This window comes from Cupressus sempervirens, chromosome 8 (genome assembly GCF_028749045.1).
Source record: "Cupressus sempervirens isolate cs-2001-9-10 chromosome 8, ASM2874904v1, whole genome shotgun sequence".
Classification (NCBI taxonomy): Eukaryota; Viridiplantae; Streptophyta; class Pinopsida; order Cupressales; family Cupressaceae; genus Cupressus; species Cupressus sempervirens.
Genome location: NC_143125.1, coordinates 607,785,831 through 608,362,546, shown reverse-complemented (window position 1 = coordinate 608,362,546; position 576,716 = coordinate 607,785,831).

The following is a 576,716-nucleotide window of genomic DNA, read 5'->3' as shown; positions in this document are numbered from 1 at the left end:
TCCCTCTAACTAGATAAGGAGTTTCATCACCAAACCTAACAAAACCTTAATCATATCTTTCTAGTCACTTGAAATTTTATCTTTTGTCTCTTGTCACATCATGAAACATCCACTATCATTGATCCAATATTATTTTCCTCAACATGAGAGACTAGTTCTCCCTCTTCATTCATCGTAGGGTTTTGATCTTCTTCTTTGAAAGAAATAGATTCCTATTCATCATTAATCCTGCCACCTTTTATAGATTTATCATCAGCTAATCTTTCATTAGCAATATAAAATTATTACTGATGTTTAGATTGATATATTCTAAGATGTAGAATTCTATTAGATAATATTGATGCAAAATGACCCATCTTCTTATATAAGAAACATTTTAAAGTTAATTGACCTTCATAGAACTACCAAAACCCTTTAGTATCCTCCTAGCAATTAGTGCTTCAAGTATTTTATGTTCTCTTTCTTTCTCCATGATTTATTGCCATTCTTTGTCCCACTAGTCATTTACTTTGTGTGATAGAATTTCTCCATATTTGTATCTATAATTCTTCCTTAGGAAAAAAAAATAAAAATCCTTCAATGCGGTTTCAACCTTCGGTAATGCATCTCCAAACTTAATCATCTCAAAACAAATCAACTTGCCAAGAAACACATTCTTTGTAATTCTAGATACTCTCATAATTTCCTAGTAGAAGAAACTTTATGTTTGAAAACATGATTCAAGGATCTTAAAACCCCTACCAATAATTCCATCCTTAGTTACAACTATAACAACACCTCTTAGGACATAAACAAATTTAGTCACCCTCTACATGTAGGAAGCAACACTTTCATCTTCTCTTATCTTTAGGGTTTTAATTTTTTCTTTGTCTCCTTGACAAAGTGTCTCTAACTTTTTCTAGATCTCATGTGTTGTTTGCAATCTCACTCCATCAAAATATATTGAATCAAAGAGTGCACCTAAATAGGTATTCTTTTGTTCTAATGTTGACATCAAAATTCTAATTTACTATTGTTAGAGAAAAAGGTTAATTTAATTTAATTTATTAAATTACCTTTTCTCCCTTCTTAAGATTTCACTTTATGCACCTTTTGCACTCATATTTAATAATTAATTAGTAATTGTTAAATAAAATTAACCTTTTAGGTTACCCTTTTATAGTTTCAATCTCCTTCTATAAGGATTGATCTTTTGTAATTATCTTGCATCTTTTTCATTTATGAGAATACAATTTGCATATTTTTAGAGCAAACCCTTACTTCTTGTCTTTTCTTCTCTGTGACAAGTTTATACATGTAGGTATTTGAGGTCTTTGTGGATTTTTATTTCATATTGCTCAAATCCTTCATGGTATCAGAGCCAGATTTGCTATAGCTTATTCAATATTTGGAGAAAAAGGAGAATGAGGGTTTGACAGAACAAATCTAGAGTTTTTTGGCCATTTCTTGTGAAAACAAGGGGGACTCTAATTTTTGAAGCACTCTGAGGCCAAAAAAACCTCACAGATGGATTTAGAAGGTGTCAAAACCCTAATTTTTATATAAAGTTTGTTGATTTTAGACAACATTCATTCGAGGCACAAAATATTTTTGCACAGTAGGGTCGTATGACCTTTGCATGCAATCCGAGAAGTAGAATTTTTTAATATTTAAAAATAAACCTTTTTTTGGGTCATCGTAGTTTGGCTAGCAGATATTGAAACTGCTAGTGATCTTGGTAATTGCCAGCGGTCCTGCAGACCATTACAGCTCTAGCAACTGCCAACTGCCAACTGACCTCCTCTACCAGCAGAGACACCTTCTACTTTGCCTCTACACCTCTCTTCCCAGCTGCGCTCAACCTTCACCACCCTTTGTACCTGGACATTTCTTTGCCACTACTCACTGATGATGATTTTTTAAAATGTTTTTTTTATAAAAAAATAATAATTTTGTATTGCTTCTAGGGGCCCTGCCATTTTTTTGCAATATCTTGAGCATACGAGGGTCTATTTTCAATTTGAAAGAAGTGTCAGAAAATTGGTTATGTGACGAAAATGATGGATCAGGTATTTTTTGAACTTTTTTCTAGTTTGGTACCTATTATTGCACTTGAAGTCTGTTGATGATTTCTATCTTCTAGGGGCCATAACTTCTTTGTTATAGCTCCATTTTCTAATCCAAAAAAAGTGTTGGAAGGCTCTTCTCAAGAACTTTATAGATTCTCTATCATTTCACTAGTATTTTTTACCAAGTATTTGTGATTCATTTCTAAATCTTTTTTTCTCTTCTCATTTATGCATTCCTTCTACCAGCTGGGGTTTGGTTTTTGCATTGTGGGGGTTGTTTTGTCATATTGTTTCTATTATTTACTTATGTAAACCAAAACTACATTAAAAAAAATTTAACACCTTCTAAAACAATGGTTAAGACCTCTTCTTGTCTAGAACTTTTGACCCCTCATAATTATCACACATGGAAAACCTTGATGACATGACTTCTCTGGTCAAAAGGGTTGTGCTCTTGTTTAGATGTAGTGCAACCAATTTTACAAAGGTCTTTCGAGGTCATGAAACATCAAAACAAGATGGATGAGGCAATAGGATTAATTTCTTTATAGGTCTCCAATAGTCTATAGTTTCATCTTGATGGGTGCAATATCCCTCTAGTTATGTAGACCAACCTTAAAGGCTTGTTTGGTAGAATGAATAAGTTTAGGGAAGTTCTGATTGAGGCAAAGCTTACCTCACTTATACCAGATTCTTTTCCCTCTGTTGAGGAATTCTTAATGAAATTCAAGCAGCTAAGATCTTTATTGCAGGGTTGTGGGAAGATGAAGACTGACATAGAGTGTATCTACCTGATTCTTTCTAAGCTTTGTGGAAACTTTTAGATTTTCTCTTCTACCTTCTATTCCACCATAGATGCTTTGGGTAATAGATTTACCATGCCATCCTTTGAGGTTTTTTGTGATCATTTGACTTAGGAGCAAGCTAAGCTCTCTTAGTTGGATTCTCTGATAGGCTCATAAAGTCATGCATTGGTAGCTCTCCCATCTTTAGGGATGAAGGAGAAGACTCAAAAATCTCATTCTATAGAGTTTTAGATTGGTTCCAACACTCATAGTTCATTAGGGCCACCTCCTCCTAAAGGGGTTAACTCAAATACAAGAAGAATGAAATGTGCTTATTGTAATAAGCCTAATCATGATAAGTCACATTCCTATGAGAAGAAGTTAGATGGATATGCCAAAAAGTTTTAGATTTGACAACTCTCCTTTAGAAGAGAAACATTGATATTCCTTCTACTCCTCACAAACCTTCATCATCATCATCATCATTTTAGTCAAAAGGTAAAGATATGGGAAAGGGTCATGCACTATCTGCAACTACTATCCCTCATTCTTCTGGTTCGTTACTAGATTCAGGTGCTTCACACCATATGACATCTTCTCAAGATTTGTTCTCTTCTTTTGAGGCTTCTCCTACTCCACACATTTTAATAGGGAATAACACTATTATGACTGTATGTGGGAAAGGTTATATTGACATTGATGATGGTAAATTTCATGATGTACTTTATGTTCCCTCTTTGTCCTCTAACCTTCTCTACTTATCAGATTACATATAGTGGGATATGGAAGATAGTTGATTTTGTATAGGATTCAATTTACATTAGAGTTAGAGAGACAGATAATATGATTGCTACAGGGACTGTTGATCGTGTTTCCCATCTATATTCCTTCTCACATTTTAGTCGACAATCTCCATTATTAGAGACTCACTCTCTTTTTTGACAAGAGTCTATTGAGGTGAAATCAGGTCACTTGAACTTACGTATTTTTCTTGAGACCAGTGTTTTGACTTCTATAACTCCACCTTCTATTCAGATTCTATCTCTCACACACGATTTCTCTTCAGCATTTCCTACTCAGAGAGTGCACCTAAATAGGTATTCTTTTGTTCTAATATTGACATCAAACTTCTAACTTACAATGACTTGTAGCAGATTAGGAATAGTGTGGGTTGTTTTAATAATCTCCCAATGCTCATTTCTAAGACATCTTAGTTGTATATCTATCTCACCCTTCCAAAAGGAATTTTTTTCCATCAAACCTCATACTATCCTATTTGAGAGACTTCATTATGATCTCCTCAACCTATTAGGCTTCAAAAAAGGAAAATTTCTTTGATACAAATTTCTATAAGAATAACACCTACAATTAAGAGGTTGGGGTGAATTAGTTAGGTCAATATCTTCACACAATTTTACTCATCAAACTTTAAACCTTAGAGATTAATTTTAAGCATAATAGAACACAACCATAACACGATAGGATCACATAATATTGATCTTCTTATGTGGAAACTTTTTTAGGGGAAAATCATGGAGGAGTTAGTACCTATAATGAAATATACTCTATTAGAAGTATAGCTTATTACAAAGGAGAATACACTTGCATTTAGGTCCACTTCTTAGAGCATGCTACTCAATTATAATGGAAGTCTCACTACCCTATAGCTTTGTACTATAATCAAATATTACATGAATTATCTGATAGCATCTCCCTTATGCCTATTAAGTTTCCTTAAAGCTCATTAGATGCAAATCTTTTTCTTCTATTGATGCACAACTCACATCTACATCCAAACACACACACTTCTCATCCTCAAAATATTATATTTATTTATACAAGTCATCCACCTTGTAGAAGCAAGATAAGGCTGGACCTATCTAACACTTAATTAAAAAATCATTTCTCAATTAAAATACAACTAATCCCTTGAATGGTAGCTAAGAGACACAACAATTATTGAAAATAACATCCTTAAAAATGCCATTAAATTCTTAAGCACACTACAATCCTTCCTCAACACATTTCACCAAAAGTTAGCCTCAAACACCATCTAACTAGAACCCATTATCTTTGAAACCTTAGAAACCTCACCATTTTCAGCATTATCATGAACCAATCATGTGAAGGATGCATAATGGAGTCCTTAATACACCATACTAGTTGCTAATCATAACTCATTCCTACTTATGCTAGAATTGTCATGATGTCTTTCCTAAAAATGTGTGAGAACCATTTTACTAGTCTATGGTAAATCCTCTATAACTTGCATATTTCATGAAATAAACCTTACCCATTTAACACATTTTATCTATAAGTACCTCTGTAACCATCTATTGCCCCACAACACTTGGTCTTCTCTATAGTGGCCTCATAGGTCCAATATTTTTGCATGAACATTCATGTACGAACTTTACAACATTGTCTAAATAGATAAATATGTTGACATCAATGCCAACACATCTCTCAAATATGTGTAGGCACATATTTTTCTAGATCTTTGTCCTTCTACTTGGACTTTTTCTTCTTTTAAATCATAGAATGTTGTGCCTTACTGAAGAACCCTTAGAAAGATAAGGTGATATGTACTCAATAACTTTTTTTCAACACAAAATATTATCTTTAACAAAAAAAGTGCACATACATGATATGCAAGGAAATAAAGAAAATAGTGTTCATTAGATAACCAAAAATTTTGTTTCCCAATCACCTTGTGATCATTTAGGGATACACGACCACATTATATCCAAGGTTTCTATGATCAAAATATTCCTAAACCACTGAACATGATGTCATGTGTGGGCTCATGCAAATAATCATTAGAATTTTATCTTTCCACCAATACTTTAGGACATTATTGTTGCAAAGGAAGACTAGGTCATTGTCAATGACTAGATAGGATAGGTTTATTGATAAAAAATATTCCACTAAGAACACAAAATGAGATTGTATAACACAGATAAACATACTAAAATAATCATGAGGATAAAGGTATCAATATAAAAAGACACTTTTTGTGTATACCAAGTATAACATTAAGCTATTGTAAATGTGTAGAAACACAAACATAAATGTGCAATAATAGATTTTGTATACTCAAAACAACACGACATTTGTGCAAGTGCAATAAACATAAATTCATAAAATATGACGCACCCATAAAAAATTAAACCCCAAAAAAATAATTTGTAGGGGTAGAAAACATATGTGTAGGAGATTGAGGTGAGTGTACATGAATTTAAGGCATACACATAGAAATATGGACAAACTAGAAAATTTAACATCTCAAAGCTTAAATGCTAAGGCTTAGTTATTGTGGAGCCATTTACCTTTTTAGGAGGTACTAGGAGTATACATAGAGACCCAATAAGTATCAAATAAGATAAATTTATCATAATTACATCAAATTCAAAAGCATGAAACTATGATACTCAATGAAACACCAAAAACAAAATACAAGATTGCTTGAGTACATCATCCTGTGATATTGAAATCCTATAAGATGATTAGATACATTCATAACATCATAATGTTCTTGTATATACTAATATGTTAGCAAGAAACACTAATATATTAAGAGAACAAAGCATTAACTAACGAAGATTAATATAAAAAATAAGAGAGACTAAAGAGGAACCCCTAATTAGGAATGTGAGCCAAATGAATGGACTCTCCCAATAGGAATTAGCTCTTTTCTTGGTAGATGAGTCTAAATGAAAGATTAGTATGTATGCTCAAAGGGCTTCAAGTTTGCTTCAATGGTGGAGATGGGTAATGGCAAATTGGTAGCTTTGTGAGCTCTCAATTTGGCATTATAAGGGTATGGTTAAGGGCTTTGGCTTCTCAAACTAGCATTATAACTTTAACTCAAGAATTGTGATGATATGGCTTGGGAGGGGATTCAATTTATAGGCAAGAGGCTTGAGGGATGGAGGACTAAGATGCAAGGATGGGGAAAAGCTCATGGAGGGCTCAAATTGCATGAGAGGAGAGCACATGGATTGTGCTTCCTTACAACCAATTAGGGAGTGACACATGTCACAGGGTGAGTGGATGGAGGAAAGGGTAAGGATGAGTCAACAAAGGAGGCTCAAGGGATAATATCTTCATAAATCCCCTTCATAATGGCTTGTAAGAGCAATGAATGGGCTTGTAAGAGTCTTTATGGCCTTTGTAAGAGCATTCATGGTTGGGTGGTTGGGATATTTTGGAGGGAGTTGAGATTGTTGACTTTGCTTGGTTTAGGAAAGTCTTAAGCTTGCTTAGGGAATGTGACAAGGTTGGGGGGGGGGGGGATTAGAGGTGATTTAGGATTAAATTAAGCTTGTTAGAGATATGCAAGTGGATGGCATTTAATGAGGGTGGGTGAGTTAGTGGCTAAGCTTGGTTAGTATGGGTGGATGGGGTGGATTAGGCTAAAAAGGGGGTTTAGGGATAGGCTTAGGGTTAGGATAAATAAAGTTTATTTATCTCATAGGTTTGGTTTGAGGAGATATTTATTAAAAAAAATTTAATAAATATGAGAATTAATATTTAACCTTATTTAAATATTTTGAGTTGGGATTAAGGGTAGAAAATGATGGGATTAGCCTTTAATCGAAATTAAAGAAAGATTAGAAGATTTTGGAAGAGGTTAGTGGTCTTAAAGAAATTGGCCAAGTTTTGGGCAAAAAATAAATTAAATATTTATTTTGGGATTTTTGATCAATTTATTAATTAAATAATTAATAAATAAGAAAAATAATGTTTAAATAAGATTTAAACATTTTTGGAAGGGATTCCTTAATTAAATATTTTTAATTAAGACAAAGGGATTTAATGGCATAAAAATAAATAAATTAAATAAATAAATAATTAATTAATAAATGATGATGTCATTAAGAATTTTTTCAGAAAATAAAAATACTTTATTTTCTAAAGGATTTAGGTGTCTACATTTTGCCCCTCTTTGATGTGATGCCGCAAGTGGCATGGCATCAAAGGTAAGAAAATAAGATGCCCAAGGCTAGACCAGAAGAGGAGAGGATGGACTGTGAGATGCCCCCTCAAGAAGGTGACGGGGAGAGAAATCGAGGCTCGACGACTTCTTGAAAAGTACAAGAATCCGAGATGAGCAAGGAGACTCAAATTGGCTTGAGAGAAGAGGTTTAGTTAGCTCAAACTCTCACTACAGGAGAATGATAAAGGGAGAATCAGAGGCACAAGAGGAAGCAAGCTTAAGATCTCAGGGATTGCAGAGGATGAAGGAGTGAAGCACTATAAAAAGGAATCCAAGATAGGGAGATGGATGATGGGATGATAAAGCTGATGCAACAAGATTTCAAAGAGTCAGATTGGCGGAAGATGGGTTTCAAAGTTCCCTAGGACTAGGATTGTGGATCTTGAAAGATGAGGCTTGGTGGATTGATTGGATGGGTGGATCCCTAAGACTAGGATTGTGGATCCCTAAAGCTAAGAGTGATGATTGATTCAAAGAGATACTGATGCATAAGCTGGGATAGGAGAGACAGATGCTGGATATGGATGGGGGATAATGGAGATGAAGGGATTCCATTGAAGCTTTTTTGAGCAGGGGGATACTTCAAAGAGAAGTACCACCATGTAGTTGAGCACTAGATTTGCTATAGGACTGTTGGTTAATTGCCAAGGTTATCAAGAACATCAAGGCCTTTTCACCAACTGTCTAGAGGACTGACGAACTGACTCAAAACAAACATGCAAGGATTGCCCCAGCATCACACATGATTCCCAAAGGAAGCAGTGTGGAACCGATACTAGGTAACCCACAAGAAAAAAACAAAAAAAAACAAAAGACCTTACACTCAGATTGCCCCATTCATAGTATACCATGATATGGAAGATTGTGGCAACCTTGAGGAGGGAACAAAAGATTGTTTGGAAAAGATACTTCAAGACCCAAAAGGAAAGTTTCCAAATCAAAAGAAAGCGAAAATCCAAAAGAGAAACATTTGCCAATGAGATGGGTAGGATGAGGTACTAACGGACCAAGATTAGACATGAGGAAAGCTATATCCTACAAGGATCTATCGGAGAGAACCTAAGCTGATGGATTTGGATGAATGATGAATCTGGAAAGCTAAACTAAGAAGGATAAAACTTTAGTGATAGGAGATCTAGCTAAAGGATGCATTGGAATAGCTAACCAAGAGTTGTGCGATGTGTGCAAGATGTTGATCAAGGAGGAACTGACACGAAAGCTGGATAGATACAATGGTACTAAGCTAAAGAGGATGTACAAGTTGACAAACTTAGATATGTTACAAATGTACAAGGTTGTTCATGTTTTGGTTTTGTGAGATGGAAATGTTTGTGAAGGGTGGGATGTCTATAATAGTTGATAGGAAAATAGGTGGATGGTTTGCAAAAAGCTTAAGGAAAATGGGATTCTTTGTGTGCATGTGATAGGATACAAGCTAGGATACAAGATTATTTACAAGCTAGAATATGGTACAAGCTTTGGACAAGATTTGGATATACAAGGTATGGTACAAGGGATTATACAAGATTTACAAGCTGGGGTACAAGATTTACAAGCTGAGGTACAAGATTTACAAGCTAAGGTACAAGATTTACAAGTTTTACAAGAGGTATTTACAAGCTTCATCAAATTTTGGATATTTGGTTGGAACACCAAGGGAACAAGTAGGTGTTTTATGGGATGGTGGGTGAATGGATGAGGGATAGGATAGTGATAGATAATGGATTAGTCTTAGTACACAAGGTGCCTGAATTACCAATTTTTCACCAAAGTACCTATCCAAGGTGCTTGAATTGCCAAGTTTTCACCATTGGATGCTTATTTCTCTTTACTATTTTTTTATATTTTTTAAAAGTTGAGTATACCAAGGATCTTCAAGCATAGAACCTCTTGAGATGAATGATGTTAGTAGGATCATTCAAGAGTTCTCCTTATAGTATAGATAGTTGATAGGCTCTGGAGCCAAAGGAGGTAGTGATAACATAAGGACCAAGCTAGGTAGGTTCAAACTTGCCTTTCTTTTCTCGATCGGCTTGGACTTTCATATTTTCTTTGAGGACCATGTTGCCCGACTGAAAGTGTCGTGGGAGCACCTTCTTGTTGAAATTTATTTTGAGACAAGTTTGATAGACTATGAGATGATCATAGGCTTGTTGTCACTTCTCGTCTAAGAGATCTAACTGGTGAGTCAAGCTACTTTGTATTCTTCATCTGATATTTGCCCTTGCAAAGATATGTGCAAGGAGGGAAGTTCAACCTCTATGGGTAGTACCGCTTTGGCACCATAGACTAGGGAGTATGGAGTTATTCCTATGGATGTATGGAAGGAAGTTCGATAGGCCCATAGGGATGGATTTATTTGTAGGTGCCAATCGTGGCCAGAATCATTGACAACTTTCTTTAGGATTTTGAGGAGGGTTTTGTTAGTTGCCTCTTCCTGGCCGTTACCTTGTGGGAAATATGGGCTAGAAAAGTGGTGATGGATGTGGAGGGAAGTGCATAATTCTTCCATGTTGATATTTTCAAAATTACCTTCGTGGTCGGTGAAGATGGTGAATGGGATACCAAAGTGGCAAACAATGTGGTACAAGATGAACTTGGAGATCTGAAATCCTATAGCTGAGACTAGGGGGACTGCTTCCACCCATTTAGTGAAATAGTTTGTAGCTGTTATTATCCATTTATGTCCATCAGATGAGAGAGGTGTGATAGTTCCAACTAGATCAAGGCCCCAACAAGCGAAAGGCCAAGGTGGTGCAATAGGCTATAGATCCTGTGCTAGAGCATACACAAGATTTGCGTGCTGCTAACATGGGAGACATCAAGAGAGAGTATCGTGATAACCCCAACAATATAGGGTATTGGCTATGATAAAATAGTGGGATGATTTTTAGACGAGGTTCTAGCATTGGGTACGTGTGAGGTGAGGGGATATGATACCATCATTAAGCTAAGCGTGAATCTCATGGTACCAAGGGGATTGGGGACCAACCACGATACAAATACAGTTTGAATCCTCATTCGCATAGGCGGATGTGAGGAGCTGCTTGACTAAAACTCATACTATGTAGCTACTTGGGGAATTTCCAAGAGCGAGCCGATAGTAGCCATAGCATCTGCTGCTTTGTTCTACATTCAAGGTACTTGTGTAAACTGAAGCTTTGTAAAATGTTGGGTTAGCTGATCAACTAGCTCTTTGTAGGGTAATAGCTTTTCATCTTTGGTTTGATATTCATTTAGGGCTTGCTTGATGATGAGCTGAGAATTGCCAAAGATTTGTAACTCAGTGATGTTCCATTTTGCAACTATCTTTAATCTTGCTATGAGAGCCTCATATTCAGCTATATTGTTGGTGCTAGGGAATTGTAGCTTGAAGGCTTTTGGAATGTAATCTCCTTGAGGTGTGACCAACAATATTCCTACCCCTGATCCATGAGATGTGTGTGAGCCATCAAAATAAAGTTTTCATGGCGGTTGTTCTTCAATTAGATAGATATGCTCATCTAGAAATTCTGTGATCAAAGGATAAGCATCTATTAGAGGTGCATCAGCTAGGTGATTTGCTATAGCTTTCCCTTTGATTTTTTTTCTGTCCACATACTGGATGTCAAATTCGCTAAGGAGCATAACCCATTTGGCCAAATGGCCTGTAAGTGCTGTTCTAGAGAGCATATGCTTGAGAGGGTCAATCTTGGAGACTAGTTGGATGGTATGACTTAGCATGTAATGGTGAAGCTTTTGAGTTGAGAAGAAACTACCAAACAAGCTTTTTCCATAGGAGTATAATTGAGTTCGTAACCAACTAGGGTTCTACTAATGTAGTAGATGGCTCTTTCTCTTCCGTAGTCATCGAGCTGTGCTAGAAGTGCCCCTAGAGTAGTAGGCATTGTTGATAGGTACAAGATCAAGGGACGACCAGAAATTGGTAGAACCAAGATAGGGGGATTGGCGAGATACTGGTTGAGCTGATCAAAGCTGCATTGACATAAAGGATCCCACTTGAAGTTTTCATCCTTCTTCAATAAATGTACAAATGGTGTACACTTATCTACAAGCTGGGAGATGAAGCGTCGGATGGATTAAAGCTTTCCCTGAAGAGAGAAAAGCTGTCATAGTGTCTAGGGAGAAGGCATTTTTAAGATAGCCTTGACCTTCTTGGGGTCGATCTCTATACCTCATTTAGAAACTATAAAGCCTAGAAGCTTGCCAGATGTGACCCCAAAAACACATTTCTTGGGATTCAACATGAGATGATATTTGGCTAACCTATCAAAGTCTTTCTCCAGGTTAGCAAGATGATCCATGAAGGTGTGAGATTTAACCAAGATATCATCCACATAATCCTCCAAAATGCTATGAATGAGATCATGAAAAATGGCTATCATAGCTCTTTGATAGGTAGCCCCTGCATTCTTTAGGCCAAAAGGCATCATGTTGTAGCAAAATGTTCCCCAAGGGGTAGTGAATGTTGTCTTATGCTTATCCTCTTCTTCAATCTTGATTTGATTATACCCAAAAAATCCATCCATGAGGGACAAAATTTCATGTCCAGCTATAAGGTCTACAATCATATCTATGTTGGGCAAGGGAAAATCATCTTTTGGACAAGCTTTGTTAAGATCTCTGAAATAAGTGCAGATTTTGATGTCACCGAAAGGTTTAGTGATGGGGACCATGTTGGAGATCCACTCTAAGTAGTCAATAGGCCAGATAACTTTAGCAGCTAACATTCTTTCTAATTCAGCTTTGACCAATAATGCCACCTTGGGGTGCATTTTTCTAAGCTTTTGTCTGACGGGCTTGATCTTTGGATCGACTACAAGATGATGAACTAAAAGCTTTGGATCGAGTCCTAGCATGTCCTGATATGACCATGCAAATCAGCCAATGTTCTCTCTTAAGACCTCAAAGAGGAGGTCAACTTGGTCTTGTGATAGGGATGCAACAATGTGAACAAGTTTGGGGATCTCTAAAGAACTGATGTCAACTTCTCTAGTATCCTCAACTAGAATAGAAGACACCTTTGGTCAATTATCTTGAGGAGGCAATGCTAAATCCTCATATTCTGCTTGTGGCTCTAGATTTTCTTGCTAAGGGGTTCTCTTCACTACCTTAGCTAGTCTCAGTTTCACCTTAGTTCCAGTTTTGGGTGTATTAGAACTAGGTTGGGGATTTTCTCCAAAATACCCCTTGGGATCTAGCTTATCGATATAGGCAGAATCTAGCTTTGTTTTCTTGTGAGGAGTTTCAACTCCCATGAATCTCAGAAGTTCTTCCTTTGATGTGAACTCATCAATGTGTATGACGCTTGGTTGGTCTCAATCTATGAGTTGTGGATGGGTGAGTCGTAGGTCAATGAAATGGATGGATAGTTCTTGGAGAACAGAGTCTCGAAGGGATATTTGGTCTAGGATATCGTCATAGGCTCTCTTTTCAACTTCCTCAGGAATGTCTTCAATTTTGACAAGGTTGCGGTGAATGTTCGAAAAAGCATGACCGTTTGTATTGGTGCCCCTAGTTGTGGGTATGCCAAAGCCAAGACTTGACTTTGTTTCCCACTGGTGTGCTTCGATGGGGCACTGCATGCCTCTTTCTTTTGGTCCTAGACCACCACCTTGATAGTTCCATTTTTTAGTGATGAGCTTATTTTCTTGGGGATACTTTTGGCTGAAGTGATCAAGGCGTGCTTGATTTCTTGGAGGTGCATCCTTATGTAACCAATTGTTGATATCTGGAGTGAGCTCCTCATGAAGAGGGATTTTCGAGGATACAAAGGTTGTTGGGCCAAACTGTTTGTAACGAGGAGGTGGAATCTCCTTAGCTTTGTGATATGTCAGTTGCCCATGAGCGTGTGCATCAAGTGGGAGTGCCCCAACAACAAATGCATCTGACAGACTATACTCTCCACAGCCTTTGTTATTAATCTTCATGGTAGATAGGGTGGAGGTGAGGATGGTTTTTGGGTCATTACAAGTGTGGGATGAGCTGGTGATGGCTGTGCCGATATCAATTCCAGGACAATGGTTTGCATATGAAGCTTCAACCGCATTGTAGTAAGAAAAGGGTTCTGGATCAGCATGGATGGTTACCTCAGTGCCCTGATGCAAAAATTTGATGCACTGATGGTAAGTGGATGGAACAACTTTTATGGCATGAATCCTGGGTGACCAAGGAGGATGTTAAATAGTAGGTATAGATCAATAACATGGCAGAGTGTTTCTTCGATGACTGGCCCAACCTTGATTGGCAGCAAAATAGTTCCTTCTGTGGTTCTTTCCAAGTTGTCATAAGCTTTGATGGTGATAACCTCACTGATGATATCTGCCTCAGTATACCCAGCTTGTTTTATGAATTTTAAGGTGCAAATATTCAAGGCTGATCCATTATCTATCATTACTCTTTTTATGAAAAAATTGGATACCATAATGGCTATGCGAAGTGAAAGGGTGTGATCTGGCTTGACCACGGGTATGTTAGTGGGTATGAATGATAGGGCACATGAGGATGAAAGGTGTCCAACAAGATTACAAAAATCAATAGCGTTGATATCTGAAGGGACACGGGATTCTATGAGAGCATTATCAAGGATTCTTTTGTACACAGGACTGGTGCAGAGAAGGTCTAAAATGGAGATTTGGGCTAGCATGTTCCCAAGGTGTTCCAAGATATTGTACTGGCTTTTTGATGGAGTTGATGGTGCTGGTGAAACTAGTGGGCCTGCGATGTTAAATTGTGCTCTTCGAGTGGTGACTGCACACTCATTGTTTGGTCCTTTGATATTGATAACATTGATAGAATGCTCTTTCTCGGATATACAACCTATGAGGCTACCATAGTCTATATAGGATAAGTGTGGTCATTGTTCTTCCCATGCTATTGGTTTGGCTGGTGGTTGTTGGTGTTGTTGTTGTTGGTTTGGATAGGTGCTTTTCCACGACTTTGGTTGTTGTGAGGAGGAAAAGCATTTTGATAGATCTGTAAGCTTGCATTGGGAGAGGTTTGGGCACCAACGGTGATTTCTTTCCGATCAATGAGGTCCTGCACATAATTTTTTAGTTTCATGCATTTGAGGGTAGTGTGAGCTTTTACCCTATGAAATTTGCAGTACTCATTATCTTTGTACCATGCAGCTTTGGATTGGCTTGGGTCAATTTTCTGGGTAGGAGGAAATTTGATGAGGTTTTCCTTAGTCAATTTCTCAAAAATTACATCCAATGGCTCACTAAGGGGTGTATAGTTTCTAGGTGTAGGTTGGAATCTGGGCTTTTGCCCTATAGCTACATTGATGACATTAGCTTGATTGTTAGACCTTTGAAAGTTGGGTCCTCGATTGTGGCTTTGATAGCTTTGGTGATTTTGCTGTTGGTAGTTGATAGCTTGTTGATTATTTGGTTGATAAGGTGGGTTGGATTGATTTTGGGAAGGACCAACAATATTTACATGTCTCGTATCAGTAACCCCATATGTTGCAACGTGTTTGTTTTTGTTCCAATACCTAGACTTGTCATTTGAATGTGTTTGATTTTGGTTGGCTTCTTTGTAAATCTTGACCACACCATCTTTAATGAGTCCTTTCTCAAGGATCATTCCTTTCTCTTTGATATCTTTGTAGGTCTGCAAATAGTTCATGGTCATGTGGTGAGCCAAGCTCGGATGGGCATTATCAATAAATATTTTCACCAAATGGCACTCTGGCAAGGTGCAAGATATGCGGGTGGTAAGGGTTTTCCATCTTTGCAAATATTTGGGAAGGCTTTCTCCACCTTTTTGTTTAGTGTGGACAAGATCCACTACTGATAGCTTTGTTTTAACAAGATGGGCATATTGGGCTACAAATGCCTCAGACAATTCAGCAAAGTTTTTAATTGTGCCATATGTTATTCTATAAAACCATTCAAGAGCTAGTCCGGCCAAGCTTTTGGGAAAGAGACGCAAGAGGAAGACATCATCGTATGCCACTTATTGGCAGTGCATGTAAAAATTTTTGATATGTGTGACAGGGTCTCCTTTTCCTCTGAATTTTTTAAACTTGGTGTCTCAAAATACTTGGGGAATGGAGTCATAGTAATAGCTCTGTCAAATGGGTAAGGACACACATTCTCAAATTTGAAGGTTTTTGGATCATTTTCCTCTTGGATGTTCTTCAAAGCTATCTTCATGGCTTCCCATTCTGAATTAATGGGTGATGGCTAGGGTGCCCCCAATGTAGGAGTGCCCTGAGGTAGGTATGTACTAGATGGGGCAATGGAATATGGATGGCTTTGAGGTATGGGCTGGTAGGGATTGTACATGGCTTGGGCAACTGAATGGTGGATGATGGGTTGTTGAGGTGGAGGTGGCACATATTGCTACATGTGTTGTGAGGCTTGTTGTTGATATTGGATTTGAGGTTGGGATTGAGGAACATAAGATAGCTATGGGATAAATGGATTGCTTTGTGCAAGTAAGGTATAAGATGGTTGTGAAGCTTGGGGAAAGGATCGAGGAGCTTGTGGAACTTGATTTTGGATTTGAGGAGTTTGACCAATATATGTGGGTTTTGGACCCATTTAGGAAGGTATCTGCATGGAAAAAGAGGCCAAGTAATTGGTGGTTGGTGGTGGTGGATTTCCTCCTAGAAGTGGCATAGAAAAATAGTTGGTAATAAGAGGTAATGGATTAGTTAGTGGTGGAGGTGGTGGGAATTGAAAGCTTGGAAATGGAACTGATGGGATTTGATAGCTTGGTGGTTGGATTTGAAAGCTTGGTAGAGGGGTGGCAGGAGCTTGGGTCACTTGAGAGCTTGGCAGAACATTGGTAGTAGCTTGTGGGGTTTGATAGCTTTGTAAAGTGAGGGTAGTAGCTTGTGGATTTGTGGCTGATGGAACTGAGCTCCACGAACCTAGTGGAAAATATGGAATTGTGTTATGAGCTGAGGTAAACAAGATGGGGGTGATGAAGGGTTGATTAATTGGCCCCATGGGTGGCATCCTGGTTGTATATTGTTGAGGTTGGCCAAAGATGCTAGCACTAATTTGGGAGATGGGTGGATTTGGAAGGTTGGGTTGGAGAGCAACAACAACAATAGTGAAGGGAATGAATGATGAGGTGTTTTAGGAAAAGGGGGTTTGGGATGGAGTGGTATGGACCAATGGTGGAGTGGTGGTTACTGGATTGGTTTGCGGAAGGGAGGTTTCAACTTGAGTGGAGGCTGATATGTTTGGGTCTATTGGATCATATGGGGTGGGTTGAGGCTCTTCTTTTGGCACATATTGAGGATAATTTGAATCATAAGAGCCTATGGATGGTGGGAGTTGTCCAAACAATGGGTGAGATGGATCTGATAAGGGAGGAGGTCTTCCAAAGTTGAAGGTTCCTATGCTGTCCCTTCGAAAGTTAGCCATGATTATTTCTTTGTTCTTGTCTATAATGGCATTCACCAATACTGCATTTCTTGGTTGGTTCATGAAAGCTTCAATGTCAGTAGGTGATGGTATAGTATTCTCTGGGTTGAAGGATGGTTGGGTGCTCAAAGGGAGTGAAGCTGTTTGATCCAAATGATAGGGCTCCATTGTTTCCTTCTTCTTCTTGGCTAAACAAGTGACGGGTGGCATGAAAATGGAGAATATTCTTAGGGATGAGATGCAACAATGCTGATAGATACAAAGGGGGAAGGCTTTTCTATGCAAATTATTTCCTAGGTTGAGGCAAAGCTGTATGAAAAAACCTAAGGAGGATTGGGTTGGGGATTCTAACTTCAAAGATATGTTGCCAAAGCATGAAAGGTCTGCTTTCCTATGTGCAAGCTTGGTGGTGATTGTGTCAACTTAAGGATAGACTGATGATCATTTAAGAAGAACATGAGATTGACCACTTGTGGATCCCAATGTTTAGCTCAAGGTGATGAGGGATAACAAGTGACAAAGCTAGATTACCCTAGACAAAGCTCTGTCAAAGAGATAGCCTTGGTGAGATTGGTGGGTTTGGAAGATGTTAGGAATGGCAAACTTTTGGCAAAGTGACAACAATTTTGAAGGCTTGGATGTGAAGTTTTGGATCGTAGGCTAGATGGTTTGGTTCTTAATGAGATGGATGAGCTAAAATGCTTAAGGGGAGGACTAAAGATGGCTGGCTTACCTACAAGGATGACTCTAAAGTGAAGCTTATGCAAGAAGATGTGGAGAAACAAGGGGGTCTAATCATAGAAATCATGCCTAGTTGGTAATGCATAAGCAGGGTTAACTCCTGGATGTTGGTTAAGTTGGATAGTGCGATCTAACCAAGCATCTTGAAGGGCTTCGTCGGCAGCTTTGTCCTCTACTTTGTGGATTTTGGCAATTCGAGGGCTTGGTGTTATTTCCTTTCTCTTGGCTGAAAGTTCTTGGTATTCCTGAGATGGCTTGAGTTTGACTTTATGAAACTTCATTTTGGGTTTGGGTTTGGGTTGTTCTGACATCAATTCCTGAATCTGCTTGGTTTTGAGAGATCTCGATTGTTTTGCTTCAACTCGTTCGACTTCTAGAATAGGTAGTGACTACGGTAAGTATGCCCTAAGCTAGGATTGACCAAGTTTAGTAAACATTCATTCAACAAATAAAAAATCAAGCAATAGATAGGAACAACCAGATAGAAGTTTTTGATTCTCAAAATGTGATACTTGTGCCAAGGAGTGTGTATGTTTTACAAATGTTTCGATCAGTCACTTCAAACACATTAACATTCTAGATGGTTGTCTACAAGGCTAACAGTTGGTTTAGCTAGGGAGTCCTTGATATACCCAAGGTATGTGAGGCCCAAATCCGTAGATGAAACCAAAAAGATGTCACATAGCCAAGAGGAGCGGTAACCCACTTCTCCTCTTTCACTTCTCAAGGGTATAAAGTTCCTTAAGGCTTAGCCCGAGTGACAAAATCTTGATTCCAAGAGAGGTGTCTTTAGATTCACCTCCCGATCTTTATACTCCATCGGAACGCTGGATTTGAGGTCATCCAAGGGGTGATGAAATCCCCAAGCAGGCCTCCTAAAAAGAGAAACAAGGTTTTGGATCCTAATCTTATGCACCCAAGATGGCCTCGAAAGATGACAAGGGGAGAGAAGACTTGGATGACCTCGGGCTAAAAAACACGTTTGTTCTTTTACCAATTGACTCTTATGTGTGCTAATCTAGACTTTGCAAGCACTCATGTTTAGGAGACAATGTTCAATTCCAACTTTGAAATGCGCCAACAAAGCAAAAATTGATTGAAGAATGCAAACAAGAAGAAGAGTTAGGGTCAACAAGAAAGTAAACCCGCGCGCTCGGAGGCCCTCCACGTCAAGTATCAATTAATTTTATTTAAGGCATTCAAGAGTTGGTGTGATTTTTTTTTAAGCCCAAAAAGAAAGATGTGTAAAACTCTATTTCAAGCGCGTGCCCGGAGGCCCTCCACGTCAAGATTTGTTGAAATTTTAATGCCCAAATGAAGTGTTAGCGAGCCTAATGTGCATTCAAAGAATTTTCTAAGTTAGAAAAACTAACAAAAACACAAGTGAAGTTTGATCTTTGTGGAGCACTTAACACCCTCTTAGGTGGACCCATCACCATAGATGGCACCGAGATTGCAACCAATGGTTAAATTGATGGGTGATTAAAGAGGGTGAGTCCAACTACAAACTCACTTAGAGCGTCTTTATTTGATTTTTATAATTTAGGAAGTTTCTAGAATGTAGATTCTTTTTATGCTCCAAAAGATGATTATTTGATCTATGGCATTCAAGATTGGATTTTTTGTTTTAATCATGCATTCCAAGAAAAAAATGATTTTAATCCATGACATTCAAGATTGTGTTTGAGCGACATTCATTTAATGAAAAATGTTTGAACATTCAAGTTCATTTTAGCAACATGCATTCAAAGACAAGTGTTTAAACATTCAAGTTCATTTTTCAAGTGCATTAAACCATGTAGGGAGAACCTACAAAAAACATAATTAGTGGTTTCATATGTGCTCCAATCTGCAATAGCTACAAAAAGCCAATTTGATTAGTAACCCAAAAATCTCAAAATTTGAAGCTTAACTATGGGGAACGCCAATCTGCAGAGACGTTAAACTACGGAGACACCAATCTATGGAGACGACAGAGAAAGAGACGAAGACAACAATTTAGTTTGGTGGCACAAAACATAGGAAACCAAGCGAAGACGCTGAACTGCAGAGACGACAGTTTAGTTTGGCGGCGGTGGAGATGACAGAATATTAGAGGTGGCGGTGGAGATGACAGAGTATCTAGTAGAGACGATAGTATGCAAGTGTAGATGCTAATCTATGGAGATGACAGTTGAGGTTGCGGAGATGATAGTTTACCAAGTGCAGATGATAGTTCACCAGGCGCAGACGCCAATCTGCGGAGACGCTGATCTGTAGATATGACACTGCATGAACAGAACTGAAATGTGCAGATTTTTCTAGAAATTTTTTATTTTTTTGATTATTTTCAAGTTTTTAGAGGGTATGTCTTCTTCCTAAGTGCATCTTTTAACCTGCAAAAATAAGCAAAACACCCTACAACCCACTCAAACAACAACAAACGTTAGATGGTTAGTTCATAAGAACAAAACATAGGGTGAAATGGATGAATGAATGACCCATGGTGGGGTCCCACCGGGCGTGCCAAAATGTATATACTAATATGTTAGCAAGAAACACTAATCTATTAAGAGAAAAAAGCATTAACTAACAAAGATTAATATAACATATAAGAGAGACTAAAGAGGAACCCCTAATTAGGAATGTGAGCCAAATGAATGGACTCTCCCAATAGGAATTAGCTCTTTGCTTGGTAGATGAGTCTAAATGAAAGATTAGTATGTATGCTCAAAGGGCTTCAAGTTTGCTTTAATGGTGGAGATGGGTAATGGCAAATTGGTAGCTTTATGAGCTCTCAATTTGGCATTATAAGGGTATGGTTAAGGGCTTTGGCTTCTCAAACTAGCATTATAACTTTAACACAAAGATTGTGATGATATGGCTTGGGAGGGAATTCAATTTATAGGCAAGAGGCTTGAGGGATGGAGGGCTAAGATGCAAGGATGGGGAAAAGCTCATGGAGGGCTCAAATTGCATGAGAGGAGAGCACATGGATTGTGCTTCTTTACAACCAATTAGGGAGTGACACATGTTACAGGGTGAGTGGATGGGGGAAAGGGTAACGATGAGTCAACAAAGGAGGCTCAAGGGATAATATCTTCATAAAGACCCTTCATAATGGCTTGTAAGAGCAATGAATGGGCTTGTAAGAGTCTTTATGGCCTTTGTAAGAGCATTCATGGTTGGGTGGTTGGGATATTTTGGAGAGAGTTGAGATTGTTGACTTTGCTTGGTTTAGGAAAGTCTTAAGCTTGCTTAGGGAATGTGACAAAGTTTGGGGGGGGGGGGGGGATTAGAGGAGATTTAGTATTAGATTAAGCTTGTTAGAGATATGCAAGTGGATGGCATTTAATGAGGGTGGGTGAGTTAGTGGCTAAGCTTGGTTAGTATGGGTGGATGGGGTGGATTAGGCTAAAAAGGGGGTTTAGGGATAGGCTTAGGATTAGGATAAATAAGGTTTATTTATCTCATAGGTTTGGTTTGAGGAGATATTTATTAAAAGATTTTAAATAAATATGAGAATTAATATTTAACCTTAGTTAAATATTTTGAGTTGGGATTAAGGGTAGAAAATGATGGGATTAGCCTTTAATCGAAATTAAAGAAGGATTAGAAGATTTTGGAAGAGGTTAGTGGTCTTAAGGAAATTGGCCAAATTTTGGGCAAAAAATAAATTAAATATTTATTTTGGGATTTTTGGTGAATTTATTAATTAAATAATTAATAAATAAGAAAAATAATGTTTAAATAAGATTTAAACATTTTTGGAAGGGATTCCTTAATTAAATATTTTTAATTAAGAAAAAGGGATTTAATGACATAAAAATAAATAAATTAACTAAATAATTAATTAATTAATACATGATGATGTCATCAATTTTTTTTTTCAGAAAAGAAAAATACTTTATTTTGTAAAGGATTTAGGTGTCTACAGTTCTGACTACATCATGGTAGTCTAATTACACAATCACAATCACATGATTTATGATATCTAAATAAACACTACAATCCAATGTACAATGAGCAATAATACAATGGCTAGAAGACAACATAATGATCTAATGCATGGAAACACTAATGATACAACATTCTAAAGCCACAATTCTAAAAGTTTTTTATTTACTCTCTAGGACTAGCTGACACCTATAACATGGTCCCCAATGGTGGTTGGTCACACCACCTAACTACAAGGAACCCTTAAGCCCTATCCTACAATACTCATAGAGATAACCATGTGTTTTACACACATAAGAAAGGTTCTCACATAGGCTATACACATAAAAATTATACAACACCTCATATATCCATAAAAAACACGATAATAAAATCAAGGCTTCTACACTCATTATCTAGGTACACCACAAGTAATCTTAGTATACCCATACCATACATCATACAAGACTCACATCATAGATTCACTAACTCATAGATCAATATGAGTGGGTGTGTAGTCTAAGAACAAGAGTTTCATTGCATGTCAACCAAGCCCATGTGATAACCAAGAAATACTCTCATGGAGATTAGGATCTGGACCTGCCAAAACATCTAGCTACATTTCAAATACTTATGTGGTCAATACATCTAGGTCTATAAGGCATGTGGGAAGAATCTTTGTGTCCAGTATGTGTAGGTCTACTATGGCTAGTGCATAAAAGTTCACATATCCATACTTATCTTGATTAACCATCTTAACCCCATTATTTTTATTTATGTTATCACTTCATTAAAAAATTTGCAATGGGTCACCCTCATGACCCCTTTGTGCCTTGGTCTGCTCATTGAGAGCCAATCCCACCATTCGATTAACATCCACTCAAGCACCATACACATGACATAGGGTGAGGTCACTCTCATCCATACACACAAGGGAGATTTTCATAATATCCCTTGACAATACTATATCCATCTTGACCATGCAAGAGTAGCTCCAATGGATTTTACATACACTCACAAGTGTTGATTCACTTTTCCAAGCATTCTCATAAACAAAATTACCTTGAAAATGGGTAAGAAACAATACAAGGTATTCATGGGATTTAAATTTCCTTGAATAATCTCAATGGTACAATTAGACAATGGGAGAATCAATCAAGGACCCATAAATAAATAAAAATCATATTCAAACATATCAAGGTTCAACATTCATAAAAAAATCAACATTCAAATACCAATACAACATGAAAATTGATAAGTAGGAGATTTTTTTCGCAATTCCTGATAGAAATATCACAATTTGACTTGTTGTGGAAAATGTCTCTTTCTTATCAATTGATGAGCTTAAGGGCTTTCTAATGAATGGTTCATAAGGCACAACACTTGGTGAAGGTTTTGTAAATGGGATTGCAAGAAAAGTCAATTTTGTAGACACCTAAATCTAATCATGCAAATATGTAAGCACATACTAAACATTTAATTATTTAATGCTATCCCTATTAATTAATTTAATTAATTAATTATAATATGAATAATAAATTAAAAGACAACCAATAGTCTAATTTATTAATCAAATCCCCTTTTCTCTATTAAATTAAGTAAATGCATAACCCATTTAATTAAATCTCAAAAATCCCTCTCTATTTCATTAATTTAATTAATTAAAATCCTCAACCATAAACTAACCCTCCAACCCAACAGTTAGCCTTTACCCAACCCATGCACCAATAATTCCTCTTGTTATTAAATAATTCATTTATTTAATTAAACTCCTTGACCAACCTTTTTTTCTAATAAATCCACCTCACCATCTTAACTGAGCCACATCACAATGATTCATGTCTAAATTACCTCTCCATATCACTTGTAGAGATCATGGCATAATTAAGTCTCCCTAACTTAGAGGCCAAGTCCACTCTCATGCCACATCTCCCTCTCCCACCAAAGAAAATTCAAGTCTATTTTACACCTCATTTAGTTAAATGACCCTTCATTAAGCCTATCTCCTCACTCTTTCTCCTTGCAACACTTGTCTCTATGCTATGGATTTGAGAAAGCACAATCAATGTTATCTTTTCTCTTTTCTTCCTGGCCCTCCTTGACACCCTCTTTGCTTTACATCTTGGCCATCCATTTCCTCTACCCATTTCCTATAAATTGAACCCTCAATCCTTCAAAAATCATCCACCTTTTGAGTAAACTTATTATACCAATTTGAGAGCTAAAAAATATCAAATATTTTTTTTCTTATACTTAGATTCTCACAAATCCATCCAATTTTACCCATTGTTGAATCTTGGGCACATCATTGAGCACACATCTATGATCACTTGACTACATCTATGCATCAAGGAGGCTATGGAGATACACGGTTTAAATTCTTGTTTTGGTTTTCTTATGAACGATCATATTTTTTTCTTTGATATTAGTTTGTGGATGTTTAATTTCGATTTTATATCATTTTGCACACTAGTTTCTATTGCATACAACTTCAACCATGGAAGAGACTATGTAATTAAGTATGACCAAGCTGGAATAGTATTGGGATGAGTGACCTCCCAGGAAGTCCTGATGCTTCACTTCTATGAGAATTACCTAAATACCATGAGTGCTAAGTGCTCCATTTATTCTCATGAGAGATGGATTCGTGCAAATCACTACTCATAAAACATGGGTCAATGAGTTTGACTTAAAAAATACACAGATAAATCCCAATAACAATAAAAAAAATATGAAAACCCATTTTCCCTCATAATGTAAACATCCCAAAAATACATTCAAGTAATTAAAAATCTAAAATATAAATGATCCAACTATGGATGTAATAAAAAACCCCTCATTTTCTAAAAATATAATAAACTTGAAATGGAATTAGAAGAATTATTCAGCAAAAAGGAAATATCTTCCATAAATATCATAGATTTGAATAATAACAACAATACAAAACAATCAAAATGATTTTGAGGCAATATTTGAAGAAAAAGAATCAACATACCTTCTATGAGAAAGAAACCCTTAAAGGAGTTAAAGAAAAAATAAAAACTCCTCCAAAATAAAAAATTTAGAAGAGAAATATAACTCAGCTCCATGAATCTAAAGGGAAGAAGCCACACAAATATTTCCTCAAAGTTTTTCCCTCTGAAAAAAGTGAAATTTTCTTCAAGTTTTTGAAGAATATCCCCAAACTTCTCATAAAACTAGTTATATCAAATAAGGTAAAAGTTACTTTTTTATCAAGTCCCTGAATATCTCAGTAAAAAATATAAATCACCAATCATACAAAAAAATACAAAAGTCTTGAATAAGAAATATTAAGGCTAGAATATAATAACAATAATTACACCTGAATCATTGATTGGTTTTGTTGGGTGACATAGGTGTGCATATAAGGAAACCAATTAAAATGAAAACTAGAGACTCCTCATAACATTTTCACACAAATATATAGTAACATAATGTGTCATAATGGCTAGTGCTCGAAGTGTTTTTGAATTAGATGGCTCTCTACTAGGCGAGAAATTGGAAGGGTAGAATCTTGCAGGAGGTATTGATCTTGGTGGGACAGAAGGACAGATCGAGGAAAATGTGGCAAATTCTAATGGGTTAGAAGGATGAATCGAGGAAAATCTGGCAAATTTTGAAAGAACTATAGATGCTGGTACCACTAGTTGTGGGGTCTGGGACCTTTCTTTGGATTCTTTCACTGCAAATCACATGCCTAGTCAGGTACTTGAGAATGAGAAGAATCCTTTGGAGAATGTGGAGGTCAATATTAAGAGGAATGTAGAAGGTTCATGGAAAGGGTTAGGTGATCAAAGGACATGGTCTTCTCTATTTGGTAGGAAATCTAGTAGAAAATCATCCTTCCCTCCAGTCACATCAAAATCTTGCTGGGAGAAAGGTGAGTTTCAAATATTTATTTCGGATCCAATTGTTGATTTCTCTGTATCTTCTATGGAATTTACTCTTGTGGGAAAATTTATGGGGGCTAGACCAAATATAGAAACTTTGAAAAAAATGATTAAACAAAAACGAGTTATCCATGGTCAAGTTGATATAGCTCCTATGTTGAATGGATTCTTTTCATTTGTTTTTAATTGCAAACATGATATGAATATGGTTCTCTGCAAAGGTCCATGGTCGTTTGGCAAAATTACTCTCACTATTAAAAAATGGGAGCCAAATATGGATTTATCTGATGCCTTCTTAACTATGCTGATCTGGGTTAGACTTCCTGGCCTTCCTTTAGAATTTTGGCATGAAGATATCTTTAAAGGAATTGCTGGTTCCTTTGGGGAACTAATCACAATGGATCATGCAATGACCTTGAAATCTAAACTTTAGAGTGCCAGATTATATGTGAAAGTGGAAAACTTGAATCACCTCCCTAGAAAAGTGGAACTAATTTCAAAATTAGGGAAAAGAATGCAAGAAATTATATATGAAGATCTCCCAAATACCTATTTTGCCTATAAAAAATAGAGTCATTGGGTGAAAAATTGTCCTAATAAAGATAACAAAAATCTTAAGACTAATAAGGAAGATAAAAAGAAAGAAGTAAAAATCTAGAAGAAAGTTTGGAAACCTAAAGTTATTTGTGCAAAAGAAGTGAAGGATAACTTCAACTTGGAATTTAAAGAAACTGGTAAAATGTTAAATTTGGCCTTGAAGGAAAAATTGAGTAGTGAAAATTAGGAGATTGGGGTGATGCTTGACTCTGCTTCACCTAAGAAAAATATAGAGAATATGGTGGATATGACGAAGCAATTAGTTCTTTATCAGAAGATTGAGACAAACTGGGAAGATCTAGTTGAGATGGAGGAATTAGAAGAGGGTGAAATTTTGTTGGATACTAGTAAATCAATGGTGCTAGAAGAATCATAGAATTTCTAGTTGATTGAAAATTAGAATGTTACTTCTAAGCCTCTCAAGACACCTTTGTGCAAAGAAATTGTTCCCTTTAGGAATGATTTTGAATTTGAGGAGAAAAATGAGGAAGGTAAGGATTTGAAACATAAACCGAGTCAAAGTAAAAAGATAGAAAAGAATAGTAATACAGTTCCTAAAGGAGTGGAGACTATAGTAGTAAATTGAAACAACAAGCCAAGGTGAAACCAAATGTTGGAAGTTTAGAGAAACTTGGAAGGAAACCTTCTAGGAGAACCAGAGAAATGGAAAGTATGCAGAATATTGCTAATGGAAGATAGACAACTATTCTGGATTTTACCCCTAAAAAACAAACATGGAAATTATTTCTTGGAATATTAGGGGTTTGAATAGTAGTCATAAACTTGACATTGTTAGGAATTTTTTTAAAGAGCATAAACTAAATTTTTTGTTGTTGCAAGAAACAAAGATGGAGAAGGAGAGAGCTGAAAAAATCAAGTCTTTTAAAGATTATTGTTTAAAAGCAAGTAGTTCAGAAGGAGCTTTAGGGTGAACTCTGATGTTATGGAAAAAATCCTACTATTTAGTAATTGTTTTGAATGCTAGTAAACATTTCATGGTGGTTAAAATTACTAGCATTGATTAGAATAATGTTTGGTATATTGTTAATATGTATGCTCCAAATATAAAGAACTTTGGGAAAAAGGTATGGGACACTCTCATATAAAGAGTAAATATTACTTTGGTTGATGGATCTTCATGGGGGACTTTATTTTTCCTCTTTATGATTATGAAAAAAAGGGAGATAATATGAGCCAGCTAGATGGAAGACTGGATCTTATGGATTTCATTAATAAGGAGGGTTTAATAGACCTAGATCTTCATGGAATTGAGTTTACCTAGAGTAATAAGAGGCTAGGTAATGATTGTATTCAGGCTCGATTGGATAAAGCTCTTATTTCTCTAGATTGGACTAAAGACTTTGTTTGTAAACTGGAGGCATTATAGAAAATTGGGTTGGATCATTTTCCTTTGATTTTTTTTGCTGAAAAGATAAATTTCAAAAAAAAATTCCTTTTAGGTTTGGAAAAAAGTGGATGCAACACCCACAGTTTGAGAGTAAACTAGCTGAATGGTGGAACATGGATGTTGAAGGAGCTACTCTTTTTAGAGTGGCTTCAAAATTAAGAAATATTAAAAAGGAGGTTAAAATATGGAATAAAAGATGTTTTGTTAATATTTTTGAGAGTAAAGAAAGTATTAAGGAAGATCTCCAAAATATTTAGGGCAAGATACAGAAGGAAGGTTATAATTTTGATCTTGTTAGAGAAGAGAATGAAAAATTGGTAGAATATCATGACATTGTCACTAAAGAGGAAACCTATTGGAGGCAAAGATCTAGATCATTTTGGCTGAATGAAGGAGATAAGAATACTAGGTTTTTCCATCTTTCTACTCTGAAGCTAAACTTTTAAAGGTGATTCCTTCTCTTATTACTGAGGAAAAAGATAAATTGTTAGGTTCCATTCCTAAGGAAGAGGATATTTTAAAAGCTGTCTTCTCCTTAGGATGGGATAAGTCTCCAGGATCAGATGGTTTTCCCATGTTCTTTTTCTAGAAGGCATGGAAACTAGTTGGAAGAGATGTATGTAATGATATTAAAGAATTCTTTGGGGCTAAAAGAAGGCTTAAGGAGATCAATTCTACCTTCCTATGTCTTGTTCCTAAAAAGATTGGGGCTAATTCTTTAGACTAGTTCAGGCCTATTAGTCTTTGTAATTCAATTTATAAGATTATCTCAAAAGTTGTCGCATCCAGGTTGCTTTTGGTGCTTCCATCTCTTATTACTATTCAACAAAATGATTTTATCCCAAGTAGGCAAATTCTTAATTCTCTTATTGCTGCTCACGAGAATATTCATTCTTTATCTTGCTCTAAAAATCAAGGTTTTATCATGAAACTTTATATTGTGAAAGCCTATAAGAGAGTTGAATGGGCTTTTCTTGTTAAGATTTTACAGGCCTTTGGGTTTAATCATAAGATTGTAAGGGCTATATCTCAGTTGATCTCTACTACTTCTATAGCTATTTTGGTGAATGGGTGCTCTACTAAATTCTTTAGTCCCTCTCGAGGATTGACACAGGGAGATCCTTTATCCCCTATTCTTTTTATTATTATGGCTGATTGCTTGGGGAGATATGTTGGGAAATTAGTTTTGCAAGGGGATATTAAAGGTTTGCAACCTTCTTCTCAACCTCTTACTTGCTGTAATAGTCAATTTGTTGATGAAACTATTTTCATGGGCAAAGCTAAAGTCAAGGAAGCTAGAAATCTCAAGAAAGCCCCTGGTTTGTACTCTTCTACTTTAGGTCAGTTAATAAACTAGAATAAGAGCTCTTTTTTTTTTAGTAATATCCTAGCTCCAAGACATAACAAAATTGCTAAAATTCTTGGGTGTTTAATAGGATCTTTTCCTTGTATTTATTTGGGTCTCCCTTTGGGACCTAAAGCTCTAGTCTCTTTTTGGGAAGATCTCATAAAGAAGTTTAATAAGAAATTGGTGGGCCGGAAGGGTAACCTTTTGAGTCAAGATGGTAAAACTACCCTCCTTAAAGCTTGTCTCCAAAGAATCCTTACTTATGCTTTGAGTCTTTTTAGAATATCGGTGAAATTTGCAGATACTATTGATAAAATTCAAAGAAATTTTCTCTAGTCTAGAACTAAGGAAAGGAAGAGAATGGCTCTGATAGCTTGGGATCAAATTTGTAAACCTATCAGGGAAGGTGGATTGGGAATTAGATCAATGTGAAGTATGAATAGAGCTCTTCTAGGCAAACAAGGATGGAGATTTTATCATGATGATAAGGAATGGAATAATATATGGAAACATGAGTATCTTTTTAATGCTCATCCTTTATCTTGTTTTCTGTCATCTACTAATGTTCTATTCTCTTTTTCTATTTGGGGGGTTATGCAAGGAACTAAGAATACCTTAAGAAAAGGTTGTTCATGGAAAATTGGAAATGGTTAGAAAGTCATATTCTGGGAAGATACTTGGATAATGGATCATCCCCTGATTGAGGACTTTGAGGATAGGACCCAAGTTGATAGATGTAAACACTTGTATGGGACTCTTGTGAAACATTACTGGACTAGCAAAAATTGGGTTAACCTTGTTTATGTTAACCAGGTTTTTCATAACATCTAGATTATGTTGAATGCCTTCTATTTGTATCACCTTTAGGAGGACAAGATGATATGGAGTGCTAATCTTAGTGGACAGTTCAAAGTTTCCTCTATTTTCAAAACTAAGGAGAAAGGTAATCAACCTTTATGGACAAAATCTTGGATAAAGGGTCTTCTAACAAAAATAAATATCTTTTATTGGATCTTGCTTCAAAATAAAATTCTTACTCAAGGCAATTTGCAAAAGAGAAGCATTAATGTGGTTAATAGGTGCAGTCTATGTAAAGAAGGTTTTGAAAATAGAGATATTTTTTTTTAAAACTATATTTACAGTCAACAAGTATGAATCTCTATTCTCAACTACTGGAATATTACTTGGGTTCATAAAAAATTGTAGAACTTTGTTTTAAAAGTTGGATCTATCCATCTAAGGATATTGATGTTGATTTCCCATGGAAAATTACTCTCCCCCATCTCTGGTGGGGTATCTAGAAAGAAAGAAATAACATAATCTTTAGAAATAAAGAAATGCCAGAGTGGGTGCTTGGCCAAAACATTGTTAGGGAAATTAAGGAAAATTTTTAATCTCAGAGAAAATGTAGTAAAGGTTTTCAAATTGACAATCCAATATTTTTCAAGGGTTCTAATATGAAGAAAGAAGACCCAAGATTGAAGACTATATGGAAGGCTCCTCCTATGGGATGGCTTAAAGGAAATTTTGATGGTGTTGCTAAGGGAAACTTGGGTAAAGCAGGTTGTGGAGGAGTTCTAAGAGACCATACGGGTAACATAATAGATACTATTGCTATACCTATTGGAATTTCTAATAGCCATAAAGTTGAGTATACTGCAACTGTATATACAATGAGGTTACTAGTGGAAACTGGTTTATGGTACCTTTGGATGGAAGGAGATTCCTTAAACATTGTCAATATGCTTAATGGTAAGAGTTCGATTACTTGGTCGATTGAAGCTAGTGTAATGGAAATTAAATCTTTAATGAATAAGTTTGAGAAAGTATTTGTATCTCATTCTTTCCATGAAGGTAATGTTGTGGCTAACTAGATTGCCAACTAGGCTATCCAATAGGAGGGGGTTGTGCAAGAAACTAAGAATACCTTAAGCAAAGGTTGTTCATGGAAAATTGGAAATGGCCAGAAAGTCAGATTCTGGGAAGATACTTGGATAATGGATCATCCCCTGATTGAGGACTTTGAGGATAGGACCCAAGTTGATAGATGTAAACACTTGTATGGGACTCTTGTGAAATATTATTGGAATAAAAAAAATTGGGTAAACCTTGTTGATGTTAACTAGGCTTTTCATAATATCCAAATTATGTTGAATGCCTTCTCTTTGTATCCCCTTTAGGAGGATAAGATGATATGGAGTGCTAATCTTAGTGGACAGTTCAAAGTTTCCTCTATTTTCAAAACTAAGGAGAAAGGTAATCAACCTTTATGGACAAAAGCTTGGATAAAGGGTCTTCTACCAAAAATAAATATCTTTTATTGGATCTTGCTTCAAAATAAAATTCTTGCTCAGGACAATTTGCAAAAGAGAGGCATTAATGTGGTTAATAGGTGCAATCTATGTAAAGAAGGTTTTGAAAATAGAGATCATTTTTTTAAAAACTGTATTTACAGACAACAAGTATGGAGCTCTATTCTCAACTACTGGAATATTACTTGGGTTCATCAAAATGTAGAACTTTGTTTTGAAAGTTGGATCTATCCATCTAAGGATACTGATGTTGATTTCCCATGGAAAATTACTCTCCCCCATCTCTGGTGGGGTATCTAGAAAGAAAGAAATAACAGAATCTTTAGAAATAAAGAAATGCCAAAGTGGGTGCTTGGCCAAAACATTGTTAGGGAAATTAAGGAAAATTTTTAATCTTAGAGAAAATGTAATAAAGATTTTCAAATTGACAATCCAATGTTTTTCAAGGGTTCTAATATGAAGAAAGAAGACCCAAGATTGAAGACTATATGGAAGGCTCCTCCTATGGGATGGCTTAAAGGAAATTTTGATGGTGTTGGTAAGGAAAACTTGGGTAAAGCAGGTTGTGGAGAAGTTCTAAGAGACCATACAGGTAACATAATAGATGCTATTGCTATACCTATTGGAATTTCTAATAGCCATAAAGTTGAGTATACTGCAACTATATATACAATGAGGTTAATAGTGGAAACTGGTTTCTAGTACATTTGGATGGAAGGAGATTCCTTAAACATTGTCAATATGCTTAATGGTAAGAGTTCGATTACTTGGTCAATTGAAGCTAGTGTAATGGAAATTAAATCTTTAATGAATAAATTTGACAAAGTATTTGTATCTCATTCTTTCCATGAAGGTAATGTTGTGGTTGATTGGATTGCCAATCAGGCTATCCAACGAGAGTATAAGATGACATGGCATGATGACTTAAGCAGGAGTGTGGATCTAAAATCCCTTATTAATTATGATAAAACTCACATGATGGAGAGAAATATTTTCTAAGATTAGAAATTTAATGATATATGGAACTGGGGTTATGAAAGTCAGTGTTATTTTCCTGAGAAAGTACATTAATGTGAATTTTATCCTGGCTTCACACATATATGTTTTAATGAGCACCTTATTTGTATTAATGAATACCTTGGCCTTGATTCATTCTTTATTTCCTCCTATCCACTCAACTTTGGTTTTTTGCAGTAAACAAATGAGGAGGAAAAGAACCTGGAGAAGAATGGTGACTTTTATGAGCTGGGTCAAATTAAGGTTATCTAGTAGGACGTGCTCTCTTGCATCCATGAGTATTTTATTTTAGATGGTAGAGCTAAGTGTGTTCATAAATTTTATTTAGTGTTCCTGAATCACTTTAGGCACAAGGATAGGATCTCATTTCTTTTTTATCTGAGATTTTCTTTACTCTAAAGTCTTCAAGCCGATAGGAAAAAAGAGTCCCATCTGATTTTACATGAAGGGTTAATTTTACTAATTGAGGATTGTTGTAAGAACAAGGCCACTGTGTCTTCCCCTCCCTCTAAGAAAAAGAAGGGCTCTATTAGCAAAACTTACTCTAGGAAGAGTAAGGGTGAGGAAGGGGTTAGCAGGAAAAGGAGGAATTTGAAGTAAGAAACCCATTACAAAAATGTGGAAGAGATTACTAAATCTGATAACTCAAATAATAATGGTGAAAAAAAATGGAGGAGAGGGAGAATATGAATGTGGGAGATTTCAGTTCTAATTTGGAAGGTTACCATGGTAGTAAGAGTGAGACTAGTAAGGATGAGATAGATGAAAGAAATGATAAAAATATAGGGTTGGGTAGTGTTGGTGAAGAGGAAATTAATTAGAGTGAGCATACCCAGGGAGTGAGGGATGAAAAAGAAGTAATGGTGAAGGAAAAGGAGGACATTACTAACAACGATGCGGTGAATGTTAAACAAGATATAAGGAAAGAGGAGGATGAGTCTATTGGTAAGGAAGAAATGGGGAAGGAAAAGAATGGATCTACTGGTAGGGATACTATGATTTCTTTCTTACATACTACAAAGCTTAAGGTTGATACCTCTCTTCAAGCCAACTCCTAGATGTATAATGAATTAATGAATTTGAAAAGAAAAGTGGGAAAGATGCAGTAGGACCAAGAAATTGACTGTGTAAAGATCACTCAGATTGGAGTTCAGGTTGGTAACATACCAAATAAACTAAAGGAATATGAATTCAAACTTCGTTTATTGATCAAATAGAGTGGCAATAAGATGGAGCAGGTTAATTCTAGAATTTGTGCAACAACTGCAAGCTTAGGGAAGAGAACTAATGAAGAGATCATGTCTCTAGGTGGTCCAAGTAAAAGAACCAGACAGAGCTCAAGGAAAAAGGTAGCCGAGGTAACTGGGGGATCTTCTGTTGATACCATCTAAAGTACTACAGAGGAGGCAAAGAGGTGGTGAAAATGATCAAAGAGCTACAATAGTAGTTAGTAGTGTCCTTGGTATCTAGTCTCTATTTTGGTAGTAGTCTTGGTAACTGGTCCCTGGTCTTGGTTCTTCATTGATTTTTGTTTGTTTTATAAAAAAACTAGGTTCTAGGTCCTTGTAAAACCTTGTTTCATTTTATGCTCTTATTTTGTGGTTTCAAGTCCCTATAAAACCTGATTTTGCAACTTTTAAATTGTAGGTTTCAAGTCCTTGTAAAACTTGGTGGTGCTTCATGGTTTTTCTTTTTCTTTTCTATTAAGGGTTTCAAGTCCCCTTCAAAACCTATTTTTACCTTAATCTAAAACATTTTCGCACAAATCACACATACCAATACTTGAATGTTTCCATATGATAGTTGATGGGTATTAAGTACATCAAGAAAATTTTCTTCCAAACAAATAAAAAATAATTTTGGTTGAAAATAATTTGGGCACATGATTACCTCAAAGTTTAACCAACATCAAGGTTACATTTTATTTTATACATACTTGTACTTTCCAAAAAAGGAAAATTTGATTCCTAATACCTATCTACACTAGTACAATAGTCAAAGCACATATACATCTATGATATCAAATAGTCACAAACAATGAAGGGGATCGAGACATCATGTAGTACTCATGATTGAGTTACAACTAAAAATGTATCCCTCTTCACACAAACACATCAATCACAATCCTTGAAAACAATTGTATAAGAAATAAACTTAAAAATTATACATATATGATATCAAACAATGATAAGTAAATAAGGGGATCAAGACATTTTGTGGAGCTCTCAAATGAGTAACAACTTTGTCCCTCTTCATATGAACAAACTATACGTGATTCATAAGACTAATAGCATAAGAATAAAGATAAATAAACATTAATTACTCATAGCATAAAAATAAACATCACCATATACCATTAATAAACACATACACCAACTAAATTATACAAATATGTCACTCTCATCATATAATGAAAATATCACCAAATCTCCATCTACAAAAAATCATTAATCGTCCACGGTGCAATGCACATAAAACCAACAAGTGCACAACATAGTAGAAGAAGGTGGTACACCAGGTCATTGTTGGAAGTTTAATTGGTAAACTAAGATACTAAGAGGGGGCTGAATCATGATCTATAAAAATTTTGTTCTTCAAAATAACTTTACCATATTGACCATATTAACCATCTCATATCTAGTTTGTGCATAACTTATACTCAAATGTTGAAATAAATCTAAGTATCACATCCATCAAATGTAGACACATTACACAAAAATTTGGTAACCCTAGAACCCTACAAGGTAAAGGTAAAACTGGGGTGGGGATGACACCCACAAATCTTCCCTTATGTAGTAACAAAGTTAGCCTGTTAGGGTTACAATTTTGATCACTTTTGATAATCCATCCTATAAGGGGACTTCCTTGTTAAAATCTTATAAGACTATTAGATCTTACCTTGTTAAAATATTTTACACTTACAATAAAGTAAGGACTCTATTAGGATATTTACAAAGCTTTGTTAAAACTAGCCAGTTAAGAGATTCTCCTTGATTCAATTATGATTTAGCACTCGATCCTTTAGTCTGCACTTAATTAATGATTGTGGATCTCCTCTCTTCAATCTTTGATATGATCTCTATCTAATATATCTTTACAATGTCCTTCACTTCTTCATAAGGTCCCTACCTCTTCTCTTCACAACTCTTTCATGCATGCAACATCCAACACTTAACTCCTTCACATTCTTTATAGAGTTTGCACTTTCATTCGTGATCTCTTTCCACTATATCTATCTCTATATGTATATTAAAAAATAGGGTTTGGATCTTCCTATTCAGACACTTCTAAAGAGTTTTCTAGACACTTCCCTTTTTGCCTCTTCATATGATTGGTTGTTCTTTCATCATAGCAATTGGTGATCCACATCATTAATGCAAAACAACTCCATAACAAACTCTACAATTATTAAATGGCATGTCCATGTCAATTCTGAAACAATTTACCTCAAAGTTTGTATCATTCCTGAATTTTATGTTCACTCTATGTTGATTGGCACACACTATCTCTTATGCTTTGTTATAATTTTTCTTCCTATTGTTGATTAGTCTCAACTTACTCAACTAGTTATGTACAACTTGACAACTATGTGCTATGTTTTCTTAGCATTCACTATACTTAGCTTATACTAAAAACTACCCAGTGACCAAATAATTTCTTGGCTCCTATAGAGCTTGACATATACATGATTATTTACAAGTCTTTACATAACTCATCCTATATAGAGTAGCTCAGTCATAGTGATGACCAATTGACTCTACCTTATATATTACTAAGTGTTTAACACTAATAGACAACAAGATTTAGAGATACCAACAATCTCCCCCTTTGACATTAGTGGAAAAAATACTTTTTCATAATTAAAAATTTACAATACAAAAATATTAGTACTTCCCTAAGCCTATGACTTCGTTCTTATAAAACTTTGAAACTTTTTCCTTTTTACAATACAATATACAATACATACTCTTCATGACTCAAATCAATCTCATTGTAGCTTCACCATACCTTATCTTCTTTCTGACTCTGAATCTCTGTATATTTCTATTCTCATGTGTAAATCACCATTATTTCATGTCATTCCCCTCTTGATCTTGTCATTTCATTATTCATTCCCCCTTCAACTTATCACCCCCCTTGTTTTTTTCACTCATGTCTATTGCTGGGGTTGAGTTAGTTGAATCAAATCATATTTATCAAAAAATGGTTTGTGAATCTAATTGATCAAGGAAAGAGCATGATCCCATGTGGTTCTATCTGATTCCAAGATATGAATTTTGAGCTCTAGATTGGCTGCCAAGTCAATTAAGCTATCAATAATCAAAATATTATGATCTCTTTGCACTAGATCTTTTTTTTTGAAATTAGCTCACATTGCATAACCTCTAAATGAGGTATCAAAATTGACTGCATAGAAATGAGTTTGGCCCTTATTATTCTATCAACTATTTGTAGCTTGACCAACCTTCCTTGTGAAAATAATAGTTTATTGTAATGCATTGAGCTCAATTTAGCTGACTAAGAAATAGAGCTACTTGATTGTTTCATTTCATCTTGAATCCTCTAAATTTTTTCCTAAAATTCGTTAGTGAATATGGGCACATCACATAGTATATTGTATAGTTATTGAATATCAAAGGCATCAACAAATATGTTCTTTATGTCATGCAACACCTATTTCTATTAGTGTTCTCACCTCATATCTTCTTTATTTTTCTTTCTTGAAAGGATGTTTTGCAAGATAATTGTTTGCTCAAAAATTAGATTGCTTAGAATCTATTTTTGGCATATCGATGACTTCTTCCAAACTAACAATATTATCTAGAGAAATCCCCTTTATCTTCTTTCCCTTTTTCTATCTTGGAGTGTTGTTGATTAACACTGCTAGAGTAGGAGTAGGTGATGGGGTGTCACCACTCAGTCTAGCTTGAACTTCAGTTCTTGGATGCGCTCAACACTACATATTCTTTTCCTATCCCCTCTTCTATCTTTCTAGTCTCCTTATCTCCCTCATCTTGAGGTCTTGAGAAATATGGTCCTCTTTGACTAGTCATAGATTGATCTACATTTGAGTCTTTATCCAGCTCCTTTTGTTCTACAACTTTTTCTAATTTCTTCTTGGCTTCTCTTGCCTTGGGATAGTCCCTTATTTGTTGTAATACATGAGTGTCAGGTGTACTGTCATGAATGGCTGATACATTGCATTGTGGAATTGACACACGTGAGCTTTCATCATCACTTTGATCATCCTCAATAGTTACTGTATCTACTTATTTCTCCTATTTTTCTCTTCTTGTGGTTAACCCAAAAATGATTTTCCATAGTAATTCATTCTGTTGTATAACAACTTCAATTTTATTCAGTAAAATAATAAAATTTCTAAATTTAGCAGCAAATTGATTCCTATAATTTTCAAAAAATGTTTCCTTTTGTTTATTTGACAACTCAGGAATAATCTTGGCCAATTTGGCTTCTCTTATTTTCTTCACAACTTTTGTTTCCTATTGCCACTTCCTACCAAGTCTACTAAATAAATCACTTGGAATCTTATTCTCAAATTCTATAGAGGGAAACTTATTATTATCCATCATTTCTTTCATTGCCTCTTCTACTTTAATTTTATCTACATTGTTCAATGTATCATAATTTAAATATTTGAATCTAATAGGCTTGTAGAAGTCCTGATGCTAGCACATACCTCGTCAATAGTTTTTGGCTTTGTGGGTAGAATGACTTGGTGTTGTCTAGATTCATCACACTCAATTTGTTCTACACCTTCTTCTTCAATGTCTTTATGTTTCACTAGTCTTCTTTTCTTTTTTTGGCTTGTAGTAGATGACACTTTTCTTTTCTCTACACTTTTGCTACTAGGTTTTGTAATCTTCACCACTCCTTTCTTGATTGGTAGATCAACACTAGCTGCTATTGCTAGCTTGGTCCTTGGTTTTGGTGGTGCATGAGGAGAGAGGGGCTTGTATGTCATCTTATTTTCAACCTTCATCACCTTAGGCTTAGTATTTCTCATATATTCAGCCTTCTTTGTAGTTGTGGTGACCAATGCTAGGGCTTTACCCTATTTTTCTGTACTTTGTTCCTCTTCCTCAACAACACTATTATTTTTTTCATCTTCTCCAAGACCTTGAGTCAACATCAAAGGTTCATTTCCTTTGCCTAGTGTGCCTAGTCTTATTTCTAGGTCTTCAATCCTTTTCGTCATTTTCTTTTCTTGAGAAGCAATCTTGATGTCTACTATGATTCTAGCTTTTGCTTCTTCAAATTTTCCAAAGAGCTCAGGCTTTGCATAAATTTATTCATTCAATAGTACAACAATCCTTTCATTCATATTATTGCTAATAATTACATAACCAAAAGGTTTAAGCTAGGCTGTCTTTGGCTAATCCACCTATACAAATGTATTATCTGTGTCAACTAAGAAACATACATCATTATAATCTTTCTCAACTATAGATGGATGAATCCTTATTCTCTTTCTCATATTCATTTTGAACTCTTCAAAATATGCATCTAGTATATCTTCAAAATTTTCTCCCAATTGTGTTATGAAGTCACCAATTTGCCTTGAAACTGGTTTACCTTGTTTCCACAGAACATTCCCAATAGCTAGAAAATAATTTTGAGTGTAAAATAAAATACACATAATCAATGATCCAAGCTTATAATTGAATTCTTTGCTTTCCTGATTGATGTTAGGTTCTTTGTTAGTTGCAATAGTTGTAACTTGAGAAGGTCATATTCATGATATTTCAACACAATCTTTGATGCTCGATCAACTATCATACATGACACACTATTCACTTGGCTCGACTGATAAAACTTATGAGAGATTACTCTCACATAAAATTTGATTAATGGATCAGTGTTGTTGGAAATATACATGCCACATCTATTCCACTTGGCTTTGGTGTTGGCTTCAATAGCTTCCTTTATGTGTCACCTCATTGACTTCATTTTATGAAATATAGGGTATCTAGTAACATCATGTATCACCTTCTTTTTTATCTTTATTGGTCCATTCTCTAACCTCAATTCCATATCATGAAGTCTTCTCAACATAGCTTTAATCCATTCAATTTTTAAATTCCTCAAAAAATTTAGGGCATGAGTTGACGCTTTCCTCTCAAAATTTTTGAATTAATTCTTTAATATTGCTTCACTCAAATTTTCAAATGCTGCACGAATCTCATAGTCATCAAATTTTCCAATTTGGCACATGTAACAACTTCTTACATCATGAATCATGATAAATTTAGGTGTTATATATCGATGATAGCACACCCATTGAATCACCTTTCATAGAAATCTCAAGAATTACACAAAACTTTGGTGGATGACAAGTGTCACTCTTCACCAATTGAACATTACTAACCTTTTCTCCTTTATTCTTTGTTGTGGATGATGAAGATTCCATATTCTTGTATTAGGGTTTTAAAACTTTTCTTTTTGAGCAGCTCAACACAACTGAAGACCAATATTTGATCACACTTCATCCTCCAAATCTGCTCTAAAATCTCTTTAGAATCACTTTCCAAGTTTCTCAAATCACTCTTTCCTCTTCAAATTTGAATGTAAGGTGTGTGAAATACCTTCAAATTATTGATATATACCTCCATTCATTCAAGTTAGGGTCTCCATTAATGTTATGTCCTGCATTAGGTGGAATCCAACTATCTCGGACGTTACTATACTTTTGAACTCCGTCACCATTATACAACTTGGTCAATTCCATCTAACTTGGTCCATACATCAGTTTTCCATTGGGTTGCTCATTCCATATTGCAATTCTCGGTCAATATAGATAATTTTTATTGATGTTTGACACCCAAAAATATAAATTATTCTTTTGCACTTTTCTTTCCATAGATCTATTCTAGTGCATCATTTCTCATGTATATATGAACTTTTGCACATTTAATGTTAGGAATTGATGTAAGATAAGGGTAAAAGCACAAACTTATGTCACCCTTTTGTAAAGGAAAAGACTAACAAAAGTATAATTTTTCACCTCCAATGACATAAAACTTGTATTCTTATTTAAAATTTAAAAATTAAGTAAACTACATAAATGTGGAGAAATGGATGAAGTTTAGGATTATGATTTTTAATAATGATTAGGAATAAGAATTGACATATTTTCCTATTTTTTATAGATAATTTTTTAGTTTCTAAAAAATGCTCAAAATTAGGGGTCTAGCTCCCACCACAAAACTATATGAAAATAAACTTATTTCCCTTTGATTTTAGACTATGTTATAGATAACATATATAGCTAGAACAATGAAAAATAAAAATTGGCTTTAGACCTATATTTTCTCTTTTATAATGATTCAAATTTCAACTCACTTGAAATTGATAAGTAGGAGATAATTTCTACAAGAAGTCAAATTGTGATGTTACTATTAGGATTTAATTGTGTGATTTTAGTCAAACTCATTGACCCATGTTTCATGAGTAGTGATTCAACATGAATCCATCTCTCATGAGAATAAATGTAACACTTAGCACTCATTGGATCTAGGTGATGCTCACAAGGGTGAAGCACTGGGACTTCTCGGGAGGTCACCCATCCTAGTACTACTCCAGCTTGAGCATGCTTAACTATGGAGTTTCCTCAATGGTTAAACTCAAAGCTTGCAACCCCATTTGAAAAACCTTCACCAAGTGTTGTGCCTTATGAACCATTCATTAGAATGCCCCTTAAGCTCATCAATTGATAAGTAGGAGATAATTTCCACATCAAGTCATATTGTGATATTGCTATCAGGGTTTAACTGTGTGATTTTGAGTCAAACTCATTGACCCATGTTTCATGAGTATGTGATTCAACATGAATCCATCTCTCATGAGAATAAATAGAACACTTAGCAATCATTGGATCTAGGTTATTCTCATAGAGGTGAAGCATCGAGACTTCATAGGAGGTCACCCATCCCGGTACTACTCTAGCTTGAGTGCGCTTAACTATGGAGTTTCCTCCATGGTTAAACCCAAAGCTTGCAACTCCATTTGCAAAACCTTCAAATCGATAGGTTTCATCTCCCACCACATTTTTCAAAACAAATATATTCTAACTAGAAGAAAAATTATATATTCTAGAAGAGGACTCTCTCATCTAGAACGTCATATAATTTTTTTAATTTTTTATATGATTTAATTTTATTTTTCTTTCCCAAAATTGACATCTTTTCGAGTGTTAAAATATGTGTTGGTAGTATTTTTTAATAACAATATGCTATATCTAATTAAAACACTATAAAATCTATATTAGAATATTCTTGACTTTTAGCTCTATAAAATGGAGTTTATATGTTATTAAAAATATATCATAAAAAGTAGTAAGAATTATTGAAACATCATTTTTGTAAAATAATTTTATTTCTTTAGTAATTAGATACAAACTAGTATAAAACATGTATTTAATAAACATTTCCAATTGGAAAAGTGTGAGACCATATATAACTTAGCTAGATTGAATTTATCTAGACCATATTTTTGAACAAAAATGATTTTTAGATTGAAATTATCAAATTCATTTGTTTTGATAAGTTAGCCTGAAAGATGACACAACTTTGTACTTTTACCCATAAACCATTAAATGTATAGTTCATTGCATACCTTTCTTGATTAGTTTGAAGTGGTGTGATCACCTTCTCAATTGGATTGGGTGATCTTAACTCCATTTGTTCCACTACTTTTAGCTTGAACCTTTTTTGTCCATATTTGACTCATCTCTTTCTATGTTTGTTCAAAATCTATTTTTCCTTTACCCTTGATGTGATATTTGTTTGGAGTTGTTGCTCGAGTCTTTTAATTTTTTCTCACATGTCCAACTTCATGATATTTAGAACAAACTTTCTTAGATGCATTATCTTGCCTTTTGTTTGTTCAGCCAGGTTTTGTCTATGATCTGCATTCATATGCTTTATGTCCAAAATTTTGACAATTATGACAATATCCCTCAAATCTAGGTGTAATAGGTATATTGTTCATTCTTAATCTACACTCATGTATTTGATGTCCTTGCTTCTTGCAATAAAAACAATAACCAATAAACTTAGGTTTAGGATTTTGCATACCATATTTGCTTCTATAGATGTTTGTATTATGTCAAAGTTTACCACAATAATAGCATGTTGGTTTTAATTTTAATTTTGCATTCATTATCCTTCCACTCTTGGATGATTCTCCTTGTTGAGTAGATGAATGTTGCTTTGTATGACCTAATCCAGAAGTGCTGCCAGATGACCTAGGTGATCTCATCAGTTCCTCAAAGTATTTTATTTCTTTACTGGGCTTGTTCATCCTCTCCACATGTTATTTCTTAGATCTTAAATCATTCCTTAGTAGGTCACTCTATGATCTCAAATTTTCTATCTCCATGTCTTTCCTTCTCAATTCTTGATTTGCAATCATCAATTGATTCATCATGTCTAGCTAAATGTTTGTAAGCTTTTGCACATTAGATGAACTTTCTTCAAGTCTGATAGTTATTTGTCTTTTTTCTTCCTTAGCCACAACTTTGTCTTCTTCAACTTTCTTCCTTTGTTTAGTCACTTCACATAGCCTCACTGACTGGATTTCACATTTTCTCTTCAATCATTTAACTTCTTTATTCGGGATATTGTTCTTCTCTAGTATATCTACAATGGTTGTATCACTCTCATTTGAATTCCTAGTGTCAAAAAATCCTTGAGTATCAACTTCTATATAAAATGTATCATTTTGTTGAATGGCCATTTCCTTTCTCTTTCTTAGTGATTTCTTGAGTTCCTCTCTTGCTACTTCAAGTTGTTGTAGTATGAGCTAAATGTCAATCACTTGATTATCAATAACCTTTCCCAATTTTTAAGCCTCCATCTCCAAGATTTGAACTCAAAAGCTATTAAACTTCTTCAAGAGAACCAATGATTTGATACCAATTGTTGGAAGTTTAATTGGGAAACTAAGATACTAAGAAGAGGGGAAGGGGTGAATTAGGATCTATAAAACTTATATTATTCAAAAAAACTTTACTACATTCACCATATTAACCTTCTCATATCTATTTTATGCATAACTTAAAATCAAATGCTAAAATAAATCTATCTATGTATCACATCCATCAAATGTAAATACATAACACAAAAAAATTGGTAACCTAGAAACCCTCCAAGGTGAAGGTAAAACTGGGGTGGGGATAACACCCACAAATCTTGACTACTACAATAACAAAGTTAAGTTATTAGGGTTACAATTTTGATCACTTCTGATGATCTACCCTATAAGGGGTCTTCCCTATTGAAATATTTTAAAACTATTAGGTCTTACCTTGTTAAACTATTTTGCACTTACAATAAAGTAAGGAATCTATTAGAAAATTTACAAAGGTTTGTTAAAACCACTCGATTAAGAGATTCTCCCTGATTTAGTTATGATTCAATACTCGATCCTTCAGTGTACACTTAATTACTAATTATAGATCTCCTTTCTCCAATCTTTGATCTGGTCTCTAATCTAATATGTCTTTACACTATCCTTTATATCTTCATAAGGTCACTACCTCTTCTCTTCACAACTCTTTTATGCATGGAACATCCAACACTTAATTCCTTTCCATCCTTCACAAAATTTGCACTTTCATTCCTGATCTTTTTCCACTATATCTATCTATATATGTATATACAAAAAATAGGGTTTGGATCTACCTATTTAAAGACTTCTAAAGAGTTTTTTAGACATTTCCCTTTTTTCTTCTTCATCTGATTGGTTTTTCTTTCCTCATAGGGATTAGTGATCCACTTTATTAATGTGAAACAACTCCATAAAAAATTTGAAATTATTAGATGTCGTGTCCATGTTGGTTTTGAAATGGTTTACCTCAAAGTTTTTAGTAGTGCTAACTTTTATGTTCACTCTTTGTTTCTCAACACACACTACTCTATTACTTGGTCATAATTGTTCTTCCTACTATTGCTTGGTCTCAACTTACTCGGTTCCTTATGAATAACTCAGAAAATATGTGCTTTGTTTGCTCAATATTCACTATACTTGGCTTAAAATGAAAAGTGCTTGTGACCAAAGACTTGCTTGACTCTTGTAAAGCTTGAGATATATTTGATTGTGTACAAGTCTTTACATAACTTGGCCTATATAGACTAGCTTAGTCATAGTGATGACTAACTAAATCTACCTTATATATGACTAAGTGTTTGACACTAATACACAACAAGATTTAGAGATACCAATAGGTCATAACATCATAAAACTTATTATCATTAAATATCATGTTCTATTGTACCATAATATGAAATAAATGTTTACTCAATGATGAAACCACATAAAAAAAACCCTAAGTTGTCCACTATAGATGCATGACCCATAATATAATGTCATGTTAAAACATTCATCATAAATAATTTCCATTTAACCACAAGTGAATATTCTTCTACTCATAACCACAAGAGAATCACACAAGAAGAATTTTATATCCATGACTAGAAGCATGACAAAACCCTACTAAAAAATAATATACAAGAAATTTCATATCAACTAGTCATGAAGTAAGTACACAAAGTCATAATATAACACATAAGAATCTAAAATAAATCAAAACATCACAAGGATCCACATCTAGAAGAACATAAAACACATATCAAGAAGGAGGGCCCAAACTAAAGACAATAAAATGTCTTGTGTGTTTCGTTGTGTAGTTAATACCTGCTTTCTCTAAGCCTTGGTTTTGTTCCCTCAACCCTCTTTCTAAATCTATTAGTGTTTTTATTCTTCTTGGATTAGACTTCGTAATATGCTTGTCCAATTTTGGGATTTTTCTTTATTTGAATCTATTTCAAATGTTATTGGTATTTTTTATGCATGATTATCCTTCTCTAATATATGACCATCTTACTTTTACCCACATTTTTGAGGATATTGAAACTTCACCATCATTGCATGTAGAGGTTATCTTGATTATTTGTGATAGACCATTGTACATGATTCCTAATTACAAGGGTATTTTTATTTTATTTTAGGAAGCATTTGGATATTTAGTTAGCTAGATGCAAATTGTCATAAATATTTGTAGTGACATGGCATGGTGAAAAAAAATCTCTTGGTGAGATCATCTTACTATGAAAGAGTTCTATAATTTTGAGTATATTCTAGGGATGTGGAATTGGCTTTGAAATTTTCAACTAATTATATAATTCCTAATTTGGCTAATAATCATGAATATTTGGCTATTGGTATTCATACAATTGCTCTACCTTCTAATCTCTTCACAATTTTCAGTCATACCTCCCCTTAATTTATATCTTTAAAGGATTATTATTCATATATTATTGTAGGAAGATGAAAGAGAGGTCATACCTAAGCATAAATGTGCATATCGAACCTTGGTTAGGGTTCTCATAGAGGTCAAAGGGATCCTAGAGGTAGTACAATTTCCACATATTTGATTTCTTTATTGATTTTGTTGGTTTATTTCTTTCTCTCCATTTTTTTGAATAGGGTTTTGGTTCCTTTTAAAACTAACTTTTCTTTGTGTATGGTTGGTGGTCAATTTTCAAAAAATGGCTTAAAATTGTGTGCTTGATGATAGTAATTTGAAAATTTGTATCTTGTTCACCAACTTTTTTTTTTTTTTTTTTTTTTGCAGTTTCTTATGGAGTGATAATTTTGGCCTACTTTGAGGTTTGGATCTATAGTGTTTTTCCTTTCTTATTTCTTATAGATATACCTTTGTAAAGAGTTTCAAGGTCCCTTCAAATCTTGCTTTATCCTTTAAACAAAAGACTAAGTAACATGCCACTATCATAAATTATAATAAACACGATATGACCCTATATCAATTAATGCATTGAAATAATATGAATAATTCATCAAAATGTTTTATATAAGGAAAGACATTAGTTTTGTAATTTGCATTGGAAAAGATAGAGTAATGTGTTTTTCATCAAAGTGATAGGTTTTTGTTGATGATCCAATGGGAGCACATGTTTTGATATTTTTTCCTAAAACCATATCATATCATCCATAAATTTGTTTGACCTTGAAATAAATTTGTTATAAGAAGGAAAAAAAATTATGCTTCAGTTTATTGAAGACATTTCCCTTAGTTGATAAGAAGGCTTCATAAAATGGTACATTATATAGGATAAACAATGTATTTAAAATCATAAAAGAAGAAAGGGAGTGATGATAAAGGTTGAGATAGTGAACTATTGAGAAATATAAAAAGGAAAAGAAAGGGAAACAAGAAAAAACTAGCACATATTCTTGTAGCATTGTGATTTGTACACCTTTAATTAGGGTGTCCAACTTCATAGTCTCCTAGCACTACTTTTAGTATTTCTCATTCCTTTATGCATAATAGTATACCTTATTGAGTTTAAATTAATATCATGAGTCCTATTCCACTCTAATAAATCAACACTTTATTATTTGGGCTCTTATTTTAAGTGTTCCCTTTATCTTATTTCATTTTAACCTTATATGGGTCCTATTCCTTTTCAAAGTTCAATGCATTGTTCCCTTATCTAAACCTTATATTTTCATAAGAAAAAATGTATGGAATCCACATCCTATTATCTCACATCCTTGTAATTTTAGGCTAATTTTAATTAGTCAATGTTGCTTGGGGAAACATTGATCAATACATTTTGGCTAAAATTGTAAGAGGATATTATGGCGGTCTTGCCTTTTCCAAAACTATCTCTATGCAAAAGTATGATAGTTCAAATTTGTTCAAAAGGTGATTTCACTTTGAAATTAATATATAATTAATCAATCCTAATAAATTTAAAAAACTCAAGACATAAAATCACAAAACATCACTTGTATTCTAATTTAAGAGAAATTATTCTTCAAGGGTAGATCTAGGTTCCAGAAGCAACAAACTACATAAAAAATTCTTAGTTATGCTTTAGTTATCATGCAATGATGGGGTTTTCATGCTATTTAATAAAATGCATGAAGTTCTTATCTGGCTTAAGGAGGGGAATGAACAAGTAGGGCCAAGGGTACACCTAATTGTCCAAACATCTTGCTGAGTAAAAACAATAGAAGAAAACACATAGAGAACAACACCAAGGAGAGAGAGAAAAAGTACTTTTATTGATTCATCAAGTTTTCAACATACATGTCTAGTTGTGAGGCCTTTTGGATTACGACCAAACACAAAAAAACACAACTTCAAAATCTAAAATGCAACTTCAAATTCACAACATTTGCTATGAACTCTCTAAATCCTTCTTACTCCTAAGTTCTACCCTAGACTAAACCAAATACCTCTAGTTATACTTGCCAAAATGGCTTATAGAATATTCTAAAACATTACCAAAAGAGCAACCAATCTCAAAATGGTCAATGCTCATCCTAGACAAGATCCTATCAATAAATTCATGATCCAAATTAAATACAAGAGTCGACTCAAACTAAGAACCAAAAAATAGACGACTCAGTCAAAGAAGGCCCCAAGCATCAGTAATGCAGGTTCACTTAGAAAATGAAGAAATGCTTTATCAATATAGGAAGAACTTGATTGACACTAGAAGAGCTCAGTTTAAACTAAACTACTCAGTCAACACTGCAACTCAAAAAGATTTGAAAGAACTCAGTCAAAGCTGCAACTTAGCAAGGTCTAAAAGGACTTCATCAGAACTACAACTTTGTAAGTCTGAAAGGACTCAATCAGAACTAAAAATAAAAAATGTCTGAAAGAACTTAGTTAAATTGCAAGAATGAACAAAAATTGCAGGATTACAAGGCAACCTAGGATGCTCCTACATCAGACAACAAGGGTTGAAAGAAATTATTCTCCTAAATCATGCAAGTATCACAACCTGAGTTAAATCCAAATCAGATTGAGAAATCCATGTAGCATCTTCAAGTAGTCTAATCTTCCACTTTACCAAATACTCATAGTAATATTTTCCTCTTGTGATCTTACCAACTCTCTAATTTGATACCTATTCAACCTCTTTAATCCTCTTCTTAGTATAATAATTTGATACAATAACTTCATCATTTGACTCACAATACTTATACAAATCAACAATATTGAATATAGGAGATATATCCATGTCATTAGGTAACTCAACTTCATAAGCATTTAGACTGTCAAATTTCCTCAAGATCTTACAAGGTCCAAACTTCCTCATCTTCAACTTACTGTATGTTCCAATAGGAAATCTATATTTCTTCAAATGAACCATCACCTCATCACCAACTTCAAAAAAAAGATGTCTTCTAGAGTTATCAACATTCTCCTTATTCTTTTGATTACTGATGAAGGGTGCTTCTCTTAATACCATAACCATAATAGAAATGAAGAAACAAAAAAAAAAGGGAGAACAAAATATGGACTTCTTATTTGCGCCACAAATGTAGAATTACAGAATTCATAAGTATAATATGCTAACCCACATGGGCACCTTGATTATAGTAATCTGCAAGAAAAACTACAAACTATCACCCATAGTTGTCCTAGAAAATTTTTGGGCCTTTCTTAAATAGGAAATTTTATGCCATCCAAGAAGGTTCTAGATGCTCAAAGTTAATACCTAGGGCTAACAGACCCTAACAATACATATAGAGTTGGCTAAATACAACTTTGACAAATTATTTTAGAAAATTTGGTAGCCCAACTTTCGAAGGCCATAACCCATGAAACATTGCTACAATTGGCTATTATAACCACTTTTCAGAAACACAAGCTCTTGATCTATAGGCTTGGAACCATGCAAGTGCCCTTTTGTTGAGTTTTTGGACCTCAGCCTGGCACTATAAGGCCTCCAATGACGAGTCTGAAGATTTTTCTACAATTTTTTCCACCGAAAATCCACAATAACTTCTTTGATACTTAAGTTGGAGAAATGATAATTTTTATGGTAAGCTTATAACTCTAAAATGAACCTTCCTATAGAAAATGAGAACATCCTGAGATCATAGGAAAAACTTACTAATAATAGAAAGTTCCCATAAATAGTTACCACCCTATCTAGTAGTCCTTATTAAAATAGAAAAGATTGAAATTAAAATATTTTTGGGTGATGCAAGATTTCTCTTACACTCAGGATGCTCCTGCATCAATTACTTTGTTCCAACTTCAACTTTACGTCCTTATGCAAAGACTCCATAAAACCATAAAATTCTTCACCTTCATCACTTCTCTTTACTAGAAACATCCCTCAAATCTGATATTCCTCTAGGCTACATTCTAGTAATAGTCTCAAAAGGTGTTTTCCCTATAATCCTATCCACATTATTATTATATGCAAACTTAGCTTGTGCCAATACCAGCTTCCAATTACTTGGTTTGTCTCCAACTAAGCATCTCACCAAATTACCCAAGCTTCTATTCACAACCTTTGTTTGCCCATCTGTATGTGGATAGAATGTAGAACTAAATCTTAACTCAGTACCCATCTTCTTCCACAAAGTCTTCCAAAATAACCAATAAACTTACTATCTCTATAAAAAATAATACTTCTTGGTAATCCATGCAATCTAACAATCTCTTTGAAAAAGGTCTCAACAACATGCTCAACATTTGATGTCTTCTTACATAGTATGAATGAGCCATCTTAGAAAATCTACCCACCACAATGAATATAGAATCATACCCTTTTGTTGTCTTAGGTAATCCAAGAACAAAATCCATACCGATGTCACTTCAAGGTTTATCAAGAACAAAAATAGGTGTATGTAATCCAGTATTCTAATTTCTTTTTCAACTTAACAAAATCCACAACTCCTTAAAATTTTTTGAACATCCTTATACATCTGTGGCCAATAATACTTATCCTTCAACAAAATCAATGTCTTATCAATTCTAAAATGTCCAGCCAATCCACCACAATTCTTTTCCTTAATTAAATTAACTCTCATAGGACTTCTTGGTATATGCAACTGAATTCCTTTGAACAACATACCTTCTTGAATGAAATACTCATCATACTTATTCATGTGAACTAATAGATTTGGTGCTCTGCACTCTTTTCACGCCTCAAAAAAATCAAGCTCAACATCATACAACTCTTTCATTTCATCAAAACCAAGAACTTCAACCGTCATCTTGATGAACAAAGAACATCTTCTTCTCAATGCATCAAAAAATTAGGTAGTAACTCCACTTTTATGCTTAATCACAAATATGAAACTCTACAAGTATTGAACTCCCTTTATATGTCTTTGATTCAATTTATGTTGACTTCCCAAGTACTGTAAAGCTTTATGATTAGTATACAATACAAACCCTTTAGGAATCAAATAATGTCTCCACTTCTTCAAGGCTTGAACAATAGCATAAAACTATTGATCATACACAAAATGCATCCTTTTAGCATCACTCAATTTCTTAGTAAAGAAAGCAACATGTTTACCTTCTTGACTCAACACAACTCCTATTGTACTACCACTTGCATAACATTCAACGTGAAATACCTTATTGAAATTAGAAAAAGCCAATACAGGTAGCTCAACAACCTTTTGTTTCAAAGTCTCAAAACTCTTATAAGCTCCATGTGTCCACTTAAAATCCTTTTAATCTCCTCTCATTGTCTCATTCATAGCATAACAAACAAAACTAAAACTCTTTATAAACTTCTTGTAAAAATTTGCCAAACTATGAAATGATCTTACCTCACCCACATTCTTAGGTGTAGGCCATTCCAAAATTGCTTTAACCTTCTTAGGACCCATTCTCAAACCATCAACTAAAATCACAAATCCCAAATACACAATCTCCTCTTGCATAAAAGAACACTTTTCCAAGTTAATCATCAACTTCTCTTCTTTCAATCTCTGTAATACTTGTCTAACATGCTCAACATGTTCTTCCTTAGTCTTACTAAATATTATAATATCATCCAAATAAAGAATCACAAACTTACCCAAAAATCTCTTGAGAACTTCGTTCATAATTATCATTAAAGCACTAGGTGCATTAGTCAAACCAAATGACATTACCAACCATTCATACAAACCATCTTTTGTCTTAAAATTAGTCTTTCATTCATCACCTTCTCTGATTTCGATCTAATAATAACCAATCTTCAAATCAATCTTGGTAAAATACTTTTCTCCACTCAAACAATCCATTATGTCATTCATCCTTGGCATAAGAAACCTATATTTTATTGTGATCTTGTTAATAGCTTTGGAATTAGTACACACTCTCCATTCTCAAATTTTCTTAGGTGTTAATACAATAGGTACAACACATGGACTCAAACTTTCTCTGAGCAAACCTTTCTGCAACAACTCATGCACTTGTCTGTTAAGTTCTTCATTCTCTGTAGGTGTCAATCTATATGGTGCTTTATTTGGAAAATTAGTATGACTTATACTTCCTATTGGTGGTAAACCATCAAGTAAATCCTCTAAAACAATATCTTTATACTCATTAGTAAACTTGCAATTTCTACTAGCACTCAATTAATACTACTTGTTTTTGCTATCACTCAGTTACTACTGTCTACCACTTGGTTACCACTATTTCTTGTTGCTCGGTTACCACTAACCTCTATCACTCAGTTATTACTATCTGCCACTCAGTCATCATTTTTCTTATCACTCAATTATGATTAGCATAACTCAGTGTCCTAGGAATTATTGAAAAACAAATATGATTCTTCTTCATTTCCTTTTCAAATTGCTTTCCATTAACCATGTAAATTCTCACAGTAGTACAATTAAGCTCATTTGGAATTTTAATCAAAGGCAACAATACTTGCTTTCTCCCATTCACCCAAAGAGTATATTGATTCAATCTCCCATCATGTATAACATATCTATCATATTGGCAAGGTCTACCCAATAGAATATGACAACAATCCATAGGCATGATATCACACATAGCTTCATTAAAATAATGTCCAATCTTGAAATTCAGAATACATTGTTCACTTACCAATATCTCATGCTCATCCTTGATCCATGAAACATGATATAGTTTAGGATCATTTAGCCTTTACAACTACAAATTTTTAACCAACTCTTTTGATGCCAAATTTTTTAAACTTCCACTATCAATGATCACTTGTAGCATTTTCTAGCTATCTTGCATTTGGTCTTGAAAATAATTCTCCTTAGAATAGGTTCTTCATCAACTCCCTTATTACAAAAAGTTCTTCTCACCATCAGATTTTGTCCAACCTTAGGTCAACTTGGTGAACCCTCAATTTCTCCTTGAATAATAGCATTTATGTTACCTTGTTCATTCTTAGTAGATCTACACTCAAAGGATCTATGCCCTTCTTTGCCACATGTAAAACAATTACCACAAAAACCACCTCTAGAATAAGAATTACCTCTTCCTCAGTAAGAACTAGTACCTCCTCAGTAGGAGTTACCACATTTCCATTTGGTGTTGCCTTTGTCATCATTTTTCCATCAAAATTTTCCCTTATCTAGCACAAAATTGTCAAATCTTCCACCTTCTCTACCTCTGCCTCTTTGAAATCTACCACCTCTACCTCTTTTTCTTTGTTCATGCTTCTTTGTCAAGATCTCCTTAGATTTCAAGGCATATCGATAATATTCTTCCACACATTCCACTTTTACAAAACTTATTTCATCTTGAATTCCAGATCTCAATCCATTTAGATACCTTGCAACTTTCTCAACATCATCATCCACATGTCTAGATCTGATGTCCAATCTAAAGAATTTGTCAATATGCTCCTTTATAGTCATGTCCATTTGTCTCAGATTTTGCATTTTTCTCAACAAGCTAACTTGGTAATTAATAGGAAGGAACTTCTTCTTTATCCAAATCCCGATCTTCTCCTTTCCTCTCCTTTGTCTATCAGATTGCAAATGCTCCCACCATAGTGATGCATGACCTTTCAACCGAGTAACTGCAATTTTCACCTTCCTATTATCAAGAGTATTCTCAAACTAAACAAACTTCTCTGTATCAGAGATCCAATCAAACATAACATTTGTGTCAAATTTTCCATCATAAGGAACAACTTCTAGAGTAGGCTTCGAATGTGCCCTATTCAATACTCTCAATAATCTTTCCTCATCTTGATCTTCATTGGGTTCTAGATTAGGGTTTGGTGCTATTGCTTCAACATCACTCACATTGTCAAGATGTTCTCCTCTCCTCTGGCCTATCTCCACAACATCTAATCTAGCTGCAATTCATCTCAATGTATCCAATATGACATTGTCAACATTTCCTCTACCTTGAACCATCTTTATAATCAGGTGAACTTGCAAGCTATAATCCTTTGCAAGTTATAGGTCCAATCCTAAGATTTTCCACCCTACAAGAAAATTCACTTAGGATTCTACATGATCCAATCTCCACAAGGATGATACTCAAGTTGTGAGACCACCTGGCGCAATCAGGATAATGAATAGATAGGGTCAAGGGCCTAACTACCCAAACACCTTGCGAAGTAAACACAACAAAAGAAAATAGATATAAAACAACATGAAGGAGAGAGAGAGAACAAGCACTTTGATTGATTCATCACGTTTTCAGCATACATGCCTAGTTGTGAGGCCTTTTGGGTTATGATCAAATACAAAAAAATACAACTTGAAGATCTATTATACAACTTCAAATTCACAACATTTTCCTTGAACTCTCTAAGTCCCTCTTCCTCCTATGTTCTACCCTAGAATAAACCAAATAACTCTACTTATAATTTCCAAAATGGCTTACAAAAGATTCTAGAACATTACCAAAAGAAAGGCTGACCTCAAAATGGTCAATGCGCATTCCTAGACAAGATCCTATTATTAATTTCACAATCCAAATTAAATACAAGAGTTGGCTCAAACTAAGAACCAAAACACAAAAAATATGGTCAAAGAAGGAACTGAGCACTAGCAACACAAGTTCACCCGATGAATGAAGAAATGCTCAATCATCAAATGAAGAGCTCGGTTCAAACTAAATAAAATTGGCTGACATCGGAAGAGCTTGTTCACACTGAACTACTCAGTCAAAACTACAACTTGGCAAGGTCTAAAAGAACTTGGTCAGAAATGCAACTCGACAAGGTCTGAAAGGACTAGGTTAGAATGACAACTCAAAAAGCTCTAAAAGAACTTGGTTAAACTGCTAGAATGAACAAAAAGTGTAGGATTACAAGGTAACTCAGGATGCTCTTGCATCATTATCCTAATAATACTTCATCATCAATTTTAGGTATATAATAATATCAACTAAGCATTTCAATTCATATTTCTATTTAAAGTCATAATTATTGTAGGGTTCAATCAAGAAATCCATACACGACATCAGATACCACTTTTATCCTCTTATGTATAGATTTAGGTCCAACTAAAAGTTTCACACAAAGACCAAAGATGGAAACATGATCAAGATATAGAGATAAAGCTTGGCTCTAAAATTCGTCAAAAATAACATAGTCAAGGACTCTTGAGAGTTGACCTTACATATCAAGTTGAGGAATTTAATAGAGGCCTAGTGTAGTGCTTTAAGGTACCGCATTTATTTTGGTGCCTAGAAATTCACAATATAGGATGAAAGTTCCCAAGATTGAACTGAAACCTTGATTCCAACCTAGCATTCAAATAAAAGCTTTATCTTCTCTTTCTAAATCTATAATCATTATCTAGATATATATTCTAAGATTTTTTTTTATGTTATATATTCTCAATTTGTCATCTTTGGGTGTCCATTTAGCATTCAAATCATATATTTCCATAGTCATTTTAATTTTAGATTGAATGATTGGATGAAAATTTTAAATGTGCATACATTCATTCATTCATTACTTATGTAAATTCATTTCTTAGTTCATTACATGCATTAGGTTCTTGCATATCTTAATTTCTTCATTAAATTGGGCTTCATGGGAATATTTGTTTCATTGCATTATACATCATTAAAAAAGGACATACAAACATTTTCATTAAATCTTGGAGGCTCTAAATCCAAGTAGGTATTAGGTAGTTACTTTTAAAAACAAGTTCCTATACTATTCCATTTAGGATGAGATGTTATTCAGAGGGAACCAAATGTATGTTCCAAGGAGCTCAATACAAGAAAATTTAATCAAGGATAAACTTTTTGGAGGAGTAGAGGGAACATTGACATTGCAAAATGCATAGCTTTAGTGTGTAAGTATTATTTTTTTCTTCATATTTTATTTAATAATGTAGAACCTATCAAGTAGCTATGAGACTAGTAGGAATATCATATTTTACCAACTTATTATGATTCCAAAAATTCCTTGAATAACTATCAACAAGGATTTTGTGTTCATATTTTCGCATGGCCAAAGAGAAAATATTTCCATATTTGTGGTAGTGGATTGATTCTCCAAGATGACACATTTCATCCATTATAATGAAAATTATGATGTGTTGCATGTTGCTGAATTCCTATTCCAAGAGATTGTAAGGTTGCATGGAGTGCCTTAGAGAATTATGTCGAATTAGTACACAAGTTTACTAGATATTTATAGACAAATATGAAGGAATATGAAAATAGACTTGGATTTTATCTCCACATTCCAACCTAAAATTGATGGGAGAATGGAAGTAGTGGGACAAATCTTGGGAAACTCATTTAAATGCTTTGTAGGAGTCAATGTAGGGAATTGAGACTTAATTCTACACCAATATTTATTTTTCATATAGTAATTCAATAAACCAAATTATAAGGAAAAATGTTTTTGATGTTATTATGAAATCCCTTCCTAAGAAAATTTCTAAACTCAAAGACATCATATCAAAGGCTAAAATGTGTGTAGAAGCATACAAATTTGTAGATCACATGGAGATTGTGTGTACAAGAAATCTAAGATACATCTAGAAACAATGAATGACAAATACAAGGACTAGGAAGACTCCAAGATATACCATTGATGTTAATATTAGGGATGAAGTCATGATGTACCTCCAAAATAAAGATGTTCTTGTAGGAATATACCAAAAATTAAACATGATGAAGTTATTGCTTAAGATTCTCTAAAGATTTGTGTCCAGAAAAAATCATTGTGGTTGAATTACTAAAGAGTATTTAGAATTTCATATCTCTACCAATTTTGTGGATTTTAGTTGAATGAGGGCAACAATATTCAAGTCCAATACCTATGAATAATAACTAGAGTAGACCAAGTAGATTTTTTACTATTGAACTAAAAAATAATGGAAAAAATAGTATAGGGAGTATCAAGACAAGTGGAAAGGAAATATAGATTAGGATATAACATGGAGCTTAGAAACTAAAATGGAATAACTTGGATCATTCATAATAGTAGAAATTTGTAAGGCACAAGCTTCTCAAAGAACCACTAGGGATTTATGTATAAGCATCTTGGTAAACCTTATGACTTTCTACCATAAGTACTAATCTTTACTTGTAGATTAAAACATGGATATATCAGTGAAAATGAAAAAACCAATATAATTAGTTGTAGCTATGGGATTATTTATTTGAATATTTAATTGAACCAAAAGTTTATCCAGTCAAGTAGCATGAACCCTAAGCTAAGAGAGGCAATGAAAAAAAACTCATATGCTCTTGCAAAGTCTCTAAAGTTCATCATTCAACTTCTTTAGGATAGGGACTACTTTGGGATACCATACATGCTTTTCTAGGCATTGGGCTTTGGGCCAAAATAAGGTTTATGCAATTCACTTCTAAGGCTCAGAGAAAGTATTCAATTACACTTAAAATTTATGAAAATGAGATAGAGAGATAAATAGATATTGATTTTGGAGTTATAATTTGAACTTATTTTACATGTAAGATGGTAATAACCCAACTTTAATCTATGAGCCCACAAGTATGGTTGATGGGTTCTATTGTAATTTGCATAGGAGAGGGCCCATGAGAATGTATTGTAAGTATTTTGGATTAATATAAGTGGAACCTTCATTACATTTTTTTAGTTGAATTATATTTTTTTAACAAGGTTAGGAGATCCATTCTAGACCCTCCATCTTTGACTATGTTATGTAGGAATAGGAATGGGGTCTTGACAGTCCCTAAAATGAGATTTGTTCAATAAAACTTGTGACAATTTTAATTTTTGGAAAAAAAGACCAAAGTAAATAATAATTGTACACAGCTACAAAGAGCTTTAAATTCTATTCCAAATCAAATGAAGCTCTCACAATAACAAGCTCAAATGATTGAGATATGTCCCTTTTCAAGTTTGATTGCCAAATTTCAAAATTGTTTTTTTGGGTGGTGATCAAATAAAGAAACATATTTATGGTAATGGTAAGAAATTGCTCGACGATGGTTATTTGTCCATCAAAATTGAGATAGTCACATGAAAGAAATGATTAAATAGGGTTTTTTGGGTTGTACAGACTCAATGAAAAGGTTTATTGTTATTTTTATAAAAAAATCCAAATGAGAAATTAAAAAAACAAAGAAGAAATCTTTAAATCTTATAATTCTATGATTTAAACAAAATCTAAGTCAGCAGTTGATGCAAGAGAAGATCATACTCAAATTTCCAAGTACTAAGATTTGCAATACTTGCAATAGTTAAGCCAAAAGCCACTCTCAATTTTGAATAGGCTATTTACAAATTTGTTCAACTTTTTGATAGCATGCTTAATTCACTCGAGCATTCAAGCTCCTAGGATATCTTATAAAAACCAAAATATTATTCTATAGAATAGAAAAGCAAGTGCATATAAATTGACAATTAAAGATGCAAATATATTATACCAAATGTGAATAATGTATTCACCATGAAAAAAAATACCTGAGTTCTTGTTTATAGAAATTTTTGAAAAAATGACTATCTAGGATGATGACAAGTGTATTAATCCAATGTCATTTGAAAACTAGGGGATATGATCACATACATGTACAAGATTATTAATCCACTAAGTAAGAGTAACATGTGAACACTTGTAAGTAGAGACTAACTAGGAAATAGTTAGATAATATGTAGCTATACCATCCATTAATTTGGAAGCTCAAAGACTTCTTAGGCCCCCTTGAAGGATCTCCTAGAACATGGATGTATTTATGCTTGCATTTATCTCAGGTTTTTGTCCATTTTCAACCACTTCTTTTCCACTCCCAAGATCTCAGAGATGATTCACACACAATATATCTACTAGGTATAGGTTAAGCTTGACCTATACCTGGCATAGCACAAGGTCAATGTATACCTAGAGGCTTCTTTTGGGGAGATTCTAGGACCATTTCAAGGCTTTTTACTTCTTTCTTTCCCACTGTAGTCAACCTTTTCAGTTTAGATCCCAAAATTAATATAAAAGGAGGCTTTCTCACTTCATTTCACTATCCATTTTTCATGCCATCAAATTGAAATAAAATATATATTCTATCAATTAAAAGAAAATTATCAAAATGAATTCAAGGAGTTCAAACCAAGCAAGAAAGGATTTAGTAAAGGCCTTCATTCCATTCAATAAAGCATGCATTTCCTTCCATAGATATAGATTATTCATCTTCATTGGAGATAGTGGAGTTGGCCAACAAGAAAGGACATCTATATTCATCAACATTGCACAAGCTCCTCGAGTACTCAACCACTCAAGATTTTGAACATACTTACACCCATGGATCTATGATTTGGTGTAGGTATATCAATTGTATTTTTTAAGACATCTCACATCATACATACATCTACATACAAAAATTTATACATATTAATGGATAATGGATTCAAATCCATCCATAGAGATTTGACAAGCGAGGTGAATATTTTTATTTGTCTTTCTTTTGTACATTATTTCTCATTTGAAGGTTAATACCTAAATAGGGGCTTGACCAAGAAAAAATCCTCTTTTTCTTGTGTGTAGGAGTAGATTCATGGACTTCCAGATCTATAGAATTGGAGACTTAGGGTTATAGTCTCTATCAAAACTTTGGATCCTCAAAATCTTAGTGCAAAGAAAGTACACGTAGACCTCAACCTGTACCTAGGTTGTTGTATCCTCAAGAATTTAAACTGTTCTAGTGGCTTCTAGATTTTCATAATCAATAGATTTTAGCTTGTAGGTTCTAGATCTGGCTTAGTTTATGTTTATGTTACAATTTTCTTGTCCATTTTTAGATCTCGTCTAATTTCCTCTACTAGCCCTTAAGGTGAGTTTGATTTCCTCTTTGTCATTTCATAGAAGTTACTTTGTAATATTAAATTAGATCTCTTTATGTACATGTGATTTTCATATATGTTTAGACTTTACTTTCTTTACATTTAGTAAATCAATTTGCATTAATCAAATAAAATCAATCAATCTATAACATTAAAGGGAATGAACAACCATTTAAAGGGACGACATTTAGTCAATTTCAAGTTGCATTAATCAAGCAAAATCAATCAATCTGTAACATTAGGGGGAATGAAGAACCATTTGAAGATATCCTTTAGTGTACACATTTGAAAGGACTTGGGTTTGGCATTGACAACCCTACATCCATTTTGGGTTGTGTTATCTAACTTGGCTTCTCTTGAAGGTCATGTTTGAATGTCCCTCTTTATTTTTCCCTAATATGCACAAAAGGTTAGATAACACCCTCAATCCCTGTTCAATCCAATATTTTATGTTACAATACCTTATTTACATTATAAAAGTAAGAAGTAGATAAGAGACACACATTTTCACACACATTGAGAAGCTTTAAAAATGATCGAACATTTTAGTAAATTACTACTCTTAAACACAATGTCTACATGGAGAGAAATCTACCTTGGAATCTTTGCTAATGGTAGAACTTTCTTGCTAAATGAGAAAATCTTGGTTTGATATTAAAGAAATGAAATATACAAATGTAGCTCAAAGACATGGTTAGCTTGGTATAAATACATTTTCAATGACATAAATTCTCTCTCTTTAGTCCTTCAAAAAATATTAATATATCTTTAAGGAATGAAAATAAACTCCCAAAATTAAGTTTACTAGGGTACTCATTAAGGTAAGGGTTGATAAGAATCTATGTCATGTTTATCTTGATGGTCATATCAAAACTTGATTGGTTTTGGTTAAGCTAAAGGTGGTCAATACTTCTACAAAAATTATTTTATCATTTATTAATATAGGTTGTGCATTGGATCTAAGATTTATGTTGTATTACATCCTATTAAGTTTCTTCTTAGGATTGTTTCGGAACATAATGTAGATGTGATACAATAAGAGGAGGATCTTTCGTTGTTATTACTTTGATGATAAAAATAATATAGGATGGAAAGCCTACTTTTGACATCATTGTTTTTAACATGTAAACAATTGATTGAAGTCTCTCCTTACATTTCTTGTGAAAATATGTGTATCATGAATTAAACACCAATGTACATGCATAGTTCAAACATGACCCACCGTATAAAGTGAAAAAACCAAGCTTTAAATTGTTTTGGTTTTGCATTGCCTTATCTATATATATTTCTTATTATGGCATTAGCTTGTGGCTATATTTGGTAAAATTTCTTCTCTTTCTCTTTATTTTTTTTGTACCACCTTAGAATCTGCTCTCTTTATGTTGAAGGTTTTGATTAAAGGTAAAGTAGGCTTTAAAGGGACCATAAACCTAGTACAAATGGATTTTTGTTGGGATTTGAAACATACTTATAAAAAGTTGTTAAAAGGTAGAACTTGGACAAACAACAACCAACCTACCATAAGTCAAAATATGCAAGAAGGTTTTTAAGGGCACCTAAAACCCTTTACAAACAATTTAATGACAACCCAAAGTTATGGAAACTAAACCACTATTGTAGCCTAAAGTAATCTTAGCTGAAAATCCATACATAAAATATTAAGTATGTTAGATTGGTGTCTTATTCAATTGATAACTTCAAAATATCTTTTATTTTCGATAATTTGAGAATAATATTAAAAAGCTTATATATTTTTTATATTATTGCATTTGATATTTAAAAAAAAAGCGAATCAATTACGAAAATCCATAAGCAATTATAATATTTTATTAGTATTCTTAACTATAAAACAAATTTGTCTTCAAATATTAATTAAAAAACAAAAAAAACTTTGGATAGATATTTAAATTTAAGCATTTTTTATATCTAAATTTGATATACATGGAAAAGATCCAAATAAAAAGTATGTTAGAACTCTCTAGACTTAAAAAGGAGGGAAGAGTGCAAGAGTCAAAGAAATGGAATGGTGGTTAAAGCGAATCTCCTCTCATACCCGAATGAAGTTGATGTGGAAGGCGCGTGTGTGGGGTCCACGTCACACTACAATGCGACAAATAAATTCATGTTCTCTCATAATTGTGTGAGGAGATTTGTCTAAAAGAAACTAGGCATTTGGTATGTGTACGTAAAGTTAAACACTAAATGTTTTGGAAATGTGGGGTATCTATGTAAACAAACGTTTTATATTTTACATGGCAACCATCACATTCTCTCACTCATTTTGTTATTGTTTTAGCTTAGTTCAATTTAATAAAATAAAATAAATGCTATCTCTTTATTTATATATTATTTTTAATCAATATTATATAAAAGTTGGTGTTTTGAAAATATCATTTGCTGAAATGTAATTTGTATTTACATTTGTGAGAAAAGAACTTTGCATATTATTATGGACACTTAAAAATAGTTAATATTTATGATTCCTTTCTTATTATGTTTTATATTGTATGTTTGACCTTTTATCATTAGTCAATATTGTGTATTTTTTTCATTAATGAAATAATAGAAACTATTTAATTAATTACTAACTTTTGTTCTTGGAAACTATTTAATTGATTATTAACTTTCATTCTTTAAGTTTATCATGTCTTGTCAACCAATCCTTGTTACTTGCCCAATTAAATAATTATATAAATTATTTAATCTTTTTCTTAGAGACAAATAACTATTAATTTGCCGCCCCAACTTAATATCTCTTTCCTTTGATGAATAAATTATTTATTTACCACATTTTTCATGATTAAATATTTTTTAAATTTAGTTGTGTAATTGTTTAAATATGAATATATTAATATTTTTTAATTATTACATTCTACTCCACTTTCCTATTCTACCTGTCTCTTTTCAGGATATTTTGTCCCCAACTTACTAATTTTCTTTTCCACTTAACTCTCTCTTCCTTCCATTTTCTGCTTCACCTACGTTATATTTGTCACTCATCTTTTTCTCCACTTGCAAATGACATTTTTTTTTTAGAATAACTGTTTTCAATATTTAATTTCACTTAACACTATTTTATTTATATATTTTCACCAACTTAGAAATACAATTTCCAATTTATTGTCCCTTAGCTTGTCCTCTCATTTAATCTTGTTAGTCGATTGTCTTGAATTTCAAATTAATCTTGGCCATCCAATCTATCTCAATTTTTCCATAAATAGGACTCTTGTATCTCATTCTTGTAACTACAGTTTTGAAATCTCCCTATCCTTATCCAATCAATTGTTTCATACTTTCTTTCATATTATTGGTGCACTTATCCACTCGAGAAAAACATATCATATTAGAGGAAAAAAAGAAAAGGCAATGAGGGATCATATGGTTTTCTTATCTTATCTTATATTTAATTCATTTTATTTTGATGGTCTTATTGGTGTGATTAATAATAGCTTACATGATTTTATAGCTTTTGTGGTTAGCTTTGATCATGTATGTTTCTAACACTATTTTTTGATTAGTGATATTTTAGAATATTGTCAAAATACCATTTATTGAATTGTAATTGTTATTAGAAAACAAACTTTTTGTATTAACATATGCAATGATATAACATAAAACCAACAAACATATCAAGAGATGAAGACTCAAACAAATATTGTGCAAAATAATTTAACAATGATATATACCCTAAACAAGGTTACAAATAAAGTTGTAGAATATAATTTAATTTGACTCAATTGGAAAGTCATAGTGTATGCACCCTAAAATGGTTGTCTAGACTATGGGCCCCCATTATTCAATTTATCAAATTTCTTGAATCAATGGTTTCCAATATTTTATTAAATCAATTCAAATCAACTTCTTTGATCAAATTGTAATCAATTCAATTATTTCAACATTTCCTAAGGTTTGATCATTTTATCTTAAGTCTTATTTAATTAAAAGAAAACCTCTCTTTTAATTAAATAATTAATCCACATTTAATTAATTAAGAAAAAAACCTCTCTTTTAATTTAATTAAATATTTATTATTTAATTAAAAGAAGTTTCTCCCTCTTTTCTCATTGGTGGAATTTTGTCTTACATAGATAATTCTATGTCCACCCTTGATTAAATCTTATTGCCTCTTAATCTTAATCGTTCATTCTTCTTTATAAGGGAGGGCCCTCTCCCCATTTTTGACATCCACGATTATGCTATTGTTATGTTGTAGGTTTGGAGAGCGATTTTTGGAGAAGGAGTTTGAACATTAAAGTTTTTTGTGGAGAACTTCTACCTTCTTGTCTTCTTCTCTCATGCATCCATGACTTCCATCATCATGATCCATCCTTGCATTTTCGTATTTGCTTAGATCCATATTTATTTTCATAGATTAATCTTGCATTGTTATTTCTTTTCATAGATTAGATTTCCTTTCTTGCAATGCATTTGAATCTCTTGTTTTACGGTGTACTTGAATGGGCACAAACTAGGCCAAATTGAGGGCCTCCATTAAAAACCCTTGCACTCCATGAATAGAGAGCTATGGGCCACCACTTAAGACCTCATTCTTGAGCAATCTTGGATATAATGACTCATAAAAGTGTGTTGATATTTTAACACACATTTTTGGTGCCCACCATGGGGCAACCCACCTTTACTTGCTAGTTTTAGATATTTTTTGAGCTAACCCCCTTATGCGGATTTGATTAGAGATTTAAAAAAAACCCTAGATTTTAAAGATTTGATCATATCTCCCAAATAGCTTGGTGTTTTGGTCTGAAGTTTTTTGCAGGTAGGTAACATATTAGAGAAGCTCCAGTGAAATTTTTAGATTTTTCTGAGGTATTTTCTATTTTTTATAATTTTTTCTTGATTTTTCATGAAAAATCATTTTAGGGCATAAATTAACAATTTTTTAAGAAAAAATATATTTTGGAAAGGTCTCTAAATTCTAAATAGGGTTGGTTCTTTGTGTTTTAATTTTAGAGATCATATTAAGGCTCAATAATTTGATTTCCAAAAACTGGTCTATTTTGACAAAATGAGTCCCTATGGCACAAATGAAAAGATATTTTCAAAATTCTGACATTTTTTGAAAGCTCTCTAATTTTTGGTACGGGTCTCTTTTTTACATTTAGGGTTTTGAATCTAAATTTATATCATATAGGTCCAATCTTGTTGACTAGGTCAAAAATAAATATTAAAAAATGTGCATTTAATGAATAACTTGCATTTAATTTTTACATGGATCAATGCATGATGTGAGCTTTCATTTGGATCATTTGCTAGTTATTATCACTCTTAAAAAAAAAAAAAAAGATCTAACCCTAGTTTTGCATAAGTTGGATATATATTGCATATCTTGTGTTTGCTTGTTTTGCTTATTGCTTTGTTTGTTGTGAGTGAGCATTCAAGCATAAACAAAAGGTACAATAGAGAAAAGACACATTGCAAAGATTACTAGGTATTTTTTTGGATATTTATAACATTTGGATTTGGAAATGAAATGAACCCTCTCATGTGTTTGACTTGAGAGCTTTTACATGCTTTCATAGATTCACACTTCATTTGGTGCTCTAAAATTGGATCTAGATTTACTTTCACACATATGTGTTTCACATAGTAATTAGGCCCTATCAACACTATTTCTAGAGTTCTTGAGGGAATGTGCTTCATTTGCTTGTCTTACATGTGAAGCTCTTCTCAATGATAGATCCCCTTGTAGGTAGGGAATGATATTTGTTATTATCTCACTATTCCACTTGAGTTTGTCCTTAACATCCATTAGTACTTAATCTTTTGAGATTGATGGTATTTGTTGTTGGCTTTTCCAAAAATTTAGTGAGGTAATTTTGAACTAGCATGTCAAAGAATCTTAGTTTCTATGTTTGGGTAAGGTGAAGAGGCTAGAGGAGTATGCTCTATTCCCTTTTGGGCACATCAGAAACTTGGAACCCTTGAATCCAAACCAAGTCCCCATGTGGTACAACTTTTTGATTCTTCCTTGTTTAGGGAGGGTTAACTATAGTGGAAATTTTTTTTATTGAGTCAACCACATGGATGAAACCTCAATTAGTAATAGCCATTTTTGATGTGGTTGTAGCAACTATTATATAAATGTCCTTGTGGGGGAAATCCTCATGGGTGTAGTCTTTTTTTGGGTTGTCAGAACTCCTCAGTATCTTTGATTGATTAAATTCTTAGAATATGTCAAAACCCTGGTGCACCACGATTAGATTTCGCCCACTCTAGATTACAAAAGCTATAGAGTTAAACATTACTAGGAACCATAGTGGTGCCAATTTTTTTTTTCTAAGACTATGTGCATGATTGGAAAATATTTTGAGAACATACACAATTGTGGTTCTAGGGACTAGATTGATACTATGACACTATTTTTGTTCATGTGCAAGGTTGCTTTTTCCCTTGCTCATTATTTGAAGATGTTTTCTTGAAATTCTTGATTGTTGTTTTGTGTGCCTAGTTCATGATTCAAAATTTATCACACCTACCTAGATATTTAAAACAAATAAATTCTGAGTTCCTGAGTTGAGATTTTATGATCAAATTGCTTTGCTATCCTATTATTTCTAGTCTCCCTAAGTTAATTTGGTTCAGATTAGGCTATTTACCTTGTTGTTAGAAGCTTGTGTGCACCTTGGGTTATTGTGCTTTCCCCCTTTGAATTAGTGATATTTGATTTCACAAGTGACCTTGTTTGGAGCCTGTGAGTTAGAGACCATCCTTGTTGAGAAAGATATACCTTTGGATTCTTTGATATTAGTCTTAGTAATCTCTTGTCTATCCACTTTTATAAAAAAATGATTTTAATTAATTATAATTTGGGTAAATCATCCTCTTAATCCATATCTACTAGGGTATTCACCCAAAGTTGTGGGCACCTCTATGGTAGTGATGGTTTATGCCTACTATAAAAATTCTATCTTATCATCTCTCTTTTGGACAAGTGCGTGTTTTTTTTTTATCTTAGTTTGGTATCAACGTTTCTTAGGGTCATCCTATCACCTAGTACTACTATGGACTTCAAACCCTGTGCTACCAAACCTTAGTGAAGTCTAGATGATCATGAACTCTCCTCTGTTATTAAAAAGTATCAAGACTTATCTACTAGTCTCCCTAGACACATGATAGAAATGAAGAAAGTGCTAGAGAAAATGATTGCATCATTACATGAATCTTCCTTAAGACTTTTACATAAATGTCAATCATCTTCTTTAAGGTATACATCTTTTACTCGAAGACATCAATTTTCTTCACATTCTAGATCCAAAGACCTCTTGAGAGAGAAAGTGAGTAATAACTCCTTTGAGAATGTGCCAATATTTCATGATGGGCCTATCTTTGACCGCAATGAGAGAAATGGTCCTAAATATACTTTTGAGAGGACTTTTACCCCTTTGGGATTTTCATATGACATGGTTCTTGAGACGTTAGTTGCAAAAAAATATTGTTACTTTACCATACAAATATTCTACACCTTATGAACCTGAAGTAAAACATTATTAGTGGAGAGATGATCACTATTGTGGCTACCATACAGGAAAATGTCATAAAACTAAAAATTGTATTGCATTTAAATGTATAATTCAAGATCTTATTGATGGTGAAATCATTGATGTTGAGATTCCTAAAGGCCTATGTAATGAAGATGCTTCTCTTGAGCAAGATCATGCTGATGAACCTATGTCTAGTGATGGTTTCCTTGATACCTCCATTTCTTCCTATACTTATGCAGCTCCCAAAACTTCAAAGCTATAAAATATTATTCCATCAAATAAAGGTCCTAATTATTTTTTATGTGGTTCCCTATAGTTATCCTCAATGGTTACCTATAAAAGAAACTCAAGCTAATCTACACTTGGCTGAAAATCCTTTTCATGCTTCTAAGACTAAATATCCTCAACCTTCATGTGACACTATGTCTACTATGCCCACTTTAGCTAGTCCTTCATTACCTCTTCAAGATCCTAACATGAAAACCTCATATACTCCATTGTCCTTAGAAGTGGTTCCATGTCAAGAGGATTCTCAAAAGGCTAAAGATAAGAATTTCAAGAAAGATCAAGATCAAGCACCCCTTCATCTCCTTCAAGATAAAACCTTATCCTCCATTTTTCTCTTCCATTTTCCTTTCCCTATCAGCATCTTTGAGCATATCATTATGAATCCTTGGCATATCATAGTTAATCCTTTCAAGGAGCATTATCTAAAAAGCTTGCTTTCAAAAAAAAAACACAAAATAAAAATAAAAATTGAAAACTGAAAAAAATTGAAAGTGTGCCTTGGTGAAAACTTGGAAGCAGGCACCTTGGTAGAAAAATTAAAAAGAAAGAAATTTTTCCTATGGCGAAAACCACTCCCTTGTGGTGCCTAGGATAAGTATTGTGATGAAAACCTGGCAATCAGGTATCCTATATAGTTCTTCTACATCTTTCATCCATTCCGTCATCTCTCTATAAAATTGACAATGTTGATCTATAAAAGAACATTTGGCTATCTTGTGAGTTATTTTAGAATGATCGTTCTTTCATTCCTTTTATGTTTAGCCTTCATATCTATTTTCGTCCATTCATTCTAGCCTTTCACTATTCTTTTCTGATTTGGTCTTTGATCTAATAAAAAAAAGAGTAAAACACGATGCTATGAAGTCTCTTGACATTTCTACTTCTTTGAACTAGATCCTTTCTTACTTTTGCATTATGCTTTCATGACTTATCCTATGCTAGCCTTTCATTACTTGTCCAAATGTACTTTACATGACAATTTTTCCCTAGCTTGGGTACTCTTGAGGAGTTTGTGGTTGAGGATTTCTTCTCTTCATCCTCCTTCATTCTCTTGTCTTCCATCTCTTCTGCTAGCTTGTTAATCCCTCTTGTCCTCCACCTTGCTAGACATTGGGACTACATGATGTGATCTTTCTTGGCAGTTTGATGGGCATTCTTTATGAGGGGATTCTATGTATATATTTATTGATGATGAAAAAATTGAAAAAAAATGATATATTTCAAAAATCCAAAAAAGTTATATATTATTAAAAATTTTAAAAATTGGAAAATATCCTAAAAAAATGATCATATTAGTAATAAGCGCTTTGATGTATATCTCCAAAAAAATTATATATTCCAAAAATGAAAATTTTAAAAAATTGAAGTGGTGACAACCTGAAAACAGATGCTACTTGAGGCCTTTGCACCCCTATTTCTTAGCATGTGTCCTCAACACTTGGCCTTTCTCCATCATGCCTTGTCCTTGTTGCCTTGGTTTGGAATTGGTCTTTGTCTAGCAGGCATAACTATGTTAGCTCTGGTCTCTTGGTTGCATTAGTCTTTAGAAAACCTTGCAAATGGTGTTTTTCAACACCACCCCAACTATATTTTTCAATACAAGCCCTAACATCGAGTGTTTTTCAACACTTATTGATTTGGTCTTACCTAGTTTCGTCATGTGATCTTACCTACTTGCAAGAATTCGATCCTTATCCTGGAACTCAGTATCAATTAACACACTTAAACTTTTAAAACATGACACTTAATACTTGACCTATGTCATGATCTTTTCTTTGTGTGCTAACTATTATTGATTTTTGTTGAGTGTCCTTGTCTAATAAGTCTCTCTAGGATGCATAGCTAGAGGACTTGGGGCATGGGGCATGTTTTTATTTTTTTTCTACTTGTGGGTGTGGTGTTGAAACTCTAGAGTGTCTCTTGTTGTCCCCTTGAAACACTTAGGAGATTTGAGGTATCAATGTTGACTGTTTTTGCACAACCATTCTTATGGTCATCCTGACATCTATGCCTTGATGCAAGCATGGTTTTGCTACATTAAATTGGGTAAGCTAGCATCAAAGTCATCTTGAACTTTATGTCTTTGACACTTATGTTAGAATATTCCACATTCCTATCCAATATAAATCACATTCATATCTTCATAGTTGTGCTTGTAATTAGTGATGATTGTGTGATTTTTTGATGTCCATTAATAATGGTCCAATGATAAAAATAAGTTCTTTTACATTCTCTAATGAATGATGAACACAAAATCCTATGTTATAGTATCTCTTTTGCAAGTACACCTTTGTATTTTCATGTAGCTTGCATTATTAGACATCATGTTAGTTTGTATTTTTAGGTTGCATTATGAGTTTGAGAGGGTCATCTTTCTTTTGGACTTTTAATCAACTGTGGTCATGTTTGGATCTTCATTTCCTTATCTTCTTTCATGATCTCAATTGAAATTTCTATCTTAAACAGTTGATTGATTTTGGGGCATTTTATTTCTTATGAAAAATTTTCTTTTCTTCTTTCTGTTTCTTTTCATATCTTCCAAATTTCTACCTTCCATTCGCTTTCACCCCACTTCCTTTCTTCTAATTCACCTTTAGGGCATATATTTCATTCTTGATGATCTACCTTGGTTTTGTGATTCTTATATCTTTCATCTTACATCAAGAACTTTATCTTTTGTTTGATTTGATCCAATTTAGATCAATTTGTTGTTTCTCCTCTATCTCATTTTTATTTCAATCACAAGGGGGCAAAACCTATGAACTTCAATCCTTTATTCAAATTTATTAATTTTACTATCAACTTTTTAAAGTCAAAATTTATTTGTACTCTTTGTCCTGATGTGTTCTTGAATTGACCACACATCTAGGTTTTTTGTGATCCCAAATCGATCTCACACTGTAATTTCTTTCTTTGAGTACATGTGTTCCCAAATCGATCACACATTAGTCAAAGAGGGGCAAATGTATGCACCCTAAAATGGTCACCTAGACTATGGGCCCCCATTATTCAGTTTATCAAATTTTCTAAATCAATGGTTTACAATATTTTATTAAATCAATTCAAATCAATTTCTTTGATCAAATTTTAATTAATTCAATTATTTCAACATTTCCAAAGGTTTGATTATTTTATCCTAAGTCTTATATAATTTAAATAAAACCTCTCTTTTAATTAAATAATTGATCCACATTTAATTAATTAATAGAATAACCCCTCTTTTAATTTAATTAAATATCTCCTATTGAATTAAAAGATCCCTTTTAATTAAATAAAATTCCACTTGAAAAAAAAAATAAAAAAAAATTGAATAAATTCTTTTTTCCTCTACACTTAATGCACATATTTCTAAGTGGGATTCCATTTAATTTTCCTCCTCTTTCTCATTGGTGAAATTTTGTCTCACACAGATCATTCTTTCTCCACCCTTGATTAAATTTTATTGCACCTTAATTTTAATTGCCCATTCTTCTTTATAAGGGAGAGCCCTCTCCTCATTTTGACATCCACAATTATGCTGTTGTTATGCTCTAGGTTTGGAGAGCAATTTTTGGAGAAGGAGTTTGAGAATTAAAGATTTTTGTGGAGAACTTCTATCTTCTTGTCTTCTTCTCTCATGCATCCATGGCTTCCATCATCATGATCAATCCTTGCATTTTCATATTAGCTTAGATCCATATTTGCTCTTATATATTAATCTTGCATTGTTATTTCATTTAATAGATTAGATTTCCTTTCTTGCATTGCTTTGCATTGTTATTGTATAGATTAGCTTGCATCATCATTTGCATTCATATTTTGATCTTTGAATCTCTTATTTTATGGTATACTTGCATGGGCACAAACTAGGTCAAACTAAGGGCCTCCATTACAAACCCTTGCACTCCATGAATAGAGAGCTATGAGCCATCATTCGAGACCTCTTTTTTGAGAAATCTTGGATATAATGACTCATAGAAGTGTGTCAACATTTTAGCATACACATAGTAGTTGTTCCAAACATAAATAAGACACAAGATTTGATGTACATTCATTAGACTAAAATTGTTTGTGGCACTTCAAAGCCTAAATAATACTATAATATGTTTTTTTTTTTGTATTTTAGGTATAGTTACGCAATTAATGGTACATTGGCACAGGGGCACCTTGAAACATAAGGCCCTCAAAATTTTAGTTTTTTTTGTGTTAAAGCTCCAAGAGAGCCTTTGTAAGTAGAATTAAGATCATTGGACCTTAGTGTGATAGCTAGGGTCTAGGAAGTCAAAATGTCCTTGGAAGAGTCATAAATGGCCTAAAAATCAAGATATACCTTACCATAGGGTAATGAGTAACCTAAGGGATAAGTAAATAGCTTAGGGAAGGGTCCCTAGCATGGAAATTCTAAGGGATAGCCTAAATAGAAAGTTAGGAGTGTTAAAAATAGCAAGCAAGCAAGCAAAAATTGAAAAAGCTGCTATATTGGAATTTTGGACTTTTTGCAAGAAATGTTGATTTTGCAAGAAAGTACTGATTTTCTTTTAAAACCATGAAGAAGGATGATACAAGAGCTAATATTAAATTTAAACACCTAAGAAGACATATAAATACATTCCAAACCCTAGAATAGGCAAAAGTAATTGTCTTTTGTAAGGACAACATGTTGTAGGATGATTTTTGAGTGCAAAAAGACTACGAAACTAAGTTTTTCAAGGATTTTGTCACTTATTTTGTGTGATGTACCATTTTATATTATAGATGGGATAGTTTAGAGCTTTTTTTTTAGAAAGTGTGTTTTGAAAGTGTATAGTTTGTTAGTTTTAAAAATCTTTTACTTTCAACCAATCTGCTGTCTAGTTATCAATAGCTTGCATAAGAAATGAGATAACTCACTATCCGACCATAGGAATTGTACGAACTCTTTGGGATAGTGAGTATACTCCATGTAATATATTATGGAAAAAGTATGGCCCTTCAAAACCATGGCAAGAATTTTAAAGCTCTTTCCCTAGGTGAGCCAAAGCATGCTCAGCTAGGGAAAAAATAGATAACAAAGTTTTTTTCTTGTAGGTATTGTGGAGATATTTCAAGAAGTGAACATGAAGGTTGTAAGGGAGTAAGAGGAGACCCCTTGAGTGGTAAATCCACTAAGAAACCTTACAAGGTCAAACAACAAGTGGGCCTAGTAAACCCTCAAAAACCCTCTATTTCAACACTAGTACTGTATGACCATTCTAGGGCCTAAAACCTAGAAAATATCAAAACTCTCACAAAATTAATAGAGGTGCATGAAGAAACCTTGGAATTTTTAGTGGAATAAAAGTGAGAAAATCCCTTCTTTTTAGGTGAAATAGGGCTAATTGGGGCTCTTTTTTATAGCCCTATTTTGAGAGAAAAGGGTGAAATCGGTAGGAAGCCTAACCATTGAAAGTTCTTTTAGCATGAGAAAGGAATAAATCACAATGTTTTGAGACTCCTTCCATGATCTTGCAAGTGGTTGGGAAGAATTGTCAAAAAGACCTAGTTTTTGAAGACCTAGAATGCTCTTCATTCAATATGAGAGCCTGACAGGTAGAAAGAAGTGGAAATTGATCAAGATAGTGGAGTAAGGTTTTGGATTGGTGAATCTTTGTTTGGAAAATGTCCTATAAGCCCATGTGGTGGTCTAGCAATATTCCCTAAGTCTTAGAGGTATACAAGAAGCATGATTCAATGATTGGTTCATCCCTATTCTCCCTATCAAGTGGTATTAGAGCTCACAAAAGGTATGGGAAAAGCAAGTGCAAATCAAGGTGAATGCTATCACCTAGTGAATCCAGTGGTTCCATAACAAGGGTGACCAATTTTTAATTAGCCAAGAAGGTAGAAGAAAAAGTGGAGAAAGTAGAAGAACAATAGGAAGACAACAGGCCTTTGAGAGAAAGATTGGCACAACTTGAACAATTATTGAGTGAGGTCCAAGAAACAACAAATAAAATCAAGGACAATAAAAAGTAGAAAGAAGAAAAGGAAGCTAAAGAGAAAGAGACTAAGTTGGAGGAAGAAACTCCAACACCAAAACCTATTATACTAGAAGAGCCTATCTTGAAGGCATTACAGGCAATAAATAGTAAAGCCTTGAAAGGCATTCCTCTATTCAGTGCAAGGTGGATCCAGACCTCATCATGGAATGGATTGAAGGAATGGAGAACTATTTTGAATGTGATGGTGTCTTTGATGCTCAAAAATTCAAGGTGGCAAAATCAAGGTTAAGAGGTACTGCTCTAACTTGGTGGAAGTTTGTTCAAATAGAGAGGGAAAAAGAAGGGAAAAGTCCCATTGCTACTTGGAAAGGAATGACGACTAAAATCAAACAAGATTACATTCCTGAAGACTATGAAATACAACTACATAGAAGAAGAAAAAATCTAAGGCAAAAAGATATGGATGTGCACTCTTAGACTGAGGAGTTTCAAAAACTATGCTTAAGGTCCAAGGTGGTAGAAGATGAAAGCATTAGGTTGACAAGATATATGAATGGACTCAAGTAGTCTATCCAAGAATACATGAGCCTTGTCACTCCTAAAATAGTCCATCAATGCTATCAAATGACTTTACAGGTGGAAGAGAAAGGAAAAAGAAAGCAAGACCATAACTCAAAGAACAAAGGGAGAGGTAGAGATGGCAAAGGACAAAGGGGAAGCTATGGAGGTAGGATAAATGAAGGTAGATCCCAAGGTGAGTCCAAGCTAACTGAACAAAGTGGAGAAACTAGTCAAAGAGGTGGTTCAAGAAGAGGTAGAGGCTGAGGTGGATCACCAGGAGGAAGGGGACCATCCTACTTGGCTACAATGAAGTGTTACCATTGTCAGCAACTTGGGCATCCTGCCTATAGATGTCCTAAAAATGGATCAACATCACAAGGAGAAAAGAAGGTAGCCTACATCCATGAAGATGCTTCAAGTGTGAATTCACTTGATATCTAGTTGGATTCCAAAAGTGGGGAGAATTTGATGATAAAGAGGATCTTGATTAAATAACTAGTCAAGGGAGATCCAAAGCAAAGAATATCACTCTTTAGAGTGAGATGTAAGATAATGGGAAAGGTTTTCAAAGTTATCATAGACTTAGGGTATACTGATAACATCATTTCAGAGGAAGCCATAACTAAAGATTCCAAAAATACCTCATAGAACTCCCTACAAGGTCACCTAGCTAAACAAGGAGCAGCATGTTTTGGTAAATGAGAAAGCATTGATTGAGTTCACCATAGGAGGATATAAAGAAAAGATTATATGTGATGTTTTACCCATGGATGCCTATCACCTATTATTAGGTAGATCATGGTAGTTTGATAGGAAAGCCATACACAATGGTGAGCTCAATTCATACACCTTCAAGAAGGATGGGGTAAGTTATAAAATTTAGTCATTTCTTGAATTTTATAACTAAGGAAGTGGACCTAATGTGCTGCTATTAAAGAGGAAAGAGTTCATGATGAATCTTGACAAAGAAGAGGGAGTGGGTTATGCCATTGTGGTGAAACCCAAGGAAGAAAGAGAAGCTAAGAAGGAGGCACTACCTCATGAGGTGCATCAAATTCTAGATGAATTCAAGGAAATTATATCAGATGGTACACTAGTAGTACTACCACCTAAAGGAGTAATCAGCCATCAAATAGTCGTGGTTCTAGGAGCATCTCTTCCAAACAAAGCACCTTACAAGCTAACTCTTGAATATAATAGATAAGTTGCAAAGCAAGTGCAAGAGTTGACAGATCAAGGCTTGATAAGGAAAAGCATCAGTTCATGTGCTGTGCCTACTATTTTGGCACATAAGAAAGGATGAACATGGAGATTATGCACAGGTTCTAGAGCCATAAACAAGATCACAATTTGGTATAGGTTTCCCATACCTAGGATTGAGGACTTAATGGATTTATTAGGAGGGGCTAACTACTACACCAAAATAGACCTTAAGAGTGGTTAACATTAGATTAGGATAAAAGAGGGAGATTAGTGGAAGACAACCTTTAAAACCATTAAAGGACTCTATGAATGGCTAGTTATTCCATTTGGCATTTGCAATGCTCCAAGTACATTCATGAGGCTCATGAATGAGGTATTGAAAGAAATCATAGGTAAGTTTGTGGTAGTCTATTTAGATGATATACTAATTTTCAACATGAGTAAAGAGGAACACTTAGAGCATATTAGGATTGTGTTCTCTAAATTGAAAGAAAAACACTTAACCATCAATCTAGATAAGTGTGATTTCATGAAAAAGGAATTAGTCTATTTAGGCCTTGTTCTTTCACAAGGAGATCTAAAAATGGATGAAGACAAAGTTGTAGCAATATTGAGTTGGCCAACTCTTAAAAATGCCAGTGAAGTGAGTAGTTTCCATGGCCTAGCTCAGTACTATAGAAAGTTCATCAGGAACTTCAATGGGATATGTGCTCCCATGATGGATACTATCAAAGGTGGAAAAAAGACCAATTTTATGTGAATACCAACAATAAACAAGGGAGTTGAAACATTAAAGAAAGAGGTAGCTACTAAGCCTATTCTAAGGTTACCTACTTTCAATGAACCTTTTGTTGTAGAATGTGATGCTAGTAATATAGAAATGGGAGGAGTCTTAAGTCAAAGCAATAGGCTAGTGGCTTTCTTTAGTGAAAAGCTAAATGCAGCAAAATAAAAGTAATCTTCCTATGATTTGGAACTCTATGAACTTGTTCAATTCCTTAGGAAGTGGAGGCATTATCTCTTGCCCAAGGAGTTTGTAATATTCACTGATAACTAGGCTTTGAGTTTTCTTATTTCTCAAGATAAGCTAAGCCATAGACATGTCAAGTGGATGGAGTATTTGCAATCCTATACCTTTGCCATAGAGCACAACAAGGGGCAGCTCAATAAGGTAGTTGATGCTTTGAGTAGGAGGTTGCTTACTGTCAAAGAAATCCAAGTAAGGAGCATAAGGTTGGATACTTTTAGAGAACTCTACCAAACTGATGAAAATTTTGCAGCAACATACAAGGTGTGTTAAGAGCACTTAAATCACTTTCATGGTCAGTTTGTAGACTTTACATTGTAGAATGGATTACTCTTTAACGGTGGTAAGCTATGTGTTCCAAAAGTTTCCATGAGGGAGAACCTTATTTAGGAAAAACACAATGGAAGTTTGAGTGGCCATTTTGGCTTGAATAAGACATTGGAATTGGTTCAAAGCTACTACTACTAGCCTAAAATGTAAAGAGATGTCAGAGCTTATGTTGAGAAATGCATCATATGTCAAAGAGCAAAGGGGACTTCTAAAATGTAGGACTTTATCAGCCTCTCCCAATACCAAGAAAACCATGGGAATGTGTAAGTATGGATTTTGTGGTTGGTTTACCTAGAACAAAAAGTGGTTTTGATAGCATCTATGTAGTAGTGGAAAAATTTAACAAAATGAGTCATTTTATTCCATGCAAGGTCACTCATTATGCAAGTTTATACTAGCCTAAAATGTAAAGAGATGTCAGAGCTTATGTTGAGAAATGCATCATATGTCAAAGAGCAAAGGGGACTTCTAAAATGTAGGACTTTATCAGCCTCTCTTAATACCAAGAAAACCATGGGAATGTGTAAGTATGGATTTTGTGGTTGGTTTACCTAGAACAAAAAGTGGTTTTGATAGCATCTATGTAGTAGTGGACATATTTAACAAAATGAGTCATTTTATTCCATGCAAGGTCACTCATTATGCAAGTCATATTACCTACTTATTTTTCAAGGAAGTTGTGAGGATGCATGGTTTTCCAACTAGCATTGTATCTGATAGGGATAGAAAATTCATGGGACATTTTTGGAGATCCTTATGGAAAAGTTTAGGTAACAATCTCTCTTTTATTTCAGCCTACCATCCTCAAACTAATGGTTAGACTAAAGTGGTCAATAGGACACTTTGCAATCTGCTAAGATGATTAACCAAGGAGTATGGTTTGACATGGGATTTGGTCCTTCACCAAGTAGAGTTTGCTTATAATGAAAACACTAATAGAACTACGGGCAAGAGTCCCTTTGAGATTGTATATGGAATAAATCCTAGGGGTGTATGTGAATTGAGAAACCTAGATGGTCAAATACCTAATAATGATTATGCTAAAGATTTTAGTCAATCTATGAAAGAAGTGCATGATAAAGTGAAAGAATCCCTTATTTATAACACCAAGAAGATTAAGGATAAAGCTAACCTCAAGAAGAGAGAAGTCTAGTTTGGTATAGGGGACTTGGTCATGGTTCACTTTAACAAAGCAAGAATGGACAAGGGAACCTCTACAAAGCTACAAATGAGAAGAATTGGACCATGTCTAGTACTGGCCAAGTATGGGTAGAATGCTTACAAGGTTGGATTGCCAAATGATCTCTCCCATCTTCAATGTGGTAGCTTTAATTAGGTATAAAGGCCCTCTTACTGATGCGAATCAAAATATGGAGAAATCTCAGAGGGATGCTCAAACAAAAGCTTTACCTCCTAAGCCAAAGCTTCAAGTAGAGAGGATATTGGATTCTTAGATTCATACTAGGACCAGACATGGCACATACAAGGAGAACCTTGTCAAATGGAAAGGAAAACTAGACTCAAAGGATACATGGGTCCCTAAGAACTAGTTCAAGCTTAAAGGCATAGATCTCCACCTTTTGTCTTTAGAGGGGACTTAGCTTCTTTGATGGGGAGTATGATGTAGGGGCACCTTGAAACATAGGGCCCTCACCATTTTAATTTTGTTGTGTTAAAGCTCCAAGAGAGCCTTTGTAAGTAGAATAAGGGTCATTGGACCTTGGTGTGATAACTAGGGTGTAGGAAGTAAAAATGTCCTTGGAAGAGTCATAAATGGCCTAAAAATCAAGATATACCTTACCATAGGGTAATGAATAACCTAAGGGATTGTAAGAATTTTCCTTAGAGAAAAATTCACCCAAGACCAAGGAACTCAAACACAAGCACAACAATAGACCAAAGAGAGTATGATTAGAATGATGATATATTCATTCAATATTGATTGAAAGTACACTAAAGGCCTCTAGAAAGCTTCTAGAATGCATAGAAGTTAGAAACATGATAAGTCATACAACTAGGCACATGTCCACCAGATATGGATTATCCTGCATTAAGCATGAGAGTAAGTGTGATGATGAGAGGATAAGCCTACAAAGGTGTAGAACACAAAATAATGTTGTAGACACCATGTACTAAATTAGGAGTGTGAATAACTATGTTGTCTACATGACAACTCAGTTAATGATGCAAACTCTAGTGTTGTAGACACCATGTACTGAATTAGAGTTGCTTACTCTAGCGTTGTCAACATGGCAACTCATAAGAGTGTGCAAACTCCTAAGTGTCTCTCCTAAATAAATAATAAATTAATGCATTAACCTAAGTAAATTTAAGTAAAGTGTAAATAGTAAATACATATTTACACCAACACCCCTGCTTAAGTGCAACTTAGGTGAATGCACTTAAGTTCACAAGAACTAGGATGAAATCCATGATAGGTCCCAACTACTAGGCCATGTTAGGTACCCATGCACATAATGAAATGGAATCTCTCATAAAATAGAGAAAGAGGGAAAACCTCAAGGGAAAAAACCTCCCCCAAAAAGAGAGATGAAAAAACTAGATGCATGGATGGATGGAGTAATCAAGACCCCCCCATTATGACATACATCAAGTATATACAATAGAGAAATATGAGAAGAACACTATCCCAAAAGAGGAAAAGGTCCCCCCATAGGAGAGAAGAAGAAGATAGTGTCCCCCCACCCCCTCAAATGAAGAGTGTCGATCAGTGATAGCTGCTCTGATGTAGAAGCTGATCCAAAATTGCTGAATTGTGTTGCTCCCTTTGAAAGAAACAATATGCTAGGTAACAATGAGATGCTTCCCCTATGTATAGAAAAAATCCCAATGATCACTAATGTCTCTAAAACTTGTTCAACTGTCCCTATCAAGAATGAATGTAGAACTTGTCCCGAAGAACATATTGTCTCCTCGAATGATAAAGAGACCTCCTACAACTACTATACATAAGTAACCACAATCACATCAATCTATGAAGATTGATCATGTAGAGAATGTACATGAGGGTTAGAGTGAGCCCTCGCAACAACTGAAGAAGGATCTTCTCCATCAAAGAGAAGATGTATATCATCAATGATGTCCCTCAAATCCACTATGTATAACTCCACAAACAAACCTAAAATATCTACTAATGTCTCCGCTATGTATAAATCCACTATGTGTAACAATGATATGCTTCCCCTATGTATAAAAAAAATCCCAATGATCACTAATGTCTCTAAAACTTGTTCAACTGTCCCTATCAAGAATGAATGGAGAACTTGTCCCAAAGAACATATTGTCTCCTCGAATGATAAAGAGACCTCCTACAACTACTATACATAAGTATCCACAATCACATCAATCTATGAAGATCAATCATGTAGAGAATGGACATGAGGGTTAAACAACTGAAGAAGGATCTTCTCCATCAAAGAGAAGATGTATATCATCAATGATGTCCCTCAAATCTGCTATGTATAACTCCACAAACAAACCTAAAATATCTACTAAAATATAACTCCACAAACAAACCTAAAATAACTCCTCTATTGCTGGAGCTAGAAGACTAGGTGTACCCTACTTTGTTGGACCTATCACTATGGATATGTATGCATGTGAACTATATTGATGCCATGACCTCTCACTACTACTGTTGATAGAACCCCATGTATTTGAATTTGTTGAAGCACTATTGTTGGTGTCACTATCCATTTCCACAATGTATGCTGTGTAGAGAGGATTAGAGGACAAGTTGGGTGAAATTTCCTCAAATTTTACATCCTTCTCCATAAAGATATCATGTGTCTCAAGATCCATAAGTTTGTATGCCTTTATATCGTCTTCATATCCAATGAAAGTACAAAGCCTAGGTGGTGGTGCCTTGCATCGCCTGGAAGATATGTTTGCCCATGCTAGAGAACCAAAGACTCTGAAGTGTGTCACTACTAGTTTTCTACCACACCATGCCTCAAAAGGAGTCCTTCCATGTAAGGTAGGATGAGGAGACCTATTAAGTATGTGATTGGCACTGCTAATTGCTTTGATTTCAAGTGATGGATCTAGAGACTTGGCTTGTATCATGCAACTTGCCATGGACTTAAGAGTTCATATCCTTAGTGTTGCAACATCTATCTTATGTGGAATAAATGTTGGTGGATTTTGAAGATCAATACCCTCAATTTTACAAGAATCTTTAAGTCTTTTGTTCACATATCTGCTTTCATTGTCCATCCTTAGAACTTTGATGGCTTTTCTTGATTTCTGTTCAACATGAGTCTTGAAGGCTAGAAACTTGTCCAACACTTCATTCTTGTGATGAAGAAAGTAGACCCAAGTGTAGCATGAAAAGTCATCAATGAAAGTAAGTACGTAGCGACCTTGGCTGACTAATGTCATTGCAAAAGGACCTATTAATACCATGTGAACCAACCGAAGAACAACTGGCAATCTTGAAGCCTTCCCTTTATGTAAATTCTCCTCTAGATGCATATCCACTAAACCTATTGAACATTCACCTATGGAAAAGTTGATTGTAGGTAGACCTTTGACCATTTTGTTTGAAAAAAGTCACTAAAGATAGTGGAAGGAAAGATGAGCAAACCGCTCATGACATAATTGGATTTGAGAATTGGATTGAGTCAACAAGGCTTTTGAAGGAGACTTGGGCACAAAGTGAGAGAAAGAATACAAAATATTGTCATGATTAACTTTCCCCACTACAACCAATGAGTCATCTTTTAGACTGGGCACCTTTATTGAGTTAGGAAGGAACTCAACTTTATGACCATCTCCAAGGTGAGTGATTTGGTAAATTGAGAGGAGATTAGAACTTAGGTTTGGAATATAGAGAACATCTTTGAACTCTCCATTTTCTATTTCCACATTTCCTTTCCCTTCAACTTCCATTTTTGTATCATCTCCCACAAAGATGTATGGTACCGTAGACTACATCAATGAAGAAAAATTCCCTTTTGGAGAACCCATATGATAAGAGGCACCTGAGTCAATAATACATTTCGATGAAGAAATTGAATTTTCCATGTGTACTTTTTTTTTGCCCTTTGAATCTGAAGAAGATCCTTGCTTCTTGTAAGCACTAGGTAGTGGAACATTATGTTTCTTCATGATAGTCATGAACTCATCGATCTTCTTATGATAAAACTCATGTTCATCATGACCCAATTTTTTACAATAAGCATAGTTTTTCTTATCCTTATTATTGTCCCCCTTCTTGTTTGAATTTGAGGAAGACTTGCCTTGTTGATTTGATTGTGGTGTTGTCTTTTTTGTATCCTCTAATTTGTTATTCTTCCATTTTTTATTCTTACCCTTTCCTTTATTTGAAGATTGACCAGCTGAATTTTGAGAACCCTCATTATTTGCTACCAATCCCTTAGATTTTGGCAAATTGAGAATCTTCGTTAATTTCAACTTCTTTTCTTGCTTATCCAATAGTTCAACATAATGATCAAAAGAGACTTTCTGATAGGCAGACCCTAATGTAGTCTTTGATGTGTTATAAGTAAAAAAAAATGTGGAGTACTCAAATTACAACTTATTATGAATGAGATAGATTAACCTGTCATCTTTAATAGAACTCCCACAATCATCTAGTTTTTTTCTTAATTCGTTCACCTTTATGATAAAATCCTTTATGGAATCAAATGCTTTAGGATCTAAGGAGACAAGCTCATATTCAATTTTGAAAACATCTTCCTTAAACACTTTACCATATAGGTTTTGGAGGGTATCCCAAGCTTCCTTGGATTTATGAGACTTCTAAATCTGATATATGATCTTGTCTTCAACCCCCAAACAAATATCACCTAGGGCTTTCCTATCCATTGTTTGCCAATCAATGATTTCACTGGCAGATACATGATCGCCTATTGGTTTAGGAAGGGTACCATCTACATATTGAGAAACTTCTTTATGCATTAAGTGACACTACATTTTAATGGACCATATAGCATAGTTATGTGGAGTTAGTTTTGGACCAAAACTAGAAAAGAGCTACACCACTAAATATTTTAGGAAATTCTACCCAATTTTTGGAGTTTGGATAACTGAGATATGGCCTCCCAAATTTAGAATGCAAAATCAAAAATCAATCTAGAGAGGGTTTGCATCAGCAAAAGATGGGGTTAAATTTGATGGTCATATGACCATTTCAAAAAATTTATTTTCCCCCTAGATGATGGTCAGATGACCATCAAATTTAGGCTTGTAGATAGCTAACATCAGTGAACTTGGACCCTATGATGATGTTAGTTTGACATCAGAATAATGTCATCATGTACAAATCGTACAAATGGATGACATGTGAGGGTGCATCTGCTAACTGGATGTCCACATGGACTATATAGATTTAGCTACATGGAGGTTGACGTGTCAGATGATTTTATGCGGATGTAGCATAACAATTGTATAGGGGTTCCACATGTACTAAGCATTGAGGTGGACCAATAAAAAATTGTTGCGTGGTATGGAGATGATGGCTTGAAGGGTGGGTCTGCATGGACCTATGTGTAGATGTGGCGTGGTCTGTGTGGCCTTTAAAATAATTGGAAATGGGAAACTTGATAGTAGCCAGACATGTTTGCTGCCATTAGTAACAAGAGTTCGTGCCGAAAAATAAGTCTGTAATTCCAAAGATAATTTTACCGAAGCCGGAGCTAGGGTTTTAATCCCACATCACTTGTGGGATAGACTCCAATGAAATTTAAAAAGAATGTTGTTAGGGTATTGAGCAATGAAGCTGCCAGGCTTGTGGGTGCACATTGGGTAATAATCTGCAATCGCTGGAAGATCTCAGGACGTCGACGGGTAGTTGGCTAGTTGGATTATGCACTAAAAAATTGTGAATAACCCACCAAATTATGAGTAGAATATTTTGAATTCAATGTAGAACATTCTTTGTAGGGCCGTGGTGTGACTGCCTCGTTCTACAAAAAAAAAATTCTTTGCAAGCCTGACTAGGTGAAAAAAATTCTAAGAATTTCCACAAAAAAATTGTAGAAAGAAACTGATGAAAAAGTAGAGAAATTAAAATTCAGATCTAAACAATAGATTAACAGATCAATTAAATAACCATACCCAGTTTGCAAATCGGGCCTTCAAGTGCCAGTTTACAAAAAAGTTTTGCCTCATGATTAACTTTATTCTAATTTTCATTGAATTGATGTTCCAGATGCAATGGCAAGGTTCAATTTGGCTTTGGATGCTCCCAATTTTTACAGATTCTCTGGATTCAGGTCAAGCTGTTGAAGCAACAATGGTCTCAAATGACTATGTGAAGAGAATCTCCTTGAGCTCTTATACCATGTAAGAATTTTCCTTAGGGAAAAATGCACCCAAGACCAAGGAACTCAATCACAAGCAGAATAGTAGACCGAAGAGAGTATGATCAAAATGATGATATATTCATTCAATATTGATTGAAAGTACACTAGGAGTACCTATATATAAAGGCCTCTGGAAATATTCTAGAATGCATAGAAGTCAAAAAAATGATAAGTCATACAACTAGGCACATGTACAACATATATAGATTATCCTTCCTTAAGCATGGGAGTAAGTGCAATGATGAGAGGATAAACCTACAAATGTGTAGCACACAAAATAATGTTGTAGACACCATGTGCTAAATTAGGAGTGCGAATAACTATGTTGTCTACATGGAAACTCAGTTAATGACGCAAACTCTAGTGTTGTAGACACCATATGATGAATTAAAGTTGCTTACTCTAGTGTTGTCAACATGAAAACTCATAAGAGTGCACAAACTCCTAAGTGTCTCACCTAAATAAATAATAAAATATTGCAATATAATAAAATAATGCATTAACCTAAGTAAACTTAGGTAAAGTGTAAATAGTAAATACGTATTTACACCAACGCGGATAAGTCACTATCTTAGCAAAGGGTCCCCAGCATGGAAATGCTAAGGGATAGCCTAAATAGCAAGTTAGGAGTGTTAAAAATAGCAAGCAATCAAAAATTGTAAAAGTTGCTAGATTGCAATTTTGTAATTTTTGCAAGAAATATTGATTTTGCAAGAAAGTGCTGGTTTTATTTTCAAACCATGGAGAAGGAAAATACAAGCCCTAATATGGAAGGGTTACACCTAATAAGAAATATAAATACTGTCAAAACCCTAAAATATGTAGAAGTAATTGTCATTTGTACAAACAACATGCTATATCATGATTTTTGAGTGCAAAAAGACTATGAAACTAATTTTTTGAAGGTTTTTGTCACTTTTTTTGTGTATTGTATCTTTTGATATTGTAGATAGTATAGTCTAGAACATTTTTGTTTCAGAAAGTGTGTTTTGAAAGTGTATAGTTTGTTAGTTTGAAAAATCTTTTACTTTCAACTAATCTGCTATCTAGTTATCAACAGCTTGCATAAGAAATGAGATAACTCACTATCCCACCATAGGAATTGTATGGCCTCTTGGGGATAGTGACTATACTAAATGTACCATATTATGGCAAAATAAGGGCCCTTCAAAACCATGGCAAGCATTTTTAAGCTCTTACTCTAGGCAAGCCAAAGCATACCTGATTAGGGAACAAATATATAATAGAGCTTGTTTCTTGTAGGAATTGTGGAAATATTTGAAGAAGTGAACGTGAATTTTGTAAGAGAGTAAGAGGAGACCCCTTAAGTGGAAGGAGAGGGTGTGGAAAATCCACTAAGGCACCTTACAAGGTCAAACAACAAGTTGGCCTAGTAAACCCTCAAAAACCCTCCATTTCAACACTAGTGCTGTATGACCATTCTAGGGCCTAAAACCTAGAAAATCTCAAAGATCTCAAAAAATTTAAAAATTTCCATGAAGATACCTTGGAAGGTTTAGTGGAATAAATGTGAGAAAATCCCTATTTTGTAGGTGAAATAGGGCTAATTGGGGCTCTTCCTTGTAGCCTTGTTTTGAGAGAAAAGGGTGAAATTAGTAGGAAGCCTAACCATTGAAAGTTGTTTTAGCATGAAAAAGGAATACATTGCAAGGTTTTGAAACACCTTCCATGATCCTAAAATTGGTTGAGAAGAATGGTAAAAAAGACCTAGTTTTGTTGAAGACTTATACTGCTCTTCATTTAGTTTGAGAGTTTGGCAGGCAACAAGAAGTGGAAATTGATCAAGATAGTGGAGTAGGCTTTTGGATTGGGGGATCTTTGTTTGAAAAAGGTTATATAATTCAATGTGGTGGTCTAGCAAGACACCATAAGTCCCAGAGGTAGACAAGAAGCATGAATCAGTGATTGGTTCATCCCTATTCTCCCTATCATACATGGAGGTGCTATGTTTCTTAACTATTGGAACGGATCCAAATAGTGTTATATGCATTAATTTATGAAATATTTAGAATTATATTTTTTTTACAAATTAGAGGAATCCCCATGAGATTCTACTTAATACAATGCATATACAATATTCCAAATTTTGTTGTTGGGTTCCTAGTTGATATGATAGACCTATCCTATTTTGGGGTTACTTGTGTCGCTATGGACTTTTGCATTTAATCTTTGAGCACATGGGTGGATTTCTAGGTGCATTGTTAAGAGAGCAAGTTATAATGGGGTTAGGGCCCTATGAAGTTTTTAGGATAACTAATTATTGAGAAAATTATCAAGTGATAACCTAATAAACAAATTATAAGGGGAACTAACACATTAATCAAGATGAGTATGTTTCCTCTCTCATGGATACAACTGCTCATATAGAATAACAATGGGTTTGAGAAGACTTAGTCATATGTGGGGCATTAAGTTGGGAAATTGACTTTCTTTTGCTCATTCAAATTTTAATAGAAAGGTATATTCTATAGAAAACATTCTAGACTTAGTAGATAGAGATTTATGTGATCCTATTGGAAGTGAAAGTTATTTATTGGAAATCTAAGAGGGAAAGTAAGTTTTTGAGGGTTGGGATGGGGGGGGGGGGGTGTGGATGAATCAAGATCTATACAACTTTAACGCTTCAAACATGAACCATATTTGATAAGTTTATCAATAACCCTCATCTCAATTCAACCTTATAACATATCAAACATTCACTGCAATATAATATCAGATCAAATACCTAATTGCATGAATAAAACTCATAAACATGTAAAAAAAATTGACACAAAGATTTGTAGCACAAAAACTCTGCAAGGTGAAGGTAAAAATGTGATAGAGATGACACCCACAAACTTTTCACTACTATAGCACTAAAGTGTGCCTCTTAAGGCTACAACATTTGATCACTTCTGATGCTTTACCCTGTGACGGGTTTTCTCTGTTAAGAGCTTACAATACTATTTGATCTACCTGATTAAAGGATTTTAGCTACACAATTAAGTGATCACTCTTTTAGGAGATTTACATAGGTATATTAAAACCATTTTGTTAAGAGATTTACCCTACAACACCTATTAAAATATATCAACATTTTGATGTTTTGGTATGTAGTTTGAATGCTAATAATAAATCTTCTATTTGCAAATTGATATCACCTCTCCATGATAGATATACTTTATCTCCTCCCTATACTACTCGGTCTCCTTAGAAAAGCTCAAGAATTTACTTCACTGTATTCACCTCCAACTTCGCACCCAAACTTCTCATTCACAACCTCTTGAAATTAGGTCTAAAACCCTCCCTAAATAGTTGTTTGGTGAATCTTCTAGATCATAATCAATGATCTAGATTCATCACTTTCTCCACTTAGTCCTTCTAATTTTTCGATTGGTTAATCATCCTTAATAGGGATTCATGATCCTTTATTAGAAATGTAATTGAATCCTTGATTATTTACTCAATCTATAAAACATGCTTCCATCTTGAAAAAAATGGTTTACATCAATGTTTGTTCCATTTCAAATATTTATACAAAACTGTGTTACTTGACACATATACCTTATTGGCACTCAACACAAACTGATTCTTCATGTTTTCCCTTGGCCTTAAGTATACTTGGCTTCAACTATTTTTCTCAGCCTCTATATCTCTCAACTTATGTTTCTTGTTGAAAGAATCAATAACCACTAGAGTATTCAGTGACACTTGGATTACTCAACAATAACTACTTCTTAGTCAAAATTGAGTATTTATTCTTCTCCTTCACATAGTATTACTCAGTCTAAATATAATGACCTATTCAAAACATAGACCAAATAACTCTGCCTATTAAATGAATAAGTGTTTGGCACTAATTGACAATACTAGATTTCCTAAAGGGTAAAAAATTCCCCCCCTTGGCATTAGTGGCAAAAACACTTTATCAAGATCAAATATTGATATTTAAAAACTTCAAAATAATTACTTCCCCTAAGAATATAATCCATAACTTTAACTCGATCTATACATAGACTTCTATACTTGCAATTTTCAAACTCTTTTTCAAAACTATTTATTTACACATTCTGAGCATTAGTCAAACCAATTCCTTATTAATCCCAAAATATATAACAAAATTTTATTTTTACATATACCAACATAATTGTTTGATCATTGACTACATTTCTACCTTATTTTTGTCATAGTTGTTGTAGGGTACTAGCAGGTGTTAAACCATACTTGTCCAAAAATGGTATATGAATCTGCAAAATCATTTCTAATGTACTATCCCATGAAGTCCTTATAGACTCTAATGCTTGGAATTCAATCTATAATTTTTCTTCTTGATCAACCATATTATATTTTTGATATAGAAATATTAGGGTTCCCTCTTTACTATCCCTCTAACACTCTGCAAATGTCTCTACATTACCTCCAAGTGATGTGTCAACATAGTTTGAATTGATATGAGCCTTTCTTTTATTCTATTATCTTCTATTTGCAACTCAAATTGTCTCCCTTAAAAAAATCTCAATTTATGAATGTGAATTGAACTAGAACTTGCATCTATGTTCATTTTGTTTGCACTATACTATAAACCAAATTTATATTTATCCATTTGTACTCTTATTCTTTTGTAAATAGGGAAACATCACATAACTATATAAACAAGATATATACATTTTTTACTACCTTCTCCAAATCATCTACAAGTTTTTGTGAGTTATACCTATCCTACAACTATTTTAGTTGCAGTCTTCTCCATCACCTTTTTTCTCAAACTTTCTCTCAGACCATTGCATAAGTCTTTCATTTGTGTCAATGTCTAGATCATTTAATTTCTCCATTATTTGAACCAATTTGTCAATGATTGGATTTTTCTCATTGAGGTTATCAACAAAAATGGTTAATATGTCCTTATGCTCATACAATACTTCTTTTTGTTGTTGTTCTCTTTTCATTTCTTTTTTATTGTCTTTCTTGCTAATAGCTCCTAAAGTGTCTTCATTTGATCATATGTTAAGTTGTTTGTGTCCCAATTAGGAATGAAAATCACTTCATCAAGTGTGGTAGGTTTTCATTTTATTGCTTGAGGTGAGTACCTCACCTTCTTGTTCAACCTCTTTCCCTTGGATTTTGGTATGCTAGAGCTCAACATTGTTACTTGTAAATTTTATGCTCTGACCTCCAAACTCAGCTTGTGTGACTCTTTTATCATCCCAAGTGTCCTTGGTTACATACCATTTCTTTTTCTCTTCTAAAATTATAGGTATACCTATATTTTGTACAAATTCATCTTGTTTGTCCTTGATCTCAACTATCTGGAGTTCACTAGTTGAACTTGACTGGCCTACCTCATTACTTCCCTCACTTTGAGATCCCAAGGCTAGTGGTCTTTGACTTGTAGTAGATTGATCATTTTAACATATTGGCTATCATATTTCTTCTCATCTCCTTCTTTTCTCTTAGTGGATTCATTTATTTTCATAGGCACTTGTGTGGTTTCTCCTGTATTGGCTGACACACTCTATTGCTTGTCAAGACCAACCTGCACATTACCCTAGCTACCAACTAGACTTGATATAGTAAAAAGAGTAGATGAAATTTCAACCAGTTGAGTTTCCACCTATGTTTCAATCTTTTGATAATCCTTAATTTTCACTAATGCATGGTTAGGGTTCATCAACTTTGCATGGTCTTGTAATTGCATAGACTCAGTTTGAACTTGGCTTATTTTTTTTTGTACTACATCTATCATGATTTCCTTAACATTACTTGTTTAAGGTTCATCATCAATAGTGAAAGTCTCTATATTCCATTCACTTAGTCATACTAGTTTTTAAAAAGTATCAACAAGATTAATTTGTCCATCATCAGAATCTTTAGTGCTATCTAGCTTAATGTTTCCTTGGTCATCCTTTCCTTCCTCATCCTTTTTATCATCATCAACATGCATCAGGCCATAAATCTTCTTCCACATAATTTTAATCTATCCAACAATATCTTCTATCTTATTTTTCAGCATACCAAATTCTCTCCTCTTTTGTACAAACTTATTAGTGTATTATTTCAAAGATTAAAAAAATCTAGCTTTTATTTAATTTAGGCATATTATGAGCCAAACTAGATTCCCTTATTTTCCTTTCAGTGGTTAGTGCAAACTTCAAATTTCCATCAATCTTATTATAAAATTCTTCAGGAATCAATTTCCCTAGCTCTATAATTGTATACTTGAAATTTAGTAGCATATCTATTACAACCTCTTCTACTTTAATCTTACCTTCTTTGATCAATTTTTCATATATTACGTAATGAAAACTAGATAATCCTATAGTATTCCTAAGGTTTTCACACACCTCATAAATATTTTGAGGATTCTTGTGTACTACCAATTGAATTGACTCAAGTCCTCTAACTCGGTCCTTTGTGCTTCATCCCCCTCATCATCTTTTTGCACAATGAGCTTTCTTCTTGATTTCTTTTCTTGTTTGCTCAACTCAACTTCCATATTAGTGGACTTCCTCTTTATTGAGATTTTGACTAGTGTAGGCTTGATTATCTTCACAACTCCTTTCTTTTGGGGCTTCAAAATTATAGTAGCTACCCTTGTTCTCTTCTTTGTGACCCTTGTTAGTGTAGGTGTGGCCTTTGCTACCACTTTCTTAAGATTATTCTTTATACTATGTTCAACAATAACAATTTGTTTACCCTTCTAAGCCTACGGCTTCATAGCTACTATCTCCTTTACTTTTTCTTCATCATCTTCTCTTGTATCATCATCATTGTTGGTTACATCCTCTCCTTTTCCTTTAGTAATATGCAAAGGCATCTCTTGATTGACTCCTCCTATATCTTTCTCTAGGTTTTTAATCATGGTTTTCCTCTTTTTATTTAGCTAAGGTGCATTGATTTGAACTATTATTTTCACCTTAGCTGACTCATATTTGTCAAATGGCTCGACATTCTTGTCTACTTATTCTACCAATAAAATTGTAATATCTATAGTAACTTCATCAATATTTACATGATAAGGTAGAGGTCTCAACCATGCAACCCTAGGTAGAATTTCTTATGCATAGGTAAAATCAGTGTTTACCAATAATAATATATCATCATAGTTTGGTCTACAACACTTTTCACTTCTCTAACATTTTTTTTGAGTACATATGAACTTAAGACCATCTATCATTACATGAGCTACTAGTAGATGGTGAGTAGTCCTCATCTAACATAGGATAACATTCATATCTTACTTATTTCCTATGGTGCTTTCCCATTCCTATCTCCTTAGGTCCTTATTTGTAACTTTTTCATGAGTCCAAGAAGTTCTTCCAACTCTTTTCCATTAACTAGGTGGGATTTCTCTCTTAATCCTGAGTAAGTTGTTAATAGTTTCATTCTTTATAAAATTCAAAACTGGATTCTCCATGTCTAGTTTTCTTTTTGATTGCTAAAATAAATTCTCCTCAACTAAATATTTTGTAATCAATTGATATACAATAGTAGTTTTTTCTTGGCCAATCCTTTAAGCTTGTGATTGAAAAGGGTTGAAATCTAGATCTAGTGAAAGAATAGTAATGTAGGAGCATCCTAAGGAAGTCAACAATCCTCTATGCAGAAGCTTCATGCTCAAATTTGTAGAGTTATGGTTTACACAATTGGGGACATTTTGGTGATTGATGGTTGTGTGTTACTAATTTACTAGAAGATTCTAGAGATTGTATTCATGAGCTTTTATTAGTGTGATTTGGCATGTGTGATTTTGGATTTAGACAATTGATTGGAACATGGACCTATGTGTAAGTGGACATACTCTTATGTTGTCATATGAGTTAGTTATGCTTTGTAAACTTGGGCTTGTCCTAAGTACTTGATTTATGTAATGTATTTAATGTTTTTTACAACTCAACTTACAGCTTGATGAGTATATTTAATGTGGGTATATTTAATTAATGTAACTTTCTAGGCCAAATTTTTGCTTGGTTTAGTATAAGTACAAGGCACTATGGAGTCTAGAGTCATGAGTATTATTATTCATCTAGCATGGAGGAAGCAAGGAGTAGCTAAGATAGAGAAGTTTGTGTGCAGAGATAGTAGTTGTGACTTGGGAAAAAAGGAGGTTGCTTGGTGGCTTGTGAGCACAAGTTTAGATTCTTCTTAGAGTTCTTTACCAAATTGTAGATTTAGACTAGCTAGGGGTTGAATCTTCCAAGATCTCAAGCACAATTATTATTATAGTTGCTTATGTATTTGGTTGTAAGCCAAAAGGCCTTATAGCCAGGCATGTTGGATGTAAATATTATGATTCAATTATGAGAATTGGTTATATTCTGAATCTAAATCTCCTTTTTATTATTATATTATGGTATGTGGTTATTTGTTGGGGGCTAGGAAATATCATTTAGCTATTCTCTTGCCTTGCACTATATCAAGTGGTATTAGAGTGAAGGTTTGATCTTATTAGAGATGAAGGTTTCTTTAGGTTTTCAAAGACCTTGGAAGATGCCTTTGAGAAGATTGGATCCTAGGGTAATTGAAGATCTCTTTGATGCTATGGAAACTAGGATTTTAGAGAAGGTTGGGTCAAATTTTAGCTCTGAGCTAGAGATGATAAAGATGAGAACATGAGAGCTATTGCTAGTGTACCAAGAAATGTGGGTACTGAAGATGGTTATGAGAAAGCTCCTAAAGAATTTTAAGTTTGGATCTAGTGGAAAAGAAAAAACTAACTACATGGAAAGGCCTATCGAAGATAGGGTTGGTTAGTTGGGTAGATCTAGACCTTAGTTTAAGCTGAAGTGCAAGATATATATTTCTAATTTCTTGGGTACTTTGAATCCTAAAGACTTGATTGATTGGATTGGTGAATTAGAAGACTACTTTGAGTTAGAGGATATTGGAGATATGCTCAGATTGAGGTTGGCACAAACTAAGCCAAAAGGACTTGCTTCTTTATGGTGGAAATAATTGCAAAGAGATAGAGAATAGGAAGGTGAAATGAAGATCACTAGTTTAATGGTTACAAAGTTAGAGGCTAAGTTCATCCTTTCTAATTATGAACTTGAATTGTTTAAGAAGTTATAGAATATTAAAATGATGGGTTTGTCTATGAAGGATTATACTGAGGAGTTTTACAAGTTGACTATTTAGTTTGGGCATAGAGAATTGTCTAAAGGAAAGGTAGCTAAATACATTGATGGAGTGAGATTCAATATTTAGGATGAGATTGGTATGTTGAATATTGCTTCAGTTGAGGATGCTTATCAGTACACTTTGAGAGCATAAGAAAAATTGAAGAGAAGACATCAAGGTAATTAAAATGGGAAATAGAAGAAGGAATAACCTGAAAAGAATAAACAAATTACTAAAGATGAACCAAAACCTAATGAACATAGAAATAGAATAGATAGAGGTGCATTTAAAGGTACTTGATACACATCTGGTGAAGAAAGACACATATATTTTGAATGTTAATGTTAACAAGGCTAGTGATAGAAGAATTGTTGTGGTGCAAGAGGTTGAAGACTTGGTGAATGAACTTGATTAGGATGGAAGAATTTTTTGGTTTGAAGAGTATTTCTTGGATAGAGGAAGTTGGAAACTTGTCAAAAGGAACTTGTTCAGAACTCATTGTAAGTCTGTAGGTAAGATCTCCAATGTGATTTTGGATAGTGGTAGTACTGATAACTTTGTTGCCATGGGGATGGTTTAGAATCTTGGTTTGAAAAAGGTGAGACATCCTCGTCTTGATTGGATTAGTTGGTTATAAGATGAACATGCTTTCAAGGTGAGGGAGCAATGTGTTGTTGATTTCTAGATTGGATAGTATAAGGATCAAGTGTTGTGTAATATTGTGGACATGAGTTATTGTTACTTATTACTTGGTAGAACTTGATAGTATGATTGCATAGCTATGCATTATTGTGTTAAGAATATGTTCATTATTGAGCAGGGTGGTAGGAAGAATTTCTTGATTCCTTTGCAAAATGCAGAACTTGGTAGAAGGAACCTTATTTTTGGTAGCTGAGTCAAATTGTGGGATTTTGAAAGGGTTAGAGATCAATATGTAAAGAAGACATGTCATACTCCAAAGATAGTTGTGAAGATGGTTGTTGTAGGAAAGGATTTATAGAAGTGGAACAAATGCAAGAGTGTACAAGTTGATGTGCAAAATGTATCTGAAAAACCAATTTGGGGTTGATGTGTTGAACTTTGAAAGATGTTCTTCTAGCTATTAAGAACATATTTTCTTTGCACCTATAGTGTTTGATGTAGGAGCATCCTAGGGAAGTCTAGAATTCTGTATATAGGTTCTTTATTCTTGAATTTTTTGAGTTATGGTTTTCATGGTTGGGGATGTGTTAGAGACATATTGGGTAAGGTTTTCCTAAGTGCACATAGAGTTTGGAGTTATCATCTTAGAATTAGATCCATTTTGGTGTGTGATGGTCGTGTGTTCCTGATTTACTGATAGATTGTGGAGATTGTATTTGTGATTTTTTATTTGTGTGAGTTGGCATGTGAACTCTTGGATTTGAATGGTTGATTGACATGTGGACCTATGTCTAAGTTTTTATACTCTTATGTTTTCATATGAGTTATTTATGCTTTGTAAACTTAGAGCCTTTCCTAAATATTAAATTTATGTTATATATTTAATCTTTATTGCAAGCCAACTTATGACTTGATGAGTAAATTTAATGTGGTTGTGTTTAATTAATGTAACTTTTTAGTCCAACTTGTGGCTTGGTTTAGTTTAAGTAGAGGGTCTTATAGAGTCTAGAGTCATGAGGATTATTATTCATCCAACATGGAGGAAGCAAGGAATAGTTGAGAGAACAAAGTTTGGGAGCAGAGCTAGTAGCTATAGCTTGGGAAGAAATGAGGTTTCTTAGTGTCTTATGAGAACAAGTTTAGATTCTTCTTAGTGTTCTCTGCTAGACTATAGATCTGGACTAGTTAGGAATTGGATCTTGCGAAGTCTTGTAGAATTATTATTGTAATTACTTATGTATTTGGTTGTAACCTAGAACACCTTACAACTAGGCATATTTTATTTAAATCTTATTACTCTCTTATGAGAATTGGTGTTATTCTTGATCTAAATCACTATTTTATTGTTTATATTCCACTATCTTATTATTTTCTAGGGGCTAGGACATCTCCTTTGGGGATTCTCCTACCTTACACTACATCAATTAGTATTAGATCCATCAAGTGTTCCCTAAGGGTCATAAGATCTCTTAGGGTACATATGATTTTGGTAATGTGTCCTAAGGGGTCATATGGGGTCATAAGGGGTTAAGTAATGCCCCTTTCGAGAAGTTCTAACACCCCTTATTGCCCCTTTCAACATATTGTAGCCATCAAGTGTTCCCTAAGGGGTCTTACAACCCCTCAAGACACACTTGATCAATCTAATACTATTGTTCTACTAGATCTATATTTCAACCCTTTTGTGGATCTAAATGGCCAATCACATTCCTAAAGGATTGACCAAGAAACATTATGATTGTTTATCAACTGATTACACAATGTTCAATTGAGGAGAAAATATTGCACCAATGAAGAAGAAAACTAGCTATGGAGAGTATAGTTATTAATTATGTTAAGAATGGAACTATTAGTGAACTACTTAGGATTAAGAGACAAAGCCCACCTGGTTAATGAGAAATAGTGGGAAGCACTTCTTGGACCCATGAAAATAGTTATAGATAAATACCTAAAAAGCTAAGAAGGGGAAAGTGAAAGGAAAGAAGTAAGATATGCATGTGATCATATATCAGATGATGATGATGATCAATACTCACCATCTACTAGTAGCTCAAGTAGTGGCAAATCATCCTCATTGTACATATACTAAGAAACAAACTTTTAAGGGATCTTATGGGATCTTAAGGAATCTTAAGGGGTCGTAATGTCCCTTTTGACACACTTTGAACCCACATGACCCCTTTCAATACACTAGAGAGAACATGTTTCTGGAAGCACTTATATTTGTTAATTGAGGAGATACATCTATTATATTTGCAATAGCTTTATATCTAGAGATAGATGAATGATAAGGGTAAGGAAGGAGAGATTGTGTGTGTGTGTGTGTGTGTGTGTGTGTGAGAGAGAGAGAGAGAGAGAGAGAGAGAGAGAGAGAGAGAGAGAGAGAGAGAGAGAGAGAGAGAGAGAGAGTATGGAGAGAATTCAAGAGAAAAACCTAATAAAAAGTAATGGTATAATTTGAATAGAAAGGATCACCCTACTTCATAAATCAAGAAGGAAAACATAATATTAGATATCTCATCTCAACTGATTATGGAACTTTCTCCCAACTAGACCTCCTTGTCCTTTTATAGTACCTATATGAAAACATAAATATATTGTTTAGTGATAATCTCTATAGATACCTTAAAAAAGAAGGTGCACTGAAGCACAACTTAACATGATCTTATACAAAGATATAGGAGGGATGACAACATATAAAGCATTCTAGTTGTCAAAAACTATATCAAACCCAACTTGATTTAAAAATTCTATTTGTATCAACTTAATACCTCTATCCATATCTACCAGTCTATTCTTGTTCTTGCTCTTTCCATTCTAAAGATTTTTTAAAATTAGGATTCAATGGTTGTACAAAATTTTCTTGAGAAATCCAAATGAATTTTTTTTTTCATGAAAATAATAATATTTACAACAAACTAACACTATTGACAAAATTACATACCCCATTAACACGAAAATTCATATAAATACATACTTAAACCTAGATACTTATACAAACATTTATTTTAATGTAAACAAGCTCATGTATATAAGTGACACAAGGATTTCAACATATAAAATTAAGTGTACCACATAGGATAATGATGGTCTCACTTCCATGCCCTCCAAATATGGTGGTGGTGGCATATTTACAGACTCTAAGGATTTGTGAGATTTTTGAGAGTGGGAAGACCTAGTTAACATTCACCTTGATTGCACTTAACACATGATATATCTAAATTTTTTGATGAAGATGACACCTACAACTTATACTAGACTATCATGGAAAACTTGTCATTAAGCTGACAGCTACGACTATTAGACTATCAAGGAAGACTAATGATGAAGATGACACCTATAACTATTAGAATATCATGGATAATGTGTGATGAAGATGAAACCTAAAATGACACAGTGCAAGGTAGGAGAATCCCCAAAGGAGATTTCCTAGCCCCTAGCTATATAACCACATAGCAGAAAAACAACAGTAAGAAACAATAATGAAAGATCTGATACCAAATTACAACTGATTACATGCAACATGCCCAACTATAAGGCCTTTCGGGTTAGGGCCAAATACAAATAGAAAATTACAAAATCAATTTTGCAAGATCCAACATGATCCAACTTACACCCAATCTGAGCTAGTCTAAATACACAATTGGATAAGAACATCAAGAAGAATCCACACTTGTACCCATAGGTCCACTAAGAGATCCTCTAGTTCCTAAGCCATAGCTCTATCTCTACTCCAAATTCACATCTATTCTTCCTCTCCAAACTCCATCCAAGATTTGAGTGTAAACTACCTCACATTTGGGGCTCTATCCACACATTCACAACTCCATCACAATCTTGTTGTAAGCTACCTCACATTCGGTGATCTACTCATAAACTTAGGAAAACTTACCCTTCAAACACTCCCACAAATTATTCCATCATGAATGAATAATGAGTAAATACTTCCCCACAACCCCTACTTATACCAATCCAAGCCACAAGTTGGCCTAGAACACAAATTAAATAAAAATACATAAATTAAATGCCACAAGTTGGCCTGCAACAACAATTAAATGTCTAGAAATTGATGTAGGAGCATCTTAGGTTGTCTTGTTATCCTTCTCATTTTTGTTCATTCTGCATATTGGAGTCGAGTTACTGTAGCATTTAGTTGGAGCTGAGTTACAGTAGCACTCAGTTGGAGCCAAGTTACTATAGCACTCAGTTGGAGCCAAGTTATTGTAGCACTTAGTTGGTGTCAAGTTATTGTAGCACTTAGTAGGTGCTAAGTTACTATAGCATTTAGTTATTGCCAAATTACTATAGCACTTAGTTGGTGCTGAGTTACTATAGCAATTCCTTCATGTGCCACATTACTGTAGCAATTCCTTCATGTGCCAAGTTACCTAATGTATGTCAAGTGACTCTTCATGTGTTGAGTTACCCAATGTATGCTGAGTGTCAGCATTTGGATGTGATTTTTGCAAGTTGACTTGTGAGATTTATTTTGATCATGACATTTATGTTAAGATCTTTTCTTGGGATGTGTCTAGACCATTGTTGGGTTGGCCTTCCTCTTATGTAATGTTCTGGAATGATTTGTAAGCCATTTTGAAAAGTATATATAGAGTGTTTAGGCTTAGAGTTAGGTAAGAAAAAGTTTTTGGAAGTAGATTGTAGAGGAAAATAGAAAGTGCAAATTTGTAGTTGGATCTTTGAATATGAATCTATTTGTAATTGGCCATAATGTATAAGGTCTTACAGCTAGACATGTATGAAGGTGTTTTTATGAATCAATAAAAGTATTTCTCTCTTCATCCTCCTTTGGTTGCTTTTCCTTCTATTTTCTTCCATTGTGTTAACTCTTGTAGGGTGGTTTGGATAGCTGGGTGAGCCTTTGGCCCTAGTTATTCTTCCCTTACCTATGTCAGTTGGTATCAAAGCTTGAGGTTCATCCTTGTGGAGATTGGATCATGTAGAATCCTAATTCAGATTTGGTTGTAGGGTGGAAGATCTATGGATTTGACCTATAACTTGTAGAGGGTTACGATCTTGTAGGAACCTAATTTGTAAAGATGGTTCATGGTAGAACAAATGCCAATGATGCTATATTCAATCAGTTGAGACAAATTATAGCTAGGTTAGATGATGTGGAGATAGACTAGATGAGAGGAGCACATCTTGATGATGTAAGTGATGATGAAGCAACAACACCAAACCATAATCTAGAACCTAAAGAAGATCAAGATAAGGAAAGATTGTTGCAAGTGTTGTTTAGGGAAAATTCAAATCCTATTGTAGAAGCTATTCCTTATGATGGAAAATTGGATACCAATGTTGTGTTGGATTGGATCTCTAATATGGAGAAGTTCTTTGAGTGTGAAAAATCTCCTGATAATAGAAAGATGAAGATTGTAGTAACTAGGTTGAAAAGTCATGCATCACTATAGTGGGAACACATGCAAACTAATAGACAAAGGAGAGGAAAGGAGAAGATTAGAACTTGGCCAAAGATGGTGAACAAGGTAAAGAACAAATTCCTTCCTACTAATTACCAAGTTAGCTTGTTGAGAAAGATGCAAAATTTGAAACAAAAAGACATGATTGTGAAAGAGTATACTAAGGAATTCTATAGATTGGACATTAGATCTGGACATGTGGATGATGATGTTGAGAAAATTGTAAGGTACATTAATGGATTGAGATCTAGAATTCAAGATGAAATAAATTTTGTGAAGTTGGAAAGTTTTGAAGTAGCATATCAATATGCCTTGAATGCTGAGGAGATCTTAGCATAGAAGCATGAACAAAGACAAAGAGGTAGAGGTAGATCTTATGGTAAAGGTGGTAGATCTGAAAATTTTATGTAGGATAAAGGAAAATCTAAAAGGAAGAATGATGAAAAAGGCAAGACCAAATGGAAAAGTGGTAATTCTTACCAAGGAGGCACTAATTCTTACCAACAAAGAGGTAATTCTTATTCTAGTGGTGGATTTCATGGTAATTGTTTCAGATGTGGTAAAGAGGGGCATAAATTTTTTGAATGTAGATCTTGTGAAAGTGGACAAGGTAAGAAAAATGCTATGATTCAAGGAGACAATGAGGGTTCATCAAGTGGACCTGAGGCTGGAAAAAAATTGATGGTAAGAAGAACCTTATGTAATAAGGGAAGTGATAAGGAACCTGTTTTAAGGATAAGTCTTTAAAAGACAAGATGCAAGATGGCTGAAAAATGCTACAAAGCGATCATTGATGGTGGAAGTTCTACAAATTTGGCATCAAAAGAGCTAGTTACAAAGTTGCAATTGCAGAGGCTAAAACATCTCAAACCTTATCATGTTTCATGGATCAAAGATGAGCATAAGATATTGGTAAGTGAGCAATGCCTTGTGAAGTTCAAGATTGGACATTACTTTGATGAAGTTTTGTGTGATATTATGCCTATGGATTGTTGTTAGTTTCTATTGGGTAGACCTTGGCAATATAATAGATATGATATGCATGATGGAAGATTGAATCAATATACTCTTTGGGTGAATGGGAAGAAGTAAATATTCTTGCCTTTGATTGAAAGTCTAGATGAGGCCAGTTGTACTGCAATAAAGGTTTGCATGGTTAATGGAAAGCAATTTGAAAAGGAAGTGAAGAAGAATCAAGTATTTTTTGCCATAGTTCCTAGCGGACAGAGTGTTGGTAGTAACGATCAAGCAGTAGAAGCTAGTAATAATCGAGTGATAGTAGATAATGATAGCTGAGTACCAATAGAAATTATAGAAGTGTTGAATGAGTATAAGGATATTGTTGCTGATGATATTCCTGATGGTTTACCTCTAGTAAGAAGTACAAGTCATTGTATGGATTTGATTCTTGGAGCTAATTTTCCAAAAAAAGCACCATACAGATTGACACCTATAGAGAATGAAGAACTTAAGAGACAAGTGCACGAGTTGTTGTAGAAAGGTTTGATCAGAGAAACCTTGAGTACATGTTCTATACCTATTGTATTAGCACCTAAAAAGAATGGAGAATGGAGAATGTGTACTACTTCTAGAGCTATTAACAAGATAATAGTGAAATATAGGTTTCCTATGCTGATGATGGATGACTTAATGGATTGTTTGAGTAGAGCAAAATATTTTACCAAGATTGATTTGAAGAGTGGCTATCATCAAATTAGAATTAGTGAAGGTGATGAATGGAAGATTGCTTTCAAGACAAAGATGGTTTGTATGGATGATTGGTTATGCCTTTTGGTTTGACTAATGCACCTAGTACTTTCATGAGGTTGATGAATGAAGTTCTTAAAAGATTTTTGGGTAAGATTTTGATTGTTTATCTGGATGACATTCTGATATTTAGTAAGAGTAAGGAAGAACATTTTCAACATACTAGACAAGTATTGTAGAGTTTGAAAGAGGAAAAGTTGTTGATTAATCTAAAGAAGTGTTCTTTTATGCAAGAGGAGATTGTGTATTTGGGATTTGTGATTTTAGTTGATGGATTGAAGATGGATCTTGAGAAGGTTAAATCAATTTTAGAATGGCCTACACCTACGAATGTGGGTGAGGTAAGATCATTTCATGGTTTGGCTAGTTTTTATAGAAAGTTTATAAAGAATTTCAATGTTTTTTGTAATGCTATGACTAAAAAAATGAGGGGAAATAAAAAGAAATTCAAGTGGACACATGGAGCTGATAAGAGTTTTGATACTTTGAAACAAAAGGTTGTTGAATTATCTGTATTAGCTTTACTTGATTTCAACAAAGTATTTCAAGTTGAATGTGATGCAATTGGTAACACAATAGGAGCTATATTAATTCAAGAATGTAAACCTATTGCTTTCTTTAGTGAAAAGTTGAATGATGCTAAAAGGAAGTATTCTATGTATGATCAAGAGTTTTATGCTATTGTTCAAGCATTGAAGAAGTGGAGACATTATTTGATTCCTAAGGAGTTTGTGCTATATACTACTAGAGTCGAGTTATTGTAGCACTCAATTTGAGCCAAGTTACTATAGTACTTAGTTGGAGCTGAGTTATTGTAGCACTCAATTGGAGCCAAGTTATTGTAGCACTCAATTGGAGCCAAGTTATTGTAGCACTCAGTTGGAGCCGAGTTACTGTAGTACTCAATTGGAGCCGAGTTACTATAGCACTGAGTTGGAGCCAAGTTACTGTAGCACTTAGTTGGAGCTGAGTTACTATAGCACTTAGTTGGTGTTGAGTTACTATAGAAATTAGTTGGTGCTGAGTTATTGTAGCACTCAGTTGGTGTTGAGTTACTATAGTAGTTGGTGCCGAGTTACTTTAGCAATTCCTTCATATGCTGAGTTACTATAGCAATTCCTTCATGTGCTGAGTTACTGTTGTCACTTAGGTTTGCACCCTTGTCTAGGGCCTATGCGCGAGGAAAACCTAGTGAAACATGGAAACAACCTCCAAGTTGTGGGACTTGAACTGTGAGGTTGAGTCTTCGAAGAAGGCCGGCTTCCTCTTACTATCAGGGCGCACCTAACTACTCTTGGAGAGGAAAAGGGAGAAGGAGAGCATGAAAGAAAATCTACCTAATTATAATCTAAGGAGGTGATGCACCAAAATAGAGTGTTCGGACTTATTTCTGCCCATATATGCACTACAAAACCAAGATAACATTCAAAAGACATACACACCCAAACTTATGTCAATCAACAACCACATACAGATCAGGAAACCAAACTGAATAACACAAGGAAAAGGATTTCACATATATATTATCCAATAGGTCAAAAATGGATACAGTATGCAAGCCACAGATCTCAACAATACACCAATGAGAGGCAAGACGGATGCACATACACATTGATGGCTAAATGAGATGATACAGAATGTTATACAGCTCAGACACAAAGGGAATTTTACACTACAAATCTGCAAGCAGTAGCAAAGAAATCAGAAAGGAGTCCCCCTTTTCAAAAATTACAAAATCTGCCTTTATAGTTCAGGCATAACTGAGATCTTTTCCAACTGAAGTGACCCTGTAGTTACCTTCCATTAAGTCCTGCGGAGGACAATCATGGAAATATGAGGAAAATCTAATCTTTGTTGCAACAGGTGTCCTGAGAGGAATGAAAATGGTGCCATAACTACACTCTGACCAAGTAGATGGATTGACTGAGACGGTGGAGTGTCCTATTTTTGCATTCATTTCTGGTGGTTTGGATTGATCGCCGAGATCAGAGCCGCAAGATAACCCTCAATTTTCCCTTTTTGGTGCATGAATTAGTAGAGCTGACAAGTCAACATATCCTTGGCACCAGAATGAGCCACATGGACCAATAGCTTTTTATCCTTTTTTCACCCTACTAAGTCCTTCTGTGTTGACCACCCTTTATTGAACTAACCGCACCACCCTTCAAACTGTTACCATTAACTATGACGATTACAAACTTGACTGTGACACTTAACTGCCAGCTATTAACCATCAACCTTGGCCGAGCCAGCGAGACGTGTGTCAACAAGGTGCAATGTTGCCATGGTATTCGCCATGCAGCTTTCGATGGCAAGATAGCGCTAACCGTTGATCTGCCTTAAAATTGAATGATCATGAAGACTCGTCGTATCACTGTTGTCCTTACCTCGGGCCCATCATATTTGGTGCCACCTTAGCAATTGCACCACACTCAAATGACACCTGGCATACTTTGGTGAGACCTGGCCCTGTTGATCCACGTGGCAGATGGGCGTTATGTCGCTATGGTAAAGATTGCACAACTTCACCATAGCGAGATGGTGCCATCCGTCGATACATCTTAATCTGATGATCGTGAAGACTCATCGTACTTTACACTTTGCTCCTCCACTGTCAGCACACCTAGCATCACCCCTGAAGTTTATGAGATAACACGGCCCCACCTGACACGTGTCACTGAGGCACTATGTCACCATGGTAAAGACTGCGCAACTTCACCATAGCGAGATGGTGCCTGTCATCGATCTGAACTAATCTGATGGTGAACAAGATAGATCATTCCCCTCAATACATCAATGAATAGGAACTGGCCACATAACAACTATCTAACGGATCCTCACTAACATCTGAGACTCATCGGACACGTGGAAAAAGGGCACTATGTCGCCATCATATTCACCACACAACTTCGAAAGGCGAGATAGCACCAATCGTTGATCTCACTTTGATCTGATGACCACGAAAGACTTGCTCTGATCCTACTGATTACATTAGAAACCCTGGCCCCATAATACACGTGGCATCCCCACACTAGTCTGTGTAGCATCATTCTGGTGACTTGTACTACCTCGACTCATTGAGTAGCTCTTCCTCGCAGATGTGGCATGTTTTGATTTGCTAGCATGGATCAAGGACCCTTCCAACTAGGCAAATGAAGTACAAAATGGGATCCAACTTTCCTACTTGAAGTTCTTTTCTGTGGTGACTTTTTGTTAGGTGCTATGTCACTATCAAAAAACTTTTGAGTTTTCTGATGGTGACATAGCACCTCACCGACATTTCTCATCTCTGACCTATGAAGCTAATCGCCCGTCATGAAACTTTTCTGACCCCCCAAAGAACCCTGGATGCCTTACAAACTAGACCCATCGGACACATGTTGACAGGGCACAATGTCGCTATGCTATCCACCGTGCAACTTCTGAAAAGTGACATAGCATTGACCGTCAATGTCCTCAGATCTGACGATGGAGAACCTGCAGGTTGTAGAAACTTTTACAAGGTTTGATCGCTTAGATTTTTTGATGTCTCTTAGGCATTAAAATTATATTAATTCTGGGACTAGCCGTTGGACGGGATGGATGTTTGAAATTTGAATCTTGGCAGGGCGAAAAAAATGATAACATTTCTGGCAACTCACAAGGGACACAAGCCTACTATGTGCATGACCAGTGCTTGTAAATAATCCATTGGGCCATGGAGTAAAAAAAGTCTAAATCTGAGAACTGCAAAACCCTAACCCTTCTGTGAGGAGATCAAAACATTGAAAACCCTAGCTCTGCAACTACAACTAAAAAAAAAAAAAAACTTCCTTCACAACCTGAGACACCTCAAAATTTGCTACCTCACAGGAAGATGACTGTGCCTGCGCACTTCTTGAAAAGCAGGAAACAAAAAAAAAGAAACTAAACTTACTTATGTACATGGATTCTCAATTTTTTAGAAACAGGGCTTCAGATAGATCCCATTGACTGGAATTGGCAAAACTTCATGATTTGACCTGCTCAATTGAAACGCATTAGCCTGATTGCAACTGGTGATCAGATAGGGGCCACTCCATAGTGCATCGAATTTGGAATGTCTTCCTAGTTTTGCCCTATCTGAATCCCACTTTAGAACTAAATCTCCTTCTCTGAAGGTCCTAACCCTAGTTTTCTTATCAAAACTCCTTTTCATCTGCTGTTGATGTATCTCTAGGGTTTGCATAGCCTTATTTCTCTTTTCTTCCAGTTCAATCAGCTCTGCCATTCTTATTGACATGGCATTATCTTCAATCAATTCCAGCTGATGAGCCAACTCCAAGGATGGGAATTCCAATGAATTTGGGAGTTTGGCCTCCCTACCATATACTAGCACAAAAGGTGAATCTCCAATAGATCTCTTGGGTGTTATCCTATCAGCCCACAGAGCAATTCTTAATTTCTTATGCCAGACCCTCTGATTGTCTTCTATTGTCCTCTTCATGATTCTGATCAGATTCTTGTTGGAAGACTCAGCCAAACCATTACCCTAGGGATAGTAATTTGATGATGTGCTCAGGTAGATATTGTGATTCATTGCCCATGCACAAATCTGGGTTCCAACAAAAGACTTAGCATTGTCCGAGATGATAGTAGAAGGAGCACCAAACCTAGATACAATTCCATCAAGGAATTCAACAACTGATGGTTCTGTGGCATCCTTCAAGGCAACTGCCTCTGTCCATCTAGTGAAATAATTAGTAGCAGCCCAAATCCATTTATGACCTGCACTAGATGGAGGACTAATGGGGCCTATAAAATCCAACCCCCATTGGGTAAAGGGCTGATCCACCTAAATAGGACAAAGGGGGAGAGCTGCAAGCCTCTGTTTGCCTGAGAAGAAAGCACATTTCTCACATTTTCTCAAATATCCATAACAATCATGGAACAGAGATGGCCAATAATAACCAGCACTCATGATCTTCATGGCAGTTGTTCTTGCAGAGAAATGGCCACCATCAGGGCCATCATGAAGTTCCTTAATCATCTTCTCAGCCTGATCCCCTTCAATGCATCTCAATAGGGTCCCATTAAAATCCCTCCTAAATAGGATACCATCAATTACAACATAGGGAATGGACTATAGTCTATATTGTCTTCTTTTAGCTCTGTCCAATCCTTGAGGGTATCCATTCCCTGATAAGAAGCTCTTCATATCATTTATCCAGCTCCTTGGACCACTAACATTTCTTAACTCTTGCTACTCTATTATTACCATAGCAGCCTCTCCATCTGAATCCTGGCTTGATAACATTTCTTTGCACAATCCTCTCCCTCTTACTAGCTTGGTAATATGAATATCAACATCATATTCCATTACCTTAGTGATCCATCCAGCTCTCTTTTCACTGATATCTTTGCTTAATAGAAAGTCCTTTACACCTGCATGGAGAACCAACAAATGGATCTTATTATGGGACAAAAGGTGCTTGAATTTCTTCAAGGCTCTGATGACCGCAAGGGCCTGCTTCTCAAAAAAGCTGTACTTATCTTCATATTCCTTGAGCCCTTCACTAAAGAAGGCTATGGGCTGCTCCTCATCCTTGTCATTTGTTTGAGTCAAGACAACAGAGATACTTGAATCACCACCTAGAGTGTAGAGGATGAAATCTTTTCCAAAATTTGGGTTCATGAGAGTAGGGGCTGAGGTTATGGCTACCTTGATCTCTTCAAAACTCTCCTTCCCTTCCCTGGTCCATGAGAAGACCATACCTTTCTTAAGCATAGCTATAAGAGGTTTCACCACGGTAGCAAGATTAGGGATAAACCTTCTTACAAAATTTATTCTACCAAGGAGACTTTGCAGCCCCTTCTTGTGTTTAGGAAGAGAAAGGGCAAGTATTGCCTTTGTTCTTTCTGGATCAATGGTCAGCCCATCCTCAGATACAATGTGTCCCAATAGTTTTCCTTGGCTTGTAGAAAAGACACACTTGGCTGGGTTGAGGGAGACCCCAAACTCTCTACATTTTAGAAATACCTATCTTAGATGATCAAAATGATCTTCTACATTTTTTTAATATACAGTTATATCATCAAGGTATACTAAGACAAACTTGTCAATTAATTTTTTAAAGGCCATCTCCATTGCCTTCTGAAATGTGGCACCTGCATTTGTTAGTCCAAATAGCATCTTGCAATAAGCATATGTGCCCCACTTAGTAGTAAATTATGTCTTATATCTGTCAGATTCTTAACCAACACTTGATTATAACCAGAGAATCCATCAAGAAAAGAGAATCTCCTTGAACCACTGACCTTGGACAGAATCTGCTCCATGGAAGGGAGAGGATGGTGATCTTTAAGGGAAGCCTGATTAAGATCCCTAAAGTCCACACATAGTCTAATTTCTCTATTCTTCTTCCTAACAAGGACAAGGTTAGCTACCCATGATGAGTGTTTGATAGGAAATATTATATTAGCCTCTATCAACTTGGATAGTTCTTTTCTCATTAGAGGTTCAATCTTAGGATTCACTAGCCTCTGTTTTTGCCTTATTGGTTTGGCCTTATCAATTAAATCTATGGTATGCTGAAACAAACTAGGGTCAAACCCTTTTAAGTCATCATATGTCCAAGCAAATACATCATTAAATTCTTAACATAAATGAATGAAGTTTTCTTGCTCAGTTTCAGAACATACCTTTCCCATATTCAAAGATTTTCCATCAGCAATTGTAACTGGGGCATAATCATCCTTTTTTGTAGCTAGATTCATTCCTTTGCCTCTTGTCTGATCATCAGGATTAAAGACATTGTCCAAGGTAATGAAACCCTTGGGAAACTTGTTAGAACTAAGGTGAATGATCTGATCACCATACTAATCTTGCAGTCTTGACTGGTTACTATCTGAGAATTCTGCCTCATTCTGCAAGAAACTCACAATTTGCTCATCAGAATCAAACACCTGCCAATGAGTGTTGTTGTCAGGGATGGCAGGCCTCACTACCACCTTTATTTGTTGCTTCTTCCTCTCCTCAAGATTCCCTGGTATATCATAAGATGCAACCACTGTTGCAAGTCTATCAACATGTCTATTTTCTTTCCTAGGAATGCTCTAAATATTAAATGCGTTGAAGCCCTCAAGCAAATCCCAGACTCTGTGTTTGTAAGACTTGAGCATGCCATTTTTGGTGATGTTTTGGTTTCTCACCTAATTGACTACCAAATCACTATCTCCATATACTTTCAAGGCTTGAATTCCTCTCTTTTGGGCAAGTAGGAGGCCTTGAATCAAGGATTCATGCTCGGCCACATTATTGGTGCAACTAAATTGGAGTCTAAAGGAGAAGTAGTATCTTATTTGTGCAGGAGAGACCAACATAACACCAGCCCCTGATCCATTTCTATTCCTTGAGCCATCAAAGTACATACTCCATGTTCCACTTATATCCTCATTAGTCCCAATTAGATCAGGAACTTGAGCATCTTTCTCTATTATGCAATATGTGCTAAGGCCTATCTCAAGAGTTTCTGACATAGGTTCAAACTGATATGCATTTTCCCATTCATCCAAGAAGAAATTAGGAATCTTTACTATGGAAGTGGTAGGCTCATTTACTATGTCATTTTCGTCCATCTCTAGAATAGGGCAATTCATGTTGATGGGATTGGGGGTGTAGGATTCAGTGTGATGAAGGGCTTGAGGTTCTGCTTTGATTGAGGTATTGGCTCCATATCTAGTCTTAAAAGATATATATGACCAATCAGCAGATATGAATCCACCAATTTGAGCAGTGAAGTCTCTTGAAAGATAGATAGCAAAATAGGGCTTGACTTTAGCAACAAATATGTCTTGAATCACAGTGCAACTAGGGCATGCATGTAGGGCCATCTCCACATTCCTAAGGATACCTATAGTTTTGACAGTACTGCCATCTAATTGTAACACATCCCTAACAATGGGCTCATATTTCATTCCTAAAGCATCAGCAACACACCTAGGCATTACTGAGCTACTAGCTCCTGAATCTATCATGCAATTGTGGACTAATTTGCCCCATATAATCAAAGAAACATAGAATGGAGGAGGTCTAACATTTTTATTTGTCTCCACATCCCCTGCTGGTTGTACTAGACTTATGGCACTCACCATGATAGATGGCTGATCCTTGGGTTCAATCTTCTCTAATTCTTGTTGTAGCATCCTCTTCTACATTGGTATGGTAGCAACAGAATCCCACATAGAAATTTTCACATTGGTCTTCTTCATTTGCTCTACCACATTGAATGACATATTAGGAACTTTGGTAGAAACTTTGGGAGCTGCATTTATAAGAGTTTGAGATGGAGCAACATAAGGATCACTTGCATCTTTCTTTCTAGAATCTTGCTTTTGCTGATGTGAAGTACTTGTTTGTTCATTTTCTGCATGTGCATGAGGTGTAGTGTCATGTTACCTTTTCAAATAATTAAAAGAAATAATCTTTGCTAAGGCAGGCAGGCCCAAAAAGGTGAAGTTTCAGCAAAAGGGGATAAATATTTGGAAGTGAATGGACTAATAAATGAAAATTATTATTAAAATATGTTTTATTAACCCCTCTTGGATGTGAGTTAATGTTACGCCCTCTTTTAAGGGGTTTGGAGGCATTCTGGGCTATTTCCAGAACTTGATTTTTGCTCATTCTTTGTTATTCTTCAGAGGTTGCCAAACCTGTGGAGAAGGAGACCTAAGAACGGGAGTTTGCAAGTTTCCAAGGAGACCCAAGAATGGGAGTTTGTAACTTTCTAGGAAGGCTAAGGATGGGAGTTTGAAGCCATTCCATGTGCATGCTCATACAGAGTTTGCCTTTGTGCTGAACAGTGCAGATTTGTGGGTTTTTGGGTGTGTTTTTTGTATGAGTTTGGTGTTTTCAGTTGAGTATTTCATATCAGTTTGGGTTTCTTCTATATTTCAGACTTTAAAATGTTAAAATAGAGCTGAATATATGTATTGGGATGTGATTAAACTTCTGAGATATATTATTAGTGTTTTGTGGTGTTTTCGGGCATTTTTGTGTTAATTTCGAGAGTCCGATGAGCATAGTTTTTGTCCTACATTTGTGAACTGTTGTGTAAAGGCTATATAGATCTGAAAATTTCATTTTGTAGGCTGTTATGCTACTGAAATTTTTGTAAAAATGTCCATCTTCAGATTTATTAATAATTTGTGAAGTTGTGAAGCTCTTGGCACTATTTCGGTCATACCCGATTTGGGTTTTATTCAGAAATTGGTGGATCTTTGTAATATTGGTTTTTTGATTTTAAAGATCTGATTTGAGGCTTGAAATATCATGTAAAATAAAAAAATGGACATTTCATGTAGCACTTGAAGTTGAGGCCTGCTTAGGAGAAGGAGGGGCAACATGTTCCATAGCTCTCTTCTTACTTCTTGTGTTATGAGCAACGGAATCCTGGTTTACATTACAATGCTCCCCAATCTGATGATTCATGAAAGAGCAATCATCATGTTCTTGAGTATATGAGGCCTCACTGGGATGATCCTCCTTGTATGATTGCTTTGCTGCAGGTTCTTGGTCAGTCAGGGCTAAATAAGATTCTGCCTTCTAGCACATGCAATAGGTATAAGAATAGTTGCAGGAAGGACAGAAATCTTGATCTTGGGCCAAGTTATTTTGAGGGGCTATAGCTCTATTCTGATTTGAGCTTGAAGCAGAAGCATGACTATTTTTCCTACCCTGATCAAAAGAGCTATTCCATTGGTTAGGAGGCCTACCACCATTTGGAGCTTGATATTGCAATTGGGGAGGCTTGCTGCTTTGAGCTTGCTGCCTTTCTAAGGCCACCACCTTGTTACTCATTTTTTGTATCATAGAGAAACTATCCTCTAATCTCTTTCCTTGGTCTTTCAACTCCCTCCCCTACTCTTGCAATTGTTTATCCAGGGTCTTTTCTCTTTTATCTGTATTCAACACTAGACCTTGGAGCATCTCTTTGAGTTCATCTATCCCATTTGAGGATGTGGACGCTTGGGGAACTGGAGTAAGGGCTTTTGATGTAGAAGTTGTAGGAAGAGGGGCCATTGCTGGTTGGTGGTTGGGAACATCAGGAAAGAAAGGCATAGGGGGCCTTGGAGCTAGTTTGCCTCCTTGTATCAGGATGTTCTTAGCTTTTATGGCTATCTCATAAGCATTAGGCAAGGTATCTCCTCCCATAGTTTGGATTGTAGTGGCAATATCACTATTAAAAGCTCTAAGGTAATGCAAGAAGGCATTACCGGGGGTAGGTTTCACTGTAGTAGGTATTCTATCCCATGTCTTTTGAAATCTATAATTAAAATCAATCATACATTCATGGGGGGGCCTTTTAATAGTAGTCAACTGCTCTAAAAGTGACAGATGGTCACTCCTATCCTCAAAATGTTTGCATAACATTGCTCCTAGTCCATCCCAATTAGTTATAGAACCATGAGCTTAGCCTCTATACCATTGTAATGCTTTTTCTTTTAAAGATGAGGCCAGAAGTCTGACAGCAACATCGTCCTCTATGATACCATGAATATTACAGACGTTTGCTACTTCTTGGATATGCTCTAAAGGGGAGATGGAAGTTTCACTAGTAAAATTAGGTATACTTTTGAGTGTAGATATTGGTATATCATGTCTTTGGGCTAACAATAGAGGACTTCTACCATTAAAGGTGGCAAAAGCATGAACTCTTGGCTGTGCCATGTAAACAAGTGTTCTATTGATGAGTGTTGATGGTAATCTAGGCTGAGTACAAGCAGTAGGAGGAGTAGAGACATATATTATAGGTATATTAACTGTTAATACACCCCTAACTGGTGATAATGAAGTTCTAGTCCTCCTTCTTCTAGGATTTGAAAGAGAAAGCTCTTGATATTTAAATTTACCTCTAAAAAATGCCCTTGTTTCAGCTCTGGGCATGAATCGCTAGAACTTTGGCCTGGAACCAGATTTGTTGATGTTTAGAGTCGCCACGTACTTTGAAGAATCAGCCTCTTGAAGGTTTGAATACTGAAGCCAACACTACCTCTTTAGCATTAATCTTAAAACTCTTTCTTCTTTGACACCAGTAGACTTTAAATTTTGTTTGAAAACTGTCCCACCCAGCATGCCAAAAATAGTTGTCACTTAGGTTTGCACCCTTGTCCAAGGCCTATGTGCGAGGACAACCTAGTGAAACATGGAAACAACCTCCAAGCTATGGGACTTGAACTATGAGGTTGAGTCTCTGGAGAAGGCCAGCTTCCTCTTATTATTAGGGTGCACCTAACTACTCTTGGAGAGGAAAAGGGAGAAGGAGAGCATGAAAACAAATCTACCTAATTCTAATCTAAGGAGGTGATGCACCAAAATAGAGTGTTCAAACTCATTTCTGCCCATATATGCACTACAAAACCAAGATAACATTCAAAAGACATACACACCCATACTTATGTCAATCAACAACCACATACAGATCAGGAAACCAAACTGGATAACACAAGAAAAAGAATTTCACTTATATATTATTCAATAGGTTGAAAATGGATACAGTATGCAAGCCACAGATCTCAACAATACACCAATGAGAGGCAAGATAGATGCACATACACATTGATGGCTGAATGAGATGATACAAAATGTTATAGAGCTTAGAGACAAAGGGAATTTTACACTACAAATCTGCAAGTAGTAGCAGAGAAATCAGAAAGGAGTCCCCCTTTTCAAAAACTACAAAATCTGCCTTTATAGTTCAGGCATAACTGAGATCTTTTCTAGCTGAAGTGACTTTGCAGCTACCTGCCATTAAGTCCTGCGGAGGACAATCATGGAAATTTGAGGAAAATCTGATCTTTGTTGCAACAAGTGTCCTAAGAGGACTGAAAATAGTGCCATAACTAAACTCTGACTAGGTAGATGGATCGACTGAGACGGTGGAGTGTCCTTCTATGTTTCGCATTCATTTCTAGTGGTTTGGATTGATCGCTGAGATCAAATCCGCAAGATAACCCTCTATTTTCCCTTTTTGGTGCATGAATCAGTAGAGTCAGCAAGTCAACATATCCTTGGCACCAGAATGAGCTGCGTGGACCAATAGCTTTTTATCCTTTTGCCACCCTGCTAAGTCCTTCTGTGTTGACCACCCTTTATTGAACTAACCGCGCCACCCTTCAAACTGTTATCATTAACTGTGATGATTACAAACTTGACCATGAAACTTAACTGCCAGCCGTTAACCATCAACCTTGGCCAAGCTAGTGAGACATGTGTCAGCAAGGCGCTATGTCGCCATGGTATCCACCATGCTGCTTTCGATGGCGAGATAGTGCCAATCGTTGATCGGCCTTAAAATTGAATGATCATGAAGACTCATCGTATCACTATTGTCCTTACCCTAGGCCCCTCATATTTTGCACCACCTCAGCAACTACACCACATTCGAATGACACATGGCATACTTTGGTGAGACCTAGCCCTACCGATCCACGTGGTGGATGGGTGTTATGTCGCTATGGTAAAGATCGCACAACTTCACCTTAGCGAGATGGCGCCATCCATCGATACATCTTAATTTGATGATCATGAAGACTCATTGTGCTTTGCACTTTGCTCCTCTGTTGTTAGCACACCTAGCATCACCCCTGAGGTTTACGAGATAACACAACCCCACCTGAAACGTGTCACTGAGGCGCTATGTCGCCATGGCAAAGACTGCACAACTTCACCATATCGAGATGGCACCTATCATCAATCTGGACTGATCCGATGGCGAGCAAGATAGATCATTCCCCTCAGTACATTAATGAATAGGAACTAACCATGTACCAACTGTCTGACGAATCCTCACTGACATCTGAGACTCATCGGACATGTGGCAGAAGGGTGCTATGTCACCATCATATTCACTGCACAACTTCAGAAGGTGAGATAGCACCAACCGTCGATCTGACTTTGATTCGATGGCCACGAAAGATTTTCCCTGATCCTACTGATCACATTAGAAACCCTGGCCCCATAATACACATGGCATCCCCACATTGGTCCGTGTAGCATCATTCTGGCAACTTGTATTGCCTCAACTCATTGAGTAGATCTTCCTCGCAGATGTGGCATGTTTTGATTTGTTAGCATGGATCGAGGACCCTTCTTACTAGGCAAACAAAGTACAAAATGGGATCCAACTCACCAGCCTGAAGTTCTTTTCTGTGGCAACTTTCCATTAGGCACTATGTCACTATCAAAAAACTCATGAGTTTTTCGATGGCGACATAGCACCTCATCGACATTTCTCATCTCCGACCTATGAAGCTGACCGCCCACCGTGAAACTTTTTTGACCCGCTGAAGAACCCTGAATGCCCTACAAATTGGACCCACCGGACATGCATCGATAGGGCACGATGTCACTATGCTATCCACCGTGCAACTTTTGAAAAGTGACATAGTGCTGACGGTCGATCTCATTAGATCTAACGACAGAGAACCTACGAGCCGTAGAAACTTTTACAAGGTTTGATCACTTAGATTTTTTGATGTCTCTTAGGCATTAAAATAATATTAATTCTAAGACTAGCCGTTGGATGGGCTGGACATTTGAAATTTGAATCTTGGCGGGGCAAAAAAATGATAACAGTTACCCAGTTTATGCCAAATGAATCTTCATGTGCTGAGTTACCTAGTGTATGTTGAGTGACCCTTCATGTGCCAAGTGTCAACATTTGGACATGATTTCTGTGAGCCGAATTGCGAGATTTACTTTGATTGTGAGATTTATGTTAAGATCTTTTCCTGGGATGTGTCCAGACCATTTTTGGGTCGGCCTTCCTCTAATTTAATTTTCTTAAATGATCTATAAGCCATTTTGGAAAGCATATATAGAGTCTCTAGGCTTAGAGTTAGGTAAGAATTTTTTTTTTGGAAGTAGATTGCAAAGAAGAACTAAAAGTATGAATTTGCAGTTGGATCTTTGAATGTGAATGTATTTGTAATTGGTCATAACCTAGAAGGCATTATAGCTAGTCATGTATGAAGATGTTTTGATGAATCAATAAAAGTATTTCTCTCTTCCTCCTTTGGTTGTTGTTGTGTTTTCTTTTGTTGTGTTAACTCTTGTAGGGTGGTTTGGATAGCTGGGTGAGCCTTTGGCCCTAGTTATTCTTCCCTTGCCTACATCAAAAATTGATATTTGAGTAAAATCATGATATCTCCTAGCTCCTCATTCATTAAGGATAATTAGTTATATTCTTTGCAATAGGCACCCAAAAACCTAAAAAACGTAGTTCCCGCAATAGGGTAAAAACTATTCTAACTTCAACTCAATCCACCCAATCTCTATGAAATCATAAGGAAAGGTTCCCCAATGTGTCTCCAACACATCCATAACCATGAAAATCATAGCTCCACCAAAATCCAAGCTCGATGCTCCTACATCAGACTCCCTAGGTAAATAGAAAAGTTTGTCCCACACTTTGATGCCTAAAGAAAGATCTCCAACCAACTTCATCTTCACCAAAGGCTTCCACTTCATCAAAGTCAATAGAAAAACTCTAAAAATTAACCATCTATGTTTCATCTATTGAAACATCAGAATCAAATACATATTAGTAACCCAATCAACATGCTCACACTCAAGAACAAACTGAATATAATGCTTCATTAGCAAACCCTTTTTACATCAACAACTAGTGAATCCACACCAACAACAAAAAACTCCACATTAGCAACAATATGTAGATCTCCATCAACAAATTCCAAACTCACAACCCCAAAAATATCATTTCCCACAACAAGATGCTCTATAATACACAACTCATCACCAACAACAACTAGATTATCCATGACCAAGTGCTCTACAATTTCCATGTCAAATTTATCCAACCGATCATGAAAACCAATCTCTATCCTAGCATTAAAAAGGTTAAGAATATCTTTAGCTACAACATCTAGCTGCTCTATAAGCTCTATATTATACTCCACAAAGTGATAAAAAAAAACCAACCTCAACCCTGCTATGCCATCTTCTCTCACGAACAAGTCTGTTAACTAGTCAAACAACTCTCTTCTGGATTGGTAGACTCTAGCTCCATAAACATCTATGAAATTTCTTCCTCACCCCATCCTTAAATTAATTAGCCAAGCTAGCTTCAAATTGAGTACACATCTAAGAAAATCTCCTCTCAACCACATCATGGAGATTTGCAATCATCTCAGGGTCTAATCCTCTTAGAGCCATTTTCCAAGATCTTTGTAAACCCTCTACAACAAATCCTTCCCATGCCTCTTGTGACAACCTTGAATATTTTGCAAGTCAAATAACAACCTGCCACTTTGCATGAATAATCAGGAACCACATCACAAGTTCAGGACCAAAAATCTGCCACCTCACAACCAAGAGATCTAGGACTCCAAAAAGAAAATCCACCCCTAGATCAAGATCAAATTAGATCTACTTCTCCACTCAAAACCTAGTGCAAACTACCTCACCTTCAGTGATCTTTCTATACACTCAGGAACAACCTTCACTCTGATACTATCTAACATAGTGCAAGGTAGGAGAATCCCCAAAGGAGATGTCCTAGCTCCCAACTATACAACCACACAATAGAAACACAACAACAAGAAACTATAATGCAAGATCTAATACCAAATTACAACTGATTACATGCAACATGCTTGGCTATAAGGCCTTTTGGGTTAGGGCCAAATAAAAATAGCAAATTACAAAATTAGTTCCACAAGATCCAAAATGATCCAACTTAGAACTAATCTCAGCTAGTCCAGATACATAACTAGATAATAACACCAAGAAGAATCCACACTTGTACCCATAGGTCCCCCAAGATATCCTCTAGTTCCTAAGCCATAACTCTAGCTTTGCTCCAAATTTGCATTTATTCTTCCTCTCCAAGCTCCATCAAAGATTCAAGTGTAAACTGCCTCACATTCGACGCTCTGTCCATACATTCACAACTCCATCACAATCCTACTGTAAGCTGCCTCACATTCGGCGATCTACTCACAAACTCAGGAAAATTGCCCTTAAGGTGCTCCCACAAATTATTTCCATCATGAATGAATAATGACTAAAGACTTCCCCACAACCCCTACTTATACCAATCCAAGCCACAAGTTGGCCCAGAACACAAATTAAATAAAAATACATAAATTAAATGCCACAAGTCAGCCTATAATAGAAATTAAATGTCTAGAAATTGATATCCAAGTAAAATCATGATATCTCCTAGCTCCTCATTCATTAAGGATAATTAGTTACATTCTTTCCAACATGCACCCATAAACAAGAAAAATGCAGTTTCGACAACAAGGTAAAAATTGTTCCAACTTCAACTCAATCCACCCAATCTCTATGAAATCATGAGGAAAGGTTCCCCAATGTGTCTCCAACACATCCCTAACCATGAAAATCATAGCTGAACCAAAATCCAAGCTTGATGCTCCTACATTATGAAGCTACTAGATTGTTGTGGAATACTTGTGAAGAAGCTTGTACCTAAAAAAAGTTATGATGAATCTAATCCTTGGCTCAATTATAGACCTTTCTTCCTCCTATTCAACATACATAAAATCCCATTTCTCAATTTTCTTACATGATAAGAATCAAAGAGAAAGTTTATTAAAATGAATTGACATACCTTAGACCTTTCCAAAGAAGTTTCTATCATTTCTTCACAAGATGATTTATCTTTTTATTCAACCACAATAATCTCTCTCCTATATCCCAACATTACACTATTATTTTGTATTGCAATTAGGTCTACCCTATAAAGGTCACAGTCTAGATGAAAAATAGACTAAATGATTGCAAGATCCATAATGTGATTTCTAGAAGATAAAATTTCCTTCATAGAATTGGCAATTGAATCTTTGTATAAAACTCCCTATGAATTGTCCCTCCACCACACCCCTTCTATGGTGGCCTTTAGCCAATCTTTGGTAATACACATATGTTCCTTATAGTATTTTTTCCAATTATTCTCACAATGTTCTAACTTAGATGATTAAGTGATTGAAAATTAATATGGTTCTATTATGTCCCATCCATGGCTGATTCAAAGCATGAAACTCAGGATTTAGATTTTTTTAGAGTTCCCTAGCTAATCTTATCATTTATTTGGTGAAATCAATCCATTTTTGGGTATTTTCTTCTTTAACTGGGCCTAATCATGCCTGTAAAGCATACAAAAAATTGACTTTACTTTTACACAAATATAACATGATCGTGTTATTTCTACTATAGTTTTACTGAGCATAACTTGATTGCATTATGTCTAGTATGATAATTTATTCTTACTAAGCATAACATGCTTGCATTTTGTTAATAGAAAAACATAATTATATTTAGGCTTGGTAATAGGCTTGTTAAACCACCCAAAGGCTTGAGTTTAAGTTTTTCCTCCATTTCTGTTGCTTTAGACATTTTTTTCATCCTCTAATATGAATTCTTGTTGTTGACTTTATCAAGTTTGCAAATTGGTGAAGTGGGTATCTCTAAAATTACCAACATAATCTCAAACATTTTATTACCTTTCTAACCATATAATTTTTTTAAAAAATTTTATGGACAATATTAGCATTGTGAAGTTATTTTTTCTAAATCAACGTGTTGAAAATTCTTTCAAACATACATCTACCTTTTTTAAATAACTTTTGATCTACTTAGATAGATGCAAAATAAATTATATATTATTGTTCTACACTTGATTCTATACATTTATTTTTTTTAAAGTGTTGATTTTAGAGTATTTTGATGCACGTTATGCCCAACATATGAAGAGGTACCATAATTTTAGGATAAAGCCACTAAAGAAAATCATAGGAAACAAAGTACTCATAAGAAAATTATAAAAATAGACACAACTTGTAGCTCTCACTCTTTCGTATCATCCTACCAAAGAGTTTTAAAAATAAATAAATATGACTATATGTTTTGTGGAGTGCATAGAAATAGCTATGTTATATTTTTTAACAAAAAACAAAAAATAATTTTCTATGCACACAGGGTTTGACCTTCTTAATATTATGCATTTTGAAAAAAAATTAGTATTATAGAAACTAGATTCAAAGTACTACATTTTTTTTTTCTTTTATACATTTTCTCATTTTTAGTCCATGACCCTCAAATGGGTCTTCCAAGATTAGGTTCCCATAATTTTAGAAAAAAGGTGCCCACTTATACCCTCCCATTTGTACACCATCTTGGCACACTTATCCCATGGCGATAAGTAATTCATTATATTTGTTGGGGATTATTTAAGGATTATGTCTATTATGTTTCTTTAATTTAAATAAAAAACTTTTTATATGTTCAAGATGTATAAGGAAAGAGTTGAGAAGGAAATAGGTAAAATATTGAAATGTCTTAGATATGATAGAGGAGGTGAGTTTACTTTATATCAGTTTAATGAATACTATGATGAGAATAGAATCAAAATAAAATTGAAAAAAATAAGAATACCCAAAAGGAATGGAATCACCAAAAAAAAAATAGTTTGATTGTATAATGTGCCAAAACCTTGTTGAAACTAAAAGGGGCTACACATAAGTTTTGGAGAGAAGTTGTAAGTACTGCTATTTACACATTGAATTGAGTACAACTTAATACAGTTAAAAAAAAGATGCCTTACAAAATTTGGTATGGATGAACACCTAATGTTAGTTATTTCAAAGTATTTGGTAGTAAATGTTTTATTAAGAAAGATGAGATGAAAGGAAGGTTTGATACTAAACGTGATGAAGGACTATTTGTTAGTTACTACACTTAAAGAAAGGCTTACAAGTTCTTAAACTCAAGAAAAAATAGCAAGATTAATAGTATTGAAAACATAAAGATTGATGATTGATCATAAAATAACGAAGAAGATAGTATGACTAAACTAGAAGGATATAATGAATTGATATACTATGAACTAGTTAAAGTAGAGACAATGCCACCAACTACTATCAAAACAAGTAATGTTCAATAAAAAATTGATAAATAGACTATAATTGATAAAATAGTTGAAGGAAATGAAAGAACTCAAAACAAAGAAATAGGTAATCCAAGGCATATATGGATAAATCATAATTTATCTGCTATAATTGGAGAAAAGAATAAAAGAGTGTTAATCAAAAGTTAGTTATGAATGAGATATCCTACATGTTTACTATTAGAGATGGAATTGAGAATGGTGAAAGATGAATTAAAGGATGATGATTGGATGTATCCAATGAAGGAGGAGGTTGATAAGATTGAGAAGAACAAGACATGGTCACTAGTACCTAGGCCAATTGACAAGAACATTATAGGTAAAATGGGTTTTTATGAACTGTTGGAAATATAAGAGGAGTAAATGAGAGGGGAGGGGTGAATTAGTTACCACAAAAATAAATCTTAGATCCCTTATATTTTAGAATAAAATAATAAACTCTAAACTTTGCTGATGCTCAACAAACACACAAAGATGTTGTAACTTGGTAAACAATGAGAATGCTTGATAATTACTTAACTTGCAAATCTTAAGATGTTACCTATGATTACTTTTAACTTAGTTGCAAACACATAAAAAAAATATCATGAACACATTTGACACCAAGATTTAACGTGGAAACCCAATTTGGGAAAAACCACCAGTTGTAACTAGTTACTATTTTCACTCTTCTGAAGTGAGCCCTATTAAGAGCCAACCTTGTTAAAGCTTACAAAATAAACTATTAGATGTGACCCTATTAGAGGATGTAATCACCCTATTAGGAGTGGCCTTGTTAGAGGTCTATAGATAATTCAATAGAATTCCCACCTTGTTAGATGATTTACAAATAGCTATTAAGCCAAGTCTATTAAGATATTTGAATGACTACTACAATGGTTAGAGAGTAATAATGACATGACCTAATTTGGATGCAGTTGAATTGCTGATTATAGATCTCAATTCTAGCTTGTACTTGATCCTTTTTGATCTAATGAATCCTTTCAACTTCATAAGGATATTATGCTTATCCTTCAAATTTGCTTCCTCTTTACATCATTAGATCTTCAAAATCTTCAATGCATACCCACACTAATTCTCAAATTTGACCTTTTATTTATATCTTTCATATTGTCAGGTCAGCTCAAATATAGCTTAAAATAATTAATATTCATCTTCTCAGTCGGCTAGAACCATCAAATAAACCAATTAAACAATATGCCAAAATAAGAAAATCCTTTGTTATCTTACCTTGCTTGGTAGAAACATACTTAGAAATGATTTTCCTATATTAACCAACTGAAACTTGATCAACGCTGCATACTCCCAAAGTTTCTTTGGCAACTGAGTGAGCTTGGTTAACACTCATCTTCCACAAACTTTCCTTTGACACCCGAGTGAACTTGGTAGGCACTACATTCTGAACTAGGCAAACTATGAATTTCTTAGTAGCCACATAAATTGTCTTTGATGCCTGAGTGTGCTTGACATACACTAACTATTAATGATATGACATTTTGTGTAATATCCATGACAATACACAATTAATCAATTATATTCAACAATCTCCCTCTTTGGTATTGATGGCAACACAACATGTTGTAGCACAATAAAATTTTGGAGTAGGAATAAAGTAAGGAATATATTCTTAGTTTCATTTTGATTCTTATCCATGAGAACTCCCTCTATTAGTGTGAACTCTTTCTATCTTCAATTTCTCCCTCTATTAGAAAACTTTCGTCTTCCCTCTTTTCAGCAACAACAAAATTTCTGTGAGATATGATAGTAAACTTCTCCCTCTTTGACATCTCATGCCAAAGATAATACTCGATGAATATTAATGTACCTCAAGTAGTGATTCATTTGTAATATGCCCTTGCAAATTCAACATTAACTGATTGATCTTCAACATGCTTTGGTTGATGCATCTCTAAACTTTATTTAATGAGCTTTAGATAGGGAAAGGACCCCTAACTTACCTTTTAGATACAAAAATGCATCTTTGGGTAGTGGCTTGGTGAATATGTCTACAATTTGTTCTTTTGCATTTACATATTCTAATCTTACTTCTTTATCTTTGTACTAACTCTCTTAAGAAGTGATATTTTATAGCAATGTGCTTTGTTTTGATATGCATTATTAGATTCTTTGATATACTAATTGGACTAGTGTTATCACAGTATATGACTACTAGATCCTTGATTTCTACCCTCATCCTTGTTATCAATTGTTTGAAAAAAACAATGTTAGAACAATTAACTGCTATTGCCACATATTCTACTCTGATGTGGATTGAGAGATACAATTTTGTTTGTTGCTTGTCCAAGATACTAGTCTTTTACCAAGAAAGAATGCTCCACCACTAGTTCTTTTTCTGTCATCAATACTTCCTGCCCAATTAGCAAATATAAATACTTTTAAGTCCAAATTGCCTCCTATTTTGTACCATAAATCATATTCTTGAGTACCTTTAAGATATCTCATGATTCTTTTGACTACCATCAAATGATTTTCTTTGGGATTTGCTAAAAATCTCTCCACCATACCAACTGTTAATGCAATATCAGGCCTTGTATGCACTACATACTACAATTTTCCAATCATTAATCTAGATGTAGTCTAATCTACCTCTTTGGAATCATTATTTTTGGAAGCTTATGTCTAGTAGAGATAGGGGTTCCAACTGGTCTTGAGTCTTCCATTCCAAATTTCTTTAGTATCTCCTTGATATCTTTAGATTGAGTAATGTAGATACCATCTTTCTTTTGTTGAATCTGTAATCCAACAAAGGATTTTATCTCTCCAAAAATAGACATCTCAAATTCCTTATTCATTTCTTTTGAAAATGCCTTGCACAAGTCATCATTTCCTATGAATAAGGTGTCATCAAAAAATATTTCTACCAACATAATCTTCTTATGTGGTCCTTCTTTGATATATAGACTACTATTATCATTTGTTCTTTGAAAGCCAATCTGTATTAAGTAGTTATGAAGTATTTCTTACCAAGCTCTAGGAGCTTTCTTGAGACCATATAATGTCTTGTGTAATTTTCAGACCATGTCCCTTTTGGTAGGATCTTCAAAACCTTCTAGCTATTAAATGTAGACTTCATCATCAAGAATTCCATTCAGGAATGTAAATTTCACACTTTTTTGATAAACTTTAAATCCTCTATAAGATACATATGGTAATAAAGTTCTAACACCTTCTAGTCTTGCAACGGGAGAAAATTTTTCACCATAATCAATACTTTCTTCTTGAGAATAGCCTTTACATACCGACCTTACTTTGTTTCTAGATACTTTTCCATCTTCATTTAGCTTATTTCTGAATACCCACTATGTACTAATTACATTTTTATCCTTGAGTCTAGGAACAAGAGTCTAGTTTTTGTTCTTCTCTATTTGTTCTATTTATTCATTCATTGCTTCAGTCCAAATTTCATTTTTCAAAGCATCTTAAAAAAATTTAGGTTCAAATTCAACAAGTAAATATGTACCTTTTGATTTGCCTCTTATCATTGTACCATCTGATTTGTCTCCAATAATCTGATCAGGTGCATAATGCCTTCTGACATATCTTGCTAACAAAAATTCTTTGGATTTATTGATTTCATTATAAAATTCAATTTCAAACTTGGGTCCCATTATCTATGAATCAGGTCCATCAGACTCAATTTGTTCTTGAAGCAGCTCGATAGCTTCTGACCGCAACTTGGGTCCTTCAAACCGTGACTTAGGTTGTACTATCTAAAACTCAGTAGCTGTTAGAGATCTTGGGGACTCAGGAGGTGAAGCTTCCTTTCTTTTAGATAGATTTGGTAGTGTATCAAGTTCATAGTAATCAAATCTTCTATAATAAAAAATATTCCTTTATCACCTTTGACATCAAATTTTCCTTTTCTAGATTCTTTCAAGATATAACATTTTCTACCAAATACTTTAAAGTAACTTACATTACATTTTTAGTCATACCATAGTTCATAAGGAGTTTGATAAGTGTCTTTCTTTAGCTATACTCAGTTCAATGTATGAATTGTAGTCTTGATTGCTTCCTTCTAGTATTTGGTTGCAACTTTTTTTCTATCATCAAGGTTCTTGCACAATCTATGATGGATCTATTTCTTCTTTCATCTATGCCATTCTACTCTAGTATACCAGGGGTTGATACTTGTCTTTTAATTGATTTTTCAATGCAGAATTCATTGGAGATGAATTCACCACCTCTATCTTATCACAAACATTCTAAATTCTATCTAGTTTGTTTTTCTACCCTTACCGGATACCATTTGAATTTTTGAAGATCTTTTGATTTTTCTTTTAAATACATTATAGTCATCATTTTGGAACAATCATTAACAAAAAGAATGAATTTTTTTGTCCATTATAACTTTCTATTCCAATAGGTCCACATAAGTTTGTATGCACAAGCTTTATGGTTTCTTCAGAATGATAGTTTTTACTTTTGAAACTAATCATTCCCATCTTACCAATTTGGCAATTCTTGCATAGATCGACATCAAGTTTCTTCAAACTAGGAATAACTCTTCCTCTTTTGTTTTTGCTTATCCTAACTAGATTATCAAAGTTTACATGAGATAATATTTTGTGCCATAACCAACTTTCTTCTACTTAAGCAATAAAACATGAACTTCCACTAAGATCAAGATAAAATAGGTTACCTTTTGTTTGCTTGCTAGATCCAACCAAATTTCTTTTTCCATCCAATAGTTTGGCATTCCCATTCATAAATTCTACCTTGAATCCAATGTTATTCAACTGTGCCACTTTTAGTAGATTATGCTTTAGTCCTTCAACCCAATAGGCATTATTACATATAAGTTCATGGGTTAATGAGATATAAACTTTTCCTTTTATGCAACAAGGTTCATTGTTTCCAAATCTTACACTAGCTCCATCATAATGTTCCATGTATTCAATTTTTTTAAAAAGCCTCCAGTCATATGATGTGAGAAGCCAATGTCAATAATCCATGTACCATTTTTGCTAACATGAGAGATAAGTTCCATCTTATCTCCTTCATCATTAGATTCATCTTTTACAATAATATATACCATTTCATCTTCACTATTATCATAATCTTTAGCCATAAAACAAGATTTCTTACTATTTTCCTTGTAGCTTTGGAATTCCTTCTTGCCTTTATACTTACTTCTTTTCCCTTCATCCTTGTTTTCTCTATTTGGGCATGTAGCAGCAATATGACCAAATTCTTCACAAGAAAAATAGATTAGAGGAATCTTTCCTTTGTACTTGTCTCTATCTTTGGAGTATTTATTTGCAAGTAGGGTTTCAACAATTTCAAGATCACTATTATAACTTTCTTTGATTTCTTCTTCACTTCCTAGGCATGTGTAGGATCATGGTGTACGAAGCTATGACCTTAAGTGGTAGTCAAAAATTAGCAAATCAAGGTTATGTTGACACATAATTTTGAAGTGGTTATGGAATTTATATCAAAAAGTTGTAAGAAAATAATCTGTAGGAATTTGAATGTAGTTTCTAAACTAATAGGCCTTATCAGGAGAAAAAAATAATTGATTGGTCAAATGTTTGAATTTTAATGCAGTACTACAAAATTTCAGGGCAAAAATAAACAGTAGGTGTATGTCTGACCACCTTAATCAAAATCAAATTATAATATTTTTAAAATATAATTATAGATATGAAAAGTAGACTCATGCCTAGATGTGATTCATATTTTTGGTATTTTTATTCCAAATAAATAATTAAATATGAATTTTCTACCAAAACAAGTTTAGAAAAAAAAAGTCCCATGTCTGACCACCTTAACTAATAGAAAATTTTATCAGATTTAATTTTTTTTATTTTTTTCTTATACTAGGTAAAGCATAGAATGTGATGCAATTTTTTGATTTAAAAAATGTTATACCGTTTCAAAGTTATAGCTATTTTTCAATTAGTATGTCAATCAACACTTCATAATAATCTTCATTGATAATTAACTAATAAATACTTATCAAACTCAAAATTTGATAGAAATTATATCGATGGAAGCTCGAGTGCGATATTAAAATTTTTTTTTCGTTTCATTCAATTTCGATCAAAATAACATGGTCATATGGCTACCTGAAGTCTGAGTATCACTAAAACCCTCTTCAAAGACGTCTTTTGGGTTGACCGGATAAGCTTGGTGAATACCAAGCCTAATCGAATATCGGATTTGAAATCGAATATCCGATTTCAAATCGGATATCCGATATGGCTCGATGAATTTTGGTGAGAAATTTGAAATCCCAACCCATTTTGGAGGGAAAATCGAATTTAAGAGTTATAGCTTATGATTTATAAATTACTTTTGTTATATTACTATGTAAATATGTATTATAATATATACATACATACATACATACATATATATATATATATATATATAATAACGTAATGTAAAGATATAACATATAATATATTAATATATAATAATTTATTATGTTATTCTTATTATAATCTATAAATATAATTTATATTATTATTATTTTTACTAAATATAATAACGTAATATATATGTTATTAATATATATAATAACATAATATTTTTATTAAATACAATAACGTTATATATATATATATATATATATATATATATATATATATATATGTTATTAATATATATGTATATTATTAATATATATGACTCAAAGCGGGTTATAGGTTGACCTATGACCCCCTTGACCAATTACACAACGACATATGTCACTAGGGGTCCTAGGACCCTAGTGACATATTAGACCCGTTCTTATGGGTCGAAGTGGGTCATAGGTTGACCTATGACCCCTTTCGACACATTACATTATCAAATATGTCCCTAGGGGTCCTAGGACCCCTAGGGGCATATTAGAATCATTCTTATGGGTCAAAGGGGGTCATAGGTTGACCTATGAGCCCCTTCGACCCATTAAATGAAAACATATATTAGAAATGTTCTTATGGGTCAAAGAGGGTCATAGGTTGACCTATAACCCCCTTCAACCCATTAAATGATGACATATCTCCCTAGGGGTCCTAAGACACCTAGGGACATATTAGAATTGTTCATATGGGTCAAAGGGCATCATAGGTTGATCTATGCCCCCCTTAGACCCATTACATGATGACATATGTCCCTAGGTGTCCTAGCACCCCTAGGGAAATATTAGAATCATTCATATGGATCGAATGGGGTCATAGGTTGACTTATGATCCCATTCAACCCATTACATAATGACATATGTCCCTAAGGGTCCTAAGACCCTTAGGGACATATTAGAATTGTTCTTATGGGTCGAAGGGGGTCATAGGTTGACCTATGACCCCCTTCAACACATTACATGACAACATATGTCCCTAGGGGTCCTAGGACCATTAGGGACATATTAGAATCATTCATATGGGTCAAAAGGGGTCATAGGTTGACCTATGATGCCATTCAACCCATTACATGGAGACATATGTCCCTAGGGATCGTAAGACCCCTAGGGACATATTAGAATCATTCATATGGGTCAAAGGGAGTCATAGGGCCTATGACCCCCTTTGACCCATTAAATGACGACATATGTCCCTAGGGGTCCTAGGACCTGTAGGGACATATTAGAATTGTTCATATGGGTCAAAGGGGGTCATAGGTTGACATATGACCCCATTTGACCTATTAAATGATGACATATGTCCCTAGGGGTCCTAGGACCCCTAGGGACATATTAAAATTGTTCATATGGGTCAAAAGGGGTTATAGGTTGACCTATGACCCCCTTCAACCCATTAAATAATGACATATTAGAATTGTTCATATGGTTCAAAGGGGGTCATAGGTTGACCTATGATCCCTTTTGACCCATTACATGATGACATATGTCCCTAGGACCCCTAGGGACATATGAGAATCATTCTTAACCTATGACCCCCTTCGACACATTACATAATGACATATGTCCCTAGGGGTCTTGGGACCCATAAGGAGATATTAGAATTGTTCATAAGGGTCGAGGGGGGTCATAGGTTGACCTATGACCCCCTTTGACCCATTACATGATGAAATATGTCCCTAAGACCCCTAGGAACATATGAGAGTCATTCTTATGGGTCAAATGAGGTCATAGGTTGACCTATGACCCCCTTCAACACACTACATGACGACATATGTCCCTAGGGGTCCTATGATCCCTAGGGACATATTAAAATCGTTCATATGGGTTGAAGGGGGTCATAGGTTTACCCCTAGGGACATATTAGAATCGTTCATATGGGTTGAAGGGGGTCATAGGTTTACCTATGATCCCCTTCAATCCATTAAATGATGACATATGTCCCTAAGAGTCCTAGGACCCCTAGGGACATATTAAAATTGTTCATATGGGTCAAAGGGGGTCATAGGTTGATCTATGACCCCTTTTGTCTCATTACATAACAACATATGTCCCTAGGACCCCTAGGGACATATGAGAATCATTCTTATAAGTCAAAAGGGTGCCATAGGTTGACCTATGACCCCCTTCGATGCATTACATGACAAAATATGTTCTTAGGGGTCCTATGACCCCTAGAAAAATATTAGAATCATTCTTATGGGTCAAAGGTGGTTATAGGTTGACCAATGACTCGCTTCGACCCATTACATGATAACATATGTCCCTAGGGGTCCTCAAAACCCTAGGAACATATTAGAATCATTCTTATGGGTTTAATAGGGTCATAGGTTTGATGCATTACATGATGACATATGTCCCTAGGGGTCGTAGAACCCTTAGGGACATATTCGAATACTTCTTATGGGTCAAAGGGTCTCATAGGTTAACCTATGACCCCCTTCGACCCATTACATGATGACATATGTCCAAAGGGCTCCTAGGACCCCTAGGGACATATTAGAATCATTCTTATGAGTCAAAGGGGTCATAGGTTGACCTATGACCCCCTTTGCCCCTTTACATGATGACATTTGTCCCTAGGGGTCCTAGGACCCCTAGGGACATATTAGAATCATTCTTATGGGTCAAAAGGAGTCATAGGGTGACTTATGACAACCTCCGACCCATTACATGACGACATATGTCCTTAGAGTTCCTAGGACCCCTAGGGACATATTAGAATTATTCTTATGGGTCAACGAGAATCATAGGTCAATCTATGGCCCCTTTCGACCCATTACATGATGACATGTCCCTATGGGTCATAGGACACCTAGGGACATATTAGAATTGTTCATATGGGTCAAAGGGGGTCACAGGTTGAGCTATGACCCCTTTCGACCCATTAAATGATGACATATATGTCCCTAGGGGTCCTAGGACCCCTAGGGACATATTAGAATTATTCATATAGGTCAAAGGGGGTCATAGGTTGACCTATGACTCACTTCAACCCAATACATGATGACATATGTCCTTAGTGGTCTTAAAAACTCTAAGAACATATTAGAATCGTTCTTATGTGTCTAAGGGGTCATAGGTAGACATGTGACCCCCTTGGACCAATTACATGATGACATATGTCCTTAGGGGTCTTAGAACCCCTACAGACATATTCGAATGCTTCTTATGGGTCAAAGGGGATCATAGGTTGACATATGACCCCCTTCGACCCATTACATGATGACATATGTCCAAAGGGGTCCTAGGACCCCTAAGGACATATTAGAATCATTCTTATGGGTCAAAGGGGGTCATATGTTGACCTATGACCTCCTTTGACCCTTTACATGATGACATATGAGAAACATATCAAAATCATTCTTATGGGTCAAAGGCGGTCATAGGGTGACCTATGACAACCTTCAACCTATTACATGATGACATATGTCCCTAAGGGTCCTAGGACCCCTAAGGACATATTAGAATCATTCTTATGGGTCAAAGGGAGTCATAGGTCAACCTATGACCCCCTTTAATCCATTACATGACGACATATGTCCCCAGGGGTCATAGGACATCTAAGGACATATTAAAATTGTTCATATGGGTTAAAAGGGATCATAGGTTGACCTATGACCCCCTTCAACCCATTAAATGATGACATATGTCCTTAGGGGTCCTAGGACCCCTAAGTACATATTATAATTGTTCATATGGGTCAAAGGTGGTCATAGGTTGACCTATGACCCCCTTTGACCCATTACATGATGACATATGTCCCTAGGACCCCTAGCGACATATGAGAGTCATTCTTATGGGTCAAATGGGGTCATAGGTTGACCTATGACCCCCTTCGACACATTACATGATAACATATGTCCCTAGGGGTCCTATGACCCCTAGAGACATATTAGAATCATTCATATGGGTAAAAGGGTGTCATAGGTTGACCTATGATCCCCTTCGACCCATTAAATGATGACATATGTCCCTAGGGGTTCTAAGACCCCTACAAACATAATAGAATTGTTTATATGGATTAAAGGGGGTTATAGGTTGACCTATGACCTCCTTTAACCCATTACATGATGAAATATTCTCCTAAGACCCCTAGAGACATATTATAATCGTTCTTATGAGTCAAAGGGTGTCATAGGTTAACCTATGGACCCCTTCGATGCATTACATGACAACATATGTCCCTATGGGTCCTAGGACCCCTAAGAAAATATTAGAATTATTCTTATGGGTCAAAGATGTTCATAGGTTGACCAATGACCTACTTTGACCCATTACATGATGACATATGTCCTTGGGGGTCCTCGGAACCTCAAGAGCATATTAGAATCATTCTTATGGGTTGAAAGGGGTCATAGGTTGACCTTTGACCCCCTTTGACCTATTATATGATGACATATGTATCTAGGGGTCTTAGAACCTCTAAAGACATATTTGAATGCTTCTTATGGATCAAAGGGGGTCATAGGTTGACCTATGACCCCCTTCGACCCATTAAATGATGAAATATGTTCAAAGGGGTCCTAGGACCCCTAGGGACATATTAGAATCATTCTTATTGATCAACCTATGACCCCCTTTGACCCTTTATATGACGACATATGCCCCTAGGGGTCCTAGGACCCCTAAGGACATATTAGAATCATTCTTATGGGTCAAAGGGGGTCATAGGTTGATCTATGACCCCCTTCGACCCATTAAAAGAGTCAAAAGGTCAAAGAGTCAAAGAGTGTCAAAGAGTGTCATAGGTTGATCTATGACCCCTTTCGACCCATTACATGACGAAATATGTCCATTAAGGGTCCTAGCATGCCTAGGGACATATGTCATCATTTAATCAGTCAAAGAGGGTCATACGTCAACCTATTACCCCCGTTGATCGATATGAAGCATTGTAATATGTTTGTAGGGGTCGTAGGATCCCTAGGGACATATGCCGTCATGTAATGGTTTTAAGGGATGACCTATGACTCCCTTTGACCCATAAGAATGATTCTAATATGTCTCTAGGGGTCCTAGGACCCATAGGGACATATGTTGTCATTTAATATGTCAAAGGGGGTCATAGGTCAACCTATGACCCCTGACTCGGTTTGACCTATATGAAGCATTCTAATATGTCCTTAGGGGTCCTAAGGCCCCTAGGGACCTATGTCATCATGTAATGGGTCGAAAGTTGTCATTGGTCAACCTATGACTCCCTTTGACCCATACAAACAATTCTAATATGTCCGTAGAGGTCCTAGAAACCCTACTAACATGTGTCATCATTTGATTGGTCGAAGACCTATGACCCCCTTTGACCCATATGAACGATTATAATGTCCCTAGGGTTCCTAAGATCCCTAAGGACATATGTCATCATGTAATGCATCAAAAGAGGTCATAGGTCAACCTATGATCCCCTTGGACCCATATGAACGATTCTAATATGTCCCAAGGGGTCCTAGGACCCCTATGGACATATATCATCATGTAATGGGTCGAAGAAGGTCATAGGTCCCTTTGACCTATAGAAATAATTGTAGTATGTCCCTAGGACCCTTAGGGACATATGTCATAATGTAATGGGTCATGAACGATTCTAATATGTCCCTAGGGGTCTATATGTCATCATGTAATGGGTCGAAGGGGCTCATAAGTCAATCTATGACCCCTTTTGACCCATATTAACAATTCTTATATGTCCGTAGGGGTCCTAGGACCTATAAGGACATATATCATTATTTAATGGGTGGAAGGAGATCATAGGTCACCCTATGACCTCTTTTGACCCACAAAAATGATTTTAATGTCCCTAGGGGTCCTAGGACCACTAGGTATATATATTATCATTTAATGGGTTGAAGGGGGTCATAAGTCAACTTATGAAACACTTTGACCCATATAAAACATTCTAATATGACCCCTGGGGACATATGTAGTCATATAATGTGTCGAAGTGTGTCATAAGTCAACCTATGACCCCCTTTGACCCAGAAGAATGATTCTAATATGTTTTTAGGGGTCCTAAGACCCCTAAGGACATGTCATCATGTAATGGGGCGAAGCGGGTCATAATTCACCCTATGAGCCCCTTTGACCCATAAGAACGATTCTAATATGTCCCTAGGCATTCTAAGACTCCTAGTGACATATGTAATTATTTAATGGGTCTAAGGCGGTCAAACATCAAGCTATGACCCCCTTTTACCGATAAGAATGATTCTAATATGTCCCTAGAGGTCTTAGGAACCCTAGAGATATATGTCATCATGTAATGGGTCGAAGGGTGTCATAGGTCAACCTATGATCCCCTTTGACTTATATAAACAATTTTAATATGTCTGTAGGGATCCTAGGACCCTTAGGGACATATGTCATCATTTAATGGATCAAAGGGGGTCATAGGTTGACCCATATGATGGAGTCTAATATGTTCCTAGGGGTGTTAGGACCTCTAGGGACATATGTCATCATATAATGTGTTAGAGGGGGGTCATAAGTCAACTTATGACCCCCTTTGAGCCATAAGATAGATTCTAATATGTCCTTAGGGGTCCTAGGACCCCTAGGGAGATATGCCATCATTTAATGGGTCAAAGGGGGTCATAGGTCAACTTATGAGCCCTTTTGACCCATAAGAATGATTCTAATATGTCTCTAGGTATATATGTCATCATTTAAAGGATCAAAGGTGGTCATAGGCCAACCTATGACCCCTTTTGACCCATATGAATGATTCTAATATGTCCCTAGGGGTCCTAAGACCCCTAGGGTCATATGTAGTCATTTAATGGCTCGAAGGGGTTCATAGGTCACCCTATAACCGCTTTTGACCCATAAGAATGATTCTAATATCTCCCTAGGGGCCCTAGGACCCCTCAGAACATAGGTCATCATGTAATTGGTCGAAGGGGGTCATAGGTCACCCTATGAACCCCTTTAACCTATAAGAACAATGCTAATATGTCCCTAGGCACTCTAAGACCCCTAGTGACATATGTCATCTTGTAATTTGTCTAAAGGGGCCATAGGTAAAGCTATGACCCCTTTTGACCCACAAGAACGATTCTAATATGTCCCTAGGGGTCTTAGGAACACTACGGACATATGTCATCATGTAATGCGTCGAAGGGGGTCATAGGTCAACCTATAACCCCCTTGAATTCATATGAACGATTCTAATATGTCCCTAGGGATCCTAGGACGCTTAGGGACATATATCATTATATAATGGGTCGAAGGGGGTCATAGGTTAACCTATGACCCCCTTTGACCCATATAAATGATTATAATATGTCTCTAGGGTTCTTAGGACCCATAGGGATATATGTCATCATGTAATGGGTTGAAGGGGATCATAGGTCAATCTATGACCCCCTTTGACCCATATTAACAATTCTTATATGTCCCTAGGGGTGCTAGGAACCGTAGAGATATATGTCATCATTTAATGGGTGGAAGGGGGTCACAAGTGACCCTATGAATTCCTTTGACCCACAAGAACGATTCTAATATGTCCCTACGGGTCTTAGGACTGCTAGGTACATATGTCATCATTTAATGGGTCGAAGGGGGTCATAGGTCAACCTATGAAACCCTTTGAACCATATGAAGTATTCTAATATGTCCATAAGGGTCTTAGTACCTCTGGGGACATATGTCATCATGTAATAGGGTGAAAGAGGTCATATGTCACCCTATGAGCCCCTTTCACCCATAAGAATTATTCTAATATGTTCCTAAGCGTTCTAGGACCCCTAGCGACATATGTCGTCATGTAATGGGTCTAAAAGGGTCATAGGTCAAACTATGACCCCCTTTGTCTCATAAGAATGATTCTAATATGTCCCTAGAGGTCTTAAGAACCCTAGGGATATATGTCATCATGTAATGGGTCGAAGGGTGTCATAGGTCAACATATGATCCCCTTTGACCTATATGAACAATTTTAATGTGTCCGTAGGGATCCTACGACCCCTAGGGACATATGTCATCATTTAATAGGTCGAAGTGGGTTATAGGTCAACTTATGACCCCTTTTGACCCATAGGATAGAATCTAGTATGTTCCTAGGCATGCTAGGACACCTAGGGACATATGTCATCATGTAATATGTCAAACGGGGTCATAGGTCAACTTATGAGCCCCTTTAAGCCATAAGAATGATTCTAATATGTCCCTAAGTGTCCTAGGACCCCTATGGAGATATGTCATCATTTAATGGGTTAAAGGGGATCATAGATGAACCTATGAGCCCTTTTGACCTATAAAAATGATTCTAATATGTCCTTAGGGATATATGTTGTCATTTAATTGGTCGAAAGGGGTCATAGGATGACCTATGACCACCTTTGACCCATATGAATGATTCTAATATGTCCCTAAGGGTCTTAGGACCCCTAGGGACATATGTAGTCATTTAATAGTTTGAAAGGGTTCATAGGTCACCTAATGACCCCCTTTGACCCATAAGAACGATTCTAATATCTCCTTAGGAGCCCTAGGACCCCTAAGAACATAAGTCATCATGTAATTGTTTGAAGGGGGTCATAGGTCAACCTATGACCCTGTTTGACCCATAAGAACGATTCTAATATGTCCCTAGGGGATCCAGGACCCCTAGGGACATATGTCATCATTTAATGGGTCGAAGGGGGTCATAGGTCAACCTATGACCCCCTTTGACTCATATGAAGCATTCTAATATGTCTGTAGGGGTCCTAAGACCCCTACGGATATATGTCATCATGTAATGGTTTAGATGGGGTCATAGGTCACGCTATGACGCCTTTTGACCCATAAGAATGATTTTAATAGTTCCCTAAGGGTCGTTGGACCCCTAGGGACATATGTTGTCATTTAATGGGTCAAAGGGAGTGATAGGTCAACTTATAACCCGATTTGACCTATATGAAGCATTCTAATATGTCCCTAAGAGTCCTAGGACCCCTAGTGACATATGTCACCATGTAATGTGTCGAAGGTAGTCATAGGTCAAATTTTGACTCCCTTTGACCCATACGAACGATTCTAATATGTCCCTAGGGGTCCTAGGACCCCTAAGAACATATGTCATCATTTAATGGGTTGAATGGGTTCATAGGTCTACCTATGACTCCCTTTGACCCACATGAACAATTTTAATATGTCTTTAGGGGTCCTAGGACCCTTAGGGACATATGTCATCATCTAATGGATCAAAGGGGGTCGTAGGTCAACATATGACTGCCTTTAACCCATATAAATGATTCTAATATGTCCCTAGGGGTCTTAGGACCCTTAGGGACATATGTCATCATGTAATGGATGATGAACAATTCTAAGATGTCCCTAGGGGTCCTAAGACCCCTAAGGACATATGTTGTCATGTAATTGGTTGAAAGGGGTCATAGGTCAACCTATGAGCCCCTTTCACCTATAAGAATGATTCTAATATGTCCTTAGGGGTCCTAGGACCCCTAAAGACATATGTCATCATTTATTGGGTCGAAGGAGGTCGTAGGTCAATCTATGACCCCTTTTGACCCATATGAATGAATCTAATATGTTCTTAGGGGTCTTAGGACCCCTAGGGACATATGTCATCATGTAATATGTCAAAGGTATGTCATCATTTAATGGGTCGAAGGGGGTCATAGGTCAAGGACCCCTAGAGACATATGTCATCATGTAATATGTCAAAGGTATGTCATCATTTAATGGGTCAAAGGGGGTCATAGGTCAACTTATGACCCTCTTTGACCCATATGAAGCATTCTAATATGTCCTTAAGGGTCCTAGGACCCCTTTGGACATATGTTGTCAAGTAATTGGTTGAAGGGGGGGTCATAGGTTACTCTATGACCCCCTTTGACCCATTAGAAGGATTCTAATATGTCCCTAGGGTTTTTATGACCCCTAGGGACATATGTCATCATGTAATGGGTCGAACCTATGACCCCCTCTGACCCATAAAAACTATTCTAATATGTCCTTAGGGCTCTTAGGACCCCTATTGACATATGTCATCATTTAATGGGTTGAAGGGGGTCATAGGTCAACCTATGACTGTCTTTGTCTCATAAGAATGATTCTAATATGTCCCTATGTTTCCTAGGACCCGTAGGGACATATGTCGTCATTTAATGAACGATTCTAATATGTTCTTAGGGATCCTAGGACCCTTAGGGACATACGTCATCATGTAATGGGTCGAACAGGGTCATAGATCAACCTATGACCCCCTTTGGTCTATATGATTGATTCTAATATGTCCTTAGGGATCCTAGGACCCTTGGGGACATATGTCATCATGTAATGTGTCGAAGGGGGTCGTAGGTCAACCTAAGACCCCCTTTGACCCATATGAATGATACTAATATGTCCCTGGGGGTCCTAAGGGTCCTAGGACCCCTAGGGATATATGTCATCATTTAATGGGTCAATGGGGGTGATAGGTCAACCTATGACCCCGTTTGACCCATATGAAGCATTCTAATATGTCCCTAAGGGTCCTAGGACCTCTAGCGACATATGTCATCATGTAATAGGTCAGAGGGGGTTATAGGTCAACCAATGACCCTCTTTGACCTATAAGAACGATTCAAATATGTCTCTAGGGGTCCTAAGACCCCTAGGTACATATTTCATCATTTAATGGGTCAAAGGGGGTCATAGGTCAACTTTTGACACCCTTTACCTATATGAAGTATTCTAATATGTCCCTAGGGGTCTTAAGACTCCTATGGACATATGTCATCATGTAATGTGTTGAAGTGGGTCATTACTCAATTTATGACCCCCTTTGACCCATAATAACGATTGTAATATGTCCCTAGGCATCCTAAGACTGCTAGGAAGATATGTCTTCATGTAATGGGTTGAAGGGGGTCATAAGTCACCCTATAAGCCTGTTTGACCCATAAGAATGATTCTAATATGTCCCTAGGGGTCCTAGGACCCCTAAGGACATATGTCATCATTTAATAGGTCAAAAGGGGTCATAGGTCAACCTATGACCCCCTTTGACCTATATGAAGCATTTTAATATGTCCCTAGGTGTCCTAGGACCCATAGGGACATATGTCATCATGTAATGTGTCGAAGGGGGTCATAGTTCACCCTATGACTCCCTTTAAACTATATGAAAGATTCTAATATGTCCCTAGGGGTCTTAGGATGCTTAGGGACATATGTCACCGTGGAATGTGTCAAAGGGGGTCATATTTCACCCTACAATCCCCTTCATCTTATATGAATGATTCTAATATGTCCCTAGGGGTCTTAGGACCCCTAAGGACATATGTCATCATATAATGTGTCCAAGGTGGTCATAGGTCACCCTATGACCCCCTCTAACCCATATGAATGATTCTAATATGTCCCTAGGGGTTCTAGGACCCCTAGGGACATATGTCATCTTGTAATATGTCGAAAGGGTTCATAGGTCATCATGTGACCCCCTTCGACCCATATAAACTATTCTAATATGTCCATAGGGGTTCTAGGATCCCTTAGGGACATATATCGTAATGGAATGTGTCGAAAGGGGTCATAGGTCATTCTGTGAGCCTTTTCGAGCCATATAAATGACTCCAATAGAAATAATATAGTAAAAATAATAATTATATATATATATATATATATATATATATATATATATAATATTTATAGATTATAAAAATAATAACATAAGATATTATTATATATTAATAACATAAGTCATAATATTAATAATATATTATAGATTATAATTTACATATGATAATAATAATGATAATATATTATAGATTATAATTTATATATGATAATAATAATAATATGTATTAATAACATATATATAATATATTATGTTATTATATTTAATAAAAATACAGTAAAAATAATAATATATATTATATTTATAGATAATAATAATAATAATAAAATAATATATTATTATATATTAATAGATTATATATTATATCTTTACGTTACGTTATATATATATATATATATAATATAATATAATATTATTATATAATATATAGATTATATATTATTATATATATAATAGTTATGTTATTATATTATATATTTATATATTATATATTATATCTTTACATATTTCATAACTCAAATTAGTTATATCACTTACAAATTCGTTTTTCCCTCCAATTTTTATGCTGATGGTATCGGATATCGGATCTCATATCGGATATCCGATCTCATATCAGATATCCGATCTCAAATCGGATATCCGATAAGGCTTGGGAATTACTTTCCAGTTTTGGTATCTGGATAGGTGAAAAAAAAGTCAGAGAAAATTTTGAAGTGCTTTTAGACGTGTTCAAACTCTATTTTTTTCACATCGCCACTTTTTGGCACACCATGATCCTGCACATACCCTCCTAATTGATTGGTCTTTTATTTCTTACTCTTTTCTTTGAGTGAGAGTTTGGATTCAAATGTAGACTCAATATTTTTGGAACTAGGAACATAGTTATCATAGTTATCCAACTCAAAAGTTGTGAATCCTCCAAGTAGAGCATCCAAAGTTATTTTTTTATTTGGATCACATCCCATTTCTTGAATAGTTGACACTCTAATTGCATAAATAGGAAGAAGAGTTCTGAGTACCTTGCTTACAACTATTTTATCATCAATGTCTCCTCTAGAAGCTTTGATTGTGCTCACACTTGCTTTGACTCTTTCCACATATTTTGCAATTATATCATCTTGTCTCATTTTTGTTTGATTAAATTGACCTCTAAGACTTTCTGCTTTGTCTCTTTTTACATTTTCATCCCTTGCATAGATGTCTTTCAGTTTGGTCCAAACTGCATGAGTTTTTTTGCAGTCTTTTACCTCCTCAAATTCAACATAACTAAGAGCAAATGCAATATCAATCATCATGATGTTATGATTCTTCTTTTCAGTAATGTCTTCCACTGATAATGTTCTAGTAGGAGTCTTGTATTTAGCATCAAGATATTTACAACTTGAATCATTGATAGTCACCAAATGTAATCTCATAAGTCCTTGCCATTCTATAAAGTTGTTTATGTTCAACTTGGGAATCTCTCTTCTATAAGACATCTTGATCTTTAGCTTAGGTCCTTGAAACCTTCTTTGCAAGCACCAAAATCTCTAATACCAATTGTTGGAAATATAAGAGGAGTAAGTGAGATGGGAGGGGTGAATTAGTTGCCACAAAAATAAATCCTAGATCACTTAGATGTTAGAATAAAACAATAAAATCTAAACTTTTCTGATGCTAAAAAAAAACACAAAGATGTTATAACTCGATAAACATTGAGAATGCTTAGTAATTACTTAACTTGCAAATCTTAAGATGTTATCTATGATTACTTTTAACTAAGTTGCAAAGACATAAAAGAAATAGAATGAACACATTTGGCACCGAGATTTAACATGGAAACTCAATTTAGAAAAAATCACCAATTGCAACTAGTTGCTATTTTCACTCTTCTGAAGTAAGCCCTATTAAGAGCCAACCCTATAAAATGTTACAAAACACACTATTAGGTGTGACCTTGTTAGAATATTTAATCATCATGTTAGGAGTGGCCTTGTTAGAGGTCTTTAGACAATTTAATAGAACTATCACCTTGTTAGAGGATTTGAGCCAACTTTGTTAATAAATTTAGATCACTACTATAATAGTTAGAGAGTAACAATGACATGACCTAATTTGGATGCAACTAAATTGTTGATTAAAGATCTCAATTTTTGCATGTACTTGATCTGTTCTAATCGAATGAATCCTTTCAACTTCATAAGAATATTCTGCTTATCCTTCAAATTTACTTCCTCTTTGCATCATTAGATCTTCAAAATCTTCCTTGCATACACACTAATTCTTAATTTTTACCATTTATTTATATCTTTCATATTGTCAATCAACTGAATAAAACTTAGAATAATTAATATTCATCTTCTCAGTTAGTTAGAAGGATCAGATAAACCAATTGAACAATATACCAAAATAAGAAAATTCTTCATTAGTCGACCTTGCTCAGTAGACACTAACTCAAAAATGATTTTTTGGTGTTGACTTACTAAAACTCGATCAACAATGCATACTCAAAAAATTCCTTTCGTAACTGAGTGATGTTGGTTAACACTCATCTTTCATAGACTTTCCTTTAATGCCTGAATGAACTCAGTAGACACTACCTTCTGAACTAGGAAAACTCTGGATTGCTCGGTAGCCTCAAAAAATTGTCTTCAATGCCTAAGTGAGCTTGAAATACACTGATTGGTAATGATATGACATTTTGTGTAACATCAAAGACAATACACAATGAGATATCCTACATGTTTACTATTAGAGATGTTTACTATTAGAGATGGAATTAAGAATGGTAAAATATGAATCAAAGGATGATGATTGGATGAATCCATTGAAGGAGGAGGTTGATATGATTGAGAAGAATAAGACATGGTCACTAGTACCTAGTCCAAGTGACAAGAAGATTATAGGTAAAAAATGGTTTTTAGGAACAAGTTAATTGAAAATGGCGAAGTAATAAAAAACAAAGCAAGATTAGTCTAGAAAGGTTATGCACAAGAAGGATTAGATTATGGAAAAACTTTTTTACCTCTTGCAAGATTGCAAGGAATCATAATATTGTTAGGTTATGTTGCATATAAAATATTCAAGGTTTATCAAATGGATGTAGAATCTTCTTTTCTAAATAGAATACTCAAAGAGGAAGTCTACATTGAACAACCTAAAGGATTTAATACTAAAAAAGGTAAGAATATGGTTTCTAGGCTACACAAATCATTAGATGGATTAAAGCAAGAACTAAGGGAGTGGTATGAAAGACTAAACTCCTATCTAATTAAGATTGGACTTCACAAAAACAGTGATAACAATAATGTTTACTTGAAAGATAAAAATGAGGATATAGTAATGACTGCTTAAAGATGTTTTCATGAAATAAGGATAGAATATTAGATGAGTATGATAGGAGAGATAAAATTATTCATAGGGTTACAAGTACAACATATGAAGAAAGGTATTTATATCACACAATCAAAGTACACTGAGGAAATACCAAAAAAATTGGTATGGAGGATTCAAAACCTATAGGTACACTGATGATTATTGGTTTCAAGTTATCAAAAGAATGTGACTCTAAATATATAAATGAATATTGTACAAATCAATGATTGACAAGTTACAATATGTTGTTCGTAGAAGACTAGATATTGTCCATGATGTTGGTATAGTTGCAAGATTTTCATCAAATCTTAAGGATTCAAAGATGAATGTTGTGATAATAATATTTAGATATCTACAAGGAACTAAAGGTCATAGATTATGGTATAAAAAATAAGGCAATTTTTAAAATTATCTCAATATTTATACATATGTTGATTGTAATGGAAATATTGATGAAAGAAAAAACACAAGTGGAAAAATTTTCTATCTAGGTAACAAATTAGTTTCATGGACAAGCAAGAAAAAAATTATATTTTACAATTTTTTGCTGAAGCTGATGTGTTGTTTCTATAGTTAATTGTCAACAAGTACTCTAGATTAACAAAATTTAGGAAGGAATACATGATAAGGAAACATATAACTTGTTGTTGTTCATTGTGATAATACTAGAGCACTATATATAGTAATGCATTCAAACACTAAACAGATAGCAATAAAATATCATTTTGAGAGGGAGAAGGTTCATGGGAAAGAAGTAAGACTGGAATACTTTCCTACAAAGGAACAAGTTTCTAATATATTTACTATACCTTTACCTAAGGAAAGTTTTGAGTATCTAAGAGGTAGACTAGGGGTCCTACCCTTAGCGACAATAAACTAAAGAAAGATGCAAGAAGCATTAGTTCATGACATAAATTAAAAATATCAAGCATGAATTGATGTATAGGTGAAGTACTTGACATAGGGAGAATTCATGGAAAGATGGAGCATGAAGAAAACCAGGAATAAATTACAAATAATGAAAGAAATGACATAAAAGAAAAAATAAGAACCTGTTAGTCACTTTTTGAATTATTTTAAAAGGGGGAGAAGATGAATACAAATACATACAAACATAAGAAATGATTAACATATAGTGAAGGGAGAAGATGAGATAAGATACGTATGGATATTCAGGAGAGAGTGAGTACAAACAAAAGTATATGAGTAAAGATTGATCAGGAATAAGAATAGATTGATCAGGTACAAAATGAGTATCCTCCAAGGGGGAGTAACATTCATTAGAAAGATATGATTAATCTATATAATGGATAGAAATAAATGTAGTTGATGCTTTGGTAGAATAGAGAGGAAAATATTTTGACTTATATCTCCAGTATCACAACTATTTTCTATCAATGCCAAAAGGGGATATTGTTGGCATAATCGATTAATACGTCAAGAAGTTAAAGATGTTGGTTAGATGATGATATAAGGCTGAAATGATTAGGATAATTAGTTTAATTATCGATGAAAGGTGATCCCCTTAATACCACAAACACCTAATAGAAATAGTGGAACAACAATTTGTAAGAGTAGAAAATGGGCTTCTTATTATCTCCAAAAGTATGGAAAAATAGATTTTAGAAATACAATATGCAAAGCCACATGGGAGCATTTTTTACATATACTACAAGATAGAGCTACCATCCAACATCCTAAATATCCCTAGATAAGCCTATGATCCTTTCTAACTTTGGGTTTCACTTTTGTGTTCGTGCAAACACCATTTAAGAAAAAGAATAGTTCAAAGGGGTTCCATTTGGAAAATCCACAAGTAAATTAGGATGTCAAAGGAAAATTTGTAGTTGTTTCTTAATTTGTGATTCTATATGGAAATTTTTGAGATGACATATTATAAATTGCATCTACATATGTAGATTTCGTATTTGAGATGGCATGTGCCACATATTATACAAAATAATTGTGTGTGTGTATAACATGCTCATATATGCATATTTTATGTCTATCATGGATTGAAAGCATTCATTTAAATTTATTGAATTAATTTACATGGAATTCGTTAGTTTATCAAATTATTTTACCATTATAAAACCATTTCTTAAATTTTGTATCTATGTTATTATTTTGTTATATAATAGAATTCTATGTTCATATCTATCTCATAAGATAGTTCACAAAAAATGAAAATATTAGAGGCCATCTTAAAATGTTAGAGGTAATATTAAATGAATAACACCTATGTCTATGCAAATTAAGGTTTAGAAGGAGTAGGACTTTTTCATGCTTTGTCTCAAAGTCTTGTGATTGTATAGTTACCCTATATATCCATGTTGAACATTTGCAAATAAAGGAGAGAGTAAATACAAGAGATGATGAGATTGGAATACTTGGTGAGTGGGTGGGTGGTTGGGTGTGTGTGTGTGTGTGTGACCCCAAAATAAGATAAGTTGGTTATTGTTAATGAGTATATATATTGGGTTAAATTGGTAGGATATAAGGAGATCCTAGGATGTGTTAAACCAATTTTTAGGGAGAAATGTGAACCAAGAGTAAAACCCTAAGTTCTTTACATAACTTATGTGAATATATGAATATATAGGGAGATAAGACAAGGAAAAGAATCCTTCTACTCCCAATTCTAGTGAACTAGGCCTAGAAAAATTGGTGCTATCCAAGTGAACAAGGAGCACTAATGCAAAGTAGATCTAGGAAGAATGGGTGAGAATATTTTTGATCCCTTAAGTGCTCTCTCTAGATATGTGTGGGAAAGTAGATTTAAGGAGAAATATTTAATGGAAAAATAAGGTAAAGAAACACACATTTTAAGATATATTTTCTACTTGATGTATTGATCAAAAGGAGGGGTAATCTTTAGATTTGGGTCTAAAACTGAGTGATAGATGAAATCTTTAAATCTTTCAATGATCTATTAAGGAGAGATTATGCTTTAGGGGAGAAATTGCTGATCATGGGTAAAATAAATCACCAGGGGTTAAGTTCGACCCTGATTGATGGTGTGTGGTGCTAATTGTGCTTAACACCAAAAAGGGTACTTCAATCTACAACATGTTCATCAATTTGATATATGAAACCTTTAATAAAAGGGTTTTTGATTTTAATAAGGGGTTTTCCTCAGTAAAATGACCTTGACTTGAAAAAATTAAAATAGCATGAATGCAAAGTAAATGTTTGAATTCACCTTATAAAGTTGGATCTCTTGAATCAAATGTAATGTTCTTGACTTCACCAACAAATTTAAATCAAGAAGATGAAGATGAATGGATGTAGAAAATGAAACAAAGGATATTGAATGGATTAAAAAATATCTTAAAGATAAACTCCTTCAATTGCTTGAACACTTGATTCATTTATCTCTAATGGAATGCTTAAATTGATGCTTGAAGGCTTAAACACTTGAATGCTTGAGAAATTGAGAACTTGAGAGAGGGTGAGAGGGAGAGAGAGGGAGAGTTCTTGAAATTTTGAATTCATGATGTGAACACGAGGAAAAGGAAGTGTTTATATAGAGATCAAAATTGACTAACACCTATAGGATGACCAACCAAGGAATCAACACACAAACTCATAGAACATGGGATCCAAAGAGAGGAGCTTAAATAAGGCCCCATCAAGAATTTGGTTTTCCCCTAATTGATTAGGGGAAAATCTTGCCCTTGATGACTAGGAGTAGAAGTCCTTAAAGCTATCTCAGGGCTCCAAAATAGGTCCTCGTATCCAAAATTCATGTCCAAAATTTGAGAAAATCCTATTTTTGTGGAAGGATTCCAAGTGGATGGATTTATGAAAATAAGGGACCTAGAGAAAATATATCATACCTTGAGCTTAAGACCATGAAAAGAGGAGCCTTAAATAGGATTTATTAGGCTTTACCCCAATTCCACTAGGAGGAAGGATGAAAAATGGAATAAGACATGAAAGAGAAGAGGAGATTGATGATCATAAATAGGCACTAAAACATCATTAAATAGGGGTTCTTCTAGTATAAGATGATACACTAGCTATAAAATACTTGAGCCAATGTTTGCTACTTTGTAAGAGTCTTGTATCCTTGGAAACACTAAGTTCTGGCATGTGCCAAAACATTCTTGATTCTATTAATGAAAAATAAGGTCTTCACTAGTATACTTGGCTAATAAAAGTTGGTAGAGGAAATGATTTGGTTCTACAACAAACATTTTGAAAAATATGTACCATTGAGAAACTTTTGATTAAGAAACTTTCTAAGTTTTTGCACCAAATAAGATCAGGCCGCCAAATGAATTCTTGATGGAATACCTACAAAATGATTGACACACTTATAAGCCTTCCTAAGATGTTACTTTTTCATTTCATAGTCTTTGATACTCCTCATGAGGTAATGAGAAATCACACTAATTTGGATTGCACCCTAGGAACACTTAGGTATTGCATAAACCATAATATTATTGATGTTATGCGATCAAAATAAGATTTGCACTAGATTTTACTTAGCCAACAAGAGTTTATGGATTAGAAAGTTTGGTCCTTTGATCAATGTCCTAAAAGATACACCATTGTGAAACTCTTGATTGAGAAAACTTGCAACTTTTTTAACCAAGCAAGATTGGGTCACCAAATGAAATATATGTGGAACATCCCAAAATTGATCTACATGTTTATATGCCTTCTAAAGTTGGTCTTTAAGCACTTGATAGTTCTCTCATACCCCTTACTAGGTCTAAGAAATCATCTTCCAAACATTGCTATTTGATTTGGCTTAGTGCACCTTAAGAATGCTTAGGTCCACCATGTACTAAGACATTATTGAAGCTATGTAGGAAAAATGAGGTATGAATTAGTGTTTACACAACTAATTAGAGTCAATGGAGGATATATTTTGGTCCTATGATGAATGGTTTAAAAGATGCAACATTGAGAAAATTTGAATGAGCAACATTACAACATTTTGCACTGATCGAGATTAGGTTACCAAATGAAATACAAGTTTAAAATCCCAAAACTAATATATGTACTTGTAGGCCTTCCCAAGTTAGTTTTTTTTCTCTTTATGATTCTTAGATACCTCTCATGAGGTCTTAGAAATCACCCTCAAAAAATTTCTTCTTGATTTGGCTTGGTGAACCTTGGGAACACTTAGGTACAACATCCACTAGATAATTCTTGATGCTACATAGGAAAAATAAAGTCTCCACTAGTGTTTACTTGATAAAATAGAGAATATGGCTCATAGATAGTTTTTTCCTATGATGAATGATTTGAAAGATGCACAATTATTAAACTTTCAACTAAGCAACTTTATAGCTTTTTACACTAATCAATATCAGGTCACCAAGTAAAACCCAAGTGGAATACTCCAAAAAATGATCTATGTATTTGTAGTCCTTCCCATCCTTGTGTACCTCACAATTATTTGATACCCCTCATAAGGTCTAAAATATTACCCTCCAAAAATTTTCCTACCCAATTTGGGTTAGTGCTCCTTTTGTACACTTCGGTCATCTGTGCACCAAAATATTCTTGATGCTAAGTGGGAAAAATAAGGTGTCCACTAGTATCTACTAGACCAACTAGAGATAATGGAGTAGATGGTTTGGCCCCATGGAAAATAGTTTGAAAGATGCACCATCAAAATTGAGTAGTGTATCTTATTATTGAGTAACAATGCAACTCCTAGGAATTTTACATTGGTGATACTAATAACTTTGCAAACATGACCAATGTGACTTAGATGAACTAACAACATCATTCTTATGCAATGTTGACATAATTTGACCATTTTAATAAAAATATATTTCAATTTAAACTCATTTAAATCAAAATGTAGCACATGAAAATGATATGTTTGGCCATATCTCTTTTTAAAAAAATCCAAGTCAATTATTTGCATTCTTATTTGTATTTCATCATTTCAAAAGCTTGAGTTTATACACAACATTGCATACAAATACATCGTATATCATTGATACAACAATTTTTTGAATAAATATATTAATGTTATTAAATCTCCTAGATACACCATTACCAAAATTACTAGATACACAACTACATATAAAGAATCCTATATAATAAGGACATTCTTTCTGATTCTTAATGTATAATTTTAACCAATGGCACTTAATGATATAGATACATTCCAATCCCTTCAGTCTGAAGGAAAAAGAAACATTAGTAGAGAAAATAGAAGTATATAATATGTTCAATAAAACAATATGAATGCATAAGTATCCAATGCATATAGAAGTTTTCTATCATTTTAAATCTTCTATTTATCACACACACACACACACACACACACACACACACACACACACACATGTAACAAACTATACATACAATCCACATAAAAAAAAAAAGTTTATCAGCTCAACCAAATGAAGAGAGAACTACCATTGATGTATTCAATATTTCAGCATACTAAACATGGAAAAACATGTAGTGAGTTGAACTCACCTACTAAAGTGCGCTTGAAGGGTCATCTCTTTGCTTAAGAGTATTCAAGATTTCTTCATGATTAGGACTCTTAATATCCTAAAGTTCCTTTAAATTTTATCTTTCTCCATGCTTCACAAACTTAACATTGAATTCTATGAAAAGGTGTGAATAAAAGAGAATGGTTTAGTGCTTCCATGGCCTTCAAATGAAGGAAATCCATTCTCTCTAATCATGAATGTGCGTAGTCTTGTTCTTGCAACAAAAATTGAACCTATTAGATATGTGAACTTGTCATCATGTATCATTGGTTGTGAAAGATTCTTCATTCCTTTTATGGAATGTGATAGTGATTAATTTCATCTCCCATCATTCCGCCATGGTGTGATCAATACAAAAACATGTCTTGATTATATAAGATCTAAAAGATGGTTGTACTTGAGTGAATAGTCCATGTCCTCATTTAGTATAGAGAGTGTGAGAGATAAAGGAGTTAGATAATGTGGATCCCATGTATCAACATACTCACTTGACTCAACTGAACCCAATCACACCAAAGACATGGGAAAATAATAACCAACTCTCATGTCCAAATGGCCCATGTATTATCATCTAAGCTCTAAAATGAATGAACTTTTGAAGAATCTTTAAATATCTAAAAATCTATCCTATCTCCTATATATTAACTCAACCAATCAAAATAATTTGTATCCTTCCAAATCAAGATTCGCCTTATGATAATGCTAAAGTACAACAATAAAAAATAGAACAAGAATCAAGGAGTTATGCACCTAAAATTACTAATTTATTCTTCACTAGGGATCTCTTTATGTTAGGATTAGTAATGCAGAAATAAAAATTACATACAAATATAACCAATATCAAAAAAGAATAAAATTCCATAATAGAAAACATAGGACACAAATATTTAACATCTTTTACCTAATCCCTAGGCTACATCCACTAAATAGTGAGTCCAATATTGTTATTATCTAGTGATTACAACTTGATTAAAATATATATTCCCTAACAACTCAATACCACTACAAGAAGCTACAATCTCATCATAGATTGTGAAATCCCTAAACCTAATCCATTTTATACAATATTTTTGTGGATTACCAAATTAGGGCTAGAATAGATCATCCAATAGAAAAATAGCAACCAATGCCTTTTACAATAATAAAGTTAGTCAACTTGGGAGTTTGATCTAGAACCATGTAAGGGGTACTTCCCCTTGAACTCATCTTGAGAGTATTGCCCTCAATCCCCCATAGTAAAATCTAGGGGAAAATCACACCAAATAAAGTGGGAAAAGGTTAACCTATGAGTCTTATTAGTCTCCACATAACAACACTTTCCACATGCACTTCCTCCATCATGCTCCTTCATGCTCCCCATTTCTATGCTCCCTAAACAACCAATAAAATAAATGATAATTTTTTAATTGACTTGTGCAATTATCTAACAAATAAGATGTCTATCTATAGAAACATCATTTTCCCACTCCCACTCAAAATAATTCTCAAGGAAATGTCAGACATACTCATGAGAGTTATATGTATCATCACTCATATACAAATGGTATTCTCTAGTTATCTTCTAGTCATCTTTTGTAATATTAAGATAATCTCAATATGTTATGTGCAAAAAAATAACAATATAAATGGAATTATAATACCAATCTTGTAATTCATTTTTTGGTTGCAATGTATAGTTCTCTGCAAAGTCAATGACTAATACACTATTGTCTATCTAGAAAAAATCTTCACACATTTTGAATTATTGATCCAACCACTAGGACTTGTGACTATTCCTTGTATACCTATACAAATATTGTTCTTGAAATATAAAATAAATCAACTATGTTACGTTCTTTTGGATGCAAGAGCATCCTAGAGTATTTGGAAATCTTGTACGTTGGAGTGGTTTTTCAACTTGGATTTGGTGAACTCAGCTAAAAGGAGGTGATGCTCAATCACTATTGGTGTTGTTCTTAGTTGTAGTTTTTCCTTAGGAACTCAATGACTGGGGGAACTTGGTGATGCTTGTTGATGCTTGGTTGATGACCTGCTTGGTGAAAAGAAAGCTTGGTGGATACACATTCTCAGTATGCTCAGTATATACTTAGCACTCTTAATGGTTGTTGTTTTTTCTTGGTGGTTTGGTTCACTGACCTAGTATTAGCATATTTGATTACCCAAAAGGCCTATTTAATGTTTATCTCATGTTATCATGATGTGGATTGATCGTAGTATGTGTCAAGTCCTATTTAGTGTCCTACTTCTTTATCCTATGTGAATTTAATGATTGTTGTAAGATGACTAAGGAATATTATGCTTTTTTGGGTTATAGATGATTTTATTTGTAATAGGTCAACTTATGGTCATGCAAGTATAAAAGATGGGGTTATGTAGTGTTGTAGGTAGGTAAGGTGTAGTAATATATATTTGAGGAAGGAATATAAAGATATGAATTTGTGAGAAGAGATAGTGGTAGATTTTGAGCTTAGGGAACAAGAAGATTTCTTGGTGGCTTGCAAGCATAAGTTTAGATCTCTCTTTAAGTTTCTACTAGGTTGTTGTAGTGTTACAGATTTGGGATAGGTAGGGTTTGGTTAGATCTTATGAGATCTTGTAAAAAATTTCCCATAATTGCTTTAAATTAGATCATAACTGAAAAGGTCTTATAGCCTGACACATTGCATGTAATTAGTTTTTGATGAATAAAATAGTTAAATTTATATAAGATCTTGTGTTGTGTGTTGTGTTTCCATTATGTGGTTATTTACATGGGCCCTTGTCACCTCCATTGGGGGTTCACTCAACCTTGCACTACTTCATGTGGTATCAAAGTGTGACTTGATCTAGTTGATGATTATTAGAGAATGGTTACATCAGTTTTATGTGATTCTTATTGCAGATCTATATTCCTGTATTTGTGAATTTATTCCTAGTTGTTCATGTGAGGTGACCCATTGCATTCTAACTTGTAAATAACTTGGGTCTATCACAAGGTACTTGGGTAAGATTTTTTGTAAAAGGTTTTTGAAGATCATAGAATATTCCTCTTAGGAGATTAGACCTTAGAGTGATTGTAAAATTTCGTGATGTAGAGGAGACTAAAATTTCAGAGAAAGTTAGATCAAATTTTAGATCTAAGATGGAGTTGATGAAGAATGATATTGTCACTTAGATTATGAGAGCTATAGCTGGTTTATTGAGGAACACGGGTATAGAAGATAGTTATGAGGAAGTTGTTGAAGACATTGAGGCTGGTGGATCTAGTGGTAAAGATAGAGTCGATTGAATGAGGAGATCTATGGAAGACATAACTAGTTAGTTGGATAGACTCAAATCTTCGTTGAAAATACAACATAAGATGAATGTTTTTAATTTCTTAGTTACTTTGAATCCCAAGGTCTTGATTGGTTATATTCTTGACTTAAAAAACTACTTTGAGTTAGAGGATATTGGAGATCCACCCAGAGTGAAGTTGGCACAAACTAAGTTGAAAGGCCACATTGCTTTATAATGGAAATAATTGTCAATAGATATATAAGAGAAAGGTGAATTTAAAATCACTAGGTGGAGACTAATGGTGATAAAATAAAAGGCTAATTTAATTCCTTTTGATTCTGAACTTCAATTATTTAAGATATTGTAAAAAAATAGCAAGACATGACTGCGAAGGATTATACTAAGGAGTTTTAGAAGTTAACTATTCAATCTGGACATAGAGAAATTTCTAAGAAAAATGTGGCTAGGTGTATTAAATGGTTGAGATTTAATATTTAGGATGATATTGGTATCTTTAAGAAAGATCTAGTTGAGGATTCTTATGAGTATGCTTTGAAGGTAGAATATAAGTTAAAGAGAAGAGACCAAGGTAATTCCCAAGGGAAGGAGACATGAGAGGATGAAACAAAACTCGTTCAAAAGAGGAGAACAATAGGTAGAAGTATATTTAAAGGTACTTTCTATAGATTTGGTGAATGAAATAGGTCATTTTATTATCCTAATATTGATAGGAAGATTAGTGATAGAAGAGATATTGTGGTCAATGAGGACTTGATGAATGTGCTTGAGGTGGAGGATAACTTGTTTCTTTGATGAGTATTATTTGGTAAGAAGCTACTGGAACCTTGTTAAAGAAAGAACCTATTCAAGACTCAATGTAATTTTGAAGGTAAATATTGGAATGTGATTGTGGATAGTGGTAATACTGATAACCTTGTTCCCAAGGAGATGGTTTAGAAACTTGGTTTGAGGAGAGTGAGACATTCTAGTCCTTATAAGATTAGTTGCATGCAAGATGAACATGATTTGGAAGTGAGGGAGTAGTGTCTTTTTTATTTTTTGATTGGATTGTATGTTGATCAATTTTAGTGATATTATGGACATGTGTAGTTGTCACATATTACTTGGTAGATCTTGGCAATATGATTGTAGGGAAGTGCATGACTATTTCAAGAATGTTCTTACTATTGAGAAGGATGGTTGGAAGTTTTCCCTAATTACTTTGTAAAATACAGAACTTGGTAGGGAGAACTTGACTCTAAATAGGAGAGTTGAGTTGAAGAATTCTCAAGGGGTTAGAGATCAAAAAGGGGAAAAGACTTGTAGTGCATCAAGGAAGGATCTAAGGAAGTAGAGTAAATAGTTTTTTTTTACAGGAAAGGATTTGAAAAATTGGAGCAAAGGAAAGAGTTTACAAGTTGATGACTTCGAGGACATGAATGTGAAGAGACAATTTGGGGTTTATGTGTTGAATCCTAGAAGATGTTCTTCCAACTATTAAGAAAATATTTTTCCACTTGGGATTTCTAATGCATGTGCATCCAAGAGTAGATGGAAATCCTATATGTTGGATTGGATTTTGACCTTGAAGATGTTGAACTTAGTTGAAAGGAGATGATAATAAGTCACTATTAGTGTATTTCTCAGTTGTAGTTTCACTCGAGGAACTTAGTGGTCGAAGAAAATAAATTATGCTTGTTGGTGCTCAATTGATGATCTTTGTGATGAAAAGGTATCTTGGTGGACATGCTTTCTTAGTATGCTCACTATATACTTGGCATGCTTAATGGTTGTTGTTGTTTCTCGGTGGTTTGGTTCACCAACTAGGTGTCTTGGGAGATTCAATCAGCTCGCTAGTGTCTTTAATATATGACATGTGTAATCTTAATGTGGATTGAACATGGGATGCATGAGGACCTATTTAGGGCCTTTTTTTTCTCTTCCTATGTACATTTAATTATTGTTGTAAGTTGAGTTAGGAATATTATGTTTGTTTGGGCTCTAGATGTTTCTTTTTGTAATAGGATGATTTATAGGCATTCAAGTATAAAAGGAGTGGTTGGGTGGTGTTATAGGTAGGTGAGGAGTAGTAGCAAATATTCAAGGAAGGAATCTAGAGTTGGAATTTTGTGAGAAGAGCTAGGGGATGATTGTAGGCTAAGGGAACAAGAAGTTTTCTTGGTGGCCTATGAGCACAAGTTTAGATCTCTCTTGAAGTTTCTACTAGTTTTATTTGGTGTTACAAATATGGGGTAGGTAGGGTTTTCTTGGATCTTATGAGATCGTGCAGAACTATTACTATCATTTCTTTATTTTCGATCGTAACAAAGAAGACCTTATAGCTTGACACATTGCATGAAATTAGGTGTTGATGAATAAAAGAGTTGAATTTATGTCTGATCTTGTGTTGTGTGTTGTGTTTCCACTATTTTTTTTAATTTGATGGGGGCTTGGTCACCTCCATCGGGAGTTCACTCAGCCTTGCACTGCATCACTTTTGTAACCAACTCACATCTAGAGCCTTCATCTCCACTTTTTTATTTATATTTAACTATTTCATGTTCCTTTTTGTAGACAATTCACTTTCCAAAATCTTGTTTGCAATCCTCATGAAAATATGAAATGAACTTCACCAGACCACCACACCTAGAGCACTTTTCATTTAAGAAATTATTTATATAAAATTATAAACCATCATCTATAGGATATAGAAAATTATCTTTTAATTCTATTGATGATTTTGGAAGAGCACTTGCATCAAACTCCTCCAACATTTCATTTGTATGCAAAGTAAAATAAATGAAGTGCAAAATTTTATGGTGAATTAAAAACTCGGTATGTACACATAAAAATGTCTTTAAGAATTCAAAAGACCTTTGTGACATTTCAATGTTGGATGTGTCTCATAAAAATGTTGAGCAACATTTTTTGACTCACCTCTAAATAATGTTTAGGATGTGGGGTGCACTCTCAAATACCAATCCTCAACTTCAAGACATCCTTCACATTTGGTGAAACTCTTGAGTTAGATTTCCAAAATAATAGAATTTGATCCTTCAAAGAATTGGTAAGCTTCTTATCAAAATGTGGAGACCTCCCAAGATAAGGGTACATATCATTTTGAGGAGGATCATCAGGTCTTCCTCTTCTTGCAAGTTTTGTATCCAAATTTTAATGATTTATGTTCAAGTTAACAAAAGTTTATTTCATCAAATGACCTTTCTCAAATGATTACTTACTAAGGAGTCTATAAGTACCCTATAGGAGGCTCCCTTTTTTTTTCTTTGGTATTCTACCCAATAGAATTGAGAGCACTAAAATTATTTCTCACAATAATATCATTCCTCTCCATTTTTTTCCATCAAATATTCAATTTGACTAGTATAGGTCTCATATTGTACATCTTTAAAAAGTGCACAAACATTTGAAATTTCTGAAAAAATGTCTCGTGCTTAACAAATTGATCAAAAGGTCTTGAATCATATGACCGAATGACTCTTTCTGATCTCTTGCCATCAAAATTTCTCATTTTGTTCTCTTAAATTTCAACCAACCATTTTTTCTTTCTTGAAGGTCTCAAATTTGAATTTTGTTTTCTTCCTCACAAGGGACTTCATTTCTCATATAAATTGGATATGTGTAACATTAATTTTATTCTTGTACACTAATATTTTTTGTCATTTCTTTCATTTTCAATCACTTGATTATTATTGCCAATGTCTACAATTCCACTATCAACATCTACAAGTTCATTTTGGAACCCTACATTCTCATTTTCAAATTATTTTCATATATAACCTCAATTTCATGATCTTCTTTACTTGAAACCACAATTATGGGTGGGCTTATGGCCTCACCTTCATTAATATGTAGCTTACCTTGTATCTCATTCCAATGGATGACCCTATCTCTTTCTTTGTACACTTCAATCTCTTCATTTGTTAGATTCTTCTTTCGCTTATGCTTTCAATGAATTTTTCTCCCTATGGTTACACTATAATGATGATATAAAAGATTTAATAATAAAAAATAGCTCATTAAACTAATTGAAGAAGAGGTTTTTGGTGTGTCACTTATGAAATTATATGAAATCTTTGAGAAAATTGTACTTTTCAAATTGATGGATCAAGAGAATAATGTTTTGGTTTTCGATGCCAATAAAATTTATTAGATATTTTATATGATTGGATATGAAATCTTGTATTGGATATCCATGTTAGATTGATTAGAATAAATGAGAGGGGGGTGATTAGTTATCCTCAAGTCTTGATGTAGCAATTCAACTTTTAACAAGTTAATCAAACTTATAAATCTACTTAGCCAATATAGAAAATTACCGGTAACACAACTTATTCATATCAACACTTAGTTCACTATTTTAGTATTAGCCAAATTGAAGAAAAATATTAGATTAAATAACTTATCACATCAGAGAAATAGTCACACTAGAATGACAGCAGGATTTAACATGGAAACCCAATTTGGGAAAAAACTACCAAGTAACATGCTACCACTTTTTCACTCTTTTGAAGTGAGCTTGGTTAAGAGCCAACCCTATTAAAGGAAACACATTGTTAGGTGTGACTCTGTTAAAGGATTTAATCATCCTGTTAGGAGTGACCTTGATAAAGGTCTTAAAATATCTCATCAGAATGTTACCTTGTTTAAAGGATTTACAATATGACTATTAGGTCAACCTTGATTAAAGGATTTTACTGCCAAAATGGTTAGAAATTAATATCTAGCTTGATATGGTAAAATACAACACACTTTTCATGTTCAAATCTCCATTCATCTCATTCCTAGTTCATTGATTTGTATTCATCACATTCTCCACCTCTGATCTTCATGGAAACACTTCAAGAAATCTCACTTTCACCAACTACTCACTTTTCCTTTGCAACTCTATTCTTCACTTATTCTTCACAAATTTTCCAACCAACTAACATAAAAAATATCTTAGATTCTTCCTTAAATAGATAGATTCAATCTTTTTCCTCGTAAAAATAACTGTAGGTCTTAGGATTTGATCAAATTCATTGTATTTGTTCATTATTTTGACTTTCTTATTTCTTGAAACTTTTGGAAATTTCTTATTGATTTTTTTCCTTAGATCAATTAACAAACTCAATTCATGCATTGAATATTCTATCTCATCAATCTTTATCTTTAACATGCTTTGACTATTCCATAAATTGAACTGTGTTGGCCTCAAATCTTGATTCTTTCACAAACTGTTGATTTTCTAACACTTGGTCATCATTATGTTCTTCAACTTGGTCATCATTGGGTAGCTCAATCACTATTGATCTATCTCACTTAGCTTACACTAGATTTCTTGGCCAATATTGTGTCCAGTCATGTTACTTCAATTTCCCATCATTTTCCTTGGCCATTACCATCACTCAACTAATACTTAAGTTCCTTAATATTCTACTCTGTAATTCTTAACTTCTTCATGAACCTAGTAACCTATTACTCGATCAAACTCATGTTTTACTTAACTTCTCAACTTCTATCAATCATCTCTTCTACATTTCAACTCATCATTCTTCTTCACTTCATAAAATGATCAAACAACGTATTATCTTTTCAAATAATGACTAATCAAGTGCCCTCTGTAGTTCTATGATCATTTCTCATCTTTGCTCAACCACTTCACTAGTTCATCTTGTCATTTATCTTTTCAAATCCTCTTCACCAATCAAATAATATGGCATTCTACACTATTAACAAATGTCTTATTGGTAAGGTTTGAAATGAATGACATAATAATAATTATTTTAATTGTAGTTCCAACAATCTTCTCCTTTGGCATTGCTGGTGACACCTTTAGTCACCATGCAATGGAAAGTATTCTCTAGATTTTCACTATTAGCTCTCTCTATACTATGTATCAAATTTCATTAATATCCTTAGTTTCATTCTAATTCTCATCCACTACAATTTTTGATATGTTCCCTCTGATATATCTATCATCCCTTTAGATATTGGATGGGAACTTGATAGTAACGTCCTATTAGGGAACCCAAAAGAAATAAACCTAACATCTTATAATGTTTACTAAACTATATTTTTTTTAATGTTTAAACAACATCGAAGTAACAATGCAGAAGTAATATACACATACACATCAAGTACACATAAGCAATTACAAATACATTTTCCCATTCCTTAAGGGTTCCTTCATGTTGGGTCATGTTTAAGAAGTTTATAATAATTAGTTTAAGTCTCAAGTACATGTTCATAATCATAAAGAAATAATAGATATATCATCTCATAATAAAATGTGTAAAAAAAATTGATATAATGAAATGCATCTAATGAAAAAAATTCACTGCACATGTCACAGGGTATGCAAGAATACATATAAGTACATCAAAATATAAAATAATATGATAACACATATACATCAAGTGAGTAGAAATATCTAAGATGGGAATAAGAACGATGATAGTACAACTCCATCAATGAACATCCAACATCTGTCAAACTGAGGGTGACCCAAATGGTAAGAATACACTACCTCTCGATTGCATGGTCACCTAGTAAGGCTTCCACTCCCAATATGTAGCAAAGATAATGTGCGATCTACACACAGATAATCAAATCATAAAACAATTCTAGGCAAGGAATCCTAATAGCCAAATCAACCTCAAGAGTACACAAACTACTCAAGAACAAGAGACAATCAAAATCAAAAGGACACTCATTCCAATACCAACATCACATGCCAAGTCAACATCTAGATTCCAAATACAATATAATATCAAATCAAGATAAAGTCAATGAAATATATTAACCTTAAGTCAAAAGGCACAAATCCAAGAACAATATTCAATAGATAACAATCATCATCAATAAAAGTTAATCACCAACAATAAGAACATCCAAAAATAAGTAGACAACCAATAAATATATGACACTCATCAATAAAAGTCAATTTTCAACAATAAATGGCATCCAATCAATGGTTAACAACTCAAAAAAAATACACCATCAAAAGTAATATCCAACAAGTACACCACTAGAGGAAAATATAAAAAAACCATGAAAGAGACTTAGGTTATATACTAGGAAGTGTCATCATATGGGTAAAATACTTGAGTTATCCTGGACCAGCCTCTCACTAGACCCCAGACCCTCAAGTGTTGAGTTACCCTGGACTGGTCACTTTGGACCTCGAACCCCCAATGTGATAGATGCAGAACCATATTACCCTCTCATGAAGATGAGGAAAACTAGTCATTTCTCTCACTAGGTACCATCCCATTGTCATGCTTAGCCTATACAAGCACTCAAGACATGGATGAGGAAAAATCTCTAACTTATCTTTATAATATTTTAAAACATTTTAATTACTATTTTAAAACTTATTACACAACTTACAATGAGTTAACCTAGCAGCCACTTTGGGCCCTAACCCTTATTGCAAGCTATTCCCATAGACATGCACATAGACTACCTTCTAAAAACTCACAAGCCACAATTGTGTATTATACCAAAAAAGTAATATAGGTTGAATTTAGTTCATTAACATGCAACCCAAAAATAACCTTAGTTCTTAAATCTCAAGTTCTCATAAATGCTCATCAAAAGAAATCTTATAAAATAAATCTCAATTTCAATCATAAAATACATCATAACATCAAGTCAAATAATTGTAAAATAAATTTAACAAATGCCTTTGGTGCACATCCTAACTTGGCCAACTAATCAACCCACAAAGAAAACCATCATGAAAATAAACATCACAAGAATATAAATATAATATAAGAGAACACGTATTTTTGAGCCGTATGATTTAATTCCATCAATAAGTTTCCATTTTCAAAATCTATGATTTCATTCTTCATCCAAAAATTAATGCAATAAATTAATAAGCATTATGCAAGCACCCAGAAAGACACAAAATAGACAGATCTTTTAATAAAATTCTACGATGGGTTTTCAAACCCTACCTCAAAACCATAGTTGAAATCTGAGACAATCTATGAATGCATGCAAATTCAAACCCTTTGAAACTTTCAACAATTCTTTTGATGCAATTATAAATTTTACTCCAACAAAAGATGTCTCTCAAATGAACTACCAACCCCTTTATAAAGAACCATAACCATAACTAGGGTTTCTGTTCTCCAATATTTCAAAAGGCAGTAACTTATTAACTAATAATTTCTTTAATTATTTAATCCTTTCATGCACACTTAAGGAACTTTTCAATTAATATTTTATTTTATTTTATTTTCCTCCACTTTATTGATTAGTGTAAGCACGATTTAATGCATAGTTTATTATTTAAATTAATAGTAATAATTAAAGCTCATTATTAAATGCAATTCTAATTTAATTATTATTAAATAAATAATAATAATATGATATTAATCTTTAATATTTTAATAGTCTAATTTTTTTTAATCCAACTTCTTAAATTAGACTTTTAAATTAAATCTTTTAAATTGAAGCACATATTTAATTAATTAAATATCATCTTATTTCAATTTCTCTTTAAACAATTTTCCAAATTAGACTTCTAAATTAAGTCTTTTAAATTAAAGCACAAATTTAATTAGTTTTTAATTAATTAAATATTCTCATATTTTAATATTTTATTTTTAATCAAATAATATTTAATAATTCTCCATATTATATGATTAACTCAAATAGTATAATTAAATTTTTTACCAAATAAATCACATAGTCAAGTCCACATAAAAATAACATTATCAAAACTAACAAAAACTCAAAAGACAACATAGGCAAAGATAAATTCATGAGTTTAAAAATGCTGGAAAGTTAGATACATGTCCTTCTTGAGACAATTAATTAGGCTATGGTTGGGATTGGACCTAAATATTATCTCCCCATTTTTGCCATTGCGTTATTGCAACATGGCACACTCATCATAGCAATTTAGCGAAGTCAATGCCTAATACCTACAAATCTATATAAAAGACAAATATGTACATGTGCATATATCTAAGCTAAGAAAGCAATATAGGGGAGTGAAAGTAGGTGACTATGACTCCCTCCCTCAACTAAATTAGACACATCAAACATAAATGTAAAACAAACACACACACCATACTCATGCAAGTATGAGGTAAGTATAATAGTAAATCATATATATAAATAACATCATATTATAACATGAATATCTCATCATCCTAAGGACATAATAAATATATTTCTAAGACACGCCATATGAAATCATCATAAAATAAATTTAATCAACTAACTAAGATCAATTAAAGCCTCATCATTGCAAGTAGCAAATTGATACAACCTGAGATAATCAATTACTCAACATATCAAAGTATTACATTTTAAATATCAAATAAGAGAAAACACATCTATAGAAGAGTCATATATAACTTAAACAACTAAGTCTACAATGATTGCAGAGGATGGGTATTACATCCTCCTCCCCTTAAAATAGGCTTACTCCTAGAAGCCAACTATCACTACTAAGATAGCAAACATTAAATATACAATTAGACAACAATGCTTGAAGCACAAAGATTTAGTTTCATAGTTGTATTGTTTTCAATTTTGTTGTTTAGAGTTTTTGTTGATATCTTATTGTTTAATCTTGTTGCAAGTTTAACTACTTGTTAACTGATGGTACCCAATATGCCTAAGTTTCCCAATGTTGAAACCTAGGCTCTAGTATCAAATGTAACGATCCACTCAAGAACCCAAGAGAAATAATTTCCTAACATGTTACAATATAATTTATTAAACTTAAAAAAAAAAAATTTAAACAACATCAAAGTAACAATGCAAAAGAAATATACACATACACATCAAGCACACAAGCAATTACATTATTAAAAATAGAGTTTTCCATTCCTCAAGGGTTCCTTCATGTCGAGTCATGTTTAAGTAGTTTATAATAATTAGTTTAAGTATCAAGTACATTTTCATGACCATAAAGAAATAACAAATATATCATCGCATAAGCAAACGTGTAAAAGCAATTAAGACAATGAAATGCATCTAATGAATAACATCCATTGCACATGTCATAGGATATGTAGGAATAGATATAAGTACATCAAAATACAAAATAACCTGATAACACATATACATCAACTAAATAGAAATATATGAGGTAGTAATAAGAATGATGATAGTACAACTCCATCAACGGGCATCCAACATCTATCAAACTGAGGGGTACCCAAATGGTAAGAAAACACTACCTTTCAACCATGTGGTGACCTAGTCAGGCTTCCACTCCCATCGTAAAGGAGAGATAATGCGTGTTCCATACATAGTTAATCAAATCATAAAACAATCCTAGGAAAGGAATCCTGATAGTCAAATCTACCTCAAGGGTACATAAACTACTCAAGAAGAAGAGATAATCAAAATCAGAAGGACAATGATCCCAATACCAACATCACATACCAAGTCAAAATCCAAATTCCAAATACAATACAATATCAAATCAATACAAAGTCAATGAAAGAAATCCACCTTAAGTAAAAAGCCACATATCCAAGAACAATAATCAACAGATAACAATTGTCATCAATAAAAGTTAATAAACAACAATAAAAAAATCCAATAATAAGTACGCCACCAATAAATAGCTGACACTCATCAATAAAAGTCAACTATCAACAATAAATGACATCCAATCAATGAGTAACAACTCACAATAAATATATCATCACAAGTAATATCCAATAGTACACCACTATAGGAAAATATTAAAAAAACCATGAAGGAGACTCATAATAGATACTAGAGAGTGTCATCAGATGGTCAAATTACTTGAGTTACATTGGACTGGTCTCTCACTAGACCTCAAACCCTCAAGCATTGACATACCCTAGACTGGTCACTTTTGAGACTAGACTCCTAATGTGACACATGCAGAACTAGATTAACCTCTCATGAGGCTAAGAAAAGCTATTTATACCACTCACTAGGTATCATCCCATTCTCATATTTAGCCTATACAAGAACTCAAGGCATGGACAAGGCAATATTTCTAACTTAAATCTTTTAAATATTTTCTAAAAAGTTTAATTACTATGCTATTCTTATTACACAACTTACAATGAGTTATCCTGGTAGCTACTTTGGGCCTTGATCCCTATTGCAATCCACTCCCATAGACATGCACATAGACTACCTTCCGAAAAATCACAAGCCACAATTGTGTATCATACCACAAAAGTAATACTTGTCGAATTCAGTTCCTAAATAGGAAACCCAAAAATAACCTTGGTTCTCAAAAACTCAAGTTCTCATAAATTTTCATCAAAAGATATCTTATAAAATAAATCTCAATTTGAATCATAAAATACATCATGGCATCTAGTCAAATTATTATAAAATAAATCTCCAAAGTGCCTTTGATGCACATCCTAACTTGGCTAGCTAATCAACCCATAAAGATAACCATCATGAAAATAAACATGACAAGACTATAAATAGAATATAAGAAAACACATAGTTTTTAGCCGTATGATTTAATTTCATCAATAAGTTTTTCTTTTCAAAATCTATGACATAACTTTGTATCCAAAAATTAATACAATAAATTAATAAGCATTATGAAAGCACCTAGGAAGACACAAAGTGGACAGACCTTTCAATAAGTCTCTACAATGGGTTTTCAAAACCTACCCCAAAATTGTGGCTAAAATATGAGACAATATGTAAATGCATTCAAATGCAAACCCTCTGAAACTTTAAACAATTCTTTTGATCCAATTTCATACTGTGCTCCCTAGTGTCTCTTAAATGAACTACCAACCCCCTTGTAAAGAACCATAACCCTAACTAGGGTTTCTATTCTCCAATACTTCAAAACCCACTAACTTTTTAAATAATAATTACTTTAATTTCATGCACACTTAAAGGACTTTTCAATTAATTTTTTTTTTCTTTTACTCCACTTTATTAACTAGTTCAAGTACTATTCAATGTGTAGTTTATCATTTAAAGTAATACTAATAGTTAAAACTCATTATTAAATGCAACTCTAATTTAATTATTATTAAATAAATAATAATAAAATGATATTAAATATTTAATCTTTTAATATTCTAATTGTTTTTTTATCCAACTTCTTAAATCAGACTTTTAAATTAAATCTTTTGAACTAAAGCACATACTTAAGTAATTTCTAATTAATTAAATATCATCATATTTTAATTTCTCTTTAATCAGTTTACTAAATTAGACTTCTAAATTAAGTCTTTTAAATTAAAGCACACATTTAATTAGTTTTTAATTAATTAAATATTCTCATATTTTAATACTTTCATTTTAATCAAATAATATTTAATATTCTCCATATTATATGATTAACTTAAATATTATAATTAAATCATTTACCAAATAAATCACATAGTCAAATATACATAAAAGAAACATTACCAAAACTGACCAAAACTCAAAAGTAAACAACATAGGCAAATATAAACTAATGGGTTTAAAAAGGGTGGAAAGTCAAATACACATCTTCCTTCTAAGGAGAAGTAATTTGGCTATGGCTGGGATTGGACTTGAACATTATCTCCCCATTCTTACCATTGAGTTATTGCATGAGAGTGCACTCATCTTGCCATTTAGGGAAGTTAAATGTCGATACCTACAAAGTTGTATAAAAGATGAGCATGTACATGTGGATATATATATTTAAGATAAATAAGCAATAATGAGGAGTAGTACATTGTGTAGATCCCAACTAACAGGTCACTATGACTCCCTTCCTCAACCATATCAAGCACATCAAACATAAATGTAAAACACACACACACACACACACACACACACACACACACACACACACACACACACACACACACACACACACACATGAAATTATGAGTTAAGTATAATAGTGAATCATAAATATAAATAACATCATTATAACATAAGCATGTGATCATTGTAACATATGTACAAGACACACCATATGAAATCTTCATATAAGCAATTTTATTAACTAACTAAGAGTAATTAAAGCCTGATCAATATAAGTAAGAAATCGTTACAACCTAACATAATCAATTACTCAATATATCAAAGTATTACATTTCAAATATCAAATAAGGGATAATACATCTATGGAAGAGTCATATATAACTTTAACAACTAAGCCTACAATGATTACAGACGAGGGGTATTACATTGACACTCATCTCCCTCTTTGACAACAATGCCAAAGACACTTGTAAATGATGTCCTTGTCCTATTTACTAATTGATCTTTGAATTATCTCTCCTTCATCTTTTCCCTTGACTATATTTGTTGGAAATATAAGGTAAACAAGGTTATTGAGAGGGGAGGGGTGAATCAGAAACTAGTAAAACTTTATTTTACTTCTCCAATTAATCCTTCATATAATATTCTAATCTACTTCAATGCATGAAAGAATGAAAGAAAATAAACATTTAAAACAATTTGACACAAGATATGATGACCCAGAAACCATTCAATTAGAAAGTAAAACTGGGGTGGGGATGATACCCACAAGCTTTAGTACTGCAATATAAAAGTTAACTTGTTAAGGCTTATAATTGACCACTTCTAGTGATCTGCCCTATTAGGAGTAATAAGGATTGTGAGGTCTACCTTGTTAAAGGATTTACAAATATACAATGAAGTATGCACTCCGTTAGGATATTTAGAAAATATTGTTAAGTCTACCCTGTTAAAGGATTTGACTAATGCACCTGTTAGGATGAACTAGTGGCTGATCTCTGATCTGCAACTCTAATTTGCTAGTTGAGATTCCTTGTATTATAATGATCACTTGACTGTGATAGATAAATCTCTACTATCCCTTATACTACTTGTAGCCTTCTTTAACTCTTACTCTTGCTCATCATATTCTCTTCACATACATACTTGGATATGATACAATGCATTAGATATATACCAATCCAAATCATAACTTACTGAAGTTGACTATAATACCAATTCCATCATAATTCACAAAGTCAACCCAATTTTTGTAACTCAGGGTCTAAAGACAAACTCGGTGATGTTCTGATACATAGAAAATACCATTAATGCTTGTTAATCTTTGGTACTTAGTTGAACTTGGATCTCAGTCCATACTAACCACTTTAAAGTATCTTGAACTCAATCACCACTATGTGACTCAGTTGGTAGCAACTAAATTACTTAGTTGACATTGTATGACTCAGTCAACACTAGATCCACTTTATTAACCTTGTGAGCTTGGTAGACACTGTTGAAGATAGTTAATACTACAAAACTTCCTTAATACTATGATCTTCTTTACTTCCACTAAATAGCTTGGTAGCCTCTGCTACACACAATTTTCACTATACATTGTTTATGAAGCTCTATAAACACTATGTAGCTTGGGAAACACTACGAACTAACTTAGGGGCTTGATAGACACTATATTATGACTACTTGGCTTGAGAACAACTGAATAACTTTCTTAACACTACAAGCTCAAAGATAAGCTCAGTAGAAATGTAACCATTTGACTAAGTGTTGAGTGACTAACAGACAAATTGACCTTTATGTCAATGTATATCACCATGCTCCTACTTGGAACTTCATTAACTCATAATACTATCCTTCTTTTCATACCTTTAGGAAACTCCTAAAGTGTGACCTCCTACATCAAATTGTGAGATATTATGATCATAACATTTGATGCATTGTTGCATCCCTCCTTAGTTTTCTTTAGATAGGGGAATCACCCCTAACTTATCTCTTAGATACACAAATGAATCTTTGGGTAATTCCTTAGTGAATATATCAGCTATTTGTTCCTTTATGTTCACATATTGCAATCTTACTTCTTTGTCTTGCACTAATTCCCTTAAGAAATGATACTTAATTGAAACATGCTTGTTCTTTGTGTACATCACATAATTCTTGGATATATTTATAAAACTTGTATTACAAAAATATATCATCACATGTTTAAGAATCTCTTCCTTCATTCCTTCCAATAATTACTTGATCCACACAATGTTTAAATACTAAATTATTGCTGCACCATATTCAACATCTATTATGAACTATGAAAGACAATTTTTCTTCATACTTGTCCATGAAATCAATTTCTTTCCTAGAAAGAAAGATCCTCCACTTGTGCTCTTTCTATAATCAATATTTGTAGCCCAATCAACATTTGTGTAAAATTTTAGCTCAAATTTGTCATTCTTTGTATACCATAAACCATAATCTTATGTTCCTTTTAGATATCTTAATATCCTTTTCATAGACATCAGATGGTTCTCTCTAGGATTAGCATAAAATATTTTAATAATACCAAAAACTAATTCAATGTAAGGTCTTCTATGAAGAACATATTGTAATTTTCTGATTATTGACCTATACACTATTTGATTTACTTCAGTAGAATCACCATTCTTTGAAAGTTTATGTACAACAGCCATATGTGTTCTAGCTGGTCTTGAATCTTCCATTCCAAAGGTCTTCAATATGTGCTTGATATACTTTGATTGTGTAATGTATATATGTCCTTTCATTTTATAAACATGCAAACCAAAACATAATTTAATCTCTCCAAACATTGACATTCCAAATTATTTCATCTCATTAGCAAATGATTTACACCTTAAATCATGTCCTCAAAATATGATATCATCAAAAAATATTTATGCTAACAATATATTATCCTCATATTTACTTTTCAAATACAAATGATTGTTATCCTTAGTTCTTGCAAAACCAATTCTCACCAAATATGTATGTAACCTTTCATACGATGCCGTAGGAGCTTGTTTTAGGTCATATAATGCATTATGCAAATTACATACCATGTTCTTCTTGATGGGTTCAAAAAATTGTTCAGGTTGTTCAATGTTGACTTATTCTTCCAACAATCCATTAAAAAAATGCATATTTGACATCCATTTGATATACCTTGAATCCTTTGTATGAAGCATATGCAATTAATGTTCTTACTCCTTCCAATCTTGCAATTGGAGCAAATGTCTCTTCATAGTCAATTCCTTCCTCCTATGCATATCCTTTGCAAACCAATCTTGCTTTGTTCCTTGTGCTTCACCTTTCTCGTTCAACTTTGTTTTGAATACCCACTTAGTTCCAATTACATTCTTATCCTTTTTCTTTGGTACCAATGTCTATTTTTTGTTCTTCTCTATTTGATCAATCTACTCATTTATTGATGTAATCCAATCTTCATTCTCGAATTCACCTTTAACTGTTCTTGGATCAAAATAACATAGTAAACATGCATCATTATTCAACTTATTTCTTTCCATGAATACAAAATATTTTTCTCCAATGAGATGATCAGGTGTATGGTGTCTTCTTACATATATTGCTAAAATAGGTTTAGATCTTTTTTCTCTTTGTTGCAATTCACTTGATTGAGCTTGCTCATCTTATCTAGGTGTTTCCTACTATAACTTGGCTTCCTCTATTTGGTGTTTAGTCTCCTCTCTCCATGACTCAACTCCTACACCCTAATGCTCAACAATCTATTGTAACTCGACAGTTCATGTTTGCTAATACTCGATAGTTTCTTTATCTTGTTTAGGTAAAGTATTTGGTTCTGCTCCATGGATGTATACAATTTTTTTGCAATCTTCAAGTTCCTTACATTCTTCTTCATTCTTTTATGCAAATTCATCAACCCTAACATTTGCACTTTTCATGATTTTGCTATTATTAATGTTCAAACACTTTTGTGCCTTGGTTTTGGTGGAATATCTTAAGAATATAAGTTTATTACTCTTTGCATCAATTTTTTCATTCTTGTAATCTTTTAATATATAACACTTTCTTCCAAATACTTTGAAATATTTGACATTAGTTGCATATCCATACCATAGTTCAAAAAGGGTTTTGTTTGTACCTTTGTTGACTTGGACTTGGTTAAGTGTATAAACAATAATACTTATATCTTCTTTCCAATAATTTTGTGAAACATTATTTTCCATCACCAATGTTCTTGCATATTGCATGATTGATACATTTCTTCTTTGGCTGAGTGCACCAAGATGGTGTTCAAAAAGGGGGTATAAGTTGACACCTTTTTTTTTTCTGAAATCAAGTAAATCTGAACTTGGACGAGACATCTGAGGTTCATCCACTCAAAATGACAATATGTGTAAAATATATAAATTGTATTACTTTTAATCTACTTTCTAAAATACTATATTTTTTACAAAATGGATAAGATTAGGTGGGTCAAACCTTGCACACACAAAAAAAAGGTTCTAATTTCTTTAGAAAATATAACATAGTTGTTTTTGCATGCATCACAAAAAACATATTTATATTTAGTATTTTGTATAACGCTTTGGTTGGATGATAATTAAGAGTAATATCAAAAATTTGTGTATTTTTTTGTAATTTTCTGATGAGTATATTTTAATTAATTATTGAAGTGACTATATCCTAAAATTTTAATATGTGTCCATGTGTAGAGCATTACTTGCATCAAAATAATTGAAAATAGAAACTTTTTTTAATAAGTGTATAGAATCAAGTGCAGAACAATAATATATATTTTATTTTGAATTTGGTTAAGTATATCAAAACTTATTAAAAAAATGGTAGACATATGTTTGTGAGGAATGTGAAGGCATTGGTAAAAGTAATTAAACTTTACATTATCTGAAAATGGAAAAAATTATAAGGTTAGAAAGCTAAGAAAGACATGTTATATTATGGTAGTAATTTTAGAGATATCCACTTCACCATTAGCAAACTTGATGAAAGCAAAGATGAGAATTCATCTTAGAAGATAAAAAAATGTTTGAAGGAAAAAAATTGGAGGGAAGATAGTCTCCCAAGACTTTGATTCATTTCCTTATGCTATTACAAATCCATAATTCTATCATGTTTCTAGGATTCAAATAACCCAATCTTGTTATGAATATGAAAAAGAACATTGAAAACTCAATTAGGTTTTGAAGAACTAAAAGTGAGCTTTACTTTGAAGGGCATAAGTTTCACATACGGAGTTCGATTGACTCTATTTAAATTTTTTTGGAAAATATTGAACAACTCTACAACATGATGTAGATAAGTCAATCCTATCTCATCAAAATTTTACTTCCCATCAATTTAAATTAAGCATAGCCTAAAATAGGTAGTCATTGTTTTCCAAATGTGTAATCAATAAGTAAACAAAAATGCCACATATTTTTAATTCTCTATCTCTTAAGCATGTGCACGCATGCACACGCACGCATGCACACACGTACACACACACACACAAAATAAATCCTAAAACATTTCTATTACTAACTCCTAACCCCCCCCCCCCCCCCTCTCTCTCATGCCCCCTTCTCTCTTTATCCATCCTATCCCATTCTCTTCATATTTCTCACTCTCTCCATCATATCACCTAATTTGTGTGTGTGTGTGTGTGTGTGTGTGTGTGAAGTTCCCATTTTATGGATCAGAGGTCGGGGGGAGAAAGAGGGGGGGTTAGGGATAAGGGGTCAAAGAGAGATGGATCAGGGGTTAGAACAATGTTTGAGATAGATAAAGAGAGTAGGGGATATGAAGAGAGAGAGAGAGAGGATATCATAAGAGATACTGAGAGAGAGATGGAGAGAGTGATAGAGGGATAGGGGATTGGATGGAGAGAGTAAAAAATATGGAGAAAATGAGATTGGATGGAGAGAGAGAGAGAGAGAGAGAGAGAGAGAGAGAGAGAGAGAGAGAGAGTGTGTGTGTGTTTAGGGGTTAGTTAGGGAGGGGATAGGGCTTAGTCAGAGAGGGGGTAAGTGTTAGTTAGAGAGACAAAGGTTATGGATTGAACATTATATATAGAGAGTGGTTAGGAGTTAGTGAGATAATTAGAGACATTAAGAGTTATTAAGAGAGAAATTCTGAGTTAGTAAGAGAGTGATTTTATGAGTTAATATACATGAGCATGCTTGTTTGTGTGTGTGTGTGTGTGAGAGAGAGAGAGAGAGAGAGAGAGAGAGAGAGAGAGAGAGAGAGAGAGAGAGAGAGAGAGAGAGAGAGAGAGAGATTTTGTATGTTAGAAATATATAGAGGGATTAAGAGAGGGAGATAGGTCATAGAAAGATAAAAGCTATGATAATACACTTACCTACCTATTTGCTCCTATTTTAGACCTTGATTGATTATAATGGATACAAAAAAAATCTTAATTTCCAAGTTTATTTTAGTTTCATTATGTTGTATATCTCTTCAATAGATTTCCAACACATTTCAAATAGAGTCAATTGGAGTCCAGATGTGAAAGTTATGGCTTCCAAAGTGGACTTTATTTTTATTTCTTCAAAACTCAATTGGGTTTTAAATAACCCGATTAAGTTTTGCATAGCATAATCTGATCAGGTTTTTTTTTCCATGTATTTTTCTAGGCTTGGTATCCAAGCCTAGCCACTTTTTGAAATTTATATAAAATGATTCGATTATTGACATTTTAAGTTTTTTTTTGGGTGTCCACTAAATTGTACACCATCTTGGTGTACACACCCCTTTCACCTATCTGATTTTGTGGTGGAGTCCTTGGTGCACACATTTGTCTTTTGATTCCTTTGTAATTGTAGAATGTATTGAACTCATCAGATGTGAATTCACCTCATCTATCTAATCTCAAGTATTTCAAATTTTTACATTCTTCATTTTCAACTCTAGCCAAATACTACTTAAAAATTTGAAAAGCATAGATTTTTTCTTTGAGAAACATCATAGTTATCATTCTAGAGGAATCATCAAAAAATATACTAATGTAATTGTCACCATAATAAATTTTTACCCCAATAGGATTAGGTAAATTAGTATGAACCAACTCCAAAATATCATTAGAAGAATAGGTCTTGCTCTTGAAACTAGAATTTGTCATTTTCCCCATTCACCATTGTTTGCACATAACTTTATTAGGTTTTCTCAATCTTGGTAACCCTCTTACTCTTTCCATCTTACTAATGCCTACCAAATTATCAAAGTTCAATGACACAAGCTCTTAAATGCAATAGCCAAACATCTTCAAATTATGCCAATAAATATTTCGAAATGGGTCTAGATAGAACAAGTTACCTATTGTTTTCTCTGCACTTCCAATTAGTTCACTAGTAGCATCATAGAGTGAGAGAGAGTACATGAAAGACCAGGGGATAGAGGGAAGGAGAGAGAGAGTATGAGAGAAATAGATAGAGAGAATAGGGGGAAGAGAGAAAGGGGAGAGGGAAGAGTGAGTAGGTGAGGGGCAGAGAGAGTGAGAGAGAGTACGAGTAGGAGGGAGGGAGGGAGGGAGGGAGGGAGGGGGAGAGAGAGAGAGAGAGAGAGAGAGAGAGAGAGAGAGAGAGAGAGAGAGAGAGAGATCTCCATTTCCAATTAGAAAAATATGCACTGCATCTGTAAATGAGTCTATTACTTACAAGTAGAATCTTATGATAAAATATGATCATTTGATCATGATTAAGGTGGTAAAACATACATGTACTTTTTATTTTTTTCCTAAAATTTTCATATTAGTGCATTGAAATCTAAAATGTTCAACTATTAGATCTTTTATTTTTTAAATAAAATGGTTAGTAGTTTAGAAACTATATTAAATTTCCTACAGATTCTCATCTTACTAGATTTTGATATAAGGTTGATAAGATGTTCATTTGTTCACGTCAAGTTGAGTAACCTTGATTTTCCATTGCCACTTAAGGCCATAGCTTGGTATACCATGATCCTTCACATACACTAAACTTGAAATTAATATCTTTATATAGAAATATTATAGCTTAAAAAAAAGATGATACAAGTGAGAAATAACCCTTCAAAACCTATTTGGGGTTTCAAGTGCCCATTCAAAACCTATTTGTGTGGCTGATGAGTACTGTGTTATCTGCGATGCAACCTTGGTCACTTTGTCTTGTTGGGTGACCTATTTTACCTTAGGATTGTAGTTTTGTTTGGATTGGGCTTCTTTGAAAATTTCTTGATTTGTAAAAGGTTTTAGGCTCCCTTCAAAACCTATTTTCCTTATCAAAAACATTGTGGTTAACACAACAAAAATTATGAAAGCTAAAATAATTTAAAATCTAATATAAATTTAAATCAGAAACTTATCTAAATTGGATGTTAGATAGAAAAACCTATATAAAGAGATTAAAGTTATTTATTAAAACTTCAAATAAATAGTTGGTGTAACTTCAAAATCAAATTGGTTTAGCAGAAAGCCAACCAAACAAAGGAAAAATTCAAAAACTTACTCTTTGGTGGCAAGCCTTCTAAATAAAATAAAAAATACATGTTAAAAAATTAAATTAAATAACCTATAGCATAAAATGAGTTAGAAATGAGCTATCAACCGCCTTCTAGAAATATCTCCACAAAATGGTGAGCTTCAACACATTTCACTCAAAACAAGGATTAGTAACCCTAGCTCTAATAGCATGAAAGGATTAATAAATAGAGAAAGAAAAAATAAATCCAAGTGAGTTAGATGAAGAAGATTTGTTACCATGAGAAAACCACAACTAGGAGCCAACATACAAATTCAAGAGTCAACAAGAGTAGACAAGATATTTTAAAAGGGGCAAAGTAAAGAAAAATCCCGAGAGAGAGAGAGAGAGAGAGAGAGAGAGAGAGAGAGAGAGAGAGAGAGAGAGAGAGGCTCATTGCAATAACATCAATTATGATGTGTAGAAGAGTGAGAGAGAGAGAGAAGCATCTCTTAAATAGAGATCACAAGAGGAGTTGGATACTTAATTCTCAATTATGCGAATACCAACGTTCATAATATGTATAAAGTGTTGTCATCCTCTTAAGAAGGATAAGTTAATTTTCTGATTAAAGGAATTACAAAAATGCCATGTCCTCACACATATATAAGAGGACAGCAATATAACATGCCTTCACACTTGAACAAGAGGACAAACTAGGTGTAGGGATCTGTGGAATATCTCTTGTTTAATACAACCAAAGAAATATTATTTTTCTAAAGTAAAATAGTATTTCTCAATATAATTGAGCAAGAAAATTTATTAAAAATAATAAGTAAAGTATACTTGAAGATATAAATCATTTGGATAAATGAAAAAACAATGAGATACATTTAAGAGGCCATAGGTTAAATCTTAGTTAAACAATGAATAAATTAGTTAAGTAAGAAATAGATGATCTATGATTAGATGATGAGGACACTTATCTACCTCTAATCCATATTTAATGAGGGGTACTGGCACTTGATAACTTGATTTCAAGAGTGTCATGTGTTTTTGGTAGATATCTAGACAAGGAAATATTGATTTAGCAAAGTAATAAAGTAATACATTTAGAACGTAATACTATTCTAGGTCAAGTATAATATTATAGAAAGCTTACACATGCATTGCTCTACCCTCATAACACCTTCATAAATTCAACTCGTCAAGTTAGAAAATGAGTCTTGCTAATAAAACCATGGATATCATCTGTGGAAATCATCTCCTACTTATCAATAAAACCATGTTTAAGTACCTATGTATATAGCTATAAAGATCCCCAACAATGAGAGAGGCCCTTTCCAAGAAAGTAGAACTCCACAATAGAAAACAAATAGAGAAAGAACCAATTATAGATTAATTAAATAATTGAGTATTAGAGTTTTTCAAAATGAGTATTGCATGCAAGTTTGAGAACAATTAAACTTCCTTTGTTATCTCCACCTCCTTAAGCCTTGAAAAAGAAAATTGAAGGAATTAGTTTCTTTTAAGTCTACCAATTCCTAGGTTGGTTTGACTGAGAATTTATAGACGCAGATAAATGTGTTTGATTGTTTGTTCTTTTCTTTGAAATATACACAAAAAACCACGTTAGATGTGATATATTTGGGTTCTCGCAATTTTGATAATTTCCGTAATTACAGTTGGGACAAAATTCTTGGCCAATTCAAAGGATTCAATTGGCCTCTTCCCATGAGTGTTCTTATAATATATTTGAAGATGTAAAGCATACAAAAATAATACTTTACTCTGCAGCCAATTTGATGCTCAATACAGTAAAGAAACAATGATTTAATGAAGCACTTGAAGACATAAAGAAAGCCAGAAAAATCATGTTATTTCCTTGGGACAATTCTTTCTCCACATGTCAACACTAGTAGAAGATATTTTATAGCATATTCAAATCACCGAGGTTTTTTTAAAGTTCTTAATCATTACGTAAATTAGATATCAAGCTTTATAAAACTTTCCATCTGCATTCGGTTTCAATGGCTTTTATCTTAGAGTAAAGTTTGAGTGCCCACTATACAATGGAGAGCTCTAGTTATTAGTCCTTGCTGCAAGGTAGGAGACTAAAGTTTTTGATTCACTTTCGAGTATTAATCCGCTTCTCAAAAACTGTGGAAATTCTATAAATACTATGTTTCTTTGAATTTTTCTTTATTAAAATATTTTTAAAATATTTATTTCTCATTTTCCATTGGTTGTAATGGTTTTTCTCAGTGGTATTTTTCTTTTCTTGTGGCAAAATAGAAGAAAATAGGATAGGTATTCATAACAACATGAACATTTTCTATTTTGAAGGCTCCACGTATTTGCATGTGCATGTGGTCATTCAACAACTGAGAGCAGAGGGTGGCATCAATGTGGAGTTGTTATAATATTTTGCAATTAGGGGTTGCAATAGTTTATTGCGCTTTATTTGCAAGTTACCTACAGTTTTAATCAATGGTGTTACAAAGAGATTACAAGTCATTTTCCCTTCATTTTATATATATTTCTTTGTGGGCTTCCATATTGCTCATATGCTTCAAACTAGATTTTATCTTATTCATTTACCTATCACTCACTCTCTTCCCACCTTCATTATGCTTGCAGAGTAGACTTCTGTGTAAATTTTGGGATTTGCGAGAGCACTCTTAAGACTTTGTGTGTGTCATCCTTTTATATGGTAAATGTTTTTTATCACTTTTTCACAATCGTTTTATTTTCTTGCAGAGGAAATTGGGCTAAAAAAAGTTTAGAAGTTCATGGCATGCGGTGGCAATGGAAGATGATGTGTTACTCCTAGTTTCCCTATACAAATTAACACATGTGGCCATGGAGGGCATTGACATCTTACAACAAACAAAGGTGCCCTGACTCTGCCTTCAATATTCTATTCACCAAGGAACTCAATCCTCATTTGGAATTAAAGATATGCTCGTAATTAGTAATCCTATCTCAGAAATGTGAGATATATGATTTGCTTGAACCTTTGAAAATATATTTAGGTTTTTGTATTCATCAAGACAAGGAGAAAAGATATAAGTTGTTTAACATTCAAATCTTTGTGCCCAAATTAGTGCCAAATCTTTTTTTCATCCTCTTTAGCAGTGTCTTAATTTTTGTATTTTTCATAATGCAATGGTCTCTTGAAAAGGGCTTTAAATTTTTTCACTACAATGGAAACAAGGAATTTCATATCAATTAATAAAATTTTTTAAAAAAAAAATTCAAATTGAGATTTTCGTTTATTCCACTTTGTTGTATTCAATTGCATTTCTCCAGGTAATTTTATTTTGATATTAGAAAATAAGCTAGAAAATAGGAGTGCTAGAAACATGGCAAGAGTGTTGGAACCATTGCATACTTATTAATGCATGAAGCTTTCATTGGCAAATCTTCCTTAAGAAAAATGTAAGGATGAGTATTTCTTCATATTCCATTTTCCTTTGTCTAGCATGGCTAGTCACAATTCCATCTATTTTTGTATTAAGCTTAGATTCAAGACTCCTATCTAAGCTTACCTCCAATCAATTACTTCATTTTCTAGTATGCATTTTTTAACGATTTGAGCAATGAAGGATCGATACTATCCTTTCCCTTTTTATGCTAGAAATATCATGAATCCTTGATTGCTTTCAAGTTTCTAATTTCTTTCATTGATTCAAGAATAACCATATAATTTGTACTAGCATGAATTGTCCTTTTCACTTGTAGTCACCTTTGTTTATGTAGATGGTTTGGCAATGTAGGTACAAGACTCAACAATGAGGATTTGGCCTAGAGAAGCAAAGGAAGTGGGTTTGTTCATCCTTCAATTTTATTTTCTAATTTCATATATTTTGTACCTTTATCAAAGCACTAACATTTGAAAACAAGGTTAGTCTTGATTTTCTCTAGCTGTTATTGATCTTAACGATTCTAGCTATTGTCTTTAGATTCATTTGAGAGGTCAGAGAATCATGGAATATTCTTCTATCTTTATTGATAGAAACCATTTGAGGAGATATAGATTTAAACTATTCAATTTGACTTCTTATATTCCTTTGGTGGTGGTTATGAATTTGATAGTGCCAATTGCACTAATTTATATAGCTTAGGGAATTAAATGATAATGTGATTGTTATGAATTTAATTGTGCTAACTATACTAATTTATATATCTTACCAAATTAGATGATAATATGAGTAGATATTATAATCATTTTAAAAATTAAATTTGGAGCTACTTTCTGTGCAATGATATTTATTCTTGAATTATAGAGTATATTTAAAATACAAGTACTATAATAGTATCACTTCTTTGATTACCCCAGAAATCAAAAATAATATCCCAATACATTACCAACACAATTATGCCAAATCTAGTGAGGGACTATAGGAGTGCTTTAATTGGCTTATGAAGAACATTAAAAACATGAAAGTGCTACATTTTGCATGACAATTTAGTACAAATAGTTCCTTTTATTTTAGATCTTATTATTTTCTTTTCCCATTTTGTAGGTTTGAAAGATGAAAATGGTCTAGGCTTCATGAATTTTGTATTATAAAAATGTCTTCTATCTTTATTGATAGAGACAATTTGAGGAGCAAAACATAGAACTCATTCAGTGAAATGACTTTGTATGGATTTAATTGTGCTCCCTGCACTAATTTATATGACTTGCAAAATTAGTTGAAAGTGTTGGTGTAAATAAGTATTTACTTATTACACTTTACTTAAGTTTACTTAGGTCAATGCATTATTTTATTATTTATTAGTTTGACACCTAGGAGTTTGTGTACTCATATGAGTTGTCATGTTGACAACACAGGAGTAAGCAACTCTATTTTAGGACATGGTGTCTAGACCATTGGAGTTTGCATAATCAACTGAGTTGTCATGTTGATAACACAGTTGTTCGCACTCTCAATTTAGCATATGGTGTCTACAATATAAATTTACATGACACACCTTTGTAGGCTTATCCTCTCATCAGCACACTAACTCCTATGCTTAATAGAGGATAACCCATTCCTAGTGGACATGTGCTTAGTTGTGAGGCTTATCATATTGCTAACTCTTAGACATTCTAGATGCATCCTAGATGCCTTTATACACAAGCACCTCTAGTGTACTTGTACATCAATCAATTATATCAATTACAATGAATTGAATATCATATTGTTGTTTTGATCATACTCTATTGGTCTTTTGTGCTAGTTATTGTGCTTCTTGGTCTTGAGTGAAATTTTCCCTAAGGAAAATTCTTACATGGTATCAGAGCCATAGGAGCATCATTTCATAACCATTGGAGACCAATCTTGCCTCACTTCTCTAAGGACACCTCGACTCAAATTCAGAGAATTCGTAGATATTGGGAGCATCTAGAGCCAAAGAAGACCTCACCATTGCATCTAGAGCATTGATTCAGTGAAAATTGACTATAAATTTTCCTATGCTGGGCCAAAGTCAATTTTGAGGCAAATTTTTTTTGCAAACTAGCTCCCGAAGGCCCAATTTGCAAGTATGATATGATTTACTAGATCTGTGGATTTAATTTTTTTAAGATCTGTAATTGATTTTTCTTTGCAATTATTTTCAAAAAAATTATTTTTGGCCAATAGGGCCTATAGAGAAATTTTTTTGTAGGAACCAGGTGGACAAACCTTAGACCTTGCAAGTGGAATATTGCTTCCATATCTGACGGGCATCATAGGTGGTTTAATCCACAATTCTAGAATTTCCTTCTATTTTCATATCAAATCGACTAGATTTAATAACCTAACAATGACTTAATCAAACTAGCTGACACATCAACCAAGTTTGGCCACATAACATCTGGCCGAGCTCAAGCCTTATACCCACTGACAACCTCGAGTTATTAAACCAAATCAAGTTGTACCTTTTATTCCACTACAGGTTTATTCTCATAGTGAATGTGAGATATTACCCATAATTTATGGTGGATGTTTTAAGCATTGTGGCACAATCTTCTTCAACTTTCTAGCTTCTTCAAAACTCTGGCACAATCTTCTTCAACTCGCTAGCTTCTTCAAATCTTCTTCAAAACTATGACCACACTTCTGGGACACTTGTCAAATAGTGAATACGCTATGCTGTGGACCACTCTCAGTCTACCATGAAGCACTAGCCTCCCCCATGTGTAATAAAAGATGCGGCATCCACTTGACCCCTCCACATAGTCACTAAGATAGACCTGCCACATTAGACCTACAATTGCCCAAGTTAGTAGCCACCTTTATAGTCCACATCAGTGTGACAACTCAGCATGATAACTCAGGGCGATAACTTAGTGTGACACATTAGTGATCCATGCAGGAGGCTGCAATACCAACTTAGCAACCATGTGGCAAAACCATACAAAGCCACATCTTTTTTCTATACAGTCAGTACAGGCCATATAGGACATGTCAGCAATGATGTCATCAGAAGGGCCAAGTTTACTGATGTCATCTTTTTGTTGGCCTAGATTTGATGGCTACTTGATTGCCATTCATAGGAAAATTAGAACTGTTGTGACAATCATTTGGATGTCAAATTTTACCTCGTATTTTCCTGATCAAACCCCTCTCCTGATTCTTTTTTGATTTGATAGTCCGACTTTGGGAGGCCATATCTTAGTCATCTGAGCTCCAAATCAGGTGTAATTATTTTTTATTTTAGCTAGAATTTCCTAAAATTTTAAGTGGTGCAATTTTTTTCTAGTTTTGGTGCACATATTTGTCAAAAAATTTAGTTTTTTGTGATTGTACCTATCCAATTCTACATTTTGTAACTTTAACTTCTCTGTATGAGCTCATCTAGATTCGAAATTAGGTTTCATTTTTTATGAAAATGTGTAATTTTTCATCTACTTTCTAGATCTACAATCAGATTATAAGATTGTGTGGACAAAAATATCACTTTCAAAAATAGGTCCTTTCTTTGCTTTGTATTGCTTCAAAATTGTTGTATATTATAAAGTTCCAAATTTGTACTCCATAAAGAGGTTGTACACAACAAAATTAGAAGTCCACTAAGGCCAAAATTGGCAAATGAATATTATAAAAGCACTAAGTATAAGTGCCCAAATCTTTCATTTGGTAGGGTTTCTCTATTGAGTGAAAAGGAGGGGTGTTTCTTGGTGTTCTGTTCCTCTTTTCTTGTTGTTAGTTTTCATTTCTTAAATCATGGGAAATCTTTAGTTTCCAAAATTAACACCACATAACTATGCTACATGGTCTATTAAAATGTGGTATCAATTAATCCATAATAAAGTTTCTCAATATGTTGATGGTACCCTTCCTAAACCAACAGGTGATCAAGTATCTCAAAGTGAAATTACTTCTTGGGAAATGGTAGATAGGAAAGCCCTAGGTGATATTATGTTGGGGGTTGAAGAGAAGGTCTTCTATCAAATCAAGAAGTATAACACATCCAAGGAATCATGGGATGCCCTCAAAAACCTATATGGTAAAGTTACCGAGGAGGATGTTTATAAAATTGAAGATCAACTTGTCTCCCTAGATCCTAAGACATTTGATTCTATATAGGATTTCATCATTAAGGTGAATGAATTAAGAATGAAGCTTGATGATTTTGGTAGACCTATTAAAGATGACAAGTTAATCAATCTCATTCATAATAAGATGCCATCTGAGTACTCCACATTTGTTTCTTCTTACAACACCACAAAGACTACATTAGGGGCTGCCTATCAGAAACTCACTTTTGATGCTTATGCTCAACTATTGAACAATGAAGAAAAGAAGTTGCAATCAATGGGAATTCTCAAGTCATCTAAGTCTAAGGCATTGGTGGCTAATAATGAGGGTTCTCAAAGTTGAGATGCTCAAACTTCAAATAAAGGAAAGGGCAAAAAGAAGTGGAAGAATAACAAAAAAGAGGATGCAGAAAAGACAATTCCAACATCAAATCAACAACGCAAGTCTTCCTCAAATACAAATAAGAAGGGTGACACTAATCAAGAGAAGAAAAAGTGTGCCTATTGTAAGAAGTTGGGTCATAATGAACATGAGTGCTATCATAAACAGATTGGTGAGTTGAATAACATCATGAAGAAACACAATGTTCCACTACCTAATGCTTATAAGGAGAAAGGAAATTCATCCTCAAATTCTAAGGGCAAACAGCATGCTTTACTCACAAGCATTGTTAATTAGGGAGAATGGATCATAGATTTAGGTGCCACACATCATATGGCTACGTCAAAGTGAGATTTCTCTTCCATGATACATTTAGAGGTACTAGACATCTTTGTAGGTAATGACACTAAGGTGAAAGATGAAGGTAAAGGTGAAATTGAGATGAACAATGGAGTGTTCAAGGATGCTCTATATGTTCCAAATCTTACATCCAACCTTCTTTCAGTCTACCAAATGACTCACTATGGAGGTGGTAATAAAGTGGAATTTCTTCTAGATTCAGTGGTAGTGAAAAGCATTAAGGATAACTCAATGATTGCAATTGGTGAAGCTAATCATGATCCAAGGCTTTACATTTTCTCCTCCTTTGTGCCTACATTAAATGCATGAGCCTTGTTATTACATTCAAATGTAGAAAGTAAATTGTGGCATGAGAGATTTGGACATCTTAACTATAGATATCTTCAATAGCTTAGCAGAACACAATATGGTCAAATGTCTACCTACAAACAACTTTTCTAAGGGTCAATGTTCAACTTGTACAATGAATATGCATCTTGAAGAGAAGTATGATGAATGGAAGTCTTGTAGAGCATTAGTCACTCTTGAGTTGGTTCACATAGTTCTAGTAGGTCCTTTTGCAGTGACATTAGTTAGCAAGCGTCACTACATCCTCACTTTCATTAATGACTTTTCACGCTACACATGGATCAACTTTCTTAATCACAAGATTGAAGTTTTTGATAAGTTTCTAGCCTTCAAGAGTCATTTTGAAAAGTAATCAAGGAAAGCCATCAAGGTTCTTCATCTGGACAATGAAAGCAGATATGTGAATTCAAGACTAAGAGACTTTTGTAAACTTGAGGGTATTCATGTTCAGAATCTATTAGCATTGAGTTTGCAAAAGACAAGTATTGTAGAAATGAGGATTAGAATTCTTAAGTCTATGGAAAGTTACATGATTCAAGCCAACTCTCTTGATCCATCACTTGAAGTCAAAGCTATCAGCAGTGCCAAACACATACTTAATAGATCTCCTCATAATGTCTTAGATATAAAAACTCCTTTTGAGGCATGGTGTAGCAGAAAAATAGTTGTGAAACACTTCAGAGTCTTTGGTTGTCTAGCATGGGCAAACATATCTTCAAGGGAATGCAAGGCACCACCACCAAGGCCTTGTACTTTCATCAGATATGAAGATAGTGTTAAGGCATATGGACTTATGGATCCGGAGACTCATGAGATATTCATAGAGAGGAATGTTCACTTTGAGAAAAGTTTACCCAACTTATCCTCTAATCCTCTCCACACTTCATACACTATGGAAACTGATAGTGACACTAGTGATGGTGATTCAACAGATTTAGATATGTGGGATCCTATTGAAAAATGTAGGAAGTGGTCACATCATCAACATATTCCACATGCATACATTGCTATAGTGATAGGCGCATGTATTTCGATATAGCAAGGTACACCTTGTCTTTCAAATTTAGCATCAGAGGATGAATACATAGCAGATATTTTAGGTTTGTTTGTGGAGTCATACATAAAAGATTTGCGAGACATCATTGATGATATATATCTTCTCTTTGATGAAAAGGAATTTTTGTGTGGGCTAACTCTGACCCTCCTATCCATTCTCTACATGATTAGTCTTCATAGGTTGATATGATTGTGGATCCTTATGTATAGTAGTTGTATGATTTCTCTTTATCATTTGAGGAGACACATGGTTCTTTGGGACAGGTTCTACATCCATCCTTGCTAGATTTGTTCATGTTATTTTCAATAGTGTTGGAAGGGGTAACAATTAGTATTGACACAGGGATAGTTGAGCAGGTTTCAGAGACACCATTCATCATCAGGATTCTTTCCACACATAGGGGAAGCATCTCATTTGTACCTATGATGTTGTTTCTTCAAAAGGGGAGGAACATTATTTAGTAGTCATGGATCAACTTCTACCTTGGAGCAGCTATAACTAATCGACATTCTACATTTGAGGGAGGGGGACTACCTTGTCTCCTTTCTTCTTCTCTCTTATGGGGTGAACCTTTTCCTCTTTTGGAATTGTGTTCTTCTCATACTTCTCTATTGTATATACTTGATGTATGTCATAATGTGAGGGTCTTGATTACTCCATCCATACATGAATCTTTTTTTTTCATCTCTTTTTTTGGGAAAGGTTTTTCCCATGAGGTTTTCCATGTTTCTTTTCTTTATAAGAGATTGCATTGCATTGTGTACATGGGTGTAGACACCTAAATTTGATTACGTAATAGGTAATCATATTTAGTCATCTTCTATGACATTAATGATTAAACATTTATTATTTAATTAATTAATTATCATCCCCAAGTTAATTAATTAATTAAATTAATTATAGTCCAATTGATAAAATCAAATGATAGCCCAAAATCAAATTATCAATTAAAACTTTATTCCTCTATTAAATTAAATAAAATCCCAAATCTATTCAATTTAATCCCATATCCCTTATTTATTAAATAGACCATTTAATAAATTATCCAACCCCTAAAACATTCGTAAACCCAATCCTAACCCCTAATCCAACCCATTCACCCATATTAACCTCACTTAGCCACCTAACTAACCTATCCCATCAAAGCTGAACCACTTAACCCCTAACCCCCTTTCTAAGCTAATCCTAATCCCCCTCCTAAACATGTGCACAACTTTAAGAAAGAGTTAAGACTTGCTCACCCAAGCCAAAGTCAACAAGTCTCCTTTATGACTCTTACATCCCTCTTACATGCTCAACCTCCCTCATTACTCTCTTGACCAATCCTTATCCCATCCCCTCACACTCATCCTCCTTGTGACATGTGTCACTCTCCTATTGGCTCCAAAAAAGCACAATCCATGTCCTCCCCTTTGAGTGCATCTTGACCCTCCCTCACCATTTTTTCATCCTTGCATCTTGACCATCCATGTCTTTAACCCTTGGCCTATAAATGAAACCCTCTCCCTTCACAAAGATCATCCACTTTTCATGCAAGGTTATAATGCTATTTTTAGAGCTTAAAAACTACTAAAATACCATCATAATGTTGAATTCCTTCCATACCTCCATTGTTGAAACCCTCATCCATACACACACTTGATAATCACCCATCCATTTGAATCTTAAGCACACCATGAGCACACATCTCAATCCATTGGTGACATATCCACTTCATCATCGGTTATACCATAAGGAGCCCACTATTCTTGGTGATAACCTTGGTCCTATCTTAAGTGTTAACTATTTAAGTTGTGTTAATATTTTCAGTATTAGATTAGTATTCATTTTACGCTACTAGATTAGGTGATACATTTTGGCATGCCCAGTGAGACCCCACATTTGGTTCACTATAATCATGTTTTTATTTGCTATATGTTTGGTTAACCAAAACTGACATTTTATGGTTGTGTGTGTGTGTAGGTGATTTTCTAATATTTTTACAAGTACATAGATCTCTCATCAAAAATTGCGTTCCCAGCCATAAAATTGTTTTATGCTTTAAATCACTTTCATATGCACATTGTTTGCAATCTCGCCACTTCGGGAACATGAAATCGTGACCATAGGATTGTAGCCATAAACCTGTGAGAACATGAATTCACAAAGGTGAGATCACTATTTTCTTAACCATAGTCAACCACATGTCATTAATCCCATCCTCTACATCCCCACTGACTGTATTCCCACGAGAATGTTAATTTTCACTAGTGGGATCCCTAGAAAAGACTGGTAGGTATGCTTTACTTGGTTATTCAACCCCTAAAACATAGTTTCTCCCTCCTCAAGAAAATCTATCAACCCATCTATTCGTAGGAATGCTCTCCAAGGACCTGTAAGATCGCTATTTCACAGGATCGCTCTACAACCTTTCAACATGCGGCCTATTTTTCTATTTTTTTCACTAGTCACTATACCTCAATCCCGTGACTTTTAACCACATTCTTGCACTTGTAGGATCGCAACCTAAACCTATGAGTTTGTAGGTTTGACCAACTTGTGGTAAATTTTGACATTTCTCTATTGCAAGTACTTTTTGGAGCAAAACACTAACAGGTATCTTGCAAGTTTTTGTCATTATAACTATGCTTGAAGGCCTAAAACTGAACAAATCTCACTTTTTATGGAATGAATGGCTAAGTCTTTAGAGAATTTAAAAAAAAAAAAATTGGAATGCTTGGATAGTTTGAGTAAAAATTCCACTCTTGAATGCTAAGTATTAAAACCAAACCAAATGCGATGAAAACTTTATTTAAGGTGCAAATGAACATTATGTGCAAAAACTTCCATTTTGGGGCTTAAAATAAATCTATCAAATCTTGAATGACTTAAGGATAAACTCACTTTTATTCCCTCCTTTTACAAATCTTTCTCAATTGATTTAATTTTGTTGGCTCAATTTTCTTTTGTTGACCATCATTGTAAAGTTGGAATGAACAAATTGAATGTTAAGCTCATGTGTGTCTTTAGAAACTAATTTGTTAGGATACACTAAAGTGTCCAAATAGAAATGAATCAAGTACCTTGTGTGTTTTGATATTGTGCCCTCTAGCACATCTTTGTCTTCTCTATTTCCTGCATCTTAAGACCTTAAAATACATGACACATGTACCTAAAGTTGTTAGCAAGATATTTGCAACAAGCTACAAATGCTTCTAACGAGTTCACCCATCTCTAGGAAGCTCTTCCCCTTTGATGAGAAGTTCAAACCGGTAAAAAGTATGGCTAGTATATAAATGAGGGGAAAGGTAAAGTTTCTCACTCTATCACCCAACTTCAGGTGGTGTGTTTCTAGAGGTAGCCTGAGGTGGGAATACTCTTCGACAATTTCAGCATGTCTAGAATAGATTCTTAAGTGGATCACATACATAAAAATCATTTGATGAGATGCCATAGACCCATTTACAACCATTTTTTAGTCAAAATTCTTGATTTTTTCCATGGTATGTTAATTTATGGTGCAAGGGAAACAACATCCTTCAAGATTACTCACCATTTTACTACCCTAGTAGAGGCATAAGGCAACTTGGGTTTCATCTCCAAGGGTCATTGTTCCTATAGAAGGGGAGCTTCTATTTTCCATTGCATGAATATTCTTTGATGTGTATCATTTGTTGACTGACTCTTGTATTGACTCACCTCTTTGATTAGAGGAACATATTGCACTAGAATTAGGAGACAAAAAGTTGTGGGCTATGTAATAGCATATTGCAACCAAAAAATTTGACCTTAGGGTTAAAGCGTGTGTTTGAATTATATTACTTGTGCTCAAGACCCATGAAATTTTTTTTAAAAAGTATAAACAATTCCATGGTTATTATCAAATCCGTTTGCTAAAGAAATCATCTTGTCTTTCTAAAAGTTGTTTTGTCCTTTGAGAAATTGTTTGCTCATAAATCCCACACGTTAGAAAAATGCCATCTTTGTTATTTAAAAAGCTAGTTGTTAGCAAGTCCATTCGCAAAAACTTTTGTCTTGTTGGTTCAACTTTCCCTTGTCCAAAATTATGCTTGTTCCCTCAAACAACAAACCACTATGCAAGCCCCAGTTATAAATCCTCTTTTTCCTTAGTCCAAAGTTTTTCCCTTTCAAAATATCCTTATTACTTATCCTACTAGATTGAACATAACACATTTTTTCTTTGAAAGATGCCATCTTTTGATATTTTAAAGAAAAAAGTTGTTAGCAAGTCCATTTGGAACAACTTTCATCTGCTTGGTTTACCTTTACCCTTTTCAAAACTATACTTGTTATCTCAAAAACATAGTACTAAGAAAAATCTATTTGCAAACGAACCTTTTTTCCTTAGTCCAGAGTTTGCCCCTTTCAAAAATATCCTTTTTACTTATCCTACTTGACTGAACACAATACATTTCTCTTCAAACTAGGTGATCTTTTCTCTTGACCAAAAGATTGTTAGCAAGTTCATTCGCAAAAAATCTAAAAATATTGTTTTCCCCACTTCACTACTTTACCATTCCTAAAAGCTTGGCTATTTCTCAACTTGGTTTATGTTTCCAACCCAAAGTTAAAAGGTATACTTATTAAACCCCATAGTTGCGATCGAATCCCTTGGAGTTATCTCATGCTAGGCCAAACCAAGACCAACTTCAAAAAAGTTAAACTTCTACAAATACTAGTTTACAAGGAAATAGAAGCAGAACACAAAAAACACACCCCCAACCCCAGGATTTGCCAAGGTAGACCAAATTGAGAAAGATGGCATAGATATTGCATTACAAATTAAGTGGGATTATAAAATTTAGAACCTAACTCTCTAACGAGGTGTCAACCATAGCCTTATCAACAACTCTAATGTTTCTTACTCTGATTAGATCTTTCTTTTTCCACACACACGCGTGCACTTATCTTCTCATAGGTTTGGTCTTACATGTAAGAACCATTATCCCATACAAGCATTTAAAATAGGATCACCTTCTCCCATTTTTGCATCAACCTTGGGTTTTCAAAGAATCCTCCACATGCATCATTAGTACCTAGCATGTTCCGCCAATTACTCACCTACTTAGAAGCATTTAGCATCATTTCATTAAAACTTTGTTTCCCTAAAAGTAGTTTCTATTGATCCCACCTTCATAGTTATCCTTGAAACCCAACATTTTCTCAGATAGGTTGTCACTTGTGTCCCACATCACCTTGAGCCAAAGGTTAGGTTACAAACTTGGTCCTCCTTTATCTTTCAAAAATAGACATTAGGCTATCTTAGGGTCTGATACAACCATCACATTTTTTAGGATCATGCTTAAAGGAAACACAATCTCCTTCATTTGGAAGCATATAATTTAGGTTTCTAAAGTATCATTAAACACACTTGTACCCACTTTTCTTTGCATCTTAGGAAATCAGTCCACCCTAGTCACATGTAGGAAAATGACTTCATCACATAACATCATCCTTCTTGCATTTCGTCCTTAGGGAAATTATCCTTTGATGCCACCCACCACACATTTTGGTCATAACATATGGAAAAAGAAGGATACGGATCCTAGTCATAGCAGTAATGTAGCTCGGGCTTAGCCCTACCCCATAGTTTCCATAACACCAGCAGATCCACCACCACAAATCCCTAAAGACATAGGTTCTTCCATAGATATTGATGCTTTCATGAGTCAACATGGCCATGCAACCATTGTTAATGCCATCATAGATCAAAATAAGGAAACCATCACAATACAAATTTCTTAGGGACAATGTTGGCACCTTTGAGTTTGGAAGCCCACCACCTCCCAATATTACATGGATCTTGCACATCCTCTACTTGGATGGCAACCACCATCTGTAGGGTCCTCTAGCCCTTATGATCCTTTCTCCTTACCCAACAATGGGTACCAACTACTACAGATAGAACCTTTAGACCTGAATATACCCTCAACCCAGGTGACTGCTCCCATTCCACAAAATGCCCATCCCATCCTCACTCAACCCTTAGTACATACCACATCTCAACCAACCCCAAGTGTATCATCTGCATCTATTTCCACCACCCATCTCCTTGCTTCAAAAATTCCCCCTTTTATATCTAGCAACACTATATTTTCCCTTTCATCCCAAAGCACATCCAATTCATTTACTATTGACATGCCTCCACTAGGGTCAAATACCTCATCTTCCATACCACCCAACATCATAATCAATCCACTTGTTACTAGCCAAAGTACTTTGGCCTAATTCCCTTTATGGCCTTGGAGTGTTGGTATGACATAAGGGTCTATCACTATGCCCATACCCTAGTTGCTATCATCCTCCACTTCTCAAGTCTATTCATTACCACCCATGACCAACTATTTTTCTATGCCACCCTTGGGAAATAGTCAAAACACCCCTCCACTACAATATCCTACTATGAACACTTTTCCTCATATTAATTTCCTTGCCCCTATAAATACTCAGTTGCTCTCTCAAGTAGGAGCACAACCAACATATATTGGGCAAAGTATACATTCCCAAAGCATGGCCTAGGAATTGCTAATGCTACCATCTTTTCAACCACATTCATCACACCAGTAGTATGCCTAGGTATCCACATAGAATTATCTAGTAGGGGAAACACCCTCATACGTACCTTCCCCACCAATAGTCTAACCAATAGATGCAACAGTATGCACAAACTACATCCCAACAACCCATAGCATCCATCCTGCTAGTCAAGCCACCTATTTTTCCATAACCACCATATGGAAATTAGGGTTTCCTATATCAACCTTTAGCATCTATTGTGTATCCCACACTAGGGGCACTTGGACCAGGGACATCCATTACCCCATCTATAAACTATTAACAGGAACAAATAAAAAATGCTCTCAAGGCCCTCAATGATGGGACAACCTCCAAAACTTTTAAATTTGAAAATGATTGTCAATATCCGTTTGACAAAACAATCAAAATGACACCATTCCCTAAACACTTTGAGATCCCCAAGTTTGATAAATTTAGAGGGAAAAGTGATCCAGTCATGCAAGTCAAAGAATTCTATATGCATTGCCAAGAAGTGGCCTATAATGATGTATTCCTCAAGTGACTTTTTCTGAAAAGCTTAGGAGGACCAACCCTTGAGTGGTTCTATCATATACCCCAGGGCACCATTAAAACCTTCACTGATCGTTCTAAAGCCTTTGTGGCTCAACATGCTTATCTTGTCAAGATTGAGTTATCTATAGTGGACTTAGTTCATACCAAGAAAAAAGGAGGAGAAAGCCTTGTAGAATACTTACAACATTGGCAAATCCTCACAACTAGGATCTCATTTACCATCCCAGAATGTCACCTTGTCAAAATGTTCATAAATAATGCACATCCTAGTCTTTCCCATCACATGGTTATGAACTATTTATAAACATACAAAGACATTAAGGAAAATGGATGGGACTTGAACAAGGGCTCATCAAGGATGGTGTCATCAAAGTTTATAAAGAAAATACACAAGACTGAGGTCCAAGCAATTACAAAACATGGTAACAGATGGTGTTACTGACACTCGACATGTTCATATTGTTAGGGTAGCTACCAACATTCCCACCATATTTTATCAGCAACTGCCTATGTAGAACAATCAACAAGTACCCACCCATCAAAATCAAACTAATTCCATCACACTTTTGGCTAGACCTAAACCACATGTTTAGAGATAGCCATGCATGTACACCCTATTAGGGGAGCCCCTTGATGTAATATTTGAAAAACTAGCCAAGGATAATCTTGTTTGATATCCATAGACACAACCCTTGGAACCCAATCAATCTAGAGCATCCTGGTATAGGGATAATGAGTTCTACAAATCCATTGTGTCAAAGGACATACCACCCTTAAGTGCACGCAATTGAAGGATTATGTCTAAGACCTTATTGACCATAAAGAGATCATAGTGGGGGCACAAGCTTCACCCAATGCAGGGTTAATGATATATCAAAACGTTTTTCCTCCTCATAACACAAACATAGGAAAAGCACCTATAAAAACTCCTACCAACAAACCCAAAAATGCTCAAAATAAACAAGGCAATAACCAAGATAAATCTCAAAACTATACCTCAACATACTTGGACTATGGGAGCCTTATTAGCTGTATATCAAAAGTTGAGCTATCTATCAATGTTATAAACATCAAAAGCCTAGATACCCAATGTGCAATTACTACTCATCAAGCTCGACTCAATATAGTTGGCCCATCTATGTCTACACCATCAAGACTACCTCCATTTGGAATACCTTCATTAAGATCACCCTAATTAGGACCACAATATAATATCTCAGAACACCTTGGAAACATGCTAACTTAGATTTCCATTCTAGATCTCTTTCAAACAAGCCCACTTTATCAAGAGATCCTTGAAAGTACTCTCCATGAGTCATGTGTCCCCACTGATATAAATGCCACTGAGTTTCACAAATTGGTTGGCCATATTTCCACATCATGTGCTTTGTCCTTCAAGACCTCTAATATCCCAATAGTTGAACCCAATCATATCCTTCCACTTCACATAGATGTCATGGTTATTGGCTTTGTAGTCAAATGGGTCATGATAGATAATGGATCAGCTTTAAATATATGTACTTTAAAAAATCATCAAATAGGTAGGATACACTGAGGCATATATCATTAATGAGGTAATCACCATCAAAGCATGTGACAACTTGGAGTGCACCACTGAAGGAACCATCTTGCTCCCTCTTAGAGTCACTTTTTCCACTAATTTGTCACATAATTGATCTTAACCTTCCATAAAACATCATCCTTGGCTAACCATGGATTCATGACATGAAGGCCATTCCATCCATGTACCATCAATGCATCAAATTTTTACATAATGGCACTGAGGTAACCATTCACACAGATCCTAAACACTTTGCTTATTGCAATGTGGTTGAAGATTCATACACCAACTAGTGCCTTGGAGTTGAAGTTGGACACACCATGGCTAGTTCCTCTAGAACCTTCCACAATTTAGATACCATTTTAGCCTCCACTCTTTCCATGGTTAAGATAAACTACCAAGGTTGTGGCAAATACAATCTCACAAATGTTTTTGTTGCTGGCTCTACCACTTGATCCACATACTCAAGGGTGCCTGACACATCAAGGACCAAGGCTAGATACCACCTCTCAACTCAGATAGCTAGGCCCTACCACATTTATGTATCCTTGATGGAAAAGAAGCCATGCCAGACATTAACACATGGCTATATAAAGAGCCACCTCTTAAAAGTGAAGAACTTCTTGATCATGAAACAAAAATATCCTTGGTCACATCGCATTGCTATTGAGAAATGAGATTATCAAGGAGGTGGTTTGGGCCATCTGAAATCAGGAATTAGATAACCTATTGAGGCATACCAAGAAAAGAAAAAGATAGGCTTAGGCTATGGACTCCTTCTAATTGGGGGCACTATGAAAGACGACCATGCCTTCACCAACATCCAAAATAGTCCTGTTGAGGTCGAAGGCATTCCTAAAGAGGTAGAAAATAAAGCCTACGATGATATTTTCCTTGATGAAATTATCTTAGGAGCCTCTATGCTCTTCCAGTTATCCCTAAATCTTATAGACCTACCCCTCACTCACCCTAAATTCATTGATTAGAACCAACCAAGTTGTGTCCATGTTGATGAATTCTGTAAGGAGCATGAACTCCTTGAATTTATGGGGGCAGAAACACCGCATAAATGGCCACCACCACCATCAACATATGTCTACAAACTAGATCTAGTAGGTTACTTTGGGGAGGAGGAAATCTCTAGTTGCAAAATTGAATCGAAAAATGAAATAAAAAAGCAATAAAGCAAAAGAAAACCATCCTCTAGTGAAAACTCCTCTGGGGCATCATTGGATGATTCAAAAAATGAAATTAAAATAAAGGACATATTTAAAAGTGAAAACCTCTCAGAGACACCTGAGGATGGAGATTTCATCCTTCCCCCATAGGATCATAGGCCTCCCATATCTTTAGACTTGACAGAGGAAACTAGACCAGTCAATATCAGTCTGACTAAAATACCACATATCACATATATCGCAAAATCTCTACCATCTGAATAGGTGAATCTTCTCATTGAAGTCCTCCATGAGAATGTCAATCACTTTTCATGGTCCTATCAAGACATGTCAAGGTTGGATCCTAAGTTAGTAGTACACCATTTGGTTGTGGATCCAAAAGCCAAACCTGTCAAGAAAAAGCTATGTAAGATGCACCCCAAAGTTACTTTATTGGTTAAAGTAGAATTAGAAAAATTGCTAGAGGTAAAGATCATTTGCTTGATTGACTATTCAGAATGGATCTCCAATATGGTACCTATCACAAAACCTTCTAGTGATATCAAAATTTGCACAGACTTCAGAGATCTCAACAAGGCTTGCCCAAAGGATGATTTCTCATTACCCAACATAGACATGATAGTTGATCTTACTGCAGGCCATGATCTCTTATCAGTCATGGATGGTTTCTTTGAATTTAGATATAGATAGTAGAGGAAGAACAACATAAGACATTATTTACCACACCTTGGGGGACTTTCTGTTATAACATGATTCCATTTGGGCTAAAGAACACCGAGGCAACATATCAGTTTGCAATGACAGTCATCTTCCATGACCTAATCCATAAGAGTCTTAAGAATTACATAGATGATATTTTAGTCAAATCTCTTAATTCCCTTGATCACTTATCTCATCTTGAGGAAGTGTTTGATCGATTGGCTAAATATTGTCTCATGCTCAATCCTAAGAAATGTGTCTTTGGCATTACCTTAGGAAAGCTCCTAGGATTCATTGTATCATGATGTGATATCAAGATTGATCCTAAAAAGGTCAAATCCATCATGGATATGGACCCTCCTAAGACACTCAAGCAAAAACTACAATCAGTCAGATGATTCATCTCCTAGCTCACTGATAAATGCAAACTATTTACACATCTACTCAAAAAGGATTAGAACTTCAAGCAGGACCCCACTTGCCAACACAACTTTGAGCTCATCAAGAAATACTTGGCTAACCCACCTATTTTGGTTCCTCTAGTTATAGGGTATGCACTCATATTATACATTACAACTACTTCCACAACACTAGGTGCTCTTTTAGCACAACTTGATGATATAGGAAAGGAAAGGGCTATTTACTACATCAGTTGTACCTTAGTTGGCTATGAGCTCAATTAAAAACTAATGGAAAAGGCTTGCTTAGCCATGGTATTTTCCACTCAGAAGTTGCATCATTACATGTTGAGCCACACTATGCAACTCATATCCAAAATTGATCCATTAAAGTATATGCTATCATGCACAGTACTCACAAGGCGTCTGGCTGAATGGGTCATGCTACTCAGTGAATTCAACATCCAATACATTGATAGAAAGGTCATCAAAGGCTAGGCTATAGTAGATCACTTGGCAGATGCACCTTTGGTTGCGGATCACCCTCTCATTATGGAATACCCAGATGAGAACCTCTATTAAATAGAAGAACAGTCATCTTGGAAGTTATACTTTGATAGATCATACACATCCCATGGCTTTGAAGCCATCAAACTCTTGGTCACACCTCAGGGAGATTACATTCCTAAATCTTTTAAACTACAATTCTAGTGTCCCAACAACATCTCAAAGTATGAGGCCTTTATTGTAGGACTCAAGATAGCAGTTGAGTGGAACATCACATAGCTATAGGTCTTCAAAGATTCACAACTCATAATCAAACATGTTCTAGATGAATATTAGACCAAAGATGACAAGCTATAACCTTACAAAGAGTTGGTCAATCAATTAAGGGAATATTTTACTTAAATATAGTTCATATAGATACCCAGTTTGCAAAATGATGCCATGGCCACTATTGGCTCACTTTTAGAGATCTCACAGGAGGCTACATAGTATGAATTCTTAGTTGAGTATCTACACAAACTTGCATACGAGAATGATGAATCAACATGAGTCTATGTTTTGGTTGGTCCCCAATCCCCATGGTACACAAAATTCATGCTTACCAACAAAATGGTATCATATCTCCCCATCTCACATGAACCCAATGCCAAAACCTTATTTGCAGAGCACCCCGTTATACTGTTATAGCTCAAACCCTATATCATTGTGGCTATCATGATACTCTCTCTCAATGTTTAGACCAAAATGAGGCTTCAATGGTTCTTAAAGAGGTACATACTAGACTTTGTGATGCTCACATGAGCGAGAGAGTTCTAGCTAAGCAAATCCTATAAGCCTGATATTATTAGCCCACTCTAGAGCATGATACATGTGATTTTTTAAAAAGGTGTCTACCTTGTCAACAACATGCTAATCTAATCTGAGCCCCAGCTCAAGATCTACAACCTATTGTGCTGCCATGGCTATTTGCATGTTGGGGTTTGACTTTGTTGGTATTATTGCACCTCTCTCTTCAGAAGGACACAAGTAGATAATCACCGCCACTAATTATTTCACTAAATGGGTAGAAGAGGTCCCCTTGTCACTACCACAGGAGTTCAAGTGTCCAAGTATATTATTTATCATATCATATGCCACTTCAACATCCTGACTACCATTTTTATTGACTGTGGAGGTAATTTTGAAAATCTCAATATGGAGGAATTGTGCACATCCCTTTATACCCATCACCATTTTTCTAACACATCCCACAAGGTAACGGTCAGATAGAGGCTACTATAGAAGAAATAAACCTATAACTATCATCAAAAGAATATTAGAGGGAGAATGTATGGAAAAATGGGGGTAAATTCAAAAGTCTAGCAATGAAATTATATACACCAAAAATTTTCTTGAGGACAAATGCGATAGACTCAATAGTTGTAGAAGTAAAAATAGCTATCAACCTACAAAAAATTGATAGTAGACAATATTATTCACCCATGGAATCTCTTGGTTAAGTAGAAGAGAAATTAGTTGGAGTCCTTGAAGATGATGCATGTCCAAATGCTCTAGAAGAAGTAACCTAACAACAATCAAGAGAGCAACAATGTCGACTAGGAAGAGGAGCCCCAACATTATAATGGAAATGTTCAATTAAAGAAAATAAGGCACAAAATTTTTACTTCAAATGACCCTATTCAAATACAATAAATAAAGTGTGTCCAAGGTAGACTTAGCCATGACACACACTGGATCATTTGGAGACCCTTTTCCTAGTCTTTTAATGGGAATGACACCACCTACATGAGTTGAAGTCCTTAGTCAACCATAACCAGTATTTTTCCAAAGCATCATGAAGAACAATATTAGACAAAAACCAATCTCTAATAACCCTTTTTGCAATCTCTAAAAGATCAATATTAGACTAAACAAAATCCATTTCATTTGATAGGAAAACTGAAACTAGTTGGTGTGGGAAAAGTAACCATTTTGAACCAGGAGATAATACCTCATTGCCTAAAAATAACCTAATGCTTGAAGAACACAAATCAAAATCCATATGAAATATAGTGGTGAGGGAATCATCATAGATAATACCCATGAATGGATGAAGAGAAACTTGAAGACGCACTACAACTCATCGATTAAGTTCAACATGCTCCATTTTCTTCGAAATGCACTATGAACAAAAAGGCCCTTCCTTATTTTCAAATATAGTTTTTTCAAAAATCATGATCCTTTAAACCTAATGCCACACAAAATCCTTAGTCTTTACAAGGCGAAGGTAATCATACAAAGAAGTGGGGTGTAGACGAAAAGAGGAAACAAATGATATATTGAATGCAACATAACAAATGTCATGAGATTTTTATATGACACCAAATCAAGTATGATTTATCATACCCCACTACGTGTACACCAAAGAGAACATGGAAGACCTTGGAAAATGAAGGTAGTGTGATTTGGAATGATATGCAATGTGTGACAATCAATGAAAGTCAATACCCCATGATGGCATATCATGACCTCTTAGGAATGTATCATTGAGAACAAAAATCACCATAGGGATTTAAAATCCATGTTGGATTCTCTCTATATGTAGAATTCTAGCCACATTGGGAAAATTTCATAAGTTAGGTGAATGATCATGGATAGAGACCTTAGCTACATTAGTCGCCAAGTTTGCAAAGGCATTAACTAATTTATTCCCTTCCCTACATGTATGTCTAATAATGACATTTTAGAATTTTTAAATCATATTTCCCACCTATTGTATAATGTAGGAAATCTTCCAATTAATAAAAGTTTTTGACTTTGTAGAATGAATGACTAAAGCCAAATCCCCTTCAATGTGTAAGTTGAAAATGTCCAAATTGGATGCAACCCTTAGGCCAAAGAGATGAACCAGTGCCTCATCTTGATTATTTGTTGCATAGGGAATGGGAATAGCATAATCTAGAATCAAGTTCCCCCTCTCATCACAAAGAGAAAAACTAACTCTAGATCTTCCCAGATTTCCATGGGAAGAGCCATCAAAATTTAAATTTCACATAAGGAAAAATAGGAGGATACAATTTGACATCGTTTCTACACATAGTTTTAGGATCTATAATTATAACTCTTGGAGATGGAATATTGAGTGAAGGCCAAGATTTTTTAATACCATTATCCCAATTAGTAAACCAATTAGATGGGTGACTTACTTTAAGAACATTAATGTTAACAATCTCAACAATATTCCTTTCTAACCTCTCTATGAAGCTTTGTCAAGAAGAGGAATTATGTTTGAAAACTCTATTATTTTGTTCCCACCATAGTGACCATATGATGGAAGAAGAGATAAAATTCCATGGTGAGATGAAATGAGCTGCTTTGTACATTAGTGGCCAAGATTCAAATAGTGGCCATAAAGTATTTGGGAGGGGAAAATATACTTGCATTTTATACTAGGCCCATATCCAATAGTCATTAACAAATGAACATTGAAGGAATAAGTGATCAACATTCTCATAAACTGATCTACAAAGTGGGCACAAAAAAGTGGGGATAGATTAATTCTAACAAGTCTGTCACTTGTGAGAATTCTCTTCTTAAGGGAAAGCCATGTGAAGCACCCTACCTTAGGAGAGATTAAGAAATTCCAACAAAATTTGAAAGTTGATTGCGTATTGGAGAGCATGTCAAGTGCTTGAAGAATGTCATATCTTTCCTTAACTAACTATTGTCTTGTTGGAGAAGGATCCCCCTTAATAAATTCATTCTTGTCAGAATAGAAGATAAGTGTTTTATTCAGTTCTACTTGAAGTAGATTTTGATGAAAAAATAGAATTGGAAGAGAATAGAAATCATGTCAAATATTTTTTCTTGAAGTCTAATCCACATCAATAATATAGTTGTGCAATTTATGGCCCATAGTCCTAGAAAAAATGTTTGCAATCATCCTAAGAATATGAGAGTCAATGAGAGGAGGGAATGTAGACTAGAATCAGCCCAAAAATTGACATCTTTGCCATTGTCGACTTCCTAGGTTACATATTTAACCAAAATTTCTCTGGATTGGGAAATGAAATTCCACATTGTCGATTTAGAAGGGGGGTTTGTAACCTTTAAAATGTGGGAGGAATTGTTTTTGTCCATATATTTAGTTTTCATGATACATATCCACAAATACTTAGGATAATAATTTATATTTTCCACCCAAGTTTTGCACTAAATGCAAGATTTCTCAAATGTAGATCGTGAAGCCAAACTCCTCTAGCTAATTTATCCTGATATATTGCCTTCAGTGATATCAAAGGGAATTTATTTTTATTTTTCATGTTATCCTTCTAGATGAAGGAGGAGATGGTCTTCTCCATTCCTTGGAGATTTTTGTGTAGTGCTTTTAGAACAAAAATGAAATAATTGGGGATAGTTGCCAAACATGTTTTAAAAAGAAGTAATCTTCTGAAGAGGGATAACCATATTTCTTTACAAGATGAAGTCTTCAATTTAAGTCTATCAACAATAGACCACCAATAGTCTTCCTTATTGACTCCTATGAAAAGTGGGATCTTGAGATAGGATCTAGGTAGGTTGGCTTGTTGGAATTTGAGTAGTGAAAGAGCTTTGAGGGAGTGCTTGATGTTTATGATATACATTGTAGATTTTCTATGTTTGATTACTAGTTTTAAAGAAAGTTCATAAGGAGAAAGAATACCTTGAAAATTCTTGATTTCTGTAAAATTTGGAAGGAAAAAACATACTGTGTCATCTACAAATAGTGGATGTGTGACAACAATTGTAGAATTGGGGATGTTGATGCCTTCCCAAATACCAGTTTCATGTGTATGATTGATGGACCTACTTAATGATTCATCCATGAAAATGAAAACAACTAGGGATAGTGGGTCATCTTGTCAAACTCCTTGAGTACTTATGAAGGGATCTATTGACTGACCATTGATAAATGTGGAGAAAGTTTCCCCTCTAATGTATGTCATTATCCATTTACACCATTTTTGAAAAAGCCAAAAGCAATGAGGGTATCCAAAAGACAATTATATTTTACTCTGCCATATGCTTTGAGCATATCCAATTTGATAACATGAGATGGTAACTTAGATTGTTCAATTGTGTGAAGGGCCCAATGAACAACCATAGCCCCATCAGTTGTCTCCTTGCCCCGATCAAAGCCACCTTGCTAAGGGGAAAATGATTTTGGAATAAGCTATTAAAGTCTTAGATAAATAACATTTGTGAACATCTTATACATAGTGTTGCAAAGAGAAATGGGTTTGATATCATAAAATGTGTGTGGTTGGGAGATCTTTGGTGTCAATGTGAGATTTGTTTTGTTAAAATGGCTTAACATGGTGCAATTTTTCTTTTATTCCTCCAAAGCAAGAATTAAATCAAATCCAATAATGTCCCAAGATTTTTGAAAGAAGATTGTAGCAAAACCATCCAACTAGATAAAGCCTTATCTGGAGGAAGGGAGAAAACTAATTTCTTAACTTTCTCCAATGAAAACTCTTTCATTAGCATATTGTTATTAGGATTTGATATGATAGGGGTGTAGATTTCAGCATCAACTCAAAATTCAATTGAAAATAATGTTAAGAGGGGTTTTTGGGAGGGGCTAACAAATGCTTGAAGAATAGTTGTTCTTCATGAGAAATATCAGAAGAAATAGAAAGTGGAATACTAGAAGTTACTAAATGAGTAGAAAAAATGGTAGTGGTTTCCTTTTTTATGTTTCTTGCTACATGAAAGATGATGTATTTTTGTCCCCATTCTTGTGCCAAATCTCCTAAGATTTCTATTTCCAAAACATTTCTTCTCTATGAGAAAATTCAACCCATTCCTCTTGAAGGGCTTTTTATTGAGTAAACAAATGAGCAATAAATTCATGTTGGATCATAATATCATGAATTTGGTTCATACCTCTTTCTACCCACTCCTTCTTTTTGAAAATATTTTTAAATAATTCTTTATTCCACACAATTGATTTGGTTTGGATATGAAGGAGTTTCATGTGGAATTGATACATTTGGGAGCCATTGGAGAATGAGGTAGAAATCCACCATATTTGGATGAAAGGTAGCAATTGAGGTTGACAAAGCCATATCTTCTCAATTTTGAATGAAGGTCACTTTTTCTTGGTTGAGTTGGAGTCAATAATGTTTAGGGCAGCAAAAAAGTGGTCTGAGGAGATGAATGAAAAAATAAGAGAGTTTATGGTGTTGGAAGGTACAAACCAATCCCTAGAATGAAGAAATATGCCAAGCCTTTCAGCAATTTCATGGAAGCCCTTCCTCTGATTTGTCCAAGTGAAAGTACCATTGGAAGGTAAAGCATCCTTCAAACCATTATTCTAAATAAAGAAGGATAAATCTTGCATACCTGTTACTGAAGAGAAAATTTCACCCTTCTTTTCATTTGAAGAAATAATTTCATTAAAGTCACCTCCCAAGATAAAATTTTGTATTGGGAGTGAAAGAAAGGAATTGGACATGCTATCCTAGAGCTTACCCTTAGCATCTATTGTTACAGGAGAGTAAATGGTGTATAACATGAACTAGTTGTCAAAAGAGGAGACTTGCAATAGTTGCCAATGAAAATGAGAAGATACCATGCTAACCTAGATAGTATTTGGATTACAAAATAAGACCATCCCTTTAGAAGCCCCTAATGTTGGTTCAGAAAAGAAACACCCTTTTTTCCACTTTTTGAAAATGTCACTGGCATTGGAAGCACATGACTTAGCTTTTCTTGAAGCATAAATATACCAACACTACTTGGATCAATCAATCTTTTGATGCAAGCTCACTTGTTAGAGGCATTAATGCCTTTGACATTCTATGATATTACCTTCATTTCACTCAAGAAGTTAGTATTTAACTCCTTGCATGTTTGTTGACTGAGTTAACTAATATATATCTAGACGATACATCGAAGGCTAAGCATGTCTCTATTTGTTTATCTAGGCAATAGGGATAGTATCTTCATTGAAGGCAGAAGGTGGTGTTATTTTTTATACAAAAATTAGAAAAATCAATCGCCTACTTAGTTGTTACAATATCCTTTTCCAATCTTGATACCAATGACTTCTTAGTCACCTAACACTACTAGTATACCCTATTTGGGTATCTATATAGCTTTTATGCACACAATGGATAACTCTATGTTCATAGCCTCTTCTATAGTATTTTCTTTAGGTTCTTGGTCAATCTCTTCAACAATCTCCACTTCTACCCTATAAAGTTCATTTGAGTCTACTACATCAACTTGTGAGGTAAATGTTTTTTCTCTACTACTTTCTACATGTTTAGTTGGCAACTCTGGTCCACCATTTTCTCAACTAAGTTGTTACAACATCCTTTTCCAATATTGATACAATAACTTGTTAACCATAAAACACTACAAGTATACCTTATTTAGGTATCCATATAACTTATATGCTCATAATGAGCAACTCTTCTATTTTCATAGCTTCTTCTATAGTATCCATGTTAGGTGCTTGATCAATCTCTTCAACAATCTCCACTTCTACCCTATAAAGTTCATTTGAGTCTACTACCTAAAGTTGTGAGGTAAATATTTTTTCTCCACTACATTCTACATGTTTACTTTGCAACTCATGGTCCACCATGACCATGATTTTTCTAATTTCAATTAAATTGTTATAATAATAGATCTCACCAATAATATAACTACTTTACTTACATAAGTGAAATATGAAAGAACTTAAATTCATCTTTAACTAAGATAGACAAAATACGGTTATCCAGGAAAACAATTGCCTTGTGAACATACACAGCAACATCCTATTCTTTTCAATATTGAACCTTGGGAGAAGAGTTGGTGTTTGGCTGCTAACAACTTAAGAGCCATGTTATTGAAGAAAAAAATTGTTATCTATCTTGAAACTTTTGAATAGTCATTTGCCTTGTTTAATCGCTTGTGTTGATAACACGGGAGAGCCTACACAAATATCTATAAATAGACAAGACGAGAGCTGCCTCTGATAGCTGCACTGCCTTGTACCACAATACAAATATGAATGTTATTCATTGCCAGTTCTACAAGTTTCAGATTCAAACCCAAAAAGCCCTAAAACAAAGACCATTTCAATGAGATAATTTCTCTATATTTACTAATGCCAAAGCTAGTTGACTCAAAATTTCTACAGCAGAGACAATATGGGACTGATTGTTTGTTTGCTATATACATCAGAAGACACGTAAGAGCACACGCATTTTATATATTTTTTACATCTCCAGTCTTGATAATATTCATGGCAGAAGAGACCAAAACTTGATGCATGCGCACAAAGAAGCAAATCGAGGGGTTCAGTTGTCTGTTTTCATGAATTTTGTGGCAATTTGAAGACGTGAGGAGTACAAAAACAGCATTATAATAGCTAGTGCAGGCCAACATTAATATATGAAATCATTATGAAGACGAATAATTAATGAGATCATTATCAAGACGTCTACGTAAGACCCACTAGTTGAATTGACGATTTCGTTTTTATGTCAACAAAGACAAGAGAGAATTTATATATGAATGATAGTGGACTCGTCATGGGTGATGTCATTTAGTTTTCATCGTGGTAATCAAGTTGAGCAGTGTGAGGAGTGTGGGAAACATGTGTTTGATTTGTTTCCTAGTGGAATATGTCTATTGTAGTTTTTCAAAAGTTTGTGTTTGTTTTTTTGGAGGTTTAGATTCTTTCAACTAAGAGCTAAAAATTTAGGGTTATTTATCTTTTCTGATGTTGAAAAGTTTGTATCTAGTGTGTTCATTTGGAACCTTTCAACTTCATCAATAGATCAAAGATCTATTGACATTTTTTATTGTCTCATAATTTACTTATACTGTAAGCTTGTTTTTGTGAGTCATGAATGTTGTGCTTAAATATGGAGAAATATTCACCTATATGGTGTACAATTAGCATTAAAGAACAGAAAAATAATTATAATGCATAAACCAAGACTAAATCTTAGATATTGGACCTTAATGATAAAGTTAGACTCTAATGGAAATTTAGGACATATAAATAGTGACAAACTAGCCTTTGTTCTACATGTTAGTGTCTACTTGGTATGTTCATTCTATCTATTTAGTTTTATAGCATGATGTATTGATTTGTTTCATCAAACATGAGGTACTCTCAAACATAATCCAATGAAACTATGTACATAAAAATTGTTCCCTTCACCTTATGAGGCTTCCTATTCTATGCTTTTGTTGACACATGTTCTTATATGAAAACTAGGTCATCCTTTGTAATCAGAAGTGTGTCCTTGCACAAAGATCGCTCATCACTCTAATCAATAGAAGATTTTTTGTTCTTAGTAAATCTACCTCTTGTAAGGATTTCCCCCTAAATTTGGAAATCTTTGAGAAGTGAATCTTGCATCAAGGGAGTAGTTGTTAATTACCTAGTGAGATGTGATATTTCCTAGTTATGTTATCACTTGCATAGGTTTCTCTTAGTATTATGAGTTTCAACAAAAGGATTTGAGATAGATGTTTCCATCATTTCACCCCTATGTTGATTTTGCAAGAAAATATGATCATGAGATGAGGACCTAATTGTCATTGCTCTACACTATCAAAGGTTTGCAACGGTAGTTCCATTCCTTAATTGTTTTTCTTAATTCATATGCCACCTTTCTTGGAGAAATAATTATATCTTGCAAGTGTTTTTCATGTCAAACATTGTGTACATCATGTGAAACATCATCATAGTAGTCTAGTTATATCTAATGTGTTGTGTTTGACACAATAATTTTGCATGAATTGGCGTGCAAATAGACATGCTAATTTTGTATCTTGATTTTTTATTTACTCTTGAAAAAGAAATTATTTGTTTGGATGTCTTAGGCATGTCTCTTGGGACATTACATAACATGTTTCTCAACTATAAATGTAAATAGTCACATAACTCATGAAGATATCAAATATGTCATTTATAAATATCTATAAATGTAAATGGTCACATAACTCATGAAGATATTAAATATGTCAACTATAAATGTAAATGGTCACATAACTCATGAAAATATCAAATATGTCTACTATAAATGAAAATGGTTAGATAACTCATACAAATATGAAATATGTCAAATACGAGTGTATTATAAATGTAAAATGTCTCATAGTCATAAATCTAAATGATATCATCGTAAATCAATATCAAACATCTAAAACATATGAGCCAAACTCATATATATGACATGTATAAATATCAAATATGACCATGTTGCGCTCCACAATGTGAGCGACTAACACAAGATCTCAAATTCTGTGTCTAATATAAGAATAACTATATGATGGCCATGTGCATATATTCAATAAATAATAACATAATTACAATCAAAATTACCTATGAGTGAGGATGAATAGGGTCAATAGGCATCTTTCCATCTCCACTCTTAGGAGCTCTAGATGTAGTTTGTATGCAATAGAAGAAAACATATGTCACAAGTTATACTTTACTAAATTGAATTTAAAATTATATTTAAATTTAAATAGAAGATATGTAGACAATTAAATAGACATGTTTGTAATGTTTAACCCATGTCTCCTACTACATAGGATGTGTATGTGTTTGCAAGTCCCCATATGACATCGTCGTCACCTATCTCACTTAGGTCTGTATCAATAAAGGTCATATCTCTGATGTCAAGTGTAGGATCTATGAGCATATCTACAAATGATGAACATTGAGGTGAGTAAGAACCTTCCTCAATAGGGGTCAAGTGGGTGGGTTACATCCTCCTCAACTATGGTATGCATTGGAGTTGTAGCTACAACATGTATGTCCTCCTGCCCCTGACCACCCTTTGCCTCTAATGTACCTTTGATGATACCACCCACATATGATGGAACCACACTAAGAGATTGTCCAATCAACAATTGAATAGCTTGATAGGATGAAAGTAGATCAGTAAACAAACATGTAATGATAGCCCTCAAATGGTTTACTAAAGACTCCACAAAGATGTCTATTGGAGATGGGATGTCAACCTCATGATACATATCATTAGTTGAAGATGATGCAGCGCTGTGACCACCTATAGATACGAATCATGAAGATGTCATGTATTTGTGCACTTGATTAGAAGACATCTCATGCACCTAGGTAGCAATAGTGGCAATCATCTCGTACACATCTCTACATGTATCATCAGTCATTCTATCTCTGGTTGTAGCTAATTCCAAACATTTTGGCATTACCAAAAGGTTTGGACCAATCAATTGTCATTTATTGACAAGCACAGGAGCATCTGGGTCTTTGAATTTATCTGAGAACCTACGCTAACCTTACCGAGTATGCCTAGGGATATTAGTGTAATCAACATCTTGATGTATAGATGAGATTCTACAAACAATTATTTGCAAAAATATAAGGGGAACTCATCCTTTTGGGGCCACATGTGATGTGCAGCCAACCAATGAGGATATATGAAAGGTGCAACCAATGGATCACTAAACCTCATAGAATGGTACCCTCTAACCTTTTTGAAAGGTCGATAATATGGGAACATGCTCTTCACACTCGCCAATGAAACCATCTCATCGATCCCCCTCCACCTCAAACCACCACTCATATTATGGGATAGAGTGCTATAGAATATGTACTAACCCTATCATAAGGGTTAAAACTCTCAGCAGTGTGCATCATACTAATCAACTAATCTCTAATCATAGCCATCGTATCCCTATGTTGTATCATAGGTGAAGCCTGTAAGCTCTAATCAATAGCATCAAGTGTGCTCTATATGCGTTGAATAGTCTCAATGAACAATATTTTCCCATCCTAGGTACTAGTAGTGGATCTACATGATGAACCACTACAGGGATGACCATGCACACTAGCCTTTCCATAATCACTATCCCCAGATGCCATAATGATGAAATAAATAAACAAAAAAATAAGATAGTTGATAATAGAGATTTGCACATGCATATATACACACGTTATTTGAGAAACTAATTAAATCAAAATAAACTAAATGAATCTTTCTAAACAAACATACTGTACAACATATAAAGAAATGTTAAATACATTACATTTTTTATTTCACTAATAGGTACAAATCAAATCTAGATAACAAGTCTAGGGATTATGGGGTTTAGGGTTAAAATTTTTAGATCGAGAGAGAGAGAGAGAGAGAGAGGTTTAGGGTTTAGAGAGATCGGGTTTAGGAGCTAGAAATAGACATAGGGTTAAAAGTTTGAGAGCTAGGGAGAGAGAGGAGGTTAGAATTGGAAGAGATAAAGTTGTGTGTGTGTGTGTGTGTGTGTGTGAGAGAGAGAGAGAGAGAGAGAGAGAGAGAGAGAGAGAGAGAGAGAGAGATTATGGAGTTAGAGAGCAGTTTAAGGTTAAGAGAGATGGGGTTTAGGAGTTAGAGAGATACAAATGATGAAAAGTTAAAGAGAGAGAGAGGAGGTTAGGGTTGGGAGAGATGAAGTTATGTATGTGAGAGAGAGAGAGAGAGAGAGAGAGAGGTTTAGAGATTATGGGGTTAGAGAGAGTTTTATGGTTTATAGAGATGGGGTTTAGGAGTTAGAGAGAGACAAAGGGTTAAAATTTTAGGGTTTAGGTCAACGTATTTGGATTTAAGGTTCAATATAGGAGTTAGAGTCTAATTTGGTTCAATGTGAGAGTTTTAGTTAGAGTTTGATTAATTTTAATGTTGTGTTTTAATTATATTCAATGATAAATTTTGCTCCTACCTATAATTTATAACTTGTTCAATGCTAAGTTTTCAATTAGAATTTAGTTGGGCTCACTATAAGAGGTAGACTCTGACTTAGTTCAATTTGATGGTTGTAGTTACCAGTTTCATTTGCTTCAATGATAGAGTTTTACTTTTGCTAAAAAAACTTTTGTACTATTTTTCTAAATTGTTTGATTATTATCAAATATTTCAAATAATAGTTTCTAAACTTTTACCTAACAATTTCTAATGATTTCTAACTACAACAAAATAAAAATATTTAAATTTTATAATATTCTCTCTAAATAATTTTATATATTTAATAATAAAACTAATATTTTCTAAATTTTCTAATTGTTCTAATATTTTCTAAATTTTCTAACTTTTCTAATATTTTTTATATAGTTTTCTACTATTTTATCTAAATAATGTTTTACAATTTATCTATTTTTTCTAATATTTTTTTAACTTTACTATATTTCAATAATTTTCTAATTTATCTAATATTACACTATTTAAAAATTAATACACTACTTAAAAGAACATGTGTAATAATAATAAATATTTGAAGTGTTTAAAATAATAAACATTAAAAAATATATACATACATACATACATACATACATACATACACACATACATACATACATATATATATATATATATATGTATATATATATATATATATATATATATATATATATATATATATATATATATATATATATATATTTCTCTATTCTCTTGCACTCTTCATCCTGATGATGGATCACTGTGTGTGATTTGAAACGTTGATGCTTAAAAAATTGTGACACAATCAAGTTCCAGAAAATCTTCTCTTGATATTTTAAAAACACATTTGAACCCATATTTTTACCTAAACAAACATACAATAACACTTAAAATATATTTAAAAATTGGGAAAATTTGCTACATACGTGATCTGGTCAAATTACTCATGTATCCCTTCTTGCTTCGCAATTCTAGCAAACTCGTTTCATACAAATGAGTGATGGATTGGATTTTTTTTGGCTTATATAACTTTTTAGGTTTCAACCAAAATCAAATTGGCTAGACTCGGTTTGGCTAGATCAATTTCAGTCGGAACCTTGTGAACGTGTACACATTATGTGGCATCTACTCAACACCACCTAGATTCGGCTGGAATTGTTTTGGGCAAAAGGTCTCTACCCAGATTTGGTCTCACCAAATTTGTAAAGCTAGCTCGAAAGGTGACACAAATTTGTGTTTACACCCAATCAAAATCACATAATAAGATAAATATTATATTTGAAAAAAGTAACTCAACTTTAACTATTTAATGCTTTAACATAGAAATCAATCCATCTTTAATCAACAAATAATGTGTGGATGTATATAGAATACCCACAAGACCAATTAGACTATAGATGTATATAACTTCATAACCACCCCCGTCCAACCAATTGGACTGATGTTCACAAAGTAACTTATAGTTTGATAACGAACAAAATAGATCAATAATTGGAACTTTTTGGATGGGCATTGAACTATTTTGTTTGGTGATACAATGCAACCAACCCAAATATATATATATATATATATATATATATATATATATATATATATATATAAACATTAAGAGACAAAATTTTGATGCACACATACACAGAAGAAATTTGATGGATCCAACTCCTTTACATAAAATTTTAAACATTTTTTTTGAATGGTGCATGCTACTTAAACTAATATATGAGATCATTATTATGGCGTCTATGTAAGATCTTCTTGTAGAATTGTCATGTCAAAGGTAAAATGATTTTAAAAAAATAAGAAAATTTCCACAATTCATATGAAACTATCGAATATTATGCATTTGGATTCAACAAAGTGTTCTCTTTCTCTTATCCTACTGATAGATCCTAGAGTGTTATCTGAAACATTGATACAAAATGATTTTTATTCTTCCATAATTCAACAAAGGCATGAGAGACTTTATATATGAATGATAATAGATATTTTAGCCTACTTCATGGGCATGTGGTTTCAATTCCATTATCTATGAGATCGGTACAAGTATATGGATAGATTTCTTAATAGCCCATCTCATATATGGATAGATTTCTTAATAGTGGAGAAGGGTAGTTGATGTTTGAGGAATTCCATGCCAAGATGAAGAGGAAATTTTTTAATATATTTTGAAAGAGGAATGAAGGTTTTGAGGGAAGTGGACGGGGATGGTTTTAGTTATGGCTCACTTGGAAAAAGTTGACAAAGAGTGAAGAGTTTTCTATGATACCTCCACCTCCTTGTGCGACAATACAAATATGAATTCAGATTCCAACTCAAAAATACCTAAACCAAAGATCATTTCAATGAGTTAACTTCTCTATATATTTACAAATGCCAAAGCTAGTTGACTCAAAATTTCTAGAACAGAAACAATATGTGATTTGATTATTTAATTTGTTTGTGATATACATCAGAAGCCACAAAATACCTAAACCAACGACCATTTCAATGAGTTAACTTCTCTATATATTTACAAATGCCAAAGCTAGTTGACTCAAAATTTCTAGAACAGAGACAATATGGAATTCATTATTTAATTTGTTTGTGATATACATCAGAAGCCACGTAAGAGCGCACACATTTTATATTTATTTTAGGTCTCCACTCTTGATTATATTCATGGCAGAAGAGACCAAATCTTGATGCATGCGCACAAATAAGCAAATCGATGGTTTTAATCGTCTGTTTTCATGAATTTTGTGGCAATTTGAAGATGTGAAAAATACAAAAACAACACTATAATAGCTAGTGCAGGCCAACAATATAAATATATGAGATCATTAATTATGAAGACCAATAATTTATGAGATCATTATCGAGACGTCTACACAAGACCCACTTGTTGAATTGACGATTTCATTTTTATGTCAACAAAGATGACAGTATTTATATATAGATGATAGGGGACTCGTCATGGGTGACGTCATTTGGTTGTCATCATGGTAATCAGGTATATCTTTGATTGTTTTCTAGTGGAGTGAATATAAGTTTTTCAATAGTTTGTGCTTGTTTTTATGGAAATTTAGATTCTCCAAGGATTAAGAATTGAGGACTATTTGTTTTGTATAATGTTGAAAAGTTTGTTTCTAGCAAAACTTGATTTCTGGTAAGTTCAATTAGAACTATTCAACATAACCAATAGATTAAGGATTCATTGACATTTTTGGTTGTCTTGTAATTTTTTTAATGAGTTATAGGTATTGTTCTTGAATATGAAGTAACATTCAGCTATTTAGCATGCAATCAATATTAAAATATTAAATGTTGGACCTTAATACTAAAGATAGATTCTAATAGAAATTTAGGACATTTGAACAATGACAAACTAGCTTCTCTTCTACATATTGTTGTCTACTTTGAATATCCATTCTACGTATTTAGTCTTATAGCATGATGACTTCCTTCATTTCCTCAAACATGAGGTATGCTCAAACATAATTCAATGAAATTATGTCTATAAAAATTATTCCACTTCAACTTATGAGGCTTCATATCCCAACTTTTTGTCAACAATTATTCTTATATGAAAATTATGTCATCCTTTGTAATGAGATGTGTGTCTTTGCACAAAAATAGCTCATCACTCTGACCAATAGAGGGTTTGTTGTTCTTAGTAAAGCTACCTCCTGTAAGAATTTCTTCAGTGTGTTTGCAAATCTTTGATAAGTGAGTCCTACATCAAGGAAAGTAGTTGTCAATTGCCTAGTTGAGATGTGATATTTCCTAGTTATCTTATCACTTGCATAGGTTTCTCTTAGTATTGTGTGCATCAACAAAGTATTCAACACAAGCATTTGAGTAGGACGTTTCCATCATTTCACCCTTACATTTATTTTTCAATGGAATGTGATCTTGGGATGAGGACATGATTGTCTTTGCTCCACACTCACAAAGGTTTGTCATGGTAGTTCCATTTCTTAATTAGTTAGCTTAATTTATATAACCTTTCTTGGAGCAATAGTGATATCTCCTAAGTGTTTTTCATGTCTAACATTGTGTACATGATGTGAAACATACTCATAGTGATCAAGTTATGTCTAATGTGTTATTGTGTTTGAAACACACTTTTGTACGCATTAACATGCAATTAGACATGTTAATTTTCTTTCCTGATTTTTTATTTGTTTATCTGTTGTTCTTCAAAAAGAAAATATTTGGTTGGATGTCTTAGGCATGTCTCTTGGGAAATTACACAACATGTCACCCATCCAAGCATTGGCTTGTGATCATGTCAGAAATTCACAAAAACATGAGCATCTCATGATGTAGATTACTCATGCAACACATTGGCGTGTCACAACTCTTATTGTCTTTGCAAAGGCATCAAAACAATTTTCTATAAACATACTAAACCAAGGGAATGATATGCTACACCACACAATCAAGAGATTACTTAAACCTTTTAAGTAAATGGTGGTCCCTAATTAGAAAGGGTGACACTTAATTTCCTCTAGTTAAAAAATTAAACAGGGAGAAGATTTACTTGATGACCACAAATGAACTAGCTACTTCTACGGTGGTCTAAAATATACTTAATAAAAGAATTAGATATTATATTTGAGATATAATGTTCCCTAGAGTGAAGTATAATATTACACAAAGACCTATAAATACAATTGAAAGGAAAAGATAAATGAGGCACAATAATAAATGTGTGTGTGTGTGTGTGTGTGTGTGTGTGAGTGTGTGTGTGTGTGTGTGTGTGTGTGAGAGAGAGAGAGAGAGAGAGAGAGAGAGAGAGAGAGAGAGAGAGAGAACCAACTTCAATGAAAAATATTTTAGGTTGGCTATGATAACATACACAACACTAGTTCACTAAATAGAATATTTTTTAAGATTACAAACATAATATATAGTATTCCATCCACTATGTCACTTCCACAAGCCCAAAATGATAATTCATAATAACCAAGACAAAACCCTCAATAATATCAGTTATCATAATAATCATATTTGATGAGATTTATATCCTTATATATCAATAGTAATTATATATTGTTTAATGTTAATTGATTAGTTCAAATTAATTTGAGATCAAAATCATTAATTCAAATGTTTAGAATATAACTATGGGAATACTACCCAAAATAATGCTAAACCAACCATAATATTCTAAAAAAAGTCAATATTAATGTCATGTTGGTCTATTAACTAAAAGGTGGGGTCATGACATTACATGGAGTACGACTTTTCACCAATCTATTTATGGGTGGTACCCCTAATATCCAATTAGAAAATATTAGTATGTCTTTCAACACTACAATGCCCTCTCTTATAATTGAAGATTAAAACTATAAGGAACATCCCTATTTATGATAAGCATTTGATAAATAAGTGATTGATTAAATATATAACCAAATCATTAACCAACTATTAAATAGATAATTAAATTAAATAGCTAAAATGATTATTAAATTGAATAACTTGAATAACCAAAATTATAAACTAACTAGTTAACAAAACACTCATCATTAAGATAAACAAATTGAAATTACTATGAAACATAGACACCATGTCATCACAGATCATCACTCAGGACAGCTCACGACCCTTCACCCTTGATTGGTTAGGAGTACATAGAAAGTTAAGAGTGTCACGCAGTTGGTTTGACCTGCTATAGCTCGTTAATGATATAAGCATCAGTCAAGTGCCACGGAGGACATACATAGAGGCTATTATGGCAGGAGTGAATAAAAACACAATATCAATCATAATCACAATTCAATTATATATATGACAATACAGTCAACTAAAAAGATTACCAAAACAAAAACACTTAGATCCATCTATAAAATAAAATAACAATTTGATTAGATGTTCAAAATTTTCAAGATTTGAGAAAGTAACTTTAAGTAATTAATTTCTCTCAATCCACCAATGCTAAGGCAAGTTTGATGAAGAAATGTCTGGTTTTTTTGGTTTGCAATGCACATCAGAAGCCACGTAGGAACCATATTTATTTATTCATTTGAGGTTTTCCATCTTGAGCAAAGGTAAACAATTCGATGGATTTAATTGGCCCTTCCATGAATTTTCTAATAATTTGGAGACGTCAAAAGTTTTAAAACAATATTTTAATAGTGGGAAAAAACAATATCCTGTTGATCACTAGTAGAGTTTGACGATTTCACTTGTATGTCAACAAAGGCAGGAGATGATTTGTGTATGAATGGCAACAGGCCTCGTCATGGGTGACGTCATTTCAGTTCTTCCAATGAGAAGAGGGCAGGTGAGGAGTGTGGAGAACGTTTATTTTGGTCCCCCATGTCCATCTTGAGCTTTCTTCTTGATCTGAGATGCATCTTGATTGTCTGATTGCTTTATGGAAAACCAATCATATGTAGGATGTAGTTTTATCACATCATCCTACCATTGTGAACTAAGATGCAAGAGAATATGATTATGAGTTAGGACTGAATTTTTTTTGTTATGGTTTAGTTCTATTATTGTATAGGTTCATCATGGTGGTTTTATTCTATGTTTGGTAGTTTTTATTCTTTACCACCAACTTGCTTGGATCAACGGTATTGTCTTCTAAGTTTTATTATTGTCTAATACTATCCATGATGTGAAACATTATCACAATTGCTCGCTATTGTCTTATGTGTTACTCTTGGCACAATACTTTTGTATACATTGACATGCCTTAAGGCCTATCAATATTGTGCTCTTTTTGTTGAGTTATTTTTATATTGTTCTTCAAAAAATATTTCTTTAGTTGGCTAATATGCTAGGCATGTAACTTGGGGTATTACATGACACATAGATTTGTCTACACATCAATTTGTGGTTGTGTAAACAATTGGGAAACACATGAACATCTCTTAATGTAGGTGACTCGTGTGAAACATGAGAATAATACAACACCTTGTGTTTACTTTATGAAGGTATCAAAACTTTATAGTAGAAACACATAAACGAAGGTAAAGGACATGTTATACCATACAATGAGGAGATAAGTAAACTTATTCAAGTAAAAGTTAGTCCTTGATTCAAAAATGTAATAGCTAATAGGTCCTCTAATTAAGAATAAATTAAGTAATTGATGCACTTCATAACCTTAATTTAATTGTTGGCATAATTATTTTTTACCTAATTATGTACATGGAATGTATTATATAAATATATTAGTATTACAATTATAATATAATATTATTCATGATGAAGTATAGTATCACACCAACACTTATAAATATAACTTACACTGAGCAACAAAAATGAGTCACGACAATTAAACCATCTTGGGTCGCTATTTACTATAGTAGAAAATCTAGGGATGCATTTAATAATTAATATTCACCATTTTTATAAAGCAAACATCATACGCATATTTGATAGAAAGAAATATTAGCTTGCTTATGGCCTTGGTTCTATAACAGGATTGTATCTAGTTTGACTTGAAATGCATATCGTGACTATGATTATTGTACAAATATTACATACTCAATACAATAAACTGAAGAATAACAGAAATCTATATTCAAATTCTAACAATTTAAATCTACTCAACATATGAAATAAAGTTGGATGATTGCAAATATTGTCACTGTTTAAACAAAAACTCACATTTTATTTTATTAGAATAGAAAATAATAACCAATCTACACTTAAGACAATTCAACAATTTTAAACAATAACACAATACCAAACCTCACAAAAATGAGACCTCAATACAAATAGACTCTCAAACAATCTCACACAATAGACAGACCATAATGGGTATTTACATGTAATCTCCCCATGAATGAAAAAGATTTAGAAGAAAGCCTAAGATGGACATGGGGAACAAAAAGAAATGTTCTCCACACTCCTCACCTGCCCTCTTACCATTGGAAGAACCAAAATGACATATTTAGACGAATCGTCATGTGGTAGACACCTTTCTAATGATATCCTATATATTATGGCTACACTATCAAAATATTGTTTTCTACCCTTTACATCAACAAATTACTACAGAATTCTTGAAAATGGCCATCTGAATTCTTCGAATTGTTTATCAGTGAGCGTGCATTAACTTCCCTCTCTTGGCATGAAACATGATCAAGATTGAACACCTCAAATATATATAATATGTTAGCTCTTACGTGGTTTCTGATGTGTATTGCAAACAAGCAATCAATCACATATTGATTCGAGAGATTTCTAAGTCAAACATGCCTTAGCTTTGGTGGATTTTTATTCTTCTTCTTTGTAGTTTTAAATTGTGTTGAATATAATATAGGTGTTACAAAATTTTTTGATTGTGAATTGTTTTATCTAAATACAAGTTTCATAATAAATTAATTTAAATAGGTATATGGTGTTTTTACAAATGAATATTATGTGTAAAAAATATTTAATTATTTGATTAATTGGAACAAAGCTTATGTATACAATTATATGAAATATTATATATTATATTTGTAATCTTCTTAATTATTCTATTCAGTCAATTAGTGATATATATATATATATATATATATATATATATATATATGAAATCATAGTAACCTAACAGACTTTTCTTCAAACTTGTGTATGATACTCACAATACAAAATAGTTAGACACACACACTCTCTCTCTCTCTCTGTATATATGCACACACACACAGACTAGCATGTTTATTATTGTGTGCCTCATTTTTGTTTCTCCTCAAGTTGTATTTATAAAGTGTTGATGAAATATTATATTGAATAACTAGGGATAGTATATTTTACATCACGTTAAGTAGTTAATACTAAGTGGGCAATTAATTTGGGGTGATCAAATACAAATATTCCCTAATAATTCTTAATTAGAGAAAGTTAAGTATCACCCTTTCTAATCAAGGACCACCTTTTACTTAAATAGGACGACTCATCTCCTAATTGTGTGGGTAATGTGTCATTCACATTGGTTATGATGTTACTAAGATATCATTTTGATGTCTTTACAATGACAAGAAAAAGGTTTCATGACATGTCAATGTGTTGCTTAAGTCAACTACAACATAAGATAGTTATGTATTTGTGAATTCCCTACATGACCACAAAATAATGCTTGGGTGGGGGATGTGTTGGGTTATATCCCAAGACTCAAACATTGGAAGGAAGGTGGCACACAAATAAAACTAACTAAATAGGGAATGAAACTACCATGACTAAGCTATCAAAGGGTAAAGAGATGAAAATTAGGTCCTAATTCTATGACTATATTCTCTTACAAAGTCAACATAAGGGTAAAATGAAAGAATTTTTTATCTCAAATGCCTTCATAAAACATTTTGATTACACTTACAACACTAAGAGAAATCTATACAAACAATGAGATAACTAGGAGATGTCGCATTTCAACTAGGCAATTGAGCATTTTTTCTCTTGATGTAATAAAGATTTGTAGATAGAAGGGATAGATCCTTACAAGCAATTTGCTCATTATTAACTACCAACTTTATATCAATTGGAATGGAAATGAGCCATTTTTGTGAAAGGAATAGTTAGATTATTAAGAAGGATGGTCTAATTTGAAAATATCAATATCTATCAACAAAATTATGGGATTGAAAGCCTCAAAAGTCAAAGCATAATAATTTTCATATACAAACTTTCTTTGATAGTTGCTTAAAAGTTCATAATATATGTTGAAACAAAGTAAGTTACAACATGTCAAGGATGCAACAAATAGAATGGACTTGAAGTGTCAATTAGACACTAGTGTGTGACTACTTGAAAACTCTAAAAATGTCTAGGCTCTGATTTTAGCATTGGAGTGTAGTATTTCCATTAGAATTTGACTGTATAGTTTTTGAGTCAAGCTCATTGACCCATGTTTCATGAGTAGTGATTCAACATGAATCCATCTCTCATGAGAATAAATGGAACACTTAGCACTCATTGTCCATCTAGGTGATGCTCATAGAGGTGAAGCATTGGGTTTTCCTATGAGGTCACCCATCCTAGTGCTACTCAAGCTTGAGTGTGCTTAACTACGGAGTTTCCACCCTAGTTAAACCCACTCTACTTGCGACTTCATTTGCAAAACCTTCACCAAGTGTTGTTCCTTATGAACCATTTATTAGAAAGCCCCTTGAGCTCATCAATTGATAAATAGGAGATACTTTCCATAACAAGTCAAATTGTGATATTGCTATCAAGATTTAACTGTGTAGTTTTTGAGTCAAACTCATTGACCCATGTTTCATGAGTAGTGATTCAACATGAATCCATCTCTTGTGAGAATAAATGGAACACTCAACACTCATTGGATCTAGGTGAACATTCTCTGTGAACATCACCTAGATCCAATGAGTGCTAAGTGTTCCATTTATTCTCATGAGAGATGGATTCATGTTGAATCACTACTCATGAAACATGGGTCAAAGAGTTTGACTCAAAAACTACACTGTTAAATCCTAATAGCAATATCACAATTTGACTTGTTGTGGATATTATCACCTACAAGTATCAATTTCCATTATAATCTAAAATGTAAGCCATAGTTTTATTTTCACACTATTACCCTTTTTTAGATATAATATCAAACCCCACTAAATTTATAAAATAATTTAAATCTTATATTCAAAACAAATACACTCAATTTAAAAAAAAAGGATTATAGAATAATCACAAACAATTAAAACATCACAATGAACATCCACACATATAAACTTATTTGTGGACTATAATCCTTTTATTGTATTATAGTATGAACCAGGCATGCTCAAAACCAAACCCTCAATTAAAACCAAAACAACCTCAAACGATTAAAATTCACCATAGACACTGATACCTAATCTCTAGACAACAAAAACAACGAGATTCTTCACAGTATTCACTTGCCAAGAGAAGAACCAAAATGACATCACCCGTAACATGTATAAATTCTCTCATATCTTTGTTAACGTATGGCCAACAATATTATATGAGAATATTATTGAGGATTTTCTTTTTATAGTACAATTCTCCGTAAGACCCACTAGTTATAATCTTTTACGTTTCCAAGTTGTTACAGATCTCATGCAAAGAGACAAGTGAATCCATAGATTTTTCAATAAAATATGTGCATTCTTACGTGGCTTGCAAACAAACAATCAATCATGTAATGTTTCTCTTTCTAGAAATTTTTGAGTCAATCTGGCCTTGGCATTAGTGGATTTAGAGATTTTAATTCATTGAATTGAGCTTTTATTAGGCTTTTTAAAGATTGAAATCAATTAAAATTCTTACATGTATTTTAGCACAAGACAAGGAAGAACCATGCCGGCAAGAAGGATAACAGATGCCACCAAACCATGTCAATGTCTATCTAACGTTTAGGAGGAGAATAACATGTGTGTTCCACATTTTTGCCGGTTGTTATTAACTGGTGAATAATTAATCAAACAAGTCTTTTCAAAGGTTCAAAGCTCAAATCAATAATTGTTCTTTTTGGGTATCTTGTTATACACATCCACACTCTTTGACATATATTAAATTGATTGTATTGTACGGATTCTCATTACAAGCATTGTCATTCAAGTTATAAACCTAGTGATGGAGATACATGCTTTGTAATGTACTCGTTCCTTAACACTTGTCCACACCATGCAAAAAAATAAAATAAATAAATGATCCTTGCAAGCAAAAAATCTGCCACCATTTCACATGAATGAACAAAGATGCAGGTATTCTCTGAGCTTATCTTCAGCCTTATCTATTCACAATCCACTTTTGTGCTAAATGGGTCTTCTGAATACAAAAATGGAGAATTTTGTCAGACATTGTATTTGCAGGTGCTATAGCAAAAGCTCATGCTAAGTATAGAAAGCCCATGTGAACCTTTAACAAAATGTCCCAAACATACGTCATCTCTTTGGTGACATTATCGTAATCAATTATTGAAAGAGCTTAAAAATTTCAACCAAGCTACCCAAATGAAAGACATGTTGAGATATATGTCACTGTCCAAATTGTTTAGCATAACCTATTAGCAAAAATGTTTCTCCATTAGAATCATTTTTATCTATTGTCACACTCCAAAACTAGAAAAATTACATAATCTTTATTAAAAGAAATAATCTTAGTTAATTATATGGGCAAAGGTGATTAGAAGTGGATTTTACTATAGGTTGATGCATGTTTTAATATGAATTTTATAGGATTACTAATTATTAATTATCAAAAAAGATCTTATTTTAATTAAGATTACACTTTCTATTATCTACAAGAAAATAATGTTCTAAGCATATTCAATGAAATAAATTAATTTATAGAACATTAGGAGAGCCCTCTTTCATTGAATATTGTATATATTTTCTTTATTACTATAAAAAATTTAGTGACAAATATTCATAGAGATTTTTCAATATTTTGATTCGCAAATCCGTCATACATAAGTCCTCACAAATATACACTATAACTTGGGTAGTGCTCCCTCCAAGTCTTCTTCTCTCCATGCTGCTTGGATTGTTGGCCCATCTTTCATGCTTTGGCATATCTGGCTGGAGAGGAATTGTCACATATTCCAAGATGTTCGGCTTGGTGTTTTGCATCTTTGGTGGAAAATATCACATTCTCTCCAGGAAACTATTCTTGTGAAGTGTGAGCTTGATGGGGGTATGGATCCGGTTGATCTTGCTATCTGTAATCGCCTCAATTTTCATCTGCAAGATGGGGTTGCGGCTCATAGGTTTCCTTCTATGTCCAGGTAGCTTCACCATCAGAGGAAGGGTCGGGTTAATCGGGATGGGCACTAGACTCCTCCTCCCTGTGGAGTTCTGAAAATTAACACTGATGGTTCTTCTCGTGGGAATCCTGGTCCGGCTGGTATTGGCGGAGTGGCTCGTTGTAGTTCTGGGAATGTTAAATTTTTCTTCTCAATTCATAAGGGTGATTATACCAACAATCTCATGGAAGCTCAGGCTATTTTATATGCTGTGGAACAGTGTTGCTTGTGGGGATGGAGTAAGATTATTTGTGAGTCTGATTCCCAGGTGGTGATGAACATGCTTTCTTCGCAAGAGCTTGAGGATGTTAGTTGGTAGCTGGCCACTGTTGTTAAGCAGATTCTTTTCTTCTCTTCCTCTTTTCAATTCATTAGGTTCAAGTATATTCCGCGAGAATGGAATAGACCTGCTGATTGTTTAGCCAAATGGGCTTCTAGTCATGATCTGGGTTGGAATATTAGGGATAGGGGGCAACTGTCCTTTGAGATGGTGCAAGAATTTGATGATCTTGTTGCTCAGGATGGAGCTCCTTGTTGAGCTCTCCTTGTTGTATTCCTTTCTGTCTTAATAAAATTTTACCCCTCTTTTTGCAAAAAAACTACATAGAGGCAGGGATAACTTAAGTAGTGAATATTTAGTATCCACAATTTTAAAATTCACAAATAATTGTGACTAAATTAAGTATATAGATTTGACATGTGTCTCTTCCTGAAGATTATCTATGGATCTTTTTGTCCTTTAAAATTTTGGCTTCAAATAGAATTGACAATGAACATGTTTCTATATTCCAAAGAATTTCTATGGACCTTTGCGTCCTTCAAAAGTTTGGCTCAAAATAGAATTTAGTTCATTGATCTAGGATCATCCAATATTTACAAAAAAATAAGTTAGTATATGTGAGACAATAGAAAATTAACCCAAGAGGTTTTAATAAAATATTAAAAGAAATTTGAGCTTTTGGGTGCTATCCCAGAAACCGCAATATGAACATTGCCCCTCGACCCTCCATGTATTGTGATAGGAAGCATGCTAGAGGCATTGTCCCATGACCCCATCTTGGGGGTGCTACCTACAAAACCATGTTGAGTAAATTTATTGTGCAATTACATTGATAAAAGTGGGAAAAATTTAACCTTCAAGTTTGATAATTGATTAGGCTACATATAGAAATAATAGAGAAATGATGGTTGCTAAGTATGTGTGCTCGTGGCTGCGATTTTCTTCAGTAATGAAAGATTCACCAAGAATTTATAGATTTTCCCAAATGATTAAAAAATGTTGCAAGTACAAACTAATATTTTTCCTTCCAGTTTTAGTTTTTTTGTCAACAATATTAATTCCTCCCTACCCCAAAATAATGTAAGATTCACCATGATTTTGCACCTTTTCCCTAAAGAAGTTTTCATGAAATTATCCTTGCATGGAGATTAGACATGGTTAATTTTACACTTTAAATTCTTTCCTCTTAGATTATCACACATGTCAGTTGCATATTTTGAAAAAGCTGAATCTATCAATTTATTTTAAAATTTGTGTCTTTCTTTATTCTAGAATTAAACTTCTAGTTCTATTAATGGTGATTCTACTCTATTTTCTTCCCTAATTTATTTCTCTTTAAAAAAAAGGAGGAAAATATAACAATGGAAGGTAAAATATTTTAAAAAGACATGCACACCTAGCACCAAAACATAGAAATTTGTGACCTTTATCATTGTAGGGAAAACTTATAGCCTAGCTAAAATTTTAACCAATTCTCTACTTGATTATGTCTATTGCATATATTGTTGAAAACTTACAATTGGAACAATTGTTGTTTTGTTATTGATGTCAAATCTATGAATTAGACATATTGCTACCTAATATCAATGTCATACTTATTTGATTAATGAAGAGGATTTGGGAAGTTGCTCATAACTATAGCACCTAAAGGAAAGGTTGAAGTTATGAAAAGAAAGCTAAAATGGACATTTGATTAGATAGATTTTGATAAAACAAAGTAATTTTTTAGATCAAGAAAGCTAGCCTAAGCCAAGAAAAAGAGTAAAATACTAAGGAGTGTCAAGGAATGCTAGTGTCAACCAAGCTATGGTTAGTGCCAAGAAAACTAGTGTTGACAGAGCATTAGCATCGATCGAGAAAGTTAGTTGATGTTGAATCAGAAAGCTTTACAGTGACCGAGTATCTTAGTGTTGACCGAGTGTCAAAATTTAGATATTGTCGAGTGACAGTAAGAGAACAAATTTCAAAGGAATTGTAAGATCAAGCATACTCAGCTGATTTCTTGGGAGATGTAAAAAGTGTTGAAGATAAGATTGATGAGTTGGATCATTAAATTCAAGGAGGTAATTAGGTAAAGACTTAATAGACAGAGTGTAGAGAAGTTTCTAGAGGATAATCAAGAAGATGAACATACACATTGAATGGAGTTGAATCTGATTGTAAAACCTAAGATATATGGTGGATGTACAAAATGATAAAGCATGAATTGTCTTTAAAGAGATACATAAATGAACATTTGGTGTCGTGTCTAGTCAAGCCTATCTGAGCACAACTAGTGTATGTATGAGTGAGTTTGTATGTGAAGAGAGGCATAAAAAGCAAGGTTGGTCAGAAATACACAAGCATGTGAATGCAAAGCTAAAGAAGAAATCTTGTAGATATGATGTTGTTGTTGATAAGTGAATTAGAGAAGAAGGCTTAAGTGTTGATGAGAAGAGTGGACTAATTGCTTGAAATGTGTTCAAGCAGATCAAGATCAGAGATGAGAGTGAAAAGCTTATTAGTGAACCAACATAAGGACCAAACATAGATTTGAACTAGAAAAAGCGAGTTGTAACCACAAATATCAAACCTATTATTTTCTTTCTTATCATTGTAAACAATTGGTTTTGAAATCCTATTAATAGAGGTTGACCTAACAATCATTTGAAGGCTTAACAATTTATGTAAATCCTTTAATTGGGTGACATTCTAAATGGAATGATCAAAGTCCTCTTAAAAGGGTACTCCTAATAGGGTGATTAAATCCTCTAACCGGATCACATTTAATAGTGTGTATTGTAACCTTTAATAGAGTTGGTTCCTAATAGAGCTCACTTTGAAAGAGTGAAAAAGATTGACATGTTGTTGGTGGTTTTTCCCAAATTGGGATCATAAAATCCTAGTGTCAAATTATGATGAATTTTTACATTTGATAATGTTTCCATTATGCAATGCAAGTTGTTTTTATGACATTTTTACAATAGAGACTGAGCAACAATAGAATAAGTAGAACAATGAAGTGTTTACTGTTTAATTATTCAAGTGGTACATATAGACCTTGAGTAACTAATTCACCCCCACCCCTCCACCCCCCCCCCAGCTATTCTATACATTTCTAACATATATGATCTAGTAGGACACATGAAATAGAATTACATTTACCACTTCCATACATTTTCATTAATGAGGTTAAGTATATAAAATAGAAATTTAACCATCAACAAAAAGTATTAAAATTATGAAAAAATGGTGCATCTGATTTCATGCCTATAATTAATAAATGTGGTAGAAAAGCTTCATTTTTATCTTTTTATTCATGTAGACATTGAAAATGTACTAATGACAAGGTTTTGGCCATGTTGGTGATTTGCAAGATCTTGACGTATAATCATTTTTTTTGGAAGTCTTCATTTTAAGTATACTTGCAAAGGAGTCTTTCTAAGGTAAAATTATTGAGAGAACAATAAATCATAAAATTATATGGATATCTAGTTACACTAACCAAATTTACTCTATTTTACTATTTGGTCCAAATAATTAGTTCTTTTGACTATGTCACCAAGATGAGATGGAATTGACAACAATATTATGAAGAAAAAAAAGTTCAGATGTGGAAAAATGAAAGTAGATTTTTTGTATGGGGAATTCAAACTAAAATACATAATGAAATAAAATATGATTTTGAAAGGTTCAATTTAGTTGGCTATAAATTCTTTACAAAAGAGATGATGCAATGGTGATAGAATGATGCTATCAAAACTTAGGTATGAGATGTAGAACATCAAAATGGAACCAAAATTATAGTTTGTTCATAATGAACAAGTTTAGATGGACCCCAAACTCCACAAAACATCAAAATGTGGATTCAAAAAATGTTAGATATAGAAAGGTCTTTGTAAGCCAATCTTCAAGTAGAAAATCTGGATAAATTGAACATTTACTTTAAAATTGGGAGGTTTAAATTAGCATTATAATTATATGAAAAAAAACATTTTCATCATTATTTTTCCTTTGTAAAAGGAAATCAGTTGTCAAGACCATTTTTATTTCAAAAAGGTTGTGAAAACCTCCTTAAAATATGACACTAGTTTTGATATTACCAAAATATGCTTAAACAACATGCAAACATATTTTAAAAAGTTTATAAGTTTATTCTTTTCCTTAAAGAAAAAATGTGTTTGAAAAACTTGTTAGAAGATGAAATGTGTTTTAAAATTTAACTACATTGCCCACACATAAAAGACTTTTGAAATGTCTTATAATTAAAAAGATGGGCATAGTTAACTACTATTAGAATCCAATAAGATTGCGAAAATATTTTTGAATCTCAAAAAAGCTTTAAGAGCTTTTACAAATTGTTGATAAAAAAATTTTCCTAATAAACTTTTGATTTCCAAAGTTAGAAAATTTAAATGAAGTAGAAAGGCCCAAGGAAATGTAGGACATGATGGACCATTTAAGAAAACTCAAATGTAAAGAATACCTCAAACTAAATATGATTAATGGTCTATAAGAGGAAAAACATAGAATCATATGGCAAAATAAGAAAAAAAATGGGTGAAAAAACAATCAACATGTGATCCCATGAGTATAGAAAAGAAAATATAAGTATCATGCAATGATCCTAAATTTTACTCAAAAAAAAAAGTGTAACTATGTAATAATCATATTTAATATGTTCAAATGACCAAAAACAAGCTACTCTCATCATTTCTCGAGGTGTACAACTTGTTTCTCCAAAAGAAAATCTTAGTAAAGGATTGGTTCATATATAAGCTTGGGAACTTCTTTTAAAGATCTTCTCTTATAGCTTATTTTCACAATTAAAATGAATAGGATATATATCAAATAAAACATAATGAGGCCCTATAATTTTAATCTACTAGATCCTTGTTGTCTTGTGAAGTTACATTGGTTTGGATTTTTTTATAGTATGTTAGTTTCTACTGCTAAAAAATTTGGGTACGTGCAGGATCACGGTCAACCAAACTACGCTCTTAAGTGGCAATAAAAAATTAGAAAATCAGGGTTATGTCAACTTGACATGCAATTTTCTATTTTTTATTAACTTTATATCAAAAAGTTGAGAGAAAATAATCTCTAGAAAAGTGAATCTAGTTTCTAAACTACTAGGACTTATCTCAAAAAAATAAAAATTGATTGGTCAAAATTTTGAATTTTAATGCAATATTACAAAAAATTTAGAACAAAAATAAGTAGACGTATGTCTGACCACCTTAATCAAAATCAAATGATAATATTTTTTAATAATATTCTAGATACAAGTAGTAGACTCATGCTTGGATGTGACACGTGCTTTTGGGTATTTTTATTCTAAATAAATAATTAATAAATAATTTTTGACTTTAGTATTTTTGGAATAAAAAAAATCTCATGTCTAACCACCTTAACTAATTGAAAACTCTACAAAATTTAATTTTTCATTTTTTCCCTTATAGTAGAAGAAACATAGAATGTGATGCAACTTTTGGATTTAAAAAATGTTGTACCATTTGAAAGTTATAGTTATTTTTCAAGTAGTGTGTCGGTTAGCACTTTATACGTAACTCCATTAGAAAATAAGTAATAATTACTTACTAAACTCATAATTTGACAAACCTTACATTTATGGAAAGATAAGAACATTCTTAAGAAACCCATTTCATTTCATCAAATTTTGGTGAAAGAAAAGTTGTTAGCTACATGTTTGAAGTAAAAGTCACATAAAAATAGGCCAAAAGCACATTTTTAGGATGTTTTTAAAGTTGACCATATAGGTTTGGTATCAAAATATATAGTAGACCTTATAAAGATACTAATTGTTTTCATTTAGTATCAGGGTGGGTGGAAAAAAAGTTGGAATAAATTTTGAAATGGTGTGAGATATTTTAGAACTACAAATTTTTTAGATCGCCACTTCTTGGCACACCATGATCCTGCACATACCCATTTGATCAATCTATTAATGGCTAATAGAACTACTAGACTTCAGAAGATATAGGAGGTGGTTAATTCATGTCTCATACCACGACTATCCTCTACAACATAGGGAGAAAGGTACACATCTTGAAAAAATCCCTGCAAGTGAAAGTCTGGGGTCTAGGCTCATGACCTCAACTTTGGTACCAATTGTGGACCATGTTTACACCAAATGACTCACTAGTTAATGTTTGATATAACCATTTAACTTATAGAAGAAATTGGAGGCAGTTAATCCATGCCACAAACCACCATTGCACCATACAACACAAGGAGGACAAGGCCACAAGACCTTGCAACATATTAGCCTACAATTATTTTATTAAATACTATCATCTATCCTTAGTTTTGGTCAATCAAAGTTAGTGTCAGTGAATGTCATCATTTCTATGCCAAATGATCTTTCTCTTTTCTTGTAACAAGATCTTATTCTAGAGAAGCTCCTAGAACTCAAACCAAGATTAGAATATTTATTCTTACGAGCTATAAACACTTAAAACCAATTGTGATCTATATTTGATACCAAATGAATGGAAATAGAGGTGTGAAGTATGCTTGTTACACTAATTTATGAGAGAACATATGAAAAAAAATTTGATCATGTATAATTATAAGGAATCAAGTACAACTGCAACATAACCTAACATTGTCATTTATGGAAAAAATATGGATGAGAAACTCCACACTCCAAAGTAACTCAACGTATCTTTTAGTAATAAATTAAATTACAAAACACTTATATAGTATAAGCCTTGTATATGATGATTTACCAACAAGAGATATAGAAGAATTTTAATAGTATGGTAATAACTAAGAAAATTAATATGATCCCTCATTTAGATCATCCAAAAATGTGATAATTAATACATAAGACCACTACATATTAATTTAGAAACCATGAAAACAAAGCACCCAAAATGTGACATTTTTATCCCTAAATCTCAACATGGGCATGTAGGTGACAAATATTATATTTAATTTAATGTGTCATTTAAGTATGTTATAGTACACTCACCAACATGGGACATTCACTTTGTCTTCATGGGTTGGTGCAAGAAGTTGGGTCTCACTTTTGGCCAAAAAGTGGAATTGTTTTTCCTATTTTTGAAATATCTTGTCAATTTATGCCAAGATTTGAGGCATTTAGAGATTATATAAAAAAAACTTCAAAAATAAAACTTGTACTACCTAGAATCTCCTTTTTGAATATGTAATTTATTTGTATACCCATATGATAGATTATTTTTCTGGTATAGATCTTTAAAAACCACTTTTTCAAAATGTTTGTTTTAGGACTGTACTACAGTCGTGTACATACATCATAATTTGACACAACTAAATGAATTTTTATGAATCCTTTTAAAACAAAGTTACCTGACACACCAAAGTTTGATGAGAATAGTTTCATTAATTTTTTTAATGAATATATTTTTCATTAATTTTTAATTAATGATTAAGATAATATCTAAAACCTCTTGTGTACGGACACCATAATTTAATCAAAATTTAACTTCTTTTTTTAATTTTTAATTTTTAACTTCAAAAGAATTGTGTGAAGATTAATGACATATAAATTAATTTAAGAAATATGAAAAATGAAAAAAGTTATTTAAGTTTTAGTGAATCTCACTATTTTATGTTTAAGGGACACTTTTGAATAATAAATAATGCAAAAATAGAAAATGAACTCATAACACTATAAAATTTATATTTTTGAAATTGGAATAGTAAGACCTATAATGGGTTTTCGTTTTGTCAACAAATTTAATGGGGATGACTATAAAAAAATTACAATAATCCCTGAAATTGTCGATTAAATGCATTAGTCAAAATTTGGTTTATAAAAGCATAGGCTTGGTCCCACCAAGCCTATGCCATGCCTTTCCCTAAGGAAAAACCCAATGCAAATTCCTGCCCATGGCATTAGAATTGGGCACCTGATTTACAATTCAAAAATTGGGTGCTTGATTCGAATTTAACCATTATCAAAATTAGACACCATATATTTAAACAATTGGGTACCTAATTATTTAAAAACCAGGTGCCCGATTTAAAATTGGGTACCTGTTTGTTTAAATATTAGGTGCTCAATTTAAAATTGGGTACCCAATTGTTTAAAAATCAAGTACCTGATTCTAAAGTACACATTGGACCCCAAAAGCTACCCCACAAAGAACTTATCAATCATTGCAATGATTGAATGACAAATTCAAGCTACAACAACAAATTTTTGTCACAATTATTCTATTTTCTTGTCATCTTCTACAATTTCAAGCTATTGATTTGAATTCAAAACTAGTGCAAAAATGGGATCAAAACAATGAAGAAAGAAGAAAAGAAAAGCTTTGACAAATGAGGAGATTGCAAGAAACAAAGAGAATGAAGTACAATGTCAACAAGAGAGAAGACAAAGAATTAGAGAGTTGAGCATTGTTTCAGAAGAGAAATACATTGAGGATACCATGATGGATGAAGAGGCTGAAAAAGAGAACCTAATACAAGGAGATTCACGTGCACATTCTAATCAAACATTCAATATAGGTGTGTCTCCAAACCCTCAATTTTTTTCTCATGATAAAATTGGAGATTTTGTAGAAGCAAGTTACAATTTAAATTATTTAGTTTTTCTTCATGAGAATAGATTGTCAAATGATCATGCACAACAAACTCCAATGGAAATGCAATACCTGAAAGAAATACCAAGAAAAAATGAAAATGAGATTCAAATTCCAAATAACACTAAAAATAAAATGCCAATTGAAAATAACAATGGTATGAATGTAGACATGGAAACACCAAGTACTGAACAAACATGTCTAAATGATACTGAAGTGCATGAACATAATTTTCATTTTTTCTAATGATGTGCTAGATAATCTTCATGGATTGGTTTCATGGAGATAGATTAAGACACATGCTAATAGATTATATAGACTTTTTTTATAATAAGAAATTCGGGTTTCAATGTCAATTGATGTTGCAACTAATTAAAATGTCTAAAATGGGAAAACTAATGAAAAGGTTAGGAAAGTATGCAAAACCCAAGAATAAAAATAAGTCTTCAAAAAAAGTTGTATCCACTATTGCTAGTGTCTTTGATGTTATCTGAAAGAGAAGTCTCTCGAAAGATAAGAATACAACACGATGAGCAATAACAATAGCTTTAGTTAAAAAGTTAACTACTGACAAAAGATTGATTAGTAACATAAGTAGATATCTTAATGTGAATCTTAAGACTTTAGAAAGATTCATAAAGAGAAGGATTAACTTTTAATGTGATCCAACAAATAGTTTGTGGACTTCTAGTGGTAGACTCCCGAGATTTGATATGAAACTTACTAGTGAAGTCAAAATATTGGCATGATAATACAAGCATATCACCTAATTCAAGAGATGTTCATGACTCAAACTAAATTGTTTAGAAAAATTTTAGATGATAAGGTGCTAACTATTACCATTAGTCAGAGATCTTTTGAAAAGTGTAAACCATGGTATGTAAGGATTAACAAGGAAAGAATCACGTGTTGTTGTAAAAATCATGTTGAATTTTGCTACCATTATGATGTATTTTGATATATACGTGGTACTATGCATAGTAAAGAAATATTGTAGGAATGTGGTGTAAAAGTACTACCTCAAACTAGAAAGGATTTCATATCAAGTTTGTTTTGTAAGCCACCCAATGACCAATATTTTCTTTTCAATGCATGTCTTTCTGGTACATGTGATATGTGTGGCAATCCTTCTTTGTTAGATGAATGCTTGCATGAAAATTCTTTGACTACTTTTGGACAACAATTAATTGATGTAAAAAGATTCAAAACTATTGAAAATCCATTAAAGGATGGTAAGATTGGAAGAAGGTGTGATCTAGTTACAAATAAAGTTAGTTGTCATAAATTTATGGATGAGTTTAAGAGTATGATCATACCAAAATATTTTAAGGGTGAGTGCACCAAGATGGTGTACAAAAAGGGGGGTATAAGTGGACACCTTTTTTCTGAAATTAGGTAAACTTGAACTTGGACGAGACATTTGAGGGTCATCTACTAAAAATGACAAGATGTGTAAAACATATAAATTGTAGTATTCTGAATCTACTTTCTAAAGTGCTAGAGTTTTTACAAAATGGATAATATTAGGTGGGTCAAACATTGTGCACACTAAAAATAGTCCCTGATTTTTTTAGAAAACATAACATAGTTATTTTTGTGTGCAACACAAAAGATCAAGCTATATTTAGTATCTTGCATATCCCTTTGGTAGGATGATAGTTAAGAGTCATATCTAGAAATTTTTGTATTTTTTTATAATTTTACGATGAGATTTTTTTTATTGTGAATTATTGAATTGTATACATCCTGAAATTTTGGTACCTATTTGTGTGTTAAGCATAACTTGCATCATTATTATTTAAAAATAATTTTTTTAGTTTTAAGTGTATAGAATCAAGTGTAGAACAATAATATATAATTTATTTTTAATTTTGTGAAGTATATAAAAAATTATGAAAAAAATGATAGACATATGTTTGTGAGGAATGTCAAGGTATTGGTAAAAGTGATTAAAGTTTATAATGTTAATGTTGTCTAAAAAAAGAAAAAATTATATGGTCAGAAGGATGAGAAGATGTGTAAGATTATGGTGGTTATTTAGAGATACCCACTTCTATTGGAATTAAAGTAGGAAAGATAAACTCTGAGAGTGGGGGGATGAATCAATGTCTTAGAATTTAACCCATAAAATATTCACCACACATCCATCTCACAATTCAATAAGTACACTGAAATACCATGTAAAGAATATACATCTAAAGTATGTAAATAAGTAAGCATTCACACATATCTAACACAAGATATGATTACCTAGAAACCCTCTAATGAGAAGGTAAAACTGGGGTGGGGATGACACCCACACATATTCACTATTGCAGTAGTAAAGTGTATCCAATGAAGGTTACAATGTTTGATCATGAAACATGATCTACCCTATGAAAGGTCTACCCTGCTAAAAGCTTACAAAGATTGTTAGGTCTTACCCTGTTAAAGGCTTCAACACCCTATTAGAAGTGTGCCTGATTAAAGGACTTTAACTCACAATTAAGTGAGCACCTTGTTAGAGGATTTCAATATAGCCTATTAGGACTACTCTATTAAGAGATTTGATTGATTCATCTATTAAAATGTCTCAACAATGATCTTGTGATTAACACTCTATTTCTTGATGTTGCATTGCCTCTATACTAATGTATACTTGATCCTTTTTTATCAGATGTCTCTTTACACTTCACTCTTTCCTTCCTCTATTCTCCTTTAACTAATTCTGCAATATATCTCAGATCATAATAACTTGGTCACCATGAATTTCCTATTTGTGCATGCAAACACTCCTTCACACTCATAGAACACTTAGGGTTTTTTCCTCAAGAAGACTTAGGTGACTTAGGATTTGGTATGAATCAATGACTATGATTCATCCATATTGCTCCTTAAACCTTCCCTTTATATGATTGGATGGATGCAACACATAGGGATTCACATATAAGATTCATCCTTATCAACAAAAGATCGTAATTCAATCCTTAAGTTGGCCCAAAAATGGTTTACATAGTAGTTTGTGCCATACAAACAACTATGTCAAAACTGTGTTACTCAGCATCTAAAGTCCTTGGTGCTTGAATCTAACTATGAATTCAATACTTTCACCTTTCATTTGAATGACTTGACATCCACTACCTACTGAACACTTGAATCACTCAGCACATACTATCTACTCAGCACTTGAATGACTCAAAACATGAGTGACTTGACACTCATTATTTACTCGGCATGCTCTAACTTTTAGGTTGTGCTTGACATATGTTACTTGTTTGGCATGGACTAAGTAAATGACTTAAGTGTATAGACACTCACTTGTCAAAACCAATCTAAGATTAACAATCTCCCCCTTTGTTATGAGTGTCAAAAACACTTGGTCATACATTAATAATCTTTTTCCTACGAGCATAACATAGATATCTGTTTGGCTTCTATACAAAATTTTAAAATATCAAAATTTTGCAACATGTCTTTGATGAGACCAAAATTTTCCTTTATTTCATGATATTTTTAAGATACTTTGTTGATACTCTATTTTATCTTTGTCAAAAAATTTGTGGACCTATGTTTACCGAACCTATGAGAAACCTATGGGTAGAAACTATGCCATCTTTTGCTAGTATTATATACATTATGCAATATTTCATATAGTTATCAAAATGTGTGTTCTTATATTTGAATTTAATTTGATAAACGTTTATTTGCAAACATGTCTTTGTATTGAAACTAACCTATTAATGAAGATTGAAAGATGATTGGAGGAATTCAAAAGTTGAGCACCAACAACATTCAAGGAGAAGACAACGCTAAGGAGCAGCTACGATCAAGGGAAGTTGCAACAGTTCCAGAAGACAAGGTAGTGGGTAAGAAGGAGATATGAAGATTATTACCTTCTCTACATTTATTCTATGATGAGAAGATGTTTAGATTTTATTATTCCCACCTTAAGTCATTATTCCTTCTTCTCGCCTTCAATTGTTATCCTCCTAATTTCTCTCCTGCATATTTAAAGCTAGGTCATTTACTTTTCTATTATGGAATACGTGTTGATTTCCTATATATATAGGAATCAACCCAAGTGTGTTAGTTTTTAGCTAGTTAGAAGAAAGAGTTTATAAGAATAGACTGTTAAATTTTATAGTTTTGTGTTATGTAATGAATTTCTGAAATCTAATGAAATAGTTTTTGGCTTCTCTTTTGTGTTAGTAGTTTAGTGAAGCCAACCAAGGGGGCCCAATTGGAAGGTGGATTAGATTAGGATAGAATAGATTTATTTCCAAGCATTCTTAGTTTTATAAGTAGAAGTTGTAAGTTCCTTCTTGTAGCATTGCACTTTGTGAATGTTCCTGCAACATATGTGAGAATAGTTATAGTGGATGAACCAAGTTGGAATATTTGTTATCCTTTCATTGTATTTCCAATATTCATACAGTTAAGTGTGTTAGTTTCCTACAAAAATAGTGTAAGTTCTTTTCCTTGTGTTTTTCTTTCCTACAACATAAGCTTAGTGACTCATTAAGAGACCTAGTGCACATACTATGCCAATTATTTCAAGTATACATCCCTAGGTTGACAAGATCAAATACACCTCATAGTGGGAAAAATAGTCCTTAGTTTGAATATATTATTCCTAAGTATGGCTTAGAGTATGATTATGACACGTATATTCTGAGGCAGATCATTTTTGGCTCCGTTGTTGGGGATGGCATCAAGCTAGGAGCATTTTTGAGTCATAGTACATAGATAAAGTTTTTTTTAGAAATCTCCAATTTGAAGTTTCTTTCACCAGTGTGAAAAGTTTAATTACATGCATCGAAGAGGAAGACGACGAGATGAATATAGCAGATTTCTTCCATGGGAGTCTGTTAATTTGAACAAAGAAATTGAAGAAGAAGAAGTTGAGTTACCTTTTGAAGATGCAAGCCCTATTTTTCCCACAGCATCATCATTACAAGCTAAACCAATAGATATAAGTGGTCTTCAACCTTCACTGAAGTATTAGCCAGTTTTCTTGATAAAATTGCTCTAAATACACCAATTGTTAATCATCCAATACCCAATGTCCCTTTTCAACAGCAACCTTATAATCTAATACCTCCAGTCATGGCATAACCTACTTTTCCATTTTCTCTTCCAAGTCTTGTAACCAATGCTAATCTTAAGAACATACCTGCCACTACTCTTCCAAAGTTCTATGGCCTTGCAACTGAAGACCCTAATACTTTCTTGTTTGAATTTGATATACTTTGTCGTATTTTTGAATACAAGACTAATGCCCATAAGCTTAAATTATTTCTAGCAACATCAAAAGAATAATCTCTATGATGGTTTATGGGCTTAGGAGCCAATGTAGAAGGAAGTTGGGATGAAATGCAAGCTCTGTTTATGGATAAGTTTAAAGAATACTGCAAAGCATCTGGTTCAAGAGGGGATGATATCTTTAGAATATCACATAAGGATGAAGAAACATTGGAAGACTATGTTTCATGTTTCTTATATACATTGTAGAAGAACCCTTACCACATGTTGGCTGAAGGTTCACAAAAACTAGTCTTTCTAAGAGGTGTGAATGATGACTATTTAGAAGCACTAGACCTAATGGCTGGTGGTGACATATATCAAGCTTCCTAGGATGACCTCAAAAAGATCTATTAGAACTATTCAAGGTCAACCACGAAGAAAGGCCAAGGACCTCATTCCACAGTCACTAAAGGAGTCAGTCAAGGAATTTCAAAGCTAGAGATATCTAACCTATTGTTAGATTTCAAATAAGACATCATTAACAATGTCGCTACACATCTGGACACAATGACTACAAAGAATAAGCAAGCTAAAGCCCAGTTACAACTTGCTAAATACTACCCTTATTGCTGGAAGCAAAAAAAGGATTTCCAATGTAAACTGGTCGCAAGCATGGAGAACTAGCATATTCCAACTAACTATGTCAAGATAGATGGAGGTGATGGCCAAGTATTATTTATTTCTCAATGCCGACCATGGGCCTAATGTCAAGGTATGCCTCAGGACCCCTTGTAAAATTCAAATTCATATGTTAATCAATGGAAAAATTATAATCCCCAAGGTCCTCGACAAAATCAACCCAATTAGAACAATGTTGGGAAAAATAATCCACAACAATCCCAATGGCCTGAGAATTCCTAACCAACTTGGCCTAGCTAACAAAACTATTGGCAAAAGTAGTAGAACCAATGGAAACCACCCCAAGGGAATTGGTAGTCTACAAATTAATGGAGTCGATCTCAACAATGACCTAACCAAAATGTCGGTGCTCCACAAATACCACCTCTAGCTCAGCAACCTGCTCTAATGTGACCACCTACAAATTTTGGACCTCAAAAGAAAACATAGTTACCTACACAACCTTAGCCAAACCCAAATATCCAATAGCCACAACAGGTCATGTATAGTGTTGATGCTCAATAGTATCCTACTTACACTCTGAATGTTGCTGATATACATCTGAGATCTGGTACAACTTTACCAATGCCTAAACTGCCTCTTATAACTAAAATACCAAACTCTCTCGCAACATTAGAACCCTTAGTTGTTGAAACCACTGACTCAACCAATGTTACTATGTTAACCCTAGCTCAAGCAATAGTGGAACCTTATTTTCTAGAAAAGTTGATACAAAAGAAACCTGAACAAACAAAGGAACAACCTTTCAATATTGTGATTAGTTGAAAAACATACATGTCCAAATACCTCTGTTTCAAACCATTAAGGATGTTCCAGTTTATGGAAAAGCTATTAGGGAAGCCTACTTGAAGAAACTTGGAAGGAAGAAAAAGGACCCCACCATAGTTCATGTTGTGGAAAAATTGGCTGACATCATGTTAGGGAAATTGATTACACCAAAATATTCTAGTCCAAGAAGTCAAGTAGTGAATGTCAGTATAAATGGTCAATTTGTTAAAAATGCTTTAATAGATCGTGGAGTTGCTATAAATGTTATGACCAAGGATACTATGAAGAAGTTTAAAATAGAAGGACTAAGGGCTACACCAACAATTCTACAACTTGCAGATAGTTCTACTGTTACCCCTGATGGGATGATAGAAAATATAGTTGTAACCTTAGATTCTCTAGAATATCCTATAGACTTCATGATTTTATTCCCCAAAGTTAATCTATCTTGTTACCCTGTCATTCTAGGTAAACCATGGTTAGCCATAGCTGATGCAAATATAAGTTGCAGATCAGGGAATACGACCATATCAAATGGCCAAGCAACAAAGAAATTTGATTTATATCCTCCAGCCCAACCATTACCAGATCTAAGAACATTTGTTTGGCTAGATGTAGGAGATGAAGAAGAAGAGTTAAACTCCATAGTACAACTCATGATGTTGCATAGACAATCTTTTCTAAAACTGCAAGAGGAAGATTTAGTACTTTAGAGTATCCTCACTAATAGTTGTGTGGTAGAAAAAGATATATTTGAAAGTTCTTTGTTGTAATTAATAACATATGAGGAATATGATAATAATTGTACTTTTCTAAAAGAATTTGAAATTCTTTATCCAATCTTACCTTGTGAATTAGAAGCAAGTCCAATCTTTGAAGCTACTATGATAGAGTTCACCACTACTGTTGAACTGACTAAAGGTCATAATCTTCATGTTAATCCCAAATTAAAACCCACATAGATGGAATAGTTAAAGAAATTTATTCAAAGGTATGAAAAAGCCTTTGCATGGAACTATAGTGATATGAAAGGGTCGAGTCCTACATTGTGCACTCATAGGATATACATCAATGAAGGTTGTCTACCACTCCGTCAACGCCAGAGAAGGATAAATCCAAGCATTAGAGAGATAGTTAAAATTGAATTGCAAAAATTGCTTGATGTTGGTTTTATTTATCCTATATTTGATAGTAGATGGGTGTCACCCCTGGTCATAGTGCCTAAAAAGGGAGGAAAATGGAGAATTTTTGTAGATTATAGAGAGTTGAACAAAGCTACCAAAAAGGATCACTTTCCTTTACCATTTATAGACCAAGCTCTAGACACACTAGTAGTAAAGAAGTATTTCTCTTTTCTAGATGGGTATAGTGGCTATAATCAAATCATTATTGCTCCTAAAGATCAAGAAAGAACCACATTTACATGTCCATGGGGTACTTTTGCATACTCTATTTTACCATTTGGTCTATGTAATGCTCCTACAAAATTCCAAAGAGCAGTTATTAGCATCTTTGCTAATATATCACATGATTGTATAGAAATATACGTGGATGACTTCACAACATTTGGAGTCACTTTTGAAGAAGCAATGGTGAATCTTGAAAAGGTTTTGGTAAGATGTCAAGAAAATAATTTGGCACTTAATAGTGAAAATTTTTTCATCCTCATGCAAGAAGGCATGGTTCTTGGTCATTTCATATTAGCTGCAGGAATACAAGTGGATCCAACTAAGATAGAGGTAATTCAAACATTGCCCATACCTACAAAGTCAAAAGATGTAAGATCTTTTCTAGGTCATGTTGGATATTATATACATTTCATAAAAGATTTCAGGAAAATAGCTAGTCCCTTGTATAAGTTACTCTCAAAAGAAGCTGAATTTAGTTGGACATCCGAATGTGATGAAGCCTTCCTGCAGCTTAAGAAACTTCTAACTACAACCCTAGTTTTACAAGGCCCTGATTGGAATTTACCTTTTCACATATATACAAATGCCTCTAATTATGCCATAGGAGCAGTTCTAGCACAACAATCCCAAAATCTTGAAAATGCAATCTATTATATTAGTAAGAGCCTTCATGGACTAGACTTGAACTACATTGTGACTAAAAAAAATTTGCTAACAGTAGTTTACACCCTTAACAAATTTCAGCATTATATAAATGGCTATTCCATATTTGTTCATACTAATCATGTAGTAATTAAATATCTTATGAATAAACCTGCTGTAATAGGTAGATTAGCAAGATGATTATTATTGTTACAAGAATTTGATCTAACTATTGTTGACAAGCCTAGAAAAGTCAATGTTGTAGCTGATTATTTATCAAGAATCCATCATGATGATACTAAAACTACTTTGGTAGATGATGCATTTTTGGATGAGCATTTATTTCATATTGTTGTTCAAACTCCATGGTATGCAGACATTGCAGCCAATAAAATATCAACACATTTTTCTTACAAGGAAAAGAAGCTACTTGTAGAGAAAAAAATCCATTTCTCCTAGATAGATAATCTCTTGTTCTACACTGGACCTGATCAAATTATGAGAAGATGTGTGAGAGAAGATGAGACATATGACATTCTACATACATGTCATAATGAACCTTATAGAGGACACTTTGTAGCAAAAAGAACAACTTTCAAAATCTTGACAACTAGTTATTATTGGCCTACACTTCACAAGGATGCTGTCAACTATACAAGGAAGTGTGACAAGTGTCAAAGGATGGGCTGACCAACAAGAACAGCTGAAATCCCTCTTAATCCTCAGATGACATTAACACCATTTGACAAATGGGGAATGGACTTCATTGGTCCAATTGATCCTCCATCTAATGGGGAATCCTATATTCTTGTGAGCACTAATTACCTAATGAAATGGATTGAAGTTAAGGCTATGAAGCATGCTCATGATGAAAAAGTTGCTAAATTTCTATATGAAGAGATTTTTACTCACTATGGTGTACCCAAAGAGCTAGTCACTAATCAAGGTGTGCAATTCACCTCTAATCTAATCTCAGAGTTAATGAAATAGTATAATATCAGGCACTACAGATCTAGTCCTTATCATCCTCAAGCTAATAGACAAGTAGAGGTCACAAATTGTGAGGTAGAGAACATCTTAACAAAAATAGTCCATTTGCACCATAGGGATTGGACTAGTAGATTACAAGAAGTTGTTTGGGCTTATAGAACAAATTGGAAGAGTACTACAGGATTCACACCATTTGAGCTCTTATATGTTAAGGTAGCAATGCTTCCAATTGAATTTGAACATAAAAATCTAAGGACAATGTTGACATTAGATATTGAACTTCTTGTAGCACAAAGAGAACATCTTCTGCATCTTAACTCTTCGGATGAGATGTGCAAAGCTACTTTGGAACATACTGAACTGATATAGAAATAAAGGAAACAATGGAATGATTCTCATATTATCAGTAAACAATTTCAAGTTGGTGACTAGGTAATACTATATGATTCTAGATTTAAAGATATGCCAAGAAAGCTACAAACAAGATGGCTGGGACCATATGAAATTAGTCATGTCTTTGATCATGGAGTTGTTCAATTAACTACCATTGATCTGGTACCTTTCAAACTGTTAGTCAATGGTTATAGATTGAAATTATACAAATGGCCCCAAACAAAAGTGGACTTCCTGTAGTAGTTTCAACAGCTGGATTCAAATACAAATGAAGCAACTCTTCCTGCAGCCAAAGGTGTCAACCTTCTAACTACTACTCTTCAACATTAGTTTCTTTGTGCATGCTCATAATAAAGAATTTATGTTCACATAAAGTTCACTTTTCTATTCATTTTTTTCTTTCCATCTCATCTCTTTACCTTCCACCCATCCACCTCATCTTGTTTCTTTATCTTCCATCCATCCACTTTCCATGTCATCAATTTTTCATGTTTTCAATAAACCCTATGAGATGTTGACAGACACTACCGATGATAATATCACTTCTGCCACCTTTTTTTTTGGTACGTACGATAATCAGATTGACAAGTATAACATTTTCAAATTATTCTTCACTTATAGTCCATAGATTTTGTTAATTATATTTGACACTACATAATTTATATGATGGCAGTGTTATGCCAATCCCTTACCCGTACTAGGTCTGACAAGTGTGGACACTTGCCCAAATGTAGCAGGGGGTAGGGAAGGTCACTAATATCCAATGGCATTTCTATTTATCCATAAAGATTTTTCCAAATCTTTACATTCCCTTCATTAATGAAAATCAATTGCCATAAGTACACAAGTGAGGTGTCTTACTCCCTAATTTTGAATGATTTTCTATGTCAAGCTATAATGTGACTTATGTTTAAATTTTATGTGATTTGAACCCCATTTTTGGATGATTCTCAGACATATTCCTGATTTACCTTCATTAAAAACCATATTATTGTGCATAACAATTTGTTATGACATTAATTGCCTATTAAAACAAAGAAGTGTGAGTTGAGTCTATAAAATAATGAAGCAGCTCAAAGCTTGAATTCAAAAGGGGGCAAACAGAGTAAATAGAGGAAGTGTTAAGAGAATGGGTGGATAGTTGCAGAGGAGAGAACTAGTGGAACACACTGTGTTACTCTTGGATGTAGAAGCTGTAAGAAGGTTTAATGCATGGAGATGGCTAGGGTACTTTCTATGTTTGACCACATTTGATGAGGAGGTAGCTGTAGAATTTACAAGGACATTCAACGAGGGTGAAGCTTCCATTTGGGGCTTAATAGTGATTGCAATAGAACAATGCATCGCTAAAGTGACTGGATTTCTTGCAGTTGGAGAACATTACCCCAACACACATGATGTGAGGTTAGCAAGAGCTCAATTTACTAGATTGCCTGATCCTCAAATGGACATTACAAAGCAAGGTTGCAAGAGAATGTCACTGCCACCACCATATAATGAATTAGCCATGCATATTATTAGTTATTTTACATGTAAAGGTAGATTCTCATACTTGGATGCACATCATTTCAAATTACTTAGTTGTGTAAGGCATAATTTTGTAGTAAACATTCCAAATTTCTTGTATAATATGCTCTGCATTACTGCAAAAGAGACTCAGAAAGGAAAAGATAATTTTGTTAGTCATCATTCCTTAATCAAGTTATTGATAGAAAGGTTGCTTAGGGATGTATCTCCCATGACATGGAATGAATTTGTGCAAGTCAAAACTCTGCAACCCCAAGCTGCCCCTAGTGAGGAAAATGTCCCTACCAATGAGCCTACTGAAAAAAATATCGAAGAGGCTGAAGCCGAAAAGACCTAAGAAAATGTGCCTTCACCTATGTAAGAGACCCCGAAACCTACTTCTATCAGAGCCAAGAGGAAACAAAAATTGCAAGAATAAATCTCTATTTAGGAAAAGGAAGAGTCAAACCCTACAATTGTAAGACAAAAGAGAACAAAGAAAAGTCTTCTAGCAACTACTCCTATAGCAAAGACACCCAAATGGAAAAGTAGGCAAAAGGTTGTGATGCAAGAAGAAACCCCTATAAGGAGAAGCACTAGGATGACATGGCAAGTTTCTAAAGATTCTACTTTGTCTAAAACATCCACTAGGGAATCCCCTATGCAAATTGTTTTTTATCACTCTCCTCCCCATCCTGAGATTGCAAACATTCCAAAAAATCCTCCCGAGGAATGTAGGGATGAAAGCAAAGAAAGTTTAGATGATACCCTAGTAGACCTACTAGGTACTTCCAGCTGTAGGGATGAAATAGTTCCTAAATATGTTGATCCAAACACTGCCCTAGTTCCCCATAGATGAACATGGATTACTAGTTTTGTAGAACATTTATGGTAGGAATAAAGAAAAAGGAAAAGAGATCATCAAGAAGATAGTGGTTCTATGAAACTATAAAAACTTCTTTTTTAGTTGTATGGACAACATATGTTGGTTGAGGCCTTGTGGAAAGAAGAGAAGAAAAAGATGAATAAGATTATAGCATCTCAAGGTGAAGAAATTGCAGATCTAAAGGAATAGTTAGCAAGCCAAGAGCAATGAATGGACCATGCCCTCAAGTTAGCTGGCCAAGCCCTTGCTTGTAGACCACCACAAAGATTTTATGCTCTTTGTTTGAAAGAAGAATTTCTTTTGTTTCAATTAATGTTAACTCTTAAGAATATTATTGTGGAGTTCAAATCAGCACAAGAATTTTATGGACTATATCAAACTCTACCACCTTGGCAACATAATTTACTTTGTGAATTATATGTTCATAATCTTGTTGTCCCTTCATAGAATCAATGGAATCCCTTGCTTTACATAGGGGACATACACTTAAGAGCCCTCATGTCCTAGATGTCCAATGAAACAAATTATGACAGGTAGCTAAATAATTATAGGGATGAGGAAAGGATAGAACCCTTTCCTTTAGGAGTAGAGAGTAGCAAGCTAGATGATGTTCTCAAGGATTGGTTCACATTAACTTATGGAAAAAGGAATCTAGAAGTAAGGGATAGGATCTTTTCTGCCAAATCTAAAGTTTATGTTGATTATGAAAATTTTCCCTACTTTGCTTTTAAGAGAGCTATGACTGGTGCTAGGAGTAGATGGACCAGACTACCTAAATCTCTTAAAAATTTAGAAACACATAGTCCCATGAACTTGGAGGAAACACTTTAAAAAGTTCTAAAATATCTAGAGTTAGGGAAGCAAGTCAGACTAGAGTTGTGGTGTCCCCTAACAATGCAAACTCCAATGCTTCTGTGGCCTTTATATGACATTAATGCTGATAGACTTGACAAGCTACAGGAAGATCATAGAAGGGAAGTGTGGGAGTGAACCAGAGGATTTTACTACACTTTCAAGAGCAACTAAAAAGGAAGGACAGAGATTGGATAGTTCAGGTCATTAACAAGGAAGTGCAATGCTTGAGGACAAGCATTAGTTTAGCAGGGGGTAGATGATGACACCAAAATTTTCCTTTATTTCATGATACTTTTAAGATACTTTGTTGATACTCTATTTTATCTTTGTCAAAACATTTGTGGACCTATGATAAACCTATGGGTAGAAACTATGCCATCTTTTGCTAGTATTATATACATTATGTAGTATTTCGTATAGTTATCAAAATGTGTGGTCCTATATTTGAATTTAATTTGATAAATGTTTATTTACAAACATGTCTTTGTATTGAAACTAACCTATTAATGAATACTAAAAGATGATTGGGGGAATTCAAAAGTTGAGTCCCAACAATATTCAAGGAGAAGAGAATGCTAAGGAGCAACCATGGTGGAGGAAAGATGCAACGGTTCCAAAAGACATGGCAGTGAGTAAGAAGGAGCTATGAAGACTTATTACCTTCTCTGCATTTATTCTATGGTGAGGAGATGTTCAAATTTTATTATTCCCACCTTAAGCCATTATTCCTTCTTCTCGCCTTCAGTTGTTATCCTCCTATTTTCTCTCCTGCAGATTTAAAGCTAGGTTATTTAATTTTCTATTATGGAATAAGTTTTAATTTCCTATATATATGAATCAACCCAAGTGTATTAGTTTTTATCCAATTAGAAGAAAGAGTTTATGAGAATAGACTGTTAATTTTTATAGTTGTGTTTTTTACAGTTCTGTGTTATGTAATGAATTTCTAAAATCTAATGAAATAGTTTTTGGCTTTTCTTTTGTGTTAGTAGCTTAGCGAACCCAACCAAGGGGGCCAACTTGGAAGGTGGATTAGATCAGGATAGAATAGATTTATTTCCAAGCATTCTTATTTTTATAAGTAGAAGTTGTAAGTTCCTTCCTATAGCATCGCACTTTGTGAATGTTCTCACAACATATGTGAGAACAATTATAGTGGATGAACCAAGTTGGAATATTTGTTATCCTTTCTTTTTATTTTCAATATTCATAGATTTAAGTGTGTTAGTTTCCTACAACAATATTGTAAGTTCTTTTCCTTGCATTTTACTTTCCTGCAACATAAGCTTAGTGACTCATTAAGAGACCTAGTGCACATACTGTGCTGACAATTTCAAGTATATGTTCCTGGGTTGACAAGATTAAATGCACCTCATAGTGGGAAAAATAGTCCTTAGTTTGAATATATCATTCCTAAGTATGGCCTAGAGAATGACTATGAGACACCTATTGTGAGATAGATCAGTCTTATACCTACAAACTTCATAACTCCCCTTGAGTTGTTGATTCAGATGATTCAGTTCTATATTGTACTTTGTATAAAAATCTTTTTCCTGTTGAGTAGATTTGCATCAAATGATATGCTTTCTCTATTTCTTTCTCAACTATTTTTTGCATTTTGTTGTTTGCTTACTCTTATATCTATTTCTTGTTTTCTCATTTGCTCTCCCTTCTTTTACTCTTATCTCTATTTCTTGCTTTCTCATTTTCTCCCCCACATTTCTCTTAGTCCTCCTTTTTGACACTTATGTCAATGGGTTATACACTTATAGTGTATTTTTCCAAAATATATTTATGGACCTCAAGCATAATCTTAAGAGTTGCATCCAAATTATCATAAGCTACGTCCAAAGATGTAATTTGGATGGCCATCTCAGTAGAAAGGTGTACTAAGCCATCTAATGTATAAAGATTGGGGTCTTTCTTTCTAAGTGTTTTGGCATATCTTAGCTCCTTGTATAAAATCTCCATGTGAGGGGTCAATGTAGACTAGATGCTGATCAGTTTAGCCCTAATGTTGGCTTCATTTTCTTGTAATGTTTCTAACTAACTTTGGGATTGCAAGAGGGTCCTGAAATGTTTTCCACTTTGAGCTAGAGACATGGGAAATTTTTCACCTGATGACTACATTTGGCTTTCCAAACTTAGGATGTGATTCCTTATCTCTTGTGTGAAGAGTGTAGGATTACACAGTTTGGTGTACAAAGATAAAATGTTCTCTAGTACCTTCTTAACACTCTCTATCTTTATTTCTATCTCAACCTGTGTTAGTGCAATAGTACTGGATATCTTCTCATTTACTTTGTTTTGAAACTTCCTCTTAAACCATTCTAATAGTTTCACATTAGTATCTAGGTCTATGTCACTAACCCTTTCTACTATATTAGTTAATTGTTCAATTATGGGCTTTGTTTCATTAGGAGTAGGTAGACTAAATGCATCTAAGAATTTTTTTTTGATGTCAATCAAAGCTTTCTTCTACCTATGCTCCCTTCTGAGTAGTTCTTCATTTTTCTTCTTTGCTAGGACCTCTTGTAGTATACCCATTTTCTCAATTGTGATTGATGTATAATCAAATTTAGGTAATATAATCTCTTCATCTAGATTAATATTTCCATAGGTAATTACCTCTTCCACCTTAGATTAGCTAAGACTCGGCACTGAGTATTGCAATGGTGTAGCATCTGTGCTTAGCCTCTGAAGAGTTTGACTGGAAGGAGTACTAGATTCTAGTAATGTCACTAGTGCTTGAATTGCTTGTAGCTCCTTAGGCTTGTCCTTTTTTGTCTTTGTGGTTTTAGTTGCACCTTGATCTTGTACTAGAGGTGTAGGTACATCTACCTAACCTATTTTTCCTTGAGTCCCATCATTACCTAGTGTTTCAACCTTTTCTTCTCCATATGTCTCAACCTTGTCTTTTTCAACTTCTTGTAGATTTTCTTAGACTTGAGTGTCTTGCATTAGTGTACTGATAGTGAAACTTTTTGTCTCCTTCCTTTGATAAATAACTATGGGTTGTGAAGTTTGTACACTTGTGACCCGAGGAGTGATTATAGATGTTTCTATTAGAAATAGGTATTACAAAGAGAGGAGTGAATTAGTAATCTACAAACTTTAGTCACTAACTGGATATTATTTCTTACTTTAAACCATGCATAAAAAAGTAATAAAGTAATGTTGAATAGTAATAGTAACAATGCATAAAGATAACTCATAACACCATATTTTGTTAACTAGGGAAACCCTAGCCAAGGGAAACCCTATTGGGGATGATACCCACTAGATAATATACTAATATATAAGTTCCTTGTTAGAGGATGGACCCTGTTAGGATTCAATGAACAAATTTAGTATAAGGAGTCATTGTTAGGAGACTTCAAATCTTTATTAGGAGATTCCAACCCTATTAGTAGTTGTAGTATAGTAATTGCAAGATGAGACCACTACCCAAACATGAACTTCTAATTACAAGAAGAGATCACTCCCAAACAAGTAATCATACTTATCTTCTTCCTCAATTGATCTTTGATCTTCAGCTTGATCTCATATCAAAAAATAGCTTGTAAAAAACTTCACATATATTACTTTCAAAGTAAGTTCCCACATCACAATATTCGTATAACTTAAATCATAATTACACTTCTTATCAGGAGATGTCCTTTGCATAAATACCATGCCTTTACACAAATTGTTGTTGGATTGGCTAAGATCATAATCCACTTTTCCAACTTAGAGTAAACATCTAGTATGTTGAGCCTAATTGGACAAGTAATTATTTTGTAAACAAAATAATCCTTTCCTTTAATTTTGTTGTCTTGTTTCACTAAAACATGACTATCTCTATTCCGTATAGTTTGTACTAATTGTTGAGGTTATACACATCATCCCCAACATGTACACTATCTCCATCTAACTTTTCTAGTCATAATATGACATCAAAAACAAGTTATAAACAAAACAATATACTGCTATATACCAAATTTTATGCTTAGACAATTTTCTTATTACCAAAAGCTAAGTCTCTTTATTTTTGAGATTTCCTGTAAGCATGTACATCATGTGTTGCCATAAATAACAACAATTACATATCTCTATTAGCCAATTGTCAATATTTTCTTTGTTTTTCCACCTCCTCCCCTATAGTTATAGATTTTATCTTTTGTATTTTATCAATACTTACCAATATAGGGTTGTCACATAATTTGGCCTAGAGAGTGGACTAGCCAAGTATCCTTTTTAAATCTCCCTCTATAAGGGGATTGATGTTCTCAGTAGTAGAATCAGAAACATCCTTTACTTTGACAATTTTAGTATTTACACTTGTCACCTGTGGAGGGTTGGCACTGGACATTAGTGTATCTTGTACACTCTATTTTGGTCATTGCTCTTCCTTTGTTGGTGCTTCATTGTCAATTTTCATATTAATACCTCCCTCTACTATGCCTTGTTCATTATCATCTTCTTCATCCTCTCCTACCTCAATAGGTACTTGGTCAACTTCTTTGGCTATTGACAATCCATATGTGATCTTCCACATTTGTTTGGATTTCTGTACAACATCGTCTATGTTTTATTGTAATATGCTAAATGCTCTATACTTTGGCACAAATCTCACATCATATTTCTTATTGGCTTTAGACATTTCTTCCTTGCTAAGTTCTGGCATAACTTGAGCAAGGGTTTTCTCCCTAATTTTCTTTCCAGTGTCTAAACAATAGTGTCATTTCTGCTCAAGTCTATGATATAAGCTTTTAGGAATGGAGTTGGCAAGCTCTAGAGGAGTCATTTTTAAATATAGCCATCATGGCATATATTGCCTCTTCTACTTGATTCTTCTCAATCTTTTCAAGATTATCAAACTCAATGTGAGAGAAACCTTATAAATCAATATTGTTTCTAATGTTCTCACATAACTTATATAGATCTGAGGAGGGACTGTGACTCACCACTTGGAATTGGTTTTTATCATCAGATTTAGTCTTCTCCTTGTCAAATTCAGCCTAAGAAACATACTTTATTCTTGGTCTCTTTAGTGCTCCACCTTCCTACTCTTTAGGCTTGGCTATCTCTTTAGCCTTCTGTGCAGTAACTCTTGTACTGGCCCTTGTGGTAGGTGTTGTTATTTTGGGTTGATTAGGTTTTGCAACCTTCTTTGGTTTTGTTACTTCTTGTGTCTTTGCCTTTCTTTTCTTCTTCTCAATAGTTATAGGTGCTTCCTTGGCTTCTTCTTCCTTAGCACCTTCTATAGTTTCTACTTCCTCCTCTTTTTGATCCTCTCCCTAACCTTGTGTCAGTGCCAATGGTGCTTGAGCTTGTGTTTCCTCTTCTTCTTCTTCCTTAGCTCCTTCACCAAATTTTTCTTTTAGTTTTTTCACCAATTTTTTCTTCTTCCTGATCACAAAAGTAGTCTTCAATTCCATAGTGATCTTAGATTTGGCCTAGTCATAATTACCAAAATCTTTGACTTCTTTTTCTACTTCTTCTACAAGTAATGTGGTTATCGTTATAGAGGCCTCATTAACATTAATCTCATATCTTAACGGCCTTATCCATCTTACCCTAGGAATTGTTTCTTGTACATAAGTGAAATTAGTATCAACTAGGAAGCAAACATCATCAAAATGTTCCTCCACTAGTGAGACTAGTATCCTTAATCTCTTCTTCATAGATTGCTTAAAATCTTCAAAATAACTAGTCATTACTAACTCAAAGTTATCACCTAATTGTTCAATGAATTCTCCTATCTGCACTACAACTGATCTATTTACCTTCCATGCAACCTTACCAAATGTAGGAAATGTATTTTGCACAAAAGAACATAAATACTAGAATAGATCCAAATTTACACTGTGCACTCTTGGTTTTCCTTATAGCTCCTAAACTCTCAATCAATTTTTGTAACTGTAGCTCAGCAAGATCATAAGTATGATCCTTCTTTACAATTTTGTAGCCTATATCCACTGCAATGCAAGGTACATTATTTAAACTGCTAGATTGATAAAAACTTGTGTGCTATTACCCTCACTACAAAATCTATTAGGAGAAATGTGATAGTATCAATGGTCATTCCCCTTTTGTTCCATACAACCCCTATGTTCTTTTCAGTAATCTCCTTTGATTAAATTCTCAACATCTTTGGCCGATCTAGGGTTGGATACCCTGTTACCCTATGAACAATTTTCTTTGTGATTTTAAGTAGCCCATTCTCTAACCATACTGAGATATCATGAATTCTTCTTAATAAAATCTTAATCCACTTGGTTTTGAAGATGTTGCGGAAATCTAGGGCACAAGTTAACTCTTTCTCTTCTATAATCTTGAATTCCTCCTTCAATGCTTTATTTTCACATAGATTTCCATATACTTCTCTTATTTTTATGTTTCCTATGCTTCCTATCTTACATGTATAAAAATTCCTAACATCTTGAAACATCAAGACTTGTGGTGGTATCATAGACAATGCACCAAAGGGATCTTGCTTATAAGTTGTATCTAGAATTGCCTTGAAAATAGATTGTTTGATCTCATTGCTAATTAATTGAACATTCAAAACCTCTTTCCCCTCTACACCTATAGTGCCTACCCTTGTTCACATCTTTTCTGGACATATTGTTGCTATTATTATCAGACTATGATGGACTAGTTTTATGTTGATGGATTAGTGGTATTGTTTTGACACTATCAAACATTATGTTATGGATTTAGTGGTTGTGGAATGTTGTAGGTGCATTAGTGAGGCCAAATGGCATAACAAGAAATTCAAAGTGCCCATAGTGACATCTGAAAGCAGTCTTTTCCACATCTTCACTCCTTATTCAGATTTGATGGTACCCTAATCTTAAGTCAATTTTTGAGAAGTATATAGCACCATGTAACTCATTAATGAGTTCATCTATGCATGGTATGGGATACCTATTTTTTATGGTCTTCTTGTTTAGAGCCCTATAGTCTATACACATTCTCATTGTACCATCCTTTTTCTTGACAAGTACCACAGATGATGCAAATGGACTAGAGCTAGGCCTTATGAATCCTATGTCCAGGTGTTCTTTAATAGTTTTTTCAATTTCTTCCTTATAACCTCTTGGATGGAGGTATGGGGTTGTTATAACTGGTTTGGCACCCTTTTCTAACTCTATAACATGCTCAAAACCTCTATCTGGTGGTAATCCTAGAGGCAAGTCATTGAAAACTATACTATGCTTATCAAGAATATTTTGAATTTCAAAATGGAAATTACCTTGATTCTTTGGAGAGCTTGTTGGATGGATTATGACTCCTGCTGCCCATGCTACTTGTCCTCTTTGAAAAATCCTCTCCATCCTCTTTGCAGAGACCACCTTAGGTGCTCCATTCGATAAGCCTCTCAATATTACTTTTTTCCCATTGGAATGAAATTTAAACTCCATAGTTTGATGGTTCATGTAATAGCCTCCAATAGAGTGCAACCATTGAACACCCAATACAAGATCTGTCTCCCCAATACCAACCACATAGAAGTCATCACATAACTCATAATCTCCTAAGGTCATCTTGAGTTGTTTTACCACCCATGTATAAGGCATAGTGAATCCATCAGCTACAATAACATTGAATCGCTCAAAATCTTCTGGTTTAAGCCCTCTTTTCTTGACAAATCCCTCATCAATAAAATTGTGAGTTGCCCCACTATCAAGAAGAATTGTCAACCTTTGCCCTGCTAGTACCCCTCGAATTCAAAAGGGATAGTATCTTGGGACTCCTGATAATGCTACTAAAGTGCCATCCTTGCTGATTTCTTTTTCTTTCTCTTCTTCTACCTCCTCCTTAGTGTTATGAAATTCCTCATGCTCATCTGAATCAGATTCTGAAACAACTTCAATATAGTGCACTTGACCTTTCCCCAAACGTCTGTGTCCTGGAACCCATGGTTCTCTACAAGTAAAAAAAGGCTTTTTCCTTCATAATTCACTCCTAGTCTCTTCATCTACCTTCTTTTTTGCCACATTTATCACATCTTTTGGTGGTAGTGTTGGGAAAGTCTTTTTCTGAGAATTTTCCTTATGTTGCCAAAGATTTGGGGGTTTTTGATTAGTGACTGATTTCATAGGCACACAAGTTTCAAGTTTCAAGCTTCTTTTGATAGCTTCCTGTAAGGTTGAGGGTAAGAAAGCCTTAACCAAACCCTTAATAGAATCTTCTAAACCATCAAGAAAAAGATAAACAATCCTTTTTTCACTCATATTAGGTACCATAATAGCCACTTTTTGAAACTCTTCTATATACTCATTAACTGATTTGGTTTGCTTCAACTTTGACAATTCTGTAAAGTACTCTTCATCATCCTTGAGGTCAAATCTATCTATCACTCTTTGACTAAAACCATCAAATGTAGTTACCTGATCATGACCTTGAGTAGTCATTCCATGATACAACCAATCATAGGCTACATCTTCCAAGTGTAGACTTGAAAATTGAATAGCATCACTCTCCTTCATGGGGTTAAGTGTGAAGAAAGTCTGTAATTTTTGTAGCCATGCTCTAGCTGAAATTTTATTTGTTCCATCAAAAGTAGGTGTTGTAAACTTGCTTATTTTATTTTTGAGCTCTCTTCCACTTATGTCATGCTCCCTCCTATTCTCTTTCTTGGTCATCAAAGTGTTCATCATATCCACATATTCTCTAAAAGGAACCGAACTACGAAAGTCATCATCTAAGCCATTGTAAGTAGCTCTTAATGCAATCAAGTTACTTGTAACCTCTTCCACGGGATTAAGGGTTGGATTTGGTACTGGTGGCTCATCTGCATGCAAGAAAATAGTTTTGGTTGATTTAGATGGTGTGGATTTCAGATTTCTTGGCTCCTCTAAAGTGTTCCCTTTCTCATTAATAGATGCAACTCCTTGTAGTTTTTCTGTCAATATTCGCAAAGCCTCTCTAGTTTCTACCAAACTATCCACTATTTTCTTTTGCGTATTTTGGATGTCTTTGAAGAATTTCTTTTCCATCTCATCTGGATCAACCATACTTTTCCCTTCCTTGGATTTTGTACTTTTACTTTCAACTAGAGGTTTGATCAAAATTTCTTTATTCTTTTCTTGCTGGAAATATCTTTTTTCTCTTTCACTTAGTTGCATGCAACCATAAATTTTGATATGCAACTGATTAGAAGCAACATGCAACCATAAACTATGACATGCAAGATTTGGGTAGTTGTCAAAACTGACATGCAAACTTCTACAAACCCTCAGGCTAGCAAGAACCTGGCTCTGATACCACTAAAATGTCCCTTTATCTGATTTTATATGATATTTTAAGCCTCAAATTAGATCTTTAAAATCAAACAACCAATATTTCAAAGATCCACCAATTTCTCAATAAACCCCAAATCAGGTATGCCAGAAATAGTGCCAAAAGCTTCACAGCTTCACCTATTATTAATAAATTTGAAAGTGGACATTTTTACAGAAATTTGAGCAGCATAACAGCCTATAAAATGATATTTCCATATCTGTATAACATGCACACAATAGCTCCCAAACGAAGGACAAAAACAATGTTCTAGAATGGCTTCAAACTCCCATTTTTAGCCTTCCTAGAAACTTGCAAACTCTTGTTCTTGGGTCTCTTTCTCCACAGGTTTGGTAGCCTCTGAAGAACAACAAAGAAATGAGCAAAAATCAAGTTTTGGAATGAGCCCAAAATGTCTCCAAACTCCTTAAAAGAGGGCATAACCCTAACTCATGTCCAAGAGGGGTTAATAAAATATAATTTAATAATAATTTTTATTTATTAGTCCATTGGTTTCCAAAGATTAGCTCCTTTTGCTGAAACTTCACCTTTTTGGGGCCTACCTACCTTAGCAAAGTTTATTATTTTTAATTATTTGAAAAGGGGGCATGACACAGTTGGTGATGTAGGTAGAGCTCATAGAGTTTTTGCAGCAGTTGACCAACGTCAGGCAGATCATCAGAGAACAATGGTTGAGACCATAGGTGCTATTAGAAGTATATCTCTTTTAGTATTGTTTGATTTAGGAGCTACAGATTCATTTATTTCACCATCTATAGTTTTTAAGTGTAAGCTGAATGTGGTGAAGCAAGATCATGGTTGGCAAGTGGAAGTAGCCTCAAGTTTTAAGGTCTCCACAAACTCTGTAGTTCATAAGTGTGGGCTTAGCTTAGGAAGTTTTGATACTGTAGTGGATCTTCGAGTCATACCCCTTGGTTCCTATGATGTGGTGTTAGGCATGGACTAGCTTGGATCTCATAGAGCCTTATAGATTGTAGGAAGAAGATTATTTTGTGCCAAGATGACCAAGGGAATGATGTGCAGATAGTTGGGATACCAAGGCCTATATCTCTGCAGATGATTTTTGCTATGCAATTGAAGTGAAGTTTTCGTAAGGGATGTCAGATATTTGTTGTTATGTTAAATGATCTTGAAGAGGAAGATCCCATGAGGGAGACTTTAGATCACCAGATTTTGTAGGAGTACGCAAATGTTTTTCCAAGTGAGGTTCCAAGCATGCCTCTGAAGAGGGACATTGACATTAGTATTGATCTGATTCCTAGAGCGGAGCCTATCTCTAAAGCTCCTTATCGCATGACTACTTAGGAATTTGGTGAGCTACATCTTCAACTAGAGGAACTTTTGGCCAAAGGGAGCATTCAACATAGTGTATCACCATGGAGAGCTCTAGTGCTCTTTGTGAAGAAGAAAGACAGTTCTTTGCGCCTTTGTATCGACTACAAACAGTTGAATAAGGTGACTATTAAGAATAGGTATCCTTTGCCTAGGATTGATGACTTATTTGATCAGATCAAGGGAGCTACAATATTCTCCAAGATTGATCTTAAATCAGGATACCATCAGCTTCACATTAAGGAAGCAGATATTCACAAGACTGCTTTTTGAACTCACTATGGGCATTATGAATTTACAGTGGTACCTTTTGGGTTGACTAATGCTCCATCGATGTTCATGAGTTTGATGAATGGTGTGTTCTGATCTTATCTAGATAGGTTTGTACTCATGTTTCTTGATGACATATTGATATATTCTAAGACTCAGAAAGAGCATGAGGAACACCTGCAGTTGGTATTGCAGTGTTTGAGAGATAATCAACTTTATGCCAATGTAGCTAAGTGTGAATTCTTCAAATCAGAGATTCAGTATTTAGGGCATGTTATTTTAGGTAATGGTATTTTAGTGGATGTTGCAAAGGTTCAGGCGGTAATAGATTGGCTGACATCGACTAACGTGTCAAAAATTTGTAGTTTCATAGGTTTAGCCAGTTATTATCATTGATTTGTCCAGAACTTCTCTAAGATAGCACATCCTATCACTTCTCTTCAAAGGAAAGGAAAGAAGTTCATATGGATGGAGAAATGTGAGGAAGCTTTCCAGAATCTTAAGGAGCTTTTGACCAGTGCATCAATTTTAGTTGTACCTAATCTGCAAGGTGATTTCATGGTGTGTACAGATGCTTCTCTTGAAGGGATTGGGGTAGTGTTGATGCAGAATGGATGGGTGATTGCGTATGAATCACGCAAGCTCAAGGATCATGAGTTAAATTATCCTACACATGATCTTGAGTTAGCAACAATAGTTCATGCTTTGACAAGGTGGAGACATTTCTTGTTGGGGCACAAATTTCAGCTATACAGTAATCATCATAGTCTACAGTACATTTTTACTCAGCCTAATTTGAATGTTCGCCAGAGGTGATGGATGGAGTTTTTATGCAAGTATGATTTTGAGGTTAAGTACATTTAGGGTAAGGAGAATGTGGTGGTGGATGCTTTGATTTGCAGGAGACATGTGGTATTATCGATGACTCTTAGTGTGGATTTGAGGAGTCAGATTCTTCAAACACTTCCTACAGATTCTTGGTATCAGGAAGTGTGTAGAGAGATGGATTTAGGAAGATCTTTGGAAGGAAAGTTTGCAGGTTATGTTTGAGAATCAGATAATCTTTTAAGACATCTGGGGAGGATATATGTGCCATTCTTGGATGAGCTTCGCACCTTGATATTGGAAGAAGCCCATCATACACCTTACTCAGCACATCCAGGTGTCAAGAAGATGCATGTTGATTTGAGACGTTTGTTCTTTTGGTTTGGAATGAAGCGAGATATTGCTGATTTTGTGGCTAGGTGCCTTGAGTGTCAAAGAGTTAAGGCAGAACATCAGCACCCAGCTGGACTTTTGCAGCCAAATCTCATTCCTTCTTGGAAGTGGGATATCATCTCCATGGATTTCATTGTGGGATTACCTATGACAGTTTGACGTCATGATGCTATCATGGCCATCATTGATCGGTTGACTAAGGTGGTGCATTTTTCACCGATTAAGTGTTCCTTCACAGCAGCTTCTGTAGCTAATGTCTTCATGTGTGACATTGTGAGATTACATGATATTCCTAGGAACATTTTTGAAAAGGATCCTATATTCACATCTACATACTGGACATCATTGCAGCATGAGCTTGGAGCGCAGTTAAACTTCAGTTCGACATATCATTCAGAGACTGATGGACAGATAGAGAGGGTGAATCAGGTTTTCGACGATATGTTACGAATGTATGTGATGGATAGGAAAACACATTGGGAGGACTATCTCTACCCAGTGGAGTTTTCTTACAACAATGGGTATCATAGTTCTATTGGCATGGTACCATTTTAGGAATTATATGGACATCTTTGTTTTACACCATTGAGTTGGGATAGCCTTGAGGATCGCATCCTGTTGGGTCCTGAGATGCTTCATGATATGGAGCAATAGGTAGTGCATATCTGTGAGCATTTGAGTATGGCACAGGATAGACAAAAGAAGTATGCTGATGCTCATAGGATTGATAAGTAGTTTGCTGTGGGTGATAAGGTTTTCTTGAGAGTGCGACTGTGAAAGAGTCCGATCCGATATGGAAAGGGATCTAAGCTAGCACCTCACTTTGTGGGACCATTCGAGATTCTAGAGAGGATTGGGCCAGTTGCTTACCGCCTTGCTCTACCACCCAGCCTAGCTCGCATTCATGATGTTTTCCATGTTTCAATGCTTCGGTAGTAAATACCTGATATTGTACATGTTCTTGATTGGAATGCGTTGCAGGTAGAGGATGGGCAGCTGGCTTTGGAGCCAATTCATATTCTAGAGAAACGAGAGTTGACCCTCAGGGGTTGAATCATCGAGCAGGTAAGGGTCTAATGGGACCCTACTGATGATTCTTCAGCTACATGGGAGGATGTAGCTAGATTGAGGGAGTTATATCCCTACTTATTTGTAGGCTTCTAGGAGTAAGCCTAACCCAAGGGGGGGTGCATGTAGTGCCTACCCTTGTTCACATCTTTTCTGGACATATTGTTGCTATTATTATCAGACTATGATGGACTAGTTTTCTGTTGATGGATTAGTGGTATTGTTTTGACACTATCAGGCATTATGTTATGGATTCAGTGGTTGTGTGATGAGATCATTTAGACTTTACATTTCATGCATACATGATGATCATTATATTGTTTTCAGTTATTGTTGATGATTAGTTGATGGTTATTATCTCGTGTGTTTTATTATGGATACTTACCCCATACTTGCATGTGTATGGTTTGCGTGCTTTCTTATTGTATGGTGTTTCTGATGTGGTTAAGGAAGGGAGTCGTAGTCACTTGCTTAGTCAGGATCTACACGATGCACCACTTCCTGCCATTGTCTATTTAGCTTAGCATTATGTATTGTATGTACATGCATAGTTTTTTTGCAGGTTGCAGGTACCGGGTATCGACTTCCCTGAATTGCCAGGATGAGTGTACCCTATTATACTATCTCAATGATAAGAGAAGGGAGATAAATTCTCAAGTCCAAATCCCAAACCTTTAAGCCAATTGTCCTAGTGAGGTAGGACAAGTATCAGGATATTTTACCCACCGAGTGTGTCAGATGACACAATTCGTGATTTTTAACCCTTTAGACTGATATTGTGTGATTTTCTCTATGATGGGTTTTCATATTTTATCTTGGAGGTCTATGGTGAATTTCCTGTTAATTAAGTCTTAATAAATAGATTTAATTAATAAATTAATTATTTGAGAAAATTAATATAAAATATCATGTTATTTGATATTTTAATTATAATTAATTAAATGGAAATTAATTAAAGAAAAATAAATAAATAAAAGAAAATTAGAAAATTTAAAATTAATAATAATAATAAAATAATAATAAATAAATAATAATAATAAAAGCTATAAGAATTAAAATGAAAGTTATAAATATATAAATAAAAATTATACAAAAAGTGAATTGGAGTTATAAGCTTGCATGGGAGTTAATGCACTTTTCTATTTCTCAAGTGTCAACAACATGGGGGTTAGTGCATCAATTAAGCACATGGTGTCTACAACCCTATGACTCATCTTGACGGTTGGAAAAGACCCATGCTTAATTGGTGACACCTTCCAGCTATTTCTAGAAGCATTCTAGATGTTTCCTGAAAGCTCTTTATATTCAAGCATTGCTAGAAGCTTAGACAGAGCATTGAGAGTGCAATTGGAGCATTGGAGGACTCAAGAACTCTGAAGAAGGGAGGAGCTTGCTCTACAGATTTTTTGAGGAAGAGCAATTTAGCATCAGAATCTGGGTAGATTCTTGTGATTTTACTTATGCTATTTCTGTATCATGCATTCCCTGTCTTCTTCGTGTCTTCCATATGTCTTCTGAGGAATTTCATATTTTATTGTGCATTCTCAATATGGGTAGATTAATTTATTTGAGAATTTTATATGCATAGATCTGAAAAGAACACGGGGCTAGGGTTGAGATTCATAGTCAAACCCATAAGATTAATTATTGGAAATTTTGGAGATCAAAGGTCTATGGAGGAATTCTAAAAATTGAAGTTTGTATTCATATATTGTCAATTTGCTTATACATACATACATACATACATACATATATATATATATATATGCAATTATATATATATATATGTTCATATACTATGATATTTTTAATTCTATATAAATTTATATATACATACATACATACATACATACATACATATATATATATATATATACATATACCTTTATATATATAATATATATTTGTTAAAAAACTGGATAACATACCTGTGGGTGAAAATGTTTTAAGAAACATTTTAAACCAAATCGCAAATGGGAATCGCGTAAGCGATTTTAAAAAAAGAAAATTATAAACATTTTATACATTGAGTCAGGGGGGGGGGGGGACGAGACCCGCACCCCCATTGCGGTCGCAGTGTACTACCGTCGCAGGTACTGCAATGGCAGTGGTACATAGTACCATTGATGTCGCAGGCCCTATGACCGCAGGGTCCTACTTACTGGCAGTTATATTATATGAATATGTGTTTTAAAAAAAATGTTTGCCATATTCAATTTTAATTGTTATTAAAATTTTTGGCATTAATCGAATTTGTTAATTCGATTTTGCTAAATGGTAAAATAATTTATATATTCATATATGTATATATATATATATATGTATGTATATAATATGTAAATATGATTATTAATAATTTGTTTTTTAATTGTATAATTGATAATTGATTTATATCAAGGGCTCATGGTTTAAATTAATTGTTATATTAAGTATATTAAATTTGATTGTTAGATTGGTGGGGGACGTTTGGATTAAAATTATAATTGAAGTATGGATTTGTATTCATTCAAAACATATAAATGTTCCTCCAAATTCTTTCTCTAAACTTGGAAAACGTAAACCGAGACTTTTGCATTTAAATTCAAATTGTAAATTTAGCATTACCAAAACATGTGTTTGCATTGTGTATTCTTTATGCTATTGTTTTGGGTTTTGGGTTGACTAGTGTTGACCAGTTATAGGACATCTACCAAAGGCTTGGGAGTTATGTGATTGTGATGTCATGATGATGTTTAATCTCGATCTTTATAAACCCAACCATGGTTATGTGATGGAATGCTCTATGTATTGGATGTGATTACTGATTATTTAGTTGAGATTCTTATGTATGAGACACTTGACTTAACCATTATTTTTGTTCATCAATCAATTATCCTTGGTTATTTTCTAGTCACCATGATGAGACTGTAATGTGGATTTATTCTTAATGATGTCATGTTGTGACATGTTTTGACTGAACCATTTTTGGAGTCTTCGATCAGTATGATTGAGATATATTTGGTTATTGAGAACCATTGGATACTTTGATTATCAGTGATACTTCAGTTGCCAATAGAGAGCTATTGTGATCATGATTTTCTATGGATGTTTGCTCATGGAGATTTGATGCTTTGATGCATATTTGATGATTTTATTGTGGATTATCTTTTGTGATTTTGAGATTTATGATTCCATGAGCATATGGGTAGGATATCTGCATGTAGTGACGGGAAGTGGCTTGCAATGGGGTCTGGGGCCCTAAGAGGCTGCCAGGGAAACTAATTATAAGTTGGATTAATAAGTGATAACATTCACACCTAATGCTAACTAAATGAACCTAAAAAGATAAGTGTTTTGTTCTTGCCCATTCTTTGAGTGCTTGTATAGGCTAGGATGGGAGTAGTGAGAACATATGGTTGCAACCTTGCATTCCATAGTATGCCTTGTTAGTATGAGAGGATACTAGTGGCCGCATGAGATCACTATGGACCCATGGAGTTTAGATAACTACCAGGGTAACTTGTACGTGATAAATGCGATGACACTTTCCCACTTGCATATTAGGTTCCTACATGTCATTGTGTGCCTCTGGGATTAGATGTCAGATTTTGTGTTCGGAACCTTTGAGTTATTATACTTTTAGGATTCTTGGACTTATAGAGATTTGTGCTATGTGTTTTGTTAGCCCATTTGGGACTTGAGATTATCTCCTCATCACGGTGGGAGTGGACCACTTAGGTACCACGCGGTCAGGTGGTAGTGTATTTTCTACTCTTATCATTTGAGATTCATTGAGACATGATGGCTGATGCATCCTTCGTGATGGTGGATATGTATCCTTTCATTGATTATTAGCATATGTTAGATGGTGTTATCTTATGCTTCTATTTGCATGTTAGATTACTTTCTGCATATGATGTTGTATATATTAGGAGTGACATTCCTACTATGTTAGTACTGATGATCTCTTCTATGATTTGGAATGTTACACATAGAGGGATGGCTAAGATCCATGATGGTCTAATGATGCTATTAATGGTTGGGAGGAACCGTGCACTTAGTTTATTACGTTGCTCTTTATGATGGATGTATTTGTCTTCTATGATGATGTATCATGTGATTATCTTTACTTTGATGTATCATGGATTAGAATAGGATGATGAACCTCATTCTATGTATATATATATTTTTTTGAGCTTGTCATACCCTGTGACATGTACAAAGGATGAATAAGAATTTGAAATGTAATGTATAAACATTGGACTTATCATTATTATTTCATGTGGATGTTGTACTAGATGGATTCATTTGTGTTAGATGTTTCTAGATGTAATCCAACGTTAACGGATCTTAAAGAATGTAATCTATTATGTATGTTATGTTTACTATCAGATGGACATTACTATTGCTTCCATTATTGTGCAGAAGTTATATGTGGTGTTTACTTTCAAAAAAAAAATGCTACCAAAACTTAGTGAAATTCTAGGTTAATTCTTTGGATCCCTTGGCGGGGCATTACAACACCTTTTTCTTTCAAAGAACTAGATAGCTTTACATATATTTAGGGTTTACAAAATTTGAAACTATGTAGCTTGCCACACAGTAAATGCCTTATAAATCCTATTGTAATGGTGTCGAACAACCATTTAAATCAAATAATAATGCTCACATCAAATTCTTTGGATCATCTTTAGTTTTTCATGCACTTATGTGATTTCAAATGATGTCAAATGAACAATAAATTGATCAAATATCCCTTAAAACACTACATTTAATGCTAAGTGCTTACACAATTGTAAGCTCAACATCAATTTGAGTTTTTGGCTCACTTGATCCACATGTATTTCCATACACCCGAAAACCACTACGAGCTTGAAAACAACTAACAAATCTGCTAGCTTGACATCCACTAACATTTCACTTGGCAACCATATGAAACTTTTCATGCTTGGCAGTAACATTAAAAATTGACAAAACTTAAAGATTTATCCTTGATTTCTAACACCACTTTGCATCTTTCTTAATGCATACATAAAATTTTTAAAGCTAAATCTTTGGAACTAATTTATGGTTATCCTTTAAATATCAGTCCTACATACCTCTTGATTGCTTAATTTGATGAGGTGTGATCACTTGACCCATTGGGTGAAATGATCCCATCTACACTTGATGTGTTGCAATCCTCATTTCTCTTCCATGTCTTGTTCATCTCATCTCTGACATTTTCAATATCTGCCTTGCCTTGGCCATTGTTAAACTCACACTTTGGTCCATAGAAAATTATTAGGAATATATCCATAGTCTCGATAGTAGTGACAACTATACTTTGTATTATAATCTCAGTTATAAGAGTTTCCATTGATCTTTTCCTTTGTCTATTTGTTTGATGACCAATTAGATTTGGATTTGCACTCAAAAGCTCTATGTCCATACTTATAACAATTATAAAAGTATCCTTCAAATCTTTGAGTGTGCATGGTCTTGGTTCTACATTTGTGTGCCTAATGACATTGTTTATTGCACTTGTGGTGGGGACCCATGTTCTTTTGCTTACCATTATGATTTACAATCTTGCTCTTGCACACATTAGTAGTATGACTTAACTTACCACAATTATGAGAAGTAGGTTTTGATTTCTTACCTTTGTCACTTCTTTATTTAGCACTTCTAGATGATTCTCCTTCTTCAATACTAGTGTATGCCAGTCTAGTTGTATCATTGTTAGATCTAAGGGATCTCATAAATTGTTGAAAGTACTTGATGATTTCACTAGGTTTATTGAAACTTTTAGAAAACTCCTTTTCCCTTTTTAGATCATTGCTCAACTGTTTCTTCTACAAATTTAGTGTTGTGATCTTAATATCCTTTGCATTTAGTTCATGATTTACAATCATCATTTGGCCCAAAGTTTCCAACTGCATTTTAGTAATCCTAGTTAATTCTGATGATCTCTCTTCTACTCTACTGGGAAAAATTCTTTTGTCATCTTCAATCATGACTTTGTCTTCCATAGATTTCTTTTTTTTTTTTTGGTCAACTCACATAGTAATATGGCTTGTGATTCTTTCTCTATCTTAAGATTTCTAATCATGTGCTTTTCCATTAGATCTGCAACTACTGCATCAAATTCATTTAAGTTTCCATCTGCAAATAGTTTAGTAGTGTCCATTTCTTGGTGTGTCATTCTCCTCAATAGAAATTTCTTTCCTTCTTCTTAATGATTTCTTTAGATCTTCTCTTGCTTCATTCAACTAATGTAGAATGAGTTGTATTTCAATCTCCTAGTTCTCAATAACTTTTCCTAGCTTCTATACCTCCATTTTCAAGATCTTTCCTCAAAGTTGCAAAGCTTTACTTTTAGAGGACTTAGCTTTGATACCAATTGTTAAAATTATTGTAGGAAATATACACTCTGAGGGGGGTGTGAATTAGTGATTAAAACTTTAATCCATTAAACATTCACCACACATCCATCTCACAATTCAATAAGTAAACTGAAATACCATGTAAAGCATATACATCTAAAGTATGTAAACATGTAAGAATTCACACATATATGACACAAGATATGATTACCTAGAAACCCTCTAATGAGAAGGTAAAACTGGGGAGGGGATGAGACCCACAAATCTTCACTACTACAGTAATAAAGTGTATCCAATGAAGGTTACATTGTTTGATCATGAAACATAATCTACCTTGTGAAAGGTCTTCCCTATTAAAAGCTTACAAAGACTGTTAGGTCTTTCCCTTTTCAATAATTTCAACACCTTGTTAGAAGTGTTCTTGATTAAAGAAATTTAACTTAAAATTAAGAAAGAACCTTGTTAAAGGATTTGAATACAACAAGTTAGGACTACTCTGTTAAGAGATTTGACTGATTCACCTGTTAAAATGTCTTAGTAATAATCGTGCAATTAGCACTCTATTGCTTGATGTTAGATCACCTCTATACTGATGTATACTTGATCTTTCTTGATTATATGTCTCTTTTCTATTCACCATTTCCTTCCTTAACTTGGTCACCATGAATGTCCTATTTGCACATGCAAAGTCTCTATCTCACTCATTGAACATTTAGGGTTTTGTCCTATTTAGAAGACTCGGGTGACTTAGGGTTAGGTATGAATCAACAACTATGATTCATCTATATTATCGCTTTAACCTTCCCTTTATCTAATTGGATGCATGTAACACATAGGGATTCACATATAAGGTTTGTCCTTATCAAAAAAAGATCATAATTCAATCCTTAAGTTAGCCCAAAAATGGTTTGCATAGTAGTTTGTGGCAATACAAAAAACTATGTTAAAACTATGTTACTTGGCATCTGAAGTCCCTAGTGCTCAACACTAACTATGACTTCAATATTGTCACTCAACATCTTAATGAATCAGCATGTACTAAATTCTTAGCACTTGAATCACTTGACATATACTATTTACTTGGCACTTGAATGACTCGGCACATGAGTGACTTGACACTTACTGTTTACTCAATATGCTCTAGCTTTTATGTTGTGCTCGACATATGTTACTTGTTCAGCATGAACTAAGTAAATGACTTAAGTGTATAGACACTCACCTGTCAAAACCAATATGATATTAATAACTTCACCATTAGAAAACCTGATAAAGGTAAAGATGAGAATTCATCTTAGAAGATGAAAAAATGTGTCTAAAGGAAAAAAAATTGGAGGGAAAATAGTCTCCCAAGCCTTTGGGTCATTTCCCTATGCTATCATCAAGCCATAACCCAATTAGGTTTCTGGGATTCAAATAACCTAATTAGGTTATCAAATGAAAAATTGCATTCAAAACCCAATCGGGTTATTCAAAACCCAATCAGGTTTTGAAGAACTAAAAGTAGGCTTTACTTCAAAGGCCATAACTTTCACATACGGAGATGGATTGACTCAATTCAAAATGGGTCAGAAAGATATTGAAGAAATATATGTTATGCCTCACCCTAACCCATCATAGTACAACTAATACATTGTTATTTTGATACATTATGACTTGATATGTTGAGACATTTTTGGATGGACTGGACATTATTATGTTAATTTATGTCATTTGATGTTTTATTTGGAGATTCTTAATCATGTTAGTTAATGTTTTATGAGAATGCATATTTATGATGTAGTATAGTAAATGAATGTAGGATTAGGAATATGATTAATATCTTAACTATGATTTTTTTTTTAATGGTTAAATATATGAGCAAAAAAGACATAACAGTTATTTATATGAAAGATTGATGTTTTGATTTATGTGATTATGTAGATGAGTTTTAAATATATGCATGTGATTTTTCTTGAGCTACTAATGTGTGAAATGAGTGTGCAGGATTACTAGCTAGGAAATCTAATGGAGAATCAAAAATTGACCCTATGTATAGTTTGTGAAACCTAGGGTTGAGTCTAATGAAAGATGCAGACCCCATTGTTTGATATTTTATTTGTATCATAATTTGAATGTGTGTATCATTCTATAATCATAAAATGCTTAATATTTTGTAATAGTGATCATATAGTGTAACTTGACACTCATAATTTGTATATGTATATCAACATGAAAATTAGGGTTAGTCAAGTAACCTAACAATTTAAGATGGACTAGGTTAGTAACCTAAGACTAATTAGTTGGTAATTGGGATTAATTACCCTAATTAGAGTTTAGTGGTAAGTTTATATTTATAGGGTTTTTAGAAAGTCAAAATATTTCAAGTAAATTAATAGGTCATAAAATGGTCCTAGAGGCCAAAATTAATGAAAACTAAGTACCTAAGGGGGCATTTCCCACCCCTCTAGACCCTTTTTTGACTTTTGTGACCACCCAAATATCCCATTTTTACTTTTGTGCAAAATTTTGAACTTCACCATGAGTTTTACAAGTTTATACTCCACCATAAAGTTTACCTTAATGATAGGTTTAAGTTAGAAGGCCCTAGAAGGCCTTAGTCAATCTGGAGTTATTGCAATTTTGATGGGGACACAACCCAAGAACAGAATGGAAACAACATAAAAGGGAAATTATATTAACTGAGAAAATAAGCTAGTACAAACAGTACAGGAAAATGAACTTCAAAACATGCCCTAAGGACTTACAGTAGCATAAATCTGGAGATAATTTCTCCTTATGGCACCTCCTCTCAAACTCCACTCTGAACTGCCTTTTACAATACCAGAAATCTCCTTAAATAGACCCCAGAGGGTTAAGGACTAGGAGTACATTCTAGAAAGTGCTAGTAGGCATCCACTGACCAAATAGAAGGTTCTGAAAGCTGTGTTAGAAGTCAGTGCAATTCTAGAAGAATCCAGAAATGGTAACCAAACTTCCGAGAGGCATAACTTTTGAACCGTAGCTCCGATTGACGAACCGTTTACATTTTCGAAAAGCTCTCGAAGCGCTCTATAGCCCCATGGACAAGCTTCACTCGTCCCCAATTTTTTAGTCCTTTTTGAGGTCATTTAATGCCCCTAACCTGACTTCAAAGCATTCTTAGGGGGTCTCCAAAACTCGAAAAATTGCAATAACTTTCAAATCGTGGGGCCTTTTGACCTGATTCTTTTTTTGGAATGCTCTAAATCACAATTACATTCATCTGGCCAATTCACACCTTCTAGGTCACCAAAATGATGGCCAAATTGCATGCTCCTATTTTTTCGAAATTTTCAAACGCACTGATAGTGAAACTGTGAGAGTTTGAACCTTTATTTGACCCAAATGGGTATCCAAAAATGAAAAGACATAAAACAGAAACTAAGTCTAGGTACATTTTTTTAGGTGACATAGGATTGCCCTTATACCTCTGGATGCTCTTGCATCAGACACCCAGGGTAGATTGAAAAGTGACCCTGTCACTTTATGGATGGTAGAGGAAATCCCAAATGGGAAACCTCAGTTGCTAAAATCCAAGTTGAGTCCTCGATCGATCGTCCTTTCCATTTGACCAAATATTCTTCATACTACCTATTTCTGGTACTCCTACCCACACGATGATCTAGAATGTCTTCTATCTCCTCCTTCTTAGAAGTAGGAATTGGACATGGCTCTAACACCAGCTCATCATCTGCACCATCATCATGATACTGTGTTAAATCTGCAATGTTGAAAATGGGAGAAATTTGAATACCATCTGGCAGCTCCACTTCATATGCATTTCTTGAGTCATTTTTCTTCAAAATTTTGTAAGAGCCAAATTTCTTCATTTTCATTTTATTGTAAGTACCGGCTGGAAATCTTTCTTTTCATAAGTGCACCATGAATAGATCCCCTACTTGGAATTCCTTATGTCTTCTCCTTTGATCAACACTAGCTTTATATTCTTGATTCATCTTGGTAATGTGTGCTTGAACCTCCTCATGTAGATGCTTGATATGTTCAGCAAATTCTTCTGCTTCAGCACTTGTCCTCTCCCCTTGTTCTATCTTCCTCAACTCTGGTGCAGTCCTTGGGCTATTCCCGTATACAATTTGGAATGGTGATTTTCCAGTATTCCTATTTACAGAGTTATTATAAGCAAACTCTGCCTATGGTAGAATCAAATCCCATCCTTGGGGCTTATCCCCAACTAAACATCTCAGCAAATTGCCAAGACTTCTGTTTACCACTTCTGTTTGGCCATCAGTTTGTGGGTGATGTGTGGAACTGAATTTCAAGTCTGTTCTCAACTTTTTCCACAATGTCCTCCAGAAATACCCCAAAAATTTAGTATCTCTGTCAGAAACTATACTCCTTGGAAGACCATGTAGTCTTACCACCTCTTTGAAAAACAAGTCTGCAATATGGACAACATCATGAGTTATGTGGCATGGAATGAAATGTTCCATTTTTGAGAACCAATCAACCACCACGAATACTGAGTCATTACCCCTTTGTGTCCTTGGCAATCCAAGAACAAAATCCATAATTATGTCCTCCCATGGCCTTGATGGAACAGGCAACAGCTGATATAGACCAATATTGTGACTAAACCCTTTGGCAACTTGACAAACTTGGCAACTTTGTACGAACTTCTTCACATCCTATGAAATTTGAGGCCAAAAATAATGTTCTCTAAGAATGGAAATGGTCTTATCTCGACCAAAATTTCTTTCCATTCCTCCACTGTGTTTCTCCTTAATCAGATTTTCCCTCATGGAACTCGTTGGAATGCACAATTGACTACCTTTGAACAACATGCCATCCAGAATCAAATAGTCTAACCACTTGATTCTATCTACAGCAATAGGTTCTTTACAAGCTTTCCATGCTTCAGAAAAATTAGGATCCTTAGGGTACAAATTCTTGAGTTCATCAAACCCAACTACTTCAACCTGCATTACTGTAAACAGTGACTATCTCCTACTTAGTGCATCTGCAACCCTGTTAGATTTTCCACTTCTATGCTTCAACACAAATTTATAACTCTGCAAGAATTCTACCCACTTCATATGCCTCTGATTCAATTTACCTTAGCTATTTAGGTACTGTAATACCTGATGATCAGTATACAAAACAAATTTCTTTGGCAATAAATAGTGCCTCCATTTCTTTAAGGCCTGAACTATTGCATAGAACTCTTGATCATAAACAAAATACTTCTTCTTTGCATCATTCAATTTCTCACTAAAATATGCAATAGGCTTACCTTCTTGGCTTAATACAGCCCCAATAGTGCTGCCACTAGCATCACAATCCACCTAGAAAACCTTTCTAAAATCTAGAAGTGCCAACACAAGCTGTTCTGTTACCTTCTTCTTCAGTAATTCAAAACTTCTCACAGCCGCTACAGTCCATTTGAACTCTTTTCTATCCCCTCTTATTGTATCAGTTAGGGGTGCACATATGCCACTAAAATTCTTAATAAACTTCTTGTAAAAACTAACCAGACCATGAAATGATCTTACCTCAATAGCAAACCTTGGAGTAGGCCATTCCAAGATGGCTTTTACCTTCTACAGATCCATTTTGATACCTTCAGGTGATATAACAAACCCCAAATAGACTAACTCCCTTTTTGCAAAGTTACAATTCTTCAGATTAATTAATAGTTTCTCTTCCCTTAGCCTTTCAAGGACACTACGAATATGCAATAAATGTTCTTCCAAAGTCTTGCTGAAAATTAAAATATCATCCAAATAGACAATAACAAATTTTCCCAAGAACTTCTTAAGTACCTCATTCATGAGCCGCATGAAGGTGCTTGGGGCATTCGTCAATCCAAAGGGCATGACTAACCACTCATAAAGACCCTCCTTGGTCTTGAAGGCTGTTTTCCACTCATCTCCTTCTCAAATCCGTATCTGGTGATAACCACTCTTCAGATCTATCTTTGTGAAGTACTGAGCTCCACTCAAGCAGTCCATAATATCATCCATCCTTGGCAAAGGAAATCGGTACTTGATGGTGATCCTATTTATAGCTCGAGAATTTGTACACATCCTCCACTCTCCATCCTTCTTTGGTGCGAGTACTGTAGGTACTACACATGGACTTAGGCTCTCTCAAATCAAGCTCTTCCTCAATAGCTCTTGAACCTGTCTATTTAGCTCCTCTGTTTCAGTAGGAGTCATCCTGTGAGCAGCCTTGTTAGGCAAACTAGCTCCTGGAATCAGATCTATCTGATGACTGATTTGCCTTACTGTTGGCAATCCATCTGGAACATTATCAGAGATAATATCTCCAAATTCCCCTAGTAAATCTGAAACTTCAAATGGTATTTCACTACTACCTTCTTTATCTTTCCTAGGAATCAAAGCATAGCACATATGCTGATGTTTCATGCCATCTAAAAACTTCCTTCCATCAACAAGACAAATCCTAGCACTGCTACATACCTTTTCACCTTCCTTTTGCATTGGCTTCAATTTGTAGCGAACTCCATCCTTTGTCAGAGAGTATGTGTTTGCATGTCCATCATGTATTGCATGTCTATCAAACTTCCATGGTCTACCCAACAATAGATGGAAAACATCCATCGAAATAACATCACAGAGAACTTTATCATGGTAACTCCCAGTTTTGAATTTTACTAAAAATTGTTCACTTATCGGGACCTTATGATCATCTTTTACCCAAGAAATCCGATAGGGCTGGGGATGTTTCTCCCTCTTGAGCTTCAGCTTAGAGACCATCTCTTCTGATACCAGGTTATCAGTGCTACCACCATCAATGATCACGTCACAACATTTATCCTCACACTTGCATCTGGTATGAAACAAACTCCTTCGCTGTCCTGGTTCAATCTCACCACTTAGTAGGACTCTTTCATTTACCAAGGTCTCTCCTCTTTTTGCATCCTTTGAATGTAATGATTGTGCATCCTCATCCACATGAGCAACCCTAGCTTGGCCCTCAGCTCTCCTATCTGTCCTTCCTTGTCGTTGAGGGCATTCAAAGGCATGATGACCTTCTTCATTGCAATGGAAACAGGTACCACAAAAGCCTCCTCTTCCTTGTCCACGTCCTCTACCCCTTCCTCTTTGATTTCCAAAGTCTTGATCATGAGAGTAGTTGAAACCCTCATTCCTCTGGTTTCTGCTAGTACCCACATCTTCATTTTTCTTTTGGGTTTCATTGCGGCCTCCAGATGATCTACCGCTTCCCCTTCCTCCTTGATTGTGCCCTCTTTTTCTTCCTTCAAACCTTTTATTCAACTTCTCTTCAACTCGTAGGGTAAACTGGTATGCCTCTTCAATGTTGGTCATTCTTACCAGACTTAATTCCTGCTGGATGCTTGGTCGCAACCCATTGATATAATGAGCAACCTTCTCCTTATTTGCTTCTGCATGTCCTACTCTAATCAAGAGTCGATAAAACTCCTCTGTATATTCTTGGACCAATCTTCCTACTTGCTTTAATGCATGCATCTTCTTAAACAGATCCAGCTTGTAGTCTACAGGAATGAACTACTTCTTTAATTTGTCCACCATGCGATCCCATCTTGTGATCTTCTCCTTTCCTCTTCTATTTCTTTCCAATTGAACCTCTTGCCACTAGATTTTGGCATGGCCTTTTAGTTTGGCCTTTGCAAACTTAACCCTATCTAGGTCCCTGATATCCTCATACTCAAAGTAATCTTCCAGTTCATTGATCCAGTCGATCAACTCATCTGGTTTCAGATTTCCTGAAAATACACCCACTTCAATTGTAGGTCTTTTCCCAAACTTAGTAATGGCCCTAAAAAGCCTTTCCTCTATAGGATTTAGAAATTCCTTGTCAAATTCCTCTTCTGGTCCCATTGCTTCTTCTTCATTGTAATCCTCACTATTGTCACCTGCAGCAACATTTACTCCTCTAGGAAGCTCCTCTTGCAATGCCTGCACATGCCTTTGGAGGGCTCTAACCTCCTCAGGATTAATAGCTCTGGCCCTTCCACCATGCTCTCTTCATGGAGGCATCTTCTAACTCGAACCCACAACCACAGAGTCCTGGTGCAAATTGCCTCACAGTCGACGTTCTGTCTACACAATCAGGAAAATCCGCTCTGATACCACTTGATGGGGACACAACCCAAGAACAAAATGGAAACAATAGAAAAGGGAAATTATATTAACTGAGACAATAAGCTAGTACAAACAGTACAGGAAAATGAACTTTAAAACATGCCCTAAGGGCTTACAATAGCATAAATCTGGAGATAATTTCTCCTTATGGCACCTCCTCTCAAACTCCACTCCGAACTACCTTTTACAATACCAGAAATCTCCTTAAATAGACCCTAGAGGGTTAAGAACTAGGACTAAATTCTAGAAAGTGCTAGTAGGCATCCACCGACCAAATAGAAGGTTCTGGAAGCTGTGTTAGAAGTCAGTGCAATTCTAGAAGAATCCAGAAACAGTAACCGAACTTTCGAGAGGCATAACTTTTGAGCCATAGCTCCGATTGACAAACCATTTACATTTTCAAAAAGCTCTCAAAGCACTCTATAGCCCTATGGACAAGATTCACTCATCCCCCATTTTTTGGCCCTTTTAGAGGTCATTTAATGCCCCTAACCTGACTTCGAAGCATTCTTAGGGGGTCTCCAAAACTCGAAAAACTGCAATAACTTTCAAACCATGGGGCCTTTTGACCTGATTCTTTTTTTGGAATGCTCTAAATCACAATTAAATTCATCTAGTCAATTCACACCTTCTAGGTCACCAAAATGATGGCCAAATTGCATGGTCCTATTTTTTTAGGATTTTCAAACGCACTGATAGTGGAACTGTGAGAGTTGGAACCTTTATTTGACCCAAATGGGTATCGAAAAATGAAAAGACATGAAACAGAAACTAAGTCTAGGTACATTTTTTTGGGTGACACAGGATTTCCCTTATACCTTTGGATGCTCTTGCATCAAATTTTTAGGTGGTTGAGTTAGGAGCCTATTTTAGTTGCAAATTTGAAAGTTGAAGAGTGTTCACCCAATCTCTACATTTAAAGAGAGTAAACTTCGGTTTGAAGAAGGAAGAAGATAATCTCTTCTAAAAAATTTAGTTTTCCATTACCATTTGTGAAGGTAGGAATCCTTCAAGTGTGTTTCTTCATGATGTGTTTTCATTGCTTAAGTAGGCTTTCTGCATGTGTGTGTATTCATATGAATGATGAAACATGTAAGGGATGGGATTGTAATGGGTTTCTCAATTATTTTATTTTCATGTTTTACATTCTAATTTTATGAGGGAAACTATAAGGGTTGTGTTGGCATTACTCACCCTCAAATAGGGCAGAAGTGGCCATGTGTGGGAGGAGGTCTTCAGTTGGACTCTAAGTCGTGTAGAGTCTCTCCTCATGAGGAGGAGAGGGAGAGAGTAGGGTGATATGGACCCCTAATTTTTAGTACAAACTATTTTGTATTTTGGAAATTGAGAAGTGAAAGAATGAAAGTTCTTGAGATTATAGTCCCAAAAGAGGCATCTGTTATGGTGTTGTGACTGACTTCTCCTACCTTAGAAAAACATACTTTCTCCCTTGTTCAATTTGATAATGAACCTATTGTGCAAACCTGGAATGGGAGTATTTGGTTTTATGTGTCCTTGTGTTGAATTGTTTTTTTCCTAGTCAATTTTCAGTTCTACATGGTTACCTTGTTGTAATTTGCAGATTTCGTAGTGGCTATCTTGATATGGTGCCAACTTGGACTTAGGGCTTTGTTATTTTGATTCAAATGTTTTTGAGACTTCTCCTTAGGATAATGATCCTATTGTAAAAAGTTATTGTTAACCTTATTTCTAAAATGATTATGATCTTGAGTTTTCTTCCTTGGTTCTTTCCTGAGGGAGTCCTTGAATTAGACATTTGAATAAAATGAATAAGAAGTGGCCAGCCCATGTGTGTTGAAATTTTTTTTGAGAAATTTCCCTTCATATGGCATTCTTCATAATTCAATTTGTATGCATACGATTATTAGAAATTAGATACAATGAACTTATTTAAGTTATGCAATTTGATCTCAAACATGGATGAGAGAAAAATAAATTTATATGATTGGTGTATCACTTTTTATGTTCATAATTATTGCAAAAAAATAAATCCTTTTCAAGTGCATCAAGATAACATCAAATGTTATGCTATTATTTATCCTATAATTTTTTTTCTTTTAAAAATATCTTGTTTGGCTATGCAAATAAATTAGGAAATTTAACACTTGTGAGAAAAAAAGGATACTTGAGAAAATTTATCATTTTTAGAGAAAAATTGCTCTCTACCCTTTCTATGGGAAAAAAATTAATCCCTTTTAGAAGAAAGAATATTCCCTTTATATTATCTTAATGTATTTTGGACACTATTTAAAAAAAAATAATGATGTAATTAAAAAGGAATAAAAATCAATAAATAAACAAACAAAAAAAAATCTAACTATCCTATGTCCATCCCTAGCTTCACCTAACAAACTTTAACACCCACTAAACTTTTAAACATTAACTTCCCTTGTTATTGCATTCAAGGTGGTGATGTCACCTCTCCATTCTCCAAGGAAGCTTACATGCCAAGGGATTGGCAAGGGTCCTTATTGTCAAACATCAATAAATGAAAAAGGGGCAATTCAAAATTTAAACACCACCTCCACCTTGGCATCACTACCTCCTACCCCTCCATCCTTTCCATGCCATCAAAGTTCACATTAAATGCATGTACTTACTGAGTTTTTTTTTTTTTTTTTTTTTTTGGGGGGGGGGGAGGGGGGGCCGGGGGGATATGGTTCCACCCACTCACATGCTTCCCTAGATCAGCATGGAAAAAGTGAGCCAGTCTACCCACGTGGAAGGAGATGGGTGTAGCTAGGTGTAAGGGGTTTGGTTGGGGGTTAGGTTAGGTAAGGTTAATGTTAAGGGGGTTGGGGTTAGGTGTTAGGATATGTTATATGTGAAGTTAGTTAGTAGTTAAGATTAGTATGGTTAGTGTAGTTAGGTTTTAGTTGTAGATAGTTATAGTAAGTTTTATTTAAATGTTTTAATATTCATTTTTTGTTAGTATTATTTAGTGTTAGATAAAGTTTTATTGTTAAGTGTTTGGATTTATAATTAGTTTTAATTAACAGTGATATAGTAAAATTTAAGATTGGTTTTATTTAACTTTCTTTTGTAAATAGAATTAGTATTTATGTATTATTATTTTAGTTATTTTAATTTAAATTAATATATTTTTAATGAAGATTTAAAAGGGTTAGAAGTAGAACATGATTAGGAAAGTAATGTTAGTTTATAAATTAGATATATTGTGTTTTAATTTTCAAAGAAGAATATAAGGAATAATATGGTATAGTTTTAAAAAGGGGGATATAATTATTTTTTAGAAATATTTAAGTTTTGGTTTTAATATTTGAATATTTTTAAATAGCCTTGTAAATCTAATTTCTATAATTTATAGTTTGATGAAGTTTTATAGGTAACTAGGAATATTAGTCTATTTGGTTAAGACTAAATGAACATTATAATGTTGAATTAACCTATGGAATAAATGTTTAAATATTTTTGATGACCAATACTTAATAATTTTTAATTAGTTTAAGAAGTTCTTTTAAAACATTGGGAACAAGTTCCATAGTAATTAGGTGAGCATTCTTAAGGGATATAACATGTTAAACTACAAGATAGACTGAGACACGAAATGAAATATGGATCTCTAGAAAACCTAATGGTGTGTCTTTAGTCAAACTAGTATTAACATAGTAGATTACTTAGGTTTAAAAAAAAAAAAAAAAAAAAAAAATAGTTTATTTTTGCCCCATTATTTTGGGCATGACATTTTGGTATCGGACTCATGTTTCAACACTAGGAACCTAGAACCATTACGTTTCAACTTATCTAAAACTTTAATTTTGGTAGGATGCTTCTTGTCACATGAAATAACTAACAAGGCAGAGGTCATAGAGGGGTTGGTGCTAGGGTAGAACAAGAGGATGGGCCACAACCTCCACCACTACCACCACCACCTCTACCACCTTCACCACCACCACCATTGAACCCTAATCAGGATATTTTGGATGCCCTCCAGACCCTGATTGGATTAGTCTAGTAGAGGCTACCACCTATAGTATAGCCAGGGAAGTAGATTCCTAAAGGGGAAGCATGTGATCTTGGAGGAGGAAGGGAAAGTGGTAGAGAGAGGAGTAGGAGTCCCCCACCAAGGTAGGTTGAGGGATAGGGCAATCATGAGGGTGAGTTGATACATCATTAAGGACCACCAGTCGATACACCTCCTAGACATGTAGGATATGAGATCAGGGAGTTGATATGACTCCAACCCCCATTTTTTATTGGTTCCATTGATAGAGTAGTAGTAGAGGTTTGGTTATAGAGTTTGTAGTGATGTTTTGGATTACATCCTTATGGGAGTAATTTGAAGGCATAGCTAGCAGTCCATCAGCTGAGGGAAAAAGCCTTCATTCGATGGCAATAGGAGGAATCTATAGGAGGAGTAAGGATGGATACCCTCACATGGGAGAAATTTTTGGTTAGATTCTAAGAGAGGTTCCTTTCTGAGCACTTCAAATAGAAGCAAATAAAGGTGTTTCATTCTCTACATCAGAGGGGTCTCATAGTAGCTCAGTATGAGAGTGGGTTTCTCGAGCTCCTTCCATATTTTGAATACATGAAGGACGAGAAATTACTAGTCCATCGCTTCATCATTGGCCTAAATTTCTCACTCTAGGGTGCAATCCATTTGGCCTTCCCTACCACTTTTAGAAAAGTAGTTGAGATAGCACTAGTTGCTGAGGATACTCATGGTAGACATGAGTCTTGGGATTGGTCTTAGAACTAAAACTCTACCTAGCAGTCAGGATAGCAGAAACCCCCTTGGAAAGGGAATCAGAACTATGCAGTGGGGTCCTCTAAGGGAAAATAGTCCTAGTAATAGAAACCATAGCAGGAGCAACAATAAAAACCATCACAAGGTTATTAGGGCTCTAATCCCAAGTAGTGGCAGTCACAAGGTCCTAAATAGGATCAGAAAACATAGGCCCCACAGTCACAATCATTGAAGACTTAGCAGTATTCTAGGGGTGGATATAGTGGATCTAGTAGGTCAAGAGGTCCACAGTAGTTTAGATCATAGGCTGTATAGGCTTATACCTGAGGACCATGTTACAATTATGGTGGCATGGGTCATATAGCTAGAGAGTGTTCACTGGGATAGCCATTCAATGGTTGGAGAGGGGCTATCATATAGCCTATAGTTAGTGACATGGGTAGATCCCATAAAGTATTTGTAGTGGTTGACAACCACCAAGCTGAGCATCAAGCCATAGTTATCAAGGTCATAGGTATAATACAAGGTAGTATGGTTGTTGTTTTATTTGATTCTGGAGCTACTGACTCTTTTATATCTCCATATGTAGTAGAGTATTGTAGGCTAGCAGTAGTTAGCCAAGATGTTAGTTGGGAAGTAGAGTTCGCCTCAGGAGCCAGAGTGTTAGTTAGTTCCATGGTGCATAATTGCTAGATTCAGATTGGAGACATGATCATGATGTTTGATCTATGCATTACCCCACCGGATTCTTATGATGTTCTCCTTAGCATGATTTAGCTTTATGCCCACATCACCAAGAGGGATTGTTGACAAAAGAGGGTAAAATGTGTGGATGAATATGGGATCTCTAGAGTGATCTTTGGAGTGAAGAGACCTATATCTCTTTGTATAATTTTTTCTATGCAACTTAGATGATACATGCAAAAGGGATGTCAGTTGTTCACTATCACCATTAGTGATAGAGAGGAAGATTCAAAGGGAGAGCCATCCCTTGATGATTTCCCAATCCTTTAGGAGTTTGGAGATGTATTTCCTTTAGAGCTCCATGGTATACCTCTACCTAGAGTAGTGGATTTTCACATAGATCATGTGCCAAGAGCCAAGTCAATATTGGGAGCACCTTATAGGATAACTACTCATGAGCTTGGTGAACTAAAGACTAAATTGGAAGAACTCTTAGATAAAGTGTATATTTGACCTTGTGTGTCACCTTGGGGTGTACCAATGATCTTTGTAAAGAAGAAGGATAGATCACTTAGGTTGTGCATTGATTATTGATAGTTGAACAAAGTAATCATTAAGAACCGATACCCACTTCCCAGCATTGATGATCTCTTCAATCAGTTATAGGGTGCTTGTGTATTTTTTAAGATATATCTCAAGTCAAGTTATCATTAGTTGAAGATTGTGGATAGTGATATCTAGAAGATTGCATTTTGTATGAGGTATGGTCACTACAAATTCACCGTAGTACCATTTAGCCTCATGAATGGTCTAGCTTTATTCATGAGCCTCATGAATGGAGTATTTTGTACCTTTCTAGATAAGTTTGTGGTTTTATTCCTTGATGATATTTTGATATATTCTTACAATGAGAAGGAACATGAAGAGCACTTGAGACAAGTGTTGTAGAAGTTGAGAGAGAACTAGTTGTATGGCAGCTTGTCAAAGTGTGTGTTCTATAGACTTAAGATACATTATTTAGGTCATGTTATATTAGGTGATGGAGTCTTTGTAGATCCTTCAAAGATGAGGGCCATCATGGATTGGCCACCACCCACCAATGTCATTGAAGTAAGGAGTTTTAAGAGAAGAGCAGGATATGACCGATGCTTTACTACAAGATTCTCTAGATTGACACACCCAATCACATCTCTTTAGAAAAAGGGGAAGAAGTATGAGTGGATAGAGAAGTGTGATAGAGATTTTCAAGAGCTCACAAGAGTCCTCATAAGTGCACCAATCCTTGTAGTTCCAGATCCTTCTATAGATTTTGTGGTGTGCATTTATGCATCTTTGGATGGTATAGGGGTAGTCCTTCTACAGGATGGATGACCTATTTCCTACGATTCTAAGAAGTTGAAGACTTGTGAACTCAATTACCCTACTCATAACCTAGAGCTTGCCGCAGTTGTTCATGCTTTAGTGAGGTGGTAACACTTCCTTCTAAGTCATAGATTCAAACTTCATTATGACCACCAAATCTTGCAATAAATATTCACATAATTGAACCTTAATGCTAGGTAAAGAAGGTGGATGGAGTTCCTTTGTGAGTATGATTTTGATGTTCATTACATCAAGGGAAAGAAGAATGTGGTTGTAGATTTCTTAAGTAGAAGGTGTTATGAGCTTTCATCTATAACTACTTGTAGTGATTTGAGAGAGTGGATCCTACATCATTTTCTAGTAGATGAGTTATATGCAAAAGTTAGTTGGTGCATTCTTAGAGACCCTTAGAAGGGAAGTATTTAGAGTATTCATTGGAGTTCAATGGAATTTTGCATTATAGGGGACATATTTATGTACCTTCCATTGGGCATTTGCACAAGCTCATTGTACTCGAGGCTCCCAAAGTACCTTATGCAACACACCCTGGTGTTAAGAAGTTACATGTAGATCTGAGGCAATTATATCACTAGTCAAGCATGAGAGTACAGATTGCTAGCATTGTTGCAAGATGCCTCAAGTGTTAGAGGGTGAAGGTAGAGCGCTTAAATCCTAGTGGGCTTCTTCAACCTCATGAGATTCCAGAGTGAAAGTGAGATGTTATATCTATGAATTTTATTGTTGGTCTCCCCATATCTTCATACTGCCATCGTGCCATTTTGGGGATAGTTGACACATTGACCAAGATTTCCCACTTCTCACTCATGCGTACTACATACATGGCATGAGACATAGTTTAGGTATTTTTGTGGAACATTATCATACTTCATGGCATTTTGCATAATATCATCTCAGATAGCAAATCATTGTTCACTTCATCCTTTTAGAGAGAGTTGTAGACAACATTGGGCACTAGGTTCAATTTCAGTATAGTGTACCATCCTCAGACCAATGGTTAGACTAAGTGAGTGAATTAGGTATTAGAGGACATGTTACGTATCTATGTAATGGACCATCAAGTTAAATGGGAGAAATACTTGCATCTTATCAAATTTTCCTATAACAATGGGCACCATTCCTCTATAGGTATGCCACCTTATGAGGCTTTGTATGGAAGACCTTATAGAATGCCCTTGAGTTAGGATAGGATTGAGGATAGGATGTAGGTTGGTCCTTAGTTAGTCAAAGAGATCGAGTAGTAGGTGACCATGATCATACAACACCTTAAAGAGACACATGATAGGTAGAAGAAGTATGCTAATGCAAATAGTATAGATCGAGAGTATAAGGTTGAAGATAGAGTCTTCTTGAGAGTGTGACTGTACAAGAGTCCAATTTTATTTGGAAAGGGCTCTAAGTTGGAACCTTAGTTTGTTGGACCATTTGAGATCCTAGAGAGGATAGGACCAATTGCATACCATCTAGCCTTACCACCTAACTTGTCATACATCCATGATGTATTTCATATTTTTGTACTTAAACGAGACATTTATGATGGGTCTCACATTATATATTGGAATGTCTTGCAAGTGGAGTCAGATGGACAGTTAGTGCTGAAACCTATCCATATTATTGCCTGATGGATCCTATCTCTTTAAGGCTGAGAACTAGACCAAGTTGGGGTCTAGTGGGATTGTTTTGATGAGGTCATGAAATCATGGGAGGATGCAACATAGATGAGATCTCAATATCCATATATTTTTGATGAACTTTAAGAGGAAGTTCATGCCTAATGGGGGAGGATGTGAGGCCTCACCTCGACCCATCATAGTATAGCTGATACATAGTTATTTTGATACATTATGACTTGATATGTTGAGACATTTTTAGATGGACTAGACATTATTATGTTAATTTAGGTCATGTGATGTTTTACTTGGAGATGCTTAATTATGTTATTTAATCTTTTATGAGCATGCATATTTATGATGTAGTACAATAAATGAAAGTAGGATTAGGAATATGATTAATACCTTAATTATGATTTTTTTTAATAGTTAAATGTATGAGTAGAAATGAGATAACAATTATTTATATGAAAGATTGATGCTTTGATTTATGTGATTATCCAGAAGATTTTTAAGCATATGCATGTGATTTTTCTCAAGCTACTAATGTGTGAAATGAGTGTATAGAATTATTAGCTTGGAAATCTAATGGAGAATCAGAAAGCAACTCTATGCATGATTTGTGAAACTTAGGGTTGAGTCTAATGAAACATGTAGACCCCATTGTTTCATATTTTATTTGTATCATAATTTGAATGTGTGTATCATTTTGTAATCATAAAGTTTTTAATGTTTTGTAATAGTAATCTTATAGTGTCACTTGACACTCATAATTTGTATATGTATATTAGCATGAAAATTAGGGTTATTTGAGTAACCTAATAATCTGAGATGGACTAGGTTAGTAATCTAAGAATAATTAGTTGGTAATCAAGATTAATTATCCTAATTAGGATTTAGTGGTAAGTTTGCATTCCTAGGGTTTTTAGAAAGTCCAAATATTTCAAGCAAATTAATAGGTCCTAAAATGGTCCTAGAGGTCAAAATTAATGAAAACTAAGTACCTAAGGGGTATATGTATGGGTTGGGGGCATTTTCCACCCATCTAGACACTTTTTTTGACTTTTGTGACCACTCAAATATCCTATTTTTACTTTAGTGCGAAAATTTGAACTTCACCATGAGTTTGACAAGTTTATACTCCACAATTAAGTTTACCTTAATGATAGGGTTAAGTTAGAAGGCCCTAGAAGGCCTTAGTCAATCTAGAGTTATAGAAATTTTGAGGTGGTTGAGTTAGGAGCCTATTTTGGTTGCAAATTTGAGGGTTGAAGAGTGTTCACCTAATATCGACATTTAGAGTGAGTAAAGCTAGGATTGAAGAAGGAAGAAAGATAGCTCTTCTCAAAATTTTAGTTTATGATAACCATTTGTAAAGGTAGGAATCCTTCAAGTTCATTTCTTCATGATGTGTTTTCATTGCTTAAGTAGGCTTCTACATGTGTGTGTATTTTTATGTATGATAAACATGTAAGGGATGAGATTGTGATGGGTTTCTTAATTGTTTTATTTTCATATTTTATATTCTAGATTAATGAGGGAAACTATCAGGGTTGTGTTGGCATTACTCACCCTCAAATAGAATAGAAGTGGCCATGTATGGGAGGAGGGCTTTAGTTAGACTCTAAGTAGTGCAAAGTCTCTCCTCATGATGAAGAGAGGGAGAGAGTAGGGTGATATGAGCCCCTACTAGTCAGTACAAACCATTTTGTGTTTTGGAAATTGAGAAGTGAAAGAATGGAAGTTCTTGAGATTATTGCCTTAGAAGGGGTATTTGTTATGGTGTTGTGACTGACTTCTCCTACCCTAGAAAAATATTCCTTCTTCCTATTCTAGCTCAATAATGAACCTATTATGAAAACTTGGGATTGGTGTATTTGGTTGTATGTGTCCTTGTGTTGAATTTATTTGTCTCCCAATCAATTTTTCATTCTCCATGGTTACCTCAATGTAGTTTGTGGATTTCATAGTGGCTACCTTGATATGGATCCAACCTATACTTAGGGCTTTGGTATTTTGATTCAAATGTCTTGGAGACTTCTCCTTAGGATAATTATCCCTAGGTCAGCATGGAAAGAGTGGGCCAGTGCATCCACATGGGAGTAGATGGGTGTAACTAGGTTCAAGGGGTTTGGGGGGGGGGTGTGTAACTAACACGTGAAGTTAGTTAGTACTTAGGATTAGTATGGTTAGTGTAGTTAGGTGTTAGTTGTTGATAGTTGTAGTAAGTTTTGTTTAAATGTTTTAATATTCAATTTTGGCTAGTTAGTATTATTTAGTGTTAGATAAAGTTTTATTGTTAAGTGTTTAGATTTATAATTAGTTTTAATTAATAGTAATATAGTAAAATTTAAGTTTGGTTTTATTTAACTTTCTTTTGTAAATAGAATTAGTATTTGTGTAGTATTGTTTTAGTTATTTTAATTTAATTTAATATATTTTTAATGAAGATAATTTAAAAGGGTTAGAAGTAGAATATGATTAGGAAAGTAATGTTAGTTTATAAAATAGATATGTTGTCTTATAATTTTGAAAGAAGAATATAGGGAATACTACAGTACAGTTTTAAAAAGGGGGATATAATTGCTTTTGGAAATTTTGAGTTCTTGTTTTAATATTTGAATATTTTTAAATAACCTTGTAAATCTAATTTCTAAAACTTATAGTTTGATGAAGTTTTCTAGGTAACTAAGAACATTAATCTATTTGGTTAAGACTAAATGAATATTATAACATTGAATTAATCCATAGAATAAATGTTTAAATATTTTTTATGGTCAATACTTAATGATTTTTAATTAGTTTAAAAAGTTCTTTTAAAACATTGGGAACAAGTATCACAGTAATTAGACAAACATTCTTAAGGGATGCAACCTATTCAACTAGGAGATAGACCAAGACACAAAATGAAATATGGATCTCTAGAAAACCTAATGGTGACTTATGTGTGTCTTTAGTCAAACTGGTACTAACATAGTTGATTAATTAACTTTAAAAAAAAATCATGTGTGTTTTTTCCCTGTTATTTTGGGCATGGCAATCTACAACATGATGTAGATAAATCAATCCTATGTCATCAAAATTTTATTTTCCATCAATTTGAATTAAGCATAATCTAAAATAGATACTCAATGTTTTCCAAATTCATAATCAATAAGTAAACATGAATGCTAACATAGTGTTGATTATCACTCTCTCAAAAATGCATTCACACAATCACTCACTACCTAAATAAATCCTAAGATATATCTCTTACTTTTCCTAACCTCTCACATTATTTAACTAACTAATAACCTCTCTCTCTCTCTCTCATTACCCTTATGCATTGTCTCTCACCAAGTAATCCCTAAGCCCCCTCTCTCTCACTAAACCCTAAACTCTCTCTCCATGCTATCCCATTCTCTCCATACCTCTCTCTCTCTCCTATGTCCCTCTTTTTCTCCATCAATTCATCTCTCTAATTCTCTCTCGCTATCCTATTCCCTAATCTCTCTCTCCTATGTCCCTCTCTCCATCACTTCATCTCTCTCTCACTCTCTTGATCTATCTCTCACTCTCCCTTATCCTATCCCCTCTCGCTCTTCCTATCCCTTACTCTCTCTCTCTCTCTCTATCTCTCTCTAGATGAGGTTTCCATTTCAAGGATTGGAGGTTAGGGAGAAAGAAGGGGGTTAGGGATTAGGGTTCAAAGAGAGAGGGAGAGGGAGAGAGAGTAGGGGATAGGAAGAAATAGAGGGGATAGGATAAGAGAGAATGAGAGAGAGATAGAGAGATAGAGAGAGAGAAAGGGATGGTGGGATAGGATGGAGAGAGTGAGAGGGGACTGTAAATGGACAAAGAGGGTGAGAAATATTGAGAGAATGGGTTAGGGGAGAGAGAGAGAGAGAGAGAGAGGGGGGGGGGGTTATAAGGTGGTGTGAGAATGAGAGAAGCTAAGAGTTAGTAAGAGATAGATTAGGAGTTACTGAGTGAATGAGTGAGTGATTTTGTGTGTGATAAAGGGATAGAGGGAGGGAGAGAGATGATAGAAAGATATAAAATACTATCATAATACTCTTACGTACCTATTTGCCCCATGTTTGGAAAATAATGACTACTTATTATAGACCATAATTGATTATAATGGATGAAGAAGAAATTATTTATTTCCTACTATTATTTTAGTTGCATAATGTTGTAGATCTATTCAATATTTTTCCAACACAATTTGAATGGAGTTAATTGAAGTCTGGATGTGAAAGTTCTGGATTCCAAAGTGGAGCCTATTTTTATTTCTTCAAAATCTTATTAGGTTTTGGATAACCCAATTGGGTTTTGCATAACCTAATTGAGTTTTGAATAGATTTTTCATCCTAGAAACTAGATTGGGTTTTAGAACCCGATCGAGTTTTCTTTATTATTGCCACTTTTTGAAATTTCATATAACTCAATTAGGTTTTTAAAAACCTGATCAAGTTATTAAAAAATTCTTCTTCTTCTTTTTTTTTTTTGGGGGGGGGGGGGGTGTTGGGGGGTGTCCATGTTTTTGTACACCATCTTGGTGCTAAAAAAAACTCTCAATATGCTAGATGGCTTAATGAACAATTTTTCATATGTAAGAATACATTTTCAATTGGTACTATACTTTTAGTTGTTGAATTTGAAAAGAACTATACACTTGCACCACAAGATGAGGTACAACCACACTATTAAAATTCAGTTCAAGTAATAATTTATGTTCATATATTTTATAGGCATGCACCTGACAGTATAGAGGAGGATTGAAAAATATTGAGATAGTACCATTTCTATATGAGTGATAATAAACTTCATTCATATGAGTTTGTCATATATTGTTTCAAGGTCTTTTGTGATAATTTAAGAAAGAGACAAATTCAAATGACACAACATTGGATATGGTTAGATAATTATATAGGACAATTAAAGAATGCTAGAATGTTCTATTGGTTGAGTAGGACATATAGGCAAACTAATATCCAATGTGTGTGGAGTTTTTTTGATGTTGGACATGGTAAAGGAGAACATGATGGTTTTGGTGCATGTGTGAGGAGAGTAGGGATTTTTTTAGTGGCGATTAGTCACCAGTTGGTGAATATGTCCCGATTGGGCTATAGAAATTGGCAAAAAAAACACCGTATACTAGTTAACCGGTTCGCCCAGATTTTATAAAATACTCATATAGTGGTTAGAAAGTTCACCACTATTATTACATAATTTTAGTTTGGTAGTCGGGTTCTTCGCCCATATTTCTCTTTAATGTTTACTCTTATTTTCCAAGGAAATAATTGAGTGTCTCTTTCGACGATCATCATTCACCAAATTCCCATTTTCCTATGTGAAATTTTTATTTGTCCTAGGACCCAATTTGCCATGCATCACACATAATGGGGTCCCAAATTCTCACCCTATTCACCCACTCGATTACTTGAAATTATGTGAGATTTTCCAAATATTAGTTCTTATCATATGTAATGGTCGACCCATTCACCAAAATGAAAATGGTTTATTTGTAGTTGTCTATTTAAGACATTAGTTTCATTATTGAAACATGTCGAAAGAAGGAGCCTTCTTCATAGTATTGTGTTCAGTAGAGAACTGGAACGACTATGACTACAAGTCCATAGTATTTTATTGCAGCCTTAATTTGATGGAGATGTCATAGTCAAATTTAAATAGGAAGAGGAGTAGGACTAATGAAGGTGGAGATGTCCAAGAGAGGCCAACAAAATGCAAAAATATATCTTCATACTTTGGCGGGGGTAGACCCAATAGTGTTGGTCAAAGTAAGGAAGGTACATCATTAGAGGAGCCTTTACAATCTCAACCTACACGAGTCCTTTCAACAAATTGGGGAGCCTAATAAATCTGGTGACAAAGTTGCAAAACTTGATATCTCTAATGAAGATGACCTTGAAGAAGAATATCCAGTAAATAACCAGTACCAGGATGAATCAATCGACTTCGATAATGATGATGGTGCAATTAACAGTAACAATGACACTAACGGGAGAGGAAAAATGAAAGAAAAAATTGATCATCAGTGGGAGATGGCCAGGAGATTTAAATTTGATTAGGCAAAAAAGTATCCATTCATTGAGCCCGTGGACAATCCAATTGTAGGTGAGCCACCAGTAGAATGTAGATGTGCAATTTGTAGTTGGAAGTATAAAAAGAAAAAGCAGTTGCAGCTTAAACTAGACACCATAGAGAAACATGTTGGTAAGATTTACAAAACCTCAACTGTAGATGGTAAGGAAATAAAAGTGGTAAGATATAAAATAAAGGAACAATGTCAACATAAAAGGAATGCTGAAGAATATTATATGTTTCAAAAATTTTAGATGAAGCCTGGTCAAGTTCAAGGTTCTATTAATGCTATTTTTGCAAAAGCAAGTGAAGTAGAAGAATGTGGAAAAGCTATTCAATTAAGTTATGTTTTATATATTTTGAGCAAAGGGAATCCAATGACAGACTATCCAGTAATGAGTGGGTTTTTACACTTTCTGAAAGTTTCTAACTATCCTGTCAGTCATTGGTCGATAAATAGTGGATGGGAATGGGCAAGTTGTATTGCACAGGTTGAAATAGAGGATGCACAAAGAAAAATAAAAGAGCCAACCTTTATTGCATTGGTGTTAGATGAAGTTACGGCAATAGATAATACGTCATGGGAATGCATGCATGTTTATATTGTATAGAATAATGTCCGCCAACCACATCTACTATCTGTTGCTAAATTTAGAGACAATGCGACAACAGAAACTTTATTTTAGTTAGTAAAGAGAAATTTAATTGAACATGGAGCTATGGATGAATTGACAATAGTGAAGAAGTTGGTTTATGTTGGAGCAAATGGAGCTTTGGTAATGCAAGGTCAAAGAAATGGTCTTTGCACAAAGATGTAGGCTTCTTGTACACCATATGTTGTTTCCATTCATTGTATGGCCCATAGGATGAATCTTTCTTTTAGAGTTATGAAGAAGTTTCCTTCAATAAACAAGGTTGAAGATTTAGTAAGAGAGTTGTATGCATATTTTTGTCGAAGTTCCAAGCATTTTAGGGAATTTCAGCACTTTGCTGTTGGAATTACCAATGGAAACAAGCTTCTAAAAGATGTTGATACTAGATGGATCTCTTTGGATGGACCAACACACCAAGTATTTTCTGAATATCAATCTTTGATTGGACTGATGTACGAAAATTGGGATAATGCAAAAAATCAGAGATGTGGTGACCTGCTTCAGAGGTTAAGCAATATAGAGACACTTTTGACTTTGGCATCTCTTCTTCCCATGCTAGAAGAAATGAGGTTAATTATGAAAAAAGCCTAGAAAAGAGCCATGTATATTACAGAATATGCTCAATTGCTTAAAATGTCATGCCGAGCCCTTGATAGTCTCTATCATATTGACCTAAATTTATCTGATGATAGATTTAATCACTAGCAGAAACTAACAGATTTGGATGATCCTGATAATTATTTAAAGATCGTTGAAAATGCAGATTTATGTGTTTGTGTAAGGGGATTTCAGATACCAATGTACTATAGTGCCCCAAAGAAGCGAGCTACAAGAGTTACAAGGGAAGAGTTTACCAAGATCATCAAGTCTATAGCACCTAGTGCAAGGGACATAGCCTATAGAGTTTCCTCTGAAATAATATCACGATTCCCATATGATCAACTGCTTAAGGCCATGGCAATTGTGTTTCCTCAATATTGGTCCTTCAACAATAAGGAATATTATCGTAGAAAGTTGTTGATTTTGATAAAGGAATTTTGCAAATCTATAGAATTCAATGGAGTGACTATCAATGGAATATTAGATGAGGGTCTTCTTAGATAGCAATCAGGCACCTTTGCAAGGACCATGAAGCATCAATATCAATTAATGCATAACCCACATGAAGAGGGCTCAACAACAAAGCTTTGGACAGAACTAAAATAGAGCACATTGTTGCGTGAAGAAATTTCAGAGTACTTGAAGCTTGCCGATCTATTTCAAACCATGATATTGGGTTCAGTTGAGGATGAGAGAGTTTTCAGTGCTTTGGGATTCTTAAAATCAAAGCTAAGAAACAAACTAGACAAGAATTTGGAATCATGCTTGAGGGTAGACACATCTAGGTATAATTTCAATACTTTTCCTTTTCAAAAAGCAATGGAAATCTTGAAGAAAAGATGCAAAAGAAGAAGGGTGGGACTGGAAAACACCATTAACCAATCTCCTACAATGACTCCAAGTGGGACAAGTATAGTTGGTAGTGGCACTGGCCATGGGATTGGGAGTCATAGAAGTGGAGGTCAGAGTGAACTTGAAGTTGAAGAAGACACAAACGAAAATGAAGCAACTGGACCACCAAAATTGGATGATGATGATGACATAGAGATGAATTGGAAAATTTGGGAAATTTTTTCTAAATTAGCAGTGGCAACCAATAGGTATTTTTTGAACTTATTAACTACTATATGATATCCTATCATTCAATGTTCATTTTAGAAAAGCAAGAAATTAGAATGTATTATGTTTCATCATTAAATTTTGAGAACAAAGAGTATTATTACTATAGAGTGTAGTTTATATCATGTCATCAATGATCATTCATATTTGAATTTGAAATTCCTGAATGAAATTTTGTTTTATATTTTATTCATTTATTCAACATACATTGAATTGGAAAACATTAAAATTAGATAGAATCATAGATTCAATTCCACAATTAATAATTATTAATGTTTTTCATTTGCAATATTAAGCTAATATGTTAAAATTCTTGTAAGCCAATGACCCTAAATTTCCTTTTATAGAAACAAGGGAGCAACAACAGCTTTAGTTCGATTTGCCTAATGTGAAGTCTCAAAATCTAAATCAATAAGACATCTACAAGTCTACAAAATCTCTACAACTTTAGTTGTAAATTTCTACATTTGATAGGCCAGCTTAGTAAATCAACAATTTTAGTATAGGCAATAGCATCTGCAAGACTGCAACATTGATCATATTCAAAAAACAAAGTTCAAACTTGTTACTTTAAACTCAATTCTAGACTCTAGACTGTAGTATGTAGGATAATATGGAAGATATTTATATATAGTAAAGATATAGAGATGATTGAAATTAAAAGTACTTTCACATACAGACTATAAGATTTTGTAGTATGCTCCATTTTTCTTTGGTTGGAAGCAAAATTTTTTTGATGTTATGGTAAATGACCTGAATTCTCGTTAGCATTCCATACTTGGAAGAGCGAGTTTCAAGCAATGTTCATTCCACTAGTGCATTCAAATTTTTCAATGTTTTGATGCACTTTGCAATGCCTTCATGAATTCAGTCTTGAGGAAGGTTGCCTAAATTAGAGGTTATTTGGTCCTCCAACTTTTGTTTGTAAACTTCTCTTCCAATGAAACCCGTTGTTGAGAAATTAGGTCCAGGACTCGGTAAACCAAGAGATATCAATTTTGCTATTTTATTGTTTATCTTGGCAAGCTTTGGCCCAAACAAAGAAAGAACTTCTCCTACTTCTGTTAGTTTTTGAAATTTATGAAATACAGAGGTCGCCTTTATTATTGAACCAATGTGGTCCTGAATTCCTTTGCTTGCCAAATGGCTGTCAGCAGTGCTGTTGATTTCTTCCATAATCCACTTTGCAGTTTTCTATCTTTGACCAAAACTTTTTTCTCCTCAAGTTGCTCTTTCAGCTTCCCAAAAACATCTGTAAGAACTTCGTAGAGTTCGAATCAATCACACAACCTATTAGCAGAAATCTTTATTTGCCCCTAGAAGTAATTTTTTATTTGCTTTACTGTATTATTTACATGGTCATTCAAGCCATTTTCATATTTTTTAATAGTATCATTGGCCTTCTTTAGGTCTATTTTCATTCCTGAGTACTGGTGTTCACTATGTTTTCTTATTTGCTCTACTTTATTTTCCCACCCTTTTTCTTTCTCTTCCCACTCTTTTGTTTTTACCCTCTCATTTTCCAATTCTTTATTTAACTTATTGTTTACATTTGCACCATTCTCCAAGTTTTTGTATAACTTTGTTGAAGAGTCTTTTTCATCCTGGAGTTTTTTTCCCATTTTTTCCAAATTTTCCCTCAGAGTTTTCAATTATGTGTCCATTTGTTCTTGCTATTTAGTTTCTTCTTTAGAGCCAGAGGATGAATTTTTTATCCTCTTCTCTAATTCTTTGCACCTGTTTACTGCTACTTTCTTACTTGCCTTTACATTTGCTAGGTTTTCCTTTAACTTATCTATTGTGCGCTAAAGCTTTCCTTTCTCTCTCTCCAGCTTCATCATTGAACTGTAGACCACTTGGTTGGTCATTTTGGACACATTTATCTTGTCCACACTTTTAATTTTGGATAAATCCATTTGGAGGGTGCTAACTTGAAATTTAGATGGATCTAACTGACTCTCTGGTGGATTGTTATCTCTAGCTAGGGGCATAACAACCATGAATTCCATCATATCTTTATCTGAATCATATGTGGGAAATAACTCGTTGGTTGCAGGTTCTGCATCACGAGCTACAACAATTTCTTCTATCTTCATTGTCTTACTATTTTGTCTATTCTTGTTTTTTGATTTTTCATAGTTAGTTACAAATTCATTGTAACGAAAATCAGGATTTTGTGAGATAATTGAATGTTTGAATGGTGAAATAGCAATAGCACTTCCTCTGATGTACAAGCTTCCACCAATACCATGAGAATAACCAACACCTGGACCCATTAGTTAGGTTTGTGGACTGTTCTGAGGGTTTTGTCTTGAAGGATGGGCAATTTTTGGACTCACAGTCACCATTGGTGTTGTTGTACTAGTAGTACTACTAATACTTGTCATAACCTTCTACTTCTTTACACTTTCTTGATCTCCAAGACCAAATTTTTTTGCATCTATATACAATGTCCTTTTTGGACCACTAGTTGTAGTTGTACCCATGATATCTACAGATGTGGGAGTGACAGTTGATTCGGATTGAATTTGAGTGCTTGGAAGTGGAACTGTAAATGAAGCAGGACCAAATTTAATTAACTGAGATGAATCCAATGTGGATGGAATTGACTAAGTTGATGATTGATCTCCATACCCAAGGCCTATTTTTTGACCATTTTTTGGTGCTACAGCTGGTGGTTGAGGTGGTAACCAAACCCCTTCTCCACTGGGACCCAGACCACCAGAACCTTGGTAGCCCATTTTTTCTACAATTTTTGCCCCTTTGCTATATACAAGTTTGGTGGATGCATCAACACCTCTCTGAATTTGTGTACTAGATGAGGGATTCAAAGAATCCTGGTCATCATAATCATCATTAGTATCACTCTGATGTGCTTCAGGTGGATGCTCCTTATTCCACAATTCGTCAAATATTGTATCCTCTTCAACCTCATCATGATCTAAAGAGGTCTTTGGCTCACCGAGATTCTTCCTCATTTCCCAAAATTAAGAAATTTTGCTTTGACTCCATCCAACATCTATACAATCATTCATTAACTCTTTTGGAATAGGTTTTGTAGATGGTTTATCAGCTTTCTTGTAGAAATTGGATGATGTCATGCCCTACACTTTTCCTTTTTGTTTGTGCAATGCCATTATTTGTGATGACAATTCTTGTATTAACATTTTATTTCAAGCAACATATTTCTCCATCTATTTTTTAACCTCCTCCTAGGAGTCCATGTTTTTAAATTTTTCAATCAAAGGCATACTTTCATGTTGATATTTTCTTGCAGAACTCCCAATGCACTTAAGCCTTGCTCTAATTATGTTCAGTGGATCATACTACCAGTGACTGTCAACATCAAATTGAAAAATTGAAAAAAAGGCTTCTGCCACTTTGAATCCTCTTCTCTCAAATGCAAACCCTCCAAAGGAGAATGGCAAGGAGGGAATTATCATTTTGTTTTGCTGACCATGAAAGAGTACATCTATGCTCTCCATTTTTCATACATATTCCAATGCAAATACCCTCTCTGTTACATGTATTGGAAGTTTGTAGGGTTCTATGCATGAACCATAAAACGTTAACACAGTGTACTCTTCCATTAAGTACTAGTCAACCAATTGTAGTTCACTTTCGAGTTGAATGCAATTTCTACAAGTAACAGGCAATCTAGGCATTGGAGTGCCTGTAATTTTATGGTACATTAGTGCCAAAAAGAAGTCTACAAAGTTGTTGTAGTTCCTTATGTTATCAATCATCCTTATTTGAGGTGTCCACTCATATATTGGATTTTGGCCTTGAGTATGACTGCAAAGCTTGTTTGCTTCAAATAATGCATGATGCTTTTCTAGGAGAAGATAGCACAAGTAGGTTGTGAATCTAAATGTCTTCTATGAACCTCTTTGAATCATTAGTAATTGATCTTGGAATATGATAAAGCATTTCAAGAATGCTGGCATCCACTTGTTTGTTACTATCCAATCCCAAACAAAATGCTAGCAAGGAAATATTGTCCTATGCCCATGGCACAAAAAATTCAAAATCATAAGGAGGCATGTGATTTGGACTCAGCCTACAACCACTTGTTATTCCTCTGATATAAGAATCTCTTTGTTCTGCATCTAATTTTTCATAATCATCTGCCAGCTTTCCTAGGTCAATATATACATTTGACTGTTGTTGTTGAAACCCTAGGTTCAACAAACTAGCAAATTCACTCTCAGTTATGGACAAAATTTCCTCCTGAGTAATTTTATTCACAATTTCTTTTCTATTTTCATCATAATTTTCAACGCAGAGCATAACAATTTCTGGGCAAGCGAATACTTGAGGTAATGCCATGTGTGTCGACCCAACTAGCCACAGTGCAATTTTATTTGCAGTTGCATTTACACTAGGGTTAAATGAACAAAATTTTAAAGCCTTATTTGGATCGTTCCACTTGTTTTCAAGTGAAAATCTTATCTCCATTATACCCTTATTTCCATGAATAATAGGATCATGTATATCATGAAATAAATCACTAAAATCTAATGTTTTAAGCATATTGTGGAATTCTGTTATTTTGCCCATGTTATTCTTGGTATTTGTTTTGCCCATCGTGGTAAATATTTATACACAGCTACAAGCCTAAAGGGGTGATTCAAAATTAAAAGCTTATAGACTAAATTTTTTTATATAATATAAACAGTAAAGTTGTAAAATTTAAAATGCGAGATGTAAATTTTTAGGATTTTAGTAGTTACACTTACTCGTTCATGTTCACGTTGCCCTTAGTTTTGATTTTTGTAGAGAGCGTAGAGACCATAGTTTGTTGCTTTCCTCGGACCACAATCTTCAACCTAGAAATTAAGAATCCGTAACTTTGTTGCACTGTAACTTTGTAAATTGTAATTTCTAACCCCTTTCCAATTTCTAAATCTGCAGACAATGTATAACTGCAAAATTAAAGAAACTTAACATGCCAAAATTGTACAATCTGTACTCTATAGTCTATAGTTGTCACACTTGTCACATAGTACACTTTCAGTTTAAATGTGAGTGGAATCGTGGACCACTAGTGTTACCTAACCCGTCATAATGTATTAATGTCACTCATAACATCACTATTAATTGCAAGTGGAATGTGATTATGTCAATGTGTTAACTGAGCAATGACACGTGTCATGATTCTGGGATGCATTTGAAATGACAGGGTTTCTTTTTCCTTTCATCCCAAAACTCAACTTTGATTGTTGATCTATAAACATCCAACGGCATCGGTGAATGGTGTGGTGGCCCCATGGTTCGTGGGTCCCACTCCCATTAACTAACCTAGTTAGGTATCACGATGACTCACATCATGAGTCAAACGTGTCAATATCATGTCATCACCAAATTGAAACTACATTGTTATTTGTTGGTCGACCGAGGAGTTTAGTGATGTGTCATGTTTTCGGGACGCATTTGAAATGATAGGTTTCTTTTTCCTTTCATCCTGAAACTCAACTTCGGTCATTGATCTATAAACATCCAATGGCACCAGTGAATGGTGTGGTGGCCCTGTGGGTCATGGGTCCCACTCCCATTAACTAAACTAGTCAGGTATCAGGATGACTCACATTACGAGTCAAACATGTCAGTGTCACGTCATCACCAAATTGAAATGACATTGTTATTTTTTTGTTGACCGAAGAATTTAGTGACATGTGTCATGATTTCGGGACGCATTTGAAATGACAAGGTTTCTTTTTCCTTTCATCATGAAACTCAACTTCGGTCGTTGATCTATAAACATCCAACGACACCAGTGAATGGTGTGGTGGCCTCGTGAGTCATGGGTCCCACTCCCATTAAAGTACAAGTATAGTTAGTATATTATTAAATTATATAACTGCAATGATGTATATTAATTAAAATAGTAAAAGAATATATAAATAAACATTATAGTATCATGCTAAATTAAAATTAGATGACATCCTAAAGAACATTTATCATACCAACTATATTTATCAACTAATTATACATGAGATATAAATAAAATTGTATAATTTTTTTTTAAAAAGAGTTAAATTGATTAATTTCAATTATTAAATTATTTGATATATCTTGTTCAAGTGATAAATTTATCCAATTGTAGAAGCTAGACAATATTCTTAAGGTTAAATATAATGCATAAAAAAAACATAAATTAATTTTAAAATAACATTTATGCTTTAAAAAAACCAAACACACTTATATTAAATAAAGTTGATAATATACCAAGCTACATAATTTGAACTTTATTAAAATTGATACAAAATTAATATTATGTATTTTAAAGTATAAATTAAAAATATCAATATAGTAAAAATTACATATGTTAAATAAATGTATAATCTAATAAAATTATATATATAAATAAATAATAAAATAAAATTTATTAAAAGCTTTGGTTTAGATATGTAAAAATAAAAATAATTAAATTCTAATTTAAACTTATATACAAATTAAAATTAAAATAAATATGAAATTAAACTATATAAAAAATAATTTTTGAAAATTTACAATTTAAAAGAGTTAAAATGTCTATATTTGATTAAAATATCTATATTTGAATAACATTTTACAAATTACCAAGATAAACATCAATTAAAACTAATTGTCTTTTTTTTTTTAAAGTTTATCCACTTGTCGCAAATGTGGAAAAGATAAAATTGAAATTAATGCAATCATTGATAGAGGTGTTAGAAAAATGATTATTTGAAAAAAAAGTTTATCCACTTGTCACAAGAAAATATAAGGTTGCAATTAATGCTTGCATTAATAGAGGTGTTGAAAAAAATAGTCGTATTTTTTATGAAGAAAATTGAATTTTTTCATTGCCTTTTTCATTATGAACCAATAAAGTTTTAAAAACATTGTATTTTTCAATTTCAAAAAAAATGCAAATTAATAAACCTTTTGCAAACATTGGTATATCAATGAAATTTTTAGATTATAGAACTAATATGGAACTAGGTGATTCCATTAGTTTCCTACCAAAGGCAAGAACTAATAATATTTTATATTCACATAGGCTTTTATAAACAATTCAATAGAAAATTCAAAAATGCAAAATATTGCAATGTTGCATAAGTAAGCATAAGAAGTTAAAACAATGAAATACAATTTTATATGGAATTGAAACTCCAGAAATTTCATTGATATTTCTTGAAATTTATGAATTTACAAAATCAGGGGAAAACCTTAGACTCTAGAACTACTGTACTATTCATCGTAGAAACTAGCAGAATTGACCATGGTTGTGAATTCTTGTAGCCAGTTGTTTCCATCTTCCACTTCATCTTGGAAAAACCATTTTTCAAGAAAATTCAACTGAATTCTTGTGCATTTCCTATGGTGCTGAAACTGCCCAGTAGTCAAGCCCAATAAAAATGGTTGCAGGACCACATTTTGGCCAGGTTCCAGAAGCTTGTGGACTTCACCCGCCCAAGGGATCCCCACTCCTAAAACTGCATGAGCGATAATTTCAATATCATTGTCCAAATATACTACTTTAAAAATCTTCCTCGGGAGCAGCACAATTTCGGCCCTTGCTTCTCCAAGGTCAAGCAGGGAGGCTAGAAATTGTGACGTAATGTCACTATTGACACGATATCGATTCTCATTCTTCAAAAACTCACACCCCAGAACCATTTTGATAGCAGCAATAAAATTTTTCATACTAGAGCATGGAACAACCTCATTGCAAATTGACAAGAGGTTTTCCTTAGGAATGCGACCTAGAAAGGCCTTCTGCTCCTCTTCCAAAGTGCATCTCAGGCGAATAGGGTTGTCCATCTTTACTGCAAAGTTCAAACTCTAAGTTCTAGCAGACTAACACCAAACAAACCAGACCTATTGACTACCAAAAATGAGATGAGCAGTGATGAAAGAAGTAGCTCAATTGCCTATAAATAAGCTTGGTGGGCAGGGTACCAGGGATTATTTGTTTGTTTCTATCCGACTGCCAATTCAATTACATTAAATTAGCAAATATTCTCAAATCTTGAACATAATTACAAGTACATGCCAAAAAGGCCAATTGTAATTAAACACCAATACTGTCCATTGTCCTGTAATGCATGTGAAGAGACTTAATCGATGGAAAAGGCCAATTGTAAATTTGTAATTAAGACTAATAATACTACTGCTAGTGGACTGTGGCATGTCTTGTAATGCATGTGAAGCCGCTTAGCTGATGGAAAAGGCCAATTGTAAATTGTAATTAACAGTGACAAGACATGAATATACTATCTCTTGCAACTTAAGTGATATACGTTGGACAGAAACATGTCACCATTTTGGACACTTGAACAAGGTCAAGGCTTCATTCCAAACGTTTGGTAGTGTACTAGCGAGAGAATGTTGCTATCATTGACATGGTATTTAATTCTTTTCGGGTGCACTGTACTCCGCATACAACTTACCTTGATACGTGTCAACATTTCGGTGACTACCTCGACAATTCTTCTTCCTTCAAGAAATGTTGGCCAAAATTAAACCTCAGTCATTGATCTTGGATCATTAGATGGTCTGAGTTCTCAAATAATACATTTAACATAATTATAGTGGCAGCGGCAAAGATTATGCTTCCATAATATATGGTCAAACAACCATGTCTTTAAACCATCACTTGCTAGTTGCCAATAATTTATGTAAGTTGGTATGTTAGGTTAGGCTACTTATTTCCCATCTTTTGAAAATAGCCATACCAACTATAACTTTCTGAAAACCATTCACCATAACAAATAAATTAATTCAATTATTTGGAAAATAATTTCGCCACCTTTTTATAAAAAAGGTATCAGTTATTAAAATATTCACCAACCAATATCCATATTTCAAAACATAATTCGCCATCAATATTAATAATTTTATTTAAAACAAAAATTATAATCACCATTATTTTATAAAAATTGTCTAAACTATTAAAAAAATTGCCACCAAATATCCATCCGTTGACGCATAATTCGCCAACACTATTAATTTTTTTCACCCAAATGACATGTGATTCGCCACAATTTTATAAATTTTGGGGGGGGGGGGGGGGTGTGGTTCCTTAAAGTTATCCCTAGAGTAATTAAAATTTGAGGAAAAAGCCAAATTCAGAAATGCACATGAGATTTTGGAATGGTATGACAAATATTTATACACAAGATCAAGTCAAAACTCTATAATCAGATGTTTCTTCTGCCTAGTTGAAGAGAAGAATATCCTTTCAAGATATAACTATGACACAATTAGTGAGTCAACTAAATGACATTCATTTAGGAGTTTAGATTCTAACACTTGGACTATATGGACTAGGGAGCTTTCTTGTTTTTTTAGTTTTGTCTTGTAGGTGAATGGGAAGAATGTGAGAATATAGAATGGGCTGAAGATTGGCAACAAAAATCATTAGCAATTGCTAACACACATTTTCAAGATAATATAGTAAATGAAGGACATAATGTTACTTTTTTATTAGAAGACTAAGGTCATCTTTTAGACCTCATACAACCTGGCATGCACAATTTAATTAAATCTTGTTGTGATCATGCTTTAATTTATATTATTTATTTATGTACATGTCATTAATATATTATTTATTTACATGTACACATGTAATTAAAGTATTTATGTAATTTATCTTATCTTGTAGAACATGTTTATGTTGTTATTGTACCTAATGATAATGATGAATAAAATGAGTATTGGCTAGCTAGATGTGTGGAACCTAAGAAAAAATTGATGTCATCAAGTAGATGATGATGGTTTTGAGTATCCAATCAGGTCTATCATTGTAGCTAGCACCTAGCTACGTACATACCTAACAAGAAGAAATAGTTTACCAGAATTTGAAGACTACTACTCAAAAAAGAAAATTTTACACTATTCTCATTTGGTTGTGGCAAAAAATATCAAATTAGAAAGATACAAAGGGAGACCCACCAATAAGATATTATGGACAATTTTAATGGATGAACACGAGACAATCATATATGCATTGCAAAAGAGAGAGGATGCAAATGGTACATAGGGATGACTACATTTAAATCAACAACATTTAATTTTTTTCTTTATTGTTCTCTTTTTATATATGTAGTTATATAATTTAAATTTATGTATGTGTTGTCAATAAAAAATAAGAGAACTTATATATACCTCTTATTTAGGTCTCAATTATAATTTATGCAAATTTAAATGTTTAAGGTGGACCAAACATCAACATCTTGTGCAATTACATATAGTGAGTACATATAGTACACATATTTACATAATATAGATAGCTCTGATTACATTCATGCTTGTTTTTGTTTTGAAATTTTATTTTGTAGGACCTCATTTGAAGAAATTTGTTTAACCAATTCTTTAATTTTGAAATCAAAACATGTTGTAAATGTTTTAAAATAGAAGTGCACTTCTATTTATGCCCTTCACATTGTTTGTTTAAAATATAGGAGTTCACTTCTATTTGAAAGTTAAAGGTGTGCACACTTGATATTAAAAATTCTTTGTCAATTAAAGTAATGACCTCCTATATTTTTCCATTACTTTTACATTCAAACATATTTAAATTAATGTTCCTATATTTAATTAAAATTATTAAAATTATTGTTCATGTAATTTATACTAACAAAATGTGTCATAACATCAATAAAATGTCATAGTAAAGAAAATGATTCATATTTACAAAATGATAACATAATAATCTCAATTGCATACACTAGCATGATAAGAAGTCATAAAAATATATAACATATAATACAGTTACTTGTTGTAATAAAAACTATATTAGAAGAAACAATATGTGTCATAAAAACACAATCTAAAGGTGCCAAAAGACGTATTCTATCTGGTCTGTAGTCCTCTTTACTCCACACAAAGAGGACTCAAATGGATCATCTTGTGTTACATCATGTGGGACATCCTATGGGGCATCATGTATCACATCTTGAAAAGACAATATTTACATGCTTAATTGAAATGGGTTTCAAAATCTAGCTTGTAAATAAATTAAATAGTTAGTACTCATTAAAAATAATACCATGTGAGATAGGCATCCCTCTATAATAGGAGGAGGTGCATTGTCAAAGCTACCAAATGTGATAGTGGTGAGGTCCTATAATTTAGAATACATAAATTTTTAAAATTTGATAAAGATCATAATGAACTATGTATGTATAAATTGCAATATTTATTTGAAAGGATGATGTCTGTACCTCCATCTATCTTAGTCCTATAGACTTAGAAACACTCATGGCCACATAATTTTAAAATCATGGATACATAAACCTTGAGTCAAAATTATATATACATGAATTACAAAGTACATAATTTATACTACATTTTTAAAAAATTAAAACATATATATCATACCTAAATAGTAGCCAATATCATAGATGTGTCTAGATGATAATCAACATGTCTGAAATGGCCAAAAGATGAAGGAGTTGAAAATAGACTATACTGGGGCCTATATGGATAAGTTAATAACAATGTGTACATAAAAATAGTACAACTTATTTGTCTTCAAACTTAGTTCATATCACGGGTATTTGAGGTTGTTCCTCAGTGGTCAATGGATCAAGACCCGTATAAGCATCAGACTGTGTAATAGACAACAATCCCTACAAAATAAGATAAATAGAATATATGAGCACATGTAATTAAATTCAAGTTCCAATGTGCATTATTTACAATGTAATTCAAAGTGCATACTGTATGAGGGATGCCAACATCTGAAGGTCTCAAAAAAAGACTATATTTCCTCCTAGGAGGAATAGTATCATCCATCCCATGTTAATTAAAAATCAACATACATTAAGAAGGTTAATTATACAATTATGCAAATATGTAGAAAGTAAATAATTATGTACTTTATAAATTTTTAAATTAAATTTTTACCTACTGCTCCTCACTCTCTCCCTCTTGACAAAGAAGGTCAACAAATGACTCAACATCAATCTTATCACTACCATCACCATGAGTAGTGTATGCCTCATCATCAAAACTAGCACCCTTGGCATCATGTGTTGGGCCCACTTGCCGTTGCACCAAAAGCCATGACTGTTAGTGAACATGGAACACCACATAATTAACCACCTGTGGGCAAGAGAGCGCATCGCATCACCCAACAATCTCCCCCTCGACGCGCATACCAGGTGCTTACGCGGGTCGGGATGGCACCGGGAAGATTTGAACCCATGACCAAGCCAAAACCAGGCTCTGATACCAATTTTTGGGCCCACTTGCCATTGCACCAAAAGCCATGACTGTTAGTGAACATGGAACACCACATAATTAACCACCTGTGGGCAGGAGAGCGCGTCGCATCACCCAACATCATGGTCATCCTATTTTGCATCATCATCACCTTGGAGGCCTCTACATATACCTCAACAATTGGTACAAATGCATCCATGTGGACAAATAGGTGCCACATGCATGCACTGCTCTACTAAATTTCCTAAAAGGGCACTCAATGAAGTAATAGAAGATGGCATTTCTCAATGATGGAGAGGCATTGGGACAACTAGTGTAGGAAGTGGTACAAGAGGCTGAGGATGTCTATGATTCCTTGTATTATTGATGAGCTTTTCCCTAGGCCTATCTTGAGGCATCCCTCCAGCAACCCCTTGGTGCTCTAATATCAAAATAATTGAGTTTCAAACCCAATTCAAACTTAGCCCATTGTTTCTTAAGAAAGTAGTTGGGCACCTCATGATTTGCATGTGGTGGATGGTCAAATACCATCCACCATCGCTCCCAAAAGTGTATTGATATACATGGATGTGTAAACCATCTAATAGAAATGCAAGGATTCTTCTCACTAATCTCAAGATTCATCTTAGGGTTTACAAAATATCTTTTAAAATGCCCTTTATTTAATTTGAGTCGATGGAACTCTGTATAAGATAGATCATCTGAATAGAAGACACACATGTTTTGCCTCCATAGTCTAAAGATATCAATGTTGCTATCCAAATGCTCAATAGAGTGTACCACACCTTGCATACTATCTACAAGGTAGAGTATGTAGGGGGGAGGGGGGTGGGCCTTGTGCCTAATGGTCTAAATATCTCACATGAGGTCACAAAGGTTGTTCCTCATGCTCTCCCTTAGATCCTTTGTGGTAAGTGGTGGAGGAGGACTAGGTGATCATGGAGGTGATAGTGGAGGTGGAGGTGAAGATGGAGGGGGCAAGGTTGGGGTAGGGGGAGGGATGGGGTGGATCCATCAAATATAATCTGCATATGTGTAAACAACACAAAATTCACAAAAATTACTATTTAATAAAATAAATCTAAAATATCAATTATATAAATGTACATCTTTAAAACCATATCAATTTACATCTAATACATCTTTAACTACTTGAATATAAGAAAAAGAGGAGAGAATATATTTGGATTAAAGAAATATTATGGACATCATAAACATACAAAACTATACAAAGTATACTAAACAAAACCTACTTTAACAAATTATATGAAATTAAATATCATCTTAAATAATATTGAAAATGAAGACTAAATAAAAGTAAATGATAAATGTCCTTTCTTGGAATCTAATATAATAATCTAACAACAAACTCTAATAATTAATTTAATTTAATCTTAATCTACACCACATGGAACCATAACACGAACATTAAAATAATGTTAAACACTTAAGTAAACTTTGGCCTTAAAGCTAATTGAACATTATACCAAATTTAAACCTGATCATAAAATAATACTCCAAAAAACTATTAATAAATCAACTTAAATGTGAATTATAAAAATAATTGGATGATTAAATTCATAGAAACATTAGTACAAATCAAACTAAAAGACAATATGAATGGAACTTTAAACAAAACAAAATAATAATCTAAAAAGATAGATAATAATGGAGAGAGAGAGAGAGAGAGAGAGAGAGAGAGAGAGAGAGAGAGAGAGAGAGAGAGAGAGAGAGAGAGAGAGAGAGATTTTCATAAATCAATATTTTACAATTTCAACTATATTGATTTTATTTTTTATTAATTAATATTTATATTGAATATATTGAATTTTAAATTTTAATTAATTTATATTTATGATAAAGGTTTTAATTTTTTTTTATTAAGTAGATATTTATATCACAGTTAAATTTAAATTTGAATTTGAATTAATTATATATTTAAAAGTATATTTATTGCAATATCACTTTATTCAAATATAAATATCAAATTTATATATTTAATTTTACATTGAATATGGAAGGGAAACATGACTTATTGAAACTAACATTTAATAGAATTTAAAAGAAAGTCTAGGTTTATGTCATAATTAGGGCTAAGGTTGTGTTAAAGATTTGGTTATGATTATTTATGATTAGGATTTTAGTTAATGTTAGGATTAAAGTTGCGTTTAAGATTAGAGTTACATTCATTAATTTAGGGTATAGAGTTAAAATTTTACATTCATGAATCAATATTTTACAACTTCAATTGTATTGATTTTATTTTTTATTAATTAATATTTATATCAAATATATTACATTTTAAATTATAATTAATTTATATTTATGATAAAGGTTTTAAATTTTCATTTTCATTTTTTATTTTTTTTGGCAAAATGGACAAGCCACCGATATATATATATATATATAAAATTTAAAACTGGTTCAAGAGCTCAACTGGGAAAGAACTAGTTAAAAAAACCTAGCATCGTCTTAATATGTACAAATTACAAGCATCGATATGGACAATCATAGTTTATTGATGGAAGAAACATAATTTCACCAAAATTCAACCTTTATCAAAAATTTTAATTTTTTATTTAGTAGATATTTATATCGAAATTAGATTTGAATTTAAATTTTAATAAATTATATATTTAAAATTAAATTTATTGCAATATCATTTCTTTTCAAATATAATTATCAAATTTATATTTAATTGTACATTTGATTTGGAAGGGAAACATGACTTATTGAAAATCACAAATAGAATTTTATGATCTAGTCTAGGTTTATGTCATAATTATGGCTAAGGTTGTGTTAAGGATTTGGTTATGATTGTTTAGGATTAGGGTTTTAGTTAATGTTAGGATTAGAGTTGGGCTTAGGATTAGAGTTACATTCACGAATAAATATTTTATAATTTCAATTGTATTGATTTTATTTTTTATTAATTAATATTTATATCAAATATATTGAATTTTAAATTTTAATTCATTTGTATTTATGATAAAGGTCTTAAATTTTGATTTTTATTTAGTAGATATTTATATCAAAATTAGATTTAAATTTAAATTTAAATTAATTATATATTTAAAATTATATGTATTGCAATATCACTTGTTTTCAAATATAAATATCAAATTTATATTAAATTTTACATTTGATTTGGAAGGGAAACATGAGTTAATGAAAACCACAAATAGAATTTAAGATCTAGTCTAGGTTTATGTCATAATTAGGGCTAAGTTTATGTTAAGGATTTGGTTATGATTGTTTAGGATTAGGGTTTTAGTTAATGTTAGGATTAGAGTTCAACTTAGTATTACACTTAATTCATATATATACATGTACATAGCTCTAGATCATTTGATATAAAGCTAAATTACTTAAATTATCTAGTATTTGATATAATGAATTTAGAATTTATTTTAATACATAAAGATTGATTATTTATTTATTTTAAATTAAAATAAATTCTAACTTGATTTTTTTATATAATGAACTATCAATTCATACATGTGAACATATTTTAATAATTGAGAGACTGCAACACTTACCAATTTTTATAAATTTAATACATCTACATAAAATACTAAACTTACATTCAATTCAAACATACATACACCACCTTAAACTACAAGATTAGGGTTACATCGTGAAGTTTTAGAAATAATATTTTAGGGTATGAGTTCATTAAACTTGGTTAGGTTTAGTGTTAGGCTATGAATATGGGTAGGTAACATCATGGTTTACATTTACGTTTAGAATTTAGTGTCTATATGATTGGGTTAGGAATATAAACATGTATTTAATATGCATAGTAAACTAATTTATAATTAATTACTATTTAGTTGAAATTAATCTGAAACATCAATGTAATTACATGTTCAAACAATCTAAAAATCTATCTAATCATTCATCACTTTAACTTTTATTTAAAACATCGAAACATCTAAAATAATAATTTTAAAAAAATCTTCAAAAAAAAAATTTAAATGAATAGATACAAAACTATTTAAATGAACAGATACAATAATCTAAATATAAAACTATTAACAATGGAAATGTAGAATTTTACATATTCAAAACTATTAAATGTGCAAAAAAAATCAATTATTTGATGGAATTATAAAGCAAAGAGACTATAAACAATGAAAAATAATAACAGAAAAAAAAAAAAAAAAAGTTAAATACATGGTAGAGTGAAAAACAATAGTTGGGGGTTAGTAGAAATCAAAAAATGGGCTCTCATTTCCAAGCTAAAGTCAGGCTCTCATTCACAATGAGGGTGAAAAGGAGTGAAAACCCACAAAAAAATTGGGTTTTATGCTTTTTCACTAATTGGGCACCCGATTCGTATTCAAAAATAGGATGCCAAATTTTTGAATATGGATTGGGTACCAAAACCATAATGGAGACCTAATTCTAACAAATTGGGTACCTATTTTTGAAATGGTGCAATTCTGCAAAATTGACTTCTCTGGAATTACAACCCAACTTTGTGCATTCACCCTCATTATCTTTAATTGAAAATATGTCCTATGATATTCCATAATATGCTTCATAAGTTGGTCAACATGTGCAGTCTATTCTTCTAACTCTCTCATCAGCCATGGATGCTCTTATACTTTTGATATGGGAAACACAATTTTTTGGAAACTACTAATTTTGATTTGGGGAACCAATTGTGTCTTTTTTAAAATTAAAGATCTCTAAGAGACCCATGCCATCATATATCATTTTATTTATTTAAGACTTTTTTGACAAAAAAACCATGCCTAATAATTTAAACATTGTATCATTGATTCATTAGCATAAAAAATCATATATCATTTTAATATTAGGATACATGATTGAAACACTATTAATAGAATGTCAAAAATATTTTTATAGTTCTCTAGAGATGTAACTTAAGATTTGAAAAAATATTGCCATCATATATCATTTTATTTATTTAAAACTTATTTGACAATTTGTTTATCCCTAATAGCCTAGCTATTATATTTTTAGGTCATTGGCATAAAACTCATATATATTATTTAATATTAAAATACAAGTTTGAAACATTATTAATACAATGTTAAAAATGTTTCCATGACTCTAGAGATGTTTATTAAGCTTTGAGAAAATATTCACAATTTCCAACTAAAGCTTGAGTGATTGTAAGATGTTTGATTAAAAGATGAGGGCTTTCTTTGATAAATTTTATTTCCTAAACATAACACTCTCCTAAGATTAAAAAAAAAGTAATAAGACACTCTACATCCAAACTTTAGCTAATCTATACAAGACTTTATTTGATATCCTCTGGCAAAATTGTTATCTATAATCAATTTGTTTTTTATTAGGAAAACAAGTTTTACAGGGATCCTGAAACCCAAAGCTTTACAACATAAAACAACTAAAACATAAAAAATAGAAAAAAACTTGCCTCAAAAGGCCAGAAACAAAAAGGCCCAAAGCCTAAGACACAAAGGCCAGGAATAGAGCCTGGCGGGCAGACTAGTGTCCCTTCTTTTCCATTGCCTGTAGAGTTTCTGCATCGTCACTTTCCTTCTAGTTGGCCTCTTCATCCTAGATCGTAGGGGGGAAATGCATTTGGTCCCCCTGACTATCCTGGATTCCAGTCTCTTTCTGAGGATCTTCCTGGCTGGTTCCGTGCTCTATACTCTACTCCACGTTCCCCACAAGGCCAACATTGGTTAGATAGTCCCCCAGATTGACAATGTTTTCGTTCAAGGTATGGAGGGTATCCACAATCTGTTTAGTCACAACCTAGTGGATGAAATCTAGCTTTTGGAGCTTCTGCTCATGCCGGGTGATTCTATCCTCCTGATTGTCTCTAGGGTCCTGGCTTCTATCTTTTTCCTGGCTGCCTATCTGGTCTTTACTACCTTTGGCCTCATGATCCTTGACATCCCCCTTTGACATCTATAATCAATTTGTTATAACTCCCTAAAATTCATAGTTACAAAGAAGGAGAGAAAAAATATGTTTGAATTTTAGTACTAACTTGCCTGATCTAGATAGCCAATGTATAATATTGACAGTAAAATCTAGTTTTCTTGTGCACATATATTTAAATTTGAAATTTTAGGTGTATAAAGTATATCATTCTAACAATATATTCATTGGATATAAAAATGGAGGTATTATTTTTATATTATAAACACATCAAACATGTGGTATGATAGGTTGATGACTTAGTGAGTGGGTATTCAAGAAAATTACATTTTCATGGATTTGAGTATAACAATTATAATTCTACAAATAATTTAATAATAAAATTTTCTAAAAGGATAGTATTTGGAAAAGTTAAACTGGAAAGAAAAAAATTAATAAAAAAAAGACCAACTTAATGTCATGGCCTTGTCGAGTCTTTTAACAAGTGATTAAAATTGTGAATGAATTTTAGTTAATGTATTCCACATCAAATTTAATACACAAAGAAAGTGAAATTTAGAGAAAACAATTTGTGGCTTTGTTTGTATGTAATTTATTTGCATCAATGTTATGAATCACACTTTGTGTCCATCATTAGGATGTGAAGAGTTGTGAGAACAATTATTATTATTTTTCTTTTAGCTCTTCACATATTAATGATGGATCATTGAGTGGGATTCAAAATGTTGATGTAAAAAGCTTAATCATAATCAATTCCATAAATTGTTATCTTTGTGTTGCCACAATCTCCTATCACAATATGAAACTTCTCTCTTATCAACCATACTTTAAATATAACTAGGGTACCAAACACTAGATCAAAGTGATAGTGGTCAATACAAGGATCAAAGAGACTAAACATATTGCACATAAAATTCATTAAACTACTATATTTCCAACCATCCATTACATACATGGGGTACCGAACTTAATATCCACACAAAATCAATGTAAATAGTGTTGAAAATAAATTGATACAAGTATGAAAATGTGTGTTAATCATTATTTTATCACTGATGTCAAACCTACTACTTGTTGGTAAGATAATTTCTTAGATGATTTGAGTACTATCATTTGTTTGATTGATGAAGAGGATTTGATCAAATGAGGTAACAATAGCACCTAGATGAAAGTGTTGATATCTGATTGAAAAGATCATTTGAAAATAGTATTGTTAAGGAGATTGTTCAAGAAGACTATGTGTTTCAATCCTTGTTTTGACACTGATGTCAAACTTGCTATTTTTTGGTAAGAGAATTTCTTACATGTGTCAAGTACTATTACTTAGTTGATTGTGAGGAGGATTTGATCAATAAGATGTAACAAAAGTACTTAGAGGAAAGGTTGACTTTTGATTATGTAATAAAGTATAAGGATTAGTTAAGACAGTGATAACATAATGTATTGATGATCTACTTAAGGTTACAAAGTGGCTGGCTACACTTAGAAAGTTTAGATAAATAAGTTAAACAAAGTTCATCTACCAAGCTTGACCAAGTGGATAGTAGGTATTGAGCAAAGTTAGTTCAAGCCAAGAAAAAAGTCAGTTGGAGCCAAGTGAAAGAAAATTCTAGTGGATGTCGACCAAGATAGTAGATGTTGAGTAAATTTTAGTTGATGTTGGGAACCATCAAAATCCAATTGATGCTGAGTGACACAGTATGTGCTAAGCATCAAAAGATTGTTAATGTCAAGCTGCTACATTATGAAAAAGATCAAAGATTTTCCAAATAAAAGCTAACAAGTTTTCTTTCTTGGAACTTGTGAATCAAGAGGAAGATAAGATTGATGAGCTAGTGGCATAGAATCTTATGTAAACCATTTTGGAAGTGAATTCAAATGGATTCTAAGAGAATTTTCTAGAGAGTAAAATATATGGGGTAGATAAATTGTATCCTACCTAATCCATCCAAAACCCTAATTGATATGATGGATAATGAGCAGGAAAATGTTCTAATTTCTTGTATATAGAAATGTCTAGTCATGAAGCAAGAGAGTTAGATAGTTTGGTGCGAGAACTTGAGAAGGACAAGGAGAAAGGGGTGTTGCTTCATCAAGTGACCTAAGAGAAGAGTCTACAATGTTATGCTAAGCAAGAAGTCTCAAGAAGATGAATTCTTGAAGGGTGAACAAGCTATCAGAGTTGCAAAGAATGGAAGCCAAGCAAAATTGAGGACGTAATAGAGATTTTTAATCTACAAGTGAAGTTTTAAGTTGTATCAGATCAAAGCTCTATTGTTACTTTCTAACAATTGTATTAGTCTAGGGTAAATCCTTTGGAGTAAGATTGATTTAATAGTCATTGGAAAATCCTTTAACAGGGTGGTATTTCAAGTGAATGGCCTAAAGTTCTCTAACAAGGCTCACTTTTAATAGTGTGATTGAATTCCCTTAACCAGATCACATTTAACAGTGTGTATTGTAACCTTCACCAAGGTAGGCCTTTCATAAGGCATCACTTCAGAAGAGTGAAAAAGGAGTAGCTTGTTACTAGTGGTTTTTTCCAAATTGGGTTTCCAAATTAAATTATTGTGTCAAATGTGCTGATGAATGTGTTGTGTTTCATGCTTTATATTTCCACAAATTAATTTGATAGTAACAAATAAGTTTTAGTTGATACACAATGAATGCATGCATGGGTATGAATGTTTTATGGGTTCATTGAATTGTGAGGAAAGTTTTATTTGTACATCTGGACCCTGAATAACTGATTCGCCCCACCCCCCCTTCCCACTCCCCCACCACTCCCATTAGTTATTCTAAAATAATTCCAATAGAAAGGTTGAGTTCTGATATGGAAAAGGAGTACAAGGATCAGTTAAGACAATGATATTATAATGCATTGATAATTTTCTTAAGTTTGCAAAGAATGGATACAATGATTAAGTTTAGAAGAATAAGGTAAACAAAGTATGTCTGCCAATCTAAACAATCTACACAATAGGTGTCAAGAAAAGTAATTGTAAGCCAACTAAAAAATTAGTTAGAGCCAAGAAAAGTTGAATTTTAGTATATGTCGAGTGATACAATGTAAGCTGAGTAAAGTTTAATTGATGTCAAGCACTAGTAAACTTTAGTTCATTCCTGAGTGATTTGATAGCGGCTGTCAAGCAATGTAGTATGTGTTGAGCATCAGAAGCAAGTAAATGTCGAGTGTCAAAATTATGAGAAAGATCATGAATTCAATGAATCTAAGCTGGCAAGTTTGATTTCCTAGATTGTGTGAACTACGTGGAAGATAAGCTTGATGAGCTAGTGGCATAGAATTCAAGGTGAACTATTTTGAGGTAAATTCAAAGAGGATTGAAGGAGAAATTTCTAGAAGGGAATAAAATGAAATGATGGGTAGATTCATTGAATCCTACCTAATCAAACCTAACACTAAAATGGATGATGGAGGATGAATGGAAAAAGATCTAATTTCTCTTTATAAGGGAATACAAGGAATGAAATAATAGTTGGCATGTGCGACAATACAAAAAAGACAAGGATTCTAGGGTGTTGTTTCATATGGTGGCCAAACTATAGAGCCTACAATTGGCATGCAAAGTAAGAAGACTTAAGTGTATGAATGCTTGAAGGGTGGACAAGGCATCATAGCTGAAGTGTGTGAAAGCCAAGTATAATGGAGGACTGAAATAGAGGTTTGTAATCTACAAAGTGAGTTGTAATTAGTTATCAGATCAAGCCTTATTGTTACTCTCTAATCATTGTATTAGTCTAGGGTAAATCCTTTGGATTAAAGTTGACCTAATAGTCATTTTTAAATCATTTAACTAGGTGACAGTCCAAGTGAATGATCTAAAATTCTCTAACAAGGCTCACTCCTAATAGGGTGATTGAAATCCTTCAACCAAGTCACATTTAATAGTATGCATTGTAACCTTTAACAAAGTTGGCCTTTCATAGGGTATCACTTCAGAAGAGTGAGAATTAGTAGCATGTTACTAGTGGTTTTTCCCAAATTGGGTTTCAACATTAAATCATTGAGTGAAATGTGTTATTGAATCTATTTTGTTTCATGCTTGCATTTCTTCAAAGTTGATTTGACAGTACACTACAAGTTTAAGTGAATGTATGATTTGATAGATGCATGCATGATGAAATTTTTTTATGGATATGAGTACACTAAATTGTGAAAAGTTTTATTTTTACATCTTTAACTTGGATAACTAATTCACGCCCCCCCCCCCCCAATTATTCTAAAAAATTCCAAAAATTGGTATCAAAGCCATTTGCTTAAGAGGACTGCTTTTAAGGTACTAGAAGCAAAAATATCAAGATGTCAAAAAGAGAGGTACCCAAGCTTAATAGAGATAACTTTCCTAAATGGAAAAGTTTGATGAAGATACACCTAGGAGGTCTTGGAGATCATGTACAATCTACCATTACTAATGGCCATGTTGATCCTACTAGAGCCCTAACTGCTAAAAATCTTTAAAAGAAGAAAGAACATAACCAAGCAATGTTGGAGATCGCCTTTGCCCAAAGTTATTTTGAGTTTGATGATATCAAGGGTTATAATAGTGCAAATAAAATGTTGGATGCTCTTCACACCATCTATGGGGGTGATGCAAATGTTTTGAGAGCCAAATCTGAAAGTCTTGGAGGTAACTTCAATGATATGAGAATGTAAGAAGGTGAGAATGTTGCTCAATATTACTCTAGGATAAAGGATTTTTTAATGCAATATGGGGATCTACTAGTATGACAAATTATGAGGCTATACTAAGAAAAGTTTTAGAACACTACTACCCATTTATGCTATTAGAGTTTATGCATTACAAGAACTGAGATGTGTACTAGATTCTAATCTAACTCTTGAAGGTCTGGTAGGTAGGTTCATTCCTTTTGAACGATCTAATTTTGATAATTTCAAACCTAACAATGTTAAATCTTCTTTCAAAGTCAAGTTGTTATTGAAGAAACCTAATGAGAAGAAGAAGAGAAAAATGGTAAAATATGTGTCCAGTGACAATGATGCAGATGAGAAGGATGTAGAACAAATTGGAGCACTACTAGTAAGGAAATTTCACAGAGGTAAAGGAAAATTAAAAGGTAAATTACCTATCATGTGTTTTAATTGCAATGAGGTTGGTCATATTGCTATTAGATGTTTAGAGAAGAAGAATTATAGAGGTGGAGGGAAGTACAAAAGTAGAAAAGATGAAGACACCAAATATTACAAAGACAAAGGCAAAAAGTCTTACTACATTGTTGAAGAAGAAACCAAAGATGGATCTGACTATCATGATGATAAAGTGGTGTATATTGCAATGAAGATGAATTTGATGAGGATGAGACAACTACACTTGTATCTTGTGTGAACAAGAATGACAAATGGATCATTGACAATGGGTGTTCACATCACATGACTGGAGATAAAAATAAGTTCATTACCTTGAATTATTATGTGGAAATAGTGTAAGGTTTGGTAATGATGCACCATGTTTGATAAAAGGAAAAGGTTATATCAGACTCACAAAAAAGATTTTATGTGACAATGCTGATTATGTTGAAAGAATTAACTATAATTTGTTGAGTGTGTCACAACTGAATAGTTCAAGTTGTAAAGTTGAGTTTGAAAACAAGATTGATAAGATATATAATACTGATGAAAAACTAATTGGAAAAGGTGATCAAACTAGAGGTAATCTATTCTACCTTGATATGGATAATGCTACTTGTTTAGTTGTAGAATTTGATGATGTGTAACTATGGCACAAGAGGTTATGTCATGTTAATTTGATAACTTGGTTAGTATCAGTGACATGAGAAGAGTTAGAGGTTTTCCTAAATTGAAGAAACTAGACAATATAATTTGCAAACAATGCCAGTTAGGAAAAATGAAAAAGTCAAGATTTAAGAGTAAGACTCATACCTCTAAAGGAATATTAGAGATTCTTCATACTAACTTGTGTGGACCAATTTATGTGGAAAGCTACAAAGGATATAAGTACATTATGCTAATTATTGATTATTATTATAGAATGATAACAATTATATTTCTGAAATAGAAATTTGATGCTTTCCAAATGTTTAAGTAGAACTTAGCAAGAGTTGAGAAGGAAATAGGTAAAAGTTTGAAATGTTTGAGATCTAATAGAGAGGATAATTTACATCAAATAATTTTGAGATGTTTTATAATGATAGAGGAATCAAAAGATATATATTTTCCCCTAGAACCCCTCCACAAAAATGAATTGTTGAAATGAGGGACAAATTTGTGATGGACTGTGTTAAGACACTCATGATGGAGAAGAATGTTTCTTTGAAATATTAGAGAGAAGGTAAAAATATAGTTTTCTATACCTTTAATCATGTACAAGTTAAGAAACGCACTCATTCAACACCTTTTGAACTATAGTATGGATATTCACCAAATGTAAAATATTTTAAGGTATTTGGGAGTAAGTGTTATATTCTCAAAGATTTTAAGAATGGTAAATTAGGTGCAAAAAGTGAAGAATTTATATTCCTTGGCTAATCCACAAGAAGTAAAGCTTATAAGTGTTTAAATACTAACATTGACAAAGTTGTGGAAAGTGCAAATGTGAAATTTGATGAATATACAGAAGTACATGAGGTTGAACCTATGAAGGAACTAGAGGAATAAAAATCATTTGCATACTTTTATGAAGGTATGTTTACGGATGAAGATGTTGTAAATCAAGTTGCAAATAAACAACAATTTTTAGTGACTGTCGAATCACATACTATGAATGTCGAGTTGCATTCTGGAACTGAGGTACATTTAGGTGTCGAGTTACAAAATGAAGTTGAGGCACATTTTGATTCTGAGATTAGTGTACATGAAAGAGATGTTGAACTACTTGATAGAGATGCACATAGTGATTCAAAAGTTGAGAGACCGAATGAGGAAAATAAAGAAGAATGAAGATTGTCAAAGTATGTCAAGAGACATCACCCTATTAGACAAATCATTGGACATAAAGATGCAAGACCAATGACAAGGAAAAATTTGAGAAATGATACATGTTTTTTTAGCATGCAAGAATCTAAAATAGTGAAAGATGCCTTAGAAGATGTGGACTAGAGTAAAGCCATGAAAGAAGAAATTGAACAAATTGAGAAAAATAAGACATGGACTCCAGTTCCTAGACCAAAAGATAAGAATGTGATTGAAACTAAGTGGGTATACAGAAACAAGTTAGATGAAGATGGTGAAGTCACAAGAAACAAGGAAAGATTAGTTTGTAAACAATATGCACAAGATGAGGGGATAAACTATGGAGAAACATTCACTCCTATTACAAGATTGGAAGGAGTAAGAACTTTACTTGCTTAATATGCATACAAAGGTTTTAAAGTTTATCAAATGGATGTCAAGTCTACATTTGTAAATGGTATATTGGAGGAAGAAACTTATATATAATAGCTAGAAGGATTTTTTGATGCTAACAACAAAAATAATGTATTTAGACTACACAAAGCTTTATATGGTTTAAAACAAGCACCAAGAGCATGGTATGAAAGGCTTCATAATTATCTTATGAAGATTGGATTTGAGAGGACTGATGATAACAACAATATGTACTTGAAGACAAAAAAAGGTACAAAAAACTAAGATTCCCTGCATGCAGGGTGGTTGGATAAGGGATTTTCGTTGGAAAGGGAAATTATTGTAAATAGATTGATACAAGTATGATAAACATGTTTCAATCATTGTTTTGTCACTGATGTCAAACCTACTATTTGCTAGTAAGACAACTACTTACATGATTCAAGTACTATCACTTGTAGTGCCTACCCTTAGTTTGCATTTCTGTTATCATTGCCAAACACTTCTAGGCTAATTTTATGCTTATGATTAGTGGCATTGTTTTAAGATTATCAGATATTGTTTTTACATTCAGTTTATTATGTGATGAGATTACTTAGTACTCTATATTTCATGTATGCATGATGATTTTTACAATGCTTTTAGATATTGATGACGATTAGTTAGATGAATTATTATGTGTCTTCTTATGGATACTTACCCCATATGTCATGTGTATGGTGTGCGTTTTTTTTTTCTTTATGGCATTTCTGATGTGGTTAAGAAAGGGAGTCGTAGTCACCTGCTAATCGAGATCTACATGATGCACCACTTCTTGCCATTGCCTATTTAGCTTAGAATATTGTGTGTGTACATGCATGGATTTTATGCAAGTTGCAGGTACCAGTATTGACTTCCCTGAATTGCCAAGATGAGCTTACCCTATTGCATTATCTCAATGGTAAGAGAGGGGAGATAAATTCTTAAGTCCAAATCCCAAACCCTTAAGCCATTTGTCCTAGATAATTAGGACAAGTATCTGAGTTGTCTACCCTTTGAATGCATCAAATGACTTTAATTCATGATTATAACCCTTTAGTTTGATTTTGAATGTCTTTTTCTATGATGAGTTTTTGTCTTTTGTTTTATGAGTCTTTGGTAAATTTTCTATTAATTAAGTCTAATTAAATGATTTAATTTAATGAAAAATTATTATGATATTTTAATATTTAATTATATTTAATTAATTGGGAAAAATTAATTAAATAAAAAGAATTAAATTTGAAGATAAAAGTTATAAGTTTAAATTTAGAACGAGATAATATTTATTTAATTTAATAATAATATATTTGGAGTTCATTTTTAAATAAATGCTAAATATTATTATTATTTAAGTTAATAAATATTTTATCAATTAAGTTTGCATGATGTATGCATGAGTTGAAAATATAAGAAATTAATTTAAAAGATAAAACAAGTGAATTTAATAAAGATATGTTTATTGCATAAAGTGCATATGAGATTAAATTTAATATATTAAATAAAAGAGGAGTCAAGTAAAAATTAAATAAAGTAATTAAATGTGCATGGAAAAGATAAAGAAAAGATTAATAAAAGTTAATAAAGAGTTAAAGTCTAGTGAGCACAGAGTTCTCCCAAGTGAACACACAATTAGTGCCTTGATTTAAGGAGAGAACTCTTTATCACAATCGAAGGGTTCATTTTTGGGAGACATGAATTTTAGAAGGAAATTTGGAAGGAAATTGTGGAAGGAAAAAATTGGAAATTTTTTTAGAGAGAAGTTCTTGGTTAGAAGCAAATTCTCTTGCAAATCTTCTAGGCGTTGTGATTTTAGCATCAGAACCAAATATGTTTTCGAGTTTTGTTCACCCAGTTAAAATTATGTTGTTTAGATAATCTTGTCTTCTTCTTGTCTATTGAATAGCTATCTGGATATTTCTTGTGATAGGTGTTTTCAATTTTGTGAATTTACAGTATGCATGTTAATTTCTCTGTATGCTTAGAGGTTGAAAATTCTTAGAAAACCTTGTCTATTAATTTTGCAAATTAGATATTAAATAGGGATGGGTTTTGTTCTGAAATAAAAAATTTAAATAAAGAATTCGACCAGTTGGTCATATTTCCCCTATCAGACTAAGGCTAAAATTTTGTATTAAAAAAATTATATTTGAAACAAAATTTGAATGGGGATTGTTCATTATTTAAATGAAAATTATTATTTAAAAGAAATTAATTTAAAAAACATAAAATAATAAAAAATTATATATTTTTGGGAGATAGGGGCCACAACCCCCCCCCACCCCACTTTCGTTCATCCTTGCCATATCGGCATCAACCGCTGCCAAAGCAAGCCACGACGACCAAAGGTAGATTGTGGCTGCTTGGCAATCCCTATGGTTGCTTTTAGTAGCCACAAGGCATGTAATAGTAAAAGGTAAGAAGTATTTTTTTAAAATTTATTTTAATTTATATTTATAATATTATATGTTATTTAATTTGTAATTAGTATTAATTTTATTTAATTTTTTTTTATAAATGTTAGTTATTAGATTTATAATCATTATTAATGTTATTTAATATTTTTTTATAAATGTTAAATGTTAAATTTATAATTATTATTAATTTTATTAAATAATTTTTAAGAAATTTAATAGATAATTAAATATTAAATTTATTAATTGTTAATAATTTTATTAATAATCATAAATTTAATAAATAATTGATAAATTTTTATATATAGATTTATTGATAATTACTAATTAATTTAACTAAAAATGATTTAATTAAGCTAATTATAATGAAGATAAAACTAATAGAATTGTAAATTATTCTATCAATAAGAATTATTTTAATGAATTTAATTAAATAGATTACCCTTAGGTTATTTTAGAAAATTGATTCTAACTAATAGGGGTAATTCTATAAATGAATGGGTTGACTTGTAGGGCAAATTGGAAAACTTATGTATTCAAAACATACAATGAAACAAAGACTAAAAACCTTACTTTTAACTCAACTTTGTGTTTTCAAAATCAAACCAAACTGTGAGATTGCTCTATTATCTGTGTATTGTCTATGTTTTGGGGTTGATCTAGAGCATTGACTAGTTTAGGTTGTTACCAGAGGCTCAAGGGTTATGTGTTTGTGATGTCATGTTGATGTTTTATCTTGATCTTTTATACCCAACCATGGTAATGTGTTTGGTATGCTCTATGTTATGTTTGTATTTACCATTCATTATTGCTTTCCAGTGTTTTGTGTGACACTAAGGTGTATGTATCTAAGATACTTGACTTAACCATTTTTTAGTCCATCATTTATTTTTGGGTTGCTTTCCAGTCACTTTGATAGGATTGAAGTGTTTTCTATGTTCTTGATGATGTCATGTTGTGACATGTTTGACTTAACCATTTTGAGTCAGTGATCAGTATTATTGGGATAATTTCTAGTTGCTCATTGAGAACCAATGGATATTGTGATTTATCTTTGATGCTTTCCAGTTGCTCGTAGAGAACTAATGTGATTATTTATCTTTTGATATTTTCTAGTCACTTGTATAGGGTTGAGGTGATATTTTTATGATTCTTGATTTGTGATTTTGTGAGCCTAGGGTAGGTTATCTACTTGTAGTGTTGAGAAGTGGCTTGCAATTGGGGTCGAGGCCCTAAGTGGTTCCCAAGGTAACTCATTGTAAGTTGTTTAATAAGTGAAAACATTATACTAAATGGGCATTAAAATTAATCTAATAAGAGTCTTTGTATGTTCTCGTCCATGCCTTGAGTGCTATTACAGACTAGGATGGGAGTAGAGAGAACACTTGGTTGTGACCTTACATTCTGTAGTATGCCTTGTTAGTACAAGAGGATACTAGTGGCCACATAGGGATCACTAGGGACCATGGGGTCTTGAGAGACTACCAAGGTAAGTCCAATGTGATTCATGCAATGACACTTTCCTGCTTACATAGTAGGTTTCCTACATGTCTTGTGTGCCTCTAGGAATTAGATGTTGATCTATCTTAGAACCTTTGAGTTAGAATACTTTTAGGATTTTCTAAACTTAGTATTTGTGTTATGTGGTTTGATACCCTATTTGGTACTTGAGACTATCTCCTTTAACGTGGTGGCAGTGGGCCACTTAGATTCCATGCAGTCAAGTGGTAGTGCTTTTTACTCTTACCATTGAGATCCATCCATAGCCATCGTGGCTAGAGCTTCCTTGTTTGCATTTACTTTCATTCTCTCTCTATGTATCATTATGATGGATGTTATATCTTCTATGATGGGTGGATGTATCATGTATGGTGGATGGTTTCATTTATTTTATTGTACTTTATATGATGGATCCAAAGAGGATGATGTATTTCTATTTCTCCATATGTATATATTCTTTTAGCCTTTCATACCCTGTGACACATACAGTGGATGATTGAGCATTTTGAATTTTATTTGCCAAGAGGCATTTAAAACATATGTATATTATTTAAAGGACATTGGACTTTTAATTATTCTTTCATATGGATGTGGTAGTTGTTAGAGTTAGTATTAGTTAAATTTAAATTTAATTCAACGTCATGGGATCCTTAAGGAATGTAACATGTTATGTATGCTTTTAGTTGATTGTATGTTATTGCTTCTACTACTATGTGTATGATGTGTATGATTTATCTTTCTTGTTTCAAAAAAAAAAGTTTGGCAAACTTAGTAAAACTTTAGGTTATTTCTTTTGGATCCCTTGGCAGGCTGTTACATTGCTTATTTGATTGATGAAGAGGATTTGATCAAAAGATGTAACAATAGAACCTAGAGTAAAGGTTGAGTTATGATATGAAAAGGAGTTAAAGAATCAACTAAGACATTGGTAACATAATGCATTGATAATCTACTTAAGGTTTCAAAGGTTGGTTACACCAAAATGGTTTAGAAGAACAAGTATAACAAAGTTTGTATGCAAAGTTTGACCAAGTGGATAGCAGGTACCGAGCAAAGTCAGTACAAGCCAAGCAAAAAATCAGTTGGAGCCGAGTAAAAGTTTATTTTAGTTTATGCCAAGTAAAATAGTTGATGTTGAGTAAAGTTTAGTTGATGTTGAGCACTAGTAAATTTTAGTTTGTGCTGAGTGATTTTATAGAGGATGCCAAGCAACATAGTATGTGCCAAGCATTAGAAGCAAGTTTATGCTGAGTGTCAACATTATTTGAAAGATCATGAATTTGATAGATCTAAGCCAATAAGTTTATTTTCTAGGATTGTGTGAACCATGTAGAAGATAAGATTGATGAACTAGTGGCACATAATCCATGGTAAATCATTTTGAGGCAAATTCAAAGAGGATTGAAGGAGAAGTTTCTAGAAAGGGATGAAATGAAATAAGGGGTAGATTCATTAAATCCTACCTAATCTATCCTAACCCTAAATTGGATGATGGAGAATGAACGTCAAAATATCTTAATTCTCTATTTATAGGGATGGCTGGTTAAGAGCAAAGGTTGTCATGTGCAAGAACCTAAGGAAGACAAAGAATCCAGTCTATTGCTTCATTTAGTTACATAAATGAGGAGTCTACCTCGGTATGTTAAGCTAGAAGGCTTAAGGGTATGGATGCTTGAAGGATGAACAAGATATTAGAGATGAAGTGTGTGAAAGCCAAGCAGAATAGAGGACTAAAATAGAAATCTATAATTTGCAAATGGAGTTGTAAGTTGTTATCAAATCAAGCCTTACTATAACTCTCTAATAATTGTAATCAATCTAGGGTAAATCCTTTGGATTAAATTTGACCTAACAATCATTTGTAAATCCTTTAACCGGGTGACATTTCATGTGATTGGTCTAAAGTCCTCTAACAAGGCTCACTCCTAATAGGGTTATTGAAATCCTTTAAACAAGGTCACATTTAATAGTGTGTATTGTAACCTTTAACAGGGTTGGCCTTTCAAAGGGCATCGCTTCATAAGAGTGAAAAAGAATAGCATGTTACTAGTGGTTTTTCCAAAATTGGGTTTTCACATAAATCATTGTGTCAAATATGTTGTTTGAATCTATTATGTTTCATATTTACATTTTTACAAATTGATTTGATAGTAACCTACAAGTTTTAAGTCATTGCATAATCTTATGGATGCATGCATGATGATAAATGTTTTATGGGTTAACTAAGTTGTGAAAAGTTTTATTTGTACATCTAAGTGTTGGATAACTAATTCACCCCCCCACTTAGTTATTCTAAAGAATTCTAACAATTAGTATTAGAGTCATTTGCTTAAGAGGACTAGTTTGAAGGTACTAGAAGCACAAAGATCAAGATGTCAAAAAGAGAAGTACCCAGGCTTAATAAAGATAACTTTCCTACATGGAAAAATATAATGAAGCTACACCTTGGAGGACTTGAAGATCATGAACAATCTACCATTACTACTAAGCATGTTGGTCCCACTGGAGCCCTAACTACTGAGGATCTAAAAAAGAAGAAAGAACACAACTAGGTAATGTTGGAGATTGCCTCTATCCTAAGCTATGATGAATTTGATGATAACAAAAGTTTTGGAAGTGTAAAGAAAATGTGGGATGCTCTACACACTATTTATGAAGGAGTCAAGAATGTTCTAAGAGCCAAAGCTAAAAGTCTTAGAGGTAATTTTGATAATATGAGAATGAAAGAAGGTGAGAATATTTCTCAACACTGCTATAGGATAAAAGATGTTGTTAATACAATAAGGGAAGCTAATGGTAAAATAGATGATGATACTATACTAAGAAAAGTTTTTAGAACACTACTACCCATCTATGCTATTAAAGTTTCTTCAATACAAGAACTAAGATATGTACCAGGGAATGATCTAACTCTCGAAGGTATGGTAGGTAGGATCACTACTTTTGAGCTATCTAACTTTGATAATTACAAAACTAAAAATATTGAATCTACTTTCAAAGCTAAGGTGTCATTGAAGGAACCTAATGAGAAGAAGAAGAATATAAAAAAAAAAATGTGTCTAGTGATAGTGATACAGACGAGGAGAAAGTAGATCAACTTGAAGTACTACTAGTAATAAAATTTCGTAGAGGTAAAGGAAAGTTTAAAGGTAAATTACCTATCATTTTTTTCAATTACAATGAGGTTGGTCATATTGTTGCTAGATGTCCAAAGAAGAAGAACTATAGAGGTGGTGGCAAGTACAAAAGTAGAAGAGATGAAGACAACAAGGATTAAAAAGTCAAAGACAAGAAGTCTTGCTACATTGTTGAATAAGAAATAAGAGATGAATCTGATGAACATGATGATGAAGTGGTGTATGTTGCAATGAAGGATGAATCAGATAAAGATGAGGCAACTACACTTGTATCTTGTGTGAACAAGAATGGTAGATGGATCATTGACAGTGCATGCTCACATCACATGACTGGAGACTAAAGAAATTTTATTAACTTAAGTTGTTATGATGGAAATAGTGTAAGATTTGGTAATGATGCACCATGTTTGATCAAAGGAAAAGGTTCTATCAAACTCACAAATTTTTTTTATGTGATAACGCTTACTATGTTGAAGGACTTAACTATAATATATTGAGTGTGTCACAACTAAATAATTTAGAATGTAAGGTTGAGTTTGAAAACAAGATTTCTAAGATATATGATACTGATGAAAAATTTATTGGAAAGGGTGATCAAACTAGGAGTAATCTATTCTATCTTGATATAGAGGATGCTACTTGTTTAGTTGTAGAACTTGATGTTGTGTGGCTATGGAATAAGAGATTATGTCATGTTAATTTCAATAACTTGGTTAGTATCAGTAACATGAGAAGATTTAGAGGTTTTCCTAAGTTGAAGAAGCCTAACAAAATAATTTTCAAATAATGTCAGTTAGGCAAGATGACAAAGTCAAGTTTTAAGAGTAAAACTCATACCTCTAAAGGAATACTAGAGATTGTTCATACTGACTTGTGTGGACCAATTGAAGTGTAAAGCTACAAAGGAGGTAAGTACATTATGCTACTTGTTGATGATTATTCTAGAATGATGACAATTATGTTTTTTAAATAGAAATCTGATGCTTTTCAAATGTTTAAGTGGTAGTTAGCAAGAGTTGAAAAAGAAGCATGCAAATGTCTAAAATGTTTGAGATATAACAGAGGAGGAGAGTTTACATCAAATGAGTTTGAGGTATTCTATAATGATAAAGGAATCAAGAGACAAACATATGCTCCTAGAACCCCTCCGCAAAATGGAATTGTTTAAAGGAGGAATAGGTTTTTAATGGAATGTGCTAGGATACTCATGATGGAGAAGAATGTTGCTTTGAAATACTGAAGAGCAGCTATAAGTATAGCTGTCTATACCTTGAACCATGTACAATTCAAGAAAGGTACTCATTCAAAACTTTTTGAACTATGGTATGGATACTCACCTAATGTAAAATATTTTAAGGTATTTGGAAGAAAATGCTATATTCTAAAAGATTTTAGGAATCATAAACTAGATGCAAAAAGTGAAGAAGGTATATTCTTAGGTAATTCCACAAGAAGTAAAGCTTATAAGTGTTTAAATACTAACACTAACAAAGTTGTGGAAATTGTAAATGTGAAATTTCATGAATATACAGAAGTATATGAGGCTAAAGCTATGAAGAAACTAGAAGAACAAAAATTATTTGTATATTTTTATGAAGGTATGTCTAGTGAAGAAGATGCTACTAATCATGCTACAAACCAATAGCAAGTTTTAGTGACTTTTTAGTCACATACTATGAATGTCGAGTTGCATTCGAGAATTGAGCTACATTCAAGTGTTGAGTTACAAAATGAAGTTGAGGCACATTCTAACTTTGATATTAGTATACATGAAAAAGATGTTAAAATACTTGATAGAGATGTACATAGTGACTCATAAGTTGAAAGACAAAATGAAGAAACCAGAGCTGAACTAAGATTGTTTAAATATGTTAAGAGACATCATCTTGCTATGCAAATCATTAGAGATAAAGATGTTGGACCAATGACAAGGAACAAGTTGAGAAGTGATACATGTTTGTTGAGCATGAAGGAACCCAAAATAGTGAAAGATGCCTTAGAATATGTGGACTAGAGTAAAGCCATGGAAGAAGAGATTGAACAAATTGATAAAAATAAAACATGGACTCTAGTTCCAGACCAGAAGACAAAAATGTGATTGGCACCAAGTGGGTATTGCGAAAGAAGCTACATAAAAATGGTGAAGTCGCAAGGAACAAGGCAAGATTAGTCTATAAAAGATATGTACAAGAAGAAGGGATTGAATATGGAGAAACATTTTCTCCTATTGCTAGATTGGAAGGAGTAAGAACCCTACTTGCTTATTATGCATACAAAGATTTCAAAGTTTATCAAATGGATGTTAAATCTACATTTCTAAATGGTATACTAGAGGAAGAAGTTTATATAGAACAATGAGAAGGATTTTTTGATGATAACAATAAAAACATGGTATCTAGATTGCACAAAGCTTTATATGGTTTGAAGTAAGCACCAAGAGCATGGTATGTGAGACTTCATAACTATCTTATGAAGATTTGATTTGAAAGGAGTGATGATAACAACAATCTATACTCGAAGATAGAGAAAGGCAAAGGTATTTTGTTATTTGAAATTTTTGTTGATGATATCATATTTAGAGGTCTAGATACTTTATGTAAGGCTTTTGCAAATGAAATGAAGCAAGAATTTGAGATGTTTCTGTTTGGAGAGACCAAGTTCTTTGTGGGTTTACAAGTACACCAGATGGAATATGATATATACATCACTTAGTCAAAGTATGTCAAGGAGATACTGAAAACTTTTGGATTGGAAAAATCTAAGCTAGTAAGTACACCTATGGCTACAAGACATAAGTTGTCAAAGAATGATGATTCAACTAAGGTGAATCTAACATTATACAAGTCTATGATTGGAAAATTGCAATATCTAGTACATAGAAGACCTAATATTGCTTTATTTGTAGGGGTAGTTGCAAGATTCTTTGCTAGTCCCAAGGAGAATCATTTGATGTATGTAAAGAGAATAATAAGATATTTGAAAGGAATAGAGGAATATGGTCTATACTATAAGAAAAATAAGAAATTTGAATTAAGAGCCTATACTGATGTTGATTGAGCTGGAAATATTGATGACATAAAGAGAAGTAGTGGAGGAGCATTTTTCTTAGGCAAGAGGCTTGTTTCATGGACTAGCAAGAAACAAAACTACACCTCAAAATCTACTACTAAAGCTGAATATGTTGCGCCTACTATAAATTGTACAAACATTGTATGGATCAAATAGCTACTCAAAGGTATGAAGGAAGAAATTACTAAACTAGTGATACTTTATTGTGATAATACAAGTGCTATAAATATATCAAAGAATCCTCTAATGCACATAAAGACTAAGCACATTGTAATCAAGTATCATTCCTTGAGAGGATTAGTTCAAGATAAAGAAGTGAAAATGAAATATGTTAGCACAAAAGAACAATTTGTTGATATCTTCACAAAGGCATTACCTAAGGATGCTCATGAGTATCTAAGAGGTAAACTAGGGTTGATACCCCTATCAAAGGCTATCTAAGTAACAAGAGGAGTGCCCTACATCAAACAAGTTGATTGACATATGTTACGAATTGATGTAGTGGATCTTACTTTAGGAGCTACCTAAAATAATCAATGAGCTAGAACTACAAATCAGTCACAAGCAAGGTGATAGAGGGAGAAACTAAAGAAGTTCATACTTGCAAATTAAGATGACAAGTCTTTGGAATTGTTGTCAAAGAGGGAGATATACAAAGAATGGGAGATATATAGCTAAAAGGGAGATGAGGGAGAAATCCTAACACATAGTATGAAGGAGAAATTTTGAACTACTAAAAAAGAAAATGTATCTACTGATTAAATCTACCTAGTAAGAAGAGGATAATGGAGAGGGAGATATAAGAAGTAATTCAAAAGGATGACACAATAGAGTTTTTGTACCCTATTCTAAAGATGAAAGTTGTTGATAGAGGAAGAGACTTTAATACAAGGAATTATTTTCTTTTTGGTATTTTGTTTGTCTTGCTATTTTAACCTAGTCAGTTTGGTTGATCAGTTTGGTTTTTCATCAATGCCAAAGAGGAATATTTTTGAAAAAGGAGATTGATAAAAAATATGATAAATGTGTTTCAATCATTTTTTTGTCACTAATTTTAAACTCACTATTTGCAAGTAAGACAACTACTTCCATCTTCCATGATTCAAGTACAATCACTTATTTGATTGATGAAGAGGATTTGATTAAAGGATGTAACAATAGCACCTAGAGGAAGGGTTGAGCTATAATATGAAAAGGAGTATAAGAATTAGCTAAGACAATAGTAACATAATACATTAATAATCTACTTAAGATTGCAAAGGTTGGTCACACTAAGAAAGCTTAGAAGAACAAGTATAACAAAGTTTGTCTGCAAACCTTGACTGAGTGGATAGTAGGTGCCAAGCAAAGGGAGTACAAGCTAAGAAAAAAATTAGTTGGAGTCGAGTAAAAGTTTCTCTTAGTGTATGCCAAGTAAAATAGTTGATTCCGAGTAAAGTTTAGTTGACGATGAGCACTAGTAAACTTTAGTTTGTGTCAAGTGATTTTATAGAGGATGTTGAGCAACATAGTATGTGTCAAGCATTAGAAGCAAGTTAATGTCGAGTGTTAGCATTATTTGAAACATCATGAATTCAATAGATTTGAGTTGACAAGTTTATTTTCTTGGATTGTGTGAACCATGTGGAAGATAAGATTGAGGAGCTAGTGGTACAAAATCCATGGTAAAGTGTTTTGAGGTGAGTTCAAAGAATATTGAAGGAGATGTTTCTAGAAAGGGATGAAATGAAATAAGGGGTAGATTCATTGAATCCTACCTGATCTATCCTAACCCTAAATTGGACAGTGGAGAATGAATAGAAAAATATATTAATTCTCTATTTATAGGGATGGTTGATAAGAAGAAAAGGTTTTAATGTGTGAGAACCTAAGGAAGACAAAGAGTCTAGGGTTTTGCTTCAATTAGTGACCTAAGTGAAGAATCTACATTGGCATGTTAAGATAGAAGGCTTAAGGGTATGGATGCTTGAAGAGTGAACAAGCCATCAAAGCTAAAGTGTGTGAAAGTCAAGTAGAATAGATGACTAAAATAGAGATATGTAATCTGAAAAGTGAGTTGTAAGTTGTTATCAGATCAATCCTTACTATTACTCTCTAATCATTGTACCAGTATAGGGTAAGTCCTTTGGATTAAGGTTCACCTAACAGTCATTTGTAAATCCTTTAACTAGGTGACATTCCAAGTGAATGATCTAAAGTTGTCTAATAAGGCTCACTCCTAACAACATGATTGAAATCCTTTAACTAGGTCACATTTAACAGTGTGCATTGTAACCTTTAACAAGGTTGGCCTTTCATAAGGCATCACTTTAGAAGAATGAGAATTAGTAGCATGTTACTAGTGGTTTTTCCCAAATTGTGTTTCCATGTTAAATCATTGTGTCAAATGTGTTATTCAATCTATTATGTTTCATACAATTATGCAAAGTTGATTTGATAGTAACCTACAAGTTTAAGTGATTGTATGATTTAATGGATGCATGCATGATGAATTTATTTTTTATGGATATGGGTTCACTAAATTGTGAAAACATTTATTCGTACATCTAGACCTTGGATAACTGATTCACCCCCTCTCTTTGTAATTATAAAGAATTCCAACAAATAGAAGTAATAAGTAAATGGATAGTTCCATTATGTTATTCAACATTTTCATTTAAATCTCATAAATATCTCAACTTTTAAGACACTTGATAGGGTCCTATCACTAATCCAATAAATATAGCTACCATTCATGATAGAGAGAATGTGGAAAAGACACAATGACTAAATTCATGATTGTTGCACAAAAAGAAACAATTGACCATATAATATGATAAAAACAATAGAGAAAAAAGTTTTAAACTATAATCTCTTAAAGATTAATCATTTATAGGTTACCAAATACATGTCAAACATCTCAAGTTATATATTTCTATTGTGTGATCTCTCAAACATCAAAAATTCTTTGATAGGAATATTGTTCAAAAAACTTATATTCTCTATTAAAATTTCCTAAAACTACATAATATAGTTGAAATATGTCTCTCTTTGAAGAAATAATTCAAATTCATAGAGAAGTAATTGATCCAAAATTTACCATTAATTTAATTGACATGTACTTTCTATTACTACAAAGTTTGACTAAGCTATGTCAATTCTCAACATAATCCTAAGAGAACTCTCTCTCTCTCTCTCTCTCTCCCCCCCCCCCATGTGTGTGTGTGTGTAACATGGTTATGGATGGAGTTTCCCCAATGAAGATGGTCAAAAGCATGCAACTAGAATCAACAAAGTGGAAATCAAAACCAATAAAAGTAATCAACACAAGAAAATATGAAAATGGATCTTCTTATTATCATGAGAACAAGAATATACATCATATTGGCCTGTAAGTGTAGTTAAAAAAATTTGGATAGACACATCTCATTACTAAAGACACTAAATACATTCCAAATAGATCACAACACTTTATCACCCAATTCATAAATACCACTAAACAATAATTGATGTAGTGCTTATATGTATGATCACAACCCATAAGTTGGCCTGTTTGATCACATTCACCAATAAAATAGGAAACATATCAAAACCTATAATTTAGGAGCCAAATCATTTAGATCTCATTAAGTAAACCATGTAAACCTATGTGATTCAAGACATAAGTTGACACGCGATACAATAACATTGAAATATGCATCATTAATCTTGTCCTTCCATGGAAAAATTTCAAAAGATTGTAAAGGCCAAAATTCTCATAAGTACAAGAAGAACAAATAGAACCAAATCAATCTTAAGATAACTTCATCATGAATGAACTAACTAGGATAAAAACCCAAACATATATTGAACATTATGTCAAGGATACATTACAATGATTGCATGGAATAATGAGACAACTTTAATGACTAAAACATAAAACACAAAAAAGGAAAATAAGAGAAGGAAAAAATTAAAAATATTTTTGGTCGATGCAAGATTGCCAACTATCTAAGGGCTCTCATGTATTAGACACATGTAATCACCCAAAAATGATCATCTAGACTATGAGCACCCTTTCTAGCATTCTTTCTTAGTTAATCCATTGCTTATTCCTTATCAAGTCATCACTTTTTAATTTATTCAATTATAACCTATGGTTTGACCACTTTATCCTAAGTCTTTTATTTAATTGAAAGAAATTTCTCCCTTTAAATTATATAAAATCCCAAAATTCCTACTTATCTTAAGTGTGCACATGAAAAGCATTATTCCTATTTTTGAAAATAAAAGAAAAGGCATTTTTGTCTACACATGAGGGCCACATTTTTCTATGTGAGATGAATCTTTATTTTCAAAATAGATTGAATTCTCCTCCACACATATTTTTCCTCTTAAATTTAATTGTTTATCTTTCTTAGGTTAGATTCTTGTGCACATGGATCACTCAAGGTTCATTCTCCACCCTTGATTACATCTTTAATCTCCACCATCCATTTTTCTATAATAGAAGGCTCTCTCCTCACTCTCTCATCTCTTGTTCACTTTTAATATTGTTATGTTGTAGGTTTTCTTATAGATTTTGGTACAATTGGACCATTCTTACATTCTTAGCAAGTCTTCATTCTACTTGCATTATGATATATTCTTTAGCTTAGTTTCCTTTTGTTGTTTTACCTTAGCTCACATAGTTTAAATAGTAGGATCTTGTGGCTCTCTTTTTTATATCTTGAATTTCATCAGATAGCTTTAATTTTCATTTTATCCATTTATTCTTAGATATTGGCATTCTTTTCTCTACTCTTTGAATCTTTCTTTCCATGGTTTACCTTGCAAGGGTTTCTCTAGCTAGGTTTATTTGAGAGTCACCATCTCATAGCTCTTTCATGTCATATATAGGAAGCTATAAGAAAATTATTGAGACTCCCTCTTCTATGCGTTCTCTCAAGTGTAATAGTTTATAGAAGTGTACCCTATTTTTGGTATACATTTTTTGGCATCCATCATGGGGGTAGGATTATTCTATCATTGCTTTTATTGATTCTACTATATCTATCTCTTAGAAGCATATAATTTCCCTTTCCATTTTCTCTTGATATATATATATTCCTCTAGGGCATATGCCTAACCTTTCCATTTTCTCTAGATCTATCTCTCCTAATGTTCACTCCCCATTGCTTATCAATTGTGAATTCAAAATAAGCTATTTCTTTGTGCTTCATTCATCAAAATTAGATCTCTCTATTAGCCACTAGCTTGGCTTCTTCATTATTTGACTTAATGTGTTCCTAGATCAATCACACATAAGTCAAAGAGTGGAAAATTTAATCACCCAAAAATGGTCATCTAAACTATAAGCCCCCTTTCTAGCTCTTTTTCTTAGTGTACCTATTTTTTATTATTGATCAAGTCATCATTTTTCTATTTATTCAGTTATAACCTTATATGGTTTGACCACTTTATCCTAATCCTTTAATTCAATTCAAAGAACTTTCTCCCTTTTAATTAAATAAAATCCCCAAAGTCACGCTTATCCTATAACTATGCACATGAAAAGTATTATTTTGATTTGAAAAATAAAATAAAAGACATTTTTGTCTACACACTAGGGGCACTCTTTTCTATGTGAGAGGAATCTTTATTTTTAAAATTTCTTTAATTGTCCTCCAAATATCTTTTTCCTCTTAAATTCAAGAATTGGTATTTCTTAGGTGAGAATCTTGTGCACATGGATCACTCAAGGCTTATGCTCCACCCTTTTTCAAGTCTTTAATCTCCATCATACATTTTTTTTTAAAATGGAGTCTCTCTCCTCACTCTCTTATTTCTTGTTCACTTATGCTAATGTTAAGTTTTCTTGGTCATTTTTTAGCACTTGGACCACTCACCACACTCTTTGTAATGCACTACCTAGAGATCCTTCGAACACAAGGATAAAAAAATCTCGAAATGATTTTTTTTTATAGCATAAAGTAACCATGTGCAAGAGTGAAGAATCAAAACAAGGTGATAAGAATAGGGAACATGGCAAGAGTCACATGTTCACCTACACCAGTGGAAGTCTAACAACTACTTCTAAAGATCTCCAAGCTCTAAACCACAACTCACTAACCAAATATCACACAAATCATGAGAACATACTAATGGGATGTTCTCCTTCAATCCCAAAGTAAAAGCACCTAGCATGGTTAGCCTTACAAGTCCATTTCCACTAATCCTATCATAATCAAGAATTACAAGTAGAGACCATCAATGGTCATGCTAAAGACAAGGGCTCAAAGTTACAACCACTCATCTAATAGACACCATGTTGAAAGATACGTGTTGACTCCTAAAATTTGGAAAAGTATAAAATCTCGAAGCCTTGAAATTTGGTGAAGTATGAATTTTTGAAGCCTTGAAATTTCCTAGAATCTTTATCATAACTTGGAGGGGTCTAGAACCTTTCTCAAATGAATAATCACATATATTAAAATATATCTTAAGCATAAGTTGACATCCTTATACTTAAAAGATATATTCTAAACCCCATAAAAAATATATTTTTAACTAGGAAGGTGTGCAACCCAAAAGGATGTCCAAAACCAACTTCCAAACTTACCTCTGCCAAGCCCAAATGCCCATTACTTCTTATGTGAGGAAACACTGCTATTTAGACTCGCATAAGAGAATGCATTACTATGCATGAGAGAGTGTATTAGTGCATGTGAGGAATTGCATAAGTGCACATGAGGAAGTACACACTCCATGCAAGACTCCATCTCTCCACATAAGGAAGTACATGCTCACATGAGGAAGTACATTCTTGCATGATAAAATGTCCTTTCCATGTGAGAAAACAATCACCAAAATGAACAAAAATTACAAGAAAAAGTATAAAATATGAGACCTCCATACTAGGGAGTACTGGATCGATGTAAATAAAGGAATAATCACTCGAGAGCATGAAAGAGATAAAATACATCTAACATCTAATCCATCAACTAATGTAATTAGGCAGATAGAAGCATCACAACGAACATACATGTGTAAAATCCAATATTTCAAGAAGGAAAGCACTAGTAATGAAGCCAAACTAACAACAACTATGCTCATTTCCTCCCATCCACAATAGCATCATGAGACCTCAAAGGCCCTAGCCATCCCCCAAGAATAAATCTCAAATTTCCAATAAGATAGTTGGAGTTGTATCACAAGACCATTCTTACCAATACTACCAATAACAACATAAGGGAAAAATACACCTAAACATGCTAATCTATCAATAGCAACACTATCCAAAGCAATGGTAAGGAATCTCATATAAACCATAAGATACAACATCATAATAAAGAATGAATCAAGTAAAAACTACTATCATCTAAACATGATATCAAAATCATCCAAGTAAAACATAAATCAAAAGGGAAACATACTTCAAATACACCAAAGTACCAAGTGATTGTCTAGTATCGACCTCAAACTAGAAATAGACCATCTCTATACACTAGTCCCCACTAGTGGTATAGGTAGCTATGCTTCCTAACCATGTGAAACCTATAGGCCCACTCCTATCATGCTAATGGAGATAATGATCTAACAAAAAAAACCCATAAAAAATATGTCCATGGCTAACACTCATGCTAGATAGTAAAGAGGACTAAAACTAAATCATGAAATAATGCAATACAATAGATCTTGGTTAGATGCTTTATGGGTCAATTATGTAGGGACTATAGCAGAGAGTAAAATTTCTTGGTACTCCCAAGCTAAACGTACTACCAAAACTCTCTCAAGGTACTCCCTTGGAGGCCATCACATAGTGTCCTTAGATCAAACCACAAGACACCTTCCCTTGGATAAATTGTATAGGCTCATACCCTAGGATCAAACTATACAAGGTATCACATTTTAATTATCTTAGTTTCATTACCCAATTTATTTCTTTAGTTATCACTCGTTTAGAAACTTCTTCATGCCAACCAACTAGGAAATGACACCAGGGTTACAAGAGAAGCCCCTCTATTGTCTATTGTACATACCCATGCTCATCACATGATGAGTGCCCATAGGCAATGCATATTCCCAACCCAATCCCAATGAACATAAATCTACTAGAATCACCCAAGAGTTTGGATCTAACAAGAATTGACAAATGAATGTGCACGTGTTTGTGTGTGGGCACACCAACTACATGATTATCATAACAAACAAGGGCTAGATGATAACACAAGTAACAACACTCAACTAAATACAAGTTCAGGTGTTTGGATGTGACACCATCCCAATGAAAACATAAAGATGCAATAGTGATCAGATTTAAATCCAACATATAATCAAAATCCATGACCAACACCATGCCAAGAAAACCCAAGAAAATTAGATGGCACGTAAATTGAGGTGAAAACCTCAAAAACCCAGTGTTCAAAAAAATAAACAAAAATAAAACCCATTCTACCCTTGAGTAAATGAACCACATAAATCAAATAAAATTGGGTTTGAATCCTGTATACAAAAACAACTAGTATAATGATGCAAAACTCCAAACCCCCATCCCAAAAAATAGGGAAATGCTCATACCCACCCAACTAGGTAGTGATAGTAACTAGAAATGGAGAGGAACTTTGAATTCTATTTATTCATGGTTTACAAAGTTCAAGTTTACATGTTCTATTTTGATTGTCTTTTCTATTCACTCATCCAAGGGGGCCTACTTGGTGAGTGAACTACTCTGTTAGAATAGATTTCATTTCCTTGTTTGTTTTTTCAAAACATATAACTATGTTGTTTCTACAACCATTGATAAAAAAACTAGTGAGCTATTCCTATAGAATAGGTGAATAAATAGATTTATTATTTGCAACATTAATTTAAGCTCTAAGTTAAGATGTTATTTCAATTTCTAGCTTAAGTCTCCTTCAATATTCCCTTTGTTTGAGTTGTAATGACTTAAAAAGGAATTAGAGCATATACTTTGCAGCTACCCTCTCAAGCTTATGCTCTTGGTATGGCAAATAAAGATGAAGTTAGTATGTTATTTTTAGGAAAACACATGATTTTTTCTAATCATGTAGTCACTATGAAAGAATGTCCAATCCTTTGTTAATAAGGTATTAAGATGACCTACCATTTTTGACGTTATTTATGGGGAAAGTGTCAATCTAATTCAACACTAAAGTTGTTATTCTAGCTTAGATTTCACATTGTTTTGTGTTCATAAAAGAAGAGACCTCCATGGGAGATTTCTTCCCTAGAATAGTCAGGAAGACATTTTTAATCTTGAACCTGAAGAACCTCACAATGAGAACAAAGAAGAACCTTTTGAAAACCCATTCACTACTACTCAAGAATGAATACACTCATCCTCTAATGGATGCTTGCATTTGAATAATCTTTTTTTGAACCTAAATACCAAGGTAATCCACTTGCCCTTGTTATCCATCAACCACTATGACCAGTACCTCCTCTAGGAATGACTCAGCCTTAACCTACATTTCCTTTTCTTATCCCTCCTCAGTAGGGTAACCAAAATTTGAAGAACATACCCACTAATATAGTTCCAAAGTGTTATGGCCTAATCACTAAAGACCTTAAAACCTTTCTCTTTGAGTTTGACATACTTAGTATATGTTATTGCTAGAAATAATAGTCCACCAAGATAACTCGGGGGGGGGGTGGATGTGAATCATTTATCCAATTAAAATATTTATCAACCTTATTAATCTTAACCATTCAATCAAAGTAAACAAGAACCATAACAAGATGCGCATACACAATTACACCAAATTAGTTATCTAAGGAAACCCTTGATTAGAGGGAAAATCCTAAAGGGAATGATGCCCATATATATATATATATATATATATATATATATATATATAGAGAGAGAGAGAGAGAGAGAGAGAGAGAGAGAGAGAGAGAGAGAGATAGAGAGAGAGAGAGAGAGATAATAGGCCCTATTGGGACTCTATAAACACATTTAGTACATAAGAGTCCTTGTTAGGAGACATTAAATTCCTATTAGGAGATTCCAACCTTGTTAGGAGTTGTAGAAAGTAGAAGGACTCACTGTCCAAATAGCTTATGGGGCAAGACCACTGAACTTCACTGTCCAACTAATCTCTCAACTATTCCTTACAAAATAATTGTTTGTATTGTTCTTTATCTTCTTTCCTATATCCTACAAACTAGACCAATAATTTTCAGACCTTGTAGACTAGGTCACAAACCTTAGATCTTAAAATAAAACCCTGGAAATGAAGTTTTCTCCAACTTGAATTTGCTCTTCTTATCCTCACATATCAACTTGTTTCTCTTCTATTTTTTTCTTCATACTTTCTTCTTTTTCTTTTTCATAACAAAGGAAAATGTCCTTCCTTTATACCAAGTCCATATAACAGTTCCGTTGAGTCAACTAATACACCTTCTCAATTCATTATTATAGGAGTTCATTAAGGACACATTATACTTAGCAATAACATCAATCTTTCACCTTGTAACTTGAATAACTTTATGTATGTGTAATATTATGATGAATGAGCTTACCTAAATCATATCCAACATATCTTCTACATGCCTTTAATGTTGCTTCTTAGAATAACAACTTTGCTAAGAGATATAAAAGTTTACTAGAACATGCTTATGTAAACTCTATCCGAGAATAGTCTTCACCAAAACTTGCATAACTTATTCCAAAATTAATATATTTTTCACCTGAGGTTAGCTACATATTCTAGACACTTATTAGTATTTCCCATTAACTTCACTAGTGAAAATACTCAACAATCTATCTATACCAACTTGATCTTTACCGTTGTTCTTCTCTCAAATACCACATAAAACTGCTATGTTGACATCAATGACAAACACAGTCATGAATGTAACATATCATCAAAATAATGATCTAATCATATTTCTATAGTACTCCCCCATAGGAATATCATTAGTATTTATTCTTTTAACAATCTCCCCTTTTGGCATTAATGGAAACATAGATGAAAACCATCTATTTCCGAGAATACCAATTGTTAAAGACTCTTGTCCTTTCTTTTCAAATCCTGTTCATCAATCATTTATATACCTCAATGTGCTCTATATCAAAATGCTTTTCATGTTCTAATATCTTTCCCATTAACATCAATTTCAAAGGTTTTAGCAACCATCTATCACTGCAAGAATTGTCTCTGACCTTCTCAAGTGTCGAAAGACAATATTCAAAAAAACATCTAGAGTCCTAGATGACTCTATCCATTATAGATACTCCCCCATATAGGAAGCATCAACATTCATTCTAGACAAGCAATAGTGCTCTATATCATTATAATGATGCACTCTTGCATCATCTAATCTGATGTAGGTAAGAGCATAACCCCTAGCATACCTCGCAAATACTCAAAAGTCTCTTTGGCAATAGGCTTGGTAAAAATATCTACAATCTGCTCTTTGTTGCTTACATACTCCAATCTGATTTCCTTTTTTCCAACTTTCTCTCTCAACATGTGATATTTGATAGAAATGTGCTTAGTCTTAGAATGAAACACTAGATTCTTAGACATATTCACTATGCTTGTGTTATCACAATGTATGAAAATAGGCTCATTGTATTCTATTCTTATATCCTTCAACATCTACTTCATCCAAACAACTTGATTACAATTTTGTGTTGCTACAACATATTCTACCTCTGTTGTACTCTCTAAAATATAATCTTGCTTCTTTCTTAACCAAGAGATCAATCTTCCTCTAAGGAAAAATGCTCCACCACTAGTGCTCTTTCTGTCATCCATATTGCCTGCCCAATTAGCATCAGTATAAGCATATATAAAGTGAAATCATTAGATTTTTCATACCAAAATCCAACCTCTGGTGTTCCCTTCAGATATCTAAATATCCTTTTAACTACTGCATAATGTGTTTCTCTGGTATTATCTTGAAATCTTGCAACAATTCCAATTACATTTGCTATATGCAGCCTTGTCTGAGTTAGATATTGAAATGCTCCAATCATAGATCTATAATTCTTCTACTCAATAGTAGGTGTCTCATCCTTTGTAGATAACTTGTGTCCAATTATCATAGGTATTCCAACTAGTTTACATGTTTCCAAACCAAACCTTTTCAATAGATGTTTCAAATACTTAGTCTAAGAAATAAACATTCCTTCTTTATCTCGTACAATCTGTAATCCTTGAAAGTATTTCATTTCCCCTATCATACTCATTTCAAATTACTTCTTCATTTCTTCTCCAAACTTGTCACTATCATTATCATCTCCTCCAAATATGATATCACCAACAAATATTACCAAAATTATCAATCCATCATCTATTTCTTTTCACTATAGATTATTGTCTATCATGCCTTTGCTAAATCCAAGTTTTGTCAAATGCTTGTCTAACCTTGCATACCAAGTTCTAGGTGCTTGTTTTAAGCCATACAATGCTTTCTTTAATCTACATAGCATGTCCTTATCATTTTTTGAAGGAAAACCTTTAGGTTGTTCCATGTATACCTCTTCTTCAATTTATCCATTTAGAAATGTTGGATTGACATCCATATGATACACTTTGAATTTCTTATGTGATGCATAGGCTAAGAATAAATTACTACTTCAATTCCTACCATAGGATCACATGTTTCTTCATAGTCTATTACTTCTTGCTATGAGTGACCTTTACATACTAATCTTTCTTTGTTCCTTACAATGTCACCTTGTTCATTCATCTTGTTCCTGAATACCCATTTTGTTCCTATCACATTCTTATCTGCTAGTCTAGGGACCAATTCCCATGTTTTTTTCTTCACTATCTAATCCAATTCTTCTTTCATAGCTTGCTTCCAATAGTCATCGTTACATGCCTCATCTACATTCTTTGGTTCTACTTGAGATATCAGACATAGTTGTTCATTGATTCTATTTATTCTCATCACACCTTTATCTCTACTATCATCGATTTGCTCTAGTGGATGATTCTTTGTCATATTCTTACCAAAAGTAGGAGTTGTTATTTCAACTCTTATCTTAGTTCTAGGTTCTAAACTCTGTTCCTGCTTTAGCTCTCCTTAATTGTTCAAATCATTGTTAGTCTCAAAGAATACTCCATCATTCTCTTTAGTAATAACATTCTCATCATCAGAATTGTAGTCAACTATTCTTTCCTGTATCTTCAATTTATCATCAACTCTTACACTTGCACTTTCAACAATAGTCTTAATTCTCAGATTATAACATCTATAAGCTTTAGTTTTCAATGAATAACGAAAAAACATACCTTCATCACTTCTAGCATCAAATTTAACAACATCATAATCTCTTTTGATATAACATTTTCTACCAAAATTTTTGAAATACTTAATTGTAGGTGAGTAACCAAACCATATTTCATAAGGGGTCTTGTTTGTGTCTTTCCTAACTTGCACTCTATTCATCATGTAGACTGTTGTATTCACAACTTCTCTCCAAAAAGTCTTGGATACATCATTCTGAGATAATATAACTCTTGTTGCTTGTGTTACTAACTTATTTCTTCTCTCTACAATGCCATTTTGTTTAGAAGTCTTCAACTCAACTCTTTCTTCTATGCTAGGATTGAATCTTTTCTCTTTAATCTGATTCTCATTGTGTAAATAATTGCTAATGATAACTTCCACATTTCATGGTTAGCCTTTGAATCAACAATAGTTACCAAAGTTATCTCTTCTAATGCTTCTTCTTTCTTAACTAATTTGGTTTCTTTATCTTTATCAACACAATCATTCAAGAGTCTTTCCATACTTACTTTAAAATCTTCATCTTCATTAGAAAGTGAACTCTTTCTAGTTTTCCTTACTGTCTTAGGGAATTTAGATGAAAAATGACCAAAATCATTCCATGTCCAACAAGAAAACCTTTCATACCTTTTGGCTCTTATTTCTTGAGAAGATTAACACCTTCCTTGATCTTCATGTCTTCTTCAGATCTTGATCTATCTTTACTTGTGCCTCTATCTAGAAAATTAGTGCTCCAATCTATACACAATTTTTATTTCTTACCAAGAAGCTCCATCTTTTGGGTATTAAAAATTAACCATCAGACTTAGGACTATCTTTTCTAAAATAAGTCTCCACTAATCTCCCAAACCTGTTAAGCTTATCCTTCAAGGACCTGATGCTTTGATACCAATTGTTAGAAATAATAGTCCACCAAGATAATTGGTGAATTAGTTATCCAATTAAAATATTTATCAACCTTAATTAATATTAACCATTCAATCAAAGTAAACAAAAACTATAACAAGATGCACATACACAATTACATCAGATTTGTTAACTAGGGAAACCCTTGATTAGAGGGAAAACCTTGGTGGGAATGCTACCCACAAAGATATATTGATATTATATTCCTTATTAGAGGGTAGACACTATTAGAATTCTATAATTGTATTCAGTACATAAGACTCCCTATTAGGAGACTTTGAATCCTTGTTAGGAGATTCCAACCCTATTAGGAGTTGTAGAAGGTAGAAGGACCCAACTTCTGAGGCAAGACCACTAAACTTCATTTTCCAACTAATCTCTCAACTATTCCTTACATAATAATTGTTTGTACTATGATTTATCTTCTTTCCTTTATACTATCAACTAGACCAATCACTATCAGACGTTGCAAACTAGATCACAAACCTCAGATCCAAATATCAAACCTTAGATCTTAAAATAAAACCTTAGCAACAAAGTTTTTTCCAACTTTTCTCTTCTCTTCTTATCCTTGCATATAAACTTGTTTCTCTTCTATTCTTCTCTTCATGCTTTCTTCTTTTTATTTTTCATAACAAAGTAAAATACCCTTCCTTTATACCAAGTCCATAAAAAAATTCCCTTGAGTTGACTAATATACCTTCTCAATTAATTATTATAGGACCTCATTAAAAACACATTATAGTTAGTGATAACATCAATTTGTCACCTTGTAACTTGAAATTTTTGTATGTGTAATATTATGACAAATGAGCTTAGACATGTCATATCCAACATGTCTTCTACATGCCTTTAACCTTGCTTCTTAGAATAACATCTTTGCTAAGAGATATAACAAGTTTACCAAAACATGCTTCTGTAAACTCTATCTCTAAATAGTCTTCACCAAATATTGCATAATTTCTTTTAGACTTAATTTATTTTGTACCTAAGGTTAGCTACATAGGCTAGACACTCAGTAGTATCTCCCATTAACCTCACTAGTGAAAATTCTCAATGATTTGTCTATACCAACTTGACCTTTACCACTATTCTTTTGTTAGATACCACAAAAAAAATCATGTTGACATCAATGACAAACATAGTCATGAATGTAACATATCATCAAAATAATTATCTAATCATATTTCTACAATAATCCACCATAGGAATATCATTAGCATTCATGCTTCCAATAGTTATGACTATACAACTTATGCCCATAAAATGAAGTTATTTCCTTCTACTCTAAAAGAAGCTGCTCTAAGATGGTTCATGGGGTTGGGTGCTAATGTTGTAGCATATTGCCTACAATGAGAAACTTTTTTCTCACAAAATACAAAGAATACTATAGGGGTCAAGATTTGAAAGGGGATGACATTTTTTGTCATGCCCGAAAGTAAGGGCAAAAACACATACAATTTTTTTTTTGAACTAATTAAGGTAATGGGGGGGGGGGGGGGTCGACAAAAGTTCTTATGATTAACTAAGATTAAGCAAGACAACAAGGTCGATGAAGTTTTAGGGGTTTCACTATAAAGGGACTAATCATGATCAATTGTTACAACCTTAAGGATGGTCTAATTAACTAGGCCCTTACTACTAAATGAATGTCTTGAACGTCGTTACATCTTTAATCCATTGTCCTAGGCTTCATGTCATGAATTAACTTCTTTCAACTTCATTTTGATTTAGTTTTTAAAATTTTAAAAATTTATTTCCTTCGTTCTCATATCAATCTAATTAATTAATTTTATGTTCACTATAAAGGTTGGTGACTATGTTCAATGAATCCATATTTTAATCTAAACTTTATTCAAATTATCGCAATTTAAGTCCATATTAAAATTAATCTATAAAGCTCGTAATAGAATAAAACTAATTAATGAGACATCCAATTGTTTTAGATTACAATATTCAAATTCACGTAAAAACTTTCTAAACAGAGACAAATTTAATAATCCAACATCTAACAACTATCTAATGTTTCTCATTTTTTTTTTTTGCTTAACTTTTACTAATCTAATTTTGAATAAGATTAAATAAGTAATTATGACATTTACATTCCTAATTTATATGTCTATTAATAACTATTAACATTACTTAAAATTGACTAACATTAACATATAATCAACATCTAATTACTCAAGAGACTTAGACAATATAGAAAACTAAATTCAAATTAGCCCATTAAAATTTCTATTCATTAAAATACTAAATAACTAATTAACTTTCTAATGCTTAAACTTACTTTAAAACTATTTATAAAATTATCTATTAAAACAACCCAATCCTATAATAATCTAGTCTACCCACGAATCTATACTAACAATCATATTTAACCTAACTCACTTACTAATTAAACTCACAAATCTAAACATGTAATAAAGTAATGAAATGAATAACCTACACTACAACAACAAAGGAAAATGATTTTTTACTTTTTTTTTTTTAAACAAACAATATTAATATATTACTACACTACCCAAGTCCTAACCCCTACCATACCCACCTAAACCCACCCAAGCCATACCCCACCTACCTTCACGCTACCCAATCCCCATGCGCTGACCAAGGTCTGTCAGCGCTGACAGACCTATCTCCACTGTCTCTTGCGTGCGTGAGGCAAGGCTAGCAATATGCGTGGAGATGGAATAGGTGGCTAGGGGGTTGATGGAAACAGGCAGGTGGTTGGAAACGCTTCCCCACCACGTCTTCTTCATTCCCCTCACACGCAGTGCGCTACCCAAGAGAGATGACAGCGGTATGTGGGTCGGATACGGGATGGAGATTTAAGAAATAACCAAAAGTCTCTCAATTCGATGATGTAAAGACATGAAATAAGGTGGTGACATGGGATATTCACCTTAAGACTTAATTAATTGTTTCTTTTTCATTGCTTGCCCCATTTTTGGGTTGACTCACACTCCAACTCCCCATCAATACAATTGACACCTAGGGGGACGTCGTTGAGAGATGGAGAAAAGTGGAGTAATGAGATAAGACATTTTTAGGATAGTTATTACTAAGTTTTTTTTTTTTTTTTGTTAGATAGGATATAAGTCATATCAAATTTAATTAAAGTTGAAAATTAAGTTATTGTATTAGAAAGAAAATAATTATTAATAAGGAGTATCCAAGGGAATATTCTCTGTGACAAGGAAGTGAAAAGTAAAAACTTTCCCATACATTTTCCAAAGAGGTCTTTTAGGTCTAGAGATGCACATTTTTTGAAGGCCAATTTTGGCTAAGAGTTGGCATTTTTTTTTTGCTAAAGTTCTATGATATGCAAGATGAATTGAAACATTTCTGGGGGCAATATGGAGCTATAATCCTCTTAATCAATTTAATACAAAATCATGCAAAGAAATTATAATCCTCTTAATCATATTGATTATGTTCTTTATGGAACTTAACAAGGAATTATGATCCTATATTCAGAATTCAAAATGGTGATGAATCATTCTTATCAAATTCAATTGTATTAATAATGAAGCTTAACCATGTATGTGATAACTTGGTGATCACAATGTAAGATTATTATTACATGCTATTGTTCAAACATTGAAATGAAACTTCCACACATCCATTGCCTTCCATTATCATAATTGGAACTCAGAATTTCTCAGTTTAATACATTAACTATCATTCTAATTTTCTCACACACACATGCCAAAGCTTGTAAACACATGAGAGCATTGCAAGAAGAATTTCATAATCTTTTTCTTTCCTCTATTAATCATCCTAGTTCAAGGCTCCATCGGGAAAGAACTAGTAAGAAAACCTGATGTCTTTGCCGCTACATCATAAATCAATTGCAACTTACAAAATATTACAATTCAATGAGATTTCTTCAAGGATTTCACAATAGAACTTTTATCAATGGTCTACATTGCATCAAGGGGAAGCATGAAAGAGACAAGAAAACAACATGGAGATAACAACACAAGGAGACAAGCAAAAAGAACATACATTCCCACCCGGTTGCACAATACGTCCAACAATGAACCAACATAGGGGAAAGGTGGATTTTCTCAATAGGAGAAGTCAATTACCATACCTTCACTTAGCCCTTTCGGGGCCTAAAACTTCAAGAATTTCCATTCTTTCTCAAGGCCCTTTCGGGGCTATATCCACAAGGATTTTCATTCTTTACCACATTCAATAATTCTCAATAACAACAAGGTATGGGATGACAAGTAGGGGCCCATACACCCTACCCTTTTCCCCCTCCTCTCTCCATGAGAGGAGACTATACACTATTGAGGTCCAACTAATGCCCTTTCCCCAAGCATGGCCACTTCTTCCCTATCCAAGGGTGAGTGTTTCCAAATACATCCCCATGAAAATCTCTCAAAAACAATCAACACACCAAGAAGGCATAAGAATAACATCAAAGAAAACAAGATAAAATCCCTCCCAATACCACCCTCAACACACAAGCAAGGAATGCATATCTACACAATGTCTCCAACATGATTCAACAAGATTCAAAAACATGGACACACACAAGAACCATTCATGGATTGAAGAATTCCTACCTTCATAAAAGAGTTATGGCAATGGTGGCTTGAGAAGAGCTTCCCTTTTTCCTTTCTTCAATCTTTTAGGCTTCCTCCAAAACTAGTGGATTTGGTGATTAAAACAAAAACTCCCCCAAAAGGCCTCTAAGTATGGTCCTTAACTCCACTAAGCTTCAAGTAACTCAAGATGGAGGTTGGTTTTACTAACCCAAGTAAAGAACAACCCATTTTCGAAATCAGCCTATAATAGGGTTTTTAAGAGACCCTAAGAGTCAACCTAGGAGGCTAAAGGGTTGGAAAGTACCCCCACCCATACCCTTACCCATAGGGGTACTTAAATTTAATGTTTCTAAGCCTTTAAAGGCTTATTAGGAACAATTAAAAGTTAGGAGAATAGTAAGATCAAATTACATCCTTTAAAGAATTACAATATAAGGCTAGCACAAAATTAACAAGTAGTTTAGCTCCACTTTTATATTATTATTATTTTTGTCGTCTCGGCCAATTTTCCTGCACACTCATTGCACACATCAGTAGGTCCAAAACCACATGCATAATGCGAATTACATATTAGAGGAATAATATAAATTAAAGCATCCATTTCTTAATAAACAGTTGTTTATCAAATTCTACTCATATTTCTAACCCGTCGACTTGCATAACCAAATGTGTTAGCATTGCATACATTTTCTTTCATCACTATACACATTTATAAGAATTAAATAGAAAAATCAAATAACTGAAGTAAGCATCACACATCGCAAAATAGCATAACAATGTTTAGTGTATCCAATAATGTTCTGACATGTCAGCATGAGTATCAAAATAACAATGTATCATTGGTGCTAGGATGGGTCCGGGTGAGGCCTCACATTTTCAATCCCAAAAGGATGATGAAACTCTGGAAGATTATTTTTCTTAGTTCATGTTCAACCTACAGTGTAATATGCAACATCAATTGAATGAGGAATCAAAGAAACATCTATTTCTAAGAGGCATGAATGATCGAAGTATTGAAGCTCTAGACCTTATGGCAAGAGGAGATATCACTCAAAAAGCTTGGACTGATATACATAATATATGCCTGAATTATTCCATAGTCACTATGAAGAAAGGTAGGGGACTTAGAGATCTACCACATATGTCCAATGACAGTTTAGGAGTATCAAAGATGGAATAATCCAATTTACTATCATATTTCAAGCAAGACATCATTAATGATGTAGCCACTTAGTTAGACACCATGTGAGCTAGAAGGAAGAAAGATGAAGATGACACCATGTTGACTAAATATTGTCCACATTGTAGGGAAAATAAAAGACATTGTAGATCTAAGTCTATTACAAGTGTGGAGACACAACTAATGCCTACTAATTTCAATGCCACTAATGACAATGGAGACATTCTTTATGTTTCTCAAAAAAGGCCATGGGCTTAAAGACAAGGTGTGTCACAAGATCCTCTTCAAAGTTAGAATAATAGCAATCAATTGAAAAATTCTCAAAATACTAGTTTTAGTGAAAATAATAATTGAGAACAACCCCAACAAGGTTGGCAACAATCTCAATAGGATTAGCAGCAACCTTAACAGGGTTAGCAACAACCTCAGAATTGGAATACCCAACCTAGTCAAAAAACCCTATTACCACCACCTCAGCAACAAGCTTTAATGCTTCCTCCTATAGCCACTAATACTCCTCCCAAGTAGACCCAACTACCAATTTAGCCTAATCATTTAATCCAAACAATACTAAATAATAGGCTCAATAACAAAGCTATGCTATCTTCTTGAATGATATTCACTTAAGGTCAAGCACCACTCTTCCTTCACCCTAAAACCCTATAATAACTGAAGTTGAAGATCCTTCAACTGAGTAGAAAAATGAGTCAAATCAGAAAACTTCTCCTATTTCAAAAGAACCTCTATTTCCCCATAGGTTTATGGAACAAATCTAGCTACAAGCACCATGTAATCATTGATTTTCTTAATCAATTGAAGCAAATGATAGTAAAAATACCATTATAAGATGCTATCAAGGAAATCCCTACCTATACTAAAGCTATTAAGGAAGCATGTATTAAACAACTAGGAAGGAAGAAAAAAATCCAACCACCATTCATGTCCTAGGGTAGTTGTCTGATTTAATTTTGTAAAAATTAACCGTACCTAAATATTCTGACCCTAGAAGTCCTATGGCTCTAGTCACTATCCATGGGATCTAAGTTCAAAATGCTTTAGTTGACTTAGGAGCATCTATAAATGTCATGAAAAAGAAGGTATTTTGTTGACTAGATATCATTGGCCTCAGGGAGACAACCACCATACTTCATCTTGCTAATAGCTCTCCTATCAAGCCAGCTGGGATGATAGAAGATGTCATAGTCACCTTAAACTCTTGGGAGTATCCAGATGATTTTTTTGTTCTCTCCCCATAGGCTAATATGGGAGGATATCCTTTAGTTTTAGGATGTCCATGGTTAGACACTATAGATGCCTATATAGCTTGCCGATCTAGAAAGATGACAATATGCAATGATATTCATACCAAGAACCTAACTTTATACTCACCTGTCCAACCACTATTACTGGATGACCAATTAATCTGGATAGATTTGGGTGATGATGATCTAGAGGTCAATTCCATCCATTAGTTGATGATGATAGGTAAAGAATCATTTATAATTTCTCAAGAAGGAGATGAAATAATTTCATCCATTATTTTGAATGAATATGGAATAGATTCTCAAGTGTGTCCTCAAGCTGAATGTATCTTAGAGACTATATTACCATCCTTGAATTCACCACATAATTCAAAAGATTCACAGTTTCTCTACTCATTACTACCACAAGAGATGGATTCTTCTCCTATTGCCCAATTATTCGGGGTAGATAAGTTTTTTATGTAAGTTGGTCCAAGTAGAGAATTGAATGTAAACAACTCCTTATCACCCTCACAATAGAAGATTATGTTACAATTATGAAAAGAGAATCAAAGAGCATTTACTTTGGATTACATGGACATGAAGGATTAGATCCTATGCTCTGCACTCATAAGATTTACATCAACCTTGAATTAAAATCTATTCAATGGCCTTAGAGGAGAGCTAACCCTATTTTAAAAGATATCGTTAACAATGAATTATAGAAACTACCAAGTGTTGGTTCTATATACCCCATCTCTGATAGACAATGGGTCTCACTCCTAGTTATATTACCTAATAAGGGAGGAAAATGGTGAGTTGGTGTAGATTATAGGGAGCTCAATTCAATCACTAAGAAATACCATTTATGCTCACCATTTATAGACCAAGTCCTTGACAACCTAGTTAGAAAGAAATATTTTTCTTTTCTAAATGGTTTTAGTGATTACAGTCAGATACAAATAGCTCCATAGGATCAAGAAAAAACAACTTTCACCTGCCTATGGAGAATGTTTTCCTATTGAGTTTTACCTTTTGGCTTGTGCAATGCCCCAACCACATTTCAATGAGCTATCATTAGTATATTTTTAGATATATCTATTGACTATATGGAGATCTACATGGATGATTTTACTATTTATGGGACTACTTTTGAGGAAGCAAAAGAAAATTTAGATATGGTACTTAGAATATCTCAAGACTATGACCTTTCCTTAAATAATAAAAAATATTTTATGATGATGGAGGAAGGTATAGTTCTAGGCCATTTTATCTCATTTAAGGGCATCCAAGTAGATCTAGCAAAGATTGAATTCATTAGTACCTTGCCTATGCTAGAGAAGCAGAAAGATGTATGAAGTCTTTTGGGACATGCTAATATTATAGAAGATTCATTAAAAATTTCAACCAACTTGTAGCACCCCTCTACAACTTGCTCAAAAAGGATTTTGAATTTTCTTGGGACTTTAATTGTGCTACATCTTTCCTATAGCTTAAGGAAGTTCTTACCACATCCCTTATTCTAAGAGGACCCAATTAGGGATTTCCTTTTCACATTCAAACCTATGCCTTAGACTATGCTATAGGTGTCACACTAGGACAAAAGGTAGATTTAGTTGAACATTCCATTTATTCCATTAGTAAGAATTTGCAAGGTGCAAAGTTTAACTACATAGTCACTGAAAAGGAACTACTTGTAGTTATCTATGCCCTCAATAAATTCAGGCACTATATTATTGACTATGAAATATTTTCCCATACTGACCATTCTACTATAAAATATTTGGTGAATAGGCCTACAATATTAGGAAGATTCTATGGCCTACAATGAAAACATGTTCATCTAGAAAACCCTGATTATTCTATAGCCATTGATTGTGGTTTTCTAGATGAACACCTTTTTTTGTTGTTAGCATAGAATCCATGGTATGAAAATATTGCTAACTACCTCACCATAGGAGAAATGCTAGTTCACTTCTCTGCCAAAGAAAGAAAGTTACTAGTAGAGAAGAGCTTTAACTATTCATGGATTATTGGATTTATGTTCTATGTTAGACTTGAGCAAGTCATGCATTAGTGCCTAAGAGAAGATGACACATATGATGTCTTAAGGGCATGCCATGATGAGCCATATGGAGGTTACTTTGTAGCTAAAAGAATTTCTTTCAAAATCTTAACAATTGGGTATTATTGGACAAGTTTGCACAAGGATGTAGCTATATATACAAAGAAATGTGACAAGTGTCAATGAAATGAAAGACCCAATAAATTAGATGAAATTCCCCTATAGCCCTAAGTAGTTGTTGCACCCTTTAACAAATGGCTGATTGACTTTATAGGACCTATTGAACCTTCTTCACAAGGAAAATCCTACATTCTAGTTTGCACTGCCTATGTAACCAAATGGGTAGAGGCTAAACCCATGAAAAATCCAAGGGATACCAACGTGGCCAATTTCTTGTATTAATCCATATTTAAATAGTTTGGATTCTCTAGGGAGTTGACAATTTATCAAGGGGCCTAGTTTACATCACATTTGATAACTGTTCTTATGCAGGAGTATATCATTCGGCATGGTAGATCATCATTGTATCATCCACAAGCTAATGGTCAAGTAGAAGTTACTAATAGGGAGCTATAGTCCATCCTCACCAAGACATTAGCACTCCATTGGAAGGATTGGGCCACATGCCTTTCTGAAGCTCTCTAGGCTTATAGAACCACCTAGAAATCCATAATTGGTTTTACTCCTTTTGATCTCATCTATGGTAGGTCAGTTGTAATGATTGTGTAATTTCAATATAAAACATTAAGGACTAGCTTGGAGCTTGGTATTGAACTTACTATTGCACAAAAATACTGAATCCTGAGTTTAAATGGTGTTGATGAATGAAGGAAATTTGCATTGAACAATACTGAACTCAATTAGCACCAAAGAAAAAAATGACATGATAGGTTTTTCAAAGAGAAAATTTTTGTTATAGGAGATTGGGAACTCCTTTATGACTCCAAATACGAGCATAATCTAGGAAGGTTTCAAACATGCTAGTTAGGACCATATAAAATTGTTGTTGTATTTCCAAATGGTGCAGTTCAATTATCGACCATTGATCCTATCTGATTCAAGTTTCTTATCAATGGGCATCACCTCAAGCTTTACATTAACCTAGTTAGTCATGAAGAGTCCCTATAGTAGTTCCAACATATTGAGGATATCCTTGTTCGTGTAGCCAAAGAGTCAGGGTCTCCTATCCTGACTCCTACTACTTCTTGATTTTGTTTAAGGCATTCATAATAAATACTTTCTTCACCATCTACTCCACTTCACCTTCTCTCTTTCCCATCTTACCATTCCATCCCATCACTTTGTAAATTTTAATAATCTTTTTCTAGAACATATTTCCTATAGCAATTTCCACATACATTCCACATAACTTTGCATGCATTTTATTTTATTCATTCTTTGTTAGGAATTGGTATTATTTATAATTATTCACTCTTCCATATCCTAGCCTTGTGGGACCCATGCCTTTTCATAGTTGGGGGAGGGAAATATTTAAATATTTTTTTCAAATCAATTTCAAATCGCATGCAACTCTAAAAGTTAATTGAGATGACTGGAAGTAATTGAATGGTTAATGGCACATGTTGATGACTTGTCCTTCTATGATTTCATCATTAGGAAATTAAGGACATTAAAATTATTTAATTAACTTTTAATGATAATTTGCAATGTATTTGATGGACAAACCTAAACATGAGAATAAATTATGAAACTTGATGCAAGAAGGATATTATGAGATATTGTGCATTAAACTTTCCATGTACATGTAATTTTTTATGAGATAACCAATGCTATAATATTGCAAACTTTGATTCTGCAAGCTCTAAAACTTCATGATTATGCCAAAATTATATTGAAGGAAACAATGGGTGGAGGACTCTAGAGGTATGAGTTAGTTGATCATTGCATTCTTCTAGGTGATCCAACCAATTGGAAGATGTGTAGAAGAAGGGGATGATTGGATTATTGTCTTAGTCTAAAAGGATTTGATTAAGAGGTCCCTCTTCAATTAATTATCACCTTAAAGGATGGCATTGCAATAGTTAAAGGATTGAGAATTGATTTCATAGAAGTTGTGGTAGCCAAGGTCACTAGGTTACCCCAAGAAGGAGAAAATTGGGAAAGAGAATTTGACCTACAGACAACTAGGGTACAGTTTAGTATACACCAAGACCCTCCACTAGAAATTGACTTAAAGAGGAATTAGAGAATATACTTGCAGCCACCTTCTCAAGATTATGCTCTTAGGTTGAAAAAATAAAATGAAGTTAGTATGTTATTTTTAGGAAAACACGTGATTCTATCTAATCATGGAGTCACTATGAAAGGTTTTCCAATCCTTTGTTACTAAGGTATTAAGCTGAACCACCACCAAGTAATTGGAATTAAACTATGGAAAAGCTACCAAGAATAAAATAAAATAAAATAAAGTTTAAAATTCCCTTAAACCAATAACTCACATAATTGTTTAATAAATTTTGTGGCAAATTCAAACCTCTAAATACACATACATGCTCAATAGTCTAAATAATTGAAGTGAGTATGGATTTATTAAATCAGTGGAGGGTTTAAATAGTCAATTAAATAAGATACATCGATGATATAGGGATGACATTGGCTAGGTAAGAACAGTAAAATCACTAACTCCATTTAGCACTACCAGAGATATAAATCATGTACACTAAACAACACAATCAAGTAAAATTGCATATAATGATGTAGTTGAAGTGATAAATACATTAAATGACATTAAAAACCATTTATTTAATCACATTAAAATCATCTATTTAAATAGCCCATTTTCCATAAATTACTAAAATGAACAAGGTAAATATTTGTAGCACATAATCAATGAGTCCAACATGGACAATTCATTTCTAATTATTTAAGCATTTAATAATGGTTGTTAAACAACATAAAAATGCACTTAAAACACATAAGTGAACATGGTCAAATACATGACTAACCACTACTATAGGAACCTAGTCCAATGTGGCAAGATAATAAAACACAATGCAATCTCTACACACATCTTAGGGTAATCATAGAACAACATCATGATACCACATCAATCTTGGTAACCACTGGCACAAACCTCAATGAAACCATCTAACACATTATAATCTCATAAATCAGCCATAAGAATAATCAAAGCAACAATATGGTAACATAAATCTAATCACCTCAAGGTGTAGAAAACTCATAGTCCCAATCATGATCACTCTGCAAAGAAAGATTAACAAGGTTGTATCCATCAATATGACTTACAAATATGAAATGGGAGAGGCACTAAACTATTGGAATTCTTTCATTTTTGGAGTATATTACATCTTAAATCATAGTATAGTCTCTATCATAGCATAGTTCTTAGATTGTTATCTTAGATATTTACTTTCTTACAAGTAGATTAGAATTTACTTTCCTTACATTGCATCTCTCATTATAGAATAGTTTGCATCTCATTTATCTTGCATCTTTATTTGAATCTTCTATTATATGGTGTACCTTTCAAGGGTTTCATAGCTAGGTTCATTTGAGAGCCACCATCTCATGGCTCTTGTACATTATATAGGAAGCTATAAGTTTCCTCTTAAGATGCTCTTCGCCATGAGTATGCTCAAGTATAATGGTTTATAGAAGTGTGACACATTTTTGACAAACAACACCCACATGAATATAAGATATTCCAGAACAAGAACTTATCAACATCTTGTATGATTCATGACATAAATCACATTTTCATTCTTAATCCAAATATCCTCTTTGTCTATAGGATTCATAGTTTGAAAATGACTACTCCTACTATTATTGTATCCAAACTTCTCAAACCTAGTAGTATTCACTACCTCATCAGGTAACACTATAGTAGTAGTTTCAATACTCATTTCTAACCATCAAGCTCATGAAAATGACCTTTTCCCCTATTTTTTAATTGATCAACAATATTTTTCTATTTCTTATGTTGTAACACCACTTTGTGGTAGCTCAAAATTCATAATTTCTCATGTTTAGATCCAATCAAGAGATCCTTCCTCAACTACACAACCTTAGATGCATCCTTAACCATGTGTTGCATATCATTCTTTATGTGGTATATAGTAGTTTGATTCTCTAAGGTTTAAGTCTTCATCATGCTCAAATTATTTGCACTTCTTCATTCTTCCTTCAAATAAAGGAATAAAAGTGAACTTACCATCCTTCACAATAGAATCCATATTCCTTTTGAAATAATGAATATAAATTCTATCATATTTCCAAGATATTCCTCGCAAAATGTGATAATCACTAATGTTAACTACATCATACAATACCTCATCCTTATAAGGCCCAATATTAAGATTAACCTAAAATTGTTCTTTTACTTCCACCATATGATAATCCTAAAACTAGATTACCTCATAAGGAAAAGGATATTTAAGTCTCCTCAATCCAACCTTCTATTGTTGGAGATTAATCAACTATAAAGTCATTTATGTTATCATTTATGGAAATATTACTAGATGGTAAGGCCACTTGGAATGGAATTCAATTTTGGTTTTGGTTTAATGAAGAAATTGCCTAAGTATAGTTCAAGAAACCTATCAACATATTTAATATTTTGGTCAAAAAAATTAGTAGGATTATTATTAGTTATAATTTTGGATAATCATATAATGGAGTCTATAGTTTATGCCAATATGGTCTCCATAGTTAGTATTTCATATAGCATATATTTTGGTTGATAAATGTGAAGAGAGGTGAAGACTAATGTTTAAGTTGACAAGAAGGCCATTGTTGGATCAATAAAGTCAAATTTGTAATTCTGTAAAACTTAGAAAACAATTGGTGGAAAATAGAATTTTTATATTTTCTAATTTTAAATGAATGTAATTTTAATGTGAAATAAATATGAATTTATAATCTAACTAGATTTTTAAAATAAACTATAAAAGGGACTTACGATGATGAGACTGATAATAAAATTTCTAAAAAATGAAATCCTAAATGCACATAAGCCGCAATGACAATGCGTATATGAAATAAACCTTGGAAGAGAATGGAAAAAAAACCAATGAAATGTGCAGCAATGAAACCATAATCTCATTGATACAATCATCAATAGAAATTTTCAAGGTTGTATGGTTTTTCATAACCCATCAAATTTTGTATCCATGGAAGTGCATGCACACAGGACAAACTACTTGTAGAATTTCCCTTCTCTAATTTGTCACCATAGAGGTATTATGTGGCTAGTTGTGAAAAAATCCAAAAAATAAGATAGCACAAGCATTCAACATTATAAGACTATTAAATCCTTCATAATTCATGAACATAAATTCACAAAGAAAGCACAATTCCAGCAAGAAACACTATGCATAGAATGAGAGCACCAATAATATAACTTTATGACATAAAATATCAGCCTTGAATACATTTACATCATTGTATTAATAAGAAACCCTCTCTATTGATATGATTTTTAGAGCTAGTATTTATTTCATTCAAAAATTATGCAAATACAATTAAAATTAAACTATTTATATACTAATTAACCTATATTATGGTCCTAAGTAGGTCGATGCTTTTAATTTTCATTATTTAATGGTGCATGGACCTTTACATGACTCAAAACTATAATAGAATAATAAGAGAGGAAAAGAGACATCTCCAACAAGAAACTTGAGCTCTAAGGACTTCTAAAAATATTACATGTACCTTCTCCATGCATACCCATCAACTAACTATCGGCAAACTAAAAAAATGTGGAATTGTAGAAACCAAGTATTAAACTTATTAACTAGTAGTTAACTAGTGTCAAAGCTGAAAATTGTCAAGAACCATTGGACCTATGGAGTTGTGGAGTTGTAGATGCAAAAATTGTGAACCTTATTTGAAACTTAAAATATGTAGAGGTGCAAAGTTGTAGATGTAAAAATTTTGAACCTTACTGACAACTTCAAAACTTCAAAACTGTGAAGGTGCAGAGCTACAAAGGTGTGAAGATGCAAAGAAAAATTTGTAAAACTTCTTCCATGTTAAGATTCTAAAGTTCAAGCATTTGGGTTTTCCTTCTTTTCATCTAGAATGATGTTTGGATGTGTTGCTTTTAAAGTTTCAATAATTTTGGCAACTTTGAGAGATTTTGGCATATCCATCCCTTCATGTCGACCCTTTATATTCTTGTGAAAATCATGGATCTCCTTTTAGACCTCATCAAAACTCTCCATTTTTTTATTTAGCTTTTTTAGTGTCTCTTCAGTCTTGAAAGCTCTTCTTACATCTTTGATAACCCAAGTTTTCCATTTTGGAAAAAAAAGAGATACTTGGCAGAGTTGTGAAAGAAATTTTTTTATGGTCATCTATGAGACAAACACCAAAGAAATATTTAGAAACTTGGCTCCCCACAAGAAATATAATGAAACAACCATCCCTCTTTAACATCTCTCATGATATGTTCTACACTGTTGAAAGCTAGATCCACATGTGGTGTGTAATGCATAGCTAGAAAAACATGAATATGTTGTCTATAATGCCACCAACACTATTGGTGGATATGTCACTAATAATGTTGGCTCCTCTAGGCAGTATATTTTTGCATGCATAGGCATCGATACATATATTGATCTTGTCAATGTCTACAATTTCTTTGTTAATGCAAGAAAAGAAAAAGGGAAGAAGAAAAAGAGAAAATGAAATATTCTTCCTTATAGTATTGAATGGTTCATCTTTTTACTTTTTTGACACCACACTAGAATTTAGACATATTTTATCTAGAATAATCTAGACCTAGAGTCATTGTCAAAAATATTCAGACTAGCTTTGTTATAATGCTTATCTACCTACATTGTCTTCTTTCGAGCCTTTTCCCACATATCCTATATATTACTGAATATTTTCAACACAACTTTATTCCCCTTCACTATCTTCTTGATCAAATCATCCAATCTATTGAGCTCTTTACTAGTGAAAATTGAAAGTAGCATTTGATATATTTTCCCCCTAATCTTTTGTAGAGATGAGGATGAATTGGTCCATATCTCTACTTCATCAACTAAACCAAAATTAGTATCTATTGTACTCCTATATTCCTATCATTCTCTTGAATACCATGTAATAGTTGCATATTTTATTCTATGTATTCTACTCCTTGTACTTCAAATTATGGCACCATCTATAGAAAGCATCCAAAAATGGATCATTTTGAGGTGGGGTTAGGGATTTTTTCTTAAGGGTAACCTTCAATACTATCTAAGGGGTAGTTGAGTTAGTGGAAATCACTACCTCTTTGACAAATGCTTGCAATGCAACATTTTTTCTCTTCAAATCTTGAATGTCTTCCTCACCTTGTTCTAATCAATAGAAAACTTGTTGTAGGCCCAAGCTAGTCATCTTTTTCCAGTTATATTTAGTGGGCTTTCCTAGCATGATATCCTATAAATGATAATCCTTAGGGGTTAAGTTCAAGGGATCTCTATGTGCTAGAGGAATATTAATCTAGGCCTCCTAATTATCATGCTCATTAGTTATTAAAAATGCCAACTATTGAGGCTCTTCTAGTGGGATTGGAGCCTAAAACCCTTTTCTAATAATTGATGCACCCACATCTTCAATGCTATCATAACTCCTAGTTCTTGAATTGACTTATTTACACAACCATTTGGGTAGTGTGCCATAGGGATGATTTTAGTTGGTAGGGTGATAGAGTAGAAACAAAGGCTAGTTCTTTTCATTTATCTAATCTACATTCATGAGTCATTTCCACTGGTATTTTTTCTTCTACCTATGTAGTTCCCATTTCCTTTGGAGATGGTGGAGGTTTTATCACTGAAGGAGAAGGTTTCTTATATGTAGGAGCCTTCTATTGTTGTTCCTCTAGCACTATCTGCTTTGTATTTACCTCTCCCTTATCTAACTCCTAGATCTAATAATCTAGAAAAGGAGGTGCAATCATTGTATCTTTCTCAAGTGGTGGAGGAGTTGGTGACTTTGGCCTTCCAAGGGGTGGTGGAGGTACATCTATTCATAGTTTCTAGGATGGAGGGATGTTATCAGAATCATCATCTTTCGGCTCTTCTCTTGGTGTATCTCTTATTTCTCCTTCCTCCAAGTGAATTTTGATAGGCATAAAGTCAAATTTTGACAAGTCAAACATATCATAATCATCTCTCATTCCTTCTTCCATTAAATCCCCATTATCTTGATTGATGGACTCATTGATCTAGATAGGTTTCTCTTTTGTAGTAGGAGGAGTTTGGGTTTGACTTCTCCTTCTGTTTCCTTCTTCCATTTCCTTATCCAATTAAGTTCTTCTATTAAAAGCCATGCTATCCTCTAGATTTACTCCTTATTATTCTAGATACTCTAGGATAGTCTCCATAATAGAGGGTGAAGTAATGCTACTCTTGCTTTTCTTTTATAGCCTTCTATAAGTGGGTTTAGCCCTCAATATTATGGTAATACTCTTACTTCATTGCACATTTTGGGGTGAAAATCCTTCCTTGGGTTCAAGTACTTCCTCTTCTTCTACTACTACTATAGGAGCCTTCCTCTTCTTTCCTTTACCCTTGTATTCAGATTGAAAGTATGAAACATCTCTTTCATGTCAAAATACCATCTCCAACTTCACATGAGAAGTTGATTTTGATGTCTGAGTAGTGACTCTAACTCCTTTTCCCTTCTTGGGTTGTGTGCACTCTATCAAGGATTTTACATTTACAAGATGGTTTAATAGATATGGTTTTACAACCATTTCTTCATCAATGCAATGATATGATGAGCCTAATGATATACATTATCATCCTCCTCTCTATCCATCTCAACATTCAACATTGGTCTATTGAATATCTTTTGTTTGTTGTAAAGGAGATCTAATATGTTTAGGATGTCCTTATTATACACCTTGTTTAAAATATGTAACTCAAAAACCTTCTCTACCAAAGAAAGTTCCATTTTGTGGTAGTCTCTAGTTAAAACCTCATAATTCATCTAGTGTTCTTTAATGGAGGCATCTGGGATAAAATCTAACCTTATTTTCTGCCTATACATGCCAATTGGATCAAAATAAGGGAAAGCTATCGGGAACTCATCTAAATGATACTTCTCCCATTAGACCTCAAAAGAGATAATATCTTTTTTTTCCTTGATCTTGTGATACACAATGTCGATGGGCTACTTCCAAGTCTTTCAATGTTTCTCCTTGACCCTACCATATACACTTATAGACTTCCTACCAATCTCTAGCAATAAAAATCTATATAAGGGATATATGGGTAATTTCTTTGGGTGTAAAGTTGTGTTAACTACTCAGATATATGCGAAGGTATTGAATTGTATTTAATAAGACCTGATATGGGTTATCCAAGTTGTTGCCTCAAGTGTCAGTCTTTTTGCATAGTTGCCTTCCACAAATCTTAATATTGAAAAGAAAGCATCATTAAAAATTATATATTTAGGGTTACCTTCCCTTAGTTCCTTTTGTACTAGCTAAGGGTACACTAATGCATTCTTGTCCTATGAATTATACTCCTTTTAATATTTGGATGTTCTTCATTAGAAATAAGAAAATAGATGATGTAATAGGTCATATATAATCTTGGATTAGTTTTTTAGGTGATTTTTTTTATCTAGGAGCCACTAATGATTATTCCCTAATCAATCTTGTTTCTCTCAATTTTGATCTTCTCAATAGAGTGTGTCATCCATGTTTCTGGATGTTCATAGTTAGAACCCATTACCCTACACAATAGCATGATGAAATACCCAATATATGCTACCATGTATCCCCTTTTAATCTCCACTCAGTCAAGCCTGTCATGAGGGGTTTGGCCAATTAGATGTGTCTTCTGATAGACTATCTCATCTTCATCTTCTTCTTGGTTTTCCATATATCATATTATTATATTTTCAAATGAGATATGATAGTATTTTTTAGAGATAGTGATGCAATATATCCTATTGGGATTGATCAATGGATGATTAACTGGTCTAAAAACCCTCTTCACTAAATTCCTTTAACCAAATGTCTTGGTAAGGTGATAAAAATTGTGCAAGCACCAATCATAAGTGCTTCCAGGATTGTTTTAGGTTATCACAACCCTATTAGAGTGGGGTTTCCATTGCACCAAAAAATCGATCTATCAATGCTTGACACAACCATTCAACTTATAGAATATAGGAGGTGGTTAAGCCCTTGTCACAAATCCTAAGGGGATCTCTAAATAAATTTCCAAAAATTTCCCCCTCAACATTACCCAAGGGTCTGAGGATTACTTGTAAGAGTGGGGTTGTCGTTGTACCAAAATAAAAATCTATCAATAGCCAATACAACCCTTCAACTAATAGTACATAGGAGGAATTTAAGCCCTTGTCACAAATCCCAAGGGGAGGGCTGAATAAATTTCCAACAAACCCTACATCCAAACAAGGAAAACCATAATCACTAGGGAAGCCTATGAACAAGACAACTTATCACAAGTTGTCCATAATGCACAAATTGACATAATTTGGTAAAACAACCCTAGCCTTCATGAAATGACCAGGGGAAACCAATTCCCATGGAAATGGTCTATCTAGGTCATTAATGGAATAATCCAATGGTTAAAAACCAACTATGCAACTTCTAGCATAAGGTTGCTTTGTTAAATCACTCAAAAGGCTAGTAGCCCTTTTTGACGAAAATTGAACTAAGAAGGAAATATATCAACAAAAACCAAGATAAAATTACTATTTTGGACAACCTTTTGGGACTTACAAAACATAATAAAGCACCAAGCTTTGATGACACAAACAAATGGTCTTTTGTTCATTTTCTCACTTAGGCAACTAGGACAATTAGGCCTCCATTTTCAAAGGAAGTACATGCTCTAGGATTCCATATTGCAAACCAATTATGGAAACATGTGATGGAAACACTAGAAAAGTTATAAACTTTATTTCAAGCCTTGATGTCAAGCTGGTTGAAGTTGTGGGAGATGTTGCATCCTTTTCCTAGCATGCACATGGGTCTTGCATGCTTAGGGCATCAAATTTTTGATGGGTCCTTGCAAGTACATTCCTAAAACCTCTTGCATCTTATAATACATTAAAAATAATATTATTTCACCCATTTTCATTATATTTCCATGGTGAAATCCTTCTGTATGCTTGAAAATTCTTCAAAACCCTAGGTTAGTAAGAAATCTAAACCTACTTGTGCAAAAATGACAATAACTTGAGTTCAAAGATCAATAGGGGCTTCAAACTAGATGCATTGGAAAGATAGTTCATCCACCTATCCAAAAATATATGTTTTAACACCATATGAATCCATAAAAATCTATACAATGTAGGACAATATGCAAAATTATTGTAAAATAAGGTATTTTATTGATTGAAAGTTGAAAAATACATTCTTTCTACCTATCACCCACCTGAAATGGATTATTATAGGCCTTACAATGGTCATTTAAAATTTTCAATTTTTTTTAATCTATTGGGTAATTTTTTGCATTGTTTTGCAAAAAGTTGCTAAAGTTGCTTGACAACTTTTTAGCATTTTTTGCATTTTTTGCAATTTTTGCAAACATGCAAATAGTACTGATAAAAATTAGTCCTAAGGACCCAAATAGGTCTTAAACATTTTAAAACAATAAATAAACCAAAATATTAAAATTATAGGCCCTTCTACCATGATTTACCATAGTTGACCAAGGGCTTATAACATTGCCAATCTTGGAACTAGGTCTGACAATTTGGTCTAGATGCCTAATTGATTAATCTAACCTAATCTAAGTTTTATTAGGACCTTGGCAATTCATCATTCCTTGTGGGATATCCTACATCATACTCCCCTTGAATTGAAAACTCAAGTTCCTACTTGATGAAAATTGCTCCATAGAAGTACCATGTTTTTTGATTTGGTCCTCTCTCATCCAAGTTGCATCAATACTGGGGAGCACTTTCTACTTGACTAAGTACTGCATGTAATTATTAGTTTTGGTCTACTTCAGAAATTTGGAATCCAAAATCTCTTCTAACTCCACTTGTTTTCTTTGAGGAAGATTAGTTACATAATCTTCATCATGGATGTTTTCTTGCTGACCTTGTCCACTTGCTAAATCTACTATGTTTTTGTATGGGGTGAGGTTTGTAACATTGAAGACTAGAGAAATTTTCTAGGGGGAAGAGAGATCTAATATGCATTTTTACCGATCTTGTTGAGTATGCTGTGTAGTCTAACTTCATTTGAAGTTTGGAATATCTACCCTTAGGTAGCCTCTCTTTTCTCAAGTATGCCCAAACCTTGTCTCCCACTTTGAAATGGATTTCCCTTATCTTCTTGTTAGCATGTTCCTTATATTTCAATGTAGATCTCTACAATGCTTCTTTGAACTCATTCTACACTTTTACAATAAGTTCTTCCAATTCCTCTCCTTGAGCATTGATTTTGAAATTAGATGGTAGTTCTACTAGGTCCAATGGTTCCTTGGGATGAAGGCCATACACTATTTGAAAAGGTGTCTTTCCTATTGACCTATTCATGGAGTCATTAAATGCAAACTCTTCTTGAGTAAAAAGTAGATCCCAACTTTGAGCATATTGTTTGGTTAGGCATCTTAGAAGATTGCCTAAGGATCTATTCACCACCTCAGTCTACCCATTAGTTTGTGGATGGTAGGAATATTTGTAGATTAGGTTAGTACCAAGTTTCTTGAAGAGTAGTCTCCAAAAGTGGCCTTGAAACTTCACATCCCTATTAGATATAACAGTTTGTGGTAAACCATGGATCCTAACTACTTCCTTAAAGAAAAATGTACAATATGGCAAGCATTAGTTGTTCTTTTACATGGTATAAAATGGACCATTTTATTGAATCTATTGGCTACCATGAAAACACTATCAAAACCTAGCTTTGTTCTAGGTAGTGCCATGACAAAATCCATTGAGATTGATTCCCAATGTCTTGTGAGGATTGGTAAGGGTTGATATAACCCCTTATTTATAGAAGCACCTTTTGCTTGCTAACATATGGTACAAGTTTCTATGAACTTCTTTACCTTATTGTTTATTTTTTGCTACTAATAGTTTCTTTTCACCATGTCTACTATCTTGTCAATGTCAAAGTGTCCTCCTAGATGACCATAGTGTTTCTCCTTATGATGGTTGTCTTGATTGAGAGTTTTGGAATGCATAGTTGAGCTCCTTTGAATAGGAGACCATTCTGAATAAGGTATTCAAAAAAATTAGTATGGTATCACCAACCCATCTCTGTACATACTTGAAAAATCTCTGAAAAATTACAATCATCAGCATAGAAATTCTTGAGGGAATCAATTCCCACACTCTAAAGTTGTACCTCCTCAACTAGGCCAACCCTTCTACTAAGGGCATCAACAAATTTGTTTGCAACACCTTTCTTGTGTTTGATGTTGAAATTATAAGCCTACAACTACTCCATCCATTTGAGATGCCTGAGAGATAGCTTTTCTTGAGAATTGAAGAAAATTAATGCATGGTTGTCATTGTATACTACAAACTCTTTTGGTATTAGATAGTGCCTCCATTTCTTGAGGGCTTGTACCATGTCATAAAGCTCTAAGTCATAAGTTGAAAACCTTTTCTTACCATCATTTATTTTCTTAGAAAAGAATGCTACTAACTTACCTTACTAACTTAGGACTACACCTATGGCCAAATTACTAGCATCAATTTTCACAATGAAAACCTTGTTAAAGTCAGGTAGAACCAAGACTAGGTTACTGAGATACTCTATTCTTCAAGTACTAAAATGCAACATTGGATTCCTTTGTCCAAGAAACTTTAGTCTTTATTCCTCCTTTGATGGTTTCAATCATGGATGCACACACATGACTGAAGTTTTTAATAAACTTTCTATAGAAGGTGGCAAGGCCATAGAAGCTTCTTACATCACCTTGGTTCTTTGGTGGAGGCTAGTCGATGATTTCCTCAACCTTCTTAGGGTCCATCTTTAGGGTACCTTGTGAGACCACAAAACCTAAGAAAACAAGTTCCTTCTTCATAAACATACACTTTTCCAGGTTGATCACCAACTTGTGTTGATGAAGCCTTCTTAATACCTATTCTACATGATTAAGATGCTCCTCCTTGCTATGACTAAATAGTAGTATGTCATTAAGGTAAATAACAACGAACTTTCCAATAAAATCAATGAAAACCTCACTCATAAGCCTCATAAAAGTACTAGGGGCATTGCTTAATCCAAAAGACATCACTAACCATTCAAAAAAACCCACATTAGTTTTTTATTTTGTCTTCCATTCATCACTTGGCTTTATTTTGATCTGATGGTATCCAGACATTTATTCTATCTTAGTGAAATAGCAAGCTTCTCCTAGTTGATTTGATAGATCCTCAATTCTAGGCATGGGGAATCTATATCTTATGGTAATCTTGTTGATAGCCCTACTATCATTGCACAACCTCCATTTTCCATCCTTTTTAGGATCAAGGATAGGTAGAATACCACAAGGACTTAAACTCCTCTAAATTAGGCCTTTTTCCAAGAAATCATTCACTTGTTTGGAAATTTCAGCATGTTGAGTAAGAGTCATTTTATAGGATGCCTTAATAGGTAGGGAAGAGCCTAGTATCAAGTCAATATGATGAGTGATATCTCTAATGGGAGGGAGGCTTATGGGTAGGTTAGTAGCAGTCATATGACTATACTTATGCAACAAGTCTTGTATTTCTTTGGGAATATTATCTTTGTCTTTGGAAGTTATGTTTTCTTTTGGCTTAGAGACCAATATAAAACCTTGAGCATTAGGTTCGTTTAAGGCTTTGATCATCTCTTTCTCCCCTATGGTTACAATAGTAGGTTCTTCTTTAGGATCAAGCATGGGCTTCATGGTGAATGTTGCACAATTCATTGTTATAGAGTATGTATTATTTTTACAATGGTGGATGACATCAACATCATATTTCTAGGGCCTTCCTAGAAGTATGTGAGTTGCATCCATTTCTACAACATCACAAAGTACTTTATCCTTGAAGTCTACTAAAGAAAATTATACCCATGCTTGCTTTGTCACTAAAGTTTGTTGACCCTTTGTTAATTGAGAAACATGATATAGAAAGGGGTGGTGTTTCCTAAATAATTTTAGTTTCTCTACCATTTTAGATGAAAAAATATTTTCAATTGAGCTTGAATTAGTTAACAAACTACATACCTTTCCTTGGCACTTGATTCTTGTTATGAAAAGATTCTTCTTTTGGGGTGGCTATTGGGTGTGAAGGATCTAAAAAAATTCTTGCCTCATCATTAGATATGATCCTTGCTTAGGTTCAAGATATCTATAGTCAATTTTCTCTTCCTCTACAATTTGTGCTCTTCTTTCCCATTGATTGGTATTCCTCTTTTCAAGTCATTTTCTTACATGGTGTCCTATTTGATTTCAATTATAGCATGTAATAGGGTCACTGTATCTTGCTCTCTAAAATACTTTCCTCCTCTATAGTTCTACCTTAGAACTTTTTCCTCCCTAATCCTTATTCTAATCAGTAGGTTTTCTTCCACTACTCTGCCCCTTGTTCCAATAATTTTTCTTGGGTTTGATGTTTTTATTGTTCTCCTTGTCTTTATTTTGATCCTACTTGCTCTTCCATTTTTCTTCTACCTTGAGTGCTAATTGGTAGCACTTGTTCACCAAAATAGGGGTGTGAAGTCTGAGTTCTTATTGGATGGGTAACTTAAGGCCATTCATGTACCTTGCTGGTTTCTCTTCCTCATCTTCTACTATGTTGGTTTCCATACACAACTTTAAGAACTCCTTTGTATATGAACTAACATCTATATCCTTCTACTTCAAACCTTTTTTTCTTCTATGGAGTTGTACCCTAGCATAGTGCAAGGAAGGAGAATCCTAAAAGGAGGTGTTCTAGCCCCTAGCTATATAACCACATAGTGGAAACACAATAACAAGAAACAATAATGCAAGATTTGATACCAAATCACAATAATTTATTTATAAATATAACTAATTACATGCAATATGCCAAGTTGTAAGGCCTTCCTGGTTATGGACAAATATAATATCAATTACAATAATAGTTCCACAAGATCCAACAAGATCCAACTTAAAAAACCAATCTTAGATAGTCTAGATACACAACTAGATAAGAACACCAAGAAGAATCCACACTTGTACCCTCAGGTCCACCAAGAGATCCTCTAGTTCCTAAGCCACGGCTCTAGCTCTTCAAATTTGTATCTATTCTTCATTCCATCCCAACTAAATGAATAAAAGACTCCACAAGACCCCTACTTATACCAATCTAAGCCACAATTTGGCATAGAATGCTAAAAACTAAAATTAAATACTTGAAGATCCACAAATCGGCCTACAAAAGCAATTAAATGTCTAAAAATTGATATCTGAGAAAAATCATGATATATCATAGCTTTGATTGAATTAGAACTCATGCTTCAAATTCAATGTATAAACTCGGGTCCTCTACAAACCCTTAAAGGTGCAAAGGCTGATTCACCAAGGATAAGTGTGCATCTATCCTGAGAGTCAAGCACAAAATATTGTCATGCAAAACTGCCAAAAATTGATACTCTAGGAGAATTTCCATATCTCCCACCTTATGGGGAATTAGAAAATCATACTTTAATGAAATATATTAATCTAGGCCCTCTTTAATCTGTAAAGTTTTAAGCCTCTCATTCCTTACACAAAATTATTTAAATAGTCTGCAATAGGCACCTAGAAACCCAAAAAATGTAGTTCCAACAACAAGGTAAAAATATTTCAAAATTCAACTCAATCCATCCATTCTCTATGCAATCATGAGGAAAGGTTCTCCAATGTGTCTCCAAAAATTTCCTAATCATGAAAACATAACTCCACCAAAATCCAAGCTTGAAGCTCCTCAACACTTAACCAAACTCCCTCCAAACATGTAGGATTGTAGGCAAGCCTAGGATGCTCCTACATCATACCCCATGGTCTTCAAGAACATATTTCTTCCTAACTAGTGCCACAAATTCTACCCTAAGAAGAAATCATGATTCTTCCTTTCTTCACCCTCTCTATCTAGATGAAGTTCCACCAAGTTAGGGTTGCTCCTTCAACTTAGACTTTTCCATATTTATCCTTTGCTTCTCTGAGATGTCTTCACACTCAAAGAAACTAGTTAAGGATTCTATCCAATCTAATGTTATGTCAACATTAATTTTTCCATGGAAAGTAATCAATTCCAATGTCCCCTCCATGGTTATTTTCTCCATGGATTTGAGAGCATTCAAGGGAGGTGTCTATTCAGTAGGTACTTCACCATCTTCATCAAGGTCTTTAGCCTCAGTATTCTAGTCCTCATCATCAAATCGTGCCCCTTTTGTTTATCCACTCTACCTTCAAGTTCTCTCAACCTGTTTGCAAGAGCAGCATTGGTTTCTCTTTGTTGTCTCCTCAATTTTTCTAATTCAAATTTTTTTACCCTTGTAGGGAATTATTCATCTTCTTTAGTAAGAGCCATGGCTCTGATATCACTTGATGCAATGGAGCGTAGTGGGATTTATCAATGGATGATCAAAAGGTCCAAAAACCCTCTTCACTAAAGTCCTCTAACCAAATGTCTCAATAAGGTGATCAAAATTGTTCAAGCACCAATCAAAAATGCTTCAAGGATGGTGTTAGGTTATCACAACCCTGCATCCAAACAAGGAAAACCCTAATCACTAGGAAACCCTATGAACAAGACAACTTATCACAAGATGCCCACAATGCACAAATTGACACAATTTGGTAAAAAAAACCTAAACTTAATGAATGAATAGGTGAGAGAAATTCTCATTTATATCTTCTATTAGGTCAATAACTAAATAATCCAATGGTAAAAAACCTACTATGCAACTTTTGGCATATGGTTGCTTTGGTAAATCACTCAAAATACTGGTAGCCCTTTTTTATGAAAATCAAACTTATAAGGAAATATATCCACAAAAATTGGGGAAATAATTACTATTTTGGAAACCCTTTTGTGACTTACAAAACATACTAAGACACCAAGGTTTAATGACATAAAAAATGGGTTTTTGTTCACTTTCTTGCTTAGGCAACTAGGGCAATTAGGCCTTCATTTACAAAGTACATGTTCAAGGACTCCATCCTACAAACCAATGATGGGAACATGTGATGGAAACCCTAGACAAAGTTACAAACTTGATTTCAAGCCTTGATGCCAAATCTGGTTGAAGTTGTGGGAGATGTTTTTGTTAGAAATAAGAGTCCACCAAGATAACTAAGAGGGGGGTGAGTGAATAAGCTATCTAAAAAATAAAACATTTATCTTCTTTAAAAAAAATTAACCATTCAACCAAAGTAAAAATCAACCATAATAAGATGCACATAGATAATTACACTAGATATGTTAACTAGGGAAACCATTGATCAAAGGGAAAACCCCAGTGGGAATGATGCCCACAAGATGATGTACTAATATAAATATTCGTTGTTAGAGGATGGACCCTGCTAGGAGTCTATTAAGACATTTACTACATATGAGTCCCTATTAGGAGACTTTGAATCCTTGTTAGGAGATTCCAACTATGTTAGGAGTTGTGCCAACTCTATGAGAAGTTGTAGTACAATGTATGTGAGAAGAGCCCACTGCCCAAACATGCAATTTCAACTACAAGAAGACCTCACTACTCAAACATGCAATTTATTGTTATGTTCTTCTTTCCTTTGTTTTTTCAAACAAAAAAATCACTATCAGACTTTGTAGACCATGTCATGAACCTTAGATCCAATTATCAAACCTCAGATCACACAATAGAACCTTGGTAATGAAGTTTCCTTCACTTTTTCTCTACTCTTCTCAACTTTGCATTCTGCTCACCCTGCTGCTTACAATCACTTTTCATCAATTCAATTCCGTGCATTATGATAAAGGAAAATTTCCTTCCTTTATATCAATTCCATAGAATAATTCCCTGAGTCAGCTTTTAGAACTTCTCAATTAATCATTATAGGACCACATTAAGAACATGTTACACTTAGCAATAACATTAATCTTCTTCCTTGCAACTTAAATATCTTTCCACACACATAATATTATGATGAGTGAACTTAACCACATCATCATCAACATGTCTTCTACACATCCTCAACCTCAATTCTTAGAATAACAATTTTGTTAAGAGATAACACAAGTTTACTCGAACATGCCTCTTGAAACCCTGTATCAGAATAGATCTAACCAAAACTTACATAATTTTTTCTAGACTTCACATTTCTTCATTGACAGTAACTACATATACTAGATACTCAGAAGTATCTCCCATAACTTTGAATAGTGAGAATACTCAAATATTCATTTGTACCAACTTGATCTTTCTACTATACTTCTGTCAAATACCATAGAAGACTACTATCTTCATATCAATGAAAAACTTAGTCATGAATGTAACATATCATCATAGTAACATATCTACAATACTCCCCCATTGAAATATAATCATCATTCATGTTTTCAAAAATATCCCCCTTTGGCATTGATGGCAACATAGATGAAAAACATATAGTTCTAAGAATGCAACCAACAGACTGTTAATCTTCCTTTTCAAATCCTTTTCCTCAATCATTATCCCCCATTGATATACCTCAATATGCTTTCTATCAAACTATCATTCCATGTTGTACTTATTCCTCATGATCTTCTCTTGATGATTTTTTTCATGCCATCCTTCTCCTGTATTGACATCAATATCAAAGGTTTTAGAAACCATCAAAATTTTCATCAACTAATTCTTACTAGCTCAAGTGTCCAAAGACAATGTTCATAACAACATCCAAGAAGAGTCCTAGATGACTCTATCCATCCTAGATACTCCCTCATATAAGAAGTATTAGCATTTAATCTAGACAAATAATGGTGCTCTATTACACTAGACTAATGCATCCTTGCATCTTCTACTTTGATGTAGAGAGGGGCATAACCCCTAGCATACCTCACAAATACTTAAAAGTCTCTTTGGGAAGAGGCTTAGTGAATATATCTATAATCTATTCTTTAGCACTCACATAATTCAACCTAATTTCCTTTTTTCCAACTTTCTCTTTCAACACGTGATACTTAATAGAAATATGCTTTGTCTTTGAATGCAACACTAGATTCTTATACATATTTACTATGCTTGTGTTGTCACAATATATGACAATAGGTTCACTAATTTCTATTCTTATATCTTTTAGCATCAGCTTCATCTAAACAACTTGATTACAATTGATCACTGCTACAACATATTCTACTTTTGATGCACTTTGTGATGTACAATCCTACTTCTTGCTCAACTAAGAAACTGATCTTCCTCCAAGAAAGAAGGTTCCACTACTAGTGCTCTTTCTATCATCTATACTGCTTGCCCAATCAACATTGGTATAAGCACTTATAGTAAAATTATTAGATCCACATACCACAATCCAAACTCTGGTGTTCCTTTTAAATATCTAAATATCCTTTTGAGTGCTACATAATGTGCTTCTCTAAGATCAACTTAAAATATTGCAACAATTTTAGCTGCATTTGCTATATTCGGCCTTGTGTGAGTTAGATATTGCAAACCTTCAATCATAAATCTATACTTTTTCTGCTCAATAGTAGGAGTCTCACCCTTTGTAGATAACTTGTTTCTAGTTATTGTAGGTGTTCCAATGGGTTTACATGTTTCCAAACCAAACCTTTTTAGTAAATCCTTCAAATACTTAATCTAAGAAATAAAGATTCCTTCTTTATTTTGTACAATTTTTAATCCTAGAAAATATTTCATTTCTCCTATCATACCCATTTCAAATTCTTTCTTCATTTCTTTTGCAAAATTTTCACTTTCCTCATCATTTTCTCGAAATATGATATTAACAAATATTACCAAAATCATTAGTCCATCATCATTTTCTTTCGAATAGAGATTACTATCTTCCATAACTTTTCTATATCCAAGCTTTGTCAAATGTTTATCCAACCTTGCATACTAGGTTCTAGGTACTTGTTTCAAGCCATACAATACTTTCTTTAATCTGTAAGCTATATCCTTGTCACCTGTCAAAAGTAAACCTTCAAGCTACTCTATGTACACTTCTTCTTCAAGTTCTTCATTTAGAAATGTTGACTTGACATACATCTAATATACTTTGAATTTCTTATATGTTGTGTATGCTAAGAATAATCTTACTACTTATATTCTAGCCGCTAGCCCACTAGATCATAGGTCTCATCATAGTCTATTCCTTATTGCTATGAGTAACCTTTACATACCAATCTTGCCTTGTTCCTTATAGCTTCACTTTCTTCATTCATCTTGTTCCTATCACATTCTTATTTGCCGGTCTGGAAACCAATTCCCATGTCTCATTCTTTACTATTTGATCCAATTCCTCTTTCATAGTGTGTTTCCAATTATCATCTTTACATGCTTCTTCTATATTCTTAGGTTCAACTTGAGAAATCAAACATAATTCTTCATTGACTCTACTTCCTTTCATCACACCTTTGTCTTTTCTTCTATTGATCTACTTAAGTTGGTGATTCTTTATCATATTCTTTCCCAAAGTAGGAGTTGCTATCTCAACTCTTAGCTCTAATGAAGGTTCTAAGCTTTGTTCCTACCTTGGCTCTCTTCATTCTTCAAATCATTGTTAGTCTCAAGAAATACTTCACCATTCCTTGATTTAGTAACAACATCATCATCTAAATTGTAATAAACTATTCTCTCTTGTATCCTAAATTTCTCAACAATTCTCACATTTGCACTTTCCATAATAGTCTTTGTTTGTAGATTATAGCATCTATAAGCCTTTCTTTTCAATGAATAACCAAGAAACATACCTTCATCACTTCAAGCATAAAACTTACCAATATCATCATCTCTTTTGATATAGCACTTACTACCAAAAAATCTGAAATACTTAACTATAGGTGAGTGACCAAACCACAGTTCGTAAGGGGTCTTGTTTGTGTCTTTCCTGACTTGCAGTCTATTCATAGTGTAGACTACTATATTCATAGCTTCTCTCCAAAAAATTTTGGATACATTATTCTCAACTAACATGGCTCTTGTTGCTTTTGTAATTGACCTATTCCTTCTCTCTACAATCTCATTTTGTTCAGGGGTTCTTAGATCTAATAACAATCTTTTGATTCCATTTTCTTCACAAAATATTTTAAACCCATTTGAAGTAAATTTTCCTCCTCTATTTGATCTTAAAAATTTAATCTTCATACAAAATTCATTCTCAACTCTATTCTTGAATATCTTGAACTTATCAAATGCCTTAGGTTTCTCTTTAAGAAATGCAACCCACATCATTCTAGAAAAGTCATCAACTAGAATCATAAAATACCTTTCACCATAGAATCCTTTAGTCTTCATAAGACCACTGAGATCTATGTTTACAATCTCCAATTTTTCTATAGTTGTAAACTTCTTGTTGGGAAAAGAAGTTTTGTTATGCTTTGCCAAAACACCCTCGTTGCAAATTGTGTTAGTAGGTTTTACAATCTTAGGAAAATCTCTAACTGCAAACATACTACTAGTCTTCATAATACTGTCAACATTTATATGAAAAAAATATCTTATGACATAACCAATTGTCATCTACCTTTGCAACCAAACATTTCATTTCAATAGGATTCAACTAAAATACATTACCTCTAGATTTGGTTCCTATTCCAATTACCTTTCCATCTTTTTCTTTGATCATGCATGTCTTTTCTGTGAACTGCAATTGATAACCTTTGTCCACTAATTGTCCAACAATCACAAGATTGTGCTTCAAACCATCAACACAATATACATCCTCAGTGTTAGTTTTACCATCAAGAGTTATAGATCCAATACCTTTAATCTAGCATGTTGCATTGTTTCCAACTCTAATAGTACCTCCATCCTTACTTTTGAAGTCAACAAACTTGTTCATATCACCAGTCTTATGATATAAAAAATCACTATAAATTATCCAATTATATTTCTTTTCAACCTGTGACACCAAAGCTACTTTCTCTGGACTTTCTTATTTAATTTCCACAAATCCTATCTCATCATCACTAACACTTACTACTTGTTCATCAAAATCATTTTCTTTACTTGCATACAAATACTCTGTATCTCTTCTAGGTTTGTAATTCCTTTATAATTTTTCTCTCTTTTAGGACACTTAGATGCATGATGACCATATTCATTACAAGTGCAACATTTAAAGACTTTCCTACCATCTTTTTCTCTTCTTACCAAAAGGGAAACTCCTTCAATCTTTCTATTCTTATCAGATCTATTACTGCTAGCAAAATCTCCTCTAGCATTTGTGCTCCTTGATAAAGTAGGTTGAATATTCAAGGAAATGAAAGTTGTTTCAGTTTTGGTCAATTCTTTGGATTGTCTAAGCTCATTCTCAAGTGCTTCAAGTCTTCTAAGTAATGTCTACTTTGTGAAATCATTGGTACAAAATATCAACAACTATATCATTTGAACAACTGACTTAAATGGTGGTGTTAAAGTCTTCAATATCTTCCATCTAACCTCATCATCTTCTTTGGTTCCTCCTTGAGATTTAATACCTACAATAATTTTTGATATCCTACCTATATATATTCTTACAGATTCATCTCCCATCATTTTAGCATCTTGAAATGCACAAATCCAACTTCTTAGCCTCAACTTCTTAGAATGCGCATCACCTTCAATATTAGTTCCTAAAGCTTTCCAAATCAAATGCAAAGTAACAACTAATTTTACCTTACTCCATTTAATTTCAAGAAGTGTAGTCAATAGTGCTTCTCTAGCTCTCATGTCACACATAAAAAGTTCTCTTTCTTCCTTGGTACAATTTTCCAAATCCTTTTCAACAATGATTTTTTTTGCTGATTTTGTCAAGATCCAATATCCTAGACCCATACACAATAGATGTGTCTTCAACATTTCCTTCTAGCTATCATAATTTTTTCTATAAAACTTTAGACTATCTTTCTTGAACATGCTCACCATGGATCTCCTAAAGTTGTTAAACTTTATCTTCAAGGACCTGAAGCTCTGATACCAATTTCTAGAAATAATAGTCCACCAAGATAACTAATGGGGGGGGGGGGGGGTGAATCAGTTATCCAACAATTATAACATTTATCTTCTTTAAAAAAACTTAAACATTCAACCAAAGTAAACAACAACCATAATTAGATGCACATAGACAATTACACTGGATATGTTAACTAGGGTAACCCTTGATTAGAGGGAAAACCTTGGTGGGAATGATGCCCACAAGATGATGTACTAATATCAATATTCCCTTTTAGAGGATGGACCCTATTAGGAGTCTATTACAACATTTAGTACATATGAGTTCCTATTAGGAGATTCCAACCTTGTTAGGAGTTGTAGTATAATGGATGCAAGAAGAGCCCACTACCCAAACATGCAATTTCAACTACAAGAAGAGCTCACTGCTCAAACATGTAATTTACTTTTATGTTCTTCTTTCCTTTGTTCTATCAACTAAACCAATCATTGTCAAACCTTCTAGACTAGGTCACAAACCTCAGATTCAAAGATCAAACCTCATATCACACAATAGAACCTCAGCAATGAAGCTTTCTTCATTTCCATTGTGCTCTGCTCAACTTCACACTTACAATCACTTCTAGTTAATTCAATTCCATGCATTATGATAAAGAAAAACATCCTTCCTTTATACCAAGTCCATAAAATAATTCCATAAGTTGGTTGTTAGATTTTCTCAATTAATGAATATAGGACCACATTAAGAATATGTTACACTTAGTGATAACATTAATCTTCCACCTTGCAACTTGAATATCTTTTTGTAGACATAATATTACGGTGAGAAAAATTAACCACATTATCATCAACATGTCTTCTGCACATCCTCAACCTCAATTCTTAGAATAAAATTTTTGCTAAGAGATATAACAAGTTTACAAAAACATGCCTCTGTAAACTCTATCTCAGAATAGACATCACCAAAACTTACATAACTTCTTCCAAACTTAAAATTTCTTCACCTAACATTAATTGTATATACTATATACTCAAAAGTATCTCCCATAACTTCAAATAGTGAGAATACTCAACTAGTCATTTGTACCAACTTCATCTTTCTGATGTTCTTTTTTCAGATACCACAAAAGACTACTATGTTGACATTAGTGAAAAACTCAGTCATGAATGTAACATATCATTATAGAAACAAATTTGCAATACTCCCCCATAGGAATATCACTATCATTCATGTTTCCAATAGTTACATCCTTTTCCTAGCATGCACATGGGTCTTGCATGCCTACAACATCAAATTTATAATGGGTCCCTATGAGTACATTCCTAAAACCACTTTCATCTTATATTACATTGAAAATTCTAGGATTTCACCCATGGCTATTAGATTTCCATGATGAAATCCTTCTCTATGCTTGAAAATCCTTTAAAACCCTAGGTTGGCAAGAAATCCTGACCTACTTATGCAAAAATGGCAATAACTTGAGTTAAGAGATCAATGGGGGCTTCAAACTAGATTCATTGGAAAGATACTTCATCCACCTATCCAAAAATTTAATTTTGAACACTAGATGAGTCTATATGAATCTGTACAATGCAAGACAACAAGTAGAATTGTAGTAGAACAAGGTATTTTATTGATTAAAAGTTGAAAAGTATATTCTCTCTACCTATCACCCACCTAAAAGGGATTATTATAGGCCTTCCAATGGTCATAACAACATTTCAAAAATTTTATGGCTATTGGGTAAGTTTTTGCATTATTTTGCAAAAAGTTGCTAAAGTTGCTTGACAACTTTTTAACAATTTGTGCAATTTGTGCAATTCTTGCAAACATGCAACAAGAACTAATAAAACTTAGTCCTAATGACCTAGATAGGTCTTAAACATGTTAAAACAATAAATAAACAAAAATCCTAAGATTTTACACCCTTTGACCATGATTTACCATAGTTGACCAAGGGCTTATAACATTGTAAATCTTGGAACTAGGTCTTACAATTTGGTCTAGATGCTTAATTGATTAATCTAACCTAATCTAGGTGTTCTTGGGAACTTGGTGATTTATTATTCCTTGTGGGTGCTCCTACACCAGATAGGAAGGTGAAACACCTTCTATATGTTATCAAAGTACATGTCTAAGATGATCTCCTTAGTGATGCTTGTTACCACTATCTCATTTGGATCATAATTTTGGGCTAGTATCATTATTAACTCTAAATATAGCACTGATGTAATTGATCATTTCTAACCTTTCATGTGGCTTATTCAAAATGGTGAGGAACTTTTTCTAGTTGATGTGCTCTAATTTTATATACCTATTTTTTTAATGCAATCCCTCAAATCTTGAATTCTTAGGGACACCCTTGAATTTAAGCGTTACTGGCTTGGGAGAGGTTTCTTCTTTAGTCATTGTTATTGATGATGAGGATTTCATTATAATCTACACCAAAATGTGCTATCAGTAACTTTGTTAGGTTTCATGTAAAAGGGGAATCTAAAAGACCCCAAAAGACCTATTGATGAAACCTAAAGATAGAGAAAAGAAAACAAATGAGAAACCCTTGGGGTCTATGCATATTACATAGTTGCACACCACTGTAGGTGCACACATATGTAACATGGGAATAATTGAATTAAAATATGAAAGACTAAGGTAAAGCCCTCAGGGATAAACATAGGGTGAATCTTACATACTTGTGGAGCTATGTAGATCCACCAGTGACATGATGAAAAATGGAGGACCGATGCAAAAGAGTGTGCACCTTGCACAGTCAAAGATGTCTAATGTTGTACAATAGTCAACTGGGTAAAAGCACAAACCTGTGTCACCTTTTATAAAGGAGAAGTGATATTAGAATTTAAAGTCTTCAACTTTAATGACATAAAAGTGGCATTTGTGCTTAGAATTTGAAGATGATGTAAACTAATGAAATGTGTAAAATTAGATGAAGTTTATGTCTGTAATTTTTTTGAAAAAAATTGAGTAAAAATTTTATCTATTTTTTAATTTTTAAAGTCTATTTTTTAATTTTTTTTTTTAAAATGCTGAAAATATAGAGTTTTGTTCCCGTCAAACAAATATATGAAAATGTTCATATTTTGGTCTGATTTTGGAATATGTTAGAGTAAACATGCATACCTAGTGCACCAAAAAAGAAAAATTGAAATTCAGCTAATATTTTTTAAGTTATAACTGGTCAAAGTTGAAGTTATCAGAAATTGACAGTTTTTTTCTCCCGTCAAACTTTTTCCATCAAATATACATATTTTTTTTTAAAAATTACATATTCTTGAAGAAGACTCTCTCCTCTAGTGCAACATTAAAAAATAATAATTTTTGAACATGATTTACTATTTTTTTCCTATTTTTGAATAGACATCTTTCTGAATCTTAAAATACCTACTTGTACTATTTTCAAATTATAACATATTATCCTTAATCAAAATTTTTAAAAAATTATATAATCATAATCTTGACTCCGAGACCTACAAAACTATATTTTTAGTTTTAAAAAAAACTTCAATTTAGTAAGTCAAATTGGCCTTCAAAGTTAGAAGTTTGCAGAAGTTTTTATTTTTGCTTGTGTGGCTGCCACCTAGGATGCCACATAGGCAGTTCTGGCTGAAACCATTTCGGCCGTAACAGTTTTGGCCGAAAGGGTTTCGTGTTAGGATAAACCACGGACAGAAATAAAAACTACATGCAAATATAACCAATAACAGAAAAATAATAGAACACACAGAAATGAACACAAGGCACCAAGATTTAACGTGGTTCACCCAATCCCTGGGCTACGTCCACCAAACAGCAAGTTCGATCTTATTACAATCTAGTGATTACAACCTGATTACAATCTGTAATCCCTTACAGCTCAATACCGCCGCAAGAACCAATTTCGTATCACCACATATATATAAAAAAATACCCAACCCTAAGCCCTTTTTATACAAGTATTAAACCGCTTTAGGGTTATAACATGTCGGCCATATGTCGGCCATAATATGTCGGCTACCATGTCGGCTACTTCCCAAAAAAAAAAAAATTCGGGGCGATGCCCTGAACCCCACTATTTATGAAGTATGTACAGTACTTTCCTGATCAGTCACCACAATCTAACAATCTCCCACTTGGGGACTGATCAAGCTCCACACTAAACAACAATCTCCCACTTGGAGACTGATCCTGTAGCAATACAACTACCGCATGGGGCTCCCACTGGATCAAACCACCCTAGACTCTGCTGTTCTTTTATTCACATTTAGTCTAAAAGACCAACTGAAGCTGAGGAGGAGTTTAGCTTCTCCCTTGTTACAACCTTTGTCAACATATCTGCTGGATTTTCATTGGTATGTATCTTCTCCAGCTTTAACTGTCCATCCTCCAAAATTGACCGAATGAAATGGTACCGCAACTGTATGTGTTTGGTCTTAGAATGTAGAGCTAAATTCTTAGCAAGATGAATGGCACTCTGACTATCTGTGAACAAATAATTATCCTTCTAAGGATGTCCCAATTCTTCCAAGAAGAACTGAAGCTAGATCATCTCTTTGGCTGCCTCTATAGCAGCAACATACTCTGCCTCGGTAGTGGAGAGAGCATTAATCTTCTGTAGCCTAGAAACCCAGCTCATGGCTGCCCCACCAACAATAAAGACATAACCTGTAGTACTCCGCCTGGTATTAATATCCCCAGCCAAATCTGAGTCAACATAGCCATGTAAATCAGTAGTAGAGCCCCCAAAGTGTAAACACTTATTGGATGTTCCTCTCAAATATCTGAGAATCCACTTGACAGCATTCCAATGCTCAAATCCTGGATGACTCATATACCTCCTAACGACTCCCACTGCATGTGCAATATCTAGCCTAGTGCATACCATAGCATACATCAAACTTCCTACAGCTGAAGCATAGGGTACCTTGGACATCTTATCCTCCTCTTCCTGTGTCTTGGGACACATCTCGTTAGTCAATTTCAAATGACCAGGTAAAGGTGTGCTGACAGCTTTAGCATTCTCCATAGAGAAACGTTGCAACACCTTCTCAACATAATCAGCTTGAGATAGCATCAATGTTTTGTTCTTCCTATCTCTGCAAATCTTCATACCAAGGATTTGTTTTGCTGCCCCCAAATCCTTCATAGCAAATGCATGTGCTAATTGGCATTTCAGCCCCTTAATATGATCCATGTTAGACCCAGCTATAAGCATATCATCAACATATAAACATAAAATAATGTAGCTATCATCATCCAACCTCTTAAAATAAACACAGTAATCTGAATGACACCTATTATATCCATGCTCATGCATAAAATTGTCAAATTTCAGATACCATTGCCGAGGTGCTTGCTTCAAGCCATATAAACTTTTCTCCAATTTGCACACTAAGTTCTCCTTACCTTTGACCTCAAAACCCTGTGGCTGAGCCATATATATTTCTTCATCCAAATCACCATGAAGAAAGGTTGTTTTAACATCCATCTGCTCTAAATGCAAATCTTCAGTAGCCACAAGACTTAAAATAGTACGAATAGAAGTCATTTTAACAACAGGAGAAAATATCTCATCAAAATCAATTCCCTTTTTCTGTGCAAATCCTTTTACAACTAACCGGGCCTTAAATCTTTTCTTACCTCCTTCCTCTTCTTTCAACCTGTAAACCCATTTATTCTGTAAAGACTTTTTACCTGCAGGCAACTTGCACAAATCCCATGTCTTATTTTTCAGCAAGGAGTCCATTTCATCTTTCATTGCAGACTCCCACTGAATCTTAGTATCCACCTGCACAGCTTAATCATAACTTTCAGGTTCACCAGCATCAATAAGTAAAATAGAATACAAAGAGGGAGAAAACCTTTTTGGAGGTCTAATTGGCCTTGTTGACTGTCTAACATTCACTGGTGTGTGTGGTATTTGTTGTTGCAGTTGTTGCACATCATGAGGAATGGCTGGAACATCAGCTTTTGGAGTATCATCCAGCACTACATAATCATCTTCTTTCTTCTCATGTTGCTACAACAGATCTTTGTACAACACTTTTTCATTGAATATGACATCCCGGCTTCTTATAATTTTATGATTTTCAAAATCCCAAAGCCTATAGCCAAATTCATTAATGCCATATCCAACAAAGACACATTTCTTTGATTTAGCTTCTAGCTTGGTTCTATTTTCAGAGTCTATATGAGCAAAAGCTTCACAACCAAAGGTCTTGAGAAAAGAATAACTCACCTTCTTACCAGTCCATGCTTCCTCTGGAATACCATAGCCCAAAGGAGTAGAGGGACCTCTATTAATCAAATATACTACAGTATTGACAACCTCTGCCCACATGTGTAAGGGCAACCCAACATGCAACCTCATGCTCCTTGCGCGCTCCATTATAGTCATGTTCATGCGTTCAGCCACTCCATTTTCTTGTGGAGTCCTTGGAATAGTTTTTTGTCTACGAATACCATTAGTGGAGCAATAATCTTCAAATTCATGACTGCAATACTCACCACCATTATCAGATCTGAGACATTTTAATTTCTTACCAGTCTCATTTTCAACCAAGCATTTCCATTTCTTAAAAGTTTGAAATACATTAGATTTCTATCTAAGGAAATAAACCCATACTTTTCTAGTTGCGTCATCAATAAATGTAACATAATAATGAGAGCCAGCAAGGGAAGATACCTGAGCCGGTCCCCATACATCTGTATGCACAAGCTCTAATTTCTCCTTTTTGTTTTCCTTCCCTGTCTTTACAAAAATCACTCTCTTTTGTTTTCCATACACATAACTTTCACAAAAATCCATATTCACACATTTTAGACCTGGTAAAACTTTTCTTGAATGAAGTACTTTCATACCTTTCTCACTCATGTGCCCAATTCTATTGTGCCATAGCGCTGTATTAGAATCTACAGCAGCTATTTGTTCTCCCTGCTCAACTGCAGTAATTGTTCCTGAATATTCATTTTTCTCTGAAACAATCAAAGTAGAAGGAACAATATGACCTGTACAAAGATATAAGGTGCCTACTTTCACACCTTTTGCTACTACAAGGGAACCTTTTGAAACCTTCCAATTTTTATCATTAAAAGTAACTACACAACCCTCATCACTGAGTTGCCCTGCTGAAATTAAATTTCTACTTAGTTTTGGAACATGTCTTACCTCATGTAGTAGCCAATGATTCCCATTCTACAACTTAATCTTAATTTTTCCCTTTCCAACAATCTGACAGGGTTCATTATCCCCCAAATAAACAAGCCCAAAATCCCCTTGGACATAATCAATGAAATAACCTCTATGAGGTGTAGCATGAAAAGAAGCACCAGAATCTAAAACCCATGAATCATCAACACTCTCTAAAGATAGAAGCAAAGCATCCTCTTCGGATTTGTTACTTACCACATTTGCCTCTTTGTCTCCATCTGATTTATCTCCTTCATTTTTCTTTCGAGTCCAGCAATCTTTCTTTTTGTGCCCTGGTTTCCCACAGTACCAGCAATCATTTGGTCCTCTCGATTGAGACCTCCTCCCCTTTGACTTTCCTCTTGATTTCCCACAATTTCCAGAGTTACTTCCTCTTTCATTTGTTCTGCCCCTGCTTTGTGCATTTAAAGCACTTCCTGATGTAGATCCACCTGAGGATTTTCTACGAGTTTCCTCACTTAAAATAACACCGATCACATCATCATATTTTAGGGTACTAGATCCAGGAACAGAATTACTCACCGCCATTACCAAGCCATTCCAACTTTCAGGCAAAGAACACAAAATCAAGAGAGCCCTAATTTCTTTATCAAAATTTATACCCACAGAAGATAATTGACTAGTAATAGTATTAAACTCATTTAAATGATCTGCAACAGATCCACCTTCTGCCATTTTCATATTAAATAAACGCTTAATGAGAAATACCTTATTTGAAGTGGAGGGCTTTTCATACAGTGTTGCTAGGGTTTTCATCAAATCTTCTGTCATCTTTACTTTTGTAATATTAAATGCCGCCGATGGTGCCAAGCATAACCGAATGCTTCCGAGTGCCTTTCTATCCAAAAGATCCCATTCAGCCTCTGACATAGTTCCCTGATTCTTGGCTTTTCCTTCCAACGGCTTCCATAAATCCTTTTGATATAAATAGTCTTCCGTTTGCATCTTCCATAACTGGAAGTTTTGCCCATTAAACCTGTCAACCCTCAACTTACCCTCATCTGCCATCGCTCCCACTCAACTGTGAGACTCCCACTTAACCGTGAGACTTTCCTGTAGAGGATAACTGAAAGACAACCTTGCTCTAATACCACTTGTTAGGATAAACCATGGACAGAAATAAAAACTACATGCAAATATAACCAATAACAGAAAAATAATAGAGCACACAGAAATGAACACAAGGCACCAAGATTTAACGTGGTTCACCCAATCCCTGGGCTACGTCCACCAAACAGCAAGTTCGATCTTATTACAATCCAGTGATTACAACCTGATTACAATCCGTAATCCCTTACAACTCAATACTGCCGCAAGAACCAATTTCGTATCACCACATATATATATATATATATATATATATATATATATATATATATATATATATATATATATATATATATATATATATATATATATATATATATATAAATACCCAACCCTAAGCTTTTTTTATACAAGTATTAAATCGCTTTAGGGTTATAACATGTCGGCCATATGTCGGCCATAATATGTCAGCTACTTCCCAAAAAAAAAAATTTCAAGGCGATGCCCCAAACCCCACTATTTATGAAGTATGTATAGTACTTTCCTGATCAGTCACCACAATCTAACATTTCGGCTGTAACCCCCTAGTGTATAAAATTATTGTCAATCACTTTTTAGCTATTTTTATGATATTTTGAGTCATTTGAAACATGGGGGTTACGGCCGGAACTGTTTCGGCCGAAAGTGTTTCGGTCATAACTGTGCGTGCCACGTCGACAAAAAAATTTACCAGATATGTATGGCCGAAACTTGTTCGGCCATAACTGTTACCGTCAAAACTATTTTGGCCGTAATGCCTCCAAATATCACAAATGGTGACACAGGTTTGTACTTTCACCCAACTTTAAGAATAAAAATGATTAAAATAAACCCTTTCCCCTATATTTATAGGTCACAAGATAACTTCAACATAAAACTTGTATTGTTGTGAAATTATGCACATGTATAGATGATTATGGACTAAAAAGAACAATAGATGGACTAAGCATACATGTAGAGCTTCACACCTATGCAGTTACACAAGTGCATTACACACTTATTTTAAAATACATAAAAATCAAAAATTGACTTAGACAACTACCATACCAAACCCTAACATATGACCATCAAGACCCATTAGAAGAGGCCCTAATTTGAAGGCCAAAGATTCTAGAATCCAATATTATCAAACAAAAAAGACGGGGTCCCCATTTTTGAAGTTCAAAAATGGGGTCTATTTTGTGGAACCTCAACACTACCTTGCTTGTGTTTGAGCTTGATGTGGGGCCTTGTGTTATCTCCTACCTTAGGGGAGTGTGCCTTAGGGTTCCATATAGTTGAGTGGAAAATATTTTATCCATAGAGTATTATTCCATAGTTGTTCAAGAGCCTTGGAGGACTTTCCTTTTATATGTTTTCTTCATACAACTTCTTATTTTTTGTAGCTAGATGTCTTCTTTGATTTATGATATCTCATTGTATAGCTTCATGTTTTTCTATTATGACTATTATTATATTGTTGCAATCATGTTGTATAATATTCTCCTTGAGGAGAAAAATGTAAAATGTATTTGTGATTTGGAAATAATGATTACTTGTAGTTAGTAAATGTAGGCATGTATCTATGCTTATTTGTGACATTGAGGGAGAAGTGATAAATATGTTTTCCTTGGATTTTTGATCATGTGATCTTTATGTTATCCAATTTTAATATTAAAATAATATATTCATAAAGTAAGATTGAATATAGTATCATAATGGCTATGACTTATGGTTAGGTTGTTATGCATTGGTAGTAGTTACATCAGGAAACCTAAGAGGACTTTCTTAACTAGTGGATATCATGTAATCATGATTGCATCAAGTATAGTATTTCATAAGGGGTTAATGTTATATGCAATGATAAAATGTGTTATTATAGTATAACATTGTTGCACTCTAACTTTGAATTAAAAAATTGATTATTCCTTAGTTGTTGTGTTATCCTCTTGGGTTCCCTGGTGAGGTGTTACAATGATTGGAAAGATTGTTAACATTTAAACCATTAATTATTTTTATTTTTTATTAGAATGTAAATAAAGAACATGACATAAATAATACAACTCAATACTTTGGATGCAACACAATAGATCAACTAAAATTAGAGTATTATGACTTTAAAAAAAAACTAAATAGATTTATTCTATATGACTACAAAATATATCGAACTTAGTAGATTGGTTTGATGATTATGGTTAGACACACAACACTCATTAACAAAACAAATTTTTTAAAATGATTACGAGAATATAATATATAGTATTTAATCTACTAAATAATAAAATAAGATTAGCCCACTATACATATAATTCTTGTACAAATTGATTAGGTGGAGGATTTAAGCTATTCATATAATGTATACACATATAAAAAGTTGTTTTGATTTATTTTTTTAAATGATGAACTAAATCTGAGATATGTAGTTTTGATAAGCTTGTGGTAGCATCGAACAATTCACAATACAATTGGCAAAGTAAAAGAACAGAAATATCAATTAGAAATAAATAAGGCTATAATCAATTTAAAATATTTTGAATATGTAAATCAATATATGCACTTAAACCATCTTTGAATAATAAACAAAATATAATTTTTTGTTTAATGGCATATCCATAAAAATAATTAGAATATAAAAATATATTATTAGATAAATAACAGCATCCAACTTATCTAAGTTTTTAATTATAGTTGATGTTTACATACCAAATTACAAGTGTGGTAAAATAGGAAAATAAAGATAAGTGAAGGATGAGTGTTGAGAGGGTGACATAAGAGGTTAGGATGTGAAAAGGATGGTGAAGGGTACATTATTATAGGAGAGAGGGGGGGTGGGGTGTTAGAAAGAATATTTTAAGAGAGGGATGAAGGTATGAGAACTAGAACATAAAAGGACATGAGTGTGAGTAAGATTGATTATATCTTTCAATATCTCTAGACCAAGTCATAATGGATCATGATGATATTTTTTAAGGAGTATGCAAGTAAAGAGATTTGGAACTAGGTGACATCATCATGTAAGCTACTCTGGAGGATAAACAAATGGTAGTCAATTTTGGTGAGGATGAAACTAAAGTTATTTAATAGGGGTTTATTATGAAAGTGGTCATCCTTGTGAGACACATAGAATTAGATATCATGTTGGGTAGCTCTCTAATCAAAGAAGGACTAGGAAGGAAAATGCATGGATAGACTTAGAAGAGGGTTCCTATAAGAATATAATACATGAGGAAGGGATGATTAAATAAGAAATGAGACAAAAAAAAATTTTAAGAATAGAAAAACATTGTTCATCCTTTTATATTATATGAAATTTGAGTAGAATGTGAAGATTTTTATTTTTCAATGAAAATAGAAAATAACTTTGACAAAATTGTAGTAAATGGACACATGTCTAATTTTGATAAAATCTATATTTTGTGATGGTGTTTATGTTTACTCAAAAATAAGGTTTTGTTGAATGGTTGACAAACTAATATATCAAAATAGAATTGATTGATTTTTGGACATTAGAATGATTGTTTATAGTTTAGATAGAAAAGCCTTTTGGTGAAGAAAGAAATAAACAACAACAATCACTAAAAATATAGATAGAAAATTGAGAACATAGATAATTTAAATGTAGAAAAGCCTCTTCAATTATCTATCTCAAGATTCAATTATGAATCATTAATGGGTTTCCTTAATAAAATACATAAAAAATCTCTACTAGATCTAAACAACATTTTTTTTCTAATTAAATTTACAACATGTTTTATTTATACTAATTGTTTAATAGAAACAATATTCAATTGAAAAATGACAAGAAAATATGAAATTGATTTATTGACTAACAATTAGACTTATTGATAACATTATTGTTCATAAACAACTTAACTTAAGAAGAATGAAATATGCAAACAATATAAACTAATTGATGGAAAATGATACAAAGGTTTTGTTTTCAAAAATCATAGAGCTGATAGAAAAAATCATTTATTTCAAAATGTAACCATATCTAATTAGAAGTAAAAGAAAGCTCTAAATTTAGGGTAAAATACTATTTAAATAAATATAAGTTAAAAAGTTAAACATATAGGGGGAGATATCACTACTCTCACATCTTAATAGCATGCATATGTAGAAACCTTCTTTCAACATTATTGTCCTCTTATGTAAGTCAAAAACTTCAAAAATAATTCTTAACTTCTTGATAATGAGTAGAGATTGTGGAGTGTCAAAGGATCAAAAAGTGATCATATCAAAGAGTTGTCCAATGCCTACTTAAATATACATAATCACACACAAATGATCCAATAGTTACACACAAATGATCTAGTGGTACATAAGTGAATCAATAATAAAGTCAAATAATTAATAATTGAAGGATCAAATGCATGAAATATAAGATTATTAGAAGTTATTTAATTATTGGTACTTATAAATAATTGTAAGCTCAAAACATATCAAATCACCCTCTTTCAATGGTTCCACATTTTGGAAGCATGTCTACCATAATAGTTGTTGTAGACACCTAAAAATGGACAAACTTGCAAGTTTACATTTAACATACTAATTATTCTTCTATTAATTAAAGGTTCTTAAATCATTAATTAATCATCTTTATTTCTCTATAATTGAATCTTTGCATCATTTAATCTTCCCTAATATTAATCAAATAATTAAATGTAGTTTTGGGTAAATCTAACTAATTAATTATTATTAGTTAATTAGACCCAACTTCTAATTTTCCATAATTTAAATAATTGTTTAAATTAGCTAACTTATTCCTCTTCATCTCACATAAGTTTCAATTTCTAATTAATTTCTATTTAATTTCATTCAATTTCAACTAATTTTATTTTTCAAATTTAATTTAATTTTTTATTCAATTAAATATTCTAAAGTCTAAAAGATCAATTTAATGAGAAATTAAAAAATTAAAAAATCTTCATAAACTAAAAAATCATTTTTTTGAAAATCCAAAATTAGGAAATATTTTAAAGTTTCATTTTTCAATTTTTTGTAAACTTTATTTCTCCAAAAATTAAAAATATATCAGATTTTATCCTCTATCTTTCTGGGTTTAAAATTAGAAACTTTTCAACTTTTCCTTCAGTCTCTTCCATCCTCGTCCATTGATCATGATTTTCCCATATCAATCTCAACCATTTATGGATTTCCAGAAAATCTATATAAACAACCCTCTTATCTCACAATATCATTATTCACTTTCACATCACATCTCTGTCAAATTTCTATCATCTTGCTATCATTTGAAATCATATATTTTTATCATATTTCTCAGAGCTTAGAGTCTAAGTGCTGGCAAAATCATAGCTAAGTACACAATTCATATGATCAAAGAGAAGCCACAAAAGCTTGGAGTATTTGGTTGGTTTGTGTGTTTTATTGTGTGCTTCCAATCATTGAGTGCTTCTTATTTTTGTTTTCATAGGCTAATGTTTGGTAGCTTATTTAATTTCATTATTAAATCATTCAGTGTGCAAATTTAAGCCTATATATTTTGGTGAACTTGATGTGAATCTGATAACTCAATTAGGACCAAATTATCAAGTTTCAAAGATTTGACCATAACTCTCAAACTATGTAGAATTTCTTTATGATATTTTATTTTCATATTTCTGCTAACATGAAGAGACTACAGAGAAAATTTAGAAATTATTGGATTTTTTTGTTTTTTTATATTTTTAAAATATTTTTCCTAAATAAAAAAGTTCTAGGTGCAAATTAGAGAATAATCCTGAATTTATTACATTTCTAAAAATTTATTACAATTATAAAGGGGATCTATACTCTATGATTTTATATTTGATGATAAATAATAGTTGAAATAAATAGATCTTTGAAAATTGGTTTGTTTTGATAAATCAAGTCCCTACGCCACCAATGAGCATATTTTTAAAAAATTCTTACATTTTTGGAAAGCTAACTTATTTATAATGGGGGTTTCTTCTTTTCACTTCTAATTTTTTGGACCAACAATATATCAAAAGCTTATATCTTTATGACTGTAAGAATCTTCCTTAGGGAAAAGTCACCCAAGACCAATAAGCACAATAATTAGCACAATATAGACCAACAGAGTATGATCAAAATAACAATATGATGTTCAATTGATGTCTGAATCTTTGGATATCAGAACATTCGATAATTGATTGATGTACAAGTACACTAGGAGTGCCTAAATATGAAGGCCTCTAGAATGACTAGGAGTTAGCAAAATGATAAGCCTCACAACTAAGCACATGTCCACCAGTAGTGGATTATCCTCCATTAAAAACAAGAGTTAGTGCGATAATGAGGATAAGCATACAAAGGTATGTCATGTACAACTATGTTTTAGACACCATGTGTTTAATTAAGAATGTAAACAATTATTTTGTCAACATGACAAATTAGTTGATTATGCAAACTCCAATGTTGTAGACACCATGTGCTAAATTAGAGTTGCTTGCTCCTATGTTGTCAACAAGACAACTCATATGAGTATGCAAACTCCTAGGTGTCTAAGCTAATAAATAATAAAATAATACATTTATCCTAAGTAAAATTAAGTAAGGTGTAAATAATAATTATTTACACTAACAATGATTGGGTTGAAAATCATTACAAATTCAGGTTAAATATGGGGTAAAATATCAATCTATGTGCTTATCCTCTCTAAAGTTCATAGGTTTTTATTTCATATTTATATCCTTCACTTTTTTGGTCTTGTTTTGCACTAATATTTTTTGAAGTTCTTGGTAAGGAGATTGAACGACCACCCAAGTACATGCAAAAAATAAAACAATCTCAAAAATGCACCTAGGCTTGCCTAGCTTCGAATTAGGCAGGCCTCAAAACTTTCCTATGTGTCATTTATTTGTGGAATTTTAAAGTTCATGATCTAATCAATCAATTTTCCTTCTAACAAATAAATAAACATTAAAATGAAAGCCTTTTGTTTTCTAGTAGATAAGGATTGGAAAAATCAACCATGCTTGTTGTGTTTGGAGGCTAAAATAGTAGGGATATGCTCTCATCCTTTTGGATGATCAAACTCCTAGACCTACTCTTAGTTTCATTTCATTTCTTTTAGTAGGTGGCACAAAACCTTAGGGTAAATACCTCCCAAGACTTTCCTTAATGAGGTCAATGAGAGGGAAAGCCAAGAGTGGGAACAACTACTTTGACGATAGTATTCTAACAAAGAGCATGTAATAGCCTTCCTCTAGTAGTTCTCACGAATTGTGCAAAACCTCCCCTGTGTTGGTGGGAAGCTCTCAAAAGAGATGTAAATTTAGGCTCTTTGAAGAAAACTCCTAATATATCCTTGCTAATCGTAAACTACCATTTTGGCCATGTCCAAACCAAATTGAAATTAGGTAGATTTTCTAGAATCTATTCTTGCAAAAGACTTGTCAAAAATAATATGGAACAAACATTCAATATTTCTCTCAGAAATATTGATTGGAGTGAGTGTTGTACTTTTTTACTTTGTTGTTAAATTTAAAATTGCATGTTGTAAGTGTAATCAAATAGCCTCAAAATAATATTTCAAGGTTTTCCATCAGGGATCCCAAGTCCTTAGAACCAAGAGATCAAAATGAAAACAATAACAAGTCTAAATCATAGAGATAAACCTTTCTCTATCATACTTCAATTCAAAATACACTTTAACATTAGAATCATGACAACACCAATCAAAATCATACTCCAAATGCTTCAAATCAATATCAAGATATCTATTCCATATACTTTTGGTCAAAGACCACTCATTAGATCTCAAATAATGAACAACCCAGATGACATGTACTTCAATTCATTTCCCACCTATAATGAGGAACAAGCTATTGACTATTATGATGACATAGACCCTTTTTTTAATTCAAAAGCTTTCTCAATATGACACAAGAACAATGGAAAACTAGTATCATAATATGACAAATACATGACCTAAAAATTGAGATAGATGATTTTAAAATTCAAAGGCAACCAAAGTCTTACATCATGAAAGATATATATCCCTACCCTAATGATCAATCTATCAACATACCTCTGATCAAATCACATGTCAATGAACATCTATGTACTTCATCAATTCACTATCAAGGATTTTTGAAACAAATAAAATTTGAATTATGTCATCCTTTGGACATCAATCAAGCATGGTCAAAAAGAAACTTGTTGCACCACACATTCAAGCATCAAATTATTTACAAAATAAAAACATCAATATGGAATCATCAACAAGATTTACCAAACAAAAAAAATCCAATCTAGTCCTTTTAATTGTTGGTGGTAAGAATTGGTCGATAATCATCTAAATACTTTCTTAGAAAATCATATTCATCTACCCATGTCTAGAATTAGTGGATATACCTCCCATGATGAAACTATCCTTCAAGAAGCTTCCATAACTCTCGCCATTCCTTCATCTCCTAAAATGTCACAAGAGGAATCTATTCAATTTCCAAAAAATGATATATACAGTAATGAGACTTCCCAAGGGCTATCCACAATGGACTTCCAAGTTAATCTCATTCATGAAGCAATTCCCTACTACAACTAAACTATCCTAGATACACTACCACTATATACTCCATTCTTGAAAAAATCCATCTCAAATGATTTCATTCAAATCCCTTCTCCCTCATATTAAAATATTGAACCCTTCCAAGAATCCACCTCTCATACCCAATGTCAAGAGGATAATAAAAAGCATGAAGAAACAAGTCCTAAAACAAATCAAAATCAAGATCTCAATAATCACCACAACTATCAAATTTTTTACTAAGAACCCATGTTTTTGGAATCCCATGAAGATTCTACAATTCATGTCCATCCTATCAATGATGAATGCCATCTATCCAAAGATCATAGTTTTATTCCCAATCTTATGGACCTTCCACTTCCTATTCCTAAGAAACATCATTAAATCCTATTAATTCTTCCAAATGATTCTATTCATAGTCAAAGGAAAATTAAATCACCCTTAAAATGGAGTCCAATAATCACTTTCCAAGTCAAGATCAAATTTTCCCTTCACCTTCATGTCCATATCATCCCTCTAGATTCTCGTCATTATCCTACGATTCCATCATCTCCTTTTCCTAATCCTCCATACCTTCCACAATATCCTATTCAACCAAGTGACCCTATCATTCCTCCTATTGCATTTTCAAATACCACTATTCATCTTCACCCCCCTCATGATCCAAGAAAATTTGTGCAAGTTGTTCATGAAGCCCATACATGTCAAATAGGTTAATCCAATTCCATCAAATCTAGTCTATTTCAAAATACTATTGTTTCTTCCATATCATTTCCACCCCAATCTTGTAGCAAGTATCCTACTGGTGAAAAACATTATCATGTCAAAGGGTCAAGCCTCCAAGAAAAAATAATAATTAAAACCCTTCCTTATCAAAGAAAATTCAACTGCACATTCCCTCGTCTATAAAGCTCATTCTAAAGGTGTCAGTTTTCCTTCCCAATCCAAATCCAAATGTATACCTACCCCTTCACCTCTTCCATCCATCTTGGGTCCATATATTCCTTCATACCCTAGTTTGTAATCCACTTATCCTTTCCTAGATCAAAGTCAAAAAAGGCACACATTTTCATGGAGAACCTCCAACCAATCCAAAATTCTTCCATATCATTCATATTCATCCATCAATCCCAAAACCTTCAAAATAAACTTGGATGCAAAGCATAAAAATGAAAAGCCTAAAAATCCACATTATTCAAAGAATCAACTATTGGAAATATTCAATATATGACAAGTTACTAAGATGGGAGGGGTGAATTAGTAACTTTAAAACTTTCCTTTAAATTTACTACACATCCATCTAAGCTATTGCATACATTAGTTCTGAAAGATAAAACATTTATCACACAAAAGAAGACAATATTTTGGTAACCCAGAAACCTTCCAAATAGAAAGTAAAATTGGGGTGGGGATGATACCCACAAAACTTCAATATTATAGTATAAAGTTGGTCTTTTAAGGCTTACATTGACCACTTTTGGTGATCTGCCCTATTAGGAGCACAAAGGACTACTAGGTCCAGCTTGTTAAAGGATATACAAACATACAATGAAGTATGCACTTGATTAAGATATTTATACAGAGACTATTAATTCTACCCTATTAAAGGATTTAGAAGCTAATTCACTTGTCAAGATGAAGTAGTGGATCTACTTACAATTTATTTCTAATAAGATCCTTTATGCACTGATCACCTCATGTGATGAATATAAATTTTCTGCCTCTGTATTGACCTTGTTGTAATCCTTGAACTCCTGTTAAAAATCTTTCACAGATATTTTTTAGAATTACTTCACATTACTTCACTATTACTTTTTTTATTTATTATCTTTTATATCTTACAATACATCTTACATATATACCTTTCAAATTTTCAAAATTGCAAGGTTGGCCAAAACACAAGTGAACAAATACATTACAAAGTTAGCCCAATAGTAAATAACTCGGGTTCATTAAACTAATTTAGTGAACTTTTGATACATGACATCCACTGCATTACTCAACATCATCATGCACTTGGTAGAAGTGAAGGCTCGATCCATACTAATCACTCGATGTAGTTCTAAACTCGATAACCATAGGTGACTTAGTAGATGTAGTGTCACTCGGTGGATACTGCACATTGAGTTTACCTTACTTAACTCAGTAAACATTACTTCTTCCAATGCTTAGTTTACACTAAATCTCCATGACACAAACTTACTGCTCGGTAGACACTGCTAGTCTTCACATTGTCTACATTTACTCGGTGGCTTCAGGAATGCTCGGTGTAAACTGCTTAACTGCTAAGATTTCAAGGTAACCACTAAATGCTCGGCATAAACTGAAGACTGAGTGGTGAGCTTGATAAGAATTCAAAATCGAATAGGTGTTGTTACTAATGAAAAATACAACATAATACCAATAATCTCCCCCTTTGGCATTAGTGACAAAAACACTTATGAACCAAAACTTGTGTTAATTGACATTCTGATTTGATTTTGCAAAATTAATCATTGTAAAGCTACTATATATACATATCTTACATATCTCCCTCATACATATTGTCATGTCCCCTTTTCAAATAATTAAAAAAGAAAATCTTTGCTAAGGCAGGCAGGCCCAAGAAAGTGAAGTTTCGAAAAAAGGGGGTTAATCTTTGGAAACCGTTGGACTAATAAATAAAAATTATTATTAAAATAAGTTTCATTAACCTCTCTTGGAAGTGAGTTACAGTTATGCCCTCTTTTAAGGGGTTTGGAGGCATTTTGGGGACATTCCAGAACTTGATTTTTGCTCATTCTTTGTTATTCTTCAGAGGTTACCAAACCTGTGGAGAAGGAGACCGAAGAACGGGAGTTTGCAGGTTTCCAGGGAGACCCAAGAATGGGAGTTTGCAATTTTCTAGGAAGGCTAAGGATGGGAGTTTGAAGCCATTCCATGTGCATGCTCATACAGAGTTTGCCTTTGTGCTGAACAGTGCAGATTTGTGAGTTTTCGGGTGTGTTTTTGTAGGAGTTTGGTGTTTACAGTTGAGTATTTCATATCAGTTTGGGTTGCTGCTATATATCAGACTTTTAAATGTTAAAATAGAGCTGAATATATATATTGGTATGTGATTAAACTTCTGAGATAGATTATTAGTGTTTTTGTGGTGTTTTCGGGCATATTTTGTGCTATTTCGGGAGCCCGATGAGCATAGTTTTGGTCCTACATTTTTGAGCTGTTGTGTAAAGGCTATATGGATCTGAAAATGTCAATTTGTAGGCTGTTATGCTGCTGAAAGTTCTATAAAAATTTCCATTTTCAGATTTATTAATAATTTGTGAAGTGTGAAGCTCTTAGCACTATTTTCAGCATACCCGATTTGGGGTTTCTTGAGGAATTTGGTGGATCTTTGGGATATTAGCTATTTGATTTTAAAGATCTGATTTGAGGCTTGAAATATCATGTAAAATCAGAAAAGGGAAATTTCAGTGGTATCAGAGCCATGATCTTGCCAGCCTGAGGGTTTGTAGAAGTTTGCAGGTCAGTTTTGACAACTACCCAGATCTTGCATTTCAGTTTTGAGAACTACCCAAATCTTGCATGTTGCTTCTAATCAGTTGCATGTCAAAATTTATGGTTGCATTCTATTTCTATTAATTTTCATGTTAGTTCTTGGTGAATTTGGTGGTTGTAGAAGTTTGCATTTCAGTTTTGACAAGTACCCAGATCTTGCATATCAGTTTTGACAACTACCCAGATCTTGCATGTCATAATTTGGTGGTTGCATGCTTCTAATCAGTTGCATTTCCAAATCTATGGTTTCATGATACTTCTAATAATTTTCATGTTAGTTCTTGGTGAATTTGGTGGTTGTAGAAGTTTGCATTTCAATTTTGACAAGTACCCAGATCTTGCATGTCAGTTTTGACAACTACCCAGATCTTGCATGTCATAATTTGGTGGTTGCGTGTTGCTTCTAATTAGTTTCATGCCAAAATCTATGGTTTCATGCTACTTCTAATAATTTTCATGTTAGTTCTTGGTGAATTTGGTGGTTGTAGAAGTTTGCATGTCAGTTTTGACAACTACCCAGATCTTGCATGTCATAATTTGGTGGTTGCATGTTGCTTCTAATCAGTTGCATGTCCAAATCTATGGTTTCATGCTACTTCTAATCATTTGCATGTTAGTTCTTGGTGCTTGAAGAAGTTATATCCTATTGGGGTTACACTCTACTTTATCCCGAATGGACAGGTATAGTACAGAGTCTCAGAGGACACGATCTTGGACAATTGATAACCAGAGTCAAAACAGTAGAAAGGATGGTTATTTAGACATTCGAGATAAACTTATGAAAATAAGCCATGACATGTCTGAATAGTTGGTTGAGCACCACTGTATAATGAATGACATGTTATCTTACCCAGCTAAGGTGGATAAGTTGACTGGATTTCTATTTGGCATATTTTCTCACAGGACAGATGACACAATTCCCAAGAAGTTGCATGAGGAGTTTGAGAAACTAGCTGATAGCCAGGTAGAGGTCTCAGATTCTACTCTTCCACAGGAGGTGGTGGGAAAGGATATTACACAGATTGATAGTAATGGTCAACTTGATACTCAGATTGAGACAATTGTTTACAGGTCGTCAAAGGGTGATGCCACAGGTATTCAGGATGGTATAGTTACAATAGGCAGTGACTACAGTGTAGTGGGTTCAGATGATGATTATGAGGATGTTGTTGTGCAGGATGGTGAGATACCTGGTAGAGATGAGCAGACATTGAGCATTCATGACTTTGCTGAGAAAGAGTACCAGGCACAGTTAGATGCTTCATCACATGAGGTTGAGGCAGGTAGTACTTCACATGATTTATCCTGCCAGCTGAAGGTGAGTGAAGATAGTATTGTGACTTCATTACCTCATCATGATAGGTATGTGGAGTTAGTTGGTATTGGTCATATTACTCAGGTGAGGAGTTTGCTTGAGTTACCAGTTGATTCTAGTTTACGGATATGGACTCGAGATTGTTATATTGGCATTTGGGATTCAGTTGACTGGAGATCTTTAACACTTTTTGGTAGCAGTGTTTGTTTGGGTGCTATCATGGATTTGATTAGCAGATTACACGGTGTTGTCTTTTCTTGTGCCAGTATCTTGTCTGATGTTGGTATTAGTTTTTATACACCAATGTTGGGCTTTGTTCATATATCCAGTCGACCATACTTACTGGAATGTGTTGATGATATTTCATATTTGGCAGTGTGTATAGATGAGTCCCAGGATCATATTGGCATTGATGACATCCAGAAGGATGCAGTGGGCAGTTTTGAAGACTTAGTTTCCTTGGGTATAGAGGAGTTGGACAGCAATGCTAATGTTTTTGATACTCTGTATGTTGATATGAGCTTTAGATTTGATTCACAGGATATGGATGGTAATACTCTAGAGACTAGTAACTTTGAGGACACTCCTTCAGACAGTGCATTAGAGGAGGTTTGTAGGAGACAGTCAAACCAGTGCCATCATGTGTCTAATTAGTTGAGAGTTAGTGACCAAGACATTGCTATCACTTGCCAACATTTCGATGCTGCTCGTCAATTGTTAGCAGTTTATGGATGGGGTTCTCCTACTAGTGATGAGCAGGGAGGAAGTTATCTTTCCTTGACAGAGATCCACTCTTTATGGGAGGCTATTCGGATTTTGAGATAGAATTATATGCAATTGGTAGCCGACAGAGATTATCTTATGGAGTGGGGCAGTACAACATATGATGCATTGTTGGCCAAGGAAGATGAGGTGAGTGAGCTTACTGAGCGGCTTGAGGTGACTTCTGAGATTCTTGAGAGTACACAGTTGGTTCTCAAGGAGTCACAGTTTCATTTGGCTAAGGTGACCATGGAGTTAGAGCGACTACAGTCTTTACCTAATTCTATACAGTCACAAGCTGTGGTATTTGGTGATCCGAGGATGTCCATGGTCGAGATTGTTAGAGACAGTGGAGATGGGGATGCATCCATCCTTGATACTAACATTGGCATATCAGGTTCATTCCCACTAGAGTCAAGTTCAATTGAGTTGGGTGCTGTAGCAGATTTTTGTGGTGTGCCTGACATGGTGGTGACCTCTAGTACTAATGGCATGAAGACTAGAGATGTTGTATCAAAGACCATGTGTGATGTTGGTGAGCTGATAGTTGGCATGGTTCCTACTAGTAATACTACTCCCTTCACAATGTCTTCAGAGGTAGTAGTCAGTTCCAACTTGGTTAATGATCGATTGCAGTTAGTTACATCTGGATTGCAGTCTGAGCCACTGACTGAGATTGGTGCATTCTATTGGCATTACACTGTGAGGTATGCTCATCTATCTACCTTTGATGACCATGTTGATGAGATGATGATACAAAGATGTACTTTGGTTCCTAGTGCTTATCATCAGTTATGGGATAGTTTGATGTCTCGGGATGAGAGTTGTGATGGGCATGACATGGTGATAGGTCCTGCAATTGACAGGTTGATAATACATGACTTAGAGAAGGAGTTTTGGAGTGATGCTTTAGTAGGTGTTGTTATTGATTCTACTGCTTTGGCTATGACATCTCTTGACTTAGCTGGTGATCAGTCACAGTGGGTTGTATCACTTCTTCATGGTGAACTGTTGACTGAGGTTGGTTTTTTTTATCAACATTATATTGTAGGGTATGTAAATCAGTTAGCATTTGATCCTTGTGCTGAGGAGTTGATGGCAGACAAATTTGGTTTGGATTCCATTTCTTACTCTTTATCTTGTAATGTATTTTCACCATCAGCAGTGTATGGGAGTTATGGTTATGAGATAGTGGCCGATGATTTGCAGATTTGTGTTGACTGCAAGAGTTGTATAGTGTGTGGATTCTCCATACTTGGTATAGTTTCATTCGAGAGGGTTCACCATTGTTGCAGAGTTGGATTGTACATTCCATACAGGCCAATGGGATGCTTTGATGGTATTTACTGTGTTGGTAGTTTGATTTGTCCACTTTACTTGGGTTCTGATGTTCTAAGAGTTTGTTCCTCATGGGTTTTTGATTGTGGTAGTGGTGATTTCAGAGTTTGGTTGAGCTATAATTGTCAATTTGATTATGGATTCCTCTTGGTCATATTGCAGAGGATATTGCAGGAGCCTGTGTTAATTGGTAGTAGTATAGTTCATGACTACATTTGGGATCTAGGTGGATTGATTGGTTTATTGTTCAGCCATTGCTTGAGGACAAGCAATGATTGGGAGGGGAGGACTTTTCATGTCCCCTTTTCAAATAATTAAAAAATAAAATCTTTGCTAAGGCAGGCAGGCCCAAGAAAGTGAAGTTTCGGAAAAAGGGGGTTAATCTTTGGAAACCGTTGGACTAATAAATGAAAATTATTATTAAAATAAGTTTCATTAACCTCTCTTGGACGTGAGTTACAGTTATGCCCTCTTTTAAGGGGTTTGGAGGCATTTTGGGGACATTCCAGAACTTGATTTTTGCTCATTCTTTGTTATTCTTTAGAGGTTGCCAAACTTGTGGAGAAGGAGACCCAAGAACGGGAGTTTGCAGGTTTCCAGGGAGACCCAAGAATGGGAGTTTGCAGGTTTCTAGGAAGGCTAAGGATGGGAGTTTGAAGCCATTCCATGTGCATGCTCATACAGAGTTTGCCTTTGTGCTGAACAGTGCAGATTTGTGAGTTTTCGGGTGTGTTTTTGTAGGAGTTTGGTGTTTACAGTTGAGTATTTCATATCAGTTTGGGTTGCTGCTATATATCAGACTTTTAAATGTTAAAATAGAGCTGAATATATATATTGGTACATGATTAAACTTCTGAGATAGATTATTAGTATTTTTGTGGTGTTTTCGGGCATATTTTGTGCTATTTCGGGAGCCCGATGAGCATAGTTTTGGTCCTACATTTTTGAGCTGTTGTGTAAAGGCTATACAGATCTGAAAATATCAATTTGTAGGCTATTATGCTGCTGAAAGTTTTGTAAAAATTTCCATTTTCAGATTTATTAATAATTTGTGAAGCGTGAAGCTTTTAGCACTATTTTCAGCATACCCGATTTGGGGTTTCTTGAGGAATTTGGTGGATCTTTGGGATATTAGCTATTTGATTTTAAAGATCTGATTTGAGGCTTGAAATATCATGTAAAATCAGAAAAGGGACATTTCACATATGGCATACATAGCTTTTATATATGTCAATTTATTTTCTTTCATATTTCTCCACAATTCTCTTTTACTCCCCTTGCTCTCTTCTCTTGTTCATCTCATACTCCCCCTTTTTTACAATAATGCCAAAGAGTATATACAATAAATTCAAATAGAAAAACTAAAATGTGAGAGAAATTTGGAGTGTACCTTGAGAATAAGAGACAATGTCTTATCCCAATTATCTTGCAAAATTTTGCAGGTGGAGAGTGCTGCTTGAACTTCTACAGAAAGTTCAATCATATGATATACTATAGAAAAATTGTTTTCTTGGATCAATATTTTTGAATAAGCAATATGTTTCTACCTTTGGTCTATGACTGGAAGGATCATGTTTTGGATTTCAATTAGCATAGACCTAATCCTGGCTTCTTCTCTAAGTAGTTCTACCTGCATTTATGATAAAAATTTCACCTTCATGTGATGTGATGAGCTTGAACTATGGTCAAGCTACAACTATTGAGTGCTAGCCTTCATGTCCACATTAATATTATTTAATTTTTCTTTAACATCCTTGGTGTACTCGGTAACATCAAAAAGCTTGCCAAAAAGTAATGTTCAATTTGTAAAATATTGCTCAAGGTTGGTCAAAATTGTGGATAATTCTACTTTCTTTATTGCAATGTGCTGAGCAATGTGCTCAAGCACCTTATTGTCAAATTTCTTCTCTACCTTTTCAATGAGCTTCTCTTGGCCAAAAGTGTCCTCATTGAACTTATTTGTAGCCTCTTCTAATTGTAACAAAATGTGTTGAGATGGATCAACATCAACACCTATAGCTTTAATAATTATGTTTTTGGCATTCTCAAATATGGTGAATTCTCTATCCCTCTCTTCTCTTAGCTGCTTCTACCTTGCCTTTTACTCTAAAAGCTAACTGACCAATATCATTTTGTTGGCTAAGGCAGTGTCCAAATCTATCTTGGGGATAATAATTTCTTTATCCAAGTCTATATCTTCATCAATTTCCTTACTACTAAGCAAAAGTTTTAGAGGAGTCTTTGTGTGAGGCCTCACCCCAATCCATCGTAGCATAGTGATACATTACTATTATTTTGATATTCATGACTCAAGATGTCGAGACATTATTTGATGCTTAGAACATACTATATTATTTCATGTTGTGTGATGTTATTTTTAGATATTTGATGTTCGTCATTTAATGTTTTATGTATATGTATGTTGATGAATTAAGAAAAAGGTAGGATTGACATTTTGGTTTAAGATATTTTAAATGATTAAGGATATAAGTAGGATGAAAGAAACCCTGATTGATGTATGTTCCAATTTAAGTGAATTTCTAATACGTATCTGATGTGTGCAATGAGTGTGCAGATATTTTAGCCGAGAAAATCAACGAAGGAACAGAACTAATCCCTATGTGCTAATTTTGGAAACCTTGTTGTTCATAATTCTAGTATTGTATTATGAGATGTATGTATGTATCCTTCTATGTTTAGTGAATGTTAATGTTCATAACTATGTTCTTTTAGTGTCGCTTGACACTTGTGAATTATTTATGTTCTTCAGTGTGCTGATTAGGGTTAGATGTGTAACCTTTGGACCTAAGTTGGTTTAAGTTAGTATATTTTTCTAAATTGGTTCTTAATTGAGTTTAGTCATCCTTAATCCAAATTAGTGCTTAATCTGCTTTTCAGAGTTGTTAGTTGGTCCTATTTATTTCCTAGCTTTTGTTTAGCTCTAAACCTATTCCTAAGGCTTTAAAACATGAAATATTTATACCCAAGGGGTATGGGTATGGGTTAGGGGTCTTTTCCAACCCCTAAGCCCTTTTTATTAACTTTTGAGGTCACTCAAAAAGTCTCCTTTTGCCTTTGTGCGAAAAATGACTATGGCTACCATGAGTTGCATCACCTCACCTCCACTTAGTGATTAACCATAGTGTGGGTTGAGTTAGGAGCTTCTAAATTTGTAGGTGGGTGGGTAAAGTTATTGATCCTTTTGGTGGTTGATTTTTATGCTTATTTAGAGGCCCTTCTTCGAGTAGTAGAGGTTGTTACCCAATCTCTACATTTAGAGAGGAGTCATGGAAGATTGAAGCAAGGAAGGGAAAAGCTCTACTCAAACTTGTTCATTGCCATTACCTCTTTGTGAAGGTAGGAATTCTCATCTCCCTTGTTTAGATTTTCATGCTTGTTTCATGCTTTGCTATGGTGTTGTGATTTTGATGCTTGTATGATTGTGGGTATGTTGGGAAGATTTGAAAATCATGTTCTTTTTGAATGTTTTCCTTTCATGTTTATGTTTGAATTTTGAGATTTCCTTGTATGGGTTTTTTGGTCTTACTCACCCTTGGATAGGGTAGAAGTGACCAATTTTGGGAAAGGTCTTTTTAGTTGGACTCCAACCAGTGTAGAGTCTCTTCTCAAGATGAGAAGAGGGAGAGAGGGTAGGGTGTTATGGGCCCCTACCTGTCAGCACAAACCTTGTATGATTATGGCATGTTAAAATGGAAGAACGGAAGTTCTTGGTTTATAGCCATGATTGGGCATCTATTTTGGTGTTGTGCTAGACTTCTCCTATTGGAAGAATCCACCTTTCCCTAGTTTTGATTCATTGCGAATCCTATTGTGATAACCTTGTATGAATATGCATGTTTGATTTGTTCTTGGTCATGCTTGTTGTCATCTGATCAGATTCTGTTCTCTCCATGGTTTTAGAAATGTATTGCATAAATTGTTATGAACCCCTTGATGAGGGTCATGAAGAAAATTCAATTAAATTGTTGTAATTCGGGATTGGAATCCTATGAAATTTTTATTTCAAAACCTTGTTGTAATGTCAATGAAGCCGGGTTTTCTTCCTGGTTCTTTCTCGACTGAGCCTTTGAATCAGGTTTGCCAATAGAAAAATGGTGATTGAGTATAATTGCTTATCATATGATTTAATCATAATTTTTAGTTAGATGGTTGCACATCAGAAATAAGATGTTATGATGATGGTTTAATTAAGCAAAAATTTTAAGTTTCGTTATATGTTAAATATGAAAACTATGTTGAGGAAAGAAAAATGATTATGGTTGATGGTTCAATTTAAGTTGTTTGAGATATCAATGAATCTTGTATGAATGTGTCACAATGATTAAACCTATGTTTTAAATCCATAAAAATAAAAATAAAAAATTATATTATGGATGTAGATTCAGCTTTCATGATTATCAGAAACAAACAATTCTTGCATTATTGAATTAAATGGATAATTCAAATCCTTGGTATATTAAGTTGTAACAATCATTTTAAATTTGATTTGAAAAAAAAATTACCCTCTCTTGGTAGATATATAAACTTTAAAAATCCATACTTAGAAAAATATGATAAAAAAAAAAAAAAAAAGTTTCAAGAGAGTGAAAACTCTCTGTCTTTTGTATTGGAGAAACAATTAATTGGTCTTGGGCAATAGAGAATCTTTTAAGTATTCCTTTTATATTCTGTTTGAGAAATATAAATATAGTTTAATCAGTTTATAAATAGGTGTAAAAACTCCAAAATAGACTTTTAACATTCAAAAAAAAAAAAATCTTTTAATAGCTTATCCTAAATATCTCCTTCTCACCTATAAAGCTTTTTGAGTTTATTACATACCCTTTGGCCATGGTGGATGTCAATTTGGATTAGATTTAAAAGGAAATGTATGTCCAATCATGGTCAAGGTTGTCTTGATGGGAGGGTGATGTCACCTTGCCACCCTGTCCCATCCCCATCTCCCTCACTAGTTTAAGCGCTTAGCTTGGAAGGAAAGCATTTAAGTTTGTATTTATTTTAAAACAAAGTCAGCAAGCAATTTTTCCTTGCTTTTCTTCCACCCTTTACCTTCTTGGATGCATGTGTTTGGGGGGGGATGGAGCACTGTCAGCACGTACCCCCACTGACAATGCGTTGTCCCAAGTACAACGCTTGGGAAGCACAACATGCTATATGTTGGGTTTTTGGGAGGTAGGGTCGATTTGACCCTTGGAGTAGGGGGAGTAGGAGATGTAGGGGGTGTAGGGGGGTAGGTTTTGTAGGGGTTAGTCTAGGTTAGTTTAGGTGTTAATTAGTAAGTAGGTTAGTTTAGTATTTAATTTATTATGTTATGTTAGTTTAATATGTTAGTTAGTTTCTTTTACTTTGTGTCTTTTTTTTGTTAATAGTTTTTAGTAGTTGTTATTTTTTTATAGGATGTTTAATTTTGACATGTAATTTAGTTTAGTTTTAAGTTTTAGTGAAGATATTTTAAATTTAACTAAGTTTAAATTTATCATTAAATAATGTAATTAAGTTTAGTATTATGACTAGTTTAATATTTAGATTTTAATGAAGTTATTTAATTAACTTAGAAAATTAAATTTTCTGATTAGTTGAAAGTTTAGATAGTTTTAGTATTAAAGTTAGTTTGATTTTTTGAGTATTAATTGGTTTTAATTTAAAGGTTATTGGATATTTAAAACAAGTTTAAAGGTAGACTCTATTTGCTTAGATTTTTCAAGAAAACTCCAACTAACTCGAAGTCATCTACATTAATATTAAAATAATTTTAACTATAATGTTGTATAAGAAATGTAAGAATGTAATCTAATGATTGATATCAATCTAATAACGAAAGTTTCAAAATCTTAACAATGTAATCATCCTCTAGAGTTTTAAACTTAAAATGAATTGTTGTGAACCTTCTCTTCTCTTGCAAGAAATCAGATTAAAACTTAGAGCATTTTAATTATTAGATTTAAAAAAAAAAAAAATTGTGTGTTTTTGCCTCATAGTTTGGGCATGACACTTTAGTTTTACTTCAGTGCTTACTTCCTTGGATTTAAAAATACAAACAATAGTTGATATAGATGGACTAGCAAAAAAAACTTGAATTGGTCCAACTGGAGGAAAACTGAGAGAAGTACCAACTATATCCAAAATTGATGTGCTTCCCAAAAATGATGTACTAATAGGTAACGTACAAAAAAAAATTGGTGTAGTTAGAGCTGTGGTAGACAAAATTGTAGAATGGGGTGGCAGACTTACTCTACATGAAGTAGAAGATGTTGACACTATTGTGGAACTGACAGCTATGCACATTACTGTGATGGATTGCTCGGGTGCCAATGAAGAGGGTTGCAACTTGATAGATGAAGTAACTAATACTTTGATAGAAGATGCTTGGAGCTATGGGGTAGCAGGAGCAAATGATATTTTTGATGTAGATGCAATCAATCCTACTGAAGCTAACTCCAACCCTAATGATGTTGTTAGATTAGGTGGAGAGTGAGGAAGAGAAGCAATGACTTCTATTGCAATCTTCATTGGTTCATCTTCTTCATTCACTTTCTCCTTATCTTCCTCTTCAACTTCATCCCCTTTCTCTTTATCATCAGCTCTTAGTGCCTGATAATCTTCAATATCAATAGTAGCACATAGAGTGATGTCATCTTCTTCATCATCACTATCATCATCATCCTTGATCTCAATTGGATCATTACTTGGCTTATGTAGATGATAGATATTCTTCCACATGTTTCTAGAATCTCTTACAACATTCTCAATGTCCTTAATTAGAATCAAACACGTGTGAAATCTGATCATCATTTTTCCTTCATTATTCTTCATTGTTGCCTTTACTTCTGCCTCAATGAGATTTGGTAATATATTTTTCAAGGATTGTTAATATATGTCCTTGGCTATGTATCTAGCTAACTCCCACCTCATTTGCAGTCTTAGTAATAATTCTTTTGAGATCTGAGGAGCAATTTGGTCTGGGGAATAATTCCACTTTCCCATTTTGGTGAGTACCAGCTCCTCAATCTGCACCTTCTCTGCATTAGTTTTGGTTTCAAACTTTAAAGCCATGAATTTTTTGATGCCAACTCCTTCTTCCATTTGTTTCAGCCTTTCTCAGAAGGTATGTTGGGGCTTGTTGAATACTACTTCACCTTTATTTTTGCCTTTGCCTCTCCTAGTGAAAATAGTTGTGGAGGCCTTTGGAGGTTTAGTAATAATAGCCCTCCCTTTCTTCTTTGTTGGTTCTGCCTTATTTTCTAATTCTTTCTCTTCATCTTCTTGTTCTTGATCTTCTTCTTCATCCTCTCCTTTTCCTTCAGTAAGCATTAAGGGACCAGTAGCAGTTTTCATCTTAGAAATCTTCGTCTTACCTTTGTTGATTGCTTGAGGTAGCTTAATTTCCAATTCAATTCTAGATTTTGCCTCATCATAAGTGCCAAAGACTGGTTGCTCGAGATTTATAGGCTCATTTACCAGTGCTTTAATGATGTCCATAGTTTCATCAATGTTGACCTCATAAGGAAGAGATTTCACCCATGCAACTCAGGGCCTGACTGCTTGAATGTATACTCTATCATAGTCTACCATGAAACATACATCATCTTTATAGTCCTCAATAAGTTTAGGAAGAATCTTGAACCTATTGTTCATTATTTCTTTGAAGTCTTCAAAATAATTATCCATTATACAATCAAAGTTTACACCCATTTTTGCTATAAACTCATTTATTTGATACAAAATGGAAAAATCCTTTCTCCATATGACAGAAACTTTAGATGGAAAGAATTTTTGCACATAAAAGAAGAGACATGTTAACAAAGAACCAAATTTGTAGGGATTTTTCTTTGATGACTTGATGCTATCCATATTCTTGTTTAGTTGCTTTAATAGTAGCTCTGATAAGTCAAACTCCATGATTTTCTTCACAAATTTGAATGCTAAGTCCATTGCCTCACATGGAACACTGTTTAAATGGCTAGAACTATAAATCTTGTGGGCAATTACATGAATTCCAAACCTCAACTCCACATTAGTAATAGTGCTAGTTTTCAAACCTCTACAATCCCACTTAGCTAGGATTTTCTTCTACAGTTCCTCCTGACCTAGGGTTTTGGTTGCCTTAGCTTTACTCAGAAATGGAAGGCCAGTAATCTTGTGAATCATCTTTTTGGTGATTAATATGGGCTGCTCCAACCATAACTGACCATTGTGTACACAACTAAGGATATACCTAATCCATTTTATCTAAAAGCTTCTTGGTAGGTGTGATATGTGTGTCAACCCTTTTGTTTCCAAATGTTTGTGCTCGGGTTTCAATAAGCCATCAACACACATTTCTTCTAAAGCACTATCCATTTCTAGGGTTCCTATCTCTTGAATTGAACACTTAAAATGAGTTTGGATATCATTAATTAGAAGTACCATTGGTGGAATTTGTGATTGCGCACCATTAGAGTCGAGTCCCTCCGCCATTGCTAGAACTAACTTGAAATTTGGTGCTCTCCACTATATAGCCTTGACCAACATTTTTTATCCTCTTTTCACCTTGTTGCTACTGGTGATTTCAAATGCCATTGCTGCTCAGTAAGTGATGGAAATCTTCAAATAAATTCCCCAATAGAAAATTTTCTCAAAATCACTTGGAATTGCTTGAAATTGCTTGAATGCACCTGGAAAACTCTTTGCTTTGAAGACATAATGAAAAATGAAGTTGAATTTTGCCCCTTTTGATAAAATTTTTCCATTAATGCCAGGTACCATATTGACGTAGTGTGTGATAGATTGTTATCCACTGACCTAACTCAGCAAGAGTATTAACTCGACAGATGAACCGAATTCCTTTTACTCCCAACCTCACTCGGTAAGGTCTTTAACCAACTTTCCTTGGTGGAGTCTGATGCAACTTAATGAAAGATAACCTTTCTATGATCCTGGTGTATTTGGAATACTAATTGGATCATTTGCATTTCTCATATTTCTCAGAACTTCTTATGGTTTTCTTGCTAAGTACACCTCCAACACATTCTTAGGAATTTAGTTTGAGGGGATGGAGTCACCCACTTCTTGAGTGACTTTACTTCCATGATTTGAGCTTGTATCTTCAGTAGATTTAGGAATGCATTGTTGCCTCATTTGTTTCCTTATGTTATTAGCCCTTGCTTTCTTTTCATCTTCAACTTTTCCTATATTCATGCAATTTTTAGCTATATGACCGAGTTTAGTGCATTTGTAACACCTTATGGTATTATCCTTCTTTCTTAGGTGATGCCTTGCACAATTTATATCAGTGTGTCCATATTTTTGACAATAATGACATCTACACCAGGTATTGTAGTCCCATCCAAATATTGCCTTTACAAGTTGTTCAGCTGGATTGAATCATTTGGATGCATTGAGATGCCTTGTGACCATTATTTTTGCATTTGTGACATTTACCTTCAAATTTTGATTTATCCTTGCATTCATTAGCTTTGTGACCATGCTGATTATAGTTGTAGCACTTCCCATTGAATTTTGATTTTCCATTACTCTAGAATTTGTTTGATATGTGACCAATTATTCCACAATGATTGCATGAGGGTTTTTTATTCCTTTTTGCACCTTTCTTCGAAGATTCACCTTGTTCTTCATTGTATCCAAGTCCTGCTTTACCTTTTTTCCTATGAAGATTCTACTCATTTTGTTGAATCAGTTGATTCATGTCTTCTTGTGATTTCAACATTCTCTCATTGATTTATTTTTCAGCATTTAGGTCATTCTTCGAATTTTCAACGATTTACTTTTCACATCTCAGTTCTCTCAATATTCTTTCATTAATTTCCCTTTCATGATTTAGATCTCTTCTTATTCTTTCATTATGTGCTTTGAGAATCCTAATTTCTTCATTTTCTTCAATGATTTGATCAATGATGTCTTCATGCTAATTGGATTGATTCTGTTCTTCATTGTTTCTTGCCTCCAAGTCTTCATTTTCCTTATTCCTTTGTTCCAAAATTTCACATAGCCTGATTGATTATATTTCTTGTTCTCTTTTGAGTTTCCTTACTTCTTCTTGCAAAGAACCATTCTTTGCTAGGAGTTCTTTGATTGCCTCATTAGCTTCATCTGAGTTGCTTGTTGGGAAAAAGTCTTCCATCTTTTCTTCAACATACTGATGATCATGTATTTATCTTGCAAGTTCCTTTCTTATTTTCAGGGATTGGGAAATATGCTCCTTTGCTTCTTTGAGTTGAGCTATGGCCATCTCTAGATCTAGCTTCTCATATTCAATTGCCTTGTCAAGTCTAAATAGCTCCATTTGTCTTTAGATCTTTGCTCAAGCTGCCAAACTTTTATCCTGAGAACCACAAAGCTCTAATACAAATTGTTGGAAATATTCAAGATATGACAAGTTACTAAGAAGGGAGGGGTGAATTAGTAACTTTAAAACTTTCCTTTAAATTTACCACACATCTATCTAAGCTATTGCATACATTAGTTCTAAAAGATAAAACATTTATCACACAAAAGAACACAATATTTTGGTAACCTAGAAACCTTCCAAATAGAAAGTAAAATTGGGGTGGGGATGATACCCACAAAACATCAATTCTATAGTATAAAGTTGGCTTGTTAAGGCTTACATTGACCACTTCTGGTGTTTTGCCCTATTAGGAGCACAAAGGACTACTAGGTCCACCTTGTTAAAGGATTTACAAACATATAATGAAGTATGCAGTCAATTAGGAGATTTATACAAAGACTATTAAGTCTACTCTATTAAAGGATTTAGAAGTTTATTCACCTATCAAGATGAAGAAGTGGATCTACTTACAACTGATTGCTGATAAGATCTTTTATGCATTGATCACCTCATGTGATGAATATAACTTTTCTACCTTTGTATTGACCTTGTTGCATTCCTTGAACTGCTACTAAAAATCCTTTGCAAATATTTTTTAGAATTACTTCACATTACTTCACTATTACTTTTTTTATTTTATTGTCTTTTATATCTTATAATACATCTTACATATATACCTTCCAAATTTACAAAATTGCAAGGTTGGCCAAAAAATAAGTGAACAAATACATGACAAAGTCAGCCCAATAGTAAATAACTTAGGTTCATTGAACTGACTCGATGACCTTTTGATACATGACATCCACTGTATTACTCGGTATCATCATGAACTTGGTAGAAGTGAAGGCTCAGTCCATACTAATCACTTGATGTAGTTTTGAACTTGGTAACTACTGGTGACTCAGTAGATGTAGTGTCACTTGGTAGATACTACACACTGAGTTCACCTTACTTCACTCAGTAAACACTACTTCTTCCAACGCTTGATTTACACTAAATCTCCATGACACAAACTTACTACTCGGTAGACACTACTGGTCTTCACATTGTTTGCATTTGCTTAGTGGCTTCAAGAATGCTCAGTGTAAACTACTTAACTACTAAGCTTTCAAGGTAACCACTGAATGCTCAATATAAACTGAAGATTGAGTGGTGAGCTCAGTAAGCATTTAGAATTGAATAAGTGTTGTTACTAATGACAAATACAAAATAATGCCAACATCAACATGTCCAATCTAATTGACATGTGTATCAAATAAAAATGAATCCAAAAGGTCAAAATGGACCATTGAACAAAAAGAAATATCAAAGACAATTTTGGTTCCTAAATCCCTTATTGAAGCAATATGTTCTAAAGGATCACAAAGAAAATAAAATTCAAGAACTATGTGGGTTGCAAAGTCTCTTGTAAAAGACTTCCATACTAAAGAAAAATCAAAATTGGCATTCAAGCTTCCCAAGGCTTCCTCAGATCCACCCACTTCCAAATCTATTTTGGGTCCTTCTCTCCCAAAACCAAAATCCAAATTCATTTCACCATTAAATCTAAAATTCATGGTCATTCCTCCATAAAATCCAAAATCTCATTTTCCTTCATTTATCCATTAGCATTAAATATGTGTGCCAAAGTTGACCTTGCCACCCTTTCCACATAGTTATACACAAGTCTTCAAATACCCCATCCATTATCCAACATATAATGTTCATCCTTTCATCCATCCTATCCGATCCTTTGCATAGACCCCTCTCCCACTTCATCTAACTATCCATTTCATTCCCATTTTTCATTACCCTACCATGACCTTTCAAAATAGCATCAAAATTTGTGTTCTATTATTTCAAAACTTTGAACACTATCTAAGGAAAATTATGCCTAATTTCTTCCTCTATGACCTATCATGTGTCCATTATCTTCTGAAAAAAGTAAAAAAAAAAAAAAGTCAAATTATATTCAAAAAAGAAGGAAAAAAGAAGAAGAAGAAAATCAAGAGATATTTTGTCCAATAACTTGAAAACCTAGAAAATAGGCCGTTTGGATAAGTACCATAATGAAAATCTGACAAATAGGCATCATGTGTAAGTTATGAACTTCTTGCATTCCATACTTGGGGGTAAATTTCATCCATGCTTTCCTATCATATCACATCCCTTTGATTTTCTCATTTGTCTTGTGTGCCTCATATACCTTATCTTATATGCATATATATCCCATTTGTTTTCAAAAATTGATCTTGACAAGGTTCTAACTATCCCTAGAAACATCATATGTCATATCTGCTTCATGTTTTCCACATCCTTTTGGTCCATATCCATAATCCTATCCACATCACTTTGGTCTACATCCATTATCCCATCCATATCCCTTTGGTCCAGATTTCTTATTTTATCACAACCTTCAATCCATATCCCTTATCTTTTTTATTCTTGATCTTGATCCAGCTATCATTATCCTCTCCAAATCCCTATCTTGATCTTGATAGAAAAATAAAAGGACTTGAAAATGTAAACATGTTTCAAAATCCTCTTGACATGTCCATTCCTATGTTTCATGCCAATCAATGCACCACATCATCACCCTATCTTGTCATGTTCAATCCCTAATCTTGTCAAAAACATGTTATCATATCATGTGGATAGACATTATCATCCAAACATCTCAAGGCATACTAAGGAACCTTTGTCCTTCATCCATCTACTAGTCCATTCATCAATCCTATGCCTTGCTAGACATTGGGAGGAATCTTAAAGTCCTAAAAATTTCAAAAAATGACCTAAAAAAATCTTCAAAAATATTTTTTAAAATGTCCTAAAAATCCTTCAAATTTTTTTTGAAAAAATATCTTGAAAAAAAATTCAAATATTTCCTCAACAAGTATTCAAAAACATTCAAAAAATGTCCTAAAAATCCTTCAAAAACATTTGAAAAAATATCTTCAAAAAGTTCAAAAACATTCAAAAAATGTCTTGAAAAAATCTTCAAAAATATTTAGAAATTGAGCTGAAATTTTTTGTCAAAAACATCATATACGATCTTGAAAAAATTCCAAAAAAATTAAGACATATCAAAATCCTTGCAATAAGATATCTTTGTTGACAAGTAGAAAAATATGATGATCAAACATTCATATCAAATAAATGATATTTAAAAATCAACAATGGTATCATGAAGCACATCACTCAATCAAATCAAACATCAATGTAATCCAATTAATAATTAGTAAGGTTTTTGACAAAGTCCATTATGCCAATCCATTATTGATTTATTTTTCATGATTATGTTCCTACGCTCCTCAAGGATACCACTGAGTAGTGAGATAGGCTATGATGGTTCATCATCTTATTTTATTTTTTTGTTGTTTATGGGGTAATTTAATAAAATTTTGGGGCAAGGATGATTTAGGGTGGATGTGATAAGAATTGCCATACATCTGGCAACTACACACACCCATGATCTAAGTCAACCTAGAATGATATTGAAATAGTCCTTGTTTATTTTTTGCTTGTGAATCAAAGATAGTAGTGGTATTTAGATGGTCAATATCTACATGCACATATATCTCTTTGTTTTCAATAAAGCACGATGATGAAAACATATGAAAAATATCTAGCAATGACACATTTCATCATCTAACTTGATAGCAAAAGATCAATTCTTATAAGTCATAAATCCTACTCCATCCATCTATTTAGTTAATGATTCTCACTAATATTTCTTCTATCAATCAAATCAATCAATTTGTCAAAATTCAAATCTTGTTATCAACTTATCAATCAATCAACAATCATATGTATTCTATAGGATGCATCTTTCCTGAAACCAAGCATTGTTTATTGTCTTTTACAAGGTGTATCTTCCCTGAAACTAAACACTATTGGTAGTCTTATATAGGATGAGTCATTCCTGAAACCAGACATGGTTCTTGTCAAGCAATCTCTATCAATCAAGCAATTTTCATCATCTAACTAAGTCTTTACTTCTTACTAACTATTCTTCTCTTTCATCATTTCATCTAACCTTTCTCATCTTCTATCAAGAGATCATTCACACCTTTATTGCACAAATAATCTCTCAAGGGGGCATACAATTCCCTTGCTATCACTAGAGAAAGTTGGGGCAAAACCAAATTTTAAATTCTTGATACAACACTCATAATCACATTATATCAAAGAGGGGAAAATGTAGCCACCCAAAAATGGACAAACTTGAAAGTTTACATTTAACACAATAATTCTTCTTCTATTCATTATTTCTGATGGATGTGAAGAGTACTTTTTTGTATGGAGACCTACATTAGGAGATCTATATGGAGTAGCCTCAAGGTTTTTTGAACAACTCTTCTATAGTGTGTAGACTTTGGACGTCCTTGTATGGTCTCAAACAAGCTCCTCGATCTTGGTATGAGAAGGTGAATTCCTTCTTGATTGCATCACACTTTATACACTATCATTTTGATCCTACAATGTACATTCAACATCATTGGGATGCTCTATTTATACTTATGTTACATGTTGATGATCTCATTATTATAGGTACCTCACCATCTATGATATAGAGTGTTCAGAGAGTAGTTTAAGATGACAGATCTTGGACTTTTACACTAATTTTTTGGGCTTATAAGTTGTTTAGTCTTTAGATGAGATATCCATACTACAACATAAGTATGCTCTTGATATGCTTTAGATTTTTATCATGCTTGATTGTAAGCCTTCTCCTATAACTTTTCATTCGGGTGTTGTTTTATCTACCACTTTCTCTACTCCTACAAAGGATTCCACTCTATATAAGCAACTTGTGGGTAGTTTTTTGTACTTGATGCACACACATCCTAATCTTTCCTTTGTGTTTGGCCTTGTCTATATATTCTCATATGATCCTCTCATTAGAGTCATTGATAACCTACCAAATATATTTTAAGGTATATTTAGGGTACTACATGTTATGACATTACTATACATCAGGGGACCCTCACATTGTTGGTTATACAAACTCAGATTGGGCTAGTGATATTGATGATCAAAGGTCTACTTTTTCTTTTCTGTCTTAGTTTTGGACCTATCACATGGTCTTGAAAGAATTAGCATGCTTACACATTATCATCTATAGAGGTAGAATACAGGGGAAAAAAGGCAACTAGTTAGGAGGTTTTGTGGCTTTGACAGTTGATGACAGATTTTGGATTTCCCCCTGGTAGTTCCACCTTTTGTTGGAGTGACAATCATAGTGCTATATACATTTCCCACAACCTAGTTGAGCATCAATGGACCAAGAACATCGAGTTTTATATGTAATTCATTAGACATTTGATTAAGGATGACTCTCTTAGCTCAGAGTATATTCCCATTGTTGAACAGGTTGCAAACATCTTCACAATACCTTTTTCATCCATGTGGTATCTTTTGTTGCATTCTATGCTTGGGGTGAAGGAAGTTATCCTCGAGAGGTCTTAGTGATAAGTCCTTCCTTCCTTCTTTTATTTTTATCATTCCTCTGTCTCTTTTTGGAGTAGGGTTTTTCCCACATGGTTTTCCCTAGTTCTCTATTCTTTAAAGATTTGGTTGTGCTGGGTACCTCATCAGGCCATATTTTTGAGACCCATTTTTTCTTTCAACATTGTAGTTTCCTTACTTTTTCATGCATTTTTTGTAGCTGCATTGTTTCTAATATTAAGGTGGGGTGTTAGAGTAAAGGATTAATTTAATTACATTTATTAAATTACCTTTACTCCCTACTTAGATTTCACTTTATGCACATACATTTCCATTTAATAACTAAATATTAATTATTAAATTTCATTTACCTCTTAGGGTTTCCCTTTTAGGTAAAAAAATCTCCTTCTATAAGGATTGATCTATTATATATTTTACTCATTAATTTTGGCTGATAATATAATCTTGGATATTGTCAAAGCAAAATGCTTGTACTTTTCTTCTCTATACTTCTCTATGACAGGTTTTTACATGCAGGTTTCTTGGGCTTAGAATATTTGGTTTTCATCAAATCTTACATATTCATTCCATCCATTCCCCCCAAAGATTTTTCTAAACCCAACTCATGCCCTTTCTCTTTTTAGTTAGATTGTTTCAAATTGGTTGTTTAACTTCTTTTAGTGAACCCGATGTCTTATACTTCTTTCTCAGAGTTATCTTCCTCTTGGATTGCATTTTTTCATTGAATGTTTACCTTCTTTTGGTGAAACTAATACATCTCTTCATTTTCATTATTGGAGTTAGATTTAGCTATATTTGTGTCGTTAGAGCTTTGGTTTCATTTTCTTTATTACATTGATAGTTGTGTGGTTAGATCTCATTAGAGTTTCCTTTTGTGATCTCATCTTTTATGAGCTTTATTATATTATGTCCAACCTCTAGCATTCCTATTAGGAGAAGTCAAAGACTCATGTCCTCTTTTGATTTTGATTCCTCTTTCATTCCTAGGACCAATGATGACACTAATATTTTTTTCAAGGTCTCAACCCTATTATGAAGTGTAACTCTACTCACTCTTTCTGGGATGAAGATGAATCCTTAAGATTTCATTCTTCCCAAGTTGATAATCTCTCTCACGAATTTGATAAATTAGAAAATTGTCTTGTACAAGAGAACCATAACCCCAATAGTGTTTATTCTATATAGGCTATTAAGAAAATTATTACTCATGATGATGATAACATCTCTATCTTACATGCTATATCTCACCTTAATTATACTAATGCCAAGCCTTTGATGCAATGTGTGCAAGAGTTTGGATAAGTTCCTCCTTCTATAACTGTTGAACATTCTATTTCTATTTCTACTACTGTTTCTAGCATTTCTACATATGTGTCACCTCTCACGACAACTTCTACACAAGTTTCTAATCCTTAAGTGTTTGTCTTCATAATTGTTCACTTCCCTTGAGTGTTCCTCCTACTTCTATGCATTCTTCATTTCCTTCATACAAGTTCATTCCTTTCACATATTCCAATCCTCTTCCTATTAGTTCAAATCCTCCACCAACATCCTTACATTCTCCTTCCTCTTATTACAAAATTTTTAATACATCCAATATTTCCATGCCTATTATTGTGTCTTCTAATCTTGCCATTAGTAGCTTGGTTCAAATTGTCACTACTTTGAAACAACAAGTGGACCAATTCACTAAATCTAACTATAACATCCCTACTTGTGACATTGATAACCCTCTTTCCTTAGATATCCTTCATGTTGTTATTTGAAAAAAATTTGAGATACCTCATATTGAGACTTACACTAGTAATGGTGATTTGATGATTCGTGTTAAGGACCTTCCAAACTATATGCATTGATTTTACTCATGACTATAGACTCATGGCTAAGTTATTGACATGTACTTTTAGGGATAAAATAGTTTTTATTTTTTCATCCTTATTCTATTGATATTTTTAAAACCCTTACTAATTCTTTCATTCAAAAATTTAAAAATAATATTGATCCTTAATATATTTGATAGATTTGATTCATTGTAAGCAAAATGATCAACAAAAGGTTAGTGACTTTTGGTAGATTTAAATACTTGTATCCTCAAATTTCTTATCATGTGCTTAGTCATGATATTTAACATATCTTTATTTTTTTAATTTGTAAAATAACATTAGAGATAAGACTCTTCTGACTTTGTATAATTTCTTTTCACATCTTTGTGCAGTGCTTCACCATTATCAGTTATAAGTGAGCCACTGTGAGAACTCTACTCCAATATATTTTTTTTAATATTTGATAAAAGTGACATTGTTTCTCATCAAAATAAGTTCTCTAGGCCTAAAAATTACATAAAACTTCACAAGACAACCAACTCAATTGATGATCAAGTGGCTAAGACATCCAAATATATGACTACTTTTTCCTTTGTGTACCATCCTAATCATAAATACACTGCTTTATCTAAATGTTTACCTATTGTGATGACAAAGTTGACTAATGCTAACATTATAATATGCCCCTCTATTTTTACTATTGACCTTAGAAAGCCAATTCTTGAGTCATTTAATCACAATGTTTTTTTGTGAAAAACACTGTCAATCTAGTCATGATACTCAAAAGTGTTATGATTGGAAATTTTTTATTCAAGACCTTATTGTTTTTAATTTTATATATATATATATATATATATATATATATATATATATATATGTATGTATGTATATGTATATATATATGTATGTATGTATATGTATACATATATGTATATATGTCTATATATACATATATGTATACATACATATATATATATATACATATATATATGTATGTATGTATGTATGTATGTATGTATCTATATATACATATATGTTTACACACACACACACATATTTATATATATATATATATATATATATGTATGTATGTATGTATGTATGTATGTATATGCTCAGGATAATAGTATGAATGAATCCATCACAGCTCCTAATCATAATTTGAAAAATTTCACTAGCCTCTTGCCTTCAAATTACCTAATGTCATTAATCAACTTTTTTTCTCACATCACTAACATTAGTTATAAAGACAAGATAGAAGAAGATAATCATGTGGTTAATCAAATTGAGTCTTAATCTCAACTTTCAACTTTACCTTTGCATGAATCTAAACCTACACCTCCTATTGCCTTTAATCATACCAATATGTTTAAAGAACCTAATGATCCTTTTTACAGTACCACTAGGGTTTCTCATATCCCTTCTCATGGTGTTTTGATTGGTCCTTCATCCATGAATGTTATCACTAAAGAGGATATTTTGAATATATCATTACATAAGGATATCTATGATTCATATAATGTTTTAATTCAAACTTGTAGTGGTTTTCTTTATCATTTCTACATTTCTATCAATCTTCTTATGTTTCTTTTTTATAAGGTTTTTTATACTACCTTTGTTATTATTCCTACCTCCTATCAATTTCAAGTGAAGCTTGATATCCCATGGCTTTGTTATATGTAAGTTTTAACCTCTCCTATTCATAAGTGCATAAAAATTCCTTAGAAAGGAGATATTATCATCATCATTCATTCCCTTTATAAACCATCATGTCCTAAAATTTTTGTTGATATAGATATATATTGGCCATCTCTTCTTACAACACACCTAAATTTCATGACCATCTTTATCGATCCTATGGATAGTATGAAATAAAAAATATTGTTGAGATTATATTTCCTAAGGTTGAACCTCTTGTTGTTATCTTACCAACCCCACCTATTCCTCTACCTATCATTACTCAACCCATGAATTTACCCCTTCAAAACCTATGACTATTGATCCTAATCCTTCAATTCTTTCTTGCAAAATCATTCATTACCAACATGTTCATTAGTGTTGTAAGAACCATAAAGCTAAGGCCAAGGCCCATGTTCTTGCCTCTAAAAATTCTTCTTCATCTCAAACTTTTCCTTCCTTTGATCAACCTATACTTGAGTGTGTGAAGAAAGTTAATTATAATACTATGCAAATGGACAAACATGATGATTTTGTTTATATTTTAGATTCTATTAATCTTGATATGGAAGATACAATTGATGATGATTCCATTGCACATGTTAGTGATGATGAATATAAAACTATTGATATGTATTATGATATGACTAACATGTTCTCTACATAGCTAACACTCACTCCTAGTGAATAACATAGTGAATCCAACTAGAGTATTTTCTTAGACCTGGTGATGATTCCTACTATGTTAGATATTATTTCTCTTATGAGTCAACCACCTTACATAATGTTATAGATCAACATGAGGGATCATGCAACACACTTGATGTGGAATTCTCTAGCATGCTAGTCTTTGAGTGTTTGTGTTATGTTTTTACCATGTTGTGTTATTTGTTATACGTTTTGTATAGATTGCTTTAGATGATTATTGTTGTTCCATTGGTAAAATATGATAAAGAGATTGAAAAAATCACACATTCTTCTATTTTTACCTCTCTTATTCTATATGTCATTACATGTTATATTGTATATGTGCTATTTTTTGTAGATGCACCCTTGTGTAGTCTTCTTGGATGCTTGCAACATGGCAACATTGATTCTTTTTTGTCACCATGTTGTTGACCCAAAGAAACTCTTCTTCATAAATATTATGTTCCTTTTTCTCCATTGTGTTGTAGTTCTACACCCTTTAAGAAATGATGATATTTCATACTTGGTATAATATTATGTATTATCATATTATTACTGAAGTTTGTGTTCTCTCTTTTGTCATGTATTTAGTTTCCTTGAATTTTTCTTTCTTGGGGTAATTTTATAGTGGAAATGTTCTTAGTAAATGTATGTACACTTTTGTTAAAGATATTACTCTTGTTAAGGCACTTGCAATCACTTTAAAAGTAGACATACACTCTGCTCACTTTTTTACACACATACACATGCATTGACCATTTTGTTTCCTCTATTGAAGTACTGACAATTCATGGGAGCTTATTTTTGTCATTTTGGATCTCTATTTGTAGTAATAAAAGTTTGGGATTCCAAATCCTTGATCTTGATCCCTCTTTGGATTATTAATAATTTAGGAGGCTTGATCTCTAATTAATCCCCCTTTTGACTATTGATAGTCTAGGAAACTTGATTGTGTTTTAGATCTCTTAAGGACACACACATTGTTATGAATGTGTCATTTTATTAAAAATTTATTCTTGGGATATGGAATTCCTTTGAGGATGTATCCTTTTGATGAATTGAATATCATGTCACACACACACACACACACACACACACACACACACACACACACACACACACACACACACATGATAGACTATTCAATTCATCTTCGATGGGTTGGATAGTGTGTCATACACACTTTCTAGACCATTCAACACTGCCTTTTCTTGTAGTGCATCTTTTTTTTTGTTGTTGTCTAGTTCATAATAATGAACACAAAACTTACTAGGTGAGTTGGATAAAATATCTTGTTTTTGGATTCTCTCTTATTTTGGCTCTAGATATGATGAAGGCTTGAGTGTCTTGGGGAGCTTGATGATCTCTTCATCTCCTTAGTCATGATCAACCTTACTTTTGATCTACTTTACTAGGAATTTGAGGAAACTCAAACTCTTGCTAAAGTGGAGGTTAAGTGTGTAGGACTAGAAAAAGAGTAAATTTTCATAAATGAGAGAACCACTAATCTCATATAAAATAATGAAAACAAATCTAATCCAAACATAAAAGCCACTTGAAATATAAAATAATTTAAAATAACCAAACTCCCTTCAAGTGTAGCTCCTATGTTCTCCTTTCTTCTTCGTAAATTTGAATTTTTTGTAGCTCTTGATCTTGACAAGATGTACCTACAATTGAAAGCAAGATGATGATATGAAATGACAAAATGATAAGATAATGAGAATAATAGGAGAATGTGATTCGAAGAATGTGGTTGAAAGAATGTGGTTAGCCAAAAAAAGTGCAAAGAGGCTAAATTTATAAAGTTTGAGAGCCAAAATGAAAAAATGAAAGGAAAATGTGCATTTGGAAATTGTCATAGTTAAATTGCACAAATTGGAAAATTGCCATGATTAAGAGATTTACAATACAAAATGTGTCATAAAATGGCACTATATGAAAAATTGTAAGAGATGTGATGGGGACATGACCCAAGCATAGAATGGACACAACATGAAAGGAAAAATTTTATTTACTATGAAAATATGCTAGTACACTTAGTACAGAGAAACAAACTCCAAAACATGCCCAGTACCTTCTCTCAAACTCCACTTCGAACTATCTTTTACAATGCCATAAATGTTCTTAAATAAACCCCGAAGGGTTAAGGATTAGGAATACATTCTATAAAGTGTTATTTGGCATCCACCAAAAAAATAGAAGGCTCTAGAAGCCACATTAGAAGTTGGCACAAAATTAGAAGAATCCAAAAATGGTAACCAAACTTTCAGGAGGCATAAATTTTGAACTATAGCTCTAATTGATGAACTATTTACATTTTTGGAAAGCTCTCGAAGCACTCTATAGCCCTATGGACCAGCTTTGCTCATCCCCCATTTTTTGGACCTATAAGAGGTCATTTAATTCCCTAAACCTAACTTTGAAGCATTCTTAGGAGGTCTCTAGAAATCAAAAAACTGCGATAACTTTCAAACCATGCAACCTTTTGACTTGATTATTTTTTTGGAATATTATAAATTAAAATTTTAATCCTCCCTCTAATTTACACCTTTGAATCCACCATAATTATGGTTCAATTACATTATCCTATTTTTTTGGCATTTACACATATCCCAAGGTGCTCAAATTCTCTAACCTAGAACACTGATAGTGGAACTGTGAGAGTTGGAACTTTTATTTGACCTAAATGGGTATCCATAAATGAAAACACATGAAATAGAAACTAAGTCTAAGTACATTTTTTTTGGGTGACATAGGATTTCCCTTATACCTCTGATGCTCCTGCATCAGACACCCAGGGTAGATTGAAATGTGACCCTGTCACTTTATGGATGGTAGAGAAAATCCCAAATCAGAAACCTCAGCTATTGATATCCAATTTGAGTGCGCGATTGGTCAACCTTCCCATTAATGAGATACTCTTCATACTGCCTATTTCTAGTACTCCTACCCACAATGATCCATAATTTTTTCTATCTCCTCCTTCTTAGAAGTGGGAATTGGACATGACTCTAACATTAGCTCCTCATCTACACCATCATCATGATACATTGTCAAGTTTGCAATGTTGAAGAAAAGAGAAATGTGAATTCCATCTAGCAACTCTACCTCATATGCATTTCCTGAGACATGTTTCTTCAGAATTTTGCAGGGGCCAAATTTCTTCATCTTCAGCTTGTTGTAAGTACCTACTGGAAATCTCTCCTTTCTTAAGTGTACCATGACTAGATCCCCTACTTCAAACTCCTTATGTCTTCTCCTTTGATCAGCCCTAGCTTTATACTGTTGATTTATCTTGATAATGTGTGCCTGGACCTCCTCATGTTGGCGCTTGATATGTTTAAAAAACTCTTTTGCTTCAGCACTTGTCCTCTCCCCTTGCTCCATCTTCCTCAATTCTGGTGTAGTCCTTGGGCTACTTCCATATACAATTTGGAATGGTGATTTACCAGTACTCCTATTTATAGAGTTATTGTAAGAAATTTTTTCTTGTGGTAGAATCAAATCCCATCCTTTGGGCTTATCCCCAACTAAACATCTCAGCAAATTGCCTAGACTTCTATTTACCACTTCTTTCTGGCCATTAGTCTGTGGATGATATGTGGAACTAAATTTCAAGTCCATTCTCAACTTCTTCCACAATGTTCTCCAGAAATACCCCACAAATTTAGTGTCTCTATTAGAAATTATACTCTTTGGGAGGCCATGTAGTCTTACCACCTCTCTGAAAAACAAGTCTACAATATGGTCAACATCATGAGTTTTATGGCATGGAATGAAATGTGCCATTTTGGAGAACCTATCAACCACCACAAATATTGAGTAATTACCCCTTTGTGTCCTTAGAAATCCAAGAACAAAATCCATACTTATGTCCTCCCATGGCTTTGATGGAATAGGAAATGGCTGATAAAGTCCAATATTGTGACTAAATCCCTTGGCCACTTGACAAATTTGACAACTCTGTACAAAATTCTTTACATCCTATGAAATTTGAGGCCAAAAATAATGTTCTCTAAGAATGGAAATGGATTTATCTCAACCAAAATGTCCTACTATCCCTCCATTGTGTTTCTCCTTAATCAAATTTTCCATCATGGAACTCCTTGGAATGCACAATTGACTGCCCTTGAATAACATACCATCCTAAATCAGATAGTCTAAAGACTTAGTTCTGTCTATAGCAATAGGTTCTTTACAAGTTTTCCATTCTTTAGAAAAATTAGGATCCTTAGGGTATAGATTCTTGAGTTCAACAAACCAAACTACTTCAACCTATATTACTGTAAGCAACAACTGTCTCCTACTTAATGCATCTGCAACCCTATTAGATTTTCCACTTCTATGCTTCAACACAAATGTATAGCTCTGCAAGAACTCTACCCACTTCATATGCCTCTGATTCAATTTACCTTAGCTATTTAGATACTATAATGCTTGATGATTAGTATATAAAAAAAATTTCTTTGGTAATAAATAATGCCTCCATTTCTTTAAGGCCTGAACTATTGCATAGAACTCTTGATCATAAACAGAATACTTCTTTTTTGCATCATTCAATTTTTCACTAAAATATGCAATAGGCTTACCTTATTGGCTTAATATAGCCCCAATAACACTGCCACTATCATCACAATCCACTTGGAACTACTTGCTAAAATTAGAAAGTGCCAACACAGGTTGTGTTGTCACCTTCTTCTTCAGCAATTCAAAACTTTTCATAGCTACCAGAGTCCATTTGAACTCTTTTCTATCCTCTCTTATTGTGTTGGTTAGGGGTGCACATATGCCACTAAAATTCTTAATGAACTTCCTATAAAAACTAACCAAACCATGAAATGATCTCACCTTAGTAGCAAACCTTGGAGTAGGCCATTCCAACATGGCTTTTACCTTCTCTGGATCCATTTTGAGACCTTCAAGTGATATAACAAACTCCAGGTAGACTAACTATTTTTTAGCAAAGCTACACTTCTTCAGATTAATTAACAATTTCTCTTCCCTTAACCTTTCAAGGACACTATGAATATGTAATAAATGTTCTTCCAAATTCTTGCTGAAAATTAAAATATCATCCAAATAGACAATAACAAATTTTCCCAAGAACTTCTTCAGTACCTCATTCATAAGCTGCATGAAGGTGCTTGGGGCATTTGTCAATCCAAAGGGCATGACTAGCCACTCATAAAGACCATCCTTGGTCTTGAAGGCAATTTTCCACTCATCTCCATCTTATATCCATATTTGGTGATAGCCACTCTTGAGATCTATCTTTGTGAAGTATTGAGCTCCACTCAAGTAGTCCATAAGATCATCCATTCTTGGCAAAGGAAACTGATACTTGATGGTTATCCTATTTATTTCTCAAGAGTCGGTACAAATTCTCCACTCTCCATCCTTCTTTGGTGCTAGTACTATAGGTACTAGACATGGACTTAGGCTCTCTCAAATCAAACCCTTCTTCAATAGCTCCCAAACTTGTCTGTTTAGCTCCTCAGTTTTAGTACAAGTCATCTTATGAGCCGCCTTGTTAGGAAAACTAGCTCCAAGGATTAAATCTATCTTATGATTGATTTGTCTTACTGGTGGTAGTCCTTCTAGAAAATTATCTGAAATGATATCTGCAAACTCACTTGATAAATCTGAAACTTCAAGTGGTATTTCACTACTACCTTCCTTATCTTTTCTAGGAATTAAAGCATAGCACATACGTTGATGTTTCATGCCATCTAAAAAATTTCTTCCATCAACAAGACAGATCCTAGCACTATTGCATACCTTTTCACCTTCCTTTACCATGGGCTTTAGTTTGTGGAAAACTCCATCATTTTTTAGAGAGTATGTGTTTTCATGACCATCATGTACTACATGCCTGTCAAACTGCCACAGTCTTCCCAATAATAGATGGCAGACATCCATTGGAATAATATCACAGAGAACTTCATCATGATAACTCCCAATTGTGAACTTCACTAAACATTGTTCACTTACCAGGACCTTATGATCATCCTTCACCCAAGTGATCCAATAGGGTTGGGGGTGTTTCTCCCTCTTGAGCTTTAGCTTAGAAACCATATCTTCTAACACCAAGTTATCAGTGCTACCACCATCAATGATCACATCACAACATTTATTCTCACATTTGCACCTGGTAAGAAATAGACTCCTCCTTTGTCCCAGTTCAATCTCCCCACTTAGTAGAAAACTTTCATTTACTAAAGTCTCTCCTCTTTCTGCATCCTCTGAATGTGATGACTTGCATGCTCATCCACATGAGCAACCCTAGCTTGGCCCTCAGCTCTCCTATCTATTCTTCCTTGTCATTGAGGGCATTCAAAGGCACGATGGCCTTGTTCATTGCAATGGAAATAGGTACCATGAAAACCTCCTCTTCCTAAACCTTGTCCATGTCCTCTACCTCTTCCTCTCTGATCTCCAAAGTTTTGATCATGGGAGTGGTTGAAATTCTTGTTCCTTTGGTTCCTGCTAGAACCCACATCTTCATTTTTCCTTTGGGTCTCATTTCGACCTCTAGATGACCTATCACTGCCCCTTCCTCCTTGATCATACCCTCTTTGTCTCCCTTCAAACTTTTTATTTAGCTTCTCTTCAACTCATAAGGAAAACTAGTATGCCTCTTCAATGCTGGTCATTCTTACTAGACTTAATTCCTCCTAGGTGCTAGGTCGTAACCCACTGATATAGCAATCAAACTTCTCCTTATTTGCTTCTGCATGCCTTTCTCTAATCAAAAGTTGATAAAACTCCTCCATATATTCTTAGACTAATTTTCCTGCTTGCTTTAACCCATGCATCTTCTTAAATAAATCAAGCTTGTAGTCAACAGGAATGAACTACTTCTTTAGTTTGTCCACCATGCAATCCCACCTTGTGATATTCTCCTTTCCTCTTCTATTTCACTCCAATTGAACCTCTTGCCACCAAATTTTGGCATGGCCTTTTAGTTTGGCCTTTGCAAACTTAACCCTATCTAGATCCGTAATATCCTCAAACTCAAAGTACTCTTCCAATTCATTAATCTAGTCGATCAACTCATCTGGTTTCAAATTTCTTAAAAATACACCCACCTCAATTGTAGGTCTTTTTCCAAACTTAGTAATGGCCCTAAAAAGCCTCTCCTTTAGCTAATTCAAAACTTCCCCTTCTAGTCCAATTTCTTCTTCTTCATTGTCATCCTCACTTTTGTCACTTGTAGTAACATTTGTTCCTCTACGGAGCTCCTCCTGCAATGCTTGAACTTGCCTTTAGAGGGCTTTAACCTCCTCAGGATTAATAGCTTCAACCATTCCACCATGCTCTCTTTTTGGAGGCATCTTCTTAATTCAAACCCACAACCAGACAGTCCTAGTGCAAACTACCTCATAGTCGGTGCTCTATCTACAAACTTAGGAAAACTCACTTTGATACCACTTGATGGGGACACGAACCAAGCACATAATGGACACAACAAGAAAGGGAAAATTTAATTTACTATGAAAATATGCTAGTACACTTAGTGCAGAGAAACAGACTCCAAAACATGCCCTATGGGCTTACAATAGCATAAATCAAGAGATAATTTCTTCTCCTAGTACCTTCTCTCAAACTCCACTTTGAACTATCTTTTACAATGCTAGAAATGTCCTTAAATAGACCCCAAAGGGTTAAGGATTAGGAATACATTCTAGAAAGTGCTAGTTGGCATCCACCGACCAAATAGAAGGCTCCAAAAGCCGCGTTAGAAGTTGGCACAAAATTAGAAGAATCCAAAAATGGTAACCGAACTTTCGGGAGGCATAACTTTTGAACCGTAGCTCTGATTGATAAACTGTTTACATTTTTGAAAAGCTCTCAAAGTGCTCTATAGTCCTATGGACCAGATTTGCTCATCCCCCATTTTTTTGCCCTGTATGAGGTCATTTAATGCCCTAAACCTGACTTTGAAGCATTCTTAGGAGGTCTCCAAAAATTAAAAAATTGCTTTCAAACCGTGCAGCCTTTTGACCTGATTCTTTTTTTGAAATATTCTAAATTACAATTTTAATCTTCCCTCCAATTTACACATTCTAATCCACCATAATTATGGTTCAATTACGTAGTCCTATTTTTTTGGCATTTACACATATCCCAAGGTGCTCAAATACTCTAACCTAGAACACTAATAGTGGAACTATCAGGGTTGGAACCTTTATTTGACCCAAATGGGTATCCAGAAATAAAAACACATGAAATAGAAACTAAGTCTAAGTACATTTTTTTTGGGTGACACATGATTGCCTTTATACCTCTAGATGCTCCTGCATCAAGATGTGCATAGAAACATGCAAAAAAATTAAATAGAAGAAGTGGAAAATGAAAGGTAAGGTGTAAGAAAATGAATAGAATGTGTAAGAGTTTGAAAAGAGGAAGGTGTAAGAGTGGAAGCTAGAAAATAGGAAGTGGAAGCACAATTAGTGGGAATTTGTGAGAGTTAGGATTTTAGAATTTAAAAACTCCTAAAACCCTCCAAAAATGGAGAATTAAAATTTAGAAAATAGAAAATTCTAAAAATTCATGGAAATTAATTAATTGGGAATAATTAATAAAAGAGGATGGATTAATAAGATGAGATTGATTAAATGCACAAGGCATAGGAATAAAGCATGGGTTATCTATTTCTATAAGGAAAATTAATAGAAATAATTGGCCAAAAGATAAAATAAATACAAGTAATAACCCTATTAAAGGATAATAATGAAAATGTAGATCAAATGTGATGACATTAGATTGAATCAAGGACTCAATTAAATTGATGAAATAAATGATACTAGATGAAGGAAATGAAATGATGACTTGTCAAGGACACGTGAAAAATATTGATGATGTTGATAAGGCATTGAAAGATGTGACAATGCCAAGGACAAAATTGATAAAATGAGAACATGCCAAGGACACATGACATGTTTTAATGAATGTTGATAAGGAACTGAAGGCCGTAACAATGCCTAAAGGATCAATGGTGATAAGATGAAATTGAAATAGTTTTGAATTTATTTTGACATATCCACATTTTGGTCGAATGATGATCAAGTTGGCCAAAAGATAAAAGTTAGTAAAATGGGAAAATGGGACAATTGATGATGCAAAGGTGATAAAATAGTGGTGCAAACCATTTTTGAGCATCTACAAAGTGTACTATCTTAAAATGGGAACACTCATTATTTAAGACCTTTTAGCTCTCATCCTTTATTGACCTTGTGGGCCATGGATAGATTCGTGCTTAATCAAAATTTTCTCCTATTCAACCCCTTTTTTCCTAGTTTCACCAATGTGCCTTTGGTACCTCAAGGTTAGCTCCCTATGGATCAACCCTAGAATAGGTCAAAAAGTTAAACCTCTTTTAGAGGAGCCAAACTTCAAGGTTGACCTATTCTTCATCCCCTCCTAGATTTTTTGATCTTGGGTTCGGTTTTATCTTGGGGTTTTAAATTTAGGGTGTTCCTGTTTGCTCATTTTATTTTTGTGCCTAAAACTTAATATAAAAGAAAGCTTAGGAACCTCTTTTTCACATCAAGTTATCATATAAGAACCAATAAATCCAAGACATCAAAATTTAATAACTCATGCATGGAGATTTTCATCAAGCATTAAAGGTGCTCCAAGATTCAAGGATCCTTTGTGAGCATTTCCTCTTCAAGGTTTAGCATTTTTTCAATCATAAAGGGAGGAGATCTATATCGAGGCATTCTCCATATTTTTCATTGATGCACATCCATATCCATGACTCCATGATGTGGTTTTGGTAGATACATTGCACGTGTGGAGATATCCTACATTCTTTATTGTAAGTTCAACATCTATATCATTCAAATTATTATTGACAAGGGTTTCCACATGCAAGGTGAATATTTACATTTATATTTCTATTATTTACACATTTAAATTTTAATTTAGAGGTTGAATCCTCAATCTATGGCTTGAGAAAGGGAAGCCCTCATCCACCCAAAGCCAAAAATAAGATTTAATGTGCGTAGTGGCAAGTTAGCAAAATTACAATTACAAATATAGAAAACATTTATCAAGTTATTTCAAAAGAAGTTGGGTCAAAGTTTCTACATAGCCCTAGGAACATGGTGATATTTTTGTTTTCTTTCAAAAAATGGTGACATTTTCAACATCTTCCCAAGACCTTGCAAAAAACAACATTTTTTGGGATTTCGATCATGATCATACATTTACATATAGAAGTTCCCTCATAGTTTCAAATAAACAATTTTAAGAGTGAAGAAACGTATTAATCTACACATTTCAAGATTAGTAATTTATCATTAATTTCATCTTTTGGTCTAGACCCGTTCTCATATCTTAATTGGATCGATTGTTTACTTTTAGCACCTAGACCTATTTTACACTTCCCTTTTAATCAACTAAATCAATGACACTCTTACATTTACACAATTCTCATTAAATTTATATTGCACAAAAGAGGATTTTCTTTCATAATTTATTGATGTGATTTGGGTTTAGCATTATCACCCCTTTATCTCCTTTTATTTTTCTAATATAACTTGGATTATATTAAGAGTCATGTTTGGAAGCCCCTCTTTATCTTGTGTTGAACAACCTAGTGTGAAAGTGGACAGCTAATGAATTCATCTAATCATATTACCATTATTAAATTATTTATTCATTTCCCCCCCTAAACAAGACCTGACCCTAACTCCAAAAAAAATATTTAGTCTAAAAAATGGCTAACTTTGGAACTTGGTCTTTCAAAAAATTTAGACCTGGGAAAATCTCAAAATTTAGAGTTTGCAACTCCAAAAAATCAAAATTGAAAAATTGGCTAATGTTCAAGAATTTTGGATTGGGAATTTTTTCTACCTTTCAAACTCTGAAACTCCAAAAAAATCAAAGGTAAATTTTTTTATAAGTTTATATAATATGATGACAATTTCAACCCTTAATCCAACCATTCAGTTAGTATATAATCCATTACATATAATTTGATCTAATTACATGCATAAGAAACCAAAAATATGAAAGCATTCATAACACTGTGATACAAGAATTTGGTGACTTAAAAACCTTCCAAATAGAAAGTAAAACTAGGGTGGGGACGATACCCACAACTTTAGTACTACAGTATAAAGTTAGCTTGTTAAAGCTTACATTGATCACTTATGATGATCTACCCTATTAGAAGTAATAAGCACTACTAGGTCCATCTTGTGAAAGGATTTACAAACATACAATTAAGCATGAACTTGGTAAAGAGATTTACAAAAGACTATTAGGTCTACCTTGTGAAAGGATTTGATTGATCCACTTGTTAGGATGAAATAGTAGATGATCTCTAATCTACAACTTGGTTTGCTAAATGAGATTCCTTTAAATACTAATCACCTTGCTATGATAGATACGACTTTGCTACTCCTTATACTATTGTATCCTTTGTAATTTACTCCTTTTTCTTTTCTCTGATTTATTTTGCATTCACATCTTCGTATTCTCATACATATTTTGGATATGATACAATACATTACATATATATTAAACCAATTATACAAATTACAAAGTCAACCACAATACAAGTTAACACAAATATTACAAAGTCGGCCCACATGAAGACATTTGGGTTTTGAAGACTAACTTGGTGAGGTTCTGATACTCGATATCCGCTATCAATGTTTGGCATCATCATGCACTTGGTAGACATAGACACTTAGTCCATATTGATCACTTCCAAGTAGTCTTAAACTTGGTTTGCACTAGTGACTCAATAGATATTGTGAAACTTATCATATAAACTAAATCACTTATTTACCATGGCAAGCCTTAGTAAACATTCTCACCTCAAGATTGGTATAAATTGAGTCACTTGGTTAACACTAGGAAGCTCGGTTAACACTGGACTCACATCACATACACTGCGAACTCAGTGAACACTACATGGCTCAGCTTGCACTAGTAAAGTTGGCATACACTAAGATGCATGGTTTACATTATTGATCTTCACTATAACTATGACTACTTGATAACAACTAAGATTTGTCCAAAGGACTTGGTAGCAACTATAGAACTTGGTGACAAATGAAATACATGGAAAATACTTTGAACAATACAATGAGCTCAGTAGCTATATATAATCTAAATAAGTGTGTGTTACTAATAACAAACTTGACTAATATGTCAACAATCTCCCCTTTTGGTATTAGTGAAAAAAACACTTATTAGCCAAAACTGAATTCAAAAGGTTTCCTAAATACCTTTTATCCATCACCTTGTAATACTAGCTCGATACAGTATACTGTTTTGAGATTTTTCAAAATTGATTTTGTAAGGGATATATCTATACATGGTAAGGCTCCTTCATATAGTATACTATACATCTTCTTGCTGTGTACAATGTATCTCTCTGTACATATCTTACTCCCCTATTGATTTTTCAACTTATTTTGAATATTAATCAATGTGGATCTTATCCTTTCTTCTTCTCGAAGTAATTTAACTTGCATATCTATCAAAATTCTTATCCTTTGAAAATGTGTAGAGCTTGAACTAGGATCAAGTTGTAGCTACTGAGCACTAGCCTTCAAATCTTCATCTATTTTGGAAAATTTGTCATTTATTTCTTTTGTGAATTTAGAAACATTACAAAGCTTTCCAAAAAGTGATGACAGATTTGTACAAGATCCTTCTAAATTGCCCAAAAATTGTAGAAAGTTCTACTTGATGAATGGCTATCTACTGAACAGTGTGCTCCATCACCTTATTATCAAATTTCTTCTCTGCATTTTGTACTGATTTTTCTTGTCCCTTGGTGTCTTCATTGAATTTTTGTATTGCCTCTGCTAGCTGATACAAAATTTGCTAAGAAGAGTCAACCTCAATACGTATGGCCTCTGCCAAAATATTCTTTGCATCTTCAATTATCTTAAATTCCTTATCTCTCTCCTCTCTTAATTTTTGTTGTTTATCCTTCTTCTGAAGGAGTTCACCAAATAACTACATTTGATCTAAGGAAAGCTTGGAAATTTCCCAATTTGGGATAACAATTTCCTCATCTAAATCAATATCTCCCTCTAGCTTTTTACCTTTAGTCAAAAATTTTGTGCTCAGTTGAACCTTGGGCTCAACTATCCTTCCACTTATTACTTTTGTACTCAGAATAGAAACAATTGTAGATATGCTAGAACTAGCTATGAAAATTAATACTATACTTATTGAGGGAATATTTACATAAATTCTCAAAGAACCCAAAATTGGTGTGCTCAAAATTAAAGTGCTCAAAATTGAAGAAGTCAAAACTAAAGTACTCAACTTGGTAGATGAAGGAGGAATCTACAGCTTAGTAAATGAAGTGGAGGTCACTTCTACTAGTGATGTATTGAGCTAAGTAGGAGAAAAGAGTGATTGGATGATTGGATTGGCACTAGTGGTCATAATCAAACTTGTTGGGGTTGTCTCTACGCTTGATGTGATTACTAGTTTGCTTGGTGATTGAGGAAGTGAGGCAATGACTACTATAGCTATCTTAATTGGACTAGTCTATGCATCATCTAGCTTTTCTTCCTTGGTAGCCTCTTTTCCTTGATCCTCTTCATCTTCTTCATTATTAAAATGAGTTACTTCTTCAACATTCTCATCTTCATCTTTCTACTTATCTTCTTCATCATCATCATTTTTGACATTGACTAGAAAATCACTTGGTTTATGTAACAAATAAATATTCTTCCAAGTTTTTGTTGTGTTCCTTACAACATGCTCAATGTCCTTAATCAAAACTAGACAAGTACTAAACTTTAGAGTCAATTTTTCTTTATTTTTCTTCAATGACTCTTTTATCCCAACCTCATAGTTTTCCCATTATTGTCTTTGATATTTTTCATGGAAAAATCACATCTTGGCTTTATCTTTTCCAACAACTCATTAAGAACTTGAGAGGCAAGCTAGTTTGGTGAGCATTTCCATTTTGCCATCTTGTTCATCACTAGGTCTTCAATCTACTTCTGCTCCTTTGTTGTCCTGATCTCATATTTTAATGATTTGAAATTTTTTATGCTTTCCCCTACTTTAGAATATTTTAATCTATCTTGGAAGTTGGGTGGATTTTTTTTAATACAATTTCTCCTCCTTGTTATATTTCTTCCTTGAAGACCTCCTTGTGAAAACTATAGTGGATTGCTTGCATGGCTTGGTAATAATTACCTTGCCTTTCTTCTTTAACTACTCTTCTTCTTCAAATTTTTCCTCCTCTTCTTCCAAATCCTCTACTTCCTAATCTTCTCCTTTTCCCTTAGTTAACAAAAGGGTTGAACTAGATTTTAGTTTTGCAATTCTTTTCTTCCCTTTGTTTACCACCTGAGGAAGTTTTATCTCAAGTTCAATCCTAGCTTTTGCTTCATCATATGTTCCAAAATATGAAACCTTAGGATCAATTGGTTCATTAACAAGGGCTTCAATAATATCTTTGGTTTCATCAATATTGACCTCATAACCAAGAGGTTTTACCCATGCAATTCTAGGCTTAACTACCTAAATATACACTTTGTCCAAATCCACCATGAAATATATATCATCCTTATAATCTTCAACTAGTTTCTTAGGGATTCAGAACCTATTGTTCATTTTTTCTTTGAATACATCAAAATAATTGTCCATGATACCATGATAATTTTCACCCATCTCTGCAATATACTAATTTATCTGATAAAGCACAGGCACATCTTTTCTCCATACTATAGTGCCTTTAGAAGGAAATAATTTATGAACATAAAAGAATAGACAAGTATATAAGGAACCAAACTTACATGGGTTATTCTTTGAAGTTCTTATGCTTTCCATGTTCTTATTGAACTATCTCATCAATAGCTCAGCAAGGGAAAATGACAAGTTGTTATTTACCACCTTGTATGCCAAGTCCACAACTTCACATGACACGTTGTTCAACCTACTAGAGCTATAAATCTTATGTACAATGACATGAATACCAAACTTCAGCTCCATGTCAAAAATACTGCTAATTTGTATTCCCTTGGCATCCCATTCTACTAGGGTTTTTGTCATTTTTGCCTTGGCTAGCATTGGGAGGCTAGTGATTCGATGAATCATCTTCTTTATGATTAACACTAGTTGCTCTAACCACAATTGACCATTATGCACCCAACTTAGGATAAATCTAATCCATTTTACTTGAAATTCATGGGGCATGTGAGGGATATGAGTTAACCCTTTGGTTTTCAGATGTTGGTGCTTGGGTTTCAAAACTCCATTCACACATAGTTGACCTAGGGCATCATCCATTTCCAATGTACCAATTTCCTAAATAACATATTTGAAATGAGTGTGAATATCATTAACTAGAAGTGCCTCTAGAGGGATTCGAGATTGAGCTCCACTCGAATCTAGGGTTTTGGTGATTGTAGGAGTGAGCTTAAAATTAGGTACTTTCCACTCCACTCTATTAACCAACATGTCAGAACCTTGCTTGACCTTGCTACTGGATGCCATCTTCACTCAGTAGGGTTTGAGGAATTCAAAATTTTTTGCTGGAAATTCAGTCAAATTTATTGGAAGCTCTAGAGATTGCACTTTCACAATAGCACTCAAAATTTCATGATAAGAAATGAATTCAATTTCATGCTTTTTATTAAAATTTCACCATAAATTCTCAATACGAAGGTAGATTGACTACATCACATTGACAGATTGTAATCCACTATGCTTTGCATTGAACACTTGGTGAACTCTTCATGGCTCGGTAACCATGTGTTGGTATTAAGTCAAGTTTGTTATTAGTGACAACACTTGTTTATATTTTGTATGGTTACTATGCTCCTTGATCAATCTCTAGTGTTTTCAATGTAATTCAATGGTTACCATGCTTCACATTTCCTATTGAGCATTCTACTAGTTACCAAGTAAATTCAGGCAGTGTGAAGTCCAACAGTTCAGATCGAGCAGTTTAGTGGTTACAAAGCTTCATAGTTTCTATCGAGTCATCAATTCTTGTGAAGTGAAGTTAGTGTTAACCAAGTGATGAGATTATTAGTGTTTACTAGGTGCAGGCATGGTAAACATGGAATTCAATTTCTGTCAAGTGACACTATATCTACAGAGTCACAAGTGTATACCTAGTTCAAAACTACAATTAAGTGATTAGTATGGATTGAGCCTCTACTTCTACTGAGTGCATGATGATGCCAAGTAATGATAATGGACATTGTGTATCAAAAATTCACCAATTTAGTTTTCAAAACCTGAGTTTCTACATTTGGGTTGACTCAATAATATTGGTGTTAACTTGTGTATTGGCCAACTTTGTAATTATGTGAATTAGGTTAGTACATATGTAATGTATTCTATCATACGCAAGTATAATAGTTTTGATACAAGGGAATGTGAATGTGAATTAGCAAAAGTGCAAAGTGGATTGCAAGGTCATATCAAGAGCAGTCAAGTTACATCTATCACAAAGAGGTGATTAGTAATTCAAGGATCTTAATCAACAATTTAGTTTTAAGTTAGATCTATTGTTTCATCCTAATAGGTGAATCAACTTCAAATCTTTTAATAGGGTACACTTAACAATCTTTTCTTTAAATCTCTTTACCAAGGGCATACTTCATTATATGTTTGTAAAACTTCTAACAAGGTGGACCTAGTAGTCCTAATTGCTCCTAACAAGGCAGATCATTATAAGTGATCATTTTAAGCCTTAATAGGAAAACTTTATACTATAGTATTGAAGTTTTGTGGGTATCATCCACCCCAATTTTATTTTCTGTTTGGAAGGTTTTTCGGTCACCAAATATTGTGTTCAAAGTGTTATATGCTTTCAATTTCTCATGCATGCAATAGATTAGATCTATTAATGATAATTAGATTATGTTATTAAGTTTTGAATTTGTCAAAAGTTTTGAGACTACTAATTCAGTCCTTCCCTCTTAGTAACCTAGCTAGTCTTGAATATTTCAAAAAATTAGTATTAGATCTTTATGGTTCTTAGAAAGATGTTTGACAACTTGAGCAAAGATCAAGGACAATGGAGATATTTAGACTTGACAAAGCTATTGACAATGAAAAGCTAGATCTGGAGATGGCCATAGCTCAACTCAAGAAAGCAAAAGAGCATCTTTCTCAATCCCTAAAAAGAAGGAAGGAACTTACAAAATAGATGAATGAACACCAGTATGTTGAAGGGAAGATTGGAGATTTTTCCCTAAAGTAGTTCAGATGAAAAAAATGATGTAATCAAAGAACTCCTAGAAATGAATGGCTCCTTGCAAGAAGAAGTAAGAAAATTGAAAAGAGAACAACAAATTTAGTCAATAAGATTGTGTGAAATATTAGAATAGAGAAATAAGGAAAAAGAAGACTTGGAGGTAAGGAACAATGAAATTCAAAATCAATCCATTCAACAAGAAAGTCTTATTAATCAACTCTCTAATGCAAATGAAGAAATCATGAGTCTGAGATCTAAAAATGAAACATTGAGGAATGACTTAATCATTGAAAAGAAAATCAATGAAAGGATGAAAGTTTATCTAAATTCTAAAAAGAAATTCAATGAAAGAATAATGAAATCCCAAGAAGACATGGATCAATTGAATCAGTGAAATGAGAAGAATCTCTATAGGCAAAAGGGTAAGGTAGGACTTGGATACAAGAAGAAGGTGAATCCTCCAAACAAGGTGCTCAAAGGAATTAAAGACTTACTTACAGTTACTATGGCAAGATAGGTCATACATCAAACAAATGTTGGAGTAATGGAAAGGAAAAATTCAATGGAAAATGTTACAATTGTAGTCAACATGGACATAGAGCTAATGAATGCAAGGAGAAACCTAAGTTTGAAGGCAAGTGTCAAAAATGCAAGAAACAAGGTCGCAAGGCATCTGAATGTAGATCTAAACCATGCAATCCAACTGAACAATTTGTAAAGGCAATATTTGGTTGGGACTACAATACTTGGTGTAGATGTCATTACTATGGAGAATATGGACATATTGGCATAAATTTTGGTAGACATCACATGAGAAGAAAGGATACCACCATAAGATGTTACACATGTACTAAACTTGGTCATATAGCTAAGAATTGCATGAATACAGGTAGAGTTGAAGATAAAAGAAAGAAAAAGTTGATAGCATTAGGAAGTAGATGAGACAATAGTGGATTCCTAAATCTACTGAGAAAATTGGTTCAAGTGATGATAGTCATGTCACTCAATAAGTACGTGACTCCACCATCTCCATTTAAGTTCTTAAGGAAGAACTAGAACTATATTTTCAAGGTCACATCTTAAATAGTTCCAATTGAAAGGAAGAAAAGATTAATATTAGTATTCAAGATATAGAAGAATCATCAGTTATATTGACAATAGTTATCACTGAATTAACTTTTCTACCGAGCAAGGTTAGGACTTTACCAAGCAAATTCAAGAGTAACAAGGTTATGTTTGGTTGCCAAGTCACAAGCTTTCACTGAGTGATCTGTGTAGATAGTGGATGATAGGCTATCATGCACTATGTCATTATGGCTCTCATCATACCAAGAATTAATGGGAAGTTTTTATCAAAAGGCAAGAAATCAACTTCATTTCCACCATGAATTCAGTATATTGAGAATAGAGCAATTTGCAAAGCATTCCAGCGATCTTGAGTAGAATTCACATCAAAAAAATTTCAAAGAATTTTCTCAGTTTACGAAGTTATCATGGCATCTAGCAAGAGTAGTAGCAAGGAAAAGAAAGGATCTGAAATGTTGGTGCAAGGTGTTGAGTGGAAAGCTCCTAATTTTAAATTGGTGCCAAGGATCGTAGAAACCCTAAACCCAAATGGAGCTTAATCACAGATACCACCCAAGGTACTTCTTATTAATGACATTAGAACTCATTTTAAATGTGCAGTTTAGGAGATAAGAACCCTTGAAATGGATAATGCACAAAGTGAACTCTATGTGGATGGAATTCTTAAACCTGAGCATAAGCATTTGGAAGAGAAAGGTTTAACCCATATTGCTCAGCTAACACAAAACTTTCAAATAAAATAGATTAGGTATATCTTAAGCCGAGTTCATAATGGTCAATTATGGTTAGAGTAGCTAGTTTGAATTACAAAGAAACTGATTCATTCCATTATTGGTCTCCCTATGCTTACCAAAGCTAAAGTCACTAAAACCCTAGGTCAGGATAAGCTACAAAAGAAAACCATAGCCAAGTGGGATGATAGAGGAATGAAAATTAGTAGTGTATCAGACATAAAACTCAAGTTTGGCATTCATGTGATAGCACATAAGATTTACAGCTCAAGTTGACTCAATAATGTGTCGTGTGAAGTAGGTGACTTAGCTTATACGATTGTTAAGAAGAATTTTTCATATGACCTAGTAGATTTGATGTTGAAGTAGCTAAACAAAAATATGGAAAGCACCAGAACCTCTAAGAATAACCCATGCAAGTTTTGTTCGCTATTGACATTCTTGTTTTTCTATGTCCAAAAGTTTTTCCCCTCTAAAGGCATAGTTGTATGGAGAAAAGACACGCTAGTCCTATATCAGATCATTGAGTTTATAGCTTACATGGGTGAAAAATTTGATAGTATCATGGACAAATATTTTGAAACTTTCAAAGAAAAGATGAATAATAGGTTCAAGATACCAAAGAAGTTGGTTGAAGATTATAAGGATGATGTTTTTTTTTATGGTTGATAGTGATAGAGTATACATTCAGGTAGTAAGGCCTAGAATTGTGTGGGTATATCCTCTTCCATATGAGGTTAATATTGATGAGGCAAAAGAAATAATTGAAGCCCTGGTAAATGAGCTTGTAGATCCAAAGGCACCTCTCTTTGAAACCTATGATGAAGCCAAAGCAAGAATTGAACTTGAGATTAAGCTTCCATTGGCAGTGAACAAAGGAAAGAGGAGGATATCAAAGTTGAAAATAGCAAGTGCCCCTCTTATGATTACCAAGGGAAAAGGTGAAGATGTAGAGGAATCTGAAAATGAAGAGGAATCAGAAAAGGAAGAAGAGCTTGCAAGGAAGAAAGGCAAGGTGATTATCACTAAGCCATCCAAGCCTTCCACTATAGTATTCACAAGGAGATCCAAGAAGAAAGTAGGAAAAGATGAAAATGATGTTGTCTTCAATCGACCTCCTCCCACATTTCATGAAAGATTGAAATAGTTAAGAGAAGGTGTTGGAATAAACAACTTCAAAGCAATCAAATATGAGACTAGGACTCCAACAGAATAGAAAGAAGTTGAAGATCTGATCATGGACAAGTTAGGCAGATGGAAATTCTCTCCTGATCAGTTTGCATCACAAGTCCCTACAATTTTGTTGGATAAGATCAAGGTTAGATGGGAGAACACCATACAAACTATCAAAGACTTTTTTTCTCAAATTCTAAAATAGTTGGTTCCCAACTTGACAGACATAAAGGTGAATAAAGCATTAAAAGAAAATGAGAATAAAATGACTTTGAAGTTCAACACTTGTCTTGTTTTAATGACAGATATTGAGTATGTTGTGAAGAATGCTACAAACTTATGAAAAATGTGTTCCATCTTCACAAACCTAGTGAAAATTCTATTGAGATTAAAGATGATGATGATGATAGTGACAAGGATGAAGAAAATGATGAAGACAATACTCCTTTAGTCACCATTGATGTTGAAGAATATCAAGAGTTGATGAAGGATGATGAAGAAAAAGAGGAAGAAGCTAACGAGGAAGCTAGGCAAGAAGTAGAAGAAGAGAGTGACCTAATCAAGATAGTTGTAGCTATCATAGCCTCCCTTTCTCACTCTCCAGCAAAAACTAAAACATCATCAAGTGTGGAGATAACTTTAGCAACTTTGATTATGACAACCATTAATACATGAAATGTCCAATCACTCTCTACTACCTCTCAGCATAGTAAAACATAGATAGAAGTGTCTATCACTTCATCCACTAAGCTACAAAATCCTTTAGTCATTGAGTTAGTCTGTACAATGGATACAGAGTGTTCCATAATTTTGACTTCTCTAGCAGTAAGTACAATTTTGGATTCTTTAGTTTTGGCTACTTCAATTGTACATGCTTTAGTAAGTGCTTTAATTGTAAATACCTTTTTTAGGACTTCACCTATAGATACTTCAATTTTGGGAAGTTTGGAAAATACATCAGTTTTGGACTTTGTAAGTACTCCAATAAGTATTCCATCAGTAGGTGCTATACAAGTTTTTACTACTAGCCCTACCGTTTGCAGTATTGTTTCTATTCCAAATTCTAAATCATTAATGTTAGAAGTTGAGCCAAAAATTTAAGCAAGACTTTTGATCAATGGAAAGAAAATAGAGGAATATATAGACTTGGGTAAGGATATTGAAATTTCCAAATTGGATTTTGAAAATGCTACTATAGATCAGATAAGATTAGTCAGTCAACTCCTTAAAAAGAAAGCCAAGAAGAAGCAATTAAGAGAAGAGAGAGAGATAGAGAATTTAGGATTATAGAGAGTGCAAAAAATATTTTGATAGAGGCTATAGGTGTTGATGTTGATTCTTCTCAACACATTTTGTTGCAATTAGACAAGGTAGTCAAAAAATTCAATGAAGATTTTAGTGGCCAAGATAAGCTAATGGAGAAGGTAGAAAAGAAGTTTGATAATAAAGTGCTTGAGCACATTGCTCAGCAAATAGCTATTCAGCAGGTAGAACTTTCTTTAATTTTGACAAATCTTGAAAATTCTTACACTAATGTAACATCTCTTTTTGCTAAGTTATGTGATGTTACTAAGCATACAAAGGAAATAAAGAGAAAATTGAATAATATTGATGAAGATCTAAAGTCTAGTGCGCAGAAGTTGTAGCTTGACCCTAGTTCAACCTCTGCACACCATATAAAGATCATATTCTTATCATATATGCAGGTAGAATTATTGAGAGAGGAATCAAGGATCTGATCTACACTCATAGACATTTAGAACATGATCCTTCCACCATGGATATAATGTAGAAGCATATTTATTATTCCAAAATTTTGATCCATGACAATAATTTCTCAATTGTAGATGATATGATTGAGCTTTCTATAGAAGTACAAGTTTCTCTTCAAACCTAGAAATTTTTGCAAGAAAACTGGGATAGGACCTTAACTCTTATTCTTAAGGTACATTTTGAATTTCTCTCACATTTTGGTGTCTCTATATAATTACGTTGTGTATAAATCTTTTGCATTATTGTCAAAAAGGGGGAGAGAGACATGTATATATTTAAGGAAGAAAGGTATTTGTATATATACTTAGTATGCTATTATACCTAATATGATATGTACATTGTATGGGGGAGATATATGCAAAATGTATATATAGAAAAATTACAAAGAATTTTTTTTGAAAATCTAAAAAAAATTAGCATGCCATACCAAGCCAGTATCACACTAAGTTTTGGCTAATAAGTGTTTTTGTCACTAATGCCATAGGGGAAGATTTTTTGCATTAAGTCAAGTTTTTTATTAGTGAAAAAACTTATTTAGATTTTTTATGGTTACCATGCTCCTTGATCAATCTCCATTATTTGTCATGTAATTTAGTGGTTACCAAGCTTCACAATTTCTACCGAGCATTCCAGTGGTTACCAAGTAAATTTAGGTAGTGTGAAGTCCAGTAGTTCAAACTGAGTAGTTCAGTGGTTACCAAGATTTGTAGTGTCTGTTGAGTCATCAGTTCTTGTGAAGAAAAATTAGTGTTAACTAAGTGATGAGATGATTAGTGTTTACCAAGTACAGGCATGGTAAACATGAAATTCAGTTTCTACATAGTGACACTGTATCTACTGAGTCACAAGTGCATATTGAGTTTGAAACTATGTTGAAGTGATTAGTATGGACCAAGCCTCTACTTCTACTGAGTGCATGATGATGTTGAGTAATTATAATGGACATTTTATATCAAAAATTCACCAAGTTAGTTTTTGAAACCCAAGTTTCTACATTCGGGCCAACTCAGTAATATTGGTGTTAACTTGTGTATTGGCCAGCCTTGTAATTATGTGAATTAGGTTGGTATATATGTAATGTATTGTATCATACCCAAATTTAATAGTTTTGATGCAAGGGAATGCTAATGTGATGATAAGCATGCGAATGTGAATCAACAACAGTGCAAAGTGTATTGCAAGGTCATATCAGGAGCAGTCAAGTTACATCTATCACAAAGAGGTGATTAGTACTTCAAGGATATTAATCAGCAATTCAGTTGTAAGTTAGATCTATTATTTCATTGTAATAGGTGAATCAGCTTCAAATATTTTAATAGGGTAGACTTAACAGTCTTTTCTTTAAATCTCTCTACCGAGTGCATACTTCATTGTATGTTTGTAAAACCTCTAACAAGGTGGACCTAGCAGTCCTAATTGTTCCCAACATGGTAGATCATTAGAAGTGATCATTTTAAGCCTTAATAGGAAAACTTTATACTATAGTATTGAATTTTTGTGGGTATCATCCCCACCCTAGTTTTACTTTCTATTTGGAAGGTTTTTGGGTCACCAAATATTGTGTTCAAACTGTTATATGATTTCAGTTTCTCATGCATGTAGTAGATTAGATCTATTAATGATAATTGGATTATGTTATTAAGTTTTGAATTTGTCAAAAGTTTTGAGGTTACTGATTCACCCCTCCACTCTTAGTAACCTAGCTAGTCTTTAATATTTCCAACACCATGTACATCTTTATCACTCTTGATCTTGCTCAGTAGAGTCTGTGACCCAACCTCACTCGGTAGAGAAGATAATTCGGTAGACACTTATACTTGATGATCCCTTTGTATCTGGATACTAATTTGGATCATTTTTCTCTTTCAATTTGGAACTATTTTGGATGTCTTCTTTGATAGTATAGTTTTAGTTTCTCCTATGAGAATTGAAGCAAAAATGATAGAGTCACCCAATTCTTGAGTGACTTGATCATTGCTTGGACTTGTATCCTTGGTAGACTTAGGAACCAATTATTCTCTCATCTATTTTTGGATGTTATCAGGTTTAACCTTTTTCTCATCTTCGATTCTACTAGTATTCATGCAGTTCTTGGTAAGCTAACCAAGTTATTTACAATTGAAACATCTTTTGGTAGTGTCTCTTTTCCTTAAATGATGTTTTACACAATTTATTCCAATATTTCCAAATTCTCCACAATAATGACATTTACACCAAGTGTTGTATTCCCAACCAAATATTTCTTTCATAATTTTCTTTGTTGGATTCATTACCTTGGTTTTACATTCTAATGACTCGTGTCCATGTTTCTTGAATTTGTGACATTTGCCTTCAAATATTAGTTTCTATTTGTGTTCATTAGCCTTATGATCATGCTAATTGCAATTGTAGCATTTTCCATTAAATTTCTCTTTCCCATTACTCCAACATTTTTTTGATGTATGACCTATCTTACCACAATGATTGCAAGTATGTCTTTGGTTTTTTTGTGCTCCTTGCTTATATGATTTTCATTCTTCTATAGATCCAATTCCCACTTTTCCTTTTTTCCTATAGAGGTTTTTTCATTCAATTGATTCATGTATGCTTAAGATTTCACCATTCTTTCATTGATTTGCTTCTCAAATTTTAGACCATTCCTTAATCTTTCATTGATTTTTCTTTTAGATTTTAGATCATTTCTCATTCTTTCATTAATTTGCCTCTAAGAATTTAGATCATTTCTCATTCTTTCATTTTCAAACCTTAGGCTCATGATTTCTTCATTTACATTGGAGAGTTGATCAATAAGGTTTTCTTGCCAAAGGGATTGGTTCTGGATTTCATTGTTCCTTCCATTTATCTCTTCTTTTATCTTATTTCTCTATTCCATGACTTCACATAACTTTATTGACTGAATTTATTGTTCTCTTCTTAGTTTCCTTACTTCTTGTAGGGAATAATTCTTTTCTAAGAGTTCTTTGATTGCTTCATTGGCTTCATTTGAATTGCTTGAATGAAGGTCTTCAATTCTTTCTTCAATGTAGAGATGATCATTCATTTGAATTGTAGGTTCTTTTCTTCTTTTCAAGGATTGAGAGAGTTGCTCCTTTGCTTTCTTGAGTTGGGCAATGGACATTTCTAAATCCAGCTTCTCATTATCAATAGCTTTATCAAGTTTGAATATCTCCATAGCTTTGATCTTTGCTCAAGCTGTTAAGCTTTCTCCTAAGAACCACAATGCTTTGATACCAATTGTTGGAAATATTCAAGACTAAGCTAAGTTACTAAGAGGGGAGGGGTGAATCAATAACTTCAAAAACTTCAACAATTTCAACCCTTAATCCAACTAGTCAATTACCATATAATCCATTACATATAATATGATCTAATTGCATGCATAAGAAATTGAAAATATGAAAGAATTCATAACACTATGACACAAGAATTTTGTTACCTAGAAACTTTCCAAATAGAAAGTAAAACTAGGGTGGGGATGATACCCACAACTTTAGTACTATAGTATAAAGTTAGCTTGTTAAAGCTTACATTGATCATTTTTTATGATCTACTCTATTTGGAGCAATAAAGACTAGTAGGTCCACCTTGTGAAAGGATTTACAAACATAAAATTAAGTATTCACTTGGTAAAGAGATTTACAAAAAATTGTTAGGTTAAAATAGTAGATGATCTCTGATCTACAACTTGGTTTGCTGAATGAGATTCCTTTAAGTACTAATCACATTGCTGTGATAGATATGACTTTGCTACTCCTTATACTACTATGGCCTTTGTAATTCACTCCTACTTTTCTCTAATTTAGTTTGCATTCACATCTTCATATTCTCATACACATTTTGGATATGATACAATTCATTATATATGTGTGTGTGTGTGTGTGTGTGTGTGTGTGTGTGTGTGTGTGTGTGTGTGTATCAACCCAATTATACAAATTAAAAAGTCGGCCATAATACAAGTTAACACAAATATTATAAAGTCAGCCCACATGAAGAAATTTATGTTCTGAAGACTAACTCAATGAGGTTCTGATATTCGACATCCACTATCAATTCTCAACATCGTCATGCACTTCTTAGATGTATAAGCTTGATCCATATTGATCACTTCCAAGTAGTCTTGAACTTGGTATGCATTGATGACTTAGTAGATATTGTGAGACTCATCATATAAGTTGAATCACTTGTTTACCATGACAAGACTTGGTAAAAATTCTCACCTTGAGCTTGGTATAAACTGAGTCATTTGGTTAACACTGGGAAGCTCGATTAACACTAGACTGACATCACAAACACTCTAAACTTGATGAAAATTGCATGGCCTAGCTTGCACTAGTAAACTTGACATACACTGAGATGCATGGTTTACACTACTAATCTTAACTGTAACTGTGACTACTCAGTAACCATTGAGATTTGTCCAAAGGACTCGGTAGCAACTATAGAACTTGGTGACAACTAAAATACATGGAAAATAATGTGAACTATACAATGAGCTTAGTAGCTATATACAATCTGAATAAGTGTGTGTCACTAATAACAAACTTGATTGATATGTAACCACTTGGAACTTTGAGGTTGGAGGCAACTCTAAAAAATGGCTAAGTGTCAACAAATTTTGAACTTGTCAAAATTGAACACTTAGTGATATAGAAGAAATTGCATGGCTCAGCTTGTACTAGTAAACTCAACATACAGTAAGATGCATGGTTTAGACTATTGATCTTCACTGTAACTGTGATTGCTTGGTAACCATTGAGATTTGTAACTGTAACTGTAACTGTAGAGCTTAGTGAGAATTGAAATACATGGCAAACACTATGAATTGTATGATGAACTTAGTAGCTATAATCAATCTAAATAAGTGTGTGTCACTAATAACAAACTTGACTGATATGTCAACACTTGAAACTTTGAGGTTGGAGGCAACTCTTAAAAGTGGCTAAGTGTCAACAAATTTTTAACTTGTCAAAATTTAACACTTAGTGATATAGAAGAATATTAGGGTGAGATTTGTGAAACCTCTCTAATAATTGTTGGAAACTCCATGGATTTCATATTTGCTTATTTCTTCTTCATAAACCTCAAAAGGCACATACCATACTTTTGCATGCAAAAATAGTTGCCAACAATGTTTTATTGAAAATGAATAACAAGAAAACCAACCCTAAGCAATTAATCTAGTTATTATTTAAATTATGAATCTATATGAATTCTAATAGATCCCATGGGTCACCACTATCCTTTGGAAATGAAAATGAAAATTCTAAAAAATTTTATTTTTAAAAAAATAGTAAAAATATCAAAGTATCCAAATCATATATACAAAGTTAGGTCTACTTGGAGAAGACATAACTTCCTACCCCCAACTTAGAATTGTGAACTATTTACTTTGTAATGCCCCGCCAAGGGATCCAAAGAATTATACTAAGTTTGCCAAACAATTTTTTTTTAAAAACATAAATTATAAACCACTCACAACATTTGCAGAAGCAATAGTAACAATTCATCTGAAAGTAAACATAACATACATACATAATAGATTACATTCTTTAAAGATCCCTTAACATTGAATTACTTGTAATCATAACTTATTCATCTAACTTTACATCCTTAACAATGAAATAATAATGATGCATCCAATGTTCTTAAACCATATACAAGTGTACATTTTAGATTGCTCAATCATCCACTATACATGTTACAAGGTATGAAAAATCTTTAAAAGAATAACCATCCATGTAAATAAAGTACATCATCATCCAATATTAATCCATGATGCAATAACATAATGGAACCATAAACTGTACATGATACATCATCATCATAAAGATATAGACATCCATCATAAAAGATAACCATACATCACAAACATAAATAACTAAGTGCACGATTCCTCCCAACTGTAAATAGCATCATTAGACCATCGTGGGTCCTATCCATCCCTCCGTGTGCAACATTCCAAAGCACCGAAGAGATCATCAGCTATAAACATAGTAGGAATGTCACTCCTAAAACATCCTACTAACATGCAAAGTAAAGCATAGGATACCATTATCTAACATATGCATATCATCAATGTAAGAAACATACCAGTAGATACATCCATCTTAAGGTACATCATCTATCATAATGCTCCAGAACAGAATGAAAATAAATACCAACCAATAATACTCCAGCCATGGTGTCTCGGACGGTTCTCAAATGATAAGAGTGATAAAACACTACCACCCGACCGCGTGGAACCTAAGTGGTCCACCCCCACTGTGCTGAGGAGATAATCTCAAGTCCCAAATAGGCTATCAAACCACAAATCATAACTCTCTATGAGTCCAAGAATCCTAAAAGTATACTAACTCAAAGGTTTCAACACACACAAAATTGACATCTAATTCCCAGAGGCACAACAATGACATGTAGGAAACCTACTATGCAAGCGGGAAAGTGTCATCGCATTTATCTCATACAAGTTACCCTGGCAGTTAGCTAAACTCCATGGGTCCATACAGATCTCATGCGGCCACTAGTATCCTCTCATACTGACGAGGCATACTATGGAATGCAAGGTCACAACCATGCGTCTCACTACTCCCATCCTAGCCTGTACAAGCGCTCAAGGCATGGGCAAGAACATCCAAAACATTTATCTTTCTAGGTTCATTTAATCCCCATTTAGTGTGTAAATGTTATCACTTATTAACCAAACTTACAATGAGTTATCTTGGTAGCCACTTAGGGCCCCGGCCCCCATTGCAAGCCACTTCCCGACACTACAAGTAGATTACCTACCCTAATGATCATGGAATCATAAATCAACACAGCCTTGTACAAGCGACTGTAAAGAAAATCCAAAAGATAATCCATAAAAAGAATCATCAAATATCCACAATAGAAGCATCAAATATCCATATTAAGAATCATCAAATCTCCAAGATAAGAATCATCAAAAATGCATAAAAGCATCAAATCTCCATGAGCAACATCCATAGAAAATCATGACCACAACAGTTCTCTATTGGCAACTGAAGGCATCACTAATAATCATAAGTATCCATTGGTTCTCAATAACCAAAATAAATCATCACATCCATTGGTTCTTAACAAGCAACCAATAATATCTCAAAATCATACTAATCAAATATCTCAAAATCATATTGATCGAAGACTCCAAAAATGGTTGAGTCAAACATGTCACAATATGAAATCATCAAGAATAAATCCACATCATAGTCCCATCATGGTGACTAGAAAATAATCCAAGAATAACTGATCGATGACTCAAAAATGATTAGCTCAGGTGTCTCATACACATACATCTCAGCTTCACACATGAAGACTGATGCACAAATACAAACATTTCATAGAGCATACGATCACATAACCATGGTTGGGCTTATAAAGATTGAGACCAAATAAGATCAACATGCCAACACATCTCATAACCCCCGAGCCTCTGGTAACAACCTAGGACTGGTCAACACTAGTCAACCCAAAACCCAAAACAAGAAGCATATAGAATACACGATGCAAACACATGTTTTGGTTTTGCTATAATCTCATAGTTGAATAATGTGTAGAGTTTCATTTTCCATCTTCAAGTGTAGGGGTTTCAGTTTCCATTTTCAAGTATACTTCAAATGTCTAAGTTTCATCATTTGACCTACAAGTCAACCCAATTGTTCCTCGATAGCATTATCCTTCCATTATTAAGAATTACATTCTGAGAATAAATTAAGGATAAATATTCACTAAACTGATCATCATTGATCTTAATTAAATTGTTCTCTATTTTAACCATGATCTGTATTCTAATTGGTTAATTCTTCTTTTAAGGTTACTTCAACTTCCAAAATAAATCAAGGATCATTAATTGTTAAATTATAAGATAACCAATTACCATTCTTCAAATAAGATATCATAACTTAATTAAATCCATCAGTTAACATAGGTACACCATTCCATGACCTATTAACATCTAATAGTTTCCAATTCAATATTACTTAGTCTCACCATTAAAACATCTAAGGTCATTATTCAAGTCATGAGAGTACGACATATCAATTTTTTGATATCAATATTTCTACAATCTCATTAAAAGAATTATATCAATTAAACCTCTATTACATATCTTAATTATTAATTAAATCCAATTAGCTCTAGTTAATTGATTTAATTAATAATTTCACAACCAAACCATCAAACCAATGAGTATTAGTTGACTAACAATAGTTTGTACATCAAAGTCAACTTCAATCCAATACACAAATATTAATAATTTAATAATAGTAATATTAACAAGTTATTTTAGAAATCTTATCCATAATGACTACATTCATCTTTCTTAACGATTTCGTATCATTTCCTAGTTAAATCTCTATCACATTTAATTATATTGACAACTCATTAATTGATTAAAATCAATTATACTTCAATTCCAAAAACTATTGTCTTTACAAAACTTCAATCGTTAAATAATCTCTTCTAAATTAATTCTAATTGAATTAGCCATTTATACTATTATTTACTAATATTTTGTAGACCCAACAACTTAGTAAACAATAACTTAGATCATAGTGATGCTATAACAATGACTCCTTGACAATTAAAATCTTAATCCACTTTTATCAAAATCTCATAGTATAAATTAACATTTCTAAATTAAAAGTCAACTATATTATTATCTCAATAAATTATTTAATATAGCTCCATGAATATTCATCAACTAACGACTAACGCTAATTGCAAAGAATTAACTATATTCTGATCCATTATTAGTAAGTTAATGGTAACTTGTTATTAAACAAGTTATATTAAAATTCTCATTAATAGTTCTACAACACCAGATCCTTCATCATTTTCTACTTAGTTTAATTAACAGTCGACGATTTGAGTATTCATACAAGTATGATATATAATGTAGCAAACATTATTGCTAATCCATGATTATATATATATATATATATATATATATATATATATATATATATATATATATATATATATATATATATATATATATATATATATATATTTTAATTATCACATTCCATTATTAACAAATATATATATTATAACATTTATAATGTTAAATCTTTATAACATTATAACATTAAAAACCAAACTATAATTAATAGCTTTGATTAATAAATATATATATTTTAAACCATATTTAATAACATAATATAAAATATTTTAAACAATGTACATTCCTTTAAACAAAGGCGGATAACCGCCGGCCACAATACGGGCGGCCTGTGGATCGCAGGTACCCTGCGATGATGCAGGTACTCTGCGATCACACAGAGCTTGCATCCGGTGCCGCCACCCGTAAAGGGATGGAGAAGGGGGGGGGGGGGGGGGGGGGGGGCGGTGGTTAAAACCCCGCCCACCCATATATATATATAAAATTTCATTTTATAAAACGTTTGTAGTAACGTTTACTATTGTGCGCTAAGACATGCGATTCAGATTTATTAAATAAAGTTTTCCATTTCGACTTTACATAGATATATATACATATATGTATATATGTATATATATGTATATGTATATACTTACATGTATATATATATATATATATATATATATAGACACACTATTGCTATCAATTATTACTGCATTTAATATATATATATATATAATTATTTATATGCAGATTTATAAAGGGAAATATATACTCAAATTTAAAGGCTTAAGCAAGAATTCTTCCCTTTAGATATTTTTTTTCTAAACATATCCATTAATTCATCCAATGGATTTAACTATAAATTTGAAATCATCATTCTCAGTTTAATTCTAATTCGAACCCAAACCCTTTTAGATCTAATTTCTTCCTTAATTGGATCTAGGGTTTTCTAATGTTTTCAACCAATAACATATCTAGATTTCAATTCCAAATTGCAGATTCAATTGCAAAGAGTATTCAAACACATATAAAAGACTTGATGAAGACAGGAAGAGAAATAGTGCAAAGAGAATATGCAATTATCACGAGTGCACCTGGACACTGATGCTAATCCGTCATGCGTCAGAAGTCCATAGCAAACCCCTTCCTTCTCCATCATTCGCAATTCCTCCAAGATCCAAGCCAATCGAATCCTCCAAGTGACTAGAAATGCTAGAAGGAGCGTAGAAGCATATAGAAAATATATGAGCATGAAGAAGAATATGAGCTTGTAGCTTGTAGCTTCCATTAAGCTTGTATCTTCCATAAGACTTGTAGCTTGTAGCTTGCATTAAGCTCCCATTTAAGCTTTCATTTTTGCTTGTCCAAACACACTAGGAGAGCCTCAATTTAAAAGCTTCTAAGATGCATCTAGAGTGTTTCTAGAAACAACTAGAAGATAAGCATGACAACCAAGCATGAATCTTCTCCAACCTTCTAGATAAGTCTTAAGGTTGTAGACACCATGTGCTCAAATAAAAATGCTAACTCCTAAGTGTAGTCAACTAGTGCATTCTTAGAGTGCAAACTCTAGTGTTGTCTACATGACAACTCCCGAGAATTTGCCAACTCCTATGTGAGTAAATAATAAAATAATACACATAATTAATATAATATTTGCTTTACTCTTTCCAATTTAATTTATTTTTTTATTAAATCTCATGCACTAACTTTAATAATTCCACTTTGCAATCTTAATATATTTATATTTTAATCACATGAGATTTAGAATCTTTTATTAACTTAAAATATATTTTCCACTTTTAAATTTCATTTTCCAAAACTTAATTGCTAAAATATTTATTAGCTTTAATAATAATATTATTTAGTCGTTTATTTAAAAATGAGCTCCAAATATATTATTATTAAAATAAATGTTGTCACATTCCAAATTTAAACTTTTAACTTTTATCTTCAAATTTAATTATTTTATTTAATTAATTTCTCAATTAATTAAATAAAATAAATATTAAAATACCATATTAATTTTCCATTAAATTAAACCATTAATTAAATCTTTTAATTAGGCTTAATTAATAGAAAATACATCAAAGACTCATAAGGTAAAATATGAAAACCCATCACAACCAAAATACATACAAAATCAAACCAAGGGTTTAAATCTCAAATTACGTCATCGAACGTATTCAGAGGGTACTCAACTCAAATACTTGTCCTAATTTTTCAGTTAGAACAAATGGCTTAAAAGGGTTGGGATTTGGACTTGAGAATTTATCTCCCCTCTCTTATCATTGAGATAATGTGATAGGGTACGCTCATCCTGGCAATTCAGGGAAGTCGATACCCGGTACCTGCAACCTGCATAAAAACCACGCATGTACAAGCACAATATATACTAAACTAAATAGGCAATGGCAGGAAGTGGTGCATCGTGTAGATCCCGACTAGCAGGTGACTACGACTCCCTTCCTTAACCACATCAGACACGCCATACAGAAGAAAACACGCAAAGCAAACACGCACACCATACACATGCAAGTATGGGGTAAGTATCCATAATAAAACACATATGATAGTAAACCATCTAACTAATCATCATTAATAACTGAAAGAAATGTAATAATCATCATGCATACATGAAATATAAAGTCTAAGTGATCTCATCACATAATAAACTGAATCCATAGCACAATATCTGATAATCTCAAAAGAATGCTACTAACCAACAACATGAAACTAGCTCTAAAAGAGTTCAACAATGTTAGCAAAATGTGAACTAGGGGCAGGCACTACATACTTCGTTGGAAAGATCTTTGAGAATTCCAGATTTAGTCCTATAAGGACAAAGTTGAAGGCTAGTTCTTTCCAAGCTTTCTACACCCCAAGAATTCCTTAAAGACATTAAAAAATGTAAATAATTAAAACATAGAACATACCCAAAAAACTAAAATTGGCAAAAAGTAAAATTTTAAGAAATTTTTGGGATTTTAGACCTTCATAATCTGAAAGAATCCCCAAAATGTGAAAGCTCCAAAAATGATGTTAGTTTTATGCAAGTTTGAAGTTGTAATGCAAGGTATTTTTTTTGGCATTGCACAATATGAAAGTGTAAAAAATTGAAGAACATAAAGAGTACAAAAATTGTGGAGTTATCCAAACTTAGGGCATTCAAGGATCAAAGTTGGTAACTTTTTTGGATTGACTCTAAAAGTTCAAAAATTTGATGAGTAGTATACGTTTAAGCCTTTGGGCATTTAAGGGTTTCAAGAGTCAAGAGACCTCTGACACTCCATGTCATGTCACCATTTTAAGATATAATTTTAACAACAATTAAATAAATAATGATAATAAAATAACATTCAAGTATAGAAATAAGAAATAAAAATTACATATAATATATTATTAATAAAATAATATTTAAAATAATTAAATAATAATAAATGAATAAATAAATAAATATAAATACAAGATAATATTGTAGAAATTGTGTTATCTTTCTAAATTAAATTAAATAATAAATATAAAATAGATAAGTAAATAAATAATATAACATAAAATATAAATTAACTAAATCTAACTAAAAGTCAAAAGATGTAATAAAAATATTGGACTTTTTAATATTAAGGTATAAAGGAAGGAGAGTTCATTTTAAAGAGAAGGAAGGTGCAAAGAAGAGAAGAGTTAAAGAAGGATTATAGAAGATGAATGAGAAGAAAACAAGTATTTTTTTTCAAATATTTTCAATGATGAAAGGATTTGACTCCTTAAAGGGGTTGTAATTATGAATGGTTATGAATATTTAAAAATATTTTATCTATGAAGAGTTTTGACTTTTCAAAAGGATTTTGATTATGAAAGGTCATGACTTTTTTATATGATTTTGAAGTGTTGTAACTATTTGGTAGTATTGTGGTTATCAAGTGTTGTGACTTTTCAAAGGATTTTGATTATAAAGTGTTATGAATTTTCCAAAGGATTGTGATTATGAACTTGAAGGGTTGTGACTTTTCAAAAGGATTGTGATTATGAAGGTTTGAAACTCTTTGAAAAGGACACAAATGATAAATAAAATATGGGAGGATCAATTAAATCTAAGAGAGTTGAACTATGTCAAAGTAGAGAAAGTAAAGAAACTAAACTAGTTCATATTGAATGTTGGAAATTGAAGTAATATATATTCAATGAAGGATTATAAAGTAAAAAACTAAAGGGAACTAGAGGCATGCTCATTTGATATGTTTATTTCATAAATAAATAAGAATCATTTGGTAGATAAAATTTTCAAGATCAAGGATTGAGATGAGAACTTTACAGTTCTCATAGAGATCAAGTAAGAACTTGGAAGATGGCATTCATTAGAATGTTGAGTTTCTTTTAAGAGAACTCAAAGATTAGATGACATTCTTGATTGAATGTTGAGATTTCAAATTAGAACCTAGAGAGAGATTTGTAGAGAATCTCTTAAAGACAATATACATTATAGTGGTCAAATATATGCATATGTCAGAGATAAGAAACTTGGTTAGAGGTGGGATCTCTACCAAGTATTATTACCATAGATCCCAAAGAGGCCTATGGAAGATGTTCTTTATATGATAATTATGTAATCAAGATACAATTCTCACTAGAGGGTTAGGTGGTTTGAGAAGGATCTCTTCCAAAGGATTAGGAAGGGTAGTATGGGTAGTATTTAGATTAATATTTACTTAATCAAATATTTTCAATGTGTTTCACATAAAAAATTTCTATATTATACTGACAAATGGTTGTAGGATTCAAACTTAGTCCAAAAGAAGGGAGATTATAGTGGTATAAGAGCATGGTCTTGTCATACTTGTAAAAGAGGAGGAAAATAATTCATATGAAAGACTAATATAGAAATCCAATGGAAGTTAGAATAAGGTAATCATGTCAATGAAAAAAACCTTAAAATATAGAATAAAGGGCATACATCTTTCAAATCAATAGAAGAAACTATCTAATTTCTTGAGGACAAGCAATTTGAGGAAGGGCAGACTGTCATGTCCCATTTTAAGATATAATTTTAATAATAAGTAAATAAACAATGATAGTAAAACCATACTCAAGTATAGAAATAAGAAATAAAAATTGCATATATAATATATTATCAATAAAATAATATTTAGTACAATATTTAAAATAATTAAATAATAATAAATTTAAAATGAATAAATAAATAAATAAAATTAAATATAAGAGAATATTGTATAAAGTGTGTTATTTATTTAAATAAGATTTAATAATAAATAATGATAAATATAAAATAGATAAGTAAAACAAAATATAAGATAAATTAACTAAATATAATTAAAAGTCAAGAGATGTAATAAAAAGATGTGGATCTTTAAAATTAAGGTACAAAAGGGAGGAGAGTTAATTATAAAGAGAAGGAAGGGGAGAAGAAGAGAAGAGCTAAAGAAGGATTATTAGAAGAGGGATGAGAAGAAAAAAGTGATTTTTTAAAAAATATTTTCAATGATGAAAGGATGTGACTCTTTGAAAGGGTTGTAATTATGAATGGTTGAGACTCTTAAATAAAATTCAAATATGAAGAGTTGTGACTTTTTAAAAGGATTTTGATTATAAAAGGTTGTGACTTTTTTATAGTATTGTGATTATGAAGTGTTGTAACTTTTTGGTAGTATTTTGATTATCAAGTATTGTGACTTTTCAAAGGATTTGATTATGAAGTGTTATGACTTTTCTAAAGGATTGTGATTATGAGGGTTTGCAACTCTTTGAAAAGGAAACAAATGATAAATAAAATATGGGAGGATTAAAAAACAATTATGCCTAAGACAGTTGAACTACATTAGAGTAGAGAAAGTAAAGAATATAAACTAATATATATTGAATGTTGGAAATTGAAGTAATATATATTCTATGAATGATTATAAAATCAAAAACTAAAGAGAACCATAGGCATGTTCATTTGAAATGTTTATTTCATAAATAAATATGAATCATTTGGTAGATAAAAATATCAAGATCAAGGATTGAGATGAGAACTATATAGTTCTCATAGAGATCAAGTAAGAACTTGGTAGAGGAAATTCATTAGATTGTCAAGTTTCTTTTTTTAGAAATCAAATATTAGAGGACATTCTTGATTGAATGTCAAGATTTCGAATTAGAACCTAGAGAGAGATTTGTTGAGAATCTCTTAGAGACAATATATATTGTAGTGGTTAAACATATGCATATGTTAGAGATAAGAGACTTAGTTAGAGGTGAAATCTCTACCAAGTGGTATTACTATAGATGTTAAAGAGGCCCAAGGAAGATGTTCTTTATATGATAATTACCTAATTGAGATACAATTATCACCAGAGGGTTAGGTGTTTTGAGAAGGATCTCTTCCGAAGTATTAGGAAGGGTAGTATTTAGATTAATATTTACTTAATCCAATATTTTAATATGTTTCACATACAATTTTTCTATATTATACTAAGGAATGGTTGTAGGTTACATCATTCAAAATTAATCTAAAATAAGGGAGATTACAGTGGTATCAGAGCGTGATCCTGCCATCCTATAGGGTAAAAGAGGAGGAAAATAATTCATATGAAAGACTAATATAGAAAGCCAATGAATATTAGAATAAGGTAATCATGTCAATGAAAACAACCTGAAAATTTAGAATAAAGGGTATACATCTTTCAAATCAATAAAAGAAACTATGTAATTGCTTGAGGACAAGCAATTTGAGGAATGGTGGACTGCCATGTTCCTATTTTAAGAGATAATTTTAATGATAATTAATTGAATAATGATAATAAAATCATATTCAAGTATATAAATAAGAAATAAAAATTATATGCATAGAATATTATCAATAAAATAATATTTAGTATAATTATTAAAATAATTAAATAATAATCAATTTACAATGAATAAATAAATAAATAAAATTAAATACAAGAGAATATTGTAGAAAGTGTGTTATCTTTTTAAATAAGATTTATTAAGAAATGATAATAAATATAAAATAGATAAGTAAATAAATATTATAATATAAATTAACTAAATCTAATTATAAGCCATGAGATGTAATAAAAAGATGTGACTCTTTAAAATTAAGGTATAAAAGGGAGGAGAGTTCATTTTAAAGAGAAGGAATGAGAGAAGAAGGGAAAAGTTAAAGAAGGATTATTAGAAGAGGAATGAGAAGAAAACAAGTGACTTTCTTTCAAATATTTTCAATGATGAAATGATGTGACTCTTTGAAAGGGTTGTACTTATGAATGGTTGTGACTCTTCAAAAAAAATTAAAAATGAAGAGTTGTGACTTCTCAAAAGGATTCTGATTATGAAAGGTTTTAACTTTTTGATAGTATTGTGATTATGAAGTGTTGTAACTTTTTTATAGTATTGTGATTATCAAGTGTTGTGACTTCTCAAAGGAATTCAATTATGAAGTGTTATGACTTTTCCAAATGATTGTGATTAGGAAGGATTGTGACTTTTTAAAAGGATTGTGATTATGAAGGTTTGAAACTCTTTAAAAGGTATAGATGATTAAAAAATATATGGGAGGATTAAAAAAACTATTAAGCTATAGAGGGTCGAACTACATCAGAGTAGAGAAATTAAACAAAGTAAATTAATATATATTGAATGTTGGAAATTGAAGTAATATATATTCTATGAAGGATTATAAAATGAAAAACTAAAGGGATCCATAGGTGTGTTCATTTGATATGTTTATTTCATAAATAAATATGAATCATCTGGTAGATAAAGATATCAAGATCAATGATTGAGATGAGAACTTTATAGTTCTCATAGAGATCAGTAAGAACTTGGTAGAGGGCATTCATTAGAATGTTGAGTTTTTTTTAAGAGAACTCAAAGATTAGAGGAAAAATTTATTGAATGTTGGGATTCTGAATTGGAACCCATAGAGAGATTTGTAGAGAATCTCTTAGAGACAATATATATTGTAGTGGTCAAACATATGCATATGTTATCTAGATAAGAGACTTGGTTAGAGGTGGGATATTTACCAAGTAGTGTTACCAGAGATTCGATAAAAGGCCTAAGGAAGATTTTCTTTATATGATACTTACCTAATCAATATACAATTCTCACTAGAGGGTTAGGTGGTTTGATAAGGATCTCTTCTAAAGGATTAGGAAGCCCATAGTATGGGTAGTACTTAGATTACTATTTTCTTAATCCAATATTTTTAATGTGTTTCACGTAATTTTTTTCTATATTATAGCAATGAATGGTTGTAGGTTACAACATTCAAACTTAATCCATGAAAAGTATTAGTTGAGTGATCAAAGGCTAATATTTGAGGGAATTTCTCTAGAAGTTTTAAGAGAGAAGAAGGAGAATAGAAGATGACTAAATTCATTAATTTTATTGAATTTAATCGTAACCCTAAGATCTATGGCTATGTTTAAGTGGAAAAAGATCTAAGCTTCCTATTTAAGGAGGCATATGAAATTTTTTATGTTGGTTGTTGGAGTGGAATTTATGGAGACAAGTGGAGACCAAACTTGCAAAGGAGAAGTAAAAAATTTGTGATGTGGGAGATTTCTTGAAGAGTTTCCAAGCAGATGAGTTGTTGAGAGAGATGGAGTAGAGTCAATAATCTAGGATTGAGTTGAATGGGGATATAAATTTGTGAAATGAGTTGTATGTTATCAGATCAAACCTAGCTATTACTTTCTAATCATTATGGTAGTAGTAAAATCCTTTTGATTAAGGTTGACCTAATAGTCATTTGTATATCCTTTAACGAGGTGACATTCTAAGAGAATGGTATAAAGTCATATGACAAGGCCACTCCTAATAGGGTGATTAAATCCTTTAACAAGGTCACACCTAACAATATATTTTGTAACCTTTGATAGGGTTGTCTCCTTATAGAGTTCACTTCGAAAGAGTGAAAAGTGGTAGCATGGTTATTGGTAGTTTTTCTCAAATTAGATTTCCACATTAAAACTTGGTGTCAAAAATTTGAGTAGATGTTTGTTATGTATTTATGCTACTTACTATTTTTATTTTTTTATTTTTTTTAAACTTTGATATTGTTTTGCTAGTCAACACATACTAAACATAGAGCTAAAATGGAATGAGTAAGTTGAATGGTGATGACCAATTTTATTTTATGTGTTGTTCACGAGTTTGATTAAGTTCACTAGAATTATTAGAAGTTTATTTTATACATTTGGACCTAAGGATAACTGATTCACCCCCACTCTTAGTTATTCTAAATATTCTAATATATTTTAGCTATGACCTTTGCAATAATTTTATAAATAGTATTGCACAAATAGATAGGCCAAAAATATCTAGACTCATCCTATCTTCAAACTTAGGAATAAGAGAAATAAATGTATTATTAAGATATTTGTGTTGATAAAATTTATTCAATAGTATATTATCATTGATGTTACACAAATGTTATACTCTTACCAAGTATTACCAATTGGAACTGAGTTCAGAAGACTCCAATATTTGCTAAGAAAAAGTTTAGAAGAAGAGAAGTTAAATAATTTGTGTGTAAATTGAGTCAGGTTGGTTACCAAGGAACTCGAGGGTAATTGAGTAACCTAGTTTTAGCCGACCTTCAATAGTTTAGTTTTATCCATTTTTTGGTTTATGCAATCCAACTTAGTGGATATTATTTGTTTGTTTGAAGGGGTATTCAAGCCAACTTGACATTAGATTTCATGTATATGAAAGGTCAAGATGTGGATTAAAAAATGAGCAAGAAGTGAAGAAGATAAGATGCAGATAGTGAAGGATATCTAATTAAGAGTAGAGTATCCAAGGAGCTACAAAGAAAATTATGATCAAGGAGGATCTAGAGGATAAGATAGAATAGTGATCTAAATCTACAATCCAATTACTTCATAAATTAGGTCAGTCATTGTTACTCTAACAATTGTGGTAACAAAGAATATTTTTAGCAAAGTTGACTTAAGAATCATTTTGTAAATCCTCTGACTAGTTCGCATTTCTAGATTAAAGTGTCTTAAGATCTCTAATAAGGCCATTTCTAATAGGGTGATTTAAATCCTTTAATAGGGTCACACCTAACAGTGTGTTTTATAACCTAATAGGGTTGGCTCCTAACAGGGCTCACTTCAAAAGAGTGAAAATTTGTAACTAGTTGCATTGGTGGTTTTCCCAAATTGGTTTTCCACATTAAATCTTGGTGTCTCATGTGTTCATGTTATTTTCTCACTAATTTATCTTTATACTACTAAAGATTAATAAACATTAATATATCATATTACTTTGTTATCTAAGTTACAATAAATATCTAGTTCTAACTGAGCTGTGAGTTTAAAGGAAGTTTATAATTACATATAAGGGATTTGGAATTGGCTTAGTGGTAACTAATTCACCCCTCCCCTCTTAGTTACTCCTCTTATATTTCCAAAAATTGGTATTAGAGTTGTTGGTTCTTGTAGAAAAGGTTTCAAGGACCTAAGCTAAAGATAAATATGTCTTATAGAAGAGAGATTCCAAAGTTGAACAAAGATAACTTCAAAGCATGATAGGAACTCATGACGCTAGATTTGGGAGCCATTGGAGACACATGCCTAAAATTAATAGAAAAATAGTATGTGTCACCTCCCAATCCTTTGGCTATGGATTAGATGGTAGATAAAAAGAATCACAACACAATGATGATTGGCATTGCTTCTTCTCTCAATTATGTTGAATTTGATAAAGTCAAAGATTGTCCTACTACTCATGAAATGTGGAACATACTACAAAAAATCTATGGAGGAGATAAAAATGTGAGGAGAGCCAAATAAAAAAATTTAAGAGGCCAATTTGATCAGATGAAGATGAGAAAAGAGGAAAACATTTCAAAATACAATAAGAGAATCAAAGCAAGTGTGAGTGCAATCAGAGCCTCGGGAGGAAAAATTGAAGATGCAATAATAGTCAACAAGGTGCTAAGAGCTCTTCTTCCTATTTATGCAATTAGAGTTTCAACTATTCAAGAGATGAGATGTGATGCCAAAAGTAATATAACTTTGTATGCACTAATGAGAAGATTTACAACTTTTGAGTTGAATAACTTTGATAACTATCTTCTTAAATCTCACAACAAAGAATCTACATTCAAAGAAAAACTAACCCTTGATAGAAAGGGAGGAAACTCAAAAGGAAAAAAATCTAACAGTGAAGAAGATGAAGAATATGATGATGATATTGAAGCCATTGAAGTCCTACTTGCAAGGAAGTTACTAAAAGAAAAATATAAATATAAAGGCAAAAATTCCATTAATTTGTTTTTCTTGTGAAGAAGTTGGTCACATTGTTGCAAGGTGTCCAAACAAGGAAAGTAAAGATGATAGAAAAAATCTAGTAAGTTCAAAGGAAATAAAGATTTCAAAAGCAACAAAGACTACAAAGGCAAGGGTAAGATATATTTTTATATTGCTAAAGATTTTGACAGTGATAATGAAGATGAAATGGTATATATTGCTATTAAAGATGAATTAAATGATGAGGATAATGAAAAGATGACTTATTTCTCATGTTAGCAAGAATGAAACATGGGTAATAAATAGTGGTTGTTCTCATCATATGACTAGTGATAAAACTTGTTGGAAATAGAAGAGGAGTAACTGAGAGGGGAGGGGTGAATCAGTTACCACAAAAAAAATTTAAGATCCCATATTTCTTCCAAAGTTTCTTCTTACAATTCAATCCTCAACTTGGCCTTATATGTTTTACCTTGTCAAGTTGTCTTGAATATAATTTTAAATAAATGAAATTCATCCCATGAGTCAGCTAGAACCAACCAACAAAAATGATATAGGAAAATCCATTGTTAGCCATGTTGACATATTAGTCAAATTTTTTTATTAGTGACATACACTTATTCAGATTCTATATAGCTACCAAGCTCATTGAATAGTTCATAGTGTTTGCCATGTAATTCAATAGCCACCAAGCTCTGCAGTTGATACCAAGTGTTTTGGACTAATCCTAGTGGTTACCAAGCAAATTCAGTAATTGTGAAGTCCAACAGTTCAAACTATGCATTTTAGTATACACTGAGTTTATTAGTGGTTATTGAGAATTGCAGTGTCTATCCAATTTGTAGTTCATGTGATGCAAAGCTAGTGTTAACCGAGCTACTTTATGCTAACCAAGTGATTCAGTGTTTGCCAAGTTGCACAATATCTACTGAGTTAGTGTATACTGAGTTCAAGACATCTTAAAAGTGATCAGTATGGACCAAGCTTCTATGTCTACCAAGTGCATGATGATGTCAAGCATTGACAATGGATGCCAAGTATCAAAACCTCACCGAGTTAGTCTTCAAAACCCAAGTATCTTCATATGGGCTGACTTTTTAATATTTGTGTTAACTTGTATCATGGCCTACTTTGTAATTTTTTAATTTGGATTGGTATATATATCTAATGTATTGTATCATATCAAATAAGTAAGAATGTGAGAGTAAGCATATGTATTGTAATGTGAATGAGAAAAGTTCAAGTTATGAATGCAGTAGATAAAGAGTGAATTGTGAAGGCCATATCAGTATAAGGAGTAGTAGAGACATATCTATAATGGAAAGGTGATCAATACACTAAGGAATCTTAATTAGCAAACTCAGTTGCAAATTAAAGATCTATTGCTTCATCTTAATAGGTGAACCAATCAAAATCCTTTAACAAGGTAGACCTAATCACCTTTTATAAATCTCTTTATCGAGTGCATACTTCATTGTATATTTGTAAATCCTCTCACAAGGTGGACCTAGTAGTCCTAATGGCTTCTAACATGGTAGATCATCAGAAGTGATCAATGTAAGTCTTAACAAGCCAACTTTATGTTGTAGTACTAAATTTTGTGGGTATCATCCCCACCCTAGATTTATTTCTATTTGGAAGGTTTGTGGGTCACCAAATCTTTGTGTTCAAGTGTTATGGATGCTTTCATATTTTTATTTTCTCATCCATGCAATTAGATCATATGTGATGAATTAAGTTATAATAGATTTATTGGATTATGAATTGAAATTGGTAAAGTTTTAGAAGTTACTGATTCACCCCTCCCGTCTTAGTAACTTAGCATAGTCTTGAATATTTTCAACAAGCTGACCCAACTCAGTCAATACTAACTCACAAAATTTTTTTGTTTAGACTTCCTTTGGTAGACACAAGTTCCATGCCGACTTTTCTTTTTTTTCCACTAGTGGACTTGGTAGACATTATCTTCTTGCAAACTCCCTTTGGTAGCTGAGTGAGCTCAGTTGACACTCACTCTAAACTTGGTTAATACTAAGACACTCATCATACACTGAAACTTCCTTTTACTCTCAAGTGAGCTTGACATGCACTGATTTCTTGGTATATGATTAAAATTTGTGTAACATTAAAGAAAATATATAATTAAATGATTGTATCCAACAAAAACTAAGTTTGAACACTTGGAGCACTATCATGGTGGAAGTGTTAAATTTGGAAATAACAAACCATGTTATGTGAAGTGAAAATGATTTATTGCATTGACTGATGGAATCAAATGTTATAATGCCTACTAGGTTGAAGGACTGAGACACAATCTTCTAAGTGTGGCACAATTGAATAGCATTAGATTCAAGGTAGAATTCATGAATGGGAAGGCTAGGCTTTTGAACTGCAAAGGAAACCTAGTTGGAACTGGCAATTAGACAAAAGGCATTCTATTCTATCTTGATCTCTTTGATGGTTTTGCTTCTTGGCACATATAGAGGAAATTTGATTATGGCATAAAAGGACGTGTCATTTAAACTTTAATAATTTGGTTACTATAAGAAATAATACAAGAATGAGAGGTATTCCAAATCTAAAGAAACTTGAAATGGCCATATGCAAACAATGTCAAATTGGAAAGATGGGTAAAACTAACTTTAAAAATTAAGAATTTCAATTTTGAAGATGTCCTAGAACTAGTTCATACAAATTTTTTTGGACCAATAGATATAGAGAACTACACTAGAGACAAATTATTCATTTTGTTTCTTGATGATTATTCTAGGATGATGACACTAATGTACTTGGAGGATAAATATAAAGCTTTTCAAAAATTCAAGTGGTATTTGGCTAGAGTTGAGAAAGAAATAGGTAAGAATTTAAAATTCTTAAGATTAGAAAGAGGAGGAGAATTCATCTCTAATGAATTCAATGAGTTCTGCAATGAAAGAGGAATCAAAAGATAGGTATCTACACCTAGTACACCTCAACAGAATGGCATAACAAAAAGAAGAAATAGATCTATCATAGATTATGCAAGAACACTAATGATAGAGAAAAATATTGCAACCAAATACTAGAAGGAAGTAATCAAAACAACAGTTCATACCTTGAACCAAGTTCAACTAAAGAAAGGTATAGATCAAACACCTTATGAATTGCAGTATGGCTATAAACCTAATGTTTTTTATTTCATAGTATTTGGAAGAAAATCTTATATCTTGAAAGAGTTAAGTAAAGGAAAGTTTGATGTGAAAAGTGATGAAGGCATTTTCTTAGGATACTTCATTAAGATATATAAATTTTTGAATCTTGCTACTCCCAAGGTTATAGAAAGTGCACATGTAAAAATTGATGAGTTTACATAAAAGATTGAAGATCAAAGGAGAAAAGAATTTGAGAATTACATAAAATTTGTCTATTTTGAACCTAATTCTTTACCCAACATTTAACACATTATCCCACTTGAGTCACCCAAGTTTGGAGTGACAATCAAATTGCATCTAGTGTCAACTGAGTTGCAACTAGTGTAATCTGAGTTGGAGTCAGTTTGAACTAAGTCTCAAATAGAGGAACCCACATCACAATTTATGGGAATTGAGTCTCATACAACATAAACAAAGTAGTACATGGAAATTTATAGAACCTTTGAGCATGGTGAACAAGGTGAATCCAATCTAGAATCTAGAAGTAAGATACTTGTACTTGCTAGATATGTTAGAAGCCACCATTAACTTGAGAATATAATTAGAGATAAAAAAGAGGCACAATGCCAAGGTACATGTTTTCTTGCTAAATTTGAACCTAGAACTATTAATGATGCAAATAAAAGTTTGATATAGGTAATGAATGAAGAGATTGAGAAAATTGAAAGAAATAATACTTGGACTCTTGTTCTTAGACCCAAGGATAAAAAATTAATTGGTAAAAGTGGGTATTTAGAAACAAATTGAATTAAAATGTTGAAGTATTAAGGAATAATTCAAGGCTAGTGTGTAAAGGATACACTCAGGAAGAAGGCATAAACTAATGCAGAGCACACAACCCACTTCTATTGCTTGTTTCCTAGGCCTCTAGTGGCACCCAAGCCCACTAAAAGATGATGTTTTGGTTTATCAACTTTTGTCAAATGAGGACCTCTACCTCTCCAAGTGGACTCCACTTTCCTAAGGTCCTTCCCCTTTCCTAGGGCTCAAGGAGAACTTGGACCAAAACAAGGCTTTAAGGACACTTGCCCTCAACTAGGCCAAATAAGGTAAAACAAGTAAAATGGTTTCAAGACTTCAAACTTAGGCTAGGTTTAACATCACTAGGCCTAAACCACTGGGATTCATGAACTTTTAGGGATCCAACACCTTAAAAGGGTGAATTTCCTAAACTTAGGCCTAGAAATCCTAGTAAGTAAAAATTTAGTTTTCCTTGGCAAACTTCCAAACTTTCCAAAGGATGAGACCAACTTGTTACCTTTTTAGATACTATTTACCTAGTTCTATTGGAATTATATTGTATTTTTCATTAGTGACAACACTTACTCAATTCTAAATGATTATAAAGTTCATCGCTCAATCTATAGTGTATACTGAGCATTCAGTGGTTACCTTGTAGGTTCATCACTTATGTAGTTCATTGATGGGATCAAGCCAAATCATAGAATGGACACAATAGGAAAGGGGAAAATTTTATTAATTGTGAGAATATGCTAATACATTCAGTATAGAGAAAATAGACTTCAAAACATGCCCTAAGGGCTTACAATAGTATAAATTTGGAGATAATTTCTCTTTTTAGTACCTCCTCTCAAACTCCACTCCGAACTGCCTTTTACAATGCTAGAAATGTTCTTAATTAGACCCTAAAGGGTTAAGGATTAGGAATACATTCTAGAAAGTGCTAGTTGACATCCACCAACCAAATAGAAGGCTTTAGAATTTGCATTAGAAAGTTGGCACAAAATTAGAAGAATCTAGAAATGGTAATCAAACTTTTGGGAGGCATAACTTTTGAACCGTAGCTCTGATTGATGAACCGTTTACAATTTTGGAAAGCTCTTAAAGAGCTTTATAGATCTATGGAAAAAATTCACTTATCCCCCATTTTTTGGCCCTATTCAAGGTCATTTAATGCCCCTAACCTGACTTTGAAGCATTCTTAGGAGGTCTCTAAAATTTGAAAAATTGCAATAACTTTCAAACCGTGGGGCCTTTTGACCTGATTCTTTTTCTGGAATGCTGTAAATTACAATTACATTCATCCGACCAATTTACACCCTCTAATTTACCAAAATTATGGCTCAATTACATACTCATATTTTTTTGGAATTTACATGTATCCCAAAGTGTTCAAATACTTTAACCTAGAACACTGATAGTGGAACTATGAGAGTTGGAACCTTTATTTGACCCAAATGGGTATCTAGAAATGAAAAAAAATGAAACAAAAACTAAGTCTAAATACATTTTTTTTAGGTGACATGGGATTACCCTATACCTCTAGATGCTCCTATATCATTCATACTGAGCATTCCTAAAGGTACTGAGTGAGTCTACAATCAAACAGTTCATACTAGGCATTCATGAAGCTACTGAGTGGGTGTGCAACTCAATAGTATCTACCAAGCATATAGTGTTCACCAAGCTTCATAGTGTTTACCAAGTGATGGAATTCTAGTGTATATTGAGTAATGAAAATGTGGTTCTTACTGAGTGAAAGCAAGGTAAATGAAGGATTCAATTTTTACTGAGTGATACTATATTTACTAAGTCTCCAGTGGTTACCAAGCTCCAAGCTATGTTGTGTGATTAGTATGGACTAAGCCTCTACTTCTACTGAGTGCATGATGATGCCAAGTAATATAGTGGATGCTAAGTATCAGAAGGTTGCCAAGTCAGCTTGAAGAACCCAAGTTTTTTATTGTTTGGCTGACTAAGTAATATTTTGTTCACTTGTGTTTTGATCGACCTTGCAATTGTAATTATTGGAATGGTATATATGTAATGTATTATATCATTTACAATGTATGCATGAGAGTATCAAGATAGACATGCAATGTTTTGTGAAGAATGAAAGTGAATCAGTAGTAGAGTAGAGTATTTAGCAAGGTCTACAAGGAGCATTAAAGATTCATCAGTCATAGGAGGTGATCTATACTTCAAGGATCTAATTAGCAATCAATTTTTAAGTAGATCAACTATCTCATCCTAATAGGTGAATCAATTTTGTAAATCCTTTAATAAGGTAGACTTAACAATCTTTGTATAAATCTCCTAACAAAGTGCATACTTCATTGTATGTTTGTAAATCCTCTAATAGGGTGGACCTAGCAATCCTTTGTGCTCCTAATAGGGTAGATCACCAGAAGTGGTCAATGTAAGCCTTAACAGACTAACTTCATACTGCAGTAATGAAGTTTTGTGGGTATCATTTCCACCCTAGTTTTACTTACTATTTTGGAAGGTTTCTGGGTTACCAAATCACTATGTACATGTGTTATAAATGTCTAATCTCTCATGTATGTAGTAGATTAGATGAATGAATATATGGTTAAAGTGCTGAATTATTTAAAAATTTTAGGGTTATTGATTCACCCCTCCCCTCTTAGTAACCTGTCATATCTTGAATATTTCCAACAATTGGTATCAAAGCTTTTGTGGTTCTCAGGATAAAGTTTGATAGCTTGAGCAAAGATCAAGGACAATGGAGATATTCAAACTTGACAAAGCTATTGAAAATGAAAAGCTAGATCTAGAAATGGCCATGGCTCAACTTAAAGAAGCAAAGGAGCATCTTTCTCAATCTCCAAAGAGAAGGAAGGAACTTGCAAGACAAATGAATGACCATTAGTATGTTGAAGAAAAGATTGAAGACCTTTTACCATCAAAAAATTTAGATGAAGCTAATGAGGCAATCAAGGAACTCCTAGCAAAGAATTGCTCTCTGCAGGAAGAAGTAAGAAAGCTTAAAAGAGAACAAGAAATCCATTCAATTAGGCTATGTGAAGTTTTGGAAGAGAGAAACAAGGCAAATGAAGACTTGGAGATAAGAAATAATCAATCCCTTCAGCATGAAGATCTTATAGATCAACTATCTAATGCAAATGAAGAAATTATGAATCTGAGATCTGAAAATGAAAGCATGGGGAATGATTTAATCACTAAAAGACAAATCAATGAAAGCTTACAAAGTGACTTAAGATCTGAAAGAAAAATTAATGAAAGTTTGGAAAATGACTTAATCACTGAAAAGTAAGTCAATGAAAGGATAATGAAATCTTAAGTAGACATGACTCAATTAAATCAAAAAAGTGAGCAGAATCTTCATAGACAAAAAGATAAAGCTGGTCTTGGTTATAAGGAAGAAGGTGAAACCTCCAAAACAAGTGCCCAAAGGAATCAAAGACCTACTCACAATCACTATGGTAAGTTAGATCACACATCAAACAAGTATTGGAGCAATGGAAAAGGTAAATTCAATGGTAAATGCTACAATTGCAGTCAACATGGTCATAAAGCTAATGAATGCAAGGAGAAACCAAAATTTGAAGGAAATTGTCACAAATGCAAGAAGCATAGTCACAAGGCATTCCAATGCAGATCCAAATCATTCAATCTAGCTGAACAACTTGTTAAATCAATATTTGGATGGGACTACAATACCTGGTGTAGATGTCATTATTGTGGAGAATATGGACATATTGGTATAAACTTTGCAAGACATCACCTAAGGAAGAAGGACACTACTGTAACATGCTATACATGCATAGAACTCGGTTATATAGCTAAAAATTGCATGAACATAGGAAGAGTTGAAGATGAAAAGAAAGCTAAAGCTGATAAAATTTGGAAGTAGATAAGGCAATAGTGGATTCCTAAATCTATCAAACAAGATAGTTCAAATGATGGCAAAGTCACTCAAGAAGTAAGTGACTCCACCATCTCTAGTTAAGATCCATAAACAAAGATATGAAACTACATACTCTAGTGATATCTCAAGCAATTCCAAAATGAAAGAAAGGAAATGATCCAATCAGTATTTTAGATACAAAGGGTCATAAGAAATCAGGTCATGCCAAGCAAGGTTAGTCACAGACTCAACCAAGCTAGGTCGGGAGTAACTAAAGTTCTATTCGATCACCGAGTTGTAAGCACCTACCAAGCAAGTGAATGATAGCCTATGAAGCACTATGTCATCTTAGCTACCTTTGTACCAAGAATTTATGGCAAAAATTTTGTCAAAAGGGAAAAATTTGATTTCATTCTTCACTACAATTACAGAGCTAAGAAATTTCCAGCAATTCCAAAGCAAATTCCAAGCAATTTTCAAGCATAGAATTTGTTCAAAATTTTCTTACACCTACTAAGAAGCAATGGTATCTAGGAGTAGCAGCAAAACCAATGCAAAAAGAGGTTTAGAAATGCTAGTTAAAGGTGTGGAGTGGAAGGCACTTAATTTCAAGCTAGTTCCAGCAATTACAGAATCACTCAACCCTAATGGAGCTCAATCACAAACTCCACCAAAGGTACTTCTCATAAATGACATTTGTACACATTTCAAATGTTCTATTCAAGAGATTGGAAACCTAGAGATAGAAAATGCCCTAGGAGAAATGAGTGTTGATGGCTCTTTGAAACTTGAGCATAAGCATCTAGAGACCAAAGGGTTAACCCATATCTCGCATATACCAAGAAGTTTCCAAATTAAGTGGATCAGGTACATACTCAGTCATGTTTACAATGGGCAACTATGGTTAGAATAGCTAGTTTTAATCACCAAGAAGACAATTCATAAGATTACTAGTCTCTCCATGCTAAGTAAAGCAAAAACTACCAAAACCCTAGGTCAAGAGGAGTTACAGAAAAAAACCCTAGTTGAATGGGACGATAGAGGTTTAAAGGTCAGCACTGTATCTAATGTTGAATTAAAGTTTGGAATTCACATCATTGCCCACAAAATTTATAGCTCTAGTCATTTGAATAGTGTACCCTATGAGGTTGTTGATTTGGCATTCAAATTTGTGAAGAAAAATCTTGAATTTAACCTATCAGAATTGTTGTTGAAACAATTGAACAAGAATATGGATAGCATAAGGACTTCAAAGAATAATCCCTGCAAATTTGGTTTCCTATTAATTTGTTTATTTTTCTATATTCAAAAATTCTTTCCATCAAAGGGCTCAGTTATATGGAGAAAAGATATTCCAATTTTATATCAGATTAATGAGTTTATTGCTAACATGGGTGAAATCTTTGAGAAGGTTATGGATAATTATTTACAAGATTTCAAGGAAAGGATGAATAATAGGTTCAAAATTCCACCAAAACTAGTTGAAGATTACAAATATGATGTATGCTTCATGGTTGATTGCGATAGAGTATACATTTAGGCAGTTAGACCCCGAGTTGCATGGGTGAAACCTCTTCCTTGAGGTGAATATTGATGAAACCAAGGACATTATTGAAGCACTGGTAAATGAACCTGTAGATCCATAGAGAAAGATAGCAAAGTTGAAAACTACAACTAGCCCTCTTATGCTTACTGAAGGAAAAGGCGAGGATGAAAAAGAAGAAGAAGAAGAAGAAGGTGAAAAAATTGAATCTAAAAAAGAAGAGGAACCGCCAAAGAAGAAAGGGAAGGTGATTATCACTAAACCTAAGAAGTAGCCTACTGCAGTATTCTCTAGAAGAACCAGACAAGGCAAGTAGGAAACTATACTTGTTGGGCCTCCACTCACATTTGAGGAAAGGCCAAAATAATTGAAAGAGGGAGCTGGCATCACAAATTTCAAGGCATTGAAATTTGAAACAAGGACTGATGCAAAGAAAATGCAAATTGAGGAATTGGTACTCAATAAGATGGGAAAATGGAAATACTCCCCAAACCAGCTTGCCCCTCAAATCTCCAAAGAGTTATTGGAGAGATTGCAACCAAGATGGGAGTTAGCCACCCAAATGGCCAAGGACATATATGAGCAATCCCTAAAGAATCTTCTATCGAGTCTTACTAAAGTCGAAATAAAGGTAGCAATGAAGAATAATGAAGGTAAAATGATGATTAGATTTCACACATGTTTGATTTTAATTAAGGACATTGAACATGTCATAAGAGATGTAACAAACATGTGGAAGAACATGTATCATCTGCAAAAGCCCAGTGATGATCCTGTTGAAATCAAGGATGATGATAGCAGTGACAACAATGATTTTGATAATACTCCATCCATTACAGTCACTTCAGGAGAGCTGCATGCACTAATGGAAGAAAAAGAGGAAGAAGACAAGGAGGAAGAAGCACTTAAGGAAGAAAAAGATGAAGATCTAGTAAAAATTGCAGCAGAAGTTAGTGCATCCCTTCCTCACTCTCCACCAAAGACAGTTAAGCCTACTATGGAGACGGCTTTTGTAAGTGAAATTTTGAGCACAATAGTCTCTACCATAGCTCGATCTTCACCAGCCACCTCCTAGCTTCAGGTATCTAAAATAGATGTGCCAAGCACTTCATCTACTGAGTTGTCTGTCACTTCTTCAGCCACCAAGTCAGCCTCCTTAGCTCCTTCACCATCAGTGACTATAATAGTAAGTTCTATAATTTTGTCTCCATCAATTCTAGTAAGTTCTATAGTTTTGTTCTCATCAGCATTATTGGTATCCACTTTGACTCTAATTAGTTTAGATACTACTATGGGTACTCTGTCGAGTGTGATACTATTTTTGGGAAGTGTTTCAATTTTTTATCCAATTAGTACTTCTATTGGTATTCAATCCTTGAATGCTATGCCATTTTTCACTACTAGCCCTTCTATCTCCACTATTGTATCTATTCCTAAGGTCAAACTAGTCATCACAGAAGTCAAACAAAAGCATCCATTAAAACTTCTTATCATTGGAAAGGAAATTGGAGAAGACATTGACTTAGACATAGAAATAGTGATTCCAAAGATTGACTATGACAATGCTACCATTGAAGAAATGAGGTTAGCCAGTCAACTCATAGAGATGAAAGCTACATAGAAATAGTTAAGATTAGAAAGGGATAAGGAATAAAAAATAATTGAGAATGCCAAGGATATAATTATAGATGCTATAGGTATTGAAGTAGATGCTACTCAACACATTTTGATTTAGTTAGAAGAGGCAATACAAAAATTTAATGAAGATTCTTCCAAACAAGAGAAACAAATTGAAAAAGTTGAAAGGAAATTTGATAATAAGATGCTAGAGCATATTGCTCAAAAGATAGAAATCAAGCAAGTTGAATTGTCAACATTTTTGGTTAATTTTCAAAATTCTTTTAATAATGCAACATCACTTTTTGCCAAACTATGTGATGTTTCTAGTTTTACTAAAGAAATAAAGGATAAGCTAAATAATATTGACATTGATATGCAATCAAGTGCATCCAAGTTAAAGGTGGACTCTTCCTCCACAACCTCCCATTACACCAAAATTAGATATCTGGTAGATTTATAAGCAGAACTATTAAGAGAGGAAGCAAGGATCTGGTCTACACTCATAGACATCCAAAACATGATCCTTCCTATCATGGACACAATGCAAAAACATATTTCTCATTGCAAAACATTGGTCCAAGATCAAAACTTCTCAGTGGCTGATCACATGATCCAATTATCAGCAGAAGTTCAAATTGCTCTCTCCACCTGTCAAATTTTGCAACAGACTTGGGATAATACTTTTTCCACCATCCTTAAGGTACATCAAGATTTTCTATCTCACTTTGGTGTAGTCATATAAACTATACATGTAGTCCTTTGGTATTATTGTCATAAAGGGGGAGAGATTCACATTAATAAGTGAGGAGAGTTATCACTATAAGTGTAAGGGGGAGTTAGCACTCAATAGAGTTAGCATATGTACATAAGTATATTTATATATACATTATAAGTCATCAAGAAGATATATAGAAACGTATATGCAACAGTTCTACAAAGATCAATTTTGAAAAACCAAAATTCATTGAGTTAGGTTATGTACATATGTTTTGGCTTATAAATGTTTTGTCACTAATGCCAAAGGGGGAGATTGTTGGCATTATATTGTATTTGTCATTAGTGACAACACTTACTCAATTTTGAATGATTACTGAGTTCATCACTTAGTCTATAGTGTATACTGAGCATTTAGTGGTTACCTTTTAGATTCATCACTTAAGTAGTTCATACCGAGCATTCCTGAAGCTGTCGAGTGAGTGTGCAGTCAAGCAGTTCATACTAAGCATTCATGAAGCTACCGAGTGGATGTGCAGCCCAATAGTATCTATAGAGCATATAGTGTTCACCAAGCTTCATAGTGTTTACCAAGTGATGGAAGTCCAGTGTTTACCAAGTAATGAAAATGTAGTGCTTATCAAGTGAAAGAAAGGTAAACGAAGGATTCATTTTTTACCGAGTGATTCTATATCTATCGAGTCTCCAATGGTTACTAAATTCCAAGCTACATTGTGTGATTAGTATGGACTGAGCCTCTACTTCTATCGAGTGCATGATGATGTCAAGTAATATAGTGGATGTCGAGTATCAGAAGGTTACCAAGTCAGCTTGAAGAACCAGAGTTTTCTACTATTTGGCTGACTAAGTAATATTTTGTTCACTTGTGTTTTGGCCGACCTTACAATTGTAATTATTGGAATGGTATATATGTAATGTACTATATCATTTACAATGTATGCATGAGAGTATCAAGATAGACATGCAATGTTTTGAGAAGAATGAAAGTGAATCAGCAGTAGAGCAAAGTATTCAGCAAGGTCTACAAGGAGCAATAAAGATTCATCAGTCACAAGAGGTGATCTATACTTTAAGGATCTAATCAGCAATCAAGTTGTAAGTAGATCAACTGTCTCATCCTAATAGGTGAATCAATTTTGTAAATCCTTTAATAGGGTAGACTTAATAGTCTTTGTATAAAAATCCTAACAGAGTGCATACTTCATTGTATGTTTGTAAATCCTCTAACAAGGTGGACCTAGCAGTCCTTTGTGCTCCTAATAGGGTAGATCACAAGAAGTGGTCAATGTAAGCCTTAACAGGCTAACTTCATACTTCAATAATGAATTTTTGTGGGTATCATCCCCACCCCAATTTTACTTTCTATATGGAAGGTTTCTAGGTTACCAAATCACTATGTACATGTGTTATAAATGTTTGATCTCTCATATATGCAATAGATTAGATGAATGAATGGTGAATAGTATATATGGTTAAAGTGTTGAATTATTTAAAAGTTTTGAGGTTACTGATTCACCCCTCCCCTCTTAGTAAACTATCATATCTTGAATATTTCCAACAAGTTCTTAAAGACTTCAAAGGATCATATCTTGAATATTTCCAACAAGTTCTTAAAGACTTCAAAGGATCAAGGGCTGACTCCATTCAAGCATGGCCAAACTCCACTTTAGTCTTCACACCTAATAGGCCTAATTATGTTGGATTTCCAAAGAAAGTGCTTGAAGATGGGTCCATAGAATAAATTAAACCCCATGGAACTCTTCCTCTCCTTCCCACAGCTCCATTTCACCCTTTACTTGGGTTTAAAGAATTAGTTTGGAAGCCTAAATGCTCCTTCATCTTCTATTCCTGGCTGAACATGTAGGGATGTTCAGCCTAGGGCTTGCTGGTAAAAATAGTAAACCAACTCCTCCAAGTTTGAAACTTTGCCATCTAAAATTACACTTCCCTAACTTGCTTCCCCCAAAGATGCATTAAATTCCCACTATGGGTTTGCAAGTTAGAGGCACATGTTTGCCAAAACCCTTGAATTCAGGCCCAAACAAGTAACCTTCACAAAATCTGCAATAACTTAAGCAAATGAAAAGATCTAACCTTCAAACCAAAATAAAATGAGACTTATTCATCAACCTATCCAACCATGAGAGTTGATCACCTTCACCAATCCATATAAGTCTGCACAACTGAAAAAATAGAGAAAATGACAAGAAATCAAAGTTTTATTCATATAAATCTTCACCAATCTGTACAACTATGTTGTTGTCTCCATGTAAAACCTTTTAAAACATATATTCTTTGCCTCCAATGGTCATAAAAATCATTCAAATGGATAGGCCAATGTTTAACTACATTTTCAATTATTTAGCAAGAAAAGTTGTCATTAACTTTGCATTTTTGAATGACAACATTGGCATTTTGCTTTAATAACCTCCTAGACACCTAGATCTTTTCCCAATGACCCCAAGGCATCTAAATCTATATAAAGACCTACAAACTCCTTGTTGCATATAAAATCACTCAAATTCCTTAAATTTGACCTTTGGTTCAAATGATATCCTAGATTATAATGACACCAAGGATCTAGTTGACCTTACATATGGTCTTGTTACAAAAACCTTATTCAAATGACTAATCCATGGACCCATTTAACCTCTTTGCCTTGGTGCCCTACACCATGCACCTCAAGTCCTAAATACTCAAGTATCTTGAGCTCAAATATCTTCTACCTTAAGACCCATGTTGATCAAATCTACTTTAGTCAGCCAAGTTGCATCTTCATCAGGCTTGTTCCTCCATTTGACAAGATATTGATAATAGATCTTCATCCTAGTCTTTATCAATAGTTTGGTGTCTAAGAGGCATTCAACCTTTGGTGGTGGCTACTTGGGAAGTGATGCAGGTTGCTCTACTCCATGTATTTGACCTGTATCACAAGAAATAGATGCATTATAGGGATATAAATCAGAAACATTAAAAATATCAAATAAACCAATGTCAGCAAGGAGTTCTACTTTATAGGAATTTGTGTCATATTTTTGCAAGATTTTAAAAGATACCATCTTCCTCATCATCAACTTGGTGTATTTTCCTTTGGGTAATCTTTCTACTTTTAGGTGAACCATCACCATATCTCCCACTTTAAATTGAAGATCTCTTCTAGTTTTGTTTGCTCTTGTATTTCTCAGAGGTCTTTTCCAACCTGTGCTTGACCTATTGGTGCAACTCCTTCATGACTTCTATAAATTCTTCTTCTTATGCACTATTCCTTGCTATTTGGATGACATCCCTCAACTCCATTACTCCTGTAGGATGAGCCCCATAAACAATTTGAAAGGGGCTAAAACCAATACTTCTATTTACTGAATCATTATAGCAAATTCTGCCTATGCTAGTACTGCATCCCATGTGACTCCATAGTCCATTATGAGACATCTTAATAGATTCCCTAAGGACCTATTTATGACCCCTATCTGGCCATCTAATTTTGGGTGGTATGCAGAAGAATAGGCCAAATTTGTTCCTAATTTTCTCCACAAGGGTAGCCCATGTAATCTTACAACTTACTTAAAGAATATCCCTACAATATGTGAAGCATCATTACTTGTTTTACAAGGGAGAGAATGGGCCATTTTGGAAAATCTATCCACTATAATGTATATGCTATCATAACCCTATCTAGTTTTGGGAAGACCAAGTACAAAATCCATACTGATGGAATGCCATGGTTTTCTTGAAATGGGAAATGGTGTATATAAACCTGCATTTGATGATATTCCCTTGGCCTTTTGGCACACCATACATTTCTCTACAAACTTACTTACCTCTGTCTACATTTTGGGCCAGAAATAGAACCTCTTAACTAGTTCTAGTGTCTTATCTAGACCAAAGTGTCCTCCTAATCACCCACAATGCTTCTCCTTTACTATGTTCTCCCTTAAGTAGACTTTAGGAATACATAATTGAGTTCCTTTGAAGAGGAATCCTTCCTACAACATAAAATCTACAAATTTAGTATGATACCTATCATTCCTCTCTTTACACACATGGTATGCTTTAGAGAAGTCTTCATCTCCTTCATACATATCCTTGAATACATTGGTTCCCATACTCTCTAATCTAATCTCTTAAATGGTCAGATTCCTTCGACTAAGAGAATCTACTACTTTGTTAGCAACTCCTTTTTTATGTTTGATGATGAAATTGTATGCTTGGATGTACTCCACCCACTTGGCATACCTATGGTTTAGTTTGTCATGCCTATTTAGAAAACTCAAAGCATGATTATCAGTATAAAGCACAAATTCTTTAGGAAACAAATAATTCCTCCATTTTCTCAAGGATTGAACCAATGCATACATCTCCAAATCATATGTTGAGTACCTTTTCTTTGCCTCATTTAACTTCTCACTAAAGAAGGCTATTGTTTTACCTTCTTGGCTTAGGACTCCCCTATGGCCCTATTTCTTGCATCACACTCAATGGTAACACCTTCTTAAAATCAAGCAAAACAAGGATAGGTTCTTCTACAGCCTCCTTTTTAAAGTATTCAAAGGACTAATATACATCCTTAGTCCATGAAAATTTACATTTCCTTCCTCGCTTGATTCTATCAATCATAGGGGCACACACATTACTAAAAACTTTAATAAATTTTCTATAAAAACTTGCTAAACTATGAAATCCTTTTACCTCACTTGTATTCCTTGGGGTAGGCTAGTTGAGAATGCCTTCCACTTTTGTAGGATCCATCTTGAGGTTTCCCTTAGAGAAGATAAAACCTAGGAACAAAAATTCCTCCTCCATGAAGTCACATTTGTCCAAGTTGATCCTTAGTACCTTCTCCTTGAGTTTCTTCAAACCCATTTCCAAGTGTGTTAGATGTTCTTCTCTAGAATGACTAAAAATCATTATATCATCAAGATAAATGACAACAAAATTATTAATGAAAGGCTTTAGGAATTCATTCATGAGCATCATGAATGTACTTGGGGCATTTGAAAGGCCAAAAGGCATTACCATCCACTCATAAAGTCCTTCATTAGTTTTGAAGGCATTTTTCCATTCATCTCCTTCCCTTATTCTAATTTGGTGGTATCCACTTTTCAAATCAAACTTAGAATAGGACTTTGCTCTTGCTAGGTGGTCCATTAAGTCCTCCATCCTAGGCATGGGAAAACTATATTTGATAGTTATCCTATTTATGGCTCTAGAGTTAGTATGCAACCTCTATGTCCCTTCCTTCGTAGGACCCAATAATGCAGGGACTGCACAAGGGCTGACGCTTCTTCTTATGAACCCTTTTGCAAGAAATTCTTCCACATGTCTAGCCAACTCCTTATTTTTCTTTGGTGTCAACCTATATTCAGGTTTGTGTGGCAATGTAGAACCATTTATGAAATTAATACAATGGCTTACCTCTCTAAAAGGTGGCAAGGTTTCTATAGTACATTTTGAAATCACCTCCTTGTACTTGTCCAATAGTTGTCTTAGTTCCTTGGGTTCCACAATATTCTCATCTAAACTACCTTCCTTTCCCTTTTCTCCTAGTTTTGGCTTCACTGCTATGGAAAAGCAAGGAGTTTTCTTCACTTTGAGGGTCTTCAAAAACTCCTTCTCTCCAACCATCATCACACTAGATGCATGTTGGGACTCCTTCCCATCTTCTGATATGGGTCTTGTAGTGTATTCCTTTCCACTTTTGGAGATGATATAAACATTTATTCTTCCATCATGTTTGGCATTTACATCATACTGCCAGGGCCTTCCTAGCAATAAATGGCAAGCATCGATCTCTACAACATCACACACAATTCTATCTTTGTATTCCCCTATCTGAAATTCAACATGAACTTGTTCATTTACTATGACTTGTTGCTCCTTCTTTAGCCATGAAAATTTATAAGGGTTAGGATGAGGCAATTTCTTCAATCCAATCTTTTTAACCATTTCTATTAATGCTATATAGGAATCAACAATAACCTTGTAGACGTTACCTTTCACCTTGAAATGAGTCTTGAACAACGTCTTCCTTTGGGGGGGTTCTTGCTCTGTAACAATCTTTAGTAGGGTCCTATTGAACATTAGAGATTCTCCTTTCTCTAGATCAGCATTTCCTCTTGCCCCTTTATCACTTTGTGCATCCTCTTCTTGAGCCAAATGGATTCTCCTATCCCCTTCTTGGCTTATGTTTCCCATTTTTCTAGGCATCTAGAAGATCTATGCCTTGTCTAATTACAAGTAAAACATTTTCCAGTAAAGACCCCTGGAGTTCTCCCTCCAAATTTGCCTCTTCCATTAGGTCTTCTTCCTCTAAATCCTCCTTTAAAATTTGTATCTCCTGTTGATTTCTCTTGATTGATTATTTCTCCTTGGGATTTTTTAGATGAACTTTTGCCCTCAAATTTTCCTCCACCTCTAGCATTTCCTCCTTTCTCTATACCTCCTCTTTTTCTAATCCTTAATCTTGAGTGCCATCTAATAGCACTAATGTATAGTCTTAAGATTAAACAAAATCAATTCATCTTAATGGAATACTTGAGCCTATTCAAGTATCTCACCAACTTTTTCTTCTCATTTTTAGGCGCTTGAGCCCTTAGAGTGAGTTTATGAAACTCCTGTATATATGCCCCCACATCCAAGTACTTTTTCCTTAGACTTTGCAACTTTTGATGCATTAGGACCTCATAGTCCTCTGGTATAAACTACTTCTTGATCTCTGATTTCATCCTTTTCCATGTTTCTATGGGTTCCTTTTCTTCTTCTATCCTCTCATTCTGAAGAAAATTCCACCGAGGGAAGATCCTTTCATCTTAGACTTAACAACTTTTACTCTTTGATTTTCAAGCACATTATCACACTCAAAGTGATTGTCAAGGGCTTCAATCTAGTCTATGCACTCCTCTTGATTTAGTTTCCCACTAAACATAGGTAGGTCAAACCTTTGATCTATTCTTCCTACCATTTCTAGGGCCTCCAACATGGCTCTTTGATCTACAAGAATTGTTTACCTATCTTGTTTGGGTTCTCTATCTTCAATCCCTTCTTCTTCTCCTTTAGAGTCTTCTAAGACTCTGCCCTTCAATTTGTACAATTCTCTCTTCATGCTTCTATTCTCCTCTCTTAATGCCCTACTCTCTATCATTTTCTCCTTGATCAATTTGGCCAAATCCACCTTTGTGATCCTAAGAGGTGTCTCCATCTCTCTTTCTTCATTTTTAGACATCTTGCTACCTCAACAGGTTCTTAGTGGCTTTGATACCACTTGATGTAGAGCAAACAACCCACTTCTACCAGTTGTTTCCTAGGCCTCTAGTGGAAGCCAAGCCCACTACAAGATGATGTTTTGGTTTATCAACCTTGGTAAAATGAGGACCTCTACCTCTCTGAGTGGACTCCATTTTTCTAGGGCTCAAGGCAAACATGGACCAAAATAAGGCTTTAGGGACACTTGCCCTTAACTTGGCCAAATAAGGAAAAACAAGTAAAATGGTTACAAGACTTCAAAATTAGGCTAGGTTTAACATCACTAGGCCTAAACCATTAGGATTCATGCACTTTTAGGGCTCCAACTCTTTCAAAGGGTCAATTTCCCAAACTTAGGCCTAGAAATCCTAGTACGTCAAAATTTAGTTTTTCTTGGAAAGCTTACAAAATTTCCAAAGGATGAGACCAAATGATTACCTTTTTAGATTCCCTTTACCTAGTTGTTGAAGGTTCCAAAGGATCAAGGGCTGACTCCATTCTAGCATGTCCAAACTCCACTTTAGTTCGCAGACCTAATAGGCCTAATTAGGTTGGGTTTCCAAACCAAGTTCTTGAAGATGGTTTCATAGAATCAAATAAACCACATGGAGCTCTTCCTCTCCTTCCTAAAACTCCATTTCACCCTTCACCTAGGTTTAAAAAATTAGTTTGGAAGCTTGAATACCCCTCTTCTATTCTTGGCTAAACACATAATGATGTTTAGCCTAGGCCCTACTAGTAAAAATAGAAAACCAACTCCTCTAGATCTAATACTCTACCATCTAAAAATACACTCCCCTAACTTGCTTCCCCAAAAGATGCATTAAATTCCCACTATGGGTTTGCAAGTTAGTGGCACATGTTTGCCAAAACCCTTGAATTCAGGCCCAAACAAGCAACCTTTAGAAAATTGCAATAAGTAAATGAGAAGATCTAACCTTCAAACCAAAAGAAAATGAGACTTATTTCATCAAGATATCCAACCATGATGGTTGATCACCTTCACCAATCTGTACAAGTCTGTACAACTCAAAAAATAGAGAAAATGACAAAAAATCAGAGATTTATTCAGATAAATCTTCACTAGTCTATACAACTATGATGTTGTCTCCATGTAAAACCTTTTAAAACATATATTACTTTCCTTCAATGGTCATAACCATTATTCAAATGGTTAGGCCAACCTTCAACTACATTTTCAATTATTTAGCAAGAAAAGTTGTTATTAACTTTGCATTTTTGCATGACAACATTGGCATTTTGCTTTAATAACCTCCTAGACATCTAGATCTTTTCCCAGTGACCCCAAGGCATCTAAATATATCTAAAGACCTAAAAAATCCTTGTTGCATACAAAATCACTCAAATTCCTTAAATTTGACCTTTAGTTCAATTGATATCCTGGCTTATAATGACACCAATGATCCAATTGACCTTACATATGATCTTGTTACAAAAACCTTATTCAAATGACTAATCCATGGACCTATTGAACCTCTTTTCCTTGTTTCACTACACCATAAACCATGGAGAAACATGTGCTTCTGTTACTAGACTTGAAGGAGTCAGAACACTACTTGTATATATTGCATTTAAAGGATTCAAAGTGTATCAAATGGATGTAAAATAAGTTTTCCTGAATGGAATTCTAGAAGAAGTCTACATTGATCAGCTTGGAGGTTTCATTCATCCAAAGAAAAGAGACATGGTTTGTAAGTTACACAAAGCTTTATATGCTTTGAGGAAAAGTCCTAGAGCATGGTATGAGAGACTTCATGGATATCTGGTAAAGATTGGTTTTCAAAGAACCAATGATAACAATAAATTATATATTAAAAAGGGGCTACATAACAAGATTTTGATACTAGAAACATTTGTGGATGATATCCTATTTATAGGTCATGATGACTTATGCAAGTAATTCTCTAAAGAAATGAGGAAAGAGTTTGAAATGACAATGTTTGGAGAAATAAAAAAAAATTGTTGGTTTACAAGTTCATCAAATGAAAGATGGCATTTAAATTACTCAGTCAAAATATGTTAAGGAGATATTGAAGACCTTTGGAATGGAAGATTCCAAACTAGTTGGAACAACTATGTCTACTAGACATAAGTTATGAATGATGATTCAAAAGAGGTAAAATAGACTACCTATAGATCTATTATTGGGTAACTTTAGTATGTTGTTCATACAAGACCTAATATTGTATTAGAAATTGGTATAGTTGCAAGATTCTGTATAGATCCTAGAGAAAATCACATGATGACAATCAAAATAATTATGAGATATTTAAAAGGAACACAAGACTATGGTCTATGGTACAAGAAAGGAGAAAAATTCAAGCTAAAATACTTTATTGATGCTGATTAGGATGGAAGCATTGATGACAAAAAGAGCACTAGTGGAGAATCATTCTTTCTTGGAAAGAGGTTAGTATCTTGGACAAGTAAAAAGAAAAATTGCATATCTCAGTCTACAATAGAGGCATAATATGTTTTTGTAGAAGTTAATTGTTCCGACATAATATGGTTCAATCAACTATTATCAGGAATGAAGGAAGAAACCAAGGATACAATGGTTATCTATTGTGATAACACTAGTGCAATCAATATATCTAAATATTTAGTGATGCACATAAAAAAAAAACATATTGCAATCAAGTATCATTTTCTTAGAGAATTGGTTCAAGATAAAGAGGTTATATTGGAATATGTTAACACAAAAGAGAAGGTTGCTAACATATTTATCAAACCATTACCTAAGGATAAATTTTTGTGTCTAAGAGGAAAGCTAGGGGTCATTCCCCTATCTAATGCTCACTAGAGTAAGTGATGCATCAACCAAACTACATTGAAGATCTATCAAATTAATGCAAAGAAGATAGAGCTTATTGCATATCAATCAGTACATTGGGTACATTGTAAGATCACTATGTCAAGTCTTTGGCATTTGATATCAAAGAGGGAGAGAATTATGTCATATATTCATTCAGAGAGATTGATATAATCAAAATCAAAGGTAGCAATTTGCAAAGAGGGAGAACTTGATCTCGTGGAGTCTAAAGATAAGATGGAAGAGGTAGAATCTCAGAGGGAGTTCTCATGGATAGATAGAGAATGGAAATGAAACTAAGGATATTATAAAATATTATAAATCATTTGATTTCTGTAAGTTTTCTTTTCTTAATGAAATGTTGTGTTTCCATCAATGTCAAAGAGGGAGATTATTGATAACAATTATTCAATTATATATTATCATTGATGTTACAAAAATGTTATACTCTTACTGAGCACTACTAGTTGGAACCAAGTTTAGAATACTCCAATATTTGCTGAGAAAAAATTTAGAAGAAGAGAAGTTTAAGGATTCCTATGTAAATCAATTCAAGTTAGTTACCAAAGAATTTTAGTGTAAACCAAGTCAGGTCAATTACCAAAGAAGTTTAGTGTAAACCAAGTTAGCTTGGTTACCAAGAAACTCATTGGTAACTAAGTGACCCAGTTTTAGCCAACCTTCAACAAATTAGTTTTATCCATTAGTTGGTTTATGCAAGATGACTCAATGAATATTATTTGTTTGTTTGAAAGGCTATTCAAGCCAACTTGACATTGGATTTCATATATATGAAAGGTCAAGATGTGGATAAAAAATGATATCTAATTAAGAGTAGCGTATCCAAGGAGTTGAAAAGAATATTCCAATGAAGGAGGATCTAGAGGATAAGCTAGAAAAATGATCTAAATCTACAATTTAGTTGCTTCATAAATCAGGTCAATCATTGTTAGCCTCTAATAATTGTAGCAGTGAAGGAATTTGTTAATAGAGTTGACTTAACAATCATTTTGTAAATCCTCTAACTTGGTAGCATTTGTAGATTAAAGTGTCTTAAGACCTCTAACAAGATCGCTCCTAAAAGGGTGATTTAAATCCTTTAATAGGGTCACACCTAATCATGTGTTTTATAACCTTTAATAGGGTTGGCTCCTAATAGTGCTCACTTCAAAAGAGTCAAAAGTCATAACTAGTTGCATTGGTAGTTTTCCCAAATTGGGTTTCCATGTTAAATGTTGGTGTCTGTGTTCATGTTATTTTCTTACTACATTATCTTTCTACAACTAGTTAATACACATTAATATATCATATTTCTTTTTTAACTGAGTTATAGTAAATATCTAGTTCTAACTGAGTTATGAGTTTAAAGGAAGTTTGTATTGACATCTAAGGGATCTGGAATTATTTTAGTGGTAACTGATTCAACCCTCATCTCTTAGTTGCTTCTCTTATATTTCCAACAATTTTAGTATAATCTCACTAGCCCTGGATTCCTCAACCACCTCAAACACTTCTTGTCCAATAATATGCCAAAACTATTGGAAAATAATAGTAGAAAAACCATATGGCCTAGGAGATTTTTCTCAACCCATACAAAAGGCTTTTTTCCTAACCCTAGGTTTTGTAATCAGGGCATATAAAGTCTTATTTTGTTCCTCACTAATAATTTTAAGGATTACATCTAATAATTCAAACTTATCTATAGAGGATAGAGGACCATTAAGTCACTCATGAAAATATCCAATTGCTTTCTAATTAATATCAACTAGATTAGTGAGCCTAAACCCATCTTGATTGTTCAAAGAAAAAATCTTATTTAAAAATTGTATAACTTTCATAGAATTATGGAAAAATGTCATGTTTTTATCACTAGCTCTCAACCTAGTTTCATGAGACTTCTCTCTCCAATAAATTTCTTCCTTGGCCAAGATTTTAGAATACTTCTTATTCAATTTAACTTCCTTTTGAAACTCCATCTCCCTCATCCCCTTATCTATAACTACTAAGTGTAACTCTATTAGTTTATTCTCAATTTTGAATTTCTCACTAAAGATATCTTGGAAAGACTCTATTCCAAAATTTGAAATTATCTTTGATAAATTTTAGCTTTTTAAAGATTATAAAGGCTTTAGTACATTACTTAATAGTGGTTGTCTTAAACCATAGACTGATTAGTGCCTCCAATTCTTTATGTCACATCCACATTGCCTCAAATTTGAAAGGAGCTCATTTTGGAATAGAATCTATCTAGATCATTAGTTCAATCAGGTAGTGATATGAACCTATAATAGGTAAAAATTTAGCATTATACAAACATTCCTTTTTTGATCAATCACTTGTGAGTAGGAATCTATCAAGTTTCTCTGTGATGTTGCAAAATGCCTTGCACCTATTTTTTCATGTAAACTACCCATTCCTTATAACCAATATAATCATACCATTACTCGTACAAAATTCTACAAAGTCCTTCTGACTTTGGCTAGTCCATTCCTTACCTCCATTCTTTTTTGCCAAGCTTAATATGACATTAAAGTTACCTCCCCAAATGAATAACTCCCCATCATGTTCTTAAAATATCTTAGATAGAGCCCTCCATACCTCCTTTTTCTAATTAGTGGTTGTTGGTCCATATATGTGTAAGGAAACTTGGAAATAAAGAATATAACCATTTCCACATAACCCATAATAGATCTAAAATAAACACGGAATTAAAATCCACATGCAAGAGAATAGACAACATACCCACAAAATTGTGACACAAGATATACCCTGGGAAACCCTCATTGAGGGAAAAACCCAGCCTCCAAAAGCATCCATCACCATGTATTATTCAGCAAAAAATACCATTGCCATACAACCATGGAAGCCTTCATGGCCATAGCCACAACCGAGAAAACTATGTGAACAAGCATGAATCCACACATCCCATTCCATGCTTTCAACCTTCACAAATGCTCCCTTGGCTAACCTGTCAAGCCTTGTCCTGCTCGACTCTTGCCTTTTGTCTTCTCCTTGTCACTCTTTCTCTCTACTCTATACAACAACTACCCTTGTGGCTGCTTATATAGTAGCAAGTTCCACAAAACCACCAAGTGGTATTACATAAACCATGTGCTAAAACCATGTACTACCTAACCCACTAATTCCACATTTAATATTGGGCATTTAATTCTTTTCCCCAATATTAAATAATTACATGAAATATTATCACAATGTTACAATACAACTCATCAAGAATATTCCATGGGAATCTTTACATGTTGCACGTCCATCTAGGCACAACATTACATAATAAAAATAAAATAATAAAATAACAATATTATGCAATGTGTGCAACACCCATTATCTCAACAATCTCCCACTTGTTGTATACATTGCATAGGGTCAATCCATAGCCACATAAATGAACAAGGGAACAATCCCTCCCAACACATCCACCATCATGGATCAAAATACACCAAGTGCTCCATCCTGGTACCCGCAACAAAATCAAAGTATCCAGCATCTCAAACATGAATGATCTCACCTCCTATTATGCCACTCCCACTGGACATACATAGAAGCCATCCAAAGAGAAAACCACCCAACCTGTCGCATTAGAAGATCATAAAATCTTGTACCAACTGAAATTCCAAGCACAAATAACCTGATCCAAAGGTAATCACATGTATCCATAGTTGTCAAAATATCCATAGCTGAAATAGCACCCACAGCAAAGTGCCAAACCCATCCAACTATCCATACCTCAAAAGTATAACAAGTGAATCTCATATCACCGACATATCCAATCTATAACCTGCAATCACAAGCCTCAAGAGCAATACCTGCCACATATATACCAAGAAGCTCCCACTGCAAAAGATAATGTCAAATCTATAACCATTCCACTCACAACATCTCAAAGAAGTGAATCCATGTAGTATCAAGGACATCCATAATACATAATCCAATATCCTGCAAGAATAACTCTAATAACAAATCTCCAATAGTCTCTCAAATTCTCCACAACCAACAAAGGAAAGAGACAAAGAAATAACCATGTCATCTCTCACATGACATACATGAGCACAAACCAGTGATCACAATCTCCAACCAATCTCAAATTCAATGTAGGCAAAATTGAACATCCAAGAAGATAACCAAGACAAGAGAAACCATGCAAATCATAACCTGTATCATGTCCTTCTACACACACCTCTAGATGTAAACTGTGCAAGTATGATCTCTTCCATAAAACCCCAACAAGAAGTCTCAACAACACCCAAACCATACCATATAACTAATCATGGATGTAAGCCTCTCACAAGAAGATCAAACTCATTAAACCATTCCTAAACCAAGGAATATCCATTCCTATTCCAAGGAATATGCCCAATATAAAACCATCTCCCAAACTCAACTAGCATAACAACATATGCACATGGAGATAACCAATGCTAAACCATCTCTCAAATGAACCCTCCAGAACTAACTCATGTACCATAGCTCAAGATCCATATCCATGAAAGACAAGCATAAATATAATGCAACTGAGAGAAACAATGGGCTATACCTCTCAAGTAGCAAACCGCCGAGTAGACCAAGAGTGGGGAATGAGAATGTTCATCAAGATACCCAAGTCTCCAACCAAGACTCATCTAAGAACAATCTCCTCTCAAGAACATATCAGGTGACTGCCCCTCAGACTTCCTTTTGAAACCATCAACCGTCCCAACAAATACTTCTCTAATCCAAGAGAAATCAACGTCACCACCGTCTCTAAGTATCCATGAGCACTTGTAACCAATCAATCCATGCCGACTCCAAATGCAACATAGCAATATCATGAAGTATCCAGCTTATGATCAGTGTACTCAATACCAAGAAACTAAACCAAGATCAATGTCAAAGTTCCAACCATGGCCTCAGGAACATAAACATGACAACATGATCTAACCATCTCAACCAAAGAGATAACATGCTCCACATGAACATACTATAACATGTCACAACTCTAAATGTGTATCAAGAGTATACCATGACATAATAATGAAACCATCCTCATACCAAGGATAACATGCCAAATAAAAGCATAAATCACACCTTTGCCAAGAACTCTGTGAGTCCTCAAGATGCAGCCATCTCCACACACCATGAAGAAAAACCATCTCCACATACCAGGAAGAACCATCTCCACACACCATGAAGATAACCAAGAACTCCATGAGTCCTCAAGATCTAACCATCTTCAAACACCATGAAGATAACAAGTGCACCATGCAAATGTCAAAGACGCTTCTGCAGCAACAGGATCTAAGACAAACCTCTAACATCTGCAAACACTCAATAAATATATCAATGCCAACAACTCCCACTCAATCGTGGTACCAAGCCACCTAAAGCATCATAAAATCCATCTCCTATATGAAGATCAAAAGCAAACCAGGAACTAATCCTGCACTGTCACCCCATCACTGTCACAAGCTCCCACTAAACCATGTATCCAAGCTATCCATGACATAATGATGAAAAACCATCTTCTAACCATGAGAACCAACCAAGGCATCAAACCATCAAAAAACTCAAAGTGCACATCATGAGCTCCTCAAAAGAAACCAAATAACCATGATCCTCAACCAAGAAGATATACCACCATAACCAAATTAGAAAATTCAAGCTAATGAACATCAAGGATGTACCTGTATAACCAATCATGTCATGCCAAAATCCATGACACCATGATCACATCCATGAACCGAGCATCTGGCTCTCAATATGTCCAACCTATCAGCATAGTCAACCACAATCCTCTGCCATGATTGTACCTGGTAACAACATCTCATCCCTTCTACATGAAGATAAAATCATGTGACTTAGGGCATAGACAACCCAAATCCAAGCCACCAATTTGAATATGCATCAATAATGAAAGATCAATGGGCAAAGACAACACATAAACAAGCTATAAATGCAACCTGTAAGTATAGACTGCTTACAACACTGCACAACTTGTAGACCCAACAAGTCATCATGCATATCCAAACCAAACATTGATAACCATATCATCATGAGACCAATCTGAAATATGAACTGAGTATACAATGACATCAAGTCTTAAATTTCCAATGCCATAAACTCACAAGTTACCATAGTCAAAATATATTAATAAACTGTTCAGATCAATATATCACCAAATAAATCATACCAAACCTGCACCAAATCTAAACCAATGTGTAGAGCTCTCCAAGAGCTTTTCGTTGACTACTCAAAGTCCAAAATCTGACTTCGTATGCCCAAGTTATGCCCTAGTCCATGCTCAAAATAAATAATATCTAACTTTAAGGCTCTTAAAACCTGAAAAAATCTCAAAATCATAGAACCAAACTTACACCATGTTGTAGTGCTCTAAATTAGCTTTCCAACGCCTATAAGAACTCTGAAATTCGATATTCTAAGAGAAAGTTATGGTCATTTTACTAAGACAGTCTTTTTACCATTTTCAGTACGATTTTTCATTTTTTATTTTTTTTCAGTGACGAAAATTTCGACGAGATTAAATTTGACGGCCATCATGGGCTGAAACCAAAAAACTCTTTCATTTCCTCTGAACATGGCCAAACTAGGGCATATTATATATCAAAATTCATGGAAATGTCGACCCGGATCCAATGGTGAGGTCTGTTTTTACCCAGGAGGTCATTTCTACAAGCTACCCCCCAAAACCCTCATTTTAAATGAAACATCTAAAAAATCTTTTTTGTCCAACAATTTCACATGCCCAAATCTTTTAACATCCCATCATAACAGCAAATCCAAAACCCTCAAATTTGCAATAAATCATTCATATATCTTGCCCTTTCTTTTATCCTCTCATGCATTCCCATGGATTCAATCTAGGGTTACAATTATAAAACCATAGCTCTGATACCACTTGTAAGGAAACTTGGCAATAAAAAATATAACTGTTTCCACATAACCCATAATAGATCTAAAATAAACACGGAATTAAAATCCACATGCAAGAGAATAGACAACATACCCACAAAATTGTGACACAAGATATACCTTGGGAAACCCTCATTGAGGGAAAAACCCAGCCTCCAAAAGCATCCATCACCATGTATTATTCAGCAAAAAATACCATTGCCATACAACCATGGAAGCCTTCATGGCCATAGCCACAACTGAGCAAACTATGTGAACAAGCATGAATCCACACATCCCATTCCATGCTTTCAACCTTCACAAATGCTCCCTTGGCTAACCTGTCAAGCCTTGTCCCACTCGACTCTTGCCTTTTGTCTTCTCCTTGTCACTCTTTCTCTCTACTCTATACAACAACTACCCTTGTGGCTGCTTATATAGTAGCAAGTCCCACAAAACCACCAAGTGGTATTACATAAACCATGTGCTAAAACCATGTACTACCTAACCCACTAACCCCACATTTAATATTGGGCATTTAATTCTTTTCCCCAATATTAAATAATTACATGAAATATTATCACAATGTTACAATACAACTCATCAAGAATATTCCATGGGAATCTTTACATGTTGCACGTCCATCTAGGCACAACATTACATAATAAAAATAAAATAATAAAATAACAATATTATGCAATGTGTGCAACACCCATTATCTCAACAATATGTTGACAATGTTAATAATTTTGAGCAGTTGTTTAAAGAAGATTAGGAACCATTTCCATGATACATCTTGACCCATAAGGGATGTTTGAATAGAGATTTCATTCTATAGCACACCAAGACCACTCAAAGCACCCATATCCTTCTAAAAACCACTCTTCCATCTAGGAAAACTTATCATAAATTTTTAAATTTTCTCCAAATTTAACTTTGTTTCTTGAACAAAAATATACATCTGGCCTTCGTTGATGCAAACACCATTTGATCAAGTAAAGTTTTTTAAGGGAATTAAAACCCTTGACATTCCATGATATTATCTTTATTGCCTTCAAGAAAGGGAATAGCCCCTTCATGATCTCAAAATTTTAGCTAGGTTAGCTACACTTCTAGCCATTGCAAGTTTAAGATGAGTAGATTTATGACCTCTTCTATTTTTCTATCCTACACCATGTTTGGTCACTACTATGGGGGTTTTCTGAGTAGTTCTTTCCTCCATAATATCAAGGATTTCTAAGAGACCCAACACATCTATCACCATAATATTATATCCAAACCTCTTTCAATTTTTAGTCTAATTCACCACTACTATCCTTTACACCTTCAAAGGAAGTCTCCAAATTTTGAATAGGGGAAATCATAATATCCTTAAATATTTATGCTTGATCATTATTTGGAGCTACATTATCTTCCAAAGTATTGACCTATAAGAGTTCATCCAAAATCTCCTTCTTTGTCATAGGGATCACTGATATGTCAAAAAACATATGACCAAATACCTACCTACATAACTGATTGATAGGTTTCACCACTTTTTCATTCAATTTTGAGTCCTTTGATGGAACCTATTCAACCTCCTTGGATTAAATAACAATAATATTAGGATCATCCTTAGTAATTTTCAAGTCCTTAATGGGGTTTATTTGTAGAGAGACTCTTTCATGCTTGATATTTTATCCATGATCATCTATTTGGAATGAATCATCTATAGATTTTTTTAGAGATAACTACCATTCATGATGCTGGAACATATCTCCTCCTCCTGTGAACATAATATCACTTGTATAGTCCACTAGTTTACCCTTATAAATATGAGAAGATAGCTTCAATGTTAAATCTAAGGTAACATATACCTTTATCTACCCCATGACTAATTGAGATGCATTTATATTATTGACTTTTATCTTCCACCACTATTTTCTACTGCAAGTTTTTTTCCCTAGTCCAAAGTTCAATGAAATTGAGAATATGGTGCAAGCTTTTCCCTTTTATCAATATTCTTATATGGATTTATAGGTTCTATTATTCAACCATCTCCTCATGATTGATGTAACCTACCATCTTGTCTCCTATCAACTTCAAAGTGACATGGTCAAGATATTCCTATAGGAGATTAGGTAACCTAATCCATGTCAAAATAACATCCACCTTCCTAGTATTTATGTTGAAAATTAGGAATCTAGATTAAAAAACTAAGAAAACTTCCCTCCACCATAAAGGGGCTACTATTCAAAGCTCATTCTTTGTCTATAACAACCACATAGATGACTAGATGGACATCATTTTCCAAGGGCTTGATCTTAAAACCTTGCCCTAGGATTTTTCACACCATTTCTTAATCATGTGATATATGGGCCATAGCCATGTCCATTTAATTATAAATGCATGGTCTCTAAGAAAGTTAATAAATTCAGCCTAGTCTTCATTTTCAATGGCTAGCAAGGTAACTAGTGAGTGATCTATGTTAGAGCTTACCAATTTATTTGCCTAAGGTATTTATACAATTTGTTTTGGATGCCAAAACTTGTATTAATGGTCTTGAAATTGAAACCAAATCTGTCTTCAATCACCTACAATCATCCTATCTAAAATGAGAATGCACCTATTGCCAAAAACCTTATCCTAAAATAGATTACATGAGTCTTTAGAGTTTCTCCATAGTCCTTTGTTTGTCATATTTGAAGCATTCTGTAATCTATTTGAAGTCATCCATGACACAAACTTGGATTTTTTTGTTGTATGGCCATCTCATGCCCATATTGCCATAATATCTATGCTCAACATGCCTACAAGACCCTAGGATTTCATCATTCCTTTCCTACACACTCATGATTAATTTTTAATTTTATTTAAGATAAAGAAATATTACATTTTTTAGTAAAAAATAGCTTAAACAATTCAAACCTCCATTATTTGTTTCTTGATAAAGAACAACACCCCCATGAGACCTTTCATGGTCATTACAATAATATTTTACAATTTGCAACCAATTCTATGACATCAAAATTGGGAATCCAACTATTCCACCCAAACAAAAATGTACAAAAGTACCAAAATTTTAAACAAAAATATTTTCCACCACCATTAAAAAGAAAATAAATTGATCATATAGATGGAGAACCAAATATCAATGGGGAAATTATAGTTTGCTTCATCAGTGTATGATGAATTCTAGGGCTCATTTATTTCTCTTATGTTCTTTTAGATCTATTTGTTCATCTTGAGCTTTGTGCATTCACCTCCATCATAACTACCCATCTCTTTCCACTTCTAGAGCCACTCTTGCAACTTGGCCTTTCCCTCTATGGTCCATCTTGAAGATCATTTCATCTCTTCTATGTCCTTGGCCAAAATGTGTATCATTACCATCACTTATAAATCCATAAATCCCTTCTATGCTTCCCTAAACTTGTGATTTCTATTTCTCTCATCAAATCTCCATACAATGGGAGTGTACTTGGTCCCTTCAATTTTCACTAATATCACTTTTCATATCCCCCAAATTAATTCCTAACTCTCAAATAGATTTCACCAAGATTTTCTCCATTCCTCCAAGTTCTTCTCATATTTCAATTCATTATTAAAATTATGAATAAAACATAGAATCTTCACTATAAAGATGATTGAATTGATAACAAGTTGGTGATGTGTGAACAAAATTGAATATTTTGGGTTTTCAGTATGTGATTTTATTTCCCTCAATATGTATTGCACTCCATCATCCATTATTGGAATTAAAAGCGTGGACATAATCAGAAGAGATGAATGGTGATTAGAAAAAGGAGAGAGAGAGAGAGAGAGAGAGAGAGAGAGAGAGAGAGAGAGAGAGAGAGAGAGAGAGAGAGAGAGAGAGAGAGAGAGAGAGAGAAGTCAAGAACCAAAAGCTAGAAGGGAAAAGGAGTAGTTGACTCATAAAAAATGATCACTAAGACTAGTAGAAAATGAAAGATTATGCCATATAACAATAGAGACATGATATTGAAATTATTGATAGTCTATATGATTCAAACATGAAATGCACAAGTTATACAATTAAAAATTAATACATGTCAGTAACATAAAGAGTAGAATCAAAGAAGCTAAATGAAATATAAGATACCAAAATAATAGATTATGGAGAACATGGAATATATCTCACCTACATAATATCAAATTTTAATAAATAAAAAAATAATGGAGGAAATAACTGTAAAAATGGAGACACAAGAATTACTATAGAGACCCCCTTGTGGAAAACATTTACCAAGATATGAGTCACATTCACAATACAAATAATATTGGCTTAAACTCATCCAATAGCTTATGCATTTATAGCTAGAAATATACCAAAGTGCTAATTGTAAAATTTTCAAATATATCCTTGAATTAAAACATAAAGAACATGATACCAAAACTCACAGATAGCTCACAAAATTTGTAATACCCCTGTAATCCTAACAAGTATTAGGAGAGTTTGGATATAGTATAAATATACTTGGGATGTTTTGGAAGATAAGGTTATTTATTATACAGATTCATTTCACAACTTGACAAATAGCTACATATGTAGAACTAAAAGATAACATCTAATTTGTACTCTAACATTCTTAAAACAAAAGAATGGTACCTATCTACTCGAAAACCTTCTATAGCTAATCAAATGAACTAGGTTCTTATAATATGTTTAGAAACATTTCTACCCTTATTGTACATGTCCTTGCCTAATTATGATGTTTAGAACATTATTTACATTTGATCATATTCTATATAATATTCTTGGTAGATTAAATATATGGTTTAAAAATAATTTTTAATCTATACCTTGGATCATGCTTCATATAATTCTTAGAATTATAATTTAGTATTTTGGTTGGAAATATTATTTAATTTATTATTATGATTTTTATTTAAGCTAACCCTACTAACCCATTGTGCTTTATATATAGTTAGAAACAATAGTCAACCAAGATAACTGAGGGGGGCAGGGAGGAGGGGAGGCACAATAAGTTATCCAATAATTAAAATATTTATCCACCTTAAATAATATTAACCATTCAACCAAATTAAACAACAACCATAGAAAAATGCACATACACAATTACACCAAATATGTTAACTAGGGAAACCCTCGACCAGAGGGAAAACCTTAGTGGGAATGATACCCACAAGATAATGTACTAATATAAATAATCCTTGTTAGAGAATGGACCCTTTTAGGAGTCTATTACAAAATTTAGTACACATGAGTCCCTATTATGAGACTTTGAATCCTTGTTAGAAGATTCCAACCTTGTTAGGAGTTGTAGAAGATAGAAGGACCCACTGTCTAAATAGCTTTTGAGGCAAGATCATTGAACTCACTGTCCAACTAATCTCTCAACTATTCCTTGCAGAACAATTTTATGTACTATACTTTAACTTCTTTCCTCTATCCTATCAACTAGACCAATCACTATCAAACCTTGTAGACCAAGTCATGAACCTCAAATCCAAGTATCAAACTTCAAATCACACAATAAAACCTTGGTAACAAAGTTTTTTTCACCTTCCCTCTACTTTCCTTATCTTCGCATTCCATTCTTTGTGTTGCTTATGATCATTCTCTTTCATCCATACATGATAAATAATAATGTCCTTCCTTTATATAAAATTCATACAACAATTTCCTGAGTCGGCTATTACACCTTCTCAATTAATTATTATAGGACCACATTAAGAACATGTTATACTTAGCGATAAAATTAATCCTCTACCTTGTAACTTAAATAAATTTCCATACATGTAACATTATGATGAGAAAGTTTAGCTACATCATCTCCAAAATGTCTTCTTCACATCTTTAACTTTGGTATCTAAGAATAACAACTCTGCTAAGAGATATAACAATTTTATCATAATATGCCTCTGTAAACTCTATCTTAGAACATTCTTCACTAAAACTTGAATAACTTCTTCTAGAATTAATATATTTTTCTTACAAGGTTAGCTTCATATACTAGACACTTAGTAGTATCTCCCTTTAACCTCACTTAGTGTAAATGCTCAACTTTCTATCATACCAACTTGATCTTTCCATTGTTCTTCTATTAGATACCATAGAAAACTGCTATGTTGACATCAATGAAAAACACAATCATGAATGTAACATATCATTATGATAATGATTTAATCATGTTTCTAAAATACTCCCCCATAAGAATACAATTATCATTCATGCTTTCAAAAATCTCACCCTTTGGCATTGATGACAACATAGATGGAAAAACATCTAGTTCCAAAAATACCAACTACAAAAGACTATTAATCTTTATTTTCAAATCCTCTTCATCAATCATTCTTCCATGTTGTACTTCCAAATTTTTATCTATACTTCTCCTTAACTATTTTTTTTTTCCAAATTATTCTTCATGTTGTACTTCTCCCCCATTGACATCAATGTCAAAGGTTTCATCAACCATAATTCTCTATAACAACTATCTATGACTTGCTCACTTTTCTAAAGACACTAGTAAAAACAACATCCACCAAGAGTCCTAGATGACTTTGTCCATCATACATACTCCCCCATATAGGAAGCATCAACATTCAATCCAGACAAACAATTGTGCTCTATTACACTAGATTAATACACTCTAGTATCATCTACTCTGATGTAGGAAGGGGCATAACTACTAGTATACCTCACAAATACTCAAAAGTCTCTTTGGGAAGAGGCTTAGTGAAAATATCTACAATCTTCTCTTTACTGCTTACATACTCCAATCTATTTTTATTTTCTACAACATTTTCTCTCAACATGTGATACATGATAGAAATGTGCTTAGTCTTAGAATGCAACACTAGATTCTTAGAAATGTATACTATACTTTTGTTGTCATAGTGTATGACAACAGGTTCACTAAATTCTATCCTTATATCCTTCAGCATCTACTTCATCCAAACAACTTGATTCAATTGTTTTCTATTGAAACATATTCTACTTCTACTATACTTTGTGAGTTAAAATCCTATTTTTTTCTTAGCCAAGAAACCAATCTTCCTCCAAGAAAGAAGGCTCCACCGCTGGTGCTCTTTCTGCCATCCATACTACTTACCCAATCAGCATCAATATAAGCATGTAGAGTGAAATCATTAGATATATCATACCAAAATCCCAACTCTGGTGTTCCTTTCAAGTATCTAAATATCTTTTTGATTGCTACATAATGTTCTTCTCTGGGATTAGCTTGAAATCTTGCAATAATTCCAACTGCATTTTCTATATCTGGCCTTGTGTGAGTCAGATATTGTAATCCTTTAATCATAGATCTATACTTCTTCTACTTAATAGTAAGTGTCTCATCCTTTTTAGATAACTTGAATCCAATTACTGTAGGTGTTTAAATAGGTTTACATTTTCCCAAACCAAACCTTTTTAGTAGATCTTTCAAATACTTAGTTTTAGAAATAAATATTCCTTCTTTGTCATGCATAATCTATAATCCTAGAAAATATTTCATCTCTTATCATGCTCATTTCAAATTCCTTCTTCATTTCTTCTGTAATGCCATTTTGTTCAAGGGTTCTTGGAGTTGACAACAATCTTTTGAGTCCATTAGCTTCATAAAAGATGTTAAACTCATTTGAAGTAAATTCTCCTCCTCTATCTAATATTAAACACTTAGTCTTCATACCAGATTTATTCTTAACTCTATTATTGAATATCTTGAACTTATCAAATGCCTTAGATTTTTTTAGAGAAATGCAATCCATGTCATTCTAGAAAAGTCATCAACTAAAATCATAAAATACCTTTCACCATAGTATCCTTTAGTCTTCATAGGAAAACTAAGATCTATATGTTAATCAACAATTTTTTTATAGTAGAAAACTTCTTGCTAGGAAAAGAATTTTTTTTATGCTTTTTCCAATTGTGTCAGTAGGCTTTACAATCTTAGGAAAATCTCTAACTACAAACATACTACTAGTCTTCACAATGTTGTCAAAGTTTATATGACAAAATCTCTTATGCCACAACAAAATATCATCTACCTTTGCAACCAAACATGTCATTTCAGTAGGATTCAACTAAAATACATTACCTCTAGATCTAGTTACTATTCCAATTACCTTTCTGTCTTTGTCCCTGATCATGCATGTCTTCTTTGTGAACTATAAGTGATAGCCTTTATCCACTAGTTGTCCAACACTCAAAATATTGTACTTCAAACCATCAACAAAACATACATCCTTAGTGTTAGTCTTACCATTAGGAGTTTTATATCCAATACCTTTAACTTGACATGCTACATTATTTCCAGCTCTGACAATACCTCCATCATGACTTTTAAAGTCAAAAAAATTGTTCATAGCACTATTCATATGATGTGAACAACCACTATCAATTATCCAATCAAATTTCCTTTCAACATGTGATACCAAAGCCATTTTCTCTGGACTTTCTTCTTTAATAGCTACAAATCCAATTTCATCATCACTAGCACTTACTACTTGTTCATCAGAATTATCTTCTTCATTTACATACAAATATTCTCTATCTCTTCTAGGTTTGAAATTTCTTGTATACTTTTTTCTCTCTTTTAGGACACTTGGATGCATAATGACCAAATTCATTACAAGTCCAACATTTAAAGATTTTCTTACTATCCTTTTCTCTTCTTACTAGAAGGTCTACTCCTATCTTTCTATCCTCATCAGATCTGCTACTGCTAGTAAAGTCTCCTCTAGCACTTGTGCTCCTTGATAAACTAGGTTGAATATTTAGGGCACTAAAATTTGTTTCTATTTTGGTCAATTCTCAATTTTTTCTAAGCTCATTTTCAACTACTTCAAGTCTCCCAAGCAATGTCTCCTTTTTGAAATCTTTGGTACAAGATATCAACAACTATATCATTTGAACTACTTTCTTAAATGGTGGTGTTAAGATCTTCAATATCTTCCTTATCACCTCATCATCTTCTTTGGTTCCTCCTTGAGATCTAATGCATGTAATAATTTTTGATATCTTACCTACATATATTCTTATAGATTCATCTCCCATCATTTTAGCATCTCAAAATGCAAAAATTGAACTTTGTAATATCAATTTCTTAGAATGTTCATCACCTTCAAAACTATTTTCCAAAGCTTTCCAAATCAAATGAGAAGTATCAAGTGATTTTACCTAGTTGTACTCAATATCAGGAAGTGCAGACAATAGTGCTTCTCTAGCTCTCATGTCACACATAAAAAGTTCCCTTTCTTCCTCAGTACAAGTTTCCAAAAAAATTTCAGCAATGATTATCTTTGCTGATTTTCTCAAGATCCAATATCCTAGACCCATACACAATAGATGTGTCTTCATCTTTTCCTTCCAACTATCATAATTTTTTCGATCAAAATTCAAACTATCCTTTCTAAATATTTTTTTTGTAATGCCCCGCCCAGAGATCCTTGGAAACAAGGATGGAATACAAGCCAAGAATTTCTTTATTTTTATTTTTTTACAAGTATGAATGCACATGAAAACATCATACAAGGATCACAACGATCGCAATGGAAGACTTCACCACAATCTTGGCAACCAACAAATCTCCAAATGACACTACCAAACTGACACAAGAAAACAAAAGCCAATAATGACCACACACAAGATGAGGGCTTGAAGAAATGACCACACATCAATAAAACACCAAGCTAGGGTAAAATGCAAAATCTTGAAATTTGGCTAAGCCTGAAATTTTGAAGCCTTGAAATTTGGCTAAGTCTGGATTCCTAAAGCCCTGAAATTTCCTAGAATCTTTATCCTATCTCTGAGAGGTCTAAAACCTATCTCAAAATATTTTTCACATATATTAAAATATATCTTAAGTATAAGGAATTAAATATACACCAAATTTTACTTAAATGATATATTTTAAACCCAAAAGGGTGTCCAAAACCAACTTTTGAACTTCCATCTAACAAGCCTAGATAGCCCCTATTTCTTGTGTGAGAAAGTACACTAGTCTCATGTTTTGCAAGAGAAAGTGCACCACTGTGTACGAGAAAGTGCATGGCTTCATGCAAGGATTGTTGAGCATCGTGCAAAGGCTTTAACTCTCGCATGAAGATTCCCTACGCACCGTGCAAGGACTTGCATTCTTGCGTGAGGACTTGCATGGTCTCACACAAGGACATGCATTACCATGTGAGAAAACAAATCAGCACAATGACAAAATGCAAAAAAAATGCATAAAAACATGGAAACCTCCACACTGGGGAGTACCAGATCCACGTAAATTGAGGAATGAACACTCGAGTGCATTAACAACAAGGAAAGAGGAACATCTATCCATCTAAACCATAACAATAATGAACATACTGAAAACAACATTGCAATAAATAGAAATAACATCGCAATGATTGAACAACCAAACTAAGTACATGGTTCCTCCCAACCATCGATAGTATCATAAGACCATCATGGATCCTAGCCATCCCCTGCATGTAACATCCCAAGCCACTGACCAAATCATTAGTATTATCGTAATAGGGATGTCACTACTAAAACTTGCAACAATATAAGCATAAGGAATCTAACATGCTAGTAGAAAAGAATAAGATAATCCTACAATAGATAACATCACCTATCGCATGCTAAACATCAATAAGCAATAGATATGCTACTATAGCAATTCACATCATCTAATCATATGCTAAACATCATAATATGAGAATGCATCAAGTAAACTAACATCATCTAAACATGATATCCAAGCATTCCAATGAAAGCATAAATCACAAGAAAGAATACTCTAAAATCTCAAGTGCGAAGTGAAAACATCCAACAATGGTCACACTAGGACAAAAGATCATCTCTGTACACTAGTCCCTAGTAGTGGTGAAGATAGCTATGCCTACCAACCACATGGAACTCATATGTCCACACCCGCCATGCTGATAGAGATAATGATCCAACCACAACCACACATAAAGCACAACATCCAAAGCTAACACTCACGCCAGACAGTATGATGGATGTAACCAAGAACCTAAGACAATGCAAGGAGTACAGGTCCTAGTTAGACACTCAATAGGCTACTAAGTAGGGGCTGACATCATGGAGAGTCACTTGGCATGAACAAGCCCAAGCTTGAATCATGTGTCCTCAAACTTAAATGGGTGCTCACACATTGTGTCCTCGAACTTAATTGGGTGCTCACACATTTTATTATCTTAAGTTTTTTTATTACCAATCACACATTGTTTTAGTTATCACTTATATAAAGCTTCCTCTGCTAACCCATGGTGCCATGAACATCGGGTTGCGAGATAGAAGCCCCCTCCATATGCTACCCTACCCTACCCATGCTCATCCTACAACATGCCTATGGGCATGCATACTCCCATCCCAACCCCAATGATCATAACTTCCAAAAGAACCATGGAAGATCGAGCCTTGCAAATCACTCGACAAATGTATGCACACATACTCATGTGTGGCACACCACCATCATGAAGATCAAAACACAAGGATAGGAATGAGAACACAATGCAAAGAAAATATCCAACTAAAAGAAACACAGGAAGGATGGATTCTACATGAATCCCAAAGCCAATAAAACCATACATCATGAAATCACTCAATCGGCCTCAATTTGAGAGTAGGGATTCTACACAAATCCCAATGATGCAACAAGACCAAACATCATGAACTTACTCAACCAGCATCAATCTGAGAGTATGGATTCTACACGAATCCCAGTGCTCATGAAACAAAAGCAAAGGTCTAAAAGGAACAATAACACTAGGTATAAAATCACTCAACCAAACACAATATTAGGAGTACGGATGCAACACACATCCCAATACAAAAAAAAGTGCAATAGTAGTCTGACCGATGTCCAAAAAAATCATCCAAGTCCATGACCCACATTGTGCCAAGAAAACTCACGAAAATAGGGTAGCACATAAAACAAGGTAAAAACCCCAAAATTTAGGAAAACTTCAAAATTAAAACTCATTTGACCTTTGGGCACAAAAATCCCAAAAATCCAAAAATAAATGGAATCATACACCGTATGCAAAAATGGCCAGTGTAACGATGCAAAATCCTAAACCCTCATCTCGAAAAATAGGGAAATGTTTGTACCCACCCAATCGGGTAGAACTAACATACAGAAATAGAGTGGAACACTAGTTCTCAGCCTCCAAAAAAATGGCTACCAAAAACAAAAGCAGAAATGGAGTAGAAACAATAAAACAAGGAAGCCCTACCTCACAACCAAAAGGGAAAAATAGGAATCTGAACCATAAAATAAATATCTCGCACAAGTAGTTGAAAATTGCAGTAATCCAAAGTTTCCCTAAGCTAGATCTAATGAGCCCAACCTCATGATGATCCCATGCTTGTAGCTCCCACAACGAACAAAACAATAAATCCTCATGAAGAGGATTTTGGGTTTTACTCTCCAACTTTCTAATTCAAAAGTGAGAAGTGAGGAATTAAATACCTTTTTGGATATTTATTCACTTTTTGAGTGAATAATCGATTAGGGAAAATAACCAGCCAACCTAGTTAAACCCCGAATCAACCTACATGAAAATAAGCTATGCCTATAAATAGGAATTCATCTATGGCAAAGCTGCCAGAAATTAAAATAAACCAATTAAAAAGCCCAAAAACTCAAAAACACATAAATTTCTTAATAACTTTCGTGACAATACGAACCTCTAAATGCATAGACATGCTTATTGGTCTAATCACATAATGCAAATGAGTCAAGATTTAATAATCAAGAAAGGTTTAATTTAAACATTTCAAATAAGGATACATCGACCATACAAGGACAACATTGGTACAATATGAATGGTTGAATCACTAACTCCATGTGCCAATGCCAGGGATATAAGTCCTACACACTAAACAACACGATCAAGTGCAATTGCATATTATAACATAGCCAAAGAAATAAATGCATTAAATCACCTAATTTAACCATTTATTAATTTATATTAAAATAATCTATTTACATCACTCACATTCGCATAACGCATACATGCAAGAATGAAGTAAATAACCATAGAATTAAATCCATCACATAACATAATCATAGGTATGTCCAAATACCAGATAACTAGATATCATCATAAAACACACTGTCATCTCAAAATGGCATTGTCATGCAAAATGATCAACTGAATAGCATGGTAGTCTAAAATCTATGATACTAAAATCAAAGTATAACACCTGACCCTTAGGTCGTCTCAAATGTAAAACATCACATAAGTAAGAGATATCTCACAGATCAAAATATAATAAGGTAAATGTCTGCAGCACATACCCAAAGAATCCAACATGAATAATTCATTTTAATTACTTAAGCATTTAACAATGATTGTTTAAACAACATTAAAAAGGCACTTAAAATGCATAAGCAAACACAGTCATAAACATGACTACCCACTACTACGGGAACCTAGTCGAGTGTAGCATGGTAATAGTACACAGTGCAATCTCTGCACACATCTTAGGGTAATCACAAAATAACCTCATGATACCACATCGATCCTGGTAAGCACTGCTACAAACCTCAGTGAACCAAAAATCAAATCATAATCTCATAGATCAGTCAAAAGCATAATCAAAGCAACTGATACAAAAACATAAATCCAAACATCTCAACGCTATAGACCACTCAGGGTCACAAACATGATCCCATCACAACAAAAGATCAACAAGGTTGCATCCATCATAATGACTTAAATAAGTCAAATGGGATAGGCACTACATTTTCAATGGATCTCCCAAAATTTTTAAACTTTATCTTCAAGGACCTAATGCTCTAATACCAATTGTTAGAAATAATAGGCCACCAAGATAAATGAGGGAGGGTTGGGATGGCAGGTGAATTAGTTATCCAATAATTAAAACATTTATCCACCTTAAATAATTCTAACCATTCAACCAAAGTAAACAACAACCATACAAAGGTGCACATACGCAATTACACTAGATATGTTAACTAGGGAAACCCTTGACTAGAGGGAAAACCCTGGTGGGAATGATGCCCACAAGATGATGTATTAATATAAATATTCCTTGTTAGAGGATAGACCCTGTTAGGAGTCTATTACAACATTTAGTACATATGAGTCCCTATTAGGAGACTTTGAATACCTATTAGAAGATTCCAACCTTGTTAGGAGCTATGCCAACCTTGTTAGGAGTTGTAGAAGATAAAAGGACCCACTATCCAAAAAAATTCTTGGCCAAGACCACTAAACTCACTCTCCAACTAATCTCTCAACTATTCCTTGTAGAATAATTGTATGTACTATACTTTAACTTCTTTCCTCTATCCTATTGAATGGACCAATCATTGTCAAACCTTGTAGACTAGGTCATGAACCTCAAAACCAAGTATCAAACTTTGGATCATGCAATAAAACCACAGTAATGAAGTTTCCTTCATCTTCATTTTGCTCTTCTTATCTTCACATTCTACTCTTTGTGCTACTTATAGTTATTCTTTTTCATCCATACATAATAAAAGAAAATGTCTTTCCTTTATACTGAATCCATACAAAAATTCCCTAAGTCAGCTATGACACCTTCTCAATTAATTATTATAGGACCACATTAAGAACATGTTGCCCTTAGCCATAACATTAATCTTCTACCTTGTAACTTAAATAAATTTCTGCACACATAACATTATGACAAGTGAGCTTAGCTACATCATTTCCAAAATGTCTTCTTCACATCTTTAACTTTGGCTTCTTAGAATAACAAATTTTCTAAGAGATATAACAAGTTTACCATAATATGCCTCTACAAACTCTATCCCAAAACAATCTTCACTGAAGCTTGCATAGCTTCTTCTAGACTTAATATCTTATGCTTGTGAGATTAGCTACATATACTAGACACTTAGTAGTATCTCCCTTTAACCTCACTTAGTGTAAATGATAACCTATCTATTCCTACCAACTTGATCTTTCCACTATTCTTCTTTCAAATACCATAGAAAATTGTAATGTTGACATGAATGACAAAAAAAATCATGAATGTAACATATCATTATGATAATGATCTAATAATGTTTCTACAATTACCCCCCGCCCCCCCACCCTGCCCCCCATAGTGATATCATTAGAATTCATGTTCTCAACATATATCTGTGTGTGTGTGCTCTAGTTGGCATGTCTTTTGGATGAGGGGAGGTAGTCCTAGTCACTTTTGGGAGATCTAGACAATGCTACACTCATCCTTCCTTTCTTGTAATTATTTGTCCATATGTATGCATATGTATTGTATCTTATCAATTGGTGATGAAGGCGTGTATAGGTACTAGACATAAAATCCACTTGGCTAGATAGGTATGAACATGCCTCAAAATCCTAAAAATAGTTGTTTAGACACTCTCCTTATAATCTGATAAACACTCTCCATTAAAGGGAGATGACATTATGATCCATATAGACACTCTCCTTAGAACTCTGATAGGAATTCAATCACCTAGTTTGGGAATTATGTTTTCTATCATTTTGTTTGATGGTTTAGTTAGTGAATGCTAGTGTTTAGAATTATGTGCTCATAATCTAGATATGTGTTCAAAATCCTCTCTTTAAAGGGAGATGACATTGCGATCCATATAGACACTCTCCTTAAAACTCTGATAGGAAGTCAACCACCTAGTTTGGGAATTACGTTTTCTATCATTTTGTTTGATGGTCTGATTAGTGAATGCTAGTGTTTAGAATTATGTGTTCATAATATGGATATTTGGTTTTTTATGCAAATTGTTTATGATATATGTTAGTATATTTATATGTTCATTTATGGGTGCATACATATATGTTTGTATAAATATACATATTGGCACAATTAATGTATTTAATTATTTGTATATGTTGTATATGGTATGTGAGTGATTAATGAATACACTTAGAGAATAAAGAGAATTTAATAGAAAATTTAAAAAATAAAGAAATTAAAAGGGGTAAAATTAATATAATAAGTATTTTAAAAAGGAGCAAATTGCCTAAGATACAAAGGATGGTTATTATATGTTGTAAATTGTAGGTGAGTGATTAATCAATACACTTAGAGAATAAATATAATTTAATATAAAATAAAAATAAAGGAATTAAAAGGGGTAAAATAAAAGGAATAAGTATTTTTTAAATGAGTAAATTCCCTAAATTACAAAGGATGGTTATAACACACATTCAAGAGAAAAAGGTATAAGTAATATGTTTTACCCATGTGGAAGAATACAAGATCAAGACATAAATATAACAATGAGCATAAAAAAATGGGCTATAAAGCACCAACAAGGGTATTTACATCATTTTTGGACCATTTATCCATTATATAGCCCTCAAATAGCCTTTATTCACCTTTAATATTCCTAAACAACTTGTAAAATGGTAGTTAATTCATAAACTAAGGCAATTTTAGGTTTGGGAGATATTTTTATTTTAAAAGGGTGGTGCCTTTTCACCTGAAGGGGTATGAAATCTATTTAAGTGTGCACACACACACATATGTGGTGTAAAATTTAAATATGAAGGGTGAGGATGGATAAAAAGTAGAAGAGAGATTGGTTTTACTTTTTATGGATTTTTTTATAGAGAAAGATTAATTATATGTAAGGGAGAGTTTGTGAGTATAATTCTTTAATGATTTGTAAGTTTATTTCCTTTGGGAGAGAGTCATATATGAAGATTTTAAGGGTTCAGAGAGGGATTTATTGCTATGGAATTTATTCTTCTATCATTAAGATTTGTGAAAGTAGAGATGGTTTGAATGATACATCTCAAGTTGGATTTATTTTCCTCTCTTTGTCTCCTTGCTCTAGCTTTTCTTGAGTCTTTATAGGACTTGAGGTATTGATTAAATTTTTTGATTATATTATCTATATAATAAAAAATATATCTATTGATATGTTCTCATGATGTATAATATTTTAAAATTCAATTCCTAGAGTTGTTTAAAAAAATTGAGTTTCTTTTTGTGAAAGTTGCTATGTATTTTCCTATGGTATTTAGCCACTAGTTTTTGGAGATATGTTAGTTTTTGTTAGAAGGTTGTTGTTAACTAGAGACATGAAATATTTATTATGATAACTCTCATATGTTCTTCTCCATGCCTCTAGGTACATATTACATGTTTTGATTGCAAGTTTTGGAATTATATATGCTTGATTTAGGAATTTTTAAGTAGTTAACATCTTGCTCAACTTTTCATGCCCCCAATTGTTGTTTGAGACTAAAGGAATGCTGAATTATTATTTGATGTATAACATGTTTATTTAGAATTAAAATTTCTTTTTTATGCGTTTTATGCATTGTGATGCTTATATGACAAGTTAGGGTTTTATTTTAACTATGGGTATGGGACCCTAGGAATGTTGTGCCCTAAAATATTCTATTATTTTGGTTTTGTATCTATGAGTAGGGTAGAGTCCCTATGTGAGTGGCTCACCATAGGTGTTGGTTTCCAAAAGTGGCAGCCAAAGGATCCTACATTAGAGACTAGGGCCATGTGTAGGATGGCTCTATATGTGAGCTTCTATAATCAAGTGGAAATATTAATAAAAGTAATGGGATATGAGGGTTTGGTAATTCAAATTAGTCAAGATAATTATATATTTTAACTAGGCATATCTTTTTGGAGTACTTGGGTAGGGACATCTTGTACTATAGGATGGTTTGGCTCCTTGGTAGGTTGATGCCAATATTATCATGTACTAGTGAACACCATAATTATCCCCATTAGAGTACTCAATTAGGGACATTTTGTGATGTAGGATGGTTTTTCTCATTGGTATATTGATCCCAAAATATAGGAATGTATGAAAAAACTCACCTAGATGTTGTCAGACTTCTAACACTTTCTTTTTCGTCTAGTTTTCCATTTCCTTTGTGGCTTCATTTGTATGATATCTTTGTACTTTTGATTTTAGGGTATAAGCCTTAGGTTTCCTTAGCACCTTTAAAAATCATGTTCTTATCTCCTATCTTAGGGTAGTGGATTATTTATTGCTCCACATGGTTGGGTAGAAAAATATTTTTAAGGTACTATTCATATCTTATGGATGAATCTATGAGGACTCTTGTTGAGTAGCAAGTAAAGATTATTTCTTAGATCTTGAAGCCACTATGCTACATCTCCTTTGGAAGAATATATGTAATGCTGTATCATAAATTTGATATGTATATGTATCATGGATTGAAAGGCTATTTAAAGGGTGAAAGGTATATCTAGGAGAAATGAAATGATATGAAAATATATTGCATCATTTCAAAAGATGAATGAAGTAATGATGATGTCATGTCATTGTATATTCCTTTGTATTTAGATTGTGATAATGATAACATGTATGATTAATAAAATAACCATTTACTCTTCATAATGTTATTAAATGAATAATCAATGTTTAATTCTATTTCATGTATTTTTATTTCATGATAATTAGATGCATTTTATTTATTAGGATTATGGAATTAGTTCTTGATGTGGAAATGATGAAGTTATTTTTCATTAAGTAAAACTGTTTTTTTATAGGGGTGGCTGAAACCCACCAATTAACAAAAAAAAATACTACTAATAGTCTAGTACTAGCTACAAAGAAACACAAAAAACAACAAGACAAAATAGGACTCTAGAAATAAACATAATAAAAAATAGCTATAAAGAGGAACAGATAGACAAAAAACCACCAAAAGCTAGGGGACAAAAAAAAACTAGGAGCACAACACCAATTAGGGTACCGTATCTTTGACCAGCTCCATAGTCTTGAGCTCGAGCTCTCCCATGGTCTCTTTCATGATAGTCTTCAAATGAATATCATCTAGAGGCTCCTCCTTTTCCCTCTTCCTCTTGTCCAATCTCTTTCTTTTTCTTAGGCTCTCATCCTGCAGGTAGTCATCTTCATCTATGACCTTGATTTCCTTTGTCCTTTTCCTCCTCCCCCCTATTGCTTTCCTCCAACATTGAGTGTAGCTGAAATGGTGAAAGTTATTTTATATTTCTTGGGTTCAAGAAAAATATGATTAGGAAATATTATCTAAGTGCTCATTTTTGTACCCTTACTTCTATAAGGCCATATGTGGATTAACTTGATTAAAAGTGGCCAGGTCTTACTTAAATTCCTAGGAGTAAAAATCAATTGATTTAAAACCCTAAATAATACAACAAATAAATTTATAATAGGATGAATAATGTATTAAATTATGATTAGATTTAAAATTAATATATGAATTAACTTAAGTAGCAAGGACGAAATGTTAGAAAGAAAATTGAGCGAGCGATAATTAAGGAATACTTGTTGAATTGGTTAGATGAGAAAAAATAAATCTTGAATTTAGAACTTAATTTTTTTTTTCAAGAATGATTTTAGGGAGAATATTAGGACTCTTAAATCTATGATTTAGTAAACTTAATAGTAAAAGATATTCAAAAACATTACTTACCAAACTTAGTAACTTTTAGTCTTATCCTTCAAATTCCTTGGGAGGGCACTACATTTGGTATCAAAGCCTTGGGTTGCTACACTAGGAGCTCTAGGGCCTATTATACTTGGAAAAGGAAAGAGAAAGGAGAACATGAACCATCCTAGACATTCTTGCCTTGTAACATTTAGGATGCCTTCTAAGTTACAAGGGATAGTAGGGAGTAAAGTTCTTCCCAAGTTGCCAACAAGAAAGTTCTCAAGGAGAGTAAGTAAAAGAAATCAAAATCATAAAGGACTAAATCCAAATAATAATAATAATAATTCAAAACTATGGATAGGTGTGACATAAACACTTAGGGATAAATAGTTCATCATGGTGGAAATCAAAAGATGACAATTTACAAGGAACTTTAGAAAAGCTATATTTGGTTGGTGCATAATCCTACCATTGGCTAGAGTTCCTTTGATTAATGAAAACCTAATATTTTATTGTTTAGAGTGACCTTATGAAAAAAATTAGTGTTTGGCACCCGAGGATAAAAAAACTTAGTTAAGAACATCTCTAGCATAAACTTATTGAACATTGCTAAGATAACCTAAATTTTAAACTCTTTACTCTTTGGGGATAACATAAGGAGATTGAACCTTCTCAAATTCATGAGTAATAATGCATAGTATAAGGAAGTTATAAAAATAATGCAATACTCACCTAACCCTCCTTTATAGTTATACAAAGGTAAAGAGATGATAAGAATATAAGTCTTAGAGAAACATATATTGCAACAAGGCCATTGGTTGTAAAGTTTAGAAAAGGATTATATTAATTCTCTATAAAGAGATATCTTAGGGTATGCATGTGTTTTATCCAAAGTTAAACTTATATTGAAAAGATGATTCTAGGGAAAAACTTGAAATTGTTAGACAAAATAATTTTTATATAGAATATATCCTTGTTTGGGTCCATAATATTGATGAACTAGTATATCATATACATATTCTTTTTCCTTCCCAAACTCTATAATAGACAAAAAATTTGGAGTAATGTAAAATAATAAATTACTAAAAAGATTAGGTCTTGCATCCCTCCCTTTCTCTTATATAGAAAGAAATAACTCCACTCTCAAGAAAGGTTGAATAGTTGAATAATCCTAATAAAATATGAGTATTATCCTTGTTAATAGATTAGTGGTAAGATATGATTCTTAAGAACTAACAAAGTCGTGCATGCAAATAACAAAATGATTCTGAGAAAATTGGAGATTTAAGGAAAACCATATGTTGAGGATAAGTTTTAAACTCTATAGAATATTGTAAGATTGTCCAAAACCAATTCATCCTAGGAAAACTTTGGACAACATGAGAGACAATTTTAATCAAGGTAAGGCTTCGATGTGGAAAACAATAAGAGAATTAACCATGAACATAGATTAGCAGGATGATATCTCACCAAGGTATTTATGATAGTTAACAAATAGAAGGGTTAAAAGAAATAACTCCTTATCTAGTTAAATAATCTCTTGGACCATTTGTGACTACCTCCTTGACAAGAAATAAGTACCTTTAACTAGATAATTTTTTCACTTTATAGGATTGTTTGCAGTAGTACACGACTTTCCTAGAATAAAATCATAACTATGGTTTATAGTTGTCATAACTACCTTTGAGAAAATTAAGGTCTATAGTTCATTTAAGGAAATTATAGATAAAGTAGCACAATTACATAAAATTAAGATGCTTTATCATGCACATCAAGTATGAATACCCACTTACACATTTCATCTTTATATGTTTTCTAAATTTTAGGGAATAGTAAAAAAATAAAGATCTCTAGATAAATTGTATTAATACATGGACTAGAATTTCAGATATTAATAAGATGAATGAACTTTTCCATAAGGTCTAGTAAAGAAAGTAAAAATAATAGAATCCAATTAGGTAAATTTAGACAACTAACACATTGAAATAGACATGGATATGGACATACATTTCAAAAAATATAAAATAAGTAAATTGATTTCTAAGAGGTAACTATTTTGATTTGTGAATATGTAGTTTATCTAGGGTAAGTACCAATAAAACTTGATAATGAAGTTGATAAAGGCATCCAGGAATAAGTCAAATCTTAGGGATGTATGATGTAATACCCATCTAATTCTAAAAAGTATTATTAGAGTTTGGATGTAGTTTAAGTACACTTTGGATTATTTTGAAGATAAGGCTATTTATTATACACCTTTATTTCACAACTTGACAAATATCTACATGGTTAAACTGTAAGATAACATTTTATTTGTACCCTTGAACATTCTTGATACAAAAGGATGGTACCTATCGACTTGAAAACCATCTATAGGTAATCGAATCAACCAAGTTCTTATTATATGTTTAGAAACATTTCTTGTCTTAGACTCTTGGATCTTGATGATGAATGATGTAGTATGATAAAAAAATGTTGATATTAAAAAAACTCACACAATCAAACCTAGAAGAAAGAAGACATATTTACATTGATTGTGGAATTTTAATAGACTTAATTTATACACTTATCATATGCATCCTTGCCTACTTATGATGTTTAGAACTTTCTTTAAATTTGATCACATTGTATACAATGTTCTTAGAAGATTAAGTATATGGTTTAAATATAATATTTAATATATACCTTGGATCATGCTTCATATGGCTCTTAGAATTCTAATTAAGTATCATTCTTTGGTTGAACATGTTGTTTGAGTTATGATTATGATTGGTTTTAAGCTAACCCAACTAACCCATTTTTCTTTATTCTGTTTGGCATGTCTTTTGAATAAGGGGAGGTAGTCCTAGTCACTTCTTTGGGGGATCTAGACATTTTGGCTCCTAATTCCTTTCCTTTCACTTTCAATAAATATAATATGTATGCATATTTATTGTATCTTATTGATAGGTGATGTAGGTGTGTGTAGGTATTAGACATCAACTCCACTTGACTACACAAGTCTGAGTGTGCCTCAAAATCCTCAAACTAGTTACTATTAAAAGAGAAATGGCACCATGATGTTGGAAACTATAATTGGAACAATTGCTAAGTTTTCATTGATGTTAAACATTAATGGTAAGACATTTAATAACAATTTAAAGTGCCATATCATTTGATTAATGAAGAGGATTTGAAAAGACAAGCTAGAAAGGTGAACTATTAAATTTTTTGAGTAAAGAGGAGCAAGTATGATGGTTGTGTAGGGGAACCTAGGTGAGTGTTGGTTAACAATTTTTCTTCCTTGAAAATTTGGTTTATACCTTGACTCTTTGACTACCTTGTGGATTATGAAAGAGAAATAAGTTAACAATAGAATGGTGTTAGGATTAACCTCAGATAGAAATAACAATTATATGCAAATATAAACAATTTGAAAAAATAATAGATCACATAGAAGAGAATACATAACACCAAGATATAACATGGTTCACCCAATCCTTGGGTTACATCCACCAAAAAACAAGTCCAATATTATTATGATCTAGTGATTACAACCTAATTACAATTTGTAATCCCTTACAGCTCAATACTATAATAAGAAGCAATTTTGCATCACACCTTATGAAACAATCCCTAACCCTAAGGCCTTTTATACAAGTATTTTTTCTGCTTTAGGGTTAAAATTAGTTACAACATGGAGTATTACAATACTTCCTTGATAAGTCACCACAATCTAACAAACTCCCATTTAGGGACTAATCAAGCTCCACACTAAAAAACAAATGGGTCAATGTAATAATCTATCAAAGACGTCTAAATTGAAAGGTAAAATTCCCTTATGAATGCAAGATATGCAATGAATTTTTCTTTTTGGTTTTGGGGGGTATGCTCTAAACTAGAGAGAAGAAGAGGTAAAAACCAAGTTGCTCAACACCTTTAACAACCTACGAAAAGAAGGGGGATTAAAACACAAAATGCTATCTATTTAGAATTACAATGCAAAGAATGAAAACATGCATTACTACCTACAACAAAAGGAATACAAGAAGAGATGGTGAAATAGGTAATTCCTAGATTATAGAGTTAGCTAACACTTTCACAATACCCAGATTGTCTATCTCTTAGTTGCTCCACACACAATCTTCTAGCTTTCATATGAAAAAATGTATCCTAAAACACAAACAAGAGTGTACAATAGAGAGAACAAATGAGATTCTTATGCTAAAGAAAGTAAGATTACATTCCTTTGAATGAAGGAAAAAAAAACAAGTTCATTCACATTCATTCAACTTTTAACATTAGTGCATTCATTCCAAATACTATACTCTAAACTAAAATGAACTTAGAGTCTTACATAGTAGTCCCAACTACACGGGTTTTCCCAAAGTAAATTTTTCTGATCTCATTAACTTCATCAAAGATTATATTTATAGGCCTTCTCAAAATCACTAATTACATTGGATGATTAATTCATAGAGCATCTTTGAACGTAATAATCATCTAAAAATAGGACAAGCATGAATCATTGTTCATTATAGAGACTGAAAAAATGCCATGAATGGTGACAAAAGAAAGAGGAGAGGAAGAATGATAAGAGTTTGGAAAAGTATCAAAGCATCTATTCTTCTTAGTTACTTTATCGAGCTCTTCAATGTCTAGAATGATGAAGTTGTCAATTTAGACCATCTAGTAGTCATGCATTTCCATCTATCCATTAATTTTTTCCACCTTTGACTAGAATTTCTCCACTTCCCTCTTTATGATTGCATTCACTGCTGACAATTCCTTGGTCTTGGAGACTTGGAAGTTGAGTGGGTTAATGACTTTGTTGATAAATGCCAAGAACTTTGATTTTATTCTTTCAATATACATAGGCTTGCCTTTAGTAGACATGAAGGACTCTATGTGCAAGATCTTCAAATATTGAAACAAACTTTCAATGATATTTTGCACCAGGTCATGCACATCCTTGAGTTCATTTGTAGATCTCATGGATGTTTCTATGACAAACTCCAAAGATTACTTCTAGTGAAATAGTGACTCCTTTCCAGTCTTTAGAATCTCATCAACAATTGCCACATTTGTCTTCATTTTATATCACTTCCTATAGAAGGGCCAATTTCTTTGTTAGCTTGTTTTTTACCTTCTATATGGTTGTTTGATGATTTGAAGCTCCTTTCCTAAGCTTGTAAGCATCCAATACTAGGCTTCCCAAGTTTTTAAATAGTGGGGGACCTTAAGCCTTCATTTGATCTACCCATGCTCATCCTACCTGCCTAAATTATCTTTCTTGTTGTAACTTTAGGAGTAGGTTCTTCTTTTTCTCTACATTTGGATCAAAATTGACTCAAAGACATTTTTCCAAGTGTAGAACTTATATATTCCACTAAATTTTTGTTCAAGGTTTTTAGTATTTCCTTCTCTATTTTAAGATCTTCTAGCTTATCCTAAATATTCTCATTAGTTGACTTCTACATGTTCACCATGGAGTACTAAACTGGGATGCCAAGAAAAACTATCCTAATTTGGAAATTATCCTTTGAGTGATCATGAACTCTACCCTCTTTCTATGGCTTAGCAATCTCAAATAGTATGTCACCAGTTGTTGAGTCCTTTGCTAGTGCAACAATTGTCTTCTACTTCTTTTTCTTCTTTGATGGATGAGAGAAGGTAAATTGTGTGATCAAGTCCTTTGATGGGGCTACATCCTCATCTCTCCTCTTCTTCCTATCAATAGTCTCTTCAAGCCAAGACTCTATAGAGAGCACATTGATAGTAGATTGCAATGCAGTGGGGTCAAATAGCTTCCTTAGGATTAATGTAGTTGGGTTGCTCTAGGAAGCAATAGGGAAGGCAACTAACTTGGTTATCAAAAGGGCTAAATTATCCCCTTGTTGAGATGCTTCCAGTTCTTGGCCATTCATGGGGTTAGTATCACCATCCAAATTGATGACTTGAATAGGGGAAGATGACCTCACCACTAAATTTTCTTGTTCCTTCCCCTTATCCTTATCATCTTCCTTCTCCCTAGTTTTCCTAATATTTGGAAGAGGGTGAGTGAGTCACACATTCTTTTTTAGAGGCTGATCTCCACCTTGAAAAATTCACTATAATGGCCCTACAAATGTAGATGTAGTGGTTGTTTCTACTGTTGAGTAGGCTACCCTAGTTGATACTCCACTCATGAAACCAGTGCTCTTAATCCTTTTCTTCCTTTCTCAAGTCCACTCCACCCATTTGTCTATTCTCTTGATTACCCCCTACATAAGAACCTCCAAAGTATCAATTTCTAGATCTATAGGTGTGGTAAAAAAAATTGGTGTGCCATTGATCTTCTGATAAGAAGTGGGGGGTGCATGTAGGATTCATCATATGCAAATTTAGAAACATCAAAAAAATTATTATATAATTTTATCTAATCAATGGTTAGCCGCAACCAAAATCTCTCCCAAGTTTGGTACTCATTGAGACACCTAAACTAGAAGTCCTCAATATCTTAGATATTCCTATAGGCATATCCCAACTTCAGATGATCCCTTACAAAGTTAACTGGATCATATTAAGGCCTAAGAATGTCATAGTCTAACAACTTAATCTTTCTCTCAAAGCTCTTTACCAAATTTTGAGCATCTAATCTGGAGGCACATGAGTACAAGCCAACCACTATAGGGAAGGGAATACTAGCTATCTTATTTATATTGGAGCATAGGGTATTCACTTCAAAGATTTGTCAACAAAGCTTGACTAGGACCTCTTGGTCCTGATGATATCTTGGCAACCTCATAGGAAATCCATCATAAGCTCCTATTCATAAATAAGAAAAACTTGGAAACTAGATGAATGAGCATCCGAACTAGATTATGGCTGAAATTACCTCTAGTGAGAATCTCCTTTTAGGGCATCCTTGCAATTCTTAGCATAGCCTCATTATGAAGGCATCATTGACAACTACATACTCCTCATAGCTTCTTTACAACTATAGATGTGGGTAAAATTCATAGACTTTTGTGTGTTCATCATAATTTGGGATGCTAAGGAGGACATGTCACAAGTGGTGTGTTACCAAAGCATAGATAAAAAAAAAGAGGACATGTAGAATTACCTAAATCCTTTGGCCAAATTCAACCATGAGGTGATCTTATCATAGATGATCTATGCCTATTTGATCTACATATCCATAGCATAAAACCCCTCTCTCAATAATATTTCCTAAACTAAAGCACAACAAAAAATATTCAACTTTTCACTTCATTCTAATTGCCTCGATGTTAAACCTTGAGCATGCCTTATTGGTTATGAGCCTTTAAATGGTTCTTTTAATATCATGTTCATAATATTTGATCATTGGGGCTAATATTTGGGTTAATTTCACACAGCTTCAAGAATAGAAATAAATGACTTCATTTCCATGAATATGCAGTAGAAAAACCATAGACCCGTGTTCTCTAATAGTAATTGATCTTATCTCCCCAAATTTTAATGAGACTCACTCTATCTTCTATCCACAATTTTTTAGGCTTTTGGGCATTGAAAAAATCATATTAATAACCTATTAATCACTATCACATATTCATCCTTTAGATTCACACTTGATGTAGTTTGGTCAAAGGAAAAATCAGTTTTAAATGTTAGAATCCATGGGACATGAAATGTTAGAGAAATATAACAAATAATGAGGTGCAAAAAAAACTTACTTCTCATTGAGAAGACACAAGGACATACCCTAACCATGCCTAGAAAACCTAAACCCCATGCACACCAAAAAATAGGAAACCCACTTGGGTGATGGGTAAAGGTAATGCAAAAGGAATTTGACAAACAAAGAAAGTAGAGCACTTGGGAAAGATGAGAAGTATGTGACCCAAAACATACTTAGACACATCTCTCTTGGAAACACTCTCACCTCTACTACTGACTTCAAGATTTTAAAGGGTAAGACTAAAAATTGGCAACAATTGGCTCTGACTAGAGACTTAAGCATTGCAAATGTCTAAGAATAGACCTAGAATCTCTAGTTTCACATAGCTAAAATGGTAAACTACAATAGGAAATTAAAATAAGCACACAAATAGAAAGAAATTCTAATCTAGGAAAGGAGGAAAACAAAACAAGGAAAGACACAAAGCAAACCTACCTAGAGTAATATTACCTACAAGGGTTACCTACTTTTCAATTGTGAACTTGATACAACTTTAGATCCTAGCCATTGTAGGAAAATGGCAGAATCTCTCCAAAAGGATACACCAAAATGAAATAATTGGTCTACTTTTCTTGCATAATCCTAAAAGGGCCCTTCTAGAGGGTGTTAAACTTGTGATGCATACCTTTGGGATCGTTCCTTCTATCCCATAATAGGACTAGGTTTCCCTCCATGAGCTTCCTTGGTCTGGCTTTCTTATCAAAGAATGTCTTCATGTACTTTTGATGTTCTATATTATGATCTACCATCCTTTTGTGTTCTTCTTCTAGCTTAGCTAGATACATAATGTTCTTCTCTAATCCATCTTGGAATTCTAGATCCTTGATCACTTGCTAGAGTCTACAAATGGATAGCTCTAGTGGAAGAGGAAGACTAGCTTCAACTTTGTATACTAGCTCAAAAAAGGAAATCATGATTACCTTCTTAGGTGTAACTCTGTCTACCTAGAGTGCATCATGCAATTTCTTATGCCAGTTCTTTAGGTTCCTAGAGACCAATTTCTTCATGATATTGATCAAGTTCTTATTGCTTGATTTTCCTTGACCATTTCCCTAAGGGAAGTAATCTGATGAATGACTTAGGTGTATAATGTTGTCATAGCTGAATTCTATAATTTCCACAAAAGAAAAATAAGAAGCATTATACATGACAAGATTCATTGGCACTCCAAACTTTATCAAGATGTTCTCTTTGATGAATTTGTAGATGACCTCAAACATAGTCTTCTTAGTTGGCTTGGCCTCCACCCATTTTTTGAAGTACTAGTCCATAGAAGTGATGACATACAAATGAAGAATATTTTAGGGCAGACTAATTGGTCCAATAAAATCAATTTCCCATTGCTGAAATGGGCCTTCAATTACAACTAGATTTAGAGGCCAAGTAGCTAATTGAGGCTTGCTAGAGAACATCCTACACTTTTCACACTTGGCCACCCACTTATAGGCATCCTTGAACATGCTAGGGTAGTAATAAAATTGCCTTAAAATCTTGTAAGCTGTAACTATTGATGAAAAATGACCACCACATGTCTCATTGTGGAAACTACTAAGCAATCTCTCTTATTGAGGTTTATCCATACATCTTAGAAAGGTCTCATTAATTGCCTTCTTATATAATTGGTTGTCATATATGACATACCTAGCTAATTTGATTCTAAGGTCTTGTTTTTGCTTGTATGTTAGTCCATTAGAGAAGTCTCTATAAGTTAGAAAGTAGGCAATATTTGAGAACCAGGGATCTTGAATACTGACCATTAGTGCCCTTGAAGATTCATCTTCTTAGCTTAATTCTTGATTTTTTGCAATTATCTTGCACAAGCCATTTCCTCTCACCAATTTGGTTGGCTTTAGGTTGATGTTATATTCTTGAACCTATGCTATCCATGCACCTTTAGTGTTGCAACCTATCTGTTATTGAGTCAATATGATTTTGATATCTGAATCAGGTACAAACACAATAGAATGAGAGTGAAATACATAGGATCTAAATTTTTTGAGAGATCTTACCATTGCATAGGCATGTTTTTCCATTTGATATTATCTCAACTCATGTTCCTTAAGGAGTGTACTCATGAAAGAAACTAAAGTATGGATACCTTCTTGGTTCTATTGCATGACTATTGTGGATAGTGTATGAGCTAAGGCATAATAGTACAATATGAACTCCTTGGTGTAATCTAGATGGACCAATACAAGTACTCTAACTATGGCATCTTTAATTTAATCAAAAGTCATTCTTCTAGAGTCATTCCATTTGAAACTTTGACTTCCTTTCATCACATCTATTATGCATTTGGTGATTTTAGAAAAAATAGGGACAAAGTGTCTCAAAAAGTTCACCTGTCCAAAGAATGGTTTGACTCCAAATTTTCTTCCCAAAAAATTCAATAGTTGGATGTCTCTAACATGCTCTAGGTCAATCCTAATGCCTTCTTGAGAAACTATGTGACCCAAAAGTTTTCCTTTTGTAACATAGAAGACTAATTTCTTGGGATTGAGTGAAATATCATTCTCCCTGCATCTTTTCAACACCTTCTCCAAGTCCCTTAGATGATTTTCTTTTATCTTGGAGAAGTCTATCAGATCATCCAAGTACATAATGATGATCTTATCCTTTAGATCAGAAAAGGAGGACTTCATAGCCTGCTAAAGGTGGTGCCAACATTAATGAACCCAAAGGGCATTCTATTATATGAAAACATTACCCAAGGATTGGTGAACACAGTCTTGAATTGATCTTCTAGGTTTACCTCAATTCGGTTGAAACCTAAGAATCCATCTAGCATGGACATCATTTTGGAGCTAGCAACTATTTGTAGTAGATGATCCATATTAGGCAAGGCATAGTTTAGCTTTAGGGATGCCTAATTCAAATTCCTAAAATCCACATGAATTATGATCTCCCCACTCTTTTTTTGGACTGGGACAATGTTGGCTATCCATGTCAAATGATGTATGGAGTAGATAATTTTGGCTTCCAATGTTTTGTGAACCTCCCTAAAGATGGCATTGATCATAGGGTAGTAGTTGCATTTCTTTTTCTTAAACATAGTAGACTCAAGCTTGAGGGGAATTTTGTGCTTGAACTCACCATTCCTAAAGGTCTTTAGGTCCTCATATCCCCAAGCAAATATATCCTGGTATTCTATCAACAAAACTTTTTCTTGCAACTTTTCTTCTCTTGAGAAACTACTACTGATATTAACCAACTTGGGTTTATATTTGGTGCCAATACTCATGCTTTCATATTCTTTAGAAGTTCCACCTTTTCTTCTCCTCTCCCTTTTGATAAATGCATCTTTCTTATCAAATAGTTTCTCAAGTGAAATAAGGTATGAAGGGATCTTGTTACCTTTGAGTTGTTCAAGATCCAAGCTCCAACTCTTTCTTTATGTCAAGGGAGAAATCCTTTCAAGACTTTTCACTCCCTTCAAAGTATTGGTCACTAAAAGGTTCACATCCTTCTAGGAAAGACTAGATTTTCTTATCATCATTGAACACTTTCCAACTCCCAATGTTGTCAGGAATATTTGGCCTAAACAAGACTTTGACCTTGCATTGATTATCTATGAAATTTTGATGTGGGAGTAGTAGTGAGAATGATGCAACTAAGAAATCCACCCTTTCATTCTATTCCCTTGGAATAGATTATATTGAGAAGGCATCCAAATGCTCAATATCATCCCAGACCCTAGTTTTGTAATTCCTAAGCCTAGCATTCTTTACAGTGTACTGAGCTCAAAATTGCTTCACTATAAGCTCTATGTCTCCTTGAGCTCTTAGGATCTTGACTCCTATCTACTTTTAGTAGTGATACCTAACAACAAGGCTTCATACTCTAATGTGTTGTTAGTTTTTTTGAATTAAAGCTTGTATGCAAGCTGAGTTGCCTCTCCATTTGGAGATACAAGAACTACACCAACTTTGGACTTTGAAATAGCACAATTTCTATCAAAATCTAGGATCCAAATCCCCAAATCAATAGGATGGTATGATTTTTCTTCTAAATAATTAGAGTTAGAGAACATCATGTAATTTCTGAACTCCATTTCTTGATATAGGATCTATGCCTTAGGATCATCAGAGTTTAAAACTATGAATTTGACATTTTCCTTAGATTCCAACTTGATTTTACAATTCTCCATGGGAATAATGACATGAGACCAATCAATTTTGATTTTCCCTCCCATGTCTCTACAAAATAATCTACTCAAGAGAATCCCAAAGCTGGCTAGAATGTCTACTACTAAGATGGTTAGCTTCATTCTCTTTGCAGGGTGAGCAACTAGTGCTACTTGTGCATCTTTTGCTTGACCTATTAGAGGGACCTACTTTTCATTCATGGAATAGAAGCATCCAAAGGTTTTGGTAAGGTTCAAGACAAGGGCATGAGCAACTAAAGAGGGCATGTTGTTATTAGAGGTTCCAAAATCAATAATGTAGTTACAAAGCTTATGGTCATTTACATATAAGGACACATAGAATGGGTCTAGTTTCTAACCAAGAGACGTAGCTAAAACTAACGTTTCATCCTCTTTGAAGAGCATAGGAAAAATATTCTCTTTATTAGCTAGTGAGCCACTATCCAACTGAGGTTGGTCATTGCTAATGGTAGAGTTGATATTGGGCTAAATTTTGGCATTGGCATCACTTTTACAATAATCTACTAGCTTTTGTAATTCAACCAAATGATTCTTGAGATAATCAAGGGGAGACACCTAGATATAAGAATCCTTACAATATTATCTAATATCAAATGAGGATTGAGGCTTCACATTTGGATTGAACCTTGACTGCTCTTTCCTCAAGGATGAGGAAGTGGATGCTCTACCTATAGCTCGTGAAGGCCTAGCAACTGTGTTCTAGGAAGGAACATAGTTCATTAGGTTCTTCTCTCTATGGATTCTTATAGCCATATTCATCTAAATTTTGTCTAAGGTGGTGAAGCAATTGCCTCCAACCTCTGAATCTGATTCATACTAGAAAAGGAATGTTCCAGAGTCACTATGGCGAGTAGAATCGTCCTAACTTTCAGTGTACTCAATGGTTAACTCATTAGAAGTAGTGAGCTACTTATATCTATTCATTTTTGGGTAGTAATTTCAATCATGATCAGATCATAGATGAAAAATGCTCATATTTTTCTTCTTAGGAGGTGCCTCAATAACAAGCTTTTGTTGAGCAAACGACAATTGAAATGGGTTGCCTTTGTATTGCCTTTGAGGAATGTCTTGGTATGGTTGTGAAATATCCCTTTTCTAATTTTATATGATATTTCAAGCCTCTAATCAGATCTTTAAGATCAAACAACCAATCTTTCAAAGATTCACCAATTTCTCAATAAACCCCAAATCGGGTATGCCAGAAATAGTGCCAAAAACTTAACAGCTTCACATATTATTAATAAATCTGAAAGTGGAAATTCTTATAGAAATTTCAGCAGCCTAAAAACCTAAAAAATAAAATTTCTAGATCTATATAACATTTACACAACAGCTCCCAAACGGAGGATAAAAACAATGCTCATCGGGCTCCCGAAAACAACATAGAATAGCCTAAAAACACCACAAAAACACTAATAATATATCACAGAATTATAATCATAAAAAATATATATATTTAGATCTATTTTAACATCTAAAATTCTAACATACAGAAGCAACCCAAACTGATATGAAATACTCAACTAGAAACACCAAACTCTTACAAAAAACACACCCAAAAACCCACAAATCTGCACTATTCAGCACAAAGGCAAACTTTGCATGAGCATGCACATGGAATGGATTCAAAATCCTGTCCTTAGCCTTCCTAGAAACTTGCAAACTCCCATTCTTGGGTCTCCTTCTCCACAGGTTTGGCAGCCTCTGAAGAATAACAAAGAAATGAGCAAAAATCAAGTTCTGGAATGAGCCCAAAATGCCTCCAAACTTCTTAAAAGAGGGAATAAACCTAACTCACATCCAAGAGGGGTTAATAAAACATATTTTAATAATAATTTTTATTTATTAGTCCATTAGCTTCTAAAGATTATCCCCTTTTTCTAAAACTTCACCTTTTTGGGCCTGCCTGACTAGAAAAGATTATTATTTTTAATTATTTGAAAAGGGGACATGACAAGTCCTCCCCTTCCAAATATTGCTTGTCCTCAAGCAATGGCTGAAAAATAAACCAATCAATCCACCTAGATCCCAAATGTAGTCATGAACTATGCTATTAGCAATTAACACAAGCTCCTACAATATCCTCTATAATATAACCAAGAGGAATCCATAATCAAATTGACAATTACTGTTCAACCAAACTCTAAAGTCACAACTTCCACAGTTAGAAACCCACGAGGCACAAACTCTTAGAACATCAAAACCCAAGTAAAGTGGACAAATCAAACTACCAACACATTAAATACCATCAATGCATTCCACTGGCCTATATGGAATGTACAATCCAACTCTGCAACAATGGTGAATGCTCCTGAATGAAACCGTACCAAGTATGGGGAATCCACACACTGTACAACTGCTATAGTCAACACAACTCTACAGATCACTAGCCACTATCTCATAACCATAATTCCCATGCACCCCTGATGGTGAAAAGCCATCACAAGATAAACAGTAAGAAATGGAACCCAAACCAAATTTTCCGTCCATCAACTCCTCAACACAAGGATCAAATGCTAACTGATGTACATACCCTACAATATAATGTTGATAAAGAAAACCAACCTCAGTCAATAGCTCACCATGAACAAGTGATACAACCCACTATGACTAATCACCAGCTAAGTCAAGAGATGTCATAGCCAAAGGAGTAGAATCAATAACAACACCTACTGAAGCATCACTCCAAAAATCCTACTCTAAGTCATGTATTATCAAGCTGTAAACTGTAGAACCTATCACCATGTCATGCCCATCATGACTCTCATCCCGAGGCATCAAACTATCCCATAACTGATGATAAGCACTAGGAACCAAAGTACATCCCTGTATCATCATCTCATCAACATGGTCATCAAAGGTAAATTGATGAACATACCTCACAATGTAATGTCGATAGAATGCGCCAATCTCAGTCAGTGGCTCAGACTGCAATCCAGATGTAACTAATTGCAATCGATCACTAACCAAGTTGAAACTAATTACTACCTTTGAAGACATCACCAAGGGAGTAGTATTACTAGCAGGAACCATGCCAATTGTTGGCTCACCAACATCACACATGGTCTTTGATACATCATCTCTAGTCTTTGTGCCATTATTACTAGAGGTCACCACCATGTCAGGCATACCACAACAATCTGTTGCAACACCTAACTCAACTAAACCTGACTCTAGTGGGGAAAAAATTGATATGCCAATGTTAGTATCAAGGATGGATGCATTCTCATCTCCACATTCTTTGACAATCTCAACCATGGACATCCTCGAATCACCAGACACCATAGCTTGTGACTGTATAGAATCTAGTAAAGACTGTAGTTGCTCTAACTCCATGGTCACCTTAGCCAAATGAAACTGTGACTCCTTGAAAGCCAATTGTGTACTCTCAAGAATCTTAGAAGTCACCTCAAGCTGCTGAGTAAGCTCACTCACCTCATCTTCCTTGGCCAACAATGCATCGTATGCTATACTGCCCCACTCCATAAGATAATCTCTATCGGCTACCAACTACATATAATCCTATCTCAAAATCTGGATAGCCTCCCATAAAGAGTGGAACTCTGTCAAGGAAAGATAACTACCTCCCTGCTCATCACTAGTAGGAGAACCCCATCCATAAATGGCTAACAATTGACGAGCAGCATCAAAATGCTGGCAAGCGATAGCAATGTCTCACTCACTAACTCTCAACTGATTAGACACATGATGGCATTGGCTAGACTATCTCCTACAAACCTCCTCTGATGCACTATCTAAAGGAGTATCATCAAAGTTACTAGTCTCTAGAGTATTACCATCTATATCCTGTGAATCAACTCCAAAGCTCATATCAACATATGGAGTATCAAAAACTGTAGCACTACTATCCAACTCCTCTGTACCAAAAGAAACCACCAAGGAAACTAAGTCTTCAAAACTGCCCACTGCATTTTGCTAGATGTCATCAATGCCAATATGATCCTGGGACTCATCTATACACACTGCCAAATATGAAAGATCATCAACACATTCCAGCAAGTATGGTCAACTGGATATATGAACAAAGCCCAACACCGGTGTATAAAAACTAATACCAGCATCAAATAAGCTACTGGCACAAGAAAAGACAACACCGTGCAATCTGCTCATCAAATCCATGATAGCACCCTTTAACGACTTGTATACAATTGTCTCAATTTGAGTATCAAGTTGACCATTACTATCAATCTGCATAATATCCTTTCTCACTACCTCTTGTGGTAGAGTAGAATCTGAGACCTCTGCCTGGCTATAAGCTAGTTTCTCAAACTCCTCATGTAAGTTCTTGGTAATTGTGTCATCTACCTTGTGAGAAAATCTTCCAAATAGAAATCTAGTCAACTTATCCACCTTAGCTAGGCCGGAAAACATGTCATTCATTATACAGTGGTGCTCAACCAACTATTTAGATATGTCATGGCTTATTTTCCTAAGTTTATCTCGAATGTCTAAATAACCATCCTTTCTACTGTTCTAACTCTAGATATCAATTGTCCAAGATCGTGTCCTATGAGACTTTGTACTATACCTATCCATTCTAGATAAAGTAGAGTGTAACCCCAATAGGTTATAGCTTCTTCAAACACCAAGAACTTACATGCAATTGATTAGAAGTAGCATGCAACCATAGATTTTGACATGCAGCTAATTAGAAGCAGCATGCAACCACCAAATTCACCAAGAACTAACATGTAAATGATTAGAAGTAGCATGCAACCATATATTTTGACATGTAGCTAATTAGAAGCAACATGCAACCATAAAATTCACCAAGAACTAACATGCAAATGATTAGAAGTAGCATGCAACCATAAATTTTGACATGCAAGATTTGGGTAGTTGTCAAAACTGACATGCAAACTTCTACAAACCCTCAGGCTGGCAAGATCATAGTTTTGATACCACTAAAATGTCCCTTTTCTGATTTTATATGATATTTCAAGCCTCTAATCAGATCTTTAAGATCAAACAACCAATCTTTCAAAGATTCACCAATTTCTCAATAAACCCCAAATCGGGTATGCCGAAAATAGTGCCAAAAACTTAATAGCTTCACATATTATTAGTAAATCTGAAAGTGGAAATTATTATAGAAATTTCAGCATCATAAAAGCCTAAAAAATGACATTTCTAGATCTGTATAACATTTACACAACAGCTCCCAAACGGAGGATAAAAACAATGCTCATCGGGCTCCCGAAAATAACATAGAATAGCCCAAAAGCACAACAAAAATACTAATAATATATCAAAAAAGTATAATCATGATCAAATAAATATATTCAGCTCTATTTTAACATCTAAAATTCTAACATATAGCAACAACCCAAACTGATATGAAATACTCAACTGGAAACACCAAACTCTTACAAAAAACACACCCGAAAACCCACAAATCTGCATTGTTCAGCACAAAGGAAAACTCTACATGAGCATGCACATGGAATGAATTAAAGCTACCATCCTTAGCCTTCCTATAAACCTGCAAAATCCCATTCTTGGGTCTCCTTCTCCACAGGTTTGGTAGCCTCTAAAGAATAACAAAAAAATGAGCAAAAATCAAGTTCTGGAATGAGCCCAAAATGCCTCCAAACTCCTTAAAAGAGGGCATAACCATAACTCACGTCCAAGAGGGGTTAATAAAATATATTTTAATAATAATTTTCATTTATTAGTCCATTATCTTTCAAATATTATCCCCTTTTTCCAAAACTTCACCTTTTTGGGCCTGCCTGCCTAGAAAAGATTATTATTTTCAATTATTTGAAAAGGGGACATGACAGGTTGTTGGAGTGAAGAGCTAGGTTTTCCTGTTTGTCTCTTCATGGAAATAATTTCATTAGAGAGCTTCTAAAGAATAACTTCAGTATTGTTAGTTACACTAGGGGAAAAACTTATAGAAGCTCCACTATGAATCTCTCTTTTCCACTTCCTAACTACTATTAGATCATCCTCCAATTCAATTTCCAAGGTTTGAGAAGCCAATATATTTGCCACATGCACTAATATAATTTGAAAACTAATGTCAAGAGGAATGGAGCTAATGAAGAACATCTTTTGGTTATCAATAGTAGGTTTTCTTGCAGCAAGAATCCTATTGACCAATTTGTTGAATTTACCAATGAAATCTCTCATAGAAATTCTTGGTTCATTCCTTATCTCGGTAAGCTAAGTCAAGAGAGTATGATCATCATCTATACTCTTATAGCATGCTTCAAATTGGTTCTACATGTCATCCTAGGTTGTGATACATCGTATTGGAAGATGCTGAAATTAGTCAGTTGCATTGTCAACCAAGGTTTCCACAAACATTCTTACCACTACGTCTTCATGTTGATGGAAAATGACACTACATGTGGCAAAGAAGGCCAAAATGTGCTCATTAGTAGAGACCTTCTCATTACCATTTAATTTTAGGAAATTCTTTCTAGAAGTTCTAGGTAGGTCATTGTTGGTAGCAAGATGCAAAGGGCCAATAGCATTACCCCAGGGAACAACCATTGTGGTAGGGAGGATTACTAGTACAACCTAAAAAGTAATAGCACTAGGGTTAACAACTTGGTGAAGAGTGAGAGTGTTTCACAATGATGGGATTTGATGGCAAAAAATATGAAGTGAATATGAATGGCTATATATCTAGGAAATAGGGTGAGGTGGCAGAAAAAAAGCACCATAAATACCTTGATATAATGGATCTCGAGAGTGTTCTCTTCCTATTCCTATAGGATCTTCCAATATAGGAAACTCAACTTTCTATAATTCTTTGAATATAGGGTCAACATGCCCTTTACCATGAGCACTGTAGGTATATGTAGAATCCAAGGTGAACTATCTTAGCTCACAATGGGCATGCTTCTCTTAATCTTCTTTCCTACAAAACTCCCTCCAATACTAAAAAATGGCTTCCTCTCTTTCAAGGGTGAAACTTACTCTTCTATACTAGTCAAGGGAACTTTGACTTTTCTAGGTGAGGGTATTCAATTGGTTTATGATATCCTCTTGTTCATCTTGGAAATTGAGATTAGGTTGCACTATTGGGATTTGTCCCTAGTGAGGCAACACCATTTGTCCATAAGAGTTGTTATACATGACTCACCTATTTGAGTGCCATAGAGATAATTCTTAAGTTTCTTAATAAAGCCATAGATAGACTTACTTAAGAGAACTTAGGACATAGTAATATCTTCCCTAGTATAGTCCATTACCATAAATGTTGATGCTATGAGAAAACATCGTAGAATAGTGTTATGACTTTGTTTGTCATTGATGATAACATAGTATGACTAACAGAGTAGTAGACTAAGATTTATGTATTGAGGAAATCACATTGTGTATCTACCCATGTGTAGTTAATAACATATACTACAACATGTATTTGACATGTGGTTAAGTGCACAAAATTTGAATTGACAACATACAAAAGATATTGATGATTTACTGAGAACTGGAGGAAAACAAAGTATTGAGAAAATAGTTTCTATTGTATGATCAATACAACATATTGTACTTGGAATGAAGGGTTGCATAGTTAACTGGAGGGAGTACACTAACAATTGATGATACCAGCAAGTGCATAGGTATAGAAGTTGTATATGTGAAATTTTGGAGGCAACTATGAGACGACAACATTAATTAATGTGTATTTCATTTAATTGAATATGGAACCAACTCAAATGAATGTTAACTGTATGGAGCCAGCTCAAAAGATTAATAATTGAGTATCGTATAAAGGAAAGATGTTTTCCAAGTTCTAGAGACCATCATCATGATTGAGAAGTAGAGAAGACTTGTAAATTATGAAGTTGAAGGGCTGAGTAATTTGCTAATGTGTGTAAGTGACCTTAAGGGTTATTGATGAGTTTTAGATCTATTTGCATGATATAAAGGTGAATGATTCTAATGTACTAGATAGAGGAAGGGAAAAGAGATTGTTCTACATCTATTATTATAAAAGGAATAGTACCAAGATCAATTGGACAGTGGGTTCATTGATCTGATCCTAAAGCTATTTGGACAATAGGTTCAACTTCCTTCTTCATCTCCTAACAATATTGGAATCTTCTAATAGGGATTCAAAGTCTCCTAATAGGGACTCTAAGGATTGTAAGAGACTCCTAATAGGGTCTATCCTCTAACAATGAATATTCAAATTACTACATTATTCTATGGGCATCATTCCCATCGAGGTTTTCGCTCTGATCAAGGGTTTCCCTAGTCAATATATCTAGTGTATGCACATTTCTTTATGATTTTTGTTTACTTTGGTTGATAAAGTAAGAATTGTTTAAGTTTGATACATAACTAATTCAACCCTCCTATCAATTATATTGGTGAACTATTACTTGTAACAATTGGTATTAGAGCTTCAAGTCCTTGAAAGAAAGTTTAACAACTTTGGGAGATCCATGGTGAATATGTTCAAAAAGGAAAGTCCTAGATTTGATGGCACAAACTATGAAAGCTGGAAAGATAAAATGAAGACTCATCTCTTATGCATGGGACTAGGATATTGGCTTGTGACCAAGACATCCAAAAACATTACAGAAGAAAATAATCTTGAAACCTACACTGAAGAACAAAGAGAAGTGTTTATGTCTAATATAAGGGCAAGAGAAGCAATACTATCAGCATTACCTAAAAGTGAGTATAGCCAGGTAAAACTACTTAAAACATATCATGAAATTTTGAAAACTTTAGAAGCTAATTATGAAGGTGATACACATGCAAAAAGAGTTAGATTGTAAAACTTGTATTTCACATTTCAAGATGCTATAATGATGGAGGATGAATCTGTAAGAAGCTATGTTGGGAGAATATCTGAGGTTGTTGCAGGAATCACATCTCATGATGGAAAAAAATTTGATGAAGAAGTAATATGGAAGATCTTAAAAAGTATGACACCACCTTTCAAGTCAGTAGCACAAATGATTCAACTAATGATACCTTGCACTACTAATTTCACCAAAGAGATATTGCTGGGTAGATTGGAAGTTGTAGAATTTGATCTGAAATAGTCTGGAGAATTGGAAAAAGTTGAGACAACATTCAACACATTAAACATCAAACCTAGTTTAGCAAGGAGCACAAAAACATAGGGAGACATTGCTAGTAGTAGAAAATCCATTGAAGAAAAGATCCAAGAAGGAGTGGCTCTTCTTGTGGAAAGAGAAAAGGATGGTAAGAATATCTTTAAATGTTGGACTTGTAATGAATATGGTCATTATGCATCTAAGTTTCCTAATAGAGAAAGGAAGTTTAAGGGTAGATTCAAATCTAGAAGATCTAGAAATTGTTTATATGCTAATGAAGAAGAAGATGAAGAAGAATCTAATTAAAAAAAAAGTGAAGATGTATTAGGATTTGTAGCTATAAAAGAGGATGATCTTGATAGAGAAATTAGAGAAGAAAGTGTGCAAATTTCACAAGTTGAAAAGAAATATTGGATCATCTATAGTGGTTGTTCACATCACATGACTAGTGATATGAGCAAGTTTGTCAAATTTAGAAGCCATGATGGAGGAATTGTTAGAGTAGGGAATAATGGAACCTATCATATTATAGGAATTGGATCTATAACACTTGATGGTAAAACATATACTAATGATGTTTATTTTTTTGATGAAACTTAAGCATAACTTGTTGAGTGTTGGACAACTTATGGACAAAGGCTATTAGCTATAATTCGGTAATGATATATGCATTATCAAGAACAAAGAAGGAAAAATACTTGGTACTAGGACAAAAACTAGAGGTAATGTATTTTAGTTAAATTCCATTGAAATAACATGTTTAGTAGCAAAGATTGACAATAGTTGGTTATGGCACAAAAGATTTTGCCTCATTAACTTTGATAACATTGTGAAGGCCAGTAATACACTTGATGTGAGGGATTTTTTCAAAATCTCTAAGTGCACTGACACTATTTGTAAGGAATGCATTTTGGCTAAACAAAAAAGAGTTTCATTTCCTAGCAAGTAGTTTTGTACTACACAAAAGTTGGAACTAATACATATAGATTTGAGTGGTCCTACAAGAACAAGAGGATTCTATTGAGAAATGTAGTTTATGATTTTTGCTGATGATTTCACTAGAATGAGGGTAGCCTTTCTTAAAGAAAAATTAGAAGCATTTCAAAAATTTAAGATATTTAAGAATAAAGTTAAGAATGAATCTGGACTTAAGATCAAAAGCTTAAGATTAGATAGAGGAGGAGAATTCAGCTCTAGAGAATTCAATGTCTATTTTGAAGAACATGGCATTAGGAGACAACTATCCTCACCCCATACACCTGAATACAATTGGATTGCTAAAAGAAGAAAGAAATCAATTGTTGAAGTAGCAAGACCTATGTTATTTGAGAACGATGTACCAAAGACTTTTTGGAGAGAAGTAGTCAATACAACAGTATACACACTAAATAGAGTGCAAATTAGGAAAGGTATGGACAAAACTCCTTATGAATTATGGTTTGGTCACTCACCATCAGTCAAGTACTTCAGGATATTTGGAATCAAATGTTATAACAGAAGAGATGATGATATTGGTAAATTTAATTCAAGGAGCAATGAAGGTATGTTTGTTAGTTATTCATTGAAAAGTAAAGTTTACAGATGTTTCAACTATAGAACGAAAACTAGAGTAGAGTGTGTAAATGTTAAATTTGATGAAAAGTTTGGTACCAAGGAAAAGATAATGGACTATAACTCTGATGGAGATGATTACTCTAGAAAGGCTAACAAAACTAATGGGTTACTTTTTAAGACTAAATATGACTTGCAGAATAATGTGCAAGTTGAAGATGTGAGAGAAGAACAAAGTGTAGTATCTGAAATAAGAATTGAAGCAACAACACCTACTCTAAATAAGAACTTGATAACAAATCATCCTATAGATCAAATACTAGGTAGTAAAGAAAAAGGAGTGATGACAAGGAGCAGAATTAATGAAGAAACATGTCTAATATCTTAAGTAGAACCAAGAAGCATAGATAAAGCAATCAAAGATGATCACTGGATAAAAGAAATGGAGGAAGAACTCTACTAGATAATCAAGAATGACACATGGGAATTGGTTCCTAGACCAAAGGAAAAAAAATGTGATTGGCACGAAATGGGTATTCAGAAATAAAATGAATGAACAAGCAAAAGTGATAAGAAACAAAGAAATACTTGTACACAAAGGTTATTCTCAGCAAGAAGGAATTGATTATGATGAGACATATGCACTTGTAGCAAGAATGGAAGCATTCAAAATGTTCCTAGCATATACAACAAACAAGAATTTTAAGATATATCAAATGGATGTTAAGTCAACATTCTTAAATGGAGAACTTGAAGAAGAAGTATACATCAAGAAACTAGAGGGTTTTCCTTTAACAGAAGAAAAGGATATGGTTTTTAGACTAAATAAAGCATTGTATGGATTAAAACAAGCACCAAGAACTTGGTATGCAAGGTTGGACGAACAATTAGCAAAACTTGGATTTACTAATGTAACAATAGATGGTAACTTGTACTTGAAGAAAATAGAAGATGGTTTTCTAATAATCATTATATTTGTTGATGGCATCATTTTTGTTGGGAATGATGAAGCCAATAACAAATTTTTAGAAGACATGAAGAATGAGTTTGAAATGAGCATGATAGGTGAAATAAAATTTTTCTTGGGATTGCAGATTGTTTAGAACAAAGAAAGTATCTTTATTTCTCAAACCAAGTATTTAAGGGATTTACTAAAAAAATTTGGTTTAGAAAGTTGTGAACCTATTGGAACTCCTATGGTAACTAGTCATAAATTATCTAGCAAAGATGAGATGCCTACTATTGAACAAAAGAAGTACAAATCTATGATTAGAGGATTGCAATATCTAACTCATAGAAAACCAGATATAGCCAATGCAGTTGGAATTGTGGCAAGATTTCAAGCTGATCCTAAGGAATATCACTATGCAGCAGTAAAAAGAATATTCAGATATCTAAAAGGAACATTAGATTATGGTATTTGGTATGATAGAAATAGTGACTTTACTATTTGCACTTATATAGATGTTGATTGGGTAGGAGACAAGGATGAAAATAAAAGCACTAGTGCAGGAGCATTTTTCCTTGGAGGAAGACTAGTTTCTTGGCCCAGAAAGAAGCAAGATTATATCTCACAAAGTACTACAGAGGTAGTGTATGTTGCAGTAGCAAACAACAATAATCAAGTCATATGGATGAAGAAAATAATGAAGGATATTGGAATCACATTCACAAAACCTATTATCATTTACTGTGATAACACAAGCATAGTCAACATGTCTAGGAATCATGTTTTTCATTCTAAGACTAAGCACACGGCTATAAAATATCATGTGTTGAAAGAAAAAGTTGTAGAGAAAGAAATCAGATTAGAATACATTAGTACTAAGGAACATATTGTAGACATTTTCACAAAGGCCTTACCAAAGGATACATTTGAGTACCTAAGAGGTATGCTTGGGGTTATGCCCATACCTAGCTCAAAATAGAAGATGTAGAAGTGCATCAATCCAGGGTACATATCACCATTGTTAGACTAGATTGAATATTGATGCTTCCTCAATGGAAGAGTATCTGTGATGAGAAAAGTCAATTAAGGAATCTTGGTAATAGGTAATTGGCATACAATAGTATCTTTAGATACTTGTGAAGATTTTAAAGCAATAGATTAGCTTGTGGTCATGCTAATAGGTTGTTACATGTTCTATTCTTGTACTACCTTTGACATTGATGTCAATGGCAGAGAGAGAGTGATATGAAAAACATTAGAATGAAAGAGTGATATGAAACACATTAGAAAGAACTTACACTATGGGGGAGTAGTGTTGAAGGACTTACATGAAGCACAATTTGATTGATAAAAAAAACTTATTGGTATTCTTGTAGCTAGATGTTTTTCATCTATGTTTCCATCAATGCCAAAGGGGGAGATTTTTAGCACAAATGTTAATGCTATGAGAATATTATTAAGGAATGGATATTATTATTTTAGCTAAAATATTTTTTAGGAATGGATATTATTATATTAGCTAAAATATTTTTTCTATGCTAATTTTATTTTTATAAGTTGTTATTATTCTACTACATGGAGCTTTATTCACGTGCAATTATTTTTCCTCTTAAAATATCTTATTTTATATAATTTTAAACAAAGATATTTTCTTTTGTCTATTGCATGTCTTCTTACATTTTTTTTGCCTTCTTACTTTTTTATAGCTTTATCTAAGAAAGCTCTGGTGAGCTCTTGTTTCATAAGCATTTCCAGTCTTCATAATTATTTTGTTTAACTATAAGATAAAATATGTATATTGTCATTCCTTCAATTTATTTAATATTTATAGTAGTTGTTATACTTTAAATATATTAATTGTATTCCTATTTATAAGTTTTTTTTATATATTCTAATTTTCTTTGTGAACACTTTTTGAACCATTAAAATTATTCTCTCTTTCAAACCAATATGTCTTATTTAAGCAATTCAAATCTTATAAACCAATTGTCCACACTTTCTAAATAGGTGTAAGGCAGTTGAATTTTTTTAATCATCATATATTTTAAAATATTGACATCACTATTCTTTGCATGCCTTTTCCATGCATGCACAAGCATGCCTCTCTCCATTTCACATTGAAATGAGTCCATCCTCAACTCTCTATAGATTTCAACTAACCAAATGAGTATGGCAATGGCTTGACCTCTTGATTTCTTATATAGTAAAAATGTATGCCTCTCTAACTATAATGAGACAATTCATGGATCTCCTAGAGGCTTGGACAATGGTTTTTTTAAAATGTGATTAATGCACTTTTGATTAGATATTTAAAACAAATGAGATTCTACAGAATATTAGTGAAGAATTTTACTTAAGTAAAGTATCAAAATGGACATGCATTTGCCACAAAAGAGAAATGTTCCCACATATATCTAAATGGGACTGGGAAAAATCAAAAGAAGTGTCTAAAGAATCATTTCCACCATAGTTCTGACCACAATGAGTCTAGTCAAGAATTATCAAATTGCACCATATATAAACAATGTTGTAAAACATAAAACCTCAATTAACTTGGTTATGTCATAATCTATTCTTCACATTACTCACTAATGTTGAATCAACCATTTGAGGCCTTTAAATCTAATAAAACCTAAAAGAATCAGGTATCCCTTATCTCAAAGATGCCCAATATGTGTATTTTCTCTAACTATGTAAACTAATAATAAAACTAATTTGAGTATTAAAAACTCTAAATAAAATTTCTCTCGATGTGGGACTAATGAATTATCTAAGAGACACACGTTTTCGCTTGTTATCAAGTGAATATATTATTATCTTTTGTGAGGGGTTGTACAAGTGTAATGGGTAAGCATAACATGATGAGAAGAATGGAGTTCACACAAAAGAACAAAATACAAACCATTTGGTTGGGAATTTCACTTTCTATTTTACATAGTTTTGATTTATGAAGATCACCACTTGGAAAACAAATAATCCCATTATGGTGGGCATGTGTATGAGTAGAGGGGGAACATGCAAGCATAGTCATGGTGGGTTTAATGAGCACTCCTTTCAAGATAAATCTACATATTCAAGATCTCTTATAATTTTGGCATTTGAGGCTTGGGATGAAACCCTTTTATTATTTTTCTTTAAATCATGTGTAATTCTATAATCTTTGCATCCTTTAAAATGAATTAGGTTAAGGATAAGATCACTTTAAATTCACCTAAAGTCATAATCAAAACATATTTATATTTCGCAAGAATTGAATTGTTGAATTAATGTTTGATTTATGTTATTAAGGAGAGCATATTTATGTATATGAATAAGAGTGTGTGTTAATGTGTATGAATGAGTATTTATTTGTTTATGAGTATAATTGAAATCTATTGCTTCTCAATTAAGAACTTTTTTGAAAAAATAACAGCATCATTTATTTATTTTTTAACAACCTTTTATTAGTTTGTGCCCATGGTAGGACTACTTATGCATCTGTTAAGATACTTATTGAATTGTCCAATAGAATTTCAGTATTTCTTCAGTTCTATAGTCTATTACAAAGTCTATTATTTTTTATATATTTTTGAAATAATAACAATACTATCTATCTAAAATTTCACTGGCTCCAAACAATGAAGGCAAGAAAAAAAAATATTTTAAAGAAAAAAATTAAAAAGATGAAAGTCTAAGAAACTAAATTTGCATGGATATCATTTAATGAAAGCATGTTCGATGTCTATCTAAATTAAATGAAGCCTGTTTGATGTCCCTCTGAATTAAATGAGCATTCAACTTTGTGTTAGCCTATTAATTGACACTTGCATTGGGAGGACATGGATTGTTGCTATAGGTTACAAGAAACTGGAAGACCTTGGTCATTGCTTCATTTTTCACTTCTCCTACTTCTTGCATACCCCATTTCATTCTCTCTCAGTGTTTTAGTGCATTTAGCTAAAGTGGGTAAATTTTCATAGCCATTGTATCAACAAAAGCCTCTTCATCCAAGTAAAATTATAAAAAGAAAAAGTTATCGTTACCCACTTTCTTCAATTTTGTTTGTACATTGGAAAAGTTGAGCCATAGAATTTATAGGGGCTGGTGTAGGAAACGAAGGATCAACCTCGGCTAGAGGATGAAGGAAGCAAGTAGGGGAGGATGTAGACCAAGCATTGATCCATGCAGGGAAGCATCAAAGTAAGGAATCCAGATGCCCTATCAATTCTAAGGAGGATGGAGGGCCCTATCTCGGCTATTGGGAACGAAGCCTATATAATTGTAGGTAGCCCATCTTTTGCTTAGAAATTATTTACTATATAGGTTAATAGTGCGAATGCATCTCAGTGAAGTGAGACTAAAATGTGCACGAGCTAGGTATTTTGTTTGATCTAAATTTCATAAGTTTGGGTTTAAGTTTTTTTCTTTTTTTTGTGGATAAAATTTCTTTATGTCCTAGTATCGGTGCTATATTTTAGATTAGTAATTTATGTCAAATTAGCTTTATTTTTTATACAAGGATCTTCTATTTGATGGGAACACAACCCAAGAAAAAATGGACACAACAGAAAAGGGAAAATTATATTAACTAAGAAAATAAGATAGTACAATAATACAGGAAAATGAACTTCAAAACATGCCCTAAGGGCTTACAATAGCATAAATCTGGAGATAATTTCTCCTTTTAGTACTTCCTCTCAAACTCCACTCCGAACTACCTTTTACAATGCCAAAAATCTCCTTAAATAGACCCTAGAGGGTTAAGGACTAGGAGTACATTCTAGAAAGCGCTAGTAGGCATCCACCAGCCAAATAGATGGTTCCGAAAGCTGTGGTAGAAGTTGGTGCAAATCTAGAAGAATCTAGAAACGGTACCAAACTTCCAGGAGGCATAACTTTTGAACCGTAGCTCCGATTGATGAACCATTTACATTTTTGAAAAGCTCTCAAAGTTCTCTATAGCCCTATGGACAAGCTTTGCTCATCCCCCATTTTTTGGCCCTTTTCAAGGTCATTTAATTCCCCTAACCTAAGTTTGAAGCATTCTTAGGAGGTCTCCAAAAACTGAAAAATTGCAATAACTTTCAAACCGTGGGGCCTTTTGACCTGATTCTTTTTCTGGAATGCTCTAAATCACAGATACATTCATCTAGCCAATTCACACCCTCTAGGTCACAAAAATGATGGCCAAATTGCATGCTCCTATTTTTTCAAGATTTTCTACCACACTGATAGTTGAATTGTGAGAGTTGGAACCTTTATTTGACCCAAATGGGTATCCAAAAATGTAAAGACATGAAACAAAAACTAAGTCTAAGTACATTTTTTTGGGTGGCACAGGATTGCCCTTATACCTCTAGATGCTCCTGCATCACTATTACACTAAAAAATCTTCTCTCATATAACTAATTCCTCATTTAATTTCTGATGTGTGCTTTTATGATATATCTACTGTGCATATGATGTTTTTTTTTTCACTCAAAATTCTCTTGATTATAGATGACCCCAAAAGTCTATAGATTTTCTAGAAAGGTTCCCACCACCGTCTTCTATAGGAACCCAAAAATATCCTAATTTATTAATTTTCCAAAATTTATCAATTTGTTTAGGTTTATAGAATGTGTGGAAAATATAGAAAACTAAGACATCTCCTAGAAAAGCGATGGACATGGATAGGAAAAGTTGGTTTCCATAGAGCTAAAAAATGGAGACCAATTGCCAGGTAAATTGTTAATTGCTTGCTGCACATTAGGCTTGTTATGAAAAGATTCAAAGGTTTATTTAGACATATAGTGGTTTTCTACCTTGAATTTTTGGGTTCACGAATTGATCCTTTTGATCTCTGATGAAAGTATATATTATGTATGTGTGATGCATTTCACTCTTGCCATCTTAAAAGAAATAGAAACCTCCTCCATATTAAGGGGTCCAAAATTAGAACTATGAATAATGGAGATGATCTCATTATCAAGTTAGGTTTTTTCAAAATCCATTATGTTATCACCATATTAGATGCTCTGCAACCCAATTTAAAAATGAAGCCCTCGGCGATGGACATGTGTATGCTACACTTTGTATTTTCTAGCCTGTCTACACACAGAATAGATTGATTAAACTTTATGTTGCAGCATATTTTACCAAAACAACTTTCTTTAGGCATTAGACAAGGACTATGACACTAGATGATAGAAAGTCATATTTTATTGCATCTATGTCAGATAGTAGCCATTGCACATGAAGATGATGCTATAATAAAGTACTCTAATATTGGCACTCGAGGTTTTGGTGTTAAAGATGAATTCTGTGTTGTGGATTAATACCACAAACATTTTGAAATTTGTAGATCAGACTTTAGAAGATTCCTAAAAGACTGATTTAATTCTTATGGTCTACAGTTTTGAAATGTGATAGCTCACAAGGAGTTTTCTCAATATGGCACACTCTTTGGGACAATAGCCTATGATAACATCTATGAAGGTGAACTTGGGAGGTGTAAAATAGAGGTTGGTTCCATGATGATGACCAACCATCTTCTATTTACACATCCAATTCTCTTTGAATAAGAACCAAATTTAATGGGAGAAATTTAGAATACCATGCTTAATTCTATGTGTACTTTACTTTAGAATTAGATGAATGACTTAATAATTCCAATAAATTCAATAATGCTTATAAATAACATTAACAATTAAATGGGCTAATGGTAGGATAACTTAATTTTAGTAAAGTTCACATGGAACCACTAACATGTTGTGATCATAGGCTAATCACTGCTATTAAACTCATGTCAATGCTAAAAAAAAATAAGTGATGTTGCTAGGATTAGAAATATTGAAAATGGAATGTTAAAAATTTGTTTAAACTGAAGATCTAGAACAGAAATTGTTTGAAAATTTTAGAAGTGCAACATAATGTGAAAATGGGTTGGAATCTTATATGCTGTGGAAAATGAATGTAATCTTGGTAGATAAACTGGAACAAAAAGATGGAGGGCTAGAAACCTATAAGTGCATTTATTTGTTTCACTATTATGTTTGGCTAAAATCTATTGACTTCCTGAATGGCTAATGACAAATCTTCATAGCAGTTGGAGAAATTTCCATTGGATTAACAATTTTTATTAATATAGAGTTATTCAAATATAACTTAATATTGTAATTATACTAAATTTTTACATTAAATTTAAATTGAATATTTATTTACTATTTTTTAAATTAATTAAAATTCACTACTACAAACACATATTTCATGCCTTTTTTTAAATATGTAATTAACATAGTAATGTATCATAATCCACAGAAAGACATCTTCTAGATCTATTTTTTTGAATTTCGCTGTTTGCTAGAGGTTATTCTTTCTATACAAAATTCTATGATTAAATGAGTTAATGGAATGCTATAAATCCTAGCAATGGTGGAGGTGATTTCAATCTTTTGTTTTAGGTGAAAGGAAAGGCTTTGCAAGGCAGGAGATCTTTTCCCCCAGATGTTAAATAGATGGACACTCTAATGGTTTATTGTCAGTGAGTGATCTTGTATTGCTTCACTATGCTATCACAAATGAAACACTTCATATGTGTAATGCTGCAATGTTGCAATGTACATCAATCCAGGTGATGATGCTATTTTGTTTCATGCAAGTACTTTCTCAATTTATTGCTTTCTTAATTTTGTTAGCCATTTGTTTCATTATATTTTTTGTACACACTGATAGTGGAGTATATGTTGGCTACAAGGGCTTTTGTTGTGAATAGCAATAGCACCCATTTGGGGGATGATTGTGCATTAAAGAAAATTTTGATAGATGGAACTATGGTAAGGTGTGCATTGAATGGTGCAAAGGGTCCACAATGGATGGAAGCTTGGGTGTGTGATTTATGCAAGTCCTTAACATTTCAGTTTAATGCATTTGCTAAAGAAATAATTTCTTATATCTACAGTTCCTTTCACTTTCTTTCTAGTTAGCATTTGTTTGGCATTGAACCAGTTTCAAATTCACCTTTCAGTCTATTTCAGACAATTTAAGAACTCACTCATTTCAATCAGTATCAGAAAGTGAGTATAGTCTATGTAATCTTGTTTTAAAATTTCTATTCCCTTCAAAATGTTATCTATGTCACCATGTGTCTAGAAGTCTTATCTAGCAAGGTTGAGTAGCTACTTGAATTGGTATGGAAAATTCAAAACATTGATGATTGGCTCAGAGAGTGATCATATTTAACAACTTTACACATTGGCATTGGATTGTACTAGATATTAGATAAATATGGGAAACATTAACAAGAAATTTGTAGTATATCCATCAGTTACTAAAATTTAAAATATGGTTTGCACTTGCTTTTGCAACATGTGAAATTCATAGAAGATTTCATGCCTTTTTAAAAATATGTCATAAAAAACATTTTTAAATATGTCATTAACATTGTAATGTATCTTAATCCATAAAAATACATCTTCTAAATTTGTTTTGTGAATTTTTCTATTTGTTGGAGGTTATTGTTTCTATATAGAATTCTCTGATAAATGAGTTAATGCAGTGCTATAAATCCTAGAAATGGTGGAGGTGATTTCAATGTTTGGTTTCAAGTGAAAGGAAAGGCTTTGCAAGGTCAGATATCTTTTCCTCCAGCTACTAAATAGATGGACACTCTAAATGATTTTTTGTTAGTGAGTGATCTTGTATCACTTCACTATGCCATCACAAATGAAACACTTCAAGTTCTTAATGTTGAAACATTGCAACACATCAATCTAGGTGATGATGCCCATTTTGTTTCATGCAAGTAGTTTCTCAATTTATTGCTTGCTTAGTTTTGTTAGCCATTTTTTTCCATTAGACAATGCTGAGTTATTGTCATGTTTGCCTCATATTAAGTACCAAAAATTTTATGGCAAGGTTCTTCCATCTCAATTTGGATTTAGATTGTGATTTTATTTATATTGGTTGTACACACTGATAGTGCAATGTATGTTGGCTATGGGGGATTTTATTGTGAATCAAAGTAGTAGCCATTTGGTGGATGAGTGTGCATTAAAGAAACTTTTGATAGATGGAACTATGGCAGGGTGTGAATTGGATGGTGCAGAGTGTCCACAATGGATGGAAGCTTTGGTGTGTGATTTATGTAAGTCCTTAACTTTTTAGTTCAATGCATTTACTAAAGAAACAAATTCTTATATCTACAATTCCTATCACTTTCTTTCTAGTTAGCATTTGTTTGGTATTGAAACAGTTTTGAATTCACCTTTCAGTTTGTTTTAGACAATTTAGGAATTCACTCATTTCAATGAGTATCAAAAACTAAGTATGGTCTATGTAATCTTGTTTTAAAAATGCCACTGCCTTCTAATTGTTATCTATGTCACCACATTTCTAGAAGTCTTATCTAGTGAGGTTGAGTGGCTACTTGAATTGGTATGAAAAATTCAAAATATTGATGATTTTCTTAGAGAGTGATCATATTTAACAACTTTACACATTGGCATTGGATTGCACTATATTTTAGATAACTCTATGAAACATTTACAACAAATTTGTAGTATATCCATCAATTACTAAAATTTAAAATACGGTTTCCACTTTCTTTTGCATCATGTGAAATTCATAGAAGATTTCATGCCTTTTTATAATATGTCATATAAATTTTTTTTTAATATGTAGCCTTAATCCACAGACAAACATCTTATAAATCTATTTTTTTGAATTTTGTTGTTTGCGGGAGGTTATTGTTTTTTATTAGATAAATAGGTTTTACAGGGATCCTGAAACCCAATAGTTAATACATAAAAGGCTGATAATAAGTGTGAAAGCCCAGCCAAAAAAGTATAAGTTCATAGGTTGATAATAAGCATAAAGCCCAACCAAAAAGTAGAGTTCTAAGAAAAGATTAGGAAAAAAAACAAGCAAAACCACGGCCTAAAGCTAGAACAAAAAGCCAAAAGACAATGAGAAACAAAAGAACAGGCGAGAGTTATTCCTCATTCTTTCACTCCAACTCTTGCATAACCTGAGTAGCCTTGAAGGCCAATTGATTCTCCTCTGCTTCTAGCTATTACACCCTTTGGTTCCCCTTGTTCTAATCAGGAATGGGGTTGTCCTTTGTAGAGTCATTCTTCATTCTAGCTTCATCCTTGTCTTTTCCTTCCTCATCTTCTTGCATTTCTCTGTCTTTGATCCAGCCCATAAGAGAGATGATGTTTTTGTTAATGGAGCTTAACAAAGAGAACATCTAATTCAGAAGGTTGTGATTGTAGTTCTCCAGGTTATGTATCCTTTTTTCTACTAAACTAAGCCTGTCAGCTAAATCTATCCTCCTGATAGCATCAATCCCTTTCATTGGTTCCTCAATATGTTTCACCTGATCTTTGACCTCCTCCAACTCATGGAAAATCCATTTGATTGATCTAAAATTGTCAATCATACTATTGCAAGAATTATTGAAGAGGTTCATCCCTATCTTCCTAGCTCTGTTCGAAATAGCCACAATCATCAGGTCAATGAGTTCTTCTAGCCACTATTCTTCTTGATTTTCCACAAGGATTTGGGGACTCATGGCCTCCCTAAAGATGGCCATCTTTGAAGTCTTGAAATTGAAGTTTATCCATGCTTTCCTCCTATCATTGGTCTGCACTTCCCCTTCCACATACCCAACTTTTTCCTCTTTCTACTCCTCAAGTTGGAGATGGATAGGAGAAAGGGGCAACACAAACGCCTCCTCAACTGAGAGCGCACCTCCTCCAAACTCTCCCTCTTGCATTCCTTCCTTCCACTTTCCTCCTTAATTTCCTCCTACATCTCCTTAACCACATCCTCTGACTTTGGCTCCTCCTCATCATCATTGTCTCCCTCCTCAGCCTTCTCAGGAGGATTTTACTCGAGATCCCTAGGGCTTTTTCTAATAGGGGTTATGGGGGAGGGTGATTTTTTAGCTTAGTAAGTCATTGGTTTCCCCGAAGAAGAGATCCCTCCTTTCTTAGAGCTGAGGCTCTATATTTCATCCAAGTTAGAGGAGTAACTAGAACTACCAGACTCCACATTCTCTACTTGAGGGGGGCGATGCTTATATTCTGCACCTTGAAGTGCTTGTGGATAAGTAGTAGTAGCCCCTTGTGCAGAGTCGAGTTTGCGGTGGGCTTCTCTTTGAAGCTATCCATCACCTTGCTCATTGAGGTTAACAGATAATAAGGAAAGGAAATTTTGGTCTTATGCCGGAAATGATTCAAAATAACAAAGTGCTGGGTATGAGCTCTATCAAACCTAGGGTCCAAAGTAATGTACTCGATAATAGCTTTCAGAACATACCTCCATTGCTTCTTCATGGAGTCAAGGACATAGTAGGTGTCAATCTTTTTCAGTGCCTTCAATTCCTTCACACTCTCCACAAAGTCCCTTACCACATTGGCCAAGAGCTTCTTATCCTTGAAGAATTTAAAACCCTTGAAAGGGATTTTGGTGATAGTCACAATCACCTCCTCCATTATCCAGAAGTAGATACAATTCACCTTCACCTTGCCATCTTTCCAGGACCCCACCATACTTTTGGTCACCTCCTGATCGAATCCATGCAGCTTCATGATATAATTGGTAACCCAACCCTCTTCAAGCTTTTCCCACACTTTTAGCCTACTTCTCCATTTCTCAAAATCTCCCACTGGCTCCTTTCTACATCTCTCACCTACCATTTACACCCACTACACACCCTCTTTACTCATGTGCTCTTCACTCTATGACTGAAATGGACCTTTGAGAGATAGCAACGAATAGAGAAAAAAAACCTTGTTGTTTCCCTAGAAGTGATTGCAAAAAAAAACCCACAAAGTGTGTCAATTAATCAATAATGGATTACTACATTTACGATTTCCCATGCTTCTATTATGAAAAGTACCCTTATTTCTTAAAACCTTTATATTCATAATTATAGCTTGATTTTCTTCATACTTCCTTGGATTTTATCCAAGTTGATCAGACTTTTAACATCTGCCAACAAACAAGTTGTAAGAAGCCAAGTCATTTTTTGGTCTATGCTGACCCCTATATTCGCAAACCTATCGGCAATCGAGTTTGCTTCCTCAAAAATATGAGTGACGTAGATTCTATTAAATTTGGTGAGGGTCACTCGAGTCTCATCAATAAGATTTTCAATTGTCCATGATGGATGTGAGTTGCCATTGATGCACTTTATAATTTTATTTGGGTCCCCTTCGAGCCATAAATTGGTAACCCCAATTTCAAAAGCCAATTTTACTACATTGCACATGGCATTGGCTTTCACAAAATGATTTGTTTGGAATCCTAGCAAGAGAGAAAAAGCCACAAGACTATCTCCATTTTCATTCCTTATCACACCTCCACTACCCAAGGATCTAGGATTTCCCTTGGAGGCTCTGTCGAAGTTGGCTTTGTGCCATCCTTCAGGGGGAGGATCCACTTGGCTTCTTGTCTTTTCCTTGCTCTATCTTTTACCTTCTCCTTTTTCCTACCTCCTATCTCAAAATATCCCCCCTTTCTCACAGAAAATTTTTCCTTTATGTTACTAAAGATCTTTCTCCCAAAAAATAAAGTTGGCTCCTCCCTATCTCTAAAAATCCAATTGTTTCTCTCCTTCCATATGCTCTAACAAAAATAGGGCAGGATCCATGAGCTAATTTCTTGCAAAGCAGACCCATTGAACATGCCATGCCATTGACATAAAAAGTCAAAAAGGTTAGAAGGAAAGCACCAACTATGGCCTAAGTCCTAGGTGAGGAAGCCCTAAACTATCTTGGAATAAGAACAGTGAATGAACATATGGTTACCTATCTCCGAATCTTCTTTACACAAAACACATCTGATGGGCATGATGTGACCTCTTTTGATGAGATTTTCTTGGGTAAGAGTTTTTTCTTGAAGAGCCAACCAAAAAAACATGTTGACTTTTGGCATGAGGCCAGGGAACCTAGCCCTTGACCAAGGGGGAGACTCTTTTAAGTTCTATAAAGTAGAGTACCCAGAGGCAATTGAATAGAGCCCATTGGCATTATTCCTCCAAACTAGTTCATCCTTGTTATTGCTACAAGATAAGGAATTAAGCATGATCATGATTGGTTTGAGGTCCTCTGAGATAATGGAAAGGTCCCTCTAGCCCTATTCAATCCTATAATTACTGACTTTGTGCCCATAAAGGCTGATGCAATCATTAGCCCATAATCTATAGTTGGGGTTGTTCATAAGGGGGCCCTGAGAAAGCTAATAGTCAGACCAGAATAGAATGTTCTCCCCATTACCTGGCTTCCAGGAGACTTTAGAGTTAGCCAAGCCCTTGGCTTTTAAGAAACCATTCCAAACAATAGAGCCTCTTGCGATGTCCTCATTGAATAGGGTGAACTAAATAGAGGGTATTTTTATATACTTATTTACCACAGTGTCTCTCCATTCCCCTGTGCTACTAAAGATGCACTAGATTTGCTTTGCCAAGAGGGCCTTATTGAGGTGAGTGAGCTTCCTGATTCCCAGACCTCCTTTCTTCTTAGGGAGGAAAAATTTGTCCCATGCAACAAGGGGGTACCTTTTATTCCTTTCAGCTCCCATCCATAAAAATTCCCTTTGGATTTTCTCCATCCTCTCAACATATTTCACTAGTATGGTAAAAAGGCTTAGAGCATATATTTGCAAGTTTTGGAGGATGGATTTAACTAGTTGACATTTTCTAGCTTGGCTAAGAATGGATCCTTTCTAGCTAGCTAGCTTCTTACTGAACCTTTCCATGATGCCATTCTAGAAGGATTCAGATTGGGTCATTCCCAAGGGGAGACCAAGGTAGGTAGAAGGAAGCTTCCCCACCTAACATCCTAGGATTCTGGAGATTCACTTATGTCTTTCCTCTGGAGTATTGATAAAGAAAATAGAGCTTTTGTCCCAATTGATGAGCTGCCCTGACCCTCTAGAATAGGTGTCCAAAGTGTCTTTCATAGCCTTTTCCTCCTTGACTGAGGCCTCTCCACCCATAATAGTGTCATCAATAAATTGTTGATGCATAAAAGGGGTGCATTTGGAAGAAGGTTTAAAACCTTTGATCCTCCCTTCTTTCTTTTTCTTCTCCATGAGTCTACCAATGCATTTTTCCAGGATAATAAAGAGTATAGGTGATAGAGGATCCCCCTGATATAGGCCTCTAGTAGGTTTGAAGAAATTAGAGGGGGGTCCATTCACTAAAACAACTAGAGAGGGGGTGGTGACTAGTTGGGAGATTAGCTTACATGATTTGACGTCAAAGCCAAAAGCCTTCAACACCAAATCCAAAAAGGACCAATCCACCCAATCATAAGCTTTGGACATGTCTAGTTTGAGTAACATCTCTTCTCTCTTTCCAGCTTCCATAGAGTGAATCACTTCATGCACCATAATAATCAAATATAAAATCTATCTACCCAGGACAAAACCTGATTATTGCTGAGAAATAATCAGGGGGAGAAGCTTAAACAACCTCAAAGTGAGCACCTTCAAGATGATCTTATAAAATGAGTTGCATAAACTAATGGGTCTGAACTTATCTAGAGTGTTAGCTCCTGGCATGGAGGTTATTGTTTCTATATAGAATTCTCTGGTAAAATGAGTTAATGCAATGCTATAAATCCTAGCAATGGTGGAGGTGATTTCAATCTTTGGTTTTAGGTGAAAGGAAAGGCTCTGTAAGGTCAAAGATCTTTTCCTCTAGCTGCTAAACAAATGGACACTCTAAATGATTTATTGTCAGTGAGTGATCTTGGATCAGTTCACTGTGTTGTCATGAATGAAACACTTGAGATTCTTAATGTTGAAACACTATACCACATCAATCTAGGTGATGATGCCATTTTATTTCATGCAAGTAATTTCTCAATTTATTGCTTGCTTAATTTTGTTAGCAAATTGTTTCCATTAGACAATGTTGAGTTATTGTAATGTTTGCGTCATATTAAGTACCAAAATATTTTGGAAAGGTTGTTCCATCTCAATTTGGATTTTAGATTGTTATTTTATTTATATTGGTTGTACATGCTGATAGTGGAGCATATGTTGGCTATAGGGGCTTTTATTGTGAATAGAAATAGCAGCCATTTAGTGGATGACTGTGCATTAAAACAACTTTTGATAGATGGAACTGTGGCAGGGTGTGCATTGGATGGTGCAGAGGGTCCACAATGGATGAAAGCTTAGGTGTGTAATCTGATTTGCACTTTGAATATTTTGTATGTCATTTTTCTATTTTTGTTTATGCAGTTGATCATTTTATGTTAAGTGGGTTATCTTGAATGGGATATAGATGTGGAAATATAGTTAGGCATTATTTGAAAACCCTCTTTTTTTCCCAAAATAGTCAGATTTTGGATCCAATAGCTATTTTTTTGTGTGGATGTGGATGACTATTGGCAAGTTCCCAATTGTGATATCAATGTAAGCTACTTATCACATTTCTATATACGTCTCTCTGAAGCATTATGACTAAGTACATGTAGCTTTATCAGATTTGATGCTTTTTATTATTTTATTTATAATGATATGTTATATTTTTTATATTGATTATATTTATTATTATATCTATAAAATTAAAATATTGACTTGGGATAAGATTATAATTACAATTTAATATTTTATTTTAATTCTATTTGTCATCTTAAAATAGATGATTCATAATATTATGTTATATGTTATTTCTTAATTATATTTGTAATAATAAATTATATTATGTAATATTAATAATAATATTTTTTTTCTTTATTATAATAATCTAAATGATAATATTTCATAGTGTATTATTATTTATTTGATTAACATGATTATATTCTTAATTTAATTTTTTGTCTAACTCTGATTTAGGCTCTATTAATGTTCAAATTTAGCTTTGAAAAGGGGACATTACATTATGGTCAAGGATATGAAGTTTATGGTTATGATCAACCATCTAAGGATCCATTAATGTATGGTTCAAGGGCTTATCCATTTCCTAGCAAACTTTACTAGTCCAATATTTCCTTTTTTTATAGGGTTTTTTAAGCAATTTATCATAAACATATTATTTAGTTCTTTGTTACATTTATGAATTGGTGCCACTTTCCTGATTACTAGGAATAACTTAATTATAGATCATTGATAAAAAATTTCTTTCTGTGTGCCTTATTTTTATTAAATTCCTATTTTTATGTTGTTTGTAGACTAAGGATTAATAAATGTCAACAATATGTGTAATGAACACTTTTAGCACCCACCTGAGTATAAGGAAGATGAAATATTTTATCCTTTGGCACCTCCATATGTTAAAAAGTGAGTATTTCAATTGATTGTGTTTCATAGTTTTTAATGGATGTGATTTTTTTATGGGGTTTGATGTTTTTATTTAATGCAAAGATCTATTTTCTTGAAATAAATTGTATAATTATTTGTATCTTTTTTTCTAAGAAGTTAGCACAAGAAACAATACTTGTGTGTCGCCAAAGTGCTCCAAATTATATTTTATAAGAGTCTATCACTACAATAATTTAGAGAAGTGTAATTGACATAAAATATAATTTTAAAATTCTTGAACAGAAGTATTTAAAATTGTTGAATTGTTATTGATAAAGATTTAGATTATTGCTTTTCATAATAACTAAAATCTGTCTTCTTTATGAAGTAATATATCGTGTTACAGTGACCATGATCATGGTAGATCTAATGTTGGCAAGACAAATTTGTCAATTTTTTGCATTATTCTTTAAAGGGTACTAGCTCAATGGAAGAGCACCTACTTTTTAAGTAGGAGGATGGTGGTTCAATTCCATCGTGCCCTAATATGACTAAATTAATGATTAAATAAAGTACCAAATATATTACCAAATATACTACCATATATACTACCATATAAACTACCTAAAAAACTACCAAATATACTACCAAATCAACTACCAAATATACTACCATATATACTACCAAATATGCTACCAAATAAACCACCAAAATTAACAAATAAACTACCATATAAACTACCAAGTAACAACAATAAATGACTAAATTAGCGACCTAATCAATGATTAAAATAGTTTAGTCATAAATTTGGTTGGGAGATAAATGTCTGGCAATAAACTACCATTGGTCACGTGATCAAAATTAGTCACATATCTACAATTTTTAGTAGTTTATTTAGTAATATATTGTCATTTTTGTACTAGTGCATCTTTGAGACTTCACAACATCACTGAATTTGGTAAATTGAGAGGAGTTAGGGCTAAGGTTTGGAATGTAGAGAATGTCTTTGAATTTCCCATTTTCATTTCCACATGTCCTTTCCCTTCAACTTCCATTTTAGTCTCATCTCCCACAAAGATATGTGGTACCTATGACTGCTTCAATGAAGAAAAGTATCCCTTTGAAGAACCCATATGATAGGAGGCACCTAAGTCAAAAATCCATTCTGATGAAGAACTTGTGTTTGCCATAAGTGCTTGCCCTTTCCCTTTGAAGTGGGTGGAGTTCAATCCTTGAAAGCATTTGGCACATTGATTTTGTTCTTCCTAAGTAAGTTTTCCAACTCATCTATTCTCTTAGTCTTGTAATGATGCCCATCATGTTTCTTGCAACATGCACAAAATAGTTTACCCTTCTTGTAGGAAGAAGAATTCCCTTGTTGTGGGGAGGAAAATTGTTGTGTCTCTGACTATGATTTTTGCTTGCATTGCTTTTTCTTGCTGTTGGTTAAACTTTTTTGGCTTTGATTTGATTGGTTCTCATTACTAGCCACCAGTACTATAGAATTGGATGACTTGAGAAGCCCCATATCTATCAAGTGGGATTGTTCAAAAATCAACATTTCTAAAAATTCATCAAATGTAGGCTTTTGGAAAGCACTTCCCATGGTCAACCAGTGAGTGTTATAACTCAAAAAAAAGGAAGCATACTCTGAAGGTAACCTATTTAGGATGTGATGAATCAACTTATCATCCTTCATGGGATTACCACAATCTTCAAGTAGTTCTCTAAACTCATTGGCTTTGTTGATATAATCCTAAGTTGTGTCAAAGTTCTTTGGATCCAATAGAAGTAGATCATCCTCAATCTAGAATCCCTTTTCCTCATTCACCTTACCATACAATGCTTCAAGTTTAGATTCCTTGAGACTGGAAATGTGGAAGAAGAGATCTCTATGTACACAACTCCTTATAATTCCTAAACCCTGTTGGTCTTTAGTTTTCCAATCAATGAGTGCTATGAGTGCTATAGCATCAGTGGATTTGGGAATTGTACCATCAACATAAAGACTTAAACCTTTTCCATTAATCTACTTCATGCAATATATTTCTATGTAGAATAAATGCATGGAGTTAGAAATCGATATTTTGGTGAACCCATGATGCAAAAAATTAAAAAGAGCACAAAAGAGAGACACAAGAACATAATACACACCCATCATTTTCACTCAACCAAAAGACCTCCCTAAAAAAGATGCTTTTGGCACTTTATATGTAGTGCATGTACAATAGGCCACTTGTCAAAATGTACAAAGTGGACTTCTAATTTTGCTATTTACAACTGCCTTTTGAGGCTCAAATCTATTACTAAGCATTGTAGCTCAGATGTACAACAATTTTGAAAAGTAATCAAAGTAATCTAATGTAGAAAAGGCCCTAAGTTTGAAAGTGAGATTTTTGTCCATAAAACCCTATAATTTGAATGAAAATCTAGAAATTAGATGAAAAATAATGCACTTTCAAAAAAGACAGAACATAAAAATGTGTCCATATGAGCTCGTACGGAGCATTTCAAGTTGCAAAATGTAGGATTCAATAGGTATAGTAACCAAAAAATGTAATTTTTGAAAAGTTCTTGGACCAAAACTAGAAAAGAACACCACTATTAAATTTTTTAGGAAATTCTACCCATAATCAAAAAAAATTGCACCTGATTTGGAGTCCAAATGACTGAGTTATGGCCTCCCAAAGTCAGATTGTCAAATCAAAACTACATCTAGAGAGGGTCTAAGTAGAAAACTAAAAGCTTGAATTTGGTGTCAAACAACCATTGCAATAGTTGGAAAATTCTTGGGAATGATAGTTAGATTACCATCAAATTTAAAATTGTATCTGGCTGACATTAGGGAAAAAAATAGCCCTCCTAATGACATGGCATGACTGTATGGTACAAACTGGTATGGCTAGATGACATCACCCATATGGTAATGATGTGTCAAGTTTGATGTGGTTGTCTAGTTGGTGCTAACTAGGTGTCAGTAGCTAAGGTGGACATGTGTAGAGGGGTCCATGTGTCAGTGACATGGCAACTGCATGTCATTTAGGGTTTCCTCCTTTTCTTTTACGGATGACATGTGTTGAGGAGGAGTTGGTCCTAGAACGGATGCATGGTAGTTCCGTGGGCTGCACTAAAAACCTTTGTGTAATGATGATGAAATTAGGCCAGAAAGTGTTCATGAGGTCATAGTAATAAATGTCATGGCAGAGAAGTAACATCTGTCAGAAAGGTGAAGCATGGGGAGCCAAGAAGTAGGAGTAGTGTCTACTAGAAATTGAAATATCAGTGTGGCTTTCAAAGTCACTATTAAACCTGTTGTAGGGGTTGAAAAACCTCAATTGGAGGGAGATTTCGGCAGGAGAACTGAAGTGCCAGTAGGGGAGGATTTCAGGACATTGAGGATTTATCTGGTGTTGGGTTCTCAAAATGTAGAGGCTGGGAAGTGAAGTTTGCTGGGCCAAAATTGTGCTATCAGTGTTGGTAGTTGTAAATGGCTGGTGAGAGTTTATTCCACATTGAGTGGGGAAAGAACATCAACTCCATTTAAAAGAGTTCACTACTAGTATAAACTCAAAGCTATCGTTGAGGGTGTTTGTTGGTAGTGCATTCGCCAGATTCGTAAGGATGTAGCCAAATTTTGGTTGTGGTGAGGTATGGAAGAATAATCTACTGATCCAAATTAATAATGAAGGAATATTTGGAGTTCTCAAGAATTATTTTGTATGGGTGCAAGACCAAGGTGTCACTGCCCAGTGCCTGTACAAAAAAAAATTCTCTACTAGCCCAACTGGGTTGAACAAATTCTGATATATGTATAAATATTGTGACAAAAATACAAAGAAATTAAATAATAGACCTAAATAAAAAATTGTAGATCTAAAAAAAGATCATACCTAAACTTGCAAATCAGGCCTTTGGGTGCTGATTTGCAAAAAAAAATTGCCTCAAAATTGACTTTGGCCTAGGGTAGGCAAATTTATAGCCAATTTATAGCCAATTTTCACCAAATCAACATTTCAGATGCAATGGTGAGGTCCATTTTGGCTCTAGACATTCCTAATGATAGTGATACTCTAGATTTGGGCTGAGGTGCTGAAGTAGCAATTGTCTTGAATGATTATGTGAAGAGAAATTCTCCAAGCTCTGATACCATGTAAGAATTTTTCTTAGGGAAAATTCACCCTATTGGTGCTCAAAATTGCAGTCCAAATTTTGAGCACCGTTGAAAAATTTAGCCCTATATAAGCTTTTCATGCACATGTACCCAGCTGTCCATTTGAGGCCTAAGAGGTGTTCAATGTTTCTAACACCTTTCATTCAGCATGTCCACTCATTCCACAAAGTTAAATTGAGATTTTGAGCCATCCCGTGAAGTCTTGTTTTAAGCAATTCTCAAATCTGCATTTTCACCTTAGTGTTGAATAGTGACAGGAAGTTGTGTTTTCCATTGAGTATCTCATACCTAGAATTGTGTCATGACTCACCACTTTGAGAGTATCTAGTGTCTATACCTAAGAACCTATGTTTTATATTTTAAGTCATTTTGAGTTCGTTTCATTAGGTTTTGAATCCCTCAAAGTGGGTCAGTTACTATTTTCACGCTTTTACAATTTGCATGCAATTCTGGGAACCCCTTGTTGATGACTTATAACTTTTGACCAGTTGACCAAAATGCTAAAATTCCTTTTGAGTTGCATTGTAGACATCAAAAAATTGTTATGTTTCAAGTTTCAAGTTGTGATGAATCCATTTGGTTAGTTTTCAAATGCGATTCCAAATGCAATTTCTATCTTTTTACTGGTGTCAACAAATGCAGATTGTTTGGTACCCTTGTTCATGATGTTACAACTTGAGATCCATGATTGCCTAGATCAAATGGATTGTACCACTATGTTGTAATCTAAAAATACTTTAACTATGCCAGTTTACAAGTCATGACGAATCCATTTGCACACTTTTTTGGGTCCTTTCCATTCGCAAAAACTGTTTTCTAGCAGTCTTTCCAATCCACAAATTTTGAGTAGCCTACTTTGATTGATCACCATTTGCATCTTGTTATTTTTCATGAGCCAAAATTGAAGATCCATACTATCCTCATGATAAAGAATCAATGTCCTAGTTTTTGTTTCCCCATGTGCTCATTTTCCCAGCTTTCAAGGCCAAAACCAAATGCAACTTCCAACTTTTTGACATGTTTATCTATAGGTGATTTTAAGTAGGCATGTTCATAGGTCAAAATATATTGACCCTAATATTTCCATGCAATGAGATTTTGCAGGCCTGTTGAATGTGTCGAAGAGAATAGAGATCTAGAATTTTGAGGCCTGGCCAGGTGTTTATGTTAGTTTTTAAAGCCACGCAACAGGCCTCTGGACACAAGTTTCATAGTGTTATGTAAATGATTTAAAATGAGTTTTAATGGTCAATCAATGATAAAATTCAATTCTAGTTAGTTCAAGATGATCGATGGATCAGTTTAGAGAATTAGTTGTTTGGAAATGAATTTTTTTTTAGCCGAGCCCACTCTGGGGCCCAATTGATTCCATCAGAGTAATGCTAATTGTGTGCAGATGAAGATTTCAAGGAAGAAATGATAATGATGTTAATTGATTATAATATTTCATCATATTCATTGCCATCATCTGAGTTCACTGAGTGTGGCAAGGACTGCATCCATACTTGTAAAGAGGAAGATATCCTTTAACAAAAGTGATGAACTAGGGATTTTTCTCTTTGGGCATGAAGAAGCTAATAATGATTTGCAGCAAGAGGTTAAAGGATAGTATCATCACTAAAGATCCATGTCAAAGACTTGCAAGAACATGCATCCATGTGGGGTAACAAGCCTGACTTTTAGGCTGAGCAGTAGGCATGCCTTAACAATTTGTCTATCATTGCCTATTGCATTGAGTGTAGCATGGTTATGACTTTTCATGGTGATGACCATGCACATATATTCTCATCACAAGATCACCTGATCATCACCATTCTATTTCTTCCTTTGTTTTTTTCTCAACATGCCTACATGAAACCTTCAAAGTTCTTTCACTGAAGGAGGGAATTGTGCTAAGCTAGAATTGGTCTTCTCTACAAGCTTTCACTAATTCCTAGCCAAGATAGCATTTGTGGGAGATAATGTTGAGATCAAAGAAATTGCTTCTTTTTGGCAAGGTTGCCAAGTCTTTTTTAGTATCTGGTGTATGGAATAATTCTTTGGATGGAGCCTTAGCTCCTTGCCTTGAAGATGATAATACTATCCCCAAATCTCATTTCAATGGCTTAGCTGACTCTAACGCTCATAGATATTCTCATTTGCAACTTGCAAAATTTAGTAATTCAAATGACATGGCAAGACCTTCATTTAGAAGTGATAAATATCCAAGTTCAAGATATAAAGTTCCTCCTAAAGCTGGTACCCTAGAATCTGAAAATGTAGCTGTGAAACAATTAGCTAGTAGAGCTATAAAAGTTGAAAATGTTGCAAAATTAGGCATTTCTATCTCAGAAATTGTTCTTGATAATTCAACTGGTGGTGGGTTTAGGGCAGTTAAGCATCTATCTGTGTCAAGTGATTCTTAGGAAGTAGCATGTCCCCGCAGTAATATAAAATCAAGACAAGCCACGAGTAAAGAAAATACACATAAAGGAGTTCATGCCCACATGATAAAAAGGAAAAATGTGCTAAGATTGGAAGGTAACATCCAGAGGAATACCACACAAGCATGCAAAATAGAATAGAGTAGGTAATTTATGTGAGGCACAGTTTAGAGGCAATATCCCACATTGAGCGCGCAAGAGGATTTTTTATTGTTTAAATACAATCTCAAACAAATGCATAGTGTCTTAAAGACACTACCTCTTGAAAAGGTAGTGCCCATGTGGTGGGGCTGTAGATGACTAGCTGGAGAAATAAATGCTAAATTTTGAATGGAGGTGCATGTGCACTGATGTGAAGGTGGAGTGCTTGGATGACGCCACATGTCTAGATCCTGTGGTAGACGCATTCCCACAATAAGGAGTTGCACGAATGTTAAACAATGTGGGCATGCAAAAAATTGACATGTGGTGGTAGGCCCAATTGGAAATGATGTGGCACAAATATCTAGGTTCAGGTGAGACGTATTGAGATGAAAACACGTGGCCAAAATCTTTGGTGGACACAAGCTTGCAATACCAAGATGCGCATGGGATAGATAATGCGAGAATGCAGGATTGTGCCACATGGCAACAGTCCCAGTTGTCGATGAGGTGATGCTAGGAAGAAGATCAAACATTGGAGCCTCCAAATTATGCCACGTGTCAAGATCAACGATTGGTGCATGCCCGCTTCCTAGAGTTGCTCGACCATTAAGAAATGCAGGCATGCAGGTGATCGACACATGGCAGTATGGGCCAAGTCGATGATCATTTGGTGGGTCTAGTCAATGTACCTGATCAACCTAATGATGTGGCAACAATCCTACCAATCAAATGCAAACATGTGGCAGCCCAGTGGCACCTAGTGGACCTCGAGAGGATGAGGAAAAAATTGAGGAGTAAAAAATAATTTTTAATTATTTTTCAAAGGGAAAGTATGCACGCCCAGATTTTAAATTTCAAAGAGGCATTAAATCAAAAGTTTAGATATTAGAAATTTTTTAATTTTTGAAATTTTAAAATACCAAATGTGCAGACCGATGTTTCATACTAGAGGAGTCTTTTTCAAATTGACTTTTGAGGGGTTTTTGGTAGGCAAATATGGCAATGTTATATATCGCTAAAATTGGGAGAATCCAAATTTTCCATTTTTGAGGTTGGTTTTTGCATAGGTGCTTGCTAGTTTGAGCTACAAGTCAATTTGTAAAATCTAGGGCATTGACAACAAAATAGGTAAATTTGATCATTAATCATTAGAGTTTGTTAGAGGGCAGATTTGATGACTTTTTGGATCTTGAAAGTGATAAAAATAAGCTGGGAAAGATTATATTGCATCCTGAAGGCCATATTCAACTGATTTTTCACTTTTACTATAAATTCAACTTAGCATCAAAATTAGTTATAATAGTGAATTAGATATCTCAGATATTTCTTTCTTTTGGAAACCAAATGATGGAGATTTAATTCTGGTAGTTAAGGAGAGAAGGTAGAAAGATTGAGGGAGAATTCTGAAGAGACACATGTCAATTGTAGATTCAATCTGGGAATTCCTTCAACCTATATCTTTCTCATTCTTTCTCATTAGGTAGGTTCCAATTTTTTGCTGTGAGACCATTGTTGGTAGGAAATTTTTAGTCATTCTGTGAGACCATTTCTTTGGATCCAGAACTGTGATTCCACCTTCATTCTTTAGTATATTATTTCTTGTATGAATAGTAGTAGGAAGGAATACACAAATAGTTCAAATTTTTTAGGTTGTTTCATGTCTTTCATTTCATGCATATGATTGTATAATTTCAAGGAAATAATACAAAGAGCAGTAGATGATTGAGTTTCAGTTGAATCTTGTTTCCATTCTCAGTGAGTTGTAATGTTTTATGACCTTTGAACAAAGAGTATAGGTCATAGTTGCAGTCCCTTAAGGCTATATGTTGTTTCATTGTTGTTGATAATTCAAGGAATTGTGTAAATCCTTCATAGAAATCAACAGGGTTATAGATTTATTGAGAAGGATATCAGGTAAGAATGAGATTTAAACTGAACATAGATGTCTATTTACAAGTTGAATAGATAGATCAGATATCTGAATATATACATAAGTATCAGATATCCATATGTATGCATTTTATTCATGTATTTTCCCAATGGTTAAGGAACTAATCAGTTATAGGATCATGAGGTCTTATTGCTGCATATCTGAGGGTTTTCTGAAATCAACAGTATTAATCAAACATTCTTTCCCCTTTCATGTTGAAGGACCTAAATGTTTAACCCTCACTCAGCTTCTGAGATTCATAGATCTACATTTAGATATTGTAGATTGATGTTATTTCATGAGTTATTAGGAGATATAATGGTTTTCATCTACTTAATAGATTGTGGGATATTTTTTTGTACTTGTACGATATCAATTGAATCTGAGGTCTACCCACCTTGGTTTAGCAAAGCCTGAAGTAAAAGAAGGGTCATGCATTATAGTTGGCCTATTTTCAGAAATGGCATGTTGAAAATGGGAGTTAGCTACCCCTAGATATGTCAATTTCTCAATGTGATAATTGAAAACCCTCTAGCATTTTCAAACACCAACACACCCAAGATCAAAGAACTCAAGCACAAGCACAGTAGTAGACCAAAAAGAGTATGATAAGAATATCAATATGTATTCAATTAAAAATGAAAGTACACTAGGAGTACCTATATGTAAAGGCCTCTAGAATGCTTCTAGAATACATAGGAATAAGCAACATGATAATTCATACAACCAGGCACATGTCCACCAGATGTGGGTTATTCTCCATTAAGCACAAAAGTAAGTGTGATGACGAGAGGATAAGCCTACAAAGGTGTAGCATGCAAATTAATGTTGTAGACACCATGTGCTAAAATAGGAGTGCAAATAACTATATTTTCTACATGACAACTTAGTTAATGATGCAAACTCTAGTGTTGTAGACACCATGTGCTGAATTAGAGTTGCTTACTTCTGTGTTGCAGACACCATGTGTTGAATTAGAGTTGCTTACTTTTGTGTTGTCAACATGACAACTTATAAAAGTATGCAAAATCCTAAGTTTCTCACCAAATAAATAATAAAATAATGAAATATAATAAAATAATCCATTAACCTAAGTAAACTTAAGTAATTGTAAATTGTGAATACTTATTTACACCAACAATTCCAAGCTACTCTAGTATTCTTTTCAATCATCTCTTTTTAGTCACTTCTTAGTGTCTTTTCCAATCTAGGGTTGGGTAGCTAGTAACCCTATGAATTATTCTCTTGGTTATCTTAATAGGTCCACTCTCTAGCCATAAGGAACTATCAGGAATTTGGTTAAGCACTATTCATATCCGCTCTATCTTAAATACATTTGGAAAATGTAGGGCTTGTGTTAAACCTTTTTTCTCAATAGTCTTGAATTCTTATTTCAAAACACCATTTTCACACAACCTGTTGTATACACCTCTTATTTCCATGTCACAAATGCTTCCAATCTTAAAATTATAGCATTTCCTCACATCTTGTACCATTATCACATTTGGTGGAATCATTGATAATGCGCTAGAAGGGTCTTGTTTATAAGTGATGTTAGGAATGGCTTTAAACATGGGCTACTAAACTTCATTACTAACTAGTTCAATATTTAAAACTTCCTTCCCTTCAATATTTTTTGAACTTGATGACATTGTGTCAAACTAGGGTTGATTAAAATTGAAATTATGTAGCTCAGCTCTTGATAAATACCTTAGGAAATATCACTAATTGGAGTGAGATTTCTGCTAAAATCTTTTGCAACTACTTTGAATGAATTTCTTGATTTCCTTCTGCTTTTATTGCTCTTACTCAAATTTGAAATGATGAAGAATGAACTAACATTAATCATATACCCTTTAAAAGCCTTGCATTTAAAGCTAAGTGCTTACATAATTGTAAGCTTGGCATCAACAAATTTTAGGTTCACTCGGCATATATTTACATTTCCATCACTCAGTAGCTACTAAGAGCTTGATATCAACTACCTAGTCTGATAGCCCGACATCCTCTAACATTCCACTTGGCACATATAGGAAACTTTTCATGCTTGACAACAACATGAAAAACTTAAAGATTTATCTAGGATTTCTAACAACATCATGCATCTTTTTTCATGCTAATTTAGTCTTTTTAGTACTATCTCCTTTTGGAATTGATGTATGATATAACCTTTAAATATTAGTCTCACATACCTCTTGTTTGTCTAGTTTAATGAGGTGTGATCACGTGGCCCATCAGGTGAAGTGATCCCTTCTCCATTTGATGTGCTACAAACATCTTTTCTATTCCATGTCTTATTCATCTCATCTCTGATGTGTTCAACATTTGTCTTGCCTTTACCTTTATCAAATTCATAACTTGGTGCCTTTGACCTAGTTGGACAATAGCTACTAATGTGAATAACTTTCAAACAACTAAAACATGTAGTTTGACTTAATCATCTTTTATAGTTGCCTCTCAAGTGTGTCCTAATACAATTCTCAAGAACAAGTCCATATTCTTGACAATAATGATAGCTATATCTTGTATTATAATCCCAATTATAAGAGTTTCCATTGTTCCTTACCTGTGTTTTTATGTTTGATGACCACATGGATTTATATCTACATTCAAAAGCTCTATGTCCATACTTTTGACAATTGTAGCTATATCCTTCAGATATGTGTGTATGCATGGTCCTAGTTTTGCATTCATGTCCCTCATGACCTCAATGAATCATGTTCTTATGCTTGACATTCTAATTTTTATTTTTCCTCCTACACACATTAGTAGTATTTCCTTTCTTACCATAATTATGACAAGTAGGTTTGGAGTTCTTACCTTTTTTGTTCATTTCTTCTGCACTTTTGGATAATTCTCCTTCTTCAGTGCTTGTGTATCCCAGTCCTGATGTATCATTCTTGGATCTAGGAGATTTTAATATTTGTTCAAATTATTTGATGGATTCAATTGGTTTGTTGAAACTTTCAACAAATTTCTTTTCTCTCTTTAGGTAACTCTACAATTCTTCATTCTACAACTTCAATGTAGTTATCTCAATATCCTTAACATTTAATTCATAGTTGACATTCATCATTTGACTTAGAGTATCCAATTTCCTGTTGGAAATCTTGGTTAACTCTATTGACTTCTCTTCCTATCTATTGACTAGAATTCTTTTGTCTTCTTCAATCATGGTTTTTTCTTCCATAGCTTTCTTCTTTTGTTCAGATACCTCACGTAGTCGTATAGCTTGTGATTCTTGCTCTAACTTGAGATTTCTAATTTCCTCAACTTGAACTCTATTCCTTTCTATTAGATCTATAACTAATACATCAAATTCATTAGAGTATCCATTTACAAATAGCTTAGTAGTGTCTATCTCTTTGTATTGTGTGTCATTCTCTGTAATCGCAATCTCTTTCCTTCTCTTCAAGGGTTTCTTTAGTTCCTTTTTTACATCATTTAGTTGATGCAATATGAGATGTATTTCAATTTCCTAATTCTCAATAGTCTTTCAAAACTTGTAGACTTCCATTTCAAGATCATTCCTTAAATTTTCAAAGCTTCTCTTTCATAGAACAAAGCTCTAGTACTAATTGTTGGAATTACATTAACAAACGTAATCTTCTGGGGTGGGGGGGCAGGGAATCAGTAGTTTAAACTTGGACCCATAAAACTTTCACCACACATCCATCTCATGCATTAAATGAATAAACTAAAATAACATGTAAAGCATATACATCTAAATCATGTAAACATGTAAGTATTCACACACATAACACCAAATATGATTACCCAGAAACTATCCAAGAGAGAACGTAAAAATGGGGTGGGGATGACATCCAAAAAAATTTACTACTACAATAATAAAGTATATCCAACAATGGTTACAATGTTTTGACCATAAAATATGATCTACCCTATGAAAGGTATGCCCTGTTAAAGGCTTGCAAAGACTTTTAGGTCTCACCTTGGTAGAGGATTTCAACACCCTACCAGAAGTGTGGCTTGTTAGAGGACTTCAACTTACAAATAAGTAAGCACCTTGTTAAAGGATTTCATATAGTCTATTAGGACTAATTTGTTAATAGATTTGACTGAAATCACCTATTAAAATGTCTCAATATAGATTCTATAGTTAGCACTTGCTTTCTTGATAATAGATCACCTCTAAACAATGTCTTCTTGATCCTTCTCAATCAGATGTCTCAATGCTATATCCTTTACTCTATCTCCTATTCTACTCTAATTGATTTTGTAATTCACTCTCACTTCTAAGTCATCATGAATGCTCTGCATGTGAACTATCTTCTTTGCTCCTTCAATTCCTAACACTCATCATCCATCAAGAGTTTAGGGCTTCATCCTCCTTAAGAATACTTTGGTGGCTTAGAGTTTGGTATGAATCTGTGACTAAGATTCATATATTTTTTTGCTTAATCCTTCCCATTTTTTGACTGGCTACTTGTAATTGCATAGGGAATCCAAATAGAGATTCATCCTTATCTCCAAAATATTGAAATACAATTTTAAGTCAGCTCAAAAATGGTTTACATAGTTTTTTTTTCCATTACAAACAAATATGTCAAAACTGTCTTATTTGGCATTTGAAGTCTCTAAGGCTTGGTATACACTAATCTTTATACTATAACTTGAAACTTGTATTTCTCAACATCCACTATTTACTTAGCTCCTAAATCACTCAACGTAGTCTTTTTTTTGGCACTTGAGTGACTCGCCATAGGAGTGACTTGTTACTCATTGCAACTCGGCATGGTCTAATAATTACATGTTGTGCTTGGCATGTATTACTAGTTTGACATGAACTAGGTAAATGGCTTAAGTGTGTTGACACTCACTTGTCAAAATGAATCTAAGATCAACATCTTCCTATCTAAGGGTCTTCTTTTCATTAAACATGGACACAAAATACCCAAAATATACATCACAATATTGCTCCTTGAAGGGGATGCCAAATGCCGATTGCATCAATGCCTTATTGATTGATATGAGAATAGATTGGTTAGGAAACAAAATTTTCTTTATTTCCAAGTTGTATATTTCTATGCATTCCCTTAAAAGCTCAAGTGCATGCACTACCATAGGAAAAAAACCTACTTCAACTAGTCCACTCTCTTTGAGTTTATGAGTAATTGGGTGAATGAGTTGAGAATTAAGTAAAGTGATATGACTAAGAATCACTTAAGAATACAAATACTTTAGCATTATGGGAAGTTTCTTACATCACTTCAAACTCTAGAATGCAAGTATACTTAATGATGTAAAAATATGTGGGAGAGAGAAAAACACTTATCTTTTCTATAAATCCATTTGCTTTTAATTTGGAATCACAACACAAGGAGTAATACTTTCTCTAGCTAGCACACTTTGTTCTTTCTCTTTTTGCCTAGGGATTTTAACACTACATCTTCTTTATATTGGGCTCACATTTCCATCACCAACTTCTTCGAAAGTATATTCTAAGCATCTCTAAAGGATATTCATATTTTAGGGTAGCTTTGCTTTCTATTCTCAAAGCCTCAGTGGAGTAGCCCTCTTCATTGCTTTGGGGCAGAAAAACCCTCTCTCAACAATATTTCTCAAACTGAAGCACAACAAACAACTTTCAACCTTTGACTTCATTCTAATAGCCTCAATGCTAAAACTCGAGCATGCCTTATTGGTTGTTACATTTTAAATGTTTCCTTTAATATTGTGCTCATACTATCTAATGGCTAGGGCTAAGATTTGGGTTAAGTTCACACAACTTTGGGAATAGAACTAAATAACTTCATTTCCATTAATATGCAGCTAAAAAACCATAAAAATTGTGTTCCCTTGTAGTTCTTGATCTTATGGTGTAGAAGTTGTTGGTATTTGAAAACACTGGAGGGTTTTCAATTATCCCACTAAGAAACTGACATATCTAGGGACAGCTAACTCCCATTTTCAACATGCCATTTCTGGCAATAGGCCAACTATAAGGCATAACCCTTATTCTACTTTAGGCTTTGCTAAACCTAGGTGGATAGACCTCAAATTCAAATGATATCGTACCAGTGCAAAAACATATCTGTAAATCTATTAAGCAGATAAAAACCCTTTTATCTCCTAATAACTCATGAAATGACACAGATTTGTGGTAGCTAAATGCAAATCTAGAATATTCACAAGATGAGTGAGGGCATTCTATTATAGCTCTTCAACATAAATTGTAAAGGTTGTTTGATTAATAATGTTGAATTCAACAAAACCTTAGATATGCAGTAGTAAGACCTAGTGATCCTATAAACTGATAAGTGTCTTAACCATTGGTAAAATTCATGAGTCATAAACACACATATGAATATCTAATACTTTTTTATATACTCAGCTATCTAATCTATTTATTTAACTTGTAAATAGACATCAATGCTCAAATTAAATCCCATTCTTACATGATATCCCCATCAGTAAACTTGCAAACCTGTTGATTCCCTGAAGCATTTACACAACCTCTTGGGTCATAAGCAAAAATGAATAACATATAGCCTTAAGGGACTGCAACTATAACCTAAGCTCTATGTCAAAGATTGTAAAATATTGAAAATTAGTTGATAAAGGAGATAGGATTCAACTAAAACTCAACCTGTTGTTCTTTGTATTAATTTTCTTGAAATCATACAGTTATATGCATGAAAATAAAAGTATGAAAAACACCTAACAGATCTGAACTATCTCTATCTATCTTTCCTACTATTTTTCATACAAGAAGAATTTTTTGAATAAAATGGTGTCACAGTCATGGGAACACATCAAAACTGTATCCAAAACCTGGTATCACAGTAGTGACTAGTTTTCTCTCCAAAGACTGAAACCCTTACAAAAGATGAAAGAGAGAAAGATATAGGAGAAGAGTTCATTCTCAGATTTGATCTGAACATGACACTTGTCCACTTGGAAAACCTTCTCAGTTGGTTAAAACCATCTTTCTTATCTTTTCTCTCAAATGTTGAATCAAATATTTTTATCAGTTATGGCTTCAAAAGCATCAAATATCTAAAACGTATGATTGAACAAATAATTGATTTGATTCTTGATTTTTACTCATGCTAAAATAAAAATTAGATAAAAATTTGACTTCTAAAAGCCAAGGAAACACTCTAAAACTGATTTTCTTCACACCCAGACTTTACCAAGCCTTCAAAACTGCCTTGAAACAAACTTTGATACCTCATGATGATTTTAGCTTGTTTTGTTGCCAATGCCCTGGATTTTAACAATTGACCTATAGCTCAAACTAGGGAGTACCTGTGTAATATCTGACTTCAGAATCAAAATATTTAGCTCTTCCTAGTTTTGGTGGTATATTGGAACATCTCTTTTGGATTTAAAATGCTCTAGATATGGCCTTTTGAATTTTTGAGTCTGACTCCATGGCTGTCACACATTTTATAAAAATTTAAACTTTTATAAAGTTTGAACTATATCAAAGTTTAGACATTTATTTAAATGATCCTTTGATTGCACGTTCAAACTTAGATGAGGAAAAATTAAAAATATTAAAATTCAAAATTTCTCCAAATTCCCACCATTTTATATCTGAGTCCAACCTGTTGACTAGCCTTGCCATGTGTTATCACGTGATTTTCCCACCTTGCCACTGTGTTAGTGACATGTGTCATCTTCTCATTGGCTCATATGAATGCAACATCCACCATGTTTCATCACCACCTTAACACTCGCTATGTCACCATGTTAACTAGCATGCAACTTCTCCTTGGCAAGATAGCAAGGACCGTCGAATTCACCACATGGCGCGATCTAGTGAATGCTTGAAACTTACTCATCACAATGCCACTTGTCCATTTCTAGTTTTCTGACATCATCACATCACCTCCACATGGGACCAATGTCACTTATTTGGCTCTTGTCAGATTCTGTAAATTTTTCGGCTAGTCGCTACCTCACTAGCCATAATTTCTCACCACTTTCTGGTTGTGAGATAGCAAGTCACCGAATTGTGGACTTTTCTAGCTGTTGCTGATGTCATCTATTAGATATGCACTTTAGTTGAAAATTTAATATTTGGCTGCTTCCTAGCCATCCACAACAGGCCCCTCCTTGCAACCTTGTGCCTTCAAAAGGCTCTTACTTCAATTCACATTCTATAAAGTGTGTTTGAGTATTTAAATACACAAAATGGCCCTCCCATGAGCAATGTGGGATTATTTTTCTTCATAGCCTTTTGGCATCTCATTGCCTTGTGTGTCATGTCCCCTATTCAAATAATTTTAAAAATAATAATAATAAACTTTGTTAAGGCAGGCAGGCTCCAAAAAGGTGAAATTTTGGAAAAAGGGGTTAATCTTTGAAAACCAATGGACTAATAAATAAAAATTATTATTAAATTATATTTTATTAACCCCTCTTGGACGTGAGTTAGGGTTATGCCCTCTTTAAAAGGGGTTTGGAGGCATTTTGGGCTCATTCTACATCTTGATTCTTGCTAATTTTCTTGTTGTTCTTCAGAGGCTGCCAAACCTGTGGAGAAGGAGACCCAAGAATGGGAGTTTTCAGGTTTCTAGGAAGGCTAAGGATGGGAGTTTGAAGCCATTCCATGTGCATGCTCATACAGAGTTTGCCATTGTGCTGAATAGTGCCGATTTGGGTGTTTTCGAGGTTGTTTTTGGTTTGAGTTTGGGTTTTCAGTTGAGTGTTTCATATCAGTTTGGTTTGCTGTTGTATTTCAGACTTTATGATGTTAAAATAGAGCTAAATATATGTATTGGGTCGTGATTAAACTTCTGAGATAGTTTATGAGTGTTTTGTGGTGTTTCCGGGCATTTTTGTGTTAATTTTGGGAGCCCGATTGAGCATAGTTTTGCCCTACATTTGTGAGCTATTGTGTAAAGGCTATACAAATCTGGAAATTTCATTTTTTAGTCTGTTATGCTGCTGAAATTTCTGTAAAAATGTCCATTTTCAGATTTATTAATAATTTGTGAAGTTGTGAAGTTTTTGGCACTAATTTGGACATACCCGATTTGGGTTTTATTGGGAAATTGGCAGATCTTTGTAATATTGGTTGTTTGATTTTAAAGTTATGATTTGAGGCTGGAAATATCAATAAAAATTAGTAAAGGGACATTTTAGTGGTATCAGAGCCATGATCTTGCCAGCCTAAGGGTTTGTAGAAGTTGCATGTCAGTTTTAACAACTACCCAGATCTTGCATGTCAAGTTTTGATAACTACCCAGATCTTGCATGTCATATTTTATGATTGCATGCAACTAAGTGAAAGAGAAAAAAGATATTTGCAGTGAGAAAAGAATAAAGAAATTTTGATCAAACCCCCAGTTGAAAGCAAAAGTACAAAATCCAAGGAAGAAAAAAGTATGGCTGATCCAGATGAGATGGCAAAGAAATTCTTCTAAGACATCCAAAATAATCAAAAGCAAACAGTGGATGGTTTGGTGGAAACTAGAGAGGCTTTGTGAATATTGACAGAAAAATTACAAGGAATTGCATCTATTAATGAGAAAGGGAGCACTTCAGAGGAGTCGAGAAATGGGAGATCCACACCATCTAAATCAACCAAATCTATTTTCCTGCCTGCAGATGAGCCACCAGTACCAAATCTAGCCATTAATCTAGTGGAAGAGGTTACAGGTAATTTGATTACATTAAGAGCTACTTACAATGGCTTAGATGATGACTTTCGTAGTTCAGTTCCTTTTAGAGAATATGTGGATATGATGAACGCTTTGATGCCCAAGAAAGAGAATAGGAGGGAGCATGACACAAGTGGAAGAGAGCTCAAAAATAAAATAAGCAAGTTTACAGCACCTACTTTTGATGGAACAAATAAAATTTCAGCTAGAGCATGGCTACAAAAATTACAAACTTTCTTCACACTTAACCCCATGAAAGAGAGTGATGCTATTCAATTTGCAAGTCTACACTTGGAAGATGCAGCCTATGATTGGTGGTATCATGGAATGACTACTCAAGGTCACAATCAGGTAACTACATTTGAAGATTTCAGTGAAAGGGTGATAGATAGATTTGACCTCAAGGATGATGAAGAGTACTTTAAAGAATTGTCAAAGTTGAAGCAAATCAAATCAGTTAATGAGTATATAGAAGAATTTCAAAAAGTGGCTGTTATGGTACCTGATATGAGTGAAAAGAGGATCGTTTATCTTTTTCTTGATGGTTTAGAAGATTCTGTTAAGGGTTTGGTTAAGGCTTTCTCACCCTCAACCTTACAGGAAGTTATCAAAAGAAGCTTGCAACTTGAAACTTGCGTGCCTATGAAATCAATCACTAATCAAAAACCCCCAAATCTTTGGCAACATAAGGGAAATTTTCAAAAAAATATTTTTCCAACACTACCACCAAAAGATGTGACAAATGTGGCAAAAAAGAAGGTAGATGAAGAGACTAGGAGTGAATTACAAAGGAAAAAGCTTTGTTTTACTTGTAGAGAACCATGGGTTCCAGGACACAGATGTTTGGGGAAAGGTCAAGTGCACTATATTGAAGTTGCTTCAGAATCTGATTCAGATGAGCATGAGGAATTTCATGATACTAAGGAGGAGGTAGAAGAAGAGAAAGTAAAAGAAATCAGCAAGGATGACACTTTAGCAGCATTATCAGGAGTCCCAAGATACCATCCCTTCCGAATTCGAGGGGTACTAGCAAGGCAAAGGTTGACTGTTCTTCTTGATAGTGGGGCAACTCACAATTTTATTGATGAGGGATTTGTCATGAAAAGAGGGCTTAAAGCAGAAGATTTTGAGGGATTCAATTTTACTGTAGCTGATGGATTCACTATGCCTTGCACACGGGTGGTGAAACAACTCAAGATCACCTTAGGAGATTATGAGTTATGTGATGACTTCTATGTGGTTGGTATTGGGGAGACAGATCTTCTATTGGGTGTTCAATGGTTGCACTCTATCAGAGGCTATTACATGAACCATCAAACTATGGAGTTTAAATTTCATTCCAATGGGAAAGAAGTCATATTGAGAGGGTTATCGAATGGAGCACCTAAGGTAGTCTCTGCAAAGAGGATGGAGAGGACTTTTCGAAGAGGACAAGTAACATGGGCAGCAGGAGTCATAATCCAACCAACAAGCTCTACAAAGAATCAAGGTAATTTCCATTTTGAAATTCAAAATATTCTTGATAAGCATAGTATAGTTTTCAATGATTTGCCTCCAGGATTACCACCAGATAGAGGTTTTGAGCATGTTATAGAGTTAGAACAGGGTGCCAAACCAGTTATAACAACCCCATACCACCATCCAAGAGGTTATAAGGAAGAAATTGAAAAAACTATTAAAGAACTCCTGGACATGGGATTCATAAGGCCTAGCTCTAGTCCATTTGCATCATCTGTGGTACTTGTCAAGAAAAAGGATGGTACAATGAGAATGTGTATAGACTACAGGGCTCTAAACAAGAAGACCATAAAAAATAGGTATCCCATACCATGCATAGATGAACTCATTGATGAGTTACATGGTGCTGTATACTTCTCAAAAATTGACTTAAGATCAGGCTACCATCAAATCCGAATGAGGAGTGAAGATGTGGAAAAGACTGCTTTCAAATGTCACTATGGGCACTTTGAATTTCTTGTTATGCCATTTGGACTCACTAATGCACCTACAACATTCCAATCTTGTATGAATAAGGTATTCAGTCAGCATCTTCAAAAATTTGTTTTGGTATTTTTTGATGATATCTTGATATACAGTAAAACATGGGAAGAGCATCTAAAGCACATAAACACTATTTTGGGAATCTTGGAGCAGCAATCCTTCTATGCTAAGCTATCTAAATGTGAGTTTGGTTTGACAGAGATCCTATATTTGAGACATATTATAAGCTCTAAAGGAGTACAGGTTGATCAACAAAAAATCCAGGCAATTTTGGATTGGCCTCCACCCACTAATCTTACACAGTTGAGAGGTTTCTTCGGGTTGTGTAGCTACTATAGGAGATTTGCCAAGGGATTTTCTCAGCTTTCTGCCCCCTTGACTGATTTGACAAAGAAAGGAGCTTTTGTTTGGACAGAAGAGGCACAAAAAACATTTGATAAGCTTAAGGAGGTAATGAGTTCATGCCCTGTGCTTGCAATTCCATATTTCTCTTTACCTTTTGTTGTTGAATGTGATGCTTCAGGAGAAGGTATAGGGGCTGTCCTAACTCAAAGGGGACATCCAATAGCATTTGAGAGTCAAAAATTAAATCAATCAGAGAAATGGTACTCCATCTATGATAAGGAAATGTTGGCAATCATGCATGCACTTCATAAGTTTAGACAATATTTGGTATGTGGGAGATTCATTGTAAAGATAGACCATAATAGCCTCAGGTTCTTCTTGAACCAAAGGGATTTGAATGATAGTCAACAAAAATGGGTAAGCAAATTGCAAGCTTATGATTTTGATATTGAATACATGAAAGGAAAGAATAATGTGGTTGCTGATGCTCTCTCAAGAAAGCCCACTTTGTGTTCCTTATCATCTATCTCTGCTGATTGGAAAGTCTCCATAATTTTAGAGTATACTAAAGATTCATTTGCCACCAAGATTTTGGATAAGTTAGTGGATGATAACAGGTACAAGGTTGTTGATGAATTGATTTATTACAAGAACAGGATCTTCTTAGTGCCAGGGTCAAAAACTAAGGAGAGGATATTGAGGGCCTTTCATGACACACCTTTGTCTGGTCACCAGGGATACTTCAAGACATACAGGAAAATTTGAGAGCAATTTTTATGGAAGGGTATGAAGGAGGATTTCCTTAAACACATTAAGGAATGTATGGTATGCCAACAAAGCAAGAGTGAGCAAAATTTTCCTGCAGGGTTGTTGCAGCCACTTCCTATTCCCGAACAAAAATGGGAAAGTATTTCCATGGATTTCATCACTAGGTTGCCCAAGGTTCAAGGTAAGGATTGCATATATGTGGTGGTAGATAGACTAACTAAGTATGCACATTTCTTTCCTATCACATCTAATTTCAAGGCATCACAAGTGGCCAAATTGTTCTTCAAGGAAATTTTTAGATTACATGGTTTGCCTAGAAACATTGTTAGTGATCGGGACAGTAGATTCCTCAGCTCTTTTCTGAAGGAGCTCTTTCATTTGGCAGGAACTGAACTCACTCCCAATACTAGCTATCACCCTCAAACAGATGGACAAACAGAGATAGTTAATAAATGGATAGAAAGATATTTGAGGAACTATGTTTCAAATCAACAACATGCTTGGGTGAAATGGTTACACCTAGGGGAGTATTGTTACAATACATCTCATCACATGTCTATTGGTATGCCTCCTTTTCATGCTCTTTATGGTTATGATGCCCTTTCCTTTGTTGATCTAATACTTTCCGATAGCAGAGTACCCGCAGCAAGTGATTTCATCAAGCAAAGCCAAGACATAATAAGGTCCCTCAAGGATAATCTACAACATGCACAAAACCAACAAAAGATATATGCTGACAGGAAAAGGATTGAAAGATCTTTTGAGGTGAGAGATTTGGTATTTGTTAGGTTGCATCCATATAAGCAAAGCACCTTGAAGAGAAGTGGGGTAGAGAAACTCAAGCCAAGGTTCTATGGGCCTTATAAAATCATCAAGAAGGTAGGAGAGGTAGCTTACGAATTGGAGCTCCCACCAAACAGCAAAATACATAATATTTTTCATGTATCTTGCTTAAAGAAGGTTCTAGGCCAGCAAACCATAGTATCTACAGAATTACCACCTCTTGATGATGAAGGGAAATTAGTTTTGATACCAGAAGAGATTTTGGATACAAGAGAGAAAAGGTTGAGAAATAGGAGCATCATAGAGCATTTGGTCAAATGGAAAGGATTACCACTAGAGGATGCAACTTGGGAAGGAGAACATATTATTGATAATTACAACCTTCATTGCTTGAGGACAAGCAATATTTGGGAGGGGAGGACTTTTCATGTCCCCTATTCAAATAATTTTAAAAAAAATAATAATAAACTTTGTTAAGGCAGGCCGGCTCCAAAAAGGTGAAATTTTGGAAAAAGGGGTTAATCTTTGGAAACCAATGGACTAATAAATAAAAATTATTATTAAATTATATTTTATTAACCCCTCTTGGATGTGAGTTAGGGTTATGCCCTCTTTAAAAGGGGTTTGGAGGCATTTTGGGCTCATTCTACATCTTGATTCTTGCTAATTTTCTTGTTGTTCTTCAGAGGCTGCCAAACCTGTGGAGAAGGAGACCCAAAAATGGGAGTTTGCAAGTTTCTAGGAAGGCTAAGTATGGGAGTTTGAAGCCATTCCATGTGCATGCTCATACAGAGTTTGCCATTGTGTTGAATAGTGCCGATTTGGGTGTTTTCGAGGTTGTTTTTGGTTTGAGTTTGGGTTTTCAGTTGAGTGTTTCATATCAGTTTGGTTTGCTGCTCTATTTCAGACTTTATGATGTTAAAATAGAGCTAAATATATGTATTGGGTCGTGATTAAACTTCTGAGATAGTTTATGAGTGTTTTGTGGTGTTTCCGGGCATTTTTGTGTTAATTTCGGGAGCCCAATTGAGCATAGTTTTGCCCTACATTTGTGAGCTGTTGTGTAAAGGCTATACAAATCTGGAAATTTCATTTTTTAGGTTGTTATGCTGCTGAAATTTCTGTAAAAATTTCCATTTTCAGATTTATTAATAATTTGTGAAGTTGTGAAGTTTTTGGCACTAATTTGGACATACCCGATTTGGGTTTTATTGGGAAATTGGCAGATCTTTGTAATATTGGTTGTTTGATTTTAAAGTTCTGATTTGAGGCTAGAAATATCAATAAAAATCAGTAAAGGGAAATTTCATTGTGCCTCCTTTTTATTGTATTTTTTCTTTATTTCTAGGTATGAATGCTCTTCGCAACATTAGCAAAGTTGCCTACTACATTACCATCAACCTTTTGAATCATCTGGCTCTCTCATCTTTGTATGGTTCCTTCATATTGAGTTGTGGGCTTCTTAAACTCTTGCAGTGGTTCCCTCCTTTTACTAGACTAGAGCTTCTTTAAGTTTGGTAGCTTGTTCTTATTGAAGCACATGCTACTTTCCTTGTACATGGTGTGAACTCTATGCTTTGCATTGGTTGTTCCTTTTATGGCATGGGTTCTCTTGTTTGGATGTGGGTTGTTGGTTGCTGGCTTTTGGTGTGAAGATCTTCCTCATTCCCTTCTCCCAAGCTATGCCCTGTTCTACTCTTCTAGCATGATCTTCTTGGAAAATTTGTTGTGGCTTGCATGCTCCTCCTTTAGCTATCTACCATTCCATGTGGAGTTTCTTCTTCTCTGACTGCAACTTAATCTTTTTAATGGCCTACATATTTCACTATGCTGTGGGTTTTTACTTTTGTCTTGCCACAGAGTTCTTATCTGACGTCTCCGTTTTGGTGTGATTTTCTTTTTATTTCAGCCATGGCTTTCCTGATTGCTAGCCTGTGTGAGTGCTACTTCAAAAACATGAGGTGTGTGCCTTTTTTTTAAAACTTTCCAACTCTACATTTTTGTGGTGGCCTCCTCTCTTTTCAACTGGCAGATCTTACCTATGTCTTGGCAGCCTTCCTTTACATTAACATGGACATCTTCACTTATGCATGGGCTATGGGACTTTATGCTTTGACTGGGGCTTCTTTTTTAATGTGTGAAGTTGGGGTTATTGGCGTGGGAGCTTCTCTCTTTTTACTTGCAGGCCTACAGCTTCTCACATTTGCATGGACGTGAACTTTAAAACTCAATACGTGGAGCCCTCATAGCATAGGATCTTTTTTTACATGCGTGAAGGCTCTTTTAGATGCTTGGCCACTCTGTGAGGATTTAAATCGACATTCTCTACCTTATCTTAATTGCAATTGCCCCTTTTAATTGACAACATGCATTAACTAGTCTTATTCTGCAAATTCACCTTTGACTATATGCATTTGCTCCACTTTAAAACAACACATCCATTTGAAGGTTTCCCAATCATTCTATCATTAGAAATTTTTGAATTTTGTGATACAATGATGGCTCTAGAAGTTGCATAATCTTCATCATATACCTGATCAAGAACTCTGCTTCCTAATTCATCATTGCATAATTCATGCTTTGTTGATATGGCAGTTCTATTGTCACACTTCGATGCTTGATTTTTAAGGGCCTCATTTTCATCACCATGGGTGTTAGACCTTGTGGTTAACAAATTTGCTTCATCATTCTAAAAATTGAGGCATTCACTCTAGCTTCATTATTTTCAATTCTTAGGCTTACTCTGTCTGATGGAATCAGTCGGTCCCCAAAGTGGGTCTGGCTAAAAAAAATTTCATTTCCAGACAACTGAACTTTCAAACTGATCCACTGACCTTCTCAGATTGATTGGAAACAATTTAGATCACAGATTGATTTTTAAAAACTCAATTTGTCACTTTCTGCCAACTATGAATCTAATGCCAGGAGGTCTATTGACTGCCATTGAAAACTTATCCAAACCTCTAACCAAGCTCTAAAAATTGGGGAAATGATTTTTTTTTATGCACACTTCTACCCCATTGAATCTCGTATCATGAAAAATTTAGGGTCAAAAGATATTCGTTGTTAAAGTTGACCTCTCAGAATCACCTGCAAGAAAACATGTCAGAAAATAATAAATTGGCTTTGGATTTGGACTGGAAAACTGGGTAAACGGGCACATGGGGAAATGAAACTTGGGGCATTGATTCTGTATCATGAGGACATTATGGATCTATGATTTGGTCTCATGATGAATCACAAGACTCATTTGGCAATCAGTCAACATGGGCTACTTGGATTTTGCAGATTGAAGCAATGTCAGAAAAGCAATTTTTGGAAATGGAATTGACTTGGAAAAATGTGCATATGGATTCATCAAAGCTTAGAAACTGGCACACTTGAAGTATTTTTAGAGTACATCATAGTGGTACAATTCATTTAATCTCACCAATCACAGATCTCAAGTTATGATGTCACAAATAGGGGTACCAAACAATCTATACTTGCTAACACCAGTAAAACTTTTAGAAATTGTGTTTGGAATTAGGTTTGAAAACTAATCAAACGGATTTTTCATAAGCTAAAACTTGAAACATAACAAGTTTCTAATGTCTAAAATGCAATGCAAAATTAATTTTCTCATTTTGGTCAACTAGTCAAAGGTTATAACTTGTCAAATAGGGCTTCCCAGAACTATGTGCAAATTGCAAAAGCATGAAAATAGTAACTGACCAACTTTGAGGGATTCAAAACCTAGTCAAACGGATTCAAAATAAGTCAAAATCTAAAACATAGGCTCTTTGGTATGGGCACTAAACACTCCCAAAATACTGACTTATGAAACACTTCTAGGTGCAAGGTATTTAGATTCAAACATAGCCTCCTGTCACCATTTGACACTTAGGATAAAATGCAGACTTGGTAATTTACTCGAAACAAGACTTCGCCAAATAGCTTGGAATGATGTTTGAACTTCATGGAACTGGTGGACATGTTGAATGGAGGGTGTTATAAACATTTAACACCATGTAGGCCTCATAGGTACAACCAAGTACATATGCAATTATGGGCATTCATAGGGCTTGGTTTGACTCAAAATTTGAAATGAGACTAAAAATGAAGCATGCAATTTTTCGTCCCAATAGAAGCACCTAAATTTCAAGAGAACAAAGAGGTTTGGATTCATTAAGTCATATGTTGAATTAATGTGATCCATTTATTACGAATTTGAGTCTTCTGAGTCAAGATATAAAGGCTAGAGAAGCCATTTGTAATGTGTTGTCAAAATTGTAAGAGGAGGTCTTAATATGATAAATAATGTCAAAATATTTATTTCATTGGTGAATGGATATATTGGTATCCATATAAAGTCATTTGAGTCATAATTTTGGTCTATGTTGGGTTTGTATGAAAGTTGTAATGCAAAAATGCATAAAATGTTGTCATAGTTGCACAATTATTAAAAGAATGTAAGGAGATTGTTTAAAGGGTGGTTTGGAAGTTATAACCAACCAAAAAATCTATAAAAATAGATGTATGGTTGAACCAAAGCATCAATGATAGGAAGAGATACATTTTGAAAGAGATTTGGTAATATTCTGAGTTGTTATTTTGATTTGGTTTTCAGTTTTAGTGTTGGTTCTAGGTCTTGTATGGCCATGTATAGCCTGGAAACCATGTAAAAAATTTATAGTTGGATAAAGTAGTGAATAAAATTTATTTTAGCTTTGGTTTGGGTTTATTTTATGTAGAACTAAAGAAGTTATGCAAGTTTTGGAAAAGGTTATAAATTGTAGATTTAAAGATGCCCAACTATAGTCAAATTGAAATGTTTAGAATGAACACATTTGAATGAAATAGGAAATCTATTTATATTCATTGAAAAGATATGTAAACCAGGGTTTATTTACAATTTGTTTGAGTTATTTTCATTTATATTTGTTTAAGTTATGTTCATTTTAATGAAGACTGGTTTTATGGATTTCCATTGAAGTTGCAAGACACAATTGGTCCTTGTAGAATGATTTATGCATTGTAAGAATTAATGGCTTATAGTTTCAGAAACTAGACTAATATAAGGTTGATTGTAAAATAGTTTTATGTTATTTGGAATCATTTTGGGAAAGTTATTTGATTCCCTAGGCAGGGTTAATGGTTTTGCTCCTGATTTATTACAAAAAATATGGATCTTGGTTCAGAGCACATAATTTGTAATTGGTTTATTGGATTAGTCTTATATTTGGGTATGTTTTAGAATTACTAATTTGGAAAAATTATAGTAAAGGGTTTGGAAAGAAATGTTAAATATTGAAAGTTATGAATAATGGAATCAAATATAGAAATCAGATTATGTAAATGGTAAAATATTGATGAATGCTGTGTTTACCTTATGAGATGCCTCTAATAATGGAATTATTAAAAGAATTTTGAAGGAATCAGAATGGATTCCACTAATTGATTAGTTTTTTATGATGCATTACATCAATTTTCCTTTGGTTGATTATTCATAAAAGAATAATCACCCTATTGCTATAGATGAGAAGCATTAGTAGATTGATGGGTATTAAAATGTTGTTCTGTTGCTTGCTCTTGTATAGTTAGTGCTTGGAATGATTCTATCTTCTAGCACATACAATACCTATATGAATATTTGTAAGATAGAAAAAAATCTTGAGCTTGAGCAATATTACTATAAGGAATTAATTCCTTGTTAGGATTGGTGGTTGTATTTGCAGTAGAGGCATTACCCATAGGTCTATTTTGGTTGTGTGGAACATGACCCTGACCCTAATTTGGTGGTCTATTAATTGGAGTATTTTGATAGTTGGTCTAAAAGGACCTACTACCCTGATCTTTTTGTCTCTTTAGAGTCCTCAATTCATTGTTCATCTTTTGCACCACTAAGAATTTGTCTTCTAGATTCTTTTCTAGATTTGAAATTTGATCCTCCAACTTTTTGTCTATCTTTTGCATCATTATCTACATCATGGCATCCATCTTATCTATCTCATTTGAGGATGTAGAGGCTATTGGGGTTATGACAAGAGGTTTTTATGTAGATGTGGTAGGAATAGGGGCTACTAAATGCTGATGATTAGGCATGTCTAGGAAGAAAGGTATTGGAGGCCTTGGAGCTAATTTTCCTCCTTGGATTAGGATATTTTCTACCATTATGGAAAATTCATATGTAGCTAGTACAGTATTTCCTCCCAAGGTCTACAAATTGGTAGCAATTTCACTATTAAAAGCCCTTAAGTAATGAACAAAAGAATTACCAAGGGAAGGTTTTACTATATAGGTATTCTATCCCATGTTTTGTGAAATCTATAGTTAAAATTAGTCATGCATTCATGGGTTGCTCTTTACTTGTAGTCAACTGCTCAAAAAGTGAGAAATTGTCACTCTTGTCTTCAAAGTATTTGTATAATCTTTTTGCTAACTTGTCCTAGTTTTTAATGAAGTTGTGAGGCAATCCCCTATACCATTGTAAGGCCTTTCCCTTTAATGATGAGGCTAAGAGTCTAACAACAACATTATCCTCGGTGATACCATGAATATTACAAACATTGGAAATTTCTTAAATGTGCTCTAAGGGGGAAATGGAAGTTTCACTAGTAAAATCTAGTATACTTTTAAGAGAAAACGCTGGGATATCATTTCTTTGGGCTAAGATGAGAGGACTACTACCATTACAGGGAGAAAAATCATGAGCCCTAGGGAGGGCCATATTGAATAATGATCTATTTAGAAGGAAAGATGGTACCCTAGGTTGTAATCTATCAACAAGAGGAGTAGAAATAGATCTTGCAGGTGTATGTGTTGTTACTAGACTCCTAACTGGTGAAAGAGAGTCTATTTATTCTTCTTCTAGGATTTGAAAATTTAAGTTCATTATATTGAAAAGTACCTCTAGAAGATGCCCTTATTTTAGCTTTCAGCATGAATCTTAGCAATTCTAGTCTGGAAACCAAGATGTACATATGGAGTCACCAAGTACTTGAATGTGAGCCTCTTGAAGACTGAAATGCAAAGAGAAAAACTATCTTCTTAGAATAGAAGTTGAAGTCCTTATTTTGGCACCAAAAAACTAGTTCACTTCATAGTAAGCTTGAATGTAGTCCCACCGAGCATGCCAAAAACTATTGACATGAAAGTTTGCACCTTCACCTAAAGTTTTTACCTAAAGGAAATCTTGTGTAACATGGAAACAATTTTGAAATTGTGGGACTTCACAAGTAGAGATTTAGTCTTTGGAGAAGGTCGGCTTCCTTACTATTAGGTGCACCTAGCTACTTGTTGAGCTATTGTTTTGCACGATGCTTAACGACAAGAATCCTTTCAAACTCCTCCCTTGAAAAGATAATTCGAGGATCAACTCCAAGGTTTTGGGTAATCTTGCAACCTACTGATTACTATCAATTGAAGATAAATGTGAATGTTCATGAGGAGGCCTTTTCTAGTTATGAAATGATTCAGATAAGATTTAGAATCTGCTTGCTATCTCAAAAGAATAACCAAAAAGAAAGAAATATATATTTTGTATTTTATATTTTATGATGAATGCAATCTAACAATGCAACTATATGAATTCCTAATTTAACCAAGGGGTTAGCAAAGAAAATAATGAAGATAGGGAAATAAGAAATTTAAGAAAATAACATGAAAAGTAAATCCTAATAGACATAAGCTATGGAAACAATGCATCTATGAGTTAAGCTTTCAAAAATATCGATCAGTACCCAATAAAAATAGGAGTAGCACTTCCTTAATTCCACTGACACAATTGTTAATGAGAATTCAATAGCTATAAGATGTTTCACTTTTCATCAAATCACAAGGCCACGAAAAGTGCATTGATGAAAGATGAAAAGATATGCAGGAATAATATAATGATCTCTTCTTGATCTAAGTTGTTGGAAATAATCAAGATTAGCTAGGGTTACTGTGAGGGGAGGGGTGAATCAATAACCTCAAAAACTTTTAAAAAATTCAATACTTGATCCATTCATCATTCATTCATCTAATCTACTGTATGAATGAGAAAGATAAACATTTATAACACATGAACATAGAATTTTGGTGACCTAGAAACCTTCCAAATAGAACATAAAATTGGGGTGGGGATGATACCCACAAAACTTTGCTACTGCAGTATGAAGTTAGCCTATTAGGGCTTACATTGATCACTTCTGATGATCTGCCCTATTAAGAGAAATTTGGACTGCTAGATCCACCTTGTTAGAGGATTTACAAACATACAATGAAGTATGCACTCTATTAGGAGATTTATACAGAGACTATTAAGTCTACCTTGTTAAAGGATTTACAAAACTAATTCACCTATTAGGATGAAATAGTGGATCTACTCACAACTTGATTGCTAATTAGATCCTTGAAGTACATATCACCTCTTGTGACTGATGAATCTTTACTGATCCTTGTAGACCTTGCTAAATACTCTGCTCTACTACTGATTCACTTTTATTCTTCTTAAAGAATTACATGTCCATTCATTAAAAACTTATTCATACATTGAAAATGATATAATACATTATATATATACCATTTCAATAATTACAATTGCAAGGTCGTCCAAAACACAAGTGAACAAAATATTACTGAGTTGGCCAAATAGTAGAAAACTTGAGTTCTTCAAGCTAACTTGGAAACCTTTTGATACTCGGCATCATCATGTACTTGGTAGAAGTAGAAGCTTAGTCCATACTAATTATACAATGTAGCTTGGAACTTGGTAACCATTGGAGACTCGGTAGACATAGTGTCACTCGGTAAAAATTGAATCCTTCATTTACCTTACTTTCACTTGGTAAACACTACACTTCCATCACTCGGTAAACAATGGCTTCCATTACACAAATTGATGACTTGGTAGACACCGTAAAGCTTGGTGAACACTGTAGGCTCAATAGATACTATTGGACTGCACACTTACTTGGTAGCTTCATGAATGCTCGGTATGAACTGCTTAAGTGATGAACCTACAAGGTAACCATTGAATGCTTGGTATACACTATAGATTGAGTGATGAACTCGATAATCATTTAGAATTGAATAAGTGTTGTCACTAATGAAAAATACAATATAATGCCAACAATCTCCCCCTTTGGAATTAGTGACAAAAAAAACTTATGAGCCAAACATTGTGTACACTGACATACTGGATTTGATTTTTTAAAATTGATCTTTGTAAACCTATTGTATATACATTTCTTACATGTCTTTAAATATCTCCCCCATACATATGGCATGGTATATACATAGCTTATCAATGTACATATATAAATATATTCTCTTTTATTTTATCCATTGTCTCTTACTTCCTCTTTGAATTTTACCATCTCTTACTCACAATAATCTCCCCCTTTTTTGACAGTAATGCCAAAGGTAATCATACTTATACAGAGACACCAAAATGTGAGAAAAACTCAGAATGTACCTTAAGAATAAGAGCCAATGTCTTATCCTAGTTCTCTTGCAAAAATTTATAGGTGGAGAGAGCCACTTGAACTTCTATAGAAAGTTCAATCATATGGTCTACTATAGAAACATTGTTATCATGGATCAATGTTTTTGAATAAGAAATGTGCTTGTACATTGTTTCCATGATAGGAATGATCATGTTCTAGATATCTATTAGTCTAGACCAGATCCTTGCTTCCTCTCTTAATAGTTCTACCTACATGTCTGACAAGAATCTGATCTTTATGTGATGTGCAGAGCTTGGACTGGGTTCAAGCTGCAACTTTTGAGCACTGACCTTCAGATCTTCATCAATTTTATCCAGTTTTACCTTTATTTATTTTTTGTACTTGATAACATCACATAGCTTGGAAAAAAGGGATGTTACATTTGTAAAAGAATTTTCAAGATTGCTCAAAATTGAAGATAGTTCAACTTGCTTTATTGCAATGTACTGAGCAATTTGCTCAAGCACTTTATTATCAAAATTCTTCTCAGCCCTTTCTATAAGCTTATCTTGGCTAGAAGTGTCCTCATTGAACTTTTGTATGACCTCTTCTAGTTGTAATAAAATGTGTTGAGATGAATCCACATCAACACCTATTGCCTCAGTAATTATATTTTTAGCACTTTCAATTATAGTGAATTTTTTATCTCTCTCATCTCTAAGTTGTTTCTGCCTTGCTCTTTGCTCTAAATGTTGATTGACCAGTCTCATTTCATCAACTATGGTAGTATCCAAATCTATCTTAGGTATAATAATTTCCTTGTCCAAGTCTATATCCTCATCTATTGCCTTGCCAGTAAGTAGAAGTTTTAGTGGAGTCTTTGATCTTACTTTAGTGCTTACAATAGTTGATGAAGTTGGACTAGCAGAAAAAACTTGAATTGATCTAACTAGAGGAAAACTAAGAGAGGTGCTAACTGTATCCAAAATTGATGTGCTTCTCAAAAATGAAGTATCAATAGGTAATGAACCAACTAGAATATTTACAACTGAAGTACTGGTTGGAACAAAAATTGATGCAGTTGAAGCTATGGATGACAAAGTTGTAGAACAAACTAGCAAACTTACTATACAAGCTACAATAGATGACTCAAGAGTTGATAAAGAGGGTTGCAGCTTAGTAGATGAAGTGCTTGACACTTCCATTGAAGATACTTGCAACTGGGAGGTGACAAGTGATGATTGAGCTATTGATGTGGTAATTGTTCTCATAGTCTCACTTGTAGAAGCTATCTCCATAGTAGATGTAACTGTCTTTGGTGGAGAGTGAGGAAGGGATGCAATAACTTCTGCTACAATTTTTACTAGATCTTCTTCATCCTTGTCTTCCTCTTTAGCTTCATCATCATCCTTTAGTGCCTCATAGTCCTCAACATCAAAATTGGCACATGAAGCATTATCTCCTTCATCATTGTCACTATCATCTTTATCATCTTTGATTTCTACAGGATCATTACTGGGCTTTTGCAGATGATAGATGTTCTTCCACATGTTTGTTGCATCTCTTACAACATGCTCAATGTCCTTAATTAAAATCAAACATGTTTGAAATCTAATCATCATTTTACCTTTGTTGTTCTTCATTGCTGCCTTTATTTCTGCTTCAGTAAGACTTGGTAGAAGATTCTTCAAGGATTGCTCATATATGTCCTTAGCCATTTGGGTGGTTGACTCCCACCTTGGTTGTAATCTTACCAAAAACTCTTTGGAGATTTGAGGGGCAAGCTGGTCTGGGGAGTATTTCCATTTTTCCATCTTGTTAAGTACCAGTTCCTCAATCTACATTTTCTCTGCATCAATCCTTGTTTCAAATTTCAATGCCTTGAAATTTTTGATGCTAGCTCCCTCTTCCATTTGTTCCAATCTTTCTTGGAAGGTCAATTGGGGCTTGTTGAATGCTACTTCACCTTTTTTCTTACATTTTTCTCACCTTGTGAAAATAGTTGTGGAGGCTTTAGGTGGCTTGGTAATGATTACCTTGCCCTTTTTTTTTACTGGCTCTACCTCCTTCTCTGATTCTTCCTTTATATCTTCTAGTTCTTGCTCCTCTTCTTCATCCTCACCTTTTCCCTCAGTAATCATTAGGGGCTCAGTAGAAATTTTTAACTTGGCAACCTTTCTCTTACCTTTATTAATTTCTTGAGGAAGTATGATTTCAAGCTCAGTCCTAGCCTTTGCCTCATCATATGTTCCAAAAATTGATTTCTTTGAATCTACTAGCTCATTCACCAGTGCTTCAATAATATCCCTAGTTTCATCAATATTCACTTCATAAGGAAGAGGTTTCACCCATGCAACTCAGGGCCTGACTACCTAAATTTATACTTTATCACAATCAACCATAAAGCATACATCATCTTTGTAGTCTTCAACCAATTTTGGTGGAATTCAAAATCTATTATTCATCCTTTCCTTAGAATCTTCAAAATAATTATCCATGATGCTATCAAATTTTACACCCATTTCTACTACAAACTCATTTATCTGATATAGAATAGGAATATCTTTTCTCCACACAACAGTTCCTTTGGATGGAAAGAATTTTTGTACATAGAAGAAAAGACATGTCAAAAAACAACCAAATTTGCAAGGGTTTTTCTTTGAAGTCCTAATGTTGTCCATATTCTTGTTCAGTTGTATTAACAATAATTTTGACAGATCAAATTCTAGATTTTTCTTCACAACCTTGAATGCCAAATCCATGACTTCATAGGGCACACTATTCAAATGACTAGAGCTATAAATCTTGTGAGCAATGACGTGAATGCCAAACCTTAATTCAACATTAGAAACAGTGTTAACCTTTAAACCTCTACCATCCCATTCAGCTAGGGTTATCTTCTAAAGTTCATCGCAACCTAGGGTTTTGGTAGTTTTTTCTTTACTTAGCATGGGGAGACTAGTAATCCAATGAATCATCTTCTTGGTGATTAATATTGGTTGCTGATCTAACCATAGTTGACCATTGTGCACATGACTAAGGATGTACCTAATCCACTTAATCTGGAAACTTCTTGGCATATGTGAGATATGGGTTAATCCTTTGGTCTCTAGATACTTATGCTCGGGTTTCAAAGAGCCATCAACACTCATTTCTCCTAGGGCATTATTGATTTCTAGGTTTCTAATCTCTTGAACATAACATCTAAAATGAGTATGAATATCATTGATAAGGAGTAACTTTGGTGGAATTTACGATTGAGCTCCATTGGGGTTGAGTGACTTTGCAATTGCTAGAACTAGCTTGAAATTCGGCGCCTTCCACTCCACACCCTTAACTAGAATTTTTGAACCTCCTTTTACCTTGGTGTTGCTGCTACTCCTAGATGCCATTGATGCTCAGTAAAAGATAGAAATTGTTCAAACAAATCCTTCACTCTAAAATTTCTTGAAATATCCTAGATGCACCTAAAATCACTTAGCTCTAAGAATTTTGAAGATGCGATGAGAAATGAAATCAATTTTTTCCTTTTTGATGAAAATCTGCAATTAATGCTTAGTACGAAAGTTTCTATGATGACATAGTGCTTGACAAGGTGTCATCCGCTCACTTGCTTGGTAGAAACTTGAGACTTGATGATCAAACAAAACTTTTGTTACTCTCGATCTAGATCGGTTGAGTCTGTGACTGACCTTGCTCGGTATGACCTAATTTCTTTTGACCCTTTGT